This window comes from Parasteatoda tepidariorum, chromosome 11 (genome assembly GCF_982258835.1).
Source record: "Parasteatoda tepidariorum strain Cologne lab strain chromosome 11, Ptep-v5.0, whole genome shotgun sequence".
NCBI lineage: Eukaryota > Metazoa > Arthropoda > Arachnida > Araneae > Theridiidae > Parasteatoda > Parasteatoda tepidariorum.
The window spans coordinates 20,392,157-20,968,872 of record NC_141765.1 but is presented as its reverse complement, the minus strand read 5'-3'; the positions used below and the strand labels follow the sequence as shown (position 1 = coordinate 20,968,872).

The 576,716-nt window shown below is 28.2% G+C and overlaps 1 protein-coding gene across 4 annotated transcripts; it reads right to left on the bottom strand.

Moving 5' to 3' along the window:
* Positions 1–256,655: 256,655 nt before the first annotated feature.
* Positions 256,656–541,368, bottom strand: LOC107442210 (cell adhesion molecule 2). Of its 4 annotated transcripts, XM_016055710.4 has the most exons (10): positions 541,200–541,368; positions 471,954–472,043; positions 378,668–378,726; positions 345,006–345,205; positions 322,488–322,702; positions 302,156–302,291; positions 297,293–297,426; positions 278,508–278,615; positions 275,056–275,287; positions 256,656–256,825 (listed from the first exon to the last, which is right to left on the bottom strand). In XM_016055710.4, the coding sequence occupies exons 4-10, from the start codon at positions 345,085–345,087 to the stop codon at positions 256,740–256,742; spliced, it is 993 nt and encodes a 330-aa protein (XP_015911196.1). In that variant the 5' UTR covers positions 345,088–345,205; positions 378,668–378,726; positions 471,954–472,043; positions 541,200–541,368; the 3' UTR covers positions 256,656–256,739. The 4 variants fall into 4 exon arrangements, with proteins under 4 accessions (XP_015911196.1, XP_015911212.1, XP_015911204.1 ...); XM_016055726.4 differs by lacking the exon at positions 278,508–278,615 and having other exon boundaries at positions 541,200–541,363; XM_016055718.4 differs by lacking the exon at positions 378,668–378,726 and having other exon boundaries at positions 541,200–541,339.
* Positions 541,369–576,716: the final 35,348 nt, after the last annotated feature.

The following is a 576,716-nucleotide window of genomic DNA, read 5'->3' as shown; positions in this document are numbered from 1 at the left end:
TTCCTTATTTTATTTAATATCAGTCAGAACAATTTTAAATTGTAATGTAACAAATTTTAAATTGTAATGTAAACAAATTTTAAATTAATTAAACTTTTTCAAAGGAGGAGAGGGAGATTGGGAAAAAGTTTCTAGTTCTATGGAAAAGCCGAAAATCTCGGTTTTTGTAAAGATTTTGGTAAATAAACACTAAAATATAGTCTTATAATATGTGATGAAATTTGGTAAATGTGCCAAAATTTGGTAAATTCATCATGATAACTCAGAGCATGGCATAAAAGTCTTTTATTTGGTTAAATTTACTTTTCAGTTTTGTACTTTCTACTGAACGTGTGGTAATAAAACAGTAATCTTGAAAACCGGAATTTATGGTAAACCATTAACTTATAAACGAAACAATTACCAGATGGATGGTTTGTCATATATATATATATATATATATATATATAAAGTTCAAAATGCAAAGAAAACAAGGGGAAAAAAGAAGCATCATAATAAAAATAACAAAATTTTATTTTGAAAATTTTTAAAAATTCGGAAAATAAAAGATATAATCTTTTCATCAGCTCATACGATTATATCCGCAAAAAAGAGTGCTTTCTAATATTGCATCAATATAGCCAAAGCAAAATATATACAATACAATAGTGTGAGAAGCACTCAAACATTTTACAAAAAAATTGCAACAAATAAATAAAATAGAACACAATAAGTAAAAATATCACGTAAAAACGAAAAACAGAAAATAAATTATAAAGAAAAAACAGAATATAACATGAAATGAAGTCCATACTTATTGTTTTTCTTAATTTTCTTCGTGTTTCTTTGTTTTTATTTATTATGCTATATATATATATATATATATATATATATATATATATATATATATATATATATATATATATATATATATATATATATATATATATATATATATATAATGTTTTTTTTTCGAGAAATGTCAGTACCATATACTACGGAGGTTTTACCAGAATTTTTTTCACTGACTAAAACTTATATTACATGAAATGCATTTCTTTTAAGTTTGTCCATTGGTTTGCATTGAATAATATTTTTATTCAGAAATAATCTTTAAAAGATGTTTGCTTTTAATTTCTAATGCAAAAATATTTTTCTGTTACACATTGCAAGTTCATTATAATGGGCAATAATTCTGATGTGCGATTTTAAAGATTTTCGGTCATTGCATACTTTTTAAAGCGCCTTGGTGATTTCCTATGACACTGAAGTAACACAGTTACTATCCTCTCTTTGTTTATATTTACATATTTAAATTAGATAGACAACTAGAACATTCAATTAATAAGCCCAACAATTCGTCATCATTGACTAAATAAATAAACATTTGTGTAAAAATAAAGGATTCAGGCAAATGTTTTCGCTCTCGCCAAATTTCAATATCGCTTTCTGCCTTCTTTAATTTTCCGTTTCCCACTTTGGCAGATTTAGGCTTATAGACATTAAATTACTGTTATTTACTACATGGTTTGCCGAGACAGGTATTTTAGACGGAATTCTGCTTTACATAGTTTCTGTCTTAAACAGAGTTTACTTTACTTGTATTCTTTTTTAAATTCAGTAGCCTTCTCTTTGCAGTCTTCAAAGGTATTAATTTAATTTAGGCTAAATTAAAGGCTTAATTTAAAATAGGCAATAATATAGTGCAGTTACATGTATAGAATAAGCCCGGGCGAAATTATATTTGACAAATTAATTGTTTAAAGTACGCAATTTGTGAATATCTCTTGATATTAGCTGATTTAATCAAATTAAGTAATATTCAATTTGAAATAAATATTACTATTAAATGGCATTAGCGCAATTTAAAAATGAAATCTAATCACTCAATTTGAAATTAAGTAAATTAAACGTATTAAAGTTCCTTTTAAATCAGTTTTATCAATATATTTCTAAGTTAGACTAATTGGGCTTTGAAAATTATTGTTTAACGTACCATAAATAATCCAAAATTCAAATAAAAATATAACAAAGGCAATACGTTTTTTCTTTAATTTTCATCCATTGTTAAACATGACATTAAGCCCTAAGGAAAAATTACGAATCAGGTTTCTTTCCTAATTATAGTAATAGAAATTATAGTACTAAAATAACAATAGAAACTCAGACTAAATAGTACTTGTAATTTAAGCAAAAATACTTAGAAATTAAAAAATTTGAGGATGATGAATTTTCCAGTGAATAAATATACTGGTTCATTAATAGTTTTGAAGAAATAAATGATTAATTTGTTGAAAAGTTCTTAATACTGATGATTGCTGTATTAATTCTATGCTCATACGATTCGTGATTTTTTTGTTTGCTGATTTTCAATCAGAATTTAATAGTTTCTAAAATGAAGCATACATAAAATGAATTGAAAAATATGAAAATAAATCCTATAAAAATTAAAGAATAATATATAAAAATAAATAATAATGCGCATTTCTTTGCAATGTTTTAAATTTCGGGAACTTGTAACCCGAATTTTGAACATTATATTAGTTTAGTTTTGCTTTAATATGTTTATTTTCAGAATTAATTAACTGAATTTAAGTTGTTATCTTATGATTTTTCACTGAAATTAATTCAGAATAATAAAAGTTTTAATTTTAAATAAAAAAAACAACAAGGAAATTGATTTAACTTTGTTCGTTGAACATGATAAATATTTTCCATTTTTAACTTACACATGTGAAATTGAGAAGATATGTTAATATTTAAAATTATATAAATAATCTCTGTGATATTCTGCTTTATATGGGTGATTCTCACGAAACATGACAATTCACTGTCCCTTGCTCCAAGATCTAATACTATAATACTAAAAGAACTTTTTTGAAAAAAAAAGTAATAAATAGCATTACTGTTAGCATTTTAAAATGATTTTGCATTCGCATTGACTGTTTTGCATACTTAAAAAATTTAATTGAATATCAAAATGTCATTTTCCTGGCATGTCCCAAACAATATTTCCAATAATAACTAGCTTCAAAACTTCCCATACATTTTTCAAAATCAAATTTTTTTATCTTATCCTATGTAAGCATTTCTAGAATATACGCAGAGGGTATTGTTTACTAAAACTTAGTTTAAAATAATTTTTTCTGTCAATAATTTGTTTGTCCCATGAAAATCTGTCATTTTCCTGGCTACTTTTATTTAGTGATTTAGAACCAAAATAGATAGTGCCAAGAATCAATATCTTATGTTAATACATTGAATAGATACCCACCTATCTGAACATGTCTTGTTGCACGAATAAAGAACCAATTTTCTGGCTCAAAATCTATTTCAAAAAATTTTTCAAGGTGAGTAGGTTTTTATGCTGTCATTTTCCTGCCTTCTTGAAATCATTAATAACAAAAACTACATAGATTTATCTGAGTTATTTCTAGAAATACTGTTGTTTTCTGCAGAATATAAACGTCTTCGGCCAGAATATTAAATTAAAGTAAAGTTATATGCTATAAAATGGCGAATTTGTCATTATCCTGACTGTCATTTTCCTGGCTTATGAATGCCAGGACATTGAAGTGTTACCAGAAATTCCTTTTAACTGCTAATACTGTAAAGAGGGAAAGCAAATATTAACCTAATACCAAGTTTATGTATGATTGTAATTTGGATGTAATCAAAGTTACTTTTTTATTTAATGATTGATTATTATACACTATTTTATTCTGTACATATCAGCAACAAAAATTTTTTTGTTTCTTTCTACAGTGGATAAAAAGAATTAATTTAAGCAATTTATGGTCCATCTAACATAAAGGATTAAGTTGAGTTACTTACTATTAACTTAAAATGACTGTTTTTTAAACTTCTAAGGTAATATGTCATTTTCCTGGCATTCAAGATTTGGTGAATTTCTATTTTATTTTTTTTCCCGAGCAAATGTCAATAAACTACACTGCTGTCTATAAGATATCAATAAGTGTAGCTATAGAAGTATACAAAAAAACTTTTAGATTATTTTGAAGACTTTAAATTTGAAGAAATTTTTTGATCAGAATTGTCATGTTTCGTGAGAATCACCCATATATATGTGTATATATATATATATATATATATATATATATATATATATATATATATATATATATATATATATATATATATATATATATATATATATATATATATATATATATATATATATATATATATATATATATATATATATATATATATATATATATATATATTTATATATGACGCCCGGTGGCTGAGCGGTAGCGCTTCGCGCTGTCGTGCCACAGGTCCCTGGTTCGATCCTTGGGCCGGGCGAGGCCGACTCAGCCTTTCATCCCTTCAGTGGGTCGATAAAATGAGTACCAAGCATGCTTGGGAACTAACACTGGGGGTTCCGCGTTCGGCTGACCACCTGACCGGAACATATGCTCCTGCACCCCAGAGCCCAAGGTCAAGAAAACTGAGATGGGCACAGTCGGCCTTGGCCCTCTTAATGGGCTGTCGCGCCACTGAGTTAGTTAGTTAGTTATATATATATATATATATATATTATATATATATATATATATATATATATATATATATATATATATATATATATATATATATATATATATATATATATATATATATAATACAATTAGAATTAAAATGTGTTTAATGTATGTATATTTTGCAAATTCTTATGATGTAACTTAGTGCATTGTTAAAAATTGATGCGTTACAATTTTTAATCTCAAATAATAATGTCTCCTTTTATATCTTTTCTTCCTATATATTTTAATTTATACTCTTTATTTAAATATCTCCTTCTTATAACTTTAATATCTCCTTCTTATAATTTTAATATTTCCTCTTATTTCTTTAATGTCTTTCTATTAAAGTATACTTATATCATTTAATAAATGTAATACATTTATGAAATTAAATTATGTATCATTTAGAAAAAGTATTAAAATTATTTTATTTCACTTAATTTTACAAATTATTAAGTAACTTAATGCATTGTTAAAAACTCTTGTGTAACAATATTTAAACTATATTATAATTGTCAATTTTCCGTTTAATGTTCTTCTATAACAGTATTCTTATATCTTTAAAGAGTTTTATATGAAAATATTTTAATTATTTGATAGAATTAAAGATATAGTGTAAAAGAAATTATACTTTTTTAAAATGAATTAATATTATTGTATTATATGTAAATTTCGCAAATATTTATGTAATTGAGTGCAATAGAATGTACAATGTTAAAAATGTTATGTTAAAAATTGTGATGATTAAAATTTATGCTTTACAATTTTAAATCTACGTTTCTATCATTTCCCCTTATGATCTTCCATTATATCATTTAATAAGTATTATACATTTATGAAACTAAACAATCTCAGAAAAGATTATTATGCATTTTTTTTTTTAAAAAAAAAAGCATTAAAATTGCATTATAACATGGAATTTCACAAAATCTTATAATGTAACTTAATTCATTGTTGAAAATTGGTGGGTAGCAGTTTTTAAGCTTTAATTCTAAGATTTTCTCTTATTATCTTCTATTACCGTGATTTTGTATCGTTTAATAAATATAACGTATTTATGAAATTAAACAATCACATAAAATGCTATTATGCCTCTTTATAAAAAGTATTAAAATTATTTTATTGCTGGGAATTTCACAAACTCTTAATATGTAACTCAATACATCGATAAAAAGTGGGAAGTAACAATATTTAATCTCAAATTCTAGGATTTCCTCTTATGATTTTCTATTACAGTATATTTATATTATTTAATAAATAATATAAGTTTATAAAATTAAGCAAAAATGTTTATTATGCATCATTTTCAAAAAAATATTAAAACTAGCTTATTGCATAGCATTTCACAAATTCATATTATGTAATTTAATGCATCGTTGAAAATTGATGCGTAACAATATTTAATACACATTATATGTGTCAATTCCAACATCTCCGTTTATGATCTTCTACTACAGCATACTTATATCATTTAATTAACAAATACCTAAAATAGACGCCAATTCTCGTTGGTCCCAAGAGAAATTCTGAATTCTGGCATAAATAATATAACAGCGGACCTTATCCCGCCAAAGCTACAAAGAGCGACTGTTGCTCGTGGACTGAGGCGACACTAAAGATCGTGTTCAAAGCGACTATAAACTCAAACCTTGCAAGGGGAGTAGTTTTAATTGAAACTCGGGGCCCGTTGAGCCATGCGACTTAAATACCTCCTTAGCTTCGGTATCAACGAGGCTCTGTTTTGATTAGACGGTGTGGGTCGAATCATATATTAAGCTTCTAGCTTCATTTCTGAAGGATAAATAAAATCAACAGCCATTTCACCTTCTCTACTCGCTTAATTGGATTCTTCTCAAGCTAATAAATTTTCAAAAGACTCGCATGTACTTTGCTTCAGCTTCGAATGTCACTGGTAGAGGGGTGGGCGTATTAAGTGAGTGTGAAGACTGTGAAATATTCAACTTCGAATACGTTGGTCCGACAGCTGCTGGAGAACTACAGCTTTATGTTAGATTGGTTGGAAAGAAAATGCTCCCTTGTGTAACATTTAAGTTTCTCTGTTTCATTTCAAACTGAAAACTTTAGCTGGATAATGTGGAATTTTGAGTTTTGTTAATTGAAAAAGCGAGCTTCTACCAATTTATTCCTTTCTAAAAAGAATCCATGTTTGTTTGTGCTATAGTTCATGTAGAAGTCATTTGTAGTATTATATCACGTATCTCATTAAATATTGATGTACCATGAAATTACTTTAAAAGAAGAAAAAAAAAGTTTAGGATTAAACAAAACAACAAAACAAACAAACATACATTTGACATTAAAATCGACTAAAAGTGTTTGTATTCCCAAAAGTCAGTTTTTGTTTTTCCAAAAACACGCCTTTCTTTGTAATTTGGGTTTTTTCGAGAAAGACTCATTTTAACGCATATAATAATTACATAGAATGTCGATATAAAAAAAATATGGCAAAAATTTTGATTATCTTAAGATTAAAAAAAAGTCAATAAACATAAAAAAATATATCTAATATAAACTTAATTTAAAAAGTTACAAAATATTAAAATTTTTATATTAAAATTTACTTAACTGAAAAAAGTTTTTTTTAAAACTAATTTCTTGGTATTGTGTGGCCTAAAACATGCTAAAGATTTCATAAGTTGCATAAAATCCCCTTTGATTAAAGTTTATTATGCTTAAAAAATACTTATACAGATAAAATCTTATTAAAAAGTAACAACAGAGCTAAGATTAATTTAACGAAAGGAATTTGTTAATATTTAGAAAAAATAGATTCAAAAGTTTTTAAAGCTTAAAACTTTTTTTAAAAAAACATTATAATTTTTTTAAAATTTCAGTTTGTCACTTGCGCAGTTGGATTTTAGGTTAGTATATCAATCTTAACATTCTTGTTGGATATCTATTGATCTAGAAGAAGTATTTAAGTACTTATTTAAGTAATTATTTTTCTTTTAATTTTACCTGATGTTTTGTGGCTCACTCCAGAATAAATTTCGTAAATTTTACCTAATTTTTCTAAGTTTGTTTATAAGTGGTAATGGTAATTTTAAAATTACAATATTATTGATCAATGCACTGAGAAATAAAGGATGATTGAAACTGCCAAAATATAATAAGAAGCACAGTGTTTCTGTCTCGATGGAAACACCAAAAAGTACTGTAATTTTTACCTAACATTTTAATAAAATTAACAAAAAAGAGAACGGTTTTACAATAAGTGAGTAATTTTAAAACTGCAATGTTTCCGTATATTGCAAGGAGAATAAAAAATGGTCGAAACTCTGATAAAGTGGTAAATTTTGATAATTTTATCAAGGTACCTTAGAGCATGGCATAAAAACCGTTTAATTGGTTAAGTGTACTTTTCAATTTTGCAATTAATTTTATAAATGTGTGGTATTAAGAACTATAATTTTTAAAACCAGAACTTCCGTTACATGAGCAGTAATGCAAATGACTTCTAATAAGAACGATTCATTTCAAAAATTCTCATTTTTTATTTCCTAAATCTATTTTCTATTTTCGAATTAATAAAAGCTCGACAAATTAGACGAAAATCTTTATTTACCATCTTAACAAAATATCAAATTTCGCATTCAACAACATTGAAATGAGCACTTATATCAGATATCACAGGCGAACTTCATGCTTGCACGAAATATTTGCTTTTAATATGGCACTGTAACATAACAACTGCTTTTCAGTATTCTCAAAGACATGAAAATGGTTTTTATTTTGCTCGTATGAATACGAAGTTTTAAATTACAAAAGTCATAAAAACATTTTTAATGTCTAAGGAATCAGATTAATTGTTAACAAAAGATTTAAAAAATAACTTATTGGTAAACAATCAAAGTAATGGGTTTAAATCAAACTGAATTTAAATATTAAATTAAGAAATAGTTTTAAATGTCTAGCAAAGAAAATAATATTATTTATAATTTTTTCATAATACCAAAAAACTAAATTATGAATTTTGTATTAGTTATAAAATTTGATGCAAATAACGGAACAAAAGTTTTTAAAGCTAAGATTTTTGAGAAAATATAATCGTAGAGAATATTATTTCATGTATTTTAAGCTTTTATCAAAATGAATTTGCCTTCCCTATTTCTGAATAATTGACGATAAAAGTTATCAGATTACGATCTTCCCAGAATTAAGCAAGTTTGTGACGCAGATGGCGGGTACCAAAGAGTGAATCTAAACATTGTAAAATTTGCATACAGCACTGATTTGAATGTAGCAATTCAAATTAGCAAACCTAAGTTATTCATCATTTTTCTTCAATGTGAAAAAAATAGAATAGATATACAATCCAAACTTCATATTAATAGTTTTAGGTGGAATTATGTTCATGAAATTAAATAAGTTATTTCAAAATTATCATGTTAAAAAAATAAAACCACAAGCACTATTATTTATAGATTTCAAGTTTCTACCAAATGAACTAGGGTCGTGTAATAGGGTAGGGTAAATACCATCTTGAATAATGTATTCACACTTAGAAAAAAAGTATGGTCAAAAATACCAGAATATGATAAAATTTACCATGTTTCAGGCTCTATGAGAACACCAAAACGGTAATGTTTGATAATTTTGGCTTGGTAATTTTTACTGATGTGCTTTGCTTATGATTTTGGTATAAACATCAATAAAATATTGCTTTTAACATTGATAAAAATTATTAAAGGTGGGAATTTTATTATGACACCTTAAAACATGTCATAAAAAACATTTATTCGGTGAAATTTACTTTTCTGTTTTGTTCTTTAGTGTGCTTTTCTACATGTGGGGAAATAAGAAATATTTCAAACGTCAAAATTTCTGATAAACCGGTATTGTATAAACGGAACAATTACCAAATGAATTGTCTAAATATCGTATTTGGTTTTGGAAACTCGAATAATGCTTTTTTTTTTTACCAGGAATGTCATTACTATACAGTATATTAATGCAATCAGAACTTTTTTAGCTCAACATAACTTTAGATATTACGTTTCTGATCGACCAGCAAGTTAACACTCATATTTCTTACTTAAAACTAAATATTAGTTAACAGCCATATTTCGTACTGAAATGAATGCAATAACTGAAAATTGCAATTCTATGTTATTCGTGATAATAACTGCTTTAAATAATTATTACAGTATACTTAGTAAAACGACATATTGGTGAAGCAATCAGCGAAAGGGTTCGTTAACAAGAATGTTTATAAGCATCAGATAAAATTTGTAAGTAGCACTGGATTTAAAACAATACTTAAAATTTACAAATCTAGGTTATTCATGATTAATTTCATACCTACTGACGGCGAAAAAAGTACTAATTAATAACATATAAAATTAAAAAAAAAACTATCTAAAAACTAAGATGTCAGATGAATCAAAATTACGAAAATAAATGTCTCTACGATTTCAAGTTTCTATTTAATTGAATTTTCCCTTTAAAATTGCAGCACCTTGAATTAAGTACACCTCTTGAATTAAGTACTTCGATTATAATACTCTTAGAAAGAGGACATATTGGCGAAGCAATCAGCGGAATGCGTTGTTGACAGGAAGTTTATCTAAATGTTAGATAACATTTAAACTTAGCATTAAATTGAATTTAATGATTTATAATGACATTTGATAGTTTGCTCATATATCTGTTTTTCATAATTGTTATTAATTTTCAAAAATTACCTGAATTTTATATTAGTCAAAGGGAAATAAATGGAGGAAAAAACGAGATAAAATACCTTAAAACTGTGATGCTCGAGAAAATATAATATATTAAATAAATTCCCATCAATATTATTACTTCAAAATAAATTTTGCATCTAAAATTGTAGCATAATTGCCTTCTTGAATTAAGTTCACCGATTAGAATACTCTTAGAAAAATGGCATATTGGTGAAGCAATCAGTGATATTGATCGTTAACTAGAAGTGCGTCTAAATATTAGATAAAAGTAAAATTTGGTAATTAATTGAGTTTAATAACTGAAAATGACATTTTTAAATTGTTCATATTATTTTTTTACAATTTTTAATAATTTTAAAAAATAATCTGAATTTTATATCGGTTAAAAAATAACTGAAATTAAGTTAAAGAAAAAAGGATTTAAAATAACGTAAAAACTAAAATGATTGTGAAAACGAAATAGGTTAAATAAATGCCTTAATGATAATAATATTCAATTAAAATAAATTTTGCCTCTAAAATTGTAGCATAATTGCCAGCTTGAATTAAGTACTCCGATTACAATACTCTTAGAAAGATGACATATTGGTGAAGCAATCAGCGGAATGGATCGTTAACAAGAAGTGAATCTAAATATTAGATAACATTTGTATGTAGCACTGAATCGAATACGATAATTCAAAATGGCAAACCAATGTTTCTAGAACTATTTGTAACACGGTTTCAAATCGAGAGAATGCATCTAGTAACATGGCTTCCACGTCAACATGGGCGCCCTTCTAGCACTAATGGTATCTCTAATCAATTGAAACGGACAAGAGTAAATGCGTTATTAGCTTTAATTCCGATTAGATCAATAATTCTCCCCAAATGCGGGTACCACTGTATTTAGATGCTAGTTATATTATTTGCATTAATCATGCTTTTTAGATTTCCGTAATAAAGGCAAAAATATTCCTTTACAAGGGTTACAAAATCTTGATTTAATGAAATTAGTCTAGGGGAAGGAATATTAAGTAAAAACTTTGTTAAAAATAAATATAAGCATAGCTGAAAAATGAAATTTGCTTTTTCAAAATTTTAAATAAAATCATTAAAGATATATTAATACATAAATTATTTTTTATTAGATTTAAACGTAAGAAATCATTATTGATGAATCACTATTTTGAAATACTGTACTGGGGACGTGCAATTTTTTAAAATTAACTTCCAAAATATTAAATACCTATTTAATATAATCAACGTTTCTGAAGCGCGTAAATTGATGAAAGAGAGTTTTAAATAAAATAAAACATAAGAAACCATTATTGATGTTGAAACTTCATTTCAAAAAGTAATGCCAGTTAATAATGAAAAAACTATGCATATAAATGTATGTATCCATAGGACTCATTATAGAGCTCTGCAATCTACATACTAGATCATGCATGCATTTTTTTAAGTCCAATATAAAAATATTAATTATTTACATAAAAATGTAAACAACATTTATGTAAATGTATAAAATGGTAAACAAAACTTAATATTAAAATTAATCATACAAAATCTCTATTATTTTAGAGCTTCTATTTCAGAATGCTGTGCTCGCTAACCGCTTCAATTACCAATTTTTTTGAAAAAACAAATGCAAAAAATCAATATATTCGTTTATTTCATTAATAAATACAAGGAACTAAAACAAAACATAATACACAAGTTCCAAAATGAAATTTTTTGTGTGTAAGGAATATTTAATTTAATATCATTTCACCATCCCAAATTTTCTCGGACAATTAAAGAAGTTAAATATTAGTCTTTGTATGTGTTCACATCTTCATAATCTGAAAAATCATCTGCATTGCTTTCACTTTCGTGCCGGCCAGGTGGCCGAGTGGTTAGCGTGCCTGACTGCGGGATCGAATCCCGCTCTGGGCATGAATGTTTCTCTCTCTGTGTGTTGTCTTCTGATGTGTGAATGTATGAATGTGGCCCACCCTATGATATATTTGTATTTGTGGCAGTGTGGCGTGGGTAATGTTGCTCGCCTCCGTGACTTTGGTTCACAGCTGCCCACTGGGTAACGATAAATGAGCAACACTTCCGGTATTCTTCTAAGGCGAAGAACGAAAGTTCAGTGCCTGCCGTAATTAAAAAAAAAAAATTAAAAATAAATAAACTTTAACTTTCGCCGACCGGCCTGTGCATCGGTTAGGGAACTGGCTTTGCATCAGAAAGTTTCTGGGTTCGAATTCTGGGCAAGGCATGGATGTTCTTTCATTTTCTGTACTATCTGTCCTTATGGATGGGTGATCCTGTAAAGCTAAGGGTGGTGGCGCTAGTGGTAAAATTGCTCTTTCAAGACTTACGGGTTACTGCTTCCGATATATTTTTACGCCGCAGATAAAAAAAAACGCGCCATCACATTATTGCATCATATCTTTTGCAGTATTTCACATGTACCGAGTTCTTTCTTTTAGCCTTTAAACTTCAGCTTTATCATATTAATATTATAATCATTAGAATATTTTCTAATTAGGCTAACTTAAAGAGATATTTTTGGCGACATTTTATTCAAATGTAGCCAAATAAGGGATAAAATACAAAATATGGCAAACCTTAAGAATTATTCACAATGAGATATTAACTTTCCAAATTTTTTTTTGGCCTGACGACCTCTGAGAATCAATACATTTCTGAAAGCTCTTATGAATGGTCCAATTATGTTTAGATTTGAACCCAAATTACAATAACAAAACTGCATAGAATATTAGACTTGTTCACACATCGCCTCGTTGTCATAACATAAGCGGAGGGATACACCGGAAATTTTCTAAATTTTTTCCGGTTCAAGGACGCTTGTTATTGTTTACATTAGACCACCCATCCATAGTGGGAGCAACGTTGGCCCACCTAATATGGTGCCACTGAAATAGTGGTCAACGAATCTGCCCTTCAGAGGCTTGCATGACCTAGATCATTCTCCAGGTGGGCATTAAAAAAAACTTTCGCTTGCGAACGCCATTTTTCAACTCTTTTTTTCAATGTAATTTCATCAACCATCGTATATACAATTTTACAAAACACTTCTGCAGTCATACAAATAGCAAAACACCCAAAAAATATTGGCAAATTTCCTATCACCTTTGATTACTATTATTTTTTGTTTTGCTTCCGACTGAATAAAAACGCGATGAAAAGAATTCTGGTATGCTCGAATTTACTCAGGATAATAAATATTTGCAATATATACATACCCGAGTTAACTCGGGATAATAAGGGAATCGGTTAATTACCCTTAAATTGCACGTATTACATTATATGTATATACTAATAACAGTATATACTCTATAACGTATATAGTATATACAAAAAAGTAAAGTCAAAACTACCAGAGTATGGTTTCTTGCTCTTTGGGAATATGAAAAATTTCGGTTATTTTTACAGAAGCACTTTTGAAATGATTTTGGCAAAATTAACAACAAAATAAGGTTTTATAATATGTGATAAAATTTGGTAAATGTGGTAAAGTTGTTGTTGTTAATTTACGTCTCACTAGAGCTGCACAATGGGCTATCGGCGACGGTCTGGGAAACATCCCGGAGGATGATCCGAAGACATGCCATCACAACTTTGATCCTCTGCGGAGGGGATGGCACCCCCGCTTCGGTAGCCCGACGACCTGCGCGTGAAGTCGAGCACTTTACGGTAGCACAGTTTAACGAGGACCAATACCGCATACCCTCGGTCCCTACGCAGACTGATCCAAGTGGTCACCTACCCGCACACTAACCGCAGCCAGTGATGCTTGACTTCGGTGATCTGTTGGGAACCGTGTGTTAACGATCAGTTCACTGCGGGACCAAATGTGGTAAAGTTCAGTGATTTCTATCACAAGATACTTTTAAGCCAGGTATAAAAACCAATTATATGGTTAAATTTATTTTTCAGCTTTATAATTTTACTAAATGTGTGATAATAATTTTAAAAACCAAAATTTCCGATAATTCATTACCATATCTAAGGAAAAATTTCCAAGTGAATGGTTTCAATTAAATGGTTTAAATACCGTATATTTCGCTTCATTAACAAGAATTATGTTTTTTTATTTAAAAAAACCTACAATGTTATTGCGGTAATTTCAGTATATTAACTTTACCAGAATTTTTTTTCGTGTAATTATTGACATGCTGTAGAGTGCTTTAACTCACTCGACACTGCAATTTTTTTCCAAAAAATTTTATATAAGAAACACTAAATAATTACTTTGAATATTACTTTGAATTTACTAATTGAATTTTTTAAAATATTTTAAACTTTAAGATATAGTCAACATTTTTGTACAAAATTTAATTAACTATTGCTTGCATAAAATAATATATATCTTAATTACATGAAACGCAAAATACAATACAGTAAAAATTTATGAATGTTATATCCCAAATTGAGCGAATAAAGTATGAGAGCAATTATTTTGTGTCATGAGATAATCAGGTTTTTTAAGCCTTATTTGGCTTTTATAGAAGGAAAGTAATTAATTCAAGTTTCTTATAAAAAATCGCAATGAATTTGATGTTATCAAAAGTCAACTGCTAGTAAAAAAAGGTAATATCTAAAAGAAGAAATTGAATTCTAAAGAAATGAACATTTATGCTCGTGAAAATACTTTTTAGTACCTTAAAAGCCAGCCTCAAGAAATTTTATTGGTAAAACAGAGGTTTTCTAATATTTACAAGTGCAAATTTGTATTACAAAACTAATTAAATATTTATTTATATAACTTATTAAACATATTATGTAAATGTAAAATATAATTATAAATATTTCACAAATGTCAATATCAATTAGTTCAGATTTAGTTACTTAATTTAAACTTGTAAATTAAACTTAAAACTAATGTGTAATTATTGTTCAACGAATCTTGGGTAAAGCATTGTTCTATTTTTCTAATGGCATTCAAGCATGTTTACATTAAACTCATTTTTTATTTAAGTAGATACTATTATTTCATTTATATGTTTCGCATTTCTACTTTCTACCATTACACACAGAAGAGGTAAAAGGAAAACTTAACTATTTTTTCAATTTCTTTTCTTTCATCTCTTTTATAATAGGATTATTGCCTTTCACTGAAAGTTTTTCAATTCAACTCTAAATCTGGCCAGATAAGTAGGGATTACTCGTCCATTTTGTTTTTAATGACAAAATATTTTAAATATTATATTTACAAAGCTAAGAGATTAAAATAAAAAAAAATCATAAAATTTATAAATGGAATTAAATGATTTGCACACAGATAAAAAAATTATAATAAAGTTACCGTTCTGTATGTTAATGACATATCTAACAAAAAAGAAACATAATTCTGATAATAAAAACCAAAAAATACGGTATTTAATCCATTAATTTTGTAATTTTTCCGTTCATGTGGTAAAAATTTACCGAAACTTCCAGTTTTTTAAGTTATAGTTCTTAATAGCACACGTTTAGTAAAAAATACGAAACTAAAAAAATGTAACCGAATAAATGATTGTTATATCATGCTCCGAGGCATCATGATAAAATTACCAAATTTTACCACTTTTATCAAATTTCATCAGATATTATAAAATTATTTTTTAATGTAAATTTTACTAAAATCCTTACCAGAGTGCTTCAGTGAAAATCACCCAGATTTTTGGTTTTCCCATAGAGCCAGAAAAGCGAAAAATGTTATGATAGTTGGTAGTTTCGACCATACTTTTTTCTCATCGATGTAATTTCGTTATTAAATTAATTTAGCACATAATATATGATCTAAAATTAGTGTTTGACAAATCTAATCAGCTATATCAATTTCGAATATTTAAATTCAAATTTCGAAATTAAATTAAAAATCTTAATTTAATGTATGAATGCTGTTAGATAAAACTGTATGACTGGAACACTGGCAAAAAAAAGTATTGGAAAAAAAGTATCGTCCCATTTTCCTCCACAGTACACAAATACTTTTGTGCTTAATCCATATTTGTTTTAGTAGATATTATATATTTGTTTATTTTTTATCTAACGATTTTTAACCATTATACAAATAAAAGGAAGTGGAAAGAGACAATTTATCATATATTTCAATTATATTTTTTTCAATCGACAAAAATAATATTATATGCGTATATAGATCTAAGAAATTCTTAGTTTTAGCTTCTGGATTATACGGTTACAATTAAGCACTAAAATATAAACAACTGTGTTCAAATAATCAAGATAAAGATTGGTGAAGGTCCTTTGGAACGATTTTGTTTACCGTGTGTCAAGTACAAGAAAGGTTTGAAGAATCGTATTAAATACGTTTTATATAGATAAAGAAAATCTTAGTTTCAGCCATAAACGTAATACGGTTAAACACTGCAATGGTTTGGTGAAAAGGCGTACAAATAAACAAATTATATTAACTAACATTAGAACAAAAACACGAGAATAATAAATTTAATTATTTAATAAGAGCCAGGTGGGGGGGGGATCTCAAATTTCGCTTTAAAATTGTCAAGGTTTTAAAAAATACACGCAACAGTGACTTTATAAACTTTTTCAAATCTGAGCTTTTTTGAGAAAAGAAAAATATTTTTTTTGTATTATGACTCGAAATTAAAAAAAAATCATTACCAAAGCGCTTTGGTGAAAACTACCAAGCGTTTTGGTGTTTCCATAGAACCAGAAGCGACATAAATTTTGTTATTAAATTAATTTAACAAAGAATATATAACATAGAATGAGTGATGAGTATAGTCAAATGAGTGATGAATATAGTCAAATGAGTGGTGAATATAATCAAATGAGTGATGAATATAGTCAAATGAGTGATGAAAATAGTCAAATGAACGATGAATATAGTCCAATATATCAATTTCGGATAACTTAATTTAAATTTGAAAATTAAATTAAAATTATTGTTTAATGTCTGAATCCTATTAGATAAAAACGTAAGACTATAACACAGACGAAAAAGAAAGCATGGGAAAAAAAACAATTGTTCCATTTTCCTCCACAGTACTCAAATTACTTTTGTATTCAATCCACTTTTATTTTATCAGATATTATAATTATATGCTTTGCTACGATTTTTTTTGTTTACGACATACAAAGAAGATCATACTAAAAAGAGGAAGTGGAAGATAATTTTACATATATTTCTATTCCATTTCTTTCAACCAATTTTTATAAGACGATAATTCCCTTTAAGTTTTCCAGTTTAGCTTCTGATCTGCCCAGGTATGTAGCAATTACTTGACCAGAATGTTTTAAATGACAGCAAATATTTAAAATATTCTATTTACAATACTAATTCTTTAAATTTACTGTTCATGCACTTTTGCAAGTCCAATTAATTATTTGTAAGGACCGTCACGCTTGGGGAGTTTTTTGCTTGTGATACTCTTCCTTTCTTGCAGTTTATGATAAGGTGATCCGAGGAGGTAATTAGAAGTGTGACTATGCACAATTTAGTTTTAAAAAAAGGCAAGATTAATTAATTTTATATTATTTGATTTTATACTTTGAGAAAAAAGCATGATTAAACTATCAGACTATATTAAAATTTACCATGTTTCCGGCTCTTTGGAGACATCAAAAACTCGTTAATTTTTTTCGAAGATACGTAATCGTATGTGGTAATGGTTTTGGTAAAAGGAATGACAAGATATGGTTTTATATGTGATAAAATTAAGGAATATGGTAAAATTTGGTAGATCTAAGGTATCATGATTCCTTTGATCATGGAATATATATATAATACTAAATGCGTGATAGTAAGTACTATAACTTTGAAAACTAGAATTTCCTGTAAACAGTTACCATGCGAATGGAAACATTACCAAATGAATGGTTTAAATACCATATATTTTGGTTTTATTAATTAGAAACCAAAATTATAGTTTTATTCATTTATTTTTTAAAGCCATAAATGCTATTTCGATGCACTACCATAATTTTAACTGAAATTTTTCTCCGTGTATTTTTTTATCTTTTTTTCATCCAAAAAGTAGTCACATAATTATAATATTGTTATGTCCAAAAATTAATTTCAAAGTATAAATATAAAATTTGAAATATTGTCTGTTACGCAGTGCTTTGCTTCCTAAAGTAGTAAAAATATTCAAAAAAGTAGTAAAAATATTAAAAAAAAGTTGGATGTAGTTTATGGACGTCCTCTGTAATAATGTAGTTATTAAATTAATTCAAGAGATACTATATATTCTAAAATATATCGTATGTATTAAATTAATTCAACTACTGAATTATTATGCATAATTAATGATAAAAAATTTCACCAGCGAGAACAATTTCTATTACTTAATTTAAACTCATAAATTAAACTAAAAAAAAATAATTTCAGTGCTTCTTTCCTAATAGAAAATGTTGTAAATACTAAAGTAGATACTTTTGGCCAATAAAACCAAAGAGGAAATTATTTTTCAATTTTTCTCAAAAAGTAGTACTCAAACAAGTTTGCATCCAATTCATTTTTATTTTAGTAGGTAATATCCCTTCACTTTATTACTACTATTTTGCGAGATTAAGTAGATATTCTAATAGATACTATCATTTATAATAGCAACAAATTTTATAAACAATAACAAATTCAATTACTCAATTAAAACTTGGAAGTGAAAATAAGAGATATAATTTTAATCATGATTACTGTTATATAACAAATACTAGATCGGAGACTTAATCCAAATAAAATCAAAGAGATTATAAAAAAGTATTGTTCTATTTTTAACCCAAAATAGTACCTAAACACGTTTGTATCCAATTCATTTTTATTTTAGTAGGTAATACCATTTCAAGTTGTTACTACCATTTAAAGAGATTAAGGAGATATTTTGGTTGATACTATCATTTATAATAGTAACACATTTTATGAGCAAGAACAATGTCAATTACTCAATTAAAACTTTGAAATTAAACTAAAAAAGGAAATTTCAATGTATAATTACTGTTAGAAAATATTTCAAATACTAGAACAGAGACTTTGTCTAAAAAAAAAAGGCAAAAACATTAGAGAAAAACCATTTTTCTCCAAAATTAGTACCCAAACACGTTTACATCCAAATTATTTTTATTTTAGTAGATATACTACCATTTTAAGAGATTAAGTAGATATTTTAGTAGAGAGTATAATTTATAATGATAACAAATTTGATTAGCAAGAAGTTTCAATTACTCAATTTGAACTCGCAAATTAAACTAAAAAATATAATTTTAATCATGATTACTGCTAGGAAATATTGCAAATAGTAAGGCAGATACTTAATCCAAATAAAAGCGAAAAGATTAGAGAATAAGTATTGTTCTATTTTTCTCCTAAAGTAATACCCAAAGACGTTTGCATCCAATTCATTTTTATTTTAGTAGATACTATCATTTTATTTATATGTTTCGTGTTACTACTTTCAACCATTACACAAACAAGAGAAGACGGAAGAAAAACTTAACTATTTTTCGATTCCTTTTCTTTCAACTTACTTTTATGAAAGGATTAATGCCTTTCACTGGAAGTTTTCCAACTCAGCTTCAGATCTGGCCAGGTAAGTAGGGATCCTTTCGTTAACACACCTTCCAAAAAAAGGAGAAGGAAAAAAATGGGAGAAAAAAGGAAAAATCTGGGACGATGGCAAATTCCACGATCTTTCTCCACATATTTTTTCCCCTTTTTTAATTCTTTCATTCGTTTATATCTCGTCTCAAAGATTTTCTTTTTCACTTTTACTATTTTTTGCTCGTGCTATATTGATCTTGTTACTAAAACATCACATTAGTGTGTTTCAAAAACATTTTATTCGGTTTTGTTCCGGTAAACTTATTGTAGAATTTCCGTTGGGAGAAGAAATATGCTTTCCATCTGGAATTTTCTTCCACAAATCGCTTAAAGGAAACATTCATTTTGAACACTTTCTCCAATACACAAAATTGTATTATATACGTATATAGGTTTAGGAAATTTTTAGTTTTGGTTCTTGGATTATACGGCTAAAGTTAAGCACGAAAATCTAATCAATTGAGTCTAGATAATCAAGCTAAAGTTTGGTGAAGGCCTTTTGGATTAATTATGTTTACCGTGTGTCAAGTACAAGAACAGTTTGAAGAATAGCATTATATACGTTCTATATAGATTTAGTTTTAGCTATTCGTGCAATACGGTTAAGGACTAATGATTTAGTGAAAAAGAGTACTTAGGAGCAATTTTGCCTGAAGAATATTAGCCCAAAAGCATGGGAACTAAAAATTTAATCTTGCAATAAGGACCAGATGACCTCATATTTCGGTTCGAAAATTTCAAGGTTTAAAAAATACAAATAATATTAATTTTATAAACTTTTTCATTTCTAAACTTTTCTGAGAAAAGAAAAATATTTTTGTGTATGACTCAAAAGTAACAAAGTTTTTTTCTTTTATTAAAATTTCTCTTAGGGTTTTTGTTCTGTTCTATTTTATTCTTTTGCACACAAACAAAAATATTATTAAATATGGGAAAAAATATGCGCTTGTAAAAAATTCCAAATTAATTTATACGGTATAAAGCACCATCAGCCGTAAAATGCATTTAATAATTAAATCCATTTTTACCATAAAATATCACACCTTAATTTTTACAGTAATATTTATTTAATTAGAGTGATTCAGTAAATTTTACGGTAATTATTATTATAAAAGTTACGGCATTTTAGATTTATTGTTAAATTAAAAATGGATTTCACAGTAAAAGGTACCGGAGTCCAATGATTCGGAATTTTTCACCACAATTTTATCCAGAATTTTTTATAGTGAACAAGGATTCTGTAATATTATGTCACGTTATAAATATTCAGCACTTATTTTAAAAACTTCCTTAATGAATGCTTATTTTAATTCATTGCGATTCATAACTTATAACTGTGCTTTTCTTAATTAAGTTATTTCATAACTAGTTTTATGCGAAAATCATAAATATTTAAAGAGAGTAATATAGACAGGTATTAATTGTACTTTAATGGTTAATAAGATGCTCGACTTCGGTCTTGGGGATAATTGGCCAACCTCCCTCTTTGGTTTATGACTTATGACTTATCACCAGTCAATGACTAATCATTAGCTTATACATATTGCATCTAACTGGACTTATCATGATATTTATTTAATTAGAGTGATTCAGTGATTATACTGTTAAATTCAATGTTTATTGGATTTTCTGTTCCATAACATGTTGCGGAAAAATGAATTTTACTTCAAAAAGTACCGGCACCTTGATTGCTGGTACTTTTTACCGTAATTTTGTCAGGAATTTTTTACAGTGAAGGTTTAAAAATATGTTTCTGTAGAAGATTTTTATACAGAAATTTTTGGACTATTATGGTCTGTTGTGCCAAATATGAAATGTGATTTCGGATTACAAACATCTTGGAAAATATTGATTGCTTTTTAGCTCAGCTTGGTGAATTTAAGCGTCATATACAGCTTTAGAGAACTGGGCTACGGAATTTTCAGCCACCTTTTTATGCAAATAAAAGGTCAGCAAGAGTTCAAAAATATTTTAATATCTTTGTTATAGTTGTATGCATCGTAATAACCGTATTTAATTTTGCAGCATGTTAAGTCGCTCTTATTTTGAAATAAAATTAATAGTTTTTTTTATTAGATGATTACAAATCTAACGGATGAGCGGTTTCTTTTATTTGAAAGGAATATGAACTTTATCCTTAAGAAAAGAAACGTAGTAAAGAGAAGAAACGGGCTTAATGAAGTTATTTGCATGGTGGTTGAAAATAGCGCTGAGTATTTTAATCACTTCGCTGAGTGTTTTAATCCAGTTATTTACACGGGGTTTTTCTTATTTGTGTTGAATACTATTTTTTTTCTTTTCCTATTATGGTCGTTAAACTTGCAGCTCCATTCCTTGATGTGTTTACTAAATGCAGCATTCGATCATTCTAGAACCCAAGAGGAATGTTGCATTTTCTTTTGTTTACTCTAACCACTTTATTTGGATAAAAAAAATTCAGTTACTTAACTGTCTTCGAAATAATTTACAGGAAATGCCTGAATTTAAAAAAAGAAATCAACGATGTGGAAGGTAAAAAAAAACTAAAGGCATTTCTTCAAATAAAAGGTACAAGGTTGCAAATCTAAATTGTGTTTCGTTGAAATTGTTGAGCATGTCGCGTAATTGCTTTTCGCTTTCTTGCTATATTGCATTAGAATTTCGGACATAAAATGAGTTTAATTTTTTTATACGCTTCCAGACTTGAGCAAGGAAGGAAATTTATCAAACGTAGCTGAGATAAATTCATTTTTAATTTTGCATTGCGTATAAATTTAAATAATTCATGAGCGCAAATCACTGCCAAATTAACAAAAGCCCTGTTCAAAATTTTTTTACAAATTATATATCATTAACCCTTTCACACTTAAATTGTAATTAGATGGAAAATCTTTATATTTGTTTCTTCAGCTAAGTTTCAGTAAAAATAGCACAAAAATTATTTTCTTTGGTTTTAAAATTCTTTTCTATTGTTATTCAAATTTTCTATAGATATAAACGAATTCTATTGCTGTGAGGATCCTTCCACTAAAAAAAATAACCCATAAAAGGAAACGCTTTTTTTTAGTTTTTAAAGGCTGTCTAAAACTTATCTCCAACTATGTAATAAATGTACATGGCACTAAAAATAGGAACACTTAAAAGTTTAATTTTAATCTAATCAATTGGTATATTTAAGAGTTCATAAGACTTCTTAAAGACCTTAAAAACCGAAAGTTCTTTAAGATCGAAAAAAAACTCACCCTTTTTTATGGGTGGGGGGAGGATGCGTAATTATATCTAAGGTAATTGTATCCTCTATAAAGATCATTGTAAAGTTTGTTTGTAACAGCAAGCGTTTTATGGCAAGTGTTATCAAACTATCTAGTTCCGAGTATTTAGGGTATAATAAGAATTTTCAAAATTGTTCTGATTTTTTAATTGATAGATGAAGATAACAGCAGAGCTGCTTCCTGCTATCTCTTTTCTTCTTGACACAAATAAAACTCAGCATATTTAATTTTTCTTATAACTTATAATGCCATAGGCTTAATAGGATTTAATACTTCATAGTACAAAAAAAAGATGGGAACATAGAACACAAAGAACACAAGTCAGTTATTATTTATATGTTTCGCAGGAGAAATTACTTTACGCATAAGGTGTTTAAATTATAGTAAAAAATGCATTTAGTTTTTAAGAAAACTAAACTTTTAAACTGCTCTTTCAAAATTCTATTATTCATTGTTACGTATTTTTCTTTTTTTAATGAAAAAAAATTTTTTTTCTTAAGAAACTAGATAAATCCAATAAAATTATCATAAAAGAATTTCATTTTTAACAGCTTTCTTAAACGTTATCGCTATGAATCAAGCCCAAAGCACCTTGTGAATATAAACATGTAGAAAAATATATAAGGATTTGTAGGAATTCAAAATTTTTTAGTTATCCGTAAAAGGATGCGATGGAAAAAATATAAAGTATGTATTTTGTACTTTTTTTCATCCTGAAAAAAAATACAGGTAAGTGGTATAAAATAAATTATAATTAAAGTGTGTGGGACACTGATATATAATTATTTATTGCAATGGTTTAATCTTTTGCAATAATACTGAAAAGTAATATAAATTGCAATAATGTACAGACAGTACAGACACAGACAGTATGAATAACCAATCAAAAAAGCAATATTTCCTTAGAATTTTGGTTCATTTGAGTAAATGCGTATATACCGTGACTGATGAATGTAAATAAAACTAGAATGCTCATTTGTTTCCTCAATAACTAAACGCATGTAATACAGTCATTATTAGGAACAACAAAATCATAAGTATAATATATATTTACTGTAATACTCAGTAAAGTATACTAATGATAAAGCTCTCTCCATAAAAGTGCTGTAGCGAGTAAAGGATTTTATCCAGAAGATTTATTAATTTACCGCTATCACACATTGTAGGGTCTGCCTTTAAGGCTTAGCTAAAACTTAACAACTCCGGCGAGCTGTATGATCCAGCAGAAAACGAAAGGGTACTGGAAGTACTACATTGGGACACATTTCCTCGTTACGCGACTCTAGCACACTTCAATAACTTGGCCGCACCTTAATGGTGCTACGAGTCGTTCTAGAACAGTCTAAACACGAGCTGTCGCTGGAATTTACGAGACGTTAGGGAAGCTGGAGAAATTCGCAACAATCTCTTTATTACAATTATTTTCGAAGCCCAGAAGCTTTGAGATCAAATTCTTAAGGGTTGTAGAAACTGGGAACGAGTTTTTCCATTTCCTTCCAAGTTGTTTCAAAGTAACAAAGGAAGAATTTTCCAGTTTACGTCTATCTCTTAATTTTTTATGTCTTGCGCATTCAGAGGAATATGTTTTGAAGCACTACCATCCAATGGATACAGAGAGTGCACTAATCTCAAAAGAGGTCTTGAATTAAAGATATTTTTCCAAGTATTTCTGGGAAATGTTCTGCATAACTATAAATACTTCGTGAAATGTTTGGGTGTTATTTTAAAAGTTAAAAGTTAAGGTATGCATTTCGGTTTTTCTTGAGCTGAAATATTCAATTGAAAAAAACTGATGCAACTAGTTGAAAATATGTATGTTTTTTTATTCTTGTTAAAAATATAACTTTCTAGTAAATGTTTTATCCTTGTTTCATTCTTATTTTCAGATAGAAAGCTCTAAAAATAACAGCGAAAGAACTGTTAGTCTATATTATCTTGATTTAATTAAAAACTTATCTTGATTTAATTAAAAACTTATCTTGATTGATTTAAAAACTCAAACATTGCAATATAAATTTTAGAAATATTAAGTAAAATATTTCAATAATTAATTTGAATGTCTTTCTTCTTTGAATTTCAAAACAGACTATAAATTAATCAAGATTATTATAAGCATAAAATTAATTTTAAGCAATCATATCTGCATGCTTAAACGATTGTAGCAGTAATGATGTATAGATAACTTTGCAAATGTATTATCTCAATAATTATTTATGAATAGTATTTTAAAGGGGTATTATATTTAGTTATTATTTATTAAAATAAACTTGAAAAATGTTTCTATATTCTAAATTATTGTAACAATAAATGTTTTGTCTACGATAATTTTAAAAGAATTAATTTGACTTTGTTCTAAAGGTTTGTAGAAATTAGGAAGGAATGTTACTAATTCCTACTAAGCCTTTATAAATTAACAAAGGAAGAATTTTCCTGTTTAATTCTATCTCTTAATTTTTATATAATACGCAATAAGAGATTTTTGAAGCACTATCATCCAGTAGATAAAGAGAGTGTACTAATCTGAACAAAGTACTTAAATTACGATACTTTTTCTATTACTTCTGTAAAATGTTATGCATACATTTAATTACTTTGAAATATTTGGTTACTTTAAAAATTGAATTAAGTATATTATTCTCGGATTTTATTTCCCCAATTGTTAAAATTATATGCATACTTGTTGAAAAAATAAAAGTTAGGCAGTTGATTTTTTAAAATTTAAAGAGATTTAACATTCTAGAAAGTGTTTTTTCCGTATTTTATTATGTTTTAAAATAGAAAACAAACGTTAAATAAATAAATAAAACTAAATACTATTGATCTTTTATTACCTTAATTTAATATTGAGTTTTCAGACACCAGCTATAAGCCAACATGTTTACTAATTTTAACTGTCATAGAAAGAACGGCGTCATTTGATTTTTAAGGCATATAACAATTGTTACTTATGACTTAAATTAGTAAAGTATTATCTGATTTCGTTTAAATTTACTCATGCCTATTTCAAGTAGTTTTCAGGTCTACTTAATATTACAACAAGGAAAGTGTCGTGATATGAACTGCAAAAGGAAAGTGATATGAACTGCAAAATATACTTTTAAATTAGAGCTTTGTAACGTAACTAATTTTCAATTTTCAAATCCCAAATTTTACCAGTTTCATCGAGAATTTAATTACTGTAAAAATAAAGGTTATGTAAATGAGTTCAAATTTGTTCCGGCAAAAAGGAATTATTATAATTGAATTATTATAATATAATTTATTTATAAATGCATTATCAGAATATATATTTAAGATGTAAATGCTAATTTTAATACTATCAATGTGTTTATTAATTCATACAATTATGATTCTGTCGAAGATTTCAAGCAACTTCTCAAGCAACAGTTCAACATATTTAGGAAAACTCTCTCAAAGCTGTAGTTTTTTCCGGATTCAGAGTTTCAATTTGATATCAAATGCTAATTAAATAATTAAATATACAAACTATTTGTTGCTAAATGACTTCTATTTGATATGAAATCGAGGCCACTTAACAAATAGTTTGCATATTTAAATTATGCCCTTCAAACTAAAAACCAAAAGTACAGTCGTATTATATAGTGTAGATCAATAACATAGATAGAAGATTGCAAATGATGTAGTTAATATAGATACTATAACAAATAACATGTATTTACTATAACAAATAACATACAATTACTATAAAAAATACCATTATGAATGCCGGGTCCCTACACGCTTTCCTGCTTTTTTTTAGAAAAAAAGAAGAAAAATATGGTTTTGATATCTGTTTAGTTCAGGTAAACTATTTTGAAAGAATTAAAAACTTGCATTATAATTGTGAACTACAGCCAATAGGATGATCTTTAAAAAAGAGGACGAGTCGTTAAAATCCGTTGGATTGTAAATTAGCTGCCGGGGCACAAAATGCTTGCTCCATGTCATTGCTTGCTTTAAATGTATCAGTGTTATCTTGCTTTAAATTGACTTGTCGATTACCGCAGCAGAATCACATTGAAGCAGTATGTATTAATACAAAATCTGATTAGATTTCCGATATATATATAGATTTTCGATAAGTTGTCAGGCACTTAAAAAAAATATTTATATTTATATAAAAATCCCTAAATAGATTCTGTATCTTTCGTATACCAATATTTCATGATGGAAATCATCTATAAATATAAACAATCCTGATTGGAGAGAGAAATTCTAACTGAACTTCTTGATACTATCGGAAATTCAAATAGCTGAAAAATAAGATTTAAAAAGTACTTTGTTTAATTTCCGTGCTTGATGAAGTTCCTGCTGATAAATTTTTTTAATTATTTTAATGATTTCAATGGTTAAATTATTGAGTAACATTGCTTGTAGCACTGAAAACAGCTCTTTGAAATCACAGTATACCTTTAAAAACCTCTTGGTTGAATGTAAAGCCAGATCATTTATTTAAAATACTATCCTTATATGTGAAATATGTACAAAAAACGTACTTGCAGATTATACGTTTTAAACGGATTTACCCGTTAACTGTATCTTTGCTTTCTGGGATTCTTCACTTCATCAAATTTCGTTTCTAAAACAGAACAAGGAAAAAATGCTGATTTACTTTTCGTAATATAAACAATAGTTAAAGAGCTGACTGACCCTGAAAGAGAGCTAAGCGATTCACTTCTTGGTTGCTGTTTACTCAGGTATCAAGTATGGTTTAGTGTTAAAATAGAATAGATTAAAGTATAATTTTTATTATAAAACTTTCATCTTAAAGTTAATAAAGTCATTGTTTCTTTTATGCAAAAGGTATAATGAATAATAGAAATATTCTTTATGATGTTCACCGTTTTCTAGCTTAAGTTGAAATAACATGTCCCACATCAAAGCGGATGACATTGTGAATGTGTTGAGAAATGTGTGCCTTGGGGGCATAAATTCGTTATGTTTGCTATAGGATTTTTGAACAAACCCCTTTAATTACGACTCCACTGCAAAAAGACGCAATGATTAAGATCAGATGATCTTGGCGGCCAAGCTGTTTGAAAAATACTGATAATTCTTTCATTTCTAAAATAAATTGTTAGGGAATTTATTAAGCTATTATATTCATGCTAGTTACACTACGAATTAAAGTTTTGTTATAGCTACAAAATATAGTGAAATTTACCATGTATCTCGCTCTAGGGGAGCATTAAAAAGTTCGGTAATCTTTATCGAAGTGCTTTGATAACAATTTTGGTACTATCAACAATAAAATATTTTTTCCTAAGACGTGATAAAATTTGGTAATTTTATTATGATACTCTAAAGCATGACATTAAAACAATTTACTTGGTTAAATTTTCTACTTAGTTTTGTATTTGTTTTACTAAATGTGTGGTAATAAAACTATAATTTTGAAAACCAGAATTCCCGGTAAACCTTTACAGTATGAGCGAAAAAACTACCAAATGATTGGTTTAAATAATCGTATATTTGTTTATATTAGACAGAATTATAGTTTCCTATTTAACAAAATTGTTATTATTATACAGTACGGTAATTTTACTTTTTTTTATTTCTTTGCGTAGATATTATATTGTGCAAAATGCTTTTATTACCGAAATATTGAACACTTTTTGTTATGCCATATCATTTTATCCTTAATATTCAGGGCAAATAATTAGTTCTTTTATACAGAAATTTAAAACATGGAATATAATAAAATCATTCGCATTTATTTTTAATTAAAAATAAAGGCGAAACATACTAGTAAAACTTTTACTTTTGTGCGTATAATGTTAGGCATTTAAGAACAATATCTGTAAAATTTTGTTAAAACAAAGTATAATTTTATTTAATAGAATACTGTTAGTGGATTTAAATTTAATGAAATGAATTAAAATTACCGAATATTAATATTTAATAAAAGAAGTAAAGCAAATATTTAATGACAGTTCTTAAATTAAAACGAAATTTAAGAACATATTTTTCAATTACCTCTATAACAACGAGGAGAAGTTAATCAGCTTAACGGCAGCAATGTAGTTTAGAGGAATCGTGAAAAGTATTCTACTGGTATTTGTTTTGCTTTTAATAGTTAAACTAAAGAATTTCTTCGAAATTTATCATAATTTATAAATTTCGTGGAATATAATTTAATTTAATCCTTAAATAGGGTAATTAAAAGAACTTATTTAAATTCAAGAGTTCGACGAATTGATTTCTAACATTACTATAAAATGGTATGTTAATAATAAATATCAATATTAAAATTTTCTGAGTTTATAACTCTTATGAACGATATCTTTTATTTTAAGAGTGTAAAAGAGAAATGTACTTTAGACTTTTAAATATTTGTATCGGTTACAAGATTTAAATATTTGGAATTTAAATGATAGTCAAGCTACTTTAATTGAATAAACATCAAATTTATTATAATTTACGCTGTTGTTTATTTCCTAGAAATAAATTAAATGTTACTTGATTTAAAACTTCATTCGTTTCAAAAATATATCAATAATATACAAATAACGGATAATATATTAATAATATATAAAAAATAATGTAAAAAAATGAAACAGAAATATCCAAAATAATAATTAGCTCATTAATAAATAACATCAAATTTGGAAATTTGGTCACTAAATTCAAAACACTATGTTCAATAATATGAAACAATAAAAACCCCAAAGTGTTAATTATATAAAAAGGAAATTGCAATCATATAATTAATTCTCTATAGGTAAACAAGTGAGATTTATTTTCCATTCTATAAGTAAAAAGAATAACTATGCAATATTTATCTATCTAAAACTTAAAAGCAGCTTTGAGACAATCAGTGTTTTAATTTTTAATGCTAGAACCTAATTTTTAATTCTTATGCTCCAGCTACATAACTAAATGATATTTAATATAAACTTATCGCATACTTATGTAATGGATATGAAAAATTTATGGAGTTATTAATTGAAACACTTTTATGCGGTGTATAATTAAAAACGTAATGATGTAATTGCTCGTTCTCTTCCTGCCCTGAAAGAGACATTTCTTGGCCTTGAAGTGGCTACAAGACAAATGGGCTTAGTCATAAATGTAGAGAAAACAAAATAAATATTATTCTCAAGAAACAGAGTCCCCTATCTTGAAATAGATTCTTATGGATTTGAAACAATAAGGAGTTTTACTTACTTAGGATCAATTAATACTATTGACAACTGAATGACTTCTGAAATAAAAAACCAACTCCATCTGGCAAATAGGGCTGTCTATGGGCTATGAAGATTTATTAAATCTAGGTTTCTTTCTAGAAAAACAAAGTTCTTAATCTACAAAACTCTTATCAGGTCAGTTTTGACATACACTTCTGAGGATTTGAACATCACAAAACTCGAGGAAAATTGTATCGCAATATTTGAGAGAAAGATTTCGTGGAGTATACTTGGTGGTTAAATGAAAACAATAACTGGAGAAGGAGATTTTACTTTGAACTGTACAAGATTTATAATCAACCCAATATTATTAAACGTATAAAAATAAATAGAATGAATTGGATGGCAAACGTGATTCGAATGAGTGATGACAATACGATAAAAAAGAAGCTGCTTTTTACAGGGACGAGAAAGCGGGGAAGGCCGCGGTTGAAATGGACTGATTCGGTGGAGTCTGATTTTCTTGCTATTATTGAAAAGAATTGGAGATCAAAGATAAATTGGAAGTCATCATGGAGAAATCTTCAGAGGAAGGCATTGGCCCGCATTGGGCTATTTGGCCTGTATGATAATGAATTAAAAACGCCAGAAAAAAACGATTTTGTTTTTTAAATTCTGCTTGCAAATATAATTTAGAATAAATTTTAAATGCATTGTTTTCAAAAAAATATACAGTGCTGGTAAAGAAAAAAAATCTTGATAATGTCAACTTAATTCCTAAATTTTCTAACGCGCAGTGCTCCGAATGTTCAAGACGATCTGCGTTTTGGCTTTTGAATAATTCTAACGTCGTTCTTCAATTCAAATACCCATGACATACTTTATGCTGGCAATCCCAATGAAACCATTGTTGAAGATCACAGGCACCAAATAATTGACCATTTCGACCATATATTTTCCGTAATAGATGTGTTTGGGAGAAAACGTCCAAATAAGCGAAATTATAGATAAGTTATTGCTTTGATTGTTCGCTCTAACACATCTTTCCAATAAATTGTAATTTGATAGATCTTCGTATACTGGCCTAATTGCTTCCAGTACTGATTGCCCCAGTGCCGTCTGTGACCCCTTGAAGAAGTGGAACGACAGGTCCCATGATCGTGTTTTTCAATTATATCTAACAGTTTCCGTGCTAAACAGTTTTTCCCACATATACCCCACAGTATAAAATTTTGAAATATGAAGTAAAAAAATTAACCACCAAAAAAATAAACCAAAAAACTCCCTTCATTTCATGAAGAAACTTTCCATATTTAAAAAAATAAATAAATGCAATGTTTCCTGAAAAAGCGCATAAAAGTTGCAATCCAATAATTAAAACTTGTTACTTTTTTTTGCACTTATTTTCAAATTTTGAAAAGTTTACTCGGAGTACTTTATTCTGGAGCACAAAATTGTTTTAATTGAAAGGATTCCAGGGAAAAAATCTATAAACTCCCTCTACCTCGTTACATAATTGTAGTTTGAATAAAATAAAGGTTGAACTATTTGTAGATAACTTTAACGAAGAAAGCATAGTTCATTTATAGATAAAAATTATGGTGTTAAAGTTTGTAAACGCTTTCAGGCGAAAAATTTCCCTACTTAAAAATGGTCTAATCTTTATAAATTTTAGAGAAATATAATTTGAAAAAAACTTGCGTTGAAATTTTATTTTACACATGAAGAGTTAAAAATTCTAACATGCCAATAAGTTTCTTCTAAAGTTATAACTAAACTGCATCAAATTTAAAATTTGAAAGTAAAATATAATCGAAGTAAAAATGCTCTGGATTTTAATAACCTTCAAGAAGATTCATAGATTATCAATCATTTTCTATTTTATTAGCACCAACGAGTTCATTAATTTATAAACAACTATTTTTTCTCTTAAATTTGAACTCTTAGTAATTAAGATAACAGACAATTAATCGATGCCCATAATGGATAAACTTTCAAGTCAATTTAAAATTAACATTTCAATTTAGGGTTTGCATTTCTAACTTAAATGCTATCCTATTAAAACTCGTTAAAGTTATTTTTTATAGTTTTTTAACTGAAAAAAATATTATTTTCTATTTCTTTGTAGCCTTGCTGAACGACTTGCTTAAAACAGTTCTTAATTCAAAGAAGTTGTCGCATTCTTAAGCATTTCATATCTGCCTTTGTTATTTAATTATTTCAAATGTTTAAATGTTCGGCTACTTTAATCTAAATAAGTTTTGAAACGATCTGTTGAAAAACGAAAAAAGGCTTCTTTTGAGGAAAACATTTCATATTTAAAGAAAACATGAAAGTTAACGTAAGAAAGTAGATCGACAAGTTACACTTTAGTGCCTATTTTAGTTCATGGTGTTATGAAGAGTGTTATTTTAACTTCTGATGGTTTTTTTGGCTTATTAACTAATCCCAAAGTGAGTGCACAAAGTTTTCACTTTTTAAAATAGGAATTTAAAACATGGGCCTCGAAACTCAATGTATTTTTTCGGATTTTTTGTAATTTTGTAGTGATTACGAACGTAATATGCACTGTAAAAAACTCAGTAAATGTTTAAGCAAGGTGCAAAGTTTCTAATTGCACGATAAATTGGTTAAATAAAAAATTATTTTGCTTAGGTTGCACCATAAATTGGAAAATATGATCGAGAAATAACTTCATGGCGCAATCGATTGCACCAAACTTTCGTACTATGAGGGGCACAAGCTTTAACTGTGACCGATAACTTATTTTGTACCTGTTGACGAATGAACGATTTTGCTGTCGAAGCTTGCTATCATCTCATGTAAGTTGTCTTTGAAATTGTCTATTTCTTTTGCGGGTAAGTAAACTTTTCTTATTCATTTGCAATAATTACAGTTCATTTCTTTCATATCATCTTTAAAAATTTTGTTGCGTGTTTTGAAAGTGCTAGTTTCAAATTTCTTCTAGGAAACTATATTTGTTTTATGAATAATTAAATATTACATCCATTTTATGCTCACAGAAAGTGCAGTACTAGTGACAAATAAACGGTAAATACGGCAATTGTAAGCAGCATAGCTTTCCGTCAAATTTACTGCCGGTGAAAATTTTCTAGGTCCGTGTTTTAATTGCATTCTATTGAACAAAAAAATAATAATAGTAAGTACTTTCTGTTGGACTTGAAACTTTTTATCAATATCTGTGCTTCTGTTTTGATTTTCATGTTCTATATTGCTTATTTTTGTTTGTAACGTCACATAATTACACGAATTTTTGTCTATGCATTCTTAAATGCTTTTGTAGTAAAATTTTCAATGTGAATTATACTCCGTTTCACCTCAAGTCGTTGTCATGGAAACTGGGTTTCTTTAAGTTGGTTGGGTGCACAAAGTAGGAATATTGGTGTTTAAGAAAACAAAGCGCTACATTTTTTTCTTATTCGCCAAGAGTCTTACAGAAATTTTGAACAAAATACCGACAAGAATAATCTTACATAACAAATTAAAAATAAAAGTAATTTCCTTATCTTCCATAGATTCAAATAATTAAATTATAATTTGATTTATATAAGTTTGATTTAAATTATCTTCTCTTTTTTTTATAAATATGTGATAATGATGCTAACTTTCTCTGCTTTATGGACCTTTAAAAATACTTAATAATGGTGCAACTTTACCCTGCTTTTCAGCACTTTAAAAATACCTAATAATTGTGCAACCTTCCTCGCTTTTAGTACCCTTCAAAACTATCAAATCATGGTGCAACCTTCTTTTAGTTCCCTTCAAAACACTTATTTTTGGTGCAACCTTTCGCTGCTGTTAGGTACTTTCAAAATTCCCATTTTTGGTGCAACCATCTCTAGTTGTTTGGAGCTAGGGAAAGCACCAATATATAGTAAAACTGAGCACCACTTTATGTAGCCAGCAAATGAAAATCAATGTTTGGCGCAACATAGCTCGAAATTTTTTACAGTGTAATACAAATAATCTTGTTAGTTTTATTCCAACATTCTCAATTTTCAAACAACGTACATTGTTAAAAAACATTTAATATTTCTCAAGAAAATACTTAAATAACAATTTATTGAATTGCTATTTTACCATATTCAATCAAAACAGTCAAATAACCATAAAAAAAGATGGTATTCCAACTGTTAAAAGTGAGAAAAAATCGTTTGTTAACTGATTTGAACTAATACGGATAAACAACCCGAATTTTATACGAATCAACTAAGCCCACCTTATGAAGCCACTAAGTTTCTTGCAATTGAGTACATACTAATAGCCGAGAGGGCTAATCTGTGAATCTTATGATTAGCTGAACAGGGGTTTAAATTCCAGCGCTTGCACTTCTATATTCCTTCCATTCTTTCAACAATAATCCTTCCTTTCTTGTGTTCTGCTCTCCTAATCACAGATCCTAGACTATTAAAATACGAAGGTTTCATTTACGCATTGGTACCAACACCTCAGAGCTGCTTAACTCAAAAGTCTAGTATTCCTGATGTCTCACGATAGATGGCACCACCAGATAAAATAATTAAGCCTAATTTTATGGTTCATTTGACAAAACCTAACTCCATGTCCAATACAAATGAAATATATAATTTCAATGCCTATTTGAATTTCATTTTTACGGTCTTGAAACCATGCTTGTTGTAAATGATTACAAATTTTTAAGGGTACAAGAATATTCCTTAAAGTAACTTTATGGTTAACTAGATGGTCAGAGTGCTGCCAGTTATTTTACCAAAATTTAAAACTAAAATTCTAGCAGTGTACGAAACCTGTGTTACGGTTATGTAAGTATATCCAGTTAAATTTTCTTATTTTATGAAGAGCCAAATTATTTAGAACATTAAACAAAGTTTTCATATTATTATCCCATCAAAGTATTTGTTCGGAAATTATGATGAATGCTAGAGAAAAAGGGAAATAATAAAAGAATGAATTTTCAAACGGGAAAACAATTGCTCATAGAAATATTCAATTGAAATAAGGAGAAAAAAGTGCAAAATTCATTGGTCACAAAGGAGTTGGTAAAGACACACAAGATAATAGCTAATAACGTAATATGGTGTAAAATAGGTCACTGAAAATAACGCATATTCTCGCCAAAAGGTTTTTTTGAAATAAAATTCTTCTAATAGTGAAAATTATTTATGAAAAAAATTTTTACTTTGAGATATATTTTATCCTAACTATGTAGTTTGACTGTTTCGTGAAATTATTTGCAGTAAGATAAAATAAATATTAAAGTTAGACTCGCCTTTTTTTATTTATGCCTATATTATAGGAAAAAATGGCGGTAAATTTACTGAAGTTTCCAGCCATTATTTATTGCTAGAAATAATTTTGTATTTCTAAAAGTATCTAAGCTAAGATGAAGATAAAAAAAAATATCGTTCAAAATTATAAAAGCAAGTATTAATAAAGTAGTTAAAAATATATTTATTAAATGTTCTAATTTATAAAAATAATGTAATTTTCCTTACTATTTTCGGAACTTATGATGAATTTAAATAAATCATGAAAAAACTACATTTTAAACTGACGAAATTCAGGAAGAAATAGAATTAGAGAAAATGTGAGTAGAGACACTTTAAACAATTTCTTTTACAGCTTAATAATTTTCAGTATTCTTTCAAAAAAACATTCTCTTATAAACGCTTTTGATTTTGTTTAAAAAGCTTAGTCAGAAAATCCTGTTTATTTGAAAGAAAGTACAGTCTCATTGCTTTATTTTAAAACGAACCACGTCAGTTACATTGGTCAAATACTGGCTGACAGATTTTTTTAAATTATTTAAATCTTATGTTTTCTGATTTTGTTTCAAAAATTTAGTTAGAAAATCCTGTTTATTTGAAAGAAAGTTCAGTCTTATTGCTTTATTTTAAAACGAACCACGTCAGTTACATTGGTCAAATACTGGTTGACAGATTTTTTTAAATTGTTTAAATCTTATGTTTTCTGGTTTTGTTTCAAAAACTTAGTTATAAAATCCTGTTTATTTGAAAGAAAGTTCAGTCTCATTGCTTTATTTCAAAACGAACCACGTCAGTTACAATGGTCAAATACTGGCTGACAGATTTTTTTAAATTGTTTAAATCTTATGTTTTCTGATTTTGTTTCAATAATTTAGTCAGAAAATCCTGTTTATTTGAAAGAAAGTTCAGTTTCATTGCTTTATTTTAAAACGAACCACGTCAGTGACATTGGTCAAATACTGGCTGACAGATTTTTTTAAATTTTTTAAATCTTATGTTTTCTGATTTTGTTTAAAAAATTTAGTCAGAAAATTCTGTTTATTTGAAAGAAAGTTCAGTCTCATTGCTTTATTTTAAAACGAACCACGTCATTTACATTGGTCAAATACTGGCTGACAGATTTTTTAAAAATTGTTTAAGTCTTATGTTTTCTGATTTTGTTTCAAAAATTTAGTTAGAAAATCCTGTTTATTTGAAACAGTTTAAGTTCAGCTCTAGTCACGCTGTAAGTCCCGCAAAATTTTAGTCCAGTTGCTTTATTGTAATACAAAATAAGTCAGTTGCATTGGTCAAAAATAGGTTGACTGATTATTTTTAAAATTGTTTAAATCCATTGACAAAATGTCTAGTTTAAATCTATTGATAAATGTCCTTCCAATAATTTAGGTAAAAACTAATAGAATCCTGATTGATTTTTTTAAAATTGATCAATTTTGTTTCTAATTTTTAATTTTATAAGCTTTAACTAAGTTTTTCTAAAATATGTTACATTTTAAAATTGGAAGTATCTTTAAATTGTAATGGTTACTAAAATCTGATTCTAAAGTGTATGGATTCTATGATGTATGATTTGGAATCGAAAATGCATTATTTAATTATTTTTAAAATGTTTCTTCATGGTTTTTAATCTAAAGACATTATTTTTAAGACAGGAGAAAAAAAGCCTAAAAAGGATCCATTTTCTCAATATTCTAAATTGTTCTTTGAAAGAACAAAGATTTCAAAGGGAAAGGAAATTCTTTTATTTAACGAAATGTAGGTAAACAGTTTTAAACTGTGATGGGATTGTGATTCTTTTTTTATTTACTTTTTTTGGTGGGAGCTTCCATTTAGAATATGAGTATTTATGTATGTATATTTATTCTAAGGTGCAATTTTTTTCTTACTATAAGAGAATCATTTAATTTTCTTTGTGTTGATACTTTATTCTATTTAAACTATTTTACAGAAAAAAATTGAAAGAGGAAAAGCACTTTTTGATGCAAAGCTATTGTTAAAAGTCTTTCCTTAAAATTGAATATTTTTCTTATGGTAATTGTTATATGGGAATTGTATATTTTGAAATCCACTATCATATCGATACTGAGTATTTTTGCTTTTACTTCAACCATGTCTTAGAAAATTAATATTTATATTAGTTCATATGACAATATAGGAGTCGTCATTTTTTTTGATTCTCTAAAATAAAGTTAATTCTAAATTGTAAACTTTGCTTTGTCTTTTATTTTATCTTTCGTATTTTATCTTTTTTAACATCTCTCTATATCTTTTTTATATTCTTTTTGCATCTTTTTTATATCTATATTATCTTTGTCTTTTATTATATAAACTATCTTATATCATTTCAGTTTTTTCATACCTTAATTTTTTAAAGAAATTATTTCTACATGCTCAAGCAAGTCTCGTCTGCATTTAAATATATTCCAGAGCGAATTCTCGGGGGTAGAATTACAGATGGACAATTTTCGCTTGGGAAAAATCTCTTTTTAACAAGACTTGTCAGATATTAACTCGTTTTTAACATTGGCTTAAATCCTATGTTTTCACATTATTATAATGTACCTAGATATGGTTCTACACATACTGTTTAAAAGGGTTTCTCAAAATTGAGGAAAATGTGTCAATAGTGCTCCAAAACAAATATAGTAGAATTTGAAAAACCCATGTACTTATTACTGAGCATAGTGACATACTCAAAACAGCATATATTCATTTTCTTAAATGCAGTCTCAAAAATGACAAATCATGTACCTATTTTGAGTAATTTGTTGTCTAAACGAGAGTTGACAGTGTTGAAAACTAGCATATGCTGTTTTGAGCAAGTCTCTATACTAAATTATTATTACTTGAGATTTTCTAATTCGATTATATTTGTCACGGAGAAATTTTACATATGTATGCTTAATTTAGAGAAATCTTTATTTTACAGTGGTTGCATGATTAATATGATAATATTTCGGTGATATTTTTTAACTTGTGGTATTTTGTTGTATGGATTAGGTCTCTTTGAAATCTTCTCCTATAAGATCCTCACTAGGTACATAAACATTTCGCAAAAAAAGGTATACATGTTCCTGAGAAACCAAATTTTCATCAGCTGACTTTTTTGAAATTCAATTTCTCAGTAAACTATTCGACCGAATATGCTCAAATTTTGTATTTTGTTGTATAAAGCTACGTTCTCTTAAATGATATAAAAATTGTATAGGGGAGAGTGGGGTCAATTGTAACAGGGTACGATTGTAACAGAGCAAAAATTTCGAGTGTCGGGTTCTAGATTTGGTTCCTGGGTGACGCAATTGGTGTATTTAATAAATCTACATGTACGCCCCTGCTGGCAACCATTTTTATGTACTTTTTTGAAAGAGTTACATCAAAAGATATTTTCACTCTACGTAAGTACTTTTTTTGGTATTAGAATATTATATTGTAACAAAGTAATTTTATTTAAACAAGTAAAAATTATTAGCCGATTATGTAAGTGGACACCTTAATTAACATTTCAGAAAAAAAGATTAGTTCTGTTAATTAACTAGCACTGTTTTTAACAAATGAAGATGAAATGGCGTCTTGGGGACGATTGTAACAATAAGTAAAGGGACGATTGTAACAGCGGAAAATAAATAATCTTATGTTTACAAACCATTACTTAACTCTTTGAGAACCACCAATAGTTTCCTACATCATTTATATTATGTTGCATGTGCATTATTTTATTTGTTACCTTTCACAGCATAAATTAAAATTTTTAACCCCTTAAAGTTAAAAGTTTAACCCTTTAGGTCTCTGCTCATTATTATTTTTACTCCTAAAATATCACAACTATTTTGATCAATAAAAAAATATATCATAACTATGATTATATGTATAATTAACTATGTTTTAGTTGAATTTATGAACTGTTACAATTGACCCCGTAAGTGGGGACAATTGTAACAAGTGCACGACTGTCAAAAATTGTTAATAACTAATATAATAACATTTAAAATAAGGTACTTTTTTTCTAGTAGAGGATAGTCTACTTTACTCGTCTGTCAATTAATGCTAATAATATATTGGATTTTTTGATAGTTAAAAATAGTTAAATAAAAAATGTTACAATTGAGCCCACTCTCGCCTACCTTAAAATTCAAAATTTTTCTGTAATAAATCAAAATAAGTATTAACTAAAAGTTATTTCTTACATGGAATTATCTTTGGATAAGCAAATTTTATAATTGTGCATAAAAATTTTTCAATTCGCTTAAATAGTTGTTAAGATATAGCGAAATGCGCAAAAAGTAAAAACAACAGTCAGGGGAACAAACTTTCGAGCACTCTCCTGACCAAACTATTGTGACCATATTTCACTGATTTCGGCTACCTCCTATATTTTGGGGATCAGAAATCCGATTCCGTCAAAAAATGGTATATTTATTTCGAAAAAATAAGTTTTTGTGTCTGATTTCATTAGCATATTTGAGGTTGCTCTCTCGTACCATTAAGATAAGGTCCTAGAACATAAAAAGCCTAACATTAGATCGATAGTAATTCAGGGTGATCCGTTTCTTATCTTGGCACATTGTACACACACCAAAAAAAAATTCTTTACATTATGCGCTTGTTGCACTGATATTGCCATTTTTTGCCGTGAAATATTTTTTTTTTACAATTTTCACGTCTTACATTGATTTTGAAAAGACCTTTGTTTGTCGGCATGTTTTCTCGTTAAAAACATGCACGATTTCAAGTAAGCAAAGGTATATCAGTCGTTCTTTTCTCCCCCTTTTTTTGTCAGACTTAGTTAATAACACAATTATTTTACATTGTTATCTCAAGAAAGTAAACATATTGTTGTGATTCCAGCTGTAAATATTTATGGTTACTGAAAGTCGAATATTATGACATTTAAGAAGTTCATGCATGTATTTTTATCGCTTCTATGAAGAAAATACTTTTTGAAACAGACCATGACAGACTAGAAGTTACAGTTTCATTTCAAATAAGACTCAGTATTATATTTTAGTCAAAATAGTTTTTATTTCAAAAGAAAATTAATGCTTGATAAGACAATTTTGTATTATGATACACGATATCGTTTCTAATATTAGAGTATAACAAATTTAAGCTAATCAACATACTCATAAAATAGTTTACTAAGAAATAGTAAACTTGAACCAATCAACTTTGCTCATATAGTTCCTTAAATTTAAATTAATATACTTGAATAAACACTTAAAATTTAATCTGAGAAACACATACTCATCATTTTTTTAAATACTTATCTTGAGTTTAAAAAAAAATTACAAAAAATCTAAAAATAACATTAAAAGTATCATCATCAAATCAGTTTGATACGTATTAGCGAGAGACTTACTAAAAGAGAAATAAAAGAAAAAAAAAACACTTTTAAAAGTTAATGCCTATACTTCTTCGCTTTTTTTTCAGTAAAAAGTAATATATGCAAATGGGTTTCGAAGAAAAACTAAGAAAGACGTAATGGCTTTGCGTCGGTCAGCACAATTCATCAGTAGGCGTCTGCCTTTCAACATCTCAGTAACATTGAATTATCATTAATATTTAATCATTCTCATTCTGATGGGAAAATTTTCAGAAGCGCATTGAATAATCCTGTATAGAAGAATATTTCAGAGAAACTAAAGTGTCATACAGGTAAAGAAAATTGATTTCCCATTAAGAACCAAATGTTACTCGTCTTTACTTCGAACGGTCTCTTTCGATTAGTCAGAGAATCTACAATTACGACTTCGCCAGCGAAATTACTTTTTATACCTTACTAAAGAGTAACAGATGGTTTCTTGGCGACAGCAAAATAGCGACAGTTAAAGATTTGTTTGAATTTTATTTAAACAAAACTCATTTTTCTGTCTGGGTAACAATTCCAATATGGTAATTTAAATTCAGCTTTCTTAAAATGAGGCAAAATATTCTGTTTGGATTTTTACAGTTTAAATGAAACTATATATTTCATTTCAAAACAAACTTCCAAAGCAGCTTAAGAAAGCCACTCATTCAGACAACTGGAATTTTGCCATTGTTCTGTTTTTGCGAAAAACCAAGATTGTTTTTGTTTCCATTGAATCAATAAATATTACTTATTAGTATAATATATATATATATATATATATATATATATATATATATATATATATATTTTACCCTACAATAAAGGAAAAGACACTTTCAGTTTTTGAAATATTTTAAATTTCTCAAGAAATACTTAAGGGGTTAATTTGCAACTTTAGAGATGTTTAGCTCAAGCAATTTTTTTATACCGAGCAATAGAATTTAAATATTTAAGAGACCTACAATAAATTACGAAATAAAACAAGTAAACCAGGTTACGAAATAAAGCATCCTATGCTAGAAAATCAAGCAATAAGCTTGTAACTTGTATCGATTACTCCTATTTTTAATAACTGCATAAAGTTTCGTAAACCTAGAGTAAATATTTTTGGAGATATAGACATTTCTATCAAAAAGAAAATTCTCCCTACGAGTTTTCGTTATAATTTTATAGATATTCAAGGGAATTGAACAAATGTTTTGGAGGAATTAAAGATTAATTACAAAGTTGTTGATTTAAAATTTTAAAAAAATCGTTAAAATTTGGTAAGTTACGAGAAATTAAGCTAGTTTTTTTATACTGCACATGCAGTGCAAAAAAGTTTTTTCATAATTTTGCAGTTAATCGTGTTTGGCAACCAGTAAAAAAATTTATTTGAATATCCTTAAAATTTAAAAGTTTCAAGCTTAAAAATTTAAGCAGTTTCTGTATTTTTCAAAGAAAGCTAAAAATGATCAGGGTTTTTTCACAAATATCATTTTGTATCATGAGACTAAATTTAATAACAACTGTCAATACCTTATATAAATATAAATATATATATATATATATATATATATTATATATATATATATATATATATAATATATATATATATATATATATATATATATATATATATATATATATATATATATATATATATATATATATATATATATATATATATATATATATATATATATATATATATATATGGGAGATGCATTAGCGTGTCTTCTGTTCAACATAGCCTTAGAAAAAGTTATTAGAGATGCTGGCATAAATACAACAGGTACTATATTTAATAAATCAGTGCAGATTTTGGCATACGCCGATGATGTAGATATCATCGCAAGATCTAGGACAGCACTGAGTGAAAATTTTTTGGCACTGGAAAAATCAGCTAGAAAAATTAACTTAAGAGTGAATGTGGAGAAAACAAAATATATATATTGTGGTACAATGGAAACCATCCCTAAATTGTTTAAAATAGATTCTTTTAAATTTGAATCTGTAAAAAATTTTACTTATCTAGGATCAGTAAAATTTCTAAATAACTATCAAAATAACTATCAAAATAGACTATCTATAACTATCAAAATGACATAAAAATAAACTATCAAAATGACATCAATCCTGAAATCAAAAAAAGAATAATCGCAGCCAATCGCTGCTTCTATGGTTTAAGATCATTATTGAAATCTCACTTAATAAAAAGAAAGACTAAGATCTTACTTTATAAGGCATTAATCAAGTCAGTTTTGACTTATGCTTCAGAGACATGGACTTTAACAAAAAGGGAAGAGAAGTTATTAGCAACCTTCGAAAGGAAGGTCCTACGAACCATCTTTGGCCCTATACTCGATAACGACAACTGGAGGAAAAGATATAATTTTGAAATATATAGAATCTTTGATGGCGATGGTATCATTAAATCTATTAAATTAAGTAGAATGAGATGGACCGGGCATGTAGTGAGAATGAGCCCAGAGCGAACAGTATTGAGAGTCTCTAATGCAACCCCCTCCAATAAAAGGCCAAGAGGAAGGCCCAGGCTCGCAAAGGGCTGTCGTGCCAATGCTGATATATATATATATATATATATATATATATATATATATATATATATATATATATTTATTTATATATATATATATATATATATATATATATATATATATATATATATATATATATATATATATATATATATATATATATATTTATTTTATATATATATATATATATATATATATATATATATATATATATATATATATATATATATATATATATATATATATATATATATATATATATATATATATATATATATATATATATATATATATATATATATATATATATATATATATATATATATATATATATATATATATATATATATATATATATATATATATATATATATATATATATATATATATATATATATATATATATATATATATATTATATATATATATATATATATATATATATATATATATATATATATATATATATATATATATATATATATATATATATATATATATATATATATATATATATATATATATATATCTTTCATAATTCATTATTCACAACGAAACCGGTTCACATATTCACATTATTGATAATTCACAGATTGTTTTGGCTTCTTATAATTGCTGAATTATCCCTTATACTACTTGTGATAGGGTTGATTTACAAAATTTTCCTTTTGAAGTTCCCTAATATATAAGATGAAGCGCATTGATTTTGGGGAACTTGATTTTCTCTCGCTCTGTTTTAAAATGATCAAATAAAGGACATCTTTTCACCCGCATGCTTGTTTTATTTCTTTGCTTGAAAGGCTGCCATTTTATAGGAAAAGGTTAAAGTGGTTTATAATTAGGATTAAACTAGTTTTGATTACCGAATTTTATTCCTTTTCAATAATAGTTTTTCCCGCAAATTAGCTTTTATTCCTCACTTATAAGTTAAAGTTTCATTGCGAACGGTAAATAAGAGCTTCATTACGACAGGTAAATCAGAGCTTCATTACAGCAGGTAAATATGAGCTTCATTACGACAAGTGAATCAGAACTTCATTATGATAGGTAAATAAAAGTTTCAATGAGACAGGTAAATTTGCTGCAGTCAAATTTTTCTTAGATGGGTCATTTAAACGATTTTTTTTGTCCCCTGTTAACTCATTTGTAATATGGCAATTTAAATTCAGGTTTAATTTGGCGAAATATTTCGTAAAAAGTTTCAAAATTTGAAGAAAACTTAAACCCTAAGCATTTTGTCTTTAAACAATGTCACTTTATTCTTTATTCTTTGCAGGAAAGTAAAACGTTTCAAAAACAAATAATTGGTATCCAATAAATGCTTTTTGTTTATTTATTAAGAATTTGTATTTTTAAAGAATGATGAAAAATTAATCACAAATGCAACATAGCAGTTTTGATACAGAAAACAATAATTTTAGATTAAGGGGAATGCCAATACACCAAATCTATTACAATTACTACTTTTTTTGCATAATTATCTTTTACACCCTACCAGAGAGTAAAAAATGACTCGCAATTGTCGTTCTGCAAGTGTTGCCAGCTTCTCTTTTACTTTTCTTTAAACAAAACTCTTTTTCTGACTGAGTTAAAAGTCCAATAATGTAATTTAAAATCAGCTTAGTAAAAAAGCAAATTATTTTGCTATTCATAGTATCACAGGGAGTCATTTAATTATGTAGAACAAAATTTAATAAAATTTGGGAAGGAGTTATTAGGAAATCTCGTGTAGACTAATTACTATTTTGATTCTACTAAATTAATATTACTATTTTAATGCAAATAAAATACTATTACCACTTTGAAACTAAATTATTATTCTGAATTCTAAGAAAAATGACAGTTAGTAATATTTCTTACATTGCCAAATTTCGGTTTTTTGTATCAAAAATTCGCATATTTTCCGATGAAGCAAACAATATTAAGTATTTTTTCAATGGAAAAATTTATTTTTCCAAAAAAAATAAATAAACAAAAAAAATTGCAAAATTTTATTATTTTTAAAATTTTGCTTTATTAACACCATACATTTAGTTCGAATAAAATGCACAATTGATACACTACTCATAATATTAACTACTAATTTCGGAAAACTAATATTGAACATTTAAATAGCAATATGTTCATCATTAAATTTCATTAGTAACTGCTAATAATAAAACTTAGAAAAATTGATAGATTAAATGTGCAAATATTATAGAAATATACAAATTAGAAATATGAATATTTTTATTAGATATTTATTGATAAAAGGTCCATTTATAGATAAAAGGTCTATTATGCCCTAATCAAGTGATATTCATAATCTTTTAATATTGCTTTTTATTTATAAAGATTATTCTACACAAAGTTTTTATTTGAAAAAAATATCTATGCTTCTAATGTAAAATTTTTTCCTGATGTTAAATAATATTATATTTGATTTGAACTAATTCATTTGATTAGAAATAAGCTCATTTAATAAATACATTACCAGTCAATACTGTTCATAGGATAAAATTCGATTTGAAAAAAAATGGAATCTTCCTTTAGAATTCGAGTGACAAACATTCTGTTTTATAAGAAGCTGTCGAAAAGAAATAGATAAATAATTAAAATAAGATAAAATAAAATGTTATTTTTAAAATAAAATAAAATAAAAATCTATGTCTCAAAATGCAAATTTTTATGACTTTAAATTAAAATTAAGTATGCTTAGATACAATACATTTGATATGAGGAAAATCCATTCATTAAAACTAATCTCAGTAGAAACTTTTCATAGAATAAAATTAATTTGACAAAATGGAAAAATCCTCTAGAATTTCAGTGACAAGTATCTAGATCTGAAAAAAGATCTGGTATTGTTGTTCCTCAAGAAGCTGTTGAAAATATAAGGACAAATATTCGAATAAAGTAATTTTTAAAATAAAATAAAAATCCAAGTTTAAAAATGCTAATTTTTAGTGTTGTTAAATTATATTTAATTCGCTCAGAAACAATGCATTTGATTTGAAGAAAATCCATCCAATAAAATTAATCCCAGTTGAAACTGTTCATAGAATAAAATTTATTTATTAAACTGGAAATAATCTCTACAATTCGAGTGACAATCATTCAGTTCTGAAGGAAAATAAAAAATACTGTTGTTCTGCAGGAAGCTGTTGAAAATAAGTGAATCAATATTTAAAATGAATTTTCTAAAATAAAGAAAATATGCTTCAAAATGCAAATCTTTTATGATGTTAAATTATATTAAATTTGCGTAGAAGAAATACATTTGTTTTGAAGGAAATCCTTTCAATAAAACTAATCCCAGTTGAAACTGTTCATAGGATAAAAGTGATTAGACAAAAAGGAAATATCCTCTTGAATTCGAGTGACAAGTATCCAGGTCTGAAGGTAAGTGAGAGATACTGCTGTTCTGCAATAAGCTTTTGTAGCTGCTATTGTGCCAAGGGACAGAACGGACGAAAGCAATTTCCAAGGCATCCAATAGACTAGAGGAAAATCCCTTAAACACTGTCTTCTAAAAAGAAGATGCTATTCCTTGCTGACCCCTTCGGCTTCTGAAGCAGCATCTGGCTCAGTCTCGCACAATGCCGCCCACAGAGAATTCAGCTCGGCTTCTAACTTTTATTATTATTTTTTATCAACTTTTTCTCTTCATTCTTCTTTTATTTATCTTTTTTTTTCTCTTGGTACTTCTTCTATTTCCCGATTCCGATTGTGGTGGATCTAAGGTATTGAACTAGAGTAATCGACGAAAGAACTCTTATTGAGATCCGATTCAAAATGAAAGTTTTGTACTGTTGTATTTGTCCTTTCCCGAAAAAAAGTTTTGGACGCATAACAAAAACTAGATTGACGTTGCATTAAAAATGGAACAAAAGTAAATGTTTACGTAGTCTAAGTAAGTTTGAAAGTGTAAAAAATTTAAGAGCGTAGTACAGCTTATTTTTCGTTATATTTTATTTAGCTTTTGTTACAAACTTATACCTTTCGTATAATTTTCATTATTTTACTATGAAATGTCCAGCGCTTAGAAAATATAGAAAAATATTTTACTAAAAGGAACACTACACTGAGAAATAAAGAATGGTCAAAACTGCCAGAATATTGTTAATTTTATCGTGTTTTTGGTTCTATGGGAAAGGCAAAAAGATTGGTAATTTTTACCAAATCGCTTCGGTAACAATTTTGGTAAAATTAACAATAAAAATGGTTTTATAATATGTGATAAAATTTGTTAAATGTGGTAAAGCTTGGTGAACTTATGATCTTAGGAAAAGGCACGGAAAACATTTCTTCGGCTAAATTTCATTTTTCAGTTTTGTATTCTTTAACAAATGTGCAACAATAAGAACTAAAATATTGAAAACCAGAATTTTCGGTAAACGTTACCATATGTACCGAAAAATTACCAAATATAATGTTTAAATACCGTATGTTTTGGTTTAAATAACTATAATTATGATTTTTTTTTACTAGAAATGTTATTACTATACTGTGCGGTAATTTTCCCAAAATAGGCAAAGTTTATAATTTTTTTCATATAAAAATGTTTGTTTTTCTTCTCGGTAATTATTCAGCATACAGATTTTGATTTTAATGGATCTAACGAATTGAACTCGAGTAATCGACGAAAGAACTCTTATTTACTCTGGAGGACGCGTGCCTCCTGAAAAAGCGTTATAGCGCGCTGGGGTCATGGATTGACCCCAAATAAAATTCATTAATGCGCTGGTAAAAAAAACGTTATAATATTTTTTAGAAATCTTACACTTAAGAGTCTTTGTCGTTGAATTGATATTTCTAGACTATTTAAAGTTTTTTACTATTCATTGCGTAATAAAATTTTATAAGCCATGATATTTACTTGTCCAATAATTGATATATAAATTATTATATTATACTCAATTTGATTGTCTTAATATAAATATGAATGCATATAGTAATATTTATTTATACTTTGTTTTCTTGGAGAAAACAGTTATACACGGAAATTATATGTTCACTGGAAAAACAATTGAGCACAAATCGTTAGTTCCAGTATTTCTATAGCAAAACATCTTTTTGAGGAAGTTTTTAATTTCTATTTTGATGATTCCCGGCAAAAACTGTTTAAGATTTGAATTTATATTTCATAACTCAAGCGTGGAGTAACCGCATGTTCTCTAGCGTTGATCACTAATAATTTGCCTGGAAAAATCTTTGTTTTCTAAACACAGTAACCATTTATACACAATTAGTGAATTTTTGCTACATAGAAAAGCAGTTTTTGCATTTATTGTGGCAAAACTTCCATGAGTATGGTAAATAAGTAGAGATAACTTTAATTGGGAACGAAAAAGAACGGACTGAACTCGGCAGTTCCAATAATTGTAGAACAGACTAAAAGACGTGTTTGGTCACGCTATGACCCCAGTATTTGATGAAACGTCTACAGGGGGGAAAAAATGACGGAAATTCTTCTTAACAGAGAGATTTTTCAAAACTCAGCTACTAATGAAATAGGGATGAACAGGTGTCTAGTTGTTTAGGCACCAGAACTCGTAGAACGCATGGGGTCATCAAATAACCCCCGCATGTCCTACTGGGTTTAGCTCCAGTTCAAAATGAAAGTTTTGTATTGTTATATATACCTTTACTTGACAATCTTTTATATTTTAATTCAATATATATGATTATTATTAAATCAAACAATAAAAAATAATACATAAATAAATCTAACGAATTACATTTTGAGTGAAATTATCTTTGAATAAAATTTTTTTATAATTATTCGCTTTAGTAGCATGATGAAAAACGCAATAAGTGAAATTAACATTAAGGGGATAAACTTCCAATTGCTCTTATGAGCAAATTATAGGGAATCTACTTTTTTGATTTTGTCTATCCTTTTGTTTGGAGAGTGAAGAATTTACATTTAACGTAAAAAATAAAAAGATAATGTTTGTGCAGAGAAGATATGTACATTTGTGTCGGATTTGATAACTTAAAATATCATTTGCATTAATGTTTTGGCGTACTTAAGATAAGCTCCTAGAGGCATTAAGATTGCATTATTATTGTGTATAATTTTTACCATGATAGGAGAATGGTTCCAATTAGAGGAATGCTGGTGATCAGAAAGATTTAGATTGCATATCTATGATTTCTGGGCCAATGCAATAATGCAAATGGCTGTATGCATGTAAAAATGATTTCATAAGCTAAGTTTGAATTTAAAAAAAAAGTAAATTTCCCTGGCTTGCTTCAAGGTTTAAAACCCATGCTTATTGAGAGGTAATATAATTATATATATTGTAAATATAAATGTATTAAGTTATTTATAATAATTTAGTACATTTATATTTAACAAACCATAAGAAATAATTCTCATACAATAATGAACTATATATCAAAGAAAAAGTCATAAAAATAAGCGACTTCCAAATCATAATAAGCATTCATGAATCAACCAAATTATTACATTTACAGTTTGCTTTATACAAACATTTACTCTTTTTTCACCTCAAACATTTTAAAATTTTTATTTTCTGTTATAATAGAATTATATTGACCGAAGCCAACACAAAATAGAAAATTTCTACTCATTTTGAAAGTCCAACGTTTAAAATCTTAGTTATGTTTGAGCAATTTTTAAACCACATATGCTGCTGTTATCCTTTAAATCATTTTGCCCTTTTCCCCAAACAATGAAAGCAGTTAAACCGTTTATTACATTCCGTGAAATTTAATAAATGAGCCCCAAGTCTAAAACTGATTATCAAGAAAGGAAAGTTTATAAGAATATTAAAAACAATATTGACTCTGCGTTAATCTTAATCTAATAATAAACCTACCTGTACGAAAAGAAAAAAAAATGAATAAAAAGTAAATTCATTGACTAAGACTTAAGAAATAAAGATAAAATAAGCAATTTTATTTCTTCAATGGCCTATCTGGCAAATATCCAACTGGATAAGGATAAATAGCTTTCGAAATGATCAGTGATATGGAAATTTAAATTGATGAGTGATGCAGGAATAAAGCATAGTTAAATGTTGATCATTAGATTGAAAGCTTTAGCCGTCTACTTCTCCTCATCCAGTTTTATTTATTTCAGACCTAGTTACAATGTACGCTTTTATAAAATGGAATGTTGACGATGTGAACGATAAATTGCATTTACATTTTCCAAAGGTATTTTAATAAAAGTTAAAGCTCTCTACTCTCAATATTCTTGTTAAATAATGTGTTCATAAAAATATGTTGCTTTTTTTCCTAAAACATTTTTATGTGAAAAAAAGTGTTTTAAGTTAATTCAATAAAAGTGTTATTTAAAAAGTCGAAATGTGCTTTAACTTTGTTTTCAGCATTAGTTTGCGCGAAGATTTAATTTCTCTTCATTTATCTTAACTCTCGTAGAAACATTTTAGTACACGTTTTTTAATGTAAATTATTATAAAGTTTTAATATGATATTGAAGGAAGCAAAATATTGTAGGATGATAAAAAATCCGGTCTATTTTTAAATTAAATATAAGTTAGTCCGCACTCTGCGTTTTACAGAAAAAAAGTAAAAATCATTTATTGTATTGATGTATTTTGCTTTAGACTTTAAAGATTGATTGTTGAATCTAGATGATGTTTTGCATAAGATACTAATTTACCATGTTTTTTAATGGAAAAGTTAAAAAAAATTATTTACGAACCAATACATTATATTATTCAACGACACATTCCTAAACCAATGAGATTTTGCCTCTTTTCAATTTGTTTGAATTCGATTCATCTTTCGATTACAGCAGCAGCAAAACACAAAGTCATTATAAAGTGTTTATTTAAAGCTCTCACTTCAACAGCCGTTATGGTAGGTACTTTATTTACGTCACAATAGAGCTGCACAATATGTTATTTAGCCGTTATTGAAATGCCACTTTTAACAATGTCATCAGCATTCGTTATAATATCATCTGTACAGGGTGTCCCAGGATTATTTGAACAAACATTAAGGGGAGGAAGGGGACATCACAAGAATTCAGAATTGATAGCTACGCATGGGTGGGAACGTCAAGGGAAAATAGCATGACAAGTACAAGAAACAAAGGAACCCAAAACTGAGATCATCTGAAATATTTTTTGGTCAAAGATATTAAACCTGGTGTATTAGATGATTTGTGATAATGTCACAAAAGATGTTTAAAGTTTCCAACATTGCTAACGATGCAGGCGTTACATCGTCGGGCCATAGATTAGTGGATTCTCTCAAATACACCCAGATTTTGTTTCAATATCCGCAGTAGCACGGACGAATCTCACAACCAGATTCATTACGGAATCACCAGGTGTTGCGTACACAACACTTTTAAGTGCAACCCGAAGGAGGCTGTCCATGCTGCTTAAATCAGGAGAGTGTGGTGGCCAGCTGGTTCTACACACATAATCCTTCTTTTGAACACCACCCAGAGGCAAACGAAGACATTTCCGACCATGCGTATGCAAATATGAATCCTTGTAAAGTCTCTTGCCTTCCCTGGACACCTTGTAGAGACCTTACATTGTAAATAAGAAGATGACCTCTTGAGATAATAAGAGTGAACACACCAAATCTTTAGTAAAACTCTACATTTCAATGATCAGAAAGAAATTATTCCAAAGAAATTTGGGTATATGTTAACATTCATTTTGCACTAAAATAATTTAAAGGTAATAAAATTTTTCTTGTAACAATTTTCATTCATGAATAAAAAACAACCAATCTGAATAGTTCATCACCTGAGTCGAATAAAATTTGTTTTAATAAGAAATTGGTCTGATTAAGATTTGATTTTATGTTTTTATACTATTTTCTCCCTTATTTTAAAAGCAGAATGAATTTTTAAAGTACGTATCAATGAAACTGTACGGTAATCCGAAACTGAATGACCAAACTTAGGTTTGGAGAAACTTTATTCGGGTAAAACCATGTTTTAACCAAAAGAATTCAACAAAGAAATTTAAACCAGATTTGCCCGTGAGTACAAGCAGAAATTTTTTTTACTGAAAACACTGAATGGTGACATTTCAGTTTTTTCTTCTTCTTTTTTTTAAAAAAAAAATGAAAAAGAAAAAAAAAGCATAATAATTGACAATTAAAGTGCTTTAGTAATAATAATCACTAATGAAGCATACGGTAAGATTACCGAGCTTTCTGGTGTTTCAATAGAGCCTGAAACATATTTAATTTGACCATACTCTGGTAGTTTTGACCATGTTTTTTTTTCTTCGTGTAGGTTTAAAAAAAACTGCAGAAAGTTATATCACTACCGAATCAATACGTTTTTATCCTGCTTATTACACTAGTAAACTTAAAACTATTTTTGAAATAGCAAGAAATGTAATTTTTAGTTCTCAATATAGATTTAAATATTATTTCAACAGCAATATTTTTGAATTTAGTTAAGTAACTAATTGAATGCGGTGTTTATAAGTGCGCAGAAATGTCTGTTACCAAATATGCTATAAACCTTGTTAGTCATTGTTTTAATTGCTGCCTTAAGAGAATTTAACTCTCTTTAAGCCCATCAGTTTGGGTGTTAGTTTTGTTAATTGATGTTTAATCTATTTAAGAAAGCAAACGACCGTAAGGGTGTGTTCGTCGTATAATTTAATCTATGTGTCCCAAGACAATACTTTGGCTGATGTATTTGACGTTGAAGACTTTTCTGTTTTAATGTTAAAATAATCGAATAATTATTCATACCATTACAGGGATCATTGTAAATTGTTTAGTTTAAATTTTTTTATATTTTTATGTAAGTAATATTTTTTAGGTTTAATTTTTCTTTAAGAGGTTATGAAGAAAAAAAAATACAAATTTCATAAACGTGAATTATTTTTTTTAGTACAGCACATATGCAAACTTGTGCTTAAAAAAATCAACACTGTAAAAAGGAAATACTAACGTAAATTGTGGGTACATTATTATATACATACCTGTAAACATATTTTTTGTTGAAATATCTTGTCAATATCACACAGAGAAAATAATTTTGTTAAAAATTCCGTACTATATGGTAATGACATTTCTACTAAAAAATGACAAAAAAATAATAATAAATTAATAAAAAAATCCAAAATTTGAAAATTCACAATACGTGGTATTTACATCATTTCTTTGGTAATTTTTCCATTTATACGATTACAGCTTAACGGAAATTCTGATTTTCAAAATTATAGTTCTTATTAAACGCATTCATTAAAAAATATAAAACTGAGGAGTAAATTTAACCAAATAAAGGGGTTTTATGTCATTCTCTGAGATATCACGATAAAATTATCAAATTTTATCACACATTGGAAAACTATATTTTATTTTCATCTAAATCATTACAAAAGCAATTCGGCAAAAATTAACGAAATTTTACGAAAAATAACGAAACACAGTGAATTTTTCCATATTCTGGTAGTCTGAACTCATATTTTTTTCATGGAGCAGCATTCTAGATTTCTCGAGTGGAAGAATCTGGAATCTATATTAATTATAAAGTAAGCAGAATAATAATAAAATAAAATAAAAAATACTCCAGTCAATGAGTAAATATGAGCCCATCTTACTCTCACAAACATATTTCACCTGCATCTTAACTTAGAATATTATTTGATAAATAGTTGATTATTTGTGACGCCCGGTGGCTGAGCGGTAGCGCTTCGTGCCGTCGTGCCACAGGTCCCTGGCTCGATTCTCGGGCCGGGCAAGGTTAACTCAGCCTTTCATCCCTTCAGTGGATCGATAAATGAGAACCAAGCATTGCTGAGAGCTAAACACTGGGGGTTCCGCGTTCGGCTGACCACCTGACCGGAACATCTGCTCCTGCACCCAGAGCCCAAGGTCAAGAAAACTAAGATGGGCACAGTAGGCCTTGGTCCTCTACGGGCTGTTGCGCCACTGAGTTTAGTTTTTAGTTGATCATTTGTAATAACTACAATTTAAATTAATAAAGATATTAAAAAAACTTTTAACATAAAAAGTACCTTTAAACAATAACATTGATAAATAAGATGGAAACTGCTGTGTTACAATTGTTACTCACCAGCATTATGAATTTTCATCGATTGAAAAGCAATACAATAAAGTCCCATTATATAACCTGAACTAATAAACCTCATAAAAATATCTATTTCCCCTTTTTTAATAATTCAACAATTTATCAATGCTCTGAAAGAGTTATATTAATAAATGCATGCATATCTAGTATTTTCTAATTTTCGTATGGTCAACAAAAATTATCAAAATATATATTTTTCCGACATAGAGTCCCGAATAATGTATAAATAATCGAAACATTTCTTTAGGAATAGAATATCACAATCTTTTGTTACAAATAAACCTATTAATCATTAGTTTCCGTATGTTTAATGTTATATGGCACGTGGAGTTTAAAATGTTGCTTCGTTTATGCTTTATTCATCTACAATAAGTTAGCAAAGATAATTAAAACCAACAAAAGAACTATTAAATATACAATATGACAATTTCATTGTTATAAGCTAACAGCTATAGATGAAAAAAATAACATTACTTTATTAAAAATTCATAAAGGAAATAATTCAAGAGTGGATACATTTAGTGTGTAAGCTTTGAAGCCATACAAAAAATTTTTTATAAATAAAAATAAAAAAAATGAAAAAAATTTAATGAATTAACAGATACTGTTATAACAGACAAATAGAATTTATCTTGATTTTTAGATACCTTTATATTTAATAACATCACTCATAAAGTATTATATGTTTTATTGCAAAAATGAAATATTTTATTTATTGACAATTCAGGTATTCAACGGTTAGAATTTAAATAAAAAAACCTATTAATTTCTCAATAAAACAATTCAATTGTAAATAATTACTATTAATACTATTAATTTCACAATAGGACAATTCCATAGAACAATTCCATTCCAGTTATAGATGGGAAACAAACATTACTTTTTTGAAATTTATAAAGAAAATGATTCAAGCGTAGATACATTTAAAATGTAACCTTTGAAATCATACAAAGAAATTTTTTTCATATAAAGAAAAAAAAATCGCTAATTTTTATGAGATACTGTTGTAACAAACAAATAGAATTCATCTTATTTTTGGGTACCTTTCTACTTAATAACCTTACTTACAAAGTAGTATATATTTCATTGTACTATATATATATTATTTCCAAAAATACCGCTACCATATAAACGGAAAAAATTATTAAATGAATAATTTAAATATCGTATATTTTGGTTTTACTAACCAGAATTATGGGGATTTTGTTATCAAAAATATCATTCTTATACAATATTGGAAATTTACCAGATTTTTTTCGTAACTTTTCCAACTAGAAATTTTTAAAATCTTGATATGACTAGTTATTAGAAAATGAATCATTCCCGAATGTGTGAAGTTAATCCATTTATCATTATTTTATCTCCCAGTTAACAATTAGATCAAAATATTTATTTTAACGAAAGATAACATCACAAAAATATTTAAACAACTTAAGGAAGTGTAAGAATATAAAAGTAAACATGCATTTTTATCTTATAAATAATGGCTCGAGTTAATGTTTTGATTAATAAAAAGTTTACAAAGAATTTATTTTCATGAACAGCGACATAACGAATTGTTAGCAAAACATCCTTTTTTCTAGCTGTTATGATCTTCATTTTCTACATTAGATTTATGTACTTTTGCCGTTGTTTTGCAATTCAAATAAGAATTCTGACGCTTCTGAAATACTTGTAAATGTATTGCTGTTTTTTGAAAAACTATCTTTATTCATTTTTCTTTAAGTTGTTGACTTTGAAAAGAAATGTAAATAAATAGAAAAAATTAAAGAATATGAAAGAATCTTTTGGCCGTTGAAGACACAAAATAAGCGTTTTGTTCAATAGAGGGCTGTTTATTTTTTCCTTTTTGCTTCGCTAGTTTTAGTCATTCCAAACTTAATTTGCATAGTCCTCATGCATAACCAAAAAGCTTTAAGTCACATAAATCATTAAAAAAGCAGAAAATAGTCTTTCATCCATATGACATCTTTCTTTTCTCTTTCTATCTATAAATTCTCTTTTTTATTCATACAGAAACGCTGTAAAGTAAATTGAGTTAAAAATGAAAAAAAAGAAGTTTGAAACTGCTTAATAAATGAGATGACACATTTGGTTGGTCATTAATAATAGAAGATAACTTATCTTAAGAGTTATTCAGATGTTGAGGCTATTATCACCATTTGAAAAATGTCTTATGCTAGATGATTTAAACATATGCTGTTAATTTAAATTGTAAAGAAAAAGATTATTTAATTTTGCTATGGTTGTAATAGAAAAAGTGTATTGATACAAAATATGTAAGTAAACATGAACTTTAGGTTTTGTATTTGTAGGTCTGTTTTCGTCAAAGTATTTTGTAACAAAAAAAAATGAGTCATTAATTTGAGTCATTAGCTATTATTCGTTCCAAAAGTTTTCAAACTCTTCTGTTTTTATACGTCAGTTAATTAAATTTTATTAATTAAAAATATTAAACCAATAACAAATTTAAAAAAATTAAGTTCCAAGATGCATGCGATTAAGGTGCCACATTTGATTGTTTATCAATAATATGAAATGCTCCATTATAAAAGATTTAAACATATGCTGTTAAAGCAGAAACCAAAGTGAATAAAGTACAAAATGCAATTTTTTTTAACGTTTAGACACTAAAAAAGGTTCTTGTTAATAGAACTGAATTTATAGTGTGTGCTTTCTTTTGTGCTTTATTCATATTGATTTTTGCTTTAGACTACATAGAACAAAGCATTAAATTTTCCTTTGTTGCATATGCTGTAAATTCAAATTAAATAAATAGTAATTTTTATGGTTTTAATAAATTTTTTTCATTGCAATTAAATAAATAATTGCAATAAAAATATGCGGTTTGACACTTGCTGATATAATTTTTTTAAGCAGTTTATAATATTTTTGCATACACATGAATAATAATTAAACAAATAAAACTCCTAATAATTTTAATTATTTCTTAAAAAAATTAAAAACTAAATAAATGAATTTATTTATCATTCATTAAAATTACAAGATAATTTGTCTTAAGAATTATACTCACCATTTTCTTGTACATAATTTTCAAATTAATTCATAATTTTTGCCACGGTTGTAATCAAACATTGTACTGTAAGTAAATATACACAAACATATTAAGACAATTCCTTAGCATATTCTTTATGTTGGGTAATTTCGCTACATAATGCAATTTTTATTCATAATACTATTTCTCGATATAAAAATTTTAGAGTTAGCCCATGAACTCAGTGGTCAGATTTTTTTTATACATTCGACAAATTCATTGCCAAATAAAAAAACTTATTAGGAATGTATACGATTGGATTATATCACGGCAAATTCTTACTCCAAAATTATAATAAATCTGTCTAATAGGGCTTGCAAGTAAAGACTCATTTTGTATTTATAGTTATGTTTAAATATAATCCATAATTGTTTAAAATTGATTGGATTTAATGTATTTCTTGATACCACAAGATTGAATGCTCTGTGTGATGCCACATTTTTACTGCACATTTAAACTCATAGTGAAAAAAAAACTTATTTGGTCAATTCAAAATCAAATAGTGCTAGAAGCTTTGTCTGGCTGAAAAACAATTTTTGCAGTTGTCCAAATGAAGAAATAAATGTTTAGTCTTGAATTTAATGTATTTGTTGATGAGAAAATATTTAATGCACTTCTTGATAGCACTGCTATATGCACTACATTTATGATAAAAAAATCATGTTCGTCAGTTCAAAATCAAATGGTGCTAAAAACTTTGTCTGACACAAAATAACTCTTTTTATTTGTACAAATGCATAAATAAAATGTATAGGTTTTGATTTAATGTATTTCTTGATGAGAAAAGATTGAATGCACTGCTTGATAGCACTTATATACTGTCCTGAGCGAGTGGTAAAAAAAAACTTTTGTTTGCAAGTTCGAAATCAAATAGCGGCAGAAACTTCGAGTGCCAGATAAATTTTTTTTTATTTGTCCAAATGTGTAGGTTTGAATTTAATATATTTCTTGGAGAAAAAAGATAGAATTCATTGCTATACTGCACTAAACTCATGGTAAAAAAGTTATGGTAAAAGACAGGAAATAAAATAGCTCTAAAACTTTGTCTGAAATAAAAGAAAATTGAAGAATAACGAGAAAACCAATTCGAGTAGAGAAATATACATTAAGCAACTTTGGAGCTGTGGATCGACTTCGTTTGACAGAAAAACCCTTATATGTAAGTAAAAGGATTAAGTGAATAGTATTTGCATCAAGCATGCATATTTATAATACAATTAGCCAGAACAGAAACACTTCAGATGATCCTTTAAACTCAATAAATTTTTGTGAAATACGTGAGATTCGTTACAATAGTAAGCATAAACCCAGACACATCCTTCGTTAAGTTATGCAAGTTAATTTGTGTTGTAATAGCTTCAATGCTCCATTGAACTCTACACCTTAGGTAATTTCCCAGGCTTGCATTCTGATTACATGGATTACTCTTAAAAGAGCGGGAGTATTGGATAATATTTGACACGTGTAAAACTTATATTAACATAAATTATAAGTAACTCGCACCATATTGTAAGTTGAGACTGTTCCTTCAACCCATAAATGTATAACAATTCCTTACAATTATTACAGTCAAATAAGCTTTAGGTAATCTGGTGGAAATTTTCCTGTTAGATATAAATTTAAAGTAATGGCTGAATTATATCAGGACCGTGCATTTCTAACAAATGTTCTGCAAAACTCAGTCACACAAGATATGATGTTTTAAGCAATTCTGGATGAAATTGGAATTTTAATACCAAGTTATATCAAAAAGAAATATCGATATTTCACGATACATCACTTTTTTAAAATTTTATTTTTTGTGCACTTCAGTGAAATTTCTAAAGACTCAAGATAATTATTACACACGATTTTTATAGTTTTCGATAAAGATAATGATATTACCGGAATCAATAGTATCGATCGTTATTGATAAAATTTGCGATATTATAGTTCTCGATAAATATCATTGTTGGTAGTTATCGTATATTTGTGATATTTATCGTAAAACATGGTACTCAAGATAGATCGTGAGAGCTTTTAAAATATCGTTATCGCTATGTAAAATTATCGATATTTGACGACTTAACTTTTTTGCACTTCAGATGATCCTTTAAACTCAATAAATTTTTGTCAATAAATTCGAGACCTAAAGCGCATCGCTAGTTTTGAGTTTCAGAGATTGCATTTATTATAATGACATTTCTATTCCATTGATCTAGGTGTTATTAATGATAATAATTTAAGAAAATATAGGCTTCGACTATAAATATTGATATATTGATTGGGTATAATTATTGATTGATTGGATATTAATAATTAATCGATAGTTCACTATGTTTTTTACTATTTAACATATTCAAATAGGTCGATATTTTTACTAATGGGTGAAATTTATCAGGACTCAAGACAAGTATTATACGCGATGTTTATCCTTTTCGGAAAAAGATTGTGATTTTATAGAAGTCGATAATATCGTAATTGATCAAAGCTGAGATATTATTGAACTCGTTAAATATCATTATCTATATTTATCGTATATTTGTAATACTTATTGCAAAACTTGATACTCAAGATAAATTGTGAGAATACTTTTAAAATATCGTTATCACGATATAAAAGCATCAATATTTCATGATTTATTGAGACACCCATTGCTAGCTTTGAGTTTCAAAGATTGCTTTTAATATAATGACATTTCTATTTCATTTATATGGAGGTTATAGATGATAATAATTTATGAAAATATATGCATCGATAATAATTATTAATAAAATGATTGGACATAAATCCTTTGTAAAATTCTACGATTTCAAATAATAATAATGGTAGTTACTCTAGCAGTTTTGATCAACTTTCTTTAAGACATCAAAACGTATTTTTAGCAATTACGTTATGTCTAAAAATCGAAAGCTATTGGTAAAATTTTTATAATAATCTACCTACATTAGTTTCAATAATAATTTACGAAAACATATCACAGAACATCATATATAAAAATTTGTTAAAACTAAAGACAATTTCATAAAGGGAGCATCATTGTGAATAATGATAAACTATCCTAAAAATTCTTTAATTAGATGTCAAGAAGAATGTATTCTCTTTACTTTCCTCAGACAATGTTATCTAGCTTTGGGATTAAATGAATGATTTTCTTTTGTCCTATGTTAACTCATAAAAGTGACTTCTCAAAGGGACACTTCATTGACATGTCAAAATCTGTAGTTAGGAAAGCTAACATTTTAGATTTTTTAAGGAAATGATCGGTCTTATTCACATAATGTAGGATGCAGGCGAAAAATTTAGATTGAAAAATGATCCAGTCATCTGTTATCTATAATTCGAGACATTTTACGTACTGGTAGTTTTTTTTTAAAGCAAAAGCGTTATTTGAGTTTAAACTCTTAATTGAAATCCTTTGTTAAAACAAGGAGATAAAGATTGAGATTTTAGAAGGACCTTGAAGTTTGTTCGCTTGTGCAATGAAACAATAAGTTTTTTCTTCCAATGCGGCATCTTGATTTAAAATTATCGCCGAGAAAAATCTTTTTATCATGCTGTGGTATTTTCGTTAATTTAAAATTAGTAACTTTTATAAGAAAATGATAACATAAAAGTAGTTTAACATTTCTGCTTAAGTAAATATTCTGGGAATTACCTTTTTGTTACAGTATCTGTAGTAACTGAAATTGTATAAAAATGCGATAAATTGAGGCTCCTGTTTTCAGATCAGGAGTTCTAAACAAAAGAAAAATATATAGCATTATGTTGCTTAAAACGTGACTGGTACATTTTCTCAAAACCCGGTTGCCGGATAGCTTGATTGCCCTATCCTGTTCGCCCGACAGCCATTTTCCTGACAGGTACGTTTGCCCGACAGTTCCTTTTTCTTAGACAGGTACGTTTGCCAAACAGGTTCATTTGCCCCACAACTAATTTGTTTGACAATGTACTTGTCCGACAAAAAATAACAGAAACCATAATTGAGAAAAAAAAGTTTTAAAAAAAACACCATGAAAAATTGAAATGCAAAAAGAATAAAAAAATATAAATCATAAAAGAACTTAAAAAGAAACAAAAGCAATAAAAATTTAAAAAGAAACAAAAAAAAAAATGAAAACCTAAGAAAAAGTCGAACTCATCTGTTTATACGCAATATATTGCCAATTATTTTTTTTTACTTCCGGATAGTTAGTTTTAGCAAATGGTTACGATAACTGAATCTTAAAAATGTTATTATGGCTGAAACGTCTAAGTATTTAAATATTAAAATCGATGCTTTAGTTTATAATTAGAACGTCTCCAATTTTAAATCCAAATTGTATCACGATATAAGTTCCGATATCGAACTTAGACTAAAATAATCCAATTAAATGTTTTTCTTCAACAATACATTTCATAAATTTATTATTAACACGCAATAAAAGTTTCTGATTTAGGAAAGCTTCAAGGTATACAAATGGATTTTTGCTGAGACCCCAGGTGTGAAAACATAGGATATCTGAAGGAAGCAGGGAAAAAATACCACTGTCGAATCGTACAATTTCCTATCTGTTTCCTTTCCAATATCAACAACTCATAACGACGATCGATGCTATTGATATTCTATATGGAGGACAAGTACGACGACTACTAAAGGTGAGGTGTATTGAGAATCTTATTCACCCCCACTGCGATAAAGTGAGCAGGCGATTGCATAAAGTACAATAGGGAGAAGCTCCATTATCATGAGGGAGTTATAACCTTGATCTTCTTGGATAAGTTATTTGCTTAAAATAGCGACCGGGATATACTTATCACATGCTGAATTTAGTTGCTTAAAATTCAAAGTATAAATACATATTTACTCTAGTCAAATTTAATGACTAAATTTATTTCTTAGACGCGTTTCATTTTTAAAAGTGTCTTAGAAAGACACAATTTAAAAACACGATGCAATAAGTTTTTACTAAAAAGTTCCAATTAAATGTTCTTCATCAACAATGTGTTTCTTTCAGTTATTTATAACGAGTAATAAAAGTTTCATATTAGGGAAGCTTTCAAGCTTTATAAGTATATTGTAACTGCGATCCCAGTTGAGAAAACGCAATCTGAAGAAAGTGAGGGAAATTACAACAGCCAACTAGTTCAGTTTCTTATATTCCTTTTGATAACCTAAGCAACTCATGGTGATAATCGATTTCATTAAGATTCTGTATAGAAGACAAGTATGACACCTTCTAAAGATGAAGTATATTCAGAAGATAAAATCGAGTACTAATACATTTTTACGTCAGAAGAGTGGTTTACAAAATTGCACTCTAAAGACTGAGTGTTTAGGTCCATCCTTAAAAAGGTGAGCGTCAACTGGGGAATAGAGAGTATCCACGAGTATATTAAGAATATGAAATTAAGCACTAATACGTTTTTCCGTTGCAAGGATGTTTCACTTATTTGAACTTTAAAAACTGCATTTTTAGTTCTATCTTTAAAATGCTTAGTGTCCAATCGTGAAGTATGTCCATCTTTAATATTAAGTTATACAATTTGAATAATATTTGTAATTTTTTTTCCAAAAATTTATACTCAAAAATATTTTTTTTATAAAAAATGACTTTTATCTTTTAAAGATTGAAAGGACGCTATGAAACATAATTTTACAAAAGGGCACTGAGGAATATATTTATTTAATTACATAAATAATTTCCTTTGTGCATGTATTTTCAAAATGGTGACATGCACTTTTTATTCCAATTCTAATTTTTTTTCCAAAAACTACCTTATAATAGATTTTTTTTCCATGAAAATGTCTCTTAATATTTAGCATTACAAGCGCAATTGACAAATATTTTACAAATTTTCATCGTAAATAACACATTTTAATTTTTACTAGAGTTCTCCATTATTTCACTTTCCTACCCGTCCATGGCAACCGTAATGGCCCCATACACTGGTAGAAATTACAAAATAATACATGCACTAAATTGCGCCAAATGTATAATAGTCATGCTATAATGTAAAATAAAAAATTGGCGTAACATTACATTCGTTTTCATTGACATAGAAGTTTTATCATTTAGAACACCTCGTTTGAACCAGTTTGAGGAAAGCTGAAATTATTATCGGAAAATTATTTGTGTTTCGAAAGAATTTCAGCCAAAACAAACTTAACCTGAATATTACAGTAGGATTATCAGCAAATGTTTGCACTAAAATACATTGGTGATTGGTTACTGTCAAAAACTTCATATACTGTTAGAAATTTCTTGAAAAGCAATGATTAAACAATTTACTTAATTGTTATTTTACCATACTCGAAACAGTCAAATAATCATACATAAGGAGGCATTCAAACTGTTAATTGTGAGACAAACCGTTTATTAACTGCTTTCACCTAATACGTTTAAAAAAACAGAATTTGACGCCTCAACTATGTCCACTTGAGGAAGCCACTCAGTTTCTTGAAGCTGTGTACATATCATAGCTAAGAGGGCTAATCTACCACTCTTATGAACGAGATAATGAAGGTCCGAGTCCCAGAGTTGACACCACAATAGTTTCCCTCTATTCCTTTCAGCACTTAGATAGTTTCAAGTGCACTCTGCAGTGCTCATTGATTAACTGAAAGTCTAGCTCCAATGATTAATATCCAATGATTCAAAGCTAATAGAATCAGATGATTAATATCCAATCTTAACATCCATTATTTTAAGGTACAGCAAATAGTGATCCAAGACTGCACTATGTTATACCTTGGATATTTCTTACTTTGGTTTGCTTAAGTGTAAGGCAATATTCTCTCACAAAAAAAGAAAGAAAAATTTGAGATTAAATATATTAGGTAATTCTCACAAAATTCAGAAATTACTTAAATTATTGTTTTGCGCATAAAAAATATAAAGTTAAAACAGGTCAAAGTTTGTATTCTAGGTACAGTGAGTAAAAAAAAAAATAACGGGCAACCCTATATTACTTTTAATCTAATGACTAGATCTTCAGATTCTTGGACTCAATTTTAACGGTTCGAGAAGGTGACTTAAAATTTGCTAATTAGTTATTGCAGGCAATATTTTTAGTTCCGAAATCAGGCACATAAATGTACTTCCCCTGAAAAGCCCACTTTTCTTAATGGATTCAGGTTTCTGACCCTCAAAACATAACGAGTAACCACCATCTGGGACATATGGTTCCAATAGTTTGGACGGAAGAGCGGTCCAAAGTTTGGACTTCTTAATGTAAATTTTACTTCTTGCGTATTTTCACATATCTCGAAAACTCTTTACACGAACAGAAAGACAACAATAAAATTCCTTCATTCAAAAATAATTCCATTCAAAATACAACTTTTAATTAATATTTACTGTTTTTTTTTAATTAATTTATTTCATAATGGTCGAAAAATTTAAAATTGTAAGGTAAAAACTTTAAAAGAGTCATATATTTGAAAGTCGATTTCTCAACAGCTATTAAAACAATTGAGCTAAAAATTTTTATTTAGCCACGCAAAATTAAATTTTTTAAAACTATGCAAACATTAATAAATGATGTAATTCAATATCTTTTCGACTATCATTTCATAAAAAATAGATTTATTAATTATTTACTGAAAGTCATTTTACATATGGAATTATCTTCGGTAAATGAGTTTTATAATTGTTCATAAAAATGTTTCCATTCGCTTTAAAAAGTTCTCGAGACATGTTGTAAGACGTAAAATTAACATTAAGGAGTTCAAACTTCGAACCGCTCTCATGATCAAACAATTAGAGCCATATTTCCCAGATTGCTACTACACCCTATATTTTGCGTGTAGAAACCGAATTCGTCGAAAAAAAGGAATGTTTACGCTGATGAAGTACTTTTATGCGTGTAATTTGGTAACATGAATTATAGTCTAAACTAATTAATTAACATATTTAAGGTCACGCTATTGAACCATTAAGATTGAGTCCAAGAGCATGTAGATCAGATCATTAGATCAAAAGTTATGCAGAATGGTCCTTTTTTTATTTTGCGCGATGGGAAATACGATATTTATGTAAGAAAACGTATTCTATTTTTAAATATTTACATTCAATTTTATTCAGATTGTCAGAAGTTTACTTTGAGACAATAATCGCAATTAGCATTTATTTTATAAAATAGAAAATCTGACAATAGGAATACAAAGCAATGCAATTCCGAAATATTTTTCACAGCAGTGATTAAAACAGATTTATGTAAAATACTTATAAAACAACTTAGAGTTTTTCTTGTGTTACTTTGCAAATTTATTACGCCAAAAAACCCTAAATTGTGTCTAGTCTTCAAATTCTCAGGAAGAAATTTAATTTATTCCCTTTAAAACGTTATTTTAGTCCATCGCGTTGATTTACGCTAACACGTGTCGAAATGATTTATTGATTCACGTTACAATAATCAAAAGGGAATAAGTTAAAAAGGAATAAATTTTCTAAATAGCAAGTATTCTATTTGTAAATTTCTTAATACATTCTATAAAAAAGAGAAAAACATTTTCTTTCACAAGATAAGTAAATAAAATGTTTTAAAATGTACTTATAACTCCATTCAGTGAATTTCGATAATTACTTCACTGCTTTTGTTGCGACTCGGAGCACTTCCGTGCGATTTCAGCTTGTCAATTAAAGTGAATTGTATTATTTTCTATTTTTGCTAAACCCTTTCAAGCGAATTTTCGAATTTCGGAATGTTCTTCCCTTTTAGCTTCCTGAACGACATATTCGTTATCACAATATCCTCATTTACATTTCTGAGTTTCCTTCCCCGAGTGATCGTTTTGGTTACAGTTACAGTTAACTCTGAAAATGAATCGGAAGTAACGGCTGTTTCGTTCAACCTTTTCATAGGTTTATGCTGCATGAACCTAACCTTTTCCCTGCTTGATATCATTTAAAATCTAGATTTATTTTCCACGATTTCCTGTTTTTCAATGTACTATTGAAGAAAACTAGAAATTCTTTCTTAAGGATTTCAGAGTTTGTTAACAATGGGTAAAAAGAAATGGATTTCGCTCGATTCATAGAAAAAGTAATAACCAAAGCAGTTTTTTTAATGCTTTTTGATAACAGATACAATCAGAAAATAATATAAGAAAACTTCATTTAATAAGAATGTTATTTAAAAATATTCTTTTGTTATGTTTTGTAAAGGGTGACACTAAAAAAACTATTTTATTTAAAAGAATTAAAGTTTTTTGATGCTTAGATATTAATTTAAATTAAAAAACACACAATCTCAAAGAAAAATAATTTTTTCTAATGATATTTTTTTGCTTAGTTGATTCAAGAATTTATTACAACAGTAGTTATTCAGGAAATTTAAAAAATGAAACTCTTCCATTTTAAATTCTTTAGTTAACATTCTGCATTATGCTAATATTACGCAAAGAATGTATATAATCTATTTTAGGTGCGCAACAAGATTTTGTTAAGATAAATTTAAATGTATGTTTTATTATTTTTAATTTATATAATTATTTAATAATTATTTTTAATTTATGTTATTTGAATCAAACTTTTAATATAACAGTATTTATTAAGAAAATAATAAAATTTTTCAAAATGTGTATTTACAATAAATAAATAAAAATTAAACTATTAAAACTAAAAATGAAATGAAGAAAAATAAAATGAAAAAAAAAATAAAGTATAAAAAAAGTGAAATAAAATTATTTGTTATATTAAATAGTTCCTGCAGTACCAGCCCTTGATTTTCCCTAATGAGGTAAGAATATGAACAGAAAAAAAATCATAATTTTTTTCTTTCAATTATTTAATTTAAGATTTTCTCAAATTATATCATTTTGCAAGTAAATAAAAAAAAAAATTCTGAGAAAAAAGTGAACGAATCTGAATAATTAATGAAAATTTAAAGAATATTCTATTCTCCAATTTACCAATTGAGAAAAACGGGAAAACTATATGAATTGAAGATAAAAAATTTCTTTATCTGTTGCCACTTTTTTGCTTTGATTGTTTTTTTTTTATATGAATATCTTACTTTCCTTTTTTAAAAAAATTAAGGGATCCATATTCATAAAAATTGAAAACTCTAATTTTTGTAATCCACTTTGATTTATAGAAGTCTTAACTAACAATGTTTCAGCTTCTAAAAAAGCATCTTTTTGGGTTTTTTTCGATTGAATATTGTAATATAGCATTATTTCTATAGAAACACTTGAATAAAAATAAAAGTACTATTTTTATTTTGATGTTTTCCCCATTTTGCGAGATGGGTAAATCCACAATGAAGTGTTTTAAAAATTTCTCATAAAATTTATCTTTTTTCCCTTAAACTTTTTGCTAAACAAAATGAATGTCGGAAAAATTGATTATTTCAAACTTTTTTTTTTACGAAGGAAGAGGAATATCTTCTTAAAGTTCTTTCGTAATCTATCTATCTATCTATCTATCTATCTATCTATCTATATATATATATATATATATATATATATATATATATATATATATATATATATATATATATATATATATATATATATATATATATATATATATATATATATATATATATATATATATATGTAATAACAGGGCTCCAACCCTGCTATCAGTGTTGTATTTAGCTTGAAATAATTGCAGTCTTAAGCCATCATACGTTCTAAACAGGTTTATTTAAATGTAGGCTGGTATTGCTTACAGTTCACGTCCACACTCCCTATGGGAGGGGAATGGACAAGACTTCTGACAATTCCTGAACAGCTTATCAGGATCAAATCATGATGAAAAGGACACGCAAAACTATGCGTTCTTACGTTTTATACCAGCACAGATTTGAGGTAAAAAGGCACAGTTCTTACATTCCTTGTAACCTTACGCATTAAGGAAAATCACTTCTGCTTCCTTTCTGGAATTGAAAAAGGGAACGATTCTAAAAATAACTCTTCCTTTGAAATATAAATCTATTTATATTTCAATGGTATGTTTTCAGCCTTGAATTCCCAAAATAGAATCTCTCTACGCTTATTCTTTAACAAAGACATTTTATGAAAACGAAAGAGTTTTAATTCTTTTATTAACACAAAAGTATTTAATTTTTGTATTATATATATATATATATATATATATATATATATATATATATATATATATATATATATATATATTAAAAAGCCGGAAGCAAAAAAATGTAATGACATAATTTCTTCATCAGCCCACACAATTATATCCTCAAAAAGGAGAGCCTTCTAATATTGCATGAAGATTACCAAAGCAAAATATATCAATACAATAGAGTGAGAAGCACTCACAAGAATTGAAACAAAATAGAACACATTAAGTAAAAAATATATCCTTCAAGAAACAGAAAATAAAATGTAAAGAAAAAAACAGAGCAAAACACAAAACGAAATCTCCAAAGCGAGTAGCGAATTCAAATGAACTTACATGAACCGGAATCTTTCAAGAGTGATTTAAAATATTTTAGTTAGATTGTCAGATTACAAGATGTGAAAATAGAAGCGTAAATCACGTTAAAATCGTAAATAGAGGGATTTTGTTTTATAGAGCGTTCTTACTGCAGTATTGAAGCACGTTTTGATTTGTTAGTTTCCAAGGATTGGCCAGAAGATGGATGTGAGCACGGTAATAATATTACACTGGATAATTTAAAAAGAATTACAATTAATAAGGTTGATATTTAATTATACAATTTTAATGATTTCAGAAAATTAACATTTATTTAAAGAGAGAGAGAGAAAGAAAGAGTGAAACTTGATTTGCCCGTTTTGCACAGATTTTTAAGCACGAATTTGCTGGAATTGGATTTGCACTTGGTTAATTATGAATTAACAAAGAAGCTTTTAGTAAATTTATTAATAATAACATGCAATTAACTCAATGCTTTTATATAGAATTTAATTACTTTAGTTGGGCATCCACTGTTTTTTTTAATCAAATTTCAAAAGTGTCTATTTATTTTCGGGATAAATAAACATTACTACATATTCTTTTAATTCTATTCATTTGACTAAAAATGTTATTTAAATAGATGTTTTTAAAAACATTAGAATTCCAAGTAATTAGCTTATTCATATTAAAATTCAAATCATTTCTTATATCGTATAAATCAACAAGGCAGATATTTCCTTCTCTTTTAATACCCAAATCCAAAAAAACAAAATTAATGTTATCATCATGATTACGAAGCAAGATTAATTCATCTTGGTAAATACTATTTAATAAAACTGTATTATCTTGAAAATTAAAGATTATTAAATCATCAAAAAGTCTAAAAACTTATTTAATATAAAAAGTATAATTTTTTCTCTAATAGTGTAAAAATAACTTTGTAAAGAAAGATGAAAAATTAGATCCTTGTGGTATTCTATTAATTTGAATAAAAATATTTTTTTCCACTGTAAAATAATTATTAAGAAGACAAAAATTAATTTGAATTTCCCAATAATCAAAATTGCAATTAAGGAAATTTTTAAAATCATAGTAATAACTCAAAGGAACATCTTTTAAGTTAGTTATATATATATTCAAATCATTGGATGGATCTGAAGATAGAACGAATGATAGTGATCAATGAGGTTAGGGGATACTTTGTACATAAAACAATCATTTATGGTAATTATAAACACGATGTGCGAATATATAGCCGACTACGAGTATCCTATTTTCTTATTTCGCTATTAAGAAAGTTACGCGACCAATATTAATTAAGATAAAAATCCTCTTTTTTATTTATTGGATTCCTTAAACTGCCTTAATTTTTACAAATGAATTCTTTCCTTTCTTGATTGAATACTTTAATATTTATTTCCTCAGAAACATTCAGTTAAAAATGAAAATGCATTTCTCATTTTAATTTTTCTATATTTCCCTAGATGTTTAAATGTATAATGAAGTGCTCTTCAAATTCTTCCTATAATTTATCTCCCCTCCCCCGGAAAAAAAAATTACTATGAAAAAGGGATCGAAAAAGAAAGAAATCTTGTATGCAAGTTTTTATTCCTTTGGGGATAAATAAATCAATTGTCCCCCATTTTTGTGTATTTTACCAATCGTTTGATAAACAGTATTTTGCTGCAGCAATGTTTAAATCATGACTGTAACTACTTCTATCATAATGTATCTCTGAAGTAAACAAAATAAATTGAATGTCAGGAGCATTGATTATTTCGAATTTATTTTAAAGAATGACGAATGATATTTTCTCTAAAATGTTTGGAATTGTTTTTTTTAAACTTGTTTTCCTGTCTTTACTAATTCTTTTGTTACTTTCTCAGAAATGAAACTTTCACTTTTAAGGATTCAGCAATCCTTGAGCTATATTTCGTTAATTTTGAGAATTATTTCTTTACGAAATCATGTGATTTGTGACGGAAATGGGGGATTTTAAAATATATACTCAAAATGTTTCCCCAACTCGAAATCTCGAAGAATTGACGACAGTTATTTCTTCACTTTGACGAAATGTTCACTCGGAGTAACGGTTTTGTCAAAAATGAAGAAAGTTTCTTGAAATTTGAGGACCTATATTTTACAGTGAGTCATGATATATTATGAAGATAATTAAGTGCACTATAAATGTTTTATATTTGAAACGTATTTCATTAATTATTTTTTTAGTATATATCAATTTTTTATGCATATTAATTTTCTGAAAATTAGAAAAACAGAAGTTATAAAACAAATGTTATAAAATTAAATAAGAGAAAGGGATCAATTTTAAATATATTTCTGAAAAATTCGTATTTTTCATTTTTATAATTTACTCAATATGCAAATTAAGCATTAAATGAAAATACTTATATATATTTCTTTTACTCATTAAACCAAAACTGGAAATCAAACATACGCACAGCAGAGAGAATATTACTAGGAATTCAAACTAGTCTTAACAGAACAGGAGCGGACTGAAATTATACATTATAAAATTATTAAATACAGTTTACAAAGGCTTGAAAAATAAAATATAAATATCCTTATGACACAAGCAAACATAAGTATTTATAACGGTAAAATTCAACTTTTGCAGATGAAAAGCAACTTTGAAGACCGTTTTAAACATTCGCCAACGCGTTATCGATTATGAACAATTACAGACGATATCGAAAAGTGCCAACATTTGAATTTTCGAGAGCGAAAAATATTTAACGTATATTGCAAAAGCGAGATGATCTTGGTGTAAAATTTCTGCTCTTTCACTGTTTAGAGCTTTCATACTTCCTTTTAAATGCATGCAATTATTACATCACAGATTTTATTGTATAGTAAAACTTAAAATATTTTTAAAGGGAATATTCAAGTCTAAATGGTATAGAAATATTTTTAAACATTGATTTTAAGTGTATTCTACAGTAAGTAAATAAATTAAATTTAATTTCTGTAAATTAGTATTAGAATAAAATATTTAGTGCTATTCATCCTTTAGAAATCGTCGAAAATTACAATCTTTGGAAATATTCTGATTGACTGAAAAAGAAACAGGAATATTTTACCACGAACTTTCTTGCATTATGAATAACGTAAAATATCAAGGTTCACTAAACAAAAGAAACCACGTTATTGCTAAGTTATAACCACAGTCTTTTTATCCTATTTTTTTCTTTCTAAAAACAAATATAACCGTTTGTAACGCTTCGATTCCTGTTTTGACACTCCAAAACTGCTCTGCATTCGTTAAAAGAAAAGAAAAGACGTTTCAATGCATAATTTAAAGTTCTGTATTATTTATGAAAAAAAGTGGTTGAAAAGAAAAATATTACTTTTCTTTTCTTCTTTTAATGACAATTCATTCTTGCTAGGTCATGCCAAAAATGGCTCTTATTTACCCAATTCATTCGCCAAGCAATCGATTTTTGAACGGATGATTTCGTTTCTTTATTTTTGCGAATGCACAATGAATACGTTTTCTTTGTCTAAGCAGAAATATGTCGTTTTCTTTTGTGTAGAAGAAGTGCTTAAAGGAAGGATATTGTTCTATATCGTTTCTTCCAAGTGTAGAACTTTTCTGTACGTACTCAGCTAAACATTCCCTCCAGCTATAGCCTTTGTCAGCTCTTTTGCGGCGAATTTCTTTTCTTCTATATTTTTTTCCACTTCTCCCGCATTCTGATTTTAATACTGGATTCTTCTACGTTTGTTTAGTATGTAACTTCTGCTACGTTTTCGGCTTCTTTCATAACTGTGAGGTATTTAAGAGACTTTTGCCTTGGGTTAAGAGGTTAGAGGAACGTGTGAAAAATGCTAACAGACACAATCACAGTTATTTCTACTTAAAAGATATATTTTGACTCGAACATTTATGAATGGGAAAATTGCAATCAAAATAAATTAACTTTGAATTGACGTTTATTAGGAAAGGGAAAATGCTTCTTTCAGACAGAAAATATGCTAAACGAAATGTACCAGAAAATTTAAATTACGTAGAATTAAGTACCAAATTTCTCTCTAAAATATATATAAGGCGCCTCTTTATCGGTATAACGTAATGATTTTGGTGTTGATGGCAAATAAAAATTTTATTTATGAGAAAGCCAAAACAGATAATATTGCTTAGTTGCATTTCCTTTAGATAAATAAATGACACTACCAAAATAATATTTACTAATGTATAATTTAATAAAATTTTAATATAACACTACAAGTTTATTTCATTTTTAATATTTTAAATTTTTATTTTTTAAAAAAATTTAAAAATACTTTGAGTTTAATTAGGTAATGTAATTGGATTTTTGTAGTTGCTGATTATTGGTTTAAAGGTATCCATAAGAAATATGATTGTTTTTTTTAATATGAAAATTACGAGGTTTCTATATGGAAGCCAAAAAAATTACGTTAGACTAACTTATTAGTCAGCCTCTTTCGTGACTATGAGGTATTTAAGATACTTTTGCCTTAGTTTAAGAGGTTAGATGAATGTGTGATAAATGATAACAGACATAATCACAGTTATTTCTACTTAATAGATATATTTTGATTCGAACATTTATGAATGGAAAAATTGTAATCAATATAAATTATCCATGAAATGACGTTTATTAGGTTTGGGAAAATGTTTCTTTCAGACAGAAAATATGCTAAAAGAAATGTGTCTGAACATTTAAATTACCTAGAATTAGAAAACAAATTTTTCTGTAAAATACATAGAGGGCGCCTTATGGAATGGCGCAATTACTTTTGTGTCTATGGGCAAGCAAAATCTTTATTTATTAGAAAGACGAAACGTATAATCTTCCGTAGTTGCATTTTTTTTAGATAAATAAAGGATGCAACCAAAATAATACTCAATATTGTATTTATTAGCAAAGTTTTAATGTAACAAACAAACAAGCTTATTTGTTTTTTCTATTCGCCTTAATATAAAATTTTTATCTTTATTTTTAAAGAAATTTAAATATGCCTTGAGCTCAATTACACATTAAAAAATTCTGCATCAAATTGCGGTATAAATTACCGGAACATTGACTGGATCATGCATAAAAAATCGCAAAATCCATTTTTATCGTAAAATATTATACCGTAATTTTACAGTATTATTTAATTAAGGTATCCGACTACCTTCGGGACAAAATTTTTGAAAAATAAATATTTTCCACAACATTATTGCAATTTATATTGTATATTAATTTAAATAAACATATTTAATGGAGAAAATTTAAATATACAGGAAATTTTTTGTTTAAAGAGTACTTTTTAGATGATTTTAATGAAAATAACTCATTGACGGGAAACACTCTACACAGAAAACTATTGTACATACAGCTATCAAACTTTTTGAGCCATTTCGTATAACCCTCTGAAGTGTTATGAACCTCAACTTAAATGATATCATGAAATTAAAAAAATTTATGGAGTGTTAAGCATATTTTTCCATTTTTTTCACATTTTCTTCACATTATCTACTGCAAAATATCTCATAAAACAAAAAATAATACAGTTATCTGAATTCTGGAGGTCTATTACATAACCACCAATACAAGAAACAATCTCTGAAAGTTTGAAAACAAATTTATAATAATTAGCTGAGTTATCTTGTTTTCCGTACACAAAAAACAGCAAAATTTTAATTTTGAGAAAAACACAGTTAAAGTTTATAATTACATTTCTACTAAAAACTATGAATGTTTGTCAGTAAGAAGTTATTATATTTTATAGGGGACACATTCCTTCACACATTTTCTTTGTTTTATTTAACGTAGCGATATTTTAACGTATTATTTAGCGATATTTTAAAGTATTTAGTGATTAACATCAAAAGTCTACTACTTATAAAGCATTTAGCACAGGAACAATTTTTTATTAAACAACCATCTTACTGTATTTTCACACTTTAATATATATATCTAAATATAGTTTTTATTAATAATTAGAAGAAAAAAATATTTTTTATAATATTTATAATAGCCCAAATCTAGAATTTTCTTCTAAATGCAATTTGTTATCATAGCAAACCGGACAACATAATGAAGCTAATATCATCATCAGGATCTCAATATCAATTATTCGATTGCCACACAGATTGTTTTTATCCAAAAGGATCAGTTCTTTATTGACATCCATAGAAAACGGTAATTTTGAAGAGCTTGAAGTAATAGATTCATCTGCTTTACACAATTTTGAAGAAATGGTATAATCAACTTTGCTCAAATCATCGCTTTTGTTGGCATGTTGATTACCGTAATATTTACGATTCTTAGATCGAGAAGTACGTCCTTTACCCATCTCAATAAATTTATCAAAGTAAATAACAAATCCTTTTGAAAGAAATCAATAAATTTCTTCAAAACAAATCAAAATCAAGATATAGAAAGTACGCTTCAAATGTTAACAAACTATCAGAAAATATGCTAACTTTTCATGTTACCTACAAACAGTAACCACGTAACGTAAAATCTAATTAAAATATAATTCAGATTATTAGCCGAGAGTTTAAGAGCTTTTAAAAATTAAATATCTAAGAAAAAAAAACACAAAAATAGAAATGGAACCGAAACTATTTCCTACTACCGGTTTCATTTTTGTAATTTCCGATAAGTTAGACAGCTCTCATCTGTTACTAAAATAGCTGTAACTAAAGTTCTGCTTGACGTGCATTCTAAAACATTTATTATGGAAGTCAAAACATTAAGTCGTACTAATTTACTAATCAAGTAAAAAAACAATAAAGCATTACAGTTTAGTGAATTTTATAGTTCACTGATATAAAATTGCTTTGATTCAGTTACTTTAGATGAAGCATACTAAAAGGTATGATGATTGGAAACGGAAAACAACAATGGAGAGCTATAAACTATGCTGGCTTGATTTTTTGGCTTCAGTGAGGCTATACTTCGTTGTCTGGCCATTATTCAATTTCATTCAAACAAAGTTTTTCAAAAGTCTGCAAAAAATTTATCAGTTATGAAACAAAACACATTTTCTTTATTAACAATAAATATTTTAAACCGAGAATAGTTCTTGAGCGCATTAAAAGCTTTTCCAACTCTTGTATCTGTACATCATATTTAAATTATTTTTATTAGTAATGTTTCATTATACTTTAATCATATTGTATAGCGCTTTTTAAAGTTCATTCTCGTTTATAAGTGCAATTCTAATACATAACATGTTCCTTTAAAGAAAAAAATACTTTGCTTTAACACCTCCAGCAAATTACACATTATACAGAATAGTTTATCATGATGTGTAAGTAATAGTTTATTTTTTTCTATATCATTATACTTATATCAGCAGAGAGCACTGTATCACTTTGGCTTCATAAAAATACCATGAGAAGAAATAGTAAAAGCATATTATATTAACATAGTTGATAGATCAATATAAATGTTGCGAATATGACACTAAAATAAATTTATTTAAGTGCAATACGCCTACGATCACCTTATTCTTCAAGAAATAGACGAAATGGGGAAAGTCGCGGAATATATATTTATATATTTATATAAGTAAATATAAGTAAAAATGTTTTTTGGTATTTTTTTATTATAAGAAATGGTTTAATAGTTAATAAAAAAAATCTGTTAGATTCCTAGAGTTGTATTTATCCAAGAAAAAAGTAGTTAGGAAATTTTTTTATCATTCATATTCAAAAATTTATCAATTATTGATTTTGTAAGTTAAAGAAATTTCAATAATGTTTCACTTGGATTTAAATAACTATAAATTTGAAAATTAATGTTTAGATGTGAGCAGTGTTTGAAAAATGCTATCTTTAACTTGGAAAAGGAAGCCGGTGTTCAATGCTCTATTTCATTGCCGTAAATTATTAAAATGCTAAATACAAAACTTTTCACTTAGACATAAATTAATACAAAATAATGAAGATAGTATGAAAAATATGTTTAATGAAAATTCTGCTTCAAAGGGTTAAAGATTTGAATTACTAGGATTGTAACTCAGTTCTTTAAATTCTGTTCATTAGCTTAAAAGTTATTCAGAGTACTTCGCTTTTTGTACTTCTTCCACAACTAACACTGACTTCAAATAAGTATTTTACCCACTGTCTATCGTTTAAATTATTTCAAATTACATTAAGACTTTAAAGATATCATTGCAGACTGAATCATTAAATAAAATTGCTTTTTGAAACATGGTCTTTACTCAAATCCCTTTTATGGTGCGAAATTTCCTTAGCAATACGTAAAACGAGAAAGAAAAGAAAAGTTGAAAATCATGATAGAACACTTTCTCATGTTCAGGTGATGCAGGATTTGAAGAAATCGCTGGCTATCCATTGAAAAGATAATAATCATTCATTCGAAACTTTAGCTGAGTCTCTAACAAAACAGAAGATAAGAATAGAAATCGGTGTAAAAAATTGTCTCCCATCTCTTTTTGAAGCTGCTATTGCCCTCCGAAGCCTTGATCTTTTTTACAGATCCCTCGTATTTGTTATCCTAGTGGTCGATTTGGAAAAATAAGCCTCCAGCCCTTGTTTGCCTAACTCATTGTCCCAAGAACTGTTACGACGTACGTACGCTTCTTAACTGTCTAAAATGGATATTTTTTATCATTTTTGTTTTATCTTTTTTATAGAATGACGAAGCGATAACTGGATTTGGATGGACAAAAAATTAAAGAACTCCTAATCTCTAGGTTTTTGAAATAATACTAAAAACGACTAATGTTAGATTTTTTCTTTGTAAAGAAAATTGATAACTTGAAACCACTGTCACTTCGGTAAGATAAGTAGATTATTGATAATTTTTCGGAGCATTTTAAGAATTTATTCATGTATTCTATGGAGGAATTATTTTGAAAGAATAATTAGAAGCAATATAGGATTAAAGAATTGAATTTCAATCAAGTCTGAAAGCCTTTAATCTCATTGAAGAAATATTATATTAAGTAAAGGATTTTTGATCTTAAATACTTCATTGGAGTTTAATATTAACAAAAGATGACACTGTAGGGAGTTGTTTGGAGAAATTGGGAAATTAAGTTATTATAATAAGAAAACTTTAAAATAAAATGTATTAAATTTAGTGCTATGTTTGAAAAAAAAAGTAATCTTTTACATAGATATCCAGCACATTGTTTCAAAAAGGTTTCTGACAAAAAAATTAAATAATTAATTTAAATTGTATTTAGGAATCAAAAATAATTCATTACTTAAAACTCAAGCGCATTGTTTAATTAAATTAAGTTTAATGCATTTAATATTTATTTAATACCAATATTTTGAAAAATTTAACACAGGGTTTAGTTTTATGCAAGGAAGAATTTTACTAGTTCCTATTTTCAGTAATAAGTTTAAATTTAATACTCTAAACAAAGGATAAAAAAACTTCCGTTATAGGGCTGTATAGCTCCATAAGGCTGTATAGCAACGGTTATCAACAATTTTATATTGAGTAAAATTGGGCACTTGTAAATTATTTTTTGTATCTACATTTTTTCACAAAAACAAAAAAGCGGATAAAGCTTGCTTTCTAGTAAGAAGGCAGCCAATATGCTTTATTTTACTATTCGAGTAAAAGCTTTACTTAATTTATAAAAGCTAGAATTGACTTACAAATACCATGGATACAATACTGTAAAACTACATATCCAAATATTTTCTTCGATTTATACAGCAAAGCATACATTTTCTTATGATTCACTCATCTGATTGCAGTTTTGGAATGTCTAAACTAGATAACTTAACACTTAACAGTATGTGGCACTTATTGTAAGTTGTTATAAGTAGACACCTCTAGATATATTACAAAATATTGCTCAAAAAATCTTTTATAATAAAAAAAGCATGTGTATTTATGATAATATCTAGTTATTTTAGTATTGTATCCATAATATGTTTGGGGAATTTAATACACTGTAATAACTGCGGTGAAATATATGTAGTTGAAATGTAGTTGCGGTAAAATATATATGTAGTTGAAAAACTCAAAAATTGGGTGAAGGAATACTTTATTCCAGGTTTACTCAAACTCGAAGGTACGATTTAAAGCGGGTGATGTAAATCAAAACACTTAAAATTGAATAAGCTTAGACCAAACACTTGCGTTTTCACACTATACGAAAATTATTTACACTTCCTAAAATGCCAATGTTGGCGTCCTTAGTTGGTGTGCCAGGAGTTTACTTGCAATCCAGAATGAGATGAAAGGTCACTGCTGTTTTTTACGCTGATATTCATCAATAGAAACAAAAAATATTTTTAGTTGCTTATTAAGGATAATTATATTTTAATTTTTAAATCTCGGGGAACTGTATCCAATGATCTTATAATGTATAATTTCTATTAACCTCTGTTCAGTTAAGACTAGTTCAAATTCGTCTTAATATTCTCTCTGTGCTGCGCATAAGTTTGATTTACAAGATAATTTTATTTTAAAATTTAATATTTATATGCATTCTAGATTAACGCTTCTAACTTTATATTACATTGAAAAACTAACTTTACTGGCTCTTACGTGTATCTAACCTTACTGTAATTATAAATTTTAGTGATTCTGAAGGGCTGAGATAGCCTGGTTGATAAGGAGTTTGGCCCATGTTTCAGAGATCGTAAGTTCAATCCCCGCCACTGGCGAAGACTCCCCGTGAAGTAAATGGTGACTGGCGCATGCTAAATCTGTCGAGTCAAAAAGTCCTCCACATTCCTATAACAAATCATACCTCTGGAGGTGCTGAATTGGAGATTGATCGTTCTCTGGTTCAGGTCAAAATTACGACCTGCGGATGTATGAATGGTTCCACCCTATAAACGGACAGTGACATATGTGTGGCTGAAGTCGTATACTTGCCCTAAGCTGGCACCATCGAAAAACAAGAAATGCACCCTCTGCCTTTAAATTTGCTTGATGTCACCAAGCATGCATGCTGGTATTGGCAAGTGGCATAAGAAACAACACAACAGTGTTTCTGAATAACTAAAATGTAGGCTGCTACTTTACACCAAAAATGTGCAAAAGAACTGGTGTTGTGAAACACTAGATCCTAGAGTCATGAATTGCGATTCACTACACAATTTTGGTGTAGAGTAGATACCATCATTTTTGGCGTTGGGATACACTAAAACCTCTTTACAATATATTTTAGTGACCAAGACTGTCCCCTGAAAGCCAGAATATACTTTTACATATCGTGGGCATAAATTATCTGCTCTCGTTCATTATGGTGATCATTAGAGTATTAGGATTCCAATTATTATGATTATTAGAATATTATGGCGTCTTTTAATACGATCAATAACATGTTATGATAATCATTTTCTATGATTTTAATAATCATTAGATTATTAAAATGTCCAATATGATATTCCACATAATAGACATCATTCAAAAATGCTGATGAGCCCACAAAAACCGTTTGCGTTAAGGAAAAATTTAAAAGAATTTTCCAAGCTTTTCTCTGTATATTCTTTTTATAAATATTATATTAAAATCAGATGATTCGATTAAACAATATAATTTCTAACATCTCAAGTGTATATCATCTATTCATCAATTTCATCGATAATCATGAGCATCTCAAAATTTTATCAGTAATTATACTTCTTTTATCTCACAGGCATGAAGTGAAAAAAAGGAAGTAATTTAAGTTAATGTTTTTCATAGGGATGTGTCTGGATAGTTCTCTAACTATTTCTTGAAAGAGATCGCAATGTTACAATTCTTAAAGCTACGAATTGTTTTTCTTCAATTATTAGCATGTTATGATTATCATTTTCTATGATTTCAATAATCATTAGATTATTAAGCTACCCAATATGATGCTTCAGCGTAATAGATATCAAGTAAAAATGCAGATGAACCCACAAAAATGTGTGAAATTGAGTAAAAATAGTTGAAAAGTTTTTCCACCTTTACATTGACATTATATAGATTTTTCATAGACTTTTTTCAGACATTATACTAAAAATTAGATGATTCAACTAAACAAGATAATTTTTCTCCATTTTACCAGCATCTCAAAATTTTTTCATTAGTTATATTTCGTTTATTTTACAGGCATGTAGTGTTGTAAGAAAAACGAAAGAAAATAATTTAAGCTGATGTTTTCAAAAGGACATAATTAAAGTTGATGTTTTTTCAAAAGGATGGATATCTTTCAATAGTACTTTTCTGGGAATAATCTAAAATGCCATATTCTTTTTATTCTTTCCTGCTTTTTTTTCCATATTCTTTTTACAGACATTATTCTGAAAATTAGAAAATTCTACTAAACAATATAATTTTTCGCCATTTTATCAACATCTCCTAAATTTAATCACTAATTATATATATATATATATATATATATATATATATATATATATATTTATATTATCTTGCAGGCATGTAGTATAAATAAAAGGACATAATTTAAGTTGATGTTTTTCATTGGAATGAATAGCTCCCAATATTACTTGCCTTAACTATTTCTTGAAAGAAATCGCAATGGTAATAATCTTAAAGCTGCGAGCTGGTTTTTTTTTTCCTGTCTCAAACTTATAAAAACCATTCTCAAAGCGACAATGAAAATAAACGATCTAACGTATTCACCAATTGCAGTTTTGCTACCTAAACATTTTCTTCCCCTTTTTAAGGCTTTAAAGAAGTGATGAAACTCTCTCTTGGGATCTTAACAGTGCTTTCAGTTACTCTTAAGTATCCATGGGAATGGTTCCAGTGTAAATAAATCCTTCAATTGTGCGCGTGCAACTTGACTGATAAACTGGCATGGTAAAAGTTTGCTTTCTGATCAAGGATTTTGGAGACTTCGAAAAGGATAGTTTCTTTAACAATGTGTCAGTAATCCATGTCTTAATCGAAAATTTTTATGCTTTCTTAGTACTATTTGAATATAAGAAAGCATACATATTTGAAATGAGCAATGGTCGTAGAAGTATTGGTTTGTTTATTTCCGGGTTTTGATAAGTTACTTTCTAATCGAAGAATAATACTGTGACGTTTAATGTTTTGGTTTGCAGTCAGGTTTAGTTTCTATTTTAAAAATAAATTCTATTCTACATAAGAAATTGGAGTATAGTTTGTTAGTTTATTCTTATCTCAGATTCGTTATTATATTATATATGATTTAAAAATTAGCACAATATTTAGCAAAACTTTTCTTTGTAAATCAAAATCAAAACAAAATCATGATTTATGTTATCATCTATTTTAAAGAAGATCAAAGATTTCTTTGTAAATACATAAAAATAAATAAGTGTAATCAGAAAAGTATTTTTTTTTTTACTTTAATAATATCTAATCTCAAGTGGCTCTTACAATGTAATTTTTGCCTCTTACGAAGTACATAAATTTTTTAATGTACTCCTAAAGCTTCTATTGCTTTTCAATAAATTTTTTAATTTAAGTTCATAAAACTATAAGCAATTAGAAAGTTTATCATGGAGAAACAAAACAAAAGTTTTTATTTCATTAGATTGCTATACAAATCAACACTGATTTACACTAGATCTACATGCTATACAAATAAGCTACTGGCGACTGACTCGGATTCATTGTTAGTATTGTACTCAAGAAAATATTGTATCTGAGTGTACTACACTGTGATGCATTAGTGTGCCAAATGAGTGTACTTAATTAAGAGAAATGAAAGAATGTAGTAAATACCTTATCTTCGTATCACATTACCCAACTGCCCACGTTGATTAAAATGTATTTTTGTAAAAAACAAGCAAAACATTAAATGATATGGAAATCGGGTTGGATAATTGTTATTAAGGGTAATAGACTCGAAAAAAAGCAAACTACACGGGACTACTCTGGATGTATTTAATACTTCATACTGGTATTAATACTAGCATTAAATTAAATTTTAAAGCCAGAAGAAACATCGTATTTCTTTTAAAGGACTTCATAATGCAAAACTTGAGACAAATTTTATTCTCTAGTGCCTTAACGTTTACTAATTTTTAAGAAGAATTCAAAGCAGTGTTACTAAAAATATAAAAGGCAGCTATATTGAATTAAGAGAAATTGAACGTATCATATACTTCCAAGCTAAGACAGTGCAAAGCCGCTTATGTTATAACTGGAAAAAAGTATTTAAATAAATTGTTATTCAATTTAAGAAAAAGTAATTTAATGCAAAATGCCTGACTGAAAACCCAAGAAACAACAGGAGACAGCAGAATCCCTCTAAAAAGCACCAATCAAAAATACAAATAAAAAATTATAAATATTTTAAGAAATTGCAATTTAATTCAATATACCTGACAAAAAATGCAAGAAAAATGTAAGCGACTACAGAATCCATTGAAAATATACCGAGAATCCACTAGAGGAGCAACAATTAAGAAATATAAACAGTATTCTACATTTCATTCATATAGATTTAGAGCCTGAATCAGCTATACCGCGCCAAACTAAAACGCCGTTACTTACTTACGCTAAACTAAGTTTAGCAAAGAAAACAATAATAGGAGAAATGATTAATGCCACACTTAGAAGTTAAGCGGACCCGTGTTACATTAAAGAATATTCAATGCAATAACCTGCTTAAAATTTAGCAATAGATAATAGTAAAAAGCTCCAAATATGCTAAAAATTCTAACACAAAAACTTAATAATTTTTTTTCAAATTTAAAATAAAAAAATACTGAGCACCAATATATGTCTCTAGTCAATACATTCTAATGGTAAAATCATGCAGTCCTCTTGCATAGCAAACTACAGCAATTATTGCTATAGTTATAATTATTAACTCTTTGGCGTAGTCTAACGTCTGTCTATTTACTATGATGATCAAATCAGAATCGGTATATTCGTAATGATTCAATCACCTCAACTGTTTCGATCTAAAGCTGTACTAATGCAGATTAATGTTCATAGTAATACTGACAGGTATAATGGTTAATTGAATACGCAAGATCGACAATATCTCTCACTTCAATTAATGTTCACCTCTGGAGTATGACTCTGGATTTATTCAATACATCAATATATAAATAACTTGAAAAGTGTTATAATAAAATTTTAACGAAATAAAATTTTTTTCATATATTTATTTTTTATATGACAACAAGTTTAAATAATAAAAATAAGTGGTTGTATAACACACCATCAACTGGAGTTACTTTGCACTGTTAGAATTTTCATTCTAAACTTTTGGTATAATAACCGGCAGAAGTCTGTCAATCCGATTTTATCGTAAAGTTTACGGTAAAAACATTTCTTACCTTTACGGTTTTTTAACTATTTACAACTAGCATGGTTTCAAATTCCAAAGAAATTTAACTGGGCAAAGAAACTAGGATTTTCATTAGGTAATGGACATTGAAGAGTACAGGACAAAAACTGGGGAGTGCAGGACACTGGAAAAAATTCTTGTGTTGAGGGGAATTCAGAAAATATTGTGGTGTCAGCACTGGGATTCGAAGCCCTGTTCCGTCAGTCATGATACTGACAGATTAGCTCTTTTGGTAATAATATGTAAATTGTAAGGAACTATGAGGTTTCATTTGTTTGAGCTCAGTTGGTACGATAAAATTCTTGTTGTTTAACCGTGTTAGGGGAAATCAGTAAATAAATGGTTTATCTCACGGTTACTGTTTGATTACCATCTAGTTTATGGTTACTTGTAGGTTCCGTTAGAATATTTTCAAATATCATTTAAATAAATTGCTATTTGACAATTTTTTCATAGAAATATCTGACAGTGTGGCCCGTTTCAAACCACAAGTAAAATTTCGGTGTGCGTCTCTACCAGTTAAGGAAGGAAAAAAATCCTGGGTCTGATTCTGGAATAAAAAAATTTATGTGAGTTGTTTAAATATATTTTAATGGCTTTCAGTTTCATAAAAAATTCAAAAATACTGAGAATGAAGTTATCCCTGCAACCGGGATAACTTCCTACTAAAAATTGCCTCTAATGATTCCAACAACTACTCAGTTTTTGTTGTTGTAGAAAATATTTTGCCTACATAGCGAAAACTTTTAGTTTTTTAACACCAAGAATAGTGACAACTACTCTGCACTAAAGCAATTATCCACTTTACCAAGAAGCAATAATAGTTCCTGATGTAGTGAAACACTTAAGAATGTTATTTTATACTATTGGTGTAAAGCAGATGACACACTTTTTTATATTCAGTAAAACTAAAATTTATAATCTCACTAAGGTATAATTCTCCTAAGAATCAACAAAGTTATTTTTACTAAACAATATAGAGTAAGAACCATAAACTCAGGATGTATCTACACTGTAAAGACTGTGGTATAATATTTATCGGAATTCGGTATTGACGTACTATCAACAACAAAACTTCTAGCTTGCAAGTTCAGAGATGTTCAATTAATTTTAATGCTTTTTCCAGTTTCAATCGTTCTAGTTACATTGAAAAGAGTTAAGTTAGAAGTAAAAGTATCAATGCTCGAGTTTCTAATCATTAAATGGGTGAGAAAAGTCTTTCCAACTTTTCTATGGATTATGCAATAACACAACCAAACAAAAAATGGTATAAAATCAAGGTATAAAAATCTCACAATCATGCCTCTCAAATGGTTATTATAAGTAAATAGAAATAATATTAAATAGAAAAATTATGAAAAACTTTGTGGCTATAGCTGTTAGACTTCACTGACCAAAGTAGCTGAGTTACTCAGATTGCTTGTTCAACAGTCGCTTTACAAATTGATTATATTCTCACGTATACCCAATAAATAGAGGGATGCACTCCTACTTCTATCTTATCAACACAAGTCTTATCAACAGAGCTCTAAAAGTTTAATGTGTAATCGTTTTTTGCCACCTGATATTCTTTAGAGAATTACCAAAATTAACTTGATGGAAAAATAACCCTACAAAAAATAATAAGGAGGAATCAATAAAATGAATGCATTAATCTATACGGGAACACTGATATCAATCAAATAGATCAGTGCAGTGGATTGGCCATTGAATGTTGATAACAGTAGATTAAATTAATACAGTGGGCTGGTCTATATGATGAATTGAAACACGAATATCAGTAGAATGGACTGGTTTGTAAGGGGAAATGGAACACTGATATCAGCGGAATAGATCAGTGCAGTAGATTGGTCATTGAATATTGATATCAGTAGAGTAAATCAATGCAGTAGGCTGGTCTATATAATGAATTGAAGCACTGGTATCAGTATAATGGACTAGTTTACACAGGGAAATGAAATACTCATATCAGTAAAACGAACTAATTTGTACGGAGGATGAAATACTGATATCAGTTAAGTAGACTGGTCTATGTGGAGAAAAACAACATTGAAATGATTGAGTAATCAACATATTAGACTGGTTTAAAAAGAGAAATTCAACACTGATGTTTGCAGGCTTGGGGATGTAAAAATTTATCAATGGATAAAATTTTCCACTGACATGTTAGGGGAATCAAAACACATAACCCTATATATTTCACAAGCTGAACAGAGAAGAAACTTTTCGAAAACCTATATGTGTTAGGCGCTCAAGAAAGTCTAGAACAAAATGGGGTAAATATAGTAGAGAACCCTTAATATTGTAATATTGTTATTTAAGGCTCTTCTATAAAACTACTACATTTTAAACTTTACTATAAGTGTATCATAATGGTAAAAGCCGAAACATTTATGTGATTTTTTCTTCTATCCATACAGAAGATTTTTCAAATAATTCTTATAAGAATAAAAATACTTTCTAAAAAATAAAATCCTATAACACTTTCTAAAAAATAAACTCCGTTACTTGTGGGATAAAAATGTTCAAAACCAAAAATTAATTCTTATCTCAAAAGAACTTTAGGTTTTCTGATCTGAAATTCAGAAAGATTAGTGCACTAAGAAATATTTTAAACGGTGTTGAATTTCAAAAAGCTTAACAGATACTATAGTCACAAAAATCATTTTTATCTCAACAGAGTACTTTGTTCCACACATCAACCATCAACGTATTTTTTTTAAGACCGTAACTTATTACCATAATTCCTCCATTCCGACAGGTAAGACGATATTCTTCTGAAAAGAAAAGCGAAAAACATTTTCGCTATTCATTAAAATAAACGTAGCTGAAAACGAAAGCATTTCTTAGGCGCGTATTATTCTCAAATAAAGTCTCTTACTCATTTTGTCGCTTGCATTATGAAACTGTCGATGGTTTCTATCTGTTGTGGCTGTGTGTGTGTGTGTATTGGAAAAGGAATGAAAGCATGAAGAAGGAAATAAATTCTTTGAGCAACTACTTTTCGATTTCAACCAGAAAGAATGCGGGAAAAGGAGATGTTGGCGGGGAAAAAATAAAAAAAATAAGATAAGTGGCGAAAACCCTATTCCGTATCTTAGAAAATGCTGAGAATATTTTGAGCACGTACTTTACGCTATGATTACGAAGAATATTGGCATAAGACACATTGCATTTTGGGAAGACGAGCTACTTCGTGAATCTTACAAACCATCTTGCTTATCTAACGTTTCGCTAAAACACGCTTTTCTCTTGAAATAGAGTATGTGAGAAAAAAATAAGCATTGAATAAATGTGAATTTCGGGGAGAAATATTTCATATTTATTTCATCAGAGATTCAGGTAGCAACGTAAGTTATCCCACATGCATTCCTCGCTAATGGCTACATTTCTTTTCATCAGTGGATTGTCTTCTGACATAAAGTGAGAGATGTCATATTTTATGCATTTCTACTTTTGGCATCTTTCAAATATTCCGTTAATTCACATAGTTTGTGTAATAATTCGTGAAATTATACTAGTTTGCTTTGTTTTTTTACCGTTAGTAAAAGTACGAGTACTTTGTTATGATTGTTATAAAGTTCTTTTAATAGAATTATATAATTTGCAAATCAAGAAATGTTACATTTCTGTTATCATGATTTAATTTATAGAGAACTAATCTTTTGAAAGAAAGTGATTACACAAATATGCATTAATATAATTAAGATGACTAACAAATTCTTTTGAATAGATAAGCATGAATTGGAACAAGAATTTAATACGTATTTATACCAAATTATGTATACCCTCCTGTAATATGCAAATCCAGTACATATATTAGTTCTGAATAATTTATTAAGTTTTTTTAAAAGAAAAAGATAAAAAAAAGAACTTTCTAAAAAGCCTTATGAGCCTTCACCTTTTTTAAAATTTGTTTTTAATTAATTTTAAAGTAAGCAAATTTGGAAAAATCACCGACACAAAACATACATAATTGGCATTTATTTTGAATCCAAATCAATTTTAAAGCTTAAATATAAATTTTTCATCATGCCTCGTAAATCTCGTCGGTTCAACTTTGAAAAAAGGTCAAATAATGGAATTTCAAAACAGGTAAAGGATAGCGAGTTCATTTCTAAATTGAGAAATCACTCAGTTAGTGCAATTATGAGGTTTTTTTTGACCAATCATGGCAGTTATGGATTGGATAAACTTACAGGATGTCCTCGAAAGTTTTCTATTTGGGAAAATAGAAAAATTTTTGTAACCGTGTCAAATTTGATATCTTCTAAAGAAGTATGAAGAAAAGTCAAACCTAATTCCGCGAAATATGAAGCTATTCGGATAATTAAGAGGAGCTCTAGGATTATATTTTCTAAGACAAAGAGTGCTAGAAGTCTGAAGCTTCATCATAAAGTTGAAAGATTTATCAAGAAAAAAGGGAAAAAATGATATCGACTGGTCACTAGTGAGTATCGAAATATGAATTTTGCTGTAATGAAAAAAAAAAACTTTTTAAGTAATATATTTCATCATTGTGTACCCTGGGGGAATTTTTTCTTTGTTTTCCGCTGCATTTTTTCTTTGTTTTCTGCTGCATGCAATTTTTTAACACATCTCAGACACTTTCATATCGATGATTAGTAATCAGTTTCCTTCTCTAAGCTACAGTTTTTTTTTAAATTTTTCAATGCTATTTTTAGTCTATGTCGAAATGTACAAGTTTAAAAGCAGTATGAATAACAGGGGGTTGCATAAATATAGTCACGAACTTCCAAAGCACATCATCGGAATTAAAATTGCTTAGGCTCGGAAATGCCGTCGTACATACAAAGAAAAAAAAAGATATCACACTAAATAAATTTCGTTCTTAGGATCGAAATTTTACGGACTAAGTGTCAATCTTAATGGTTCCTGGGGGAGGAATTAAATATGCTAATTCTGTAGTGCTAATTATTAATTAAGTTATGAAATCAGACACAAAAACGTACTTTCTCTGAAAAAATATTTTTTATTTTCATTTTACATATATGGATTCTTAACCTTCAAAATATAGGGGGTAGCAGCAATCTGGGAAATATGGTCTCCATAAATTGGTCAGGAGAATGATCCGAAGTTCGGACCTCTTAATGTTAATTTCCTTTTTTGCATTTTAAGTCATATTTTTAACACTAATTAAGCAATATAAAAAAATTCGACCCCCATTTACCCAAAGATAATTTCATGTAAAAAATAATTTTAATAATTATTTATTGTTTTTTATTATTTAATTTCGTTGTGGATGCTTTTTTTTCATGACATATTAATCCATGTATTTTTCTATCGCAAAATCTAAAGTTTCAACAGTTTTTATTTAGTAGAAGCCGAGAAAAATTACAATTATTTTTAAAAAGAAATAATTTTTAGTGACAATGAAGAAATATTTAAATTGAATCATTAATATTTAAATATAGATAACTTGCGAGAAATCTGACTTATGCTCGCGTAGCGAGAAATTTCATTGCTAATCCTTTTTGCTAATCCTTTAATTGCTAATCCCTTAATTGCCTATTCTTTAATTGCTAATTCTTTTTTTAAAATTATTAAAAACCATGTTTCTTTTTTACTCATTTAAAAATTTATTCGTAATTTATGAAGAGATTTGAAAAAAACATTTTATTGACTAAAAAAACATTTTATTCAACGAATGTAGAGTTTTATAAAAGCATTTTTCTGATGGAATGTGATTATGCATCAACTTTTCTTAATTTCATTTTTCAGTTTGTTCCTTCAATAATTGATACAATTTCAATAATATAGAAGCGCATACATATATTTTGAAAAATATATTAATCACTTTCTTCAATATATATTTTATAATTATTAATACGAATAGGTAATCAACATTTTTAAGCATCTTAAAATTTCTCAACATCTTATGAATCGTCTTAATTTTTAAGGTAATTTTTTTAATTACCTGTCCGCGCGTCCTTTGCAGAATTATTTTACAAACTATTTAATTAAATTCTAACATTTCTCAAAATCTTACTATTTACGCTTGTACATATATTATTTTCCCATTAATATACTAATCAATTGTTTTAGTACTTTAATTTAGGTTTTCCTTTAAAGTGAAATTCTCTTTTGAACTATTGTCAATTTTTTATTAAAAGGAAATCATGTTTCCAGCTAGTTGAGAATTGAATGTTGTAAAGAAATTAAACATATTCTACTGATCAAAATTATTCGATGCAAAACAGTTGACTGTTAACTAAGCTTAGGGGAGAGTGGGGTCAATTGTATCAGGGTACGATTGTAACAGAGCAAAAATTTCGAGTGTCGGGTTCTAGATTTGGTTCCTAGGTGGCGCACAAGGTGTATTTAATAAATCTACATGTACACCCCTGCTGGCAACCATTTTTATGTACTTCTGAAAGAGTTACATCACAAAGGATATTTTCACGCTGCGTAAGTACTTTTTTTGGTATAAGAATATTATATTGTAGCAAAGTAATTTTGTTTAAACAAATAAAAATTATTAACCGAATATGTAAGTGGACACCTTAATTAACATTAAAAAAAAAAGATTAGTTTTGTTAATTAACTAGCATTGTTTTTAACAAATGAAGCTGAAATGACGTCTTGGGGACGATTGTAACAATAAGTAAAGGGACGGTTGTAACAGCTGAAAATAAATAATCTTATGTTTACAAACCACTACTTAACTCTTTAAGAACCACCAATAGTTTCCTATATCATTTATATTATGGTGCATGTGCATTATTTTATTTGTCACCTTTCACAGCATAAATTAAAATTTTTAACACCTTAAAGTTAAAAGTTTAACCCTTTGGGTCTCTGCTCATTTTTATTTTTACTCCTAAAATATCACTACTATTTTGATCAATAAAAAAATATATCACAACTATGATAATATGTATAATTAACTATGTTTTAGTTGAATTTATGAACTGTTACAATTGACACCGTAAGTGGGGACAATTGTAACAAGTGCACGACTGTCAAAAATTGTTAATAACTAATATAATAACATTTGAAATAAGGTACTTATTTTTTTTTTCTAGTAGAGGATAGTCTACTTTACTCGTCTGTCAATTAATACTAATAATATATTGGATCTTTTGTTAGTTAAATATAGTGATGTAAAAAATGTTACAATTGACCCCACTCTCCCCTACTATTTTTTTGAAAAATTAGGATAGATTACTGATTGTATTTTTTTATTGTTTCGAATTTATTTGAGTAAGAAAAAGTAAATGCGTATATGTGCAGAACAAAAAATGCAACAGCGTTCTTTGCTTTTCAAATTAACAAACAATTATGGAGATACAATTATATTTGCTTTCAAACTTATTCTCTCCTGCTAACTTTAAGATAGATGCCTTTTTTGAAAGGATAATGCTGAAAAAATTTGCTTAAAAAGTTGTTAATGCAATGTTATGCTGTAGTTTTATATCTCAACTTCAGCACAATTCAAAAAAATTTTTTTTAATTATATTTAGAAATAAAAAAATCTGTAACTTTGACAACAAAAGCAATTCCAGATTTGAAATTCCCTTAGCCCGAATTATGCAAGATCAAGTATTTTTATAAATTTCACTAAAATTTTGTACCCCGGTATCATTTTTTAGCTTTGAAAAAACTGTATTTTAGACGACCCAGATGAGTATCCAAATTATTGGCGAATTCGTAAACACGGAAGATATAGATTTTTCAAAGAAAATTTTTCTCCTTAAAAAAATCTCATCTTTTCAAGGAAAACTTACATTTATAATTAGAAATGGATGGTCACTAATTTAGTATAGTTTTCTCAAAAGCTGTGGAATTAAAATCACTTTACATGAAAGGTATGCCTAATTTTGTAATTATTTCACCTTTATTGACTTATCCAATTCACATTTTAATAGTTTTATTTTTAAATTATCTTTTTGAATACCCTTTCTTAAGTACAGTTATTAATTTTATAAAGATCCCATTAGAAATTAAATTTAACAGAAATTTTTAGAGTATATATAATTTTTAGAAGAAGAAAGTATTCATATTTTAGAACTTACGGAAAATTTAATCCACACTATTCTTGGAATTTGTTTGTTGTTTTTTCATAGAATTGTTAACGATTATTATCTCAAAAAAAGCTTATTTTTATATTTCATTCCCATTTCTGTGTTCAGGATTTTTCAAAAACCAAAAAATCAGTCAATTTATGCAAGGTTTGGTTTCCAAAAAAAATTAGCTAATGTAATGCCTACTGTACATTGAATAAACACAAACTTCAAATGTTCCACAAGCAAATTGTGAGTCGTTATTCAGTGAAAAGGTCTGAGTAAAGTGAGCATCATGTCTTATACTTGAATATAAAAGCATTTAATTTTTAATACAGTTAGCTTTCAAAGTGAAAAATCAACTTGTTCTTCTACATTAAAAAAAAATCCAACTTCGTCAGAAAATGTTAAATATCGAATATCGGTAAAAGTATTAACTATTTTCATCCCCCTTACTTTAAGAAATCAGTACAAGTATTAACTATTCGTATCCCCTTACTAAAAAAGAAAAAAAAAACTCCACATTGTTGAAAAACTGTAAATCATAGAAGAATTAAGGAATTATAACTTCCTAATGATATCGATAAAGTATGTATGTATATATATATATATGTATATATTAATTAATGGCGGGCACTTGGGGTTTGTCCCATTGACCACAGAAATGCCAGAACTGCTACTCTCTTCTCGTTACCCAGTTGGCACCTGTGGCGAACCACACAACCACAAACCCGTTTATAGGGCGGGTCACATTCATACAAAGAGGAAAGGACATAGAACACAGAGAGAAAGAAGCATCCATGCCCTGAGCAGGATTCAAACCCGCGGCCGCAGTCAGGCGCGCTAACCACTCAGACGCATATATATATAAATATATATATATATATATATATATATATATATATATATATATATATATATATATATATATATATATATATATATATATATATATATATATATATATATATATATATATATATATATATATATATATATATATATATCAGTCCCTGGCCAAATTATTAGACTCTCTATGAGATTCTATGTAAAATTTTACTATCAGGTGATACTATGCTGCTTTATTGCTTTTATGTGACTGAAACCGGTTTGCGCTTGCTTACGTTAGTGTATCAATTGGTTAAATTAGATGATATATTATATAAATATGGAATATCTATTATAATAATTAGATCAAATTATTAAACCTACTGTAGTTTTTTAATAATTGCTTGATTTGCACTAGTTCATATGCAATATTTTTTATATTTTAACATACATGTAATGGGTTTTTATTCGGGAGATTTTTTATGTTCTTATATACTTCCTATTTGTATTTATTTTCAACGTATTGCATTACGATGTTAATCAATTGATACAGGAGGGTAAACAAGTCCAAACTAGTGTAATCCGTGTAAAAACAATACAGCTGTAAAGTATCACCTGATAATTATAATTTTACCTAGAATCTTATAGTACGTGTAATAATATGGCCAAGGACTGTATATCAGTCAAATAACCAGTGTTTTTTTGTAATAATCTCGATGAATAAATTGAACTTATAAAAATTATTTACTTTCAAGCATTAGTACCCTTAATTATTAAAAAAGTTATTTTGCTTATGTCTCTTTCAGAAAGAAAAGCGTTGTTCTTGTTATTATTTTTCTCTTTTTGGACTTTGCAATCAATAAACGTATGCGAGCTTCATCTAACATAAACAATTAATCAGTTCATCAGAGAATATCTTTCCCAGCCCAGTCTGTATCACCAACTAATGAAAGAAATGATAGTTATTAGTAAACTGATAAAAAAGTAAGGTAGTTCTGTCTAAGTTAGGGATTAATTACACAGGAGAGTTATTCCTTGAAAGTAACGAATAAGCATTTAAAAAAAACTGAACATGACATTGAGTAAAGGATATTGGAATACAAAGCTAACGAAAATTCTACCGACTTACAAAGCCCTACAGTTCGTTATTGTATGTACAGTAGAAAAAAAACCCCGGATAGCTTTTGATCTATTGATCAGATTTTTACGTACTAGGACTCAGTCTCAATGGTTCGAGGTGACCTAAAAAATGCTAATCAATTTTCGCAGACGATATTTTAAGTTACAAAATCATGCTCAAAAACGTACTTTCTCTGAATAAGCATGCCTTATTTTCAACGGATTTGGATTTCTAAAATAGAGAGTAGCCGTAATTTGAGTAATATGATCCCAAAAATTTGGTCAGGAGAAATGTGCAAAGTTTGGACCATTTAAGGGAAATTTTACTTTTTGCATATTCGCTGCATCTAGCAAACGATTTAAGAGAATCAAAACATTTTTCCACATGATTATGAAAAATCGATTATCCAAAGAAGATACTATGCAAAAATAATTTTTATTAATTATTTATTATTTTATTTAATAACAATTGAAACATTTTTGAATAGTAAGGTATACAATTTTTTACATCATTTTAAAGAACGTAATTTTGTATGGCAAAATACAAAAGAAAGCGAAATTGGTTGAACTGTTCTTGAGAAATCAAATTTTAAATATACGACTTTTTAAAATTTTATTTATTAAGAACTATTCGGCAGAGTTTAATAAAATTTTGTAATTCGCGATCTAAAATTGCATTCTCTAAAATGATGCAAATCATTGTATACTTTATAATTCAAAAGTTTTTCGACTATTATTAAATAAAATTTAAAAAAATAATTAATACCTCTAAGAAGTTATTTTTGTATGGAATTATCTTTGACGAAACGAATTTTATGACTGAGTGCAATTGGTTTTCAATTCGCTTAAAAATTTCTCGAGATATTATGAAATAAACACAAATTGTAATTACATTAAGGGGTCCAAACTTTGAACCACTCTCCTGATCAAACTATTTTGACCATCTATCCCAGATTCTATGGCTATCCCTAAAATTTGAGGGAATAGTAAAGAATCCGAATTCGTCGAAAAAGGTTATGTTTACTCAGAGACAACACGTTTTTGTGTGTAATTCCATAACTTAATGTTTCGCCTGAAAAAAATTAATTAGAATATTTGTGGTTAATCTCCTGAACCATTGAGTATTAGTACATGATATTCCGACCAGTTATTCGAGATAGTTCGTTTTATTTTTTTATTTTTCGTGCACTGCACATAAAAACGTTCTAGTTCTTTTTTTTTCAGAAAATTGAAATTAAAGAAGATTAGTATTTGTAATTTTTTAAAATTGCAATTTTCTCAAAAAATTAAAAAAGTTTAAAATTTTAAATATTTTAAACTTTTAATTTTAAACTTTTTAAACTTCAAATTTTAAACTTTTTAAACTTCAAATTTTAAACTTTTTTTTTAATTTGTAAAAATGTATATTTTTAAATTTTTTTTGAAATTGAATTTTTTTTGGAAGTTATATTTAAATATATATAAAAAAAATACAGCGTTTGAATCATAAATACTCGTAATAAATATGGCTGAAAAGTATTATATATTATTTTGTTCCATTGTTTTATGATTTGTGAATTTACCAATTGTTATTTGAAAGTTAATCGTAAACGAATTACATCTTCAAAATTAATAAAAAAAAATAAAAAAAAATACACTCCATTCATAAAACTAGTGTCTCTAAGAAATGATTTCAAATGAAGCAGTCAGAGTAATAAAAATAATTCACTTTCAAGCATCAGTGCCCTGAATTATGCAAAAATTATTTTTCTCCATACATCTTTTTCAGAAAGAAAAGCGTTGTTCTTTCATTATTTTTCCTTTTGACTTCTCAATCAATAAATGCATGCGAGCTTCATCAAACATAAGCAATTAATCAGTTCATCAGAGAATTTTTTCTCCAGTCCAGTCTCTATCACCAACTAATGGAAGTAAAGATGGTTATTAGTAAACTGATTAAGAGGCACGGTAGTTCTGTCAAAGTCCGGGACTAATTATGCAGTAGAGTCATTCTTCAAAATGAATGAACGAGGTACAGCGGGCATTTTTAAAAAAAAATAGCCGTAGCATTGAGAAAATGCTAACGACAAATTAATGGCAAATGGCATTTTCACCCCCTCCTCAGATAATGGCAAGTCATTTATGGTGTCTTTTCAAAATTCACAAACCTCGCCTTAGAACCGATAACATCCTTGTTTATGACATAGTCGTCGGTTATCGACATAGATGATAAAACGATCCGAAAAATCTAATTCGATTTCGATTTTTTAAGTTTTTTTTTTAAAGTTTGGCTTGATGATGGTTTACAGATTGCATTCCTTGAGGTAGGGGAATCACGAGTAGAAAATCTTTTTCTTGCTGTGAATGATAACGCCTATTGCGCTTAATTGATCATCGCAAATTTCAACTCGCAATCGAGTCTGTTTTTTCGCACGTGGAAATGAGAGTAAAAAAATAGCTTTGATAGATTATCTAGCGAATCTAAGGAAAAAAAAACATTTTTATTATCACTGTAATATCATTAAAAAACTTATAATTGCAGTTATATTTAGAAAGATAACACACTTCGGCAACAAAGTATAGTATTGCTAAAATTTTTGGGTCTTCAAGGGAAAACAATCTTCAAGAAATCTTGAAATTCGTAGATCATGCTATATATTATTTTTAAATAGTCTATTGCAATTTGATTTTCCTCCGTTAAGATATAGTATATATATATATATATATATATATATATATATATATATATATATATATATATATATATATATATATATATATATATATATATATATATATATATATATATATATATATATATATATATTAATATATATATACTATATATATTAATATATTTTTTCTTTCATTTATTTAATGGCACTAAATTTGGAAGCATCTCCACCGTATTAAACAAAAGAATATTCTAAACTTTATATATTTCATACAAAAATTCTCCTAAATGCAGTTTTTATTCATTGATTATGAGTTTGAGGTAAGTATGAAAAAAATTAATTTATGGCAGTTTTCGAAAAAATTAATTAGTTTCTTTATGTAGGATCAATAAGAGCCATATTAAAAAAATAGACAAAAGAAAGTTTTTGTAAAACGAATGACCTATCATGATGCCTGAATCATTTATAGCTATGAGTTTTCGTAAAATCGAAACATTTAAGCAATATTTTCTCTTTGATTGGTATTGATTTAAACCGCAGAAATATTAACAATTAAAATAATGATTGTAGAATATCGTTGACTTTATGACTCTTTCTTACCAGTTATTTTTTCAATAGAGCTACTTTTAAAATGTTTTGAAAGTCTATAAAAACTATACACCATTAGAAGTTCATAGTTGAAAATTACATATAAAATAATTCAGTTAATTAGTTTAGAATCAGAACAGTTAAATTTTTGCCATTATAAATACAACAAGAGTTTGTAATTATTCATACATAAAACAGCGAAAATTATGTGTTATATTTTTTTTCCTTAAAGGTTAGAAAAATGCAATAAAATATTTCCCAAAACCTTCGCTCCCGTTTAATGCTCCGATAAGCACCAGGTAGTAAAGTTTTGAATAGCATACATTTGCATTCCTCAAATACTATTTATTCCCGACATTTTTATCTTTTATAGCATATAAAATATTCCCGTTTTGTATTTATCTACATATCAATATGTATGCTGAAACCAGAATTTCTCCATTAAAGCAACATAGGTTAAATCATATCAGTTGTATTTTTCCCCACATTTAATGTTATGTGAGATTTCCACACGCGTAACAAAGTGTGTAATTTCGAATTATCCATTTATAATTTGTTTCAACATATTATATTTATTTCCTACAACATTTCATCATATTATTATATGATTATTGTCATATCTTATTATATTATTTTAGAACTTATCATCATAACTGTCATATTTATTAATCTCATCATAAAATAGATGCATTTCCTAAAAGTCGTTTTTATATAGTTATTTAATATATTGTTTAAAACATAATTTCCGCTTACTTGTTTGGGAATTAAAATGAAATTTTTGGCAAAATGAAAAAAATTAAAGAATAAAATGAAAAAAAAAATAATCATAAATTTACAGTAAATTTGTCTTTCGTAAGCACAACCAATAATTAAATTTAAAAAAATTTATGTACAGTGCGTAAAAAATAAACGGGATGCGCTGAATAACTTTTGATCTAATGATCGGATCTTCACGTTCTAGAACTCTATCTTAATGGTTCAAGGGGTGACTTTAAATGTGCTAATTAATTAATGCAGACGATATTTTAAGTTACAAAATCAGACACAAAAACGTACTTTTTTGAAAAAACATATTTTTTTTGAAGGATTTTTATGTCTGACCCTCAAAACACAGAGCGAGAAGCATTCTGGGAAATAGGTCCCACTAAATTTGTCTGGAGAGAGGTCCAAAGTTTGGTCACTTTAATGTTAATTCATTTTTTTTATATATTTCTCCATATCTTGAGAAATTTTTGAACGGGAAGAAACATTTTTGCAAGCAATTATAAAATTTATTTATCCAAAAATAATTCGATGAAAAAATAACTTTGAGTAAATATTTTTTACTTTTTAATATTTTATTTAATAATAGTTGAAAAAAATAGAATTGTTAGGTATACAATTTTCACATAATTTAAAAAAATGTAATTTTACGTGGCAAAATACAACATGAGAATGATATAGCTCGAATAGTTCCTGAGAAATCAAATTTTTATAATGACACAAAGTTTCACAAAACCAAACATAGATTTAGTTGTTTACAAAAATAATCATTAATATATTTTTAATTGAGTAAGAAATAAAAAGAATTGTTTTCTTTCGGAGAATATATCATCTACAACCCATTGTTTGAAAAATATGAAATAATCCCGTCAATAAAAATAAATAACTTTTGTTTATTCAAAAAAATGAAATCTTTTCTTTTTGCACTAATAAAGAATAATAGTGTTGAAAAAGTATTGTTTTATATCAGGATTTAACAACTTAAAAGAAAATCCTTTGTTTTTCATAGGACAGTGTAAAACCAATCCTAAATGTATTTACAAAGAATAAGGAAAAGTGGCCAGTAAAAGATAATGAGAGAAAGGATGATGTCAAAGTTAAACAAGAGGTTTTTATCTAAATATAGATTATTTCAACAAGATTTGGCTGTTTTCCACATTTTAAACAAATAAAGGAATATTTTTCAAAAACACAAAACAGATGTTTTAGAGTATCCGGGAAGCCCTATGGATCTTAATCCTATTGACGGTATTTGTGTGATCTGCAAGTAAAGATGTGCGAAAAATTGGATTGCAAAACAAAAAGTAGCCTTATTTTCGAAATGTTTCAAGTATGGTATGCTGACGAAAAAAATATTGTAAAATCTCTAAAAGATTAGTTCGTCAAAATAAGATTTTGTCAAAATCATATACATGTCAAAGTGAGTGAATTCGGTTCAAAAAATTAAAAAGAGGACAGTTAAGATGTATTATTTTCTAAAATATGCTCCTGATTTAATTAATAATCCCATTACTGTAATGCCTGATGATTATACTTTTCTTTAAATTGTTTTCAATGTCCTTTAAGTTGATGAAAAGTAAATTCAAACTAAAAAAAAGGTGTGAAATAGCTTCAATGTAATTAAAAAGAAAAAAATTCTATTTCTTTATACATCTTCAGAGTGTTTTTAAATTTGGATAAAGCTCGAAATGCATTTTTTTAAAATTGACACAGCTCATAATATGTGTTTATGAAAATAGATACAGCAAAAAAATTGAGCCTTTTCAGTTTTCAATGCAAATTTAACAAACAAACGAGGAATTGCGTGCTTATTTTTCCTTATTTATTCAGACACAAACATAATCAATAAGGGGTGAATCCCTAAACTTTGGGGAGGAAGGTACGTATATCACAGATCTACTTGTATTCAAAGCTCTAAGCAATAAAGTGAGTTTCAAAAATCTCAATTATTACAATGTGAATTATTAAGAAAAAAACTAATTGATTAATGCATCCAGCGATTTATGCATATAGATTATATGATGTTGCAAATTTATTTAGATTTATTAATTTATTCTTTAAAGAAGAACAAATCTTGTAACAGAAGTGTGAAAAACTGAATCAAATGCTTTGTCCATTTCTAAAATAGATGTGTCCATTTCTGTTAACACGCATTTTTAGCTTTGCCCATTCTCGCAAACACGCATTTCGAGCTTTGTACATTTTCGCAAACACGCATTTCGAGCTTTGTCCATTTTTGCAAACACGCATTTCGAGCTTTGTTCATCTTCATAAATGCATATTCCAGTTTTGTCTATTTTTGTAAATATGCATTTCGAGATATGTTCATTTTTTTGTAAACACCCAATTTGAGCTTTATGAATTTTTACAATCATGTAGTTCGATGTGTGACCTGATTTAAAAACTCACCTACAAGATTATATTTTCGTTGGTGCTAATTTACAAAGTTATTGTCGATTCTTAAATAATTTATTACAAATATTAAGGATTTCATTATATTCTTTTAAGAATACATTTTAAAACGATCACAGTTGGATGTAATTAATGAGAATCATTGAAATACGTATTTTTGAAAATACTTTTGCTGGTTTTAAATTTAAAACGCTATTTGTAAGATTTTTTTCCACAATGAATTTTATTTATTTATTTGGATTGCAATAATGCGCTTTTATTTTACACCCATCCACATCCCTGAACCATAGAAGCCTTATCCTCTTTTCTCTTTGCTTGGATGAGCTGGAAAGATTAGAAGTGAGTACCAAGCAAAAGCTAAAATAGTAAAATTTTTGTAGTGAAATTGCCAGGTACTTTCTCTAGGAAATAACAAGCCACATCAATATGGCCATACGAAGCAAGACCAACCTTCAAATTATATTGATCTTATAGGAGTGAAATCGATTCATCAACATTCGATGACTGTTGTCATCGAAGTCAATTAGAAAGGAACTGTCTTGAAACTTTCAAAACTTTCAGAAAAAATGTTCAGGCAGACAAGCTAGGCAAGGAAATATCATATTACTTTTCGTACCTTCAGTGCATAACTCTTACACCAACTTATACTTTGATTATGAACTAACCGATTCCTAAAAAAACAACGAAATGGAACCATTTAATTTTCTTAATCGTCAATTATTTTTTTCTAAATTTCCATTTGGAAACTTATATTAATAATGATAACAAAATAAATGAGAGCTATATCTTTATGCGGAATATATAAATAATATAGATTTTAAATTTATTTTAGGTCTAGGTCTTGTTTTCATGCACAAATTTTGTTGAATGCAATTTACAAGCAAGGAAAAAATGCCAAATCATAAAATACCCACTATACCCACATATGTAGGAATTTATTATTATAATCATTATTTTTTGGAAACTTTGAAACACATTTCTTTTTATTTATTTGTTTATTTTAGTTAAGGCTTAGTTTTAAATTTTTCTGTAACTCCTAACAACTTCGTAATAAGTCTGGCAACAGAAAAAAAAACTCTTAAAATTTAAAAGTTTATATGGAATATATTTTCCTGTTACCTAAAAAAAGGAATTTTCAAGATATAAACTTCTCACGTGAGTGACATGTTTAGTTAAAACTTCTATACTTCTAGTTCTTCGGAAAGTAAAAAAATAATAAATACTGCCTTAAAACAAGTGCAAGTCGATGGCAAACTGTACCGATCTTATAACCACTGAATTGCCTGTTAACAGTATTGTTTTTAATGGTTTTTTCCCGTAAAGTGTGAAAAGAGTTAATGAAAAGTGCACTATATTTTTCAATGGTTACTCACCAAGTTTCTATTGAATTCTCAAGAGAGATTCAAGCCAACCGTGGCAACACAAAGGAAAAGGTTGATATGAAGAAACAAATGTTATTTTCTGACGATGATTCTTCTTTTTTTAATCTTTTTTTCACTCGCAAAGTTATTATATGAGGAAAGTAATAAAAAGAAATTTTTGTCTTGGAGGATTTAAAGCTTCAAGACATCTTGAGTGTTGTTTCTAGAAAGTAATTTTCTTTTCTTAACATTCCTTTACTTTTTCAAAACTTTTGGGTTCTCAGTACCATCCTTCTATTTTTCCTTTACTGGCTTCATTCCAAATATAAGCCACATTGATCAAAAATCGGCCTGGTGAAATGAAGCTGCCAAAAGAAGAGAAATTTATGTGCATTTTATCGCCTATCATAACATTTTCTGAATAACGTTACTCTTTTAAAATACCTTAAAATAACATCCAATAATCATTTGAATACATCGCACTTTCTGCTTGAGCAAAAAAAAGTTAGTTTTTTTTAGTGCAAAAATTTTAAAAATTGAAACTTCTCGAGTATCTGAGAATCCCAAGAAAATTCTTTATTAAATAGAACATAATGTAAAAAAAGTTCGAACGAAAAAAACTATTTTGAATCAGAAACTGTAAATTCGTCCCAAATGGATGTACCACTCCTTTTAAAATGTGATTGCAAATTAATTATTCAAATTGTGGAAAGCATTAAAATCAATTATCTAAATCATAGAAAATTAAGATTTTATTTTAATTCTTTGCGAAAGCATTTTGATATCCTGTTTAAACAAAAAACTTGTAATTGAAAATCCATAAGAATAATTTATGAGCACTTTATCGCTTATTATAACATTTTTCTGGGAAACTTTACTCTTCTAATTATCTCAAATTTAAGCCTATTAATCATTTCAAAACAGCGCGTTTGTGTTTGCACAAAAAGATTTTTTTAATCATAAGAATTTAAAGAAAACTTTAAAAATTAATACCTATCAAAATTATTAAAATTGTAAGCAATTGTAAAACATTTTTTATAAAATAAACTTATTAAATAAAATATTGTTAGAAATTTTTGGAGGAAAAAAATCAAATTGAATTAGAAAATGTCATATTGTTCCAAATGTGAGGACAATTCCAGCTAAAACATAATTGACAATTATTCAGATCCATGCATTACACTGTTAGGAATAGGATTTAAAGGTGTATCATATAATAATAGGTGTGAGCCAACTAAGCTGCAACCAGTATAATAATTAATATGGTGTAAAGCTTTACCAATGTAGTGTTGCTCTCAGAAGTGCTATTTTTGTAGTTAAAAGTTGAACTGATTGCATGGATATTCTTCTTACCTATTTTCCTGTTTGTCGGTAAACCAATTCTTTGGTAAAAAAAAACTTGCTTCAAGTCGCAATTAAAACCCCTTCTTTCACAATTGCGGTTTGCACTATTGTGGTTTTTATTTAGTCTTAGGCTTTTCTTAAGTCTAAGTATGTGATGAAATATTTAACCATGTTTTTATTGTTGTGTTTTAGCGGAATAGTTTTATAATAAAATATTTAATTAAATTTAAGTGCACTTTTCTTTCAAAATAAATTGTTGCTCCCTATTGCAGCAAAGATATTTGCTAATTTAGGAAGTTTTCGCAGTTTATTTTCTGATGAAAAAACAAGCTTTTGGCAAACAATAATTGTTTAATTCAACTATATTTTTGAAAGATACATAAATGTTGGTATCCGGAGTTTTTGAAAATCTGAAAAATCTTCACAATTACTCCCTCCTTTTTTAATTGATACATAAACGCTTAAAAATACTAACGCAATTATGTGTACAGTTCGTATAATTAAAAACAGAACGATTTAACCTCAGTCACCCCATTCACAAGGTTACAGTTACGTTAAGTTGAATTACGGATGTGGTGAAATCACATCAAGCTTACTGAGAGGCATTTTTAATTAAAGTGTAAACATGGTAAAATCAGTATGGAACTACCAACAAGTCTTTGCATTTACACAAGTGTTTCGGTAAAATGTTTACCCACAATTTTAAACAGTTTAAAACCAGTTTTTAAAGATATAATTTTAAGATTATTATTATGAAAAAAGTAGATTATTATTATAAAAGGATAAAATAGATTATTATTATTAAAAGATAAAAATATGTAATATTTAGATTATTTTATATTATGTTTAAGCTAAAGGCGTTGTTTGTGTAAATTCGTAAAAAAATATATTAGTGCATGTACACCGAAGAGCCATTACAATATGACTAATAACATGTAGGACCAACTTTAGCCCTCAAAACTGCTAGCACCCGTCGTGGCATTGATTCCACAAGGTGCTGATAGGTAGTCTGAGGTATCTGGTACCAAGCGCTCACCAACTGGTCTGCAATTCCCTCACCCTGCGAGGGGGTAGCGTGGCAACACGAATTTGGGTTTTCCAAATAGAACCACAAATACTCTAATGGATTAAGGTCGGGTGAACTTGGGGGCCAAGACATGACTTTAAAGTCACTGGAATGCTCCTCGACGATTCGACCCTTATGACATGGTGCATTATCCTGTTGGTAAACACCATCCCCCGTTGGAAAAACTGTTGCCATGAATGGGTTAACCTGCCTCTGCAACTATGTTCAAGCAGCTTACAGACGTCAGGGATTGTTCTATGAGGATTATGGATCCTAATGTGCCCCATGAAAACATTGTTCCTGGGCGAGAAACCATGAAAACCTGGGAGAGCCCATTGTTATAAATGAAGGGTGGTCATAATGTAATGGCTCTTCTGTGTGTTGTTTATCACAATAACTATGAAATTATCACTATAGACAACAAATATGAACAATAATTTTTTTATTAAAAAACATGATTTATTTTGCTAACCCGTACCATAACTGCCTATTTCGCTGTTAGTTACCATTGCACAATTCTAAATTATATTAGAATAAGTAGAATAGTTATTAACTCTTCAATTTTCCAATTGTAATAATTTTTACTCAGTTATTATTTTCTACTTTTTTACTCGAAGTAAAATTTCAGATTACACATTTTCGCGATATTCATAACTAGAATAACAGTCTAAAACGTGTATCCATTTTAAGAGTTAGTATTTGCTTGCATCGGAAAGATAATCTTGTTTATTTCGAATCATATATTTGTGTTCAATTGCTTTAAAATGAATATGCAATGTTACAGTTAAACTGTTTCATTTTTACATTATTAGTAAAGCAAATATGAATAATTATGAAAAATATGTACATTATTCAACAATAATATGTATTTAAATATGAAGCTTTAGTTTCATCTATCAAAAATCTTATTAAATATTGGCTGATGTGCTTATAAGTTTTATATAAACTGCGTTATTTTCTTTTTATTTTCACTACAATATTAAACAAAAATGTTTAAGATTAATATTTTCTAAAGCATATTTACATACATAACAGCATGCATACCAATGTTAGTTTGATGTAAATGTTTAAAAATATTAGAGAACAATCAATAGCTTTCCTTACAAATTTTACTCTATGCAAATATAAGAGAATGCTTCAGTAGCCAATTTTGAGCAACATACGACAAATTTTTAAAAACAGTGATTTCAATTTATAACAAAACTGTCTGAAATTTTTTAACAATCTAACTAATAATAAAAAAATCAGTTCAAATAAAAAAAATCAGCTCAAATAAAAAAAATCAGTTTTTGAGAATCTGTTGTCATATTCAGTTTGTATAGAATCCCAAATAAATATTATTACATGCAATTCATTTGTTATAACTGTAAATTGATTCATATTTTCTCCCTCGTATTAAGAAATTTCTGAAAATGTTATCATTAATTGTATTATAATGATTCGGATTCAAGCCATTCAGAATATAAAATAAACAAAGCTTCAACTACGAATCTTGGAGCTTAATAACAATTTTCTATCTTAAAATATCATATTTTCTCCTTCGTGTTAAGAAATTTCTGAAAATTTTATCATTAATTGTATTATAATGATTCGGATTCAAACCATACAGAATATAAAACAAGCAAAGCTTCAACTACGAATCTTGGAGCTTAATAAATTTTTCTCTTAAAATAGAGACTTAGACGATAATCATACGAAAGTTCTTGTACCATTTTGATTCGGATGCAAACAATATACATTTACAGAATATAAATTTAAGCTTCTACAACGAATCCAAGAAACGTGAAAAGTTTTTTCTAACTTAAAATGGAGAATATTTCGACAAGGATACGGCAGTTATATAAAAACAACGCTCACAGATTTTAACAACATATAAAAAAAAATATTTAAAACCTCCAATCGGGTAAAAAATCATTAGCATTCTTGATAATTTCTTCTCGTAGTCAATAAATGTCAAAAATAAATAAATTATTAAAACATGTAACTTATTTATTGTAGTTATAAATTGATTCTAATTAGATTTTTTGTATTAAGGCAATTGTGAAACTTTCTTTACTTGTACCATTTTGATTCGGATGTAAACCATATATATTTACGGAATATAAAAGGAAGCTTCAACTACGAATCCTGGAGCTTAATAACTTTTTTCTATCTTGAAATGGAGATTCGGGCGGAATAAATTTGGCATCCTGCGGGCGTGAGGCCAATGTTGAGAAGACTTTTCTCGCCAGCACTCAACAAATTAGTTTTTAACGGCGATTGTCCCCGGCCAGCGAAACAAAATTTAAGCCGTTACCTGTGTGTCCCGAATGAATGAGAAAATGTAGGGGGGACAAGAAACACTTCCATTTCTTTCTTTTTAAAGCCAAGTGGCCAATCACGCTTTTACTAGACAAAGTGAAACGCTTTTATGCGAGTTCACAACGAAAGAAAAAAAAATGGTATATTCTCGTACGGCAGGAGATTTACCGGTACTCCGTCTAGGCGTAATTTTCACGGCAGAAGGCGCCACGTTTCTTTCCCTGGCCTTGTTTAGAAATACATTCGAATACACATGTGTTAGTTAAACTAGCATGATTTCAGAAACCTTGAGAAAAGAGTAATTTGATTATAAAGTGAGTTCATGATTAAATTAGAAACTTTTTTTTTCTCATTCGCTTAAGGTGAAAATTTTCGCCTTGTGTTTGAAACCTATCACCATTTTCTTTTCTTTCTCATAAGTTAGTTTTTTTCTTTATTTTAGATGGAAGAAAAGCAAGCGCAATACTTTATTTGAATGGCATTCTTGGGAGAACTATTTAAAAGAGTATTTTATAAATGTTTTTTTTTTCAGGCAAAACTTTATAAAGGATTAGTTTTATTGTCTAAAAAATTAAAACAAAGTCAAATTTTGTTTAATACCAGAAGGAAGTTTAACACTGGAGTTTTAATCGAAACTTTAATTTAGTTTATTTTGAAATGATGAAAAGCCACAGATGTGGAAAAGCAAAGGGATTTCTATTAAAATTTTCAAGTAGAAAAATAACACCCATAATAAAAAATGTCAGCTTTTAAGAAAACAAGCACTATACATGTCCTTAGTGATTCAAATTAAATTTGTTTTGTTAATTTGTGAATAAAAAAAGTTGGAAAAGACTTTTAAAATGTGTCTTAAAAATGCGACCTGGTGCTTCTAATTGATAATTCCACATTCATTGAATTTTCAAGAGGCAAACAATAATAAAATAAAATAACATTGTTGTTATTGTTTCACATTAATCCTTTTGTACTCGTATAGCAATTTAATTTTTCAGTGTACTGCAGTTAATATCTAGTTTGCGAATTTTACTCGTTTAGTACCGTTTTTATCTCACGTTAACGTGCTGAGTAGTAGTGCTGAGTAGTAGAGTCACTGTAGAGTAGTTTAAACGTGCTTCAGGGTGCCCATTTTAGCCAAGCTACAGGCTTTCTTCCATAGACAAACGCGGCAAATTTTTTTTTATCTGTTTCGTTTTGTGACGAGTAATTACGAGTACGAGTTGACACTTATGCTGTTTTATGAGATTACAGAGAAATGAGATTTAGAGACGGTTCAACTATCTCTAAATTCTATATCACAATGGTGAATGGACATTCGAACCAACTTGCTGCATGCGTTGGCCAAATATATGATTGTTCTCGACGATTGGCGATTTTTCAAAAAAATAAAAAACGTACAGATAATGCCACATAAACAGTTGTACGTTCACTTCAGTACTGAACGTTTTTTTTACTAAACATGCTTAACTACTATACTATTTTTAATTAAACTCAAACTTATTAAATTATATATTCTGCAAATACAAATTTTCATATACTTTGGTCGTATATTATGTGTAACAGATAGAGTCATTGCTTATCATGCCTAAGGTCGGGCAGGGTGTCTTACCGAAAGTGTGTTTAAGCGTCTAAAGGCACAGGGTGTAGCTTACCGAATTGCACCTTCTCCAATCGTATTTCAGTGGTTCCGAAATTCTAGAGCTTCAATCACTAAACGGTGGTATACAAAGAAATTGCTTATACCTGCAATAGAATCGTTGGCAAACGAGTATTTCTGCTTTGGCATCACCAATCAAATTATCCGTTTCTTCCACTGATGGGAAGTTGTAAAGTCCCACTGATTGAATATTATTTCTTTTACTCAAATTAATAAGTAAACTTTAATGAATCATTATCGTTAGTTGAGTTTTCTTTCTCATCTTGAATAACTTAAAACTTTGAATAGGTATTAAACAAGTAAAATTTTTGAAATTGCTGGAAAATGCAAATTTTGTTTTGAATGGAGACATTACAAATCCCATTTTGAATCTCCTCCAAAAAATGGAGCAGTGGTTGGTGAGTTTAATTTTTTTGGTGGTAGACAAATATCCCCGTTGCCTTAGTGTAATACCTGCTGGTCTCAGAGCCAGAGAGGTTAACTAACAGTTGAGGAGCATAGGCTGGAGTCCGGGTGATTACTACCACCTTGCGTCTGATCTAAAATGTGGTAATGAAGTTTTTGAATGTCTGTCAGTATTGTTGTTAAATCACTACTAAAGATGAATAATAAAATATCACCAATAGCTTATTTCTGTTGATCTAGGGTAGCGTTAACAGTTAAACCGAATAAGACAAACTTAATAGTTTTATTTGAAATAACATGGAGTACCTGCTGTTATGAATCGATTGCTTCCGATAGTATAATTCCATGACAATCCCAAAGGAAAAAAAATTTAAATATTTATAATAACTCTTTTTTTGTCTTTCATATCCTTAGGATGAGATAAATATTCACTTAAAGACAAACTTAAAAACTAAGTTACATTTACTTTCTATTGAAGAGCAAAAATTATCAGCAATTAACTAGCATTATTTTTTATATAAAAAATCATTAAATAAAAGCAAGTAGAGAGAGACTAATTGCTTTTATTCATTTTCCCGCAAAGTGATCATTAGCGCAAAAACCGTGATATTTTAAGGGCCTCAGTTTATTTACATGCACTTGTTAATGCTTCAAATATTTTTTTATTTAACTTACTAATTGAAAAAAAATCATACCAAGTGCATGTCTTTTACAGAAAGTAACTAAAACATGGGAGATGATTTTGATTATCGGAGTAGAATATTAAGAAAAAAAAAGTAAATATTTTTTTGAAGAAGCATTCAACACTCATGTTTCTCATTAAATTATTTTATTTCAAAAATTTTCATTCAGAAGCGATTATTTTTAAATACTTAACATTGATTTTAACTCCCTTGAGTGTTTTTTTTTTATTTACGAAAATGTTTTATTCTAAGTTCAAAAATCTATCCAGTCAAATTTAAAAACGAAACTATTTCAATGAATGTTTTTTTTCTTTTAAGAAATAAGTAATTTTGTAATATTTACTTAATCTAGAGTCCGATGTCATTTTTGATTTTTAATTGCTTTGTATAGCAAAATTTTTTTAAAACATATTCTAGTAGATACCGTAGAAAAAGTATACAAGAAATTCTGACAAATAGTCGAAACATTTTTGAAAAATTAACTATTTCGAAAAAAATAGACTTTTTAAATTTCGATATAACTTAAAATACTATGTTTAACTATTTATGTTTTCTGAGTTGCGAAAAGAAACAAGATCATAACTTAATTTTTTCTTCTAAATTGTTAAGCTATTAAAAAGATTCAAGATTTCTATAAAACAAATATAAAATATTATATAAAATAAAATTAATATAAAATTTGAAAAACAAATATAAAATAACGTCTAAAAATGATTACAAAATTTCTGTTACGATATGTTTCAAAATAACTTAAGTATACATACTGGAATTAATCTTTAATTTTACTGGAATAATCATAAGTATACCGAAAATCTTTAGTAAATTTTAAGATATATGCTTCTAAATTCGGAAAAATGCATACAAATATGATCGCATAATCAAGTTTGCATATTCTCTGAAAAATGCTTTTATAATTTCAGCTACACTTGAAAATCAATGAGGGACGACATGAAACTCAATCTTATCAAATGTTCTAATTGAGTTAAAATCACAACTTTTTCGCCTCCTGAAAGATAAAAAATTTTATCATTTTTCTAAACATGAAAGAAAAGTAAATAAATTAACTTATGCACTGTAGAATTTTTATGAGAAAATCAACTTAAAATCATGTATTAAGAATCGCGTGTAAAACAACTATGAGTTAAAAACGGAAAATTTCTGTAAAGATGCAGAAAAATATTCACGAATACTACCGAAATAATGTAAGTAAAATTTCGAATGAACAATGAAATAAAGTTCAATCTATTATTATGTCTGAAAGAATGTTACTGTAGAGGAATGGACAGCGAAAAACTGGTATTTCCCCAAAATTCTGTTAATTGGAAGATCGAGTATATACGTTTAAGAAAAGAATGTACTTAATTTTAAGGGATTTTTGTTTTCCTCACTGTAATTTTTCCGATACTTTCTTTCTGCAGTGTGACTTTTAAGAGTTTTGCATGCTTGACCCATTTAAATTTCCCTATAGGAAACATTTGCTGTCGTGAAAATGGATAAGAAGAAATATTATTAAAATAAAAGCAGAATATACACTTATAATGTGCTCCATAATCAAACTTAATTTAAATATTTTTATCCAAATCAGTAAAGTCACATTTGTTTTTCGTAGGCTGCGTTCTGGTACAAAAATGTACCTTGATATTGTTTCCAGGTTAGTTCTCTACGTGTTTCGGCGACTATAAAACAACACAATACACAGAAACATTTCATTGCCTACAACATTGTAGAGTTTTTTTTTCTTAAGGGCTCATCAAAAAACCACTCTCCTGAGAAATGCGAAAATTTACTCCAAGACATTTAGATTAACTGAACTATGAAAAAAGGGCGATTGCAGCAGTTCAAAATGAGAAAAAAAATGAGGCTATTTTTTAATTGCATCCGGATTTAAAAAGCCTATTTCCAATTAGATAGATTGTTTAAAAAAATTCAGAATAATGAAACTATAATACATTAGCTGATTACAAAATCCCTTGGTAGCGTAGAAGAAATATAACAGAAAACATAAATATAAATTCAATTGACTAATCTACAACCAAAAATGTATTTTTAATATACATTGAAATGGATAAAGCAAAGAAAATTATAAAGCGAATTTGTATTAATATAAGTATAAACAATTTCATTTATTAAAAATTAAATGAAAATAGTAAACACATAGCAATAATTTAATTTATAAGAAAATATTATATCAGTGCGAAAAAGGGTTTGATATATGTATGATATATATCTAGAGACTTTTGAAAGACACTCAAAATCTACACTGAGAAAAAAATTATGATCAAAACTACAAGAGTATGCATACCTGCCTACTTTTATGCTTTTCAAAGAGGTGTTTTCCTAGTTGTAGAATAAAGCCAATGAAACTGATATTGTATGGTGGTGCTTCGTGAAAATATACCCAACAATTAAAAGTGCTATCAGATAATTCAATGCCCGGCCACACCGTACTGCTAATGTTAAAGAGCTACTGGAAAGTGAAGATATCACACGAATGGATTGGCCAGTTTACTCTCCAGATCTAAATCCCATAGAGCATGTGTGGGATGCATTAGGGAGCCGTCTTGCGACACGACATTATCCTCCTGGTAACACCCATCAACTGAAAGATGCGTTAAAGGAAGAATGGAGACGTTTACCCCAAGAACTCCTGGATAATCTGGTGCTTAGCATGGAGAGACGATGCCAAGCAACAATTACAGTAAGGGGAGGGCATATCCCATACTAGGGAACATCTGCCAGTTGTACTTACGCTTCTTCAGGCAATCATGTGTAATGCCACTATATGTCAAATAAAGCCTTTTTTGTTCCATACCCTATTATAAGCTTTATATACATTTCTGCGCCATTATTCTTTTACCATCGTTTAAGTACAAAATAATGTACATCATATTCAAATTTCATGTCAATCGGATGATTTCTTGTAGAGTTATGACAAAAAACGCACTTGTTGCTTAAGTTTTGCACACCAGTGTATATGTTTAAATTATTCAAATGTAATGGTAGTCAAAATAATTTTAAACAGTTAAAATGTGATTCTATAAATTTTGCCACCACATTAGATATAAAAAGGAAATCTTCCGAAAAAACAGGAAGAGTCAGTGAGTATGAATATGGTAAAATTTACCGTGGCTCTATGGTAACATTAAAAAAACACGATTAATTTTTACCAAAGCTCTTTGGCAAAAATATATTTACAAAAAATTAGAATTAAAATATGGTTTTCTAAAAAGTGGTGAAATATTGCAAATGCAGTAGAATTATGTAACTTTATCATACCTTAGACAAAGGTATAAAAACCATTTATTGATTAGATTTACTTTTCAGTTTTGCATTTATTTTACTAATTGTGTGGTAATCAGAAATATAATAATGAAAACCAGAATTTCCGGTAAGCCGTTACCATATGAACGGAAAAATTACCAAATGAATGGTTTAAATACCGTATATTTTGGTTAATTATGTTTTTCTTAATCAAAAATGTCATTACCATACAGTTCGATAATTTCAGATTTTTTTTTTCTCCAAGCATTTTGCATCTAAAATATAGGATAGAAAAAATGATTTGAAAATAAAAAAATATGCTTTTAATGGCGGTTTTGGGATTTTATTTTATATTGAAAACAAAATTGTTATCAGTACGTTTAAATAATTCTTATAAAAATTTTAGATGCAAAATATTTTCCTGTTTTCTTCTGAAAAAAACATACAAAACACAAATTTTTTTTATTTAAAAAATACTTTCTGCTTCAACTCTATTGATGATTTTATCGTAAACGCCAATATTTTCAAGTGTCCCTTCCCGACTCCTAAAAAAAATGTTCCCTTCAATTTTTTTTAAACTTTTAAAGCAAAATAGAGCTTTTTTTAAAAAAAGTTTTTCTGATCGCTTCGCAAGCTTCCCACGTTTACATCCAAGTCCATCAAGTAGGAAATAATGATACAACAGCAGTAGCAGCACAAATCCCGAAACAATGCAGCCAGAGAAAGGAGGCAGGGTATCGATAGAAGAGATTGGAATATGTCAAGTGCTGCAAACAAGGACCGGTACTCGGGCGTCATTTTGCCAAGTCATTTGATGGATTATGACAAAGCATCTGTCAGTCGATAGGTAAGATCCTTAATGATCCACTGCAAGCCTGTCACTCCTCACTTTCTCTTCTATCTCGTTGGAACAGACGACGAATAACAGATACTTAGAAATTTCTCTTTTCCTAAACTGATGAATAAGTAACGGAATTTTCCCGTTTTCTAAGTTTCCATTTCGATCTCTCCTTACCTCAATAGAGCCGCCGGTCTCTCGACCAATTTTCTGTCGTTTTCGGCTGTTTTCGAAATTCACTTGGGTGTTGTTTATGACAAGTGTTTGTAAAAGAATAGCTTATGACGTCACAAAAACGGTCATAAAGTGTAGAAGAAATTCTGCTTGGGGATTGGAAAGCCAAATTCTTTTCTCTATTATTTACTGGGAAGATCTGGAGGGTTGGTAAGAGTTATTTTAGCTATTTGCTGAAGAAATACCGAAGTTTGTTTTATTAAATAATTAAAAATACAAAAAATTTAATTACGGAAGATATAATATCACGTATTCCTTCTTTTGTAAGGCATATGTAACGTTTTTTTTTTTTTTTACAAGTGTCTAGGATTATAAGATATAGAGTATAAGATTATGCATGGTATTCTACGCACGTTCAAAGTCTAAGTTCTGATTCCTGTGAATATAAATTCAGCAATCTGTGTAAATTTCGTTCTACACATCCATGAAATAACAGTTGTTTACGAGGAACAAAATCTACACTTAGGTGTGCTTGAACCTGATATCTACACATAGAGTTTGAAATAAGCATGAGATCTACATACAATGTTCTACATGCGAGTATGAAATTTGCAGAATGTTATGGAGTAGAAAATATTTTTTAATTTCCATTAATAAAATCAACCTGATATTAATTCCTTAAATTCAGTTCTAACTGTGATTTGCTGCAATAATAAATCATCAGGTTTTGATATCAATTTCAATTTTGAGTTTTAAATATTATTTGGCACTTATAATATGTACGCTTTCACTTTAATTTTAATAAGTTTTTCCAATTAAAAATATTAAGAGTGCTGATTACGAAACGGTTCAATACAATTTAAAAATACAGAGAAATATGCAGAGAAATAAAAATTAAGGTTATTTGTAAAGAGTTTTATTCGTAAACTCGTGAATCGAATAAAGGCAAATATCAAACGCATCTATTTATTTCTGACAATGAGAAACAAGATTCCATCACTTAAATAATTAAATTTGCCTTAAAAACAAAGGACAATGTAAATAAAATAAATTCAGAGCATTTCAATGAATTCAAATTTTAATAAATTTTAAAAATATTCAAAAGTATTTAAGAAAACATTGAAATAGAAATAATTTTGTATGATTTCTTTTTAAATATGAGTTTGTTTGTTTCTTTGTAGAGAGTATAAAGATTAAAATACGTTTTCAAGTCGTATAAAATCATAAACACAGATTATATTTCAGTTTTTTTTAAAAATAGAAGTAGTAAAATAAAAATATATTTATATTCAATGAATATGTTTTTTTTTAACTTTAATTGTCACTATTGATTTTACCTGGATACCTTTACGATTAATGGAGAAATTAAAATTTATTCTACAATCGAGAAAATGTAGAGAATAATTGTTTTTCTTCATTTTCCTTTTTCTTTTTGTCCTTTATGTATTTATTTACTGAGTTACACATTTTTTTATGTATACAAAATTCAGATCAAATGCCTGTATGAAACTTCAAAATTACACTGTTGATTTCTCTTAAAAAAGTAGTAGAATTACTTCAAAAATTTAGTTAAACTAGTAACATAAGTAGAGGTAAAAGTTCTAATTAATGGGAATCAGTTAATGTTACCACTAATACTACCAGTACTGCTGTTTATAGTAACGAAAGTATAAGTATATTTCTTTTTATTTAGTAACACTCTGTAAAGCAAATGGAGCTATTATGTGTAGTTCTGGAATGAAATACACTCATTTCAGCTACAAGTTATATTATTATAATGGACTTAAAATTATATCTTTTTTTTAAATCTGAACTTTATTTTAAATTAAATCTTAGCAAAACCTTTTTTAGGTATTCGAATTACTTTCAGAAATAGGCGTCATCGAAATTTATTTATTTTCTGACTAGATTGATGATAGTTTCATAAATTGTTAATCACGACCCCCTCTTTCGCTTACCTTAAGCAATATTGACACGTTAATAGCTTTCCACCATACTCAAATATAACATCCGATGCCTATCAATAGTTTATAACCTTTTCGTACGTAATAAATGCTACTGTCAAAGAACATCTTTCGATTATTTATTATATATATATATATATATATATATATATATATATATATATATATATATATATATATATATATATATATATATATATATATATATATATATATATTTATAAAATAAATACAGAAGTTGAAAATAATACTTGTGTACTTGTGAGAGAAAATTTATCGCTATTTTGATACTGACTTGAATAATTAATATTCAAATATTCAAATTTTTATATTTATAGAACAGCTTCTTCAGTGCAAATACTGCATTTCTTTTGCTTGCTGTTAACGTTATACTTTGTATGCATACATTTTGCATAGACAAATATTTTCAAGCCTCATTAACTTGCAATATATGTTGAGAGTTCATCCATTGGTGATTCATTACATCAAATGTCATAAATTGTCACTGAAAAATTTTAAGTAGTTGTAGTACTTTATTTAAGCTGCACTAAGGCTCCACAATGGGCTATTGGCGACGGTCTGAAAGTCAGCATGCCATATCAAGCCCTAAGAATCATACAAAGAAATGCTATCATAATTAATACAGGATAAATAAATTTATCTAACTATTGTTGTCACTATAATGAACCAAATGAAACCAGATGATCGAGATAATTTTTTGTCGTATATATATGTTACGGTGAAACACCGAAATCTGGAGAATGTCGACATTCACCGGTGAATGTCAACATTCACGTAGTCGCTTGGTGTATGTCCGAAATATTTGCTAAATACCCTTATTTCTGACTCTCACCGGTGAATGCCAACAATCACATAGTCGCTTTGGTGAATGTCCGAAATATTTGTTATATCCAATTTTATTTTAATTTATTCGTCAATATTATTATATTTATTTGATATATTTATATTTGTTCTATATTTTAATACTTACTGACGATAGATTAGAAGAAACATCAGTGTTTGGAGTATCGGGCAAATATATACCGGGCAATGGCACTTGACTTTAAAAAAATATCAGTGTAGGGTACACCGGGCAAATGTATACCGGGCAGTGGCACTTAACCTTAAAAAAACATCAGTGTAGGGTATACCGGGAAAATGTATACCGGACAGTGGCACTTAACCTGAAAAGAACATCAGTGTAGGGTATACCGGGCAATGGCACTTAATCTTAAAAAAACATCAGTGTAGGGTATACCGGGCAAATGTATACCGGGCAGTGGCACTTAACCTTAAAAAAACATCAGTGTAGGGTTAAAATATAGAATAAATGTAATTATATCCACGAATAAATTCATATCAAATCGAATGTAATAAATATTTCGGACATTCACCAAAGCATATCTGTGATTGTCGACATACACCGATGAGGGTCCAAATGTACGAGAATGTAATGAAATATTCGATCTTTCACCGACGTATTTGGTGTTTGTCGACATTCACCGGTGAAAGTCAACAACCACCGATTTCGGTCTTTCGCCGAATATATATATATATATATATATATATATATATACATATATATATATATATATATATATATATATATATATATATATATATATACATATATACATATATATATATATATATATATATATATATATATATATATATATATATATATATATATATATATATATATATATATATATATATATATATATATATATATATATATATATACATTTCTAACGAAGTACAATCTGTATAAGTTTATTGTTTGTAAGTTCATTATTCCCAAAGTAGCTATATTTGTTTGTGACATGGTCATACATAACACCGTTATAATTTTTAATGAATGCAAAGTCATGAAATTTATTTTCGATTTTAAAATGTGCAAATATTTTTTTTAATTTTCCACTTGAAATGGATGTAGAGACAAAACTTGAAGAGGGTGTTAAATATTAGGAGGTCATGCACGTTAGGTTTATGACCGATTCCAAAATTCTTTTAAGCTATAACCTTTATCACTTTATTATGCACTTGAGTAAGGTGCAAATTGATCCTTAACGCAAACCTAATGGAACGAAAATAACTAATGCTGCGAAATGAAATTACTACTTTACTAGTCCCGGCAAGACTTTTCACGCACCATGGCCTTTCAAAATGAACTCTTAGTGTACTAGTACTCCTATAGCAATAAAAGCAGATTTCGTAATAGTTGTGACGGGGCTTACTTTATTACACTTTCAAGTAAAAAGAAAAAGCTGAAGAAGGGAACGAGCTTTATTGTTGGCGTTAAAAATACTCTAGTACCGGAAAATTGGAGATTTATTTAAAATGTGGAGTTTTAATTTAAAGTCTTGGGTCGTTACCTTTTTTTTTATAATTTTACTTCATATATGAAATGAAAGTAAAAATAGAACTAGAACGTGAAAGGTTGAATGAGTTTAATTTAAGAGTGTTTTGTGGTAGTCATTATTCATTTAAAATATCAATTCATATTTTTCATATTAAAATACAGTTAGTAAATGGCTTTTTTTTATTGTATTATTCTCTGACTGCCGATAAAAGATGTAGATTAGTTCAGTGTAGTTTAACTAAGGAAAAATATTGAAATCAGTTATTTTAATATTTATATTTGGAATACATTCAAAAATTAATTTTAATTAAAAAACAAATGACTTAAAATAATATTGTATTAAAATTAATATGAAAGGGTTATTCTTGAGGAATTTTATGTCTCGAACTTTTTACTGCATATTGATTGAAGGATGAAGTAAAGATTTCGTATTGTAAACTTACTTGTTTCTACTATTAACCCTGGAATATATGAACTAGAATATTACTATTAAAAGACACAAAAAAAAGTAATATTTAATTCAAATATCCTCTGTTCTCGCTTTGCATATTACAATCTCCTAGAATTAAATAAGCATAATTTGAAAATAAAGACATAAAATTTAAAATAGTCTCGATAAGTCTAATAAAAACACTCAACTTATTATCATTTACATGATTTTTTAAACTCTACACGTATTAAATGTTAAAAATATCAATTTTCTTATCTAAAAGAAAACAAGATTTCTTTTCGCATTTTAACGATTAAATTTACGTACCTTAGAGAAAATTCATAAATTATCAGTTTTTAAAAACACCAGTACCGGGCAAACGAGAGTGGTGTTTTTTTCCTTGCCCATATAATCTTTAATAGTGGTGTTAAAACTCGTTTTGACACCACTATTTAACATTATTTAAGGAGTTACTTCATTTTATTAAAAAGCTAGGAAGAGATTATAAGTTTTTTTTTAATAGAGATGTTTTAGTGACAGAAGTTAATTATTGAGAAATATATTTCATTAAAAAACTACCGAAAATTTTATCCTAACGTCAAATAATTAATTCAAAGGGGCGCTGCTGCACCATTTCACTGAAAAAGTTAATAATTATTAACAGTGGTTTGTTACAAATAAAACATTTGATATACAAATTTGCGCATAGCCTTTTTTTGCTCTTTTTAACAAATTACAGTATGAGTGAGCCGAAGAAAAAATGCCGACAGTACAGTGTTGATAAATTGAAATATGCCTTCATTTCTTCACCGGGAAATCAGAATTTACCTATGTGTCTTCTATGTAATGAAACTATATCAAATGATTCAATGAAACCTTCCAAGCTTGAGAAACAATTAATAAAAATTCACAGCGACAAAAAATGCAAGGATTTAGCATTTTTTCAATCAGTCGAAGAAAAATATTTGAAAACACCGTCCCTGCAACAACTTATAGGGATAAAATCTAAGCAAGATGACGATGGAATATGTGCTTCTTATAACATTTATATATTGATTGAAAGCCGCACACTATTGACGAAGAACTTATTTTATCAGCTGTAAGTGAGGTAGGTAATATTCACAGTGTTGCACAAACCAGCTTTCGACATTCATAAAAAGAATTCCACTGAGTAGAAATACAGTACAAAGAAGGATTGACGAAATGGCTCAATGCGCAGGAAGTTCTTTATGTGAGTATTTAAAAACATCTGAATGTTCCATACAGCTTTATGAGTCTACTTTACAAGGAAACGTAGCTTTATTTTTTAGCTTGTGTATGATTAGTAAAAGATGAAAAACTTATCCAAGAATTTTTATTTACTAAATGTTTGATGACTGATACGAAAAGTGAAACGTTATTTACTGAATTAAAAAGGTTTTTTTGAGGAAAAGGCTATACTAATATAATTTCTGTTGCTACTGATGGTGCTTCGGCAATGGTAGGAAGATACTGAGGCCTTCTGGCATACTTAAAACAAGTTAAACCGAATGCATTTTTAGTACTTTGTGTTATTCATTGACATCATTTAGTCTTTAAAACATTTTTAGTGAACATTTGTATGAATCATAAGATCACATTATTAAGGCAGTTATTAAAATCAAATAGAATGCCTTCGATGCGAGATTATTTCCTCAACTTTGTTTGAAAAATGATCAATATAATAATCGTTAACTACTTCACACAGAAATACGTTGGTTATTTGAAATTGCATGCTTAAATCTATTTTATGCTCTCTTTGATTCAGTGTTGGAATTCCTGAAAAACAATGACAAAGATTTGCACAACAATTTAATTAAATTAAAAGTGACGTAGCCTATATGACTAATTTAATTGTCAAATTTAACGAAAATAATTTGAAGCTACAAAGTGACCAATTAAATTTAATCAAAACTAAAAGCGTAATATCTGCGTTTGTTGCAAAGCATTTTTCTGTACAAACAAAACTTAGGAAGAGGAGACTTCTCCGCTTGAAAGAAGAAGTTGTTGACTTCTTTTCCGTCATCCTACTTGATAGAACGTGGATTCAGTGTTATTATGAACCTTATGATAAAAAAGGGGAAAAAAACAGACTAGAAATTAGGGCTCGTGAGGATTTGTGGTTTCTTCTCACAAACATTGTGCCGGACATAAATACACTCATAAAATCTCCTCACGCTCATACAAGTCATAATTTTTTTTTAAATTTTATTTTAAACAAAAGTCATAATTTCAATAAATACTTCTTGCAAAATGTTTCATTAAATTTGTAATTTTTATGATATTCATTCATGTAGCTTTCTCACTTGAGGATCAGTTTGCAAGTTTCGACTATAAAAAGGGGTCTATAGGTCAAAAAAGTTTGGAACACCTCTGATTTAAACGAATAAAATTCAATATTTCTGAAAAAGATTAGATCAAAATTGGCATTGAAGTAATTTTTAAACTTAAAAAAAAAAAAAAAATCTAATATTTTTATTGTTGGAAGCCTGGCGAAATAAAGCTATGACTAAAAATTATTAGATATCCAGGTTCGAAAAGCGCTGTTTACGATACATATAAAGCAATAGTACATATCTAGAGTAAACAAGTTACCATCAAGAAAAACTATCCCGAGGCGATGCCTCAGTACGCCATAGGCCCCGTAAAATTGCATCAGCACAGGGTATATCGTGAGAAGAATAACATTTTCTTCAATCTAAGCAGTGTTTCTTTATACTACTTAAGCGCGGAGCACTCCAGGGTAAAAACATAAAATTTAGGTATTCTTAGAAGACTTTTTTTTCCCCTCGTTTCACCTCCACTTCAGAAATGGAAAACTCTATTTCGTCCTTTTATTCCTGTCTATCGGTTGAAAGCAAAGAGTACTACCGATCAAGATAGGCACGGCAACACAAGAAGAAATGGAGAAAATCGAAGAGAACGTAAAAGTTCTGAAGTGCGTTTCTACATATATTTATACACTTGCATTTGTGGACATTGCCCTAAAGTAATATCACTAAACTTTTTTTTTGTTTTTTTACTGGTTTTTACATTTTATATTTCAATCAGTTCGTAGTTTGAAATTTGCATCGACAGATAACCTTTATTTTTAAGGATTTGTATTTTTTTCAATCTTCGAATGCAATACTAATCAGATCTGCGTTTTAGAGATGATAAATTAATTTCATTAAATTACTTACTACGGATGGGACAGATATGAAGGATCATTGCAACGTGAAATCCATGCGATTATAGTTAGAATAATGGTTATATTGTTGGTACCACTTGAAGCGTGGTGTCCAAATAAATTATGGTAGGTATAATGACTATATTGATGGCACCACTTGTAACGTGGTGTATAAATGAATTAGAATAGTGGCTAAACTAAGAGAAGAAAAATTTAAAACATAATTATGAGATGGTGTCCATGCGATTGTAATTAGAATAATGTAATATTGTTGGTACTACTTGTGGCGTGGTGCCCAATGAATTATCGTTCGAATAATGGTTATGTTGATGGCACCACTTGTGACATGGTGACCAAACAAAATAGAATGAAGGCTATACTAAGTGAGATGAAATATAAAATATAATTATGACGTGGTGTCCATGCATTTATAGTTAGAATAAGGATAAGGTTGCTGGTATGGGGTGGTGTCCAAATGAATTATTGTTAGAATAAGAGCTATATTGGTGGCACTACTAGTGAGGTTGTATAAAAATGAATTAGATTGAAGGCTATAGTAAGGGAGGACAAATTTAAAGGATAATTGCGACGTGGTGCCTATGTTATTATAGTTAGTATAATGACTATATTGTTTGTACTACTTGTAACGTGATATTCGAATGAGTTATAACTAGAATAAAGACTATATTGATTGCACCAGCTGTTAATTGGTGATCAAATAAATTAGAAAAAATGCTATTTTAAAAGATAATAAAATTTGAAATTCAAATACATGAATCCTTTATGGATATTTATGGCAAAAGTATACATACTATGCAATGTATTCTTATGAAATAGCATGAAATACGGGAATAGCATTTCTTTTGTCATACTAGAACAATCTAAGTAGAGCACATTAGAAAGTTGGTGATGTACTAAGTGAGCTTCAGCTCCTTATAAGAAACCTAAAATCGACTAACTTGAATCCTTTTAAGGCTCGATGATATTTTTAGCTACACTTTATTATAAAATTAAAAGTTGATGATAACGAGCCGTTAAAGCAAATTTAAAATATATTATTCATAGTTTTTGTTTATTATACTTACAAATTGTATTAGTAAGCGAAATTAGTGTAGAGATATTTTGAAACACTGTTAAATCTTAGTACACATTTTGCATTCGGGAAAATTTATGAATACTTGGAAAAGACAAATGATCCGCATGATTTCATTTAGTGATAAAGTGATCAATATTTCATAAGGTAATCCGGTACCATAAAACAGGCACGCAATTTCTCGATCAGTTTATGATAACAAGCTTCAGAAATTACAATAAATCTTCTGCAATTCTAGTATATATTTGTCACACATTATCAATCACATTTTCTGATATTCATAGAGATGACTTTTACGTAAGCCGGTCAAATAAAGTGAAATCCTTTCGCGGTGCCTTCATTTAGTTTTCTGATCGTAAAATGAAATTTTATATGCACAAAGATTGCTTTAAATAAATTAACTACTCAATTGGTTTAATTTTTATTGGTCTTTGTTTCCTCTCATTTTTTAACAAAATGATTGATTTTCGAAGTGGAATAATTCGAAACGTCAAAGCAAACCTTGGAAAACAGGAGAAAGAAGAAAATTCAGACCCTGCCATTTGAATTTGGTTCAACTCTTTTGAAGTTTATAAAAAGAAATGAACTCTCTGATTATTTTAAAACAGTTTTTATTAAAAGAAGGAAAGCTATCGTTACATATATTTTAAAACAATAAGGCAGATTGAGCTTTTGTGATGCACGTTGCCTAAAAAAATAAACGAACCTCCCTGAATAAGTTTTGATCCATGCTCGGATCTTTAAGTCGTAGAACTCAATCTTAATAGTTCGAGGAGGTGACCTCAAACATGATAGTCAATTAGTGCAGACCATATTTTAAGATACCAAGCTTGACTCAAAAGCTTACTTTCTCTAAATAAACATACCATTTTTTTTGATGGAATGGGATTTCTGATGTTCAAAATATAGGAGGTAGCCACAATCGGATAAATATAGTCCTGATAGTTTGGTCAAAATTGGATTTCTCAGGAACTATTTGACCAATTTCTCTCAAATTTTGTATTAGTCCATATGAAATTTAATTCTTTAAAATGATGGAACAAATTTTGTACCTTAAAATTCAACATTTTTTGAACTATTATTATATAGAATAATAAATATTTACTAAAAGTTATTTTTTGCATTAAATTATCTTTGGTCGAATGAATTTCATGAATAAGTGTAAAAAAATTTTCAATTCGCTTAAGAGGTTTTAGAGATATGGCGAAATACGCAAAATATAAAATTTGCATTATGACGTCCAAACTTTATATCGCTCTCGTTACCAAGCTATAGGGACCATCCAAATTCTTAAAAAAACATGGTATGTTTATTCAGAAAAAGTTGGCTTTTGTGTTTGGTTTTGTAACTTGAAATATTATCTGCACTAATTAATTAGCATATTTGGGATCTGACCATCGAACTATTAAGATTGAGTCCCCGAACGTGAAGATCCGATCGTTAAATCAAAAGTAGTTATTCGCGGTCCATTTTTATTTTGCGCACTGTTGGATCGATTCCATTTTAGTTTTGTTAGTTTAATTTTAGTGTTGAAAAACTAAACGGCTATCTGTTTCATAGCATCATAGCATTGCATTCTTTATACGAGAAAATAGTCAGGAAAAGGCAAGAAGATAAATAAAAAATAAAATATTTTGCGACCTTTAAAAAAATGAATATTATTTTTACAATAGTAACATTAAATTTTTTTTATAAAAAAATGATATATTTATGTTTTGTTTCGGAATTGAAGATTTCTTCGAAACAAGAAAGCAAGGAAATACATGTACAAATTTAAACAGCCATTACAAAATGAATGCAAACCATTTAAAATATTCCTTCACATTACATAAAAGTTAAATAAATGAATTAAAACAAGCCAAAATTTAAATCGTTTTTACAAACTTGAAAAAAATTAGTACCATATAAAAGATTTAATGTAGATTTCTTTAAAACAAGAAAAGTAAAAGATAAACGCATATGAGAAAATATTAATGTTAGAAGAAGTATTATTTCGTTAGAACGCAAAGATGCTTTTAGTCGTTTTATGCTTGAGCGAAATATAACCGTGGAACTCAAATAGATCTAGAAGAAAATTGCGTTTCCTTTCTTTTAAACAAGACACTCCTACTTCTTAAGGGATAAGAATGTTGAAGATGATCTGCCAAGCAAGAATTCCAAGAATGTAAGCAAAAGCAAGGCTCTGGCCTTAATTACGCGGTATACTTTAATGACGGACAATTTAAAAACATTTCCGAGTCTAGCAGAGAATTTCGTGGCATAAAAGATAAAAACAAATTATAGTTTTGAGAAAAATAATACTTTCGCAAATTTACTATCGTAAATTCTTTTATCATGACTATAAGAACAAATTAAATAAAGTTTAAGCTTTAGAAAATCTTATTTCCATTTATTGATGTGTTTACAGAAAAGCATAGCACGAATTTAGAAGAATAGCTAAATATAATGCTCTCCTTATATTCGCCTAGTTGCTTTGAAATAGATATTAAAACATACATGTAAATGAAGATTAAAAAAAGAGAAAATCAGTGATAGTTTTGAAATTTTACCAACAATATAATATAATTCAATATATATATATATATATATATATATATATATATATATATATATATATATATATATATATATATATATATATATATATATATATATATATATATATATATATATATATATATATATATATATATATATATATATATATATATATATATATATATATATATATATATATATATATATATATATATATATATATATATATATATATATATATATATATATATATATATATATATATATATATATATATATATATATATATATATATATATATATATACATATATATATATATATATACATATATATATATATTATATATACATACATATACTATATATATATACATATATATATATATATATTCTTTAATATGTCTTTTATAAACTCTTCTTCTTTTACTTGCTCCAATTTTATTGTTATTTACTGTACTTTTAATTGGTTTTAAAAGTAATGTAATAGCTAATAATGTAATGTAATAAACTCTCTAACTAACTTTTAATTATCCTTGACTTCAAAAGAGTTTCGGAACAGCGATTTTGAAAAAGCTTCGAAAACCCATTTTATTGTGAAAGACTAGTGTTTTACTTTCATTGAAGTTTTAAGTCCACTCCTGTCAAGATCACAGATCATCAGCTTGTATATGATGTAAAAGAGGCTTATATGCATTATTGACTACAATGCCATAATCATACCATTGGTCATGAAATTCTTGGGACTTAACCTACATGATACCTCTGACCTACAACATATTGCTCCGCAAATGCATGACTTTTTTCATTCATAGTTGGAAACAACATAATTAAATAATTAAAATGTTTTGGAAATATTCAAATAAATATTGAAAAAATATTTTTAAATATTTCGATTTATTGCTCAATTGGTTAGATATGACTAAATAAATTCTAGAAAAAATGTCATTATAGTGAAAACCTTTTTTTAAAGATAGAAAATGACTATTTAACGCTCCAATAATGCATAAACCTGTATAGAAAAAGCAGAAATATCCTTATTAGCGAAAAAATTATTTGTTTGTGCTGAACGATAGGAAAAATATAACATATTTTCGCGTGTAAGTATTAAACATAAGTTAACGTAAACATAATTTGAGAGTAAATTTTTAATTCATGCTGAAAACTTGAAAAAAAACGCACTACAATAAAGTGTGAGTCAGATTGTTATTTCATTTTTTTCCGCCATGCGGTAAATTTTGATGTAATCAGAGAAAAAAATCCCTATTAATAAATAATTGAAAATTATTTATGTAGGAATTATTATTATTATATATATGTGTGTGTGTGCGTATTGTTTCCATAGTGTCAAACAAGAGCTTCTCATTTCATTAGAATTCAATATTTAATATATTATAATGATTAACGTATTTTAATTGATAGTTAAGAGTTTCATAAAAGAATTTATAAATGATTTACCAGGCCGCATTGCTATTCTTATCAAATCAAATGTTTTTAAAGAGAGAAGAGTCAATTTGCACCACGCAGTCATTCCACCGTAATTTACATGCCAGTATTAATCCAGAGGAAGCTTTCACAAACTTGTAAACGCTTTTTCAATTCATGGTATAATGAATTTATTTTATTCATAAATGCATTAACTATATTTTGACAAAATAAGTAAGTGACAAATGAAAAGTATTTTTGCTTATTATTTTAAGAATGATGAAACAGTTTTTAATCACTAAAAACTATATTACAGCTGTAAAAATGTCTATAAAAATTAATTCTTCGCTGAACTTTCTCAAAAGAAAGTCTTTTATATATATGGGTGATTCTCACGAAATATGGCAATTCACTGTCCCTTGCTCTAAGATCTAATACTATAATACTAAAAGAACTTTTTTTAAAACAATTAATAAATTGCATTGCTGTTAGCATTTTGATATGATTTTGCACTAGCATTGACTGTTTTGTATAGTTAAAAAATTTAATTGAACTTCAAAATGTCATTTTCCTGCCATGTCCCAAACAATGTTTCCAATAATAACAAGCTTCAAAGTTTCCCATAAATTTTTCAAAGTCTAATTTTTTTTTATCTCAACCGTGGTAAGCATTTCTGGAATATACGCAGAGGGTATTATTTACATAAACTTCGTTTAAAATAATTTTTTCCGTCAGTAATTTGTTTGTCCCAAAAAAATCTGTCATTTTTCTGGCCGCTTGAGACAGCAATCAATATCTTATATTAATAGATTGATTAGATACCCTCCTGTATGAACATGCCTTGTTGCATGAATAAAGAACCAATTTTCTGGTTCAGAATCTATTTCAAAAAATTTTTCAAGATGAGTAGATTTTTGTGTTGTCATTTTCCTGCCTTTTTGAAATCATTAATAACATAAACTACATAGATTTATCTGAGTTATTTTAAGAAATCCAGTTGTTTTCGGCAGAATGTAAACGTCTTAGGCCAAAATATTAAATTAAAGTTATATGCTATAAAATGGCAAATTTGTCATTATCCTGGCTATCATTTTCCTGACTTATGAATTCCAGGACATTGAAGTGCTACCAGAATTTTTTTTAACTGATAATACTCTAAGGAGGAAAAGCAAATATTAACCTAATACCAAGTTTATGCATGATTGTAATATGGTTAGATGTAATCAAAGTTATTTATTTATTTAATGATTGATTATTATACACAATTTTATTGTGTATATATCAGCAATTATATCTACTGTGGATAAAAAGAATTAATTTAAGCAATTTATGGTTCATCTAACACAAAGGCTTAAGTTGAGTTAACTTAAAATAACTGTTTTTTAAACTTCTAAGCTAATATGTCATTTTCGTGGCATTGAAGATTTGGTGAATTTCTATTTTATTTTTTTTTCTCGAGCAAATGTCAATAAACTGCACTGCTGTCTGTAAGATATTAATAAATGTAACTAAAGAAGTATAAAAAAATTTTTTCAGATTATTTTGAAGACTTTAAATTTGATGAAATTCTTTGGTCCGAACTGTCATGTTTAAAAAGATTCACCCATATATATATATATATATATATATATATATATATATAGGGGAGAGTCGGGTAGCCCCGCCCAGCGGGTACCCCCGTCCACAGTCAATTTCATTTGTATAGAATATTTTTTCAAATCAATGGGCCATCGGACATTAATTGATATATTAAAAAAAAGATTATTTTCAAAGTTTCAAGTATTTATGCAGCTGTTAACATGGGAAACAATCGTTTTGAAAATATGTTGATTACAGTAGTCATGAAATTAAGAAAAATTGGTTGAATGTTTCGATTAAACTTCACTTTAATACTAAAAAAAGAATTTTTTCTATACATACAGCATTAAAGTATGTAGTCTTAAGTTTAATTTGCACAAAGAAAGAAGTTTGTATGTAAAAAATTGTTCGAGTAATTACAAATTTACAAAAAAATTGGATTTCGGGTAGCCCCGCTCACATGAATGTCGGGTATCACCACCCAATTTTACTTCGTCGATAAATGTACGGTTACAAAGATTATTATTTTATTGCTTCAAATTTGAATGTTATATGCATTTTTAACAACAAATATATGTTTTAATATTATATGAAACATAAATTTATATATTTAAAAATGAAAAATTAAATATTTTTGAAATGTAATTGATATATCCAAATTAAGTTTAATATCAAGAAGTCATAAATATTATGATAAGCTATTTGCTTACTCATTTATTTTCACTTATTTGTGAACGAATCAATCTACAGAAGTATTTGAATGCAATCAAAATGCAAAGTGAATTTGTAATTTTATAAGAAGTATTTTATATTAAGTTTATAAGAAGAGATCAGACAAATAAGTTTATATTGAAAAACAGCTATTGTTATTAATTATTGCTACTAAAATTAAATTATTTTCGTTAAATATTTAATATAAATATACATTAATATTATAATATATTAATATACATTAATAATGATAAAAAGTATGACGTTTGCTGTTATTAAATGATAGAATTCACTAAAAGTATATAAATATGTAATAAATAAAATAATTTTTTGATAAAAAATAGGTTTATCTATTGTCAATACATTAGTCATTCTCATTTACACCTGAAAAAATAGCCAAAAAACACAATTTTTGTACCCCCGACTCATTTTGAAAAGAGCTGAAAAACATGTTTCTTTAAATTTCTATTTTTTTTTAAGTTTAACATTTCTTTTTTTGGTTTATTCCTTTTGCATTATTTAATTAGATGATAAAACAATGGAAACATACTAAAATGTTGATTATTACTCAGTATTATACAGAAATATATCCATATATATATATATATATATATATATATATATATATATATATATATATATATATATATATATATATATATATATATATATATATATATATATATATATATATATATATATATACAAAACAATAGGAACACTTCTGAACAAATAATTTTTTTTATATTTCTCAAGAAATGTTTAGAGAATCATTTTATAACTTCAGAAGTGTTTAGATCATGTGATTTTTCATACATATCAATAAAGTTTAAAACTTTTAGGGATTGGAGAAACGGACTATAAATTACAAACAAAAAATAGTGTTTTTGAATATTCTATATAAAAAAATACAGCAATACATTTCTAACTAGTAATATTTATTTTGGTTATATATTATTATTATTTGGCAAATCTATGAATAATTTATTATAATAAAATCTAAGTGATATTGAAAGGATTCGCAATGAAATAAATTGTTTTAATTCAATTTTTATATTTTCCTCTGAGAATAAACTTGATTTCTCTAAGAATATTTCCAAAACTAGTCCAATACCTGTCATTCGGAGGAAACTGAATTGCAATTTACGAAGATAGCCCAAAAATAAAACGTAGCAAACAGCAAACATTGATAACTTGTTGTGTATATTTCTAAAAACTACGTTGGCGAAGATAATATTTTACTACAAAAGGAAATCGAAAAACTTTGCCGAAACAGTTACATTGATGTTCATGTTCCTCAACTAAAAGTTATTCTATTCTTTAAGTTCGCAGAACCCTTCACACGAAGTTGGACAAAATAGCGTTAGGTGAAGTGGCTAGAAAATTATCACTGGCTAATAGTCATTTATTCCCCGCGTCACGTTTTCGACTTTGTAATAGTAGACGAAATATTGCAGAAGTAGCTGACTTACGAAGCAGGTTCTCTAGACCCATATCCATAAACACGAACTTTAAGCTTTTCTCTAATAAATTCTTAGGAACACTGACGATTTTTAACAATGTATTTAGGGGTAGAATGTTAACGAAAGATACCGGAAATTTAGTAACCAATGATAGATTTCAGCATTTCGAATATTATTTTAAATATTGTGTCAAAAGTAAATATTATGTTGATTAAAAATACAGGTAATGAAATTTTTTATTAATTTACTTAAGTAGGTAACTTACAATTTTTTTTAAAAAAAAGTTTAATTATATTATATTATTATGTTAAGTAGTATTTTAATCAAAGGAAATTAAATGAATTTATAGGTCATGAGCAGTATAATGGAATTACAATTACAATTTGTTTCGCAGAAATCAGGAAATCAGAAATAACAGCTGCTGATAGGGAATACAATACATTCCTGCTCTTGAAAGCGGGTGAGTCAAGGTGGATGGCGGACTCATCAAAAAGAGGAAGGGAGCTGCTAAATTTCTAAAAATATTCGATGAAAAATCACGTGGTGACAGCCCATTCTTTTTGCCAATTAAAACAAATCCTTATAGTCTCCTCATCTGGTCAGAAAAAAAAGGTGTCTGTAGGTTTTATTAGCTGCTATTAATTTTTTAAAACTACTGCTGCAAGAACCTCTACAACTTTTTTTAAAAATTGAAACTGAAGATATTATGAATTATATCGTTAGAAGTTAAAGTTCTTTTTTTCTTTTTTGCTTATTGAACCTCTTTATAAATTTTCTTTGATAACAATACGAACACAAAATTTAATTTTGCTTTAGTTAAAGAAAATTCGTGAAATTAAATATATAGAGTGCAACAGAAGTAATGGTTACAGCTACAAAAAGTTAGAGAATTTTCCTAAACGGTATTCACTATGCAGTGTAGGGTCGAAAAGCAAAGGGCAAAACGCAAGAAGACGTCTGCTTGGTGAAACTACCAAGTTTCTGAACCAATGGATTGACTGTCGTGTGTTCGTCTTTTGACTTTCCTGGTATGTCGATCTATGATCCCAGATTTTGTTCTTAATAGGAACTATATTGCTTTCTTATTCACTCAGCATTAATTGAATCATCAGAAGGTATTTATGCTCGAATTAGCGTTGCCGGATATGCGAGGCAGTGAGGTCACTTTTCACCAATATTGCAAATGATGATCACTAATTACAGCACATGTTTAACTCATTTTTGTTTTACTCAAAGCAGGCAGGCATATCGAGACACGCTGTTTGCTTTCCGATCCCATATTGTACTCTGAAGGTTGTTCGTTTTAGTAATGTCTATGATGTCACACAAGTAAGACCACAATTTTTTCTGCATCCAGTATAATTACTGATGAAAATTCAATATGATTAAATTTTTAAATGTATAAATTAGTGATTAAGTTTTGCAATGTCCTTTTAGAATGTATTAAATGAAAATACATTAGATTTTATTTTGTGATTAATAATAATGATTTAATTTTCAATTTTATTCAGCATTAAACAGATTTTTAATAAACTTCTAAAATTGGTTTTTAAAGGTAATTAAGCACATTGGCTGTTTAATTCACATTCATTTTTTTCAATTGTTACTGATATTGAAGAAATAAATATTAATAAGTATGATGACCTTAATTTTCATCATTGAGCATTAAGACAGTATATAATACTTATAAATCGGACAAAACTATAACAATAAGTATTAAATCCATTATTAAGTAACTTTGACCTCCGATTTTGAATAATCCTACAGATTAGGTAAATATATTACAGAAACAATTACGACAGTGTTTGTAAAGACGTCTTTTATAAAACGAAATAACCCGGTTAAGAAAAATCGATCCTATTACCGTGACAGTATGGATAAAAGAAATAAAAAACAGGAACAGAATAAAAACTTTATCCTTACCCTAGTTTTTTGGGTTCAATTTTGTACCTAGGAGCACAGGAAAGTACAATCTTATTTTAGAACTGATATATTGAAACAACTTGTCTGTTTCTTAAGTGGAAAAATACACTAAAGTTGCTCTTCTGATACTTACAGAGAATAGAAAGAAAAGAGTCGTTTTTAGTAGAGAATTATGCACGGAATATCGAAGGAAAGAAAGGAACGGATATTGAAATATTTAACTGGAGCTTTCTAGTCTTTGAAAAATATCCAAACAAAGAGCTTAACTTGAAGCCAAATCTTGTAACTATTATTTTTCTGTTTCCCCCGAAAAACTTAATTCTTTTGTAGCTAAGCAACAGCATGTAAAATTTATCTAACCATTTTTTCTGATCGATTTTGTTAAAGGTACGTTTAAAATTGTTGGTTTTTTATTGAAAGATTAAAAAATGAATGATATATTTTTTAACTACATGACTACATTGCAAGCATATTGAATAACTTTAAGGATTTCTGATATTTTTTTTTATTTCTGTTCGATGCTATTCCTAGTTAATTTGCACAAATCTATAAGATATGCTTCGGGTGAGTCTTGCATTGCAAATTTTGGAAATACCATGGCGACCATTCTCTTCTGTTGTACGTCATTTTTTACACCGAATTTAGTTACACATAAATAGGGTTTCTGAAATTTTGGCTGAGCATTGGAGTGGTAAATCATTTATGATCTTAAATAGTGTATTTTTAAATTTCCTGAAAAAAATATTTCGCTTTTCTTTCCTTCTAAATTCATTGAATTATTCTATCGTTTCGTATGCCATTTTTTAAATCATGAAATCAAAATTTTTGTTGCGCATTTTAGCAACAGCTTTTTTTCCATAACCTTTTTTCTTTCTTTTCTCAGTTGTTTGAAAGTTCTGCTTAAAGTCTGGTTTCAGATGTATTGCTCTCTGACAAATGCAAGAGTAGTAAGCTGTTTATACTTTTCGAATTGACTTATACTTCGAATAGACGAATTGAGTTTGAATTATACTTTCGAAAGGAGCGTATGAACTTTATTTGTCACAGTTTGGAGATTCAACATTTTCTCTTAACAAATATTCATTGCATTATCACTTGAGAGCCAACTTTTTGCTTTAAGAAAATATGTAACGGACCTCAAATGGCAATCGGTAGAGTGATTCTGAATAGATTTAGTTATTGCAAACTCATCTAATTCAATCCAGGCTTCGAGTGAAGATGTTTTGAAATTCACAAACTAAAGGCTTCCACACCCAACTGTCACTAACCACAGTGCTGAAGTGAAATATCTTCATGGGTTAGAGTCCTTTTGCCGTCAGGCTAACCGTGAGAGATTTTTATGGTTTTGCGGTGGTCATGGTTTTTGGTTTTGCGTGGTTAACGCAAATGCGGGGTAGTTTCATCAAAAAAACTTCCCCGAAGGCAAATTTATCCCAATGCTTGATCCAGGAGTTCCCTTTTTTTCTGGATTAGGTTCAAAATTACAATGCTACGGAGTTGAATATTGGTAGTCGTAAATTAAAAATTGGGTCAGCTGTTCAATGATGGTTATTAAACAATATAAATGAAAACAAATCAAACTTAAAAACTGAATCACATTTATCAAAACTAGCGTTGATAAAATAAGTGATAAGATATTACCTTTCAGACTATGTGTTTTGTAGCTTTATAAGATATGATCCGTATTTAAAAATTATTTAGTACCATTTTGTCTGAAAAAAATTCTCATTTTTTACTTAACAAATCAGAATTAAAGAAAAAAATTAAATAAAAAACTAGCTTTCTTGGTACCTCATAATTTTTATTAATTGACGATTGTTTTAACTTTGTTTGATTGAAGAACTTTAATTCTCAATGTTTACTTTTAAGCTACTAGTACAAGTACTGGAGGTTCGGTACTGTACGCTGGTGCAAGAGAGCCGCATCATGTCTATTAAAAGATAGATCTAAAAAACGGATCTAATTGCTTGGGCAAGGTTGGGTGGTGTGTAAAAAAGCAGAATTTTGCTATACTGAGCAAAACTACATCAAGATTTCTTACTCAATGTAAAAAAATATCAAACTTTGCTATAAACTAAGACAGATGGCATAAACAGTAAAACTGTAGAGAAACGACGTCGTAGATATATTTATGGGAAGAAACTATATCCAAAGCGGAGATTTAAGCTTTGTGGAAATTAGATAAGAATTTTGTAATAAATAACGAAATAAAAATCAATCATTAACTGTATCAAAGCTCATCGTCACAAATATTCTGACTGAATATATGTGGCATTTTTTTTTCAACTTGGTAAATATCTTATCTTATTGGAAGTAGTAAGTAAAATATCTTATCGGAAAAAAGCTATATTTCTACAAAAAGTATTGATTGAATTAAAAAAAACATTGTATTAAGAATAAAGCTATCAACATTAATTTGGAATTGGTAAAAGTAATTTTGTTTTATTTTTAACTTTTGCATAAGACTTCCAATATTATATTCATCTAAGCTTATGAGAAACCCTTGTTATTTTTAGCACACAAAAAAAAGAAGATTCGTAGTTGTGAACAATTTGTTTTACAATCATCAAAAAATTCAGTTCAAAATGTTAAGTCTGTGATTTGGGATGTCATTTAAACTTGATTCCCAACAAATTGAACCATGGTGTATTCAAGTTTGCAAGCAATTTGATTCACCATATTATTAACTTGACATCATATCATGATGGAAGCGACATCTTTATTCAGCGCTTTCCAAAACTTCTAAAAGTGTAAAATCATTCGACAATAAGGAATACTCATGAAAAAATAGGTATATTTATAAAGATTTTTTAACGGAAGAAAAAGATTAACATTCGCAAGTAAATAAATTGTAAGTTTTTTCTCTAAGCATTGTTGAGAGATTTCTTAAACAATAACTATTACTCTTAATGATATAAATAGTCCCGCAGTAGACTGATCGTTAAGACACGGTTCCCAGCAGATCACCGAAGTCAAGCATCACTGGCTGTGGTCAGTGTGTGGGTGGGAGACCACTTGGATCAGTCTGCGTAGGGACCGAGGGTGTGCGGTATTGGTCCTAGTTAAACTGTTCTACCGTAAAGTGCTTGATTTCGCGTGCAAGTCGTCGGGCTACCGAAGCAGGGGTGTCATCCCCTCTCTGCAGAGGATCAAAATTGAGATGGCATGTCTTCGGATCATCCTCAGGGATGTTTCCCAGACAGTCGCCAATAGCCCATTGTGCAGCTCTAGTGTGACGTAAATGAACTCCAACAACAACAATAATATAAATATGTATTTAGATGACTACAATTGTTAACTATTATTGGTGAAGTTTAATACAATAGGGTTGAAAGAAAAAAAAAAACAGGCCCTATAATTTTTGATAGCGTATAAACTTTCACCCTTTTCGCTATTAACACTTCAAATTGTACTTAAACCAATGCATCCATCACTGTAGATGCAGGGATCTTGCTTTAATGAAATTAAAATAAAAGTTCAAGCTAGTAATGCAAATACCATAAGATTAAAAGTAACCAAAAAATACTGGAAATGAATATAATAGATAACCCCGATAATCGTCAGTTTTGCCGACGGGTTTTCCATCCCATATCGATGCTTGGTTCTAACATACATATATTCGATGCCTCTACTCTAGGAAAGATTTGAATACCATAAATCATTCGATGCTCGATAGTAGAATGATGGAAAAAAATAAAAACAATATTAAAAGATTGAAAGTGCTTCTCTTAAAGAAATAATATTTTCTCTCAGCTCTTATTGCTTATTTTTTTTACAAACCATTGCTTTGAAAAAAAAAAAACTCACCATTTTTGTATCACCCTAAATATACAAAATAAAGTTTCTCCGTAATGTAAACCAACATTATATTCCATGCAGAATTTTTTATTATATTCTGTCCCGGAATGAGGATATCTTTGATGAAGTCATTCATGTTGAAAGAAAAACAAAATTCTAGAACAAAATCAAAAGAACTTTATCCTCGAGTGATGTTCTTGCTGTGAGAAGGGAAATCATATTCAGCGAAAATGAGGAATCTTCGTACTTCACATTGAGAAAATGAAATCTCCTTTTGTGAAAATCACGTCCCTATAACTAAAAAGACGGGGGAACGGAGTCAATTACGAATATTCTTTAGAATGACGTTATCGGTTCTAGTTTTCGCTTTTATAGAATTCCAAACTTTTCTTTCCTTTTACTGATGAAAAGGAATAAAAGTGTTAGTATTTAAACTTAATTTACCTTTAAATCCTTCACAGATTAATGTACTGTAGAACTGCTCTATTCAAGGAAAATTAGGAAATAGTCATTTTAAAATAAGGCTGAATACGGATGTAATTATACAATTGATAATTAGAGAGGGAAAATTTAGATATATACTAAGAAATAGTTTTTAAAGGGATGAGTTATTTTATGAACATTTTGTAATTAGAGTGCTTGGTTACATTAATTGGGTTGTCTGTAAAATTTGTGTCCATTTTTTTATATGGCATGTATGGACTGATCTGAATGTATCAGAAATAGTATAAGTAAAGGATATTAGTATACATATTATAAAAGATAGAATCCAGAAAAATATTGCTGTCAAACAGGCGAATTAAACACAGTGATTCGAAACGAATAGGAAGGATTCATATTTCATCAAGGAACTGTATAACTTCATGTATCTTTTACAACTCGATAACTGACTCTGGACAAAATAAAACTTACGTAACAAATAGAAAAAAACTTAAATGCTCTGGAGGTTCTGAAGTTGCCTGTAAAATAGAAAAGGGTAGTGGAACAAAAGGTTACCAATATAATTTATGAAACCTATAGCAGAACATAAATCCCTCAGAATTGACATGAACATCCTGAACGGACCAATCAAAACACGTAATATGCATAGTAAGACTAAACTTATCATATTATTGATTCTTGCATGCCATCAAAATGAATTGAATTGATAGAGAGAAATGTGTTCAAATAAAAGGTTAGAGTTAATCCAGTGCTAAGCCACATTCAAAATATATTCAAGTGAATTTTTTCAGTGAAACTTCACAACCTTCATATAAGCAATAGATAATGCTCAAAAGAAGGTTTTGTCCTCATAAGATTTTTTTGTGAATTGCTCTGTTATTGAGTGGAAATCTTGGAAATTTTAAATTATCTCTGTGGAAGCGTTTGGATGTCCCTTTTAATAAAGTATGGTTTATCATTATATTATCTCTAAGCCTTTCAAACATACGAAATTTAAAGACATTTTTCATGCGCGATGCAATAATTTTCATTTGTTTAAAACACACACAGTGTGAAAAATAAATTATTTTCAATGTTTTATTTCATAATAACATGTATTATGTTTGACATTTAATAAATGTTATTGAGTCAAGATTCAATTACATCCAAAATTATGCATTGTTGTCTTTTTTTATCACTAATCTGTTTTTTTTTTGGGTCCGTATTATTTGTTTCTTTTAAAATAAGGAAATTACTTCTTTTAAAATAAAAAAAAATATAATTTGTAATTACATCCGCTTAAAAAACAACTTGATACTTCCATTTACCAACTAGTAATTTGTTTTATACACTACAGAAAGATTTACAAAAGGGATTCGGTGCTGAAAAGTCTTAAAGAAGAACATTCATGTTTGTTCCTGAACCTTTGATTCTTTTTCTTTCAAAATTAGGAAATGATTAATTTTTATTTGTTTCTTTTGTGAGGATGCGTAATATATAAAAATATTAAAGAGCATGAGAAGACTTATTGAACAATGCACGGAAACTATTTAAAGGGGATGAAAACCATGCTAACGTGAATATGCCTAGAATTGTGTGCTATGAAGTGTAATGCTTGCAGTGAAAGATGTTTGCAACGTTGTATACTCAAAATTCTGCTCAGTCTCGCGAGTCAAAATTCTTCAAATACTTCTCCTAACTTTATCAACAATAGCAAAAGTTTTATTAGAAGGAAATATCATCATAGTAATTGCTTACTCTGGGACTTACTCAGATCTAATATTAATGTACATTTTTCATGGTAACTTGTATTCCATTTGTTCTTAACTTTTTGTTTAAGGCAATGTTCTCTATAAGCAAAAATCAAATGATGATGAAAGTATGCATACACTTGACTTTTATCACTAAAATGTTTCAACTGCGCGTTGTTTTGTACCCATTTTAGAGCGTTTTTACTTTTACTTTAAGTTGTTTCAATTTTCCCAAAATAACTCTTTAGTGTTTTTTTCATGAAAATATTGTATTATTCTCAAATAGGACTTTAATACAAACTTTATTTTATTATGGAAAATTATTAGGTTTTTGAAAAGCATTCAATCACTACTTTTAACAAAACTAGTTTGAAATCATCGCAGCAGAAACGCGATCAATGCTGTGTAAAGAACTCCACCCTCTAACCAATTTCAAAAGAAATATACTGTATAAAATGTTTCCTGTGAGGCATTTTACTTTCGTTAAAGACATAAATTAATCATTACGGATGCTAGACAAGTTATTCATGTGCCTTTTTTTCTTCTTCACTTTCTTACCACGTGAATATATTACTAATCATAGCATTTATTACTTCTTTCTTCTGTTTTTGAGGAAAAGAAATATATTATTAGGTTGAAAAGAAGAGCCTGTCTCTTGGCACATGGAGGGTTAAAAAATCAATCTCCCTCCCCCTCTTTATATTCATCAAAAGAAAATAACAATTTCCAAGTTCTCCCATTCGTGATAAGCCCGCTCATGAAATCGCTAACATAACACATTAGGCTGCACTTATCGAAAAGTTCTCTCCCGAAGAAAAGTTTCTCTTTCTTATATTCATCATTGCCAAGCTGTCAAAGTAATTATTCGAAAAGCAATGCCGTTCCCCCCTATTCACCCACTGTTAACATATGGATTATTTTTCTGCACGCAGCAGATCTTTCTATGAACGATGGAAAGAAGAAAAGTTTCCGCTCAGCGATAATTCACAGAGGGCTTTTCACTCATTTCTTACCTAATGACGGTCCCTCTATCTGCTTGCACTTTGAACCAGTTGATGAAGAAGAATTTTCTTTCAGTTATTAATATATGACGTCACACACAGAACCGAAAAGAAAATTCGAGGGAGTTCTTCAATCCCATCTTCTCCCTCATTTATCTAGTATCACGTTTATCTCCTCTCTTAAAGAAGTTATTTTTACCATCCCTTAAATATTCCCTTTTAAGAGATGGGCTTATTCTTCATTTGTTCTAACTTCTCATTCCCTGTCCCTACTTTCAGGGTATAGATTCACGACGAGAATTCATTTCCAATTTCCGACTCATTTTTTTCTTTATTATTCATTACCTAGCGCCTAGGGTAAATCGAAATGAGAATCAGTGATGGAACTATTACCGTTTCCAATTTGAGTTTCAACCATCAACGAAGCCGTTCTTCGGGAATCAAATGACAATCTCCTTTCAATAGTGGAGGAGCTGACGCGAGTACCTAAAAACCATCGGAAGATAGTTTAAGAGTAGTAGAAAGCCACTCCATTTACAGGAATCGATTATGAGTGAACGGGGTAACTTTAGAAAGTCTAAATTTAAGCACAGATAAAATATAAATCTCAATTAACGAACCATTTTCTAATACAAAGGAGTGCTAGTAATAAAACTAGTTAGGAAAAGTTATTTCATTTAAAAGGAGAATACTTTCTCTACATAAAATAGGAAACTATTCGGTTCGGATTCCATTTATGTACTATAACAAATTTTTCTTAAAAGTTTCATTTTGTTGAACTTTCTGGCAGCTATTTAAGTTGTTATTATTGTGAAAAATTTCAAATTATCTTGAGAAAATTAATTATAACGTCAAATTATGGTCTTCTGTCATGGAAAGAAAACATTTTATATTATACAAAATTTGCTGTTTTATTGTCTAAACATATAATTGAAAAAAATAATGGTATAGCAGTTGCCTATCAACGTTGCCATCTTCTTTCATTAGTGGGGGGGGGGAGCGAGTACCCAAAAACTATTGATATACATAATACAAGAGTAGAAACTCAGTAGAACTCACTTAATTAACAAAAGTAGAAACTCACTTAATTAACAAAAATAGATAATAAGTGACAGAGGCAATTTATAATGTCTAAATTTAAGCTCAGATGAAATATAAATCTCAATAACGAACCATTTTCTATTACGAAGGAATGCTAGTAATAAAACTAGTTAGGAAACGTTATTTTATTTAAAAGGAGAATACATTGTCTGCACAAAATAGGTAACTATTCGGCTTTGATTTCATTTATTTACAATTACAAACTCTTCTTAAAACTTTTATTTTGTATCACAACCCTCTTTAAATACTACATGGAGAAAAAAATTTGTGGTAAAATTTCCGTAGTATATGATAATGACATTTTTCGTTCATATAGTAACGGTTCACCGTAAATTCCGGTTTTCGAAATTCTAGTTCTTATTACCAAACGTTTAGTAAAAAATACAAAACTGAAACGTAAATTTTACCAAAAATATGGATTTTATGCCATGTTCGAAGGCGTCATGATAAAATTACCTGACTTGGTCGCATTTACAAATTTTATCACACACTATAAAACCATACTTTATGGATAATTTTACCAAAATATGTGAGCAGTTTTGTGAAATAGTGATAAGTTGCAAAAAATAAAAAATAAAGAAAATCATAATAAATTAGAGCATGTTTTAATTTTTCAATAACATCAAAGTTAAGTTAAGTACTTCTCATTAAGAGCATTTAATTTACATTAGAACTTAATTATGAACTGAGCAACTATTTTCCCGATACTAAAGAAAATAAATTCTCCTTTAGCTAAATGAGAAACAATTGAGATTTAACTTATTATTTTTTTCAAGCGTATTTATCCTTAATAGCTCACACATGTAGAACTTCCATCATAAATATTATGATTAAACAATTCATGTAGCTAATAAAAATTAAAAATAATTAAGAAACTGGAATTCCTTACTCAATTGTCATACTTAAAATGCAAACTCATATAGTAATTAACTTTTGACTTTTATTATAAAAGTATATAATAATTAACTTTTCTGTTCGTTAATGATAAATGCAAACTTTGTAGCAAACAAATTAAATTGTTTGTGAACGATAAAAATTTGTTGGAATAATTAAATTGCTCTCCTAATAAGAAACTTATATACAATGATTATGAATATCTCGTTTGGAGATAAAAAGTTTAAATTCTCATTTATTTAAACTAGAACAATACGGACTCTTTTTATACGTAAACATAAAGAAACATAATTTATTTAAACTATACAATGGAGTAGAAACAATTAATAGTTTTGAATATGTTACGTAACTTTTAGTTTAAAAAGTTTTTATAAGAAAAAACATTCATTGTGACAAGAGTGTTAATTAGTATTTAAAATTCTTTTTGAAAACAATTAAGTGAGAAGTATTTAATTTATTCTTTTTGTTAGCATTTAAAAGAAGACGTTGTTGCAGCTGAAAGAAATATATGTCTTATTTGCGTCTAAAAATAAGTCTACTTAGTAGTATTCTATTAAACGTTTAGTTAATTAAAAGTTGTTGCCATTTTTTACTATATTTATTTCTAAAAAGAAAATGGTAGTTCTTTTCTCTAAACTAATCTCTCTAAATGTAACTGAAATTTTTGTTATTTGAAACTTAGGCTGAATGGTTTTGTCAAGACTATGTAAAAATGGAATGCCTTTTAATTCAAAAATGTTAAAAACATTTAATACAAAATGTTTTCAAATTTCCATGCACTTATTTCGAAATTACTTTAATGAAGAGGGCTGCATTTTTACTAATTTATAATATGAATGCTAAGCTTTCTGATATTACAGTTCTTAATAAACATTTTGTTACATTCTTATTAAAAATGCAGGGTGTTCCGTAAAAACTATCCTATATAGGTATTTTTAGAATTAACATTATGAAAACGAAAAAGTACACACATTTTTAACAAATTAATATTTAAGCTAGGAAAAAAATCATTATTAAAGTTTGATTAATTGAATAGAGGAAGGCGCCAATAATAAACATCAAAACATATTTAATTAGATTTTGAAGACTGAAATCGTTGATTCGAAATCAGCTGATTTCGAAATAGTCTTTCAACTCCTCTTTACTTATTTCTGCAATCAAATTTATCTTATTGTAATCACATTCGGTATTAGACATTCTTGTTTGAGTATTTTAAACTATAAATTGAGATTTTGTAATGATTAAACTACTTTTATTTTTGTCCTAGACTTACTTTATATAATTTATTCAATAGCAGTTGAAAATATCTAGCTAACCCATATTTGTATTTTTTTGAAGAAACTCGGTAAATCGGCAAGAAAAATGCTTGCCGATTTACAAAGATTGATATCTGATGACTGAGCAAAACATTTCATTATTTTCAAGATGAAACATATTATTCATAATAAAGTCATCCTAGCAGTGCATATTTATTTGCAAGTACTAAAAAGAAAAATATTTAGAGGGCATTTTTAAAACTAATATATGAGAAAGAAGAGAGCTGCCCAATACTTAAATTTTTAAATAATTATAATAACAGCCATTCAATCTAAATGTTAATCAAAATGGAAGTGTTGGTTGAATAGAATCTAAACCTCATTTTTAAATATTTTTTATTGCATTAAATAAGTAAAAAATAATTTAAATTTAATTTACTTATCGAACATAGCTGGTGATTTCAAATTTAGACTTTTAGTCTTAGAATACATATCATATGATTACGCAGGTCATTTCGCATTGCTTTAAAATTATGTAGTAGATATAACAATATTTTTTTTTCTGATTGAGCCTATAAAGTAAAAATATTTACTTTTAAAATTTATTTAAGATCGTTCAATATTTATGTTCTGATCCTGGTTTGTTAAATATATTATTTTAGATTTTGCAGAAATATAACACCATACTTCATGCTTTATTTTACTCAAGTTAGTTTTGTCCCGCAATAGACTGATCGTAAAGATACGGTTCCCAGTAGAACACAGATGGAAGTCAAGCATCACTGAGTACGGTCAGTAAGCGGGCGGGTGATAACTTTGATCAGTCTGCGTAGAAACCGAGGTTGCGCGGTATCAGTCCTCTTTAAGTGCTCGATTTCACGAAGTGCTCGTGACCGTAAAGTGCTCGACTTCGCGTGCAGGTCGTCGGGCTACCAAAGCATAGGAGCAATCCCCTCTGCAGAGGATCAAAATTACGATGGCATGTCTTCGGATCCTCCTCAGGGATGCTTCCCAGACCGTCGCCAATTGTCTATTGCGCAGCTCCAGTGAGATGTAAATAAGTACCTTCCTACCTATCTGTTTAATTATAGAAAGACCCCGTTCCAAGTAGATCACCGAAGTCAAGCATTATTGACAGAGGTCCGTGAGTGAATAGTTGGTCACTTTGATCGGCCGGCAAAGAGATTGAATGCTCGTGATAATGATTCCTGTTAAAATATTTTCCCAAAATATGCTAGATATTGCATGCGAGTCATCGGGGGAGTTATTCCTTTTGAAGAGAATAAAAACTGTGATGGCATGTATTAGGATGAGCCTGCTACCTTCCTTCTACAGAGCATGTAGCGGAATTTTGAGACCACTTCACTAGAGTGTCTTCACTTTATGACTTTACCCAAGACTTTGTCCAATATCAGAAATCGCAACAAAACGAATATATCTATGAGGGGATTAATAAGCCTGGTGCGCCAAATGACTGTAAATCCAGACACAGGGAGTGGCAGGTTCATTACAATAAATTAATAAAGGACTACAATTAGCTACTCTAAGTTCTTGTATGTTATTTGTCTTACAAACAAATTACATACAAGAACTTAGAGTAGGAGTCGGGTGAAAGCTGATGTAGCTTATGACTTAAAGACAAATAATCAGAGAGGAGCAAACCCCTTCTGCCTCTAAATGAAGCGTCTGTGTATAATTTTTTTGTAAGCGCCACGGTTTTCTACCATCGAGGAATGAATTTGCGACAGCTTCAGTTTCAGGTGATAACCTAGTTTTCGACTGAACTAGCCGACTGCAGATATCTCAAAATCATTAAGTATGTAGAAGTATATAAAGCTAGTCAGAAGAGACTGATAGGTAATAGGTTCGTGTACAGTCCGCAAAAAAAAAAAAAAACGAATCACCCTGAATAACTTTCGTTCTACTGATCGGATTTTCACGAACTAAGTGTCAATCTTAATGGTTCCGGGGGGTGACTTCATATATGCTAATTAATTAGTGCTAACTATTAATTAAGTTACGAAATCAGACACAAAAACGTACTTTCTCTGAATAAACATGTACTTTTTTTTGCATATTTGGATTCCTTATCTTCAAAATATAGGGGGTACCCGCAATCTGGGAAATGTGGTCCCCATAGTTTGGTCAGGAGAGCGATTCAAAGTTCGTACCCCTTAATGTTAATTTCGCTTTTTGCGTTTTCAGTCATATTTTCAAAACTAATGAAGCAATTGAAAAAAAATTGCACCCACTCATAAAACTCATTTACCCAAAGATAATTTCATTCAAAAAATAATTTTTAATAATTATTTATTATTTTTTATTATTTAATTAAAGTGAGGTGAAAAAATATTGAATTATAAGGTATGAATTTTTTTATACCATATTAATCTACATATTTTTCAATTGAAAAATCTAAAGTTTCAACTGTTTTTATTTATTAAAAGCTGAGAAAAATTAAAATTAATTAATTTTAAAAAAATAATTTGGCGACAATAAGGAAATAACTAATTGGGGCGATTAATATTAAAATGTGATAAACTTGGGAGGAACTTGACTTCGCGCGCGTAGCGTAAAATTTCATTCATATTTTTTTCGCTAATAATCGTTTGCTAATCTTTTTATTTTTATTTCTTTCACACTATAAAATACGATGTTTCTTTTTCAGTCATTTAATAATTTATTTGCAATTTAGTAAAGAATTTTGAATAAAAAACACTTTATTCAACAAATGTCTAGTTTTAAAAAAGCGTGCTTCTGATAGAATACACCAGATTGTGCTTATTTAATGTGATTATTTTTTATTTTTTTTATTTTGTTTTTCAATAACTGATACAATTTCAATAATATACGTGCGTATGCATAGATTTGGAATAATATATTTATCAATTTCTTGAATATATATTTTATAAATATTAATAAAAATACGTAGTCAACATTTTTAAACATCTCTCACAACATCGCAAATTTCTCAACATCTTATAGGGTAAACTAAACAATGAAGGAACACGTAAGCTTAGCTTGCCTTTAAAAAAAATTCATAAAAATTTCAAAATTTGTAATTTTAGCTAAATGATGGTGTCGACATATTTGTTATTAAATGCAAATTATGTAAAAAAAGTTAGATAACTTACATAATATTGTTTTAAGCTTTTGGTGGCTTAAATAATAAGTAGTAAGATAACCAAGTGAAGGAACAGTTCTTACCAGTGAATAAACACTAAATTTTCCAGTGAATGAACACTTAATTTTGAGAATGTTTAATGCTCGTTAGGAATCCATAGGCCACACAAATGCCTAAAAACAAGATTTTTCTTGGAATTACAACATTAACGTGGAAAATGTTACTTTTTTCAGGCATGGAATGGAAAGTAAAATATGTTTGAATACATAATTTTAAAAAAAATGTTTTTCATTTTTTGCTCACAGTTTAATAGTCCGTTCTAAATTATGAATGTTTATCATTGTGTAATCTGATGATGTTTTTATTATTATTATAATTCGATAATTTTTTTGTTTAATCTTTTCCTCATATTTTTTAAGCTTTTTTTAAAATCTTTTTAAGTATTTTTTTTCTCTTCGTCATGAGTAATTTATTTCTTTTTCTTTTGATTTAACCTTCCTCTTTTTTCCAAATTTTTGGCCAATGTAAATGTATCTTCGAAATTTCTTTTGATTTTCCAGTTCCATTTCCAGAATTCTTCACTGGATAATAAATGAGAAAAAGGAGTTTCGAAGTTTGAGTAAAACCCATCTCTCATTGACTTATATCTAGTAGTTACTTATGAAACCAATCGTTTTTGCAACTAACAATGTCTCAAGAGGACTTATCTCAAAATCAGTTTTCAAGATACTTTCATTATTAATGTTAGTTGTCTCAGCTTCAGAGCCAAAATTTGATTATACAATTGTTCTTTTTGAAATAAATTCTTCAATATTGAGAAAAGCACAGACTATTGGATATTTGGGAGATTAAACTTTTCTGTCAATGTTCCTTTAAAAATTTGCAACATAACTTGTGAGATTTCCTTCTCAAGCTTCTGAAGAAATAGCGCATCGTTACTCTCGAAGCATGTGTTTTGTTGATAAGTTGTCTTGCTCATGAACTCTTGGTGTCTGTTTTGCATGCATTTGTTACAGTCAACGTTTTCTACATCGAATGAAAAAATATCGCATTTCATAAAAGCATTTTAACTTCATCAGTTGATGCCTCAAATCTTATTTAAAAATGGATGTAAAATTTTCTAGACATATTGTTTTACAATTCTTTTGTTTTCAAGATCTAACGAGATTTCCAAGAATTACGTAGAAAACTAAATCAGAAAATTTGTTTTGAAGAACAAACCTTGCTCAGTTTCAAATTGATATGAGATTTATACCTATCCAGAAGAAGCAAAATATGGAATTTGATTGCATTTTTAATTAGCCATGGGTAGAAACAATTGCAATATATTTGTAAAATATTGCTGCGGTCATCGTTTCATTTCATGAATAGCTTTTTCCAATGAAATATGTAGCAGGGACTGATTCTGTAATATCTCAACGAATTCTTCTGTAAGGAAAAACTACCAATGGAGGTACTTTTTCTTTCCTAGGTACTTTAGAATATAAATCCTTATAATTTTTAAGGCCGCAGATTTTTCCCGTTTAAGGGCAGTATTCAACTCTTGTTTCATTCGCATTGTAAATGCAATCACTTTATAAAAGGATGCCGGGGCTACTTCCTTCCTAAAGATTCTCTGAAGTTCTTAAAACCAGTATTTCGAATATTATTCTCTAAGGGAAGTATTGCCTTTTGAAATTATCTTCGCATTGCACTGAGTTATCGGTGGATGTCACCTTAAAAAAACTTCACCCATTTTTCACCTAGATAATTGTCTTTAAATGGATTTTTTCTACCAGTTCCCGTTAGGACAAAAAGAGACGGCAATAGGATAATAATTTAGCTAATTATTGGCACAAAATCCTGCAAAGATTCCATTCAAGCTTTTATTATTATATTTAGTTGTTATATTTGGTTAATAAACATAGTTTATTAAGGTGTCTAAGGTATGATGTAATAACTAATCACTACATTTATAAAGATAAATAATGAATTAATTATTATTATAATTCTTTAAATAAATTTAGCAATTAAATTTGCATATTTAAATGAAATTGTTATAGGAACTATTCATACAACATTTAACTGAATTTTAGGAGTCCTCTATGTCGCTGAACTACTAATTATCCATGTAAAATCATATTTCACACATACTATTCATTCACTGGGAAATCTATTCTCAGTGAAGGAACATGCCTGTTCCTTCACTGGTTAGAAGTTTTGTTTTTATTTTTAACATAATTTTGATTTTTAATATGACAAAAGGTATAAGAAAATTGAAATTTTTCTTTTATTTTCATTAACTTGAAAAAATCCCAGTAAAGGAACACTTGTTTATACATTGGTTTTTCATCGTTCGGTAATCCAGTTAATAAACACCCCCTAATCTCAGTACTTGCTTCTGTTATGATGCTTAAAATAAATAAAACGTAACTTCAATGACCATATTTTGAATTCTTTTTTTCACAATGAAAAGAAAAAGCATTATTATATGCAATTAATTGTAGTTTAAACTGATAACAACAAACACTGACCTTATAATTTTGTCAAAGAAACAAGGCGTTGAACAGATACTAACAAATTCAAAACTTTTTCCAGAGAAGACTCAAAGACCAGATAACTAAATGCATTGTTAGAGAACTTCCTATTGTTAGGTAGTAAGCTACTCTTACCAATCAATCTAAATTGAAACGTTTAAAATCTTATTTCTAAGATATATCTATGAAATGCTCCTTCATTTATTGGCTTACCCTTTATCATCCTAATCTTAAAAGAAATTTCCGGAAGTGTATCACAGAACTATTTTACCAACTATTTAATAAAATTTAAACATTTTAAAATTCTTATTCTTTTCCATTTAACGTTTATTATTTCTTCATTAATATACTAATAATTTTTTTAGAACTTTAATTTAGATTTTCTTTAATTTAGGTTTCCTTTTCAAATTATAGTCAAGTTTTTTTAAAGAATTATTGTCTGCTAGCTAAGAATAAAACCTTGTTAAGAAATTAAAAACATTCAGCTGTTTAAAATTATTTAATGCAAAACAGCTGATTATTTACTTAGCATACTATTTTTTTTGAAAAAAGAATATAAATTATTGATTGTCTTTTTTTGTTTTTGTTTCTTGTGACTTCAACTTAGATTATCTAAAATAGTGTTCATGTTTTATAAGTCACTACAAAGAGGATAAAGATACCGAACATAAAAAGCTGTGGAATACGTAGCCAATTTTTTCAGTGTCTTAAAATATCTCAGTATCTTAAATGTCGTCCTACTATCTTAGTTGTGAAATTAAATTTTTAATTATCTGACCACGTGTGATTCACTAATTATTTCATTATATCTTTTACTCTTTATGATACCAAGTAGATTTTTTTTTCTGATAATATACTAAACTATTTAGTTTAATTTTTTACTTTAGCATGATTTCCAAGATATTATTGTAGTATAATTTGTTATCAGGAAAATGCCTTATTTTGTTAAGCAGGAAATACTAAAAATTGAAATTTGTAAGGATTCCGAAGCTGTGCCAATTTTAGAGTCATCTGATTTTTAAAAAAAATGCTATAAAAAATACACAATTTCCGACCTTATTTTAATAAAAAAAATTTTTAAAAAAAACGTGGCAAATAGGCTAACATACTTTTTACAGAAACTGTGAAAACTAATTTTTCCTATATTTCGTCAAAAGAGGATAAGAATGATATTGCTCCAAGGGACCTACTCAATAATTTCACTATTTCCAGAATGAAATCTGTTTGATCGAAACATGTTATTCCTTGAAAATTAAAACGAGGGAAAAATTAACTTTTATTACTTATCTAAGCTTATTCCATTTATTTAATGATAGCGGTATTAAGGTTAAGGATATGCGTCGGAAGCTCCGTTTATTATTATACTATAAATGCATTAAATCATGTAGCTTGAATAATTTATTTTAAGTAAATTATTTAATAATTTTAAGCAAATAAGGGTGTAAAAATAAACTCGATCGAAATACTCCGAAAGTATTCCCTGAAATATATGTCGAATAAACTTTGGAATCGATATATAAAAAATACCTTTTAAATAAAATAAAAAATAAAAAAAAATTTTTTACTGCATTAATTTTTTTACAAAGTAGTGAATTATTTTTTTTTCAATCTAAGAACCTGTGCCTATAACATATGTAAAACTTATTTTAATATCGAGTGAAATAATTTAATATGTTGTGTAACTAAATGGATAATCCCAAGAAACTGAATCGAAAATATAAAAACTTCATTGATTTAAAAAAATAATAGATGATAATAAAAATAGACATGTTTTGAGCGTCCAATAATAAAAGTCACAAGTTATCCAAGCCTGACAAGTCTTGAGAATGGGCGATTATATTTGAAAACTCGAAACATGTCGACTTTTACTTCCCTCTTCATATGTTTTGAAGCCAGTTGAGTTTTTATCGTCAATTATACTGTTTTACATTTGGGTCTTGATTATTATTTTGATAAGGATTTTACACTAGTTAAAGTAAACATATGCATTTTAATATTTTATCAGGATTCATATGGTCTTTAAAAATGTAAGAACATCAATATTGCAAAAGTTATATTTAACTTAAAAATTAACATTTTGACACCAGATATTTTGAGTTAATGAAATTAAATATTTTATCTCTTAAGTTTTTGTGCCCCCATTTCAGTATCTTAAGGATCTTACGAGCTCTGTTTAAAAAGAGATCATCAGATATATATAAGAAAGCAAAAATAACCATAGTAGCAGTATTTGGTGGTAAATGTAGCTTATCGTAATTGAAGAATATGCGGTGCGACATTTTATGGTGAATTTGCGAACGTATAAGTTTCAGAATGTATCGAAACATGAGGATGCTATTTGCTAATCATCTTTATCCAAAGGAAACGATGTAACCTAAATATCTAGTAGAAGGAAGCGATTTTTTAAACAATGAATCCTACAATTTGCAACATATTATTTCAATATCTTATTCTTAAACATAACATATTTCAATCTTTTTAAAATGCCACTAAACATTCAGCAATTCCTTGAGTTATAGAAAAAAGAAATATCGTAAATTATAGAAAGCCTTGTGAATGTGCATTAGAATTATTATATAATCTACATTTTATTTTTCAAGCACTTTTTTTTCTTCAAACTTTCTTGCCTAGAAGACTCGATTAAAGCTGTAAAAATGATTATCCCTAAAATTTTGTATATAGCTATAATAAGTTACGCTCATTTTATTTTAGTATAAAATCCTCGAATAAATATAGTAAAAACAGTGTAATCTAAATAATATCAGATAAAAAGTTCATGTATTTAAATTCTAAAAACTATCATAAATAATTTATAAATCGATTCAAATTTACTTTTCAAAGGAGATTAAAATAATATTTTTTTTGCTTTTTGGACAGAAATCCCCTAAAAAAATTGTTTATGGCCTGGAAACTTCGAGATATTTTCTATTAACAATAAATTAAGCCCCTCCGAGCAATCACTGAACATTATTTCAATTTTTTTACTATCAGAGATTGGTTGCGTAGCAACCTAGTAAAATTAAGCACTCCTCTTTTGAATTAGTCAATGGGTTATCTTAAAATATTTATTTGCGCAGGCGACTTTTTTTGGCGGTTTTCTGGACTATCGCCAAATATATAAACCTTTATTGCGGCCCAATTTACCACCCAATTTTTTTAAAATTTTGTCTACCCCCACTAATTCAAAGGTCTAGATTCCAAATATGTAAAAAAAATATATGTTTATTCAGAGAAAGTACGTTTTTGTGTCTGATTTCGTAACTTAATTTATAGTTAGCACTAATTAATTAACATATTTGAGGTCACCCCCAGGAACCATTAAGATTGACACTTAGTTCGTGAAAATCCGATCATTAGAACGAAAGTTATTCAGGGTGATTCGCTTTTTTTTTTTTTTGCGGACTGTACAAATGCGATAAAAGAACCTTAAAGCTGGACACAAATATAAAATAAGCGCTTAGTTGTAAAAAGCTGATTAAGCAATTAAGTTTTGAACCTCAAAACAAAAGGTTGCATATCTATGTTTCAGTTTCATTAAAAAAGTAAGAAAATGCATGAAACCGAATTCAAGACAAGGGGTTTTGGGGAAATAAGCAACTTTCAAATTTAACTTCTGTTGTCTAAAATTTGAGTTCTATTTTCTTGAAAGCACTATACAGTTCTAGTTAACTTGGTGAACGAATTTGAATAATTCTTTCTCGTTGTCAAATATTTGATTAGATAGCAATATTGTATAGTTCATATCATTGTATAGTTGGACACAAGAGACAAATAAGGGAGATAATCCATGCGTACGACATTGTGTGCTCAGAAAAAATTTCTAGGATCTAAATCTGATGCATGAAAATAAGGTACGGTACTGTACTTTTATTTTCGTTACACTGGAGCTGTACAATTTGCAATTGACGACGGTTTGTGAAACATCCTTAAAAGTTGATCCGGAGACAACATACATAACTCATATCTCGTTTTGCAGGGAGGACACACTCATACACCCTCCATCCATCCGCAGATCGTAATTTTGACCTGAACCAGAACACGATCTATCTCCGATCCAGTACGCCTGTATGTATTAATTTGCTATGGAAACTTGGAGGACTTTGTGACGCCGGAAGACTTAGTATGCAAAAGTCACCATTTCGTTCACTGGGAGTCTTCAGCCGTTGGAGCACATGACCTCCCGAACATTGTCCCAACGCACTACCAGCCAAGCTATCCTGGCCCCAGAAAAATAAGGAAAAAAGGATAACTAAGGAAAAAAATAGTCATTGAGTAGACGGATTTAAATATTAAATATGCAATAATGATTTTCTTGCATTTTGTGGCATTATTTTTGAGGAAAAAAAGTTTCTACCCTTTTACTTTTTATAAGCTTATTGATTAAAAATATATTTCCATTCAAGCGACTAATTCAACTTTAAAAATGAATATTGATTCATTTTTCTTTCTTTTTTCATAAAACTACTCAAATTTAGATGATGTATCTAAAATTTTGATAGCCAAAAAAAATTAAAAGTAGAAAATCGAAGTAATTCATTGGATTGATGTCACTGTAATTCTTAGCTATGTCCTATTTTCTGACAATCTTAGGTGCTTCACCAGATTCTTCATCTGCCTCTTGGGAAACTCTTCTTTCAGAGTTGTCACTTATCATGATAAAAAATGCCTTCAAAAAACAAGAAAAGATATTGAGCATTATTTCAAAATTGATTCGCAGTTTTTCTTTCACTTTCAAGAAGAAGAAAAAAATTTCCTTTTTGTATTTTGTAAGTCAACGTGAATACAGTTCTTGTAATTTTGTGTAAGTACCTGCATTACATAGTTTTATTTTTTGGATTGCGTAGAATTGATAGCGTAATGAAACATATGTGAGGACAGCTGTACTGTACAAGATTAAAGTAACATTGTACTCTGTAGTTAAATTGGCGTTTTAAATTTACCTTTGGTAAGCAAAGAAAGAATAAAGAAAATTCATTGGGAAGAAGGCAAGTCCCTTGAGAAACATTTATATTTTGAATAAGATGATTTATTACTTTCAATCTTGAATGTTTTAATTCTTCTGCAGTAGGGGAGATTTTGGTGGCAATCTAATGACAACGAAATCAAAGCATCTTTGGACTTCTGCTGTTTTACTTATTTTCTTTAATGAAGGGGGCAGTTTTTCACTCCTTTCTTGCACAGACTGCCCTGCTGTCTCAAAATGTCTCCAGTGGCAAGCAAACCAAAACAACTTTCCGCCGAGGCAACTATTCTTCTTCCCAGACGTTAGTCCACTGTGTTCATCGGCTGTTCAATACTGGTAATCAAATAAATTGACTGTTCTAAGGTTAAAGAAGCTGAGAGGTATTTTCCACAACCCAGATTCAAATCTGGGCTTAACCAACCACTGTCGACTTAAACCCAATACAGTTTTGGTCTGTAATATAATCAGCATATATGGCAATACTTTTGGAAAGTCGGGATTGGATGACGTATTGTCAATAGATAATAAGGCTAGGAGACACTTTAATACATAAAAATATTTTTCGAATTTTACCATATTAATATTTAGTTCATCAAATAAGTAAATTTAAAAATTAAACTTTTCTGCTCAGTTTTTGATTATGAGGGGATTTAATAAGGAAACTTACATCACAAAATAAAAAAAATCATCATTTTTTAAAATTTAAAATTATTTTAATAAAAACAAAAAGCAATTTTTTAATTAATGACTTTTCAAGTTCAAGGGGTTATCCATATATGAATGCAAGTATTCATTTTTTTACTGATATCTTTAAGCAAGAAGTATAATATTTTTTTCGAATTTGTTCAACAAATTAATTTATTACTACAAATTAATTTAATACTACAAATTCTGAAAATAAAAACAGAATTTCTAAAGATTTGGTAGTTTTGAAATTAACATAAATTAAAACTCCTTTTACATGAAAACATTAGATTAGAGTTAATGGTTTGATTTCTGGATATTTTCAGTGTTCATTATTTCAATGAAATTTCTAACATTTTCATGCATTTTTAAGTTTTATGAATGCAAATTAGAATTTAACCTATTTTAAACTAAAAAAATGTTATTTTTCTTACTTTTTTTCATAAAATTTAAGGTTATTTTGAATTTTTGATTGTCTCGAAATGTACAAAAGAATCGTTGCCTTCTTTGCTCTGAACTTCTACTTTTGAAAATCAAAACTTTTTACTTGTTACTTTAAGTACTTGTACTTTTATTAGTTACTTTTTAGAAGTAACGTTCCCATATATGATAATCAGTAGACGGGACAGGGTTTAGCATCTCATATAGTTTGCACAATAGGAGGAGGACTTAGTAGCTTCCGCACTAAAAATAATTTGATAATTTTCCTAAAAAAACTGTGAATGCATTTTACTCAATTTTTTAAGCCTATTTTTTCTTAATATTATCTATTTTTATATTTTCTATAGAAAATTTTCAGGAAGATTTCCCAAAAATTTCTACAAAATTAGATTAAAAATTGGAAAAAGTAACTTAGAATTTTATCTTCACAGAAAATCTTCAGAATGAATTTCTAATAATTTTTGCAAAATATAGGCTTAAATAGTAGTAAAAATGCTTAAAGAATATTTTTTAGATTACATATTTGTACAGGTAATTCCTGATAAATCAATTTTTCATTTATCTGAAGTTAAACTAATTTTGATTATTTTTAGTATTTTTTGCTATTGATAATCATGATCATTATTAGTAGTATTAATTCGTTAATGAAAAGAATAGTAATGAATTATTTAAAAAAAGCACGTTTATCTCATTGCATGAAGTTTGGGCACTGCTGATATGTCGAAAACATCTTTTCGGGGATATGAAGAACAAAGAAATCGAAACAAAAGGTAAAATAGAAAAAGGAGAATCTAACAAGCTGTGTTTTGGTTGAATAGTTTATATAATACATCGTTATCCTCCTAAACATTTCGTAATTAACACCGATGCTTCGTTTTCCTGAAAACGAACGCCTACTCGAACAAATATTTAGTCTCTGTGATCGGTAAAATGTAACTGGGTATTTGTTACGCCCTCTTAAACAAGAGAAAAAAAATTAGAGTAAGTTCAGAATTTATGGTTTAATTAGTATTCAAACCACAATGGAATATCTATTAAAAATCTGTAGTTGTTTAAAAGGAAAATTAAATAATTCAAAATGATTATGGATCGTCTACGTGAAATCTTCAGATGTTGAAAAGAAAAAGTATAATTTTTAAAATATATGTAGATTTCTGAAGAAAGCATTTATAAAATATTTTTTAATGAATTCTTAATACATTTTCAGAGGTATTTCCTCTTTAAAAAACTGAAATAAGAGTTGGTTTGACCCAAAAAATCTTCTACAAAAACAAATTTTTTCCAATACTCCCTCCAAGAATAAGCCCGTTTTTTTTGTCTTGGTTTCAAAATTGCAAGAATAAGGATAGAAACAATTTTGGTGATTATAGGCTAATCAGCATTGGTAGTAAAAAAAACATCATGCAACTATATATATATATATATATATATATATATATATATATATATATATATATATATATATATATATATATATATATATATATATATATAGCATAAAAAGGATAAAAAGAAAAGAGAAAGAAAAATGAAGAAAAATAATAAGTTTAAAAACAGAGAAAATATGGAAAATAATCTTAAAAAGATAAATGAAAAGAGAAGTAAAAATATTAAAATAAAATATTTTTAAAAATATTAAAAAAATTATTAAAGAAATAATAAAAAGCCGGAAAATAAAGTAAGCAAAAGATATAATCTCGTCTTAAGCTTATACTATTATATCCGTAAAATGGAGTGTTTTCAAATATTGTATTAATATAGTCAATGGAAAATATATCAATACAGTAGTATGAGGAGCACCCCAGAAAAAATAGATTCTAACATCCACTTGCAATCTGGCAAACTTATTACGAAAATATTTTAAATCAGTTTTGAAAGATTCCTGAAAGCTTAAGTTCATTTGAATTCGCTACTCACTTTATATATTACATTTGTGTTTTATTCAGTATTTTTCTTGCATTTTATTTCCTGTTTTTTACTTGATATGTTTTATTTCATATACTTTTTTGCTTAATATGTTCGATTTTTCTTCAAATTTTTTGGGGTTCTCCTCACACTATTGTATTGATATTATTTGCCTTAGCTATATCAATACAATATTAGAAAGCACTCCTTTTCGCGGATATAATCGTGTGAGATAGTGATAAGATTATGTTTTTTTATTAATTTGTTTTCCAGTTTTTAAATATTTTTATAAGTATTTTTTTTAATATTTTTTTTCTCTTTTCATTGATTTGTATTTTGCTATTTTTCATGTTTTCTCTATATTTTTAACTTTAAGTGCGCGTTTATTTCAGTGCACGTTTTGATTTAGAACTGAAAATAAAATATTTAAACATTAACTTTCCTTTCCTTCTGTTACCAATGTTCAAAAACGTTTAAATAAAAAATATATATTTATATATATAAACTAGCCTTGATTCAAAATGATATAAAAATTTACCATGCAGAAAAGAATGAAATAAAAAGAATAATAATAATAAATTATCCATGTAAATTGGATTTAAATGCAAACAAATTTTTTATCGTAAGTTTTGAAACAGGAAATGAGGTAAATTAATTAAAACGGTTAAATTCTCCAGCAAAATATGTTGCGAGATAAAATGTAGAAAGAAAAAAGATACAACTAAGAAAATATCAAAAATATCTCTTTTTTATCAGTGGTAATTAAATCAAATGCGGTCTTACAGAACATGAAACTGTTTTTTTATTTACTTTTTTTTTACTAATTTTCTTCATTATCAAAGAGTAAGTATTTGTTTTCCTTTTTTTATAATTTTTCACATAATTTACATAAGATGTATGAATGTTTAAACTAAATTGCTATTCAACGTTTTCTACATTTTCTCGGTTAATACTTGATTTTTTTCCCTAAGAATTAAGATTGCTATCCTTAATTTTACTAACACAGCGTATGACATAGTTTTAGTTTTATATTATTGTTTTAGTTCACAAACAGCAAATTAATTCTGCATAAAGTATCGAAATGAGAACGGTTTAAATTGATATTTTAGGGAACTTGTATGAATTAGTATATGTAATATAAAATTAGTAAATACCAGTACAATGATAAGTACGAATTGTACAAATGCGTACGTTGAATAGTACGAATTTAAATGTTGGCAACACAAAAGTATTATTTTGTGTCCTATAAATTTTGGTGTAATCTAAACATTCACCCAAGTGTTCACAACATAGATTTTTAACTTACTACTGAAATAAAGACTGCTCGTCAACTGCTTTTTATCAAGTACACTTGAAACATTCTTCTACTCTTAAACACTTTAAGATTGAAACTTTGTACTTTTATTCACTGTTGTATACGAAATTTAACCCCTTTTTTATCGCTCTCGTCATAATGATGGGGAAGGGAGAGCTTCGACCGAGATTTTTTGTGCTTGTGCGTATATTTCCGGTTTGGAGTGTTAAAAAGTACCACTACAAAAATAATAAATTTCTTATGCCCAGAATCATGTTTATTTCCCAGTCTATAAATCTACACACCAGATTTCAGAATCGGACTATTTGCAATGTGTCTAGAGACAATTTATTTAAAACTAGATGAACTAATAATAAGTCTGCCTAAATAATAATCAAAAAATTACCCCAAAAATTAAGCATGAATACATATATGTAATTTTGTACATAAGCATGCAATTTCGTATAGTTTCCTTGAATTAAAAAATAGGCACTTCAATGAATTTTCTTTTCAAAATTATGCAACTATTAAGGGGTTAGATACATCACAAAAAATTATAATAATGTTCTTCAGTGATAAAAGACTTAAATAAGACATTTCGCAAAAAAACTCAATTTTAGTAAAAATATCAATTAGAACTTTCTTCCAAGCACTTAATATATAATTTCCAATTTCTTTTAGGTAGAATATAGTTTAACGATACAAATGCCGGGACCTACTCGGAACCTTTCGTACACAAAGTAACAAAATTATATATACATAGGGAATTATATGGTTTTGGGGGAAAACAAAACAAAGAAAACAGCAAGTAAAGCATCTCAGAGTTGGGAATTTTTTAAACGCACTTCAATTATGTTTGATATATATATATATATATATATATATATATATATATATATATATATATATATATATATATATATAAAAAATACAAGAAAACACTAAGAAAGTTAAGAAAAACAATAAGTATCATTTATTGCGCTTAAGCTGGAAGTAAACAGCACTCATTAGATAAGTTCAAAATGAAGAATAAAACAAAGAAAAATTATAGACATATGAAAAAAAGGGGGGTGGGAAATAATAAGTAAAAAAATAACAAACAACATATTATTTAAAAAAAAAAAAAATGTGAAATTTTAATTAAAAAACCGGAAAAAAAGCCGGAAAAAAAGATATAATCTTTTCTTCAGCCCACACGATTATATCCGCAAAACAGAGTGCTTTCTGATATTGTATCAATAAAGCCAAAGCAAAATATATTAATACAATAGTGTGAGGAGCACTCAAAAATTTTTTTATAAAACAACAACATAAAATTAGATCATAAAAAGTAAAAATAACATGTAAAAACAGATAATAAAATAAAATAAAAAGAAAAAACATTAAAAAGGGGGGACTATAAAGCGAGTAGCAAAATCATAACAACTTACAACAACATAAAATTAGATCATAAAAAGTAAAAATAACATGTAAAAACAGATAATAAAATAAAATAAAAAGAAAAAACATTAAAAAGGGGGGACTATAAAGCGAGTAGCAAAATCATAACAACTTACATGGACAGAAATTTTTCAAGAATGATTTAAAAATGTTTTCGCAGAAAGATTGCCAGATTACAAAATATGAAAACAAAAGATGAAAGCAAAAGCGCAAATCAAGTGTAACAAGAGGGTTTTAAAGTGTCGTTCTTACTGCACTGCTGAAGTGATTTGTTATTCTGAGTTTTGATTTGTTAGTTACCAAGGATGGTCCCGAAATGGATGTGCGCAAGGTAATATTATACTGGATAATTTCAAAAATTGATCATAAATAGTTTTAGAAGATAGATGTTTATTTAAGAAAAAATATAAAATAGAAAAGAGAAACATAAATTGCCTTGCAAATAATTTTAGCCGCGGATTTGCACGATATGGATTAGCACATAGAAAAATTATTTAAATTATCAAAGAAAGAATTTTAATAGATAATTTTAACACGGATTTGCCCGAAATGGATTTGCACATGGAAAAATTAACAAAGAAAAAATTTTAGCAGATAATTTTAACCACGGATTTGCCCGAAATGGATTTGCACATGGAAAATTGTATAAATTAATAAAGAAATTTTTAGCAAACAATTTTATCCACGGATTTGCCCGAAATGGATTTGCACATGGAAAAACTTTATAGATTAACAAAGGAAATTATTTAGTAAAGGAATTTTTGGTAAATAATTCTAACCACGGATTTACCCGAAATGGATTTGCACATGGAAAATTATATAAATTAACAAAGAAATTATTTAGTAAATAATTTTGGCAATGAATTTTGGCCTGAAATGGATTTGCACATGGGAAAATCATAAAAATTAACAAACAAAAAAATGTTTAGAAAATATATCCACCAAAATATACGATTAATTCAATGATTTTATATAAAATTTTATTACATTAGTTGGGTATCCATTGTTTTTTATCAGATTTTGAAAGAGTTTATCGATTTGTTTTTTGGATAAATAAATATTACTACATATTCTTTTAATTCTGTTCATTTCATTAAAAGTGGTATTTAAATAGATGCTCCTAGAAACATTAGAATTCCAAGTAACTAGTTTATTAATATTAAAATTAAAATCATTTCTTTTATCGTATAAATCAACAAAGCAGATATTTTCAACTTTCATAATACCCAAATCCAAAAAATTGAAATTAATATTATCATCATGATTACGAAGTAAGATCAATTCCTCAGGGTATATATCACTCAATAAAACAGTAAAATCTTGGAAATTAAAGATAATTAAGTCATCAATATATCTAAAAACAAATTTAATACTCAGAGTATAATTTTTTTCATAATAATGCAAAAATAAGTTAGCTAAGAGAGATGAATAATTAGATCCCTGTGGTATTCCATTAATTTGAAGAAAGATATCCCTTCTATTGTAAAGATAATTACTAAAAAGACAAAAATTAATCAGAATTTCCCAATAATCAAAATCGCAACAAAGGATATTTTTAAAATCATAGTAATAATTCAAAAGGACATCTTTTAGTTTAGAAAGGGGAATGCTATTGAAAAGATCCTGGAAATCAAAAGTCGCAATAGAATTAATTTTATTATGTTTAATGAAATCTAAAATCGGTTGATTATTAGTGATTATCCAAGAAAAACCTTCTTTAGTAATATAGTTAATAATCTTATTTAAGTAGTTAGAGAAAATGGTGCCAGGTTTAGTTAAATAAGTATTAGTATAAGTATTAGTTAATAAGTATAAGTATTCTGCGAAAACATTTTTAAATCATTCTTGAAAAATTTCTGTCCATGTAAGTTGTTATGATTTTGCTACTTGCTTTATAGTCCCCCCTTTTCAATGTTTTTTCTTTTTATTTTATTTTATTATCTGTTTTTACATGTTATTTTTACTTTTTATGATCTAATTTTATGTTGTTGTTTTATAAAAAAATTTTTGAGTGCTCCTCACACTATTGTATTAATATATTTTGCTTTGGCTTTATTGATACAATATCAGAAAGCACTCTGTTTTGCGGATATAATCGTGTGGGCTGAAGAAAAGATTATATCTTTTTTTCCGGCTTTTTTTCCGGTTTTTTAATTAAAATTTCACATATTTTTTTTTTTATTTTTTTTTTAAATAATATGTTGTTTGTTATTTTTTTACTTATTATTTCCCACCCCCCTTTTTTTCATATGTCTATAATTTTTCTTTGTTTTATTCTTCATTTTGAACTTATATATATATATATATATATATATATATATATATATATATATATATATATATATATATATATATATATATGTATATGCATATATATATGTATATGTATATATATATGTATATGTATATATATATATATGTATATATATATATATGTATATGTATATATATATATATGTATATATATATATGTATATGTATATATATATATATATATATATATATATATATATATATATATATATATATATATATATATATATATATATATATATATATATATATATATATTTATTTATATATATATATCTGTATATATATGTATATGTAAAGAGAGAGAGAGAAAGGGCGTTACGGTTGAAAATACCCTCTCTCAAAATAAATACAACATGAAGAATACAAATATTAACACTTTTTGACAACTCTCCTACATATTTATTTATAAATGTAGTCTAAGGGAAAATCTAACACATATTTTTACATTTCAAGCCTATTTTTTATCACGATTCAATGATATAAATATCAGTATGCATGAGAGCAAATAAACAATTTATCAAAAAACATTCCAGCTAGAGCAGCATCTCAGAAAAGAAAAATGAAAAGAAACCATTTTAAATATAAAGAAATCAGCAGAATACATGAATTGCAGCCGAAATATACCTGATCACATGGCATAAAGGTGTGTATTTGTGGGTTCAATATCACATTATTTAAGGGAAAAAAGATAAACACCTCAACTCCTGATCTGGCCAGTAGCCAAAAAGAAGCGATACACAGCAAAACTAGAAAGAAAGTGTAGTTTATGAGAAAAACTTTCTTAGGTGTGCTGACACAACTAAGAAGAATGACTTGCTCCGGGTACTTCATTTAAGAATTTCGAATCACATGTCTGGGAAGGGACATTACGGGAAATGTCTTTTTATAGCATGGATAAATTTTCATACGATTCAACATTTTCTATTCTTTTTTTGAAACAATTTTACTCCGTCATATTTTTATGTGCAGAATAATAAATTAGGCAAGCGGGGGTGTTATTTTATTCTTACACATCTACAATAAGTTTGATTTTTCTTTTCATTTACGTTAAAGGTCACAAAATATATTTTAGTATGAGCATTGTCTTTTATATTTCTAAAATTTTAATGCTATTATAATTTGTAATTAAATAAAGTGGGAGGAAAAAAAGATTTTGGTTTCATATTTGGAAAAATGAAATTATTAAAAATGGCTATAAAACTATTTGTTTCTCATATAATTATTGTGTTATGATCAAACACGGGTTATGGCCCTCAGGCAAAAACTGACCTTACAGCAACACCGATCCGGCACACGTTAGCAGATCTGGTGTTCTAGATAATATCTAGCACACCTCCCTTCGTGTAGATTGGAATTAAATATATTTGGAAATGCAAAAATATTTTTGCTGCATTTTTTAAAAATGTGTAAAGTTGTTTAACATATAAGCAATCAAATGTAACAAGATTAATATTCAACGTAATTATTACAAGTTTAGTCTAACGCAGGTGTATCCAAACTATGACTTGCATGCATAAATTGCAGGACCGCATCAATGATCAAACTTGCGTTAGCAGACCTGTCATTCTAGATGATACCAGGCCCATCTCATTTCTTGTAGCTTCTAATTAAATGAATTTGGAGACATAAAAAATGCATATTTTAAAAATACGCCAAATTATTTCACATATAAGTATCAGACATATATCATTTGCTTTTTTTAAAATCTTATCGTAATTTTTATGTAATGCAGGGGTCTTCAAACTAAGGTTTGCAAGAAAAACTGACCTGCCAGCGCATCATCAATCTAGCCCTCGTTAGCAGACTTTACATTCTCGATGATACCTGGCCCTCCTCAATTCTTGTAGTTTGTAAATAAATAATGCTATCATAAATAATTTGGTGATTAAAAATTTCCTTGTTGCATATTTTAAAAATGTGCAAAATATTCAATATAGGTTCAGGTTTTTATATGCATATCGCAATTATGGAGAAATACAGGGTTCTCGAAACTATTGTTTGCAAGCAATAACTGGTCTGCCTGCATCATACCTGCCAACTTTTAATCCCTTCCATTATCATTTTTCACAGTGGTATTAAAATGGAATTAAAACTTCAATTTTAAGCAAACAAATACGTTGTATTTGAGAAAACTTAAGTTAACAACAATGATAGTAACGCATATTAATATATGTGCTTAATTTTTGTAAGAATAGTGGTGATCAAAATCATCTAAAAATTAAGTTTATAAAAGGAAAAAAAGTATATACTTACTACCACTTTAAATATGAAAATAAAATCTTCCGAAAAATCCGGAAGAGTTGGCAGGTATGCTGCATGACCAATCTTGCCCATGTTATAAGATCTGACATTTTGGATAGCATCTGGCTCTCCTCAATTCGTGTAGTTTGTAATTAAGTAAATTTGTTGATAAAAAATATATTTTTGTTGCATATTTTAAAAGCGTATAAAAATATTCAATATGTGAGCAACATAATATAATACAATTAGTATGTTATGTACTTATAGCAAGTTTAGTCTAATGCGGGAGTGTTCAAACTATGGCTAGCAAGCACAAATGGCTTACCAGCATCATCGATCCAGTCCGCGTTAGCAGACCGGACATTCTCGATGATACCTGGCCCTCCTCAATGCTTATAGATTGTAATTAAATAAATTTGGAGATAATTTTTTTTGTGAATATTTTGAAAATGTGTAAAAATAATTAACATATGAGTAACATATAATACCATTAGATTCCTATGTACATACCGCAATTATAGTCTAATACAAAGGACTCCGAACTATTGTTTACAAGCAATATTTTTTTTTCTTCCAATGCCAACCTGGAGAATGACCATTCGTCATACAGGCACTATAAGGTAGATTTGTTGGCTACTCTTTCAGGAACACCATACTATGTGGGCCAAAGTTGCTACCACAGTAAGGACAGATAGTACAGAGAAAGAAAGGACATCTATGCCTTCCCCGGAATTCGAACCCAGAACCTTTCTGATGCAAAGCCATTTCCCTGGCGCCTACACAGGCAGGTCGGCACAAGCAAAAACTGGTCTGCCAGAATAACCAATCTCTCCCACGCTATCAGACCTTACATTCAAGATAATATTTAACCCACCACAATTTGTTTTGTATACTTTAAAATTTCTAATGAGAGTAAATTTAGCGGAATAATATTTATAAGAATTAAATAACAGATATTCATAATGAAATTGAACAGAGAATGATTCGAAGTTTATTTCAAGACAAGAGTAAGAAAGGATAACCCTTAGTCCCTAAGCAGCCGTGCCTGTGTCTAGTAGATAGTGCAGCCCTTAGGCTAAAAAGTTTGGGAACTCCTAATCTAAAAGACAGAATTAAAAAGAAGTTTAATAACACGGAAACAGGATGTGCTTATGCAGTATTTAACTCAAAGTGAAGAAATTAACGATTATACATACCCAAGGTGACAAACTCAAACCACATTTGGCGTAAAAACATTGGAATAAAAATGCAAAACGTGACTGGTCTAATACAGGAGTTTGGAATAAAAATGCAAAGAAAGATCATTATAGCATTTACAAGTTCATTTATTATACTTTAAAAATATGACTAGACTTTTGAAAAATAAAATATAATATCTTAAATTTTTTCGAAGTGCTTTGCTTTTTGTTAAAAAAAAAACACATTTAAAAGAAAATAGAGGGAATGCTCAATCTCCCCCAGAACCCTAAGAATCTTTTATTTACTAATGAACTTCTATCTTTCTTTTTCGAAACCTTTCTCAAGTCAGATGCAACAAAACGTTTCAGAATAATGATCTCTGAATTTAAAATGTACCTAACAACCTGATTGTCATTTTAAGAATATATATTGCAAATTAGTGAAATACTTCAAGAAATATTATCAGAGAGATAGCGAAGAAAGTAACTTCTACATAATTTGAAAGCACATGAAAGCTTTTTAGAATACCGTTTTTCATACCCTTTGGCAACCTAATTTTTTCGCACTCTGAAATGACAAAAGAAATGATTTTTTTTTTTTTGTATAATTGTACAAAACACATGACGAAATCTTTCTTTTGCAAGATTAGAATCATTTAACCAAGATTTTTACATTTTTACCGTAAAAAAAGAAAAGAAAGAAAGCATCTCAATTCTGGGGAGAAAGTTTTTTTTCCTTGCAATTTTATATTTAAAAGCACTGAATCGGAAACTATTTCTCTGAATTCTTTGGGCTTCTAATACTTGAATTAAAATCCCAGTGGTTATTTGTGCGATTATTATTACAATTGAAAAATTTTCCCGATCGTCATTTAAAAACGATGAAAAAACTATTATTGTTCAGAGTTTTGAAATTAAAAGGAAGTGTATTAAAATTTCAATCCAAATTCTTGAAGCTGTTCTTTCAATTCTACCTCTAATATACGCTTGATTGCGTATAATCCAACAAAGATTTGCTTCCTGTTAGATACCACGTGGTTTATGATATCTGTATTCCAGATCTTTCCAAATTTATTATTTTTTTTTTAATTAAAAAAGTTTCACACTTGCTGATTAATTCAAATGCGAAGCATTTAATCTTTAATTAAAATCCGGCATTTGAACGAAACAAAAGTAAAACAAGGCGAATTAAGTTGCAGAAAAGTAAGCTCAAGAAAAAAGTAATTAAAATAAATTCCGTGCTTATTAAACTTGGAACTAATTTAAGTAAATGTTTAGGAAACTTCGTTAGCTTTTCTCATTTACTATTTACAAAGAATTCAAAAGCAAATAAAAGTGTAAAAAATATTTGAATTATGAACACTGAAAATAAAGATATCTAAAAGTAACAAAACATTGAGTGAAATCCCCACGCTAATTGCTATAAGTAGTTTTTCCATTTAGAATTTTCTTATTCATTTATGAATGACGCCATGCATTATTTTATATATTCTTCATACTTACTGCTTCGTAAAAAGCTTTTTAATCAAACATTCAGGTTATACTAAAGAGGTTTATGAATTTTACATTGATAAGCATATTAATATTTATAAGCAGGATATGAATACTTTTTAAAACAGAAAGTGAAGTAAATTATTTAGTTTAGGGAAAATTCACTTTGTTAAAAAGTATCAACAAAAGTTCTCGAATTATTATGTCGGTGTTTACTAGTTACGAATTAGAAATTATTTTATGTCTTTCCGTTTGACTTTTTTTTTTTTATCAAATGGCTTTTTTTTCGTGTTGTCTCAAGATTTTATTCAAATAAATTCTATCGCTGGTATTTGGAGCTGTACGCAAAATTTATTGTGGAAATAAAGATAAAAACTGAATAATAATAATAATTTAACCTGCAATAAAAAGGCATATAGTGTATTTTATGAAACAGTTTAATGTCGTGGTTAGAAAATCGGATCGTTCGATCCTCAACTCCACTCAAGTCCACCCAGTATATGCAATATACTTGTTTGTAAAATCTGTAAAGTACGAAGTCCTGCGATTGGTCGCTGAGCAGTATCATCGACAGAGAGCTAGAGAAGATTTCCTTCCCCTTCAGTTCTATGTCTGAATTGAAGAGGTAGACTTATAAATTAGTTGTGCTGCCATCTATCGGCGGGTTTTGAGCTAGGATCTATGTATTCCGTCCCTTGCAGTGCTCTCGTCAAACGAAAACCGTACCTTCATGACTTAATTCGCAAAAAGGCCAATGCCTGGCAAGTTTGGCTTGTCCAAGTGTCATTAGAAACAAAAATTAGCTGGAATCCCTTATTTCAGTATTTCTCATAAATTTCAAAATCGAAGAAGAAATATTAAATGACGTTATTTAAAATATAATTTCTTTAGACAGGAAAAAAATCAATCAAACTTATCGCATGCTACATATGAACTTTAAAGAAAATTTGAAATTAACAGCTTTAAAAATTCTGATAGCTAATAATCCTACAGATCATATAATTGAAAACAAATATAGCTTTTTTTCAATAATTTTATTTTTGTAATCACTGCTTTCATAAAATATATAATTGCAAAACACACAAAAAATATATTTTAATTTCCGGCATTGCATTTTGCACAACTATTAACGAACAACAACTATTAACAAATATTGTGAACATCAAGGAGAAAGTACATAATTACAAAACCGAATGAAATATATTTATCGTATATCTTTATTAATTCACGCTATTGCACTCATGCCATTGAATTTTGCACAATTATCAACTAAAACCAAGCTGTATGCATCATGAATAATGTGCTTTCTTACAATATAAATGAAATACAGTTTATAAACATCCTAATGTTATTATTTTTAATTATCAACAGCATACAGGGATATGCAGAAGTCCCTAGCCACTATATTAGTATTGTAACTTGATTGCATTAATAAATAAAATAAAAATTATTTGTCTTTTAACACAGAACATCAGTTTCTATACTCATCTTTTAAAATATGATTGTATATCTGTTAAAGCTATAAGCATAAACAATCAAAAATGGAAAGAAGTTAATATATACTGGCCAAAGACTTTAGTACGTCATGTATAAGTTGAGATTCTAAGATAAACAATCATCGAAATAAATGAAACCGCTACAACTGAGAACATAAACTATAAATTTATAATACGAACTATATGATTGCTGTAATCGATACACTATATGGATTAAAATATGGTACACTATACGAATTACGGATTAAATTACTGTAAAAGGAACCGACACTCAGGGTGGCAGTACTTTTTACCGGAACATGTCATGAAACAAAAAATCTGATATACCGTAATTTTTACAGCAATAATTACCCTAAAATCACCGAATCACTTTCATTTAATAAATATTACTGTAAAAATTACAGTAAAAATTACAGTAAAGTATTTTAATGTTAAAAATAGATTTTACGGTAAAATGGATTTTACGGATGATGAGTTTTGGTACTTTATACCGTAATTTGATTCGGAATGTTTTGCAGTGTATTTGTTTTTTTTCTTCATTTTTCCATCAACAGCATTTAAGCTGAAGTTCTAAGATAAATAATCACCGAATTAAAGGGATCAGCAACTGCCGGAAATGAAAACTACAAGTCATTAGATTTATAAACTACCGCAGCTTGAATGGACTTCTTATAAAGGATAAAAAAGTCTAATAAAGAAATGTGTATTCAAGACAAAGCATTATGATCAATGAGGTGAAAAAATATCACCTTGGTCAGATTCTAATAATGGAATCATTTTTAAGGTCCTATCTTAATGGTTTGAATGGTTGGCTCAAATACACATATTAGTTAGTGCTAACTATCAATCAAAATATGAAATAATACACAAAAATATGCTGTTATTTATGGTTTAGGATAATTTCCATCGAAGTCGCACCTGAAATCTATAAAATTTGGTCCCTATAGTTCTGTCAGGAAAGCGGTAGAAAGTTAGGGTCTATTAACGTTAGTTTCAATTCATGTTTTTCGTGTTTTGCTATAACTCTGCAATTTTCAAGGGAAATAGAAATTTATGCACACAATTATAAAGGTCGTTTATCCAAAGAGAATTCTATGAAAACAATTTTTTTTTAATTTTTATTATTTTATACAATAATAATCTTCTCTTAGACTAGTAAGTCTATATGACTTTTAATTATAAAGTATACAAACTTTTACATAATTTTAAGGCACTTTGATTTCAAATGACAAACTATAAAGCTTGAAAAGAATCAATCGAATGATTTTGAATTCATTGAATTTTTAAATTTTTATTTCTCAAAGACTATTCGTACAATTCCATCAAGATGTAGTTTTATCAAATAAAATTATATGATGTATTTTGTATGTCTAAAAATAATAAAAGCAATGAATAAATTATAATAAAAAAATATTTTCCACATGGAATGTTGAAAAGTAGAGAATTATTGTTTCTTACATACTTGAATAAAAACTGTGCAACTGTATAACGAGCTTAATTTTTGTAATCGTCACTTATAAAAAAAGCAATAAATCAGAAAAGAGTCAAATAAAAAAAATATTTTAAGACAGATCAGTGCGTACAATTATCACTAAACACCATATAGAATATATCAAGTGCATCATCACAAAACGACTTAACTATGGTTTTTACACATTTTACTAATTTTCCTCTTTCCAGTCAACAGCATATAAGTTGACATTTTGAGATAAACAATCACTGAAATAAATGGATCAGCTACAGTTGAAAACGGAAACTGTAAATCCGTATAACAAGCTATATCTATATATCACCCATATTAGAATCTGGGTGTAACTGAACAATACTCGATTAAACTGGTGACAGGAGAAGAGGTAAAATGATGGGAAAGACGTTCAACAACCGAATCGTGATCATCTTTAACCGATAGGGAGTCTGTTAATAACTTCTCTGTGACAGCACTGATGCAATCCATAGCCCTGCTCATCATTTAACTGAGTGAATAATTCTAGAAATCATTGATATAGGCTTTGTTTAGAATGGGAAGCTGACGGATATGGAATGTTGCTCTTACTGTAGGAAACTAATGCGTTGGTTTGTGGTTATGGTATCATTATGTAATAATTTAATTATTCAGCAAAAGCATTTTTTTAAACAAACTCATTAATTATAAAAATTTTGTATAATTGATCTGCTTATTTTTTAATTTCATTGAACTAATATAAAATAATTTGATGGAAAACATAATTTTTAATTTAAAATAAAGAATTTTCATTGATTTATTAAAATTAAATCATTGATTTATTAAAATCAAATCATTGATTTATCAAAATTAAATCACTGATATATTAAAATCAGCAGAACATAATATTGGAACATAATATTTGGAACATAATATTTGGAACATAATATTAAGTATTGGTGGGTTAGGGGCTCTGCTGACATATATAGACAATTTTGTTGAAATTTTCAGTGATATTTTTGAATAAACAAGGATGAATTTTATTAATATGGCACTTAATTTCCACCTTTAAAAATATGTGAATGTACAACATTTCCTTTACTTTTGTAAACTTTATATATTAGACGTTTTAAAGCCGTTTTGCGAACAAAACGGTTTTCTCTATTTTTCATCCTAATCATAAACGGATTAAAATTGTGTTTCAAATTCTAGTTTTTGCTATGCAGTTTTGCTTGCCCTATGATAACTTTCATCATTATTTTTCAAGCCATTTTGCGATAATTTTTCATACTTGCTCTTATTTTTCCGTAGTCATTTTATGATTTTGAACATCGTATAACGTATCGTAACATCGTATACGACTCAAAAATTGAAAAAATGACTGTTTGCACACACCCCTTGTTGCACAAAGTCGCCAGTCAATATTATACTGACGGTACAATATTATTGCTCTGTGATAAATCTGGTAAATGTCATAAAATTTGCTAATTTTATAATGATAACTAGAAAATTACATTAAAACCAGTAATTCGGTTAAATTTATTTCTTTAGTTTTGCATTTTTACTAAATGTGTGATAATATGAACTATGATTTTTAAAACAAGAATTTCTGGTAAACCGTTACAATATGAAAGAAAAAATTACCTAATGCATGGTTTAAATAACGTGTATATAACGTAACGTAAAGTAACTTAGCTTTCGAGTGCTTAAAATATTTATAAATTTAAAAAAAAATGACTTTACAAAGCATACATAAAACACATACAATATGCAAACTTTATCAAGAAAGTGTTTAAAAAGGGAAAAAAAACTATTGAAGTTATTTTTGTACCTTTTTTTTTTACAATTTATTTTCTGCTTGGGATTTGCATCAAGTCATTTTTCTTGTGTTTATTTAAATAAAATATCGATACACGACAGATTCATTGGAAACCGTAAAATACGAAAATTAGTATTTACATATTTTAAATATTTTGTAATTAAATATCTGTGAAAGTTCATCTTTTATTCCACATCTTATGGAAGATAATTTACTTTCTTACCGATTTAGAGGATTGGAAAAAAATGAGCCCAAATCTTCCATTGTGGAAAAAAGCGAATTTTCTTTCAGAACCATCTGGTGTATTACCCAACAACGGACAAAGAGAGTTTCGTTCGTTTATTCTTAATTTAGAAACTTTTCTATAATCATTAACGTAAAAAATAGAAAAGCGTGTTACACTTATTCTCTGGAAGTAGATTTTTGCCTCGAGACACTGAAATTTAGGACTAAAGAGGAAAATAATTCTTCTAGCCACCAAATTAATAGAAAAAGCCTCTTCGCTGCGTCAGCTTTTTAGATACAAAAGTAAGAAAAGAATGCAGGTATTAATTTCTGCTTCAATCCTAAAAGAAACCAAACTTAAACAAAAAAATTAAGTTAAACATATCTTATCGTTAGTAATCAGGATTATGGGACAACATGATTTAATAAATTTGTTGTTTGTTCTAGTTGTTAATTTTTTTAAATTCAAAATAAAAAAAAACTAATAAAAATGCTTTAATCCACTATTCAATTTTAAAACTTAGCTTAAATTATTTTTCTTTCAATGAATTTTTTATGACCATTAGCAAAAAAAAAAATAGTTATGAATGTTTCACTTCTTAAATAGTGTATTTTTCTCCTTGTTTTTTTTCATTCTAGCTCTACCCAGGCTCTTATACGCTTCATTTTATTTGTGTTGAGAACGTAATGATCAGACTAATCTTCACCTTAAAATTTTTAAAGAAAGTATGTAAATGCCAGCTCAAATAAACTTCGTTTTAGTGATGGTCATAAAATGTGAAATTAGCATTCCAGAGGTGAGCTTTTCCGCGATTTGAGTACGCTTTCTATTCTTAATTTTCGAATGATGATTCATTCTCGTTTCCAGAAAGCTTTTCTAGCCTTGATTTGAAAAACTGAATGAACCACAGTATAAAAGGGTTGTTTCTGCATGCTTAATGCTAACCTCATAGCGCGTAAACAAGCAGAATTAAATTTAACATTGTTTTATGCTTGTATGGTTTATTTTATATTCATTAATAAACCTTATTGGGATTTGTGATAAAGGTTGTTGCTGACATTAAATAAATCAACCTTGTACGGCTATCTGAAATAGACCCAATTGACCGTTTTGCATTTTTCAGCTCAAATAAATAAATATGAAGGCATAGTTATATTTTATATATATACATATATATAGCATAATAAATAAAAACGAAAAACCACGAAGAAAATTAAGATGATAGATGGGTTTTCTCACTGTCAACAGTTTAAATACCATCTCATTTATGTTGATTTGACGGTTTAGTTTGAATATAGTAAAATGACAATTTAATAAATTATCATTTAACCTTTCATTTCGACAAATTTTTAGCAGAGCAGAGAAATACCATATTTTAAAGAAATGGCATCGAGTATTTTTAGAAGTGCAACAAATGGAAGGAGTTATAAACATCATACTTCATATATTATTTCGCACTTTAATTTTCAGAATAACGATAAGCAAAAAAGATTTGTGTTACAAAGCAATACTAAATAATTTTTATATAATTTTCCTGAATCTTTTAACCCTGCATTTTTGTACTGATTCAAATATTCTCAACAATGTGAAAACATGGTTTAACCTTTTTAAAAGTATTCATTATCTGTATTGTACGGATAATTTATCTTTTGATCAGTTATACGATTTTGACATTACAGATAAAAACAGGGTAAACACGACCCCATTTTCAGCATTTGAGAGCAAATTTGAGAGATTAAAGCACATAATCTCCACTACTCTCTCTGAAAAAGCGTGTTTTAAATAAATTTATATACTCAATAAAACTATGATTTAGCATCGTTGACACGGAATTTAAGTAATATTTTGAACTGATGTTTGTTTATTAGTTTTAAGAAAATAATTAATTAATTACAATTTGAAAAATATATTATTTCGGAATCTTATGGAACATAGTTTTATATCGTAATCGTATTTTTTTCGTATCGTATTTTTCGTAAACTTCGGAATCCAGTTTATAGTTTTAAAATATTGATTTTATATCTTAATATTTTGTATTTTCAAATTTAGATAAGGATTTACCAAATTTAGTAATGCAGTTTATTTTCTTCAAATGATTTTACAATATTTGATGAAATGGAAAGTACAAGGGAAAAGATGCGGTATTTGTAGAATAAATGAATTAAAAAAAATATCTAGGACAACTTTAAGAGTTTATTAATTACTCAAAACTTATTGGATTCTTATATTAATGAATTTTACGAAATTCCATTTATAATTATTTTCTACAAACATCACGAAACTGAGTTTTATTGTTCAATGAATTGAAAATTTGATTCTCATATTTAATTTTTTCAACCACCTATCTTAATTAAAACTAACAATTTTTAGTAACGTATCTCCCTTTAAACGCATTTTATTTATTAAGGGAACGCATTCCAATAATTACTTTTAATTTTTCAAACTTGTTTTTAATTTCAAAAATGCATTTTTTATTTCCTCCTCACACAAGTACTTTTCGGAAGAAAAAAAAAAAGACAGCACTTTTTTTTCTCTCTAACTTACACTTAAAAATTTTCATTATGTTCTCGAATGAATACGTACTTTAATTAGTCTCGCGTATTAAAACGATGATATTTTTTTTCAATTTCTTAAATTCATCCTAAACAAAATTGAAATATTTTCTTAAAGTATGTAACTTAATTATTATTTCAAGAATGAAAGAAATAATCTTCATATACTTTTTCACGTTTCATTGCAACAATAGTAAATTCATTTAAATACCTCCGATGAATGCGAAATTGATTAAAAATACTCCCACCACTTTTATATAAATTAAAACCTCATTCTTCCTCTTTCAGTTTGATAAAGTAGAGAAAAGAGAATAGTTGCTGGAAATCGATCTCAACTTCTGTGTTGAAAGGAAACCAAGTTCCCTTTTAAAAGAAAAAGTTTCTTCCTCTTTTATCCTTTCTTATATCACTTAATAACAGCAGACAATTTTAGAAACAAAGGAACATTCTTAAACTTCCTTACCTTTTCCTTCTCAAGTTTACGGTATTGTGATTATAAAGGTAAAAATGGTGCTGCACTTTACAATTAAGTATATGGAATGCAAATAAAAGTTAGGCTGCTGATAGCTTAATGCGAATCTTGCTATTGGTGATCATTTGTTCTAAGTATCAAAGTATATGTATTGTAGACTGAAAGTTTTGTTTTATGTTCTCGCATTGTTTTATATTTACTTGAAATGTTTAATTAATAACGCTCCAATCTGTCTTTAGGACCTTTATTAGAAATTGTTTGCAAATGAGGTTGAAGAGATACTTCTTTTAAGAATTGACCTTGAAGTAGTAAGTGAAGGTTGAAAATTTAAGGAATTCTGATTCTGAAAGCTTAGATTTATGTTCTTAAATGTCTTTACTTCTTCTTTCTCAAGTTTATGGTATTGTGATTATAAGGGAACCAATGGCACAGTACTTGACTAGTAATATATGAAATGCAAATGAAAGTTAAGTTGCTGATAGCTTAATATGAACCTTGCTATAGCTGATAATTTGCAAGAAATTTATCCTCGTTATGAAAGTTACCAAAAGTTTTAGTTTATAACATTCAATTGCTTGACATTAGTCTAAAATGCTTAATTAATAATGCTCTGGCCTGCATTTAAGACTTTTAACACACCTGAATAGGAAATGAGATTTTAAACAATTCTGATTCTGAAAGTTAGTTTTTCAAAAGATTTTCTGTTCTTCTTTCTATTTCTTTGAATCCATATGAGGTTTTCTAAGACGTCAACGTGGCGGAAGGTATATATATATATATATATATATATATATATATATATATATATATATATATATATATATTTTGTTTGCAATCGATCTTAAACAAATGAGTTAAAAAAAGGAAATTCTGCGAATTTCGGTTTATAAGTTCCGCTACTGGTTTTCATAAAATGTTTGTTTAAAAACCGAAATGATTATTATTTTATAATACCTTTAATATTTTTAAAATGTGTAATATAATGAGATTAAGGAAATATACCTCTTCGCAAACAATCTGAAATTATTATAAAGCTTGGCGGTCAATTGCATTAACTTGTAGACGACATTCGCAAATGTGCGATTGCACACTGGCACATTATACAAAATAATACAATCGAGCTGCGGTGGCTCAGGAGATAGAGCGTTCTCCTTCCAATGGGGTGAACCGGGTTCGAATCCCAGCGATGGCAGGTCAATACGAATTCCACACCTGGCTGGCACCGACCACAGTGCTGACGTGAAATATCATCAGTGGTAAGATCATGGGTTAGAGTCCATTCTCCGTCAGACTAACCGTGGGAGGTTTTCGTGGTTTTCCAATGCATGTAAGGTAAAGGCAGGTTAGCTCCATCAACAAGTATTCAACCCAGGCAAATTTCTTCTGATATTTGATCCAGGAGTTCAAGTGTGTCCTGGATCGGGCTCGAAATTAAAGGCTGCGGAGTTGACCATTAGTCTTTCGCAAACCCAAATAATTGGGTCGGCGATTCAATGATGGTTACAAAAAAAATAATAAAATAAAAAAAAAACAGTAAATTTTTTTTTTAAATTTTCATAATAAAATTCATGATTTAGTTTTCATAGATAAAATTTCATAACAATAAAATTTCATTTCTGGTTAAATTCTTTTGGAACTATTTTTGTTGGTTTACGGCGGAATACCAGTGTTCTGCGAAACAGGATAAAGATCCTATCCACATAAAATGTTTGCAGATTATATATATATATATATATATATATATATATATACAGCAATATAAAAACAAAAAAACACGAAGAAACCTAAGAAAAACAATAAGTTTCATTTTTTGCGCATAAGCTGCAAGTAAACAAAACACATAAGATAAGTTCAAAATAAAGATAAAACAAAGGAAAATTACAGACATATGAAAAGAGGGGGGAAAGAAAAATAATAATTAAGAAAAATAAGAAGCAACTGGGGAAAAAAAAGGATAATTTTTTTTTAAATCTGGAAAATCGGAGATATAATCTTTTTATCAGCCCACACGATTATATCCGCAAAAAAGAGTGCTTTCTGATATTGTATCAATATAGCCAAAGCAAAATTTATCGATACAGTAGTGTGAGGAGCACTCAAAAAAATGTTTACAAAAATTACAACAAATAAAATCGAACACAATGAGTAAAAATATCACGTAAAAACAGAAAATAAAATATAAAGAAAAATCAGAATAAAACATGAAATGAAATCAAAAAAGCGAGTAGGGAATTCAAACGAACTTACATGAGCGGGAAATTTTTCAAAAATGATTTAAAATATTTCCGTAAGATTGCCAGATTGCAAATAATGAAAACAATTGCGCAAATTGAGATAAAAGCGTAACTAGAGGAGTTTTGTATTAAAGTGCGTTCTTACTGCAATACTGAAGTGCGTTTGATTTGTCAGTTACCAAGGATGGGTCCGAAATGGATGTGCGTAAGGTAATATTATACTGGATAATTTAAAGAAGGTGACAATTTATAATTATAGAAAATAAATATTTACTTAAGAAAAAAATAGAAAAGAGAAAGAAGCATGAATTGCCTGTTTTGAGTATAATTTCGCCAATTAAAAAGAAAAATTTAGATAATTTATATTTCGTTATTGACTTTCAAAATCCTATTTTCGATAATATCAAATTTCGTAATATTTTTGAAAATTTTAAAGCTTTATTTCCATTAAAATATTTTCACATAGTTAAAAGCTTTAAATATAATAAATCTCTTGGTAGATTATAGAACTATATTTAATTGCAATGATATAAGCAAAAATTTAGGGAGGATTAATATATCCAATTATGAATGTCACTGTGAGGAAGAGAAATATGTTGATTTTGTTGATAAACATCATAAGCATATTATTACTGGTAATTTAAATATTATAGAAAACTTAGAACTAAGAATTTAATTATAAAAGGTACAAAATTTAGACCCATTTACCATATATCAATCAATAAAATTCTAAAATACCTTCTTAATGATCTCAATAGTTTTTGTTTAAAGATATCAAATGGATTCTCTCTAGGGTGCTTATTATTACTTTAAAAACTTTGTTTTGAATTATAAGGATAGTTTGAATAACAGTAACAATTCAACAAATTTTTCTAAAATTGCTCAATCAATTAAATAACTTCGAAAAAATTTTGTAATTACTCCCATAGACAAAGCTAACAATAATTATGCAATTTTCCGTAAAAAATTCTATGTTGATCTTTTAAATACGGAATTAAAAAATAGTAAAAGTTTTAAATTTAGTAATTTAAATAATAATATTGTCATTAAAAAAATTGATGGGATACCGCAAGGATCTAATTACTCATCTGTCTCGGCTAACTTATTTTTGCATTATTATGTAAAATATATACTCTTAGTATTAAAATTGTTTTTAGATTTATTGATGACTTAATATCTTTAATTTTCAAGATTATACTATTTTATTAAATAATATTTACCCCGAGGAATTAATCTTGCTTCGTAATCATGATGATAATACCAATCTCAATTTTTTTGATTTGGATATTATAAAAGAAGAAAATATCTGCTTTGTTGATTTATACGATAAAAAAATTATTTTAATTTTAATATAAATAAACTAATTACTTGGAATTCTAGTGTCTCTTGGAACATATATTTAAATACCACTTTTATTAAAATGAATAGAATTAAAAGAATAAGTAGTAATGTTTATTTATCAAAAAATCAAATAGATAAACTCTTTCAAAATTTGACAAAAAATAATGGCTACCCAATTAAAGTAATAAAATTTTATATAAAATCATTGAGTTAATCGTATATTATTGTAGATATATTTACTAAAAGTTTTCTTTGTTAATTTAAGTAATTTTTCCGTGTGCAAATCCATTTCGAGCAAATCAGTGGCCTAAATTATTTACTATAAAATTTCTTTGTTAAGTTATATAATTTTTCCATGTGCAAATCCATTTCAGGCAACTTCGCGTGCAGGTCGTCGGGCTACCGAAGCGGGGATGCCATCCCCTCCGCAGAGGATCAAAATTGTGATGGCAAGTCTTCGGATCATCCTCAGGGATGTTTCCCAGACCGTCGCCAATAGCCCATTGCGCAGCTCTAGTGCGACGTAAATGAACGACAACAACAGCAACCATTTCAGGCAAATCCGTGGCTAAACTTATGTGCAAAACAGGCAATTAATGTTTCTTTCTCTTTTCTATTTTCGATTTTTTTCTTAAATAAATAATTTTCTGTAATTATTAATTGTCAACTTCTTTAAATTATCCAGTATAATATTACCTTGCGCACATCCATTTCGGGCCCATCCTTGGTATCTAACAAATCAAACGCACTTCAGTAACGCAGTAAGAACGCACTTTAATACAAAAATCCTCTAGTTACGCTTTTACCTCAATTTGCGCTTTTGTTTTCATTATTTGCAATCTAGCAAATTTGTAATCTTGAAAAATTTCCCGTTCATGTAAGTTCGTTTGAATTCACTTCTCACTTTTTTGATTTCATTTCATGTTTTGTTCTGATTTTTCTTTACATTTTATTTTCTGCTTTTACGTGATATTTTTACTTATTGTGTTCTATTTTATTTATTGCAATTTTTGTAAATTTTTGTCCTTTTTTAGGATTTTTCCCCCGGTTTATTTTCATTTTTATTATTATATTTCTTTTATTTTTCCCCCTCTTTCATTGTTCTGTAATTGTTCTGTAATTTTTCCATTGTTTCCCTTATATTTTGAACTTATTTTGTATTTTTAAACACCCTATATTAGAAAAGTAATCAATAAGTTTGTGACTTGTATTAATTACAATAATTGTAATTTGAAATAACTGTATAAAACTTTGTAGTTCCAGCTTAAATACTTTTAGAGATATCGACATATTTATAAAAAAAAGCAAAATTTTTTTGCTTTACGTCTTTATGCTACAACTTTAAAAATATTCAGTAAAATTAAAACGAAAATTTGTTGCAATTTAAAATCAAACACACTATTTTTTTAAAAAAAATTTAAAAAAGTTCACTAAGAACTAGTCAAGATATGAGTATTTAAAGTAGTTCTTCTTTACTGCGCATGCGAGAAAAGAAAAATGTTTTTTTTTTCATAATTTTGTAAGGGATCATATTTGGAACAATTAAAAAAAGTCTTATTTGAACATATATAAAACGTAAAAAGTTTCATGCAATTTTCTATGTAGGTTTTGCACTTTTTAAAACAAAGCTCAGTTGATCAGGGGTTTTCCAAAAATTTTGATTTGTTCTTGCCGTCCGTTTATAAGGTAGTGTCATTTTCATTACTACAAAATAAAATTTCTGGAAACCCCTAACTGCCGGTGCCTCAAACCTGTGAAAGCCTTAAGCTTGAAGTTTAAAAAATCGCATGAACTAAACAACTCTAAAATTACAAAATAATCCTCTGAGTATTTCTTCAGCTATAAAACTTATTTTTGACAATACAAATTTTTTTTAGCTGCATTTCGTTCTTTTTGACTATCACAAAAACTAGCAATGTTTGTCGAAACATGAACTTAAAATATAAATAATTGCTTTCTGAATTGAATTACCGAAATTGTTTTCTGACTTGCGTGTCCTCTTAGTGCTCCAGGTTTGATGATCTGATTTTAAATAATTTGCACAGTACGGGGATATGATGGGAAATTGCTTAGTGCGCTTTCTTGGTAAGTATGTTTCCTAGGTTTAATATTTGAAAATGAATGATTTTTCATTTCTCACAATTCGTTTCTTTTATGTTGTATTTCCAAATCAATATATCGAACTAAGCCTTATGTTTTTATCAAAATTTGTATCCTCAAAAAAGTAAAGATAGTTGTTTCCTGAATTAGACAAAATGTTCCCTCACAGAATTTCCTAGGAAACTTAAATTCTGAATTTCAATTTTTCCGATGCGTTAACTATTTTAATTATTACACTAATTAACCTGTGTTTTTTAGCTTAACAAAGTAAAAATAACTTGTAAATAAAATATATCATGTTCATTATAATATCGTGATTTAATTTTATGGAAAAAATAACTCTAATTCTTAAATAATAACCGTACTAATCGTTTTAAAGGCCAATATTTGTCTTTATAATTGCTTTGATTTTGTTACAATTACAGCATAGAGACATTTCGCCGCCATTATGTCCACAACCATAATTCGGAATCTGTGATCCGATTATAGCAAGGAGCTTATGTTGATTAAATGGCTGATTAAACCCCGTCAATTAAAGGTCACCAACCAACTGAAGCATTGACTAAGTCATTTTAATATGTAAAGGGAATTTGTATTAGCAGTTGATACGGCCTTTTCCCAAATGCATGCTTTTGATCACTCTTTCAGTTTTCTATGAAAGCTGGATACACAAAGCAGTTACGTCATCAATGCTTTTAGTAAAATAAGATTAGAAAACCAGTTTATTATTTGCGAATGTTTTCTAGTGGTAAATATTGTTTGAAGATTTTAATCATAATTCGATGTTGTGGATTTTTCAATAATTTTAAAAGGCATAACGTATTAGCTCTCTAAAAAATTCAATGGGTTTAAAATACTTTATTGTTGCTTTATTGGGTTAGTTCACTATTAGTTACATCAAATAAGAATATTTTGAGATAATAAAATAAAAATAAGATTATTTTAAGGACTTTATATTCCTCAAGGCATTGAAATTAATTATTTTATCCTGAAGAGAATCATAAAAATTAGTTTTTCCAAATCTATGCAAAAGGAAATAGCTGCTATCTTTGACAAAGTTTTCTCTTCTTATGCAATTCTTATGTTAAGACGGAAAATTAAGTATTTTCTATTATATATAAGAAAAGCTACAGAAGTATACAGGTTTCTTTAAAAAAACTAATTTTAATAAGAATGACGTACAAATTTTTCCTTTTTTTTAAAAAAATTCAAACTTCACTCAAAAAACTTTATAACCTAATACTTTGAAAGAAGAAAAAATCTACATACAGTGCGCAAAGTGAAAAGAGAACACTTAAATAATTTTTGATCTAATGATTTAACTGGGATGCAATCTTAATGATTCGAAGAACTTATATGCCAAAATATTTGCGCAGATGATATTTGAGTTTCAAAATGAGACACAAAAACGTACTTTCGATGATCTTTATTTAGACGGATTTGAATTCTTGTCTATCAAAATATTTGTAGTCAAGGCAATCTGGAAAATATGGTCTCAATAGTTTAAGCAAAAGAGTGATCGGAAACTTAGGCAATTTGATGTTTAATTTTCCTTTTTTGGGAATTTTAATATATCTCTGTAATAAGATAGTGAAAGAATTTTGCCATTTAATGAAAAAACTTGTTTAACTAAAGATAACCGTTTGCAAATTTATTTTTATTATTTAAATTAGTTTTAAAACAAATTACCCAGGAGGACACGCGGGAGTCACTTTATGATCACATGCATTCTATAAGCTCTGATTCCTAAAAAAACTAGATACCTTTTGATGACGATAATCGCCATATTAATATACAGTGGTAGTATAAAACTCATCATGGATTGTCTTGACCGTTACCAATACCTCTTATTTCATGGATGTAACAAATTGATCGTCTCCAGGAATTAATAAAAATCGTTTAAGTAAAAATTTGATTTATTAAGTAAGAATTTGTAACTTTAAAAATGGCCATATATAAATACAAATCATAAAAAGAAATCCCTTAAAGGGATCAAATCAGACACTCTCCCACATCGAGAGCTTTTTTACAGCATGAAATGTTATTTTAACGGTTGAGACTGGGGAGGCCCGCAAGTGCACTCCCTGTCTCCAAAAGTTTGAAATTAAAAGTAAATGTATTTGTTCCCAACGGACACAGGAGAAGCCGAAATTGGCGAATTATCAAAATATGACATAGCCAAAACAAGGCCAACCCCGCATAATCAATATTACGCTTGAAAATACTTTGGCGATCATGAGTTGCCAATAAAACTGTGAGAATATAATAACCCTGTAACTGAAACATATTTGAGGTAAGAAATTAATAATAAAGAGTTATAAATAGACTTTTGTTTTCGATTAGGCTCGGCAGTGAATTAATGAGTCTGCATTAGTATTGAAATAAAAGGTTAGCCATTAAATCGATAAGAAAAGAATAAAACATTTTATACTCGCTTTAAAAGATTAACTCTTTGATTTAATTTAAATGTAATTTGATTAATAAAATAAGTTTAAGTAAATAAAGATATTTTAAAAGGAAGGAAATAAATATGTAATGCCAATTGCGACATCACGCACCTGTTAATATTTTTATTAGCAGTTGTGTTTTTAATCTTTATTCGCTTTTCGTGAATAATTAGAAGAAATTTTTTGGCATTTTTCCTCTCCCAATAGACGTTTCATCAGTTAACTGTGTCATAGAATGAATCTCCTCGTCTTTTAGATTGTTCTACAAATTATTTTATAAAACATAGCCGCCGAGTTAAGTGATTTTTTTTTTCGTTCTTCATTAAAGTTGTTTCGGCCTGTTTTATTGTTGCAGTAAATACAAGAACTCTTTTTCGATCGAAAAAAAAATCCACTGGCCGTGTATAAAAACCCACGTGCTACCTAACCGTGTATGAAAATCAAAGATCTTGCTATGTTTCTTATAAATGATGAACACTAACAAACATGCGATTAATCTGCGTATAAATTATGAACTACAAGTTCAGATATTAAATAGTGTTTGTCTGGAATCAACAAAATATAAAGTAAAATTGAGAAATGGAGAACTATTGGAACGAACAATTTTTTTCCAAAAAACATATAATTTTTATACGCAAATACTGTCTCTGATAAAACAAAATATAAATAAATGTTGCTATATACAAACAGGTTTGCAATAAAATAATTATATCGAGTATAATATAATAATTTACATTCTAATTATCAGAAAAGTAAATGTTACAATGTTTTTTTTTAAATTTTATTGTAAAACGAATGGTAAAAAACTTCAAATAGTTAAGTAATAAATATTCAACGTCTAAATCATAAGTGCTACATTCGTAATAAATATTATAACGTTTCTTTGCAGCGTATTAATGAATTTCATTTGGGGTCATTCCATGACTCCTGCGGGTCATAGCGTTCGCTCAGGAGGCACGCGTCCTCCTGAGGTAATATAAAAGTTTCATTACGAATAATCCATTACAAAAGCCTTCGATTAGGAAATCTATTCGAATGCTATCCTGCTCTAACTATTACATATAGAAGCTAGTTTTAGGACGGAAACTTTAAGTGTTAAAAATGAGAACCGACTTCCTAAAAAAAAGTAATTTCAGGAAAGTGCGATTTTGTGTCTGGTTTTGTAATCGCTTGCCTGAAAAATAATTAACTTGATAAGAGCGAAAACGTCAAATGAATAAAATTTTAGTACCTAGTTTAAAGAATATACCTAAAAAAGTCACTCATATTAACATTAAATTTCTGGGTCATTTTTATAACTATTAAATTAAATGTTGCTGTATTTAAAACTATAATATTTAAATATATATAAACATATTCAGAGACATGAAATTAAAAAATATCTATAACGACGATGACATATATTAAATTAAAGCATATGTTTATGTTATAGTTGGTAGATTTTTGAAATCTAATTATAGTTTTGTTGATTTTGATGGTGTTTTGTTAGTTGTTTAATATATAAAGAAGATTTTTTATTATTTATTTACAAATTTATTTATTTATTTTTTGCTTTTAACCAATTTTACAGTTTGACAAACAGAGACTATTTAATTAAATAAGATGTTTAATAAATAATCGTTTTTTGCTCTAAATACATTTTGCATTTCTAAAGATTCAGTATAAAGGTGAATTATACAAGCGTATACATAAATTTATATTTTTTCTTACAACACTACAACATACACGTACACTACAAAACTATGTAAACTTTGTACAAACTCGAAATATTAGAAAATAGTTTTTATTTTTTGCAATGATGAATTTAAAATAATATATGTTAAATAAAATAATAACGTAGTAATTAGCTTCGAATTAAAAAAAAACGCAAAATGCTTGTATATTGCTTAAATGGGTATATCTCGTATCAAAGAATATATTAGATATTAATAAAAAGGCAGCTTTATAAACTAAATCTGAAACTTACATCTCTTTACTACTGAAGTAAAATCTTACAAAACTCGATAAACATCGGCAACGAAAATCCATATTTTGGTATGAAAAATAACATGTTTACCGACAAAATGTTATGTCTTGAAAGGTCATGAAAGTTTCTCAGAAGGAATATATAGTAAGAGTGATTTATATTTGTGTAACGGCCGTCTCTCTTTTTCCTTTTTTTCTTTTCAAAATAACGTTAATGTCCAATTCATCAAAGGCGCATTATAATCTATCAGAGAATTTTAATAAAAGGCTTTGCTATTTTTTATTAAGAATAAAATCTCCTCATATTTTGCAATATGCTTTACAACTAGATAAATATTTCCAATATTCACAGCATTTGTATTTTCCATAGGTAATAAATTAAAAATTGCTTTGAGTTTTTACCAAATTAAAAAAAAACAACAATAAAACGACTAAGAACTATAGCTGAGGGTTATATATCAATTCATCGTAAAGTATCCATATACTTTAAGTATCGCGAGTACGATATTTTAAAATGCATTCTTACGATTATCATAAATATTGCATTTTCCATAATTATTGAGTTTAATGACCACAAACAATGAATCATACTAGTATTACAGTTATATATATATATATATATATATATATATATATATATATATATATATATATATATATATATATATATATATATATATATATATATATAAATGTGTTACAAATTAACTGCATGCTTAACCAATATTTTTAGATCCATGTGAAAAAGAAAATATTAAAGTTTCCTTTGTATTTGGTTATACAGGATATAAAATGAACATTAGATATAAATGTAGGCAAGAAAGGAAAATAAACATCCTTCAATGATTTGCAAACTAGGAATGAGTATGCGATTAGCGTGTCAGCTCTGAAGAAACCATCGTGGCCTATAAGTCATGTGAAAGGATTAGGCAAGTAGGAAAGGAAGGTATATCTCTAGGGGAATACCAGCAACAGTAGAAGAATGATGGTGGTCAGTTCTATAAATCGCAACGTCCTTTTCTCACCCAGAGAGCAATTTGGGCTGAAATGTGGAATCCATTTCTGCGAGCTGCGTGATTCATGATCGGCTTGAATCATCTCTTTACACTGCCTCTATTGTGTCCGCAACAAATGAGGCGTGACTGGCGACCAATCTCCATACACTTCTCGCCCCCCCTCACAACTTTCTTAGATAGGACAGTCGCTTACTCTGATATAGATTTCATATTAAATAAAACGAAGTGCTTCATAATCGTGGAAATAGCCATTTGTTGGAAAACGTTGCCACATTAACATTTAATAAAAGTTAAGTTTGAAACAACATGTTAAATTAAATGCATTTCGATATGTTGAATTTGGGAATTTTGTTAATTAAGTGTATAATATCTTTTTTATATATTAATATACGGAAAAAAAGCAATTGAGAATGCAAGAAAAGAGAAAATTTTAAAGAAAAATAAGAATTTAAGATTTATTCCTTTTCATTAACAGGGCATAAACTGCAAGTGCGCAAAATGGAAAATTGACCACTCTGAATAACTTTTGATCTAATAATAGGATCTTCACATTTTGAGACTCTATCTTAAAGGTTCGAAGGTGTGACCTCAAATATTTTATTTAGTTCAGAAAATATTTTAAGTTACGTTACCAACCACGAAAGAGTAATTTCTTTGAATAAGCATGCAATTGTTTTTGATCGATTTGGATTTCTCAACCTCATACTTCAGGGGTAGTGAAAATTTTGGAAAATTGGTCACCATAGTTTGGTCAGGTAAGCGTTCCAAAGTTTGAACCGCTTAATAATAATTTTACTTTCTGAGTACTTAACCATATCTCGAAAACTTTTTAAGGGAATTAAGATGTTTTTGAAAATGAGAAAGGAAATAAAGTAAGGAAAAGATAATATCTCGTCATCACCTCACACGATTATATCTGAAAAAAATAGTGCTTTCCAATACTGTATTAATGTAGCCAAAGCAAAACATATCAATACAATAGTGTGAGGAGCACCAAAAAAATTTCAAATGAAAATAGAACTCATTAAGCAAAAATTTAAAAATAAAAAAAAAGGTAAAATGAAAAACAAATGCAAAATTAAACAATCAAGTAAAAATAGATAATAAAAATTTAAGAAAATTCAGAACAAAACTCAAAATGTAATATATGAAGTGAGTAGCAAATTCAAATGTACTTACATTTATCGGCATTTTTTACAAATGATATAAAATGTTTTCGTAACAAGTAAAGCAGACTACAGAATATGAATTTGGAAGCGTAAATTAGGGATTAAAGAAATACTAAAGGCACGTTCTCACTGAGCTACAGAAGCGCGTTTGATTTGTCCGGTACCTCAGATTGGCCCGAATCTGGATGTGCGCGAGGTAATAACATTTTACTAGATAATTTAAAATTTATAATTAATGAGGCTGAATTATAATTATAAAAATTTTAATAATAATAAGGTTGAATTTAGAGAATTTATTAACATTTAATGAAAAAGTTGTTATTTTAATTTTTTAATTTTTTTATCTTCTCTAATCTCTATCTCTATATATAAATAGAGAGAGAGAGAGATTAGAATATATATATATATATATATATATATATATATATATATATATATATATATATATATATATATATATATATATATATATATATACAGTATTTTTACTTTTAAGCTGAAATTAAATTAGTTCAAAATATAGAAAAAAACATGGAAAAAATTTTGTGTCTATTTACTGTGCTATATATATAAACACAGTCGGAATTAGAAACATTTTAAACTATTTTGTTAAACATTTGCTAATAAACTTTTGCTTGTCTATTTGTCTGTCATTTAAGAAATATTTATTTTCTTAATTAAAAATTCTTTTTTATAATTTAATTACTCTGCACTCTGATAAAGATAAAAATACAATTTTTTGTTTCGAATTGATAAAGATAGTAGTACAATTTTCTGGGCAGTCTACCCGAAAGTTGTTAAAGAAAAATTAAAATAAAGGGGAAAAACAAAACAAAAAAAACTACTGCGGCAGAGGGAATTGATGGTGGCTGAGGAAGACAAACAAGGACACAGAGCATTTCTTAGTGGTCAAATTCCTTTAATATAAACTTCTTAATCTCTCCCCCATGAAATTCTAATTACTCTAATTACAAAAAATCTCTGCATTTTAAACTTTCGCTTTTCGCATATTAAACGTATGTTCTAACTTTTCCTCTTTGAATTACGAATTTAATTTCTTCTGCTTGTATGCCGCTAACTGTGGTTTTAACTCTTGTGTCGTTGATTTAGCCTTTACTAAACTTACTTGCCCCTAACACCTCTCTTCTTCTATAGTTTAAAGTGAGCTCGTTACTATACCGTTTATCTCCACTGTTTACAACAAAATATAGAAACAAAATCGATTGAATAAATTCCAAAAAATAAGGTGCATAGTTAAAAACAATGGAGGAAAATAGCATTTAAAATTTAAATTCGTATTTTCGTATATACTATTCGTATAGAAATTCCTTTAGAGCATTTTTTTTCACACTTTAAGTTTCGAATTTTAAAATTTTGAAATAAAAAATATCACCATCACTGTGCAGGTGACTTTTGGTTACAGTAGTCTTTCCTATATGATTAATAATTAGAGATTCTGTATTTTAGATATTGATTAACAATGAATGCTATTACAGTCTAATATTTTAAAAAGGTTCAAAATATTAAAAAACTATAAACGAAATTTTTGAAATATTTTAAAATAAATTATAAATACATCAAGCTAGCAAAGAAAAATATTCTAACAAAATATTTAATTATTGCGGTATATTTTGAGAAATGTTTGATAATTTTATAATAGGAATTCAATGCATTATTATAAATATGTATTTATTTAATAAATTTCAGCAAATTTCACTTAAAACACGACATTAGTAATAATATTTAAATACATCTAACAACTCTAGCTAATAATATTAAATTATTCTATTTTCTCTAAACATGAGATAAAACAAATCACAATGTATTCGGAACAAGTATTTGAAATGCGTTAAATTTTCTGTATATGATATGATTGTTTAATGAACGATATTATGATATCTTTATTTATGACAAATTATGCTTCCCAAGCAGCTGCTTCCAAAGTAATGCACAGTAAGCAGGAAGAGAGGACTTTTTAATGTTGATTCGGTATTGAATAGTAAGGGATAAAGAAATGATTGAATAACACAATATTTTTTTTTATTTTGTCGTTCCATATGTCAAGACTAATGGGGCCAGGCCAATCTTTTGAAATATTTTATTCTGCATAAGATTTGGATATTAAATTGATGGTCTTAGATTCAGACTTTCTGTTTTTATTCTCAGAAGAGTAATCTTGTGCTTTTTTAATTATTTTATGAATCCCTTTTACATTTACTTGAACGTAGTATTTACTTTGGTTTTGGTTTAATAAATATTAAACAAAATATCGCATTTCGTTTTAACGTTTTTTTTCTTTTTTTTTCGTTTACAGCTGATTTTACTTTTTCTTTTTAAATATCTGATTATTATTTCTTTTTTATCATTGAACAATATTACCCGTCAGCCATTAGAAGGTGATTGGAGGCCAAGTCATGTTACAAGTCTGTTACATAATATTATGGGGTTTAATCTCTGGTCATTGATGATTATCTTGACTGAATTATATTGCCCTTCTACCGTAAGAAGACGATTGCAAGCCAAATTATGTTACGAATTCATAAGTTGAAATCAAGGCTATGTAAAAACTTAAATAAAAAGAACGTAAAAGAAACTATGGGAGATGGGTAAAAAGCTTTGAAATTGCCTCCACGAAAAACCATTCGTCATCTTAAGGTGGACCGAATACTAGCAAATTTTTATTAATGATAAATAGTTAGAGCTATGGTGGCTTAGAGGTTAGAGCACTCTCTCCCAATGAGGTGAACAAGATTCGAATCCCAGCTTTGGCTAGTTGATACGAATTCTGCTCCCAGCTGGCACCAACCATAGTGTTGAGTTTTGAAGTAAAATGTCCTCAGTGTTGACGGATTTTGGGTTAGAATCTCCAACATCGAGCTATCTGTCAAAGATGCGTGGTTTTCCTCAACATGAAACGCAAATGCTGGTTAGTTTCATCAAAAATTCCTCCACAAAGGTTAGTTTGTCTCAATGCTTGTCTCAATGTTGCATGGGTTGGGTTCAAATTTACAAGGTTACGGAGTTGAACTTTGATAGTCGTAAACTCTGTATGTATAGAAAAACGATTAATACTTACTCATAAGCTTACAATTTAAAAAGTTAGAAGTATTGTACTCTAAGAGTTTAAGATTGTATTTTCACTTCCAAGTAAATTATAACTACAACATATATTTGGAGCCTTATGAAAAAACTATCAATGCGAGGGAGACACTGCCAAATTAATTATTAATTTGGTGCTCGTTAATTATTTCAAATTGATAAATGAGAGCAGCCTAATTTCACCATAAAATCAATGTAATATCAGAAATATAAAAATACACATTCTATTACTTTTCTATGAACTAATTTCCAATTTTGATTTATATTATTTGTTTCTTAGAATCTAGATCTTTGACATTTATTGTACTTTGAAATTTTGAACGTATCTATGAGAATAAACAAGAATCGTAAAGCATTGTTGGTGAGAATAAATAAAATCATTTAAAAAGGTAAAAGAACCTTTAGGTACTGTAATAAATTCCATTATCAGTGCCAAGAAATAAAGAGACATACTTTCAACCATAATAATGGTACATTGCATTATAGGCGAAACGTTAATTTCAATGTTTAAGTAATTTTATTTGTCCTTATCAACTTTGTTTCAAACTATATTTAAACTGCTGCACAAAGTTTACCTTTTTTTATAAGAATATTTGCAAATATATGATCGAATGTAGATTTCGCAAATGCCAAAAGCAACTATTTAGCAAAAAGGAGATTATAACTTCAAAGATGTAACATAATTATATGGTGTTACACATCAAGTTTGAAGCAATCGTAAAAGAGAACACAAACAATAGGAAGGAAAGCGTATCAGTTTAAATTAATTTTTTTTGTCAAAACACTCAAATAATCAAACGTATAAATAAACATCTTATTTAAAACATATCTAAATACTTTGCCATTTAAGACAATGTCAAATAAAAAACAATCGTATGCATTACGTTTTTGAAGGAAAAAAAAAGTTTTTTCTTTTTCTTTACCTCATTAGTTATCCATAGAAAATTATTTTTCTCTTAATGTTTTCCCTTTAAAGTCAGAACTACCGTTAAAAACTTTCAGCTTGAATATTCAAATTCTGAATCGGTTAATCATCAAGGACTTGAAAAATCTCAACTAAATACAATGGTCGAATGTGTAGTTTACAGGTTGTCGAACCAAGTTAATCTTACAATCCATTTCCATACGAGTCACATCGCGCCTCTTAACCATAAATTTAATCTTACGTCTTCTGTTAGAAGATCTCATTAACTTTCCCGTATGATAGACGAGACGCTTAACTTCTCAAGCGTAAATGGGCAGGAGGAAGCGCTTTGTTTTTAAATGTCAACATTTAAATAAATCTATAAGCCCTGCGAGCGGAAGAAGAAACAGAAACAGGGTATGGGGGTCGAAGAAATACTTTATTTGTGTTAAAACATCGTTCTAGTTATCACATTCTGTTCTATTTTTTGTTCTTTTCACGAAGTCCTTTATATGCTTTTTTCCAGCATCAGTTAATAATCTGAAACGGCTACTTGGAATTGGAATCAAAAAGTTGCCAGTTTATAGTAAAATGTCAATGGTGCGTTTTAAGCGCCATTGTTCGTATGTAAATGGGTTCGTCGAATGGTTTTAACTTCAGTAGTATGCAAATAAGATGTTGATAGCATTCGACTGGGGAAATCATAAGGGGGGAAGAAGAAAATTAATGTTTTCCACAATGGCCTTTTCCGACGTTAGTTTGGCGATATATAGTTTTCTTTTAGATGGTTCCTACACTGCGTTAAACATTAAACCCTCCTATGTCATATGTCAAAGGCATTTGCGAAATTTTTTTTTTTAGTGTTCATCTATTTATTGAAATATCTTTCCTTCCTTTTTGAGAAAAAAATAACTTTAAAAGAAATATTTTAAGGCAGGCTTGCATAATTTTTGTCGTGATGTTCCCTTATTTAGATTGAATTTGTGTCCGATCAGTTGATTCGTAAATGGATATTTGCAGATATCTTTATAAAAAATTATGGATGTTAGGATATTTATGAATATCAGGATACTTGTGATTATTTAGATATTTAAGAGTATTAGGTTAGTTGGATTTTCTAGATGCATGATGAGATGGGATCTATTGCAATGGATCCTATCTCATGTCGATGTTGAGGGTAATGAGATTGCAGACTCCTTGGCTAAGAGCGGAACTAATCTGCCCTTGCATTCTTCGGCATTTTCTACTTCGGCATTCTCGGAGCTCCACTCCCGTTTTAACAGGCTTCGTGATCCTGTGGCCCTCCTGTTCATCATTGGTATCAGTGCAACCACCCAGGTGGCAGCCTGACCCTTCAGCGCAGTAGGCGAGATCAGACGGTTATATCAAGATTTCGAAGCGGTCACCTAAGAACTATGTTGTTCAGTAACGGTTCAAGAGTTTTCCCTGTTTGCACTAAGTGTAACGACCAACAAGCTACTCCTGAACATATACTTCAATGCCTAAATATCTCTAAAGTGGACCTCTTTTCAGATCCACTTTTTGTTACAGACTTGCTCAGAGTCTCTTGAGTCATGGACTTGGTTTAGCTCCGCTAACCGTGTGGGCCAGCAACAACAGATGCATGAAGCTTATAGATATTAGAATATTTTGATTATGAATATTAGGATATTTGTTGATATTAAGATATTAAAGAGCATTTGAATATTTAATACTTTATATTTATTAAGAATATCTAAATAAATTCAATTACAGTTGTTATGATTGCTCTTTTCACTGAATGATTAATAGACTTTCTTTTCAACAACCGCTGATAAAATGAAATCTTGGAACTACAATACAAAAGCTGACAGTTGATAGTTAAATGTCATCGGTACGTTGAACGTCATCGTCTGCATGTATATCGGTTTGTCGAATAGTTTTAACTTCAGTAGTATGCAAATAAGATATTGATAGCATTTACTTGGGAAAATCATGTGAAGGAATAAGAAAATAAGTGTTTTCCATAATGATCTTTTCCGAGGTTAGTTTGCTTATGTTTTGCGTTAGTTGCTTATGTACTACGTTGTTAGTTGCTGTACATTTTTTTTATTGCTCCTACGTTACAATCCTCCTATGTCATACGTCTAAAGCATATTTTTTTTAACATTCATTCATTTATTGCAATATATTTTCGTTTTATGAGAAAAAATAACTGTGAAAGAAATATTTTTAAGACGGTTTACATAATTTTTGTCATGAAGTTCCTTTTTTTAGGAAGAATAAGTGTCAGTTATAGAATAAGTGCCGTAAATGGGTGCTTGGATGATTAAAAATCTTCAGAAATTTGTGGATATTACGATAATTATTCTTATTTAGACATTTATGGATGTGGATAGATTGAGATATTCAAGGATATTAGGATAGCTAAATTTTATGCTTAGATTTTAGGATAGTTAGATATTTGGATTTTTTTTTATTACCTAGTACTTGGATATTTATGGATAATAGGATTTTTATGAATTTCAGGAATTGGATATTTATGGCTTTGATATATTTTTTTCAGGAACAACTTAAAGAAATTCACTTGCATTGTTCTCGATTCTCTTCACAGAATTATTTATGTACTTTCCTTGCAGCACGAGTTAATAATTTGCAATGGCTGCCTGGAATTAATAAGTTCTCACTTTATAGTAAAATATCACTGACGCCTTTTAAGTTCTATTGTTCGCGTATAAAGGGGTTCGTCAATTTGTTTTAATTTCAGTAATATGCAAATAATATGCTGATAGGATTTCGCTGAGGAAACCATGAGGAGGGGGGGGGGTTAGTTGGCCTTTTTCAATATTAGTTCTGTGATGTTTAGTTCTTTTTTTTTCCTTTTATAAACCTACACTAACATTAAAACTAGTTTGATTTATTGAATTTTTTTAAATAAATATAAAACAAATATTAATTCTCCAAATTAGAGAATAATTTGAAGTATCTCCACTAAGTTAGATAATTTTAGTGTAATTTCAGTTGATTTGAATTAGCATATTTATATATATTTGAATATGTATGGTTAGTTTGATATTTAAGAATATTTGTATATCAATAGATATTTAGACATTAGTGGATATTTTTAAATTTTGATATTTAAGAAAATTTGGCATTTTATAGGTATTCGGAATGTTTATGTATGTTTGAATATTTATAAATGGGAATTAAAATTTTGAGGTTGTTTGAAAAAATTCACATTAATAGAATATGCTATCATAAGTATGAGATAATTAATTGCTTTAGTTTTACTACTTTATGAATAAGTTAGTATTTAATCATTAAAAAATTAAAAAAAATATTTCTTTGATAAATTATGCTTTTTAAATAAACGTTAAAATAGTACACCATACTGTAGTCTTATTGAAGTGTTTTAGTGCGTAAATTTTAAAATATAAATTAAATAAAAATATTGGTTTTTAGTAAAAGTATTAGGGTTTTAATAATTTCCTATAACCGTATTCATTGCTCCGTATAAAAACAACACAATATGTAGTGGTTATATTGATATCCTTTTAAAGGTGTTAGGTAAAATCAACATTCATCTTTTACAGTTTCAAATATATAATAAAATAGCATATTTTATTGGATTATTCTTATACATGCATTAAAATTGAAAAAAAATTCTATACATTGAGAAAATAGAGCTTTTTAATATTTTTTAAATATTAAACAGCCAAAAAAAATAAGAGTTAAATGGGAAGGAGCAGCTCAGTAAGATTGAAGTATAGGCGAAATATAATTTGAGAAAAATAATTTAAAATACAAATAGATTGAACTGGGCACTTTTGAACTTGTCCTCGTGTTGATTTTTACCTTTTATAATGAATGGTCTAAAACGTTTTACTTTTTTAGTTAAACTTATTATTTATTTTAAATCATTATGTGATTATATTTCATTTCTATAGAAGAATAATAATTCAGTAACAAAAAATTATTAAAATCAAATTCGATAAATTCTTTTTAAAATAATATTAAGAGTAAACCAGATGCATTAAATTGAAAGGAGCAGCTCAGGTCCCTCATTTTAATTTAAAATAAAGAAAGTATTTCAAAATTTGGTTAAAGTCCTTGAAAAAGATTTTGAAAGATTTTAAACTCAACAAAAATCAAATCAACCATAAACCAATCGAGTTACAGATATTGGTATGAGATATGCAAAATAAGATAAGCATAAGGGATCATATGAGCTGCAATGGGTTAGAGGTTAAAGTACAGAACTGTCATAGTGAATAATTGAGGTTCAATTTTGATTGGGGGCTTATGGTTCCATTGTGGCAACCCACCTAGTTTCAGATCGATGGGCACCGTCTTGTATGGGAAGTAAAGGCTGTTTGTGAGCAATGCTGACTTCATTTCTACAATCACAAAAATTTTGTGACGTTGGTCACAGAATTGTGGACTCACCTGGAGTACAACGGATTTTAACGGAAATGCTTTATCTATTTATATTTAAGGAATCATATCAATATCGTTAATCTTAGAAAAATCATTGACCTTGAATCATAATATGTACTACTTAAACGTCACCTAAATAAGATGGTCAAGTAGAGCTAGTGCATCATAGAATGTAGTACGTTTATATAGTAGCTATCATGATATGAATCGTGTAATATAGTTACCTTCAACTAAAGTAACTTTAAGGAGTAAAATATTATGATTTCACATGCTCCAAACATGTATACTTTCAAAAGTCCAAATAAATTCAGCCTTGAATATTGTGCTTTTTTTTGCACTTGAAAAAGGAAAAATATTCAAAGCGTATAATTTGCTGTGGAAGAAAATAATACCTTTCATTTGATATTTTAAGAAATTAATCGTAAAACCAAATAAAGTATTTTTCTAGCAGAGTTTCGTCTACTTTCAGCACCACCTGACACCCCAAAAAAATTGCTGGTGACTTTCTGACTATTTGAAATACTTAATTTCCTAAAATTAGATTTAAAAATTCTTAGGTTCTCTAAATTAATTTTCCATTTCTACGTTAGCATAGATCTCTTATGGATCACAGAAACAATGAAATATGCTTTTGCCACTTTAATGACGAAATAAATTTTAATACCTTAAGAATTAGTTGAAGATGTCTGTGTATTTGTTTTATTCTTCCCACAAGAATTCAACTTTAGAGAGTTACGAAAATCCTCTTGCATAACTGGTAGGGATAGAATTAATTCTCTATATGCTCTTTGATATTATTTTGAATTAATGATGTAAATGGTTTCTTAAGAAATTCACAGTAAGCATGCTGCGGAATGAATTAATGGTGAGAGAAAGGCTGAAATTAGTTTATCGCGCTAAAACTTATGTTTTCGTCATTTGGATGCATATAATTAATTTACGACTTACTTTCTTTTATTTTATTAAAGAAAGCAAAATATCTCATTGCAAGCTGACAGAGAGTATTTTCTTTAGATAATAGAGTCCATAATGCTTCAGAAATTTGTTTAAATTGCTACTCTTTCTCGTTTGAAAGTTTTAATTTAAAGACAAGGAAAAAAATATTTATGTTCCATTAAATAAAAGCATTATCCTTTTTAGAATAAATGTGGTGAGAATTTTTTTTCAAAAAACCTTGTGATTTTTTGTGTGGATAGAATGTAGATTTCAAACACACTCGTGTATACTGCACAAATCTTAAGGTAACTTCCGATAATAAGAAGCTAATAAATAAGTGACAGTACTTTGCAATGTGACAATGCCCTAAGTAATAAACATTAAATATAACGAGGTACCTTGTGATATATTAGGCTCCAATTATTACAAGGTATATTTCGAGCACTAAATTATTTTACGTTGTTACTTAAACAAACAAAGCAAATAAATTAGATGGCACTCTATTAAGAGTTTTGAAAAATGAGTTTAAGTAAGTACTATATGTTTAACATCAAGTGGTAAATATTATCCTTATTAAGGTCTTTGTGACGTTTATTTTATACATTTATAACTAAAATTGGGATATTTTAAATTGCATCAGTATCTATCTTTAAGTGTTGAATGTTGCAGTTTTTGGTGAGGTTACTATCGGGATGTTACTTAGCTTAATATTATCATTACAATTATTTTTTAAAACGAATTTTATGTTTAATGATAACGTTAATTTTAATAGTTATGTTAGTATATGATCAGCATTCGCCATCTTTACTTCAACATGTTTGGTGATTGTTACAGCATGGTACCATGGCATGGTCATATTATGTAAGCAGCCTACTGGCGTTTCTGTATTGTTTTTCAAAAATATCACTTGTATATTATCTGAGACGTTTTTCTTTTGGCATCTCAATTACCATTAAAATTGAATAATTAATAACAAATAAAAAATTAATATTAATTGTGCTTCTATGATCTTTACTTATAATTCTAAGTGTCCTCGAAGAGCAGAACAAAGCATTGATGACAAACATGAAAGACGTAACTCTGAAAGACGATAACGGTCCAGAATTTGGTCATTTGACAGTCTCTCAGTGATAGCTCCCCAATGTATAACTGTGTTTTCAAAAATATTTTCAATGCTTAGTAAGAGTTTTCGTGCAACAAATTTAATTTCACAAATATTTTGCAAATATCTATCCCTGTTGCAATGCAGTTTTTGAAATTATTTCTGTGGCATGTAATAAATGTGGAATTTTTTTTAAGATGGAGTCTCTGAAATTATTGCTATAATCTCAGTATAGTTGTATTCAATTTTAAAGTTATAGAACAAAGCTTTCATTTGTTCTATAAATCACCTGTCTAATTAAGATTTTATATTAAGTCCGATATGAAATAGGTCCATGTTGGTAGCGAACGAATTGAGCTTGGTTTACAAAGCATAATATTGTGAAGTACTCTCTAGACGTAGACGAATATCAGAAAGCGTTCCTAATCGTAATCATGATTTTAGCATAGAAATAACGCTCTTACATGACGTGACTGGCAAGCTTTCACTTGAAGGTATTTGACAGTGAAAAGCGGCCTGGTGAAAGGTTTGGACATCCTGCGTGAATCCTGCAATGAATTCTGTCCGTAAAGCACTCTGATACACTGAAGTTATATACTCATAACGTAAATAGACGGAAATTTACCGTTCAGCTCAGAAAGCAGGCCTTTTTCGTAAAATTATATGGTAAGTTGTCGTTAAATAACATATATTTTTTGACAATGTAGACAATTAATTTCGAATTTTAGTTGGCATTTTGAAGATTTAGTTACATAATGAATTTAGGGCACATCAGGAGGTCTTGCGCGCGTCTTACCATTTCAAACACATGTGTCCACCCTAGTTAAACAGACGCCATACTACAAAAGAAATATTTTATGAAAAATCCTGCTTTATCAGCATTAATAATTTTACAAAAAAATATAGAAAAATGCGAGTTCGGGAAAACTAGGAGGAAACCAGGAAATTTCGAATGCTTAATATTGAATGGCACGCACGATAACTCAAAGATTATTCGAAATTAAACAGTAAGAAAGCAATACTGATATAATTTGTTTACATTTTGATGTTTTGAAAAGAAAAGAAAAAATCAGCAAGCATTTTTTTCTTGCTTTACCTGAACTCATTTTTTCTATATTTTAAACTTTCAATTACCAAAGAAGGGGAATCAGAATTTGTCATAAATGGATATTAAAATTTCACGAAATTTCTTCATTTTTGACGAAACCATTATCTGGTACAAGCTCCGATCAAATATTTCGTCAAAGTAACGAGATAACTATCGTCACTTCTTCGGGAAAATGAATTTCATCAAGGTAAAGGATTATTTCGTCATTCTAGTGCCGATCATTTCGTCTAGCGAGAGAGATATTTATATTTATAACCGTCGTTTAACAGCCGACTAAATTGCTTGGATTCACGACTACTAATGTTCAACTCCGTATCCTTGCAATTTTGAATCCAATCCAGAAGACAAGGGAACTCCTGGATTGGATTCAAAAGGGGGAAACTATTAAGAGAAATTTGTCTTCGTTAAGGACTTTTTGATGGAACTAACACGCGTTTGCGTTACACGAAGTGGAAAACCAAAAAATAAGCTTTCCTATGGTTAGCCTGACATAAAGGGGACTTTAATCCCTGATCCATCTTCCACTGAGGATATTTTACGTTAACACAGCTGTCTTGGCGAACCAGGTGTGGGATTTTGCCGTGCCTTCTCTGGGATTCGAACCCGGTTCAGCTCATTGGAAGGCGAGTGCTCTATCCCCTGAGCCATCACGACTCAGCTTGAGAGAGAGGGAATACTAGATTACTAGTGATCAGCACAGCTGTGGTGCTTCCATTTCCACAAGAGAGTTGCGTGCTCCAATAGCCTAAGGTTGCCAATTGAGGAGTGCTGGACGGTGGTTATTCTTCTCGTGGTGAAGGAAGGGACGGAATTTTGTAGTGTCAGTGAAGAACCCCCATTCAGCCGGTTATGAGATTGACATGCTAGCCCTCTTAGCTAAAACATATACACAGCTTGAAGAGCTAAGTGGCTTCATAAGGTGTTCACTGTGAGTATTATTCTAGTTTCGTCATTCTAGTTAATAATCTCCCACAATGCATTGTAATGTGGTTCCAAGTGGAGGAAACATTTTCGCTATAGATTTGAGAGTCCACTTTTCTAGCAAACCACGTGATTTCGTGACGGAAGGATTCTTCGAAATTAACGAAGCTGAAAGATTGCTGAATCGTCAAAAGTGATGGTTCTATTTCTGAAAGTTTATGTTACTCATTGCATCTTAGAAATAAAACTCTCATTGTATAAAGGCAGTACATCATTTATTAAGTAACTTATATTTTATATTATGAATATTTTAGAACATATTTTAGGTAACATATTTTAAATTTTCTTGTTGTAAAAATTTCTAAACTTTATTATAAATATTTAAGATATCTTCAAAAAGTAATTTAAAAATAAAATTTTTAAACTAAGAAGGGACACATTTAAATGTATAAAATGAGGCTAAATCATTCTAAAACGTCGTTAATTAATTACTCAATAAACAGGGATATTGTTTTAATTTGATGTTTTGCATATTATCATGAAGAGCGAAAAATACTTTTTGTTTAAAGAAGAGCCCTAAAACACACAAAAATACGCAGAAGGAATACTTTTTTCAGTATAAAGTCGATATAAACATGTAAGAAATTAAAAACAGCCAAGTCAAAGACTATTTTATTTTCCTTTTCTAATTTTGAGACTTGTAATTAATTTTTTTTAATTATAAATGCATGACCATTTAAGCTTTATAACATCTAAAGGAAAAAATAAAGCTCGAATTCGGCGAACAGTGCATATTTAAATAAAGGGTATTTAAACTACATATTTTTCTTGGACGAAACATTTATTTTACGAGATTCATTACATTTATGATAAATGGACCCAGTTTTATTTCAAAAACTGAAATACGTAATCTTTCGAAAGAGCATAAATAATATCCATCAGATATTTTTTTTTCTTCTCAAGCTAATACTTCCAGAAAAACTTTTTCTATGACCAGAAATTGTCTTTCTAGCGTTTCTCGTCAATCGCAATCTTTCTTTCTACGTTTTAGATAATTAATTTCCCACCGTTAATTGACTCACACTGATGCCAATGCTGCTATTACGCTTTGACTTACACTATTTTGCTTTTAAATTAAGCTTTAAAAAGGATATGCTTTAATGCAAACTGTTTTGAAGCAAATTGGCTTAAATCAAACAGGAACTTAACCACATAGGCTTCTGAGTGACGCAATTTAACTTTTTTTCCACATAGATTTAGACCTTCGTGAAAGGGGACGAACCCTCTTTTATTTCTGCTTATATGAATTCTGCAGTAAAAAAATGCGTATTTCAGAAACAGATACATCAAAGTAACTTGTATTGAATTTATTACGTTTTTATTTAAGTAGTTTTCGCAATTCTTGTATTGCCAAGTTGTTTTTATTAAAAGAGTGCCCCTCTGCTATGTTATCGAGAATTATTCCTGTAAAATCTATGAATTTGATTGGCAATAATATTAGAAAAAACCTTATTGGCTAAGTTAGAGTTAAAATCAATGTATTTTGTAACCGGAAATTTAAAATCATCTCTTTTTTCAAAAAGTTTAAATGTAATATTTTTATATGCATTAATATTAAGAGTCAAATCTAAAAAATTTGCTGAAGAATTACTATTATTTGTTTTATTAAGAATTAATTCATTTCATATATATATATATATATATATATATATATATATATTTAACGGTGTCTCTTTAAAACTATAGCAAGACAGATTTCACCCCCTTCCTTTTTTGTTGCTCTGTAATTCGAAAAATAAATTACTGAAAGTGATCAGCATTTCTAACTTTTCATATCGTGGTGTAATTTAAGTTCGCATTCAATCATTCAAGTGTTAGTCTTATAGAAACTTATATATAGAAACTTAGACATAGAATGATGGTCTTATTTATTCTGGTAGGTATGCCATATAGTTGTTGGTATTAGGTACTCTAGCTTTATTAAAAGAAAGTATTTCAACATATCTATAATTATTATTTATAGGGAAAAGGAAACTCAATTTCTTAAGAAGCTAATGTATATGATTTGATTAATGGAAAATACCTTCCTTTATGGTGGAAATTCCTTTTAATCAAATATTTTCGTTATCCAAATCATGTAAAATACCATAGAATCAAATAATATGTTTTTTTAAACTGATTATGATTAAAAAATAAAATCCCTCCCATAATATGCATGAAACAAATTCAAATTTTTACAATGTGTTTTTCCTTGCTGACTGAAAAAATAAATATAATTCACTAAATACTTCCTTATAACTAAAGCGATATTTGTTAAATTTTGGGCAGCAACTATCAAATTTTGAATCATGAAGCATTGTTCTTTTTCTTCCTCTTCCAAAATATTTATCAGACAAAATCAAATTTTTGCAAAGTGATTTACTTTCCAAAATGAAAAACAAGCATAATTCACTAAATACTTTCTTTTAACTAAAATAAACATTAATTTTCCTTTTTAATAAACTTAGATGTCTTCCTCATTTATCGAATATTAATTTGTCCCAATAAATTTCTTTTGAAGTAGAATTTCCTTTGCCGCCGTTGCATACTAAATGCATATTAAATTCAGAAATGATCAAAACAGATTAGCATATGATTAAGTCGATAATATGTTTTCATTAAACTAATTATGATTATATTTTAAGACTTTGACTGCTTAATGGATCTAAACGCAAGCAAACTGTGAAGGGCTAAACTGGCCCCCCTTCAGTCTCTTTACGTATACAGCATTGTTTAGTATTTTTAATGTTCAGATATGAACCGATATTTATTAAATTTTGCACAGTAACTGTCAAATTTTGCGTTCTCGATAATCATCATCTAATTGGGCCAACAACTTTTGTCATGTCAAATAAAATACCATAGGATTTTGATATAGTTTATGTTTTGTTAAATTTTGTCAAGTTTATAATATGTTTTATTTAATTAATTATGGTTATATTTTAAGATATCGAGTGTCTAATTGATCACAAACAATATGGGGAAGACCAAACTGGCCTCCTCAGTCTTTCTAGTCATACAACAATGTTCAGTCTTTCTAGTTCTAAGATATTAAGCGTTATTTGTTAGCACAGTAACGGTCAGATTTTGAATCATGAATCACACTGTTTTTTCGGCCCCTCCCAAAATATTTATCAAATAAATTCAAATTTTTACAACGTGGTTTACTTTCCAGAATGCAAAATAATCATAATTCGCTAAATACTTCCTTTTAACTAAAATAAACATTAATTTTCCATTTTACCAAACTTAGAAGTTTTCCTCATTTATCGAATATTATTTAGTCCCAATAGATTTCAGTTGAAGTAGAATTTCCTCTGCCGCTGGCATAATGCATATTAAATTCAGAAATGAGCAAAGCAGATTAGCATAAATATAGTGTCTTATTCAACAAGACCACTATATCGATACGATTAAGGCTTGTCTAGAACAGCTGACTGATAGAAAATGGAATAGTAGATTCTCCTGGGTAAGAGGTAGATAGAACAATTCTCTTCCATCTTTTGCGAATCATCATTTACAGCTGTTAGTATAGATGGGGCATAGAGCCTCTTAGACATTTTTCAAATATTGTGCCGTGTTAATGAATTTTATGAATAAGTTTTGGGGTAAAGATTTTTAATGAGGTCCGATCTAAATGATAAAGCATAGTTTATCAGTAAACAATAGGGTAAGTTTTATATCTTAAAAACTTGATTGTTCTGTCATAACAATGTAAGAGAAATTCAATTGTGTACGTAGCCCTAATTTAATAGCTAAGGTATTAAGTCATTTTCAGTTGAATAGTTAAGTTTGTTTAAAAGAGAATTATTAAAATTTTCCACCGTGAGCTTGTGTTTAAATTCAAACTATAATGCAAGTAGACAGTAACAGCAAAAAGATACTGTTTAATTATATATAACATATTGAATAGATTGAAAATTCTACTTAATCTTTTTTATTTTAGTAAATCAATTTCAATTTATAACTTTAAATTAGTTTCTAAATAAAGGAGTGCGTTATTTCAGTGCAATTTTTAATACTCAGCCCACTAGGAAAATTGTTTATTAATGAGGTAAGTTAATCAAGAATCTATACATTTAACCATACTATAAAGTGCATACCATTGTCGAAAATACATAATAATTGTCTGCATCTATAATGAATTTAATACATTATATAAAACAAAAGATTTGGTTTGATATCCCAACCTAAAATAATTTTAGTTGAAGTATGCAGTAGGAAATCTTGAATTTAAAAAATACTTTAAATTGAGGTATGAAGTAAAAAAAATACATTTTATTCATTACTTTTAAAGAGGAATTTTTCTATTTATTATTTAATATTCATTTAAAATTCGAAAACAAAATAAATATAACAAATATTATTTTCTTTTCGAACAAGTATTTTTTGGAAAAATGTTCCCATTATCATCAGTCATGAGATTTTATTGGTTTTATATTTTTAATGCGATGGTCAGACTATAATTGAATAAAAATATTCAAAGCTCTCAATAAATAAATCTGCACTGTAAAGCATTTAGTGTAACTCAACACCGAAAATGGTGACAAATATTTACTAACTAAACTGACAAATAATTAACTAAAATGAAAAAGTGAATCAACATGCTTAACTCTTGGATACAGTGTTTCACTACACCAATGTCCTTTTACACAAAGAAGTTGTGATCTTTTTTTGTTATTCAATAATACAAAAATTTATAATTGCAGTAAGAAAGGTTGCAGATAAGAATCAGTAAAAATTTTTATAAACCCTTAAAATTGTACCCTGTAATTAATTGTAATAAACTCGAATGAATGGTCCATTTAGTTTAAACTTCCTTCCTCAAATTTTTGGGTTGCTCTACATCAAATTCGGAGAGATATTACATCACAGTTTTTACAGTGTAGCGAAAATAGCAGCGAGGCAAATTTGAATTTGACTTAATTGAACGAATATGGATACATTTCTAAAAATTCCAATCCACGTTGCACCTAAAATTGGTATTCATTTGGTGGCTACATAGAATGGAGCTAAAGTTGACTCAAAACGTTGAAATATTTTTTAATGCATTTTGTTTTTAAAAAAGTGTTTCAATTTCGAGCCATATATTGGTATTTTCACTAGCTTCATATATCAGTAGAAAGTTGCACCAAAGATAGGATTTTTGAAGAAGCAAAACACATATTGTCATTCTTTGTTTTTTTTCTTTTATAAAAACAGAGGAAAATTGCACCATTATTAGTATTTTTAAAGCACTCAAATGCAGTCAACGGTAGTTTTTTACCGTAATAAAACTATTTACCGTCAGTAGGTTATTTTATAATATACCTCTAACCATTTTATACCACCAACAAAATTTAAAAAGGCAACATAAAAGACATGAACTTCAATTCATGCAAATAAATCCATGCATTTACCTGCCTAAATAACTTGATACTTGAAAAATGCATTAATCGTCTCGATACACCGAGACCGAGTTGCAAAGAAAACATGGCGTCGTAAGCAGTGCATTATTCAGTTTACAGTCACCGTCAAAGTTTTGCATCTTTGACCAAATTATGGTGAAGTCAATTGCATCATTCTTCACAATTTATGGTGTAACTAAATTAAAATAATCTTTCACTTAACTAAACTTTGGGATAATGAGAAACTTTGCTCCAAATACTGATTAAAGGTTTACAGAGTTTTTCACAGTGTAGAAATTAATTATTATAAAATTATTTAATACAATTGGTAGATAGTTTAAAATAATGCATATCTATTTTTCAAAATTACACAACAAGAAACATACATACACTTTTGCTTTATTAGATGTATAGCAAAGTGCAAAAACTTTGCAACTTTGAACTAGATTTAGCGACAACAATCTAACAAAATACGCGAAGTACCCTTTAAATTATATATGAACATTAAATAACATTAAATTAAATATTATATATTTAGTGTTAATTCAGTTGTTCAATATGAAATTTAGAAAGATATTACGTTTCAGTTATTTCAGACTTTTGCGTGAAAATTAATAGAGAATAGTAATAAAGTAGCCTCTTAACTTTTTCGTCACGTATGCAATTTATTTAGTTAACAATCTACAATATTTTAGCTACTACTCTTTGATTTGCGAAAGTTAAATTTCGATCATTGTGTATAAATCAATCAATCGATTTTGCGTTCTCTGCCTCAAAATTGCGATGTTGCAATAATCAAATCCTTTTTTTTTAAACTTTTACCTATGATGCTTAACTGTGGATCTTTAGGGGAAAATGATTTAGAGGCTATGACGAAACTTTCTTCATGAAAAGAAAATCCCCAAAAGAAATTCATGAGTGCAAGTCACATGCCTCGCGTAATAATAACTTCATAATCCTATATAAAAACTGTCGCGATACTTTGGGAAGGGAGGACTTCAGCACAGATGACACGGAACGGAGTATAGGGCCTCTGGCAGTGTCAGAAGCATAAAACGTGGAATAATGGATTAGGTTTAGGACTAGGTATAGTCTTAATGGGACAAGCTCAGAACTTGCCAGGCACTCTCATAAACTAGGATTCTTCAAGAAAGATGAATGTTCAATAAAAATATAACAGAAGTATCAGGAATTTCAAAGGAGAGAATAAGAACGAGTTCAAAATGAGAAATTGTTTACCTTTTTTTGCCCGGAACAAACTAAGACAATGACTCAACAGAAAACACAATTTCTTGGAACATCATGAATGAAGTTATACTTAAATTATGTTTAAATATAACTTAATTATATTTATCATATTAATATATTTACAAGATTCAATAGTGAATAAAAATCCTATTTGCTATCCGAATGCGTAGAAACATATCCGATAGTTTAGAGGATTGGAATGTGTAAAAACACATCAAATAGTGTAGAGGATATTATAGAGATTGGAAAGCATAGAAACAATATAGTATAGTTTAGAGGATTGGAAAGTGTAAAAACAATATCGAATAGTGTAGAGGATGTCATAGAGGATTGGAATGTGTAGAAACATATCGTTTAATTTTACTGCAACCCATATATGGTTAAACTTGCACAGAAATATTGACTTAAACACCATATTAAGGATAAAACTACGTTCTGGGTGTAATCTGTAATCTAACTCAAGGTACCGATATTGAACCAATTTTTTGCAGTGTTCAGCATATAGTTTGCTGAACCATACTTTTCTGTATATTTGTTCATAATCTTTAATTTTTGTAAGAAATAATTTTTAACTTTAAGCGCAATGTTCTGCGCAAATAAGTGTTTTTCTTTAAATATATATAATAGCTTAACAAAGATTATTTTGACTCGATTACTAGAAAAATTCAAAATTGTAGGACAGAATAATAAGAAAAAATTATATTGCACCAAACTCGAACAGCATTACTTATTCAAAATGGCAGAAATTAACCGGTATAATAAAACTGGGTTTTTGTAAGAGGGAAAGTTGGAAAATATATAAAATAAGCAGAAACAATTCCTAGAAAGCTGCAGGTCCCTGGAGCCCCAAAAATCATTGATGAATAGTTCACTTAAACTCTCGAAGCTTAAAGCATGTTAGAATGTTTCTGATACCTGTACCTGCAAAAATAGTTCTTTTATTGAATATCGCGAGGATCAAATGATTTTCTGAGCAAAAAAGTATAAATGTGAAATTTTTGAAATTCTGAATAAATAATTTTGCATTTAAATTTATAAGCTCAAATTTCTTAACAATATATTTTACCTACATCAGAATAGCATTCTAACTATTCGTCAATTCAATTAAAACATTTTCTGAAAAAGAAAATTACATCAAACATTGGAAGTTTTCATCCTTTGCTTATGATTCGCAAAAAGTCCAAATACTTTAATAACTTGGAAAGAAAATTTTCAATACTTAATCATTGAATGTCATTTTTTTCTTAAAGTAGAATATATAATTTAGCAAAATGCTGTAGAGGTCTTGTTTTTCTTGCCAAACTAAAATATATAATAGCTTTACAAAGATTAGTTCGACACGATTGCGTAGTAAATTCAAAATTGAATCACAGAATAACAGGAAAAGATTAGATTTTGCATAACTTAGCATTACTTGCTCAAAATGATAAAATCAACCGGTGTCATTAAACTTGTTTTACGCAAGAACAATATTGGAACACAAACAAAATAAAAATATAGAATTCCTTTCATGCTGCTGATCTCTATAACGCGTTTGAATCTTTGAGAAATTATTTAATTCCCCATTACTTAAACGTGTTGAATTTTTTTCTGTTACCAACCTAGTGCAAAGCGATTTTTTATTCAATATCACAGGGATAAAATAGTTTGCTTAGCAAGAAAATATAAAGGTGAAATTTTTAGAAATTCTGAATAAATTATTTAGCACTAACTAAATATAGTAGTTAAATTTCTTAACAATTTATTTTAACCTAATCAAAATAGCATTCCAACTAATCACCAATTCAATGAAAACATTTGCTTTAAAAATACAATTTGATTACGTCAAACATTGAAAGTGTTCATACTTTAGCTTACACTTCTCGAAATGTCTGAATACTTTAATAACTTAGAAAGAAAATCTTTAGGACATAATCGATGAGTCCCATTTTTTCTACAAGTAGAATATATAATTCAGCAAAAAGCTGCTGAGGTCTTGTTTTCTCGTCAAATTAAAACGTATAATACCTTTACAAAGATTATTTTGACACGATTGCTTAAAAAATTTAAAATCGAAAGACAGAAAGAGAAGAAAAGATTATATTGCGAAAATTCAGACAGCATTACTTGCTCAAAATGACAAACCCGTGTTACTAAACCGGTTTTACGCAAGAATAATATTGGAAAATAAACAAAATAAAAAGATAGAATTTCTATCAAGCTACTGATCCTTGTAATTCGAGAGACTCTTAGAGAAATATATAATTTAATTCCCCAAGACTTAAACATATTGGATTTTTTCTGCTACCCATCCCCTTCAAAAACGATTATTTTATTGAATATCACAGGGATAAAATAGTCTGTTTAGCGAAAAAGTATACAGGGAAAATTTTCAGCAATTCTGAATAAATTTATTAACACTAACTAAATTTAGTAGTTTAAATTTCTTAGCAATAGATTTTACTTACATCAAAATAGCATTCCAACTAATCACCAATTCAATTAAAACATTTTCTGTGAAAAAAAAAAAGAAAAAAAAAACTAGATTACTCCAAACAATGAAAGTTTTAATCCTTTTGCTTACGCTTCTCAAAAATCCAAATACTTCAATAACTTAGAAAGAAAATTTTTAGGACTTAATCATTGAATCACATTTTTTTAAAAGTAGAATATATAATTCAGCAAAAAGCTGCAGAGGTCTTGTTTTTCTCGTCAAATTAAAAAAAAAGAAGCCTTTTTCTTCATCTTTCCTTCTATCTGAGAGAAAGAAAGCACGTCCCAAAATCCCTGAATACATTAAGATTGCGTTAAGAGTCATCTGAAGAAAAGTTCTCCAAGTTGATAGTTGGGAATTGTATAAAAAGAAGTAGGTATATTTTTTAGATAATGGATTCTCTCGCAATTTTTATTCTGTTTCAAACCAGCGAGTTTTCCCTCTTTACCTCAGTTCTTTTTACACCAAAGCAAACAAAACTAGAGACAAACTTATGTAGTCCATACATTAAAACAAATTTTTTTTTTGCTTGTCTTTGCGAAATATTCGTTTTTGCGCATCCATTTCTCTTAAAATCTCATTTTTGGAGAATTTTTCTCGTCTGCAAGTTTAGTATTTTCATTTCTTTCTCTACGGTTATATTTCTCTGAAACGCAATCAAAAATGCATATCTTATAACAGAATAATTCATCTAAACTTGTGAAAATTTATTATAAAAGAAATATAGCTTGAAAAAAAAATACTATTGTAATATTTAAAAGTAGCACCGAGCTCTCAAATTTGTTTAAGAAATATATATATGTAGGAGAAAAATAAAAAAAATAAAAACATTGGATGAAAATCAATGAAACTTAGAAAAAAATAACTAAAAGATATAATCTTCTCATCAGCTCACCCGATTATATTCACAGAAATCGTGGTTTCTAATATTGTGGTAATATATCCACAGCAAAATATGCCAATACAATAGCTTGAGGAGCAAAAAAAAAAAAAAACTATTCAAAAATAAAGTTTACTTTATTTTCAAATCGGTTTTTTCCCTTTTTAATTTTTACATTTTTTTAAATTTTGCTTTTCACTGAAGCAAACTATTCATGCTTAAAAATTTTGAACAGATTTAGGACTTCAATGCTCACCAGGAAATGGAAAGTAATTAATAGTGCGTCTATAATAATAGCCTATAGGTTCACTGCTGTAGAATATAAAATGTGTTTATAAAATTTATTTTCTAGCATTGTATTTTAGATGAACTTAAAATTACACCGGTAAAGTTTTTGGGGAAGAGTACTTAATACTTTATATTTATCATAATATGTATTTTTATAAAAATTATTATTTGTCTTGGCATTTTCCATTATTTCTAAAGAGCGTTAAATGATCGTTTACTTCCACGTCCACGTTTAATCAAGCAATCAAACTGATAATAGATGTAACTGATAATTGATAATAGATTTTAATAGATATTTTCATCTCCTCTATTTTCACTAATCATTCGAAAGATGTAGAACAAGTTTTTGTTTCTTCCCCGCTTAATTTTTTTTGTGTCACTTAATCAGCATAATAATTGTTTCACAAGAATTCCAAAAATATTCATCAAGGCTGGTCATTACGGATCACCTAGTTTAACTAGGTATTTTACCGAAGCAAGAAATTTCAGTCCTGCTGTTTTGGTCCCGCCGTTTCGCTCTGGTTTGCCGAATCGGTACTATAGCCATTTTTTTTTCTTTTAGATATTGAAGTTTTAAAATTTTTTATCAAATATGTAAAAAAAATTCCTTTTAATGATCCTTATTTATATTTTATTAGTTTTTAGCTGCTAATGCTTAGCTTCTTTATAAATATTTTTTTCGAGGAATTTATTATTTAGGTATTTATCACTAGAGCTGCTCAATAGGCTATTGGCGACGATCTGGGAAAAATCCCTGACGATGATCCGAATACATACCATAGTAAATTTAATCCTCTGGAGAGGGGATGGCTCCCCTGCTTTGATAGCCTGACGACCTGCGGCGAGGTCGAGCACTTTACGGTAGAGCAGTTTAACGAGGACCGACACCGTGCACCCTCGGTTCCTATGCAGGATGATCAAAATGGTCACCCACCCGCTTACTGACAGTAGCCAGTGATGCTTGATTTCAGTTTTCTTCTGGGAACAGTGTCCCTATGATCAGTCCATAGCCGGACCTTCGAGGAGGGAATTATTTGAAAAGAGTTTCCAGATTGACCGCGTGGAGGTAGTTAGAATAGAAATCCTTATTTATTCATTTATCTGTTTACCAAACTTTGCAATCATAATGCAATATCACGTAATAGCTTGTACGATTACATAAATAATGACATACAAAAAAAGGATAGTTTTATCGAAACTTAAAAAAGTTTTTTTTTTCTAATTTATTAGAAAATTGTCGCAATTTCTTGTAAATATTCTTAATAATTTGGACCTTTAATTTCACATTTAATATTTTTTAAATGCTTACTAACCAATTAAAATTCTTGCTTTTCTGTAAAAGGAAATAATAAATAAGCAATTTAATAAACTAAAAAGAATATATTTAGAGCAATTGAAACTTAAATACAATATGTAAGAGTAATAAATAAAATATAAAAGTTATAAAATATTATTAATTTAATAATGATTATATAAATAGGAGTATCTGGATGAAGTAATAAATGAATGAGGTGAAGTAATAAAGGAATGAAGTAATAAATGAATGTCTATATCACGAGAATTAGTAATAGACGAATTGAATTAGTAACGGGACTGAATTAGGAAGGGGCCGAAACGGCACCAGGACCGAAATGTCATGGACAGGTATTTAATAGTATATCGGTTGTCACAATAAGAAATACTGGTTATTATTTTATTATTAAATTAGCTTATATGAACCCTATGAATCCTAGTTAGCTCTCTAAGATATAAAAATTTGCCAAAATCAAAGCACACGCACAAAAAATCTTTTTTGAAGAAAATGGAAACTTGTAATTTCGAGTATTTCCCGTCAATAAAATATTCAAATAATTTTTCACTCAAAGCACTAATGAAGAGAAAAATATATCTTGTTAACAATTTATTACTAAAATCTTGTCTTATGGCACTCGTCAATACTAACAAGCCTATTTTAAGACAGAGAGGAGCGCTTCTTCTTGTTTTTTCAGTGGCGTCATCTATCGGCAAGAATTCGACTTCTACCACACACATACGTCACAAGTCGTTTAGAGAGGACGCATTCACGAACCATCCATCCATCTGCAGATCGTAATTTTGGCCTGAAACAGAGTATAATCAATCTCATATTCAATACTCTCAAAGGTAATGATTTTTTATGGGAACTTGGAGAAATTTGTGACCCCGACAGAGTTAGCGTGCACCAGTCACCATTTTGAACACGGTGAGTCTACGATCAGCGGGTATCGAACTCATCGTCTCTTGGACATTGGCCCAACGTCCTACCAACGAGGCTATCCCGGCCAATTGAATTGGTAACGGGACTGAATCGGAAAGGGATCGAAATGCAAACGGGACCGAAACGACAACGGAACAGAAACGACTATGAGACGGAAACGACGGGACCGAATATCAGGGACAGTTATTTCATTGTGTATCAGTTGTCGCAAAAAATGCTTGTTAATATTTTATTATTAAATTAGCTTATATCTTACCCATTGAATCCTTGTCAGCTCTCGAGAATATGAAAATTAGCGAGGATCAAAACACACATACACATACAAAAAAAAAATTCTTTATCGGAGAAAATGGAAACTTGTAATCTCGAGTATTTCCCGACAATAAAATATTCAAATTCTTTTTCACGAATACCATTGGTGGAGGGAGAAAAAATCGCTTTTAAAGTGTACTCCCAAGCCTTATCACTTATTTACCTGATGTGGCATCTTTCATTCATCTTCAGCCCGCTACGTAAATGGAATGTTCCAATCCAAGAAAAAGAAAAAAAAATGTGGTAGAGTTCCTAGTAGAATAATGACTGTAAGGTTTCTTTTCTCAAAATGGGTTTTCCTCGCGAATTTTTCAGATGCATTTTAGATTCTTCTTTCCGATATAGGTTCTGCACCTTTTTTGGAACATACATAAATGAGATAGTTCCATTTCAAACAGCGGAAATAGGAGAAGACTCGAGCGTTTATTCGATTAAATATTAATGAACTTAAGTTTGATATAGAATACAATGCTACCGCATGCTATCCATTTATGTAATAGTTCGTTTTGTTTATCATCGATGTTTTCAATTTATAAGTAAAGTTTAAATGCCTAGATTTTGCTTTTCTTTCTTAAAATCGTTGTTGTTGGATAAGTAACGGCTTATGTTTTTTATAAATATTTATGAGTTTGCAAAAAAAGAAAAAAAAATGCTTAAAAAGTTGATGCTTTGAAGAAATCAATTAAAATAAAAATTAGATTTACAGTTTCAACACATAATAGCTTAAAAACTGTTATAGACAGCAAAGTGGTGTTATAAAGTAGCGAAGAGTTGAGTAATATTAACTTTATTCATTAACTTTATTAAAGCACTGCCAGCTAATGACATACTTGAAAGTAAAGCTTATGTCTTGACAAATTTAGTAAAGAAACAGCGATAAATCTTTATTGTTTAATTACGCATGTTCTGCACAGTTTAGTTACTAACAATCACAGTTCTCTACAGCAGCGGTTCTCAAATGGTGCCCGCGATACCCTAAGGGTTCCATGGAGGGGTCATTGGGGTTCCAATTGCAAATACTCCTTTTTAAGCAAATACTGTTTTTTTTTAACTTATAATTGTTTTCCTATCTATTCAGTTTTTAGGGAATTATTCAAGCAAAATGTCAGTGCAAAACATAGCACGATTTAAAGAAAAGGATTCCGCTAGTATTTTCCATTAAGCTTTTCAAAGCACGATTTTTTAAGCTTTTGCAAAGCTAAGAGATCTGCAATTTGCAATTCGTCCTAGTTCTTGGACTGCAAGGTGGTCCATTGCAGCAATGAACAGTGTAAATAGTTCATTTTGACGAATTCGGGTAGTTGGCGAGAGATTATGAGATGGAATATTACACACATAATACATATAATAAATACACAAATAATAAATTTCAAACTGATATGTATTTTTCTGCTTACCATTCTTCTTCGTCTTTATTTAAGCAAAAACAATAATTCAGCTTATTAATTTTCCTTTCTAAACTTGACTAGATTCCCATCCAGACTCGGGAATTCAACTGTCTGACTTAATACCGAATTTTAAGAATATTATTGATAAATCCAAAGAAAAAAATTAATTTAAATGTCCACATTGAATATGATGGTTATCAGAATTTATTAACTGAATTTAAAATGGTTATCAGAATTTACTTTTTAGGTTAATGTGGTTACAACTGCTGATGAACTTTATTAAATCGGGGATCCCGCCCATAGAAGGTTGATCATTTAGGATTCCGCAGCTGGAAGAAATTAGGGGTCGCTGCTCTACAATGCTTAAGAAAAGCATTCGTATGTGAATGAGCTATATGTCACAAGAAAGTGCTCGATGTCTTGCATTTCAAGATTAGGCAAATGGTCGCAAATAATGCTAGAATTTAAAAAGTGGCTGCTTTCACGAAATTGAGCAATATAAAATCTAGATTTACAGTGCATAAAATATAGATTTACAGTGCATAATATTCCAAAAAACTGTTACAGTCAGCAAATTGGAATTATAAAGTGGCTTTGAGTTACGTCAAATTTAACTTGGGTCATTAAATTTATTGAAACACCACTTACTAACAAACAGGAAATTAACATTTTTATCTTGACAGATTTATTGCGCCCTCTCGTTAAAGTGCGTAAATTTTGCACACAGTTGTTACTAACAACTCCGGTTCAGAGCTTAATCACGTGAATGTGTGACGTGTTATGTGAAAGTGTTAATCCAGATATGGGAAATAGTCAATTGTAAATTTATTGAATGTGATGATTTTTTTACGGAAAAGCACATTTTTACTGTTATACCATTAGTTACGTATTCATACGTGCAAGTTTAGAAAATCGGGTCTAAACCAATTTTCTTTTTCGGCGTTTCCCAGTGGTTGAGAAAAAAAGTACTACCTGCTTGGCAGACATTAAACATTTTATTATGATTGAAGAATGTTTATACTTAAAAGTGTAAATTTCACCCTGATGAAGTTAATATGAGGGAAAAGAATATTTATTGAAACTTTTACAGAAGTATTAAAAGTATTTTCAATAATATGCTTTCATTTACAAAAACGTTACACAAATCCAGAGACAGACATTGTTTTAGTAATATAACGAAAAAAATCGAAAGAATTTCTGCTACAAAAATTTCCAAAATAAAAATTCCGCTATCGAGAGAAAGAATAATTTTTCTTAAATTACTATGGTCTAAATAATGTTTTACGTGCATATAAAACTTTTAGAATTTTCTAAAGCGAGGAAATCTAGTTTTTGATTTCTTAAACAATAAGAAAAGATCAATGCAAATAAATTCGCATTTATTTATTTTTTTCAATTTCAAAGTCACAATAAATTCCATCAATAACCAATAGTACAATGGTAGACATAAATTAAATAGTCAACTCATGTCTATAAACCAGATAACAATTCTTTTATTATCCGAAATATCTTTTGTCAGAAACTTAAACCCGAAAAATAGCTGAAGGCAAAAAAGAATATCCAAAAGCATCATTGATGAAAGAACATAATCTTTGAAACTGTTAAAGGCCCTTTTAAAAGCACTTGTTTGCATACTTCCATTTTGCTAACAAAGCACATTATAAAATCAGAGCTCTCCGAATAAGTACTCTGACACAGCGATTATCACAGTATCGTTATCAGAACCACCCCTTTCCTTATTTCTCTTCCCCACTTGACATTCTCCCAGAACTCCCACAAAACCGGACACTCATGTCAGTGTGCACGAAAACTCTCTTCTGTGGTTCCGACACTTTGGAATTAACCCAACAGTTAGAGGTTAACCAACCGTGTTTCGGATGTTCGCTCCTCTGCAGTTTCCGTAACATAACTGTCGCACCAAATGATTTATCAGCTATTTGCCAATCTAATGGGAAACGTTTACGTCGACGCGATAATTGAAACGTATGTTTATCATTTCCAATCTACAGAGGATATGCGAACTATAATCAACTTATTTTACTATGTCTTTCTTTATTATTTCTAAATAAAACCAAAAGGCATTTTGACAGAGTTAAACAACGAAATGTGTTATTAAAGTAACTTTAAATTAGTTATTTTGTATACTTTCGTGTAGATCCTTTGAAGATACGCTTTTAAGTACTGTTCTTCCAAAGAAGTATTGTCATTTGTTAAATTGTTGTTATTAAAACAGGAAAATATCGATTTGTTCTAAGATTTTAAAATTCATTTCTTTATTCATCGTCATATGAGATTTTTAGCGCATTCGTGAACTAACTCTCTGGATGTATAAAGTACAACAGCGTTAATAAAGTACAAATTTTGTTAATTAAATAGACATATTACAGTTTTTGTTCAACTAAAAAGAAATTTTTTAAGTGTCTAAGTGCAAATGTCAGAAGGAAAGTAACGAAATAAGCATTTTGATTAAGAAAAAAGAAGTTGAAGCAAAGGGGGAATGAAATAAGAAAGGAGATAATATAGCAAGGTAATATGCATGAGGGGGTACCGAATGTTGAAACTAATTTAGAATAGAAACTTAAGAACATGAAGCATACTTAAAAAATCAGTATATGAAATGATCTTTCGTCGCTCTACATAATTAGAATTTCAATCATAGGTTTGAATTTTCTTCTTCTAAGACATTTCAAATCTACTTTTCCGTTACCAATCTTGACTTCCGAAAATCATTCCATATTCGGAAAAATTTAATAAATTTAGTTAATGGCATCTTGGAAATCCATTCTAATTGACTTTCATCACTTTCAACCTGGAGGTTCTACCCACTTACTTCTCTTTTCCTGCTGGTTAAAAAACTTTTTTTTCTTATTGTAACGTGTTTATCTCGTCACTCTTGTATTGAAATTTAGAGTTTAGACGCGGATGAAGGTTCTTGTTTAAAGAACAGAAATTATAGTACGTCCACTTCTGTATCTTTGTCTGTGCTTTATTCACGTTGTTTTACTTTATTGATATCAAGCTCAAAGCAAACCGTAACCACATTTGGACAACCCTTATTATCTTTTTATTGCACTTTCATATTTCCTAAACAATCGATTTTAGTGCAACTTCAACATATTTCTCCGATTGCAGTCGATATAATATAAGTAAATTATAATAATTTTTTTTGGAGTTACATATCTAGGCCTTTCTTTTATTAATTCTAAATTAAATTAAAGGCCATTTCTGAATGAGTTATAGTATGTTATCAACAAAATATGTTGTCAAAGTCTCTTTAAATTAGTTATTTAGTATACTTTCATGGTAAACTGTGAAAATGTGCTTTTAAATATTGTACTTCAGAAGTAGTAGTGTCATTTCTGTAATTGATGTTGTTAAAAGAGGAAACTGCCGAATGTTGCTCTTTGATTTTAAAATTCATCTCTCTATACGAAAACTTCAGTGTGGTGAATTATTCAAATTTCTCTTTCTGATTTCGCGTTGAGAGTTGATAAAAGTATTAAATAAATTTCGCGACTATTATCGGATGAATTAAACACTACAATCTATTCAGATTTAAATGCCTAGATAAAGTTATACACTTATTAGAAAACTCAATAATATTAAATAGTCTACGAAGTTTCATTCTAAATTATTTTTGTTTTACTCACTATTGCTTAAACGACGAATTACTAACTTTCTGGCAAAATTTTGCAGAATGTAGCTTCCACTGCACAACTAATTTTACTTGATGTTAAATATAATATGAATCAAGCGTATTTTTTACTTTATTTATTATCGCCTTTTAGATCAAACATGACGAGGTCTAAAATTAAATTGAAGTCTTTTTTTTCTCTGTATAATCTTTGATGCAAATTACCTTTTTGACCAAATGTTTTTATATATGTATGTAAAGTGCTTACATAGAGCGTCATGACCATTATAAATACATTAAGGATCCCTTTTAAAAATGAATGTTAAACGTTTGAGGACTCAGATTAATAATCAAGTAACGAAATAAATAATGTGTTATAAAATCTGACAAACATTATAGAGGAAGGCATTAAAAATATCAGAACCAGTTTGATCACTCGATGAAAATGTAAAGTGTTTCTAACAATCGTATTTAAACTTCTCAATTTTTCTTCCAGTAATTAAACTGGTTTTGATATTTTTAATCCCTCTTACCACACGTATGATTCTCCAGGCGTTCATAAAATTTTCCATTTTTCTTCACTTAAATATATTCCGCATGTATTTGCGACATCTCTATTTTATATAACATATCTACACTTATCAAATTGCATTACATTACATTACATTACGCTATACTATACTATACTGTACTGTACTGTACTGTACTGTGTTGTTTTGTGTTGTGTTGTATAATGTTATATTATATTATATTATATTATATTATATTATATTATATTATATTATATTATATTATATTATATTATATTATATTATATTATATTATATTATATTATATTATTTGAGTGCACATAGTCTTGTACTTTGTATTTGACAAGGATGCTAACAATAAAAATCTATCTTATACGAAATAATCAATGCATAGGAAAATTATTGTGAATGGTAGTTGACTATTTGGTTTGCTTTCCATACTTTTCCATTGATTAACATATGTTTACAAGTTTCAATGCTGACTAAAAAACATGAAAATGACAATTTTGTTCCTTGGTCTTGTCTTGTCTTGCAGTTTTTACCTTGTCTCTCACTGTAATTTCATTAAAAAACTCTTGCTTCGAATGTGCAAATGAAAGAATAAAGTAGATAAAAATGAGATTAAAGGATACGTGTCGCTTCTCATTCTGTATTAAATAAGTCTAATTCTGAAACATACTGGTTTAAAAATAACTAATTTTTAAATTCAAATGAATAAACTTCTCGGAAAATATATGATTAAATTGAATTAATTTCTTCCAAGATGAAAATATTTCCTTTATTTCCGAAAAAAATTACTCAGCATATTAGAAACATGTGTTTTACCTGTTATCACTAGTACTAGTTAATTTGAAGAAATTGTGTTTTTTTATTATTTTTTTCACAAATGCACTAAGTACTAAAAGCTTTATATAATTCATTTAAACAGAATTTCAGAAAAAAAAAATCATTAGTTTTCCTTTATTTTTAAATTTTTTTTTTTTAAGAAAACTTTTTTTGTTTTTACACTGATATGCTAATAGAGTTTTTTTAAACTAATTAAAATGGAAGATAACGAAAAATGTTTCGTAATTCGTAGGATTTTCTTTTTTTATTTTTTCATGAACGAATCGTATAACTAATTTAAAATAGAGCATAGGAACTAATACAATTACTATTTGAATTTTTTTCTTTGATTCAGCAAATAATCCTTTCCCAGTTTCTAATTTATATATAAACTATTTTTATCTATTTATTTATCTTAACCAGTAAGAAATATATTCATTTAAAGAGATTTAATTAACATTCGATTGAGAATACAAATTCTTTGTTGTAAGTCTCGTGTACTAGTTAGAGAGGAAATTAAGAAAAAAAAAGGATGGTGATAAAAAAAGTGTTTCATCACAATTTACTTATATTTTTCTTCATCATGAATCACAACATTTTAGCAATTGTTCATGTTTCTTTTTACTAATGACTAGCATTTGCTAATATGGTAAAATTTGTTTTCAAATTTTGTATAATTTAAAAATCACTAATGGAGAAGAGTTTTTAACACAAAAATGTCTTGAAATGCTCTATTGAAATAAAATAAAACTTTTGTGGAAATTATTTGAGAAAGATGCTTTAATAACTTTTTTTAACTTTTAGTTTGTATTTTTTTTCTTTTTGAAGTGAATAAAGGTAAGGTACTTTTGGGGGAACAAATCACTCTAGAGCCTTTCATGAGCACCTTTCATTATTTTAAAAATAGCCTTTCCTTACCTTATTTCAGAGAAATTTATAGGAGCAATTAATTAGCACAAAAATTTGAAATTTTTGCTGAAAATAATGAATAATATTTATCTGAATGAAATCTATTCTTTTCTAATCATAATGGACAATATTTCTCTGAATGAAAGGTTTTAGCTCAAATTGTTATCACCAGAAGTCCTTTAAACTTAACAATCCGTCATACAAACGTAAATTTATTGTATTACCTTTCACTAGAGGAATATTGAAGTGATTTTTAAGTTTAGAGGTTTTTTAAAGATTTGACAATGGTTAACCATAAAACACACATTGATCTTAAAAGCAGCGTTTTCCGATGCATACGTAGTAAAAAATAACTGAATTCTACAGAAGAAAACATATTTTTTCCAATTTTGTTTCCTAAGGATAAATATTTTTTTCCTGTTTTTAATAGTTACCCGTGTGCTGCAAAATATTCCAGTTTTTTTAGGCTTTCTCTGTATATTTGATAGTTTAAAGCTGTTTTACACAAAACAGTTTTTCTCCGTTTTTCATCCTAATCATAAATGAATTGAAACTGTTCTGAATTCTAGTTTTTGCCAGGCAGTTTTGCTTGCCATAGGATAACATGACATTTTTTACAAATTATACTGATATTTTCTATACCTGCTCTTACTTTTCCGTAGTTATTTTGAGGTTTTTAACATCATATAAATAAATTTGTGATTCAATTTTATGAAATCGATACACTGCCTAATTATTATCTGTTATCAGATATAATTTTTTGGTAAGTTAAATAAATTGCCAGGCATATTTATAAGAGTGGACTGCTATAGTTTAAAACTTTTTTACTCTTAAATCCTATTTCAATATGTAAGACTTTTAAGATAAGGACAGCTTGTGATGCGAATTCTGCTCTTAGCTCGCTCTAACAACAATGCTGAAATAGTTATTTTAAAGATCCTTTTTTGCTAAAATAATGGAGATTTTTTGTTAAAAAACATTACTTATCTGCTTAATAACCATGCGTCCAATTAAAAAAAAACAGTATTTTTCTAGGAAATAAACGGCTTTATACTGTCACAGTGTCTGACAGTTTTCTTTTCGTAAATTTAACGGATTTTTTTTAACAGCTTACTCACATTTTCTAAATCATAAATTGATTCAACTAAGAATAAATGCAATAATCTGTAAGTTGCTTTTATTTAAAACTTTTCAAGATCTGTATATGGTCAAAAAAAGGCAAATATATAATCTATGTCAGAGAACGAAATAATTTATAAGATTTAGGCTAACTATTTCAGTTTGCTCTTAAAAATTATAGTTCAGTTAAAGATGCATTAATATAAACTGCCTGTTTGAAATAGTTTGTATGCTGATAAATCTTTATTTTCACTTTTTTTAAATCAAGTTGTTAAAAATATTTGCAAATGTATTTAATATTTTTACTTCAATAGCCTTAATTTCAATGAAGCAGAATAGTATTCGGTTGTACCGAAAGTAATTTCATTTCTTTAATGAAAATTAAAGGCGCTTTTCTTTCAGCCAATAAGTATTTTATTGAAGCATGTATTATCAATTCTGCCCAAATACCTTTTGACATTTTTCTACCCCTAGAAAGAATCCACTCGCGTAAGATCTTCTCCTTGCTGGCCAAAAATTGAAAAAGTTGATTTTTGATCTCTTTATTTAAAGTAAAGGTTATACCAACAAAAAAGAATTATAGAGACCTGGACATTCATATAGATAACTCATTTCCCATCCCCAGTGATGATGGGCTCAAAAATTAGATAATATTTTTGATGTTTGAGAAGAAAATCTCAGATTTCAACGAGATGGTACAAATTTCTTCAGGGTTCAAACAAGAGAAACCCATATGTTGAGATTAAACCCTAGCTTTTTCAAATTATAATGAATGGTCAAGTTCAATAAATTGAATGTCTCAGTGTTCTCACGAGGTTTTTACCAGTTTGGATCAATTAATGATTTTATTAGATTTTCATCTGCTTAAACAGACGTATTGCATCTTCGTGTATCTTAATCGAAATTTCGCAAACCAGTTTTGTCACTTACGTGCCGCCAATACATCTTCTCCATACTCATCAAATAATTTTTTCTTGCTTTAGCAGCGTTTTTACTTTTACGATAGTAAAAATGCAACATATGCTAAAAGTTCTGCTTTACACTATTCATATTTGAAAGTACATCAACCGAAAACTATTGCGTTGAATCAGTCGAACTTTTTAACAAGCAAACATAGCTATATCAGATGTCAAAATAAGTAACTATTATGGGGCTTAAGGGGGAAAATATGATTAAGTGCACTGTTGAAAAAAAAGCGAAATTGCTTTCTGAACAATCCAATATATAATAAGTGGAGCATAAACTATTTGAGCACGTATATTTTAAAAGATAGTTGAGGTATCAGCAAATTTGAGGTATTTTTGTATTTTAATAATACTTCATTCAAAAAACTTATACGTATTTTAATAATTATTATTTTAATAATACTGATCAGAAGAAATGTATCGCGTACCGATTATTGCATCACATACTGATCAGTGTATCAGAAATGTATCTCGTGCCAATTATTGCATCACAGATGCCTCACATACTAATTATTTTATTAGAGCTGTATCAGACGCAAACTATAGTAACACAAACCTTATAAGTCATTGACGGAACAGTTTTCTGTTCAGTTTAGAAAATTATTTTTACAGTAATTTATTTTTACAGCTATATAAATTATTTTTACAAGTGTAATAATTTTTTTTTGTTTTATTACTAGAAAAAATACTGATATATATATAGTGCGTATAATGTATTACTAATTATTATTTTTTCTGCTCTTTAAAACACCATTTCTTTTCTCGGTAAGTTTTAAAAAACCATTGTTTTTATTATAATTAATTTTAACACATTTCTCACAAAAAAAAGAGATCTTCCGTCTACTTTTATAGTTAAAAAAGGCATTCCAGAAGCAAGTTTTTTTCTTCTTTCTATACTATTCACTCCTATTTCTATCATTCTCTTTTAAAGATTGAGAAATCATGATATTTTTACTTCTTCATTCAATTTCAGAATAACAAGGGAAATAAATTCTTGATTCAGAGAGGGGAAAAATAATCCCTTATTAGGGAAAGAGCCCCGTAACTCAAGGCGTGAGAGTTTTGATGTTGTTTAACTGATTCAATAAAGTTCGAGTCCTCACACTCTCTACCGATTACTTTTGGAGTTGGAGTTCTGTTATTCGAGCTACTTTACCACGAAAATTTAGGTATTCGTGACTTGGGACTTAAAGTGCTTTTTCTATTCTTAAGGGAGAGATTCCATGTCCATAACATCTCCTTGCAGATTTCTATCTTGTTATTTTTTGAAGAATACTCTGACTTAGATTTTTTAGTAAACTTTACCCTGATATTTGATCTACATGATAAAGTTAAGAAACTTAATCGATAAAATGCTGAAGGTTTTATTTCAATTTCTTCATGTAGAAATAAAATTATACAGTATTTAATTCTATCAGTTTGAAATTTCATTTATTAGAATGAATACACTAAAATACTAAAACTTTTAAATTAAAAACAAATGTGAGGTATTTTCATATCATAATAATATTTATTATTGTATCAGAAGAAATGTATCACGTAACGATTACTGAATTAGAAATATACCACGTACCAATTATTGTATAACATACCAATAACCATTATTACATCAAAAGTAGATTCCGTACCGATTATTGTATCACAAAATGATTAGTATATCACTTACGCATTATTATATCACATAATAATTATTATATCACATACGGACTATTGTATCACATACTTATTAGTATAACAAATGTATCACGTACCGATTATTGCATCACCAATGCATGGTGTTCTAGTTATTGCCTCACGGCTGTGCTATCACAAACCTTATCATGAGTCATTGAAAGAATAGTTTTCTGTTCTGCTCAAAAATTTAATTTTACAGCAATGATGTGGGATGAAGCACTTTTAAATAACTAAAAGTATTATTTTTCCAGGTATAATTATTTTTTGTATTATTACTAGAAAAATGTATAATATATTTATAGGGTTTTGCTATTTATGATTTTATTGCGATTTTATCATCTTTAATTTAGTATTTAAACTATCATTTTGTAATTTATCCGGTCATATGGTAACGGTATATCAGAAATTCTCGTTTTTAATATTATGATTTACAGTACCAAGCATTTAGTAAATTATATGAAACTGAAAAGTAAATTTAACTGAATAAATGGTTTTTACGCCATTTACCCTATATTATAACAAAATATTTCATAGTTAATTTTACAAAAATCATTACCAAAGCGCTTTAGATGCCGAGCTTTTTGTTGTTCCCAAAAAGCCAGAAATACCGTAAATTTTATTACATTCCATAGTTTTGATCAGAAATTTTTTTCTCAGTGTGGTTTTATAATATATATGAAAATATATATTTTAATGGAAAAAGGAGAATTTACATGGCTTTGAACAAAGTTTTGTATTTCAATATGCATAGTCATGTAGATTTAAACTCTTAGTTTTATTTTATTAATTTAATTCATTTGATTTTATGAATATATAAGGATATTAGAGTCGATGTAACATCATGTATTTAAAATATATATTGCTCTGATAAAAGTATTTAATAAGTTCAATTTTATAACGATTAGTCATAATTTTCATTACATATGTGCATTAACTTCAATAACCGTATTAAATTTCCGCAGAAGAAATCCACAACTGAAAAATTGTTTTTGTTTTCCTTTTGATACAATTGTAACTAACTCATTATTTTAAAATCCATTTACAAGGGGACGTTTCACTTTCACATTGAATGACACAATTGCGCATAATCTTTGAATTCTAAACTAGATACAGTTTCTAAATAAAGAGAAATATTTTTTAACATATGCATATTTTGCTTTTTTTAAAATAATTGTTTGAATACAAACAAGTATTCAATGACAGCTGTTTAGATTAGTAAGTGATTTTTATGCATTGCATATTCTAAATGCTGCCTTACTAGAAATATAATGAAGCCTGACACTCTTTTCTAATAATATGGAAGTAATTTTTATTGAGTTCTGCATTTAGTAATTTATTCAAATTGCTTCTCAAAATACTATTACCTAGAAAACATACGTAACAAAAAAATTCCAAAGACTATTTGTAAAAATATCTAAATTTTTCTAACAATTAAAGAAAAACATATATAAAAATAACATATGATTGGAAAAAATATAAGTAATTTTCAATTTTAAATATTATTCAAAGCACTTATCAGAATTTTTTCTTGTAAAACATTCATTCTAGAACAGGAATATTTTTTTGTTAAGTTCAAATAATTAAATATTTCCTTCTGCGTAGTTGAAAACATTTTATATGAATATTCTTAAGATATTTATGAGAAGTTTAAAATATAAAAGTTATGTACACGGAAAAAAATTCTGCTAAAATTGCCGCCCGGTATGTTAGTGATATTTCAAGTAAAGAAAATCTGAATTCTGGTTTGAAAAAACCAAAATATACGGGATTTAAACTATAAGTTTGATAATTTTTTCTTTTATATGCAAACAGTTTACCGGAATTCTTGATTTCAAAATTATATTTTTCACCACATATTTCATAAAAAAATACAAAAGTGAAAAGTAAATTTAACTTTATTAATGGATTTTATGCTGTGCTCTAAGATATCATGGCGAGAATCTAAAATTTTGAAACTTTTACCAAATTTCATATTACAAACCAATATTTTATTGTTAATTTTACCAGAAATCATTACCATACGTTTGATAAAAATTACTGAATTTTTTGGTGTTCTTATCGACACAGAAACACGTTTAATTTTACAATATTATGGTAGTTACCATTTCTTTTTCAGGGTAAAAGTTACTTAAAATGCGAAATATGTATTTCAGTAAAATTCAGAGTAATATATATTTAAGTTATAACAGCTTCTGTAAAATTCAAAATAATTATTCAATTACTTAAGGACTAAAAGAATTTACGTGGTGCTTAAAACTTGTATTTAAGTTAAATTCAAAATTGATTTTTGCGCAAGAATAGAAAATCAGTAAAGAAATAATGTCCACAATGTATATTTATGTGAAGTTTCAAAGATAAACATTACAATTGTCTTAATATTCCAGTCAAGAAAAAAATGAAATATTTTAACAAAATTAAAGGATTGCGCAAAAACCTGAATGTATCTAATGATGACTACTTGGATTACTTGGTTATTATATTCGTAATGAACATACTTGCTTCGTTTAAAAAATCAGTGATCTGAATTCAAGCCTTTAGCAAGAACTTTTTTTGTATGACTATAACTATTAATAGTTATGCTGGAAACTTTTTGTATGATTTAGTTCATAACCGATCGCATAGGACAGTAACTGAGAAATTTATTTAATTTAAACATGCATTTTTTTTCGTTGGTTTTCTCCTCAAGCTTGCCTCATTTCCTTGACTACTGACAAATCGTATTTAAATGTTATATGCAAATGGAAAATTATGTCTACGTTAATTTCGCATTTTATTTCCTTCAAAAATTACTGAATCTGTAATTTCTTACAAACAAAAAACAACTGCTTTACTAAAACAAAATTGGAGAAATTTTTCGTTCTGGTTTATAACACTAATGAAACAAAACACAGTAAGTAGATTTCTATCTAATTGTTGAAATCTTATATGCTATCAAAAATGTGTTAACTAGTACTAGTCATTAATTATATTATGCAATTAGATAGAAAAATATGCGTTTCATTTTTGTAGAAGTAACAACGTAAGTAACCATTTGATTAGCATAAAGCGAAAACCGAAACATTTTTAGAGACACGCAAGGAATATTTGTTTTCAAAAAGCTGTGTAGGAAAATATTATGTAAATATCATAATCTATAGATGATTGTTCATGCTCATAAATAAACTATTTATTTGCTAGTGTTTATTAATGTTTTGTTTCATATTGCCTTTTCTGCTAAAAATTGAGGGGATAATATTAGTATAATTATGAAAAGCGCAGTCCTTTTTTAAAATTTAGATCCTATTATTTTATTATCTGATTATTTATATAGAAAAAAAATATTTTTCAATTTATAATAAGCACAATGTGTTTTAAATATTGTTACGGAAATATACGGGTACGTGAAATTTGAAGTTCGAATACTAAGTTAAGTCAATGAGAAACCTAATTTTGGATGCTCAAATTAGAATCGGTATAAAATAGGTGCAGAACTTATCCTTGCATTGCTACAATCAGAAATGCAAACTTGCTCAACTTTTTAGGTGATTCTTTATCTAATCGTGACAAATTCTATGTCTAATGTATAATTATTGATGCTGTACAGTATGCACACAATTCGTTACAATGATTCTAAGTGCAAGCTTCTTCCATATTTTCATATCTAGTAATGCTACAGTACTGTTCATTTTTTTAAAACTTATTCCAAATTCTTCATCTAATCTTTCTTAAAACTGTAACTTTTCTTCTTTTATATTTAATTATACCCCACTGATTATTTTTTTCACTATACATACATTCCTATAAACGTTATTTATTTTTATAATCGGATGCGATGTTTTTCTTTTTCCTTAGCATTATCATCTTATGTTCCTCGTTATTTTACATTCTGCAAAGGCATAGAATATACAGAAAACGCGTCTCAACGTGATGAGTAATGACATCGTTGTTATATTTTAAGGTTATTCGACCATATTTGTGTTTTGTTTTCTGTATGAAAATTAATTTTCTTTACTTATTTTCATAAATTTTATAGTTTCTAAAGGCGCTATCTATTTAACGTGTTAGTTCTATACTCTAAAAATGTTTCGTATATTTGAACAACAAAGTGGTATAGTGTTTCACTACATTAAAATTGGGGATAGTTTCTGCAGTAGAGAATCACTTAGAATGTTCATTTACACTACTAAGTGTAAAGCAGCAGCCGTCATGTTTGTAATTCAGTAACACTAAAATTTATAATTGCTACAATATGATATGATACAGTTACTTTTACAATGATACAGTATAGAGCAAGAATCGTAAATTATGGATGCACTTTGAGAAATTTTGGTATGTAGCTGCCAACATGGGTTGAGGTAAACTAAAATCATTTTGCAGTTCATATAGTCACTTTTATTTACTTTTTCACTGTCATATTTTTATTTATTTAATCATTCATTTTTGCTTATTTGTTTGTTTTCGTATTTCATCCGCACTAGAATCAATTAAATGGCTTCATTGCAAAAGGGATTTGTTTAAAAAACCAACACATTTTCAGCAACTCCAATTCCTTCAAACAATTGTTCTTTTGTTAAGTTTATATGATTTTTCGCATGAAAACTACAAGTCTGCACTTAAAAAAACTTTTTCCTCCAATTTTTCTTCGACAAAAACTGCACAAACTCGAGAAATAGTGACATTTATACACCAGAAATATTTACAGCGAATAATATTTATTAAAAGGAAATCATTGTGTTAATCAATTATGCAAACAGCACAGATGGAATATTAATATGAATTCGAATTAAATTGAAGTTAAATATTATAAACTTATTTTACACAATTGACAGATTTATGTTAATCTAACGATCTAATTTATGTTAAAGAACATAAATATCTTTATTCTACAACTGAAATCATACATGCTTTTCATAACAGTAACCCTTCATAAGAGTAGTTAGTCAATTCAAGCCAATAAGAAGATTGAATTTACCTGGAAAATAATCGACCACAATTAATATTCATAATTTAATACTCGTAATTTTAATATTTGTCAATTATATCAGATATTCACCGGTACACTCCAAGTAAGCAAACCGCTGCATTTTCAATATCTTAAAATTGCACAAATACCCGCCTTTAAACACATAATAATGATCCGAAAAGATTTGTTTTGCATTTAAAACAAGCTCAACCATCGTTTCACACACGAATTTAGTTAAAAAGTTTAAGTATTAAATAATCATTCGCCAAATTTACGAAATGTTGGAAAGCACAACCTTTATGATCAAGCTACAGAGAGATGTAAGTTATAAGACTTAACTACAGCCTTTAAAGTGTGTCAGATTGTTCGATTTGGTATTAAATTGGAATAAAGTATTCATTCACACAATTTTTGGGATTTTTCTACAACAAATAACAGATAGCTAATGCACCACAGTTTTTACAATGTATCTATTGCCTCTCATATATTTTTTTCTCGTTAAGCATTTATATATTTTTTAGCGTTTACATTAATTTAATATCTACCTAAACCAGCGGTTCCCAATTTTTCTTAGGCTACGCAAAGCTAAATAATCAAACTTCTTCCGACGGAGCCCAGACTTCATCAACCATTCTACTTTATTTTTACTTTTAGACTTTTTTTATTTTTAATAGCTAGAATAAAACTTCTTTAATGTTTTATCATTAATAATCTTAAATGAATAATCTCAACAGATGAATTCGCAGTCTTGGAGATGGATCTAGTCTTGAAAAACTTTTGTTTTTATAGTGCTATAAAAAAAGCTAAAAAAGCTAGGAAAACATATTTTTGTATTAAAGAGTTCAGTAATTTTATTTTGATTTGAAAAGTGCAATTTGAAATACTATTGCAATTTTTTACAAATACATGCTCATGTTATAATTTTTCATAATTGTTGTTAAAAACATTATATATATATATATATATATATATATATATATATATATATATATATATATATATATATATATATATATATATATATATATATATATATATATATATATATATATATATATATATATACACCGAAGAGCCATTACATTATGACCACCATCCATCTATAAAACTGGGCTCGTCCAGGTTTTCATGATTTCTCGCCCAGGAACAATGTTTTGATGGGGCACATTAGGACCCATAATCCTCATAGAACAATCCCTGACGTCTGCAAACTACTTGAACATACTTCACTCATTCATGGCAACAGTTTTTCCTGCGGGGGTTGGTGTTTACCAACAGGATAATGTAGGATGTCATAAGGGTTGAATCGTCATGGACTGGTTCGAAGAACATTCCAGTGACTTTCAAGTCATGTCTTGGCCCCCAAATTCACCTGACCTTAATCCAATAGAGCATTTGTGGTCCTACTTGGAAAACCAAATTCGCGCTGCCACGCTACCCCCTCGCAATGTGAGGGAACTGCAGGACCAGTTGGTGAGCGCTTGGTACCAGATACCTCAGACTGCCCATCAGCACCTTGTGGAATCAATGCCGCGGTGGGTGCTGGCAGTTTTAAGGGCTAAAGGTGGTCCTACATGTTATTAGCAGGGTGGTCGGAATGTAATGGCTCCTCGGTGTATATATAATTACAGATTTCAAAAATTTTAGAAAAACTGCTTAAAAAAGGCTTATCTCTCGGAACCCTTTTATCTCTACCACAGAAACCTAGGGTTCCGCAGAACACCATTCTGTAATAGACATTCCTATGTCTCTCATTCCTGTCTCTCACTCTCTCAAATTTACCTTCCATACAGAAAAGTAATTTCGTAGAAAAACATTTGTTTTGAAATTAAAAAAATAAATCTAAATAAAATTAATACTACTAAAAAAATTACGCGATATTTAACTATTTTAGTACTTTTCACAAAAATAATACGTCTAGATTATTGTATTTTTTCCATAATATTATTACTCTTTTCTGAGATAAACTGTTCTCAAATAAAACCCATTCTCTTTTCTTTTCCAAAGAATGTTGTGGCATAAGAATTTATATTTATTTTCAAAGATTATATATAAGAGGAGGAAGTTTGAGATAATTTTTTCTACACCAGACGGCATTAATTTCCAAGTTTTCACTTATGCATTATTTATCTAATGTGGTGGGGAAGATGCACATTCTCGCAGAAGTTCGAGAGCAATTTGTAACTTTACGCTGCCGTTGAAAGTTGATGTTAATAACTCTATTTTCAACTTTTAAACGTAAATATTTACTTATTCACGAAGTTGAAAAGTTTTTTAGAGATGCTCAAAACTGTGTAGAAGAAATAATTTTTTTAAGATTAAGAATAAAAATAAAAAATCTCGAAAACTTTACGAAAATAGAAAAATAGCATTTATTTTAATTTCTGTTCAGTTAAATGCCCATATTTAAATATTGCAAAATGCAAAAAAAAAATTTTTTCAATAATAAAGCTTATGTAATTGCGAAAACAAAGATTAATTGCTCTAAATAAAGAACAATTTTAGTTTTTTTGCCTATTAATAGTTTAAATTTACCCGTACGGTAAGAGAAACATATCTCTTTACTAAGCTTTAATTCTTTAAAATTAATACTAATAAATGCTCTATCTTTTTATATACATATAAAATACTGATTTATAGTTGCCGCCATCTTTTCTATTGAGGCAGTGCAAGTAGTTGAATTTTTTATTTCCCTTTCACTGTTATAGTTTTATTTCTTTTTCTTTTTTTTATTTGTTTATTTACTGATTGCACTTATTTCATGCGTATCAAAATCAATTTTTCGACTTCATCGCAGAAGTATTACGTTTAAAATTCAAGCACATTTTTTTGCAATATTAGAACACTAATTTATTCAAAAAATTTTGTTTTAACAATTTTATAAAATTTTTTTAACGATATCTACAGTTCGTTATTTAAAAATATATTCAGTTTGTGCCTCTATTCCAAAAATGGTGACGAATATACACCAATTTTTTTTAAGTGTAACATAGTTATAACAATATAAACTTAAGTAGAAGATTCCATCTGTAATGCATATTTTAAGGTTTTAAATTATCTTTTTGTTTCATTTTTGTGATATCTCTAATCAGTTAAAAACTGGACAGTTAAAAATATCGATATACGAATGATATAAAATATCCGTAATCCCAGTTTCAAATAATTTGTCTTGATCATTCTCGAATGGAATTAAAGGTAAAGTTTAAAGGCGCTGAAGCTGAAATGGACTATACTGCGCAAATAAACACTTAAAGTAAGCTGATCAAACAATGAAAACAAAGATTAGACAAAGAAAGAAAATGCTACGGTACATCGGGGTTATGGGACTCATGCACTCTAAAGGAAGCAATTGAGAAATTTACTGTTCTCAAAACATTCTGTCAGCACTATCTGAAAATAATGTTTAAAGACAAAAGTCGTATTAACTTTTTATTTAAATTTAAAAATATAATTTTTACTTTAATTTTTAATTTACACCGCAGATTTTTTTATTTATATTGTCTGGATCATTCTCGTTCGGAATGAAGGGTAAGATTTAAAGTCACTAGAGCTAAAATCGGTAGTAATCCACTAAATGCAAATTACAGAAAGACTCGAAATGTGTTGATCGAATAATAAAAATAACGATCAAGCAAAGAGAGAAAAAGCTACTGTTACATCGGGGTTATGGGTCTCGTGCTTACCTGAAAGGAAGGAAAAAATTGACCTCCGAGAAACTTATTGTTTCAAAAAATCGCGTCAACACTATTTGAAAATAATGTTTAGAAACAAATATTAAGTCTTATTAAGTTTTTATTTAAAGTTTAAAACAAAAACCTTTTTTTTAAAAATTCTTTATTTACATCACTTAAAACTGTAATGACTTAATAAGCATTACTTAAAACTTTGAATTATCAAAATAATATTTATCAGTTTAAAAATAAGGAACGAAATAATAAGTTACCAATCAAGTTAAAAAATAAATAGTTTGAATTTTCTCAAATTTTTTCAGTAGTTGAATGTTATTTTTACCTCAGCAACAACAGGCGCTCGAATACTATGTAAACAATTTGTTTATTGTCAGAAATAAGGAGGACTCTATTTGAAATCGAAAATATAATAAAATAAAATCTCAGAATAAAACAATTCCACGATATATGGTTCCGAATTCCATTTCTGCTTCCCCAAGACTGTTCCTGCTTCGTAATGCATAGCCGCTGTCAAGTTTTTTGACGCGAAATGGCTTGGAGAATAAAAGCGAAATATCATAATAAAACGCGACTCATGCCTATAAAACAAGCTAGCCATTTTCTTGGTAAGGCCTAAAGGTGGTCATAGAAAGGTATAAAAAATAGCCTCTTTATTGAAATTCGCCTCATTCTTGGAAACGAAGAGGATACAGTGAAATAACTATTACGTTTGTACTAAAATTACCCTCCGTGTAGCATTTTTTTCTGCCAAACCCATTCGATTGTATAGTAGAAAAGAATATGCTGTCAACATTTATAAAGATGTACAAGTACTGTACAAAATGCAATAAACAAATCACTTTTTTTCGAAGGAATAGGTGGGAATTTTTTTTCGTTTGTAAATCATTTATTTAAACATAGGTTCTTTTCTTAAACAAATTTTGAAATGAGGGAAACTTGAGTGGGTAGTTTTTTTTATACTTTTAGTTGCCGTGTTTCGAGTGCAATATATATATATATATATATATATATATATATATATATATATATATATATATATATATATATACTATATATATAATAACAGGGCTATATCCCTGTTATCATTGTTGTATTCATCTTTAATAATCCAGTCAAAAGCCATTATACATTATAAAAAGGTTCATTTGAAGTTTTGCTGGTGGTTATAACAGTTCACATCCCCACTCCACAAGGGAGAGGGTGTTGACAAATCTCCGGATGGTTCCGGCAGATGTTTATTGGAACACGTTATTCCGCAAGAGAGATGCGAAAACCATCGGTCCGGCATTAAATACTACAGAGAATGATGTAATTAGGTTCCAGTCGTAACTCTGCGCATTATAGAAAATCATTTAATGTTTCCTAATATGGAAGTGAAAGAGGGACAAGATTCTAAAAATAACTCCTCCTTTGAAATATAAATCTAATTATAATTCAATGGTATATTTTCTGCCTTGAAGTCCCAAAATAGAATTTCTACACCTATTCTTTACCAAAGACATTTTATGAAAACGAAAGAGTTTTAATGTTACTATTAATACAAAAGTATTTATAATTTTTGTATTACATTCTTATAATCTGGATCTTATTCTAATAATCTTATTCTAATAATCCGGAGTCACCAATTGAGGAATGCAAGGCTTCTGATAGAATGCGTTTTCAACGCTGTGTTAAATAATGTGTTACTAATTGTTCTTTCCGTGAAATTTCTAACAGCGGAGAAAGGCATAAAATGTTGCATATTAATTTATATTTGACTAGTAGATTTGTAATAACTAGTGCCTTCTTTTTTCCGATATAAGTAATAAAATTATTACCCTTTGTGTCACAATTCTCTGCTAAGTATGTTATCCAACACAATTGTATATTTAAAGAAAGATATCCTGTCAACATTTATAAAAATGTCTAACTAGAGTTGAAAGTACAATAAACAAAAAAATTTTTCGAAAGGATTTTGAAGCAGCAACTTTTAATTCTTTGTAAATCATTAATTTTAAAGAGCAATTTCTTTTAGACAAAAACCAAACATTTTAGTTACAGATATATTAAAAAAATATTTATATATTTACAAGCCTCATTACATATGTTTGTAAATCCTAGTTTATGATAAAAAATAATAGCAAAATATTTTCTCTGACGTAAACATTTCGAGTGAATGATTGTTCTTCTTACAATCATGTATAGTTTAGAAGATTGTGTGAACAAAAATATTAATGACAAGTAAAACAAACTTTTAATGCACATTATTAGATATTTAGGTTCTTTCCGAAAATCGAGGATGGATAATATTTTCTTTATATTAACACGATTTACTTTAGACTTGAAAATATTTACGTCAGAGTATATATTGTGTTTGAGAAATGGAGTAAATGGTTTATTTTATACCATTTCCTTATTCGAAGATGGAATATAAACTAATGAAATGGCACTATTTTATTTAATTTAAACAAACGCATATTAGGTTTTTGTGTTTGATTACGTAACGTAATCAATAATTATTTGAAAAAGAAAATGTTCGACTAATATAGAATAATAGTGGCTGTGAGTTTCAATCATACTTATGGAAAAAAAAGTCTAGAGTAATTTCCGGATAAAGTATAATTACACTGAGAAAAAAAAATCTAGTATAATTTCAGTACTATATAGTAATGACATTTCTGGTATTTAAAAGAAACAACATAATTTTGGTTTATATTACGAAAATATACTGAAAAAAGGGGTATGGTATTTTTCGTAGTATTTTTTTAAAATGTGGTATTTTTTATTTTTTTAAAATTTTTTTTTCATTTCCTAAAACAAAGAAAAGTGCCACTTTAGTTTTGAAGTAAAAAACAATTTTTGAAATAATCCAACAGTTTATTTTCTATTAGTCACTGTATCTAGTGATGATTGAGAAAAATCGAAGTTCGTTTATACTAGAAGACATAAATTTCTTATCTTTTTCAGCTGCCAAAAGGTATAAGTCCTAAAATTTTTAAGATGCTGTCATTATTTCAATAAATACTTACATTTTTATTTACACATCCTGTACATATCTTGTTTTTTTGCAGAGTTTACACCTCGAAAAACGAGTTTATACACTTTTCTAATTAAATTAATAAACCAGGAATTTTAAAAACTAATGTATCAAAAAACATTAATTTTCTCAATTGTTGTGTTTTGGACTTAACCGCATTGGCTTCTAAGCGACTCATATAAAATCTGTATGAAATGTTTGAAGTTACATAATGCTGAGCAACATTTTCAAATTGATCAAATGAACATTTTATTTGGTGAAAAAGTGTTCTATTTATATGAATTTATGAAATACTTACTTGGAAACATTACCTGGGAACAGTTTGATGAAAATTTTTCTTTTTAAGAAAAATTTGGTTTTTCACTGCATTGTTCCATTAATTAAGCAAGTGTCAATCTCTTATATATCTAAAAAATTTATTCTTTTAATGTTACATAATTAATGTAATATTTATAATAAATATTAAAACAAATAAGCTTAAAAAAAAAGTTTACCTTTGATGCAATTTTGATTTTTATTGATTTTTTACTCATGGTTAATTTTATTATGTTCATTTCTTCTGTATTGGTTTTTAATAAATGATGTGTTCCATTTCGGGGCAAAAATGGAAAAAAAATAGCGATATAATAAATGTGGATCAATCAAAAGAAAGTGATGAATGTATTGTCTTGTCCAAAAGCTGTGTATACGCAATATATTTTTAGAAACAGCAGAAAGGTTCAATTTTAATGTAGCCGTGCGTGGAAAATTTTATTTGATAGATCGCAAGAATTCATGTCTGAAGTTTAAACTCTTACAAGAGAAAGGATATTGTTTTGTTTCTTTGCAAGAACAATTTTGTTTTGGATGGAAGATTTAGACGTGCTGAAAAAATGAAAGTTTGGTTGGAAAACCGATTCTTACATTAATAAAAGGAAATATTCCATTTTTAGGATTTTGAGTGCATTGCATTTGAAGACAAATGTGATGGTTCATCCGGTAGCACATCTATCATGCAATCGTTCGAGCGTAGCATGCTGTTCTTTGGTGATATATGGTAAAACAAAACGACTGCTTCTTCTCAACCTTTACCATACATAAAAAACATTATTCACAAACCATGGAAAATGAAATTTTGCTTTATTGTCAAAAGGTAGTCTGTTACTGATTTTTGATTAGAAATGAAAATTATAGTGTTTTTTCTAAAATAAATACTTTTTTATAAATACCTTTATTAATCGTAGCATGTATAAAATCAGATGAATTTATTTCACATTGTTCTGCAGATGGCTTTAAGCTACTCTCATATTTAAAATAAGAATTAATAAAAACAACTGTGTGAAATAAAGCACGTGTATTACAGGCCATTTAAAACTAATCTCAAAATACATTTATTACAGAAAATTTATTGAAAGACAGTAAACCAGCAGATGAGTCCAAGAAACTATTCCTTTAATCAAATCTGTCTAACTATTCTTGTCCGAAAAGTTATCTTTAGATATGAAATATATTATAATAAATAATGAATTACATTTTTCACAGACGTCTTTAAATATATTTGAGATAAGCATTTATAAGAAATCATTTTATCTTACGTGCACAGAGAAAAATGTGTAGTTGAAATTACCAAAATATGATGAAATTTACCGTGTTTCTGTCTCGATGGAAACTCGTCAATTTTACCGAAGCACTTTCGTAATGATATTTGTATAATAAACGTTAGCATTGGTTTATAATATGTTATAATACATAATGAAATTAGGTAAATATAGTAAAATTTGCTGATTGTATCACGATATCTTATAGCATGTCATTAAAACCGTTTATTTGGTTAAATTTAATTTTTAGTTTTGTAATTTTTACTAATTGTGTGGTAATAAGAGCTATTGTTTAGCAAAACAGAATTTGCGGTTAATCGTCACCTTATGAATGGAAAAAGTACCAAATATAGATTATTTAAATACCATATTTTTGATTTTATTCTCTTTCTTCTTTTCTTCGTCAGCACTTCAGCCTAGTGCAGGCCAAGGCTTTCTTAATTATCTGCCTCCAGGCACAGCGACTTTGAGGCAGATTTTCCCACCTGTTTATTCCCAACAATTTTAAGTCCTTCTCAACTGTCACATTTACACTTAATGTAAAGTGACAATTAACTTGTAATTATATCTAATCATTTATTTCTCTTTAAACTTTATTCCTTTTTTTCAATATAGAAATTTTATTTTAACTTTCTTATTGACCTCCCTCATGGTCAACGCGGTCATCGCACTTCCTGTGGGGGAGAATCAACCCCTCTTTCTTTTTTACTTCTTTCATTTTAAGGGGGTCTAACTAACCAATCTCTTTCCTTTAATTTTCAAACTCTCCTCCGCTTTAAATTTAATTGGCTGTAAATTTTCTGGTCCTACAGCAGTTAAGGAATTTTTAAGACACTTTTAATGCATTCTTTTTTGGTACTTCCTTCTGACTAGTTATCCTTTTTTCTCCGAGATGCAGACTGCGGTCCGTATCGAGGAAATTAATTCTTTTTCCATCATCCCAAATTTTTTTACCTAAAATATCATTGTAGAATCGTTAAAATCTTCATAATTTTCGGTAATTTAATGTTCTTTATATCAATCTTTTCGCATCTTTAAATTTTCTTCGTAAATCAGTAATTTCTGTAAGTCAAATGATTTCGTATTTTTCTTATAACTCTTCAGATTCACCTTTGATTGCGAACCCTTATTTTACCTTTTTCTAATTTACTCTTTGTCACTCATTTTTCCACAAAAACCTTGTCATTAGTGAAATAATATCTCTAAATTCTTATCCAACTATTTGTTTTGTGTGTGATTGCGTGATTTAAAGAAAAAAATGAAATATATTCAGTTGCTCATGTGTAAATCTTCAATTTATCGTTTTTTTTCCATCAATTTTTCCTGTATGTGTGGTGAGTACCTTTATTTTAATTTTTTGGGGCATGCATATTTGATAATTTTGGAAACATCAGCTTGCTGTATTAAATCATATATTTATATCTGGATATAGCATGACTTTGTCTTATTTATCTTTAATCTTCAATTATTTTAGTTTTGCCCTTTCTCCAAATTTGGTGATTCCAATTTATCCAATTTATTCAAACCTCACTCTTTGTGACCCTTTGGACCTATTGTGTTATTGTTAACCTACATTAGCATTGTACTACCACTTTCGTTAACGATTACACCCCCCATTATTTAATTACAATTTTATACTATTTTCGGCCTTAATTTAATTATTATTAAAATCAATCATTTAACTATTTTTATCATGACTATATCCAAATACATACACTAATAGAAGTACTTATACAAAGTATTTCAACCCATCTATCAATTTTAATACATAAAATTTTTTATCTAATTCGCACCAATTCATAATTTTAAATTTAACTGTAACATCAACACTGTCTAATCATCTTGTAGCTGGTCGCCCGCTTCGTCTAGTTCCTTCAAATTTCGAAAAAGTAAGTTTTTTAGCTAAGTCCAAATCTTTACGCCAAAAAACGTGCCCCAGCCATTCGATCCTGTAGGCCTTAATAACCCTCAAATGTTCATCAGGTAATCTATATTTATTGTATATCTCACGATTATATAAACTTCTCCAAATATTATTTTCCTTAACTGCTCCAAAAAGTGACCAAAAGATCTTTCTTTCAAAAATGAGCAGTCTATTTTATTCGGTTTTATTAATTACCCAGGTCTCCCTACCATATACAGTAATTGATCTCATTAAGGTTTTGCATAGATTCACTTTTGTGCCAATGGAGAGGAATTTCGATTTTAATTGGTTCCTCAGACCAAAGTAGCACTTATTAGCCACCAAATGTTTGTCCCTAACTTCAAACCTTATCTCATTTTTGTTGGTAACAAGCGTACCCACATACTTAAACTGGGCAACTCCTTCAAAGGTATAATCCCCAATTCTGAGTGACTGTACATGATGTACTCTAGAGCTTACTACCATAAATTTCGTTTACTGCTAGACCCATATCCTTGGAAGCTTTCTCAAGGGCAGTAAACGTCTACACCACATCCTGCATTGTTCGCCCAACTATATCAATGCCATCTGCGTAGGCTAGTAGTTGTATAGATCTCTGCAGAATAGTGCCTCTAGTGTTGATCCCTGAATCTCTCAGAACTTTTTCAAGGGCAATATTAAATAAAATGAATAAAATGCAATACAGACAGATAGTCTCCTTGTCTAAGACATCTATCGGTATAGAATACTTCTGATACGTCAGACATGAGTTTAACTCCTCATTTTACAATTCGTAATGTCATTTTGACGAGATTGGTAAGTTTGGAAGGGGTTCCAAGTTCACACATCACATCTAATAGCTTACGTCTGTTGATACAATCATAAGCTGCCTTATCTTGAATTTATTACTCTAAGTTTTTTAAATATGAATGTCATTACCATACAGTACGGTGAGTTTTTCTCTGTATGTGATCAATTATATGATCTATACTCTCTAAGGTTGGCACAGCAAAGCCCTCGCCCATTTGCTTTAAGCGGTGCAACATGACTATTGAAATTGGTTTTTCTTCTTGTCGATTTAAAAAAAGGAGAAAAAAAAACTTAAATTAAACTTAAGTGCTATGAAAAAAAATTTAAATTCAATATTTCACTAAACTTCAAAAAGAAGAAAAAATAGCACAAATACTCTATGCTACAAAAATCACATTTTATAATACACAATCTATTATTTTGCTTCATTAAATGAATGGAAAGTTGCAAAAATTATCGAGAATTATCGAAGCAGTAAACTCAAAGCTCAGTTTAGTTTATTTCAAAGATTCTACTTGTTTCTAAAATGCCATTAAAAATTTGAGAAAGCTTATGATGGTTTTCTGTCTTCATAAGAAATTCAGAATACACTTATAAGAAAATATTCTTAAAAACTCACATTGAAGTTTGTATATATATTTAAAAAAAATTGGTCTTTCGAAAGTTTTAGCAGTGTTTTCTTTACACTATTTCTAGACTCTAAATTTTATAAAATCCAGTTCAAAAAAATAGCTTTTATGTTATTCTTACGAGAAAAATATTTAGATCGATTTAAAGCAAGATTATCAAATATATCTATCTCAAGCTTTACAATTTTAGTTGCATTTTCCAATCAAAATCTATGAGGAATAAGAATCAAATGTTAGTTTTATATATTTATAGGTAATGTCTAGTTTTCATCAGAACTGGTATTAATTTTTATTTTGTAGCAACTATGAGCATTAGCATATTTTATTACAATATTAATGCACTAATACATGAATAATTTCTCAGTCTAAAATTTCTTTCATGCAAAGCTACAATTTTATGTTTCATGAAGTTAGTTACATATTTTCTTCCTAAATGCAAGGTACAGGATAACGAACTATTCAACCGTGGTCTCAGTATCAGTGTTGTTCAGATAAAAAAAAATTCGTGCTTTACATTGTGTTCCTAGTGATAACATTTTAGAATGTAATGGAGTTTCTCTTAATAAACTAAAAAACAACTCCTGTAAAATTTGAACTGTTTGGTAATGACATTTCTGGTTTTTAAAAAAGTAAAACATAATTCTAGTTAATAAAACCAAAATGCACGATTAGTTTAACCATTTATTTGATAGTTTTCCGTCCATAATGTATCAGTTTACATGAAATTGCGGTTCTCACAATTATAGTTCTTATTACCACACATTTAGTTAAAAATATAAAACTGAAAAGTAAACTTTACCAAATGAATAGTTTTTAAAAAAATTCAAATGTTAATTTCTGCAAAATCTTTACAAAAGCATTTCGATAAGAATTTCAGAGCTCTTTGGTGTTCCTATTCAGCCAGAAACACGATAATTTTTACCAGATTCAGGCAGTTTTAACCATACTTTTTTTTCTCCGAGTAAAATGACTTCATTTGTTTTATATATGTTATTAATTTGATTTTATGTGTGTCATTAATTTGATTTTATGTATGTTTTTTATATTTTTGATTTAATAAATGCTTTTTTTAAAACAATTTCTGAGAAAAAATTAAAAATTTCTCTTTTTAATCAAAAATTAGTAAAAGAGTAATCCTAGGCAATAAAACGAATTTTCATTTTCCTAGTTTGCTAATCAATTTACCAAATAAATGGTTTTTAAGCTATGCTCTACGGTTCACAATTCAATGCCAAAATTCCCAAATTTTACCACCTTTACCAAATTGCATCACACAATATAAAACCATACATAAACCATATAATATAAACCATTAAAAACCAGAATCATTCCCAAAACGTTTCGGTAAAAATCATCGAGCTTTTTGGTGTCGTCATAGAACAAGAAACATGATAAATTTTACCATATTTTAGTAGTTTTGACCTCACTTTTTTTCTCGGTTTTTTTGATCACATGGTGGAAATAATTTAAAGAATCAGAAAACTGACAAACATTTAAATCCCTAACGTGTGACTATGAGATTGCTGATCAAACTGCCAGAGATATTATTTAAAAAACTAATAAGCTTTATATCATTATTATCATCAAAATTTGCGAAAATCGAATTATTCGATATATTTGCTTATCCGGTACGAAGCATTTCTCGATTATCCCGGAAAATTGAGAGTCTACTGCGTACTTAGAAACAACTTTTAGTTATTTTTAGAAGCTTGCCTTTATTGCCACTTTCAAGATTTTCTTAAAAAAAGACAAAATACAACTTTAACCAAAGCATGACTTAAAAAAATAATGTTCCAATAATTGTCTTTAAATATTTTCTAGTATTTTAATAACATGTAATACTGGAACTTATATTTCCTCGATTTCTGTTTTCAGTTAATATAATTCAAATGTAAATTGGTAAAATAAATTTGATTTATCCAACCACATAGTCAATAAACATTCAAGAAATACTTTCTATTATATTATGAATAATAATTATGTCCTTTGAAATGTCAAGGATAAAAATTAACTAAAATACTTCGATTAAGACTATTCATTATTATTTCTTTCTTGCGAAAACATTCAAACTTATATAGCCTTTTCTATCGCCCTGAAGGCGAATTTTTCATACAGAGCCTAATTGATTAATGGCATGATAATGCATTAATACTGACTTTAAAAAACATAATCAGCTTATATTTATAGATATTTTGGATGTTTACATACTTATGCATCATAAATGTTTCATCATTTAATTTTGTTTCGTTGGTTGATTTTGTTTGTTTGCTCTTTATAAATAAAGATGCACAGATTAATTTGCAAATAATAATTAATAAATAAATACGTGCATGTAAATTAGCAATCCCCCTAGAGTAACAATTAATAAATACGAGATGAAATTTCATGTTTATTAATTAATATCTAATGTCAGGAGTTCCCGAAGTGTGTAATATTAAATAAAACAAGATGTCTGACAAGGATCTCTATTCTTTAATTATAATTTATTACTATTTAAAAGAAAATAAAAGCTTTGTAAAAAAAGCGTAGCTCTTTAAAAACTTCTTTTATACAGGTGTCTATCTTGTCCTAAATTAAAGAAATATGTGCAGTGCAAAAAAAAAAAAATGGCCACCCTGAACAACTTCTGATTTAATGATCGGATCTTCATGTTCTAGGAATCAATCGCAATGGTCCGTAGAATTTTACCACATTCAAAATTTTTACAACCTTTACCAAATTATATCACACAATATAAAACCATACATAAACCTTATTATATAAACAATTTAAAACCAGAATCGTTCCCAAAACGCTTCGGTAAAAATTACCGATCTCTTTGATGTTCTCATAGAACAAGAAACATGGTAAATTTTACCATATTTTAGTAGTTTTGACCTCACTTTTTTTCTCAGTTTTTTTTTATCACATGGTGGAAATAATTTAAAGAATCAGAAAACTGGCAAACTTTTAAATCACTAACGTGTGACAATGAGATTGACTATAAGATTAACGCGTGACTTTATTGGGACGGATTTGGATTTCTAGCCCAAAAATATATGGAATAGCAACAATCTTTGAAATATGGTTCCAACAGTTTGGTCAGAAAAGCGCTCCAAAGTTTGGATCGTAATGTTAATTTTATTTTCGTCCTCTTATTAAGCGAATTGAAAATTTTTTGCATGCAATTACAAAATTCTTTTATTGAAAGATAATTCCATGCAAAAAAAAAAATTTGATAAATATTTTTTTAAATTTTTTATTGCTTAAAACTTGAGTAAAATCGGTTGAATAGTTCCTGAGAAATTGAATTTCAGAAAAAGTCAGATATTTGAAATTCGATTTCCCACTATTCGACCGATTTTGCTCAAATTTTGTATTTTACGATGTAAAATTATATTCTTTGAAATGACGCAAAAAATTTTGTTTCTTACGATTCAAAATTTCTACGACCATTAACAAATAAAATAATAAAAAAATTATTTACCAAACTATCATCAATAATTATTTACTACTTTTACTATTATTTGCTTATTTTTTTACATGCAGTAATCTTTGGATTAACGAATTTCATATTTGTGTGCGCGCGACAACATCCTATATTTTGAGGGTCAGAAATTTGAATCCGTTGAAAAAAAAGGTATGTTTATAAAGGAAAGTACGTTTTTGTGTATCATTTTGTAACTTAAACTATCGTCTGCACTTATTATTTAGCATATTTAAAGGGATCCCCTCGAGCAATTAAGGTTCAGTATTTTTTTTTGTTGCTTATTGTATATAGAGAAACAATGTAGAGTCAAAACTACCAGAATATATAAAAATTTACCACGTTTCTGGCTTTAAAGAAACACCAAGCAGATTGGTAATTTTCCGAAGCACTTTGGTAATGATTTTGGTAAAATGAATGATAAAAAATCGATTTATAATATGTGATAAAATTCTGTAAATGCGGTAAAGTTTGATAATATACTAACCTATAAAGGAGGACTACTTCGTTTTGAATTTTTTTTGAAGACTGGTGGCTCCGGGTGGTTAATTTATTTTAAATAATTTCATAAAGTCTAACGAAATATTAAATAAATTAGGGAATATTGGTTAAATCTTAATGCAATTAGAGGTTTTAAGAACCATAACTGGTACCAATAATCTCCTAACTCACGGAAATTCCTTACCTTTTTCAAGGAACCCTGCGTTAATTCCATCAGAACTTTATTTTCCGTGTTAAGCTGTTCTTTGACTCATGAAACTGATATTTTTGTGAGTAATATGCTAATTATATCACTGCTGAGAGATTCCAACAGTTACTCATGTCATAAGTTTAGAATATCTTTATTCTACGTCTTCTACGGTCGATTGTTGTATTACTATAAAATGAACAGTCAGAAAAAATGGGAGCACCCTTTTAATTTTTGAGTGGTTGGTCAGATTATCATTTTGTAAAGTGTTCCAGCAATATCTCAAATAAATATTTTAAATTATATATTTAACAATTAACTGTAACCGTAACGGAACATGCTTATTATTTCGAAAAAAAACACACTTTTCTGAAGAAACATTTCATTCTTTCACATCATTCGATTAAGCGTGCAAAAACAACCCCTGAAACCAAATTTCATAAAATTCTGAAAACTAGAAAAAAAGTTACTAACATAGACGCATAGAGCAATTTGGCATACAAATTTAAATGTCGCCAGTTTTCAGCATTAGTAGAAATTGATTTACGAAAAGCATCACTTGGGAGCCGTGCTGCCTCTTTAAGTAATTCATTGCCTAAACTTTCATTTTGTACAGCGAAGTAAAATGTGATCTCAAATTTAAGAACGAAATAAAAAGTGGTAGGAAGATTTTTTTAACTTATACATCTTGCCTTAAACCTTATCAATTAGCACTATGAAGCAGATCTGATCCCAGAATGATAAAGTAAATAAAAAGAGATAGTAAGATTTTTCACTCCTCTAATAAAAACTAGGAAAAGAAGGATTGATTAACTAAAAATCTAAAAACTGGTTTCGGATTTGTAATTATAATATTAATTTTTAAGGAATACGTGGTAGCTTACATAATAAAATCTCCGTTAATAGACAGATTAACACATTAACAAATTGTCATTCCTTTCATCTATCATATTCTACTCATATTCCATCAATGAAAAAAACACTTTTCTTTAACACGTTGAATGCCATGAGAGTCACCGGTGAATGGCACTGAGTTTGCTCGTAGTGCCACGAGGGTCACCGGAGACCGGCGAAGTCAAGATTATTAGAAACACATAATTCGAGTAAATTTTTAATGCTTTTAATTTCTTTATATTATTATCGTTCCTAAAATGGTTTGAAGAAATTAATGCAATACATACTGAGAAAATCATTTTGGCCAGACGGGCCAGCCATGTGAAATTAACATGGCTTTCAACGTGTTAATATGTATTTGCATTTATTGCGGATAAAAATATTAATCTCCAGATTTACACTGAGTCATTTTTTACACTGAGCAACCCTTTCAGGACAGGAGGTATTTTTTTTAAATTTTTTTATGTAAGCATTAAATCACTTAAAATATGTAATATTTTTTTAAATAACTATGAATTACAAAATAATGTGGCAATTAAATATTAAGATATTAAAATTTTAAATTTAAGAATGAAAACTTGATGTCTATAGTCAAAGCGGTCAAAGGGCCGCTTTATGAACTTGATCTTCAGAAATGAGTTTCTAAAATATGAGCTGATAAAAATGCAGTTTTTGTAACCTGAAATTAGTAAGCACAGTACAACCACTAAAAAAATTCAACGCAACAAACATGACAATTTTTAGTTGTTACATCATTGCAAAAATATATGTAGAAAATAAATGACAAAAAAAAAAAACATTTGCTACAAATAAAACTTTTAGAAAAGCTGATAAGAAAGGTTCTCGTATTTAAAATCAAGAAAAAAAATATGCTCTCGGAGTCATTGTTAAACTCTTATTTAATAAGGAAACAATTGTATTCTTTACTTTATAAAATGACGTCTGCACTGGTTTGCAAAACTTTTTCTTATTGACTTGCTCATGGATATTAAATAAAATTAATGTTTCTTTCTTAAATTAAATAAAGCCAACATAAAATAGTCTTAGATATAAAATAAATGCTTTTAGTGAAATAATTATTCGATAAAACTAAAGAAATACCTTGCAATCATTATATTTCGATATTAACTTTTTGACTTGAAATAATACATTAAAAGCTTTTTTTTATTAAAGAATAAGATAAAAAAATATAGATAAATGGTACTTTTAAGATAATTTATATTTAGTATAATTATAATATAGTTTTATTAGTAGTATTTAAATACGTTTATTTAATTACACCATTAATTCATCTAACTTTAAGAATTTAAGTATTTGACTCCTACTAAATTTCATTACAGTTTCTTCAATGGGAATATAAAAAGTAAGTGTATATTGCAGTTTAATAATGATATCAGTTTCAGTTTACAAAAAATTACCTATCCTTTTAATTCCATAAAATAAAAGTTCCATCCTAAAAGGAATGAAAAAGTATTAATTAAATATTGGTCCTGTAATTTAATTAAGAATGTTTTATGAAAGAAGTGTTTTTCTTTGAGCTTAATTATGTTTTTTATTAATAAAGTTGGAACATTAATTACTTAAAAAAGCTTTGTATAAGGTTGAGTTATTCTATGCCTACAGAAAAGGAGAGACATCATTTTTTTATTAAATTGCATGTAACAAATATTAAAATTTGTTTATGCTGTGATCTAATTATTTCCAAAGTAATAGGCAAACGTAATTATATGTTTGGTGGTATAAGTTACAACGGTCTAACATACAATTCGTAATTAGCATTAATATTTTTTTTTAAAAAATCATTATAGATAAACTTTGTTTCTAAACATTATTTCTTTCACAGACTTCATGAAAATATTGTTTAAAGTTTTTGCTATCGATAAAAGCCCAGCTGCGGTTCATTTATCTGTCAGGGGGCAAGTAAATAATATCTACACAGATAGCTTTAAATAGTTTACAATACAGTTGAAACTTAAATAAATTCAAATTTGTATGCTAGTAACTCCAAATCTCAATATATTTTCATATATAAATCTCAAAATATAAATTTCAATATATAGTTCTAAATTGTATATAGATACTGCACGATGCTTATATTTATGCCAAACTAGAGCTGCTCAATAGGCTATTGGTGACGGTTTGGAAAACATACTTTGGAATGTTCCGGAGGCAACATTCATACGTCACATCCCGTCTTACAGTGAGAACCCATTCACATACCATCCATCCGTAGATTGCAATTTTGACCTGTACAGAAGTACTATCAATCTCCAATCCAGTACTTTCCAGAGGTACTGATTTGTTAAGTGATTTTGAAGGAATTTGCGATCTCGACATATTAAGCATGCACCAGTCACCATTTTGTACACGGACAGTCTTCCAACAGCGGAGATCTCTTAACTATACATAGATATAATAATGATGTTTTTATCATAACTGTCTTGCGTATGTGAATAATCAGCAAATTGTTTTTAAAAATATTTATCAAGTATTACTAAGCTTCCAAATTGAGAATCTACAGAATTTTTAGTCTAAGAATATATATTTTTATAGAAAATTATTTTGCATTTCCTATAAAAATTGTTGAAATTACTGTTTAAAAATAAAAAATAAGATAAAAAAAGAGCAGGAAAAGATTGAAATGCTTTTGAAACGTAGCCTTTTCTTTAAAAGGACGAATACATTTATTATTCGGTTTAATGCTTTCTATATTAATGTAGAGATTGTGATAAAAAACTGAATAGGTAGTTGAATTCATTAAATTCAACTGCAAGGAAATTATGATTAAGGTCATTTTACACTAAACAATTTTGATGTATAGTTGCCCCCAATTATGTTCTTGAAGTGAACTAAATACATTTTTTAATACAGTGTAGTTGCCGTGCAAAAAATTATTTCAAATTGACAAGGCAACAACTGTTTGAAAGAATTAAACGAATTATTTTTGCAATGAAACCATAAATTTATTTCAATGCACATAGAAATATATGTTGTTCGTTATCAAATTGACAAGACAACAACTGTTTGAAAGAATTAAACGAATTAATTTTGCAATGAAACCATAAATTTATTTCAATGCACATAGAAATATATGTTGTTCGTAAACGGAAAATGAAAAATTTAATAAAAAAAATTTATGACAGTAAATAAATAAATACTAGTTCAACTCAACACCAAAAATGGTAACTACTATACACCACGTCTTTACGGTGTATTATTTATCAATTAAGAATTTATGAATGCAAAGTGATTAGATTTATCTGTAAAATGCTCTAACACATTTTATAATTCATGAATATTTTATAATTCAATTTTGTAAATTTTATAATTCGTATATATTTAAAATTTTTCAAAAATATAATATGTTTACGTCGGTCACTAATACGTAAATGTTAGACAGTTTCGTTAATTTCCTCATACTTTTGACTTTTTAATTTTTTTTATTTTGTAATTTTACACAAGTCGTTAAACAGCCGACCCGATTCTGAGTTTCAGGCTACCATTGTTTAAATCCGTAGACTTATAATTTTGAACCCAATCCAGAATACAAGGAAGCTCCTACTAGGAGGAATTTGCCTTCATGATGGAACTAACCCACATTTTGATGGAACTAACCCACATTTGCGTTACACGGAGAGGAAAACCACGAAACCCCTTCACGGTTAGACTGACGTCAAGGGGACTGTAACCCATGGCCCGTATACCATTGTTGATATTTTACTTCATCACTGTGGTCAGTGATGGCAGTGTGCGGAATTTGTTTCGACCAGCCATAGTTGGGATTCGAATCCGGGTCGCCTCATTGGGAGGCGAGTGAGCCACCACGGCTTCCTTTTGAATTTTAACAGTAACCAACATTCAAAGAAAATACTCAAACAATTCAGTGTCATAGACAGTACATTAGCTTGTTCCCACGGCTGTATTCAAGAAGCCTGATTTGCCGAAGAAAGCGAAAAATTTATTATTGACTTATTACTAGTTGGCGAAATAAGAAAGCCCAGAGAGATGTTTAGTAAATTATTTAATAGGTTTTAATCAAACATCGGTATAAATTAGCTTTTATGCATGACTTTTTGAATAGAACTTGCCAGTAACAGCATTATGCAGGTTGTTCAAGTAAATGCAATCCTTAATATTTATTTTATCGATCTTCTCTAAGATATTTCCAAAATTCTATACTTATCGTTATCGCAATCCTACGAATCAGTATTTTAGAAGGAGAAATTAAAAACGAAAATTTTGAGAACTGGAAAAAACTGAGATGCAATGCGTAGAAATTTCTTTTGGCAATCAAACTTGTTTTGACGTTTGTTTAGCCAGTCTTTCTTAATAGCGAATGATATAATTTTAATAATGTTTCGATTTTTTTCCGAATTAAAGCATCTTTGAGATCATCAGTTGCATATTACTTTGAATTTATTTTTATCAAGAATTATAAACTTATGTGAAGTTAGCAAGAAATATCACTCTGAACAATTTTCTTCTAATGATAAGTTTTTCACAAAGTGACAAATTCAATAGCTCAAAGAATTGTGTGAATCATCTTTTCACGAATACGTGATTTGGGTGAAAACGTGAACGCGAAAATGTTTCCTCAATTCCTCGCAGCCCAGAGTGAGTGATAATTCCTGCTTGTTTTACTTTTGTTGCGGACTGTAGTCGGCAGGATTGTAGGGTGGTCAGGGAACTGACTTCATGTCAGAAAAGTAGCGGATTTAAATCCAGATCGAAAACACTAATGTTCTTTCTTTCTTTCTCTCTGTACTGTCTTTCTTACTGTAGGAAAAGCATTGACTCACCTAATAAGGTGACTCAGAAAGATTGGTAAGCAGATCTGCTCTACTGATGCCCAAATGACAAATGTCAACGTATACTGTTTGACATTGGGGAAAAAATAAATTTTGCTATTTTTGACTGCATTTGTTTCCTTGAAGAAGTGTCGGTGGTCATTTCCTCCCTTTGACGAAATATTCACTCTGACCATATAATAGGAAAAGGTTTCGTAAAAAATAAAATTCCCTAAAATTTAAGTATCCATTTTGTATAGTGTGCATGAATATTAAAAGAGAAGCTTAGTTTACAAATAAAGCCATTGGTTAGCTTATAAGAAGGATACCAGTTTTCCAATTTTGAATAACTGCTTCAAAAACAAATTCTGGGTAATATCCAGGTTAGCTAATAAAGCTATTTTAACATATCGAACTTGCATCACATTAATTTTATTTACTTTAGCAGTTTTCATGAAAATGTAACAGTGAGTCCTTTTGCTTAAAAGGTCTTCTAACGGAAACGACAATACATTTTCTAAAAAAATATGTTATGTAACAAACTAATGAGCTCTGTAATTTGTTCTTGCCAATTAAAAATACGAGGACTGAGAGAATATTGCTATTCAATTCGGAATTTAATGATCCTGCTATTTTAGTTTTTTAATAAGTGAGTTTTAAAATTTCGAAACAAATTTCTATAATAGGATAGGGTTACATATAGTTTAATTAATGCGTATTTGTCCTCTTGTTAATTGAATAAGCAGTTTTTCATAATCATTAATTTTCAAATATTGATATTAGACATTTTCATATTTGCAACAAGCAAAAATAACCGAAATTGTAAAGTAAACTTATTAAAATGGTTTGTTAAGAATTGCAACTTTTAGAAAATGCTTAGTTTAAAACTTTGATAATAATAATTTTCTCTTAAATATTAATTTTTGCAATCAGTTTCTCCCCAAATGTTAATTTAACAAATTAAACTTCTTTTGTCGAAAAATTCTTGAGTATATAATACTTATACATATGAGTATATATATATTATATCTAATATAATATTGTTACTATTGAGTATATAATATTATATATACAGGAAATAATCTTGAGTAAATAATATTAACTCTTAAGCAGTCTTGAGTAAATATTTTTACACTCAAATGACATTGAAGATCAAATTTTTTGATCAAAGGATTTGTAATAATTGTTTCCTGGTAGATGTTTTTAAAGTTTTAGAAATTTTTACCAGATAATGACAATATGCACCGAAAAAGTTCATCGCTTATATGAAAATACTGTTTTTTTTTAAAAAAAAAAAACATTCTCTTGAACAATTTGAAAATTTGTCTAATGATTACATCACCAAGCCATTCGCATACTGATACTGATTGGTAATGTTGAAAACTTAACAAATAATTTAAAAAAATGGTTTCACAAATATTTTTTTTAAAAAAAAAGTACAAAGAGGAGTGTGGTGATATCATCAAGGGTGAAGATACAAATTAGTTTGAAAAAGGGAACTAGAATTGACTCTTCGGCACCAAATTTTAACGGCATTACGTACTTAAAGTAAGGAAAGGAAACGGGATATAAAACTAATTTTTGTGCACGAAAATGAGGAGATTAAAGAATACAGAATAAATAACGCAAATAATTAGGAAAGATCAATTAAGTATTTAGATACTGTGGAACCAGTGCTTTCCCCAAATTTATAAAATACATCATGGGGTTTTGAAAAAAAGAAAAATCTAACATAAAAGTTAAATAAATCCATATTGCAAGTTTTGACTAGAAGAAGATTTAAATAATTACGGCAGTGCATAAGGCACAAATCTATATGAAGCAATGCTTGTGACAATGGCAAATGTATTTATTATGCACTACTATCTTACGATGTTTTGTGTTTTTTTTCTTTCATTTAAGGTATTTATCATAGCTTTGTAATAATTCAAGACAGAACAACTATAATTTGTTTAAATGTAGATAATGCTTAAGATCCTATCAAGAAAAAATGACATTTGGCAGTATAATGAAATGCCTTAACTTTTTATAGATAGTACTGAAGTGAAAGTTAGAATTATTGTCATTAAAAAAATGACAAAACAATCTGTTTTTTTAAAAATGCCCCTTGCTTTTTTTTTCACTCAAATGAATGCATTTTAAATAATTAATGTCAAAAAGTATTTTTATTTTCTTGCGTTTACTGGATTTTTTTTGATAAGAAGTTTATTTACAATATTAATTTTTTTCAATATTTAAGAATTGAGAAATATATAACTTGTTTAGAACTTTCAAAAACCTCGTTTTAAAATAAGGTTTTTTTATAAAACATATGACAAAAATCATCATGATCAAATACTAATGAACAGCTAATTTTAGTTAATAGAAAACCAAATTTTATGATAAAAAATATCAGTGAAAAAAGTAAAGCCTGTATAAAAATCACAGACATTAAACTTTATTGGCAGAAAAGCAAATTTACATTTTGATTTCTAAAATGTATTAATTGCCTTAAAAAAAATTATTATTTTGCTTCAAATAGTTTGAATTTTATTCGGCTTCATTGCTTTAGACTAAAAATACTACAAAACGTCATTTTTGCAATCATGTATAAAACGAATAAAATTGTGGATTATTGAATTAATTGGGATAATTTAAATAATTAATAAAGATTAGGAAAAAAAATTTGTAGCCGGGATAATTATGCTTCCGCAAGACTGCGGTTAGCGAGTGAAACTCTCTAAAATATGGAGGTCAGTATGTTCAATTTCCATCGTAGCCGTGGGAGTTTCAGTCTTTCTATCTATATTAAGATCAAAATTTGATTCATTGTCTCTCAAATTGACTAAGGCTCTCAATTGATTCGTGACTTAGTACCACGCGCCATTATTTTCAGTGGGATATAAATATTACTTGTGAGAATTCAAAAAAGTGTGTAAAGAATCCATACTGTTTACCAGGTTAGTTTAAGGCGCTTTGAGTTCTCCTTCGTCTCATATTAAAATGTCACAAGATAATTTTCGTTTTAATTGCTCAGCTTTTCCAAAATTTATAAATATCTTCTCACGCAGCACAAAGAAATATCATACGTTTTACGGATACAACACATACACGTCACATCGCGCTTAACATGGAGAACACATTCACACACAATCTACTTATCGTAATTTTGACCTGAACCAGAGCGTGATCAATCTTCCATAAAGTGCCCTCAGAGGTACTGATTTGTTATGGGAACTTGGTTGACTTTGTTACCCAGACTGATTTTGCACGAACCAGTCACCATTTTGTAGACGGGGAGACTTTGTCTTGCGGGGATTGAACTCGTGACCTCTCGGATGTGGCTCAATGTCCTACCAGCTAGGCTATCCCGACCTCATACGTTTTACAATGGTAGTAGTCGTAATACTTTATTTTACGTCGCACTAGAGCTGCGCAATGGGATATTGGCGACGTGGTCATGGAAGCCTCCCTGAAGATGATACGAAGACATGCCATCATAATTTGATCCTGTGGTGAGGGTATACGTTTTACAATGGAAAACTCTTGGCCTATCATATAATTATTTTTTTCCATTTGTTGTCAGGAGAGTAGTTGCCAGAAAAAAGATATTAGATGCTTAAGCAAAATGCTTTACTTTTCCTTCATATTAAACACAAATGAGAACATTTACATTGTAATTGAGGATGCTTTGAAATTTAGATAATGAAACAAAAAGAAAATATTAAAAAAATTATATTCTAAACTTAAGTTTTCAAATGAATCAGGGGTTATGTATTTTAGCCCTATTTCCTGAGAATCACAAGTAAAATTTACTTTTAATTTTAACCTCAAGATGTCCAAAATTTCGTTTTATAATGTATTTTTTTAATGTGAATAATTATAGAATAATTAATTCCCTTTTGAATTGAACACTTTTAAAAAAAGTTAAAGTTTGAGAAAACGTTACAGTAAATATGATACCAATACAATAAAATATGATACCAATACCATAATTGTAAAGTAATATTAATTAATCCCTAAAATGTTTACATTAGTTTTCCATAATTATAAAATATCGCATAAATATCCTATATTATCATTTCAGAGAAAAAATGTAGATTTGTACCAATAATTTAAAAAAAAAATAGTTTTGCTATCCAAACAGAGCGTCTTAAAAATACAAAAATAAAATCTAACAGACAAGAAACAACTATTTCTTAGGTAATATATTATTTAAAACACATATTCAACCTACAAAGCAATTAATGCATATTTGAAAACATTTATCACGCGAGAATTTTTAAACATTGAAATAATAAAAAAATGGATTCCATTCTTCCAACTTTTTTTTCAACCAGTGCTTACATCTTGAGAAACAGCAACTTGACATGAGCTTTATCACTCTAAGTTCATCCTTGTGGAATCTTTGTTGGAAAAGGAAGTTCAATCGGTCGAGTTTGGATCAGAAGAGGCTCCAAAGGAAAGTCTTACAATGCGCTGTTTTTTCCTTTAAAGAAGATCAAAAATTCCTCGAGAATCTTTGCCAAAAAAGGCACCTCTTTTTCTCATTCCTTGTTCTCCCTTCCGTCTTTCAAAAAATAATGTACCGTCTGTTTGTAGACATGTCAGGCTCTTATTCTTCTGAGAATATTTCCTTCTGTGAACTTCAATAAAGCTACCTGGCTGTGGTTTAATACAACTCACATCCAAAAGAAAACGCCCATCTCCTTTTAATATTTTCTTCTGTCGAGATTGGTAAAAGTTCTTCTTCACGATCTTATTAGTTTCTCATAGAAGTTTGACGTTGTGAGATTCTTGGAATTTTTCCGCTGTGTAGGCATACTTTGGCGTTATGATGGCAACAGATCATCTGAGTTTATTTTATATTAGGTAAAAAGTTGGAAGCATTGTTTTATAAAGTTAGAAATAGAAAAATTCCTCTGACTTTTACCAAAATATTAGATATATTTACCGCGACAAAGAAAGTGAAGATTTGGCATTAGACTATTGACAAAATTAAGGGATTTTATTAGTTCCTTGTTCAATCGAATATTAACGACTAGAGAAAAAGTTACCGTGAGAGATTTGCATTAAAAGGATTTAAATAGTATAGTTAGTTTCAATCTTAAAAGTTTCTTATAGAAGTATGACGCTGTTCTGTTTCATTGCATATACTTAATTTTTGTTAAAATGGCAGCATGTTATCTGAATATATTTTACGGGTAAAAAAGGAATCATTGATTTATTTATCAGAGTAATATAAATGTGAAAAATCTGAGCGAAAAAAATTCCATGAGCTTCTACAAATATATTGGATTCATAGACCTCAAATATAAAAATGACTATTTGAAATCATATAGTAAATAAAGAAATATATTTTGCTCAGACTAGATTTAATGTACTAGATCATTGTTGAATTATATAATACCAAAAATAGGTAAGAGTCATTCTTCATGATTTTGTTCGTTTTTTAAAATTTTGGCATTTAGAGATTTTTATAAGTTTTTTCTCTGCGTGAGCATACTTTGACGATATGCTAGCAGCAGATTGTACTAGTTTGCTTTATATCTGGTCAAACGTTGGAAGCAATGTTTCATAAAATTAGTAATATTAAAATTCCCTTGACTTTTACTCGAATATTGACATCATACGAATTATAAATTAATTAATACTGTATTTAATTATACCGAAAAGGCTTGCACTGGACTTTGTCAAGTCAAATAATAGCAATGAGGTTAAATGATATCCCAAAAGTATGTTATAAACTAACTTAAAATCAACCAATGCCCGTTACACAACTAAAGCTTTTCTTATAGTGATCTTTATAAAGTTTTTCAACGATGTCAGTTACCAGTTTTAAAAACGGCACATGCATTTTTAGATAATTTACTGAGATTAAAAATAATAAATTCTTTTCAGCAGCTTTTTTATAGATTTCACGTTTTGATTATACTATAAAATACAATAATAAATGTAGTAAATTTACTAAATAATAAAAATACAGTAAACTTACTTCTCAAAATCCCGTTTTTTTTGCGCGCGCGTTTAGAATATTCAGAAAGTTTATGGGCATGCTCTCATAATATGATTGATACCTTGATGTAGCTTATCTTCACTTTGAGCGTCACAAATAATAATCACATGTAATTACGAATTCTGCTTTCAGTGAAAGCTACCTCTAGTATATTACTTGATCAAATCTTGCAGTTATATTGAAGTGGTTGAGCAATATACCTGTAGTTGCCTCTTTTATGTTTTTCACATGGCATCTGTTTTTTTATCTCTATAGTATATGAAATGACTAAATCACTATTACAATTTTTCGTGCTTGAAAGATTGGTAGTTTAAGTCTTGTATTAATTATTGACAGATTTCCCCATTTTCTCTATTAAATCATTACTAATAACTACTGATACTGGTAATTATTAATTACGGATAAAAATTATTACTTACTAAATAAAATTAAATTGTTTCTGATTAAATTATTACTGATAACTACTGAAACAGATAAATTATTTCTGATACTTTTGACTATTAAATTATTGCAGATAATTATAACTGATTACTGCTTGAATTAATACTGATAACTGTGTCTTGAATGAAAATTTACTTTTCATTTTATATTTAAAAAATCTATTTAGTGGAAAAATCCTGTTTCAAATTAACTTTAAAATAAAACAAACTATGATTTAGTAACATGTTTCTTTATTTTTCTCCAATATTGTTGAATTTCCGAATAAAAATACCACTGAAAACTAGGATTTGTACAAAGTAAGGTCTAAGGAAAGCATGGTGTTACGTGTTACAGTCATTTGATGGATTATGGAAATTCGGGTTGGTATTTCAACAAGTTGAAGTACAAAAACAACGTATAAAAGTATATTGACAACAAAAAAATATCCTTTATCTGAAAATGACATTGAAAAAATTATCTTTCTTTCTAGATGATATGTTAAAAAAGTTTTAAATTTTAGCTTAAATATATAAGGGAACATTAATTTTTAAAGTAAACAAAAATTAGAAGCTGCATAAATATTAAGTGGAACATTTATCAAAATGTTTGTTAAATATTTTGATATTTTATTTTATTTTGTTTTCGTGAATTGGTTGCTTTGACGCTCAGAGAAGTTTCTGAATGAACAAGTTTCTTTTTATTGTTTAGTTCAGAAATTCGGTCAAAACCCCTAAAGCTGATATTTCAAATACTTATTAATTTGCTCATATTCAATACATAAGTATTTAAAAATTCTCCATAAAATATTATTCCTTATGTTTCACACAATTTCACAAACAATATTTTTATTATATTGACGTAAAAATGGTTTAAAACAAAAATGGATTAAAAAAATTGTATTGGCAGACCGCTATAAAAAGGTACACTAATAATAAAATTTGTTTATTGTACCTTAATGGCTGCCTGCTTTTTCATAGGTTTCATTCATATCTTATACGTCATTTGTACTCCAGAACGAAGATAACTTTCTTATCTTCAAACATGCTTTTCAACAAACTTTCAAACTTTGAATAACTGGCATAATTATTCAATTACATCCCTCAGAGTAGATGTGAGATGATCACCAATTTTTCTTTATCACATCTTTTCGACACATATTGAAGGTGAAAGTGAACATATGTATAGATATATTTATTTATTTATTTGAATATTGAAACTTTTTACAAACACGTAAGTTGTACGTTGTACAAAACAGTCTAGTGAATCTATGACTTATACAACAAGAGACAACAGGAGGCCAGAAGAGCCACTGTCCACCTAACGGCAGGGTTCTGTGATGCCGAGTCGCGCACTGAAAAAAAAACAGAAAAATTTAGAATACATCATATAGTTTAAACAGTAATAAAAATAGTGAGTTTTCAGGTATTTATCATTCTAGTTTAAAGCAAAACTTGATGCTCTTGCATTGCTCCATACGTCAGTTATTGAGTTTGAGTGAGCGCATCTTCGAATGAATACCGTTTGCTAATTTTTTTTTAAACGAACTGTATAAAAAAATCAAAGTCAAAGAAAAAGATGAGAATGCTATAAGTGGCAATATTTTCTGAATAATCATAAAGGTGTGTCGATTTTTATTTTGAAAAAGATCGAAATCACCTGTGATGGGTTTAGTTACATCACACAGTTTCATCATATTTTTGTATTTTTTTTGTTTTTTTTTAGGTCAAAATGACCCTTGAACTTTCTTTAATACTACAAAATACATCACTTTTAAGTCCTTTTTTTAAAACTTTTTTCAGCAAAATATTTCATGACTTACTGCTTCAAAAAGTTGCTTAGTAAGACCGCTTGTTTGAAAACAAAAATATTATTATAACGAATTATTACCACCCTCGCCAGACTTGATATTTGCATGAGTTTGAAATTTTAACCCTCTGAAGCTGAGTTTTTAACAAACATGTTTTTATAAATTAAATAAATTTTTAATTCTTTTTTTTAACTTTCTATGATAAAATATAGAATTCTTAAGGAATCAAACTTAAGTACAAAATAAAAGCACCTGATGTGTATCAACAACACAAGGCAGTTGAGTAGTGAATAACTTATCAAAGATTCTATGCACCGGCTGTGCTTGAAAGTTTAATTTTAGTCATTTATCTACCGTGTATTTACTTGAGATCAAATTGAACGAAACAGAATTTCATACAGATGTGAAATTTGGTGCTACATGTCTGTTTGAGTTGCATACAAAAGGAAGTTTCATTGGATTTTATGTCAGTCGCATGTCATTGTGTCATTATGCTATCTTTCTAAAATAACACTACGGAATTGTTTGGAACTAAAGTGGAATTAAATGGTTTTGCTTGTATTGTCGAAATTATGGCAGCATAACGCAGAATTCATAACAAAGAGATAACTGCATTCTTATTCAACTGTAAAGCTTATCATACTCTCCGATGCTTTTGGACAATTTTAAAAACATATCGCTTGATATATTTAAAACAAATGTTTTTGGTAAGTACTAAATCCATCTGAAACCTCTGTGGGTGTAGATCAGTGATTGTATTAAACTTGACAATGGATAGTTTCTCACATGCGTCAAGAAGTTTCCCAATACTGTAGTATTTCCATAGAAAGAGGCATTGAAACATGATTCCATGTCGAGACAAATGTGAAGATAGCTCATTGACAAGCAACTAATATATGAGCTACTGTAACTGTCTCCATGTATGAAACTTAAACAGTCGCATTGCACCAAATTTGACACCAGTTATGAATGCTGTTCCATCCAAACCGATAGTAAATAAATCCTCTGTAGAAAATTGGCTTGTTTTCAAATAATCTAAAATGCTAGAAATTAAAACCGAGTCTTCATGCTCAGCATTGAAGTTATACAGTACTCAACTCAACTACTTTAACTCTTTGAAGTACACCGACCGCTCTCGGGAGCTGTATTATTTTATATTTTAGTTTTATCCTGAACAATTCTATATTGTTATAATAGAAATGAAGACAGTTCAAAATGACTAAAACTAATATTTAAAATAATGTTTAATATAAACTCTGCTTTGAAGTGTTTTAAATTTAAAAATAATTTAAATTCCAAAAGCATGGCAATGAAAGTAAATGGAATATGATAACAATTTTTTTATTCACAAATAAAGGGTCTTAGTATACAACTATTCCCGCCCCGGGCGGTTAAAAATTTAGATTCATAAAAAGTAAATAAAAAATTATGTATTTTGTAAAATTAGAGAAATTTAAAGGGCCTGGTGGTGGTATAAATATATTTTGATTTAAAAATAGAATAGCAACATTTGATACCTAAACCCATGTTCCCCACAGGTGATTTAAATGTTTCTTTTGAAAAAGATAAAAATTGCTCCCCCCAAATAAAAATACATTTCTTCGATGGATGTGAATTCTTGACCCTTCAAAGCAGGGGTGAGGTTAGCCACCAATTTGGAATATTTGGTCTAACAATTATAGATGTCAAATGTCTGATATCTTAGCGATTATTTTAATTTTTGGATATTTTGGTAAATCTGATGCTGAAATTTCCGAACACAATAAAAATTTTGAGTTTAAATTACAAAGTTAAAAATTATGCTAACATTTGTATACATCGATACTCAAAAAGTTTTTGATCAATATTATAAATGAATAAATGAATTAAATATGAAAATAATGAAACAAAATGAAAATAATAAATTAGTTGAAAAATACTTCTTAAATTGTATTTTCTTTTGATAAACTAGTTTTATAATCGTGTTCAATCAATATTCGCTTAAATAGTTGAAGCATTATAATTTAAATTAGCATTAGAGGCCCAAAAAAATTAAACCGTTCTCTTACCATACTTGTTGGAGTGAATTTATGAGATTGCGGCTACCTTTCATATTTTGAGGATCAAGAATCCAAATTGATCGAAAAAAGACATCTTTTTACAAAGCAAAAAAAAATTTTTGATCTGGTTTCGTAACTTAAACGAGACTTAAAATCACGATTATTCTCATTATAGCATATTTATGGTAAATTCCTTTGAACCATTTACATTGCATCTATGTACACTGTGAACAATTCTAGATCAAACAACATTATAATTTGCAGACACTTTCGGGTAACATCTGTAAAATTAATTTACCTTAAATCATTTTTAACCGTAAAATATTATACCATAGTTTTTACAGTAAATATTTAACCCCTTAACGATCGGTTAATTTTCAAGAAAACTGTCATAAAAGTGCCTATTTTTTAATCCCAGAAAATTATATAATATATATTTTTCATACGCATATTAATTTTTAATTTTTGATTTGTTTTTATCTTGAAATTTTGAAAAAAATAATTTTTAGGAAAAGCCAACATTCAGGGTTACTATAACGTAATGTTGATTTTCCAGCAAGCAAGGAAAATTTAAAAAATATAAATCCATAATGAACACAATATTAAAAAATAAATTTTGTGTTGAGCACAAACCACGCGTATTCACAAAGAGCCTAACTAAGTAACTTTGCTAAGATTGCAAATAACATATCGCAAATACACGTATTCGATTAGTGCTGACATCTAGTTTAAAATAAACTAACTATCTACAATTACCTTAAAAATATCCTGGTACTGTCATTGCCATTTGGTGTGTAAAATGAGAAATGAAATTTTTTCCGGGCAAAAGGTAGTTACGACTGAGCATTCTATCCCGGAAATATCACGGGAGCGCGAAATAGAGAGCAAAACCTCACCCCGTCATTTTCACGGGAACAAGAAGGAAGGGGTTAGTTAAAGTAGTTCAGTGATTTCACGGTAATTATTACTGTAAAAAGTACTGTATATAAGTTTTTTTATGTTCCGGTAAAAAAAATTGAATTGAAAAAGTACCGACTGTACGTTTTAAATCTATAATAATCTTTAAATCTATTTAAATCTCATTTAAAATCCTTTTAAATATATATTTACCGTATCGGTCATAGTACGGTTATGCATGATTTTTTTACAGTAATTTGAGCCGGTATTTTTTACAGTGAAATTATGGCGTGTTTGTAGCAAATTCTTTTGAATAATTAACATTGCATCTTAGTACATAATATTCCGATCATTAGATTAAAAGTTATTAAGGTCTTCTGTTTTAGCTTAATGTAAGTATAATGGAAGTGTGATGAGCGTAATGCAAGTGTAAGTGTGAATTAGTGAAAAAAAAAATGTTCATTCTCTCTGCATAAGTTTATGTTAGCAAAACACGATCACGAAACTCATTAAAATAGGAACGTTTTAGTAATATTCTCTTTATTTACTAAAGTTGATTTCCTTTTTAAAGATAAATCCAGGTATAAATATAACGTCGATTTCAGTATTAGGGTTGTCTTAAATAGATAATGGTCCTACCTCTTTGGAATCGATATTCATTTGTTTTGGTATGATAAATAAATGACGAAAACTTCTCATTGTCTACGAGACCAATTGAATTAAATAAACAGTCAAAACGTGTGTAGTAATATGGTATTGATGTATTTCGATTTAGGATAACTCAAAGTAGTTAATGATATTTTCTTAATTAATTGTTTGATAGGTGAACAAATAATGAATAAAGATGAACCTTTTATTTGAGTTTGAATTCTTTGGTATCGAGTGGCAGTGTTATAAGTTTATTCTAGAAATTATTAGTCAATATTACAATCAAATAAGGGAACAAAAACCAACAGACATTTATTGAATACAGGGGAGTTTGTATTATTGTTTTGCTGTTTATCAAACCAATATTAAATAAGGAATTTGCAAACGTTATATATTGAAAAATACTTTAATCTTTGTTGAAGCAATTCCGTTAGTTCAAGTATTTGTTCAAAAGCATACATTTTGCAGGCATTAAAAATAAATTAAAGTTAAGAATTTATGGTATTATTGAGAAGATTGAAAAGTTATCTGACGTTTTAAATATAAATCTGAGCGAGTTACAAACGTTCCTAAAAATATGAAAAGTACCACTTGTAGAATTTTCAATGTGTTTATATATTTTTATTTACTTAAACATTCTTAAAAATGTAAAAAAATGAAAATTGTATTATTTTTAAGGAGTTTAAATACTTTTGTTTACTTGACTGAAGCAGACATTTCATTCGTTTAACTACTATTTTAACATTCTATTTACATCGTTGTCATGTGTTTAAAAATTTCAAAAAGTGTAGAGAGATTTTTCTAGATGGTTTAAAATTGAAAGAAAAAATAGTGTGCTGGCATCTATTTAGAGAGACAAATAAGTGTGATTAACGAAAGAGAATTTTCATCTGGTCGATAATCGCTCTACAGTTCCAATTAAAACCCTATATGATGCAAAAAAATGGAATCTACCTCCATCTATTTGTAAAATAATTTTTTTTTAACATAATACTCGAGAACGCATTTGGAACACATGAAATATTTTTTTGAAAGGTTAAGAGTATTTAAGAGACAAAAACGTGGCGTTTTTCCAGTTAAAGCTAATTTTTAAGATATTTTCGAATTTTTATTTTTAATGCTAATGTAAAACCTAAGAAAAATATCAATCTGTTACACTATATCGATATCAGCTATTAATGCAGTATTCTTTTTGCTATTTTTTCATGGTTTTGATAGTTTTATCAGTCACTGATAATAATCAGTAAATATGTATACCAATAATATTTTAAGAAGACGAGATCAGCAGCATTTTTAGAAATCTGACAGACATGAAGTCTTCAACCAAATCAGTCACACTACTGACAAAAGAAGAGCTTTCAAATTTTCTAACTTAAAAAAAATTGTATTTATATTTTTTCTTTAAAACATAAATCTAGTTTTTAGGAAATACTTTCACTTTAAAAAAATAGCCGTAATTATTGTGTTTTTATTCAAAAAAAGTTTCTTACGTAATGTTAGTTGATATATTGAGCAATAAATATAAATGATCTATACATAAAATATGGGAAAATATTTCTTAAAGAAATAAGAAAATTCACAAAGTGAACACTTCTTTTTTCGTCGTGATATTAAACTCCCACACCACTTTCGCAATTCCTATTTATATAACACTTTATAGTTCCTTGCACATAAATATTAAAAATAAATTACGTATTAGGTACTTATGGATACGAAAGTTACAATTTATTACACGGTAAATGAAATTTATAAAGCAAATCTTAAAATATTGCTTGAGAAATCAAGATTAATGTCTCATAAGACTTAGTCTTATAATAGCTTGAGTTTATAATCCCAAGAGTCTGACAAGATTCTGGTTTTAGTTTAAGTTTGGGAAACTTCCCGTAATGTCATACTAGCAACTTTGAAATGCCTCTTGAGAGCTATTAGGGAGGTCAAAACTACGTCAAAGTAGCTATTAGTCGGAGAGGCTGTCAAATTTGACCAATCAATTCTCGGGGTAAACTGTCAACTTTTTAGGCTTCCTATTTAGACTTTTTCAGATAAGTATAACGTAATAAATATTCATTGTTATATATTTTATGCCTAGAGTTTTTTATTGTTATAGGGCCAAATAATTTCGTAATAATTTCAAAAGTTCATTTCCTTTTTTTAAAAAAGAAAAGAAAAAAAAACCTTATTGTGTTGAAAAAAATCTTTAAAGAAATTACGTGTTTCAAAAATAATCAATTTATTACTTCTTGGAGGATTTGCTACTGTAATCCATAGAAAATTTAAAACGTTGATCATTCATGCGAAATTATCAGTGTTTGCATTTGTTTTATGGTTTTATCTGTCTTAAGAATGATTCAACTATGCAACTCAATTTTATTTGTCAAGAAAATTATGCAAAAATGGATGCAATTTCACTTCTCGGGAGGCAAAAATCAACCTACCAATCATTCTGTAGCCAAAATACAAGAAATAGAAAATTCTTTTTTACAGTGTAACTCATTATCTCCGTTTTTACAATTCATTACGTACTGCAAGAAAAAATTATTCTGCATGATATAACTGCATATAAAAAATTCAGTTTTAACTCAAGTGCAACACTGAACACTGTATTATATATATATAATTCCAATTAAATTTTACGAAATCAAAAACAGATGGAACCACCACCTCAAAATATTTTTTTTTAATTTAAAGTAAGAAAAAAGTCACGTTGACAGTTGTAATTTGACTCGATAATGTATGACAGCTTTATAAAAACCATTAAGAAATATTTAAGTACTTTTGATTATAAGACATGTTTTCTATGATATCGGTCATTGTTGCCACCGTGCAGAATTAAGAAACCACGCGTTTAATCGTTGAAAGCAATGCATGCCTCGAAAGACTATAGCTTTAGTTTCAGAAACAAATTCAATAGGTTTAGGATAGATTAAATCTTTAAGTTATGCCAACTGCCAGAAATCGTATGGATGTAAGTCTGGGGACATTTGGTTTTATACTTATTCGAAATGCTCCTCCATTTAGCAACAGCTTTTCAAACTTAACATCTTAGTTAAAAAAAAATCCCAACTTATGCCACCACCCATATGAACAGCTAATGCATTTCTTTTTCTTGACAGAGACGTCTCGTAATCATCAAGTTTAGTAATCTACATGAATTTATGAACGTCTTTTAAGACTTTAATCATTAATTAAATCTCTTGAAATATATAAATCTTGAAATACATCAATCTTTACACCATTCAAAATTAATCAATTAACAATGCGAATGCAATTAAATCAAATTACACTGGTTATCATAAATTAAGGAAAAATCACAAAAATAGCGATAACTCTTTCAAAAGTAAGCCAAACCGTGCAAAATTTGCATATGTTGTCCACTAAGAGTAGCTGAGTAAAATTGCAATATGCAAATTAGTGGCGCTGCACTCGGCTTACGTCATCTGCCTGGAGCATAAAAGTCCAAGTTTGAGAGAAAGCACACAAATTTTACTGTGATTGCGACATTGAAAATCTGAGATAGCCAATTCGTAATAATGACCTCTAGGCATCATTTGCCTGAAGAACTACGATGGAGAGCCATCGGGAGACTAGAGGCAGGGCAGAGTCAATCAGAAGTGGCCAGATGGCTAAATGTGAGTCCATCTGTGGTTCATAGACTTTGGAGGCAATTTCAAACCACAGATTCGGCATCTAGGAGGTTCAGTCAAGGACGGCCAACTGTTACGACCAGTGCCGATGACCGATATTTGACATTAAGTGCACGCAGGAATAGAACCGCTACTCCGACACATCTTAGATCCTCTCTTGCTGCAGCCACCGGAAGGTTGGTGTCAACGTCAACTGTGCGCAGAAGGCTCCACGAAGGTGGTCTGTATGCGAGACGACCAGCCATTTGCGTGCCGCTCACATCACGCCATAGGAGAGACCGTTTGCAGTGGGCCCGACAACATGTCCACTGGACGTCAGATCAATGGAGGCCTGTTCTCTTTACGGATGAGTCCAGGTTTAGTCTAGAAAGTGACAGTAGACGTTATTTGATATGGAGAGAACCTGGGACCCGTTATCATCCATCAAACATCCGTGAAAGAGATGCATACGGAAGAGGCAGTGTCTGTGTTTGGGGAGGCATATCCTTAGGAGGGCGCACATACCTCCATGTCTTTCCAAGGGGAACCGTGAATGCTCAGGTTTATCGAGACAACATCCTTGATGCTTATGTGCGCCCATATGCCGGGGCAATTGGTGATTGCTTCCTGTTACAGGACGATAATGCAAGACCACACAGAGCTCGCATTGTTGATGATTATCTTCAACAGGAAACAATTACTCGCATGGAGTGGCCAGCTCGATCCCCGGACTTGAATCCTATCGAGCACGTTTGGGATGCTCTAGGGAGGCGTGTATCTGCCATCAATCCGCCCCCTCAGACCCTTGCCACGCTTGCAACTGCTTTACAAGAGCAATGGCTCTCACTTCCTATTGAACTGATAGACCGCATAATTGAAAGCATCACACATCGCTGTTTGTGCTGTATTGCTTCTAGAGGCAATCATATTCCATATTAAAGGTACTTTTTCTATTGCAAACCGATACTTCCAATTTGTTTATTTTATACATGTGCTAATTTCTATACTACTATTAATGTCTGATAATTTCTTTTTATGTTGTTTAATACCTTACTATGTGTTGTATATTGTGGGTAAGTTTCATAAAATTCCATGTGTAATTTCTTGAGTTATCGCGATTTTTGTGAATTTTCCTTAATTTATGATAACCAGTGTAGTTAGTTAAAGATTATTTATGTAAGTTATAGGTTAAATATATAATAATTTTTACTAGATGGAATTAAGGAATGCAATTAAAATAAAATATTTTACTTAAAGTAAAAAATACGAAAACTAGTCTGAATTGTATAACAATATCATTGACTTTAACTGACTGTCGTAATTAATGAACATGGACTATTTTTTTTTATAAAAAAATGTCGAGATCTTAGTTTTTGGTACTTTAATTACCATTGTTGGTATACATTGAGCTGCCCTATTTGTTGTGACAAACCCACAATATATTGGATTGGTTTCATTTTCTTTTCTCAATAAACTGCTTATTTTCATGGTATGGACTCTTCGAGATCTAGGCCATTTTCTGCTCGTCCGGAGCACCTTTCAAAGGCATGAGGCTGTATAATTTTGAATCTGGATGATGTATAGCTCTTTCAATTCCGTCCCACAAATACACAATAGGACTTAAATCTGGAGACAGTGATGGCCTACGTAAGCAATAGAAATTTCCATTATGCTCCTTAAATGAATCTTATACAATTTCAAAAGTATGGCAGAGTGCTTTATCCGGTTTAAAACTTTCATTGTCATTAGTCAACATGATGTACTAGTTCAGCCATGATGTATAGGTGCCATGATGCAATGTCAGATTATAATGCATGCCAAATAAAAGCACCAAAATAGATCACAGTATACCACAAACTCACTAGCAGAATCGTTCTAAATTGTTTATGTGCAGAAATTATCCTAATAAACTGCTTGCCTAGTGAAATGTTTAATGAGAAGTTAATTGATAAAGTACTACACACAAAAATATTAACGTACAAAGGCTGTACAGAAGAAAATTTATAATGGAAAAAAATGTCGCTAAAAACATATGTATGAGAAAAATTATGAAAAAATTTAATTAGTAAATTTTGAAAGAATATTAGAATTAAAGAATTAAAGAAATACATTGTATAAGTCGTCATTTAGTAAAGCTATTTCATGATATTAGCAAACTTTTAAAAGACTTAATATTCCTATTCTTTAAAAATAGTTGTTTATCAAATATAACATTGTTCCATATTTCTTTGCTTCTTTACTCTCCCTGTACCGAAGCGCGTTAAACTATATTAAGGCATAATAATCACGTCATCAAAAGTCTATATCATGAAAGTTGCTACAAAAGTGTGATCGATCAATCACGATAATTATCAACTATATGTAATTTACAAGCATGTCATTTTCATCAAATTTTAATTTTGTCTTTTTAATATGTTTCTCGTTCTCGAGTTTTCGGTTTGCTTGATCTTATTTAATCATGTAACTGAATATGTAGGAAAAGATAATTTACTACCAACATTGTTTTTGTAAGAAAGTAAGTTTTTTTTCAATATTTTTTGCAAGTTACTCGAATTTATTGTACAAAAATGAATAAACAAAATATACTTAGAAGGTAGTTTCCATGCAAGAAAATAATTATTACATAAATCTGTATATTCCCGAAGAAAAGACGAAAAACGACTTTAAGACAAATTGTGAATAAAGTTTTTGTCAGTTAGCTACATAGCTGCGTATTTCTTATTTGATTTTTTTTTTCAAAAAACCGCCTCCTGTCAAATGGTCAGAAATTGTTTTTGGAAAATGGGGGATTAAAACCCATGTCACTATTTGTCTGTCTGTTATTTATGCATCTATTTAAATTATTTATAGGCAGTAGTGGGCGAAATTATTTTCTACATTTAATTAAAATTTTAATATTTGGAATTTAAATATAATATTATAATTCATAAAGTAATATTATAATTCATAAAATTATAATATTTATAATATTACGAATTATATAAGTAAGAAAAAGTTTTCCAAAACTGCGAACATCCCTGCATATAAGTAGGACCTGCAAATTTGTATGTAAAATCACTTAACAGTTAAGCCTTAATAGTCAAGCATTATGAGCTATAAAAGTAAATGGCATAAAAAATGTGTCTGGTGAAAAAACAAATTCACTGGCATATTCAGATCTCCGACTAGTATTTTCTTTAAAAACTCATTCAGCTGTTAACTGTTTACGGAGTTAATCTCTTAAAATATACACAAATCTCTTAAGAGATGCACTTAAGAATTGTATCATATTGAAAGCGCAAGGCTCTTTTAGAAGGCTCTTTTAGTTAAGTAAGGCTAGTTAGTTTAACAAGCCTCTGTTAGCTCTTTCAGTTTAGGCTCTTAGGTAAGGCTCGTTTGTAAAACATTCCTAAATTTTCATTTTATTTTTTATTATGATCAAATTAAGGCAACAATATACTTCTTCTTCATCCATGGCATGATAGCCCAGGGGGGGGGGCAATACTTTTCAAGAATTTTCTTCCAGGTCACTCTGTTGTTGGCTATGGTCTTCCAATTATTCACTCTCAATATGGATCTCAAGATGAATCTCTTTCTAGGCAGTCAATCCATGTGCGGCCGGGTCTGTCCATACCTCTTGTTTCAGTGGGCTTGTCCAAAAATATTTTTTTTGTGTTGATCGTTCTTTGTTCATTTTTATAACGAACTGTGCCTACTTAATTCTTAGGGTTTTTATGTGTTTGATTCCGTCAGGTTTTTTGAAAGCATGATAGTTATAGATTTGAGCGTCTGTGTCAAACGCCATGAATTTGTGCTCCACCAAAAGCAGCTCTTAATATCCAAGATCGCCTCCATATTTTTGTGTCATCATTCAAGTTTCTGATGAGAAGTTGAGTATAGGTCTAATAAGACAATTAAAAATTAATAGCTCAGTTTTCCATTTAATTAGGTTTGATTTCAAATACTTCCATGATACATATTGACAGTGATGATTCTTTTTTGCATTTCATATGTGATATTGATGTTAAACTTTGGAGGCCAGATTTTTTCTTTTAATAATGACGGGAACCGCACTCTCGTTCCTCGCCTCGGAAGATGCCGACTGCTTATTTACCGTTATCTGGTGGGCTCCCGTGAACCTAAGTCACGTAAGCGAGCAGCATTACCCACGCCACACTGCCAGAGATTCCCGTTCATGTGGTGGGTCACATTCACACAACAGACAACAAAGAACAACACACAGAGAGAAACAACTATGCCTTGAGAGGGATTCGGTCCCGCAATCACTCGCTTCGCAGTTAGGCACTCTGACCGCTCGGCTACCTGGCCAGCGGAGATCAAATATGTAAAGGTATCGACTTTTTCAACTTTATATGCACCAATTTGCATACCAGTAGCATAGTTTGCTATCGGTGTGCACTGCATGTAATTAATTTTGTCTTAGTTGATAGTAAGATGCATTTTACCAGCCTCTTTTTCACAGTGCAAAATATTCTTGTTTGAAATCAGAAGTTGTTCTTGCACTAGCGTGTATATCGTCGGCGAAAGAAAGAATTTGCACATATTTATGAAATATATTTCCTTTGATGTTTTTCTTGAGTTAAAAATGATCTTCTCACCATGTGCCATGTTGAAAAGTAGCCGTGAAAGAGCTGCTTATTTCTGCCCTATTTTCATTACTTCTGATTAGTCACCCTGCTTTTTGAATAAGGAAGAGTAAGTTTTACTAGCTAATCAGAGACATCACATTCCCTAATAATTCCAATGATAATTTTTTATTTATGTTATCATTAGCACTTTTGATATTTACGAAGACTTGGTGAGTTTTAATTCCAAATTCTTTCGTTTGAAACCTAATATTCTACAGATATTATTTAAGAAGTACTAGCCTCTTATGCTGATACAATATATTAGTCTAAGACTTATGCATTCTATTGTAGGCGAAAAAAAAGGAATAAAAAGTAAATCAAGAAAGGCCACTAAGGAATCACTGGTGACACATTTGTCTGGAGAAGATGAACTTTGGAGAGGATTAAATATTGTGAGATTAATCTAATGTATAATCTTACAGACACTTGCGCAAAATCATAAGCAAATAAAAAAAATAACGCGTATCAACTTTACTATAAAGCTATTGCATCCACTGCTTAGAAAAATATAGCAGTATATTCGAATTAATATTAACTTAGGGTAAGAATAGCTCTCTAATCAAGTATTAATATCTAAGCTGAAACGAAAAATACCCAAAGTATTATTTGCCATTACAAAAACTGTATAATTTATTACTATAAACACCATTTAATATATTTATGTGCTTTTACAATTAAAATTAATTGATTTTTTTGCTGCTCTTCACACTAATATATCAACTTATTTTGCTTTTTTGACAGTGAATCACGGTAATATCAGAAAGCTCCATCTTGTAGACATAACTATATGAGTTTAGAAACTTTTTCATGGTTAATATGTCTCTATTTTAATTATTTTTTACTAATTAACATTTAATTTTATATTTTCTTCTTTTAAATTATCCTTTATTAATTTTCTGAGATCTCTTCTTGTTTTCTTAGTGTGGTTATCTATGTATATATATTTATATATATCAGTAAAAGACTTTAAGAAATAAGCCATTGTTTTCAAAGTAAAGCCACAAAGTAACCAACCTCGTTTCTATTTCACAAAATTAATTAAGTTATTAAGCTACTAAAGGGTCAAATAGACTTACTCTACCATTCTAGTTTTTAAAATAATTACAAGTAGCAGAAAAATATTTAATTTACTTTCCAAGTGGAAAAGTTTAAATTTTTAAGACATAAAAATATAAATAGAATGAATTCATCTTGTTTTCAGAATAAAATAAAAATAAAACTGAAGGAAGTGTGAACGCCAATTACCTAGCCAAGCTGGGTATTTATGTCTAAGCTTTCATTTGGCGACTAAAAAAATACATTTTTTTCCCTATTTTTTGCACTAAAATGCAAGAAAATATATTTTTTGTTGTCTTCCATTTTACTCATCGTGGCGCTAATTGAAATATTTTATCTGAAGCTAAAAATATTAAACCTTTTAAAAGAAGCGAAAAGATTTTTTTTCTGAAATTTCTTTTGTTAACAGATTTATTTTAACGGGAGAGTTGTTTTTTTTTTTTAATATAAAATAAAGAATAATAAAAAAGTGTAAGCTGGTTGTAAACTTTCGTAAAGCTACTTATTAATGTTATTTTTTAAGTTGTCATATGAGACAAACATTGGTAAAGCTGGATGAGTTAGTAAAATTTGAAATGAAATGCAAAAGTATTTAAGCTTTCTAAAAGTATATTTTTGTGTATAACAAAAGCTTTTTTTAAATGGTTAGCATATATTAGTAGTTAACAAACAGATCGTATAAATAAAACAAGCTTATAAATTTAGTTTTAACAACTAAAAAATGCATCATTATTATATTTTAAAAAGTTTTTTAATTAAATAAAAATTAATGTATTTTTGTGAACTTTTTCTATGTGTCTTAATCTGCTTTGAAATAGTATGATAACTTCTTCAACTAAGAGTTATAATTTTTTATTAGTTTGCTTTAAAAAAATTCAAAATGAATTTAAACTAAGGATTTAACTTTCGTATATTAAATTTAAGAATAAATCTATATTTATTTTGAAGAGAAAGAGTGGAATTTGCCATTGATCGTTTCGTACTTCTTTTTGATAAGTATTAAAATCTTTAAAATAAATATTAGAGCAATCAAGCATTCCTAAGACAGACTTTATGACACTCAATTTTAATTTATGTGTATTCAAGTATGCTTTTTTTTTAAATATTCTTACTCAATGCTAAAATATTAGTATGAAGTAAATATAAACAACTATGAGGCGTACGAAAATAGAAAACAATTTATAAAAGCAGAAATGCTGCATTTAACAAAAGCAAAATATTTTGGCTCTATAAAATGTTACATAGTTCATACATGATATTGCTGATCACCGATCAATTTAGTTACTATAAGAATTTAGTTACTATAAGAAATGAACGAGTAACAATTTCGAAACAAGGGAAATAAGTTTTAATATGCTAACTTAGAATTATTTTTGCTTATTAATCATGAAATTTTGATATTCTTATTGTTCAATTTAATTTATTCGTAATTTTTGTCTTTTCATAAAAATTTATTTGTAGCAACTGGGAAGATACCCAAGGCGTCACTTGCCAGCTTAGATGGACTTACGTCAACTGATAAATTTCATGGATGGGCAACTCAGAAAAGGAAAAGGGTCAGAACTACCAAAATATGGTTAAATTTGCTATGTTTCGGACTCAATATGAACACCAAAAATCTCAGTAATTTTTACCGAAGTTTTTTGGTAAGAATTTTGGTAAAATCAATAATAAAATATGGTTTTACAATATGTGATAAAATTTTGTTAAGATTTATTGAAAGATAACTGAGAGCGTGGTAGAAAATCATTTATTCGGTAAAATCTATTTTTCTGTTTTGTATATTTTAATAAATGGGAGGTAATAAGAAGTGTAATTTAAAAAAAAAAAAGAATTTTTGGTAAACTGTTACCACATGAACGGAATAATTAGTAAATAAATGGTTTAAATATCGTATATTTTTGTTTTATTAACCAGCGTTTTTTTTTTATTTTATCAGAAATGTCATTACCATATTATACGGTGATTTTACCAGAATTTTCTTCTCCACGCATCTTGTATGTACCCTTAATAACCATGTTTTGTTAATTTTTTTAATGCAAACTGAATCGAACGAAAATTAACCGTCAACTATGAATTTTATTAGATAAAAGGAAATATGAAAAGGTTTATTACAATTTTACTGGAAAAAGTAACACGCAAAGGCACGATTGGTTTCCTCTAAAACCACTGCATCAAATACAGTGAACTCTCAGTTATGCACCGGTATAAGGGACCAAGAGAAAAAAGCGCATAAGTGAAAAACTTCAAAATTCTAAAACGCAACGTAAATTGCAGTGACAATATGAATAAATATGTTTCTAAAGATTAAATGTTAATATTTTTACTGTTTTGGTATTACATACCTTAAAACAATTTATTTTCTTACAAAATAATCTTAATACATGTTTGTATTTGTTTTTGCCGACTTATTTCAAAAACAGTTTTTTCCAGTTCATATAAATGGGATAAGGGGGAGTTTCAGAAGTAAAATTAAATTGTTAATAGTCACGAACAGTGTCTAAAGCTTCCAATACTGCTGTGTGATTTGGAGGAACTATATTATCCTCGTCAGTATCATCCACCACGTTCTCATAGTCCACAAGTTTTAGTTAGATATAAATGAACAGTTCTTCTCAAAAAATTTGAGTTTTATGGGAGGGGGTGAAACATCACATGATAAATTTCTAAGAAAAGTACTTGACGTCATTATATGCTGCACAATAAGTTGTTCGATTACTACTGTCACTAAACAGATCACCTCCTTTTATTTAGTCATAATGTCCATCTGACTGCAAGTAAGTGATCGCGGTGTCTCTCATCTTTCGTATTCCTGGTGTCTTTTTTTACTGCAAAACAGCATGGGAGTAAAACTAACCTCTGGACAAGAGGAATGGTCATTTTCTAAAAGATGAATGGGCTTTCATTGTTCTTGGTGTAACAGATAAGACACCCTATTCAAAATTCTAGAAAGAATGTCTTTCCAGAAACACGAAAATGATAAGGTCACAGGGGGAAGCAAATTCAATAGGAACTAACAACATATATTTCTTTTTATTTGTAACAAGGATTGCTTATTTGCTTCATTTTTAAGTTAAAAATTTTTTTTAAAAAAAGAAAAACTATTTAAAGGATTAAAATGTTAGCCTAAAATTTCGGCGCATAATTGAAAAATTTATTTTTAGAGCGACTCATAAACGAAGGATGTTTATCATTATTTTCCCATCTAATGTACTGGGACCTATAAAAATCGGCGTATAAATGAAAAAGGTGCAGAAAAGAGGTGGTGCATAAGTGAGAGGTCACTGTATTTTCTTTCTGCATTTAAAAAGTGAGAAGTAATATTTTATATTCCTATAAAAGTAAAGTGATATTTTTTTCTTTGAAAATTACGCAAAAAGGAGTTACAAAATTGTGTTTATTTTATAGTCGTTTAAACATAATTTGAACTGAAGCACTGTATCTCAATATAACACTGATTTAGAAACAAAACAGTCTAAACTAAACAAAACAGTCATCCAACAGTTATCCAAAAAAAGAAAGAAAACTGAAGCTAGATCAAATTAATAAAAGCGAAATTATGCACGAAATATTCATAAAATTAATAATGAATACAATTGACATAACCGTATGACTTAGAACCAATAATTTCTGAGGTATGAAGATTCTCCCAGACAAGACCAGGACATATATTCCCTGCAGAAACTGTTCGGATGTCATGTAAACACCGAGACACATTTTCGAATACCCAGAATTCACACCATCATGTTCTAAAATCAGGAATGGTGCCACTTGACAATCTTATATCTGTTCTCTATACTCAAGACAAAGAATATATATTTTATTTTATCCGTCGTTGAACAGCCGACCCAATTTTGGGTTTACAACTACTAATATTCAACTCAGTAGCCTTGTAATTTTGAACCAATCCAGAAGACAAGGAAACTCTTGGATCAGTACCCCCAGAGGTTTTAATTTGTTATGGGAACATGGAAGACTTAGCGATTCGACAGATTTAACGTGTAATCAGGGACAATTTACTACACGAGGAGTCTTCGGCCGGCAGGAATCGAACCCTGGAACTCTTGGACATGGACCCAGTGCCCTACCAACCAGGCTATCCCAGCCTTAAAGAATATATATTTTATAACCGTCGTTGAACAGCCGACCCAATTTTATGGGTTTACGACTACTAATGTTCAACTCCGTAGCCTTGTAATTTTGAACCCAATCCAGAAGACAAGGGAACTCCTGGATCGAGTATTGGGAGAAATTTTGACTCCGTGGAGGACTTTTTGATGGAGCTAACTCGCATTTACGTTACATGGAGAGGAAGATCACGAGAACCTCAAACGGTTAGCCTGACGGCAAGGGAAGACCTTTGTAAAATTATATACCTATGTTAAAATAATAAATTATATTTATTTTTTAATGAATTCGCCGCAAGTAAATATTTTTCTTGCTCAATGAGCAAAAGTAAACCTTTTTTTTTTCAAAAGCGTATAAGTCTGCAAAGCGCAAACGCATCAACGGGTTTTGAATCACTTTCCATTAGCTGTTTACGTGAGTTGGGAGAGACAAAGGAGACAGGTGTTTGTTGTGAGCGGGGGGGGATGGGGTTACTTATGGTGTGAGGAGGGAGGGACTCTCTGTTAGAAGGCAGGTTGTTTTCCTAGCAATACTTCCACACATTGATGGAGTTAACCGGTGCCTCCAGAATAGGTTTACATGGGGATCTATGAGAGCTGGTTTTCTTCACCACTGAAGATGACGGTCGCAATCATACTTTCAGTGTTCTTTGAGAATCCATGGGCACGAAATCAACAACAATTGTCATAATCTCATACTTCAATATCACATCCTTATCCTAAATTCTTATTAAAAATAACTATATGAAGACTTACTTCGACTCATGTTTTCGCTAATGTGTAGACCAGATGTCTGTTGTCTTCCTCCAAAAACCATTTCTTCATTGCTCATAGTATAAATACGTGATATGGTAGCTGTGCATTTGAGCTTCATATTGCCGTTTTGAAAATGTTGACTTGTCACAATAAATTTAAGTCCGAGACTTGATGTCTCTAGCCCATCTGCATGGAGTGTAGTGGAATATTCTGTTTCATATTCTGGACCCACCTAGAAAATTGTAAACTACAGATTTTAAAATATATTTTTATTATAAATGTCTTATTATAAATATATATTCTTATTTTATATATAAGATTTTTTCATATTGCTTATTTTTAAAATTCATGAGCAGGAGAGGTGAGAGGTTTTGGATATTGGGGTGGTATGGGGCGCTTTTAATTTGGAGTAAAAAAGAATATTTTTTAAGAAATAATTTAGACACTGTCATGATATGGAGTAACCACAGCATTATACTTATTTACGTTTATTAGTTGGGCAAAGGCTCTTATGTATTTTTGTGACAAAAAGCTATTTTACAATTACCTTCTAAAAAAAGAAGTACCTTATCCAACTGTTTTTTTACAGACTTTTTCTGTATATTTGACAGCTTTAAACTACTTTGTTAATAAAATGGTTTTTCACTGTTTTTCATCTTAATCATCAACGGATAAAACCGTCATTTTGAATTCTGGCTTTTGCACCCAGTTTTACTTACTGTACGATAACTCTACTTTTCTTAAATCATTTAACTAATGTGTTCTTTGTTTGCTCTTATTTTTCAGCAATTATTTGATGATTTTGAAAATCCTATAAGTTAAGATTTTCAAGATAAAAATAGTTTACAATTTTTTTCATGCCGAGTCAATAGAACTCTGGTAGCTCAGGGGACAGAGTCATCACGTCCCATTGAGGTGACACAGGTTCGAGGCTCTAGACTAGTTGACCGAATGCTGCTTTTTGCTTGCATCGACCACTTTGTTAATTATGCTCCATCTCAATATATAATTTACAATAGCATAGAGTATGGCTCCAGGCAGAAACAGAATTAGACTTTCCAATTTGAAAATACAATTTAAATTTATGAGAGTTGCTAACGAAAAAGGAATTTGAAATTTTTTGCAGAAAAAAATTTTATATGGGTTATTCTCACAAAAACAATTATTTTTATGTCAATAATTTTCATTAGAGGACAGTAGCTTTCGAAACAAAGCTTAACAAAATACTGAAATTTATAATTTTTTATTGAGCTTTACTATGCCAATGAATCACTCGCTTGTCCTTACTGTTAATTTGAAGATAAATCTTAATAATAAATCTCATGATAAAGGAGATATATTAACAAAACTGTATTTTTTATTTTTGAATACTGAAACATAGGTTTTAGAAATTTAATTTTAATTCAGTTTCTGACAAAAAATATTGCTGCAACCCAATTGTAAATGTTGTTTTCAGTATTATTTCCTGACAACAATGCATTAACCACCCATATAACTGCTCAGATTGAAAACATTTTAAGAAAATCTTTAGTGGCTTCTATATTTCAAAATATAATAAAATTATAGCATGTTTTTTATGTAGAAGCTTTGCCTCTGGGGTATATTTAAATACATAAAATCAGGTTACAATTTTACATTTATCTTTTCCTTATGTCTTTTTTAAAGTAAAATATGTTGTTACATAAAAAGTGAATAACTATAATCGGCTTTCTTATGTGATTATATTTGTATTACATTGAATTCAGAAATCAATTAGAACTAACTGCTATATTTACATTTTACCAAGTTTAACATTTCCTTAATGATGTAAAACAATAAGGAATTATGTTAGAGAAAGAAAATGATTCAAGACAAGAGAATTATTCAAATGATGAGTTTCTACTGTTTGTTTTTTCTTATTTTCATTCTTAACTATACCAAAACAGGCAATAAAATAAAAATTCTACCACCTATTAAATTTGAAAATCTGACTAAAACATGCCAGTTCCCAAACCTAGAAATGCTACTTTTTTAAATTTGCGTTTTCCTAATATAGATTCTAAGTATGCTCTATATGTAGCTGTAATTTTTGAAGTCCATGAAAAACAAATAATTCAAATAAAATATAATTCCTCATATAACTTTTGACATTAATTAATTTGTTTAGATATTGTAAATTTCCGACAAATTAATTAATGTCAAAGCATTAACTTTTCAGTTTTTATCTGTGAATAAACAGTTTAAACTTTTTTTATTAATTTGGTGAATTTTAACAATTTATGTCCCATACTAAAGCTCGCATGTTTCATAAGATACTATAGTTGCGAGTATCTTTATTTATCTTCTAATTTATTTTTAAGAGAATCACTGATATTTAAAATAATTATTTTGCTTAACCAAATAAAAAATGCAAAATATCTCTTAGATATGAACTAGTAAATAATAAAATGCGTTCCTTATTATTGAGTTACATCTCGTATACCTTAAGCATTTCTATTCTTCATTCTAGAATTTCTTCATTCTAGAATTTCTTCATTCATAAATCGAAGATATATTTTTTAAGGATTTCAAATTTAAAGCTCAAAATATTTCTTAAAATATTTCTTTTCTTCACCCTATGAATAAAAATACTGTACCTGAACATATCGTATTTAATAACCACAATACAAATCCACTCCATTCCTTAGACTTCAACGGAAAAATGCACTGAAGAGCCAAAAAAACTGGTATACCTGCCTAATTTCGTGTAGGGCCCCGCGAGCACGCAGAAGTGCCGCAACACGACGTGGATTCGATCAATGTGTGAAGTAGTGCTGAAGATAATTGACACCATGAATCCTGCACGGCTGTCCATAAACCAGTGGGAGTAAGAGGGGGTGGGGATATCTACTGAACATTACGTTGCAAGGCATCCCAAATATGTTCAATAATGTTCTTTTCCGGAGATTTTGGTGGCCAGCGGAAGTGTCTAAATTCAGAAGAGTGCTCTTGGATCCACTCTCAGATATGAACATTATTGAACATAATTGGGATGCCTTACAACGTGATGTTCAGAGCATATCCCCACCCCCTCTTACTCCCACTGGTTTAAGGACAGCCGTGCAGGATTCATGGTGTCAATTATCTTCAGCACTACTTCACACATTGATCGAATCCATGCCACGTCGTGTTGCGGCACTTCTGCGTGATCGCGGGTCCCTACGCGATATTAGGCAGGTATACCAGTTTTTTTGGCTCTTCAGTGTAATTGGAAAAAAAAACATGCTTAACACATTTTTTTTCAAACATAAAAAAGCACTATAAAACTTACTATCGATTGTGAGGGAAAACATCGAACAAGTAATAAAAACAAAAATGTGATTAAATAAAAGATTAATTGGATGCATTCAGGTGATGATAGGTAGGGATATTTGGAATGGGACAAATTAGAGATTGACACCGAAAAATCAGGTATAATATATCAATCAGAATACCTCAGATGATAAAGGGCTGAAGTCCACCTTTTTGAGATTTTCATTTTGCACCATATTTGTTGTTGTAACTTTGGTATGGGTCTTAGGTTCAATGTCCCCTCTTGCAATCTGAACAATAAAAAATTAACTTAAAACATAAAAGGCCATTTAAATATAACATTTTCATGGCATGGTTTTTATGAAAAAATCAAAAGTGGACTTCAGTCCAAATATTTTCTCCTGATGTGTAAACTATTCTTTTAACTATTATTATTTTTTTAAGTACTGTGCAGAAAATAATATTAAAATATTGTATAGAATCTTCATGTAAAATATTCTAAAGTATTGTGTAGAATCATTTTGTGAAATATTCTAAAATATTGTGTAGAATTATTGTGTTAAATATATTCTGAAATATTGGGTAGAATTATCGTGTTAAATATAGTCTAAAATATTGTGTAGAATATAAAAATTGATAAGAGATTTCAACTGTGTATGTATGTAAAAAGTTGTGCATGGGTATCTAAAAAATCAGATAAGGGTCTAAATATGAAATATCGGAATTGCTTTATAGATTGAAGATTTATTTTTTAACTTTCTGAAATCAGCAGCTTATATTTATTCTAAGCACAAAATATAATGAGTTAAAGTCTTAGACATTCAAGTCGCCAAATTATTATTTAATCTGGTGGTTATGCTTCCCGTCTCACAGTAGCTGTATTTCTAATCTCATCAGATCACTGTGTTTGTTGAACTATAATATCACAAGTAAATCATTCTAAAATGTTACAAGTCCAATTATTGCATTTTTATAAGATATTTTATAAGTATTTTGCAAGCTATAGGGTCAACCCGCTTTCATTTTCGGAGTTTAGTTTTCTCCATGCCATTGATCAACCGTTGGATGATTTCTCTATGACACGGAAAACGTTTGTTTATTGCCTTATACATAGAACTTAGTATTGTTACTATGTCATAGTTTTGAGTAATGATCTTTCCATATTACTTTGTGTTGTTCGATATATATATATATATATATATATATATATATATATATATATATATATATATATATACATATATATATATATATATATATATATATATATATTGGAGATTGATAGAGCACAATTAGAAAAACACAAATCATCGCATGTAATCCATGATCCGAACGCAAGTTTAACACTATTGAGGGCACCTCTAAGCAACTGATATAAAAAAAGCTATTCGTAGCAGCTGTCATTATTCGTTCCTTGGATCACGGATGAGTTGGATGTGTACTCAAATCAGGAGAAGGCCGAGAAGCATTAGACTTTACACAGCTGCTGATGTCAATGCAAGGGAAGCTCAAATAATGTACCGATAGCATGTTCCAACAAGTTGTATTTCTGATAAGAGGTCATTTCAAAGACTGCACCAAAGACTCTGCAGAAATGGGCTCTTTTTCAAGCTGCATGCATATTTGCGGACTTGGCAGGAATGTAATAACGCCACCTATAACAGACGAGATTGTTTATCGTATTTAGAGAGAGACCGCACAGTCCCAAGCCGTTCACGTCTTCCGTAATATGGTGTGGCGAGTGCTACGATACAAAGAAATGCATCCCTGCGATGCGCAGAGCATTCAGAGCCTGGAACCATCTGATTACCAGGGACGTATCAATTTTACCTCGTGGTTTCTTGGACAGATGGCTGTAGACACGGAATTTTATGCATATGTGTTGTTCCTTGACGAATGCACATGTGTTTCTGATACGATGTCCCATGAAGTCACACGCGAAGGTATTTCGAATATCCACAACTATCATGTGTTGGTAACTGAAAACCTGTACGCAATACTCCCACTTTCATTCCAGTGACGCTTCGCGCTATATTTTTGGCCGGAATCATGCACGATCCTCCAATTAGTACATGCCTACTGCCAACACGCCTGGATGGAGATTCATACTTATTTTTTTTGCAAGAGGTATTTTTTTGCCAGAACTATTAAACCATGTTCTAGCACACTCCACCCGACACATGTGATTCCTAGATCACGGAGCAACAGCTCATCGCGGTGTGGGCGTGGGTAACATCTTAGATATGTGTCCGGGGTGATGGATTGGCCATAACGGTCTAACCAACTGGTCGGCCCACTCACCGCGGTTCCAGACATGATCGGATTTATCATATCTGGACTGTTTCTTCTGGGACATATAAATAGCCTTATCTACGACGATGGTCAATAGATTCTGTTAAAGGCCTTATTGTCCAGATAGCCGTAGTTTCTGACACGATAATAGAGATGCCTCGTGTTTTCACCAATATACGTTGGTCACTCCGTTGACAGTGTGATGCCTGCGTTAATGTTAGTGGCCGTAATTTTGACGGGTTCCTGGGTTGGGGACAGGTTTTGTTTAATTTTATTTTTCTAAAAAAATGTTTTTATTCATTTTATCTCTGTCTGTCTTGTTTTCCATTATTTCGTGCCTCAGCATGCTTCGTGCTCTGGCGCTTTACGACTTGCGTTCCGACAATGGATTGTAAGGTGATTTGTGCTTGTTTGGTTCTGTTCTATCACCCTCTAAAAATTAAGGATGAAGCAAAAATCGATCTCCATTTACTAACAATAAGAAATAGTTTTAATTTTTTTAGCAAAAATCGATCTCCATTTACTAACAATAAGAAATAGTTTTAATTTTTTTAGCAAAAATCGATCTCCATTTACTAACAATAAGAAATAGTTTTAATTATTTTAAAGGTTGATACCAAAAAAAGACATTTTCTTAATGCTTGTATTTCTGGTTATTGCTTTATTTGTCTGCAAAGTATCTGTAATTGTATAGCAAGAAATTTCATTTGAAAAAAGATTAAAACAGACAGGAATCAGAACACCATGAATTACAATTGCATGTTAGTTTTTCCCCTCAAAGTAAAAAGGTTTTATTTTTAAATTATCCTCAATTTCATTTCTTCTTTCTAATTTCCTTTTTAGAAGCACCTGTTCTTTCGTCTTTTGGGCAAAATTAAAATTATATATATAAATATATATATATATATATATATATATATATATATATATATATATATATATACAGTATTCTTACTTTTAAGTTGTCAATTACAAACTTTAAAACAATTTGTCAAAGCTTTCAAATGCATAAACTTTTAAACTTCCTTTAATAAAGCGTGGAAATGCAATAATTACGCACATAGTTGGTTTACTTTAATTCCTTTCGGAATTATTTTGAAAGGCTAATTTGACAAAGTTGAATGTTAATTTCATTTGATATGAGTTGTTAAAAATACCAACCCCCTTAATGGAAACTTTCATTAGAAAATGATTTTGAACATAAACTTTCTCTAGGGAATAGATTTTATTAATATTCGGAAAATTGTTCTGAAAGATGTTTCATAATTCAATATACTCATATTAATATGGGAGAATCTAAAATAAGCTTGGTGTGTCTTTAATACGCTGTAGTTAATGAGATCGAATTAAATGCTTCATTGTTTTTTAAAGGGAAAGCCGATCATTCAAAGTATCACAGATTATTTGCATTAAATCGAACTTATATGAGCCAAAAATTTAATACTAGATTGTTTCAGGAAGTTCCACTTTTCTACGAAATATTATAGTAGAAACTACACTCAAGATCATAAATTAAGGATAATTCGGAATCACACGGAAATTGAACCCTAAAATAAAAATTTTGCTTGTAGAATAATCACACACATCTTCTAACATAATATGACAATTTTCAGGAAGCCGTGAGATAACTCTGATAGTAAGTCATAACGACAAGAGAGTAATAAAGGGGTATATAAGGAAGGTGGGAAGAAGTAAAATTGTTCACCGGTGTTCTGCGTGTCTCTCAGTGCTACAACCGATGAGTTTTGACAAAGAGAACGCATATGCAATACATTTACGCGGTAAAATTATCAGCAGTCTGGAATGTGGGTGTAATCAAATGTATGTAGCCTAGGATTTTGGAATTGCATGAAGTGCCATTTTTAGACTTTGGCTTCGATTCCAAGACGGAGGAATTGTCAGTAGATGTTGCAGTTCATGTCACCCCCCGTGTGAGAACACCAAATAAAGACTGGTATTTGGCAGTAACTACCAAAAAAAAAAAGCAAACGGAACACAGCATCCGACCTGTCTTGTCAGCTATCTGCAGGCAAATCGTATACATATGTTTGGTAAATTTTTTATCTATACGCTAGTAAGCAACTCACTACCACCAATGATTAACCTGGAGTAAGGAACATGCATTGTGGACATCATAACATATTGCTTGTGTGATTAGTCCAGGTTTAGCTTGCAGACTGATTTACGCCGAACTTTCATATGAAGACAGCCTGTTACCTGTTTCCATCAAGATATTATCATTGAACGACACCGTTGCTGTGGTGCTGGATAGCTAGTATGGGGGATTAAGCTGGGCTGCATGTCCCATTCAGATCTGCATGTTCAAATCAGGACTATGAAAGGCTAAATTTATCAAGGCGTATCGTTCTGGAAGAACATGCACGTTTGTTCAGTAATGTAATGGGCGTACAATTCCTGTTTATAGATGACTTGTCCTCTCCAAGCAAACTTCATAAACCAATGCCTTCAATCTGAGGATATCACCCATATGAAGTGGTCAGTATCTCATAAGTTGCAGCTTGTTAACCACCTCCTACATGTATACCGCAATCTCAGAGGGCATTGTTTTCTGAGAGCAGTAATCTTCTCGATGATCCGATCAATAATTTTATACTCAGCAAGCCTAGACGTTGTATGGATTGTATTTCATTGCAATCCAATGTATAATCATCACAGCAACCATGAAATATTAAGTTTTTGTAATTGTGGTATTTTTTATAAAGCACCATAGATTTTACAAATACAAGAGCATATTAATTTTCGTAAACATTAATAATGAGACCTTAATCCCACGTATAATAAACGTTAAAAATAACATTTGAATAAAAATTTTAGACTTATTTTATCAGTCTCAAATTATGATTTGCTATTCTTGACATAGTTCGCAAAAATAAGACCCTCTTCCTGAATAAGTTGTGCAAGCTTCATGAGCCCAGTCTTTACAATCTCCACATTCAATCCAATCTTCTAGCGGTGGGTCCTCATAAGGCCCCCCACAAGCAAGACAAAAATACTCTTTTAAAATTTTTTTCTAAGAAGCTCTTTGTTTTTTAGTTTTACTTGGTTTACTTGTCGAAGGAAGATTTTTTTAATTTTTTTTTTGAGCAGCAGCATTGTTACTAAGACGTTTCTTCTTTTCTTCCTTTTCCATTTGCATATTTTTAAATATCAATTATTTTTAAAATCATATTTTCTACTTGCATATTTTGCATATTTTTTCTATTTGCATACTTGTTAAGACTTCAGCTCTTTCATTTTTACAAAATTCAAAGTAAGTTTTGAACGGTCCATAAACGCAACGGTCCAGAGGTTGCATGCGATGAGTTGTATGAGGAAGCAGCGATACAAAAATTACATTATTTTTTCTAGCATATTCAAGGGCCTCAATGTATTTGTGAGATTCATATACCCGCTTTGCCCAAAAGCATATTTTTTACTAAAAAAATCATAACCTTAAATAAAAAATTTTTTTCAAAAATTTAACATCGTAGTTTATAGGGGAATAGTGTTAGAATAATATAATAATATTGACAATAAAAAAAATAAGCCGGCTTTCGACTAGCCACAAGTTACATACCTAGATTTTTTTTTAATAAACTTATTAATTTTTTTATTTTGTGCTTGGTTACGCCATATCGCTTTACTTCTGCTCCGCTGGGACTGATTAAAACTCGTGAGTATTCGGGTAATCACGGCATACTTAGATATCGGCACTTGCGTACCATGCGGCGGGATACGAATGCCTACCCGCTTTAGGCTACCCTCCCCTAATTTAAAATTTTAGTGGCTTAACATCGTATCGCTCTTGGGCCGCAATAGTTGCACTACTCAAAAAACACGCATTTTGGACTAAGAACATGTGTAAATATGAAAATACACATTCTTTCATCAGCAATACTAGCACAACTCATAATTCAACTAAAAGATAATCTTCGTTTAAGCAAACTAAAACATTTCTTAACATTTCTTCATAAGCAAACTAAACATTTTTTCAAACCCACTTATCTCAAAACAGGATTTTTTGAGTAGTGCAGCTATTGCAGCCTATATATATCTCATTGTTCAAAAGAAAATCAGTTTCAGAAATTGAAAGAGTTGTTTGAAGTAGAAAATAAGAAATCTAATGATATCAACATTATGATTAACTGAATCATAACGTTAAATTTAACATCTTTTTAGAAAAATACAAAAAACCAAGATCAGAATAATTTATAAATAACTTGCACATTAAAAGTAGTAGGTGTGAAAAGAAATCTATTACTCTATTTTTTCATTATTTTAGAGCATAATACCGCTATAACTCTTTCAATATAACTTCTAATGCTTTTGGGTAAGAATATTTTTCATACCAAACACCTTTTCAAGTTGATTCAATACTTTTTCTTTTACCCACTGTTTCCTTAAAACATCTTGACATTTACAATTGGAAAAAATTGCTCTTTCAAGGTTGTCAGAAAGGGGCATGTATCAAATGCTTCTCAAAAGGTCGAAAGCGTATACTTAATTTAAGGTATTTTTCAATCATTTTTATGAACGAGAAAGGAGAAAATACTTTCACTTTATCATCAGTATCACTTAGTGTTATGGGTTTTGCGAATCTGAGAAAGAAACAGTACTAATGAATACTGACAATTCTTTCTGCCTGTTGCTTTTATTTTCTGAACTAACCTTTCAAATCCACATTTTCACACTTTATCTCTTTCAAAACTATTGATTATAATATGCTATTGAATCATTTTTTTTTTAATATTTGAAGGTCTTGGAACAATAAAATAATGCGCATTTTCATAATTCTCAGCAAATTGTTTTTGAAGGTTTTTTTTGAGGAAATTGCAAAACTGTCTTACCGGCAATTAAGTTTTCTGTATATTGGTTACTATCTAATAGTAATTCCGAAAGCTTGTACACTGCCTATATAGAAATAATACAAAGGAGTGGTTCACGCAAAAATGTCACCTATGTATAAAATATGACTCATCACTATATAGTCTCAAGCTCCTCAGTTCAAGTGATGAGTATATTTCTAAATTACGTTCGGTGCTTTTAGTGTCATAATTTTTATAAAAAAGGTAGATACAAATTATCATTATGCATCGTAAATGCAAATTTTTATAGCATTATTAGTTTAATAACATTGATTTAATACTGTGATTTAAACCCAAGGTGCAATGATGACATAATAATACTTCTTTATCATAATATTTATCATAATTTAGGCATCTTTACGAAAATAGGCATAAATAACAAATTTGTGGTCCTTTTGTTTAAACATAATTGTTATTCTTTTAAGTTAATTGCTAATCAAGAAATCATTGTAAGTCATTTTCAATACTCAGCTATTCAAATTCGAATCTTTGTAAATGTTCCCGCAATGGGAGATTTGGAGTGAAGTATTGCGAAATACTCACTCAGTCTTTCTACCCCATAATATTAAAATGGAATACAGCATAATTTCTCATTATTTATTAAAATAAGGGATGGTTTTATTGCAGATGTTTTGAAAATTTGTTAGATATTTTTGATCATTTTTATTTGTAAAACATGACTTCCCAGAATTTTTTTTTCTCATAGTTCAGAAGCATATTAGGAGAACACATCATACGCATAACATTCTTACGCTAAAAGCCAAATTACATTTTTTTAGATATATTAAGCCTTTTATACTAAATTGTTATGAATAATATATTTATAATTTTAAATAAATTTTGTAAATTTTGCTAATTGATTAATGTTGATATCATTTTGTAAAAAAACAATAATTGCTTGTGGTACATAATATGCAAAATGAAACTTCATAAGGGATGCCCATGAGCTTATTTCATTAGGAAATATAAGGGAAAAAACTATATGTGTCAATGGAAAACAAACTAGTAAGTTTTAAATGTTTTTCTTTAATCAATTTTCTAATTTATCTTCGCCGGTAAATTTCCTTTTTTTCGGATTTATGTTTGCCTAGATTTTCTTATTTATGTTGCCTTTATACCTAAACACTACAAAATGAAACTAATACATCGTCTGCAGAAAAATATTTTTTGTGTCTTACTTGCCAAATTTTCATTTGATGTAACGGCAAAATATGAGTTATTTATAAGTGTATGAGGGGATTATTTTTTAATGCAAATCAGCAATGCTTTGTTCTCAAATACTTTAAGCTACACACATGCGGTGGAATCGTTTGATTAACTGTTACAGAATGCCATATGAAACTCATCCCTATAAGTACAAAACTGAAGAACAATTTAACCAAATAAATGGTGTTTATGCCATGCAAGCATTTTTTCATATATATTATTTTTTTGGTTCTGTAGCTCAATTAGCGATTTTCACTAATTAATTAGCAAATTTGAAGTTAACTTTTCGAACTATTAAGATTGTATTTTAGAACAAGATCCGACAATTGAAGCAAAAGTTGTGGTACATTTCAGCAATTGTTGGAACTACTTGTTTTTGAAGGATTTTTTTTTCGTTAAAAATATAATATTCTGAAGTAGTAAAGAACTTTATTGATCAGCTTGAATTTACGCAGAGTAAAAAAAGTCTGATTAATTACTGTAGTGAATGGTAATGACCTTTCTTATTAAAAAAAAAAAGAGAGACATAATTCTGGTTAATAAAACCAAAATATAAGGCATTTAACGCGTTCTTTCACCTATTTTATTCCATTCATATAGTAGCAGTTAGCCGGAAAATTTTGGTTTTCAAAATTATAGAACTTATTACCACACATTTAGTGAAAATTACAAAACTAGAAAATAAATTAAACGAACAAAGGGTCTCTAAGCCAAGCTCTAAAGCATGATGATAAAATTGCCAAATTTACCACATTTTATAAAAGCATATTTTACTGTTAATTTAAAAAAAAAATAATTACCAGAGATCGTTGGTAAAAATTACCGAGCTTTTTGGTGTTTCTACAGAGCCAGAAACATGGTAAATTTTACCATATTCGGGTACTTTTTACAATACTATTTTTCTCTGGTTAGAAACTAATATTACACCTCTCTCAAGTTCGCGCACATATGATATGTAACTTCAGAAAATGATGCATAAACATAAGGGAAAGTGATGTCTCAAATGTCTATTTGCTCGTGTTTGATTAAGTTCTAAATGTTTATTTGTGTTCCAATGTAGCAGTTTCAAATGGGAGATTAAAGGCGTTGTTTTAGCAAGATCATGGTTACGTTTAAAAATAACGAAGCTTATTTAAAGACTCAACTTATAATTCCTAGATCAAATTTGACGATGGTTCATGTTAGGAAAATAGCAAATGATGTATTAATAAAAATGAGACTTAAAAACAAAAATGTTAGGGACAGCTCCAAGAAGTCTTCAAACAAATAACGTGCAATAAAAAAATACCATATTTATTTAAGCATAATAGTTTAAGCTGATTAAAGAACATGGTTCTATAAACACGGCAAATTTTTGTTTTTATCAAAAAAATACAAATCATAATTATGTTTCATACTAAAAAAAAATCTTGCGAACCATTTAATTACGATTTAAAATACCAAATGATGCATTAATCAAAATGAGGCTTAAAAACAAAAATGTTAGGAGCAGCTAAGAAGTCTTCAAACGAAAGAATAACGTGCAATGAAAAATACTACATTTATTTAAACGTAGTAGTTTAAATTGATAAAAGAACATGGTTTTATAAAATCTGCGAATCTTTGTTTTTATTTAAGAAATACAAATAATAATTAAGACTCATACTTACGATAAGTCTTGAAAACTATTTATTTATGATGGATTTTGGATTTTTTGCACGTATGTAAATTTTTACAAAAACATTTACAAATCAATAATAGGTAATGGGAATCATACTTATGACTATTTTATATTATCAAATGACAAATCTAAAGGCAAAATAAAACCAAATTTTGCTTTCATTAAATCCTATCTATACTTTTAAAATTATATATTTTTTAAAATTTATTTTTCTTTTGCTCTACGTAACACAAATAACTTTAAATATTTGGGATTATATATCATCAAAAAGAGAAATATATAAAAAGTATATTTGCCCTTTTCAGAATTGGACAAGCATGCCATTAAAAAGATGAGGAATCCTATTGAAAAGCTCTTAGAAAGAAGTCTTTACTAATGGATTAAATGAATCATAAGATATTTTTCTACAGTTACGTGGATCTTTTTGAATATTGCATACTTTACTGTTATTATTCTTCTTAAACAATCTTTTGAATGAATTGTGATGGGAATTTGATTGCACAATTTTATAGGAATAAATATTAAAGCGGAGAGATTTTTTAAATGGGCTTTTGTTTCAAGACAGTTTTTTATTCTAATACCAACTTGTGGTGTACTTTGAAAAATATATTCAATATCTTTTTTTTTAATATGTTTGTAAAAGAAAGAAAACTTTCTTTTAAAAATATGTTGGAAACATTATCAATTTTTTTAAGATTAATGAAATATAAAATCCAAACTTCGAAAGATATAGTCAAGCATTTGTTTGATAAAATATTTCTTTAAATTATCCATACTATTTCTTTTTATTTGTTTGATAACTCACGTTGAAAAGTCGTCACACTTTAAGGTTTGCGGCTATCAATATTCAACTCCGTAGCCTTGTAATTTTGAATCCAAATCAGAAGGCAAGAGAATTCCTCAATCAAGGATCGGGGCAAACTTGCCATCATGGAGGACTTTTTGATGGAATTAGCACAAATTTGAATTGCATTGAGAGAAAAACCGCAAAAACCTCTCATGGATAATCCGTCAACAAAGGGGATTCTAATCTATGATCCATCTACAGCTGAGGATATTTTATGTTAGCACTGCGGTCAGTACGAGCCGGGGGCAGAATCCATATCGACAAGCCATCATTGTGATTCGAACTAGAGTCCCTTTACGTGAGGTTAGTGCCATCGCTGTTCCATTCATGCTAATTTTGTAATTTTTTTTGCTTTCCAGTTTTATTGGAAAAATTATATAGTTTTAAAGTGCTATATAAAATAATTGAATTGCGCCCAACAAAAGTTAACAGTGGCTGGAGTATACAACTTATTCAAACAATGCGTTGTAATTTCGATACGATTGTCGATATATCGATTCAGCAGTCCTTATTTCCATTTTGTTATTTTTGATTCTCATTTCGAAATGAAACCACGTGATTCTGAAATAAACCTAGATTCTCTTATTTTTGACGAAACTGTCTATTTTGTTTTACCGCTTTATCATACTTTATTACCGGCGTTGAACAGCAGACTTAACAAGCCTTCGTGGAGGACCTTTGGATGGAAGTAACTCGCATTTAGCCTAGAAGGAAACCACAAGAACCTCCCACGGTTGTCTGGATGGCAAGGGGATTCTAAGCCATGATCCATTTTCCACTGAGAATATTTTTCGTCAGCACTGAGGGCGCTGTGATTCGGGAACAGAAGTCTTATCAACCAACAATCTCTAGGACTCGAGCCTAGGCCATCTCATAGGAAGGTGAATGCTTTATCTCCTGAGCCACCATGCCTCCACTTTCTTATTTAGTAAATTCTGGAAGTTCTCCAAGACATTTTTTTATCTTATTTTAAAGCTGTTTCTGCTTTAAAGCTGTGTGTAAAGCTTACAGTATGACGGAAGGACATGGAGTATGGAACGCTCGAATTGTCAAATAAGTTTCCAGGCATCGGTGATGACTAAGAACCAACTCACGTATATTCCTTTGCATCTTATGAAAATATTTCATTTGTGTGGCTTCACATTTTTTTGCCCCATAAATGTAATTTCTCGAGATATTTGGTTTAATTTCATACTTTATAGCATTTCGTATATAAATTAATACTAAATTTCAATGTTAAAAAAAAAGTTTATTAAAAAGTGTATACACATCAAACTCACAAAGTACCAGAGAATTTGTTATTTTTGCTTAAAAATTTTAAGTTCATAGGCAGAAGGGTTCTTCCATTTTCTCAGGTTAGGTTAACCATTTTTTAATTATTTTATTACCAAATAGTTAATTTTACATTCTCCAGCAAACATTTTTTTTCGACATTATGATTGAAAGTTTAGTTAAAAGTTTTATTAAACAAAATCCTTATATATTATGGCACATCACAATTCCGTTTATATGTCTAACACAATTATAAGCAAAGAAAGCAGAATATTCAATCTTTATTATACTTAGAAATAAGCAAGAATCTACTTGCTTAAAGGATTAGGAAATATTCCCAATTTATTAAGCAAACAAGAATCTGCTTCAACTAAGCTCAGAATAGCCACTCTTAATTAATTGATCTTTTCTCTTGAACAGAAAGAATATTGGTTAATGAATAATCTTTTCAATTTTTATACGTTCAGGGAAAGTAAAAATAAAGTCATTTAATTCGAATTTAAAAAAAGTAATAAATAATAATAATAATAAAAATTACAAACTTTATCCGGGCAAACTATTATTCTTGCAGCTGCGGGATTTTTTTTATTTTTGCTTCACAAAGAACAATATTTATAGAAAGATCTTGCAAGGAGAAAAAAAAGTATGATTAAAATTACCAGAATATGGTAAAATTAATCGTGTCTCTGAATCTATGGGAACAACAAAACATTCGTTGGTTTCCACCAAAGCGATTTGGCAATGATTTTGGTAAAATTAAGAATAAAATATGGTTATTATCTATGATGAAATTTTGTTAATGTGGTTTAATTTGGTAATTTTATCATGATACCTTAAAGCATGAAGTAGAAAATTATTCATTTGGTTAAATTTACTTTTTTGCATTTTTTACTGAATGTGTGGTAATAAGAACTATAATTTTGAAAACCAAAATTTCCGGTAAACTGTTACCTTAAGAAGGGAAAAATTGCAAAATTAATGGTTTTAATAACTCTTATTTTGGTTTTATTAACTAGAATTATGTTGTTTTTTATTACCAGAAATGTCATCACCATATTATACCATAATTTTACCAAACTTATTATTCTCTGTTTAAATTCAAGTTCATCAATAAAGATCTGAGATTCTTTACATCATTATATTTTTACGTTAAAATTCATCGAAAACAAACAGTCCCAACAATTTCCCACATTCCCTCTCTGAAATAAATCTCTCATTTTGGACGATTTAGCAATCATTAAGTTTTATTTCATTAATTTTGAGAATCCTTTCGTCACGAAATCACGTGATTTGTAACAAAACGAGAAGTCTCAAATATATGACGAATATACTTCCTCAACTCGAAAGCTCATCGCAGTGCATTGTGGAAATTAGATAACTAGAATGACGAAACTAGAATGAAAACTACACAATTGAAAACAAAATGATGAGACAAGCTGTCCAAATGTATGGTGGTCAAGGAGTGAGCCTCGGACCAGGAAGACCCCGCGTTCGAATCTCGCTTCGGGCATTTGTGTAGTTTATCTCTCTGGTATCTGTTTTTGCTCATGCGTCATTCACCCAACTAAATGGTGGAAGGAGCCCACATTAAAGATTAGAAAAGTTAGATACATTATGCGTTTTATTTTGTCTTCTCGAAAAAGTAGCGATTTATTTCGTCACTTAGACGAAATTTCCGTTCGGAGCATATACCAGGTAATTTTATCGTAAAAAATGACGAATGTTTCTTGAAATTTTTCACATCCATTGCTTACAGTGTTCTTTACAATATTAGCTTGTAACTTTTGTTTTAATAATCGTATTTTCCTGTAATAAGATCAACCTTAATCGTTCAAAGAGTAAGCCTCAAGTATGCTAATTAATTAGTGTTAGCTATTAATTATGCTACGATACCAAAAATTAATGCATTAGTAATATATGCATGGCATAAAACTCATTTATTCAGTTAAATTTACTTTTTAGTTTTGTATTTTTACTACATGTGTGGTAATAAAAACTATAAATTTGAATAACAGAATTTCTGATGAAATGTTACCATATAAGATAAGAATGAAAAGATTTCAAATGCATGGTTTAAATACCTTACCCAGAACTACGTTTTTTTTTATTTTTATTTTTTTTATTTATTTACTTTTATCAGAAATGCCATCACCATTAAACAGGGAAATTCCTTCAGAATGTTTTTTCCCCGTGCTTCAAGATTTTTAGAATAAGTAATCTAGCAATTTATTGCATGTCCAAATTTAAGAATCGAATCAGTACTATTCTATAAACTAAAATATCAAATTAATAGTTTATGCCAAAAAGGAAAAATTACCAAATACATACCGTATACTTCATACTATTTTATAAGTAAAATCGAAAGTAATCATTTCAAACTTCCATATTCATCTTAGAAATAATATTTTGAATAATTAAAAGTGCTTACTCACGTGTTTGGGACAATATGCCATTTTATTTCAACGGAAATAGTGAATCGACAAAATCGCGTATCGATCCCAGCGTCGACTGTTTTTCATATAAATTATTATTTTGGGTAATCCGATGCCCTTAAATTCAAAGGAAAACGATTTTGGAGTTATCTCTTCTTAAAAAAAGGTAATTTGCAGAAGTATCAAACATTTGCTGCACATTAACATCATGAACTGCAAAAGGAGAGTTTAAAATTATCCTTATCACTTTTTGAGAAGAACTTAAATAATATTTTTAAGAAATGTAATTATTTCTGAAGTTGGTCCCTATTTCGACTGATACAATAAAGTTCTAAATAACTCTCTATCTTCTTTTTATATTATTATCTATTGATTATTCTTTGTATTGAACAATTATTTTTCTGAATTCAGTAGAAATTCAGAAATGTTCTAAATTATTTATTTACAAACAATATAAAGTAACATTTTGGTATAAAAATTTTGCTTTTGGAATTGTGCTTATTACCAGCATAGTGTCAACCAGGGCAAGAAAATTTTGGTTTGGGTCTTATAATAAATTCGATAATAGATTCTGCAGATCTGTTTTTATATTATGTTTCTGTATCGACTTTGAGTACAAAACATATTCGGTGATATTCTTGACCATAATTGGGTATCAAGGAGGGAATGTGATTCACCAGGCTTATGATTAAGCCCACGAAACCTTTTACAATTAAACACGAACAAAGGAGTTAAATGTCTCAGTTCTGGCCAATAAAGGAGGAAAAGTGGCATTTTCTGGCTAAATTATAAATTGAATCCACAAAACAGATAATTTTATTATGGATGATTAAAAATATGACTTTGAAAACACAGATAGTTGTTTTTATATTTTATGCTTGCATTAAGGAGATTTATTAGCTTTTAAAAAACAGTACCTATAGCTGATAATAGCTGATATCAATGTCATCAGTTGTTTCCTATGATGAAAAGTAATAAATCTAAGTATAAAACCATATTGTAAAAGAAATTCTGTTATATTACGGAAACCAAAATACGTGGACAGAAATTTCCCGTAACGAAACACTATTGAAAATATTTGTACGTCTGATTCAGTTTATCAAATTATTTGTTGTTGCTTTGATACCAAAGTTTTCCATATTTAAAACTGAAAAAATCTGTACCCAACAAACATATTCTGTATAAATTATTGCAGATTTTATTTGTTAACAGAAAAACGTCTTTTTTGACAGATTGCGATGAAGTTTAGCAGTAAATTTCTGTAGTTTTAGAGAAAAAAAATTTTCAGTAGGAAAGTTACAGAATTATTATGTTTGTTTAACAGAAATTTTTTGCAATGCAGGCTTACGGATGAAATTCTGAAAAATACTCAACGCATGGGTATTACTGAGATTATTTTCAAGTATTTGAAGCTTAATCTTCTCTCAAGCTCAGTCTTATTATTTTTATCCATTATACATTATAAACACATAAAATAAAACAGAAGGCATCGTTATATTTTCCCAACTTATCTATGGTTCACGATCTTTTATTTTTTTTTACTCTTAAACTTTTGAAAGGTTGTTTATACGTGTTTAAGATACAAAAAAATTCGTAAGGAATTTTTTGATTTTATAAAATGCAAAAGGATATCCTATGCGTGCACAAGCTTTTTTTCGAATCAGTATTTCCTAAAATATTTATTTATTTCAAAAATATATATCAAAAATATATATATAAGTTCTAAACTGAATTTTTTGAATACGTTATCTGATTTATTCTGTTAAAAATATGTAATACCCTTTTTTAACTTCTAAAACTTACCACATTTAACGGAAAATTTCCATTTTAGCTTATCCAAAACTGAATTACGTTTTATGCATAAAACCCGCTCTAACTCGTTTGCAATCTCGCAGTATTAGAGTAAGCTTTTAATTGTTCTTCTAATTTTTCTCTTTAAATAAGACACTAAAATTAAACTGAAGTTTTAAGCATCCATATCTAGTGCAGAATAGCCGGGTGAAACTGAATGCGTTTTGAAACTCTAAATCTTCCTTCTCACTTTCAGAAAGAATAATGTGAGAAAGAGAAAGTTGCAAGACTTTTGGAGAAAACTAATTTAAATTTAAAAGCTCAAAGAATTTTTACTGTCATTTCTAATTTTCTCTAATCCAAAACCTCATTCTAAGGAAATCTACTAATTTGTTTCTAATTTTATTTTGCAGTTTTTTCAACTCTTTTAAAGTTTCAACAAACAGTTTTTTCTTCTGTTTTATTAAAATAAGTAATCAATGCCAGACCAGTAGTCACACGAAAAAGAGGCTGGCTGAATTTGAGATGGATAGATGGCCGAGAAAAAGTCCTTTTGGTCTTAAAAACTAAAAACTGGAAAACGATTGCAAGAAAAAAGTTAGCCTGGAAAAAACTTCTTGAGAAGGCCAAGGCCCACTCTGTACTGTCGGGTCATTGATTATGATTATGAAAAAAATTAAGAGAGTAAATCAAAACTGTTGGTTACTGATTTGAATGATCATAATATTTTCGGGATTCTAAAGTTTTTAGGGCAGAATCCAAAACATTCTTTGATGTTTGAGAACCAGAAATTATTAATGGTCAGTTAAAGTTTGTATTTCCTACAAATAAAATTCAACTGCATCATTATTTAAGTAGAAAATAAATCACATATTTGTTTATATGACCGTATTTGGGTTTTTTGTCACGTTGTTTAAATTACAGTGCTGCTCCTAAGACTTATATCATGTTAAAAATAATAGTGTTACTTTACATTTATTAGATTATTAATTTTTATATTATTAATTATTATATTATTAATTATTTTATTATTAATTATTTTATTATTAATTATTATATTATTAATTATTATATTATTAATTATTATATTATTAATATTGATACATTTTTCGTACTTGATCAGAGAAGGTGATCCTTGTAATTAAGTTTTATAAGTAATAATACTTTCTAGGTTATACTAAAAGAATTTAAACGCAACTAGAGAAAATGAACGAAATATTTACACAGAAATCCGTAAGAATGAATCAATGTTGAATGGCGAGAATGTGTGATAATATAAATGGCTAATTCCATTAGAAAAAGAAAACAAGCATTTATATGGTTATGCATAGCGAATATTCTGTGGAAGATATTGAACATCGAAAAAAGATGCATTTTGTTCCTTTAAGTTATTGAGAAAATAATTTTAATTAAGTTATGATCATTATTTTGATACTATTCAAGTGTAATCGTTCTTTTCAAATCTTTTAAAAGGTATGATATATGGAAAGCTATCATGGTAAAAATATTCATATAAATGTTATGATATTTAAAATTCATTGCATATAAATGTTTTAAAAGACAAACAGTTTGATGCAAAAGTATCATGGTAAGAAAATAATAATCTGTAAATACACTGAGTATACAATTTAGCAGGAATTTTGAAGTGCCCTCGGGTGAATTTTTTTTAAACAATACTTGCATTATATTATGCTGGTTAATTCCGTTGTATCATTTTAAAAAGTATATGAAAATGCTCAAAAATATCTCCTTAGTCCTGTGTTAAAACTTTATTAAATATGTGTAAAACATGTTTTTGTTCGTTTACATAACTGAAAATATTATTAATTTCATTAAAAAATACAAAAATATCATATTTTCCCTTTTTATTATTTTTTAAGAAAATTATAAAATATTTTCTCAAAAAATATTTTACGAATTTCCTGAAAAGAAATTAAAGTAAAATGACTAATATCACAACAGTTATGCAGTTATACTCTATAAAGTTAGAGTTACATCGATTAATAATTTGGAGCAAGAAAGAATGATTATGCAAAAGAGAACCTTCATAATATCCGTAAATTTAGTCATAGTAAAATTCTCAACGGGAAAAACGAAACAAAGTCTTATCTAGCTTCTAATGGTGATAAAAAAGTTAGTTTATTCACAATTTGAAGGAAATTTGAGTAATTTTTATGCAATAAAAAACTCATGATTTTTAATATTGCTTTCAACCCGAGTTTCCTTAACTGGTCAATCATCGTTCCCACTTAGATTATTTTTGTATAAGAATCCGCAGCGTTGTGATTTCTGAATAGTATAATCGAAATACAAAAGGCTTAAAAAACATATATTTATAATTTCAGGGCAGCAAAGAAAAGAGATCTTAGTCATTACCATAAAGTAACAAAATAAAAATTTGAGGCTAAACATTATGCTTTTACAAATTACTACTTTTTAATTAAATGGACTGCCAGAAAAAAGATTATGTTCTTTACAGAGGAAGAAGATATTGTCCATGATCCTTCCTTCGTTCCTCATATGTTTAGGAATCTTTACCCACCCACTTTTAATCACCATAAGTTAAAAGAAAAGTGTTTGAAAGTTAGAAATAAAAACTTACAAGTTCATCGTTAATGTACCATCGTAAGGTGGCTGCAGGTTTTGACTTGGCAGATGTACAGTTTACAATTACAGTGTCACCTATACGATATTCTTGATTGCCTCCAGTTAGTGTAGGTCCTTCTGATGGCAAAACTGGAAAAAATGAGCAAAAACATTCGACCCATTATGGAGTCTTTTATTACAGAATATACAATATAACACATGGTATGCTAAAATTTAAAAGGGCGTGGTACTCTCGAAAATCAATTTTTACGAATATATATTTAATCTCTTCTGACTTTGAAAAACTACTTACAGCAGTTTGAGGCTATGCTTTTTCTGGTAAGTTTAAATTAACCTCAATAACAACAAATAAAGAAGAGTGTAAACAAACATTATTGACATTCTGATTTACCGAGCACTGAAAACCACTGATTTTAGCCTATTCTACTTAACCTAGTATCAGTATCACCAATGATATCATTTAATTATTGCTATGGAATTCTTAAGAACTTATAGAAATTTGAAAAATGAGCTATTTCCTAATTCATGCTAAAAAAACTGAGTGTTTCAAATTTGAAGATCTTGGTATAGAAATTTCTCATTAATACACAAATTTCTCTTCTAATAACCTGTAATTTTCTCTTAAAAAAATCTGCATTTTTTCCCTAGAAAAATGGCGTTTATAGGCATAAAAAGTTCTCAATTGATTAGTAAGAAAAATGTTTAACCCAGTTACCTTAATGCTTACTTTTTTATTAAAAAAATGCAAATAACAAATAAATTAAAAGCTCTAAACACATCGTTTTAAATTTTCAAAAGGTTTATATTCATTTACAGTTTTCAAAATTTTCAAAAAAGACTAATAATCATAACAATAACATTCTATCAATTAAAAATCTGATTAATTTTATTATATTAAATACAATTACTTTTTTTTCAACATACCTGTATGAGACTGGGAGTAATATAAAATAAATTATGATGTAGCAAGTGTGATGATTATCATGATAATGGTTAACACATAAAAAATTTCAATTCTTCGGGTTATACTTACCTAATGATAAATACTTGCATATAATTTGAGATTGAAAAATAAAAAAACATAAAACTGCACTTACTCATAATTTGTTTCATTCTGGACTGGTATTACTTACAAAAATTAACTCAGTTTTGAACTTACCTTTATTAGGAACAGCTAAATCTCATCACTACTATCATTATAAAAATACTTAATTATTATCGATTATTTATCTATTTTGAATAAATATCTATTGATATTTGATATTTATTACTTTACTTTAATATATGATATTACTATTTTAACCGTATATCTAATCATGAAATACTAGAATTTCGATATTCTATCATAAAAAAATTTTTCATTAACCAAATATTGCCAAAATACTTTTTTATTATAACATGCATAGTTAAATATAAGAAAAAAACATTTATTTTTTAAACGCATCATTAAAAATTAAAAAAAAATTACCTATTTTGAAAAAAAGGAGTTATACGATATTTTTTTTTCACATTAAACAGTCCACAAAGAAATAACTAAGAATGACACTAAATTGTAATATGTTCAATAAATATATTTATAAATTCTTAATAAATTTATAAAAAGTTCACATAAAATGTTTCTTTATTTATTACCGTAGTCCCGCAGTGAACTGATCGTTAAGAAACGGTTACTAGCAGATCACTGAAGTCAAGCATCACTGGCTATAGTCAGTGAGCGGGTGGGTGACCATTTGGATCAGTTTGCATAGGGACCGAGGGTGGGCGGTATTGGTCCTCGTTAAACTGTTCTACCTTAAAGTGCTCGACTTCGCGTGCAGGTCGTCGGGCTAATTAAGCGGGGGTGCCATCCCCTCTGCAGAGGATCAAAATTGTGATGGCATGTCTTCGGATCATCCTCAGGGATGTTTCCCAGACCGTCGCCAATAGCCCATTGTGCAGCTCTAGTGCCGCGTAAATGAACTACAACAATTTATTACTGGCAAAGTTGAATATTTTTAGTAAGATATTCTAATAGACAGCAGATCAATACTGTAATAAAATTTGATTTTTTTTAATCCCAAATGGACCAAAAAGATCATAATATTGTGAATGATTTATGATAACGTTGCTCAACGTACTTCCCCATAATGCTTAATAACCATTTAACTGATCTCTTCAATAAATGAATGTTAAGATTTATTGAATCTATATTGAAGACCTAGAATCACAGTTTGCTTTGAAATCAGCTATTGAAACTTCATCCAGCATTATTCAATTTGCATAGGTCAAAAATCTCAAATAAACTTAGTGAAAATAAATTTAAGTACAAAGCTCAGTATCAAACAGAATATTAGTTGAAGAAATGTAGACTAATAGTTCAAGAGCCAGAAGTGGCTATGTCCTTAATCAAAATGTTATAACGAACTCATTAAACGAAATCAAAGTTCACTAGGATTCCTCGGAATCTTAAAATTCCTATTTGCTGTTATGCTCATTGTCAATTTCGTGTGTCTATTTCTTCGTAGTTAATTAAGAACATCATGAAGTGGATATTTTTTATATCCGTAGTTAAACAGCCGTTCCGATTTTTGGGTTTATGACTACTAATATTCATCTCCGTATCCTTGTAATTTTAAACCCAATCCAGAAGACAAGAGATCTCCTGGATCAAGTATTGAGAGATTATTTGCTTTCGTGGAGGACTTTTGTGATGGAACTCGGATGCGAAATTTGTATCGACCAGCTGAGATTCAAACCCAGTTCACCTCATTGGAAGGCGAACACTGTATCCTCAGAGCCATGACGGCTCAAAAGTGGATATTGAAAAAAAAGTCATTTGTTCTTTGCTTTGAAGGTATACGATATAATTTTTTCTTGGGTAACCTTCTTGGAATCGGTACTCCCAAGTCATATGTTTACTTTTCAACTTCTTAAATGTTTTTTCAAGCGGTAATTCATGCTGTGCTTTGCACAGTTTTCTGTGTTATGTTTGTAATCTATCAGTACCTCCTGGATGCCCCTTGGTGGGTGCGGAACAGGGCTCAATAATGATAATAATAATTTTTTTTTGCATAGACTAGTTATTACCATCTGTAAAATCGCAGATTTTACAGCTTGTTGATTTCAAGTTTATTTTACAAACAAAGTGGCTTCAAGTTTGATTGCATTTCAACATTTTTATAACTATCGCGGCAAAAATTTCACGATTAATTGAAAACATTTCAATTCTAATACAATATCTTAAATCATATCCTAGATAGAAGTGTAAGATTGACTTAAATGTCAGCAATAACCTTTATCATAAAGATCGATAAGGTTTGTGAATTATTTCAAATAAGCGATGCAAGCCTGAAAAAATGATAAATTTAACTATGCTAGTTTACACGCTATGAGGTTTACATCAAGCTTGCATAAACAACATTTTATTTACTGATTGAATCTGCCTTTGCAAAGCAAGGCTATTAAAACCTTCTAAAAACGAGAATGATCCACCATTCGCAAATCAAGAGTAGAAGCGTTCTCAAACCGATCGAGGATTAATTCAGCTTCTCAGGGTTTATTTTAGAATTTATGATCATCAATGAAACAAGTTTACTTGCACCGGCTTTTATATACTTTCTTTAACACTAAAGAAGTGAAAGTAGGCCTGATCATTAAGTTTTCAATAGAAGCAAAATATTGCGCTTAAGAGCCAATGCAAAGCTGCAATAAAAAAAAAGGGAGAAATCAAGGTTTACTGGAGAAAGATTTTTTTTAAGTTTTTTTAATGTCTTTATTCTGTCTTTAATAAAACAAGCTTAGCAAACTAATATTTCTACTCAGTGAAAAAAATAGTTAATTAGTCAACTTTTCCAGGCCAACCAAATGAAAATGCAATGTTTCCCGCAAGCATGCCTGATAACTGGGATATTTTCTTAACGTATCCGACTAGCTTTGACAACTTTTCTTTATATATTATCATATTTTTAAAAAAAATTATCTTATTTGTTTTATTATGTGTAAAAAGAAAAAAAAATGTTTTTTATTTTTTTCTGTAATTGGCCATTTTTAGGTAAAAATAAGGCATTTTTTTACATATACGCTTAACTCCGTCAAAAATTTCTGTAGCCTAAAACAAAAATCATTTGAAGATTTTATTTAGAAGGCCTTCAATTATATTTTGAACTATTATTTTAAAAGCTAATGCATATACTGCAAAATTAGGGATCAATGTACTTAAAAAATCTTATTTTCGCACATTTCTTTGCGAAAAAACATGCATGAAAATGAAGTTCTACATTTTCCCCTTAGTCTGTAGCTCAAAACATGTGTGCTCTAATCATAAACACTCATGAAATTCTACAGATAATTATTCTAAAAACAACATGGGAAATCGTGTTTGATATCGTGTATTGTACTTTAAGATAAATGCATTTAAAGACTTAAGATGATAAGTCTATCCACTGTTATCACTTTTCACGAAAACAGCTATAATTTAGTAAATAATTGGAGTACAAGCAAAGGTTGAGTATTTTTAGATAGCTAAGAGTACAGGAATGCAAAATTTATAATAAATTGAAAAATTTAGCCCAAAATCCAGCTTTTGCTCTAGTCATGCTCAATATCATGTTTGTTTTTGTGTTAGTTTTGCACGCTAACCAGATTTAATTTGACAAAAAACGCATACATATGCTATCTATGGTAAAAGCATATGTATGCTATCTGTGCTAAAATCATAAAAAAAACCCATCATGACTAAGGAGTGACACTCCCGATATCATCTGCGCTAAACTATTCAAATAGTGTAAATTTCTTTAGTGGACTGTAGACTATAGACTAATTTAAATAATTATTTTAATATTATTGCGTGTAATTAAAGTAAAAAGAATTGTGTACTTACCATAAACTTTCATTTCTTTTTCAGCTTCAGCAGTATCGAAGGACGGGGCTTCGGCTGAAATTTCACATCGGTATAATCCACCTGAATTCAGATCCACATGACGAAGATAGACGGAGTTTTTTCCAGATTTTGAGAGCTACAAAATACGACATTTGTAATTAAACTTATATATGTATTTTTCAATAACACATCAAACTATTTTAGGATTACATAGCAATGAAAGATGTTGTCACAAGGAGCCTATAATCTTTATACTCGGAAAAGTTTTTGAGATTTGTAAAAATAAGTATTCTTTCCTAAGTTCAAAATCTAATTTTTCTTAAGCAAAGACCTTTAAATTCCTTAAATGAAGCATTTTATTTCTAATATTTTATTATGTACATAGATGCTGGAACCAGAATTATGTTTAGTTAAAATTAATATATATTCAAAGTAATTTATATATAATTTTTCATACTGTATAGTTTTGATATAACTTTTTGTCACAGATGAACAACTTTTTTATGAATTGATTCCAAAATTTTAATCGTAAATTGCATGAAATAAACGCATTTTTCAAAAAAATCTTATGAAAAATAGATTTTTTTTAAATTTATGTAAATATGTAAAAATTTACTTTTAGAATTATATTAAGTAATATTTGTTCAAATTGTTCTTTTTTTAAAGAAATGATTTCTAATTAAATTATTGTAATTGTTGTAGAAATCATTTTTAAATGTTGTAGAGTAAAAGAATTTTTTAATAAGTTATAATTAAAATTATATTTTATTTAATTGATAGATTTTGGATAGCGTATGTCTTACGTTAACCGTAACGCTAATCTTATTTTCTACTCCTCAAAGATATGATTTGCAAGGAAATTTCCACGCATACTTTGGGGATTGCTTGAGTTATTTGAAAGTGTAACGCTTTAAAAAATCTCTCGAACAATTCTGTAATATTTCGTTTTTTTTTAAACTTGGTATAGTAGATAGATTATATATGCATAGATGACACAAAAAACAGATTTCCAGCATACACAAATTAAAAAATAATGATTTAAAGTTATCTACTGCCTCCTTAAGGAATTGTGACTTGCGCTGTAAGTATAAACTTTCTACTAATTCTGTAAAAAGAACAAATATTATTAAGTCGACGTTGTGTATATTATTTAAAAAAAACATGTAAAGCACATAATATATTTAACAATGATTATTTTTGGATTCAAACAAATGCTACATGTAATAACATGCTTTACCGTCATTTTAATTATATAAGACTAAACACTTATTGAGGACAGTTTAAAAGTCATTTTACAGCCTACATACTAGGTGTACTAAATACAAATATTTTTCCTGTTAGTTTTGAATTTAAATTACATTCTATATGCTTCAAATTTAATGTAATTTTTCAAAAAGAAGATCAAATATATTTTAATAGGCAATTATTGTTATGCATGAAAAAGGAAAAGATGATACATCGATTCATGCAATTTATGTTAATGATGCACAATATGCAGTCTTACAACATTATTATATGTTTCAAGTTTTATAAAAAGTTTTATCTCATTTACCGATGCAACGATATCAAATGTATCAGAATTTATATCATATTTATCATCTCATCATATTTAGCAAAATTAAAAACATAAATTCGAGCGCAAAGTTTAAGTATAATTTTCATAACTAAGAAACATTATGTATGTATTCAAAATACCGAAATTTTAATAATAAAAATTAAATTATTAAATTTATATTTACCTTAACATCAGGGAATATGTATTTATAAATTATTAACAAATTGTAACAAAAGATCTTTAATAAGCTCTTACTTTTAGATCTTTAGGGAATTGTTTTTATTTCGTTAGGGTGATTTTCAATCGCGATTACTCGCAGTGACGAAAGTTAATGTCAGATCGATGCTAGTCACCTCCTTTAGGTCTTCTTCAGCTATAACATTTTGTTCTGTAGCCTCGCGGCCACTGGTCGAGGACAAACTCTGTTAGTGGACGCATAGCAGCAATACAACTATACGAGTCACTAAGACCAGTGTACTCTCATCATTTTCTCAACCTATCCAAATTAGATTCCCCGACCAAAGTCCGCTTTATCGCCAAACTGAATCCTTAACGAGGGTTGTCTTATGCCTCACTACTAGTTCGAACAACATTTCCTTTTCGCCTTTTACCCATGCCCTTATATTGGATTCCCTGATTCTAGAGAAGTGGTTTGTATCTAATTCTTTGAATGGCTTACCACTAATCTAAATTGAGACCGTTACGAAGCATGTATTTTCCTTATGAGGATATGTTCTGACAGAAAGATACCATTTGCCGTTACTACATTATTCACTAGGAAATTCAATTATTTTTATCTCTCCTTGGGAGCATGGTAATTTGTCACTAGTTTTCGAAATATAAAAGTAAATATATTATAATTAGCAGTTCATGTTTATCGAAAGATGAATTGTTCAAGAGCGTAAAGAATATGTTTAGACTGCTTTACAAAATAAATATGACAAATTAGTTATTTCATATTATTATTTATTTAGTCATGAGGGCTCAGAGATCAATGGCATCGAGCTGTTAGTTTGGTTTGTTGAATCCACACCCATTCATGGGTATCAAACTGTGTCGAATGTAAATGTGGATTGATCACAATGCTAATCATATCGCAAAATTTTCGCCGTTCGTCACAAAATTGTGCAGTCTTAAATTCCATGACTCCAGAGCATTCTCATCATTTTCTCAACCTCTCCAGATTGGATTCCTCAACCAAATAATAGTTACTAATTCCTGAATTATATCAGAAATATATTTGTTGCAAAATTATTTATTACTTAGTCTTGTGAAATCAATATTAATCATTTTAAATAACAGTAATAATTTCTTTAGTTTAATACACAATGTTTCTTTGAAAATAATAGGAAATTTAAGGTTTCTAAAATGAAACACTTCAAGAAAACACTTCAATGATAACTTTCCTTGATTGCAATTCCTATATTTCAGCCAACGATCAGCGATCTAAAATAATAATAATAATAATAATAAATACTGGTAAACTTGATTATCTCACTGCAGATTAAATTTCAGTGGACCTTATTTAGTAGAATATTATAACGAAACTGTTAGTAGCAAATGAAAGATATTGTGATTAATTAGTTTTCGTTAATTTTATGGTTATTATCCCCTCTGTGCATTGCATGCAAATATTAAAAGTTTCACAATAAAATCTATTTATGCTGTTGAAAAACTATTCTAGATACACTTTTTAAAATATTTAACATAAGATTAAACAGTCTTTTAAGACGACAAGAGAATTTCAAATCGAGAAAATGTTGTGAAAAATATTAATTACTTATTTTAAATTATTCTAGTTCTTTTTAAGATTAAATTATATTTCTAACATTTAAACGTAATTGTATAATAGAGTTAATTGTAAATTTAGACTTAAAAATTCAATAATTGTTAAGAAATGGAATTTGTTTTAGCAAAATATTGTTCATTTTATTTCCTCAAAACATAATTTTTTTACATAATTACTAGATTAATTTTTTCCAGAAAAATCAGTAGCAAGTTAAATTGATGAAAATTTATTTACACTGCATATACATGTTTTAATTATTTTGTTTCGGAAACTTCATCTTAGGAATTGATGTCAGATGTACTATTTATGATTTATTACTTTATGTATTTTTTGTTTATCATAAGATTTGTTTTTAGAGCATTACTTGTTTTTATCAAAGTAAAGCAATCATTTTTAATGTTTGTTTCCTTATTTTGATAAAAGTTGAATGAAAGAAATAATTAAGAAAAATTATTAAATAGATATTTAAATTTAAGGACGCTACATAATATTTTATTAAATATAAAATACCAACATAAACTTGCTAAGAACAAACAGGAAACATTTCAGACATGAAACAACTGAAAATATAATATTTAGAGTAAGTTTCAATACTTATCAATTATACCTTAATACACTAAGAAAAAAGAGTATGGACAAAGCTACGAGAACATGATAAAATTTACAGTATTTCTAGCTCAATGGAAATACCAAAAATCACGGATATTTTTACTGACGAACTTAGTAATGACTTTTGATAAAATAAACAATAAAATATGGTTTTACTAGCATGCTCTTTGGTAGTATATGTGGCAAAATTTGATAGTGCATGTTGCAAAATTAATTTTATCCTGATATCCTGGAGTATGACCATTTATTCGGGTATATTTACGTTTCAGTTTTCATTTTCTTATGTTTTATAACCGTCGTTGAACAGTCAACCCAATTTTTGGGTTTACGACTACTAATGTTCAGCTCTGTATCATTGTAATTTTGAACCTAATTAAGAAGACAAGGGAACTCCTGGTTCAAGTATTGGGAGAAATTTGCCTTCGTGGAAGACTTTTTGATGGAACTAACCCGTATTATGCGTTACATGAAGAGGAAAAAAAAGGACCTCCTATGTTTAGCCTAACGGCAAAGGGGCTCTAACCCATGATCCGTCTACCTATGAGGATATTTCACGTCAGCTCTGTGGTCGGTGCAAGCCGGATGCGGATTCGTATCGACTAGCCATCTCTGGGATTCGAACCCGGTTAACCTCATTGGAAGGCGAACGTTCTATCCCCTGAACTATCGTGGCTTACGTTTCAGGTTTGAACTTTTACCAAAAGCAAAATATGTGATAAAACATGCTTCTACACACAATTTATAGGTTCAACTATTCGGACTAATATTGTACCACAGATTTTCCAGTGTAGTCGTTGTTGCTTAGTTTTAACTTTTAATGTTCAAAATACTTCACTTCAACCAAATATTTGTAAATTGTAAATCGTAAATTGTATCATAAGTTCTAAATTCTATTTTCGAAGATTCCTTTTTAAAAGTTTTGACTACTTCTGTCAATTGGTATTTCTCTTAAAACTTTAAATTGCACAAAATAGAATTTTTACGCTCCAAATTCACCAGTCGCATTTTTATTTCCTCTTTAAAATGAAATAAATATTTTAGGGGGTAAAATACAGTTTAACTTACAAACACGAAACACTTGAACAGAAAACATGAATCGGGGAAGAATACTTAAAGAAGACACTGATTCTTCATTGCAATTCATGTAGTGTTTTGGCATTGTTCCAATGACACCTTTCCTTTCTACGCTTGTCCAACTACAAATTAAGTAACTATGATGCCATTATAGGCATTACATATTTCCTAGCTTTAAAAATTTCTTAAACTTCATACATTTAATTTTTTTAATCATTCGTAATTTATTTTTAATTAAATTAAACAAATAATTTAAATTTTATCACATTTTATAAAAAGCGCATATAGATATTTTATCCTCATCTTAACAATCAATGTAACGGCTAGCTATTTTTACCTCAATACAATTGAATAACTTATTAATTCACTGTCGCGACAAAATCTCCTCTTGAATCTTTATTCTTTAAGCTTCTTTATTTCTCTACCCACAAAAATGTTTCAGTTAATGGATTAGATTAATTCTCACGGTCTTCTTGGTGATTAAGCTGTAGCAAAAATTATTTGAAATTTAATATTAATAAAGCATGGTTGGCTTTGTTTTTTGGCTATTTTAGCTTTTAATAAATCGCCTACTATGGATATCTTACCATGCTCTTAAGTGTCAGTTTGGAACAATTCAATCACAGCTTATTTCAAATTTTTGGTATTAGAACTGAGGGTTTTGCGCTCAGTCCAACCGTTATTGAATTTACAAAATGGTCAAAATGTGTCTTCTTTCGATGCTTACTATATTTCATTTAATTTTATCTGGCCAATATTCCTTAAATAAAATCAATTATTGTTTAATAAATAAGAGGCTATATATATTTGATTTACAGACTACAAGAATGTCCATGACAATTAAAAATACTATCGACAAAAATTTTAGAGCATGGTTTGAATTGCTGTTTATTTTAGAAATATAAGTGATTAATCCTTGTGCACCTAAAACAATTTTTCAATACGCACTCTTTTTTTTCTTAACCATAATCAAACTAGATACGCTTTGAAATTTAGACTTAAGGTACGCGATAGACATGTCCGCTATCAATAATTTAAGATATCATCAATTGCTGTACATTGCTGGTATCTTGGGCAGAAATTCAGTTTCGAGAATACCACAATTATTTCCACCCCAGTTACATAAGCTCATCTTGATGAACTGGAATCTTTTTTAATTCATATGAATGCTGATCCCCTTGTTAACAACATTAGTTCCTCAGTACATCCCCATAGCGCGAGGAAATGCATTTTCCCCTGTTTTGCTCTTCTCAGCTATTGTGGTTTTTCATTTTTTTTTTCTTTTCAGAATACTATTGTTTTTCTAGTGTCGTTTCTCACCTTTATTATTTCATTCTTTGTTAGTAATATTAGTTTTTTTTTTATTCATTTTTATTTTTTTTTTATTTTTAAATCACTTTTGTTTCTTCTGCCATACGTCTGACAAGTTTTGAAAACGGGATCCTATTTTTCAGCGTTTAAAACATTTCGATTGTTATTTGCTGATTATATATTTTTGAAGCGAATGAATGTAATATTTTACCACTTTAGTTTCTTGGGATTATTTATTTAACCAGAAACCTATATTTCAAAAGCACCGTAAATTTTTCAGTAACCTTTAAAAGATAAAAGGATTTTTTTTTTAAATTCTAGAGAAGTTTCCACAGCATATAGAAAATTTTTTTCAATACGGTAAGTTAAAATGCTAATTACTAAAATTGAGGAGAATTTTAAAATTACTTTCGAAATTATTTTACAAATTTATGATACTTTTCAAACTGATCCCAGATAAGTAACTATTTAAATTTTTATTTTTCTTAATTTTTATTAGAACACGATTTAATTTGAAATTTGCTTATCTCAATATGGTTTTACACACAATATTGTACAAATGTTCTTTTTACAGAAAATAGCAAAACTTTAATTTAAATGACATTTTAACCATTTAAAGCAATCATTATTTGTTAAAATAAATGTGTGGAATATAAATATTGTATACTGTTTATAAATATGGGTCTTCCAAATGTTAGATAATTGAATTTTAAAAGAGAATAAGACAAAGCTGCACAAGAAATTTTCTAAATTTCTATATTTTCAAAACTTTAAAAATTCCAAAAAAATCTAGATGCATAATATTTGAAGTATACCAATTGCGAAAGCTTACATTAATGTTTTCTTGGGAAATATCGGTATATAATGTTCTTGTTTAAAAATATTAAATAAAATCTTGGTAGTTTTAGTTTAAGTTATCATTTTGATTTAATACAAACATAAAATTATTACTTTTATTTCTATATTAAACTATTGTAAGATATAGTTATTTTTCACAACTGACTCGATTTTCTGAATAAAATGTAAGTGCTTTACAGAGCTACAATTGTTATTGAATGAATAATCTATTCCCAAAAGCAACACTTTCGTATAAATGCGAGCTCAAAATTTAAAAAGTTAATCTTCCAGCCGTAAGTGATAAAAAAAACGCTTAAGGCAAAAATCGACATTCTCAATAAAAAAATAAAAAAAATATATAAAATTTCTCATTCCAAACTCAAATTAACTCTCAATATAGTCAACCATTAAACACAATAAAAATAACCTGATAAGAAAATATTTTCTCTAATGTAAGAATCAAAATATCACTAAGCAATGTGTAAAAAGCTCTACTATTATTTTTAAAGCAAGTATATGGTTTTACCCGTAGAAGGAGGCAGCAAATTCTTTTTCATTAAAGTAACGGTTCTCACTTTCGATGATAAGCTAGTGAATGATTTCCCTTAAGGGACAGTTTAAGTTTACGGAGTTTCTTTTTCTTCACATCCCCTCATAATTTTCTTCCCTCATTAAAGAAGTCTTACTGTATTTACAGCGCCATTGATGCTAGGGATTTTTTTTCCCTTTAGACCTTATATTTTCCCCAACTCATTCAGTTAATGACTCTTAAAAAGTAAATTTACCTTTATAGGGAAAAGTAACAGTATTGTCTACTTTTTAATGTGATTCTAATGCATAAATTCTCGATTAAACTGCAATTACTTTGGTGGTAAAATAAAGAGTAAAATTGGTTAGAAGATTAAGAGAAAATATTGTTTTCAAACGTTGTAAGAAAAACATGACATCTTTCTTTTCCCTTATCTTGTATTTGCTGCTATTATTTCTGTGATCAACTTTTTTTTTGCAATTGCTTGAAAATAAAATGTAATGACAATGGATAAGAGAAACACATTTTATCTAAGGTAAAGTGGTATTTAAGTAAAATGTAACTTAAAAAAAAGAAAAACTATATACCTATTATAAAACAAAACTATCATCAAAGTAATTATAATTACTCCATTTTGTGCTTTTTATTTTTGAGCGTTATTAGTTTTTACTGAGTATAGTAAGAAATTTTTTCCCTTTTCAAATTATTTTAAGCGTAATCAATAGTACAGAGCAAATTATTTAATAGAACCAAATCTGGATTTTTAATAAAATTTCGCTGTTAAAAAATACCAAAAATATGTTTAAATGGCAATAATTAGCTGTATGGACTATACAAATTATAGCCTGTACAGGTAAGGATTTTTATACAGCGAAATCGGAATTACAAAGCTTCCATCAAATTTCGAGTAATTACACTTATTGTTGCATAAAATGCATTATGGGTAAGCAACAATTCTTTTTTGATTTTTTAAAGCGTAACAAATGGAATTAAGCTAACTATTTACTCTTAATTTTTAAACAGATTTATGAGAAATAAACTAAAAATATATTCAAAGATATCTTATTGATTGAAGTCACTAGCGATATAGACTAAACTAAATGATCTACTGATACGAGATGCAGTCAATGCAGACTAAGTTTTTAGGGAATACTGTTATACTGGTGTTCCATAACGACCGCCTTTAAAATGTGAATTTTTAGTAAAATAATTATCCCCTTTAAGGGACTCAAATTAAAATTTAGCTCGGAAAAACTTTTTTATCAAAATATGTCGAGTCACTTATGAGAGAGGTATGATTAATAACACGAATTAGATTGCTAGGTAAAATTTCAAATTCAATTTCCTCTAAATTTTCCAGATTCACCAAATTTAATTTAAATATTTTAAAAATCAAATTTGTGTGTTTTTTTCTATCTGGTGTCTAATTAAAATAAAAAATAGGTAACTACTGTTGATATAGCATTAGAAAAAACTAACTCGTGACTTAAGTCTGTCATGCCGACCAGGTGGCCGAGTGGTTAGCGTGCCTGACTGCGGAGCCAATGGTTGCGGGTTCGAATCCCACTCAGAGCATGGATGTTTTTTTCTTTCTCTGTGTGCTCTATGTCCTTTCTCCTTTGTGTGTGTGATTGTGGGAATGTGACCAGCCCTATAAATGGGTTTGTGGTTGTGTGACGTGGGCGACGCTGCTCCACCGCTGTGGCTTCGCCACAGGTGCCCACTGGGTAACGAAAAGAGAGTAGTCGTTCTGACATTCCTATGGCCAATGGGTCAATGTCCCAAGTGCCAGCCATTATAAAAAAAATTAAAAAAAAACAAAACTTAAGTCTGTCAAAAACTGCTCAAATGTGTTTCAGGAATGCTTGATCGATTAAGAATCACACTCTCGTTTCTCCTATTATACACCCTGTTTGCGTAATGAAACAAACACATTTTTATCAGACCCAGACGATAAAAAATATATACGATTTTAACTTAAATGCAGTTTTTATCTTGCAAAAGGTATATTTTGCTATACAAATACTGTTCAGCATTAAATACCGATTTGTGCATGAGGTCAAATTTTTGGTAAAATTAACGGACATGTATTGCAATGAATATTCAGTAAAAAAATAACATATTCGTAAAGAACTAAAATATACGGTATTCAAACCATACATTTACTAATTTTTCCAATCGCATAATGACGGCGTAACAGAAATTCCGGTTTTTAAATTTATAGTTCTTATTGCCACACATTTAGCAACAAATACAAAACTGAAAAGTAAGTTCGACCGAACAAATGGTTTTTTTAAAGGCTCGCAGGTATAGTGCAGAAATAAATTTTTTCACCACATTTACTATCAAACAGTATGGTAGCAAAACCATATTCTATGGTTAATTTTGCCAAACGTCATTACCAAAGCACTTCGATAAAAATTGCTGTGTTTCTTATTTTTCCCATAGAGCCAGAAGCACGATTATTTTTACCATTCTCTGGTAGTTTTAACCAAACAATGTCTAGTTTACTTTGGTACAAGTTTACATGTATTCAAACACATAACATTTAATAGGAGAATTTAACATCACCGAATTTTCACAAATAAAGTGATTTTTCTCCATCGTGAGCTCAGATTTAAAGTACTCAATGCTCAGTAAATTATCATTTTGATCAATGATCAATAAATTATACTTTTTATTATACAAATTGAAGCTCAACAAAAAAATCTAAGAACTTCCCTGCTCTTTATTAAGAAACCATAATTTTTTACAATAAATATCCTTATTACCAAGAGAAAGGGAAATCGCATATATTTTTAACCATTGGCTTATTATATTTATGTTAAATAAATCATATGTTTGGTGATTGTTGAATAGAGTAACCTACTTATTAGATTACTTTTTTTTACCTACCACCACAATTTTCTTCACCTGTCTTATCACGATATTTTAAATTATGTCTGAAAAATAATACATTACTTCATTCATATTGAATGGGTATTTTCATAAAAATAAATTGGTTTACTTCATGCTTATCAAAGTTTATATATCTCATCGATCTCCATAAATGTTTTATAAAGTATATGCATATGTACGTGCGTAGATTACATCGAATAAATTTTGCACAGAGTTCGAAACAACTTATATTTATCGCACGCTTTATATTACATTCTTAATGATGCATGTCATTTTAGCTTCTTCAAAGTTTAAAGCTATTCAAAGTTTGCTACTGAAAATTTTTCACTATTTTTTTTTCTCTTCCAGATAAAAAATAACTTTTTATCACTGGTATGAAAGATAGCCCCATACCCTCCCATCCGAAAGAAAAACGTTCTAGAAAACACTTCCGCTTCTCATTCTCGTCTGAACTGAACAATATCCCGTTCTAGAAAAATCGACTCCCAAGAGACTAGGCTTCTTGTTTAGTTCCAAATAACGTCGGAGCTCCGTGAATCGTTCCTTTGAGGACTAAAATGTTGAAGTCGGTTGGGTTGAAATGCAGGTAAGCTAGAACGAACCGAGAGTTGAAAGTTTTATTTTATTCCTGATTGATACAGTTGAAGTGGCTGTTGTTGTAGATATACTGAGCACTTATTCTTTCTTAAGTGGCTGAGAAGCAGTTATCGTTGAGCGACAGATTCTAAGAGAACATATATAAAAATCCTACGCACCATGAGTTTTTTCTGTCTTTGGAAGATTAAGAATATTACGATGGTTTGATTGACAATGGTTAAAATAAAAGTAAATATTAAGTTGGTCAAAAGGTTTTTTTGAACCAAAAATTTGCAAAATAAGTGCTTCGGTACATGAACATTTTTTTAAATTTAAATCTTAATTTTTATTTATAGTTATGAAGACGACGCTACACTACCAAAAAAATTAGGTTTTATTTATATACAAAAATGGAAATTTAATTATTAAAAAACAAAAACATGAAACTGTATAGCCCCATCATCATCATCCAATAAATAAACTGCGTGACTAAAATAATAATTTAGTTGTATATTTATTATTTTTTAGATCGAAAGGAAAGTCACTACTAAGTGAATCGTACCTGACGACTAAAATGATGAAGTATGTTGGGTTGAAATGTAAGTAAACAAGGACGAACCTAGAGTTGAACGTTTTATTTTATTCCTGATTGATACAGTTGAAGTGGCTGTATACTGAGCACTTATTCTTTCTTATGTAACTGGGAAGCAGTTATCGTTGTGCGACAGATTCTAGGAGAATATATATATAAAAATCCTACGCATCATGAGCTTTTTCTGTCTTTTGGAGATAAAGAACAATACGATGGTTTGATTGACAATGGTAAAAATATAAGTAAATATTGGGTTGATGAAAAATTTTCTTTTGAACCAAAAATATGAAAAAAAAGAACTGCTTCAGTGCATGAAAATTACCTTAAATTAAAACTCCTAATATTCATTTATAATTATTAAAACGCCAACTCAATACCGAAAAAATAACATATTAGATTTTATTTAATTACTAAAATGGAAATTTAATTATTATCGACTCAAAACTTAAAAAAATTATGGTCCCATCCTCACCCAATAAATAAACTGCTCAACTGAAATACAGATAGCAGTGTAAGGTTGATTTTAATGTCAGAAACAACCTTTATAACAAAGTTTTATAAATGATTAGCAAATAAACAATGTTAAATAGTTTACGTGCTGTGAGGCTCGCATTAACATATTCATTACCTCGGTCCATGTATGTGGACCTTCACTTCTTAGTTTCTAAGAACATGCTATAAAAAAATTTATAGTTTTTCCTTCACTGAAACAATTGTGGATATTTAAGCTTTCTATGGATTCTACAATGAAGGCAAAACATGTAAGTTATTTGGGTTGAAATCCACATAAACAATAGTGGTTTTCGAAAAATGATGCTTAATAAACATTCTCGATAAATGTAACTAATTTCAAATATTATATTATTTAGTTATTCTGAAAATAACTTTTTTCTTTTAACTTAGTAGTTCTGTAATCTGTATGAAGCTTTTAAATTTGTCTTGACTTAATATTTAAAAATAATACAGTCAAGAACATGCAGGTTCATGTATGTGTACCTTGGTACGTAAGGCGAAATTTACGACAGCGTAGTAGTTAAATGAAATCTCATAGTATTATAAGTATTCAATTTTATATCTATTTAGTAATATTTTCTGTTTATGTTAATTAATTGTTTTATACTAAGGTTCATACATATATTTAATAACAGTAACTTTTTATAATTGTTTCCATAAATTTTAAATTTTACCTCCAAGAATTAATTTTTTTAAAGTTAATGTTAGGTTCTTTTCAATTATTATTTATTTTGCGTCGTTTGCATAACTAAAATAGTTTTGTAACTTTAATTTCATGCAGTAATGCATTTGTATTGCATTTATTATTGCATCTCATTGTAAAAAAACTTCGCATTTTTCAATTTTTTTTTCTAAATAATTATTAAATCATCCTTGTATTTAAATAGACCATATTATGGCACTATTCATGATTGTTTCTTTTTTAAGTGCAATTTAACATTCGAAATATTTATATTATTTTACTTAGCTAAAATCTAAGGTCCACTTATGTGGACCTAAAATTATTTGCCCCCTGCTAGTATGATTCGTATTTTGTTTATCTCAATATAACTTATGACAGTTAAATAGAAATTCGCAACTGTAAAATATTTTTTACTATATTACTTTATAATTCAGTTTTGAAAAGGTTGAGCTTAAATTAACAATCCTTTTATATCAAGATTGAATCTGCCTTTACAAAACAAGGCAAGAGAAACCTTCTGAACTGGATGACGAATCGTCATTCGCAAATTCAAAGTAAAAAATTTTTTGAACCACTGATAATTTCACCTTCTCAAAGTTTAGATTTAATGACCATCACTGAAATAAGGTTTATTTGCGATGGTTTTTATTTCTTTCTTCAACAATTTAAAAACGAAGGTTTCCTGATCATTAAGTTTACAATACAAACATAATATTGCACTTGGGAGCCTAAGCAAATCTAGACTAAAAAAAAAAGAGGCAAAAGCAAGTTTTACAGTAAAAGCAAGGATAAGAGGCTTTTTCGTTAAGTTTTCTGCACGCCTTTATTTAATATTTAATGAGACACAAGCTTGGTATAAACTAAGGTAAACAACGTTTAAGAGCACAAAAAGTATTTATAAATGCAGACAGCTTTTTCGGATGCTCAAAGGGCAACCTTCATCAGTGCACCTTGCACTGATGAAGGTTGCCCTTTGAGCATCCGAAACAGCTGTCTGCATTTATAAATACTTTTTGTGCTCTTAAACGTTGTTTACCTTAGTTTGTATTTTCGCACAAAGGTCGCCAACTTGTGTATTTACAAACTTGGCATGTTAATATTTCTACTATGTTTAAAAGAGGATTAATTAGTCAACCTTTCTATGTCAACGATATGAAAATGATATTACAGTAAAACCTTTAAGAAAGACCACCTCTGTGTAATGACCTCTTCTATTTGCGATCACTTTTGGGAGGCACGGAATATTTTCCATAAACTTTGTGGTAAAGAAAATCTTTAAGAGAGGCAATCAAAAATTCTCCCAGTGATCGGACAAACCTTCGCACCAAATGTGAAAAAGGTTAAATAAAAAATTTACGAAAAAACAATCTAAACAAAAAATATTAACAAAGCAAATAAGTAGATTCAAATGTATTAAAAATATTTGTCAGTGGTTCTTATTTAGATCTATTTTTGACGATCTCTGAAAGATATCGACAGCCTCACGTTGCCGTCAGAGTGCATTGAAGACGATGATATCAATGATTTATTTTTAGAGTTGAAAGTTAAATTAGAAAAAAAAAGTCATTTTAGAAAAACTGAGCATCATGAACAAACCTCTTCTTATTTCTTATAGAAGTAAACGAAGTTTTCTGATAAAAAAATAAAGGGCGAATTTAGACAAAAAACATAATTGTATATTTATTGAAAATAGTTTTATAGTTCACAATTAATAAGTTTGTTTTTACACATAATTATATCAGTAGGAGTTATTTTTTATTGACTCTAAATTTTGTTCATCGTTCCGGTTTTCATGACCCCAACACAAGTGGCATTTCTGCACCATGAAAATGACAGTAGGTAAAATTGAAATCACTTGCGAGAAATCATGTACCTTCGATAACATTTAGAAGTCAATAGAGGTGATCCCGAAAAACAACAATCGACCAAAAACAACAATCGAAAAACAACAATCGACCTTTTTACTGTGGAACAGAGAGTGATCTCTAACGAGAGGTTTCAATGTACAACGTTTTCCGTAAGGATGGCAGATACCTGGGAATAATAATTGAGTTACGTATTTAAATATTTAGTTCTAAAAAACATCGGAGTTTAGAGAATCATTTCTTTGATGTTGAAGTCGGGTAAGTTGAAATGCAGGTAAACTAAGACGAACCGCGAGTTGACAACCATTTGTAATTCATGTCCTTTATCTGGTTAGTTTCAATAACACTTCATTTTCACATAATTATAATTAGTTTATTAATATAAAAATGCATGAAAACAATTAAATATAATTTAACAATGTACAATCGAATATTCGTTAAATATACTTTTAGAATAAGTTGAAATATTTAAGTAATTATAATAAATTTGAGCATAAACAAAATGATGCATAGTTTCTCATTGTAAGAATTCAATGAATGTTGAGAATTAATTGCTAACAACATTTCAGCTGACATATAGAAATTGGGTTGGCCATCAATGACAAGTTAAGATGAAAAAGCATTGTCAAGATCATCTACAAAAACAAAGAAAAAAAACTGCAAGAAGCATATAGAAATACTTAAGTGTGGAATGATTTGTACCGTAGAGCAATTTCATCTTAAGTTTCAATTTCTAAGTAAATCAAATAAGTTTAAGTATGCAGAGTTGGATTTTTTATTGTCTATTAGTCATAAAATTTAAATACTAAAATTATTTAGTTTATTTTTAATTTCTGAGATTTGTACTTAGTTTGTATACTTTTTTAATCAAAATTTATTTGTAACTAGCAAGGAACGTACCCAAAGCGTAACTCGCCAACTTATTTGAAATTTTGTCCACTGGTAAATTTCACGGATGAGAAAAAGTATGGTCGAAACTACTGAAATTTGCTGAAATTTACAGTGTTTCTGGCTCTATAGGAACAGCAAAAAACTTGGTAATTTTTACCGAAGCTCTTTGATAATGATTTTGGTCAGCTTAATAAAGAAATATGGTGTTATAATGTGTGATAAATTTGGTTAATGTGGTATAATTTGGACATTATATCATGTTACCTTAGAAAATGGCAGAAAACCATTTGTAAGGTAAAATTTAATTTTCAGTCTTGTCTAATTTACTAAATACGTAGAAATAGGAACTATATTTTTAAAAACCAGAATTTTCGGTAAAACGCTACCTTTCGAATAGAAAAATTACCCAATGAATGGTTTAAATACTGTGTATTTTGGTTATCCAAGTTTATGTCTGTTTGTGCTGGGCCCATGCCTGAGAGTTAGTGGGTTCGAACCCCGCCATCTCAGACCCCCCGTGTAGTAAATGGTGACTGATGCACAATAAATCTGTCGAGTCGCAAAGTCCTCCAAGCTCCCATAACAAATCAATACCACGGGGGGTACTGGATTGGAGATAGATCGTTCTCTGATTCAGGTCGAAATCACGATGTGGATGAATGAATGGATGTATAAATGGGTTCGCCTGATAAAATGGGCTGTGACGTGTGTGTGGCTGAAGACGAATTCTTGGCCATAGGATGGCGCCACTGAAAAAACTAGAAACGCACACTCTGCCTTAAATTTGCTCACCAAAGTTGCTCGGTTTCACCAAGCAGTCTTGCCCGTGTGGCATGTCGCATTAGAAACTACAACATGTTTTTTTGTTTGTTTTTTCAAAAATGTCATAGAACATTTGGTAAAAATACACTACGTTAATTTTAAGAGATTTTTTTCCGAGATTAATTCACCAGTTCGAAGTAATTTTTGGGGGATTTTTCAGACAAGGAACTAGTGAAACATGTTTCTATACGAGAAAACTGGTGAAATTGTTGTCTTACTTAAAAAAGTTGAAAATGCTAAATCAGTTCTAACCCTAAATGAGATAGAACAGATATTTTAACTTTGTTAAAATCTAATGATTTAGTGTTAAATAAAATTTTTTGATAGTAAAATTATTAGAGTAGAAAATATTGTTTCATAAGTTATTTTTAAAACTATTTAAATTCTTTTTCATTTGTAGTTTTTTTTTGCAAATTGTTTTTTTTTTTTTTTTTTTTTTTTTTTGTCATGTTTTCATTGGATTAGAAATTAATATAAAATATGCATTGAAAAATTGCTGTTAAATCTGAAAATCAGGATTGCTCATTGGAAAGTCTAATTGGTGTAATGTTAACAGACCGGTTAAATCAGATTCAGAATGAATGCTATGCTATTCAGAATGAATGCCAGTTATAGTTTTTGAAATGAGCCATGGAATATTATTTTCGGTTAAGATTTTAATCTGTTCTGTAATAAATCGTTCATCTCACAAAAGTACTTGAAATATTAATAAAAGAATTATTATTAAATAAAGAATTTCATAATAATAGTGGAAACTATGTAAAACTATGAGCTAGATTGTTCGAAAAGTCTGCTGTCACAAGATAGTTTACATTTTAATAGTAGAAGCAGTTTGAGCATCCTCCACTAGCTCCATGTTAGGGAACTCACCTAAACTGTAATAGGCTGTTTATGCTAGAATTTAAAATCCAAAATATGGGAAATTTTTTTTTGTCGAGTACTTGATGTTATTTTTCTTTCACTTAATCTCCTTAAAAATTACTAAATTGGCTTCCATAAGCTTCGCAACTGATTGACTTTTGTTACAAAACAGTTTGTTACAGAAAAATAAAGCCTTTATTTACTATCCTTTTGATTTTTTTTTTCATTTTAAAAAATTAGTAAATATATAAGGTAAAAATCATTTAGTTAGCTTATTTTTAATAACACATTTTGATGCTATTTTTATAGAAACTTTGTGTTCCATTTATATTATTTACTTAAAAAATGCAATTTTGGTTGATAGAAAGCTAAAAATGGTGACCACACCATTGAAAGAGATTTATATTTATTTCTATTTTGCAAATACCAAACCACTTACAGGTCAGTTTGCAACGGTCATTTCACTATTTCTCAACTATGCAATTTATATTTACTGTGTATTAATTATGTGTTTTAAAATATCTTAAAAAGGAATTTTCATGAAAATTTTATATCGTCTGGTAAAACATTTTTAACTATTGTGAATTCTTTTTCTCCAAAATCTCTATGATTCACATTTCCGTAACCATAGGGAAATAGACAAAAGAAATTATCTCTTTATAAAAATTTATTTAAATTATTTTAAGATGCAAATAAGTTTCAGGAAAAATTAAGTGTTGCAATTATTTCAAAATTGGAATATATCAAGTTTCATAAGGTTAATTTACTAATTAATTGAATAAAATATCACGATTCAATTGAATTTAAACTTAACAGCTCAATTTAAATTTGCTTATTCCGTAAAGTTTAATAATTTAATAGAAAGTATCTGCTATATCAGAATTTCATTTATTGTGTTACTGAAAAATAGATATGTTCAACATTCGTGAAACATTTTTGGTCATTTGATCAACATTCATTATGAAAATATTTTTGTTAATGCCGCGAAATGATTTATAAATAACAGTCTTCACTACGCTATTCGATAATTTTAGTATGAAGTGGTATTATTTATATTATTTCAGTTTTTGATGATGTACTTTTTTTTCTGTTTAGGAAAATGTAATAACTTTATTCTATTAATTCGCTTAGCAAGAAATATTTTTAAAACAACGTACAGTTCTCGTAAGATTATTTCTATCTTGCTCAAGATTATTTTTCTAGATATATACTAGATTCATTACATTTGATAGATCATAAGTTAGCTCTTAAATTTAAACTTTAAATGGTTATTATAATCCATTTGTAAAGTAAAGAGTAAATTATTAAAAACGTAAAATTTTAATTAGCATTAAAATCACAGAAGGCAAATGAAGAATACAATTTTAAAAACGAATATTTAATGAAAGTATATGAGTTCATCTGGATGGATTAATATAGGAATTAAAAGATTTAAAACTTTTTTATCGTAAAAAATAAATTAAACTGAAATTTTTAAGACTTTGAAACTATAAGTGTTAAAGTTCAGCATGATATCAATAATACAATATGTTTCAAATGAAAACTTAAAAATAATGATTAGGCAAGATTTTAGAGCTTAAAATTAAATTATAATTTTTAAAACAGCTATCTTTCATACATTTTACATGAATAATTTCGGCAAAAATTTTCCATTTTTACAAATTTTCCATCCCAGTTTTATTGTATGTACTTTCTGTCTTTAAGTGCTCTATTTATCTAATGATCATCTATATGGGTGAGTTGACAAATTTATAATCATATCGAATCTTTTGCCAGAGTAGAGGTAAGTATCGTCCACTCATTGGAAATACATTCATGACATTCTACCTTTATAACATTCTACATTTCATTCCACAACATTCTTATAGCTTCTTACAACATTTAGGAAATAATTTTCTTAATTTACAAAAGTGTTGTTCAGACTTTTGAACTCAAAGTTGTTGTATTGTTAACTCAAAGAAAATATTCGTTATACATTGTATATAAATATTTTTGTTAAAAAATTCTCTTTGCAAATTTTTATATAGACAGTTTTCACAACCTGCAAGTACTGCATTAATCAAAAGAAGATGCCTAAATAGTTATGTGGGAGAGAGAGTGACTTTATATTAATGTTCACTCAACTTCCACATTGGGAAAATAAATTATGATCAAAACTACCAAAATATGGTGAAATTTACGGTGTTTCTGACTTTACGGTGTTTATGACTTTTAACGAAGTGCATTGGTAATGATTTTGGTGAAATAAACAATAAAATATGCTTTTGTAATGTGTGATAAAACTTGATAATTTTATCAGGACACCTTAGAGCATAGCATTAAAACCATTTATTCGGTTAAAATTTACTTTTTAGTTTGGTATTTATAACTAAATGCGTGATATTAAGAACTATAATTTTGAAAACAAGAATTTCTGGTAAATTGTAAACATATTAATGCACCGAAATATACCAAATAAATGTTTTAAAAATGTATATTTTGGCATTTTATTGCATATTTTTGCAGTGTATTTTTTACCGTATATTTTTTAAAACCTAGATGCAAATCTACCAAACTCATTCCGATTAAAAATGGTCTAAGGGACTATCTCAGAATGCGGCATGTCATTACATTTTCCTACGCTTGAGGTATATATTATCCAGTCATAAGGAACTTTGCGATAAAATTCCTCAAAACTCTAGTACCTTTCTGCGGAATTTAATTTTAAGAAAGATTTCAATGCACAAAAGTATTGCTCAAAAATTAGAAAAAAAAAAATTTTTTTTTAAATAAATTTGATGTAAACTATTTCGGCAGAAATTCTCTACGTATAATCTTACTTTTTGGTCCACCCATTTTAATATCATACGCTTTAAATCTTGAAGAGCTACATAAATCTATAGGACAAAAGATAGATTAATAAATAGTTATGGATGAGTTGATACTTACATCCACTCTAATTCCAGGTAGAGGCAAAAATTGTCCAGGTGGCCAGTCATTGGGAACATAGCGATAAAATTCCACATCATTCTTATACCATTTTACGGAATAGAGCTGCTCATCATCTAATTCATAACTGCATGTTAGTTCAACAGACTCTCCTAATATGGTCGGTGAAGGAACATCAAGCATTACGATCCGAAAAGCTTTCGTAACAACCAAGGCTGGAAGAGAACGAATTCTTGGATTAATAAATATGTTGCGTAAAGTTATTTGAATTTGAAGATTTGTTCCGTTACATTTTGCAAACTTATTAAACTATGCAATGCGTAATATATTTAAAAAGCATGCTCCACTGCAAATTAATATTTCATCCTAGACATTGAAATTTTTGGTAGTTTAAAAATAAACCAAACATAATCTGTCTGGAAATTTTGAGTTGACTTTTTAATTTATGTAATGTTGAATACATAGAATATATAAGCATTGGTTTAAAGATAAAAGAAAGTTACCATCTAATTTAAATGAATTATCTTAACTTAAAACTTAAATTTGTTTCTCGAGGTTTCAATTTTTATTCTAACTCTCAATTATGGTACAGACTTAAAATCAAAATTTTACAGAAATAAAATTTTCTTGTCAAGATTCAAATGAAATTTTATTTGTATTTCAGGGGCAATTTAATGTCTATTATCATCAAATAGTTTTTTTTATTTTCACGTAATGACAGCAAACTTTATTTCCTGCAATTTCACTCGTCTATTATGTATTATTACGTTTAATTATACTTTATTACAGATAAATCATATAATTATTGAATATATTATCATCATACTATTAAATATAATAAACTTTTTAAATAGGCAGATTGTTATTCACGTCTTTTAGATTGATTATAGATCGCAAGAGAATAGTATAATTACATAAAGAAGTACTTTATTTTTCAATCTCTTTTTGCGTATTTAGTCATATCTTAAGAACTTTTACATCGAATTAAAAAAATTGCACTCAATTATAAGCACACCGGACAAAAAATTAGTCACCCTTAGACAAATCTTGAAAAATATCATTTAATAGCGTGTAACACCGCCTCTGGATTTGGTTAGGAAGTGAGTCCACAAGGTTTTAAAGGCACATCGAATCCAGTATAAGCCACTCGATGAAGATTTAATCACGCAAATCCACCAAATTGCGAAGATGCTGATTTCGGCGTTTTACTCGTTGTTCCAACATGTCCCACTAATTTTCAGTGGGTCTCAAGTGAGGTGATTTTGTAGGCCAATCGAGATGTAATTGAGTGTCTGAAAGTTCATAAAACCAGTCACATATTCCTCCGGCCCGACGAACTTTGCTGCTGTCATCTTGAAAGATAGGGGTATCGACAACACACTCTTCATTAAGATGTTGACTGAAAGGCAATGTCTAATCATCCAGAATGCTCAAATAAACATGTTGGTTCATGTTAGTGGCCAACTCAGTGAGGGGGTCGAATCAATGATACGAAAAACGCCCCCAAAACATGACAGACCCACATTCGGTTTGAACCTGACACAGTCTGACTGCACACAGTCAGGAGGAAATGCTTCATCTGCTCTTCGTTGCACTCGACGACGTACTTCTTTTGAATAAAGGCAAAAGTGTGATTTGTCAGACCATATTACATTCCATCAGTCAGCAACTGTCCACGTTCTGTGACTTCTAGCAAACTGAAGTACCTCATCTTCATGCGCCTGTGTGAGCAATGGCCTCTTACGAGATGTTCGGCTCCAAATGCTTATTTAATGCAGATCCCGTCGCAATGTTATCTCACTAACATGTTGGGATGAACCTTCATTTACTAACTGGAACAATTCCTGTCGGGTTTGGACGAGATTTCGATTGACAAGTCGTGAAACACGTCTCCGGTCCCTTTAATCCAAGATCTTTTTCCCACGACAATTCTGACTTCGTCCTCCATGACCACGTGTATTACACCACTGCTTGTAGGCACGGTGAACAGTTCGCATTGAAGCACCAACAAATCCAACAACTTCATTCACCGTATGACCATGGGCGCGGTCAAACACAATTGCCCCTTTTTACCTCTCTATCGCATCCTTTCACTTATCCATATTTACACACAATTTCCGCTTCAAATAAAAATATCTCACTGATAGCCACTTGCCTTTGATCACGTTGAAACAGTGTGCACACAGTTGAGCACGTCACTTGACCGTTGCGTCATCTAACGAAACTTAACGATTCATCTGTGCTTGCGCACTAGGATGACTAATTTTTTTTTCGGGGAGCTTAAAATTCTTTTATCCAAAGGTACGGAATTCCGAGCAAAAAATAACTTTTAGTAAATTTTATCATATTTTCCTATTTCCTTTTATAGGAATCGAAACAATTTTTAGTTGCAAAGTATACAACTTTTACATCATCTTAAAGAATACAATTTTACTTGACAAAATACAAAATGTGAGTGACATTATTCGAATAGTTCCTGAGAAATAAAATTTTAAAAAAGTCATATTTATAGTCAATTTTTATTTTGCGCATTGTACACAATTACGTTAAGTGTCTCTTAGAAATAATTTCAAAGTAAAAATAAATTAGAATTCCATTAGATTATGCATAATTCTTTTTAAAAAACCAAGTCATATCCAATAATGAAAAAGAAATCTAAGAATAAACTAATTGAACGGTTCAACTTATTTGCACATTTTATATCATAGAATATATGCTGTATTTTACCAAAATCTTGTAAAATAGTTTGGAACTTGGACTTAGCCAATCATGAAATGAATTACTGATTAGATGATTATTAAGTCAATTATTGGATGAGATTTCATATCTAGTTAAACTGAAAGCCGGGAATAGGTTGAATAGAAGTTTTGTCGCTGATAAGAAGGAATGGAATAGTTAGTTGTGTAATATAATTTGGACGTAGAGGGTACAAAATTATCCCAAAGCGTATATAACAATGGTGGACATCACGAAGAAACAATAGATCATGGCATGCGTGTCTTTTCCTGCTTAGCCAATACTTCTCTACAACTATGCGGCCAAAACTTGTGCCATATTTCGCTCAACACTTGACTTAGATGCTCGGTTGCAAGGTAAACTGTCTCATCGAATAATACTTAGCAATTTACTGCACAATGAGCACTTTATCACTACGACTATCGAAGTTCTAAAGATACATACATAATATGATGCTTCAGAGACACGCTGAATAAAGTCCTAGTTATTAATGCAAAAATCTAACGATACGTAAAATATCTGAACCATTTCCAAATTATGAATTAATTTTAATATTTATTTCAGTACATAAAAATAAGTTTATTAGCTCACATAACATTATTTAAAACCTTGTTCTTTAAACTTGCTGGTCAAAAATACCCAGTGGTCATAATTACCCCTCTTGAATCTGCATATTAACAATATAATTATAGATAAACTAAGTTAACAACTAGTTTCCATAATATGATGAAAGTATTCTATTTATAGATTATAATATTTTTGTCTTTTGTATTTCATATATCCTGTTTACCAACAGTACTGAACTTTGGGTGGTGACTTTGTGTCAATTTTTGGTTATGGGTCGATCAATAAAGAGGGCAGTCATAATGTATATGAGGGCAATTGATGATGAGTAATGTTTGTATTGACGTCTAAATACCAGTAGAAAAGGTTAAAATTATAAATAAGATTAAAATAAAAGAGCTCGATCTAATGCTGATACAAGAACTAATGCATAATGTATTGTTGGAAAATTCTCGGAAAAATGGTTAAATAACAATTTATTTAATTGTTATTTTACCATATTCAAACAAAACAGCCAAATAGCCGCAAATAAAATGGTATTCAAACTGTTAACTGTGAGAAAAACCGTTTATTAACTGTTTTCCCCTAATGCCGTTAAGCAACCAGAATTTCAATTAATTTGCTCAATGTTGAATATGAAGCTTAATTTTAAGTAAAATCGCTGTAATAATTAACAATAATGCAATAATATAAGTCGTAATTCTAATATAATTCATAATTCTAATATAATTCTTAATTCCAATGTAATTCAAGGTAATAAACTAGGTAGTAACTCACACGGAGAAAGACATTGTAGTGAAATTACCGTACTGTATGGTATAATTACATTTCTGATTAAAAAAAACAACAACTTAATTCTGGTTAAAAAATAAATATATACGATATTTAAATCATTAATTTGATAATGCTTCTGTTGATAATATTTTACCAGAAATTCTGGTTTTCGAAATTATAGCTCTTATTACCACACATTTAGTAAAAAATTAAAATTGAAAAGTAAATTTAACCGAATAAATGATTTTTAATGCCATGCTTTCAGGAATCATGATACACTAACCAAATTTCATCACATACTGTAAAACAATGTTTTATTGTTAATATTAACAAATAAATTTCCAAAGTGAATTGGAAAAAGTTACCAAGCTTTCTGGTGTTCTCATAGAACCAGAAAAGCTGTAAATATTACCATATTCTTGTAATTTTGAAACTATTTTTCTTCATCCGTGCAAAGTTACACAACCCAATGTAAAAAGTTTTAGAAGCAGAAAAAAAAAATTTTTCTTACCATTTAAAATAAAGTTTTATATGTGCAGATGCATATTGTAAAATATTCAAAGTTCTACATTTAATTTTCAATGAGATGCCCAAAAGAACCTCAACAAAAAAAAAAACGCTCCAAAATAACCTCACTCACTTTACGTTGCGTGTACAGTACAAAAGGTTTATTGGAAACGCAAATACATAATTATATATATATATGATTGCATTTTGAGAAATATTAAATGAAAAATGCAGTTAAAAAGATTAACAACCACTCTAAATTCTAAGCTTTTGTGTAACGTTAAGACAAAATACATTTATCACGTTTTTATTTTATTGGTTCGTGAGAAATTACAATAAGCCAAAGTGAATAACGACAAAAAATTTAATACGAAAATTAAAATTTCATGAAAGGCTGGAAGTATATTTACATTTAATAGTACACAATTTATTAAAGATCAAAAACGTGGGATGAAACAATCAATAACAAATGAAAATAATAGAATAAATCGTAGTTTACGATAATCTAACAAATAGTAATAACATATTTCATCAACATGAATGACATAAAACAAAATCAATAATTCTAGAAGTAACATATGGTGTGTATATCGACCCAACTTCTTTGTTTATAGGTTGAAACGATGTTGAGATACCATCCGAAGTAATTTACTTTAGAAAATTACACTCTTGTTTCGTATTTTTACTCTAAAAAGAAGAAAAGAGAAACAAAATTTAATCGGAGAAGATAGCTTAAAAGGACAAAACTTTATTAAACACTGACGAACTTGCTCGCAATAACTTATTTTTTGACATTATTTTGTGCTGATCGAAAAGACTAGTAATGAAGAGAAAATTATGTAAAAATTGTTAGACCATTTAAATGTTTAAAGTAATCTTGTTCTGCAATTTTAAATTTTATGTGATGTAGTTAAGAAAGATATAATTAATTAAATTTGTAAAATGTAATTTTATGAAAAGTAATTAATTTGTGAATACTATTTATTATTTCCATTCGATTAAAAGGTAAATATTAAAACAGTGTATTCTGAGAATATTACCGCTAACTGCAAAGTTTGATTCACTAAATATATTTATTGATTATATCTGAGAAAAAAAATCTAATGATATGTATGATGCATTCGCTGTTTTGGTTCAAAGTAAAGTTTTTAAAGTATCAACAGTGATGATCGCTTAGTAATACAACCCTACCTTGCTGCAACGCTGTACCCCTCTTTTCTGCTTGCGATTCACGGATAACAAAATGTAATGCCCTCCATGCCACTCACTAGAGGGCATCACAACAGCCATTCTACTTTATATCATAGCAAATCATACCTAGTCAATGTCTCGTGAAATATGCAAGGATGGTTAATCTGGGTGTTCACTTTAGCTGAAAATTTTTTATCATATGTCCCCACAGTAGAAGCCTTTTAATATCTTCTTCATCAGTCTAATCAGTCTTCTAATCAGTCTTCATCGTTGCTACAAAACGATACTCTTGCTTTTGCTTGGATTTGCGATAAGAAAACGAGTGTTAATTGTATTTGTACAAAAAATATATATTAGCAGTATGTAAACGAGAAATGCGGATTAGTTCCATAAAAAAAATAATAAAGAAAAAACCTCAACAAAGACTACTTTTTCCCAACGCTTAATAAAGGAGGGCCCTTATCTTTTGGGTAGGGTTCATATATAAAGCTACAGAGTTGAACAATGATAGTCATAAAGTCAGAATTCAGTTAGTTGTTCAACATCAGTTATAAAATAAAATAAAATACTGAAACATAAGAGCTGTGGTAGCTCAGGGAAGAGAGTGCTCGCCCTCCAATGAGGTGACTCAAATTCCTATCTCCTCGTCAACTGGCTATAAGAATGTTGTTTGTAACTCGCACATACCACAATGCTGACATGGATTATTTTATAAAATAAATCGTTTGTTAAAACAAAAAAAGATTATTTTTCGGGGAAATAAACGGTTTTATGGCTTTATACTGTTTCACACACACACACACATATATATATATATATCTATCTATCTATCTATCTATCTATCTATCTATCTATATATATATATATATATATATATATATATATATATATATATATATATATATATATATATATATACACTCATGGACAAAAAATTTAGCGCACCAAGAAGGAGTCGTCAAAATGAAATTTTACATGCGTAATAACTACTTTGATATAAGTAAATTATTAGAAAATCAAAGAAAAACAATAATCTTTGATTTTTTAATCATTTACTTACATCAAAGTAGTCATTACGTATGTACAATTTCATTTCATTTTGACGACTCCTTCTTGGTGCGCTAATTTTTTTGTCCATGAGTGTATATATATATGTGTGTGTGTACTTTTAGTTTCTAATGTATATATTATCAAACCAGTATCCAAAACTCTGAACTTAAAATGATTTACCGCTTTTTAAACACAATAATAACTTAGTATTAATAACAACTTTCTCGCATCAAGTCAAGAAAGCCATAAATAAAATGCCTGCATTTAATGACAAATGAATGCTTTGTGGCATAATCCAAGATTTTCCGCTTTTCTCTTTTTCTTTCTTCATCAATTCACGCCTACAGGCATTTCTTACACGGAAGGAATTAATTTACGACCTACACCTAGATGACATTATCTTGCCAGATCAAGTGGGCAACGCTTCTCTGGACCAGAAACTTAATTTCTTTGTTTAGAGCTTATTAGGGCTAGCGCTGCAATTACACTGACAACTAATGTAATGCTGGCAAGAAGACGTTTACTGGGAAAGCACTCAGAGTGTCTAGGAAGTGTGTACTCTTACGCAATTTATTCGTTTAGGGTAAATAGATACTGGTGCAAAGCTGCAGTGTATGTAGAATGAGATATTTAAGGTAATAAACTTAATTCGTAGCTGTATGATTGTCACCACTGAAGGACATTTTTCGCAAAATTAACCTTAAAGTCTCTGAGCACTTTACTAATTTAATTTTACTTTATGAAATCTAATTTGCTTCCAAATTGAGTTTCTTATCTAATTATTTCCTAAATGTAGAACTTGAAAGTGGATTTCGTGAAATATTATTTCACCCATTTAAATTGTTTCGTGTGTAACAATCATTTAACCAGAAATAGATTTATAGTTCGGGGCGTTTAATAATATTATGAGAGAATAAATTTATTTACTGGTTAGATAAGTTCAAAGTCTGTAAATGTTTATTAGCAGTAATTGTTTCATTAAGAGCGAGTATATATTACCAGCATATAAGTTACGTTTGATTTTTACTATTAAAATAATTATTCTTCTATTAGAGAATCCTTCCGTGAATAAAAGAATGAGAACTGTTAATTATTTCTGCAACAATTTTTTTTAATGTTTCTAAACTTTCTAAAGTATTTTTACGGGTTTTTAATAGTTTTGCTTACATTTTGTTTTCTAAATTTATTATGCATGAAAATTCACCTAGTTTGCAAGTTTCACACATCAAATATAAAATCAAATATATACATTTGTTTGGAATATTCTTTATTACTTCTTCTTGGATTCGAAAGTTTATGATTTTCAAATGTTTAATTTTTTCCGTATATATCTTTAAGTACTATATGAGTTTTCTTTAAACTGTCTTTTAGCAACGTTGATGTAGCTTATTTATTACTTTAAGTTTCAATACCACTTACTCCCTTCTAAAAATGAATTTTGTTTCAAAATAAACGCAAGAATTTTTCTCTAAATCCTTTTAGTAATTGAGAGTAATATGATTTGTGGGCATGTGATATAACATATTGCTAAACACAAAATGAAATATGCATTTTCCTGTTCTCTATAGGGAATGTCTGTTGCCGTAAGTCATTAAGGCAAAGGGTGCGATTGCTCGTGTTTTCCAGTAGCGCCATCTATGGCCAAGAGTTTGACTTCTGTCTGACCCAAACGTCACTCCAGTTTATAGGGCTAATCCATTCATTCATCTATTCTTTCATTCACGTAACGTAATTTTGACCTGAACCAAAGAATTATCAATCTCCAATTCAGTACCCTCTTTATAATTTGTTATGGGAACATTGAGGACTTTGTGACCCGAAAGATTTAACGTGCGCCAGTCACCATTTACTACGTGGGGAGTTTTCGACTGGCTGGATTCGTCTTGTCCAGTGCCTTGCCAGCCAGACTATCCCATACCCGTTGGGGATGTGTATTAGACGTATATGTTATTTTGTCCAAAAGTGTATAGTTTCTTAGTATGTATCTCACTATCTACATATCTTCAGTTTACTTTAAAAAAAAGGAATTAGTTTTAGTTTTACTTAATAATTTACGCGTTACGTAAAAATCGTTTAAATAACAGCAATTGCACATTTTGAGAAAAATCTTAAATTCGGCTCCTATTAATTTAACAATGCTAAACTATTTTTAGTTATCAATATATATATATATATATATATATATATATATATATATATATATATATATATATATATATATATATATATATATATATATATATATGGGTCATTCTCACGAAAATTGTCATTTTTCAGTTCATAAAATCCCAAAAAAGTAAAGTGAATAAAAAGCTCTGAAACTTTTTATATTAATATAAATATGTAATGGCATTATAAAGAAAGTATATATTCTATAAATTATACTTAATATTTAAATTAATAATTTTTAAATAATTAATTTATAACTAATTAATTTATAATAATTAATAATTAATTTAATAAATAAATTAATTAATTTAATAAATTAATTTGTTAATTTTTTTAATTTATTTTTCAAATTAATTAATAAGTAAATTAATTATTTTCACTATTTAAAAAGTGAGGGAATGACACTAATAGTGAGGGAATGATATTTTATTTTAATACATGTTTTTATCTAAGTTACATCTACCTAAAGTTTGAAAATGATAACATACTAAGTATATCTAATATTTATTATAATTTAGTCTTATATATTTCATAGTTTTTGCAGGTTTGGGAAATAAAATTGGCTGGCACGATTGAACAAAAAAAAATTTGATAATATACTCATCTTGAATCATTCCCTCACTTCAGCGTCATTCCCTCACTTTATACACTAGTGAGGGAATGACGAATTCAATAAAATTTAAAAATAACAGATAGGCCTAATTAATTTCTGAAGTCAATCACATACAATTATATTCATACAAGAAAGCAACATATAATTATCCACTTTCTCGATGAAGTTGTATTTTATTTTACTCTAAAAAATGACATGAGGGAATGACAAATGTAAAAAATTTTACCTGGTTTGATTCATTCAAATTTATTCCACAGCAAAGCTTCTTTAAGTTGAAGATGGAAACATACTGCAATTTTGTTCTATGATGCCAGTTGTTAACTTCTGAAGTTTTTAATAAAATATTTTTATTCTAAGAAGATTGCAAGTGATAAGAACATTGTTGTGAGGGAATGACGCGAAACACTGGGGACAAAATTTAAAATAGTGCTGTGTTAATATTTTTATCAGAAATTAAATATAAAATTGATTTTCTGAATTCTATATTTCAGTATTCTGAAATAAAAAGCACGAATTTGTAAAAAAAAAATTTTATTTCAGAAACAATTTTTTTCTTTTTTTAAATCAGCAGTGGGGACAAGTGAGGGAATGACATATTGGTATATTTTAATTACCTAAAATAAATAAAAAATAAAAATTGATAATTTTATTTTTATTCTTTTGTTAGCTTGCATTCCGAAGGACACTTTCCCTGAATTTTTTTTTTTTCGTAAGCTGTAAAACAAACATAAAATATACTGGGGACATGAAAATGACTGTTTTTGTGAGAATGACCCATATATATATATATATATATATATATATATATATATATATATATATATATATATATATATATCACTAAACAACTACTAGGCAAGTGGGTGATGTTGGTGCTGATAATACGTAGTGTAAAATAGAGAAAATATTGACTGAGAGAAAAATATTCCAATGTTCAGGTTAGACGGATAAAATAAAATGTTTCGAATTTTATGATCTTAAACTTAACTGATCTTGAAACTTAACTGATCTTAATTTCCCACAATTTATTGTAAATAATAAGCTATAGCTTTTAATGGAACATTCTTTTCATTATCTTGAATCCATGAAAGCAGCTCTTTCAACTCTATTCAGCTTAATATTTTTCTCATAATATTCTTTTTACTACTCATGGAATTTCTTCTTTCTCAAAAATGGATAAATAAAAAAGTTTTTTTTTTATAAAATGACATGAAATTGTTTCAGTGCAATGACTGTGAGAAAGATGCTGTTGCCGATATATTTTTCACCTTATTTATAAATCTTCTTGCATAACACCCTAAAAATTATCAAACATGAAATTCCATTATCTCCCATATCAAGTGCATGCGTGTCATTTCTTAAAGAGTGTTTAAAAAATGCTTAAAACATTTAACACAGACTTTAAAAACCCTTTCATTGGGTATCCGAATTATCTTTACATGAAAAGACTACGTGCAATGAACATTACATCAATTATGCACAAGCTGTCAAATGTTTCAATAAATAGGATGGAAATTAAAAATAAATCTTGCTCAAGTTTTCCAATTTAAAATGTCACGAAACAAATAAATAATAAATGAAAAATTAATTTAAAAAATATAAATAGGAAGCAAAATTAAAAGCAAATGGAAAATTTTAAACTATCAACCATTAAAGTTTATTTATTTTAATTTAATTTACTAACAATATCATAATATTAAAGCCGAATTGATAAAATAAAATTTGTGTTTTAATATTAAGCTATTCATCAATTCCTCAGAAGAGTAGACAACCTACGAGATACTGCGGTGGCTTTTCCCTTACGTTTGAATTTTAAGAAAACATAGTAAATTTAAAATCAAAATTAATACAATTATCAGCACAATATATATATATATATATATATATATATATATATATATATATATATATATTATTTGTTTACTTAACAATCATAAATTAGTTTACCCATACAGAAATATAATTCCTTAATTTATACATTGATGCGTTATAGTTTCTGATCGTATTTTTTGTATTTATTTACATTTATTTCTTTAATATTTTTATTTCATCACGAAAAATGAACGGATTTATTTGATCAAACGTTATTTGAAGAGGAAATAAAGAAAGCTCTTAGAGCGATGAATATTTTGAAAGAAGTATTTCATTATATCTTTTCGTCCTTAATTACTGACATTTTTATTGTTTTACATATTTTCATTGCATTGCCAGAAACAAATTTATTTATTTGATCAAACGTCATTTGAAGAGGAAATAAAGAAAGCTTTCACAACAATGAATATTTTGAAAGAAGTCTTCGAATACCTTTTTTCTTCTTTAACTATTTACTCTCTTATTTGATTTATATTATTATTTCATTGCAAAAAAATAAACGGATTTGTTTGAAGAGGAAATAAAGAAAGCTTTAGAAACGATGGATCTTTTGAAAGGAGTATTTCTTTATATCTTTTCTTCTTTAATTATTTACTTTTTATAGTTAATTTAATTTAATTTTTATTACATTTTAATTATTTTGTACTTTTATTTTAAGTATTTTTATTTAATTTAATATTTTTTATATTTTTATTCCCAAGCAATAAACGGATTTATTTGATCAAATATTTTCGAATAATTTGATTGAAGAGGAAATAAAGAAAGCTATTACAGCGATTGATATTTTTAAAGAAGTATTTCATCATGTCTTTTCATTATGTCTCTTCATTATTGATTGTGTGTTTTTTTATCATAAAAAATTAAACATATTTATTCAAATATTATTTGAAGAGGAAATTAAGAAAGCTTTAGCAGCGATGGATATTTTGAAAGAAGGTTTTCATTTTATCTTTTCTTCTTTAATTATTTACTTTAGGCCAATTATATAAATGTGGTAAAGCCATTGAGGAACGTAATTCATTCTTTTTTTCATCTACAGAATATAATTTTAGGAATGTTTTTTTTTATCCGGGAGGAAAAACAAATGAAGTGAACTTGTTATTTTGAGTCGGGAAGTAAGAGCATCCACCGTCTCGAAATGATCGACTGAATCGAAACATTTTGTAAAAACACACAAAGGCTTCTGGAAAATGAAATAATGAAATACAATAATTTATAATGTAGAGTTTCAATTTTTAAGGAAAGCTTTTATTTTGTAAAATAAACTTTCAATTTTAAGAATAACTTCAAATTAAATATCAAACAATTTTAATTACATTTTTTAATGTATGGGAAAGTTGTGAGAAATGAGGACAGAAGAAAAAGAAGTCTTATTGTTGTTTACAAAATTTTTGGAACAAAATTTTGTAATAATTTGTGATTTCATTTACATTTAAACCTTTCGACATAGAATTACCATTTCAGAAGAAAAAAAATTCTGCAGTTTGCAAATTTTATACTTTTATTTCATTGCAAAAATTAAACGGATTTATTTAATCAAAGTTTATATGAAGGGGAAATGGAGAAAGCTTTTACAGCGATGATTATTTTGGAGAGAAGTATTTCATTATATCTTTTCTTCTTTAATTATTTACTTTAGGCGATTTATATAAATGTGGTAAAGCCATTGAGGAATGTAATTCATTCTTTTATTCATCTATAAGTTATAATTTTAGGAATGGGTTTTATTTATTTGGAAAGAAAGACAAATGAAGTGCACGTGTTATTTTGAGTAGGGAATTAAGTATATCCGTAGTCTCGAAATGATCGACCGAATCGGAACATTTTGCCAAAACACGTAAAGGTTTCTGAAAAGTGAAATGCTATAATAAAAAATGTGCCGGCCAATTAGAGGTCCACAAGATAGTACTAACGTGAGCGTCGATTTTTCCCCCCTAATGGGCGTTGTGATTGATGCCAACCAATGCTATACATCACCTATGCCATCATATCCTGCCATAAACCTCCTGCACATGAATCATTGTGGTTTGGAATTGGGCCAATGAGAATTTTTTGTTTCGCTCAACCAAACCTTGCCCGGTTAGACTTCTGGCCCTGTATTATTCATGGTCTAGCTAGCTTCGCCTATTCCATGTCACGTAGACGATCGATTTTCCTTTACTTTCCCCTTTTATTATTATTTTTTATTATCATACATACACCTACCAGAATTACCCCCCAAGAAGGAGATTCCGAAGTCATATTTAGGCTATTAAAGTATAGTTTGAATTCGTCCTCGAAACAGATTCTAGTCATGTACGTGTTAATGGATCGGAAATCACAATGGCTTTCCACGATTGAGAAAACCAAGCTTTATGACCGACTCCATATTTGGAATTAACTTTAAGTCTAATTGTTCTAGATCGATAGACAAGAATAATTTTTCCTGATTCCTAAGAGTAATTGAGAATAAATACAGTCAACTTTTCACACAGAAAGGGTGTATCAAAATGTGGCTTAACATGGTGTTTTGCATATAAGTAATAAATACGATGCATACATTTAAAGGGTGTGGCTCTTATGCTGACAATGCGTGTCGTTGTTTCTTTTGATGGCTTTTATTTCTTTAACGTTCCCACTTATAGTGTGAAAACAATACTCGAGTGTACTTAAGAAAAATAATCATTTTTCATTTCTAATCATTTGGGGTCTTTTATTTGCTTAGGATTATTTTGTTTTGGAAAAACTAAAAGGTGCCTTTTACATTTGCATTTGAATGTCTTGATAATTTGTTAATATGAATATGATGTTTAAAGTATTTAATGAGTTTTCTTACGTGATTGTTTATGATTAAGGACAACAATATGAAACTTTATTTTTTTAAAGTACAAGCATCAAACACACCATCATTTTCAATCTCAAATATATTTATAAATATTTATGTAGACTTTTTGCGACGTTTACACAGATAAATAAAACTACGTGTTTCGGCAGCAACAAATTCTCCGTCATCAGGCAAAATACAATAAGAGAAAAATAGACAGTTGACGCCCTAAGTTCAGGAGGAAGGAGGGGGAGTGAATCATTTCATCGTAATTTTCATTAAAGAAATAAAGCGCGTTTTTTTCAAACGCGTATTCTTTTTCCTTGAATGCTGCCTTAAAAGGTGTTAATTAATACACACCAGTTTGATTCTTCAACAAATAAATATAACTAACACAATACAGTCACACTAATGTTTAATGACAACGGAGGTAATAGTTTAAGAACTCGGAGAAAACTTAGTACTTTTCAATTATATTTTCTGAAGATTATCGAAATATATGGGTTTTCGAAATGTATGGGATTAAGAATTTAATAATAAAATTTCAATTTTCAAAATGGTAGATCCGAAATGACGGCGTTTAAGTGACAGAAATTGAATGTCTAATTGATCATAAATATTGCTCCAAAAAGTTATATTTTTATTGTTATTTAGTACATTTAAGGTTGTTATGTAATAATTACACAGATTTTAATCTAAATTTATATTTATTTTATCTAAATTTATTATTTTTCGGATGGATAAAATTTAGAATTTAAGAACGCAAAAGCTAGAAGCGCTTAGAACTGCGCCAAACCCGCTAAACTGAAATGGCGTAACAGAGCGAAAGTGTTATGCTACTAAATCTGATAAAATGAAAAAAAGAGAAGTGAAAAAATTTCTGGAAGGTTAAAAAAAATCTTCAAATGACGAGGAAAAAAAAGTAATTAAATTAAATCTGCATCAATAAAGAATAGTTCTAAATAAAATTATTATTTTATTAAATTATCATATTTATTGGAATACGCAAAAACTAAATTTAAAAAAATAAATGCTTTACATATTCCAATAATTTTAAATATTTTTATAACTAAGAAATCTTTCACTATAAGATCGATTTTTAACATTTTTTTATTAACTATTACCCAGTTGAGAAGTATGTGGATCAATACTGGGTATTAATCCCTTGAATTAATCTTCACTGTTATCTAAAATATTTTCTTAAAGGAATTCAAATTTAGATTCCACTTCAAATATCTAAATGCCGAACAAGGCCTACCTTGCTTTTAGAACATTATTCACATAATAACTAAATATGTTTTATAATCACAAAATATCACATACTCTTCTAATTGATTATTACCACTGACAGACAATGAATTGATGTCTTTTATTCAAATCTGTTACTTTTTATTTTTAAAAACGTTGCTTTATGAGTGATGTTTTTGTGAGTATTTAGAATTTCGAAGAACTAGTAAAAATTAATTATATTTACTTTGAATCTTTTTTATTTTCAATTAAAATATTTAAAAAAATCAAATTTATTGTTTTTAAAAATTGCTTATTCTGAAACTAGTCTGAAATTACTTAACCTAAATTTTAATATATTCGTTAATAAATATCAATAAGGCGATTTTGAGCAACTATGTTTGACTTTCAGTAGTTTTGCATAGGTCTTATTTCAGTTTTCTTAGAAAGAACGAGGGAAACTAGGGAAAACTGCTTTTGACAAATCGCAATAAATTTGTAAAATTTTATAAAATATTCCCTGTTACTTAAGAGCTTAAAACTACCGTATTATACTAATTAGTTATAGGGTTAACGCAAGCTTCTAAAAACATGAAAAATTAATAACAATAATGAGAGTAAAATTATTTCTGAAGCAACACCTGCTAGATATGTATTACAAGAAGTCACATTCCAGATTCAGAAAACCTCTAATTTCTCTGTATGGATAATACAATAATAACAATTAGAATATTATGTTATTGAATAATTTTATGTTATTTTTCATAGTATTGTTGACTAAAAAAATTATTGACTAAATGATTAATCCTTGTGAGCGATTTAATTTATTTGGGTTTCGATCAACTTTTCTTAAAATTCGACCATTGTGCTTCGTCACTGACGAGTATGAGAAAGTAGTATGTGGTCTTTCGTTTCTTAACTTAGCATTTTATTAGTTTCAAATATTTTCACTATCAATTTTACAAAGGCCTTACCCATTTTCAATGTCCACTGTGCCCCTTAGTTTTGATCTAATGTTTAGGTTAACATTTGTTTTTATTCCTCTATTTTTTTCCCTTTTTGCGATAGATTTGATTTTGCTCATTTTTTTCTATTAAAATCCTGGATTTTCGGATATAAAAGAAAAAAATTCTCTTTCTATCTTCTCCCATGGGGAGTATTGGAATTGCAATTGAATTTTAGCTTTTGTATTGCGTGATAGCTATTTGAATTTTTTTTTATCGTTACTTCTTTACACTTCGAAAAAAGTATGGTCAAAACTACCAGGGTATGATAAAATGTACCGTATTTCTGGATCTATGGGAACACCAGAAAAAACGGTAATTCTTACCGCAGCGCTTTGGTAATTATTTTAGTAAAATTAACCGTAAAATATGATATTATAATATGTGTTGATATTTGATCAATTTGGTAAAATTTGGTAATTTTATCATGGTATCTTAAAGCATGGCATTAAAACCATTTTGCATTTCAGTTTCGTATTTTTGATAAAATGCTTGGCAATGAGTACTATAATTATAAAAATAAAATTTCCTGTAAACTGCTACCATAAGAACGGAAACATTACCAAATTAATGGTTTAAATACTGAATATTTATAAGCCAGAATTATTGTATCTTTTACCAAAGAATGTCATTACCATACAGTATGGTAATTTTACCAGAATTGTTTCCGCTGTGTTTCTTCATGTGTATGGTTCCTATGGCCTGAGCCGTTTACGCAACGTCTTATGAACTTTCAGTTTATAATGATTTGTATTCCTAACAAGTAGAAATTTAGCTACATTGCCCCATTGCATTTACGACACAAGCGCACAGTTTAACTTTCCCACTGTAATTTTATTAAAAAACTAATTGATCTTCTGATATATACTGTACATAAACTCTCGTTCGTGGAATGCTCTAGATTGGTTTAAATGTGACCTAATATCATTCGCTAGATAGAGAAAAAAAAGATCACAAAACCTCTGAAATTTGGCACGATTGGAAAAGTTATTGTGATCCGGAGCAATAAATATTACCAGTCGGCAATTTCTGAAAGTGATTACAGTTCTTTTTCTTTTTAAATTTAAGATAAGCTCTTTATTAAAAATGTGGAATGTATTTTTTTACACAAAATTTCAACAAGAGTTAAACAAAATTACAAGTCTTACAAATTTTAAAAAATATATCCTTAATAAGCAACCAAACTGATTATAAAATATTCTTATACATTAAGCGTTGTCTTTGGGAAAATAGCTCAAGAAGTTGCTTCAGAATTAAAACTAAAGCTTCTGCGTAATTCTCAGAATTTCATAATTATATAATTTTTCGGCAAAGTGGATCAAAGTAGCTAACGCTTCACATTTTCGAAACCAAGACATTTCATCGGCACCGTGGTAAGCATTGAGTACTAGCCTCTTTTACTAACCAGGCATGCTAGTACCCATGGATCTGAAGCTAAGTTGACCTGAAGACACGATTTGAACCCCTGTCTAGGACAATAACAGTTCAGTGCTTTAACCACTACGCCTTCGCTAATTGAGGAATCCAAGAAAATATCAAGACCGGTGTTTGTAATATTCCTTTATGCACATGAAGTAACTTTTAGCGAAGATAAAATTTAGCAAAGTTGCAAAAAAGCAAATATGTTCTTTATTTCAAAATTTTATAAAATTAGATGAATAAATTAGAAATTAAGGTAAATAAACAAATCGAAGTTTTTAGTTAGGGGAAGTTTGATTTTAATAAAATATTATTGCAAATTATGAGGATAAATATTATGATTTTTAAGGCAAAAACAAAAGAGCAATGAATAGCATTCTTTGATATTTATTCATATTAGTTCAAACATAGGTTCATTTTTAAATCTATATTTTCGAAATTATTTTTATTTATGTCATGCTTTTTAACCATATTTTATGCCTTGCACACCATATTTTATTCATTATTGCCTGAAAATAAAACACAAACAAAGTTTTACTTTAGCAGAGTAAAAGGTAAATCACAAATATCGAAATCGGAAGGACGAAAAAAAAGTTCCTCGCAGAAATTTTAATTTAATTTTCATCACGCTTTAGAATCTATATTGTACGAAATAAAAATGTTAAATATTACCTTCCACGTACGTGATCTTTGCGCAAAATTGAACTATGAATCATATAAAATAGCGTTTAAATTGAAGATTTAAAATGATATATGAGTAATACACTAGGCTGAATATTTCTTTGGAATGTAAAGTGTAACTGAATTCGTTGTAACCAAAATGTTAGTTTAAATTCAAAAAAAGTGTTTTAAAAATAGTAGATTAAGTAAAAAATAACATACAGAGTGAAATTGAAAAGCTGCATGTATCAATGAAAATATTTTGCTGCATTATTATTATTGATAAATATTTATAGATGAAGATGTTAAATTGTTTGAGGCATTTGATTTCAATATCTTTTCTTAGAAATTTTAAACTTAGACAATTTTTTGTGAGAAGCATATATACATATATATATATATATATATATAATTCATATAAATGTCAAAATAAATGTATTTTGACATTTATATGAAATTTCTTTATGCTAAATGCAATATGAAAAAATTAAATATATATTAATTTCGATCAGAATAATCAATGAGATAAATTTTATTGATTAATTTAGATGTTATTGAGCAGAATTTTTATTAAACGTATTTTTCATGCTTTTTTCATTATTTTGTGTGAATTTAGGTCAAAATGAGGGGAAAATATTATATTTAACATGGAAAAGTTTATGATTATGGAATACAACATAGGACACCGGCATACACTTCTGTGTGAAAGGTAAATTCTTCTTTATCTCAAATCATATCTTACAATCTTCCAAAAATGTGTTTCAAATTTTAATTTATTCATAGTTATTTTAGATCTAAGACAAACAGTTATTCATTGTCAAAATTTTTTTAATTTATAAAACCAATTATGATAATTTTTTTAATATGAATGAAAAAATATTCCAGCCACTTTTTCTTATTTAATACTTAAAAACAAATGTAATTAATAAAATTTAACGGATTTTTTTAGTAATTGTTTGACTGATTTTTTTTATAATTAAAAAATACTGAAACATATTTTACCTGTAATTAGAGTGTCAGTAAAAACGTACAAAAGGGAAGCCGGCTTCCCATCTGCGTCAAAAGGTTAAAGAAAGGATTGAACAGATAAAAAATTAATTCCATCAATTCAATTCATTTCAGTTGTTTAATTTCAATTGAAACAATTCTTTTTCAGAAAATATATTTTTGTTATTTTCCGAATGATATATGGGAGACTGTCTTAAGCCATAAAATACTTTTCATTGACTTCATATCTTTCTAAAGATACTATACACTGTGATTTTTAGTTATAACTAAAATTCGTTTTTTTCAGTTTATCTTAAAAATGTTACTTCTTTTCTTCTGAATAGTAAAAGCTTCAAAAATTATGTAAATTATAAAATGTTTACTTTGTTTAAAAGCAGAATTTTATGTGAAGATTAAATGGACATTTAAAAATTATCTTAAAGCTTTGCACTGCAAAAAAATTTGATTATTGCTGTCTTTTTTTAATAAGTATTTTTAATCTGTCTGTCCTTAAAATTGAAACTTGCACTTTTCAAAATTATAAATATTTTTCAAATATGACAGTAAAAAAAATGTGTGTCTATTTTATAAAAAAAATATCACCTGATATGAATTTTACAATGAGCATCAGAATTTGGTTGGCATATTTTTTCTATTTTTTGTGATTAATATTTTTTTTAAATTAATTAAAAATTTGTATCTTTTCATTTGCTTCTATGTTATAAATATTTCTTAACAAAAATATGAGTGCTTATTTTGGTGAAAGTGTAACATAATGTATAATAATGTCACGGGTTATGATAGTTTGCACCTCTGAACCTTAAGTTTTAGAGTAAAATGTTTTTTTACCTGTGTTCATTTTTAGAATAGTATCTTACACTGACTAGAGTTTCTGAGATTTGTCTGATACTCTTTTTTATCACTTTTAATATTAGAGTCTTAACCTGCAAAGGATATTTAATTACAAATGTTTTTTTTGAGAAACAATTTTCTTTTATGTAAAAATTGTAAAAAAATAAAGTTTTTTATGAACTTACGAATAAAAACTGATATATTAATGTCTTAAGATAAAAACTTAAGTATTTGGTAAATAAGATTAATGATTGCTTTAGAAATTACCAACTATAGTTTTGAAGTAAAATCTTTAAGCAATTTAATTATTAGAAGCAATAAGATTTTATATCATTAACGCTTCAGATCGAAAGCTATAATAATTTTATTGTTATAAAGTTCATGATGAAAAATAAAAATCAAAAATAAAAGCCTTATTACAACTTTTAGTCTAACCTATTTATAAAATATTAAGTATAAATTTTCAAACTAAAATAAAAAAAAATCTTTGGAAAGGCTAACGGTAATATATTATGATAATACATGTGTGATATGATTCTAAATTATGATAAAACGTGACATATGATGCTATATTATGATAATACACGTGACATGTGATACTATAATATGATAATACACGTGATATATGACATGATATTATGGCAATACACGTGACATATGATACTATATTTCAGTAATACGTGTGATATATGATACTATGCTGTGATACTATATAATGATATTATTTATGGCATTTGATAATATGCTATAATAGAATTATATCACACATAACGCTATATGGTACCATTAGTGTAGTACTATTGATTATTCCACGTGTATATGCATACAGTATATAATAATAATTTCAATAAGATTTATAAATGATGAAGTAAACAATTTAACTCAATAATACTTTCTAATGGAATTGAGAAAAAAATAATTTTGTTACTCATAAACACATATTAGGATTATTTCTCTTGCCGGCTGAGTTATTATCCAATATTTCGTACTCACAAATTCCTTATCCTTTATAGAAAATTAATAAACCAAGAATATCTGCTAAAAGTTTTTTGGCGTGCGAAAAACTATCCGCTTCCGTGGATGCTCGCGCTTGTGGAAGATTTTTTCTCATCTTTTTACCTTCGTCTAATCTCCGTTAAAGCGTATCTCTTTCGTATTTTCTCCATCCCTGTTGACCAATATTGAGACCTTTTTGCTCTTTTTACAACGCCAAAGTGTACGTTCTTTTTTCTAATCTTAACTTATTTTGACGCTTTCTTTTATCCTTGATTCAATCGAGTTTTATTCTTTTTAAGGAACTTCTTTTCTCGTTTCTAAGCACATTAGCCAAAAATAATTTGCTTTCTTTATTTGAAGCTATTTTTTATCCATCGAAGAGAATGGTTTTTTATTATTTTTAATGCATGTACTTACATGTATTAAAAATGTTAAAGAGCTTAAGGAAGAAAACGGGTATAAAGTGTCACATAATGTGCAAAATAACTGTTTTCATGTTTTAAAGGAGTCTACTAAGGATATTAGTGGGTAATTAGAGATTACGATATCAATGAAATTTCACTGTTCTTTATCAAAGATTAATTTGTCACATTAGATTACGATATATATCATTAAGTAACATCTTCAGTTTAACTAAGTAACTTTAAAAAGAATATGCTATTTTAAAGTTTGTATCAGTTCCAAAATTTTGTTATAAAGCTAGTAAAACTTCTAAATGAAAATATATATAGGAATGAGATGCTGGAAGTGATGATCAAAAAATGTATTAAAATCTTGGAAAACCTACTAAAATAATTAGTTCTTTCAGGAATCTGCAACTACTGAATGATTTTATTATTTGTTTACCCTGAATACCATGACAGATTTCCGATTAAATAAAATACGTAAACAATTTAGTCAGAGGAAAACTAAACTAAAAATTTATTCATTAAACATAAGTATAAAAAATGAAATGATATGCGAAGAATCAAGTTCAGAGAAAGATTTCATGGTAATCGATGGTGCTTTTCATAATTATTCTCGGATTGACTAGTTCTTGTCTGGTGAGTTTTTAGTGAATCAAAAACATTTTAATGGTCAAAATAAATTAGTACCTTGAAATATGATGAAAGTTAATATCTCCCATAGTGTCATGATGATAGAAATATAAGTCATGTGGAAGGCGGATATTTCCATCTGTGGTGGGGAATTATCGACATTAGCCTCTGAGGCTTCATAACTAAGCCAACATCCAGTTGGACATGGCCACAACTGGAGCTATTAGCTCACAATTCACCAATTCTCTTTCTTTCTCCTGAAATAGAAAAGTATTTTATTTCTAATTAATTAGATATTTTATATTCAAGCAATGGTATAAGAAGTTTTTAAACATACATAATTTAATTAATATTACCTTTTAATAATATTACCTTTACCGAAAAAATTCCTCTTCAGTTATTAATTACTTATATGATCAAAATAATAAGGCAACCAAGTTCATTTAATTATTATTTTCCATTCACTTTTGCATATTTTTTCAAAAATATCATTTTCTTTTTAATAACATATTCAATAAGAATGGAATATTTACTATTGTTTTTACAGCATCAGTAATCAAAATTTTCTGTATGCCATTTTGGTCGGTAACCAAAATATAATGGATATGAAATAAATCTGAGTACTTTTTAGACTATAATGGATGTCTAGGAATATGAATAATATCCATTGCATTATTTACTCAACAAACTTTAAAATAAAATTTCTAATATTTTTTTTATATAGTAGGTTTTCTTTTCGGTATTTCTTTTAAATATACTCCGAATATCACTAAAATTTACAATTCCCAAAAATATTTAGATTCGTAAAAATACTGAAAAACTGTACTACGTTTTATCGTCATCAAAAATAATTAAATGTAAACAAGATTTTCTTTATCCAGTGATACGAATCCTGCAGTTTATTTTTTTTTCAATACAGTGCTATTCAGTGCAGTGGTTACAATCTTGATGCAGCGGTATGTCCTATCAAAAGGATTATGAATTAAATATTCACTTAGGACCGTAAATTTCATTGTGCCTTAGCTATCACAGCTCTAGTGTCTCAGTATAAAGAAATAATATTTATGAGAAAAAATGTTTAAAAATACAGAGACCAACCTTTATAAATATGTTTTACAACATAACTCAGCGAAGCATTATATCAAAAGAAACATAATAATCAGGAATAGTATCAAGTATCAATTTGACAACAAAAATTGGAACACAATTTTAGTTATGTGATGTTCAAACTCACAAAATAATTACCGAAAAATAAGATCAAGTAACGAAAAAATTCGTAAATTGATATAAAAAGGGCAGAGTTATAATTGGGTAAGCAAAATTGCAAGGCAAAAACTAGAGTTTGAACTGACGATTTTTGTCCGGTTATGATATGAATGAAAAACAGAGAAAAAGCATTTCGTCAACAAAACAGCTTTAAGCCGTCAAATATACAATGAAAATCTGTAAAAAGAAAGGAAATTTTTTATAGTATATACAATATGATGTAATATATATAGCATGATGCATACATCTTGTTCAACATTTTCTTAGGAAGAATTTTTCATAAATGCATTGCAATTTATCTCATTATGTATTTAATACATGATTATTAACTAAATAAACAATTATCATCAAAAGAAAGACATGATTCCAATCAAATGACAGAAAATGATTAAGAATTTAATTATTCCACGAAAATGATTCTTTTATAGAATTACGAAATTTTTGTTGATTGTTATGAAGAAGAAAATACTTTTTGAAGAAATATTTTTGGAATCTGGTGCACACGTGGAAGTTTAATAGAAAAAAAAGCCTAAATGTTTTTTTTAAGATAAAAATCATTTAACAACAATAATTTCCTATTAACTAATAGAGACAACTGAGGATTAAGATTTCCAATCAATATCTGCACAGTTGTTCATTAGAAATCGTAAGTAAACCTTTTTGTTGAATTTGTTGAATTTCCTCTATATGCATGTAAAATATACTTGCACTCTACATAATAAATTACTTTCCGCTACTTTTTTGTCCAATTAACTTCTATTTTAACAAAAGATTTCAGTTTTTCATTATAATCGGTAATTTTTAGAATTCTCTATTTTACAATGATGCGTTATAGTCATAAATAGACAATTATCATTAAAAGAAAGAAATGATTCCAATCAAATAAAAATTTTGACTTGGGTAATGAGTAAATGGAAATTTTTTTTAAAATGTGCATTAAAGTGAAGATCTCCAATTGCTTTTAAGACTATGAAATTTCTATTTTGCTAAAAGTAGTTTTGAAATTTTGCATTACTTAGCATATGTTGTTATATAATTTGTTTAAAGTCTCATATAAGAATAAAATATGAAGTCGCAAAATTTCACTTCAAAATAATATATGAAATTATTTCTTCGAAATTTCGAAAAAAATAGAAATAAAAATTGTGCAAAATTGTTTTCTAATTTCAACACTTGAACTTTAGTTGTTGGATTCGAATTAAGGAAATCCACAATAAAATCTATTAAAAAAAACACATTATTATGCGTTGTGAAAAGCTTTGTAGCTAACTGATTGAAAAAAAGGAATTAATGCATAGATTTCCTATCAAATTTTAGCACAATGTAGCAGGAATCTTATTTAATGAAGAAATATGAAACAATAAGGACTTATGTTACACTTTTAAGTGGTTAAAAAAAATAATTTGCTAAAATAATTAATGTTTAAAAAAAATCTCGACTATTTTCAAAGTGTCATCAGTTATTGTTTTTATTATACTGCATAATTTGACATTTATTATAAAATAATTCCTTATTACTTAAATATTTTCATTTGAAATTACTTAGGCAATAATACATTATTATGGAAAAAATAAGCAGATTAAAACACAATTTCTTAAACAAAGATTAAAGCATTTTATAATGAGCTTGCTAACACGTTTTACATAAAACATAATCTTTAAATAAAGGATGCATTGTTTAACCTTTCGTTAATTTTTTTAACTACTTGCTTATGTAATTATTACTCATTTTTCCTTTGCTTACTCTAATTTTTCCTTTGTGCACCTTTCCGCAATAAATAATATTGAGAAAAACCAACCTGGTACGTAGAAACTCAAGTTCGGTATGAAGTTTGCAAAAATCTATAACCAACGCTTAGAGGGTTAAACCAATACCTCCTCGAAAGAAGAAGGCCTCAGCACGGGTTACCATAAACAAGAAATTTGATCCCTTAGTAGTCCAAACGTAATGGCATCTTTCGTATTTACCACCACTGCGCAACTTAGTAGCCCAAACGTAGTGACATGTTTCTTATTTTTCATCCACTGCGCAGTTTCATGTTTGTTACGTCGGACTACTAAATTGATCCTTGCTGAGGAATTCTTTCTTCTAGGAGGTATTGGTTAAACGCGCATTAAAATATGTTAATTTCAAATAACATAAAATATCTTATATATTCCATAAATCTCAATTTTATTAAATATGTTAAGAGTTAATTTAACACCCTATCACATATATATATTTAAAACTCATATCAGCGAATTTGGAAGCTAAACACAAACAATACTTTTTGAAAAATTGGGCATTTAAAAAATTAACCATGGACATTTTATTTAACAAAATAAGCGTGTCATTGTAATGTCAGTTACACTGATTTGCTAAATTACCAATTTAAGTGCAGAACTCACTTAAAAAACAAAGATGTGTACAAGGTTATTCAAGTTATTGTTTCATTAAGCCTAACTTCACTTTCAACTAAATAGTCATATGACTGTCAAAAGTTTGACAACCGGAAGTAAGTTAAACAGCCAAACACGAAAGGCGTGAAAACAGGCAGTCATTTAAGTTCAGCAAATTATAAAGCTGAGCTGCTTTATTACTAAAACTGGAAATTTTTGACGAAGTTAATTAGTACAAGGTTTTGAGGAAAAGTGAAACAAAAAACATTGTTTAGATAACGTGGAAGTGCTACATTTTTCATTTCCTTAAAAGCCTACCGTGCCCGATTACTTAATGGAAGGCCGAAAGTAGAGATCGTTTGAAAAGATACCATAGGCTCAATAACCGGATCAAGTACCGCTTATCTTATGTTGAGATTTTTACCCGTCACTGTTTTATGACCACTTTGTTCCATGGGGGAAGCTGTAATAAAATTTGTCCTTTATTCTCTTTTTATGTATTTAGAAATAGAGTTTTTATTAACGCTAAATTTCTACAAACAATATTTTTTGAGTAGCTAATTATAACCGTATAGCTAAGATTTTTTATAGTTATAGGTCAAATAATTAAATTTTAGCACATCATAAAAATTTAAAGTGAGAATTTTTTTTTCATGTGCTGGAACATAAACTGCTGAAAAAGGTATCTGGAATAACGCGATTAGTTCTTTATTGCAAAACATTTTTTATTTATATATTATGTTTTCTTATTGAAAAAAAATTATAATAGGATACTTCAATGTTTTGTTGTTATAAACTGTTGAGATCATCGGAAAACTTTTTTAAACATTTCTCTAAAATGTATTTTCTTTCTGCATTCTAAAATAAATGTATATATCGTGAATTTCTTTGAAACCGTAAATACAAAAGGTGATATTCGCAATGTAAAGGGGAACAAATTAATCCTCTGCTTGGCACTTTAGCTATAATGGCCTAAAATTTTGAGTAAGACACCCAACTTTATTAATTATTAAGCTGGAATTTAATGGTATATTCTTACCCCCTAGCGCACACTTTTAAAATGATATTCTATACATTTATTACCTAACTATGCGTTTAAACATTATTCACTTTATTTATATACTAATTTATTGCACCGAGAAAGCAATTCTAATAAAATTACTGTACTATATAATAATGACATTTCTTACAAAAATAGAAAGCAGTTCTGGCCAAATTATTAAAAAGTATCAGTAAAGCCAAATTATACGATATTTAAACCATTCATTTAGTATTATTTTCGTTCATACGGTAATGATTTGCTGTAAATTCTGGTTATTAAAATTATAGTTCTTATTACCGCACATTTTTTAAAAAAATACAAAACTGAAAAGTAAATTTAGTAGAACAAAAAGAAAATACAAAACTATAATGTAAATTTAACCGAATAAATGATTTTTATGCCCAGCTCTAAGGTATGGCGATAAAATTACCAACTTTTAATACATTTACCAATTTTTTTCAACTATAATAAAACCACATTTTATAGTTAATTTTACCAAAATCGTTATTAAACCGCTTCGATAAAAATTACCTAGCTCTTTTTTTTTCCATAGAGCCAAATACACGATAAATTTTACTATATTGAGGTAGTTTTGAACATATTTTTCTCAATGCACCTATTACATTTATTATATTTAATTTATAATGATACATTTTATTATATCATAATTTTTCTGTGTAAAATATGAGCAAAACTTTTCATTTGTAATTTCATGAGCAGGTCTATATAATACTTAGTGGTAAAATTGAATTTAAAGTCAACAGTCCAAAATGTCAGAACGTCCAAATGTGCAATTACTTTTATTTGCTTCGAAATAGCTAAGAAGCCATCTATTGCCTTAAATTGAAATATTTATCTCCCGAATTTGATGGTGGTACCAGATATAATTTGTTGGTTATATAAGATAAGCTGTATTAGGTAGGTTTAAAAAAATTAAAGATCTCTCGCTGTTGTTGTTGTAGTTCATTTACGTCGCACTAGAACTGAACAATTGCCTATTGGTGACTGTCTGGGAAACATCCCTGAGGATGATCCGAAGACATGCCATCACAATTTTGATACTGTGGCGAGTGGATGGCACCCCCGCTTCGGTAGCCCGAGGAACTGCACGTGAAGTCGAGCACTTTGCGGTCGAACAGTTGAACGAGGACCAATACCGCACACCCTCGATCCCTACTCAGACTAATCCAAGTGGTCACCCACCCGCACTCTGACCGCAGCCAGAGATGCTTGACTTCGGTGATCTGCTGTGAACCGTGTCTTAATGATCCGTCCACTGCGGGACTGAAGCTCTCTCGCATCAGCAAGCAAGTTTGGTTTAATTTAAGTGCAGTGTTTCTTTAAAACGTCTGAATAAAACTTACATTAAGAAAAGCAAAACCGATCTATCTAGAATACAAATAATTTAGGCGCACGAAATGCCCTATTAAAATTTTTAATTTATCGAAGTTATTACGCGTTTATAAATGATTAAAAATTGACTATCAACTGAAATCTGAGCAGTTTGACAAAATAGGGTGAAATTTTAAATTATATAGAGAAAAAAAAATTTACTTTTAATAGATTATATTTCTTAACTGAATAGAGCTGGACAGTATTTTGAATACATAAATTTTCAATCTAATAGTCTATAAATAAAAATTAAGCACAATTGGCCTGTGGTATGCACCGGTTTCGAGCATGTAAAGTTATTTTATACTTACCGTTATACTAATAATTTGAAATTTATATTAAAAATCTTGAATTGTCCAATCGGAATTAAAAAGGAGAAAATATCCACTTATATGCTTTATACAATTATTGTGTTATTTTAAACTATTGGGAAGTGCCCTTGTATCATATATAGTAGAAAATGGAATTAAATTTATGTCCTAAAATATATGGCCAAGTCACAAGCAAATTGGAGTCATTTTATGCATACGTGTAGTATTTAAAACCTAATGAATAGCGATTAAATTCTTCAAATATCTAAGAAATTGACCTATTAATAATATATATTAACAAATTATGTGTGCAGTATCACGTATCTAAGAAATAGCCACTAAATATATCAAACTTCTAAGATCTTGAACTATTAACGATATGTGTAACCAAATTATGTTTGTAGTAGCATGTATCTAAAAAATTAACAAGTAAATTTTCAAATACCTAAGAATTCGGCCTATTAATAATTCATGTACTTAAATAGAAGTTATTGGCATGATATATTTTCAGGTTTTTCTAAATTAGAAAACTTATTATTACAACTCAAAGGGAGTAAAAAATTCGGCAGCCAAAACAATAAATTCACTTAATGTTTTTCTTATGAAATTTTTTCTCATGGAATTTTTTCCCTCTAGCCTCAAGAACGAAAAATAAATGGGACATCAAAAAACATTCCTTTAGATAGAACAATTGGGCAAGATAGTATCCTGCCATAAATGATGGTCTTCGACTTAACTCATCGATTGGCTGTATATGAATCAATCCGTTTTCTTCACAAAGTACGGGGTATAGAGCACTATTTGGTTCTCGATAAAATATTGGGCTTTCCATTACTGGCGGCCGTAATCTCTCATTTTTCTGTAAATTCATGGGACGCCAAGAAAGGATAACGAATCGATTCCAGGTTTGTACTTTCCCTAGGAAACCATACACTTACCAGGTGATTCACATCATCATAATGTGTGTTTGGGTTTGTCTGCTTTTCATTCCGTTAACTCTATCATTTTGCTCTCTTCATGTTTTCCCCGTGATTTGTTTATCGAATTATCTTCTCGGATAAAGTTTCGCTTTTTATTCGTTAAAATACCAATGATGAGGCTTTTGTTATCTCTTTATTTTAATGACTTAATGTTAGAAAGTAAACACGGTGAAATTAGTATTGAAATTTGTGTCGCTATTGTCAGGAGTCAGTTGATATATTTAGAAAAACCTGCAGATGTCATTTACTCGTTTTAATGATGGTGCTTTTAAATTAATTAAACTATATTAATTTGTATACATACATAGAGATTTTCAGTCCCACTAATTTCGACAAGAAAAAATATGGTCAAAACTACTGAAATATGGTAGAAGTTTTAACCTATTTCTGACTCTAAGGAAATATAGAGTTCCGTATATTTTATCGAAGAGCTTTAGTGATGATTCTGCTAAAATTAACCATAAATTACGTTTTTTAAGGTATGTAATAAAAGTTTTTAAATGTGCTGAAATTTGGTAATTCTATGATTATTTGGTTAAATTTACTTTTCAGTTTTGTATTAGTAACTAAATGTGGGGTTATCAGAGCTTCAATTTAAAAGCCAAAATTTTTGGTAAATCACTACCTAATGAACGAAATTATTACCGACTAAATAGTTTAAATATCGTATATTTAGGTTTTTATTATAGAATTACGTTTTTTGTTTTTTACTAAAAATGTCATTACCGTACTGTACGGTAATTTAAACAGAATTTTTTGCTCCGAGTATAAATCTACGTAATTGATTACTACCTTTACAATTTCATGTCATATTTATATGATAAAAATATTTATGAGTAGCTTTAGCGAGAATTTTAGTTTTGCAGAAAAAAACTGACATACAAAAAGCGATTAAGACTCTGAAATTGTATGATTATTCTAACTACTAACGTTTGGAATATCTTTAATCTTAACTGGCTCTTATAAAAGTAGGAACATAAATTATACAAATTGTTCAAACTTTACAAATGGTATTTAAACATAAGCTTTTGAGTATAAAACCTGGTACTGAATGTAATTTTATCGCAACAATTTTTTAACTAGCAGATTTGAAGTACTCTTATTACTTTATGAATAAAGGAATGAAATTGAATTAACAATACAGTTTAATGATCCGAGATCTAAAGGCGTATAAACATCACTGACATAAGTTGTATAAACTATGGCAAGAGGTACTCAAGATAAAAAAATGCAAACATTGGCATGAACTATAACTTGGTACAAAAACTAAAGTGGGATAAAAACGAAGAAAACAAATTAAATACTACAAGCCATCTTGGGATCAATATACTCAACAGAAGTTAAACGAATTTATTTGAAGTTGATAAACTTTTTTTAAAGTACTTCACATCGTGAAAGTGTCTTTTTTTTAAGTAGAATGAATTACAAAGCATTACAAAGCAGGAATAAATAAAGCATATTTACAATTTTGATATATTTTCATACTTCATTATGATGAAATAACACACTTAAATGTTTATCCGAAATTGTCGCATAACAAAGCATTGTGTTCTATTTTTAAGTGACTTATTATACATTGAATGTTTTTGTAGTTTTGGATCTTCTAAGGAAATGTAATCTTAACTTTCTAATCCTAATTTTTCCTTATAAGCTTATATCATTATTTTTATCATCAAACAAAAATTTTAAAGAATCTATATTGATACATTGAGAAAAAAAGTATGGTTAAAACTTCCCTCATAAGGTAAAATTTATCACGTTTCTAGCTTTATAGAAACACCAAAAAGTTCCGAAACTTTTACCGAAGCGCTTTAATAATTTTAGTAAAATTAATAAAGATATGGTTCTATAATGTAATATGCAATTTGATAAATGTGGTAAAAATTTAGTTATCTCTTCATGATGCCTTAGAGCATGGCCTGAAAGCTATTTATTTTGTTAAATTTACTTTTTCTGTTTTTCATTTTTTACGAAATGTGTGGTATTACAAACTACAATTTTGTAAACCAGAATTTCCGACAAACAGTTACCATATGATAAGAAAAAGTTGAAACACCGTATATTTGATTTTATTAACCGAAGTTATAGTTTTGTTTTTGTTTGCTATTGCTATACAGTAAGGTAATTTTATAAATTTTTTTAACTCTGTGTACTCAATTATTTTGCTCTCAGTAATTCTAATTTTATAATACTAATTTTGATCTAGTTCTATATTCCTAATCAAAATGCTGAAGCTGTAGCCAACAAAAATATGTATCTAATATTCTTTTTTAGTAATAAAATTATTTTACTTCAAAAGAATTTGTTAAGTTGAAAGGTACGTCAATTAGTATTTTTAGCTTACTAATTTTAGCGACAAAATGGATATTTTGTAGCATCTCATAAATAAGTATTTCCTTTATTCGAGTTCTTTTATTTAATTATAAGCAATCGAATCTTAAAAACCCTGTTAGCTGCTTTAACGGAAAGTAATTATTCGCTCACTTAGATAATAATTCCCGAAACACATTTACCAGAATCCATTGCAAGACTTGAAGCCTTTCTTGATTAGTGGATCAACTGGAGGGACGCGACTGCTTTAGAGCGGGGGTGTATTGGCGAAAGACTGTTTGCTTTCTCGCAAGGGGGAGGCAGTAGATGAGATTAGCGGGTGTTTGCAGACTCTACCTGAGACAAGAAAAGGCTCTTAGAAGAGACATCAAAGGTAAAGGATAGGTCTTGTGCTTTCCATTTGCTTTCCACTTGTACAGATGTCTTAACAGCCTAGACATGAGATTTCGGCCTCTGTGGATTATTTTTTTTTTCTTGTTTTTTCTTGTCAGTACTTTTGTCGCGGGGCGTTTATTTCCATTCCAGCTTATTCTTAAGAAGTACTCTTTCTATATCATCGTTTCGTAATGAAACAATGGATTTTTATTTCCTTGATGCAGTGATTGAAGATGAATCAGGCTATTTATGTTTTTTTATGTTGACTTAGCTGATTGCCATGAGATTTTTTCGGAGATTTACTTTCTTTCGCTGTAATTGATCTAATTTCTTAGATTTCATGTTTGGTGTAATTTCGTTTCCAGAATCTATTTCGGGAAATAATTATGATTTAATTACAATCTAAGTGGCTTAGTTCCTTCTCCGTTCATTTCGAAATAATTATATAGCAATAATAACAACTTACTTCAATAAGAACAAGTAAAATATTAATCATGATATTTTATTACATAACCATCGTTGAACAGCTGACCCAAGTTTAAGTGTGCGACTACCAATGTTCTACACCATAGCCTTATAGTTTTCAACCCAATCCGGAAGACAAGGAAACTACTTAATCAAATATTGGGAGAAATTTGCATTCGTGGAAGAATTTTCCTTTTGTGGAACTAACCAACATCTGCATTACCTGGAGATAAAAACCACGGAAAACTTCTAAGGTTAGTCAGCCAGCAAAGGGACTATAACCCATGATCCATATACAACTGAGGATATTTTACATCAGCAATTGGTCGGTGCGAGCAGGATACAGAATTCGTATCGACCTGTCATCGTAGGGATTCAAACCGTAATCACCTTACAGGGAGGTGAGCGCTCTATACCCTGAGCCACCACGACTCTAACCATGACATTTTATAGTTCAGAGCATTTGTAACCACAGTTCTATTTACATATTTTGACATTTATTGTCAAAAACAAGGTAAATAAAGCATGCACGTGTGGGATCACAAATTTTGATATTTTAAATTTCTCTTTTCACATTATTAATTCATTTGATTTCGGTAACATTTCTGTCTTTTACTCTATTAAGTACTAATTTAACTGAATTTTTGAGGAGTATTCTTTAAAATATGTATTAAGGGAGGTTAGGATACCAAGTTTAAAGAAATAAGGGGAAAAAATGTGGAAATTTAATTGTAAATGCATTCAATGATGTAATTAATGATATGGAAATATTATATTTTCATAAAATTAAAATAATAAACTATATGTGATTAAAACATTAAATTTAATTGAAAAATGGGTGATAAACAGAAAATAACCTAAAGAAATTTCTTTGATTAAGTATGATTAAAATATTGCAAAGCGATGCATAATTTTTACACAATTTGTAACAACAGTGCGTAAAAAGTGCAATGAATAAAACTTATTCATTTTGTATGAAATAGAAAGTTTATTCCTTATTCTTTTGAACTACGCCAAAAGACATAATAGAAAATTTCATTATTTCACATTGTACATATTTTATTATTCAAAGTCCTTTTAATTTTCGAACAATAGTTAAGGGATATTAATTTATGATATTTTTAAAAGAAATGAAACTTCATAAATGAAATATTAGATATTGATCTCAACAGTAAATAATAGAAAAGAAAACGTCTAGACAACAAATCTTTTATGACAATTTTATAGAAATATTGTTGTTCCCAAACTGCTATTGCTTTATAAATATTTCTATGAATGATTTAAAAAATGTTTCACTTACATTTTGTCACAAATACTAGTTTATTGAACAAAATTGTTTCACAAAAAGTGCACAAAAGGTGAAAGGTAAACTAAGTAGGTAAATAAGTAAAGGGTAAACTAATTATCAAAATTATGGACAAATAAACCTCTTTTTTAACTAAACAATTTTAAATATTTTATTCATGATAATTGGCAGATTGTTCAAAATTAAATTATTTCGAATTATTGCATAAAATAGTTTTACTAATCGCAACCTTTTAGTGTGAAAGATAAAGAAATAGAATACAGCTATTCAGATTGATTTTATTTTGCAGTTATTATAAATTATATTTTTTATCTAACATCACAATTAATCTAAACTCACAACTCTTTGAGTAATGTACATATTTAGGAAGAACTAAATTGTAAGATTTACAATAAATCATATACCTTGAGTTATGTCGGTTTTTTTAAAAGGTTTATCGAATAAATAGTTATGATTATAATTATTTATAATAATATGCATTTTTCTTACTCATGGAACAAGATTTAAACTAATAAGCAAAAAGAAAGTTGCAAAATTAATTATACCATGAATAATAAAAAGAGAATAATTACAGTACATGTAGTATTAAATTAAATACTGCAATCCATTTCTAATTTTTTACTTGTTTTTTTTTAATATTAAGAAAAGTTAATTGGATTTTAAATTAAGATACATAGCTTACTTTAAAGACTCTGTTCTTGTTATAGTTATGTTTTGTTTTGTTTTACATCTCAGCTTTTCTCATTGAAATAAAAAGCATGGTCAAATCTACCAGACGGTGGTAAAATTTACCGTGTATCTGAATCTATAGGAACAACAAAAAAGCACGAAAATTTTTACCTAAGCACTTTGGTAATGATTTTGGTAAATTAAAATATGGTTTCATAACCATGTTGTTTGGTAGTAAATGTATCAAAAATTTGGCTATTTTATCCCACCTTAGACCATGGGATAAAAATAATTTAATTGCTTAAAATTTACTTTTCAGTTGAATATTGTTACTAAATAGTGATAAAAATTACAATTTTGAAAACCGGAATTTCCGGTAAACAGTTACATTACGTGAGGAAAAATTACCAAATGAATGGTTTAAACTTCGTATATTTTGATTTTATTATCAAAATTTTGTTTTTTGACCACCAGAAATGTCATTATCATACAAGTATGGTAAATGTACCTAAATTTTTTCTCTTCGTGCATATGTTTAAAAACATAGACAAGATTTTTTCAAGTACATGAAAGTTTCGAATTCAACACTCTTGATCTTCATAAAAAATGAAGTCAATATGTAGTAACTTTTAGTGTCACATGTTGATTTTAAAAAAATATAAATAAAAATACTATCAAAGTCTGTCGAAGCACTAATGAGAAAGGTGGGAAGATTACTTAATCATCTGATAAAAGTTAAAGGTGCTTCTAATTGCATATTTCATCTGGCAAGCAAACAAACAGGATTTGATATTTCCAATATCGCCTTTTTCAGTTGCGATTCGTTAGTTTTTTGTGGCACTTTTGTTCTTACTCCATTTAAAAATAACTCTCGACCCCTACGGTGGTACCATTTTTACATCATTTTAAAGAAGGATACCGAAATTATATATTAAAGGTGGTAATTATGGAACACACTCAATAAGTATCTTGCAATGACGCTTCATAAATTAACGTAGTTAATCAGGGATGAGTGATTACTTGTAGCTGAAAAATGTAACATACAGCTCTACCGACCATCAGTTGCGATGTTCTCTCCTTTCCTCTAATATATACACATTTCAGCTTATATAGTAAAGAAAGAGAAAAAAAACCATATCTATTTCACTAGACTTTATAGAATGCGTCAGTAGCAATAGAACTTACGCTGGTTCTATTGTAAAGAACTTTATCCAAATTTTATCCTATAGTATATATTTATCAATGTATCGTAATTATTACCACACTTACATTTGCACATTAGTTGTATTTTTAACATACCACGCATTTTATTACCACACTTTATTTTATTTATTATGTTTTTTTGAATTTTGGCTGAAATAAATTCTGCGAAGTTTTGTATCGGTGATTTACTGAAGCATTTTACAAATGTGTCGTAGCATTCCATAGAATTTTGTTACGGAACTATGTACGTTCGTGATTAGGAATCACTCTTTTATTACTTACCTGGCACGATATTCAACTAGTTTATAGCAACACTGACAGTTAAAGTAGAATATTCCCTCAACAGCCTGTTGTAGGCAAGGGGGGTAATGGTGGTCATAACTCACTATTTCGTGACCAATGGCATGATTAGGGCAATGTGACCAGCACTGATCATAGGCTATTCTTACTTCCCTTACAAGCTGGTACCATAGATCTAAAGCTGAGTGCGTTTCAAGTTGCATTGGGGATCAAACCCCAATTCTTCACATTTACAGTTCAGTCCCTTAACCTCTGAGCCATATCGGCTTATACTGATAGTTCTTTTTGCTAAACGCATTCTATAAACTTTTTTAAATTAGTATATTTTTAAATTTCTTTATTTTGAATTTCTATATTCTAAAAATTGTATACGCTAAGCGAGTATATATAAGCTCTCATCGAAAATTAAGGTGTCGTTCTAGCTTTATAAATTCAATCGTTTTAGAATCAGTAGCAATAGAACTTACTGAGGGAGAAAAAGTTTAAAAAAAGATATATTTATATTACTTTTTAAGCAATTTTATAAAAAAAGAAATATCTTCATTTGTGAGACTTTTGTATATTTTGGAATTTTTGGAAAAATTTCAGTAATATTCAGATAATGATACTTTTTCAGATGATAATTATGTAACTCAGAAAAATTCAAAAAATATTATGTATTGTATAATACTAGTATTAAGGAGTCGACGGTATTATTTTAAACATAAAGTGTTGTTTTATGTTAATTAAAACTTAGTAGCAGTTACTTTAAAATCAGAATACAAAGCAAATAATTATGTTCAAATTTACATAATTACCTATGCATTATAATTACTTTTATCAAAGTTGTATTAAGATTCAGTATTATTAATAGAAACGCTTTTCAAAGGACATTTAAAATTAATAGCTTAATATATTAAACCTATAAATGCTCTGCATACATTTATTCTTACGAAAAATAGGCTTTAAAGCAGGAAGAATTGAAAAGATATTATTTTTTTTATAAAATGCAGACGAAAGTTTAATAAACTGTATTTCATTAGCAGATGATGTCTCTTTTAAGAAAAAATTTTGTTATGGAGAGTTTTAATACTATTAAGAAAATAAATCTTTACTTTGAAATTTTCATTCCTTCAGAAATGTTTAAAAATATTCATTTGCGATCGTATTTCTCAAGTAGATGTTTTCTCAAATGGTATTGAATCTTTTATGGTCATATTACACGGTGAAAAAGTATCAGTAAAATGATCATACTGTACAATAAAGATATGGTAAAAAATATAATTGTTTTAATAAAACTAAATTCATGTGATATTTAAACTATTCAGTTGATAATTATTTCATTTATATGGTTTGCCAGAAATTCTGATTTTCAAAATTATAATTCTTTTTACTATATATTTAGTAAAAAATACAAATCTGAAAAGTAAATTTAAAAGACTGATTGGTTTTTATGCCATGCTCAAAGAAATTATAAGGAAAATTACCAGATTTTACCACATTTACCAAATTTTATCACATATTATAAAAAATATTCTAAAAGTAATTTCCCTAACTTTTGGTGTTCCCATAGAGTCAGAAATATGTTAAATTTTCCCGTATTCTAGTAGTTTCGACTATACTTTTGCTCATTATATTTCGAGTAACAAAATACAAAATTACAATTTACAAAATTAGTTTCTAAAAATTAAGGAGAGAGGTGAGTTGAAAAAATACAAGCAGTCAAAAAAAATTTAATTTTATACTTTCCTATAAAAACACATAAATAATAAATAAATAAAAAAATTAGATAATATAGTTTTTAATAAATAAAGTGCTTCCTCAAATGATAAAATCTATTTTAAAAAAGATTGTGTTTCAAATTTCAAACTTCGATTCTTTATTTCGTTATAAAATAAGCTAGATTCACAGAGAAAAAAAAATTCTAAGTTTATTGATTTTGTTGAACTTCATTAACTAATTAGAAAAAGAAAATGAAAAGTCGAGGATTCTGGGTTACTATTTACGGTGCATTTTCTTACTCATTTTTTCTCAAATTATTGTATAGTAACAGCTGTGTTAGTGAGCTACATTGTTACTAATGTTGTGGTTTTAATTTTGAAGCGCCTTAATTAAAAAAGCTACTTTTATTCTTACAACTTCTTTTATTCCTTAGAAACTTTTCGAGTCAGTTATTTTTTTAGTTTCAATTTAAGATTTTTTTCTTTTTTTTAGATATTTCAGAAGGGTTTAGAAGCATTTTATTCTAAACACACTTCAGGTATTGTAGAAGATCTATTCTTTGAGAGGCAAACAGTAATGTTAGCATGTGGTGCTTTTGAGAAATTCGCCTGATTTGCTTAAATGAAGAAAATTATCTTAAAAAATGCTAAGATATTACTTAATCTCGATATTTAGAGTCGTTTCTGTATTTTTTATCAGTTTATTAAAAATTTACTTATGTATCTTCTAAAGTATTTATAATTTTGAGTGATATTGTAAGCATGAAATATTATCAATTGTTATTGAATCAATTATAAAATCAACAATATATTGTTATAAAAAGCTCACTTCTTGCTACATATTTTAATGCCAAAACAGCAATGAACATGCAAAGCTTTTACGAAGCACAATTATTAGCGTTGAAAGTAAAATTAACAGGTGAGATTTTTTTTTAAAAAAAGAAAACTATTCTGGTAAAAAATTTCGTATTCATTCTTTACTGTTTATTAAGATTATCCTAACTCTACAATAAATCATTTTCTGCAACTGTGTTATAAGATGGTAATAAAAAAATGAAAAAGACAGAAGCCAAGTTATTAAAAAAGGAGCGGCTTATGAAAGAGCAATGGGTTTTCATTATTGAACAATATTTTAGGCAATACGTCATTGCTGGTCTTATAGATTTTCTTTTTGATTGGTAATAGCCACTCAGATCCGATCATTTATCTATCAATGCCACATTGACTAGAAACATTCAAGTAAAATAGTATTTAAAAATTTCCTAAAACAGTTACGGCAACGCTTTTATCGGGTATTTTTTTCTACACATACATGGTATACTTTAAGCATTAAAATTTCCCGATTTTTCATTGAAAACTGGTGTCTTCAATTAAAACTGTTTCTATCGTAAATTATAGGACAACCTGAAAATTACTACTCATGACTCACAGTTGGTGTAATCTACGATACTGTGAAACAAAAAAATCGAATTACTAACTGAGGAAAAAATATGGTCAAAGCTACTAGAAAATAGTATAATTTACTGTGTTTTTGGCTCTATGGGAAAACAAAAAAGTTCGGTCAATTTAACCAAAGTGCTTCCGTAATGATTTTAGAAAAATAACCATACAATATGGTTTCATATTAGGGGGTGAAATTTGGTAATTTTATAGGTTTTAATTCGGTGCAAGAGTTTATCATTTTACCTCACAGCCCAGCATTAAAAACATTTATTCGGTTAACTTTACTCCTCAGTTTCGTATACTTTATTAAATGTGTGTAAATAAGGACTATCATTTTGAAAGGACTATAATTAATCAGGTAAAGAAGGACTATAATTTAACCAGATTTTACGGTAAACCATTCCCACATAAACGGAAAAATTATAAGATGAATATTTTAAATACCGCTTATTTTTTTTACTTATTTCCAGAATTTTTTTCAACAGGAGTGTCTTTACTGAACCGTACGGTTATTTTACCAGATTTTTTTCGCCGTGCAGACACTACACACGATTAGGCTGATATAGGAAGCAGGCGTCAAAATATACGGGACTTCTCTGCATTTAAAGTATCAATCACGTGACTGGTTTTCAACAATTAAATTTGCCAAAAGAGGATATACATACATTTTTTCTTCAATTCTTGAGCGAAACTCCATGAATACTCATTATTTTCTGCGTTTTAAGCAGGTGTTATGTTTTAAGAGAGATGGGTGACAGTTTTATTTGTGCTAGATGAGATGGGTGACAGTTAATTTTGCCAATCTTTATATGTAAAATTCTTTTCAAATTTGTTTTTTTATCACTAACATTACTTTTAATGATTGCGTATGGTATAGGTAGTGAAGTGTACAAAAATCTGTGAAGAATACTATACGGCAGACAAGTCACAAACTATAATTTTGATAGATGATCTACAGTAACAAGACATCTTAACAGAACTTTTAGCAAAGACATTGAGTTGTTATTGCGAGGAAACGGTGATCTATATCAGGGAGTGAATTTCCAATCCAATGGCCTTAAATGACTAGCTCCATTTTTTTTTAAGTCGATTTAATAAACATGATTCTTAAAATTTTTTTAGTTCAAGCAACAAAATTTAAAAGAAATAAGAGCTTGCGTTATGATTGGGACCTGCTACAGTCAAGAGAAAAATCTCCAAAAAAGAGAATGAGTCATTAAGTACAGCTGGTTTGTAAATTAACATCTAGTGATGGCATCAAACCTGTCTAGCTTTAAAAAAAGAAGTTATTAAGCAGCATCTTTTCTATTGGTGCTCAATACTTGTTGCATTGCTGTCATCGTACCACTGGTCTCGAATTTGAAGAGCCCTAATCACCAAGGTCCTCAAGGCTGATAACTGAGTGATGCGGGAGTTATTTTGATTGTAGGCTTTACATTGAAATAATTTTTTAAAAAAATCCGTGCTCAAATGATATCAAAGCAATATAAGACAAAATTGAACAAAACTATTAATGATGTGTAAAAAAGAAGCCTAAAATCAATTAGTAATATGATATTAAACTAGTTCAATGCTTCAGCTTTTAAAAGCTATAGATTTGAAAAACTATAAATCATAAATTTCTACTGCAAATCGTACTCTATATTACATAAATTATTCAGATTTTCTACTTCCTAGCGAACTCATTTCACTTCGAATACTACCAGAAACCAATCTTCTTCATTGTCATGTATATCCAAAAATCATACTTTCAAATCAGGGGAAAACACTGAGTCGTAAAAGCTTACTTTCTAACTCAACTCGAAATTACCTGAGATTAGAAAGAAAATCATCACTGAGTTAGGTGACATCGTTATTGGATGAGTTATTACCAGTAGGGTGGCTATATCAAGTGGATTAATTATCTTCGCATAGAAGATATTTTTGCAGAATTGAGGACAGAGAGTGATGATACTAAAGCCAGCTGGTTACTACCATCGATGTCTTGTCATATCCGAATCACCCACCCCATGCCTGGAACGCTAATTACCTTAATTATCGCATTTCGATGTACAGTCATTAGCTTGAATTCAAAATTATTTTATTCCGTTATTAATCTTCGAAAAATCATTCTTTTCGCAGTTACGGTGGGAATCGACTTCTTCATAACTGATTTTTCGTTAGTATCGAATAACTATATATTTATTGTGACTTCAAAGAAGGAAGAGAAATGAAATAAAAATATAGTAGCTGAAATTTAATACAGTATGTGATTATGGTAGATATTAATTTATGGAGTAACAAGTACCAATTTATATATATATATATATATATATATATATAAGTTCAAAATGAATAATAAAACAAAGAAAAATTAAAGACATATAAAAAGAAAGGTGGGGGTGAATAATAAGTAAAAAAAATATCAAACAATAGTTTATATAAATAATATCGTTTTTTTTCTTAACTTTCTTCGTGTTTTCTTGTATTTATTTATGTATTATATATATATATATATATATATATATATATATATATATATATATATATATATATATATATATATATATATATATATATAATATGGAAAACGAAAATTTTAATTTTATTTATTTAATTGAAAATATAAGTATTCAGAATTTTTAAGAATACTGGCAATGAAGGTTACTTTTCCTATTTTGAAATTTCTATCAAGAATTTTGTGTACTTTTGTAGTGGCTTGGAAACTTAATTTTTTTTAAAATTTGTTCCTTGCTTATGAAACTGATTTATGTTGTTTAAATGTATGTTCATCTCGTTGACTAAAATTCAAAACGTGGTGGGGACAATTAATCATACAACCTGAGTAAGTTTGCCCATCACTTACTCTATTGAATAAATTTTACACCGTCAACTTCATGAAATTGTTACACTTGTGGGGTTTAGTTTGTGCAAGAATATACTCGAGAATCCTGAAATAATTGTTTTTTTTTTCATTAATTATATTTCCACTTAACACTTACTAAATTTTTAAATTTTTTATTATCATAATTGGTGGTGGAATAAGAGTGTTAGTCTCCTCTTAGTTAAAATCAGAATTATATGTTTGTATAGGTGGTCTAAATAACCCCAATATTTCATGGAATGATGGGGTAGAAGCCCTTAAAAATTGCATCAAAATTAAGGTGTGAAAATTTCCCTATTTTATCTCTCCAATTGTTGTTATAAGTAACACAAATAAAAATAATATAAATAACTTGATATATAACTTAATATCTATTGTGCCCAATATTTATCACAGTTTCAAAATTACCCAAATTGCTTGGTAAGCAGTTGTTTTGCAAATTAAATACTTCTACACTTATTAAATAGCATGAAATGGAAACAATTTTACCTCAATCGTGCAAACATTAAAACTAACAGTCCTGATTATTTCTGGAAAAATCAGAGCCAAAGTGTATATCTTCTTCTCTTGTCTTTAAACTTTTTTGCTGAGAATGGGTCATGTAACACAAGTTGACGGTGAAAAGTTTTTTTTTTTTGATATGGAACGTTTAAAAGTTTAAAAAAAACATGAAAAAATCGGTCGCGGAAAAAAAAATCGAAGCATTAACATTATCAAGAGAAATCAATGTCATTACGTTTCATCTCCCGTTTCGACACAAATATAAGTACAATATTTTAATTCTTTTGAAGAGCATTTAAAATATTACCTTCTAAGTAATAAATTTATCTTCTAAGCTTCAAAAATTGCTGTGTCCCACGGACTCTTTCAAAAAAGATTCGAAGGGGGACAAATGAAATTTTGCAAAACCAATGAAAATGGCACATTTAAGACAATATTTTCCTATAAGTATGACTTGAAATTCACGTAATCACAATTTCATATTAACGGATATATGGTCTTATCTTAACGGTAAACGGTTCACATTAAGGAATATACGGTTTTACCTTAACGTGTATGCGGGTTCTATCTCCTCATCTTTAATGGCGTCTACTCACAAAAAATTTTTCTTACTCTCGATCTAAGCAAATTAAAAAAAATAATTTTAACGGGTTAGAGATTTATTATCACATGCATAAATAAGGTATTTTGAATTAGATAATTCACTCTTAGTATTTAGTATGTTTTCAGATTAGTTAACATGGTTTTTCGAAGCTCTTTTCGAACCAAATTGCATAGATTTTAAGCCTGAATTTTTTCTTAGATTTAAAGAATTACCTGGGCCTTAGAACGGACAAATTACAAAAATATTTAAAAAGTTATTGAACTTTTTTGAAAGTCACCAATTTGGTGATATTTTTCCGTCTCGGTGAAAATTTTCCCTTTTTTACAAATTTTTATGAGCCCAGATGATACATTGCTAGAATAAATATTTAAATAATAAAAAATTGAACCACAAACACTTTTTTTCTCAAAACTGTGGCTATTATTATTGACGTTTTGAAATAAACAGGGAAGGCGCTGGGTAAAGATTGGCTAAACTTGACCTAATAGTCATGGGTAACTATTACAAAGTCAAATTAGTCATAAAAGAGCATATTATTCGCAAAAAAGCATCACTTCATGCTACTCCAGAGTCTTCGAAAACAACCTCAAATGGTGAACCCTGACTTTTGGGAAATTAATATTTATAAAATGCATCTATTTTGGTAAAGAAAAGTATCCTTGAAAATAAAAGTACTTTTGGTAGAGAAAAGTACCTTCGGTAAAGAGAAGACTCTTGAATTTGAAAAGTTCTTTAAAGTTGTTAATAATTTTCTTGAGGAAATTTTACGCACAAAGAAAACTTTAGTTACGATATAATCTTTTAATATTTTAACCAAATTGTATATTTCTTGAAGGAGATAACGAGTCCACTGTATCAATATGTCTCCAAAGATAAATCACATAATCGACTATACTCCATTCATTAAATATATTATTTTATTGCTTGCATTCAATTAAATTCAAAATATGGTAGATTATCAAGCAATAAATATATGTTACATCAAAAAGTTGGTAAAAAATAAGTAAGGCACTTATTACACTAAGTCATAATTATAGTTAAAATCTTTAACTTTCAACCAAACATAAAAACATTATTACTAGCAGAATATTTATAAATTTCTAAGTATGGGTTGTAAGTATGCGAAGAAATATGGTGACATGGGGTGCAAAGCACTGTTTAATATTTTGTCCCATTTATTACTGAAGAATTAGAATCTTATATTAATTAGCACAATCTTAGTTTTAAAATTGACTAAAGGGCCACTTATTTAACATTTGGAGAAAGGCTTGCCAATTGTGTGCAGTTAGAAAATCGGGAAATGTACCTTGCATTAGTTTTGAATACCTTTCCATGCTATTAATGCAGAAAATCCCCGTTCAAAAATCCATTTGAAGCTAAGAAAGCATAGCATCTTCTGAATCGAGTTCACGATGGGTTTGGATAAAAATATGTGTTGTTAAGTTTCACCCAAGTAATTTCCTGTCATTTTGTTGATTAAGTACTTATGAAACATATGATCGATAAATTTTTGTAGGAAAGTTAGTTATGTTTAAGTTAGTTATGTTTAAAAGCGCCCAAAGTGTTTCAATCCTTTAAGTCAAAAATAAAGTTAAAATAAACTGATGTTATTTTAAAAGGGAAAAAAAACAAATATTATCATATTGGATTCTTCAAGCCACAAAGGCCTTTGCAAATACTAATGTAATGATTATGATGAGTAATAACATTTAAGAGAAATTCAAACAAAGAAAAAATGAGTAATGAATCCAAATTAATCAAAAAGAATTCCCTATTCTGGTGAACTATCTTTTATTTCAATTATCTATGCACACAAGTTAACTAAAGAAATTATTTTAAATTGTTCAAAATAACATACATTAAATCTAGTAAACTGAAGCAGTTTACCGCCATAGCATCAAATTATTATCACAAAATGCTGTTTTTAAATATTACAAGTAAATTTTTTCCATATCTATCTATCCTTATATATATATATATATATATATATATATATATATATATATATATATATATATATATATATATATATATATATATATATATATATATATATATATATCCAATAATTCTATAATAATCAAAGACACTGGTTGCTGATTATCCAAGGAAATAGAACCTTGATGAAACGTTCGAAATAGGTAAATTAAAATCTAAAAAAACAAAGACTCCATTGGGATCGGAGATAATACATATGTACACTTTAATCATCCACAATAGAAAGCAAACAAAATATATGAAATGTGTATTTTATTTTAGAAACAGGCTAAAATTTATTTCTGAGATTTTTTCAATGAAAACCAATTATCTCTACACACAGAGACAAAATTAATCTGCTTGAGTGTCCTCTCAATTCTGAATTAGAATTTCTTTATTATTTTATTCCTTTTATATATATATATTGCAATTAATGTAACAAACAAATAAAATTTCCACCCCTTCTCTGATATTCCAATTTCCCATCCTTTTTCCGATCCATCCTGTAAAAACACTGAACACTTTAATCTCCGCTTTTCCACTGTTAACGATCTTAAAATCAATAACCATTTTGCATAAAACATTGAAATGACAACCTGGGAGTCTAGTGAACGGATTCATTAATACAAAATTCAATCCATTTTAGAGTAATCATCCACATCATATATTGTATGGATGGTTATTTATGGCCGAGATTCGTGATATTGAGGGAAAAGTTTGAAGAATGGTAAATTCCTAACTCTCGAATATACTGTGCTATTTAGTGAATAATGAAAGCCCAGTTTCGTATAAAAACAATAAGCACGTATTAACTTTATTAATGCTCATAAATGTACTATTAAATATTTTGAAGTGCTTTTAAAATTATTAATTATAAATTTTCATTTCTTAATTATTATTAATTTTTATTTTATTAGTTTTATTAATTATAATAATTTTAAATTAATCATTATAAAAATTAATTAAGTTATTTAATTAGAATTATCAAGTTATTTTATTTTTATATTTTTCAATTTATAAATTTAGTAAACAATTTTGTAAATTGATATTAATTACTTTACATATTGATATTAATACATATTGATAGTTTAAAACAGACGTAATTTTGATTAAAAATTCTTAAATTTTCGCTAATTTTTCTTTGGTACATTTTAATCTTTGTCATATACATGTTTAATGAAAAGCTTTTTTTTCTATGGGTCAAATTATGCTTATGAAATTTACGTATAGGTATAAATTGATAAAAATGATAAATTATTCTTTGAAATACGTATAGGATTAGATATAAAAATAATTTCAGGAATTCAATTAACATACACTGTAAAAAATTCCAGATCAAATTACGGTGAAATGTACCATCACCCTGTGTTCGTATAATCCATTTTTACTGCAAAATTTTATACCGTAGTTTTTACAGTAATATTTATTTACTTATAGTTATTCAGTGATTTTAAATTAAACATTAATGTAAAAATTACAATATATCAGTTTTTTTTTGTTGGGCAATGATTGGGAAAAGTTCTGTGTGGTTAAAAATTCAGCTTTTATCACAGGGAATCAAATGAACTCCGGCCGAAGCCATAGCAAGTGTTAACTCTATCCACCAAATTGTCTGAGCGGCGTTATACTTATAAAATAAATAATAATACATTAAAATATCAGAAAAAGTTCCTTTAGAGACGTTCGCTGGAATAACTGGTTTCCCGTAACTTTGTTGAAAAGAAATTTCTTTACATGCGTTTGTACTCAAACTTACGTAATTTACAAAAGATAATTATTCTATTTTTATTCCTCATTTCTATCACTGAAATTTCTTACAGTGTAGTCGAAGAGGATGCTAAATAATATTATTTTAATAAATTTGAAACAGCATATTCATAAAATCGAACTATAAATGTAAGCTTTTAACTATATTTCCTTAACAAAAAATAACAGTTGGTATAAAATCTTATATTCTATATCTGTAATTGACTGCAAGATGTATTTAAAACAATAATATTTTGCCTTTTTAGATTTTGATTTAATACGTTCCTTCTCAAAATTGTAATAAGTGTCAAATCAAAGTAACAACATGTCATTAAATTGCTTATGTAAATCAAATATTTGTAGAGCCGTTGTGCTTCAATAGCAATGGCAGCACTTGCATGCGAGTGTTTATGTAAAGTCATGAAGTTGGACTAAATCAGTTATTTTTAATATTTTCTAAATTTATTAAAAATGGCATATAACCTACAGGAACTAAGCATTCTTTCTCCTTGTAATATTTGACGCCATAAGGATATTAAAATCACGTGATCTCTTGCAATTTTTTGACGTTAAAGCTAATGGCTAAAGCAGAAGACTAATAAAAATATATCTTTAATTTGACCTTTCGCAATAAATCAGATTTCAGATTTTGTACACTCGTAAAAATATAGTTCGCTCTTCATTGGATTTTGTTGTGGGATTTTATTGAAATTTTTGACGATAAATGGTCATTTAAGCAAAATAATGTCATTAAGCTAGTGATAACTAATAGTTAATTTCATTAATTTACAATTACCAATTAATGGGAATGTCAGCACTAAGCTATTGAGATTTCCAAAGATTTACAGCTTGGAACAATTTTACGAATTTTCTAGAGACGAATAATGATGAATTTGTTCTTTTATTCTTATTAGTCTTTAAGTGCTTCATTGGATGAAAAAAAACTTTACTAGAGCAGGAAATGAATAAGAAAAAAAGCACGTTACAATGAAAAATTAAAAAAAAATTCAGTAAAAATATATTATAATATTACACGAGGATTATGATCAATTTAAGGCGAATTTATAAAGTTTAAAAAAAAAATGAAAATGCGAGAGTCTTTGAAAGTTATTACCACTTTTTGAAATTTGAATAATTTTTAAAAACATCTCAATTTTTGGTTCTACATTACGAAAACTATGTCTATAAAACCTTTCGACAAAGTAAGACGATCATTGTGAGAGAAGCCTTGAATAAATTGTTCCGTAAGTTAAACAAAAACAATATTTAATGTAAAACAAACAGGAAATTAAACTTTTAAAAACCTTTTGAAAGAAATTTTAATTTATCGCTGTATAAAAGAGCAAGACATTTTTTAAAAAAATAATTATTTATAATCTTTTAAAATTCTCTTCGATGTAGATACTGAAGGAAATTGCTAACTTCAAAAAAGTGAGTAAATATGGAAAGTTGGGAAAATAGAATTCAATATTTTTTATTTCTTGCGATAAATTTTTATTTTGAAGCTAAATAAAAGCTACAAAAATCTTACAGAGAACTAGAGTTTTCATTTTTCTCAAAACGCGAATCGATTTCAGCAGGAAATTGCTCAACTGAATAACTTTACGAACTCAATTCACATACTTCAGTATCAGCGGAGACTAAGACTTTCATTAACTTCTCTGAGAGTCTAATTACAAAGCAGACCATAAAAATAAAATCTGTTATTCGTTGTGTTAAAAGATATTCGCATATTCTCCGTTAATATTTTCCGAAAACAAAACTAGATTGAATTAATTCAACCATGCCACAATTGAGTTACCATTAAAAATTGTTTTGAATAAATGAAGGAACTAAATATTTATGTTTGGAAAAGAAATAAAACTATTTTATTTTTAGTTCTTCCTTAAAATTGAAATAAATGCAGCTAAAATAAATAAACAAATGCAAATACGAAAATTTATTGTATTTGACGTATGTTTACAGCATTTATATAAACCAAGGCGCCATTTTACTTAAAACGACCGTGAAGTTAAACTATTAAAAATTGACCTTTTATTTTTAACAAGAACTATAATTTTTAAACACATTACATAATAACAGAAAAACTATTTTTGAAATAAATAATTAACCTTTCTTTCACTTTTATTAGATGAGATTATCATATAAAAGAATATAAATTTTTGCATATGAAATGCAATTCAGAAAAACAATTAATTATCCTATATCTACTAGACAAATTTGGTGCTAGAAGTTTGGTCTGAACATTGGTTAACGTTGTTTTTCATAGTTCTGTCGACAAGAAAAATAAAGAAGCCATAGTTTAAGTGCCTTACACTTGAAGCAATACAATGATTCTTAAACTATATATATATATTATTTCCGTGAAGTATTATATGGACTTTGGAACAGACAAATGATTTAAAAGTTATAAAACTTCTTTAAAAATCGCCAATTCAGTAACATTTTTCCATGTTGATGAAAATTATCAAAATCACTGCCTTATTCTCAGTCTTTGCAAATTTTTACGAGCCCAAGTAATGCAGCATTGGAGTAAGTTTTCAAATATTGAAAATTAGACCACAAATGCTTTTCATTTGCACAAAACTAAGGCTTTCCTCCATATTGATGTTGTGTGCAATTTTCAAAATAAGCGCAGTTAACAGTCGCTTCAAATGGGCTAAACGTGTCCTAACAGTCATTAGTAGCAGTCGCAAACTCAGAGCAGTTATAAAAATAGCATATTATTGGCCAAAATGCATCATTTCATGTTACAACGAAACTTTTGAAGAACACTTCGCACATCAATAATAAAAATCATTCAATAGCTGTGATAGACACGTGTTGTGTTACGTAATACTTATCAGAGTTGGACTATTGACCGTATATTAGTAGTATTATATAAAACGGAGTGCTATATATAAAACAGTAGCAGAAAATATATTAAAATGGAATACAGGCCACTTCCCTAGCGTACCATTTGCCCTATGACTCAATATTGAAAATAAGGCAGTTTAATACATTTGGTCAATTAGCTATGCACTTTCAGAAATGCTATTTTTGGAACCTGTATGGTTTCCAGAGAAATCTACCCCCAAAGCGTCAAAAACATGCTCTATAGGGTTCAGGGAAGAACAGGTACTCCTACGAGAAATTTTTATTTCTGGACAAACGCCATGGAGATGTGCTTTATGTGGTCTCGCGTTATGACGTCGTTAAAACGGTATCAAGTCCAATTTTTTTCATAAGGGGAGAACATAGGGTCCACTCTAATTGAAAGAGGCATAATGACCTAACTCCAGTCACTGTGCCTCTTTCAAACACGCAGAGGAGTTGTGTGATCATTAAATATGACGACTACCATAATTGCCAATTTCTAGGGCATTGAAGAGCTGGTAGTGGTTCGATGGTTCTTTTTATATCCTATCATAAGCCACATACTTTAATCGTCAGAGAATTTGACTATTTGGACAGAGGAGATTTGGTGATCTATATATTGGGGTTTTTGAAGGACATCACTCCTGTATGTCTTTGTTAGAGGAACTGTGACTGTTGTGAGGAAGAAGGTTGACGTCTTCGAACCCTGAATTGGTATTTTAAGTAGTGTAGCTGCATGAGATCAACCCTTTGATGATTTTCAAGAAGGTGAAAATATTGCCCGATCGGATTACCCAGCCAGTTCTCGAGACCTCAATCATATATAGTTTGTTTGCGACTCCCTATTAAGAGTAACTCTAAATCGCAGCAGCCCTCTGGCAACTGCTCATTATTTGAAAATAAAAATTACGAATGAATGGAGCCAACTCATAAACTGTTGTTTTTCAAGCATGAAATTATAGTCAGAAAACCTTCGTAACTCAAACCATGGGAAGACTGTTAAAGATTAATATACTGCATATTAAATAATATTTTTTTAAATCCGTAAATAGAGTTGTTGCTTTTTTTCGAATAAGTTGAGTGTTTCGCACGAATTGCGTATTAGAACTATTGATTTAGCACTTTTTGTATTATATCAACCAATGTTCGAACTGAATTAAGTTAAAATCTAACCAGCAGTTTTGGCAACTTTTCACTCGAACTGAAAAATCTTCTAATTCTAAACACTAGTGTTTAATGAAATCTAAGAGTACTTATAAAAGCATTTTCCATTTTTATCAACGTAACTATTGAATTTAGGAGAAATTGCTCATCTGAATAAATCTACACATATTTTTAAGTATCAACAGAGACTACATAGCTTTCATTAACTGAGCGTCTAATTACAAAGCGGACCAGAAAAATAAAATCTGTTATTCGTTGTACTGAAAGATATTCATCTTTTCTTCCGTTAATATTTGCCGTAAATGAAACGAGATTGGATCAATTCAACCATGCTATTATGGAGTATCCAATCAAAAGAACTTTGAATAAAGAGGGATGAAGATGACTAAATATATATTCCTTTAAGTAAAAAAACTATTTAATTTTGAAAATATATTAATAAAAAAATGAATATTTTAATAAAATTGCTTAATATTGCTGTAAAATCTTGAAAAAAAAATTTATTTAAAAATAATGATATTTTTTTCGTTCTGATTTAAATAAAATAAGTTTAAAAAAATGCAATTACTAAAAATAAATTACTCAAAAATATATATTTATTGCATTAAATGAATTTGCTAGTTATTGATGCGAATTATTTTCTATTTCTCAAAATTATTAAAGCAAAAATGTTTCATACATTCATGAACTCAAACACTTCATTTTTATTCATTATTTAGTTTCAAAACTAGTGCATTCTTAATTCATTTAAATTTAAAATATATCTATTTGCTCTATAAACATGTAATAACATAAATAAGGGCGAAATCATCTAAGCTGCTCAAAATAATTAAAATGTTATATGAAATCTTACAAGAAACGTTCCCAAGCTAAACTGTTTGAATTCGTTGAAAATATTATTAATAATATTAGAAAGCTGATAGAAATTCAACAGCCTGAAAATTAGGTGCTAAGTTATAGCAGAAAATATTAATAACAATTGATATTTTTAACACCAAACGCATGCTTGCGGGCCGAGAATAAAAAAAAAAACGCCTATCTCCGAAATCAAGTAATTCAAGTTTTCTTTGTGTGATTTTAAATTTGTTGGAGCATTCGAAACTATTTGAAATCGAATTTAAATTTACATTTTGCGTTTCATAATACATTTTCTGTTATTCCTTATAAGAAGTTGAATGAATTAGCTAGAGGCTATTATTTTTTTTATCTTGTTTCGTACTGAAATTTTTTTGTTTTTTTTCATTTTTAAATTTAATCTGACCTTCTTAACACTTTCTTCCCTATGAATTAGGAGATTAGCAAGACGTTTTTTGTGTTGAAAAGACTTGTTAGGGGAATTTTTTACAATACAATTTTCGTAAAAAATTAATTATTAATTATTAACTACTTTAAAATTATAATGAAGTAACAAAATAAATATTTTCCACCAGGTGTGAATGTTGCATAGCGAGCATTCCGTTCAGTAATTTTAGCTTTCAAAATAAAAGTTCATCAAATTTTGTGAACTTCATGATTTTCTCAGGAATAATTCGATTTTTAACATGATTCTACTTCCCTTCTAATGCATTTCCTATTTAGAAATTTATATGATGCTAAAAACTAGATGAAGAGAGACACGAAAAACAAAACTCCTAAAAGGTTCACTACACTAACTACTAATCATCACTGTTTTATACAAAACTGGGAAGCTTTAAAGTTAAATCATATTAAAGTAAGTATTTTCTTTTGCTTGTAAATTCTGCACATTACATTTTTTCCCTTGTTTTCTTTGCATTTCTAGCTTACTTTATGGGCTATATGTACTTGCAGCTTGCGCGCAGTAAATAAAACTGTTTATTATTTTACTACATTTTCTTAAATTTCTTCGTTAATCTCTCTTTTCTCTTATCCTTTTTACCTCCATACAAACTTACTAGGGATCCAAAGAGTTAAAATTGAGTTTAAAAATAAAATTTTATGTTCGATTTAAAATGTAGTACAAGATATTTTTAAGGCAAAGATAAAAATACAAAAATAAATTATAATTTCTTTTCACAAGACACTTTAAACTTGAGGCAGAAAGCGTATGTGCAAACATATATCTATAGGGAATTAAACTAAACGATTTTTCAAAGAAATACCTAAAATATATCTAAAATTTGAAATTGAATTTTAAAACTACCTTCGCACTTTTGAGAGGTATAACAATATACCACGTGCTACGTGCTATTTGACGACATCTGCTCCCAAGTGTTTTGCTAAGGGAATCAAAAACTGAATCTGAATTCAACATGGTCTCCATTTTTTTCTCTTTTAAATCGTTTCGAACAAATACGAATATTGAAACAGGCCATTTATATGTCAGGAGTTTTTCATCGATTTCGTTTCGATCAATGTCACTCTATTGATCTTTTTTTTTTCTCTACAATTTTAGTCCGCGACTATAAATGTGCAATTTTTTTAAAGATTTTTTTTGTTCTTTGTATTTCTTTTTTTAAGTTCTTTAGCGAGTAGCAAAGATTGAGAAAACCTTGTAGCAGATGATGCCACTCTGTACACCTACCACCTCATTTTTTTTCCTCCTTTTCTGAAATGATTGATTTATTACTGTTTCTGAAGCAATGTTGATGAAACTGTAGGCATTCTTTCGAAAAAAAAGTACTACTAAACTATCAAAAATACTGGTGAACTGTTTTTCACTGAGATATAAATGAACCTTTCTCACTTACACGATATACAGTTCTTGTTCACATTTTTTCTCATTTGTTTTCTCCTTGCTTTCTTAATAATCTTTCAGATTTACTTTTCGTTGAATTTATGTACTATATATATATATATATATATATATATATATATATATATATATATATATATATATATATATATATATATATATATATATATATATATATATATATATATATATATATATATATATATATGTTTTTCAGAATCTTATATTATATTTGTTATCTCTTTATCTATAACAAAGTAATAGCATATATATGGCTACAATAATGACCACTAAAAATGGAATTTTAATTTTCGAATAACTGCAGCTATAGTAATGAAAGTGGTATCTAGGTATAGAAAAGTGACAATACGCTACAAACTGAGACTGTTTACAGCGCCACAGATTAAGAACTGTTTATGTCTCAAAAGCAGTTCGATATAAGGGAAAAAAGTTACTTCAAAGCTTTATAGCATCAGTGTTTTTTTCGATTAATCAGCTATATTAATGCTAAATACTAATTAATATTAATGAATATTAATACCAAAGGCTAATTAAACCGTGTGTTTGGTTGTTAAATATTTCTTACAATGTGACGAAGTGATCCAAAAAATAAAGAAAAAATAAAATTAACGTTGGATACTTTATTTTCAATAATTAATTTTCAATAATAATTTCAAGATTAATTTAAAAATTTGAAATATTGTAATAACTACTTATTTTTTCTTCCTTATGTCATTTCGTTTCGTGATAGTACAGGAAATCACAAACCAATAACTGTGATTTTTATCATTAGTTTTAATTATTTACTTTTCAGTTTTCTAATTGTTAATAAATGCATAGTAATAAGTACAATAATTTTGAAAACCAGAATTTCTAGTAAACGGTTACAATAGTGAAAAGTAAAATTAGCTAGTAAATTTCTTAAATACCGTATGTTTTGGTTTAATTACCAGAATTATGATTTATTTTGTCATAAATGTGACAAAAGGAGACACAGCTTTTTCACACGGCTGTGTATAGAGTTATAATAATGGTGTCAAGGTATAATAAAGTTGTTTTACTCTATAGAAAAGATCACTTAGAGAAACACTTGTTAGCTAAGTATAAAGTGTTCATAAATTTTCAACTTATTGTAGTTCTATATCCTTGCTTTATTTACATTATTCCAGTAATTAAACGAAGACATATCAACCGGCAACTGAAGTATCAGCTTATAGGAAGCTATCAGATCTAGTCAGAATATTTTATTGTATTTTTTGGTAAATTTCATGAATTTAATTTTTCGTCATAAATCTGAAACTATTTAAAAACTATGCCACAATACTTTAAAAAAATTAAATTTTTTCTTTTAAAATAAACAACTCTAATATAGCATAAAATCATAAAGCTAACGAGCTAACTAAAATCATAATTAAGCTAACTTAAATCATAATTAAGCTAACTTAAATCATAAGTCATAAAGCTAACGAAATTATCATTATAAATATTAGAAGAAAATGCTGTTGTTGTTAAATGGAATCTCTTTTATTAAATTTTCTTTTTTTAGGGATTTCAAAGTATTGGGAACAAAATCTGCTTAAAAATATGCCACAATGTATAAAATCATGTAATTTAAAAACGGATAAACTTACACCGCTTTTCAAATAAACGGCTCGTACGTTACTCATAATGCACTATTACGATAAAGAAAAATAGCGTTCTCGTTGTACTCGCTGACAGACATTTCTTTTGTAGCTAGCTAGCAGTTATTCTGTAGTCTATTCATTGGTTAGTGATTTTCCTAATTAAAAGTTTTGATAAAAACTAAAACTAATTAGAAACTATGCTGCAATCTGTATCCTTGACTTTAAACTTATCTAAGTAAATGCAAATCACGCATCTGAAAAATCATTAGAATTTTTGTTTTCGTGAAATAATTAAACTCTGGGATTAATTTTTCCTAAGTGTGACATTAGGAATTTGATTAAGTCTTATATATAAACTTAATTTTTGCTAAATTACATTTTGAGTGATAGAATGAGGCTTTATCTTTGAATTTCAAAAATACTTTTGTCGATATTTTCAATGCAAACTTCTCAGTTAAATCGCAGTGTTTTTATGAAAGTAATTAGAATATACTTTAAAATGCACTTACTTTACAATAAATCCTAATGTGAATTCTTAAAAATATCAAATTACACTTCTCATATCTGCCTGTAATACAAACAAAAACATAGATCAGAAAATAGAAAACTGGCGATTTCATAACAGTTTTAATAAATTTTATGTATGTAACTATAATAAATATCTTTTGTAAATTTTAAAGAAATATCATGTTGCCAAACATGTTTATGAACTGTACCGACAACTGAAAATAAGTGTTGTTGGAGTGTTTACCGAAAATTTATTATTTTTTCGTATAATCAGAAAATGTGATACTACTGTATGTGAAGATGATTTTTGTCTTAGAAGATCATTAAACTTCTCGATTTAAATACCAACGTTTATATAGTGAAATTTAATTTGGCCATCTTTACTCCCAAGACTAGCTAGTATCAATCACTATGAAGCTGTGTGGGCCCCAAGCAGCTACAGAAGATTTAAAAACTTCAGTCCGACAAAAATACAGCTTTAACAACTGCACCATCATTGTTCAAATCATACTTATGCAGATTGTAAACTTTCATTTTTTTGGCGGAATCTATTTATTAGACACATAAGGGTTACCCAATTGAGAACTATATATTTATTGAAAATATTAGATTTATTGGAAATCAAAATATATCTCACAGAACCCATTGTTTCGGTAGCGGGTCTATGTCTTTGCTGTAGAAATATTGTGTTTGATTTTGAAGGAAGAAGTCCTCCACATCTTCTTTCACTTTGAAGTTCCAATGGAAACGCGTCCCCTGTAATGCTTTCTTAAATGGTCCAAAGATGTGGAAGTTACGGGATGATACATTTGGACGGAAATGTGAGTGTCCCAACGTCTTCCTGGGTGGGTCTGGGTATCCCCAGAGATGTGTTGGGGAATATTGTCATGGAGAAGGATAACTTGTTGTGTGAAAATGCCTAACCGTTTGCACGTGATTGCTTTTGCAGTTTCGTCAGAGTTCTGTAGAATTGTCTTAAATTGTTAATGATTCCTTGGGACAGGAGATCAATCGTTGTTCTTAGACGCATCTAGGTATCATGACTTTACTTTTGATTACCTACCACAAACAGTTTCATTGTTGAGCGCCGTAAGTAGTGCACACCTCCCACCACCCTTTACATTCATGTTCGGTGGCGTTGCTACAGGTGCAGTTATTCTGACGCAATCACACGGGTCTATTTTTCATTTGGGCATGAACCCACTTTTTATATGTTGGTGATGAAGACCTAAAATTTCATTATTTGATTGAATGTATATTCCACTGGTTTAAGACCTTATAATTGCCATGCTGCTCCAACATCAAAGAGTGTAAAAACTGAGCACACAGGCAGAAGTAATAGGATGAAAAGGTTAATTAATAAATTAATTGAAAAAAAAAACAGAATGAATAAAACAGATGATGAATGAATGAAACAGAATAAACAGATGAGGGGAATATCTAAGGATATAGACTTCCAGAAGAAATGAAAATTGTCTATTATTTTACTCCGCAAATTCAGTTTTAAATTCAGCCATAACTAAATTAGTTTTATATTTTAAATATGATAAAGGAAAAGTTATGTATCTGTTTATTTGAAGTTCCTCACTGTTAACAACAATTTTATGATGAAAATCATGTTAAACTTGTTCTGTTGTGTTGCAGTAACGTAAAGCAACGAAAGATGAATCAGAATAAAATGGTCATATTTTCTTTAATTAATATTTTATACGATATTATGTTTCAAAGCTAACTATTTCTGTGCATTGTGCCGTTACGTAGTGTAAATTCCTGTGCATTGTGCCGTTACGTAGTGTAAATTCCTGTCACTAGAAAAATGCCTATCAGGAAGTAATAAGGAGGAACAGTTAAGGCTTCATCAAGTAAAAAGCGTTATTATGGAATTTTGTCCTATTACCTACATATTTATTTTATATTTTATATAAATTTTCATTTTTATTAAAAATTCATAAAAAGGCTTGAAATAAATGAGCCAAAAATATTTTCCTTATTTCTTTAATAATATCTTTAAGTAAAAAAAACGATTTACTCTTTGTTATCAGCTTCTTTGTTACTTATATTTATACGCGAATTCTATAAGTAAAATGAAAGTTTGAAATTCTAACCTTGATATCTAAGGAAATAATCTATAAACTCAATAACGTAGAAAAAAGCATTCCTGTATCATGTTGATTAACTGAAAAGCAAAATGCAATAATTGTATTTGGTGGATAACAAGCAAGTTCTAAGAGTTAATTAAAGAGAGAAAAGAGAAAATGCCTGGACATTAATTTTACTCTCTATAATTTTGTATTTGTTTCTTCTACAGTTACCTCTACATTAAATTGATTTATTGTAAATAATAAAAAAAATTAAACAAGGCTAAAGCTATGTTTTTAACAACATAAAATGTCTAACCATCCCATAAAAATGTTGCGTTATAGCTGAATCATTAAAAAAATGTTTTTTTACAAAAATTCAAATAGCAAAACAAACCAAGTTATGTGGAGATTTTATATAATTACTGTTGTTTTGATGCATCACCAGTTAATGAGATCAGTCAAGTAAATGATTAATTTATTAAAAGACTGCTTAAGACAAAGTTGATATTTTAAAGAATGACTTTTAAGTATTAATTCACACTGTTTTTATTATTAAAAAATATCATATATGTAAGTATGTATATATGTATGCATGTATATATGTATATATGTATGTATATATATATATATATATATATATATATATATATATATATATATATATATATATATATATGTATATATGTATATATATATATATATATATATATATATATATATATATGTATATATATATATATATATATATATATATATATATATATATATATATATATATATATATATATATATATATATATATATATATATATATATATATATATATATATATAAATACAAGAAAACACTAAGAAAGTTATGAAAAACAATAAGTTTCATTCTGTTTTGCGGATATAATCGTGTGGGCTGAAGAAAAGATTATATCTTTTTTTTCCGGCTTTTTTCCGGTTTTTCAATTAACGTTTCATCTTTTTTTTTTTTTTATTTTTTTTTTTTAATAAAATGTTGTTTGTTATTTTTTTTACTTATTATTTCCCACCCCCCTTTTTTTCATATGTCTATAATTTTTCTTTGTTTTATTCTTCATTTTGAGCTTATATATATATGATATATATATATGGTATATATATATATGGTATATATATATATATATATATATATATATATATATATATATATATATATATAAATATATATATATATATATATATATATATATATATATATATATATATATATATATATATATATATATATATATATATATATATATATATATATATATATATATATATATATATATATATATATATATATATATATATATATATATATATATATATAAAGGGCACCAGTATCTCACTTTCAGTTTCTCAAAAGATATTTTTCTTACAAAAATCATACATTTTATGGTAAAAATTATTGTTGAAAAATGTCTTAATGATTAATAGTTTATTTTTATTTGTAAAGTTTTCAATATGTTTATATTGTATGCTTAGGTAACAAACATATTATAAACGCAATTTAACTTTTGAGATCGTTAAAATATGTTAGTTTCTTAAAGTCATACGATTTCTCTTCAAAATATTTAATACTCACTTTCAAAATTTCCAAATAGTATATAAGATAACAATCAATTCACTTACAAACTAGCAATATGATAGATTTTATCAAGATATCTGAAATGGCCGAAGTTTATTGTATTTTTTTTAATACAGAACAAGAGAAGACGAAACTCTCTCTATAGGAAACAGGACTTTTCGTTAAAAAAATATTGAATGATAGTAAACAGCTTTTGCTATTTATACACTCAAAATAAAAGTAATCTTATCTTTTTTCATCGGTTTCGATTACATTGCCAAGAGAAGAACTTGTGAGATAGTCGTGGCCATTATCGCTATGCGCATCGTTTGAAGAGAACATAATCAAGTAATTGATGCCTCACGGCAAAATGCAATTTGCATTCGCGTACCATGGAGAAATTCTTCATCAAATTTTCGATTTCAGTGGAGATATGTTTCCAGAGAGATGGTTTCTTTCTAACATCTCTACTCTTCGTTTTAAATAAACAATTTTCTGCTCTTTTGAATGACAAAAAATAATAATCACAGAATAAAAAAAAGATTTTGCCTCTTCCACTTTCGTTGCATGATTCTTCAGTGAATGCAGGAAAAATAAAAAAAGTTGCATCCCAAAGCATCTTTATTTTTTTGCTTCTCTTGTTTGCTTTCGTTTCCGTTTTTGTTGATTTTTTGTGTAAACTTCTTCCCTTGCTTTTTCATCTTAGAAACGCTGTTGCTGATGTTGAAAAAGTGGAATTAAAAATTGGGAAGTGAGGGAAAAGAGTCTAAAGAGTATTCTTGCAAGCCGCAAGAAAGCCCTTAGGGTCAAAAAGAACTCTTGAGAATAACTCCTTTCGCTAGTGTCATACTCAGTGATTTTTGCCAAGTCTTTTCCTCAGGCCTTTGTAGATCCCCACTCCCTCTTTCTGTTTATTTTACATTCTTTTTTTTCCTTCTAAAATATCATAATCCGAAATATATATATATATATTTTAAAAAATGTGCTCTTTCTTGGCTTTCAACAATCAATCTTTTTTTTATTAGAGAGTTTCCGTAACGTAGACTGTGATTTTCAGTTTGAATAATTTCTGTTTTTATTTTTATTTTTTAAATCAGAGCTTTAAAACTCATATTCCTGACATTCAAATGTATGTGCTTACCCAAATGAAAAGAAAAATTTGATTTCAGTGACGTTATTCCAAGTGATAGAACGTTGAAATTTTTTCTTGATAAATGCTTCTGCATGCTTAGGAAAATTCGATATCAAGTTTATAACGATGCGTGTCGCTTCATGTAAAATATAAAGAACAAGTTACAATAAGGATTTTTAAGCATGTTCTAAATTCTTATTTTATAAAGTCTGAGGTTTTATTTAATATCCAAAACAATTTAAGGTTTCATTTTTTGGAGACCGTCCATAAAAAGGACTGGTTACAAGTTTATTAAAAATACTTTAACACTGTGAGTTAAAGAATAATGCCTTTTTTAAAGTAATAACTTTTTTAAAAAGGTCTAAATGCTTAAATGAAACTAATTTAATGGTAAATGTAAAAATATAAATTAGGGTGTGATGCCGGATCAGTTAGCGTTTGTATTAAATTTTGTGAAGTTGATGTGAAGTGATTAAAATATTAAGAAACATTTTAATTGTATACAAAGAAATTATCAATTCTTTTTCATTTTGATAGATCATAAATATGACCACAGTTACGAAATCAGAAAATATATGTTAGCGGATCGTCAGACAATCCTTTTTAGAGAGAAGAAAACGCTTTAACGGTAGAACAGAGGGGCCACGAGACATTCAAAACGTCCTATAGAGAGAGCCAAGTGTACTCCAAATGGATGCCGATCTCTCAACCAGAACGTATATCAGCATCACCAACTCTTGAAACAACGTTGCACACGATTCTTTATCACACGATTTATACTACACTATTAAATGATGCGTAATGAGGAAACCAAAACTAATCGATTAATTAATTAACAAGTAGTAAATTATATCTAAAAATCGTAACAAATGTATGCCTTTCCATTCGCATTTAAAGAAACTGATGGGAGAATAATAAATATTGTTTCTTGCTGACTATTTTCTTCTCCAGTAAAACAAAGGCAAAAAATTTCTTATCTCGTATTTGATTTTTTAAGGTCATGTCAGAAGAAGCCTCATTTTTAGTGGTCCAATCAAATCCAAGCTCTTGCAACGTCACATAGTTGTCTCTTCTCAAAAACAAATGTTCTCCTTATTTATTGAAATATATCACCAATTCTAGGATTCCAATAAGACTTCAAAACCATTACTTTTTCTAATATTTCTATGATATATATCGTAAATGATAGCACAAATTAAATTTGTGTCTGACGTGTTTTACTTTTAAATTGTTTTAAAAGCATATTTGTATGGATTAACAAAATAAAAAGGAACTATATGCAGTCGCGGATCATTACTTCAATCCCATACCGCAATGGTCTTTCCTTAACTTGCAACAGATAATAAACATTTTTGCAGTTAAGAAAAAAACAGCTGAAAGAAGGCAAGATTTAAGAAATAGATTTTGATATTAGTTTCGTCGCAACATTGAATAATAATTATTTATTCACTCTTTTATTGCATAAAAAGTTATATGTTACATATCGCATTTTGTATTGTATAAAAGTTATTAGTTAAAAGAAAGAAAAAAATATAAGTATTTATGATCTGCTTTTATAAAATTAGATAGTTGAATTAATTTAATTAGAGTGGAATTAAAAATAATTATAAATTTATGAATTAAGAGAAATTTAAAAACTAAAAAATATGCAATGGACAACGGGAATGTTACACGTAGTAAAATATAAAATACGTGCAGAATTTCCAAACGTATAGTGTTAAAAATTAATATAATTGGTATAGGACCACAATGATTAATATAATTGGTGTATAATACATATTTATAATTCTTTAAATGAAGAAAACCATAAGATAATAAATGCTTGTCCCCTCATTTAAGTAATATTTTGGTGAAATTGAATGGGGTTGAAAACTTACATTCAATTTAATTATAAGTATAATAATCTGCCATATCTTTTCACTTAAGTTTATATGAAATAAAATATCATATGTTTTAAGAATTTTCGTTATTTAAACTTCTAGAAATCGATGTTCTCAACCAGCAGTAGATTTTAATTTAGTTGTTGAAAGACAATATTTACGCTGCCAAAATTCTGAGAACTAGACGAAATTTTAACGAGATGGTTTTCCAGAAATAGTTAAGGTTTGGTATTTCAAACACTAAAGTAACCAGAACATAAATTCTGAGATACTTTTAAGTCTCTTAATGAAGGAGAAAAAGTAAAATTATAATAATTATTTTAATGTAATCAAGTTATTACTCTTTATGTTTTATCCTTAGTGATGCTTGGGAAAATGTCTGACTAATCTCGCTAAAATGTCCTTATTTGTTACTGTAGGCTTCTCTTAGATGTTCTATTTATAATGTTTCTCTCTAAGGGTATTTTGTATTTTCTCAATAATCATCTTATATAAATGATGTTTTAATAGCTAAAGTTATGCTGAAATGTATACGTTGAAATTGAAATATAACAGTTTTTATTTTCAATTTTATTTATTATGCTTTCATTTCATCATCTTAATACATAATATCTATCTCATGATACTAGAAATATATATATAATATACTTAACTTCTTAAATTTATTTTTGTATTACAAATATAAATTGAAAATTTAAATTCTATTGTTATGCTGAAATTTAGATGTTGTTCATTAATATAACTCAAGGTTTTTAAATGTTATTTATTTTTCCCTTATACCATCATCTTATTTTTTTTCTTAAGACTTCTGAATTTTTAAATCTTGGAACTATAAAAGTGAACTAACTAATTAATTAATTTTCATTTCAAATAAATAATAGTAAAATAGGCTATAAATTCCTTTCTTTTCATTCGGTTTCATTTTCAGCAGCTTAGTTACTCTTAAAATCTGAATATTGGTGAACATGGTGGCTCTAGAAGAATAAGTGCCAACAGTTTTAATGTGAGAATTGTATCACTAAACCATAAATAAATCACAGCATTTGAAGCGTTAAGTGATTAAAGGCTCTAATGGATGTTTAAGTGAATTCAAGTGAAGTTAGGCTAAAAGTTTACATGTTTTCAATAGGAAAGAAGTATTGTTCCATATTCCAATTGGTGAAATCTATAAGTCCCTAACTCTTATTTCATCAGATCACCTCTTAGGGCTCACACTCTTGGTGTTCTGTTATACTGCTAAAAAAGAGAATTTCTAAGGTTACTCGTTGAATTTTTATTTCCAAATGCACCAAGAAACATCCTCTTTTCTCAAAATATTCAAGTATATATCTTCCTCAACTAAAATTTACGTAATTAAGGTTTTTGTAAAAATAAATAAATAATTTATTTTTTGCTCGCAAACTTTCAATTGACAAAATTTATAAAACCCTAACCCACATTTTACCACATCACCTAGTAGGATTGATATTCCTAAAGCTGGGCTGGGATAGCCTGGTCAGTAAGCCACCATGTTCCCATAGCAAATCAATACCTCTGGGGGTACAGGATTGGAGATCGATCGTTCTCTGACTCAGATCAAAATTACGATCAGTGGAGGAATGAATGTATGAATGGAACCGCCTTATAAACGGGTGCGACGTATGGTGTGTCAGAAGTCGAATTCCTGGCCATAGATGCGCCACTGAAAAACAAGAACTATCGCACCCTTTTCTACCTAAAACAGGCATACGTCAACAACAACATTCCTAAAGCCCAATTAAATCCTATTTCTAACGCTTGGGTTGATATTCCTAAAAGCCTAATTTTACATTTAGTTTAGCTCTTAATTATTAGCATATATGGCAGTACTTTTACTTTCGTTACTTGTACCACCGGTACAAGTAAAAAGTACGTACTTTTACTTGTATTTCGTTACTTTCTAAATTTCGTACTTTTACCTTCGTTACTTTTTTAGGGAAAAAGTTCAAGTATTTGTAACGAAATGAATAAAATCGTTACTTTCTTTAAAACTCGGAAAGCTTTCTAAAAAAAAAAGTTTAATTAAAAAAATGCTTATGTTTTTTTAATTTATTAAGTTAATGTGCAATATATATGCATTCACAGCTAACTTCGTGTTTAAATACCTTGACCTTCTAAAATTGTCATTCGTGAAAGGGAAATGACGGCTCTTTTGATCTCTTTTTGACTGCAACTGTCATTGTGAGTGGAGTGTTCTCCAGAATTGTGTGTCCAGAACAGTCATTATTCAAATTCTGAAAATTGCCTGTAATAAAGGATGACATGAATAGCAAAGGTTTTGAATACCGGTGGCTTTCATCTCAAGGAAAAGTTTCAGAATGGTAAAAAGTGCGCTTTGAAATTCTGTAAACCAAGTATAATGAATGTATACGATTTTAAGAAAAATAATTCATAGAACCTTCAAATGTGTGAAGGCTTTAATTATTCTGACATCCGTGAACAGGCTATTTTAACACCTGAATCTTATCTTGAAACCTGAATCCTTATCTTTGTGACAATCTGAATGTGAATGATAGTTACGGCGGCATGCTTCTACATACACTAAAACGTCCTTCTTTGTTGAATTTTGAAGTTTCAAGCCAAAATGCTTGATGCAATTCCACGAAATAATCTTCAATACTACCGTTAAGTTTTGGGGGGTTGGAAAGAACAAATGCCCATATGAATACTGTTATCACCGAATTCATGGCATACATGAGCTCAAATGTCGAAACGGAAAGCATATCAATTTTGAATCGATATCCAATCGTAAAAAAATTATATGTAAAATATAATACTGCAGTATCTTCTAGTGCTCCCGTGGAGCTCTTATTCAGCGTGGCTAAGCACGTTCTGAGAAATTCTCGCAGTAGACTCAGTGACACCACTTTCGAAATGCAATTAATTTACAAAATGAATAAAAATATTACTTAATCAAGTTATTTTCATTCATTTTCGAGTTTTATGCATTTATTTAATACATTTTTAATAAAAAATTTCGGATTTTGTTATTACGTTTTTAAATTTTCTTTTTGAACTCACTAATAATACATTTTTGTCTTAATACATTTTTTACTAAATACATTTTTACCTAGTACATTTTTTACTAAAATTATGTTTATGCCCGACCTTGTCAAATAACGCCCAGTCAAATCTCTAAGAGCTTCAGAACTATTTGTGCTATTGAAAACTAATATAATTACTATTTTAACTCTTGAAAACTCGAAGGTATTAATTCAGCCGCTGATAATAAAATTCGTTTACACATTTTAATTATACCGTTAGGCAGAAATGTTCGGAAAATGATGTTCTCACATGACTTCAGCATTAGCCATTGTTACAAATAAAACTGTAGACTGTTCTGTTTCAACTTATACTGCACATTCAATTATTTTTCACTAGCTCAAGGATCACAAAGCTATCTTTAACCCCGTGTTTGCTTTGTTTATGTTTGTACTTTTAAAACGCGCTTTTATAGAGTAAAACAATTTTAAATCAATGGTAATTTAAATAAATGAAAATAGTAAACTAAAAAATAAAATCTATGGAAAAAATTTCTTTTTCTTGCAAATCCATAAAAAGTTTGATATTAAAATTATATTTGATTTTAAAATTATATTATACGATTATATTATTAAATTATATTACAATATTCTTTCGAATTTAAAAATAAATTAAAGTCCATAACTTTCAAAATTAAAAATAATTAAATAAATAACAACAATTTTGCAAAAACATTAAAGAACATACGAATTTTATTCCATAAAATTTTAGGTTACTTTGAATTTTCGATTTCCTAGAAATGTACTTTTAAATCGTTACTTTTTTTGCTTAGTACTTGTACTTTTACTTGTACTTTTTACTCGTTACTTTTTAAAATAAGAACTTTTTACTCGTTGCTTTTTTTTAAAAAAAATCTTTGTACTTTTACTCTTTACTTTTTAAAAGTAACGCTGCCATATATGATTATTAGTCAAATAAGGGAATAGTTGAGAGAAAGCTGGAAATTGCTTAAAAAGTTGCCGGTCAAGTCCAATACAAGATCCGAAGTTTGTTCCCTTCCCCGATTTAAGAGTTAGTAACCATTTTCATAAGTAGTTGAGGGTCAGAGAAGGAATAAACTGAAACCTTTCCGTGTACAAAGTGAGGTAGTAATTTCTTAATATTTAGAAGTCAATCAAGCTTTAAAACACACAATTTAAGAATACTGTAATTTTGGACCATTTATTTGTCTGGCATTAATTGCGATATTGCTTCTAAAATATTTTTTACGCTACATTGAATGAAATCAAGTCAATATAACCTGTAGTTTTGCTACTTCGAAGGAGAAAGTTAGATAATATGCTTCCAAACATATTACAGCTTTCAAACTATTAGTTTTATCGAATAAGTTATGTCTCATTCAATTCAACGAGAAAAATACAGTAAAAATCAATCACTAGTCTAGATGCAAATATTAGCTGCTCAAAAATTAATAGTTCAAAATGTTTGAGTTTTACGCATTCAAATTATATACAGGGTGGTCCCGAATTCATGGTACAAACTTTAATGGTAGGTACAGGACATTGTAACAATGATTTATTGTATAGGAATGTATAGTCGTAAGTGACGTGGTGAGGCGTAAACAGGAGAAATAACGGCAGAAAGGAAAAACAAAGATTTTATTGAAAGCGTTGTTGACGAGTGTCATGTTTACAGTAAGTGTTCAAAATTGCGTCCACCAGAAGCGATACATGCTTGACAGCGTCGGTGGAGCGATTGGCGTACACGTTCAAAGATGCCTGGTATTTCACGCAGACCCGCAGCAGCTACAGATATGCGAGCGACGAGATCCTCATCTGAGTCAACTGGAGTCTCATAAACAAGATGCTTTAGATGTCCCCATACAAAGTAATCGAGACTCGATAAATCGGGAGATCGGGGTGGCCATGGGATTGGTCCACCACTCCCAATCCATCGAGCACCAAACGTGGCATTCAGGTAATTCCGTACATCAATGCCGAAATGTGCTGGCTCCCCATCGTGCTGAAACCACATGCGGTTACGAATGGCGATCGGAACATCATGCAGCAGTTGTGGTAACACTTCTTTCAGAAAAATAAGATAGCTTTCGCTACTGAGTCGCGTGGGTAGTAAGTATGGGCCAATCAAAAAGTCGTTCACAATACCAGCCCACACATTAATACAGAAACGTTGTTGAAACGCATGTGGACACGTTGCATGTGGATTATCGGTTGCCCGCACATGGGAATTGTGCGCATTAAAGACACCCTCGCGTGAAAATTTCGCTTCATCTGTAAATAGCACATCACCTACGAAATCCGGCTGCAACGCAAATTGCTGCATCACCCGCAGGCAGAAGTTCACGCGGAGAGGATAATCTGCCGGATTCAATGCTTGTACTTTCTGAAAATGGAAGGGGTGTAAGCGATTTTCGTTTAACACTCTGCATACAGTCTGATGACTCACACCTACGTCACGAGCAACAGTTCTTGTGCTTGACTCGGGTCTATCAGTCACAATGTTCAAGATGCTTTCTTCCAGCCTTGGAGTGCGTACAGCTCTTAATCGACCAGCGTCATTCCTGTTGACGTCGAACGCACCTGTTTCACAAAGTTGACGATGTAACCGCTGAAAAATTCTATGATCCGGCATTCGTCGATCAGGATACTCCGCGCGATACATTCGTAACGCAGCTCTGCCGTTACCATTTGCATGTAATGCATGTCTGCTTTTTCTGCATACGTAAAGTCACCCATCGTCTACGGCAGCACAATTGTGAATGGCGCTTTTCCCTACTGCGATGCATCATTTTCAGCCGCGGCTAGACATCTACTGCCCTCTACCGACAATGATACCAACCGATCACTCAATTTCTCTTTCCTTTTATTTCCCCTGTTTACGCCTCACCGCGTCACTTGCGACTATATATTCCTATACAATAAATCATTGTTACAATGTCCTGTACCTACCATTAAAGTTTGTACCATGAATTCGGGACCACCCTGTATAATGAAACCCTACAACTTATATCAATCTAGACTTATTGTATGAGTGCCGAACAGCCGTGAGGTATTAGCTAGTAAGGTCGCAAGGTGAAATGCAATGTCACATAAAAAGTGTTCTAAATTAGACTGGGCGTTTTGAAACATTTATAAGAGAAAAAAACATTTAATGATGAAAAAGCAAGTAATGTGTAAAAAACAATTCTTGCAGCAAATTAACGCGACATGGTTTATAGTGCTCTTCCCAGAATTACTGGTTTTAATGCAAATAATAGCGTTGCAATAATAAATTAAATTTTTCTTAATAATATTTTTAGTGTTCCACAATGCTGCTTAGTGTTCTATAATGCTGCTAAAAGAGATGCCTTCGAAAGTTACTCGTTGAATTTTTAGCGTCAAATGCATCAAGATGCATGCTTTTCTCCTAAAGCACTAAGAGATCAGTATTATCCTTCACTGAGATCTACGCAATTAAATTTTGAAAATAAATAAATGATAACTTTTCATAACTTTTTTTTCACTAAGGTCTTAAGTTATGAAATTACTGAAGTTTTCGTGACGACTAAAGTAGCCATGACAGTAGAATTTCTTTTAAAAAAAAACTTAAATTTTTTTAGATTTTCCTCAACGAACTTCTCAATAAAAATACGCTTATGATACAAATAAATAAATAAAAATTCGTAATAATCTTTCTTGATTTCAAGCACCGAATCCACGTTCAACTCTTCTCAAATATAAGCTAGTGGAATTAGTAACATTTGATTGTAGAAATAAAATTAATGCTAATAAGCTTGAATAAAGGTTTAAATAATATCGCAAATGTACCTCATTTCTTAAGTCTGAATGATTTTTCTAATTAGAAAATTCTTTACTAAATTGTTAAAGAAAAAACCTCGAAATTTCCCCATTATGTAGTGAACTCAATTTTTAAAATTAACCCTTAGGTAAATGTAAGAATCTCACTAAAAAAAAAGACTGTTTAATCAATTTGTATCTTCTTTCCATCTTAAGTTGGAAGATAATTAGCAAAGGATACGGGAAGTGCAGACAGTTAGAATTTCATGAAATTTTCTTCGCTAAGTTATAAAGAGATTTTTGAGCTTCTGTGAAATTGGTGACATAATTAGGAAGACGTTTTTACTCAGCAAAATCTTTTTGAAATGGCCAAGTAAGAGAAAAATAGATTTTGAAAAATAATTTGAACTTTGCTCCATTTTTATTGAAAAGTTTTTTTTTAAAAAAATATCCTGCTGCATGACTTTATTAAAATAAAATGGTGATCCAGTTTTATATAATTAAGAGGACACAGTTGAAGAAAAAAATAAAAAATCGGGCAGGATTCTTTACGAAAATAATTAAGTTACGTTAATTGCATAGCTTAAAAACTAAAATGAGATGTAAATCATTCTTTTCGCAGAATCTAAGTTTTATTTCATTTGTTGAAAATACTGCAAGTAAATTTGCTTAAGAGTCGTAATTGAGTAAAATAAAAGTATAAGAAAAATAATTTAGATTTATTCGCGTCTTTTTTTCTTAGATTGAAATGAAATTTATTATTTGTTATACACTTGATATTTCTCGTAAGTACGATTCTGGTTAAAGTATTAAAGATAAATCGTATTTAGATGTGAAAGTATATAATTTCCTGAACTATAATTTCTTAAACAGGACTTGAATTTTCAAAAATTATAAAACTAATAGTTTGAAAGCTGTAACAAGTTGAAGTTACAAAACTCTAGGTTATATTGACTTGATTTCATTCAATGTAGAGTAAAAATTATTTTAGAAACAATATCGCAAAGAATGACAGACAAATAAATAGTCCAAAACTACAGTATTCATAAATTTTGTGTTCTAAAGTTTGTATGACATCTAAACTTTAAGAAATTAATACCTCACTTTTCATATGGAAATGTTTAAGTTTATTCCTTCTCTGACCCTCAACTACTTAATAAATTCAAGATGGTAGCTAAATCTTAAATCAGGGAAAGGAATAAACATCGGATAAAAATTGTACTTAACCCTCAACTTTTTTAACATTTTCCAGTTTTCTTTTTAATATTTTTATATTTGACTACTATTTAAGAGCAAATCTAAATGTTAACTTTTCAGAAAATAAGTTTCAATAGTCAAAAAAAAAATAATTAGTCCTATAAAAAAAAGCACATTTCTTCTAAGACAAACTCATTTTTTTCAGTTTAATTTTTCTCTCATTTAAACGAGCGATAAAAAAAAAATTTATTATAAAAAAAAAACAAAAAAGGTTTTGAAAATTGAAAAAAAATATTCTGCAAGTAAAATATTTAATTAACTACAATTAAATATATTCAGTATTTTCATGCTGGCATTTTAATATGAAACATATTTTACCCCATACATTTTTTGATACATTTATAAACCTTCGCACAATTCAAAATATGCCATACTTAACGTTTTGATCAAAATATAATTTATTTGAATAATGTAGGCTGATTTAAAAGATAAACTCGTGAAATTTTCAAGTGATATCCAGAACCAAATACTAAAACACTAGAAAGCATGATTAATTCAAAGAAGCCGATTTGGAGGGCTAATTTAAATTACAGCATGTTTTAAACGACATTAATTTTCAAGATACTTAAGAGTTTGTGATTAATGTTCCTGGAAGTAGTTGATTATGACTTGAGAAGCTAAATCTCTGAAGTTAAAGTTGATGGCCTAATTGCTGTTTTTGTAATTTACAATGACTTCATAATTACTCAAGACTCGTAAAGAAAAAATATTAATAATAATTAGTTTAGACATCCCTGATTTCAAAACGAAGCATTATTTTCTAATAATTCAGACGTTCAGAAAATTTTTTATTATACTTATTTGTTTAACTTATGAGAGAGCATATCTAATGTTATAAATTATTTAGTACGTTAAGTTCAACTATCTAAATAATTTATGATCAAAATCTGACTATAGTATTGCTATGAAAAAATAATAAAGGGATGCCGTTCAAAAATAGGTATATTCAAAATAACACGGTCATGATTCAATATTTTTTTCGTCACATTTAACTGAATTTTACTTCAATTTTGACCAATTATCATTTCAAAACTCCCCTCGCATATAAGAGGTATATTTAATATTTTCTGTATTTTTCAATATTCCAATTTTCTCTAATAATTCAAGTTAAAAATATTATCCTTACCTGCAATATCCCATGAATCATCGATATTATTAAAGAGTTTTCATACCGCCAGGGTGAATTTTTTTATGAAGAAATTATGAAAAAAATGGATATCTTGAGGAATCCACGATCTGGATAATCCGTAGCCAGAAAATTCAAAGTTAACAGAATACTTGATATTTATTCCTTTTTGAATTTAATGACAGAAATAGGTGATAGAATAGGTTTTACCTTGTACACTCCCCCAGAGGAAGATTGACAGATTTCAAGGGTTTTTAAACCAAGAAACAAACTTAATTTTAATATTATCATGAAAAAATGTCGATGCTGGACAATTCAAACTCAGATAAAACGGTATTTATTAATTCAGAGTTTATAGAATATTTTAAATTTATTCCTGTTGCATTTAATGATAGAAAGATCGTTAAGATCGTTTTGAGGAATTTTAACTTTAAATTTCCCCACCGGAAGATTGATATGTTTCAAATATTTTTAAGCCAAGAAAAGCACTTAATTTTAAGTAATTATAAAAAATAGCCATCTTAGATAGTTCAAAATCTAGATACATATACATATACAATATATATATATAAATATATATATATATATATATATATATATATATATATATATATATATATATATATATATATATATATATATATATATATATATATATATACATATATATACGATATTGAATATTTAGAATATGTGACATTAATTGCTGTACATTTAAGGAGAGAATTTTGTTTTCGTTTTAAAAAAGAAAATACTTTTTAAATCTTACCAAAGAAAAATCAGATGTTTTTATCGCAGGAAGAGAACTTAATTTTAAAGAAATCATAAAATATTTTTTTTTACTATAACTATGATAATACTACACAGGTTGATACAGATTTCAAATAATAATTGATGTTTACGTGAAATAAAACGTATAATGATTTTAAAAATTAATGCAATGCAACTTGTATTTTTAATTTTTCTTGGAGCGCATGAAAAGAAAAATAAAGCTCAAGTATACAATGATATTAAAGCAATTAAAATAATTTGAGCGTGTACAAATTTTACACTGGGACTTTAGTGACGTGCGGATTCTTTCTTTAAAAAAATATTTTTATTTCCAACGAATCATTGATTTTAATGGTAAACACACATGAAAGCTTTGTAATCTAAGGTAAAAAAAAGATTGTTCAGAAAAATGATTCTAAAGAAAAGAACTATTTTTAAGAATAATGATATCCTTCTCAGCTCAAAAAAAGTGAAAGATAGGTCTCGAAATTCTAAAAAAGAAGCTATTCTGTAGTAAGCTAGCTTTCATGAGATGAAGCACGACTGTATGCCTACAAAGAATAATTTGAGATGAAACATACTTTCACGAGAGTTTGCGTGACGCACGAAACATGTTTTCCGACTCTCTGGCAGAGAAAAATTATTTCCGTTCAAGAAGTTCCTTTTCACAATGGACATCATGAAGTGTGTTTTTTTATTTAATTTTTGTCATTTTCCACCTCTTCTCCCTTAACTCACGAATCTTTAACCTCGCGTGAGATGTCGTTTAGAGTGGATCAGAAGCTACAACTAAGAAAATCTGGAGCTGATTTTAGAATAAGTTTGCTGTAGACATTCCTGTTAAATAAGCAGTTATTATGTATTTTGTACTCATAAACTCATTCTTCAGCATATGAAAACTTAATTTTAAAATGCCACTTATTAAAATAAAACTTAAAGTTTTGTGTTAGACATATTTTACAGTTTTCGTTCATTTTTTTCTTCTTATATATTAACTATTTAACACGTGCATGATTTTAACAAAATGTTATACAGAAGTAAGCTGATGATTTATTAGTTAATCAACTTTTTTTAAAGACGGTTAAGTGTCATAAATATTTTATTATTCCTTTTTATATCATATAAGGAAATGGAATAAATATAAGTAATGAGTAAAATAATATAAAAAAAGTATTATATTGGATTCAAAACTATAAGCGATAGATATTATCGATTTAAACTTTATCGACCCAGCTATAAATGATGTATACACACATATATAACCAGCCCTCTTATTAAGTCTTAAAAATCATGACAGTGCCATGTAGCTTTAACTTGTGTTTAACAACGATATCGATGTCTAACTATCGATGTCTGCCGTATGTCTAAACATAGACATTAATGGAAAGATCTGAATCTCACTTAGCTACGTGCACACGTAGGAAATATGCAGAAGTATCTCCATGTCTACAAATACGTGGAAAGATGGAGAATAACTAAACCTTGTATGCTTACAAAGAATTATTTTAAATGAAACATACTTTCATGCGAATTCGCGTGACGCACGAAACATGTTTTTCATTTTTCTACTCTCAGGCAGAGAAAAAATATTTCGATTCGAGTTCCTTTTCCCCATCGAAATCATAAAGTGCGTTTTTTTTTTAATTTGATTTTTGTCATTTTTTGCCTCTTTTTCCGTTACTTAAAGATCTTTAACCTTGAGTGAAATAATGTTTAGAGTAAATTTAAACCAACAACTAAAAAATTGGAGATTGATTTTGGAATATGTTTGTCATAGATATTACTATAAAATAAGATTTTATAGTATTTTAATTTATCATCGGCTTTTGGTCATCTGATTCACATCGGATTTAAGAGTAACATTGTTTAATCACGTAGCTTTCCACTTCTGAATTAAGCCAAATGAAATCTAACCATTGTGAAGGAAAAGAAAGGGATTTTAATTCGCACTTTAAAACATTAAACAAACGTAAAAACATTTAGGTTAGCTGTTAAAGGGATTTTAATTACCACTTGGGATATTTCACTTGAACTCTGTGTTTCGTTGCTAGTCGAGAGCATTGTACGAATCACTTATCCATCGCAAGGATTCGAACTCAGGTCTTCACATTTGGAAGTGCACATTCTTCCTCCTAAGCCATCCCAGCTCACTAAGTAGTGATAATAGGTTCTGTAATCATTTACTCAATCTTTAGCAAAGCAAATATTATCTTTAAATTGCCATTTTGAAAAATAGAATTTTGGACCGCCAGACATTCAAAGTTTTCAATCCCCCCTATAACAAAAATTATTAACTGGGCAAATGATACATAAGTTAATTAACTTTCGTTAAGGAATGATTACTTTCTTAAGAAACATATCTTTCAAGTGGATAAAAACAGGAAATTTTTTTAATTTATTATTGCGAATATTACAATTTGCATGAGATAGATTTTGGGGAAGTACATAGAAGTATCACAAAGTATCAATATTTTCATACATCGAGTTCCATAAGATAAGTATTACGATTGTAAGTGACATTCACAGTATTCACATACTGTGAATTTCACTTATTATATAATATATCGGCTATAGGATAAATATTAATAACAGCAATCTAGATTTGATGTCGACAATGGCAAAAACTAATGAGAAAATCTTGCTATAGCGATAAAAATTGAATACGATAAATTATTAGTAATCTGAATCATTATTATCCAATACAAAAATACTGTTAGTGTTGATAAATTTCATGTGGTTATAAAAATTTGACCAACGTAAAAATGACATATTCGCAATATAGTTATTACAATCTTTCGCGATGTAACTCAAAATATAATTTCAAATATTTTTGCACACGTGCACATACAATAGATCTCTATAGTAAAAATGCAATGAAATGATGTGCATTCTTAGCAATGAAAGGATATTCGACGAACAATGAAAGGATATGGAGCCTTAATAGTACGTACAACTTGCTGTGTACACATTTAAACGCAAAAGTTTTGTCACATTAATCGATTGAAACATTTATCTAAAATTTTAACTAGAAACTAGCTTAATATTTATAAATTTTTTTTTATTAACTACCATCAGTGAAAAATTGATATTTGGTTCATGGTCGATGGCTTCAAGTGGCTTCATTTTGGTGGGCCTAGTTGATGTAATAAAATTGTGGCTGCTAAACCGTATTAGGTGAAAGAAGTTAATGAAAGGTTTTTTTCACAGAACACAGTTTGAATATCATCTTATTTATGGTTTTTTAACCGTTTCGTTTGAATATGGTAAAATAAAAATAAAATAGAATGTTATTTAACCATTTTTTGAGAAATTTCTGACTGTGAAGGCAGTTAAATATAGCCCGATTCTGTAAATACAGTTGTTAGTTAATTGAGTTTACAAATTAAAAAATTCGAAAATATTCCAGCTGTTTAAATATACAATATACTCAATTACATTATAAAGAAGTATTAAATATAGGAGGGAAAGGCAATTTTTTATTACAACTCTTGAAAAATTTGATTTAATTTTCAAAAATCATAAAGGCTGTGCAACTCAATAATTCACAATTCGATTACAATTAAATTTTCAAATATATTGAAAATTTAATTGTAATCGATCATCTATTCATTTCTCAATGAGGCATATCCTTTTCATTCACAGATTTCAGTCAAAGTTTAGGAGGATCTAAAAAGACATTGCAATGGGCGTTTCTGATTTATGGACGGAGGGATTTGATTAAAAGCGTGAAATTTTGCATCATAATTAAAAGGAACTTTTGCCTCGAGCGAGATGAATTCTAATACGATGAATCGGTCCAATGGGATTCTGGTATTTGAAATGACAGGAAGTCGCATTTTGTGTTCGGTAGAATAACTTGATTTGAATTTAGAGTATCACATATCATACTGCATCATCGGCACTGATCTTTGAATGTTTATTTAAATTATGTCATGAATCACCTGGACTTTATGAATTGAAGATCAGGGGGTCTAGATAATGGTGCATTCGTAAATTATTGTTGCATTAGGAAATTATGATATTTATGAATAGTCCACCTTCATGTAATTAATCTATTATCTCTTGCGCAACTTATGAAAATCCACTAAATTAATTGAACATACTTGTGAAGTTTAGCATTTTACATTTTGATGTATCAATTAATACAACTCCGTTTAATGAGATTAGAATTTAATTCTGAATTATTTCTAATACTATCTAGAGTATTTATAAATTATCATTTCATCGAACTTTGTTTGATCAGGTTTGAATTCGGGATGCATTGAAATCACATAGTTAATTTGTTTAATATGCCCTTCAAAACGCTAGTTTTATTATGCTTTAAATGGTTGGTTGTTTAATATATTATATAGAATTTCAATATATGATGTGGCATTCAAATATATTATTTTTGAGTTATAAATAGATATACTAACTCATGCATTTTCAGAGGAAATAATATTTGCATCGAAATGTAATCAATTTGGTATAAGTTGCATCACTGCAACCATTTTAGTTAAAGCGTAAAGAACCAAATATTGAATATATTTTGTGACATTTCATAAAATACTCAAAACTTAAAAGTGTTTTTTGTTAGTTTCTGAAATGGAGGATAAAATTACAGAAACTTTCTTCATTTTTGACGAAACCGCTTCCTAGTATAAGCTCCGAGCAAACCTTTCGTCAAAGTTATCAAATAAAAGTCCGAATCCCCCAATAATCAAATTTGCAAAAGTAATGATTTTCTAATTTCACTTTCAAGCATATGCTATTTTTAAGTGTTGATTTATGCAAATTAACTGCACAAAAGACCAACAGTTCAATAAAGTATTCTAATTTTAGTAATCTTATCTTTGTTAATTCTTAATTCCAATAAGGGATTAAGTCTAAGGTATAAATGCGCAAATTGAAAATTCTCCCAGTATGAACTTTCTAAAATTATTTATTTATTAGAACTTCAAAAGTATTATGAACTTTTTTAAAGCAAAATCGTATTGTTCCTCAATAGCTCTTAATATATAACAAAATATCATTTAGTGCGTATATTAAAAGCATTACTTTATTTAGGAGTAAATCATTATTTGCCATTTATAATGTTCATATTTTTTGCTTCTTAAAACTTAGCTCTATTGATGTTACTAAATATACTTATTAAAGAATTATTAATTATTTCCAAAAACTAACTAATATAATCATATTTTCTAATTTGTTTTGTAATAATTTCCAGCGGAGAACGATAAATTAAAGACTCCGTTAATGTTCCTCGGATTAAGTAATTATTTGGTTCCATTAAATCTTGTAGATTTATTGAAACCTTTTTTAGAGCTTAAATTATCCTATGGCGGTTATCAATCTATCAGAATTGCATGACTTTATTTTTAAAAATGATCATGACTTATGTATAAAACTTTTGCTTGCAGAAATTTTCAGTTGAACATCTATTAGGTATTAGATACATCTATTAAAGTATTAGATAACAGTATTATTAGTCATCTAAATATCAATTTTCGCTGAAACATTATTGTCATACGCAGCACAAGTAACTACAAATCTAAGAATTTTACGCAACGCAATCAAATATCCTAAAACATCTAGAAATGTTACATGTTAGCCACAAATTACAGTATAAAGAGGACGTAAAGCCAATTTAATTGCACAATAAACATTTGTTTAGCTGTAATTCTGCTATTTATTATCTTTTGTATCATTTAGCGTGAATAAGTAAAGAATATTCTTTCTGGTTATTTTTGTAACCAGACACTTTTATATTATATCTTATCTATTATATCTTATCTATTATATCTTATCGATCATATCTTATCCCCTGTTTCTTAAAAAATTATTTTATAGTGATTGCTTAATAAGATTGTTTGATAAACAATATGAATAAAACACTCATAAAGGCCTACAAATTTGATAACATTAATTTATTAGAATAGAATCTGGCTAGGAGTCAAAACACAAAATGTGAACATTATAGAATAAACGATTGTCGAAAATTTTTTTTTGCGATGCTTAGGAAGATTCTTGCTTATAGAACTGAAACTTTGGCAAAAACATATTTCATGCTTTTCGTTTATGCTTTATTCCCGTTGCACACAGTATACCCTACAAGGATCGAGCGATTCTGGTAAAATTACAATACTGTATAGCAATGACAGTTCCGGTAAAAGAAAACTATTATAAAAATAACACATACGGCATTTAATCCATTTTTTTGGTAATTTTGTTCGTTCATATAGTAACGATTTATCGCGAAGTCTAGTTTTCAAAATTATAGTTCTCATTACTACATAATTAGTAAAAAAATATGAAACTGAAAAGTATGTTTAGTAGAATAAATGTTTTTTTTTATTCCATGCTTTAAGGTATCAGGACAAATCTGCAAAATTTTACCACATTTACCAAATTTTATCATAAATTTTAAAACAATATCTGATTGTTAGTTTTTCTAAAATCTCTTCCAAAGTTCTTCGGTAAAAATTCCAGTGCTTCTTGGTGTTCACATAGAGCCAGAAGCACGGTAAACTGGACCATATTCCGTTAATTTTTGTAAAAAATACCAGAATAAAGCCAATAATTTTTTTTTCTCAGTGTATATTCATTTGTATTTTTTATACATTGAAATCAGAAGTATTATTAGAAAACAACTCTTTTTTCTTAAAATTTTATTTACTGAAATAAAATAAGACTCCAAGGAACCAAGGTAAAGAATTTATCAAAGCTAGAAATGAGAATAACTTTTGAAAATTTAACCGTCTTAAACCTAAGCTAGCAGCCACATATAATATGGAAATGTTAATACGATATATCTTTACGCTCCTTAAATTTACTTGCTGGAATTACTTTTCTTAAAATGTGAATGTTATAAGTATTTTAATAAGCTGTTCAAATGGTATTGTTTACTGAATCCTGAGTAAAATATCCAAAAAAAGTAGTAAAGGTTACTTGCGTACTTTTCAATAATGAGATCTATGCTCCTATTAAGGTCTCACTTTAATTTTTAACTAAATGTCTCAAAAAACATTAAGATGAATAAAAAAACATCATGAAATATTTTATTGATAATCAAATATAATAATTTATATAGTTACCGTCGGGTAAACTGTTATATATACTTTAATGGAGCTGGTAATATTAAATAAATAATTAAAAATCATCTGATAATTTTATATTTTTAAATTACTATAACAAAATTGCTTACTAATATGTCAAACATTTCAAATATGTCAAGCATATGCTTCAAACATTTATGTCTGTGAATTTTACTATGGTTTAATTATTTATTTGCTTAATTAAAATTAAAAAAAAAACATAAAAACATATATATTTTTGCTTATATTTTGCTTACTATTTCTAAAATCAAACATATTTATTTTATTTTTGTGGGTTTTTTTTTTAATTTCTTTCAAAATTGTTTGAGTAATAAAGTTTTTATCAGGTTGAGTTTCTTTCTCACGCTTAAGAGAAACTTTTAAAATTAAATGTTTAAAAGTAAGTTTATTTCGAGTGCATTTATGACTTTTGGGATGCATAATATTTTTCTGTTGTTGTTTCAAAAATAATTTTTGGTAAATAAAAAGTATATATTTTTGAGGAAATGGCACGACTAAAATAATATTCTGACATTCAATAAATTATAGGACCATATTAAACGAGTTTAACATTCTAATAAAGATAAAAAAAATATTTTTTTAATTACAGAGATGAAATGAAAATAATATTTAATTAACAATGGCATATAAAAGTTTCATAAATTCTGGGTGGAAAAATCTTAAGCAGTGAAAAAAAAACAATGAAATAAACATAATTCTATGCAAAAGATTGAACCAGACAGGAAATGCCATAGACAGAAAGGACTCAGAAACAGGCAGTCAATCACCCCAGTTCCTACAGAATCATAGTTAGCACCCAATATTTTTTTTTTAAATAAAATAAACGTGTTTCATCATTTTCCCTTTTTATTATATTTATAATATAAATTAAGAATTTAAATCTTCTTAATCTAATTTCAAAAAAGCAAAAAGTGTATTACGCAGTTTTACATTCCGCAGCATATTGACTTTTAAAAATTGATTCTGGCGCCTAAACATTTTTGGACACCCTGTGTGGCAAATCGTGCAGCGAATAAGATTTATCCCCTGCATTATTTAGTTGGAAATATATATATATATATATATATATATATATATATATATATATATATATATATATATATATATATATATATATATATATATATATATATATATATATATATATATATATATATATATATATATATATATATTATGCTGTTTGTAAATGTGTAATTTCGCTGTGGAATACAACTATAAAATGACTATAAAACAAAATACCTCCCTATAAAAGATTCCGGATGAAATGAGGGAAAAATAACCGGAACTCGTGGTGCCGGTACTTCTTACTATAAAATCAATTTTTTTACCAGAACATGATACGGAATAAAATATCTGATAAACCGTAATTTTTAAAGTAATGATTACTTTGAAGTCCCTGAATCAATTTACTTAAGAAAATATTACTGTAAAAATTACGGTATAATATTTTACAGTAAAAAATAAATTTTACGGTTGAAATGGATTTTACAGATGATGTATCCAAAGTGCCGGTACTTTATTCCATTATTTTATCTGGAATTTTTTGCAGTGTTTGCATGGAATGATTACTTCACCCTGAGCATAGACGTTTTTTTATATACTATGAAAAGTACTGTTTTTGTACATAACCAGGCAAGTAAAAAGAATTTAAGCTTAATGTAAATATTTAAAATTCCCTTTTTTTACAAAATAAGATTTTAAAAAAAAGAAATTATATATTATTAGACTGCATACTAATTTTCCCAGCGTTTTGCAAATAGCACACATATAAATGGAATATGCATTTTGCAAATATGGTTTATTGTCCATAACAAATCAAACATACACAGTGGAATCACACGGTTTAAATTTTTATTCAATTAAATTTAAAGATTAATAAAATGTATATAGCTTATGAATTTCTTTTTCAATCCATGCATGTTTTCAATTAAATTGTTGCTTTATCTATAACAAGAGATAAATCAGGACTTTAAAGATATTTTTTAAATAATGTGTTGCTTGTTTTATTAAAATTAGATTCAAATTACCTTCATTCATTTCGTTAGAAACGTAACTATTAATATGATTCGATAGGCTTTAATTTTTCAGAATGCCACCATTTATATCTCGGAATGAATCTTTCTCATATGCCTGAAAGTTAAATATTTACTTGGCATACATTTATGGTCATTAATTTTCTCAATAAACTTCACATTTCTCATATCCCCCAGAGAAATTCCTTATTCTTTTTCTATCATTCAGTAGCAGATGGTTAGTGAACAAATCATTAGTGGTTAATTCCTTACCATTTTGTTCAAAATACTGTCATGGGATTTTTTATTGGTATTTGAACCGGTTTGTAGATTTTGAACATAACGGTATTTGTTTTGTTTATTTCTGTATGTAACGATAATCATATATATAACGTATCGTTTTAGTAAAGAGATTTAATTACATAATTTTCTTCTACTTGTAATCCTATTTTGGGTCAATGAGGCAAACTATAAAAAAAGAGGAAAAAAAAAGAATTTACTAGATCAATGTAAGATTAATTGAATCAATGAGTTCAAAAACCGGCCATCACCTGCAAAACAAGGAGAGGCAAAACCTGGTTAGTTAAGTATCAGCTTAACATAAAGGGATATATTCTTTTAATTTTTCGATATTAAAATATTGGTTGGTCACAAAATATGCTATAAAAATAATTCGAACTTAAAGATGACCGGACAAAACTTTAAAACGAATACTATGCATTATTTTTAACAAGCAAAAATAGTAATAATTAGTCCATTAGAAAAGAAATGAAGACTTTATTTAAGTCTTGGACTACATATTCATGGGTATTCGTGTAGATTCAGTAATCTTTTGGATTATGACTATCTGTGCTGAGTCACTTAAAAATTTCTTCATATAAAAATAAAAACTTATTTGGTTTATATTGCAATTTTTTTTCGAAATTTGCATTTTTCTTGTAGTTATGTCTTCCTTAACTAGTTATGGTGGGGCCGGGATAGCAGGGCGCTGAACTCACATTCGTGAGAACGGGATTTCACATCCAGCAGGCTGAAGACTCCCCGTGTAGTAATTGGTGATCATTAAATCTTTCGGGCCATAAAGTCCTCCATGTTCTCATAACAAATTACACCTCTGGGGGTACTGGATTGGAGATTGATCGTTCTCTGGTTCTGGTTAAAATTGCGATCTGTGGCTGAAAAAATGGATGCATGAATAGATCCACCCTATAAGCGGACGTGAGGAATGGGTGTGGCAGAAGTCGAATTCTTGGCTTAAGATGGCGCCACTGGAAAACAAGAAAAATCGCACCCCCCGTGCCTTAATGGCGAACGACAACAACAACTGGTTATGGTGCCTTTTTTAGGATAACTTTTTTACAGAGTAAATTTTATTTTGCTCAAACCACCAATGAAAGGAGATAGTTCTACTTCAGGTGTAGTGTTTTTATAAGTTGAATTGCTATGTGACACCTGAAACTGCTGTTTATCCTTTCTCGTTCTTTATGGCATTAATTGCTTTTTGGTAACAAATTTTGACAACATAATTTTTCTTATAATGTTCCGGACACCAGATTTTGAAATGCATTATCGTATTATATTTGTTGTCACCTCCTTTACAGGTATAATTGATAGTTACTTTTATCCCACCTTATTTCCTTGCATATACCACCTAAAGAACTACCCTGTAAAGCAACCATTGTGTGATGAAGAGCATCAACAAAAGTTTAAAATAAATAAATACTTAAAGATAATGCGAACAATTTCATAAGCAACAACGCAGTTAACTAGCGGAATATATTTCCTAGTTTATTCCGAGGGTAGGTTATATCCAGGATATGACCTGTTCTCGAACTAAATTGAAATCTCACTGCACAAAATATACTGTACAAAATGAGAGGACTTGAATTTTTTATATCCTAACTATGCATCTACGTCAGCTAAACATACAAATTCAAAATCTAAATTTTGGAGGGAAAAAAATGGAGGTTATTGGTTTTTGAACTTATCGATTAAATTTTTTAACGTAATTTTAAAACCATGAGCATTTTGATCCGGAATTTGTAAAATCATATACAATCGTAAATAATAAAATATCTACTGTAACTGTTGGAAGATTTGAAATGTGTAAAATCATAATATTGCGCAAGTTCGCTGCAATCTTTCTGTGGTGCTTATATCAAACTAAAAAAAATCAAGAAACAATTTTAGTTTACATCAAATCAGTCTCTTTTTATAAATTATATAGTAGTATTTTACTAAACATCGTACTTTAATGCAAAATCAGTTAAATATTTATAATATCTTCATGAGAATAAATTTAGCTTACAAAAATTCAGTTTTAAGCAAACAATGCAGAAAAATAAAAATAAAAGGACTTTCTAAAAAGCTAACATTAAATTTGACGGAAACTTTTTTTGCATTTTGATGTAAAGAAACATAGTTTAATTAAAAATGCTAATTTTTTGCACTACAAAATAAAAAATGGATAATGAAAAATGGGCAAGGAACAATGCAAAATAAATGACGCGAATTTTATAAGAGGTAGTTAAAACAAGTTCATTAAAAAAAATTTTTTTTTAGTTTTTGTAATTTTCTGCTAAAATTTCTTTTGAAACAATTTATATCTATAGCTTCTGTAGCAATATTGTCCAAATATGTATTGCGCAATTTTCTGTACCAATAAATAAAAAAGTTTTTTTAATTATTCTATATGCATAACTTTTTTTATTTCTTTTTGGGTTCATGTGATTAGAATTTCATTTACTAATCAGACAAAACTTTGATTAAAATTATTATTTTTTTACGCTTACTATAGTAACATTTTTGACTGATTTCATAATGAAACATAATATCATAAATAAGGGCAGGTTGCATTATTTCTACACTGTTGTTATTCTATAATTCCGGAAAATAACCGGCATCAGTTTGTCCATAAAATTAATCGCAATGTTTTCGGGGAAGAACATTAGTTATAAAACTATGGGTACAAAACCATGCGGTTCTAAATCATTTACAACTAGCATGAAAATACTAGACTTTGTGTATTAAAAAGTTTTATGATGGTGTCATATATGCGTGAATGAGAGTATCATATTCTAATTGTCCAGGATCACAAATTGGAGAGTACAAAATACTGGGAACTATTCATGTGTTGTACGGAATGGAGGAAACATTGTGACGTCAGAGCTGGGACTCGAACCCCCCCCCCTTTTTGTCAGTCATGAGATTGACATATTCGCCTTATCGGTTATAATATGCACCCAGCTGTAAGGAACTAAGTGGTCTAATTAGATGGACCTAGTTAGCACGATAAAATTCTGGTTGCTTAACCGTATTAGCGAAAGCAGTTAATAAATGATTTTCCTCGTAGTTAAAAGTATACTATCTTCTGTATGGTTATTTGACTGTTTAATTTAAGTATGGTAAAATAACAAATAAATTATTAATTAACCATTTTTTCTAGAAATTTCTGGCAGTATAAGGAAAATAAAACTGTTATTTATCATTGTCCATTAAATGTAAATCAAGTGTTTAGATTTTTTTTAAAAACCCAATTTCGAAGCATAATAATAAAACTTGTTTACTTTGCTTCTGTTCTATTTTTTGAAAAAAAAATTTATTTCCGTATTTTAAATGAAGTTGTTGCTAGGAACACCAATCCCATTGTATACTGGTAATTCCATCAAATGTAAAATTCTTGATTATATAATGTCATGTAAAGAGAAATTTGCATTAAGTTTAAGCAATCACTGCTACATTTTTTTTAAAAAAATTTATGATATGCCTTGATGAAATTTTTTCAGAGTCCTACAAAACATTCAAGCAAAATACACAAAAAAATCACAGTTTAAAAACATGAAAACAAATGAATAATCATTAAATTCATTTATAAAATACTTTCTTTCCAGTTTTGTATATTAACAATAAAAATTTCATCGATACAATAAATTTTAGTTTAAAAACATTCTTGAAACTTTCAATATAATTCACTATATTGTTTATCATGCAAATTGTTACCAAAAATTTGGGTTACCATTAATAATATCTGATTCAAACAATATGAGAAAAACGTGTACCAGAAAAATGTGACTGATATAATTTAGAAAAAAGAGCGGTCAACAATTCGATGATTAAAATATTTTACCTCACATTCTTAGCCCTTCACCATAAATATTTGCTCGAATTAAAAACTTTTTGAACATAAATTAATAAGTCGTTGTGGCTCAAAGGATAGAGAACTCATTTCCCAATGAGGTAAACCAGGCCCGAATAACACTTTTGCCAGGTGGATATGAATTCTACTCCCACTCAGACCACAGTACTTACGTAGTGGTAGGCGCATCAGGGGTTAGAATCCCTTCGCTAAGGAAGTTTTTCGTGGTTTTCCTCAAAATGTACCGTAAATGCGTGTTAGTTTAATCAAATAGTCCTCCATGAAGGCTAGTTTGTCCCAATGAATGATCCAGAAGTTCATTTGTCCTCCGGTTTGTGTTCAAAGTTAAATCCTGTGGAGTTGAACATTGTCAACTGTAAACTCAATAAGTGGATAGGCTGTTCAACGCCGGATATAAAATTAAGTAAATCATAAATTAATAAATTAAATTTATTTGCAAAAGAAATTATTAATTCAAAAAAATAGTCTTAATTATTTATTAAAGTTTCTCAACTTTTAACTGTTTCATGAAATTAAAGTAACTAACTGAATAAAACAAAACCATTCTCAAACCTAAAGTTTTATAGTTCAGAAAATAAATCATAAGGAAGATAAAAAAGAAAAGCAAATATTATTATTAGAGTTATCCACTGAAAAACTAGTTAAGCACCATCGAAATTTCATCTTCTATCTAATTCTATCTTGCCTTAACTAAAATAACGTCTGTTACTGACTTCGCAGACAGACTCGATTACCAACATATAATAACTTCTGTGCCGTAAGTTATTTTCACTTAAATTAAATATAGATTTATTGTTTCCAGATTCGCAGCTCATTCATTTTGAAAAAAAATATTATCTTCATCAGGACATTTGATATAAATTAATTGTTACGGCTTTTTTCAATTTTTAGCTAAATGAAAGGAAAAAGTACAAATAAAGATCTAATTATATATCAGATTGTTGTAAAACTAAAATCGCTCCAATATTCAACATTTTCTCCTTCTCGCTTCATAAAGAAAGTTAATTAATTTATAATGAAAAATAAAGCTAAACACTTTTTAGTTACTATTTAACAGTTTTGAGAAGAAATAAAAAATAATAATAAATATCTTTGCTTTCAATTTTCGGAAGCAACTAGTAAGGAAATTTTAATTTCAATATTTTGCTAACTTCACAATGTAAAATTTTCCCGAAGTAAGACAATTTAACGTCAAGCAAAAATATCATACCATAGCTACTCATGCATAACTAACCTTTATCAATTATACTATATGATAAATCAACTGTGCAATAAAGTTTTTAAGCCTTTGAATTAATCATTTATTTATAAATATCAAAATGATGAATACCTATGATTTAGGTATAAATAAGTTTGTAGCAACGCAGCTTGGTGCATAAAAAAAGGTTAAGTTTGAACCTAATATTGTTTATAAATGCATGTTTTGTTTTTATAATAATTATAATCATTATTTTTTTTGTCACTGATTTGAAGCCACTGACTTCTTGGGTTGTAGACACAAAGTGTCTGCACACTTTGTGTCTACAACCCATTTTAATTTGCTCAAATTTAATGCATTTAACAATACCCTTTTTAGTAATAAATATACTCTTTTACCCTTTGTGACAATAAATAAGTTCCGCTTTATAGAGTTGTTTTAAAAAAATATATTTTACAGAAAAAGTATTATATACAGAAATAATATTTTTTTTAATAAAGAAAAATCTATTTAGTCTGGAAGTATTTATCTGAACTTTTTTTTAAAAACATTAATGATGCTCTAAAATTAACTTTAATATCACACTAAAATGATTCTAAAAGCACCAACACAAACTTTCAGATTAGACTAAGAATACAAAAATCATTAAAGAAATTTAATGCTAAAGAATTATGGAAACGTTACCACAGAATAAAGTAAAATTTCATGGTGCAGTTCACATCAGGAAAGTTATTTTTAATTCTGAAATTTAAATTCCAATGTAAGAAAAAACAAAGTTCGACATTAGCTACTTGTAAATACTCTCAGTCATATAACGGTAATTTTTGTCGTTAATATTATATAAAATCTTGTGCATTAACTATTTCCACAACTAGTATCATTTTATGCCATTTGATTGGTGTGCATATGTATTTGAATTTAAAAATTAAACCTTAGAATTTACTTTGGGACAAGATTTTTTTAATTAAAAAAATCACATTTCTTCTTTGTTTTTTTAATATATTCTTTATATTCATTTGCTAGTTATATTAACTTTTACTTTATTATCATAATAATCTAAATTTGTTTTCCCAAATTAAATGTATTTCTGTATGCCAGGATCAATTAGGTACTTCAAATCATTGCTAGAAAAATTTCTCATTTGGAATCCCCGGAAAACTGGCAAAAGCTCAACATTCCTGAGTTAGTTGTCTTGTGGGACATACTTTGCGTGATTGTTTATTGAAAAAAAAAATCATATGACGAACGACTAAAGGGTGTGCTATCTATTTGCTTATTAAAACCGATTTCCTTAATTAGATACTTAGGCTGCGAATTTTTATCGGAATAGAGTTTCCAAATCCTCAAGCTAAAACAAAATAACGAAGAGGAAGATTATTTACCAATTAAGTTTGATATTATTTGTTGAAACTAGTCTTTTCCCTAATGCAGTCAAAAAATAATTATTAAATATTTCTTTTTTTGTCAGATTGAATAAATATACTTTCTTTAAGATGAAATTTGATATCAAAAAAAATTTTATATCAATTTTGTACAACGGTAAATAAATAAAAAAGTACGTTTGGTTACTTAAAGAGTATTATTTTTATTTTTAAAACGGTATACATTTTATTTGCCGAATATTGCAATAATTTTTTTGTAATTGCTGACACGTAATTTACTTATATGTAAAAGCTTTTTGCTTTAAAACATATTTAATCAGAGAAAATATTTTACTGATAAATCAGAGGAACACTGAAGCGCAACCATAGAACTAGTTTTCTTAATTTGTTAAATATGTATAGTATCTGTTGGGAAACAATTCTATGGAATAGTTAGGTGTAATATGTCATCTTCAGAAAAAGTGTGTCCTATATTTTTATTTCCGTAAGCTTTTTTACTATATAATATCAAGTATCAACTTAGACTGTTCGTTAGAGTTTAAAATGTAATATCAAGAATCAACTTACATTGTTCATAGAGCCTTGTTTACCAGAAACAGGTCAAATCATTTTTAATCTTATTGCAATTTTACCTTTATTAACCCACGATTTGAATTATTTTTTTGAATTTTACACGAAAATATTACTTATTCTTTTTGTACTTGTTGTAGAGAGTTTTTGAGGATTTTCAATAAGTTTGAAAAGTTCAAACTAAAAATAGTAATTTATAAATATGTGCAACAACAAATAATCTTAATCAGTTTATTCTTATCGAAGATAAATGAAAATTAAGATAAATCTAAACATAGAAACCAAGTTGAAACTACCTAAAAAGGGAGTGAAAATGTAGTAATGCCTAATATGGATGCTTTAATAAATAACTTAATTAAACGAAAATATACAAAATTCTTATAAAGATTAAACGTAGTTTCATAAGTGTCTAATTTTTCTAACGTAATGAAAATGGAAATTTATGATCCTAATTTAATTCAATACCTTATGATCATCAGGTTTTAGATTTTGTTTGACAAGTTTCTTCTAATGTTTTGTATTTTCAGAAAAGATGCAACCCCATAATGCTTACAACTTAAAGATTTTGATAGGAAACAAAGGTCACCTTAAAGATATATTGCCATTTTAGTTTTAAGTGCGTGACATTCTTAACAAAGAAGACAATTATGAAAGCAATCGAATTCAGTACCTTAGAATTTTCATTTTTATGCTTTCCTTAATATATAAACAAACTATTTGATGGGATTTTTTATTTACTTTAAAATATAATTTTCAAATTAGTAATTATTTCCTTGAAAGAAAAACAAAATAAAAGGAATTTCTGCGATACATTGCTATAGATACTAAAACACAGAAAATGTGAAGTCATAAAAATGATACTAAAAAATCAACAAGGAGCTTTTAATGTATTCACTAGAAGGCAAGCGCGTTTATAAATGCATAACTTGACCATTATAAAGAAAATGAAGGATTATTAAGGCAATTGCATTTCATACCCCGTTATTTGCGTTGATTATGCATTCATAAAATAAAGGCTGGAGCTTATTATGAAATGAATTTCTAAAACTAGTATATTCGGTTTAAGTAGCTTTTGAATTCCATTTGAAAAGTTGATTTCAATATACTGTTATTTGCACGCAAGTTTTACACGAAAATGAAAACTACATTATTGCAGGAAATTAAAAATAAATAAATAAATAAAAATCAAGAAAAGTAAGCAAAGGTCATCCTAAAGATTTTTTTTACAAATGCCATGCTTTTCTAACATATTGAAATAGTAAATCGTAAAAGCAATCAAATTTAATACCCCATGATTTCCATTGTAATGCGTGCCTAGCATATAAAAAATTACTTAATGGAATCTTTACTTCCTAACTCACTGTACCGGTGGTATATTCTTTACCATAGTAGTTAGAACATTCGACTGTGAACTGAACGGTTACTGGCTTGGTCCTATCCTGCCGCCAACGACTATCTCTTCCACGTTCTTCTATATTGATGACTACGGACTAAAAATGCATTATTCTCTCACTCTTTGACAGATAGCAGCGCTACGCTACTTCGTTCATTTCTACGGTTTGCTTCAACGCGACAAAAGATTCAAATGTGTCTCAATCAACGTCATGCCCGACCTGTACTTGAATGTCGAATCATTCATGGTTAAATAGCTTCTCAATCACGTGAGCTTATCATATGCTCACGACCGGCAACGAATCACACATTCTCATTGACTGGAGTTGGCGTGTGCTGCTGCAACAGTATAAAACATTTAAACTCGTCATGATCGAGGTGTACCAGTGTGCAATTTTCCATAGTAGTTGAAGGTTCCCTGAATTTTCCATAGTAGTTCCCTGGTTGCAAATCGAAAGGTCCCTGGTTTGATCCTAACCGTCAGCAGCCACCTCTCCCTCACTCAACATACTATATTTTGATTAGTTTGCTACTTGGCGCCATATTTTCTTAAGAGGCATTTCTCTACTCGACCGAAATATTAAAAGGGGAGGATAGAGATTCAAAATATGCTTTTGATCCTCCTAATTAAATTTTCAGAAATAAACTAAAGGTAGATATTCACTTTACTCTGCAGCAACTTTCGAATCATGTAAAGTACAAGGTTGTAACGAATCAGAGCTTTAGATCCAAAGCGAGCAGTATTTTTTCATTTTTCCTGAAAAAAATATTTCAATACAGTTTTGCAATGAGTGGTGTTTGAAAAATAGCTAAATAGTATAATGCATATTTTTAATTTTTTTGATGAACATCTTTGTTTTTATGCAATATAAGTAAAAATTAATCACCCAAATTAGTTTTAATCAGTTAAAACTGTAACAAAATTAAATTATAAAACAAAAGTCTAAAAACTGACAAAAATGCAGTTTTAAATTAATGATTCAAAACCACATTTTTATTATTTTGAGGAAACTTTCATGCAAGCTCCAAAAATTATCTAGCTTTATTTCAATTTATTTTTATCTAGCTTTAATTTAATATAGGGCCCTTAGTGAAAGTAAAAGTATATATGTGGTTTGAAATGAATAAGAGATAGATATGATTTAATACAAGAAGATTCGTATGAGACATTTTATATATGTATATATAAACTTCTTTGTTTTATTTCAATGATAATCTCAGAATCAAAACAAATGAAATCTACTGACCTAAAACATTGGATATTATGACACTCATTCCGAAAAGGTCAGCTAAAAAAATATGCAAAGCCTACACTAGAATGTAATCTCATTTATAAGTGAATAAATTTAACTTTATAAAGGAAGCGAAGAATTATGTACGCAATCGAATTTCATACCCCATCATTTTCGTTGATTATACATTCCTTAAAATATAGGACGGAGCTGATTAAAGAATGAATTTCTAAAATTAGTTTATTCTGCCTAAGTCTTTTTCAAAGAAACGTCTCGCGTTATACTTTTTTATAAAGAAAAATTAGAAGAAAGCAGCTAAAATTGTTTCCGAAAGAAGAAAAAAAATAGATTTCTGAATAAAGCTAGAGAGGGTGTGCACTTTAATTTTTGGCCCAATCCTGTTTTTTTTCCTAAAGCTTAATACTTTTACATTGTAGATAATTACGATATGTTACGGTGTTCCCTTTTTTCCTGAATTTTTTCTTTCCTCTTTTACCGCGCCTCGTTATTCCAAAGAGCGTACAGCTCCGATTTCTTCTAGACTAGATCTAAAATTATCGCGTGTTAGAAGATCGTCATTAAATTGTGGTTTTAGATTCCCGCCTACTTTTGATGGCGCACAGAAATCAGTGCTATTTTTTAACGAAAAAAAAAACGAATAAAAGTAAAGAATTAATATTAGTGCAAAATGTTTCCCTGGTTTGTATTACATGGTTAACTAGAAAATACTTTAGAAAATTATTTTCTTTCAAAGAATACAATTAAGGAAAAAAAAGCTCATCTTGGATGATAAATGGAAAGTATGATTTGAAACAAAGTTGAAGCATAGTGGGATGTAGTTTTCTTAAAAAAAGCTAGCGTGAAAGAAAAATGAATTCTTTAATGATACATGCTTCTGTCATTCTTGCATTCTTTTCTTTCTTTTTTCTGAATAGTACTTCTTTTTTATGTTTTGGTCCAATTAACATTTCCTTTTTAATGAAACGACCATTTCTTTGATGACCCTCAATCTACCTATTTCTTTAATTTATATAAGTTTGATTCGAGTTTATTTAAGTAAAAATGATATGAGTTTTAAGCACTTTTACGTAAAATGTAGTAAAAGTTATTCTTTGTTGAAGAGCATTATCTTTTATGTAAACATATTCTAATTATGGATAAAGTACTCTATTTAATTTAATTCTGTGTAGAATATAATTTAATGAGAGAAAAACGCTGTTTTTTGTGTTTAAATGAAATTTATTATTTTACCTATTATTTATAATGAATGCAAATGTCTTAATATAATCTCTATAGTTTTCATCTAACGTGGATGTTTTTCAGCAATGCAGTGTTATATACTTGTTATAAATAATGTGATATTATTGTATGAAAAAATTATCCTCGTTTGCCAAGTTTTTCTTTTTAACATATATGAATGTTATGCTTAAATAATTTAAAATATCCTTATTTCTAAAATGTTGTGTTTTTTTCCTTCACATATTTTAATAACGTGATATTGAAATATTCAAAGTATTTATGTCCCACTTATCTTTATAATTTTGTTTCTTAAGTATTTTACACATCCAAACTGTTTATTTATTTACCCATTTGTAAGTGTTGTAAACAAAATTTTAGTGATTATCTGGTAATAACCAGTTAATTATAGCTTACAAATATTGTGTGCGAGTTCATGAGCCTTTTTCCTTGTTCTTTTAAAGCTCTTATTTTTTCTATTTTAAAATATTTTAGTATGTAACTTTTATGTTTATTAAGTATTATTATATTAGTTAATGTTCTTCATATATTATCAAAAAATGCTTATTACATGTTGTAAGGAATACATGCATAAGCTATTTTGTGTTTCAAGCGATGCATTAAATATATTTATTTATTAGACTTACCAAATAGTTCAATTCCTTAAAGTGTGTAAGCAGATTTAAAAATATGTTTATTAATGAAAATTATTTGTAATAAAATGCTTGTTCGGTAAAAAAAACTTCGATTGAACTGTAAAAATGTATGTGTTGCTGAAATATTGGGAAATGAATAAGAAGCATTAGAAATAAAATTCAGAGTAAATGAGCACTTGTAAACTCGAAACTTTTTCCCAGTGCGGGATTTAAGTTTTTTACACACAAAAAAAAAAGAATAATGCTCACTTCCTTTTTTTCAGGTATAATGTTGGATTGATACTTTTTGGGAATAAGTATAAATTGATCAGTTTGACATCAAAATAATGATTCCTGTTTCCTTCAGCATATTGAAATTTATTGAAAAGCATGGACAAAAAATTCTAATAATATTATTGTACTGTTGTACATTTCAGTTAAATAAACAAAAAAAAGATAAACATAATTCTGGTAGGTAAAAACCAAAATACATGGTTTATAAACCATTCATAAGATAATTTTCCTATTCATTTTGTAATTTTTCAGCTTACAAGGTAGCGATTCATAGAAAATTCTGGTTTACAAAATTGTAGTTTACTTTTATTTTCACTATTTTTAAATTATAGTTTTACTTTTATTCTTCACTTAATTTTGCACATTTGGTAAAAAAAAATACGAAACTGAAAAGCAAATATAACAGGATATATGTTTTTTAACCATGCTTTAAGGTATCATGAGGAAATTGTCAAATTTTATGACATATTATAATAACCCTATTTAATTCTTATTTTCTCAAAACAATTATCAAATCGTTTCGTTAAAATTTTCGAGCTTTTTGGTGTTCTTATAGAATAAGACACATGGGAAAGTGTACCATGTTCTTGTAATTTTGAAATTACTTTTTTTCTCAGGGAAAATTTAGTCTGATGTAAGTATTTTCTTTCGCAGTGGTTTTATTTTCGTATAAAATTTTTTTACGATTTGAAAAAGCTAAAACCTTTTATTTACCATTTTCATGAGTGTAAAATTTCGAATAAAGAAAATTAAGTTGTGAAATTGATAGCGTAAAAAACTTCGACAAATCTTTTAAAATAAACAGTTGTTTACCGTAAAAAAATTAAACGAAAAGAGAAAATGTGAACTTGAAAACCAAAAAAACCTAATCCTAATTTTGCCGTAATTTATATTAAAAAGAAATTTAAAGTTAATCATTAAGCAACATATTTTTTGTACTACAATATTTCCCAAGCAATTTGTTCGTTACACGTAGACAATATAATGATCTGCACAGAACTAAGTTTAATGTATTATTTTCCTCATTAATTACGGTAAGAAATCAGTTTAATTACACTTAAATAACATTTGAGACTTTGTATTGTCATTTTAAACTATTTTCTAAACAGTTTATAGCATTGGGAACGAACGAAGAAAAAAGGTTTAACAATATTTCTATGTAATCTCTCATTATCTTAAAACCTTTAATTTTTAAATACTATAACATTCATTCCTCTATCAAAAATAATGGATTGAACAAAGCTGTCTAAAGATATTAAACTGAAAATCAGACGAAAAATCTTAGAAACTCATTAGGAAACTGGATAAAAATATTTTTCCCTGTTTGAACGTTTAATTATTGATAAATGCTTTAGGGCTGAGGTTCTTAGTTTTCTCCAGATTCTTTGTCGTACTCTGACTGAAACTTTCACTTTTATTCGATTTGATTTGGCACAAAAATGTAGAATGAATTGAGTAAAGTGAATTACAAGGCAATTTATTACAGGATTGTAAATTATCTACTACTAAGTAAATAATTCCAAACTAAAAGTTAAATTGACAAAATTAAAGTGAAATTAAAAGTTAAACAATTTAAGTAATTATAGTTTTGTATCTAGTATCTTTAATTTTTTAATGGTTATCCTGAGCAAAAGTATATCATAGAATTATTCCTAAATAATTCACAATGAACTTAAATATTTAACCCTTTCTTTATCAGAGAAATCAATTTAACGTTGAACTATAATACTTAAAAATATTATTGCGACCTATATAGGGTATCAATACCTTTTCATTATCATAGAAATCAATTCATTGTTTAACTAAATAATTTGAACATCGTTTTTTGCATGAGTTTTATTTATTTATATATTTGTAATTTTGTTTGAGTCAAATACACCATTAAAAAACTTCTTATAAACTTTCTGCATTAGATTTGTTTCTTCCTTTCTTCTCTATTCTTTATTAAAAAAACACTGGAATAATTTTTTGCTATTTAAAAAAATTATTATTATTATATTTTTCTATTAAATATTCCCAAAAACATCTTAGTCACTAATTAGAAAATCATCACAGAAACCACAATAAAAAATGTAGTTAAGAGAAGTTAATCATCTCTGAACCAAAAACCAGACTAAAAATACTGCAAAATATGTGCTGTTTAGAATAATGGTGGTAAATATACAAGTAATGCTATACAAAAAACACATTATCGAAAATTTGTTTTTATAGTTAGTAGGACTGGGCTATAAATTGATATATCGCGACATATCGATTTAACGCCTATATCGGCAAACCGATACAGCGACTTTCATTCCAAGCGATGCATCAGAAATCTGATTTAAGCCGTCGAGTGAAGAAGACGATATAACGATATAGCGATATAGCGATACACGCAAGGACTTTCTCTTACGTTCCGATGCCAACTCGCGCTGTGGAAGACGATATTGTTTCGTTATGTTGAGACGGCCTTGACTGATGAGCGGTAGAATCAGAATCACTTTTGAGACCTTATATCGTTATATCACATGTTCGTTTTCGCAACTTCGCGATTTGAAATCGTTTCTTGTAGATTATTTTCAATGGGATTAACTTCGTGATCGCCGTCGTAACCTTGTTCTGAACGCAATCTATTATTGAAAAGAATTTATAAAGAAAAGTTTCTTCATTAATTAGGTAAGTTTTTTATTTATTTTCTGTCAAAACTTTTTTTATATTTTTAAATGTGAAAATTATCGGAAATCTAATTTAAGGCACCCATAAGAAATTAAATTACAAAGTAAATAAATTTGTTAGGTTATTTTTTTACTTTCTTTTAATTTATTAAAAACCTTTCGGATAAAACTTCTAATAATTTAATGGGCTTCTATTACTGATTTTAAATTTATAAATCTTGAGTTGTTTTTATTTTTAGAAATAAAGTTAAAACAAAACTTATTTTTTGGACATAAGTCAATAAACTTTGTTTGTTCAAAGGAATTTGAAAAGTTTACGAATTTTATTCATTTCTTTTTTTTTTATCAATTACTACTTCGTTTTATTAGAGAGTAAAATCATTATTTTTTTTTAATTTTCGTTTTATATTAGTCAATTAGCTAAATATATTACCGAATATCACAATTCTTTTGTTTTTATTTTTAAGAATTTAGAAACTTTGCTTTACTTTGTTTTTCGTTCATAATTCGGTCATTATTTAATTTAATTTAATTATTTATATGAAATAATAATAAAAATAGTGTTTAAGAAGCATTTTTTTTTCTAAAATTTATTTAGCTCTTTGTTTTAAGCATACAAATAATTTTTTAACGAACTTATTTTTTAAATTTTGTTCCTATGCTGTTAGGTAAATATATTGATAAATTTCACTTTTATTTATTTTTTTATTTTTAAACTAAGAAATCTTTTGTTATTTGCGTGATCATTTTTAGAAAATATAACAAAACTTGTGTTTACTTCTTCATTAAGAATTTGAACATTACGATCGAACTAATAATTCTGTAATTATTTACGCATAATAGTACAAGCAAATATTGATTTGTTAAAAAAAGGTTCTTTTCAAAAAAAAAAAATATATTTTTAACACTTTGTTTTAAGTGTATAATGAATTTCTTAACAGGCTTTTTTTTTTAATTTTTTAAATTTTCTTTCGATAATTTCAGCTAGATATCTTTATAAAATTCCCTTTTTATTTTTAAACTGAGAAATCTTTCAGAGAACGAAAATTTTAAGAAATTATTACAAATCTTATGTTTACTTTTTAGTTTAAAATTCGAACATTTTTAATTTTAAACTTCGGCTTTTAGTCAATCTAACTTTTATTTTAATTAAAATATATTTTGAAATTTTAAAATCAGCTTTTGTTTAATAACAATATTTTTTTTCATTAAGGGTGTTTTAGGGGTTAACTTAAATTAAGACTGCTTATACCTTATAAACGATAAAGAAGTGCAAATATTTCATTCTGTATCTACACACATTTTTTCAATAAATACTTTAAGTAAGATTTGTACATCTTAGTCAATTTATTTAATATCTTTCTTAAGCAAAACAAATATATTTTCAAATTTATAAATTGATTTAAATCAATATGCGTATGAAGTCTTGATAGAAATCTGACTTTCTGTGCCTTAAAGTAAATGAAATTCAAAAATACTATATCGCGATACATCGCTATATCGCGATGCAAAACTGACGATATATCACGATATATAATTTCTAATATCGCCCAGTCCTAATAGTTAGTATAAATTGGTGTGCTGTATAATTTAATGTCACTCTTTAAGTCACAACAGTTTTCACATTACACTGTATAGAACTTCTTCATAAATAATGTTTGTCAATTTGAATGTAAGAAGGAAATTAAATAGAAAGCTATAACTGTATTCATTGAACAAATAATGTGTGTTATTTATTATATAGTAGATATTAAGCTTTAAAATGCGACATTTTAATTAAATTATACCAAGCTTCACTTATCTTTGTCTTACTTTATTTAAGATAACTTACTTAAACTCTTCTATTATGCTTATTTTTTTGTTTTATTTTTTTAAAGCATATAGCATGAAATTAATATCTGACCATTTTAAGCTTTTTTTCTTCCAAACAATACTTGGTGAATCAAAATACATAATTATTATTTCCAGAAATACAATAAAACTGCCCCGACATTGAAAATGAACTGAAATTGTACTTTTTAATAGACTCAAACATATTACCACAATAATAACAAACAAAATAGAATAAATTTTTTGTCTGTATTTCGAACAGTTTAAAGAATTTTCAATACTATCATAAACATTTTTATTTGCATTTTTATTTAACATTTTTATTTAAGTTCAAACAATTTTTCCTCTAACCATTACGAAAGTGTTGTTGTTTCTGAAACTGCTACAGAGTATGTAAATATTGAAAATATGCTTCACTTTGACCAAATATCATAGATTTCTAAAATCACATTATTTAGAAAAAAGTTCGATAGCGTACGTTAGCCAATTGCTTTGTAAGATAAAAAATATTATTAAACACAAATTGAAAGATAGAGGCTTTAACATTATAAAAACATTAGTAGTTTTAGTTGTAAATATGAGTTGTTTTAAGTCTTAAACTAAATCAAAAACATTTAGAAATAAAAATATTGAATTGCAAGTTTCAAATTCAAGTTAGAAATTAAAATTTATTTTTTAGAAACTCGATAATCACATTATTTAATCGATACGCTCAAGGAATATTTTAATAAAGTTTTAAAATTTTTACTTCTAAAAAAATATGAATCAGATTAATAATTTAAATTTTTATTCGGAATGTTAAATGATATATTTATCAATCGTTTATTCTCAATCATATATTTATCATCTGTAATATTTATAATTTTATTTAATTTTTCGGAGTTTTGAAAACAGCTCTACTTTATTTCTAAGATGTATTTTGAAATAAACCAAGCAACGTAAATGGAGATTATGTTTATTTTCATACATTTAAAAAAATAATGCTGAAAAATATTGAATACATAATTATTTTCTTGCAGAAAAGGAAAGAAAAAAATTAAGATTAAAAACTCACACTATAACAAACCATTTCTTGCAAAAGAATTATCAAAAGATGTGTTAAAAGCAAATAAGAGATTTCTTGGAATTCCTTAGTGAATTAAAGTAGATAAAGATTTCGAAAATGAAAATGTTTTTGATAATAAAGAACCATCGATCAATAAACAGAAATCACGTATTATAAAGAAAGGCATAGTTTATATCAATAATGAATTCCCATTATACGAAATTATCATTTAACCTAGAGTTGCGTATGTGATTTCAGCGGCTATCAGTTTCGATGCTGGATGAAATGGAGGTTAGATTCTCTGAGAATCGAACGTGAGTTGCATTTGTCTATCATAAGGGGTCCTCTTGATATTGCATTTGTTTACTTTTGAAGAAGAATATGGAGGACAAAACTCTCCTCTTGATATGGTAAAATTTACTGTTTCCGGTTTTAAGGAAGTACAAAAAATTTGGGTAGTTTTTACCGAAGTGAATTAATGGTTTTATAATATGTGATTCAATTTGGGAAGTGTGCTAAAATTTAGTAATTATATTATGATACCGAAATGCATGTAATAAAAACTATTTATAAGATAAAATATGTTTTTCAGTTTTGTATTACTTACTAAATGTGTGCTAAAATAAACTATATTTTTGAAACCAGAAGTTCCGATGAAACGTTACCATATAAACGGAAAAAAAATGCAAAAATGATTTAAATTCCGTATGTTTCAGTTCTATTAAGTATAATTTTATTTTTTTTACCAGAAATGTCATTATCTTTACTTAAGTCATTATTTTTTTACCAGAAATGTCATTATTTCACATTATTATGCTACTTTTACCATAATTTTTTTAATTTATCATAATTTAATTAACTGTGAGAACACCAAAAAGCACGGTAACTTTTATCGGAGAGCTTTGGCAATGACTTTTAGAAAAATTAACAATAAAAAATGGTTTTTTTTTACCATTCTGTGTAGTAGGAAATGTGGTAAAATTTTCAAATTTACTTTTTTAATATGACATTAAGACTTTTTATTTGGTTACATTTACTTTTTTGTATTTTTACTAAATATGTGGTAATAAGAACTATTTTGAAAATATTAGTGTACTATGTAAGTATATGGGGAATATGAAGAAAAATAGAACAATACTTTACTCTAAACATCGCTTTGATTTTTGGAAAAAGGTTGCCTCCCGTATTCACAATCCATGCATCCACTAACAGTATCCATGCATTAAAATATAATTTTCATTTTAATTTTGGAATTTATATTGCTGATTGGATTTGTTAAACACACATTTCTGATTAAATATTATTAGTTAAATTAATAACTGAATTACTGCAATGAGAAAAGAGTATGGCCAAAACTACCAGAATATGGTAAAATTTATCGTATTTCTGACTATAGGAATGCCAAAAAGCTCGGTAATTTTTACCGAAAAGATGTGGTAACTATTTGAATAAAATAAAAAATAAAATATGCTTTCATAATATGTAATGAAATTTGTGAAATACTGCAAAATTTGGTAATTTCATTATGATACCTCGGAACATGACATGAAAACCAATGATATGGTTAAGTTTACTTTTCAGTTTTGAAATTTTTACTAATTGAATTATTATGCAAGTATGGTAATTCAAATAGAATCTTTTTCTCCGTGCATCATATCTAAAATAACAACATAAAAAAAAAAAAAAGAAGAATGAAAAACAAACATTCAAATACAAGAGGTTAAAAATTCATTTTTATGAAAACCGGTAAGAGGTATGTTTCCTTTTCAATATTTAATGACATTCGGAATTATAATCAAGAAAAAAAAATTACGTATAATTTTAAAAACAATAAAACACATTTTCTTTTTTATCATTTAAATAATTTTTTCATACACCTTATTTTCGCATTATTTTTAGCAGTAGTTGTTTTTAGCAAAATTAGCAATGCCTGTTCCCAAAATTTTCATTATCCTTGCATATTCTAAAAAAAATGGGTTACTTTTTTATCACTAATCTAATGTCATGCTGTTACTAGATAGCAGAGTTGGCCGTTGATTACAGTAATCGATTACAACTGTAATTGATTACAGATAATTACAGCTATGTAATCAATTACTTGTAATCACGATTACAAGTAATCAATTACTTGTAATCGTGATTACAATTTTCAAAAAATTTTGATTACAGCTGTAATCATGATTACAATTTTGATTACAGTAATCAATTACTTGTAATCACGATTACAAGTAATCAATTACTTGTAATCGTGATTACAACTTGCAAAAAATTTTGATTACAGCTGTAATCATGATTACAATTTTGATTACAGTAGTCAATTACTTGTAATCACGATTACAAGTAATTGCGATTACAAGTAATCACAACAAAAACGATTACAAGTAATTATGATTACAAGTAATCAAAATATATGATTACATGTAATCTTGATTACATGTAATTTGATTACATGTAATTGTGATTACTTGTAATCAAACTATACGATTACAAGTTATTACGATTGTATACTATAGTCAAGTTTTTTATGTAAGTATTCCTGTGTTTACATATTTTTATGTACATAGAATGTACGCACGCATAAACGTACAATTTGCGATTCCTATACATACAATGTATGCACAAACGTTGTTTGTACGTACAATATTCATAATTATATTGTAATATACTTAATGCAATGCGCATATGCTTAGTACATATAATTATGAATTTATGATACATGTACGCATGTATGTTAGTTTGTACAAAAAGGCAATGTTTTGTATCTTTATATACATAGACAATGTATGTATGAACATATATGAAAATAAATTATTGTTTATGCGTTTGCATGCTTTTATGTACTTAAGTGCATATATTGTACAAATTTACGATAATAGCACGTATATGCAATGTACGTTTGTATATAAAATTGTACGTATTTGCGAACAATATGCAAGAATGTTATTTAAAGGTACAATATATGCACATAGTTGCGTAAACAAAATGCGTACATGTATACATGCATATTTATATGTACATCGATATATGTTTACGCAAAGTATGTACTTATGTACAACTTACGTATGTACTTGTATAACTACATACTTTGTTAATACTCATGCGCATGTAATGCATGGATGTACAAAAAAATAGTTATATGCACAATGTATGCATGTGCATACAACGTATACATGTACATAATTACAAGTAATGTACAAATGCATGCGTACATTTAAATATATGTAATTACAATATACACATACATTGTGCATACATTAAAAAAATTTATATGAGTAAAGTTATTAAAATTTGTTTTAAAATTTATTCTAAGGCATATGAAACTCGACCTCATATTTTTTAGAAAGCAAACGATAATTTTATTTGGAATTTCTAAATTATTAATTCCACACATAAAATTTACCGTTTTTCTTACCATTTAAAAAATTTCTATGAATCATGCATTATGTTATAAAAAAAATAAATCTATATTGTCAAACATTTCATGAAAGTACCTGAAAATAATTTTTTATTCAGAGAATTTCAAAATGATATAGAACAATTAAAGCTGAAAACTAAATTTAAATATCGTTTGATTTTGTCATTTAACTTGCTTGAGTCATTAAAAGTTAACTTACATGCATTTTATTTATTGCATTGTACACATATTTAGACATAAATGTAATGTACATATGTATACGTGTAATGTATGTACACATGTACAATGTATGTACATACATTCATGTATTGTTCGTGCATATATAGTACATATGGATATGCATACATGGAACATACGTGTATTGTACATGTGTGGATACATTCATTGGACATATATACATTGCACCATATGCATAGATAGGGATAGCATGCATGTACACATGTAAAATTTGTACGAAAGAATTATGCCCAATATATTTATGCACATATGTACTGTACATGTACACACATATGTACATTATATGAACATTATATGTTCATTTCATCATATGTACATTATATGAATATACATCTGTACGCTATATGTATATACATCTGTACGCTATATGTATATACATCTGTACAATATATGCATCTCAAATGTGTGTATGTACGTACGTTATGCATGTCGAATGCATGTATGAATATATGTGAAATATAAATACGCCCAATGTACGTACAATCGTACACAAATGTATTATGCATATTTGGATACTTACATTGAACATGAACATATTATGTACATAAATACACTGGACATGCATATCATGTACATGTTTACATACATATATTGTACATCCTACAGATATACCTATATTGTACATGCATACATATATTGTACTGTTCATAAATAAATTGCACATACATGCGTGGGACATACATTGTACAGACAATGTATGTATGTTCGTACAAACACAAGTACTTGTATATACATGCGTACATGAACATAGATATACATTTTACATACACAAATATTTGCATAAAATGCATATATTCATTGTGTATAAATGTACATGTCTACATTGTTTGCACATACATACGTAATTATTATCTATATACATACGTACGTATATTTTATACCTACAATATAAGTGTATGTACATGTGTGTGAAACTAAAATGTCTGAACATATGCACTAGATAAAATCATATGTACATACATTTTAATTACATTCATTTGTACGTATACAAATACGTACAAAATGCAGTACATGTTAATACGTGCAAAATGTATCATAATAAAATACATTCTACTATCTACTGTAAAATATAATCATTTATAAGAATACAATAGTCTTGTAATCGTGTAATTAGATTACATGTAATCAAATTACATGTAATCAAATTACATGTAATCAAATTACATGTAATCAAATTACATGTAATCATATATTTTGATTACTTGTAATCATAATTACTTGTAATCGTTTTTGTTGTGATTACTTGTAATCGCAATTACTTGTAATCATGATTACAAGTAATTGATTACTGTAATCAAAATTGCAATCATGATTACAGCTGTAATCAAAATTTTTTGAAAATTGTAATCATGATTACAAGTAATTGATTACTGTAATCGACTATGTAATCATGATTACAGCTGTAATCAAACTTTGTAATCACGATTACAAGTAATTGATTACTGTAATCAATATTGTAATCATGATTACAGCTGTAATCAAAACTTTTGAAAATTGTAATCATGATTACAAGTAATTGATTACTGTAATCAAAAAATGTAATCGATTACATTTTTGGCCAACTCTGCTAGATAGGCCATTGTAAGAAAATAGCTATAACATAAAAACGTTTGATTCCTTAACAAAAAATAAAATATTCAAAATAGCTCCTTAGGTTTATTTTTTAAACAGCTTTATAGGATAGACAAGTGGTGTTATTTATAAGCTTCAGATGTCAAAAAGTAAATTAGTAAAAATAAGCGAAGGAAATAAACAAATAATTGGTCCGCCGTATTTAGTAAGAACTTATGCCTTTATTATTTGTTTGTTGTGAGTTTTTTTTAAATAATTTAGATTACCTAACCATTTGACGTAGAATTTTTATTTAACATATTTTTCAGGATTTTCTAATTATTTTGTACTAAATTAGGTCAAAATAAGTAAAAAATATTGTGTTTAGCATTTGAATAACTTATAGTTATGAAACATAATTTATAGTTATAAAGTCAAAAGCAAAGTCTTCTAAACACGTCTAACTTTCGAACAATAAGTTCTCAAATTTGTACATATTTAATTACTTAGAGCTAAGAGAAACAGTTATTCATCATTGAAATTTATTTAAGTTGCAAAATCTATTATTGATAAACAACCCTGAATATTTTTTGAATAATCGCTCTAGCACTCAATCTTAATGGCTCGAAGAAGTAACCTCAGATATGCTGATTAATAAACGCGGACTATATTTTAAGTTACAAAATCAGGCACAACAGCGTATTTTCTCTAAATAAACACACCAGTTTTTTGACGGATTCGGATTTCTGACTCACAAAATATAGGGGGTAGCCGCCATCAGGGAAATATGGTCCCAATAGTTTGGTTGGGACAACGTTCCAAAGTTTGTACCCCTTAATGTTAATGTTACTCTTTGCGTATTTCTCTATATCTCAAGAAATTTTTAAGCGAATTAAAAAATTTGTGCACACAATTATAAAATTTGTTTATGCAAAGATAATTCCATGCAAAAGTAATTTTTAATAAATTTTTATTATTTTTCATTATTCTATTTATTAATGGTCGAAAAAATTTTGAATTGTAAAGTATACAATTTTGTATAATTTTGAAGAATATAATTTTACTTTGTTTCGTAAAATTATGTTCTTTAAAATGATACAATATTTGAATTTTTTTTACCTTTATTAAATAAAATGATTAACAAAAATAAATTATAATTAATAACAGTTATATTTTGCATGGAATTATCTTTGAATAAGCGAATAATAATTCGTTGCAAAAATTATTCAATTCACTTAAAAAGTTCTCGAGTTATAGCGAAATATGCAAAAAGTAAAATTAACATAAAAGGACCGTATTTGAATCGCTCTCCAGTCCAATTTATAGGAACCATATTTCCCAGATTTCCAACACCCCTTTATCTTGGGTGTCAAAAATCCGAATGCGTTAAAAAAAAAGACATGTTCATTCTCAGAAAGCTCATTTTTGTGTCTAGTTTCGTAGCTTATATTATCGTCTGTACCTATTATTTAGCATTTCTGAGGTCTTCCTCTTTAGCCATTAATATTGAGTCCTAGAACGTGAAGATCCGATTATTAGATCAAAAGCTATTCAAGGTGGTCCGTTTTTTTCAAATATATTAGAACATTGCACATGTTATCATTATATGCTCATAATCATATTCCTTGTACTTGACATTTAGTACCTTACGCTGATAACTGAGTTTACTAGGATAAAATTTCTTCTTTTATTTATCTTTTTTTAACTTTTCATTTTTTTATCTCATCGACTTCAAGGGTTGTAAACATTATATTTATAATTATCTTAATGTATTATATTGTTGAAGTTTCATTTATTTCTAATTAAAAACCTATTACCTATATTACTATATATAATACCTTTTTTACCGCACCGTTACTTACATTAATAAATTCAATCTCTAATACACGCAAAACTAGCCATATTTAAATAAAATGTGCACAGTATTTAAGCATTTGGAATAGAATAGGGTGTGTTTGGGCGTGACAGCTTATTCGTCTAGAGAGATTTCATCTTTTACATTCATTGCGAAATGATAGGTGTGTGCAAGGCTCCTAGTTAGTCAAATAAGAACGAATTCCATTTATATAAAAAAATTAGATTCTTTAAATTCTTATAATCTCGAAACATTGTCGAAAAACTAATATATATTCGAAACATTGAATAATATAATGTACGTCTGCAAAAACTATCTAACGATCAGATATTCAAGCATAACGACTCAATCTTAATAATTGGAGGGGATGATCTCAAATATGTTAATAAGTTAGTGCAGATGATATTTTAAGTTACAAATTCAAACACAAAAATATACTTCCTCTTAAACATTCATTTTTATCAAAGGATTATGATCTCTGACTCCCAAACTGTATGGGGTGGCAGCCATCTTATTCGAACAGTTTGGTTAGGAAAGTGGTCAAACGCTTGCATTTTTTAGCAGATTTTTAAGCAAACTGAAGATTTTTTGCACTTAAATCATTCAAAAAATGATTCAACATATTGGTTTCAGTTTGTATTGATTGTTTATTATTTCGTTTTTTATAAGAATAAAAGAAATTGAGGCACAATATTAACACATTTTTTGCATCATTTTAAAGTATGTAATTTTATATGACAAAGTACTAAATTTGATCAAAATGGGTCGAACAATTCCTGAGAAATTTGACCTGAAACCTTACGAAATCTTAAGCATATTATCTTAATAAATCAGCATTTAAAATAAACTTAAATTTACCTCATATAAAACACATTATTAAAAGACCGGACAGTCGTAATAGTAATATAAAAATAATTAAATGATATATTATTCCTATCAATCTACTCAGACTAATATTCTCACTCAGGCTAATATTGGTTTAAAAAACATATATAAATAAATGAATAAATAAATAAAAACAAACATTCAACGTTAAGTACAACAACAATAACCGTTTAGAAAAATCAGTTAAATAACGAAGTTATCGAGTCCCCTCCTTATTATCAAATATTTTTAAGGAAAAAAATGTTTACTTACTTTCCCAGAAAAATCGTTTAGTAATTATATCAAATACCTACCAGAGAACGAAATATGAAAAATATTGTAAAAGTGTACACATATTTCTTGTTGTCATCTTAAAATTTACTGAAATCTTGGTAATAATCGAATTATCCTGGAAATTAACCTTTTGGTTTTGTTTTAAAATAGTCCCAATTTCCCACCGAGATTTGGATGAAAAACTTACATTTAAATTAGATTTTATGTTGATTTAGAAATATGTTTTACATAAAATGTTAAGATTTGTGCCAGCAAATTCACATTTTATTAAGACTGTGCTTGACGCACAGACTCAATTGACACAAAATTTGAGCTCATGGTCAGTCTGCAAGGTAACTCCTCTCTCTGTTTTTCTTTTGCATTCACCTTTTGAGAATATTGGCTTGCTTGTTGGATGGTTTCCTGAATCATATACCTTTACGAAAGAAATCCTCCCTGGAAAATACGGAACTCATTCTAGTCAATGACAAACTAGTGTTTTTTCTGCTGCACACTCTTCTTTCCATCTTTAGTAAAACTTTTACTTAGAGAACTTTAACCATAAAAAAGGTAACAAACGAATATATAATTTATAGAATATAACCTATAAATATATTTCAAAGCAAACAATGCTTTAGAAAAGGAGAAAATAAATAATTTACGGAACATGAAATCTGGGTCTCATTCGGCTATCCCCTTACATATTGCTCCGGGCAATGGCATGTCGTGCCCGACCCTTTCGCCTGCCTGGTTAAGTCACATACTGACTTAGTCAAGAAGATCATTTTATAAGAGTGAGGGGATTTCAGTGGGAGTTGGTGGATTCACATCTGGGAAAAAAAACTATTTTTGTGCATTATGCTTTGTTCTAGTGAAAATTCAACTTTTATAGTACCTATCTAGAATCAAATCAAGGGAACCGAGTGATGTAAAATGTAATGTAACATGGAGAAAAACGCGGAGATAAAATTACCGTACTTTTAATACCAGAACGGTAAAATTACCGTTCTGGTATTAAAAGATAAAACATAGGGTACTTAAACCATTTGGTAATTTTTCCGCTCATGTGATAACGATTTACCGGAATTTCTGATTTTCAAAATGAGTTCCTATTACCACACATTTAATAAGAAATACAAAACTGAAAACTAAATTTAACCGAATAAATAGTTTTCATTTCATGTTCTAAAGTATCGTGATAATATTACTAGATTTTACCTCATTAACCAAATTTTATCACATATTATAAAGCTATTTTTGTTCTTGGTTTTGCCAAACTCCTTACCAGAGCTCTTTGCTAGAAAATCACTGAGATTTTTATTGTCCCTTTAGAGCCGGAAACATGGTAAATTTTATCATATTCTAGTAGTTTTGAGTTTCTGATAGTTTTCTTAGAGTAGGAAAGAGTTAAGCTAATCATTCTACTTCTCCTAGATCCTCAAATATAGCTTTTAAAAACTATTGAAATAATGTGAGTTTCGCTGTCATATCATTTTGGTAATTAAAAAAATGTTACTTTATATTTTTTCAATTATTTTCTGTGTTATATAAATTTTATAATTCACTTTTTTCACGAAAAGTAACTTATATAAGCTTGTTTTAATATGATGAACTTTAGATGTTCATACCAATAATTGAAACATCGCGACTCTAAAAGTACAAAAATGAAAATAAATAAATAAAAAAATTATAAATTTTGCATTTTCAAGATGTGTAAGTAACTAATTATGTTACTCTCAGTATTTCAACAAACAAACATTTGCTATATTCTTCAAATGACTTACACCTCACAGAAAAAACACTTAGCAATGAATACTTAATTTTAATGAAATTAATTTTAAGTTAAATAAAACTGTTTCATGAAAAATTTCATCTGATATATTTGAAAACTTTCTGAAAAGTAATACCGATCTCAATTTTTTTTAGAAGCGTAATCAAAATGTATGCTATCATATAAAGCATGCTAAAATAAAAATAAATCAAATTTGCCGTAACCATAATATGGTGTTATGTTTTGCCATACTATCGGACTTCTTAAACTTAATTACTGGATACTTAATTTTGATATGAACGAAAACTTCATATAATATCTACTAATTTATATTAAACGTTTGAATCAGTTAAATATTGGTCAGGTAAATAGATGCATGCAGTGTATATGTTTAAATTCATTTAGCTACAGTTATCCCAAATAATATATTATCTTAAGTATAACGATGCAGATACATTTGACGAAGGAAACATTTAAAATTCACTACATGAAGTCTGAAACTGTTTAAAATGCGAGCTTATTCTATGAATTAGTGACATTTTAGTGAATTTGGGAAAATCCGATTTACTACGTACAGAAACTTTAGAAAATTGCTCTCGAAAAATACTTTTCTAATTAAATCAGCTTTGTTTAAAGTCTTACCAGGACAAATAAATATTCTTCATTATAATCTGATCATACAATAATTTTTAATCTGGAAATCTCAGTCTTTTCAAAATAATCTCTAATATTCTGATGCACAAGTTGAAACCACTTACTATTTTAGTTAGAAACTAATTAAATTATGTAATATAAATTAAGTTATCAAACATTTTTGAAGCTAAATTTATGTAAGGAAACAATGGAATTCGTGACATAATGTCGTTTATAATAAATTTACACATTTTTTATTAACGATAGTTAAAACCTAGATATATATTTAAAAATTCGACTGTTTATTTTTGAAAAAAATAGTTTTTAGGCAGATTTTATAGAGTTAAAAAGCTGTGATAGTTATAACAATTAAGTTTAAAAATTAATAAAAACTGAAAGGGTTTTCCCTTTTTAAAAGCGCAAACCATAACACTGTTGCAAATTTTTAAGTGCATTGAACCATAATTTAAGCCTAACTTCATTTAACTTTAATAAGGTGCAAATTTTAATAAAATAATTGTTTTTCAAAAACTGATTATTTGATAGTTTGGCTAAACGTAAAACTGAAAATGTTTCAGTTTAAGAGCTTATTAAGGTAGATACAAGTACTGATATTAATATGATTGTTCTATTACACACACACACACGCATATATATATATATATATATATATATATATATATATATATATATATATATATATATATATATATATATATATCTTCATATATAAGAAGAGAATGGAATGATAACGCATAGCCAATCACAGAAGACTTTTGGTTAGTAACGCACAAACCAGCCAATCAAAATTGAGAGCGCATGTGTGTGAAAAGGTATTAATTTTTAATAATGCTGTCAAAAAATACAAAATACAAACTGACCTCAAATAAAACTCAGAGAACTTCGAATCAAGTAATTAAGAAAACTCTACTATTACGTTTATAAAAAGGAAGATTTATTAACTCAACAACAGAATTATAACATCGCCATTCCAAAAAAAAAAAAAAATTCTCACACTTGTTACGTAAAGCTATAAAAAGACCGAATTTATGCATACGATTATATATGATTATTATGAACTAAACATTAAGCAAACGATTGCTTATGACGTCATTAGATAAAAGTGTCATTAATGCAATAATATCTAGTGTTTATTAATAATTTTGAGTGGCAATGTAAAAAGATAGTTGTTCTAAAGTTTTATAATAAAATGTTTGTTTTGATAGAACGCAGTTATTTATTTTAGAATTCCAATATATTTTAATAGCTCTGATAAATCGGGTTTTATTATTTATTGATTTAAATGTTTATTGATCATTGATAACATAATTATTTCATTTCATATTTGTTTTTTTATTAGTATTCAGTATTACATAAAAATTAAATTGCTTAATTTAATTTGTCGAACTTCAGTTTCATATGTTTTTATTATATAATTTGCTTTTGTCCGACTGAAGCTAAAATATTTTGTCTGTTGGCAGTATTGAAGTTAATTGGGCAATTACTTGCAATGGTATTTGCTTTTTGAAATATTACTCAGCGTCAACTTATTATTATTACATGTTTCAATTTGTTTGCCATATTTTAAAGTTCTTTTTTTCATTAGGTTTTAATTTTCTTCAGTTTGAAATTTAAATTACTGGGGGGGGGGGATGAAGCACCATATAGGGAGCTTCCGGCATCCTATAAGATCTTCAATGATTTGAGTTAGGCTCTGCCACGCGTGCTTCGGATACGGAGATTAATCTCCGGCTAATGCCCTTTAGCAGTGTTTCAGAAACTTGTGACTTTTGTATACCCTTTCTAAATTTTTCGTAACGCTGTGTACCACTAATAAAAAAATGAATGTATTTTTTTCTATCAAAATTTTTTACAGAAGTTAAAAAAAATCACAACTGGCTGTTGACACCACTAATTATTAACTGTTAACTCTGCAAAAAAATAGCCAATAGAAAAATACGTAATCGTAAATTTTCATTTTTAGTTTTGCCTTTAAATAAAATTTTTTGAAATTTTTCTTTTGGTATCGCATAAAAACCCGTACCCCTGCTAAATTATTTCGGTACCCCTAGAGGTACGCGTACCACACTTTGGGAAACACTGCTCAATAGTAATGTGTTAAATAATATTGCTTCCTCGCTTTATAAGTTTATAATATTCTTTGTATTAAAATTGCTTTATATAAGTTTATAATGCTGATAATAAGCACCTCTGACATTTTACAATCCTGTCATATTCTCTCTATGTGATGTTGGTGCAGAAAAATTGCCAGTTAATCTGCAGAGGAAAACGACTTTAATTTTGGTCGCGAAGCAAACAAAAATGTAATTGCTGGACAATTATCGGAGGTTGGCGAGTGGTAGTGAGTAGGGGACGGAGCCCTCTAGTATATATATATATATATATATATATATATATATATATATATATATATATATATATATATATATATATATATATATATATATATATATATATATATATATATATATATATATATATATATATATATATATATATATATATATATATATATATATATTATATTGCATAGAACAATCCCTGACGTCTGCAAGCTACTTGAATATAGTTGCAGACCAGGTTCACCCATTCATGGCAACAGTTTTTCCTGCCTGGGGATGGTGTTTACCAACAGGATAATGCACCATGTCATAAGGGTCGAATCGTCATGGATTGGTTCGAGGAACATTCCAGTGACTTTCAAGTCATGTTTTGCCCCCCAAATTCACCTGTCCTTAATCCAATAGAGCATTTGCGGTCCTACTAGGAAAACCAAATTCGTGCTGCCTCACTACTTCCTCGCAATGTGAGGGAATTGCAGGACCAGTTGGTGAACGCTTGGTACCAGAAACCTCAGACTACCTATCAGCACCTTGTGGAATCAATGCCACGGCGGATGCTAGCAGTTTTGAGGGCTAAAGGTGGTCCAACATGTTATTAACAGGGTGGTCATAATGTAATAGCTCTTCGGTGAATATATATATATATATATATATATATATATATATATATATATATATATATATATATATATATATAGTTTGATGTCTTCAATCTTGCTTTACTGGTTGGTACATCAACTTTTCATAATGCTTGTCTTTTTTCTTTCCCTTTTTTCCGATTATATATTAATTTCTTATAATTAGGTAAAAATTCTAAACATATATATTGATAACGGAAATAACATACACTATATTCATAAAAATTCAAATTCATAAAATGCATGCTTTATTTAATTGCAATTATTCATAATTCAGAAGCGTCAAAAACTTTTAAGTAAGATTTTGACGCAACTTAATTAGTTAAAAATATGCCTAAAATTAGGTATTTAAATATTTCTTTTTAGTGATTTTATTAAAAATTTTATTTTTATTAATTTTTATTATTCATCTCTTTTTGACTTCTTTGTGCAAAGTTTTAAAGTAAAGACAAGTAGTTAATGTTAATTATTAAATTTTGTTATTCGAATTCATACTAAGCTATTTTTATTGCAGAACAAGAATTATACTTTTTTTTTCTAATCAAAATAAATATTTAGTTAGGATTTTAAGCAAATTTATATCAAAAGAGTTTACAAAATTGAATTTGAAAAAGGGTATTTAATCCAGATTTTTTAGCTTAAAACCTCATCTTCAAAAATTTATTGATTTCACTTTGTTTCAGAAATTTGTCTTAAATGAATTTAGGCAATTTAAAACAATATACCTTTTTCTATTGCTTGAAGAAAAAGCTTTATAAATTAAACAAATAATTTTGTTTGAAGAAAAAAATAACTCATAGTATTTTCAATTGAACCTAAATGAGCATAATATTTATAAAACTGCTTACTTTAAAAATTCGTTTAGAGCTCCTTGCTTTTAAAAACTAAATTTAAAAGAAAAATAACCAAACTTAGAGGGAAAAAAAACTCAAATCTGCATTGTTACGAGTATTTCTTAAAAAAACACTCTGAAGTAATAATTCATTTAATTGTTATTTTACTGTATACAATCAAAACAATTGGATAAACATAAAACGATGTTATTCAAACTGCTAACTCAGAGAAAATTCATTAACTGTGCTTTCACATTATTTGATTTAACAAACAAAAACTTTATCCTTGCCAACAAGACCCAGCTCATGAAACTATTTAGTTCTTTGCAGCCACATTGATACAGGGTTGTAACCGAGAGGGCTAATCGGTCAATCTCACTCCACACAGAAAGCGAGCTCGAATTCCTGGATGCAATGTGTCGACACGTTCACAACGAAAGCTTTCGCTGGTACTAGACTTCCTAATTAGATGTTTAAATTCAGAATAAACTAAGATAAAAAAAAATTTATATCAGAAACATTTTTTCGAAAAGAATTCTTTTTTAACAAAAATTATAGTATTTTCTATTGCTCACGATAGATGGCACTACATAAAGCAGAAATTTTGTATATTAACAGTAAAATTTTTGAAGGTGGTACTACTACAAAAATTCTGTCTCTGGAATGGGCCAAATTACCACAGTCTTCATACAGCATTTTTTCCTCAAACCCAGCAGCAGTCTATCCATTAGATTAACCGTGAAGTTTACGGATAAGAACATTTTATACCTTTACGGTTTTGAAACCGTTTACAGCTTGAAAGGTTATAAAACCATAAATAAAAAACTGCGCCATTTTTAACCATTTACATCTAGCATGGTTTCAAAACGGCAAAAAAACACATTTTACTAAACATAGGAACTTTTGATTTGAACATTTGAACATTTCAGACTGCAGGATACAAATTGCTAAAAGCAGAACACTGGATACTCATCATGTGTTGAAGGGAATGGAGATAACATTTCGGTGTCAACTTTGGGACTCGAAACCCAGTACTGCTGGTCATGACACTGACAGATTAGCAATCTCGGCTACAATATTCACGCAGTTGCAAGGAACTATGTGGCTTCATTAGATGGGCCTAATTTGTTCAATAGAATTCTGGTTGTTTAACCAAATTTCAGGAAAGCAGTTAATAAACTGTTTTTTTCACAGTTACCACTTTGATTACCATATTACAGTTAACACTCTGATTACCATCTTATTATGGCCTGTTTTGTTTGAATATGGTAAAATAACAATGAAATAAATTGTTATTTAGCCATTTTTTTCCGAGACATTTCTGACAGTGCATCGAATAAAACTGCGATGAAAATTATAAACATGCACACTGAATACGTTTATTCTTAAAATGTTACAGTTTTATGAAGCAGTGAGAATGTACAACATTTAATATCACCAAATGTCCATATACATAAATCATTCTGAATTATTAAGGTTAAAAATTCCATCAGAGGGATATATTTTCCCCCGTTTCATCTTCATTTTAGTAATCTCATTCTACAAGATGAAAAAAGTTTAAATCTAAATGAAAGGATGGAAGAAAAAAAAACTTAATCGCTGGTGAAAATGAAACTCTCAGTGAAGTTATTATTTTATTTTTCATTTTTTTTCTTGAGCGTGTCATAAAATCTCCTATTGTAGCACCGGACAACAGTGAAAATTATTTTTGTAAGACCCCCGCGTACAAAGGAAACTTGGAAAGTATTTATGTCACGCTAACTTGGAACTAGATATATTACATGAAGAGAAAGGGAAAAATCTAGATAATAAGAGCTTGAAAGATATTTCCAGGTACTAGATAATAGCTTACGTTTAACACGCTCATCTGTACTTAAAATATATAAATCTATTGTACGAAATGTATGAAAAAATATTTTATATCTGTACTTAATTATTCATTTGAAGTTCTGTTTCAAAAATAATTGTGTTCAGTGGAATGGAAAAAGAATCCTTTTTTATAATAGCAATTCTAATCTATTATTATTAAACTTGAGTTGAAGAATTAATGTATTAGATAGAACGGAGAAAAAATTCTGGTAAATTTACCGTGATGCATGGTAATGATATTTCTGGTTAAAAAAACATAATTCTGGTTAATAAAAGCACCTGGTATTTTTTCCGTTCATATGGTATCAGCTTAAAGAAAATTCTGGTTACCAAAATTATTGTTCATATTACCATATATTTAGAAAAAATAATAAAAAAACAGAAAAATAAATTTTACTGAATGACAGGTTTTCCAGCCATGCTCTGAAATATCATGATAAAGCTACCAAAATTTATCGCACACTGTAAAATCGAATGTTATTGATAATTTTATTAAAATCTTTACCAAATCGCTTCAGTAAAAACGGTACATTTTACCATAGTCTAGTAGATTTAATAATACTTTTTTTCAGAGCATTTATACAGTTTGTCACTTTATTTATATTTCAATTGGTAACAATATATTCCTAGAAAAATAGGTTTAACGATGCACTACAATATCAGTAACATGAATAATAATGCGATTTAAATGTGATATTACCTTAATATAGTGTTCAACTGGAACATTTTTCTATTTAACTTTAACCATATTGTTGTGAAAACAAATCTAAAATATATAATAAATTGGCTCTACTTTACACTATACAAGGGTTGTATCAAATTTGAACAATATTGATGTTCAACACGCAATCGCAACAATAACTCTTAAAATAAACATTGCTAAGTTATTGTTAAGATATATAATTTTTATGTATTAATCTGTTTACAACTGAAGTACATGCAAATGCATTAAAATAATGCAATTGATGCATAAAACTAAAAATAATAAGAAAACAAATGAAACGGAATTTTTTTTCGGCTGTGAAAATGTGTAACGGCTGTGGAATACCTGCATAAATGTAAAATATTTCTTACAGCAAAAGCACATAAAATGTTTAAAAATAACATATTAAGCACGAAAAAAATCATTGAAAAGATCGTATTGCTTATTAGTGCAAATTTTTTTCTGTGTTTTTTTCAACTCCTACTGAAAAAAGACTACTTCCTTTCTATGTAAATATTTTCTTAAATAACCCCATCAGAATAAAACAAAAACAAAATATATCAATCAATCATGGAATCATTATAATTTTTTTAAATACTGTATATAGCTAAAAGGCATGTAAATGTTTTAAAATGAAGTAAGGATCTTAAATAAATTAGGGCTGAAAAAAAATAATATCATGTATCAGAAATTTATCGCTTCATGTTTTTCGACTACCAGCATAAAGAAATCCCTTCTTCTTTTGGATGTAATGGATGCAAATATTCGATCAGATTAAAACGAAATTAAAATATTTTATTCGACCATGGAAATAATGTAGTGTAATTTTTATATTGCCATAAAATATATTTTCTATTGTCATAAAATTGACTTGTCGTTCTAACCTTTCACATTTTTAGATGAAACTAAATTTATAATCAAAGCATTTTTAAATGATTTTAATTATTCGAAATTTTGGAGTTACCATCGATAACAAATAATAAATGTAAAATATTTAATACTTATCTTTGGAAAGTTTTAACAAGATTGAAATGTTGATAGAAAATGTTTCATGTTTGTAATCTTAATTTTGAAGCAGTATAATACAAAGATTTGAAGATCCTTCAGAGAAAAACATCAAAAATTTCTACCTGCAAGCTCAAATTTCAATTTACAACTTATAACCTGCAGTCATTTGTTTAAACTTATTTGTAGTGAGATAGAAACGATTATCATTCAACTTATAATCATAGATTCAATACACCATCATATTCTGTTGTCAAAAAATACCATTTTAATAAGAAGTACAAATTTTGACTATGTTTATTGGTCTTTTCACTTTAAAGCGAAATATTTTGTAAAGAACATCTTTCTAAACTGTATTTAAACTTAGCTAAGAAGTTATATTTATTAAGGTTTTAGGAAACTATTTGAACGTTATCGTCTACATTGTAAATCCGAGTTAATGTTTATAATTAAGAAAGCTTCTAGTTTGACAGTCTTGAAGTGTTTCTAAAATATCTTTTTAGTTCTTTTGAAACACTGCTCAATATTTAGACTCATACTTTAGGATAGCATATTCCTTTTTTTTCCTTTTTTAGGTTTACTTTTTCTTTTTTTTCGTCGGGTATGTGTATGTAACCCTATTTGTTTGTGGCTGAGTGTTATGAACGATTGCGTTTTTATTTAAGAGAGTAATTTAAACCATTCGTGTTAATGCAAAGATACAAAGTAATGGGGATTTTTACGTGAAAACTGAAAGTGAAAAGTATATTTTTCATGACGAATAGAAATCGTAGTTTAGGCTCGGTGCATCAATATTAAAAACGTTAGTGCATGGATCGATTATTGTATTGTCTAAGGCAAATCGATGACAAATAAATGCTAACAGATATTGTTATTATTATAAATGCAGGCAAATATAAGGAAGAAAAAATTTTTTTTTAACTTAATCATAAATTTTGGAGCAAATACTCTGAGAAAAAAGTATAGCCAAAACTACCAGAATTTGATAACATTTACTATGTTTTCTGCCCAATGGGAACACCAAAAATTTCGTCTTAGCGAAGCTCTTTGATAACATTTTTATAAAATTGAAACTAAATATAGCTTTATAATTTGAGATAAAATTTGGTAAAAGTGGTAAAATTTGGCAAGTTTATCATGATACCATAAAGCTATTTATTCGATTAAATTTTCTTTTCAGTAAATGTGTGATACTAAGAACAATGGCTTAAAAAACCGACATTTCCGGTAAATCGTTACCAAGTGAGCAGAAAAATACCAAGAAAAAAAAATAGTTTTAGTTTGTTTTTATTACCAGAACTATGGTTTTTTGACTAAAAATGTTATTTTTTGGTCAAAATTATTTTTATTTTAACCATGCAATGCAGTTTTTTTACCAGACTTTTTACCTGCGGAGTTTTAGAAAAAAATTTATAAAATGAAGAAAAATTCAATGAAAATATATTATTTTTTTATATCTATTAATTGCTCATATTTTAAAAAGTATGTTTTATCATTATTTAAAAATCCTCACGTGGTATAGGAAGTTAAAATAATATCTTGAAGCTGATACAAAGATGTTTTGTTTTGATAATTACAATTATCTTGCAAAGATTAATACCATATTCTTTGAAATAATACAGATAAGTTAGACACAAATACTGTGATTGTAAAAAAGTGTTTAAATATATAGAAGCTAAAAGAAATAAACCTATTAAATGTATAAGAATAAGAAAATTTGTGTATTGGAAATTTATTGAAATTTTATATTATTAGAATGAATATTTATTGGAATTTTATATTATTGTAATGATTATTTACTGGAATTTTATATTATTGTAATGATTATTTATTGGAATTTTATGTATGAAAATTAGAAATGTCTAAATGTTTTTTCAACAGATCCATATAATGATGAACACATATTATAAAAAGAAAGTTGACTAAATGATTCTTAAACATATTTTTAAATTTTCAAGCATCCAACATTATATTTCTGATAAGATGCTTTTTACTCGATCAAAAAATGTTTATTTTTATTACCATTATAAGAGTTACCAACCTCTACAGAAACATACTCTAAAGAGATATATTTTATTTTGATTTTTTTTTTTTAAAAAATTCTCTGCATCTTTTTCAATTGATTTAAAATTACTTCTTTCGAATTTTTTCTATTTCAATATAAAACTACAAGTCAAGTATTATATCTTCTTCCTGTTTCCCAAATAAGAATTTATTCATATCTTTTCAATTATATTTGATGAATAACAATATGCTTTTTGTAATTTCACTACAATTTTATTAGACTTAGGATTTTCTTTCGGAAATCTTTCAATTTCCGAATTCCATAGTTGTTTACCATATAGAACACATTAGAACGCATTCTAAATATCGAATTCTCATATTTAGAGTCATATAATAGTTGTAATAGTACAATGGTTGTTATTTTATAGACAAACAATGACTACATGGTGAAAAAAAATCTAGTAAAATTACCGTACTGTATTGCAATGATAATTCTGATAAAAAAAGTAATTATGCTTAATAAAACCAAAATATACTGTATTAAAATCATTCCATGCGTAATTTTTCCGTTAATGCGGTAATGGTTTCACTGAAATTATAGTTTCAAAATTACAGTTCTCACTACCCCACACTTAGTAAAAAAATCTGAAAAATAAATTAAATCGAATAAATGGTTTTTATGCTATGCTCTAAGCCAAGGTATTATGATAAAAATACAAATTTTCATACATTTACCAAAGTTTATCTCATATTATAAATCCATATATTATTGTATATGGTAAAATTTTACCATAATCATTAGTATTATGGTAAATTGGTATGACAAAGTTATGATTACGGTAAAGATATACATTGCATGGTACATTTTTACAGTAATTATTACCAAAGCGCTTCGGTAAGAATTTTAAAACTTATTTATGTTCTCATTGAGTCAGACACACGGTAAATTTTGCCACACTCCAGTAGTTTCGACCAAACTTTTTTCTCAGTTTACGCTATCCTTAAACCTGTGACGGTTTATCGATGTACAGATGGTGTAGCAAAAACTACTGATAATAAAACTTTGCATACAGTAACCTAGTATATTTTTCTATTATTATTTTTATTTATTTTCTTTTAATATTAGGCACCTTAATATGAAGATAATTTACTGAATTTAAATTTTAATACAGCTTAAGATCAGTATCAATAGGTTATAATGCCTCCAAAATAGAGGTAATTTTGCTTCACAAGTTCATACGTTATTAGAAACTGGTCCCTAAATCAAGACAAAGAAACCTCGTGAAACCGAATAGTCACAGTACACCATTTAGGTTATTGAAATAACGATAGAGTCGATTCTGCACGGTCCCCCTAGAGGTTGAAATGTAGTCTAAATGTAGTTCCCGGAACAAAATTTTAATACATTTTTCCGATTTTATCCTATACTATTAAACCATGTTGTATTGTATATTTTATCAAAATCATTACCAAAGCACTTCGGTAAGAATTATCGAGCTTTTTGATGTCCCCATAGAGCCAGAAACACCGTAAACTTTACTGTATTCTAGTAGTTTAGACCATATTTTTTTCCCTTTGAGTACGCTATCCTCAAGGTTAAACCAGATTATTAATATACATATAGTTTAAGAAATTTACTGATAATAAAACCTAGCATTCAGTAACCTAGTATTTTTTATATTTTCTTTTAATATTAGGCATCGTAATCGTGAAGTTTAATTTACTGGTTTTAAATTTTAATATAGCTTAAGATCAGTAAGAATAGGCTATAATGCCACCACAATAGATCTCATTTTGCTTCACAAGCTGCTGCGTTATTAGTAGCTGGTCCCCAAATCAAGACAAAGAAACCTCGTGTTCCGAAAAGTCACATTACGCGGTTTGGGTTATTGAAATAACGATGGGGCCGATCGGCACGGTCTAGAGGGTAAAAGGTGGTCTAAATTTAGTTCACAGAACCTTTCAAAAAATGAAGGACAGTCCATTTTATTGATGAAATGACTCGAACGATCTCAGAGTGAAATCAGCGAAAATTGTTCCTTCAAATTACCCTGCGGTCAGAATCCGCTCATTAATTGTGGTAAAAGCTTTCTGCCGTTTTCTACAGAGAGAAAAAAAAAATCGTAATCACCTAACTATAGAGATCGCGAATGAAAAATCAAATCCGAACTGATTATTGTACATGAAATATATTTTTCCCTATTATCTCTGTTTGGTGGGTTTCAGTGGTAGTAAATCCTTCTATAGATTATTTATGGGTAAAATAAAAATAAAAATCCATTCAGCTTATAAGTTAGGGTATTTTTGTAACTTAGTTTATAAAAGTCTCATTGTCTAAGAAATATATATGATCACATTGATAAAAATACGTCAGCAAAGAGTTTTTTTAAATGATGTAAGATTAGTACGCTTGAATTCTTTCAAAAATTTTGTAGAAATGTTTGAATCATTTGAATATTTATGAAACCTTTTAATGTTGAAAACTAAACTTTAACACAAGTTTAAACCGAAACAAGTCGAAATCCAGTAAAAAGTAAGAAGGGCGAATTTCAGTAAAATACACCAAGTTTAAATTTTTTTATAGCTTACTATATATGGTATTACAAATTGGATTCAAAATTCTATCTGGAAGTCATGTGCTTGCAGTACAGGTAGTCATAATTTAGTATATGAAAAAAGTGCAAGTCGTTAGTCACCATACGTTCTAATTTCAAAAATGCTTCATGATTTTTCATTGAGATTATTTTACTATTTCCAAGAAGCCTTAAGTTGTTCATTTAATTTGATATTTTTATTTTAGTTTGATACAAAATCTTTTTATGTTTATTTTTCTGCAAGTAATTTATAATTATCAAGCAGGAACTATTTACACTAAAGTATAAATATTTATTAGGAATTTACAACGGCCAATGGTGTTTTTGTTGTAGTTCCTGGCATGATTGGGCTATAATTATTTTTATAACTAAATATATGTCTATACAATCCAAACAAACAATCATCTCCTTCTAGCCACTACTTTTTTAAAAAGTTGGTTCATATTTTGTCGGAATTTTTCTTTTCAGTCCAATAAAATTAGATATTTTCTTCGGAAAATTTAACATTAAAGATTTTGTCTCATAGAAAGCTTTGTTATGTCCGTATAAATGATACCTGAAAAGCGTTTACACTTTGTTTAGGAAAATGGGAGTGATTTAAGGGGGATAATTAAATTGTTTTCAAACAGGAAAGTGAGGCATTGTTTGCGATGAATACTTTCACGCTGAATTGAATGAACTAATGGTTTATTAGTTAAGAAGTTTTTGTACAAAAAAGTATAATTTTGCACTTTTATCTATTTACTCAACTGACATTACTATTTAAGCAAGTGAGATATTGTTCCCTATGTACTTTTTGCACGTTAATTTGAATAAGATAAAACAAGAATCTGTAAGATAAATAGTTATGAAGTTATAAGAGTTAAGTGTAGGAAAAGTATTATTCCGTACGCATCTTAATTGCTATACAGAAAAATGAAGTATTGTTTCTCTTTTTTTTTCCTTACTTAATCGAAAGTAATCCTCCTTTGCCAGTGAATATGTAATATATTCTCAAAATATCTGTGCTAACAAAAGTATATCAGTCTTACATATCATAACATTGTACTAATTTGACAGTAAAACAAAAATCTTATTACTTGTTTATTATTAGATTTCCACATTATTACGTGGATTTCACCGTAATGTAACCGACTTTTAAACAGCAGCAATAAATATTTTCGACCAGATTTCGAAATACTTTTGTGCACGAATGTTCAGACTTCAAAGGAAGAAGTTTACTTTTAATTTGTTTTATTTCATTAATAAAAAAAAATAGTAGTTGTAGTACTTTTCTGATTTTCTTTTGACATTTTAAGAAATTTAATATTTGCTGTGGTAAATACGGTAATAAGAAAACAGCTGGTTTTTAAAATTATTATGTGATTAGAACCCACTCATTATTAGAATAGAAGTTTTCTGCCGTTTTCTGAAGAAAAAAATTCGTCAATTCTTACAGAGATCGCAAATGAAAAATCAAATTCCAACTTATTGCACATGAAACATATATTTCTCTTAATAAATATTATCACTGTTTTTTTTTTAAATTTTATGAAAATATACTTTTTTAATGAATGTGCGCAACTAAAATTTTAAGCATATTAGTAATTTATATGTATAATATTTCTGTTTTGTAATAACGTGAATAAAACAAGAAGATATTTTAGGAATAGTGCCTAATAGAATTTTTAACATATTGATACGGAATTTGTTTTAATCTAATTATTAAAGTTCACTCAAAAAATATATAAAACTAATGAGAAAGGAAATGCAACATACTACGAATAATTTCTTATAATAAAAGATGAATAAATGTAGAAAATGTTGTGTTGTGCACTGCTGTAACAAATTAACGAGACCAAAACAGATATTTTTGATCACATTAAATGCTATGTTTATAAAGAATTTGTTATTATTATAAATATATTATCTTTAGATTTAGGAAAAAAGATTTAATAAAAAGAATAAATAATTCTAAATGTAATTTATTTTATTTAAGACAATACTGTTTCGGAAGTACTGGATATTTTGAATATCATGTTAACATGCTTAATTTATCACTAAAATATCCCTTTTTTACTATATGAGTTTATTTAGGGATATATGAATCTAGAATTATTTGATTGCAGTTTAATAATTGGCGCATTTGATACAATATAAAACTACAAGTCAATTACAATTAGGATACAATTTTATTACTTTATCTCATCATCAGCATTGAAATTGTGATCCATATCAGCGTTGTTGCTATATCGATTATCTTTTTCCGAAGAAAAAAAAAACAAGCACTGTAACAAACTTGACCTTGTAGAGGATTTACTGAGTTAACTCACATTTCAGATGCATGGAGATATATATATATATATTACAAAACCGTAACGGAACCATTTGACGTTAAATCTGATGGCAAGAGGACTCTAAACCATGATCTGTCTATCACGTGCAATAATTTTCATTGGCACTGCAGTCAATGCAAGCCGTAAGTGGCACATAATTTGACAAGGCATCTCTGGGATATTGATTCAACTATCTCCGTTACATAAACAAACTAAATATGCAATAGAATGCGGAGAAAAAAAATTGGTTTACCGTAATGTATGGTGAAGCCATTTCTGGTTAAAAATATATAATTCTGTGTAATGAAATCGAAATATACGGTATTTAACTTATTCATTTAGTAATTTTTCCGCTTATATGGTAACGGTTTGCTGGAAATTCTGATTTCCAAAATTGTTCTTAGTAGCGCAAATTTAATAAAAAATACGTGACTTAAAAGTAAATTTTACTAAATAAATGGTCGTTACATAATGCTCTAAAGCAGGGGTGTCAAACTTGCGACCCGGGATGAACATTTTTGCGGCCCAGTCAATATATCCGATGCACAGCAAAAATAAAATTGAAATGTGAATTAGAAAGAAAACTAGCACAGAAAATTATAATATACTTTATTTATAAACTATACGGATCATTTTAAATTGTACGCGCGAAAATGTAAAATTCTAATTGGCTTGCGGTACCTGCCATTCCAGGGATACTGCATCGTACCAAAAATACGCAGAAAAAATTTCAAATCTTAGAACCGAATTAGAAGCAAGGTTTAAAGATTTTAATTCTTTGTAAGACAAATTTTGTTTGTTTTCTTCGGTTTTCTCTATAAATATAGACTCAGTACCTAGTAATATGCAAATGGAAGTGATTGAGATTCAGTGCGACTCAAATTTGAAGGCAAAATTCATTGAAGTGGGTGTGCCTGAAATTTACAAATATTTACCGGTAAGGTTTGAAAATACTCGAAAATTGGCATATGAAATTATTTCCATGTTTGGAAGTACTAATCAGCGCGAACAATTATTTTCTGTTATGAATGGAAATAAATCTCCTGTCCGAAACCATATTAATAACGCTCACGTTGGGTCAGTTTTGAAAGTAGTCTCGGCCAATAAAATTTCTCCCGAAATAGGAAAGATAGTAGCAGAGAAGAGATGTCAAATAATAATTTTACTTTATATATGTTTATTATAATGAACTATTCAAAATAAAAATATTTGTTTCTATGAACATTGATTTTTCTTTCTTTTTTTGCTGCCCACCTAAAAGTAAGCATTGCTTATTTGGCCCAAGTTAGCTTTTGAGTTTGACACCCCTGCTCTAAAGTATCATAAGGATAAAATTCTTTCCACATTCACGAAATTTTGTCATATATCACAAAATTATGTAGATTTATTTTATTTTACCAAAATCATCACCAAAGCACTTCGGCAAAAACTATCAAGATTTTTTATGTTCTCATAGAGCCAGAAACTCGGTAAAATTTACCATATTTTGGTAGTACTGACTATACTTTTTCTCAGTAGAGGTATTAGAATATAGTACATTGTTGGAGAAATTGATCGCCAACGTCGTTTCAAATAAATACCCAATGACAATAAAAATTGCATGTTTTCTAATTTCTAATAGATCACTTTTTAAACAATCACATGAACAACAATCTGTATTAACTCTATTACGAAAATAGTAGCTTTTAAAACACTAAACCAGATTGTCTGGCTGAAACAATCACTACATAGTTTAAAAAATATTGATATAAATTTAAGTGTCAAACCCTGTTCCTTGAGCTTCAAGGATGATACAATTATATGAAAAAAAGAAGCTGTCTTTTCTGCCAGAAGGAAACGAAAATTGAATATTAAAAGGAATCCTGGAATTCTTCTCTCCCCTTACTATGTATAAAGTCATAAGTCAAACTAAGAATAGCGGTTCTCATAAAACTGCCACACACTACCTTCGTAAATGTTACTATTAAATGCCATGAATTTCATCCTTAAGACGTGACCGGCAAATGTTTTCTTTTATGAATATATTAACGCTCCTAAACGACTCACGGGGTGGGATGGAGAGGTTAAAAAATGTTCTTTAAGCGTGAGGAAATATTTTGCGTTCCACGGAAACTGCGACGGAAGTTAAAGATTTTTCCACATACTTTCTTTTTTGACTGTAGCGTGTGCCCTCCTTACTGATGTGCCACGTGCTTTCTTTCCTGGGTGGGCACCCCTAACCTATGACAACATTTGTTAGAGAGACTAAAGCCAAAAGTTATGTGTACTGTATGGGTTGCTTTAAAGTTATTTGGATTTTCATCACCAGGTAATACCTGGCCTATACCTTACAATTTATTTATGTCATTGGCAGATATATTGATCTGTTTTAAAATTATTCGCATATTGATAGGAAGACTATAAAGAGTTGCTTGATTTGTTTGAAGGGGCGTTTTGCGAGCAACGGCGATAGACTCAAAATGTGATAGGGAAAAAAAGCTAATAAACCTAAAGGGGTAATGAACCAGAGTTGGGCATCAATTACAGCAATCGATCACAACCGTAATTAATTAAAGATTTCTACCATATAATAATTTACGTCTCGTCGCAATTGAGGATAATTACGATTACAAGCACTGATTACATATGACAGTCATTACTTGTAATCAAATTAAAAGACTACACCATAAATTCCAGTCATCAGATCTATATATGTTAGGACGTACAATATTATATATATATATATATATATATATATATATATATATATATATATATATATATATATATATATATATATATATATATATATATATATATATATATATATATATATATATATATATATATATATATATATAAATCTTTCCAATGTATAACCAAAAGCAAAATTAAAATATCATTAATAAATAATAATGATATTTTGAACTGCAGTCATGACAAAAGAATTATTTAAAAATTAATTCCGAGAAAAATTTTAATCATCACCAAAAATATATTAAAAAAGTAGGATGGAATGAAACATAATACAGCATATATCTATGTATTTTCCTTTTAACATTTTTACATTTATCTAGATTGATTCCATGCAAACACATATAAGCTGACAGAAATTTATGATGATTCATGTTAAAGGAAAGTAGTCATCGTTTATTTCAGAAAAATCGAAAGGAAGGAAAACGCATAAAGAGAAGAAGAAAAAAATCACGTGTAAAATTGACTTTCCTCTGTTACACTTGAGAATACTCTTCTTGTCATAGCTGAAGCCATATGGATCGTAGACTCAGAATTTCAACTGATTTGAATAGCGAAATGTATAAAGTTCTAGGAAACGTTTTAATGAATTTGAGTTAATAAAATTCACTAAATATTTATCACCTATTATACCTACTTACAATGTTTATGTATAAAGTTATTTCCTTGAGCGTAGATGAGATTATGACTTGCCTTTATTACTTGTCGTAAAGTTTCACATTTGCGAAATATAGAAATCCCCAATACTCATTTTAATTGTTCGCGCTTTAGCATTCTTACTTTTCGACTTTAAAATGCTGCCAAAAGAAAGATTTATCAAGGTTGTTGTTCGCTACCAAATACACTTGAAACAGTGAATTCAAAAAATATTCTAAAACTAATGCCTAGTAATTTCATCATTAGAAATCTTCTAAATTTAATAACTTAAAAATATAAATCAGTATTGCAGAACTACACAAATTTTAAAAAGAACTTACTTCAATCCTTTTCAGTTTTTTTAAATGTCAATATGAAGCTTTTTTCCCAAAGCTCGTCTTAGAAAGTTAAGAAATTGCAATGCCCAGGTAATGAAGTTCCAGATTTCCTTAAAATTTCTTAAAAGATCAAAATCTGGGACTTTCTTATATTTTTCGCCAGTTGCCTTGTCGCTTAACATGAATTTTGTGCTAAAGATGGCTTTATCCAACTCAGCTAAACGACTTGCTGGAAATATATATATATATATATATATATATATATATATATATATATATATATATATATATATATATATATATATATATATTTACGCATGGTTTTTTCAGCAATGACACTCTTCGCATAAACAGCAAAAATGTCACGAGCAGCTTTTTCGACCTTATAACTTTGATTAAGAACGAAGAGAAGGAGTTTTTGAATATGCTCATTTTGCAAAATTTTTTCACACACTGTTTGAAATTATTCGAAAAAAATTTTTAAATAAAAATTTATTAAATTTATTAAATTTTTATTTTACCATTTTCAATCAAAACAGTCAAGAAACTATAAAAAAATGGTATTGAAATTCTTAACTGTGAGAAAAATTGTTTATTGATTTTTTTATCCTATTATACTTTTTCTTATTAAAATAAGTACAGAAACATTGTTTAATCTTATATTTTATGCGTAATTATTTGAATATTTTTTATTAATCTAATACGTTTCTTTACCGTTTCAGCATTAGGTTTGATATTTGTCTTAAACTACTTTTAGAATTGCTGCTGAGATTGGAGAAGTGCCAAAACCAGTGGCTATACATCTAGCCCTGAAATGCCACACCTACTATGTCAGGTAAGGTCAACATCTTACCACTCACTTGAAAAAAAAAGTTTTTGTCTTCCTTTCTTATGCATAGAAAAGATAAGAATTCCTAATGAGCTTTCCTGTCTGGTTTTTGAATTGTATTGTAACAACCCAACTTGTAAAACTAAATTTTCTCCAACTAAAAGAGTTTTCTTCTCTTTACAATGTCTTCGTATCAGGACTATAACATAAACCACTAGATTTTTTACTTTTTAGATATCTATCTGGATGAGATTATGTGTCTAATACATATGGGAAATAAATATACATTACATGTATTTAATTTACGTAATTTTTGTTGCGCATAGTTCTGTATCCTTAAAAGTAATAAAAGGAAAAGAAGGGTATCAAAATAAAAGTTGTGTGTTATTTTTTTTAAGTATTCAATATGACTCGAGAGTGTTTGTTTGACGGGTTGGATAAATTGAAAACGACGCTTAATTAATTAAAAAAATATGATACGTGTCAAAATTATGAAATTTCACGTGCCTGCCCAATAGACATTTTAAGTGTATATGTTACAGAATACGTTGAAAATTAGATATTTATTTATTCTTTTAGGATTACAAAATACTGCGAAACCTCTCAGGAGCGACCACTCTCTTTTCCACAATAGAATGGTCGTTAATGAAGGTTGGTCGTTTTTAGGGGTTACCTCCATTGACTTAAAAATACTATCAAAAGCACATGATTTCTTGCAAACGATTTTAATTTTATTCAGTGTCATGTCCTTGGTGCGGACACGCCATTTATGTTGGCATCATGAAAACTAGATTGATGAATAAAATTTAGAGTCAATAAAAATGATCCCTACAGATATAATTATGAAAAAAAGCATATTTACCAATTATGAATGATAGAACTATTTTAATTAAATTAACAATTATGTTTTTTTGCTCAAGTTTGCATTTATTTTTAGATCATAAAAACTAGTTACTTTTAACAAAATGAGAGGAGGTTTGTTTGTTTGCGATTTTTTTTTTCTAAAATAATTTTTTTCTAATTTAACTTTAAACTCAAACAAATCATTGATAGCATCGTCCTTAGTGAACTCTGAATGCAACATGAGGTTGTAGATTTCTTTCAGAGATCGTTAAAGCGAGCTTTCTGAATGAGAATCTCGTAAAAATATATTGAATATATTTTAACCTACATATTTGTATTGTATATATTTTTGTTAGCATTTAGTGAAGATGTTTGCCTGGAAGCTTGGAGGGGTTTTAATAATCTCTCCTAAAGATTTTCTTCAATACAAAGTTTTCGTAAAAAATCCCGTCCCCAAAAGTGGTCGTAATAGAGGAGGTCGCTACATAGAGGTGGCCTTTTCTGGAGGTGTCTTTTTTAGAGCAAAATATTTGACAGTACAGAAATAAATAAAGAGTATTTAAAAACTGAAATTCCATGTGCAAAGATGACATCTAAAATCAAACTTTTCTGACTATTAGTGAATAAAAAATTTTTTAATTACTTTCTTTAAAAAGAATTACCCTGAAAACATTTACATCATCAAAATCATATTTTTGAGACACCGGTAAAGAGGACAAAAATGAAAGAATTAAAAATTAAAAACATGTTAAATAGATATAAAATATGCGAAGGTAAAATTAACTTTACCACATTATTACTGAATTCAAATTTGAACCAAATGAACATTTGGCTCAATCACATCATTATGACACTTATATTTTACAATTGTGCAAATATTTATTTGTTCAGTCTTACATTGTAGCTGTGCCCAATATATAATAACACGTATGTTCCAAAACAAAAAAGAGTTTTAAATGTATGTGATTATCAAAGAAAAGCAAGACATGGTCATACGAACATGCAATCGGTTTAAAATGTTAGATACAGCTGCTCAATGAACTCAATCCAGATCTAAATATGAAATCTAGAACATTGGTTGACTGCATCAAGAATGTTAAAGCTAGCCGCATATAGCAATGACCATTTTTTATGTGGTGCATTAAATTTCTATTAAGAGCTCAAATTGGAGAAACATAAAACTTTCAAATGAAAAAGTGGTTAACAACTACATTAAAAATCACAGATTTTAAGAAAAAAGACAAGTATTTGTCTCAGAAAGTGGAAATATGGGAATAATAAGTGGCATTTCTTTTTTAACTTTATTCTTATTACTTTTTATCTAGTACTCTGAAACTTTTGTGCTTAGCATAAAAAATAAATCAAATTTACCTTTTCTCTTCCTTTAGCAAACTTTTCTGTAGTTTCATGTGTAAATATGAACAAGGGTTAATCTAAAGATGTTCAAGGAACATCTTCTTAAGGCAACTTGTCAAAATATAATTTACACGTTCATTTTAGACTGTATTATTTAATATAATTTTGAATTTTTTATTAATATATTCAAACTAAAACGCTCAAAAATGGTTAAATTCCCCCAGTTCTAGATATCAATTTTTAACTTAAAATAAATAAAACACACATTTTATTGTTAATTATTAGTATAGAGTAAAAATATGTATCAAATGAAAAAAATGCTTGATAAGAATTCTATAATATGCACAGCGAGAACTGATAGCGAAAGTAAACAGTGCCCGTGGATACTTGGCAATATATTTTGGTTGATTGACGCCAAATTTACGACAAGCAGCCCTCAACTAACCAACGGTTAAGTAGGTAAAGAACCACCGACTCAACGAGAAATCGGCCGATGTATGTAATGATGACCAAAAGCAGCAAACATTTACGTTTACCTCAATTATCAGTTCTAGGTGAACAGGGAACAATTGTTTTTTAAACCAAAACTAAAAAAAATTTCAATAAAAGCATGAGAAACCATAAAAATTGCTTTTAATTTTATTGTTTTATTAAATTAGAGACTAAGTAATAGATTGAATTTCATCTCTATCACAGACGTTTTGCATAAATATTGCTAGAAATTTCCTAACAAGCAAATAGTATTAGAACATTATTGTAAAACTGTTAAAAAGCCTAGTTTAATTACAATAAATAAATTCGCTTTTTAAACACTGTAAGCATGATAAATTTTACTAAGCCTACCTTACTTGACACATTTATGGCACATCAAGTAAACTAATTCTTGTAAAAATTTATGAGACAGTTAAAGATTTTCTCTTGCAAATATGTAAAAAATCAACTTATATTCTACTCCAATACTAATCTTTTTCAAATTTAAGAAGCGGAAATTAATTGTCCTTACGCTTAAAGACGTAAGATAATTAATTATTTTTTTGAAATAATCGGATCAACCATTTTTCATTTTGCTTAATTAAACCTCTGATATGTATCTGTTTCCTTTCACAACGTAAATAAGATTTCTGATGGTAAAAACGTTTTATAATTGTGCTAATGCATAATTTATATTTTTCTTGTATATTACTCAAACGTGTGGGAAGATGCAAGTTGTTTGCTAAATAAGCTATTAGAATGAGTCATTTTAAAATTTTGTATCTTTTGTTAAAACAGATAAATAAGAAAAGTAGACTACAGATTTTCTTTTTATCTTTGTAAATAATTTATCATAGATCAAATAGTTGTTCTTACTTTTTTAATGAAACTTAACTGCATTTTTATTAATATTACTTTTGTGAAATGAAATAGCTATAGTAAGTAATATAAATAGAATATGAAAAGAATTTAAATAAAATTTTTAATAAAAAAATTATAAAATTTGAACTGAATTTCTAATTTTGATATAGGCTTCAAAATTTTCTAATGCATAATTAATTTATATATCCGTTGTAAAGTACTCAAGCATGTTGGAAGACGCAAGTCATTCATTTAATAAGCTACTACAATGAGTCATTTTAAATTTTTGCATCTTTTGTTAAAACAGACAAATGAAAAAAAGTAGAGTTCAGCTTTTCTTTTAATTTTCATAGATAATTTATCATCGATTAGATTGTTGTACTTCATTTTCGAGATGATAGTATAATACATTTTTATTTATAGAACTTATGCTAATGAATTAATTATAATAAGCAACAAAAATGAAATTAAAAAAAATAATGATGCACAAAACATTTTATAATTATTTTGATGCAAAATTTATATTATTTTATCATATTACTCATGCATGTGGAAGGATACAATTTACAAGCACTTGTGGAATAATCTAATTTTTTTTGTAAGAAATTCTCTTAGCATTTGTAACTCTTATAAAGCATTTTCTTAAAACTCCTAGACATTCCTAGTTCCTAAATTTCCTAGACATTCAAAATTCCTACAGAAATTACTACTTAAAAATGAATTAAACGATTCTAAGAAATATAAGAACGCTTTTCCATGAAAATTTATCAAATATTCCAAACAATCATTTTTCGTATTTTTTATCGTTGAAAGCTTTAAATTTTTATTGAAGCCTTTAAATATTTAAACAATTCTCCCCAATCAATACGCAAATTTATTCTTTTTTGTGAGAAATTCTCTTAAAATTTGTAATCCTTCTATGGTATTTTCGTAAAAATCTATGAATGTAACAAACATTTCCTTGACATTTGTGATTCTTACAGAAATTATCTATTTTATAAGCAATTTAAATATATATTGAAAACTTAAATGCAAAAATCAAAAAAATAATAAAAGCACCAAATTCCAAAGTTACCGACATAAAAAATAAAAATATACTTAAAAACATTTCCGCGAAATCAGAATTATAAAATTATTAAAATAACAATAAACTTGCATAACTAATGTATTAACTTGCGTTATTTGTAATTCCATAATCTAAATTATATTTAACTAATTAGTGCAAAATATAACAGTACTGTTAGTTTCATAATACTTTACATTTAGAGATATGTGAATTGAACGAACTGAAATGAAACCATTGTTAGCAATTTGCAATGCTGGAAAATCTCGTCTTCGATAAATATTTCTTCCAAAATAGCTTTTCCATTAATTTTAATAAACTCTTTTAAAATAAAGTAGACAAGAATAATATTTTTAAGAATAACGATGTCATTAACGGCTTAACAAGGAGCTCAAAATTAAATTCCTTGAATCTTTACACGACTATAATTTTTTTTTATAGGCGTGTTGGGCAAACAGGAATATTTCGCTCATTATAGCTAATGAGGGGTATAAATATATTTTATTTCAAAATTTAAAAGTTCATGATTAGTCTTGATGAAAAAATATACTTGGTTATTAGAACAAAATAAGTAAAATTATTTGCTGAGTAAATCATTTTAATGCTGTTTTAATATTATCTCAAGGAATTTAGACGTTTCAGTAAAATAATAGTATGTCTTAGACCAGGGGTGGTGAACCTTTATACACCAACGTGCCATTTTCTCTAAAAAATTGCTTAATGAGGTCATAGACGTGCCGTCAAATAATTAACTTCGTGATTATTGGGAAAATAATAATATTAAATACTATCAACTCAAAACTCTTTATTTACATTGAAAAAAAATACATTTTGCAATGTCTCAGTTATACAAGTAATTCAACTTAAAGTAACATCAGTGTGACTTCTGTTGTTGCAGATTAGATGACCAATAACTTATATTAGGTTGTAAGATGTTTGTTTAAGCAGGGCTGTTGATTTTTTTTGCTAGTTATTTATTGTTAGCTTGTTTTTTACTGTTATTAATTGTTTTTTAATATTAATTTTTAATTTTTTTATTAATAATTTTTTATTATTTTGTTTGCTTTTTGTGAATTTTAATTTAATTGTTACATATGCTTCATAGCGTAATAACATTTGTGTAATAACAATTCATAGTGTAACAACAATTGTGATCGATGGAGTGCCCAAAATATTGTGTCGCGTGTCATAAATGGCACGCGTGCCATTGGTTCGCCATCCCTGTCTTAGACTAATACAAAAATAAGTATTTTCCAAGTTCAAGTTAAGTAATAAGTTTATATTTTTAAAAGGAATTTTATATTACGAAAATTTTTTTTTTCTTCGACGCCATTGTTTGAAACACACTATAAGTATCTACATAAATTTAAGAAAGTATGCTGATTTTGTTTTAGAATAATTATTCGAGATAGAAGAGAAACGTATAGTCATAAAGTGCATTTGTTCAAGCACTTTTTTTCCATTATATAAGGACGATTTTATTACTTTTTATTACATATCTCACAATTCACAAAATTATTCTCAATTAAAATACATTTGCTTGTTTCATTTTAACCTCTTTAAAATCTCTTTATAATCGTATAAATTATCATACCTTTACGAAATAAAATGGTTTATAAAATAAAATGTTTGAATATTTTAAAATAGAATTTTATATTACAAAAAATGCTTTTTTCTTTGACGCCATTATTTGAAACTCTATATAAACACCTACATAAGCTTAAGAAAGCATGCTGATTTTATTTTGAAATAATTATATTAGAAAATAGAGAAAAATATACATTACATTTGTTCAAAAAAGATAGATTTTATTTTAATTTTAGGTAGGTATTAAGGTAGATTTTTTTTTATAAAAGGTCTCTCAATTTATAAAATTATTCTTTTTTAAATAAATTTGTTTGTTTCATTTAAACTTCGAAATGATGGTTGCATCAAATCCTCTAAGCGATCAGATTTTTATGAAATTAAATGCTTTATAAAGTAATTTTTAATCAGATAGTATGTTTATACTTTGACGTGCAACTTCCATTTTGCAAAATGTCAATGAATGAAGCAGGCAAAATTTTTTTAATAAGAATGTAATTTTTAAATCAAGAATCCTTAGAACTTAATCCAATGATTTAAGAATATAGGTTTAGCTAACCTTTAAACACTTGTCACATTTTTTTTATAAAAAAGAAGAAATCCTTTTAGTAAAGGAATAATTTAAATCTAGAATATTGATATATATCTAGATTTAAATAATCGCAATATTCTAGAAATTATTTCTAGAATATTGCGCGTGAGAAAATACAATAATTTAATAAAATTTTTTAGGAATTTTGAACGTGTGCAGCACTTTATTCAACGCCTTTTAAATTAAGGACCAATTAATTTAATTTCAAATTTAATTTTATTTCTTATATACTTTTTAGGATGCAAAAAATTTAAAATCTTTTTTTTCTTTCAACCATTTTAATCAGATCCTCTAGCTAAAACTGATTAAGTATTAAAACGCTTCAACACATTTAAATTTTGACAATAAATAAATTTTGCTTAGTTTAATCATCTACATAATCAATCTGTTTTCTAATGCAAAATACCATTATTTTTCAAATCTTACTAAATCCAGATCATAAAAGTTTAAAAGTTTCTTTTTTTCTTATAGTTAAATATATTTAATTTTTGATGATGATTTACGTAAAAAAAATTACTACTAGAAACTTTCTAGGAAACTGTGATTCAGTAAAAAGTTCTAGTAACTGATACAGCTCTCTTTGAATTAGCGTTAATGTATTAAATTAATCAAAGAAGACATATATTTTTAGTAATCATACAATTGTAAGTAGCACCATGGGTCTTTCATTACACGTTTACTGAAAAGCATAAGTAGCGTTGCGTGTTCTTTGCATGTTTGCTGCTAAACTGTTTGTAAATATTCAAAGCTTAGGAAATTTACACGTAATTTTCTTATTTTTACGCAGCTTAGTTAACTTCGCGTGAAAGGTGGGGAATTCTAAAATTTCTCATCCAATTAGTCCTGGTAATACTTGACATGTAGTGACAGACGTGTGTGGTGTTCGCGATAAAGGCAGATAAAATTTGTTAAATGGGATGGGTAAATTATGGTAGTTTTGTCCTTAGAGCGTCATTTATTCAGGAAAATTAAAACGTCATTTATTCGGCAAAATTAAGCGTCATAAAGCGTCATTTATTTGGTAAAATTTATTTTTCAGTTTTATATTTTTCACTAAATTTGTGGTGATAAGAACTATAGCTTTGAAGTGCAGAATTTCCGGTGAATTATTACCAAATGAACAGAAAAGTACCACATAAATGGTTTAAATACCTTATATGTTGGATTTAGTTTACCAGAAATCTGTTTTTTTGACCAAAAATATCTTAACCATACAGTACTGTAATTTGTTTTCATCATAGTGTATCTTTTGAAAAGGATGATAAAAAGAAAAAAACATGTCGAAGAAAATAAAAAAATTTAATATCTATTAATTGCTCTTATTTTGAAAAGTATGTCTTCCATTATTGGAGAAATCTCGTTAAATTGTTAATGGAATTGAAATAATATCTGAAAATGATAATAGGAAGTATGAGTTTAATAAATACAAATTATATCGCCAAAAATAATACTGTATTCGGTGTATTTATATTTGTTACTAGACGTGAGGTAATAGGAACTATAATTTCGAAAACCAGCATTTCCGGCAAACCGATTTCATCTGAACGAAACAGTCAAAAAATGAATTGCTTGAATACCGTATGTTTTGGTTTACCAGAATTATGTTTTTTTACCAGAAATATCATTACCATACATTACGGTAATTTTACCAGAATTTTTTTTCCGTATGTTTCATGACTTAAGTCTTAAATTCGACTTATTTTGCTAAATTGGATTCATTTATAAATCATGAAGCGCAAAAATTTTACATTTGCGTTTTTAAAAAAACAAATTATCTGTAAAATAAAAAAATAACCTACGTTTTTTCGCTTATTAATTAATGCAACTCATAATATTTCATTCATTAAATAGTATAATAAAAAATAATTGAGAGCTGTTGATTCTATAAAACTACAGTTAAAAGTTATTCGAGTAACATAAGGCTATGCTAAATCGAATAATTTCAAAATCCAAATTTAAATGTTATCAGAATAGGGTTTTTCCAAACCAGATAAAAGCTAAAAATAAAAAAATGTCCTCTATCGCTTCAATACCATGACACAAACTTGGTAAATTTATTCAGTAGATCTCAGGTAGTGACGTCAGGACTCTATGTATAAAGTCGGTGTTTGCTGTTGGCGTTTCAGTTTTTTTAGTGTCACTTCTAGAAGCGATTAGTTACAAATGACTACAGTTTATTTTCAGTTACTTTTAATTTCGTTTTTTAATTTTTGTCTGTTTTCATTTAGAAATCATTAAGACATTTCTACTTTTATCATATTTAAATTAATATTTTAGAACAATCGTATCTTAAAAATGTGCAGACCAATATCGGTAAATATTTATATTATTTAGAATTTTAAATCTCTTTTTTTATTTCATTACTTTTTCTTTTAAATAAAATATTTTTCTAATTTTCAAAAAAAAAAAACGAAAAAAAAACTATCAACTTTTATTAAAAAAATAAATAATTTTAAACAATAAAATTGTAAATGCTTTATTTTATACCATAAATATTTGTTGCCACCGTGACTTTTCAAATTATAATATGTTCAAAATTTTAGTGCAAAATTATGTTAAATGAGTTAATCTGTTTAAAAATATAATAAATGAGAATGAATTTGAACGACTCACAAGATATCTCACATTTCTAATTCTAAGGGAAAAATATAAAATAACCTTGTGAATGGTCTGCGTGACAACTAACTGTAACTCAACCACACGAACTTTTTCGTGTCGTTTAGTTACCATCACATGTTGTAAATAGAGAAAGAAAAAGAGGTCTTCAAAGTAAGGCTTAAAATATTTTTTATTACCAAAACAATGTTCTATTTTTATTTTTCCAACAATGTAATTTTCAGAAGCATTTAAATAGTTATAATTTTAATGTATCAAGAATTGTTTACTTTAGCTATTACTACTTAGCAATGTATTTATCACTAAATTGCAATGTATGTTTAATTGAAATAATTAAGAGATATGCATATAAAATTTAAAATAAAATAAGTTTCTCTTCATCTCTCTTTTGACCTACTTTAACGAAAAAAATTAAAGAAATACACAGTTTTTACCAAATGGGAAATAAAAAATTGCTTTGTAAGATCATGTTGAGATTTTCTAAATGTACATAATCATCAACGATCTAAATAATTATTCCTTCATCAAGTAAAAAAATATATAGAAATAATACTCTTAATATTATTCGGAATATAAAAAATTTCTTCGAAACTTATGAAACAATAAAGGGTTGAAAAGTAACGATTAAAGGGAAATACAATAATAAAAAAAGTCACTTTCTTTTTTTTTTCTTTTTTTAAATTTTGTTCAAGTTAATTTTGCTTCCTTGTATTTAATATTGTTCTTGCTGACCAGTCTTTATAGGGCAGTGTAATTTGCAATACTACGTAATAAAATTTGCAAAAAATCTCCCGATTATTTTGAGCTTATTCTTAAAAAGTATAAAAAGTAGTTAGGAAATTGCCTAAAATGTTTTACGTTTTAAAGGTATTTAAATCAGTTATTTTCCATTAGTCACTAAATAAAATTCAATACAAAATTATGAAGAAATAATTTTACATTTTTTCCGGCATGTGCAGTACAAAAGAACTGCTTTAAATATTATTTTATCTCGCCAACTTTTTAGCATTTTTTTTTCAAAATTTAAAACAATAATTTTGTAATAAATTTCAAATTGCTCCGAAAATTTTGCTTAATTGTATTTATTATTTATTAAAGTTATAGCAAAAGAAAAAAACATAACACAATTTTTTTTTAATATTAAAAATGCCATATCTTCATAAATATATAAGCTAGATTAACAAAATTTCATGCAGTTATTGCAAATAATAACAATCGATACAAGTTACAAGCTTATTGCTTGATTTTCTGGCCTAAGGGTTTTCAAAAATACTTGTTTTCTTTCTTAACTCATTGTCTGTCTCTAAAACTTCGGAATGCCTTAAACTTTATGTTTGAAATATCACATTAACCAAATACTTCTAAATTTACAAAATAGTCCTCTGAGTGTTTCTTGAGGAATTCAAATTAAATTAGTAAATAAAAAATTTCAAGAACTAAGAGTATCTCTTTCATTATTATTAAGTAGTGTAGTTACTGAGGTTTTGCAAAAATTGAGTAACAAAATTGCTTAGTAGGATGTAAGATCATGATGATGTTTAAATGCACACAATAAACAATCGAAGTAATTAACTTGTCGTCAATTATTAAAAGAAATAAATTAATAAGCAATTTATACCGCCTTTATTATTTATCATACTCCAAATTTCTTCAAATGTTACAACTCCTGATTCGAAAATAAGCAACGAAAAAAGAGAAAAAAGTTACTGAGGTTTTGTTAAATTAGAGATAAAAAAAGTTGCTACGTAAGACACATTGAAAATATAATTTAAATCCGCGCAATCGGATGACTGACATAATTAATTAATTTATATTTTAAACAACAATTTGTTTACCCAATTTGTCATTGAATCTTACTTAACAATAAAGGGTTGAAAAATAACGAATAAAGAGAAATACAATAATAAAAAAAGTCACTTTAGTTTTTTTTTTCTTTCTTTTTCTTTTAAATTTTATTCAACTTGTCAAGTTTTGTTAGATTAAAATGCATAAATTTTCTTTAACTTCCACATCACACTAAAAGAATATCTTTAACTACAAATTATAAATCTTTGTCAAAATATTATTTCAATTTTTTATTTGCAAAGAAAAAGTATTCGCTTTCACAATATTCATTAGTTCTATTTATTAAAATAAAATAAAAGCAACATAAAGCTAATTTTGGAATTAAAAAAATATTTTAAAAAGTTTATAAATTGTACAAGATTTCATAACATTAATTATCAAAATTGCCTGAAGTATACTTAAAGTAATTTTTAAGAACAATTCTTTTTTTACCCCACCTAGTAATAATTGCAATTTTATGGAAAAATTATAGCAAAATTATTATGGTAAAAAGTGATAGAAATAAACAGAAATCGATTCCTATCCATGTATGCAGTCTTTGCGTGAAAATCATTCGATATTTAAAAACTCGACATTCTGTGCCAATTGCTGAGTGTTTGGAGCCAATTGATCGAAATTAACAAAAATTGATTCCCACCCCCATATGATTTCTTCGCATCAAAATCGTTCGGTATTTAAAAATGTGGCATTCTGTGACAGTTGGCGAATGTTTGGTGACTTATATTTGTTTAATTTTTAATTATCTATTTGTGAAAGTTCTGGGTGAAGGAATTTGAATAAATCTACATTAATTAATTAAAAAAGACAAAACGACAAGAAGAATGAATGTTAGCAATAAGGAGCATAGGTGTTAATGAAAAAGGGTTTCTCAAAATTGAGCAAAAGTATTTCATAATAACTCCGGAACAATTAACAGTCGAATTTGAAAACCCCTTGTATTCAAAGTTTAAATAGCATTTACTCATGTTTGAGTAAAATGCATAGTATCAGTAAGGGATGTGAGAAGGGTAATGTGCAAGAGTTACATGTATATGCCGAACCAAAGCAACTCCGAATTTGTAGTAGGATGCTCTAACCACTATAGTTGCACACCCTAGTACAGGGAAAAATAGGAAGCTTTATATAGTGGCCACTGCAATGTCACAACATGACATGCATTTCATTTGCTTAAAGGTTTTTAAGATATAGCAAAATAATCAAAAAGGAAAATTAAAATTCCGATCTCCTGACTATATTTTCCGAATTCCAACCTCTTAAAGCACAGAAATTTGAAGTAAACTATATAAAGTTTCTACCATAAAAAGTTTCTCCATAGACTGGGGGGTACAGTTACAGCTGTTTGAGCATCCTACTACGAACCTGGTTGTCCTTGGTTTGAATCCTGCCGGCAACCAACGAACATCTCTCTCACACATTCCTCTCTTTACTTCAGTTTTGGGATTGCATCTCGCTCAAAAATGAGTATATGCTGTTTCAATTTTGAGTACATAGGTTTTTTAAATTCTACTATTATTTGTTTCAGAGTCATTTTGACGCATTTTTGATCAATTTTGAGAAGAAAAAAATTCTTCACTGAAATATTAACGAAAGTTGTTTTCCTAAACAACAGTTTTAATTTTTTTTATTTTAAGACTCTAATATCTAATTTTTAAAAATTAATTTTAAGCAAATTTTTTAAGGTGATAATTATTATAATCTTAAAAAAAATTCTCTACATACGAAATTTAATTTCAGATGATTATTAAAAAAAAGAAAAAAAATATTTTATTTCAGAAATTTTAACTTTAACAGGCAATACTTTTTTTTTGAAAATAGCAAAAATTAGTGATTCTTTGATAATAAAATTATTGAAGATAATTTAAAAGTTTAAATTACTTTGGCCTCAAGTAAGAAGGCTTCAAATGTCTGTGTGGAGTTTTCGTTTTCGAATTTTAATTTCGTACTCAAAATATGAAACAGTATATACGGTTAAAAAACATTTTCCTTCTGAACCATTTTGTTAAAAAAATTAGTTATCAAAATAATATTATTTAAATCCTCACATGATAACGTTCATCTTTACTAAATATGTTCTAGAAAGTGTTACATCTATGTTTTACTGAATTTGAGATGCAAAGACGTAGCAATAGAGCCAACCCTTAGGCATTCCCTTTTCAGTGGCAAACAACATATATTAAATCAGCCATTCGTTCATTCAAATTCTAAATACACTATTCTATTACATTATTCTAGCAACTCAATATAGTAACTCCATTCCCTATTAAATTGCAAACAACTCTAAACTGTTGGAATTCTCCTTTTGTTTGCAATTTACTATGGGTGAGCTCTAATTTGAATTCCTCAATTTAAAAGCAAAACTAAATAATTTGGAAGTAAATCAGCCATTTTATTCATGAATCATTAGATTCTTAATGATTTAGAGAGAGATATTTATTGAGAGATATTACATATTTAAAATCTCTAATACTATTAGCTTAAAATGGTGCTAATGTATTTACTCAAAAGACACTGTATTCGAATTTAAGTACAGATATATTTATGTAGTTACGTATTTAATCCACAAATACACTTTTTACTTAAATAAGGAAATACTGTTTTTCTAAAATTGGAAAGGGAATTCATTTTCAAAAATATCTTGTATATTAAACAACTCAGTAAAAAGTAAACAACTGAATTTTTCTGGATTTTTTTTCTAAATATAAGCAAGCAGTTTTGTAGCGTCAGTAATCTGTCGTTCCGAAATTGGATAATTGTCTTTTTATTCAAAAGAATCTATGTGATCAAAGCTTGTTTAGAGAATGTTTTTAACAACGTGTCTATAGCAAATTTATTACAAAGAGAAGCACTGAATAAGCAAAGGCATATGTAAAAATATGTGTGTTATGAATATCTAAATAAACTTTTTATTTTTTGCCGCAGTTTTGATGATTTATATATTACTAAGAACTTGTCTGTTAAATAAAAATATGCGATTTGCTCAAAACTAAACCAAATACACAGTCCAGTCACATTAATGTGACCACCTGTCAAAATCCAGAAAAACCACCTTTGGCAGAGCGAACCGCTACGAGACGTGCAGGAAGAGAGTCAATTAGGTTTCTGAAGGTGTTCACTGGGATGTTGAGCCATGCCGACTCCAGTGCCGTGGCCAGCTGCGCTAGATTACGCGGTTGAGGATCCATGGCGCGAACAACCCGATCGAGGTGGTTCCACAGATTCTCGATTGGGTTCAAATCCGGTGAGTTTGCTGGCCAGGGGAGTACGGTAAATTCATCCTGGTGTTCTTAGAACCACGCACATGCACTGCGAGCTGTATGACACCTCGCATTGTCCTGGTGGTAGATGCCATCATTCTGAAGAAAAATCATTTGCATGTAGGGGTGGACGTGGTCCGCAAGAACAGATACGTACTTGTACTGATTCATACTACCTTCCACAATGATGAGTGCACCCAGTGAATGCCAGGAAAACATTCCCCAAACCATAACGCTCCCTCTTCCAGCCTGGATCCATCCGGCAATTGTTGCAAGGTGTTTGCTTTCAGACGTTTCATGCTGTATAAGGCCAGCGTTCATCCGTTCAATGGAGCATAAAAAGTGATTCATCGAATAAAGCCACCTGTCGCCACTCTGTGGACGTCCAGTTGCGGTACTGGCATGCAAATTCCAGCCATCGTCGCCGATGAACAGTAGTCAGCATAGATGCATTAACCAGGCTTCTGCTACGGAGGCCCAAGCGCAGCAACATTCGCTGAACCGTTGTTGAGGATACACACTTGGTAGCCCCTAGGTTCATCTGGGCGGTCAGTTGCTCAACAGTTGAACGTCTATTCACCCGAACGCGTCTCCGTAGCTTTCCTTCGCCTCTGCCATCTATAGCCCGTGGTGCACCGCATGTGGCACGCCGCTGATTTTGGATAGTGCCATTTTGCCATGCACGGTATACTTTTACCACGGTGGCACGCGAACAGTTCAGAAAATCAGTCGTTTCCGAAATGCTTCCACCCTTGGTCCGAAAGCCAATAATCATGCCCTTTTGGACGTCGGATAAATCGCTACGTTTCTGCATTGCGCCAACGACTGAAATGCTTTTCGATGCCCTAGGACATCCAATATATACACTACACTGTAATGTGCTGCCACATGCACTCTGTGATTGGTTATTTCACGATGACGTCGAAAGTAGGTGATGGTCACATTAATGTGACTGGACTGTGTAGTATTGTGCGTTTTAAGCACTTTAATTTAAAACTTTTCAAAACAGTTTTAACGCATATGCATTCGGAGTTGTAATTAATTACGCAGATTAGAAAAAAAATGCAATTTACTAAACTTTCACTGAATGTTATTGAACTGAAAATAAACAAACAAAACGCTACATTAGTTAAAATCATTAAAAAATCTAGTAAATCCATATGTTTACTCCTCCCTGTTGAATTGCAAGCAACTCTAAACTTATAAAGCTATTCCTTTGTTTGATACTAAGGACGAGTTCTAACTTGAATTCCTTCTTTCGAAGGTAAGAACAGGTGTGACAGATTCTGTTAAATTTATTTTCTCAAAATTTAATCGAAACTTACAATCAAATAATTCAATATTATTTATAAAAAATAAAATTTTTATCATAGGTAAAAAATACAGTTTTATATTTAACAATAACATGAAATTAATGAAGTGAAAATTTTCTGCAACCACCATGAGGTGTTAAAATAAACTTATTAATAAGATTACAGCAAATTTGAAAAGAGCACCACAATTTTTATCATTATATATATAGTCCTTAATTTACTACTTTTATTTGGTCTTTCCAACAAACCACTTTATATCTAGTCAATAAAAAGACAAAACTTCAAAACTCATGACAATCACATTATCGAAACAATGTAAACTATACTGTTTATATCACTAAACTTTTGGAACATTTTACGCCGAATGAGTAAGTATTTAGATCCAGTGTAATTTGAAATGCCATTTGACATATTGCCGTTACGAAAATATCTTTCCTGATGCGTAAAATAAGTAAGCGTAATCTAAAGACTCTAAAGCTTGTAAGCGCAATTTTAATTCCTTCTAAAGTAGATTTATTTTCTGTGTCATATGAGAAAAGTAAAGCAGTCTATGAATATCACAACAGGATATAAGTCTCTTTAAATTATTAAATACTGATTTTCATAAGGGAAATGAAATTGACATAATCTTAATACTTATCATAAAACTCTTATTGCGAGTTGACGGGAATGGCATGTTACTAGATCTTATGAAATTTCTAAATCAGTTTTAAGATGTATCATAGTTAATTAGTACACAACAGCATCGCAAAATTGATTTTAAAATTAATTTTTTATATTTAAAACGTTACAAAAGGTGTCAATAAGTTCATAAAACGTTGATATTTGTTTTCTAAGGTAATATATATATATTTCTAAATGAATACCATTAAGGGCATTCTCCTAAAATTTTTCTACTAAACAAATAAAAATTTTGTTTCTTTCTCCAGGTATGATTTCTTAGGGTAAAAAAATGATTTTTTTTATCTATTTATCCATTTTATATTAAGAGGAATTAAAAGAAAATATAAAAGAAGAGCAATAAAAAATCCCAAAATAAAACGATCTCCACATTTGTAGCCCCTAAACGTTAATGGTAATTTATAAATGAAATGATTTCATTCATTCCGGGCATACCAGTTCTGCACATTTCTCACAAATGTTACTTTTCCATTTTTGTTGCAGCATAAAATTCTTAAATAAATAAATAAATATATATTTCATTTCACATTTACATGGAATGCGAAATTATTCTAATGATTGTACTTAAGTAAACAAACCACCTCGAATGATTACTGTACATTTATTTTTTATTAAATAAAAAAAAACAGTAAAATATCTTGATCACGTTTCTACAAGTAACTAAAACTTAATGCATTTTATATATCTGATATTATTATCATGGAATATTTCCTATTTCTTCAAAATATATAATAATGACTGTCAAATAATATTTCACACTCTTTTTATTTTTTTAACTATATAGTGCAGAAAATAAGTAAATAAATTAACGGACCACGCTGGACAACTTTTGATCATATGATCGGATCGTCACATTTTAGGATTCGATCTTCATAGTACGAAGATACACCCTCAAAAATGCTAATTAATGTTCAATCTTTATGGTACGAAGATTACGTACTATTAGTGCAGACGATATTTTGAGTTGCGAAGTCATACACAAAAAATTATTTATCTGAATAAAAAATACTTTTTTTTGATGGATTCGAAATCCTGATCCCCGGAATAAAAGGGGTAGCCAAAATCTGGGATATAGGGTCCTAGTACGAGTAGTTTTTTCAGAAGAGTGATCCGAAGTTTTATCCCTTTAATGTTGATTTAATTTTATTTTAATTTTATTTTTGCGTATTCTTTCATATTTCGTGAACTTTTTAAGTGAATTTAAACACTTTTGCACACATTTATAAAATTATTTATTTATGAATAGTTCGATGCAAAAATTAACTTTTTATAAAAATCTGCTAGTTTTTATTATTTTGTCTAATAATTGTCGAAAAAAGTTTGAATTGTAAAGTATACAATATTTTACATCTTTTTAAGGAATGTAATTTCATACACCAAAATACAAAAACTCTGAGGGAAATCCGTCGAATAGTTCCGGAGATGTCAATCGTAATTTTAAAATTCGATTTTTCAAAAATAATTCTAAATGTTTAAAATCTTTTAATGAGCTCTATCAATGTAGTGTCCGAGTAATTTATTAAATATTAAAAAATATCTCAAACGCTTTGTGAAATACGATATACTTGGTGTTCAATTATTGCAGCATTAGTTTCTCTTCATTTATTCGTATGAGATGGCTGAATCTTAATCTTTATAAGCTGCATCTGTTACGTTATTACAAGGGCACTTTTTTCTCAAAGAGAAAGTCTTCCTACTCTTATGTTACCAAACTGCACAAAAAATGGACTTTTATATGTAGAAAAAACGAATAAGCGAATCGATGAATAATTCAGTGACTCAATGAATGAACTAATTGATGAATCAATAAATCAAGAAATCAATGAAATAAATGATATCAGTAAATATATAAAATCAGTAAATAAATGAAAGGTGAATTGTTGATTAAACGAAAAATTTAATCAGTGAGGGTCAACAACTCAATGAAACAGCTCATAAACAATCGAATCAGTCAGTTAAAGAATCACTGATCCGTTTGTTTTTCAGAGATTTTTTCATTATCTGGTTAATTGACCCATTTATGATTTTCTCGCTTTTTTATCAGTCCAGTAAGTAATTTTTAAACCTCTTTTTTTAATTTTTGACAATGCAATTCCTCCATGTGTTAATTAAAAGTTATTTATTTTTGAATTCGTTCATTTGTTGACCTATTTCTTCCCTCATTCAAAGATTTGTTGATTTTCACCACTGTTTTAATCTTGATCCATGATCCACTATTTTCGCTGTAAGATCTCAAAATGAAAAGTAAAAACGCAAAATTATCAATGCTAGTTAACACTTCAGGTTTTCTCGGAAACGATATTGGTTATTTATGATAACATCTATACAGGGCCGTAGTTGCTCATTGGTTAGAGTGTCGGGCTCAGATTCAGCGGGGCCGGGGTTTGATTATCGATTTCGTTAAGAACTACCGGCATACACACGATATACGTGCTCATTAAATCTGTGGAATCAAAAGTCCCATTGTTTGTTGCTCAGCAGTACCACGGGTACAGGGAACTGAAGAAAATTTTCTTCCTTTTCTATCTCTAAATTGAGAAATTGGCGTCAAGAATGAGAGATGCTGCCATCTATCCGTGGAGATCTAAGTCAAGACGTACTTTTACATTTGCGGTGCTATCTGGACAAACCAAAGGCGCACATTCCTGACATAATTTGCAAGGTCAATGGCTGGCTAAGTGTCATTAAAAAACACATATACATAAACTAAATCTTTACTTAAATAAGAATATTTATTGGTAATTTGGCGATAAATCAATGACTAATTGATTTCCTTATTAGAATACATATTTTAAAAAGTGTAGTTCTATTACCAGTAACGATCCTGATTTAAATGCCAGGAACAATCTTAATTTAAATGAATTCGTCATCATCGGGAAATTACACATTAGATATCTGCCCTTTAAGCTTTTTAAAAAGCATGCTCCTTAGATATAATATTGATTAAAGCAAATAAATAAAAATGTTTAGCAAAAACTTGATAAATTGAAATTAAGTCACTTGATTAAAATGTTTATTTTAATACGATTCAAGAGATAGATTAAACATACGCTTTGTAAAAAAATAAATTTCTAAGCACAATCATCGAAATATAGCTTTTTTTTCAATATCTTTCATAACGTAGTTTTTCTAAGGCACAAATAGAGCTAATTTATTTTGGTTTGACAAAATTTTAATGATCAGCCTGAGGCACACAATACAGTTTTAAGTTTCTTCAAAATAACGTGTCAAATTGCCGCCGAAGCATTCTTTTGCTTAATTAAGTGACACCACAAAAAATTACAACAAATAACATATAAGAATAACCATGTAGATAATTAATGCAGAAAAAAACTGTTAGCTTTTAAGATTATTTATTACCCTAGCAAAATGCTTTTAATTTAAATTCACTAAACTAAAAATAATTTGCCTTAATATGTTTAGCTGCTTTACGCCAAATATTTATAATGTTGTGAAAACTTAAAATTTTTTCATGTTAAAAAATAAATGTTACAAACTAATAATAATATTAAAAATATTAATAAGAAATTAATACAAATAATAAAAACAATATTAAAAAAATTAAGAAAAATATTAAAAACAATCTAGTCATATATTTATTGGTGTTTATAAGAGAACAAGGCTTTAAATTAGGAAGAAATGTTTCTTTTTTTCGATTTAGAATACAAGTTTTTGGAATGCCTGGTTTTTTTATTGCATTTAAAACAATTGTTACAAATTTAGTAATATTGTAGTTTATTCATAGATGTTTTTATGTTAAAATTTATTTTACTTAAAAAAGATTTTAAAAAAAGTCTGGAAATTGAAAATAAGTATTTTTTTGGAAACATTAAAGTTCTGAGCATGAAAAAACACCAAACAAAAAAATAACTTACAAGATAAACATTTCCTATTTCTCTAATACTCTGCAATTCAATTGCAAAAGCACAAGTCGAAGATTTACCTTTCTATTCCTTAAAAACAGAAAGAAAGTAAAAATTTAATTGACTTACAAAAAGCTCTGCACCTTTACGTTACTTCAAAATTCTTTCAGGAAAAGAATTTAACATCTGAAGATGTAGAAAACTTCTTCGTGTACACGCCTGAAAAAAAAAGATAATTACACCAATTAGTCGATTTAAAATGAAGAATGAAGGAAAAAAAAACCTTATGTTTTAACCCTCTTTTCCCATCAATTGAATTTTTAATTTCGACATCGAAAACAATTGGTTCATGATAAAAAATTAATGACATTTTTTATTTCTTTAATTTTATCTTCAGTGTGCCTATTGCTTCAGCGAGGGTGAATAATAGCTAGTGGTTATTGCTGAATCAGAAAACACTTTGGTTTGTGTTTGTAAAGAACTAAAAAGAAAGGGGCGAATCATTAACTAACCGCATGTCAAACATATCTCTTGTGAAAAAAGAAAACAATGTCTAAACGATATTTTCTTTTTAGATAAGAATAGTCTTAAAACTTGTTCCTTTATAAAAACATTGAAAAGAAAAAAGATCTTTTTGATGAATTGAAAACCAGAATTTGCATGTTGAGGTATAATGGTCTAATTAGCTATTTTGTTTATTAATTTGTTTTGCTTTCGTTATCATAATGGTCATTAGAATTTTGAAATTATTTTCATAATAAGAGATTATTCCACAATCGAATATTATTATCGTCAATAGAATTTAGTGCTGTTGAAATATGTTATTGTTTGTTCCCCTATAGATAAAATATACCTTTAAAAGCGAATGAAAAATTATTTTTAAATAACTTAATTTTTAAAAAATAATTCTTTAAAATTCATTGAAAAATTAAACTTGAATTTGCATTTCTGCTCGTTTAAATTTTTTTTAATGTTTTTAAAATGTGTTTTTAAAGAATAAAGTATTTTTTAAAAATTCTTTTTAAAAAAATTCTTGATAAATTACAAAAAATAATTAAACGTTTTTATAAAAAAAATATATTAAAATTTTTGAATCGACCTCATTTCAACAATATTTATACGTGATTTAAATTCTCAATCTTCGAAATTTCAAGATGAAGCTCTTCTTATAAAGCACTTAGAATAAAATTAAATTTCTCCCAAGTATCGAAACATAGTTATTAATCCTGATACTAATTTATAGATCCATGTTCCAATTTTTATAATAGTTTTCTGTTAAAGAGAGTCATTTAATTTTTTTTAAACTTATATCAGTTGTTTTACTTTAGAAAAATACTTATATTTTGTAATGTATAAATGATATGAAACATGTGTCGATGCATTTCAGTTCCATAATAATTAGTGTCCAAAATTTAAAATTGGCCAAAATTTAACCGTTTCCGCATATTTTTTTGTTTTGATGGCTAACTTACAGAGCTTGCCAATTTAGTTACCAAATCCATAATTTATTCTGAGCCCATATAAAAATAATTTTTGGCAATAATTATTAGAAAGCATAAAATTAAAACAATTATAATAAACAAATATAGCAATTCAAATGGGCAAACAGCAAGTCCGTAATGACAAACTGCTAGCAGGGGCGTATGATGACATTTCCGGCAATGGGTTACTGTATAATTTTCAATCCTTATAAGATGCTTTACCTCCCCTTTTAACTGGTACAAATATAAATATTCTTATTTACTTATTTTTTATTTTAAATGTAGAAAAATAAAGTGAAATCACACTGATAGCCACGAACAGTTCATTTAATATTTTTAGTGCCGTAAGTATCCATATGTACTTGGCCAAACACACACTTACACACATATACAAGGCCTATCACATCTATATGTACTTGGGCAATCGGAAAAAACTTAATTAGTTATTTAATTTAAGCTTTCAATACATCAAACAATTTTTTAATATAACACAATAGTTTTGATTCCAAATTTTTTCCAATTTTTGCCTATCCTAATAAGCATATAATATATTTCTTCAAATCACTAGTTTCAATTTCGACAAATCGAAGATTAAATTATTGAAACCATACTTTCGAGCATATTTTAAGAAACTTCTAACTAATTTAAATCAAGCTTATTTTATCAAGAAAGTATTAATAAACATTTATCGTCAAAGTCATAAGGGATCATAAAATATGCACCAAGAGGTTAAATGGTGTTTCATATAACAGTTCTTTTATATCATCTTTACCAAAATCCAACCTTAATACCCCAAGTCAACAATTTGGCGGTTTTAAACTCATCATTTCGTGGTTTTAACTTAAGGCTTCAAAGACTTTTCCTCGCATTTGATTATTCGAATTTTTCCATGGCATTACCCTTACTATTCTTTGCTTCTCAAAATTCGACGGCACGGAATATGTATCCATCAAGCTATTATCTACGCAATAATTTTCTCGAAGAAAGTTTGATGCCCCAGCCCTGCCAGTTAAGAGGCATAGAATATTCAATGAGGATAACCAAGCTATTGGACATCATCTGGGGAAGTGATTTCCAGTTATAAATACCTCGTGTGGGTAATGGAAGAGTGTCCCTTCACCCCTTTACTGCTTTCACTCTCTATAGCTATCTCAATTTAAACACGGAAGCAATTCCTATTCTCAGCTCACGCTAATATTTGATGGGACTTTTGGGAATAATATCCAGAGTCAACAATGTATCTAAGTTTTGTGTTAAGATATGAATGGACAAAAAAAGTACTTAGAGTGCTTGATGTATTATACTACTTTAGAGATTTCGTAGATAATGTAACAGACTCAACTGAAAATTTCTATTTTTATTTATTATTTTTTTGCAGTTTAGCATCTCAATAGATTAAGATCGTTAGCTGATAAAGAAAATAAAAATACTGCCAATAAAAATTATTATAGATACGGATATGAATATGGGGAAGCAAAAATATAATTTTGTCTCAAGTGCAGTAAAATTGCGGTGGATTACAGAAATGATAGATAATGCAACATATTTAGAATTTTTTGATTTCAATTCTTTCTTTCTTTTAAATTAAAGACCATGGCAGACTAGGGTAGATAGTTTTCAATGAATAAAAAGAAATTTCGATAAATACAACAACAACTTATTACATAGTTAGATATAACTAAAAGAGAAATATTGTTAAGAGCATAATACAATTAGCATATAATAACCATGCCCTAAACAAACTAAAATTACGCTAGATCAGTACGCAGAGAAAGAAATTCTAATGGAATTATCTTATATTTCAGGTGGAAGAAAAACGTCATAATTATGGAAGCAAAAATCAACATATACAGTACTTAAACCATTCATTTGGATAATTTTTCCATTCCTATGGTAATGGTTCACTGAAAATTCGAATTTAAAAATTTTAGCTCTTATTATCACATATTTAGTAAAGAGCACAAATCTGAAAAGAAAATTTAAACGAATAAAGGGTTTTATGCCATGCGGTAAGGTATGATGAAAATTATCAAATTTAGTCAAATATACCAAATTTTATCACATACTATAAAACCCTATTTTATTATTGATTTTGAGTGATAAATTTATTTATTAATGAAATATTTGCTTTCAAGTTACCTCATGCAAACAAACATAACTTTACTACATAACTACATAACATTAGAGATCCAATATATAATGTAGAAATTTTTTCTGAATATTTCAATTCCAAATTATTATTATTAGGATTTTAAGGATTGGATAGATTGAGATCATTTTATATTAGAGAAAATAAAATTGTAGTTTATAAAAATGATAATATTTGCCTTGTTGCAATATTTTTCATACATTTAGTTTAATTTATTTATAACTTTGTTTATTCTTTTTAAACAAGTTATATTTATAATTACCCTAGCTGCTCCATCCATATCAATTGCTCCATTTTTGGCTAATGCTTTTAACTGTCATGACAAGACGGAAAAAATTAAGCTTATGTACATTCATTTTGTCCCATTATTTCAAAATTTGAAAATAAATAATCTTTATCGAAAATGACTTTTCATGTTTTGTTAAATTTTTTCACGACTATCACCACTTTGTTCTGATCACTATGTACAAATCATTATTACGTTTCGATTATGACTATATACTGAACAAATTTCGATAAATGATAATGATATAGTTACTTATTATTAAATTATCTAATGCAGATACCTCAAAACAAAACAATGAAATTTTAAGTAGAAAATAAAAAAAATTTCCATCTAGCGAGTGCCAAATCTGCAATTCGGGAACCATGAACTCAGACCATTTGCTTGTATGCCCTTTACTGGACAAACAATCCCAAGAGCGGGGTGATCTATGTAAACTTTACTGGGACGCCAGAGATCACATGAACTCTCTGTAAAGACTACTCATCATTCTTCACTGTATATATATATATATATATATATATATATATATATATATATATATATATATATATATAAATATATATTTTTTTTTCTTACTTTAATTTTTTTTTTCTATGTGTTCTTTTTGTATTAATATGTGTTTGTCATGTGTTTTCTTTGCTTGTTATTGTAATTTTGTTCCTTTTTACTCCTTGTTTTTAAGTCCACTTAAAGTTGAACATTGTATATGGATTAATATTTCCAATAAAGCCATATGTAACAACATATTAGATTTAATGTATCCAAATTAAAGTTCCCTAATATATTAATCCGGAATTTAATTCAACTTTCGTTATGGATATATATATATATATATATATATATATATATATATATATATATATATATATACTCTCCCTCTCTCTATATATATATTTGGACAAGTGCGAAAATTTTGTGTTGTTATACTTTAAGTTAAAAAATATGATTTTAATTCATTAAACCTTTGAAATAATTGTGATATTTTTAAATAAATAGTATTAATTTTCTTTCCTAATATAATTCAAAATCTGAATCCTAACTTTTCCATCCGAAACTTAATACAAACAAATTCAGAAATCCTATGTTTTCATATTTTAATACAGAAATAGCGATTTTAATTCAATATACTTCAGGTCTAGTTCATTTTTTCCCGTTTATTTTCAAACAATAATGATATTTTTAAAGGAATAGTCTTACATTTTCCTTTTTTTAATATAATCGAAAATCGGAATCCTAATTTTACTATCCGAATTTTAACAGAATTCTTGTTATGAACAAAGATATTTTAAACAAGTGCAGAAATCCTGTATTTTCATATTTCAAGTAAAAAATTATGATTTTTATTCAATATACCTTAGGTCTAGTTCATTTCTTTTCGTTTTATTTCCACCATTTGGATTTTTTTTAAAAACCAAGCATTGCATTATTCTTGTTTTTAGATAATATTGTTATTTCAGATTTAAAATATATTCTTAAGCTTAAAAACACTTTTTCTTTACATTAATGGGGGTTAAAAATTCGGAAAAGAAACGACGACATTAAATTTGTGTTCTTTTGTGAACCGTTAAAGTAAATCTAAATTAAATGTGTTTAGTGTCTTCTTAAGGATCAGGTACTTATATAAACGAATTAGAATCATTTTCATTAGGAGAACTCGAGAAAAGTAGATAAGATTGTATTCTTTAAGTACAAGATGCATTAACCTAATGCTGATTTGATTGTCAAGCATTTCAAGCAAATGAACCTAATGTATTTAGAAGGAGATCGGGCTATTCTTATAAGAATAATTGCTTTTTTCAATTAAATCGAAATGTTGGAATAGGAAATAAAATAAATATCAATAATTTAAATAAATATTTGGAAGAAAAGCGAAAATATTTACCATCTTGGCTGAGGTTACAAGTTTAATCTAGAATGCATTTATGTGATATTTTAAACAAAAACAATATTTTATGCACGCAATGTTTCATGCAGAATTAAACATATCAAAAACATATAGTTCCGAGCATTCGAATATTTTCTTTAGTTTTCAACCTAGAATGCTTAGAGCTATATAGCAATGTTTAAAAGAAAACTCTACTAGCACCTTTTGCAAAGTTTTTGATCTAGTAAATAAGTAAAATAATTTTGAAAAGCATTGTTCTAATAAAACTTTTTCCACAGAAAAACCACGAAGTATTAAGGAGGTTGAACATGTGAAAAAAGAGAAGTGTTTTTCTTTTAAACTGAGGAAAATAGCAACGTTTTTCCTCCTAACGTACAATTTAGAAAACTTATGAGCTGTAGTATAATTAATTATTCGATATGAACTAACTTACTGATCTTCTGCGATAATGTATTTACTTATTCTTTGAAGGATGATTTATATGTATTTTTTAAATTTTTTTTTTTATTATTTTGAATTTAAGAAACACTCTTTTTGTTTTATTTCATTCTTTATTTGTTTAATTTCGTTAAACCGTTAGGTTGTTAGTTTTATTTCAATTCTGAGAAAATCTTGAATATTTCTCAAAGAATATCTAGTGTTAATGATGATATGAATTCATTTTCTAACACCTAAAGTAATTATGATTTGTTTAAAATACTTCAATTTCTGCTTCTTCCAATCAAATAGCGATACGCTAATAGTTTAAGACGTTTATGCATAGTAAAATTTGTAGTTCATGTTTGATCAAAATGTAAAACGTTAATAAAGCAATTAAAAATATATTTTTTTAAAAATTTAGTTTTAGCAAAGGGCACTGAAAATGTACTAAGAGTGCAAGGACGAAACATTATGCTCAAAACTACCTGATTACAGTAAAATTTATCTTCTGGCACTATGAACACCAAATAACGCTGTAATTTTTACCTTGAAGTAAAATTTCTTTATCATTTTATCTGTTTTTGTTTTGATAATTCAATACTTATTATTAGCAATAAATAAATTACTCAAAAATGCTTTATCCATAATTAAATTACTTTATATATGAGCATCCTTATTGCATCATTATGTCAAGTGGGGAGTACAAAAACATTTTACGAAAAGTTCTGAAATGTGTTTCATGTGTTGCATCATGACATGTGATAATATTTTAAAATTAATGTGGTTGTTTATCATCATAATTTCAAATATAGTTATATAGTTGCCTAAAATAGCAAATTAAAATAAAAACATAATTTACAGGATTATAGTAAGTACACGAAGAAAGAAACTCTGGGAAAATCACCATACTCTCATGGAAATGATCTTTCTATTCCTAAAAAAATAATAATTCTGGGAATAATATTAAAATATATGGTATTTAAACCATTTGTTAGACAATTTTTTTATTCGTAAGGTAACATTTCGCCGGACATTTGGGTTTTCAAACTTACAGTTTTCACGACTAAGCATTTAGTAAAAATACAAAACTGAAGAGTAAATGCCCAGCCATTTATGCCCCATCTTAAGGTATCATAATAAAATTTGGTAATTTTGGTAATTGGGTAATTTTTTAATTTGGTAACATTAACTACAAAACAGAGTGATAATAAAATTTTTTACTGTTAATTTGACCAAAAATCATTACCAAAACACTTATCAAATATTACAGTGCTTTATGGTATTCCCATAGGGCCGGAAATATGATTAATTTTACTATATTCTGGTAGTTTTGACTATATTTTTTTCTCAGTATGAGAGCTAAAATAATTTTTTAAATAAATAATGGATAGCAAAACCGGTGAAATATTTGCGTCATTTGAAATAATTACTCTTACCAATGTTAAAGTTTCCAGGTAAATTTCCCCGTAATTGGTTTACTGGTTAGAAACCGTCTCAGGTAAGTTGAGAAGTAACAGCAAAAAAAAAACACACTGGAGATTAGTAACAGCAGAGTAAGTTTCAAGCTCCATTACAAAACAACTTATTACTACAATCAGTGCCAGTTTATTTCAATTATTTTGGAAAATTTAGCCACACACTTTTGAATACATAATGTTTTGAAGTACAATTAAAAAAATCAAATTACTTTTGCACTGTAATGTTCACAAAATGTAATTATTTCATATGGTATAATTATTATTTATATGAAAATACGAGCAAGTTATACCAAATTAGAGTATTATATAATATCAGGGATATTATATTCAGATTACTTTAAATGTTAAATCACAAAATTCTGAGAATCAGATTTTATGTAATCATATTTGAAAAATTTAATTATGTTTCCTTGGGTTGTTTATATTGCTACGCCAATGCAATAATTATATCTTTAATATGCAATATCTATATGTTATATGACTCTTACAAGCTAAACATCATGCTAATAACTAGTAATCAGTAGTATTCGGTCAATTCTGATTTATATCAAATACTTAATGAATACTCTAAACAGTGAAACTAATTAAAATTGAGAAATCTTCCTAAATATTTATGTCTTAGGAAGAGGTATGAAATAAATAGAGGGATAGTATAGCATTGAAGTTTTAAAAATAAAATTATAGAGATAACAGCAATAATTATGTAAATTTAATAAAATGATGTAATAACTAACAAATTGTTAAAATGTGTATGTTTAAAATATGTATATGCATCACTTAATATAGTATCATTATGTGAAAAAAAATTAAAATGCGAAAAATTAAGATTTTTAGTCATACAAATTCTTATAGAAATCAATTTTTGAAGTTTTTTTTTTGACACTGACAAAACGAAATATAGGCAGAACAGGAAAATAATTAGCTTTAAAATTAACAAACTGAGACATAATAGTTGAAAGATAATATTGAATAAAGTCGATATAACTTACCTAACAAATGATCTAAATTATTATTTTCTTTTTGGTTAAAATACATTTTATATTAATAAATTAATAAATGCTTTTATATACAATGTACAGTTTTAACTTGAAATCCAGAGGTCATTACTTTGGAAAAAAATATTGGTAAAGAAAATAATTCGATTTTAATAAGATTTTTTACACGCTATCAACTTAATTCATAAACATATAGAAAAATAGATTCTTATGATAACAAAGAATTTCAATTCTGCCGTATAAACACTATTTTCGTAATTATGTAAATAAGTTAGGATCGAAAATTAAGCCTCAATATTTATTGAACTGGGATTGAAATATAATCAAAGTACTCACGCAAAAGCCTTGCGTGTCTTCCTTAGCAACAGCTGAATATTCTACTTGCATATTACAACAGTTCACAAGAAAGAAAGATTCGATTAGAAGCTCCTACTTTATGAAATTTTACCTCGATATTATCGTAATAAAGGCAATTTTCTTTCATTTTTATGATTTCTTACAAGAAGTTGATATTAAAGCACAAAGGGATAAAATAGTATTACGACAAAAAAAAATGTTTCTTAAGTATTGATTTTTGTATAAAATTTAAAGTTTGAAACGTAATTATTTTGAAAAAGATCTGAAACCTTTTATATGATTATTTATTACATTATATATATAACATGGTATTTTGAAGATCTGTCGCCAAGGAAAATAAAGAAGAAACAGTTCAAGTTCTTTACACTAGAAGGAAAGCGATCATTTTAAATTATATATATGATCTTGTGAAGAATTATCCGGGCTTTATAATGACAGAAACATAAAAATTAAAAAGTCACTAAACTTTTTTTTTAAAGTGACCTTTTCAACCAGTTTAGGGACATTTTTCAATCTAGATGAAAATTATCAAAATCACTGCCTAATTCTCAGTTTTTGCAAATTTTTATGAGCCCAGAATGTGTGGTATTGCTGTAAGTTTTAAAGTATTATAAAATTAGATCTCAAACGCTTTTCATATTCACAAAGTTATGACTTTTCTCCACGTTGAAGTTTTACTCTATTTTCAGAAAAACCGTAAATAATTAGACCTTAAGTAAGGTTTCATAAAAACCATGTAGTAAATCAAGCTATTTGATTGTTGTCTTTATTGAGTTTATACTTCTAAGGTGACCTCCTTTTATAGAAATAATGAACTGGATTAATTGTTCATTTTGAATAAACATCAGAATTAGAATCTTTGAATAGCTAATAGCAAAATTTACAGTAATGTCTGAAATTATACTTCATCATTCCTTGATTTTTATACTCGAGATGATTATTTCTTTTATTTAATTATTAGGTTTAAAATGTTTATAAAAAAAATTAATTTTTACAGTTAATCCATTGTAATAAATAACAGACTGAAATAAAATGATTCCTTCAAATTTACAATGAAAGATTTGAAGTAAAAAGAAATTGTGCCAAATATTAAAAATTCATGCTCGTCTCCAGCGTTACCCTGATTTTAGTTTAAAAGCCGAAGCATTTGCAAATAAAATTTTTTGAAGTCTTCTCACATTTTTATTCTGCGTTTTTTAAAAGATATATTGGCAGTGACAGCATACAGAAACTAAGATTCTTAGCATTTTTCACCAGTGTTCTGTTCCAGTAAGAGTAATTTGTGTCTACTGCCAAGCAACCTAATGAAAGAAAGACTGTCTTCTCTCTCAACTTGGTCTTTAGAATAAACTATAGTGGATGGTGGAATGTTGAATATCGATTATTTTTTAAGGAAAAAATCTCTTCGCTTTCACTAAATCGAATAAAGGCATACCCACAAAAGTTCACTTTAATACAATGTGTCTAAACTATTTTCTGAAATTTCATTTCTAATTCGTTGTCTGTTCCCGAGATTTTCTTCACACATGCTATCCCAGGTCATTACCGATTTTCCGGTGTTTTTTAAACAAACAGTTAGGAATATTTAAAAATAATTTCCCGATTTTGGGTTTATGCGGTGAACGGTTTACACTTTGCAAGGCGTATTTTTAGATGTCAAAAATTGCTTCTCTAAGGTAGGATATTTGGGAGAGATCCTACCTTATAGAGTAAAAATAAGGAAGAGTAAGTTTAGAAATAGTTTTTGGAAACAAAAAAACTAAGAAAAGAAATGTTTATTTTATATTTTTATAACTTTATTTAGTTATTGACTAAAAAAAGTAATTTGAAGGAATTATTTAGTAAAATGTTTTGCCTCAATCTTGTAACAAAATTCATCTAGTATATAAGAAGGCAAATTTTTGAACGTTAAGTTGTCTTACAAAGAAATTTGATTATTAGATTAAAAATGTCCAAAAAAAGTTTCTTAAAATTTAAGCAACTGAGTCATTGTAATAAATAACAGATTAAAAGAAGATGGTTCTTTAAAATTCAAAATGAATATTTTGAAGCAAAAAGATCTTTAAAATGCTTGCTCGTAAATAACTTGTCTCCAACGTTACCCTGATTTCAGTTTTAAAACAGGAGAATTTACAAATGAAAGTTTTTGAAGTCTCCTCACATTTTTATTCTGCGTTTTCTAAAAGATATATTGGCAGTGACAGCATACAGAAGCTAAAACTCTTAGCATTTTTCACCAGTGTTCTTTTGAGTAAGAGTAATTCGTGTCTACTGCCAAACAACCTAATGAAAGAAAGACAGTCTTCTCTCTCAACTTGGCCTTTAGAATAAATTATAGTTGTATCCTATCGAAAAGGATGTTGGAACGCTGAATATCGATTACTTTTTAAGGAAAAAATCTCTTCGCTTTCACTGAATCAAATAAAGGCTTACCGACAAAGGTTTACTTTAATACAATGTGTCTAAGCTACTTACGGAAATTTCGTTTCACGCTCGTTGTGTTTTCCCGAGATTTTCTTCACACATGCCATCCCCGGTCATTACCGATAATCCGGTGTTTTTTTCAAACAAAACAGTTAGGGATAAATAAAAATAATTTCCCGATTGCTGGTTTATGTGGTGAAAGGTTTGCACTTTGCAAGGCGTATTTTTGGATGCCAAAAATTGTTTCTTTAAAGTAGGACATTTGGGTTTTATTGAGTAAAAATACAGAAGAGTAAGTTTAGAAAGAATTTTTCGAAAGAGAAATTGAAAAGAGAGTTTTCTTGTGAATTATAAAACCTTTCTTCGCTTGTAGATAAGTACTAAAAAATTTATTAAAATAAATTTCGTGAAATGTTTTGCACATATTTTGAAAATTCATTAAGTATATAAAAATGCCAATTTTTCATCTTTAATTCGTTGTACAAAAAAAATAACTATTAGATTTAAAATGTCTAGAAAAAGAGTTTTTAAATTTAGACTGTTGAGCTACTTTATTAAATGAATTATTTTGCTAAATGTTTGGCGTAATTCATCAAGCACATAAAAAAAGATTTGAGAACTAGTAGTTGTTTTATAAAGGAAAAAAAAGATTATTTTATTTTCATTTAAATTTAACATTTATGTTTTTGATGTTAATGTTTCGGAAACTCTTTCTATGGAGTTAGAAAGTCTGTAGATATGAACAATAAAATATATGACATCCTTTTCAATTCTTTTGAAAAAATATTAAGTATTTTTTAATTATGCAAAGATATTTTCTTGTAATTTACTGTTGAGAGCATCAGTTTTTTAGGGAACTGCGAAAAATATACCAAATGAAATGAACAATTATTTTAATCAATAAAGTAATTTTTATCTTTTCCTGTAAAATTGTTATGTTTTTATATTCTTTCTTCAAAGAAAACAGTAAGTGTGTCAACCATGAAATGATTTTTTTCTCCGTTCAATTAATTTAGCCAAGATCAGAATAAATGAAACTCGTAAGTCAAATGGTAGATCAGGTGAATAAGGAGGATTTGTCCTTTAAATTCCTTCGTTTTTGCAATGGCTCTTGTGAGCAATCTGTGGTAAAAAATTAAGCCATTCTACTGATCACATTTTGCAATTTTTTTCAGATTTTAACATCAAGTTATCAAAGTCGTCTTAATAATTTATTTTGGATAAATTTTTTGCACTCCCACTGGAGCCATAAGCAACTGCAAGCTGTAATATTCCGATAAATACGATAGCATTGTGTGTTAATTTTCTTAACATGTTTTATTCCTATCAATAAAACATAATAATGATATTAATAAATTAAAAAAACAAGATATATATTTCAGGAAGAGATTTATTTTAATACATTCTGGCTTTGCTGGTTAGAGACATTTCATTTCATGCTCGTGCTGTCTTACATTAGATTTGGATAAGCCTGGTATTTTGTATTTCGATCCAAACTGTTAAAAATCAATAAAAATGAATGCTGTTCTTTCGTTGTCAAAAATACCTTGCCAAAACACATCATGCGTTCATTTGAGATATAAGTTTAAAAGGACATTTTTTAAGCAAACAAAAAAAAATGGAGAGAAACATTTCTTTTAAAATGCAAAAAGTATTTCTTTGTTGCTAAAATCACTTCATTTGAAGAAATTCTATTAAGTCCATTTTTTATATTAATATGAATCTTTTAATAAAAAGTGTGCTACAGAAAATTATTTTTTTCTGAATCTAGTTGTTTAAGAAAAAAGGAATATTTTAAAAACGTCAAGACAAGAAATATTTAAAAGAAATTATGTCGTTATAATAAAAAAAATGATTTTTCTGTATTTTCTCACATATCTAGGGAATTTAGTCGTATTTAATTTGTAAGAATTCTCTTGAGTAACTTGCATTTTAACATTGGTTTTTAAAGTAAAAATTCAATTGTTTAAATAGTGAATTTATTCATAAGATATTATTTTGACAGAAAACGCCATAGTGCATTTATTTGTTTATCAGGCTTGGCTAGTTCTGTAAAAATGATTTACAAATAATTTAATGAAAGCAGTGTAAAGCACATTTTTAAATTAAATATATATTTTTAAACAAACCATTCAAAAATAATGCCTATTAAAATTTACAAGTCAGCGACGTTTGCTGTAAACAGTTATATATTAGTATTTGCTCTCAATATACTGGGAAATATTGTTCCAATTCTGTGTAAGACAATCCTTCAAAGCTTTTCCCAAAAAAGTCATCTTTAAATATAAACCAAAACAAAGATGAAAAAAACAGAAAACCGATTCGAAGTGAAATTTTAAATTTGAAATAAGAAAGTGGCTCTCTAAAGCAATAGAATAGCCTTCTTATACAGCACATTGTCCCGGCGGGCAATGGGGGATAGATACTACAAGAAGAAATTTTAGAAAGAAAAAAGTTCCAAATTTTGAGACGCAAGAAACGAATCTAATGCCAACCGCACCTGTTTAGCTTGTGAAAGTCAGTTTTCGGATTACATATTCTAGGTTGCTTGAAAAAATATCACACTTCGGTTTAAAAGATGCGTCTTTTTTGTATTATATTTTTTATGCGTCACATGGTATCGAAACATAAATGGCACATTGCGGTAGAAATGTTTCTTTTTGCTTGTATTTTAGTGTTTGGAAGTTATACTTCGCGTCCAAAGACAGAAAATGGCATTAAATTGCTACATTACGATTATTCCGAAATGATCAGCTTCCTTATCACCATCGGTAATGTTAGAAAAAATCATATTATAGGAAAAACATTGTAATTTCAAACAATTTATGTTGATTCTTAAGGATTTAAAAAAATTTTGTGTATTTTTAAGAAGAAATATTTTGTAAAAAGTTCGAAAATTTTTCAGGGAAACTTAAAAGATATTTTCTACAGTGCTGTTTACTTTATAAATAAAGTTATCCTAGAAAATATATCTATACACTGTAAAACTTTTCGAGTATCGGAAAACCAAGAATAATAGCTACTACTTTACACAAAGTGCCGGCAAGCCTGTGTAGGGGTCAAGGAATTGGCCTTACATCAGAAATGTATTGAGTTGGAATCCAGTGTAAGGCATAAATGTTCTTTCATTCTCTATACTATTTGTCCTTACTGTGGGAGCAAAGTTTACCAACCTAATATGGTACCCCCGAAAGAAGGGCCATCAAATTTGACCTTCAGATTCCTGTATGACGTAAGATCATTCTCCAGGAGGTCATTGGAAGAACAATGTATCGTAATTTAGGATGTAATTTAGGAAATTCAGGATGTATATAAATAAAGTTTTTCAAAATAAAATAAGATTGTTACTCAAATATACACACCATAAAGAATATTAATATGAATTCGAGCAAAACTGAAGTGAATAGATATTAAATATTGTAAAATTATTTTATACAATTGACAGATTTAAGCAAATCTCTTGAAAACTAAAATATACTTATTATACCACTAAAAACAAGCTGGTATTAAAAACACGTTTGAGTTGGTTTCATTTGCTTTAACGCATTGCTGTCATTTATTTATTTGAGACTAAACACTATTATAAAAGTAGGTCGAGATAAAAGTTTAAATTGAAAAGTGTTATCCCAAAATCTATCGCCGTCTTTCTGTTTCCTCCCAATATATAGTTATTTATAATCCAATTTTTCAATAAATGACCACGATAAAGGTTTGACCTATTCCTACAATTTTTATTTATATTTTAAACAGTTTCTTAATTTCTGCAAATTAATTTCTCATGAATTCATTAAAACTACAATAGGTTATAATGAAAGAATCTAATATCATTCAAATACCTCACAAAAAAACTTATGAATTCAGAAAACTGAAATAAAAAAAAAACTATTTAAATTTGAAACAAAAAAAATCATGCCTAAGATGCTATTTTTTAATTTTTTTTCTTCTGAAAACTTATCAACATTAACGAATTAAATTTTTTAAATGACATAAGCATATGTATATAACATTTATATTATGGATTCAACAAAATATAATATTTAAACAAATACCGATAAGCATACAAAACCATTGAATAAATTAAGCTAAATCGGTTATTGCTTAGTTTAATATAAGATTTACCAATAACGTTAAAATATTTTTGTACTTAAAATGCTATTTTGGTCGTTTCCCATTACGTTCTTTTTAGCACACAGTTATTCAGAGCAATAGCGATAACTGTTAATAATGGTCGACTTCACAGATGTTATCAATGACCATAAGAGGCAATTGTCGGGCTCTTATAACCTCTTATTTGTTGAGTGCGAAAAATCATTTTAGGATATTTTTTTCTTCTTTTTTCCTCTCTTCTTTTTTCATGAAACTGTGTGTGTTAACCTAGGTACCAAAACGAATCAAGTTTAAAATTGTTTTTATAAAATATTAATGTCTACAAAGATTAGAATAGGAATTTGTTTGTTTTAACTACACGGGAAAAAATTTCGGTAAAATTATCGTACTGCATGATAAATACATTTCTGATAATATATATATATATATATATATATATATATATATATATATATATATATATATATATATACAGATGGAGGATGACAAAATAATACGAACACCTGTGAAAAAGTGTGACTTATATCACACCTGCAGTACAGCCGTGCCACCTGCAACAGAAGTCTGCCACCTAGTGAGCGTGAAGAGGAAGCTATCAGTCTCTCAACATTAGTCACCTGTGTTGCATGAGTTTATCTAACTAGTTTTTATAAGGTGAAATATCTGACCTGTCAGAATTCCAAAGAGGGATGATTGTTGGGGTGCGTTTAAGTGGAGCATTGGTGACAGAAACAGAAGAAGTACTGTATCAGCCGTTATGACAGCATACATGAAAGAAGGTAAGACGAAGTCTTCAAAGCAAAACAGTGGATGAAAGTCAAAGCTTGATGATAGGGATAGACGTGTCTTGCAGCACGTAAGTAGCTCGAAAACGCAAGCAATCGTTATCCGAGATAACATCAGGCATGAACAGTCATCTTCAGGACCCCGTTTCAACAAGAACTGTTCAAAGAGAACTTCAGCGAACATTTAAGGGAGAGTGGCAATTCGTAAGCCCTTGGTGACAGCAACCAATGATTTCAAGCGCCGTCAATGGTGTAGAGGTCACAAAGGCTGGTTCCCACAGCAGTGGCAGCAGGTAATATGGTCCGATGAATCATCCTTCACCTTATTTCAGACCACCGAACGTGTTTATGTCTGGGGATCACCCAAAGAAGCGCTTGATCCTGAATGCCTCTTACCAACTGAGAAACATGGAGGTGGCTCCATTATGGTTTGGGGTGCGATATCTCGGCGTGGTCTAGGGCCACTAGTACGTCTGCATGGGAGAATCAAATCTAATGACTATCTAAGCGTTCTAGCTGATCATGTTCATCCTATTGTACAGACTGTATTCCCTGGAGAGACGACAGCGCCCCTATCCACACCGCCAGGTGCGTTCAAACATGGTTCGAAGAGCATGACAATGAAGTTGAGCATCTCGCCTGGCCCCCTCAGTCTCTGGACTTAAATATCATTGAACATTTGTGGCAATATTTGGAGTCTAAACTTCGTTCCCGATTCCCACCTCCATCAAATCTTTTGGAATTAGAGGCCACTTTGCAAGAGGAATGGCTTAATATTCCTTTAAACGTTGTCCATGATCTTTATGAATCGATCCCACGTCGTATTATATCTGTAATTCAGTCAAAGGGTGGTCCAACTCCCTATTAATAAAGATTTTCTGATATTTCACAGGTGTTCGTATTATTTTGCCACCCATAATGAAATCCCATAGTTCAAAATGAAGAATAAAACAAAGAAAAATTATAGACATATGAAAAAAAAGGGGGGTGGGAAATAATATTATATATATATATATATATATATATATATATATATATATATATATATATATATATATATATATATATATATATATATATATATATATATATATTCGGTAATAAAAATCAAAATGTAGAACATTCAATTACATAATTTTTCCGTTCATATGATAAATATGCTTAAGGTACTCCAGTTTTAAAAATTGTAATTCTTATTATCACACAGTTAGTAAGAAAGAATTAAAACTAAATTTAAATTAATACATTGTTTCTCATGCATTGCTCAAAGGCAGTATGATAAGGGTCATTCTCCCTGAAAAGGTATAAATATACTAAAAAATTTTCTTAAATTAAGGAAATTAAAAAGTGATTAAAATTACATAAATGCCTTTATTTATTTTTTTTATATGTCCTTATAATAATGGACAAGTTTTCAATTTTATTTTTTACAAGACTTAAAATGTTTTAAATTCTGCCTTTTCCACGGAGGAGATGTAATAGTCAACGGAGGAGACATTTTATATTATAAAATATAAAATGTCAATGAAGACTAATTCATTAATTATTGGGAAAAAGATTAGTAAAATAAAAATTCAGACTCCACGTGAAAGTTGAGTGTTGTTGGTATTCTTTTATGAACATTTTATGCAAGTTAAACACACTGTCACCCAAATAACGTTTTTGTTTTTTCTCTTTTCTTCTTGTTATTGTTTCTTTTTTCCCTGGGCCCAAACGGCTTGCTCTATCAATTTCGAGAAATTTAAGTACATTTAATCACGATTTTTCTGTAAGATCTTTTTCTGATACAGATTTTAAAGTTTATTGCTCTCTTTTTTTTTTTTTTTTACTTTTTTCTAACAATATAGGGTTTTCTTTTAATTTCTGTCTAGCTTGTCTCATACTAATTTTTTTCTGTTCCCTTCTCTTTTGCATTTGAACATTTGATTGCTTTCCTTTTTTTACATTTTGGTTTTTCCTTTTTTTTCCTAAAATTTGAGGAGAAGAAAAAATTTTAAACATCGCTGAAATTATTTAGAAAAATTGCCAATATTTTCTTCTCCGATAAGAAAAAGTTAAAGTTAATTGATTTTCTTTAAAAATACAAACAAATTAACACATTTGTTCCATTTTAAAAAATATCAAATAAACGAAAATAGTTTTTTAATTATTAAAATTGTATTATGGTTATCTAACACATTGTATCTTCCATTGACTGTGTCTTCTCTTCCGTGGACTTGTTATGTCCACGGAGGAGACAAAAACTAGTTCTTGAATTTTACTGATTTTTGATTTTAAAGTTACAAAAATGGCGCAGTTCTTTTTATTAAATATACTATTTTTGCAATTTAAAATTCATCTGTCAAGAATAAAATAATTTTCTCTTACCTTCTTTATGATGTCCACGGAGTATATGGTGAGAACTTTGCCAAACCCCAGTTGAACACAACAATCCAAAACTGACACCAAGGAGAACAAAAACAACTGATAGTTAACATTGGAAAATAGAATGGTTACCTTTCCCAGCAGCTGTCTTATAGGGATTTCGCATATGCTGCCCTTTATTGCATATTTACCGAACTATTGTAATTGTCCATGGAGGGAGATTTCATTTTTGATGGACAAAGTTTTCTAATAATTTATTTTATAAAAATAAACTTTTTTTAAAAAAAATATTAAATAAAAAGTTACTACAAACATTTAACTAGTTAAAACTGCAAAAATCATTAAAATAACATTTAAATTGTTTAACAGCCATTAAAAATTATTTTGTGTCATAGAAGTAGGGACGTCCAAGGAGGGGATTTTGAAGTTATGTTTATTAAAAAATAACAATGAAGTAATAAATACATTTAGCAGAAATGCATGTGATTTGTTAGTTAGATCTTTACGAAAAATGATGAAAAAAAATATTAAGAAATCGGCTGTATTTCCTAATATTTATTACTAAGGGACTTAAAAAATCACCTTTTTGTGAGAATGACCCATAAAATGAACAAATTTTACCGAATTAAATATTATCGCACATTAAAAAAGTAATATTTTACTGTAAATTTTGCCAAAATCATTACAAAAGCACGCCAGTAAAAATTAACGAGCTTCTTAAGACTCCCATAAAACCAGAAGTACAGCAAATTTTACCATATTCTGGTAGTTTTGACCATAGCCTTTTTCACAGTGCGCAATCTGGAAAGTATGGTCCTAATAAATAGGTGAGAGCGATCGAAAGTTGGAACCGTTTGATGTTCGTTTTACTTTTCGTGAATTTCGCTATATTTTGAGATCTTTCCTAGCGAATCTAAAAATGTTTGCACGCAATTAGAAAATTTGTTTATTCAACACTGATTTTATAAGAAATAGATTTTGCTAAATATTCAATACATTTTAACATTTTATTTAAAAATGGTGTAAAAATTAAAGCATGCAGTTTCTTACATCAATTTATAAGAAGTAATTTAAAATGTCAGAATTCAAAATGTGAGCGAAATCAGTCTGGAAGTTTCAAAATTTATTTCTTTTAAAGAAATTCTTATCTTTAAAATTTGTTTCTTTTTCAGAATTTTCTTACAAATTTCATTCTCATTTGTCATACAAAATTTCATTAATTGAAATTTTTAAACCAAACGATTCAAAAATGTTTCTTTAATAAAATGCTTATATTTCAAATAATTTTCAAAAATAAAATAATAAAAAAAATAAACAATCATTTAAAATACATTTTTGCATGAAATTATATTTGTATAAATACATTTTATAATTCTATGTGAAAATGTTTCGATTCACTTAAAAAATTCTTGAAATATGGTGAAATACGCCAAAAATAAAACTAACATTTTGTGGTCCAAGCATTCGACTGCTCTTCAAACCAAACTATGAGAGCAGATTGCAGCTAACCCCTATATTTCAGTCATGAGTCAGAAATCATGATCCAATCGAAGAAAAAGTATGTTTATCTAAAGAAAGTTCGTTATTGCATTTGATTTTGTGACTTAAAATATCGTCTGCGATAATTAATTAGCATTTTTAGGTCAATCCTTCGATCAATTAAAATTGTGTCCTAGAACTGAAAATTCTGATGATTAGAACATAAGTTATTCAGGATGTTTTTTTTTAATATTGCACACTCTGTACACACATTAAAAAAAGAACACATTAGCAGTGAACACATTAAAAAAGACCGCTTTAAAACTTCGAAATAGGCAACAAATTCCCTTATTAATCCAATTTTTAATGCTTAAAAAAAGTTTTTATTTATTTATTTATTTGTAACTTTTGCTGCCTTAAAACGCTCATGTCAACAAATATTTGCTGAACCATTTCCTCAGAATTTCACATATTCAAAAGAAAAAATCAGAGGTTTTATTTTTTTTACTCAGAGATTTTATTATTTTTTCCGAACAGAGATTATTCAGTTAATTATTGTTTTAATTGCGTTACTAAATTTTTGTTTTGTTATAGAAAGATAATGCATAATACTGCTTAAAAAGAGAAAATGTTTCTCGTACATCAGTGAAACTTTTTATATTTTTCTTATGTGAATTTTAATAATAATAGTAATTATAATAATTTTAAACAGTAAACAGTAAATTTAATTTCATTGCGAGAATCCTCTGATTTTTACCCACCAAGATCTTTGCCCTTCTTAGGGAAAAGTATGTATCGAAATTTATATCTCGAATCTAATTTAAACTTGAAGACCAATTTTTTTAAACAAAGATATTTTTTTAAAACACGTTAATATATTTATACTAATTAAGCGGTATATATATTAATTCAAATTCACATTTTATTTTTTTATCGAAACACTTATACCTACGATGTTTTTACAATTTGAATTCATTATTAATTACCGTAAATTTAGCCACTTCATCATATTTGGAGTTTGAAACAGGAAATTAATAAACTCAAAATTTGATACGTCGTCTTCACCAATTAATGTAATTACATTCAACGTTATTTTAAAAAGATTTACTGTATTTATTTTATGTAATCTAAGTTTAATTGATCATTATATTCATTCAATAAATCTAAGTGAAATTGGAAATTAGTCATGCATGAACTTTCTGGAAATTTTTTGAACGGATATTTTTAATGAGCTGGTATTAGTTTCTGATATTAGATGAAATACACAGCAATACCAAAAGGATTTACTAAAATAATTTTCTAATTATATGTATTGAAGTAATTATTTATGAATGAATTAAAATATTTGTGTACCAAAGTTTTATTTAGTTTCATTTTAATTAGATGGTTTATAATTCAAAAAATAACGTTTAGTATTAGATTACTCGCTAATGTGAAGTTTTTTAGATTATAAATAAACATTTTTTGTTTAATTTAGGGATCTTGGCCAAAGTTTTATAATCTCTTAAATGTGCATGTATTCTTTGGAATTTTTTGCGTGCTGCCATATCATGCAAAAGGTTTAAAAAAACTGTTTTCAAATTTTTCTTAGATATTTAGCTAATAATTTAAAATTTCAGAAAATTTAAAAATCCTTTCCAGGTTTTGATACAACGGAAAATTTTATACTTAAAAGGTTAAAGTTTTTGGTTTACTTTAATTTAAAATATCTTTGTTTTATTTTGTCTTCAGTATTTGCTATTAATTTTTCAAATTGTTTAAGAAATCTTGCATTTAAATTTTGGCAGTTTTCTTCATTTTTAAAAAACCAAAGAATTTTTTTTCTTCTCTCAAATGCTCCGAAAGAAAATAAAAGCAAAATAATTAAGATATATTTCTCTAATTTTATGCGATTATCTTTTATAGTTTTGAGTTATATTTCAAATAATCTCTTAAAAAATCTGACAAATATACGAAAGAAAAATAACATATACACTTTACTAAACCGCAGGACAGCAACTTTCAACTTTAATTCATATGTACTATTCTTTAAATTCAAAAACGCTTAAGCATCACATTCAACTCATCAAAACTACTTTATTTTAATGAGGTGATTTAAAATATAATAAATACTATTTAGAAGCAAAAAATGGTATTTTATAGTAAAATTCTTCGAAAATAATTTTAACTGCAAGAAAATCTGCTCCATTTACTTAAAACATGAATGAAATTCTGCTTTAGTAGTAATAAAATGTAATAACTATCCTTCATAAGCTTTTCATAGAATATAATTTTTTTTTAAAAAATGTTTAAATTTTAAAAAAATTCATATTTTTTATTTGTGTTATTTTTTAATGAATGTTCAGAAAATGTTTTGGAAATGCCTTAATAGCAATTCTAAAAAAATATCATTGCCTTCAAATTTCATGCAAATATTTTTTTAAATGTGCTGCAAATATTTTTCAAAAGCGCTATGACAAATATACATAAGAAATAACGTATACATTTTCTTGTCAAGGGACACGATAGAAAATTGAAATTCCAATTGTTATGTTCAATTCCTTTAAATCAAAAAAATTCTTAAACATATATTTAAAATTTTTAAAACTCATTTAATTTAACGAGTTAGTTTGAAAACTTATAAATAAACTGTTAAGTTAAAATTGCGACGGTTTAGTAACAAAAAAAAAACGATCTTCTTACAATAATTTAAACTGCGATATCTGTTACTGTATGAAAAATATTTATTCACTATTCCCTGAAAATATCTTTTTGAAATGTATTGCAGATATATCTCAAAAGCACTATGATAACTATGCATCAGAAACAACGTATACAATTTATTTCACGGGGCTGGAAAGTAAATTAAAATTTTAACTGCGATGCCCAATTCTTTTAAATTAGAAAAATGCTTAACCAGATCTTTAAGCTTTTTCAAACTTATTTGTTTTAATGAGTAAGTTCGAAAACGCAAAAAAATTTGTTTATAAGTTAAAGTTGCGATTGTTCAGTAAAAATAATACAATCCCTTTACAATAACTTAAACTTAAAAAACGTTACTCTTTTTATGAAAAGTATAAGTGCATTCCCTAGTTTGTTTAATTTAATTTATTAACAGTACTTTTCCTTCCTCTCAAGGGAGTCAGAAATAAACTTCGTTTACATAAAAAAAAAAATTTAAACGTAACGAAAATATTTAACCCTATCTTTAAAGAGATAGATGTGAAAGGAATAATAAGAAAATTTCTTTCAGATATTGAGAGATAGAAAGAGCGACATATATCTCGGGGGTTAAAAAGTGATATTTTGGAGGCATTTTTTGACTAAACTATCAATTTAATGTTTTCTAAACTCTACAGATAAAAACTCTCAGAAGAAGAACGAGCAAAAAATGTAAAATTAGATGATAAAATGACTTGGGGCGGTATCCACTCAATTTCGAGAGCTCCTCTCTTGTCTTCATCGTGTCATACACTGATTTTTTTTAAAGAAAAATCCCTCTTTTAAAGAGTGGCGTGAACTCTAAGTAATCGCTTCAAGATGGTGAAAGTATATTTACCTCCAGGGGGATATTTAATGGATATCAAAATTTCTTTGGGGGGAAATTTAAAAAAAAAAAAGTAATCAACATTTATCAAAATTTTCTTAATAAGAAAATTATACAATTTTAAAAAAAAAAATATTCTCATTTGTTCTAAGGCATATATATATATATATATATATATATATATATATATATATATATATATATATATATATATATATATATATATATATATATATATATATATATATATATATATATATAAGTTCAAAATGAAGAATAAAACAAAGAAAAATTATAGACATGAAAAAAAGGGGGGGTGGGAAATAATAAGTAAAAAATAACAAACAACATTTCATTAAAAAAAAAAAAAATGAAATATTAATTAAAAAACCGGAAAAAAAAGATATAATCTTTTCTTCAGCCCACACGATTATATCCGCAAAACTGAGTGCTTTCTGATATTGTATCAATAAAGCCAAAGCAAAATATATTAATACAATAGTGTGAGGAGCACTCAAATTTTATATATATATATATATATATAAAAATAAAATAATGACTTGCATTATTGGTTTCAAAATTTGCATCTTCAAAACTTGCCTGTCTAGAAGAAATTTAATTCTCCACCTCAATTTATCATCATTTCCTTCAAAAAAGAGGTAAACCTACAGAACAAATCAGTAAAAAATCCAGGTTTCATTTATGATAGCGCATCAAAGCTTTATTCAAAAAATGTCCTTGATATAAATTTTTCCGAAGAAACAGATTTTTTTGGTATAATTTTTGAACCATTCATCAATTGCTCACGAAATGCTACTCACGACTAATTGTTGATACGATAAACTTTCTGAACGAATTATGCCCTCGAAGAGTTGTGAAAGAGACAAATTGTGCCCTCAAAGATTTGCGTAGACCAAAGCAGACCGAAAAAAAAAATATATATACAAATCATGAAATATTTAAGGTTTCTTACCGCTTCAATATATTTTCTTTGAAATAGTAAATAAAATTATATATATTTATATCTCTATGAAAACACCTATATATAATATATATATATATATATATATATATTAATACTAATTTTAAAATACTAATAATATATCCAAAAATTGTTCAGAATTAATTATTTGATTAATGTTTTTATTTAAAATAAACCAAAAATTTTCATTATTGAACAATAATAGTTTTATGGTACAAAAGAGAAAAAAAAATTATAAATAGGGAAGGGGGAACTTGTCAAAAAAGATCAAAATACAACCTTATCTCAAAATTACATTGTTGAAATTTATTATATTTTCAATGCTCATAAAAACTCAACTTAGTGAATAGACTACGCATTGGACGTAATATTTGACAAAAAGAAACATAAAATTTCAATTTGTAATTTTTACTTCGACAGTAAAATAATAAATAATAACTTAATAGACTAGTACGTAGTTGATTCCCTAGACATATGTATGTATAAGAAACTTTCATGCAAAATCTTAAGTAACTCAAAATAAATTATTTTGAGATATTGCATTTGAAATGAAGGGAAAATAAACGAATAACTAGTTTTTAGAGAAAGGACAAGACAAAAGGTATATTTATGGATAAAATAACCAATATAAATTACTTTTTTAATTCATCATATCTACAGTGAGATTTGACGTAGAAACAAAACTCAAACAGTTCCAACCATTAAGATCGCTATTATTTAATTTTCGTTAGTATTTTACTTTCTTTTCGATATTTATGACTGAAGTAACAATACCATAAATATTTCAAGCAATTATTACTTTGATCGTTACGGGTATATTTCAAAGAACAGAAAACGTAATTTTTATAAATGAAAGATAAGTCTTTTATGAGAGAACAGAAATATGTGAAAAAGCGATATTCGGAAAGAATTAATTTCGGTAGCTTAGATGTTGGAACTTAGCTATTCCTACTACTAGGATTAAATTTTTACAGTGCGGAGCAGCGACGTTAACTTTTTCAGTGCTAATTCATTAATGAGTTTTAAGTATATAATGCAACTTCTTGCAAGTTTAAATTTTGTTCTGATATGTTTTGGAAAAAAAAAATTTCTGAGAACAAAATGCAATAATACGAAACATTTTCTTTTAAATGACCTCTTTCCATAGGAATAATACGAAGTTTATTAAATATTTTCCTTTGATGATATCTTTGAAATGCTTTAAAGGATTTAAATTTACTACTATTATTACAAACAATAATAAGTAACTCGGTTAAATATTTCTTATAAAAGGTTTACCACTAAAAATATGTCTAACTAAATAGAAACAAGTGAATAAACATCTTTTAAAGCTAGCACTTTTCTATAAATGCTTTGTTTGAAATAAATTTTTTAATTTTCTTTTATGGATTTCTGTAAGAAATTTCGAAGAAAATGCAAAAATTCATTAAAATATATTCTCGTTTAAAACTATTAGTTTTTTTTTCTTACCATTCTTAAATGTAAATTTAAGTTGAGTCGTAAACCTTAATTACGAATAATAATTTTATTCCAGAGATAAATTTGCGATTTAATACATAATATTAGGATAAAATACTGCAATTTGGTGTTTCAGGGTATCTGAAAAATTGGTTTTAAAATTACTTCTATCCTAGATTTCTATGCATTATGTATGTTTTTCACAATCTGCATTGTTGGATTTAGGAGTTTTTTTAGTGGAAAAAATACTGCAATTTTGTGTTTCAGATTAGCAGAAAGAATGGTTATAAATTTATTTTCATCATAGATTTCTATGTCATAAGTGTATTTTTGTCTATCGAGCTCATTTGTATTTTGAGTTTTTTTAATTGATAAAATACTGCGCATTTCTGCTTCAGAAAAGTTTGAAAGTTTGTTCTAAAATTGTTTTTATCATACATTTCTATGGTTTATATCGATTTTTTTCCTTGGATCTTAGTGCGTTTCTGAGTTTAAACGTATAATATCTGAAAGACAGAGGAGGATGCACGGTTTATGTACATTTATCATTAAAAAAAATGTTTTGATCCCATTGTGTTGTGCTTTAAGAAGTAACAAGTTTTGGCAAATCACTAACATGAAAATTCGATTCGGTCCGAAGGTTATTACACAGTAAATGTGGGACGTACTGCAGAAAAAACTCTTCCATTCATCGTGCGAAACATTTTTTTTTCGAATCAGCTTTGATGGGCATAAACTATTCCTCTCCCGTGGTCTTCATTTTAATTTGTTCTATAATATTCAGTAAAATGTTATGTTAAAGCATATTTTCACAATTATCGGTTCAATTCTGAAGTTTATTTATATAAATGGTGCAAATTTTCTATAACCTCTATACTTTGTTAAATTAAAAGATGCTTTTGTTTAAACAGAATTATGTTACTATCCAAGCAAGTTAAGGAGAACCATTACACGTGTTAAGACCATATAAGGGTACAAATTTGAATGATAATAGGATTTAAGTCCCTCCGAAATATCTAGCAGTGTGGAAACGACAATGATAAATACATAAACTATGTAAATATAAATGCAAATATTATAAATTTAGTTTAAATACGAATATAAATTATGTATTTCAACTAAGCTTTTGTGGATTTATTTTTTTTAACTTTTAAGTAACTTCATTTATAACTTTTTAGCAATACTTACTCTTAATCGGCTTACAAGAATGCATAGTTGAAAAGGCAGTAGATTTGATCTCAGTTTTAATTTGTAAGCTTTTAGTACACTTCATTAATTTAATCATCACAGATCTCGAATTTGAGAGAAGTGCATTGTTTCTTCTTTTAGTGTCGTAATTCAAATTGTTTAACGAGGCAATAAGACAGACAACCCCATTTATTTGTTGCACCTGTAAACAATTGATCTTGATTTTTGTTTGATCTAAAGAATCTTAAAAACTTAGGATTCGTAATCTGATGCGACCATTGTAACTAAAAGCCTTGAAAATTTCCCCTTTAGAGCAATTTTAGCAAAAAGGAAAGACGACACTTCACTTTAAACGTTTGTAGATTTTTATTGAATGTCCCTGCTGTGGGAAGAGAAGGACTGTTGGTGAAACAAGTAAGCCTTCTCCGGGAGCGAACTCTCCAGGGAGAACCCATTCAATGTGATTACGGTTTCCAGTGTTTGCCTCCCCCTATTCCCGTAATGCGCCGGAGAATTAGAGATTGAGGTTTTGGTCTCTTATGGGACACATTCTATTGTCAGACAGTTGTTTCCTTCTCTTATAATATCAATAGAAGATCTTAATTGATAGTTCAGTAAATGGAAAGGACAGATAGATCGAATTCCGTTTTTGCTGAGGATAGCGCTTAAGTGTAAATATTGCTGAAACAATGGTAGGATCGAATCAACTTGCTTGAAATAATGTCTTTTGATAAAATGTTACTGATATGGGACATATTTTTATGCCTCTAGCTTTTTATATGCGTGAGCTCGAGAATCTTTTAGGTGGAATTTGGTTCAGTTTTTTTTCAAAAAAAAAAAGAAAAAAAAATTAAAAAAAAAAAAAAAATGCAAGAGAAAAGCAATTCCTATAATTTGATTAAGAAGGAAGCGTTTTAATGTGAAAAGTAGTAGATTCTCTAAATTAAATTGAATTAAAATAAAATAAAATAAAATAAAATAAAATAAAATAAAATAAAATAAAATAAAATAAAATAAAATAAAATAAAATAAAATAAAATAAAATAAAATAAAATAAAATAAAATAAAATAAAATAAAATAACTGTAACATATGGTGCATAGAACAACACAATTTCTTCTTCCTTGAAACAATAAAAGCTCTTAATTTTACCGCAAGAAAAAAAGGAAATGAATTGTTGATTTTTGCCATAATTATCATAATCAAAATTTAGAAAAAAACATGTTCACTGAAAGACTTTTTATTTTAACATAACGTTACGTTACTTGAAGGAACATGAGAGGTTAATTTCTCATTTTAAATTCTAATACTTATATTGTTACAAATGTTTTTAATAATCTAAAACTTATACTTCTCTCATCTTAATATGAACAGCTAGCAATATACCTATGTACAGTGAGATAACGGAAAAAAGGGATCACCCTGAATAACTTTTAATCAAATGATATGATTTTCACGTTCTAGGACTCAATTTTCATTGTTCGAGAGGTGATCTTAAATATGCTAATTAATTACTGCAGACGATATTTTGAGTAACGAAATCAGACCCAAAAACGTAATTTCTCTAAATGAACATACATTTTGTCAATGAATTCGGATTTCTGACTCCCAAAATATAGGGGGTAGACGCAATCTGGGAAATAGGGTTCCTATAGTTTGGTCAGCAGAGTGAGTTAAAAATTGAACACCTTAATGTTAATTTTGCTTTTTTTGTATTTCACCATATCTCGAGAGCATTTTAAGCGAATTGAAACATTTTTGCCTACAATTAAAAAGTTCTTTTATCCAAAAATAAGTCTATGCAAAAAATAATTTTAGTATAGATAATTTTTTATTATTTTGCTTAATATTGTCAAATAATTTTGAATTGTAAGGCATACGATTTTTTACATCATTTTAAAGTAAGCAATTTTTAATGGCAAATCATTTGAGCAAAATCGTTTGAATAGCTCCTGAGAAAAAACTTTCTCAAAAACAAATTTGTTTCTTTTTTAAAATTTGATTTCTCAAGAACTATTCGATTGATTTCGTTCAATTTTTATTTTGCCGAGCAAATTTATTTAATTCAAAATGATTTAAAAAGTATAACACCTTTAAATTTGCAATTTTTTCGACTGTTATTAAATTAAATAATCAAAATGAATACATATTTGCTAAAATTTATTTTTTACGTGTAATTTTCTTTTGATAAACGAATTTCATAATTGTGTTCAGAGATGTTTCAATTCGAATAAAAAATTCTCGAGATATTGCGAAAAACGCAAAAAGTAAAATTAATATTAAGGGGTCAAAACTTTGGATCGCTTTCCTTAACAAATTATGGAGACCATATTTCCCAGATTTAGGCTACCTTTATATATTCCATTGAAAAAAATGCATTTTTATTCAGAGAAAGTACATTTTTGTGTCTGATTTCGTAACTTAAAGTATCGTCTGCACTAATTCCATTAAGATAAGAGTCCTAGAATGTAAAGATTCGATCATTAGTTGAAAAGTAAGTCTGGATAGTCGACTGCTTTTTGTTTTTTTTTGGTGAGCACTGTACATTGTTTGTGTGTTCATTAGAGATAAGATGTCTTGTAGGTCTCTTCTTGGAAGATGAGTAGAAGAGTACAGCAATCTCAAAATTTTTATAAGTTCTGATACAGAAGATAAAAATACCATCAACAAGAATGCTATCAGAAAGAATGCTATGCTCTAAATAATATCCATTGATTTTAAAATCTAATTATCCAGAATGTTGCAACTAACTAGGAAAGATGGCGCTGCTTACAATAGACTCATTAACAGAAGCACATCTACATCACTGCTCTTAAAAATTGAAAACACCTTTATACCAAATTCTTTATGGTTTAATTTTTTAGATCAATTTAAACAAATACACTTTTTTATGATATTAGAAAAATCCAAATCGAATACAGCGAAATGTATATTCTTCCTAAATTCTTAATTGTTGCAATTGTCGATTAATTTCTTTCTCCTTATTTTCTACAAAATTTTATTTTTTCTGTGCTATGGTAGTAGATTACATTTAAATTAAGATTTTATTTAAATTAGTAAAATATAAATTTAAAAAGTTGCATTCATTTCTAATTTAAAGCTAAGTCCTTAAAAATAAAATAATGTAGTTTTGAAGCTGTCAGTTAGTTTATATTATTTCCATTTATAAGACTGAATGAAGCAGGGAGCGAAGCAAAGATAACAAATTCATTTATAACTTGCAGGTAGTTACAAGGTTATGTCCTTCAGCTGAATGTAAGATGCTCCAGATACATAAAACTGTTAATCTATTCAAGCGAATAGCAAAATTAAAGCTAAAATAAATCAAATTAAAATAAATTCAAATTTAAACAAACATACGAACTTAAAAAAGTAACATTCATTTCCTGTTTAAAGTTAATTCTTTGAAAATAAAATAAGGCAGTTTTAAACCTGCCAGATAATTTACTTTATTTCCATTCTTACTGAAGCAAAAACAACAAATCAAATTATTACTTGCAGGTAGTTACAAGGTTATGTCCTTCAACTAAATATAATATGCTCTAGATATCTAAAAATTTAAGCTATTCAAAAGAATTGAAGAATTCAAGAAATTTAAATGCGTCTTTTACTATGTTCAGCAAAATCATAAAGCAGGGAGCGAAAACTGCTCCCGATTTCAAGTTAAAAACGCTTTTCCCATACAGCGCTTTTCCATACAACCAATGCAGGGAGTAAGCAGCTGTTAGAAACGACAATCGCTTTTTCCCGGTCATGTTTACTTCCGTAAATTTCTATACGGTTAAAGGGAACAGACCTTTCGAAGATGACTTTTACAGTTTTCGAAAGATAGAGCAATATCAATAACGCTGAGTAGTAGTCGTTTCCTTACACTCGATCATAACAGTCTCTCTTTTGAAACTGAAGAGTTCAAATGACTGGGAAGGCAAATCCCTTTAAAAGGAGAGTGCAATAACAGGCTTTTTGTCAAATTTCCTTCACCAGCTGTAACCTTTAGGCGAAGATAAACTGAAGACTATGACGATAGAAAGTTAGAAGTGTGAACTAGTTCGGTGAAAAGCTAACTTGACGTTATGGCTGGCATAGAGAGGTGGCTATGACCTTGTTACTACCATCCAACAGACATTTCACTTTTAAGAGAATTTTAGTTTCACGAAATAACACTCAATCTTCAAGAAATTGATTTCACTTTAGAGCAAAGTTTTATGCGATAGGATTTGGAAAAGAAAACTATTTTCAAAGTTTGAGACCTTTATTTGATTTGTGCATATCTATCTTATTATACTTAATTGAAAAGCTTAAACTAAATTATTTAACTTAAAATCAGGTTTATTTTTTATTCTACTTGATTTGTTACTAAGGAATGTGACTGGGTGGAACATATTTTTTTTTTAAATAGACTTAAATTAAAATTTTATTTTAACTTCATTTTTGGTGAGCAAAAGAGTTAAAATTGTAAATCCAATAAAAACTTTTAAAATTTATGAAATATTTTTCAAATAAGGGACGATTTGAGCATACAAACTACAAATAATTTTGCCACGCTAATTGCTTTAGGAGAAGATAAACTGAAAACTATGACGATAGAAAGAAATGTGAACTAGTTCGGTGAAAGAATAACTTGACGTTCTGGCCAATTATAGAGATGTGGTTATGACCTTGCTACTAGCGTCCAACAGACTTTTCACTTTTAAGAGAATTTTAGTTTCCCGAAATAACACTCAATCTTCAAGAAATTGATTTCACTTTACAAACGAGTTTTTTTACAATTAAATTTGGAAATGGAAAATTAGTGCTCGATTCTTAAACCTCGAGGCCTTTCTTTGATTTGTATATTTTTATGATATTATATTCAAATAAAAGTTTAAACTAAATTATTTTACTTAAAATTAGGCTTTTTTTTCCTACACGATTTGTTATTAAAGTATCCGACTGGGTAGGACAGATTTTATTTATTTATTTTTTTAAATAATTAAAATTTTAAATTTTATATTTGGTACGCAAAGGGGCAGAAAATTGTAAATCTAATGCAAAAGTTCAAAAATTTAGGAAGTATTGTTCAAAATAAGGAAGAATTTGAGCATAAAAACTACATATTTTGTGACACGCTAACAGCTATAACCTTTAGGCGAAGATAAACTGAAGACTATGGCGATAGAAAGTTATAAATGCGAATTAACTGGGTGAAAGACTAACTTGACGTTTTAGCTGAACACGGAGGTGTGGCTATGACCTTGTTACTAGTATCCAACAGACATTTCATTTTTGAAGGAATTTCAGTTTTCCAAAATAACACTCAATTTTCACTTCACACTCGAGTTTTATGCGATAGAATTTGGAAAAAGGAAATTTAGTGCTCTATTTTTAGAGCTTGACACCTTCAGTTCATACACACACATTTGTACGCATCTATAATATTATTTTTAAACTAAATGATTTTTTAAAAAAAGCAAGATAATTATTTATTTTTCTCTATTTATTATTAAAATAACTTTTTTTCAGACTCTAAAATTTGCGCAACAACTAAAATTAGAGAAATTCAAAATTTTATTAATGCAAATGTAGCTTATTATTTTATTGGATCTGTAGTATCTTTATTCTAAGATGTTTTGTCAAAGCAAAGGAATAATATTGGTGATGTCTAGCAACTTGGACACAATTCAAAAATGTTTAAATAATCTTGAAAATCTGTTTCATTAATTTGAATGCTCGATAAGCAGCTTTGTCTAAATGAAAATAAAATATACTTTGAGCTACGTATGAATAAAGCTATGTATGTCATACTGTGGGGAGAGAAGTTATCGACAATGTCATCCTTCATCTATGAAAAGGAACCCCACCATAGAGTAGAGTCAACTTGTCTTATATACTAGTGAATTGGAATTATATTTTTGTAGTGGTAGATACACTACACATACTATAGTTTCGGTACCATAAACAAAAACTTTCAACATTGTCAAAAAGGCACCTTATTATATATTATCGGCATGTTTGTGTTCGGCATTGAAGCTACAGTGTGTCTATTTTTGTACCTGTAGCAGCGCTTTATCCACGCTGTTTTGACTTATACAATCATCCTTGTGCGTAGTTTTCATAAGTTGAAAAATTATTTTGAATTTTTTTATGCACTAGGACACCTTGTTTTTGACACTTAGGACATCCATAGGATGCTATTAGCAAGGTTGTAGGAACTGGTTAACTTCTTATTGCTGGTATTCAACAAAAACTACCCTTATAAGATAATTTCGAAGTAAGACTCGATTTTCAAGGAATTGTCTCCATGTTGCAGTACAGTTTTATATATAAGGTAAACTTAATGCTCTATTTTTTAAGTTTGATATCGTTCGAATTTAAGATATCCATAATATTATTTCTAATTAAAAAACATAAACAAAAAAAATTATAAACTTAATAAAAATAAGATTTTTTTTTTCAATTTTATGATTATTTAACTGTTATTTCTAAACATGTATAACTACAGTTCAGAATTTCATTATTAACAAATAGAGTTAGCGATATTTTTTGTTCTATGTTTTATTCTAGTTATTCCTACTGAAATGAAATTGTTCGCACCAGAATTTTGCAAAAAATTAGAAAATTAATTTGAATGATCAGAACACGCTTGCATCAAGTTTTCTTTAGCTGATAAATCAGTTTTTAGTCATTAGTTTATTTCAGTACCAAAAATTTAATTTTATAATAAAAAAGATTTTTATTATGTTTAATATTAATTGAAACTAGAAACAGCAGATAAATAATTATTAATATTTACGTAACCTCATTTTAACAAAAAAAGCTAAAAGCACATATAAAAAATGCTATTGATAATCGAGATTATTATCTTCGAATTTGCAAATGAGCATCAAATTTAGCATTTTTTCTGATGGAATCCTATTCGAAATTGATACTTTCCAAATACTTTTCGAATACTAAAAATACTTTTATATTTTTCTGATTTACAAAATAACTAATCAAAATTCTGAGCATGCATAATTTACTTAACTTATTTTCTTACATGAAAATTTAGATTTTAAACTTTTAATAATAAGCAATAGAATAAATTTTTGGAATACTAATAGAAAGTAATTTTCCATAAACTAAAATATAGGTATTTATATTCAACATTAGCAACCCATAATCTTAAAAAACTAAAACGTAATATTTAATACGAAACAAAACTTGATAACTTTTATTTTTATTTTTATAACGAATACTGCACGTATTTCTTAAAGAAAATTAAATTAACACATAGCCACATTAAGTAGTTTAAACAATGCCATAAATAATATAAATTTTTGACTATTTATTATACATTCAGAATATTACCAATTACAAAATCGTACTAAATATAACGAAATATAAACAATCAACTCGTAATAAGTTCATTTGATTTTCGTTTATTAGAACTTAAAAAGATTTACTTCAGTACACTTTTTAATCTTAAACCACAGAATTGAAGAACAACCACATAATAATTTAAATGCTATTTTAAGCACCGATAAGACTAGCCAGAAATTCCATGTCGAATTTCCCTAAACAAGTTGTATATCTCGCCAGGGAGTGACCTAGTTCCTTCACCGTCATTCCAAAACAAACCACTAAAATTATTCTATCGTAATTTACAGCGCATTAACGTTGCTGACTGTCGTTAATTCTGATGCTCAAAATCATCAATGACTGGCTGAAATATTGCTACCACTTTATCATAAAACCCTCGACGCTGTAGCAATGGTTTAGTGGAGGATATTCAGATTACCGCTATCGGTTATGGAAAATGAGAATATGTAAATTTCAAAATGAACTTAAATAACGAAAGATATATTAATTAAAATAGGAGGATTGTGTTTTTATAATTGGAAACCAAGTGCGTAGCAATCCACAGGTTATACATTACACAATTTGATGGCTTGATACAATTTTAACTTTCTATTTAACTGTGTAATTAAGCATGATAAAAGCAACACATAGAGTATTCCGTAATGTTTACTACTGTATACTAAATAGCGTTCTTATCTAAATATGGTCTTTTGCGCATTTAGATGAGAATTTTAATTTATATATTCATACTTTACAATGTATGTTCTGAATGGAAGTACACTTAGAAAAAAAGTATGGTCAAATCTACCACTACAAATCTCGGTTATTCCTGCGTAAGCACTTTAGTAATGATTTTAGTATAGTTAAAAATAAAATATAGTCGTATAACATATGATAAAATTTTGTAAATGTGACAAAATTTAGTAATTTTATCATGATACCTAAGTGTATGGCATAAAAATTTTATATATATATATATATATATATATATATATATATATATTTATTAATTTGAATTTTAATGTTTTTTTCTTTTCTTGATCATTATACATACGATACATTTGAAATCAAAACATTAAGAAGCGTAAGTTGAAGGCATATACTCTTGTATATAGTTATAAAAATAAAAATTAATAATAATATTTTACATAAATTCTTAGCTATATTACTGCCTTTATAGTTTATGAAAGATTAAACTTTCTGAAAAAAATGGTGCAATGTTGATGAATATTATTTTAGTCTCGAGATATATTAAGGTGCAAAATTTTTACAATATAAATAAGCTGCAATGCAACCTATTTTCTGTTCAAATAAAATAGTATTGTATAATCAAGTTGATGGTTTATGGGACATATTCTGGTTTTCAAAATTCCAGTTCTTATTACCGCTCATTTTGCAAAATATAGAAAACTGAAACGTAAATTTAACCAAATAAATGGTTTTTGTTTCTTGGCATACGGTATTATGATATAAGTACCAAATTTTACCACATAAAATTTTCACAAAGCCATATTTTACTGACAATTTTTCCAAAATCATTACCCAAGCATTTTTGAAAAAAAACGAGTATTTTGGTATTCTAATAAATATACTAGAAAGTAGTAACTATTTGGTATTTTAGTATTCTTCGGTAAATTTCCCCATATTCTAGTAGTTTTGACCATTATTTTATTCCCATTTCATCATGCTAAGAGAGAGTTCGCAATTGACCATTTGTACTTACAAACTATAACTAATCACGTCTAATTAATGCAGAAAAAATATGAGTGAGGAATATTTTAAAATATTTATAACTATCCAGGTCAAAAATGCATTCATTTTTTTTACACAGAGTACGCAGGTGTTGACATTTTCTATGTTATATAATACGTGATGATGTTAAAGTTTAAAATGGCACAGCCAGCATATTTTTTAAAGATTATTTTTCACCCCCACTTGTTGACACAGAGAAAGAATAACAGATTTAGTTTAGTTTGAAGAAAATTAAAATTCTTTAAATGTCGCCAGCATAAAGCGTTATCAAGAGAAAGTTGACTCGCAACCTGAATAGTTATTTTCTCCTGAGGGTCCCAGATCGTGCTGTCAATTCAAATCAGCAAACGGATTGACTCCTAGATAGAACAGGAAATAAAACGCTGAACAAGTTTCAGTTGCAATCGAAAAAGAAAACTTCATTTCTGCGCAAGATAGTTTCTGCAAAGGTATCGAAGCTATCGCAAAAAGTGAAAAGGCTATAGACGAAATTTTTTACTCGATGCGGCCTTCAATAAAAGTAAATTCTCGGTCCAAGAATTTAATTTATCACTTTCTTCCCACTTTACATAAAACGAAATTGGATTCGATCTAACTGCTTATTTTATGAGCAATCTTTGCTTGATTCTATTTCGACTTCATATAAAAACGTTTTTTTCAATGGCTAAAGTTACATTGAAATGGCTCCCGAATTGAGCGTTATTTGAGAAGTTATAGTTGGCGTTTAAAGAAAATGTGATGCATCGCTTTCAATCATGTGTTGTAGAAATAAGTAACGCAAAAATAAATCCAGTTTCATTCTGAATAACTTTTCGTTTTACTAAACTTTTTGGAAAGGATGATATTTATTTTGGGAACAATACTTTTAATATAGGTTACATATAAAGTATAGTTATTTGCATCTTTATGTTAGATAATAAATAAAGTCTATATATCTAATTCTAATTACATATTAAAAAGAAAACGTAGCAATTTTAAGTTTATTATACTTTTGTTTCATTTTCATTATTTGTAATGTATGTAATATTTTCTGTGACATCAGCTTAGTGATTTTGCAGTAAGTTCTACATTATCATTCCAAAAATATAGATAGCATATTTCAAATAATTTCAAAAATTAATTTGTATTTCTCAATAAATACAATCATTCATATACTTTAATCAGTAACCTTGGAATTCGAGACATATAAAATTCTAACGATTACCGAAATTAAGTGCCTAAATTATTAACATAAAAATTCGTGAAACATTAACCACTGTGACAACGTATATATCGTCGTATAATAGTCCTTATAATAGTTTTCATATAATAGCCATTCTAATAGTCAATACAATGATAGTCATTTTCCTACCACCTACATATTTGAAAATTCCTAAGCAAGAAAGAATGATATATTTGGCAATAACTAATAGCTATTATTACCTGAAGAATATATTTCTTACTCATTGTTGCCCAAGTGTATTATAGCGTCTAATCACTATAATATAATATTTGAAACCACGAGTATCGGTTAAAAGGTTCATATCAGTCGAGAAAATGATCTGCCAAAATGGATCAGTCTAATAATGTGAGTATAAAATTTTGTTTTAGAAACCAAGAAAATCTACAGCAACAAAAATAAAATATTTAATCTAAATTCATCGAATATTTAAAATTAAACCAGTTATCTATTACAAGCATAGTATCAGATACGTAATCTTGTAAATGTTAAATTTTAGTTGACATATTTTTAACAGTTCAAAGATGTTCCTTAATTTTCTTGGAAAATGTTACGTACTTAAATAATTATAGTGTATCTTAGATATTCTTCGCTTACATTACTATATTTTTATTAATTTTAAACGAAATGTTTTTTTTTTTGCTATTCAATAACAAATTACGAGACATATCTTTTTGAAAAAATGAAACAAAAGCAGAATATCAGTTACATAGTTTAGAACCTTTCATCTAAAATAAAACACTGTTTTTTTATTGTTTTTTCCCCTTGTAAATCTTTGAGCCCATAGCTTTAACTTTCTATGTACTGACGAGATTCTTAAGTCCCACTAATATTAATTATATGTAGCATTGAAGCGAAACAAAATATCAAATCAGAACTTGTATGTTCCTGCAGTATGACTTTCCGTTTATCATTGCTAGTTAACAGCATAATATTTGAAGTTGAAAATCACCTATGGACTATTTACCTATTGATATAGACTATTTACCTAGATGATATTCCTTCTAGGACACCATTCTATAAATCCTCAATTCTAAGCTTTCTGTCCAGTTCTATTTTAAGAGTAAGTCTTTCATACTTTTGTATTGATTCATTAACATTTTCACCCAGTTATACAACAACGTATTAAAAGTTCAACTTCAATACAACTTTCATAATGTGGTGCAAGTCTCAAAATAATATGAAATATTAAAAAATCATATTGACTATTGAAAACAAATTGCCAAAGTGTAGAATAGGCATTATTTAATGAAACAAAAAAGTTTCGCACATTTTTGTTATTTATTAGTTTGGTAAATAAAGAGTTAAATGTCAATGAATTCGTAACAACAGAATTTTACATTTATACTCAACAGACTGTGTTTATTTCTTCAGAAGTGTATATTAGGAACGATATAAGAATGTTTAGTTTTTCTTACTCGATAATTGTAAAGGCTTTTGTAAGTAAAGAATTCTGAAATTGATGCAAATTCATATATTGATGTATTTACTGAAGCTACTAGCTTGGTATACAATTTGAAAATAATCTTTTTGAAAAATAGTATATATTTTTAATAATAGTATGTTTTAATAAAAGTTAGTATTCTTTATAACGGTATATAAATTTTAATCACATATTTTACATAAAAAAGACCTTTATAAATGGCATGGTGTACACTAAAATTTAACTAATAATAGTAAAAAAAAGCAAATTATATTGAAAATAGAATTTTTTAATCGAACTATAATGATATGAAGTTCACTGTTAAAATTTCCGTTCCAAAATTGCGGTAAAATAACCGGCAGCAGTCTGTCCATCCACTTAACCATAAAGTTTACGATAAAGAACATTTTTTTATCCATATGATTTTAAAACCATTTACAACTACAGTTTAAAAAAACATTAAATACAAAACTATACGGTTTTTTTGACCATTTACAACTAGCGTGGTTTCAAAATTGAAAAGAAAACGAAATTTAACTCGACATTGGAACCGGTAATTAACTTAATGGTGCAGCCGTTTATGCGTGAACGAGAGTATCGTATTCTAATAATCCAGGGTTAGGGACTCGAACCCCTATTCTGGCAGTCCTGAGATTGACAGATTAGCCATCTCGGCTATAATATTTACTCAGCTGCAAGAAACCGTGTGGCCTTATTAGGTGAACCTAGTCGGTGCGATATAATTCTAGTTGTTTAGGCAAATTGAGTGAAACAGTTAATAAATTACTTTTCTCACAATTAACTATCATTCTATTGATTTTTAAGTATTTTGTTTGAATATGGTAAAGTAACAATTCGATAAATTGTTATTTAACCATTCTTCAAAAAACTTCCAACATTGCTAAATTATAATAGTGAAAAAAAACGAAAACATTTCTGGTCTAAAATAGCTATATTTTCGCTTAGAAAAAAATCATATCTAGACGATGAAAACAAAACATCTGAATAAAAAAAGTGTATTACAATTGAACATTTTTATTTAAAATTGATGTTCATAAAATTTTATATCTCATTAGTTTGCGGAATTTCAAAAAATTATGCATTTATAAACGAAAGCTTTTCTCAGATATTATTTAATTAAAATTTCACTCCTTGCTTATTCATCTTATTCATAAAAATGCAGCCTTAGTAATCATAATTATGTGTCTCTTGTGGCAATTGCTTCCTATTTCAAATTTTCTAAGCTAATGTTAATTATTTTAATGAGCTACACTGATAGTTATATTTTAAATCAGGCAACTCTTATTTTAATGAATGATTATAGCACATAAGATAAGTTTCAATGGAATGATTCAAAAAAGTTTACTAGTATTTGAATTTACCAATAATGTTATCAGATTCATAATAGTTTTAATATTTCTTATGATTGAAAAATGACTATGATGGTACTGAAGAAAAAATAATAATGATAATAATACAGAGGAAAAAACTAACAAATGCAATTTCTTTTTGAATATCGTGAAATAATTTATAGTAAACATTTAAACACGAAATACATAAATCTATAAGATAAGATAAATCTATTTACTTCAGAAAAGATTCTATCATAAACTTTAATGTCATGATTATTTTTTATTCTTATAATTCAGAAGAAGAATGTTAAAAATGGTTATCGTTTATTTTATGTTTGTATAAAACATTAAATAAAACGAAATAGTGATAGGTTCTTATTTCGTAATTCCCTTTTGAATTTCCGAAATTTCCTTTTATCTGATTTAGAAAGCTAAGCTGTAAAAATTATCAAGAGATTTTTTTTAAAAATTTTAATGAAACATGTATCCAAAATTATTTTTCTAAGATTTTCTGATATATATATATATATATTTTTTTTTTTTTCAATGACAATGATGATTTTATATTTCTAAGCACAATATTTTGATTTATAACAAAAGTTATACATAATTGTATATCTTTTAGATTTTTTTTGTTCACTAATAATGTGAGAAAACAGCACAACCATTTAAATAATATAAGGTTTTTAAAGGAAATTATTAATTAATGTGTCCCAGACAACATTAAATAAGAATAAAAAACCTTTTAAATATGTTGCAGTTAGAGTCTAAAGTGTACCGGGAACGATAAATGGAAGAACATTTAATGGTATCAGAAATTCTTTTCTTAAGACGCCATTTTTCACCAAAAATACGATTAATATAAATAACTCTAAGAACACAGTAACTGTTTTTCTCCCCAATGAATTGTCTTGAAGTGTAATCATCTACAAAATGAAGCCTGAATCAAGGCAACGCACTAAAGATCCTTGCAGTCACGTAATCCTTGTATCACTTACAGTCACTTTTACTTCAGCAGAATAGACTGGATTAGAAATTTATATATATACTTTTTTTTTGTTTAGTTCTAATTTATTTTTATAAAATGGCATTGTTAACAGCCTTTTTATAGCAAAATTATTGCAGAAACTCTACCGTAAGCATTTTATCTACTGATTTTTTAAAATATATTTCTAATACAATGATAATATATATATATCTATATATATATATATATATATATATATATATATATATATATATATATATATATATATATATATAGATGTATATATATATATATCTATATATATATATATATATCTATATATATATATATATATATATATATATATATATATATATATATATATATATATATATATATATATATATATATATATATATATATATATATATATATATATATATATATATATATATATATATATATATATATATATATATATATATATATATATATATATATATATATATATATATATATATATACAGATGGATAACAAACATAAAAATCGGATTGAATGTCTGTTGTTACTTAGTGACGCGATAAATGCTATAATATAAATTTTATAACTGTAAATTTTAATAATAATAAATTAGATAATTTTAATGCTATACTTTACATTAATATTACAGCCTCACTTTTTTGCTTATTAGTAATTCGTCAACTTTCGATAGAGGTTTTTTCTAATGCCTTCTATTACGTTTCTCTATTTGTTGTTGGAGATAGTGACAATGAATGGGGGTTTCAGGATATAGTTCGCGTAGAAGAAATTTATATTAAACAAGTTCTACTATTTGTAGAGAAACTCAAATCTGCAGCAAATTTATTTAGCTTTTATGAATTCTTAGTCAGTAGTTTTCTTTCTGTAGGCTGTAAGAAGTTCCGAAATGTGCTGAACCGTAATATCATTCAACTGTATTATAATTTTAATATGATTCAAAGTTGAATCATAGAGCAATACTTCCTAAGAGTCAGTTTTTTTTCTTCTTGAAATCAGGTATAGATTAGGCATGGTTGGATATTTGACATGTTTGATTTTGATTAAAATTTCAGAATATCTTCGTCATGCAAAGCTTAAACAACTTTTTTCTTATTTTCTTGAAAATAATATTTCCTTGTTGATTTGGGGAGAGTGGAAGTCCAAACAAAACAATCATCAAATCATCAACAAAGATATACATTCTTTTACATCCATTGCTTTGTGTGAAATGAGTGAACCAAGTAGAGAAGTGCAAAAATGTACGTAGATGCGTTTTCTTATACACAGAACTTTTATAACTTTTAAACTGTTTATGAACTGAAGTGTTCCTATTGATCTGTTAAAAATTCATCGGATACACATAAGAATCATAATTGCCCATATTACGCAATTTAAACAATCTAAACTAATAACTCGATAAACATATTATTTTCGAATCATCTGTGTAACGAATTCATTTTTCTGTTATACGTGCAGGAAGAGAAAAAGTCTAATAAAATTACCATTCTGTCTGGTAATGACATTTTTGGTACAAAAAAACATAATTGTGGTTAATAAAACCAAAATATGCGATATATAAGACATTCATAAGACATTTTTTCCGTTTATATGGTAAGGATTTACCAGAAATTCTGGTTTGCAAAATTATAGCTCTTATTTACCTGAGTATAGTAAAAAAAATACAAGAACTAAATTTAATCGAATAAATAGTTTTTATTTCAGGCTCTAAAGAATTACTTCAAAAGAACGAAATTCTACCTCATTTAACAAATTTTTTCACATGTACCCTATTTTGTACCATATAAAACCATATTTTGTTAGCATTGCCAAAATTATTACCAAAGGACTTCAGTAAAAATTACTGAGTTTTTGCTGTTCCCTTAGAGCCAGAAACTTGATAAACAGTACAATATTTTGGTAAAATTAGTAAATTTTACCAAAATCGAAAACAGCTTTAATTCATTTTGAACACTTTACAGTTCACAGATAATTTTGAAAAGAAGTTTAGGAATAATTACTTCCTTCTTACATATGTACAATAAAGCAGCCGATTCTTTGCTGCAGAACTTTTTTTTAAAAAACAAAGAAGAACGCGCACTATTCTTGGCTTTCAAAATAAATAAAATAACCCAATCAAGAATTTAAAAATGCATCTTCATTCTCCTATAATGCTTTTGAGGTTAAACATGACAAGTCTCTAATTAGATGGATGATTTTTCAGAAAGTGAGTCAAGAATATAAAAAGTGCTTTTGTTTTCTTAGCGTTTAGATACCAAATGGCAGTAGAGAAGTGTATCTTTGCTTTTCGATAGTCATTTGTGGTTTAGTTACCGAGGAAGGTTCTATAACTGAAACTGTCTATTTCTGTAGTTTTATATGCATTTTATTCACGCTGCCTTAGTCTGAGTAGCACAAAGTTTATCCTATTCTCCTTTTGGATACATTTTAATGTCCCATATAATTTAAATTTACATCCCATGCAATAATTTCTTCCTTTCAGATATTATGTCACGGCGATTTGAAATAGAAAAAATACTCTTAAAAGTTTAATTAGAAAAATTATAATTTTTTTTTTCGAATTAAAAAAAAGTTTTTTGAAACGCTATAAAACTATTTTTTAATAATTATAATTAAAATACTATTTTATCTTGATTTAATATTTTAGCACACTCATACATAAAATACGATCGTATTTATTCCTTATCATAGCGCAGAAGTTTATTACTCTTTTCGCCTCTCTAAATTTGCTTTTTTGCTAGAGGTTTGAAATCTTCAAATCGGAGATAAAAAGATTTCGTTTTTCCTCTTTTCAAAATCATTTCAGATTTATTTCTATAATAGAAAGAATCTTCTTTTTTATACAAATGATTTTTTGCTTGAATAACATGTGGTAGAGTCCAATCGATGTAGAGATGGTAAAAACCTTTCTCTTGTTTCGATCACGTGTTCCGCAAACAATGATCAATAGCTGTTGGTCGGAGTTATTGCGTTTTGACGTGACTTTAACCACAATGGGATTGAAACAGCAATCCTCGCGCCACTTTGATGAAGAATATCCAGTAAATAATGTGTGCCCAACTGCACAAAATAACTTTTATCCTTTACTCATCCCATAACTTTTACAAAGTTGTTTCGATTCTATATATGCAATTTTTATCTTTACTTTTGTGATAACAACTTTGGTTCCATCATTAGCTATATCAGTGTTTAAACAAAAATACTAAAAAAACAAGTAAATAACCATATTTATTATTAATAATCCCAATTTAGTAATTAATCAGAACTCCGTAATAAAGCTAACACCCCATGAAATCTTTGTGGAAAGTAAATAAAAAATTATAAAATTATTTCAGTTGAAATTCTGATTTTATTAACAATGTCATACATTAAAAAAATAGTTTAATCCTCGTTGCTTCGAAAGTTTAAAAAAATGTCTGAATAAGCAAAAAAGATAATTATTCCGCTACATACTATTTTATTTTATAACCATAGCTGAACAGCAAACCTAATTTTGGGCTTACGACTACTAATGTTCAACTCTATAGTTTTGTAACTTTCAACCGAATCCAGAAGACAAATGAACTCTTGGATCAACTAATGGAAGAAATTTGCCTTCGAGGAAGACTTTTTAATGGAATTAACGAACATTTACGGTACATGGAGAGTAAAATAACGAAAACCTCCCATTGTTAGCCTGATCGCAAGGGGACATCAACCCATGATCAGTTTACCACGGTGAATATTTTACGTCAGCATTGTGGTTGGTGCGAAATTCGCACTGATCAGCCATCTCAGGGGATTCGAACCCCGTTGACCTCTGGAATGCAAGCGCTCTATCTCCGGAGCAGCCACGGCTCACTGCATCGTAACTGAAATTATTGAAAACTCATCAGTTATAAGCCAGGAGTCAGCTTGACAAAAATAGTTATCTTTTTTTTTCTATGCCCACCCGGATATTGATATTCGCTGTTCGAATATCAGAAAAGCAGATTTGTTGACCACTCTTTCTGGGGCACCATATTAGGTGGGCCAACGTTGCTCCCACAATAAGAAGGTCAGATAGTACAGAGAAAAGATTGAAAGAACATCCATGCTCTTCCGGGATTCGAACCCAGGACATCTCTGATGTGAAGTCTACTTCCTGAACATCATACAGCCGGTCGGCTCATTTTCGTTGCATTAGTTCTTTTTTTCCATACATAATAGGTGTGCATAAGAACTATGGGTGTGCCCTAAAATGAGAGTTTGTTTGAAAATCCATTTAAAGACAAACGTTCATGAAGGTGGCAGTTTTAGTAGACATAATGCCATACCATTTACTGAAATTGATTCAACTTTTAAATGAACTAAACTTATTATAATAAATAAGATGAGTTTGTAGTAAAATAATTCAAATTATTGCTGAAATTAAATATGATTGAAAATAAATGCCAAGATTTTTAGAAAATTCTGAGGGTTCAAAATGGCACAAAAGAGATGATAATTTGAATTTCATTTCTAAAACAGTTAAATGGTTTGAAATAAATATTTAAAGAAGAAATACTTATCTTTATTGGAATACTAAGCAACCTACTTTTAAATTAACTCAATCAATAACTTTGAAATCATCGTTACTATTATCGGCGGTTTTTTAGTGTTTTGCGCTTATTGAGAAAAAAAAGTATTGTCATAACTACTAGAATATGGCACAATTTACCGTGTTTGTGGCTCTATGGGAACACCGAAATCTCTGTAATTTTTACTGAAGCAATTTGGTAACGATTTTGGCAGAATTAACAATGAAATATGGCTTATATTATGTGATAAAATTTGGTAAATGTGGCGAAATGCAATAATTCTATCATGAAATCTTAGAGCAGTGTCATAAAAATCATTAAATGATTACGATTAAATAATCATTTGGTCATTAAATAATCATTGATTCATTTTGGTTCTAACTAACCCGAATTATGTATTTTTTCTAACCAAAAATGTCCTTTTCATACGATACGGTATTTCTTATTATTCATTCTGAAAAGTAGAAATTAACCGGCTAGACACGACTTGAACAACAATTAGATTAAACCAATAATCTTCTTGCCTGTTTGACGAAGAGTCCACAATTAAACTTTTATCTGTTACTCATCTCATATTTTTTTTTGACAAAATAGCTTCTATTTTATATCTATGAAGTCTCGACTTTTAATTTTTATGTCATCTAATTTCATTTTTTTGATGTTTATGGCAATTAGGACTGAAATACTGAAGAACTATAATTAAATGCTAATATTTTTATTTTATTTTTATGGGACAATAATTTACAAATTACCTAAAACGTAGCAATTCAGTCCTGGAAAGGTGCCTGATTTGTGATAGTTCTCTAATATGTGACATACCTATTGTAGCTGAAGGAATCAATGGATTCAACAAAAAAAAAAAAAAACTTAAACAAATGTAAGGGTGGTGTGAAGTAAAGAAAAGTTATAATATGAAAAGAAAAACAGATGCCTTCAATTGACTTCAGAAGAGCGAGCACTGACGGTGTTTAAAAAGGTTTTTCTTCATTGAGTTTTTAAGTTTAAAGGTCATTATTTTAGCTAAATACGAATAAATACCTTATGCGTTTTTGTATAATTGTATGAAAATAACCAGGGTGCAATATTTTAACAATTAGAGTTTACGTATTTAAGGTGTTTTGGTACTATTTTGGTAATACGCAATATTGAAAAACTTCTACATTTTTATTTTTAGAAAAAGTACTACGATGCTTTTGATTTTTCTAAATTTGGCTAACTGATTTAGACTGGTAACATGTACATACATTATAGATAATGATAATGAGCATCAAAATAAAAAAATAATTTAAAGTTTGTTAATTTCATCATGTTGCCTTAGAGCATGGCATAAAAAATATTTATTCGGATAAATTTGCTTCTTAAACTTTGAAACGGCATTTTCCAGAAAGACGTTACAATTTAAAGGGAAAAATTACAAAATGAATGTTTTAAATACCGTATATTTAAGTATTTCAGTTTTCAATATCAAAACTATGTTGTTGTTTTTTTTCGTTTAAAAAAAGAAAAAACAAAAGAACAGAAAAGTCATTATCATACAGTACTGTAATTTATGAGAAATACTATTTTTCTTTAATCGATATCTTTATGTTGAATTTATCGTGAGTTTCAGTTTTAATTATCAAATTCAAATTACTATTTCCTTTTTTACTTTTCGTCTTTATTGGACATAAATCTTACTACTTGACAAGCAAATTACATCAGGTTCTATGGTAGAGTGTTAAAAATTAATGAAAAGCTTATGAACTTTACATGCAATGACACACAGTGTAAGTAATAAACATTCACTTTCCAGGGGAAAAATTACTATCATTAGTGCTTTTTTTATTTGCAAATTTAAGCTTTACGTGTAGAATTTAAATGTAAAAGCTATATTGCTGTTTTTTTTGCATATTTATAAATGCTTGTCAATTTAATGCGACTTTATTTTTCATTCAATGACATTATATTTTATTGAAATTTTTCAATTACATCTAACCTACGTAATAAAAATTGCATGCTCTTAAAATAAATAGTTTTGGTAGGAATTGTTTAATTGTTTACAATGTTTTTGTGTTTCTCTTACAATGGTTACTAGGTGTTCAATTATGGAAAAATCTTGCATTATGATTATGCAATTTACTGTTGCTTAAACTAAAATTTATCTTTATCTGCTTTATTTGAAATTATGCCCCTCCTCTATTTATAAGACTCTACCCCTCCCCTATTTATAAAATCGTTCTCTCAAGGAAACATTCTTTTTTCTTAACTTCAAGTATGATTTGTTAATCATCCCTTTTGCATTAATAGCATCACTTGTTGTAAAAGACTTATATCCTCATCAAATTTCAGAAATTAGAATGAGAATTATCATTCATTTAAATAATATATTGACTTATTATATTTAGTTTAAGTCTTAAAGCCTAATATCAATTCGACAACATTAATTAATTAATAAATTACTGAAAATAATAAACCTTACACAAAATTCTTATTATTGTTTTTTGTTTGAAGTGAGATTTAAATTCAGTTTGTATTTCAAATAGGATATCAGCATATTTTTATTATTATTTAAATTTAAGAGCGGATAAAAACTGTCTGCGTTAGTTATGCGTGAACAAATTGTGCTTTCAAAACCATAAGAAATAATATTTTTTTTTAAAACTGTATCTTAAACTGAAATTATAATAAAATTTAAATAGTAATTTTGTAATTAAGTATTAACTGTCTCCAATTATTTTAATTAGAGGTTAATTGTTTCTATGTCTGTCAGTACATTGAATGCTTTATTTGTCTTATTTCGTCTATTTAAATAAATTTATAATGAAATCTAATTTTCCCAACTTAAATCTGATTACAAATAAAAGGACAATAAAGTAACTGAAATCAATTTATTTTTTTGCTACAAAAAGTACCAAACAATATTTTTCGTCAGCTTCTTTATGTATCAAAATTTCTATCTAAAAGCATTTAATTAAATTTATAATTTTGAATACACAATTAGAGGCTAGAGGCTGAAATTATTATGAATCACGGTTATAAGTATGCTTTAATACCCGAGGGTGCGCAATCTATGTGTATTTTAAATAATATTTATGACATTTACTGTTTTCAGTCATTTCTTTTCAACTAGCTAATTAAATTAATATCTAAACTGTAGTGCCTAACTTCCAAATAGAAATAGTAAGTGTTATCAATCGATTGCATTTGGAACATTTTATTCCATATAAAAATATTACCTAAAGGACTTTGAATTTATAAGTAATAAAGTAGATGCCTGTTTAATCGCATAATTTTATTTTTTTTATATTTCTGATTGCTTTTGAATTATAACATGACTTATAAAGTATATCTCATCAATATTTTATTAATATTTTATTGTTATTTTGGTTATGTTAGAATATATCTGGTAAGAAAGAATGCCAAGCATTTTAGAACACCTGCATAGAGTAATTCACAATCATAGGGATCCAATCTTTTTCCATTAACTGATATTTAAAAGAAACATAACAATTTGAAAGAATTTGATAACTTCAGATTTGGTAATACATCTAAATTAATGATATAATTAGTCCTGCCGGGAACAAAACACAGTAATGTTCGTAAATTCAAACTGAAGCTCCTTAAGGCAACATTGCTAAATTTCCTAATGCAAACTTTATATATATATCTATATATATATATATCTATATATATATCTATATATATATATATATATATATATATATATATATATATATATATATATATATATATATATATATATATATATATATATATATATATATATATATATATATATATATATATATATATATATATATATATATATATATATATATATATATATATATATATATATATATATATATATATATATATATATATCTATATATATATATATCTATATATATATATATATCTATATATATATCTATATATATATATCTATATATATATATATATATATCTATATATATATATATATATATCTATATATATATATATATATCTATATATATATATATCTATATATATATATATATATATATATATATATATATATATATATATATATATATATATATATATATATATATATATACTTGGAAAAAATATTTTTTAAAAAAGCGTAAAAACGGAAAGCTATATGCTATATAGTCGCGACAACAACATTTCCAACACATATTAACGATATTATTTTTCCCTAATCAAGGGTTATGTTAACGTCTAAATTAGCCATATTGTTCCCACATGTAAGAAAATAGAAAAATAATACTTTTCTTATCCAAAAAAGAACAATTTTAAGAAATATTTTTGACACGAATTTTGCTTTAAACACATTATCTTATTTAACCATTAAGAAGTACACAAAATTATCCTTCATGGTTGTATTCGCTTTTAACTGCATTAATAATTTAAAATAAAGCATGGAAAAAATTAGTTTTAATGCTAAAATTTTTTCCTTACAATATCAAATTACAAACAAATTATTGCAGTGTTAGCAGCTGTTATGAAGCGGGGAAATCGTATTGTCTTAATCTGTTGGCTATTTTTATATTTGAAAAAAATCAGCTCTTCAAACTTCATGGTCTTCTTTTGGTTTATGTGAACTCATTTTTTTTAAATTTTAAACTACTCATAAAGTTAAAAATGAATTTACAATAAAGGGTTTCGACAACGATATAGTGTGCCATTTTAAGAAGAAGTAGCTTAGTTTTAACCAATTATAATTAAATTTATGAACTCAATACATAAAAATTTTTCAGTTTCAAATTGCATAAACACATTGATTTAAAAGTAGAGTTAAATTGCAAAACAGCAAGAGTAATTAAAGCATCGAAGCAGAATTTTTATTAAACATATTTTTTTTATTATATTTTATTCTTTATTTTGTATTTATTAAGTTCAAAAAAATTTGAAATATTGTAGAAAAAATTGGAAAAAATATTAAAATTATCTTTATAATTTTCATTATTTAACAAATTAAACTCACGCTTTCAAGAGCAATTTATATCGCACATTTCAAAGTACAAGTCAACTTAGAAATATTCCTTTAATAAGTACTTGATATACCTAATAACAAATTAGAAGCCACATAAAGAGACACTTTCTGAAACTTAAAATATTTAGGCTTCGTACTTTATTAGTTACACATGGTATTCTGTAATGACAGCCTTAAACATATATTTTTGAAACCTGGAGAAAAATTATGATATAGTTTAACATTTTAATAATTTATGGTTACGAAATACAGCATCACTTTTTTGTGCTTAAAGTAAATTCTTCTAAAGATCTATTATTCTTAATTGGCACCTATTTGCAATTATTTAGATCTAAGAGACACAGTTGAAATTTCATTAATTTTCAAATTCAATTATTAATAATTTTTTGAATATGAATGAATTCTCTTTTTAAACTACTCCTTTTAGATTTTAAATTTTAGCACAAATACAATTCCGATTATCTAGGAAATTTTATTTAAAAACTATTGGACAGTTTTTTTGTAGCAAGAAAATACCAAAATATACGTTTACTTGTAATTATAGCACCTGAAAAAAACATGTAAAAGGAATACCGGTGTGTCATTTGCGTCAAAGGTTTAAAACTTAACAATCTTAAACAAAATTATAAACTTAAAAGAACTAAAACATATTATTTTATAGGGTAAGCATAGCGACGAAAAAGTAAACAAAGAAAGAAGAAAATAATATCCATTATACTACTGTATTATGACTGTTTACCTAACGAAAGATAATCCGAAGGTATTATAATATGAAAAAAGCAGGACATTTTCAAATCAATTAAAATTGTTTTACCACTACTTATATTGCAGCTCCAATAACCCATTAAGAAATCATTTTGTATTTTATCGCAGAAAAAGTGAAACTAAAATAAGATTCCGATAATAACTAACTAGTGATTGTAGATGTAATAAAATTAATGTTTCTGCACTTATTCGTGACGTGAATCCATAGAGCATCCGCAGTATGAATGAATGCATTAAATTGGTGGAGTTTGCCAGGAATAATTATCTTAGAAAACATAAGACACTTTTGCGCCTCTTACTTTTAAATTCGCTTTGTTTTAAGGCTGAATAACCGAAAACGTTTAATAATACAATTAACTTCAGTTGACACATTTATTCTTTATGAGCTTTGAACATGACACGCTAAATGGTTTTAGTTTACTGCTTACATCTATTTTTAATGCTTACTTTTCATTGCAATTCCCAGAATATTCTTATATAAGTAATTTGAATAATATAGTAGTTTGTTAATAATGTAATAGTGAGTTGAAGTCATTTATCAACAATGTAGTAAGGTTTTATAAATTGTTTCTAAAATAGGTATTATATAAAAAGATTGGGGCTCCTATTATTCGGGCCTGGAATAAAAATTGGGAAAAATCTTAAAATTTTCGTGATAGTTTTCATTATTTTACATACTATTTACAGCGCTTATAATAGCAATTTATACATCATATTACAAAGTACTAACCAGGTTAGCAATAATCCTCTTTTAATTACTAGATATACATAATAGCAAATTAGAAACTACATAAAGAGACACTTTCTCAAACAAAAAATATTTAGGCTTTAAATCTATCTAAGCTATGCATGATATTCTGCAATGACAGCTTTAAATATATATTTTTGAAACCTGATGAAAAAGGGTTGTTATAAGGATCGCAGCATACTATTTATGAGAAAACAATCTAATACCGCTAGTAAATTTCGAGATCAGAGGGATCACTAGTGAGGATGACTGGTTGAAAAATCAACGCAAGTTTAAATCACTAATGTAAATTAGAGGTCTTTCTAATAATCGCCTAAACCTTTCACCTTCTAAGTTAACTTCCAACTCTAAAAGTAAATCATTGATAGCATCACTTTTAGTGTACTCTGACTGCAACATTAGGTTGCATCGTCAAAAAGAGCTTCCTAAATAAGAGCTACACACAAATATTTGGAATACATTTTAATCTATTTATTTGTTTTGTTAAATTTTTCGTTTTGATATTTTTTAGCGTTGTTTCCCTATTTGACCTCTTTTACATTTGGTGCAGATGTTGATCGGTCACTGGTAGAATGTTTAATGGTCTCTCTTAGAGGTTTCTTCTTCAACTTAAAATCTATGGAAAAAGTTCCGTGCCTCCCAAAAGTAGTCGTTAATAGAGGTGGTCAGTACCGCTACATCAAGATGGTCTCTCCTGGAGGTTTTGTCATATACTATATATATTATATGTAATAGATATAAAATTCTAAGTTCCTACATAATATATTAACAAAATAAAACGTTCCGTTGCATGCCATGGGTGTCGTGGAGGATAAGGCTTCACAATTACATAGACCAACGGCATGATTGCGGCAATGTGGTCCGCACTGCGTACATGCCACCCTTACTTGCCAGACAATGACAGTTCAGTATACATACATAAGAGTTAACTTAAAAATAAATGAAACGATTCGAGAAATATTAAAGCGTTTCTCTATTAAAATTGTATCAGTTATTCCAACCAATAGTTTTCCGTATTTTATATTGTTGAAAGCTGTATCATTTATCATAGATTATTATATTTCTATTTATGTAATATATACAGTAAACTCTCGCTACTATGATATCCAATACAACTATAACTCCTTTTATTACGATAATGTTTTGTGGTCCCAACGAACTTGCATATGAATTAATGTCATGCTCCTTTCAATATTACGAAATTTTCTGATGCAACTAACCCCTGTAAAACGATTATTTTCTCCAAATTTCAACCTTATTTTCTCAATTTATTATTGGTTTTCAAATAATGTAAAAAATCTTCTTTTATCATTTTTCCCATCTTTTTTGACTCACTGCTGACCACCCCAAGAACTTCCATTCTTAGAATGGTCTACCTTGTTTCTTAAGAAGTCACAGACGTAGCATTCCTATCTGATTTGATTTCCTTAAAGTTAAAAGCTCATCATGTGTCCCAAATGACCACAAGCATCCCATTAGCACCTGAAAGGGAATCTTTTCTGTAGAGAATGGGTGGAGCACCATTCACAACCGAAAATCATTTTCGTGCTTTGGAACCAATGCATACTTTGATGGCTAACTTGACAGTCAAAAAAATGAATAAACAAACAAAAATATAAGATTATTTTCAATAAGAATGGTTTTCCATTATGTTTACGATCTGAATTTATTACTATTGTTTCTAATATTTAGCCATAATTAACATTCTGCAAGTTAATTTTATGCATAATATATAAATACATTTATGGTTAATGCATATATAACATTAAAATTGAAAAAAAAATCTTCTTCTGTCCCCAAAGTATGTAGGCCCTCGATATGTCAATATATACCTCTACAACAATATATTAGTTTGGTCCCCAAAATATTGTTGTTACGAGGCTTTACTGTATATATATTATATACTTTTATAAAATATATACTTTTAAGTAAATTATTATTGTATGCGCACGACTGACCGCTCTATAAGTTTACGGTGGCTTAGAGCTCTGAATTTACGGCAGGATTCGAACCGCTACCTCCACACACGTTCCGAAGTGCTTGGCGTATCGGTAAGACCACATGGCCAATGAGGCCCCCCATTTTGAATTTGATCAGATAAATGATTGCGCTTATTCCTATTTCATTCAAGAGTTAAAACAAATTGGGTGTTTAAACTTCATATAATTCCTTGTGTAACTAAGCAGAGAAGACTAACTTCAGAAAGACAACAAAAAACGTGCATTGTTACCTTTAAAATAGTCAAGGTTAAAGTTACGGAAGAAATCAGACATTCTACCTTTTAACCATTGAGTAATTGAGGAAGAAATGACTTTTCAAGTAGAGCAACTACTGTACGCTAATCAAGCGCTTGTATTATTTTGTATTTAATGGCTAAAACTCGGGATTACGAACCTGCGATATGGTTTAACGCAGCTCGAGATCTCATCCTCTCAGCAACCTGAACTTTGATAGATAATTGATGGTACTTATTCATTTTTCATACATAAATCATAGTGCTCAAACGGATAATGATCTGGTATCAAGTAATACAGCAACTTGCCACGAAACTTGATATGAGACTAACTTGACAAGAGATTATTAGCCGTTTAGTACTCCTAAAGAGAGTTGTCCTGCCACTAAATGCGATAATAGCGGGGTTTTCCGTCACCCTATCATTGAATGCATCTCTTTGATGGCTTTCCGAGCTAGAAACATTCTGGAGTACTAAACGGCTAATAATCACTTGCCAAGTTAGTCTCATGTCAAGTTTCGTGTCAAGCTGCTGTATTGCTTGATACCAGATCATTAACAGTTTGAGCATTATGATTTATGTATGAAAAATGAATGAATGAATAACTCTAGCTTCGGAAAGCTATCAAAAAGATGCATTCAATGATAGGGTGAGGGTAAAACCCGCTATTATCACATTTGGTGGCAGGACAACACTCTTTGGGATTCATTTACTAACTCTTATCAAGTTGAAGAACATATAGCACAAGTTAGCGAATAGTAGAATTTATATTTAGTCACTCACAAGTATAGGTAGGATATTGCAAAATTAATCTGTATTTCACAAGGGATTCGAACCCTCTACTTTCACCCTACAAAGCGTTTGGTAGAACAGCGATACCTCTCTGTCTGGTAGGCGTCCACTCTATATGGTCAAAGATGCGACTTGGCTGTTTTTAGTGAGTCTGGATCTCAGTAGAAATAAGCAGTTGTACGCAAAAAAGATACCGATCTGTTTATCGCATAACGTTATCACATACAGCTATCAAAATTATTAAAAAAATGGCTACGAATGACAGGGCAAATCGTGTGCAATCTAAAAAACTTAATTCTCTGTTAAATAAGTAAATTATATTAAACGTAATACCATATTTACTGTGATATACAGAGTTAAAGATGGTGTTCGTATAATTTTTACGCTGTAGTTAAAAATTACAAGGTTTGATTGATGGTTTGAACTTTATAGACATTTGATTTATCGAGTGAAATGTTAAATACTTCTGTTGGTATGTAATTTTATTATTAGAATGCTAATATTTGAGTTTATTGTTTGTTTTTGAATTAAAATCCTTTTAAAAATCTTCAAAACTAAATTTGAAGAATTAAAAAAATTTAAAAAGCACGATCATAAAACTCATTAATCTTTCTTACGCTAAATGTAAAAATTTAAAAAAAAAATTCTAAATTTCGTAAACCAAATCCTTTTATAAATTTTGCATTTTTCTTATTTCATCAAATTGATTTTACCTATTCTATATTAGGCCGACAGATATTTAAAAGCTTAGATTTAGTTTTATCATTGAAGATATTTTAGAGTAATTTCTAGACCCTGCTTATAAAATATTAGAAATATTTTATTTTTTTTGAATCATAACTTTGATATTACTAAGAACTGCAAAGCTTAGTTCTTTTTTGTTCTACATCCATTCCTGCAGTATTATTCCAAAAAGGAATTTTGGAGACGGAAGGAACGGATGTAGAAATCTCGTAAACCTTGAAACGTAGAGAAGAGTGTAGTTCTACTTGTTCTGTTTCAAGAGCAGAGGAAGTTCTGTGTAGATGGGTCTATCACCTCTGAGGAAATAAGAAAGAAAAAGAAATGTACCTTCATAAATTATAGCCGGAAACTACTATCGAAAAAAGCATTTTTTTTCTTCCTTTTTCCGATGTCATATCTGAAAGTGGGAAGAAAAGATTTTTCTGTACCCCTTTCTTTCTAGTCTACCATACAGTTTGAGACAGGGTAAGAAGAATAGTTACATATTTTAACAACGTCTCATGAATTTATTTTAAGACTTCAAAATCCTTAAATTTAATGTGCCTTATTCGATAGAAAAATCTGTTTTACGTAGGAATAAAATAACGAATAAGTTTAGAAAATCGTTAACCTAAACTGCTTTTCTTTTCGATTTTTCATTGATTTCAAATTTTCATTGATAGTTACATATTTTAACGTCTCATGGATTTAATTTTGAAACTTTAAAATATTCTGAATTTTAATGTGCTTTATTTGATGGAACTGTTTGACGACGGAAGGAAATGATGAAATAGTTCTGGAAATTGTTAATCTGAACTAACTTCTTTGCATTGATCCATTTTCCATTGATTTAATTTTATTTTCATTGACTTTTTTCCTTGATATTTGCATTTTTTAAAAACGACCCAATGATTTATTTTTAACACTTTAAAATCCTTAACTTTAATGTGTTTTTTCGGTAGGATATTCAGTTTTACGTTGGAATAAATTAATAAATAAGCTCAGGAAATTGTTAACCTAAACTATTTTTAAATTTCTTTGGTCGATTTTTCATGCATTGAATTTTATTTCATGGACTTTTTTACAAATACTTTAACATACTTTAACAAATTCTCATGGATTTCTTTTCAAACTTCAAAATCATTAAATTTAATCTACACTGGTGTGCAAATCTTAAGCAATAAGTGGTTTTTCGGCCACAGCTCTCCAACAAAGTATAAGATGGCCATGAAATTGCAGTATAATATGCACGTAATTCAGTAGAAAGATTATTTGTATGCAAATTTTAGAAATAAAACGTCGTAGGTGATGTAAGTGTGCGTAAACCTTGTGGGTCGGCGCGCGCAGGTCAAAGCTGTGATAAAAGGATGAGGAGCACCGTAGTTAAAGACATTTGCTGCAAGTGCAAGTGATTTGTATTGTGAAACATGTATTCAAGAAATCATTTAGACGACTTTACCCGAGGAAGAATGATTGGGAAGCTTGAGAAGGGGCGTAGAGTGACCAGTGTCTCCGAAGAGTTCGGGATCAACAAAAGTGTTGTTTCTCGTGCTTGGAATGCCTTTAAAACTACTGGTACAGCTGTTCGGAAGGTTGGTGGTGGCCGTCCAAGGAAAACAACACCAAGAGATGACCGTTACATTGTCCTCCAGGCGAAAAGAAACCGTTTTCAGTCAGCGAGCGCCATATCTCAGCAACTGTGCACAAGTATCAAGATTTACAGTGGCCAGACGCCTCCACAAAGGTGGCTTATTTGCTAGACGTCCTGAACGCTGCATACCTTTAAAAGTTAGCCATCGGCGGCACCGTTCAGAGTGGTGCAGAGAACACGAAACCTGGACACCTCATCAATGGAGTCGCGTCCTCTTCACAGATTTATCGTCGTTTAAGTACAAAATAATGTACATCATATTCAAATTTCATGTCAATCGGATGATTTCTTGTAGAGTTATGACAAAAAACGCACTTGTTGCTTAAGTTTTGCACACCAGTGTACTTTATTCGAGGGGATATTCAGTTTTACGTAAGAATAAAATTATTAATTATTTTTGGAAATATTAAAACTGAACACATTTTTTCATTGATTTATTTTATTTTCATTGATTTTGTTTCATTAATAGTTAGATATCTTAAAAACTTCTATCGGATTTATTTTTAAAACTTCAAAATCCTTAAATTCAGTGTAGGATATGATATTCATTTTCACGTGCAAATAAAATGATTATGTTTAGGATTCCTGAACTTTATTTAATTAATCGATTTTCCATTGATTTAATTTTATTTTCATTGATTTTTTTTCTCAAAAATCTCAGGGCTTTATTTATTTATTTTTAAAGCCTCAAAATCCTTAGATTTAATCTGCTTTACTCGATGAATTATTCAATTTTACGTAGTAATAGAATATTGAATTAGTTTAGAAAATTGCTTACCTAAACCTTTTCTTTTTAATTTGTCGTGGTATAAAATATAGACCTAACGGCCCGAGAAAAAAAATTACGTTTTAATTGCACAGCATAAAATTTTAAGAGATAAAGATAATTTAATTTTTAAAAAAAAATTATTCTTTACATTTGTATTTGATTCTTTTAGATATGGAGTGCAAATGTCAAATATATTAGACAATTTTTTTTGTTATTTGTAACAATTTTTTTTTTTAACTTTTATGTCAATATTAAAAAAACTTAAGTAATTGAGTTTTCATACTCTTTTCAGGCAAAAATATAATTTTCAACTGTTGTGACCAAGTTTCACAAATTTAATTTAATTTATTTCGAAATTTTACGAAATGTTAAGATATGAATAGAAATTGTTTCCAATTTACTAATTATTTGATTTTGCATGACACAAGAAGGATTACTTTACTATTTCCAATTGACTTATCTAAAAATCGTTGAAAGGCTATGTCAGAAGATATCTTTGCGTTGGCATTTTAGGTGTTTTCTGTCGTAAAAAATGCCAAGTATCGATTACTAAAATTTTTGATAAACTGACAGAAGCTTTTAAAAAACTGTGGATTGAGTTCCTGAATTAATGAATGTATTCTGATATTTATGCTCTTAACACATTGTTAAAAAGGACAATGGTTTTCATAAAGGCAGTGGTTTTCAGAAAAATATTTTGAAAAAAATGAGCTAATTAATTATAAAGATAAACATATCATTGTAAAAAAAATACATTCCAGCTTTTAGATATTCACGAAAACCACTCGACTTGGATCAACCCAGTTCTGCCATAAAATGATTCCCAAGTAGTTGAGCGGTTGATGAATTATGGGTGAGAGTTTCATAGTTTCGGGTTAACCGTGTAAGGTTTTCGGGATTCTTCACTCCATGGGCAATGCAAATGCGGGTTAGGTCAGCTCAAAATCACCTCTGGGAAGGCGAGTTTGTCCCAACACTTAATCCGGAATATTTGCTTCTTTTCTGAGTTCAGTTCAAAGATACCGAGTGAAGGATGCGAGCAATGGTAGTTGCAAATATGATATAGATAATCTGTAGATCGCTGTTGACTAAACACAGTGACTGAAATAGCCGTGCTTGCTCAGTGATTAAGGAATTGACTTCTATTAAGACAAACTGGAATCTACCCCAGGTAAAGCCTTGTAGCTAATACAGTATCAGACCGAAGTTAATATTAGCCAGAGAAGTGCAAGTCACTGTTACGTAATGATGAACACATTGCTGCCATTGTTTAATTGATTTCCGAATTCTGAAGCCTTAACATCTTTGACTCCCTTTACAGACATTTCATTGTTGCAGAAGATGATTTTCTTTTAATTAGTAAAACTAATTTTAAACTATCATAACCCATTCAAACCATAAAGCCTTGACTTTTATTTTATTTTACAATCGGCGTTGAGTAGCTGACCCAATACTGAGTTTACGGCTATCAATTTTCAAGTTCGAAGCCTTGTAATTTTGAACTCCAAACAGAAGACAAGGGAACTCCTGGATTAAGGATTGGGACAAACTAGCATTTGCTAATGACAATTTGATGAAACTGACCCTATTTCCGTGGCATGGAGGGGGGAAAAACCATGAAAACCTCCCATGGTTAGCCCGACGGCAAGGGGATTCTAACCTATAATCTGCCTACCACTGAGGATATTTTACGTCAGACTGTTATTGGATCAAAGTAATTCTAAAAAAAGGGAACAGAATTCGTATAAACTAGCGACCACTCGGATTCAAACGTGGATCACCTCATATGGATCACGCTCGATCTCTTGAGCCACCGGGACTTGCTGCTTTGAATTTGAAAATCCGATTATTAGATTAACCGATTATTAGATAAAAGGTTATTAATGTAAGTTCTTTCGAAACTACTGAACCTTCTGAAACCTGAAGTATAAATATTGGCTGAAAATATGATTTTTATTTAAAAGTATGTAGCTCAGAAGAGTGTAAACTCAGAAATGCATAAAATATTAAAAAAAAAATTTAGGTACTTCTTTTATTTAAATTTAATTGTAACGTAAAAAAAATATATTAATTTTAAATTTTAACGTTTATCTTTACATATTGTAGGGTATTCTTATAGTGTATTTCTTGATAATTTGGTTATGAAACAAATCAATTTGACTCAAATGACAATATATTTATGTACTATAAAATTAGTTCCAAAAGTTTACCGAATTTCCGACTTTTTATAACTTTTCATCGTAAATTAATGCTCCGAACCAGAAGGATAAATCTCATTATATTTTACATAAATAATCATTTTGCAATGGTATACACATAGAAATAAATCTTAAAGTATTACTTGAGTGATAAAATTGTACCAAATTTTGTCCAATATACAGGACGCCGTGTGGATAAAAGTGAAAATAGTAACTCAAAACACACTCCGATTACCTATAATACTGAAATTTCTACTAAATGCAAAGAAAATGTAAACATTGTACATTAAATAGAATTTTGTTATTTTTTTATCCGGGTAAACTAAAAGGATTCTGTGAAACTAATACTTAAAAATGAGTTATTTGCAACCTCATAATAAGTAAACTTACGAGTAAATTCCTTAAGTTTTACGTAAACAATCGTTTTTCAAAGGTATACAATCAGAAATAAATCTTAAAGTATTCTTTAAGTAATAAAATTGTACGAAATGTTGTCCAATATAAAGCACGCTGGTGGATAATAATAAAAATATTAGCTGAAAAAGCACTCTCACTACCCCATAACACTGTTATTTTGACTAAACGCAAAAAAAAATTGTAGATATTTTACATTAAATAGCATTTGATTATTTTTTAATCGAGGTAAACCAAAAGATTGTATGAAATCAGTACTTAAAAATAAGTTATTTGTGACCTCATAATAGCTAAAAATTAAATGGCATTAATACATAATCGCCCTCTTTCTAATCGCAGATGCATTTTCAAATAAATGATAACACTGAAATTATTTCTGAAAACGTCTGACACTGAGTTAATGGTTAATAGTTTTTGAAGCATACCATGCCGACATATCATTAAAACGCTTTTCAATCAATGACTGCATGTATAACCATGATAAAATAAATGAATTGAATGGGAAATAATTTGCATACATCATTTATTGGTCAAATTATTTAAATCAATGATACAAAATGATGGATATTTTTTTGATGCTTGAAATAAATTTATCAAACACCGTATTAGGGAAGGATTTTTTTAAAGGCAACATTTTATATTAATTCCTTACTGATATTTTAATTGCTATTAATCGAATTATATTTTTATTCATATTTAGTTTTCGTGCTTTATTTTTAAAAAAAAAGTAATAATGGAAACAAAAAAAATTAAACATGGTGTTACGTAAGAACCACCCTTAGCATGTATTTTCTAACATCCTTCTCAATAGCAAAATAAAGTAGTGTAGCTGAAAAACTGGAATGAAAACCCAAAAATCAGTTTAATTGCCGAAAAGGCAGAAACTAATTAAATAAGGATATTTTCTTTTAGAACAACACGTATCATCAGATAATTTAAATAGATTTTGATGTTCTTATTTTCATGTTCCCTGATAGGGATTTACTAGATTTCGTTAGCGTTTTTGTATTTTCCTCACTTTAATAGTAATTTTGCCCCCAGTTTCTGTGCGTTTTTGGATTAATTTTTGCTAAATATTCTAAAAGTTCGTATACATTAAAATACCTACATTATCCTCAGAAACAAAATATAGAAAGTTTTAATTTAGACAATTTCTTATTTGGATTTATGTGTGTATTATATTTTAATACATAATATGAATAAAAGAAAATACAGAAAATATTTTTTAAAGAAAAGTTGATGGGGGAAGAAAACTGGTTAAAAAGGACCTCAAATAAATTTTTTTTTCAAAATCATATAACTATGATAAAATTTAATATTTTTTTCAATATTTTTGCTTCATAATGCTAATTAAAACTAACGTTAGGGATTTAACTAAGCATTGGATAAAATATTATTATTTAGATATTTCATAGGCATAATATCAACATTTAGATTTATAATCAACAAATTGCGAAACTTATTTTTCAACAAAGGTCATTAATTGAAATCACTTATTTTCCAATTTAGTTGTAAAATATAAAATAATAGTTAATCATCTAGTCCATTGTCTTTTCCCTACACATATGTATAGAAAACATTCATGTAGAGTTTTAATTTATTTGAAATAAAGCATTTTTAACTATTGCATTTAGAATGTTAAAAAAAAACGTAAATTATCTTTGAGAGAAGGACAAAAAGGACACAAATACCAATTTAATAACTAAAATAGAAGGGTATTTTCTTAAAAAAACTATCATAACTTCTGTTTTTTTTTACTTCGAAAAGATACACAAATGAGTTTAAAAAGGGAAAATTTTATTGATTTATTTCATAAAAAAACGTTTTTAGTCAAAATTGGTTTAAGAAAGAAAGCCGGGTCAATGGTTGTCATTACAGAGATTTTTGTATAATTTTTAAAAGTAAAAGGCTTTTATAAGTAGAAATTCTTATAACTGCTACTATGATTAAAAGAACACAAACCCTAGAGCAGATATGCCAAAATTGAAACTTATCTACTAAATAAATATAAAATATTTTGCTTAAATATTTGCAATGTTTTGCTCTATCTACTGTTAAATTATTGACTTCTTACTAAATAAGATATTTATCGTTTAATACAATTTATCCACATAAGGAAGTCTTTAAGTTCAAAAGTTAGTATAGTTAAACTTAATACGACCATCCAATTTAAATTATAATTTTACTTAAAATATTATGCTATTAAAACATTTTACAACATATTCCACTATAGTAGTTCTTTTCTTGAACGCCTGAAAAAGATTTTAATGTAAGCGAGACCACTTAAAATTTGAAATTGCGTGCTTTTGAAGTTATTAGCGGTCTTTACAAATTCCGTGCTTACAAGCTAAAAGTCGAAATAAAAATAAAAAAGGTTTATTTTAATACATTATATTTACCCCATTAATAACTTGTGAAAAACTTTACTTATTATTTTTTAATCAAAAAGTGCGGTAATTCATTTTCGCTGTCAAAACAAATGTTTATTGCCTGCTCTGTGCCTATTTAATTTGTACGTATTAGAAAGTTTATGAGCTTAGCATAGTGAATAAAAACAGATTTTTCTTCTCATACAATATTATTAAGCCATTTTTTAAGGAAACATCTTAAATGAAACAATAAATAATAGTAGTAAATACAATTTATTAGAATTCATTATTTATGCAGTATGACAAATATGTTTTTTTATTTTAGATGTGTTTTAACAATATTCTTTATATTAAACAAAATATAGATAAAGCTTAAATATATAAACTTAATTAAATATAAATTAAATATAGTTTATATGCATATTTCCAAGTTTTTCTTTAAATTTATTGGGAGCTCCATATATATTCTTTATACAATCTTTCTATATTTATATATATATATATATATATATATATTAGCGGTCTTATCAATATAGTATAGTTTTCCGGATTTTTTTTCCGGTTTTTTAAATAAAATTTCACCCTTTTTTTTTCTTCATTTGTCTATTATTTTTCTTTCTTTTATTCTTCATTTTGAATATATATATATATATATATATATATATATATATATATATATATATATATATATATATATATATATATATATATATATATTGCCGGTACTTTTTATCCTAAGATTCAATTTCACCGGATCCATGATACGGTCCAAAAAATCTGTTATACTATAAATTTTGCAGTAAAAATCAGCGCAAAATCACTGAATCACTCTAATTAAATAAATGGTACAATAAAATCCATGGTATAATATTTTACGATAAGAATAGATTTTACGAAAAAAATAGATTTTACGGTAAAATTGATTTTAAAGCTGATGCACCCAAAGTGCAGGTGCGACGTACCGGAATTTGATCCGGAATTTTTTATAGCGTAGTTTTCTCAAATTAATGTTGAATCTTGCATTTTATGATCCTAAAATAATTATAAAAAGTAGCACAATCTAATGAAGTGACAAATTCGACATATAATGCATATGCTACGAAAACAATCATGATTGTTCGAATAATATTAAATCTAGTGATTTATATATAATTATTTATTAATTGATGCAAATTAATTTGTGTTATGAAACTTATAAATTACTAAATGCGCAAAGCCATTATTAAGCATGCGAAAAACAGAATTAGATTATATTCGGTTTTCAGTTATGCAAATTTTAGATTTTTGACCTGTTAATTTAAATTCTTTATTTAAATTATTCCTTATAGAGTTTAGCATTTTTCAGTCATTTCAGTCATATTTTTAATAAAAAGCAGTTCAATTTTCCCCGCAACGTATTTTTTAATTCTAGTTATTATTCGACATTTCAGAGTAAACATTTAGACTGATATTTTAATGAAATTATTCATTGTTAAATTAATGTCAAAATTAACTGTATTCAATATAAGTATTTAAAGCACTCACAAAATATCAAGAAAAAAACTTTCTTGATTTTGGCTGATTCCTTAAAATTTAAAAAAATTATTTCCCTCATTTTATTTTTTTTAAAATCCTGATAAGGAATTACGAAATTTTTTTTTTATTTACTTCTATGTAGCTTAACTTATTTTTAAAATAAAAGAAGAGATTTAACAGTCTTTCATCATAGAACAGTAAAATAGCTTTATAAAATTAAAATAAAATAATTTATAACGGTTCTAAAATAAAACTTTGGTATCGAACGCTATACTACGAAAAAAAATCTATCCATTTAGTTTTCATTTGCTCATTCAAAACTAAGTGAAAGAAATATTTATTGAAGAAAGAATTGTTGAGGAGATTTATTTAAGAAATGGAATGTATCAGTACAAATAAGTTTTCCGTAGTTTTGAAAGAAATTGAAAAAAAAAGTTTTCAATGTATTATAGTACAAATTAATATATATCAAATTCTATGCTTTACAGTAGGAGGTAATTGTTACGTTCAAAGTGAAAATAATTGTGAACAGTTTTATTTTCTCCTGTTTTTTTTTCTCTCTAAAAACCTTTATTCTCAACTAAAATATATTGTTCTTTGCGTTTTGATATATTATATTTTTGTTCACCGATTTCTTTCAATCAAAATACATTAATTTTTAAAATGAATGTTAGCGAAAATTAATCTAATTGAATTTTAGAATAATTTTCGATTTTTTGATGTTTTCATGTTCTTCAAAATTTTAATGAACGAGTATCATTTAACAGCATTTTAACTTTCTAAAAAAGGATAAAAAATAAAGGCTTCTCATCAAGAGATAAAGTGAAATAGTTTTTGATATCCTCTTAAAACTTCTATGAGTTTTTCATTTAAAAACAATAAAATTAAGTGGTTAGTGATTTTAGCTAAGTGATTTATTACTGTACATTTGTCTGTGACTAAATAATTTATTTTTTATTACTATTCTAATCGAAGATAATCGATCTAGATGCTACTGAGAAATTCCCTTTACTTAAATTACCAAAAAAATCAAAATATTTATCAAAAGTCTAAAGCAGATAAATACTTAGCTGGAAGATAAAAAAGAATTGAAGTGGTAAATATCAACAAAAAGTACTTCAATTTCTATAACATTTAATACTAAAAAGACGGAATCGTAAAAAAATGCCTGAAATGCTAAAGTGTCCTCTTTAGTCTTTCTTGATATACAGCAATATTCAATGTTTCTAGTGTTAAAATTGAAACAAAATTAGTTTCTAACTTTTATATAATTGTTAAAATTATTTGCATGTAGTGGTAGTAAATAGAATTTGAAATTAAATTTTATTTAACCAAGAATTAAATATCAAAGCATAAAATTTGCTACCACTTTAAATATAAAAAAAAATCTCCTGGTGACAGTTGGGAGAAATTCAAAGGAAGGTTCTGTACTATCTTTCAAAATTGCTGATTGCAGAATTTCCTTAGCTCTGAATACATAACTTTCGTAAATTCTGATTAAGTAATAGTCTTGCATTTTATATGTTTCATAGAATACTACCGAGATGATTAAATATTCACTATCAGTTTTGTTCTGTAAACTAAATAAAGATGATTAAAATCATGTTTGAAGTTTCTCCCCTTCGTCCCCAAACCTCTTGGAATTTGGTAAGGTTAGAAAGAAAGAATCATCTTAATAAATTGTTACTTTATTAAAACAGTATCAAATTATATTTCAAACAAATTAGTGTGATATGTTTTATAGTGTATGTAGCGGAAAATCTTGAAAATTGGCCGCTTAAGTTTCCTCTTTCGCTTATTTTTTTGTGATACCACTACGCTGCAAAAGCTCTGTATTTCTAGAATATCTCTTAGGAATTGGAATTCCATAAACTTTTCTATTGAAGTTTCTGCAATTGATCTTAGTAAACATAGTATGTTTACTAAATTTAGTGCAGTAACAATACAATCAAATTTAATGCAGCAAAGTAGTAGAATTAGATACAGATTTTTTCTACAATACATGCAGTAACCGAGAAAGGATGCTGTGAGTGTAAATTTTTGTGGCCAAACATTTGTATTTTTAAAACTACATTTAGTTTTATTTAAGGGAATCAAAGAGTAATTATATCTCAATTATAATTAGTTTTATAATTATTTTCTTTTGGACTCTATCGTCAGAGTGATATAGTTTTCAAAATTATGCATGCATGGAAAACAGAGCCAAGTAGTTTTGATTCTAGGTTCAGTTTTGGGTAATGATGTAATTGACGCATAATCACTGTTGTGCAAAGCGACGATTTAATAGATCATTATTTACATATTTTAAATGTTAAAATTGGTGCTGATTAGTACGATTGACATAAAAAAGAAGTTAAATTTGATTTGAAAACTGTTTAATAGATGAATACCTAAGTATTTATTAATGTAAAATAGCCATTGCTCAATTTAATACGTTAAAATTCATTTAAAATTATACGTAATGAATACAATACTTCTTTTTAATGAGCAATATGTGATTAAAAATATAAATATTCATTTTTTCCATTTTTCTCGCAAGGTTATTTAAACATATGCAACAAACTTAATAAGATTGATTTTTTTTCTATTGATATGTATTATGCCTCATCTAACGATCTCATATATTCTCAAGTAAAAATGATATTGGGAATTGAATCATATTAACACATGAAAAGATTTCCATTGAACAACACCATATCCACGTCTTTAGGAACAAATTAATAACCTTCCAACCCTATTTCTTTAAAATCTATACGTTCCTTTTATTTTTAAACCTATCATTCCTTATTTTAAAACCTAAATATAGCTCATAATTTCTCCACCATTAGAAAAAATTTTGATGGCAAAAGTGGTTATTTAGTTATGAGCAGTTCTTGTGAATTCGAATTTGAGTCCAATCAAATACTTAATAATGTGCTTAGTAAACTTCATGTTTGCATGAAGAGAAATGTTTCTGAAGTGAGTTAGACTTTAAAAATCGACTTTATCACATCAATCACGAATCACACCAACTGACTAAGTCCAAAGTTACGTAACAAAATAGATGGAGTTGAGCAAAAAACCGACATGTACTGGTGACGTCATCTGGCGGAAATCATAATGTGTGGATGCCATTGCACAATTATTTTCTACCTATTCAAAGATAACTTAAAATGTTTTTAAAACAAGGTTTATGTCATTTTTTTTCTTTTTCTTATTTTCTTTTGTTTTTGAGAGATAATAATCATTTAGTAAGTTTATATTAAAAAATATTTCAATAAAGTTGTATAGCTGATACATATCATATTTCTTATGTGTCACCAAAATTTTTAGAAAATCCTAAAAACAACAGTGATTAAAATATTTCTAAAATGTATCCTAAATTCTAATAAAATGTGTAGAATCTATTTAATTAGGCTTATTATGCCTAAAATAATAAAGTGCTGTAATAAATAGTCACTTTTAAAAAATAATATATAAACTCATAACTATGCATTTAAATTACATTTACATTTTTATATTATTCGTATGTGTCCGTGATGATTTATATCTAAGTTAAATTATTAATGATGAAATTTTAAATTATTCCTATTATTAACTTATTCCTATATTTAAATTCTATTATTATTATTATAAAGGTTATTAAATTATTCTAAAGGGTAAAAGCATGATGAGCTTTCGTTTTAGTGACATGCATTATTAAGGCTTAAAAATAATGACGTGCTGTTGCCATTATTAACTTTAAAAAAATTAAATTTAAATTTTTAAAATAATATTTTTGATAATGTTTTATATCAGCTAAATTATTCATGAAAATATTGTCATGCATTGTGAACTATATTGTCTTCTTAAATTATTTCAGTAGTCTGCCTTTTCAATACCATTGCCAAAGACACTACGAAGAACATATATTTATTGGGAAAAGAAGAAAAACTCCAATTATGCATCACCCTTTAAAACAGAAAGTCTTATAATGTAAAAATATATCTTTCAAATTCACTGTCTCTCCGACAAAAAACTTTGAACGCAATGATTTGCACCGTTCGCGCACAAACTTCTACGGTGCTAAGCCATGCTTCGAATTTCCCTCCATACGCAACAGAACTTTTTGATACTTCTCAAAGTTTAACTCACATTCGAATTGTGGCTATTTCGAAAAGAAAACTAGAATATCCTCCGAGTTCCTTCCGAACAAAGTCACAGTTGAGTGATTAAAGATCCTCGGAAGTACGGAAGAGGCTTTAAAAGAGAAAAGAAAAAGTCCACTTACCGTAGATAGGTGACTTGGACCAAATATCCGCAGCTTTAAGTTTTGGCTGATGCCTCTTGGACGTACTAAACTGGAACTGAACAGAAGACAGACGTGCGTCTCCCAAAGAATTTCCAGTAGAGGGCCCGCACTGGCCGATCGATGTGAGCGCGACTCTTTGAATAGGCGCGCTTTTCTCAAACTTGAGGGTTGGCCAGCGCAGTGAGCCAGCGCATGGTGGCGTTGGTTAGAAAGAGAGCATCTTCTGGCGGCCACAAATTGGAATAATTTAACTGATTCGTTTTTAAGAGGTTTTGTTAAGGGAATAGGGATTTCTGATGTAAACAAAGCATTTTGTTTACATCTGTTGATACTATTCAGCAGACGCAATTGTTAAGCGAATATTGGAAATAAAACTGGTTATAGTTATTTCAGTAACTACTTTTAAGCGTGGTTTCTTATATAGTTCAATAGCGATCCTTTTACTACTCTTGGTAACTATCATTTTATAGGATACTCTTTCATTTTGAATTAATGTTATAAGGTTTTTTGTTCGAAAAAAAAATCATTCTGTTAAAAGGGATTTGCTTCGATAAAAATTAGATTGTTATAGATTATAAATTCTTAAAATCTACAGCGTTTCTTTTTATTTTTCGGGCCGCAATATTTTCAAACTGAAGTAAATTAAACGAATAAATGCAAAAAAAGAAAGAAAAAAAAGAAAAATATTCTGGGTTTTTATTAACTATACTTCTCTTGAATAATGTTTTTAATAGCAGTTTCTACACATAACATTAATTTCATTTTGTAAGATCCGTAAATCCGACAACCTATTTCTGAGTTTGCTGCAATCAATGCTTATCTCAATAGCATAGTAATTTCGAGTCTAACCTAGAAAAACAGGAAATCTGGATCAAACCTTGAAGCAAAGCCTGTGAAGAGGATATTTTGATAAAATTTACCAGACGTTATTAATTAAATATTCCCAAGAAACTGGAGCGGTAAGATATTGCTTGATTTTGAAAAAAAAATCACTACGGCTGCTAATATTTCCATCATCTTTAGGCCTTTTGAAAAATTGATTTTAAGTCTTTTTAGATATCCTATCAGCAGTGAAATTCGCTGGGACCTTTACCACATACATTATCAGTACTACTTTGGCTACATCGAATGAACCAGACGTGCTTCATAATTTAGATTTTGGTCATAAATTCAATTATGACACTATATATATATATATATATATATATATATATATATATATATATATATATATATATATATATATATATATATATATATATATATATATATATATATATATATATATATATATATATATATATATATATATATATATATATATATATATATATACAAGAAAAAATAAGTCTGAGAAAAATATTGTAAAAACGCATTGTAAGAATTTACTACTTTAGCAATTACATGGATTTAAAAACTTATCTAATTCTAACTGTTAAGCATGAAATAAATGCAATTAAATATTTATTTAAAAGTAATTTATCTGGCCAAAAATTCGTGCGCAATATGAACACAACCCATATAGGTAAAAAAACGGTTGTTTAATTGATTTTAAATTTCTCTGTTTAAATTCAGCCTTAATTTGTGTATATATAGGATAGATAATTAGATTTTGTAGTTACAGTGATGGGAATAGAACTTTTCATGCGGATTTTTAGCTGGATGATCACCAAATTACTCTGCATCATGAAGATTAGGAACAATTATACCGAACCACACTGAAAAAAATTTTAAAAAAGGAGCATCATTATTTAGGAAAAACTGCAAATTACGCTTAAGTTTCTTAAACAAACGTGAATGTGACAATTTTTCCATATTATATATATATATATATATATATATATATATATATATATATATATATATATATATATATATATATATATATATATATATATATATATATATATATAGTCTGTGGCTTAAATTTCTCGTCTTCGTTGGAAAATGGGTGACAAATGAAAGTATTTTGAAATGTGCAAACTTTAAGGAATAGGAAATACTAAAAAAATATAGGACTTCTGAAGCATATTTTTTTTTAAATTCTCTTAAGCAAAGTGGATACTACAAAAAAATTAACAAGTTTAGAGAGAAGCAAAGAGTTGATTTTGTCTAGAAGAATAACTGCGTCAATCATTTGCATCTACTTACCTCTATTAAGTCAGTGGCTTCGATTGTCATAGACTGATAAGGATTTCATAATTTCAAAGACGTAATAAGGTCAAACTAATTATACTTGTGATCTACTGAAGATTCCTATGTATCACCAAAAACTGATTTAGATTGTGCTTGCCTGAACTTTCGAAAAAGATTAGTTGAAAATCAATTTAGTTAGTTTGTTGCAAAAGTTTTTAACGAAGATAAATTTCTTAAATTAGAAAATTATCTCCAGACAAAAACCACATTTAAAGTAAACTCAATCACAGAACTTAAGTTTTTAATTTGTAAGTCTTATCCATAAAATGTAAGAAAAAGCTTTCCAGTCATAGTTTCCACTTGTATCGACTTATCTTCGTGAGTCAGGCTTCTAAATTTCGTAACAAATAAAACAATTTAAAGAAATTGATTGAAAGTTGGCCTGAGTTTTGTCTTCGCATGCACTACTCCGTGTCTTGAGAAATAACGACGAAAAAAAAAAATCCCAGGCACCCCAACTAGTTAAATAAAAAGGGACAAAAAGCAATGTAGCTAGACATGGTAATACTTTATTTCTAATAATATAAATATTATTAGTTTATTTTGTTTGAACAAGTAGTTAATTAGTAACAACATTAACAAGAGCAACAAAAAAACATTGGTATAAAAATAGTGTTTTGGTTTTGTTGTTTAATTTCAAAATGTGTTAAGAAGTCATCGAAATCTTAAAATACATATATGTACACCACTTATCAATAATGGAAGGTTCTTGAAATTTTTTTGAATTTCTGAATTACTTAGAGGATCATTTTGTTACTTTAGATGTAATTAGCAAATGCGATTTTTTCTACTTAGCAATAAGGTTTAAAACTTTCAGAGCTTTCATGGACAGACAATAAATTACAAAAATAAACGATTATTTTTGTACACCTGTTTGGCAGAAAATCTACCAATAATTTTGTAACTTTAGCGACTACTTTGATTATTATTTGCAATAACTGCGTAGAATTTCATAAACCTAGCTAGAATATTTATGGAGATACGGACATTTCTATTGAAAAAAAAAACAAGTTTTTGGTCTCAGGTATTTTTGATGTAACTTCAAAAATATTCACTAAAAATAAGCAAAATTTTGTGAGCATATAAAAAATAATTAAAAAATTATTTTTTTTTCTGAAATTTGAAATGAATTACGCAAGATATGAGTATTTAAAGTAGTTCTTTTATACTGCGCAAGAGCGAAAAATTTTCAATATTTTTCATAATTTTGTTATGAATCATATTTATCAACTAATAAAAAAAGGTTATTTTGAATATCTTCAAAAATAAAAGAGTTTTAAGCGATTTCCTAAGTAGTTTTTATACCTTTCAAAAGAGAGCTCAAAATGATAAAGGGTTTTCTACATATTTTATTTTATACCAAGAGACAAAATTTTATAACAGATGCTAATACCTTGCAATAATTTACAGAAACCAAACTGCGATAGTACAAGGAATGAAAACAAGCGAAAGAAAAAATTATTTTATGGAGGATCATCCCTTTTAATGCCGATGTGATTTTTAATAAATCTTGTATAATAGTACAAAATGAAATTTGTGGGAAAACCCTTTTTAATTTGAGTCTTCTTTCAGAAAATACTAAAACTGCTTCGAAAAATGCTTAAAACTCTTTAAATTTATAAGATATTCAAATCAAATTTTTTTATTGGTAGCCAAATACCATTCACTTCAAAATTATTAAAAAAGATTTTCAAATTATTTTTCGTGCATGCGCAGTGCGAAAGAATTACTTTAAAAACTCATATCTTGTTTGTATCTCTTAAAATAATATTTTGTGATTATATTTAATTGCTCCAAATGTTTTATTTAATTTTATTGCATGTTTTTAAAGTTATACCAAAAACACGCAAGGCCAAAAAAATAGTTTTCTATAAAAATGTCTATATCTTTCTAAATATTCAAGCAATGTTTATAAAATTTTATGCAGTAATTCAAAATAACAACCAATGTAATCGGTATAAGTTTACCAAAATATTGCTTGATTTTTCTGGTATAGGGTGTTCAAAAACACTTATTTTCCTCCTTAATCTATTGTCGGTGGTCCCTGAAACCCCTAACTTTCTTGCTAAGTATGAAGCATCGCATGTACTAATTACATCAAAAGTAACAAAGAAATCCTCTAAGTATTTCTTGAGAGATTCAAAAACTGAAAGTGTCTCTTCCATTATTGTAGGGTAGTGTATAATATATATATATATATATATATATATATATATATATATATATATATATATATATATATATGTATGTATATACATACACACACACATGTATATATATAGAGAGAGACCTCAAAAAAACTTTTAGTTGAAATCGAATGAAATTATGAACACCTCAAAAACCTTATATTTTAGGAAGGATTTATATATATATACAGGGTTATTCATAATTCCCGCCGGGGTTTCGAAGCGTTATAGTAAAAGAAAAAAGAAGACGAATATGAAAAAAAGAAACATAGGAAATTATTCCGAAACTATTCAAGTTTTACTTACATACATTACAGGTGCTATGTGTGAACCCTTGGTCACACAGCATACATCAATGCGATAGTCCAGTTCCTGCCCGGAGGGAATTATGAATAACCCTGTATATATATCATGGCGAATCGAATTGACGCAAAAACGATTATTATTCCGCAAATTATATTGAGACGCAAATTCAGAATTTTCTTTGTTTTTGATGAAACTGTTTGCTGTGAAATTGCTTTGAGTGATCATAAGAATATTACTGAGTCTGAGAATATTCTAACTTTGAAAATTATTTTTTACGCTTATTTATGAACACGAGTCTCATCGTAAACTTGATGTTTTATATCGGTTAACATAATATTGAGTAAACCTGAGAGAATAATTAGTCTGTTATCACACGGAAAAAAACCCGAAAAATTAGAATTAAAAAGAAGAGTACTATTCCCTTCACCATCCCGTCATACGGGATGGTAAAGGGGGTACGGAGTAACTGGCTTTAGTATCAAAAGAAACATGTTGCAAATTTTTTATATCCCTTTACGGTCAATAAATTTAAGTAAATTTTAACTTTTTTCATAAAATAAAAGTCGTTCTATACTATTACAACATTAGCAAGCGCGATGCGAAATATAAACTTCAGTGTGCACTGAGATTACTGCTGATTGAGAAAGGTGTTTTGTTGAATAATTGAGAGCAAGCGTTTCGTCAAAAATCAGATGATTTTCTTACGAAATGATTGTCAAAAACAACAACATGTAGTACAAAGATTGCTGAATCTCTATAAGTTTGTGTTTTATTTTCGAGAGAAAATTTCCACAAGTTCAAAGTTACATAAGTTACTATGAACTTAACATAAGTTACTATGAGCATAAGCATGAGTTACTAAGAACATAAATTTTTACAAAATGATTTATTTATTGGGTTTAGATTTATTGATGATTTAATGATCTTTGATTGTAATGATTTTGATTTAATTAATGATATTTATCCTGAATAATTAAATTTAAGACTAGTTCCGAAGATAATTATGCATATTTTTTAGATCGTAATATTAAAATTCTCAACGATAAAATTTTATTTGATTATACGTTAAATGAAGGGATTTTAAACTTAGTGTAATTAGTTTAACACATTTTAACTCCAACCTTTACTTTAAGATTTTTAAGAATATTGTTTTTGGTCAAATTCTTAGATTTAAATTTATTTGTAATAATAAAACAGATTTTCTATCTATTGGGACTTTCAGGATTACCTTAAAGAATAATAATTTTCCTTTTAATTACTATAATTTTGATGTTTTAATTCAAAATATTTTAAATACATAAAATAGTTTGGCCAATATTGAAGCCCGCATAAATAGGCCTATACGATAAAGATTAAGGATTTATTTTTCCAAAGCAGAAAGCAGTACTTGAAGATTTTTTTTTTGCTCTTTGAATATTTTTGTTTCGTTCTTCAAGTCTTACTTTGTGTACTTTTAAGTAGAGTTTGTTGGTTCATTATTTTTCAGTGCTTTTCAGTTCTGGTAATGATTTTCTTATTTGTCTATCCATTATGGGGCAGCGGGGCACTGTCAGTTTTGGTTTTTCCACTGACTACAGAAAGGCTCCTGTGCTCCTGTCTTACAGACCCACAGATTCTATTTTATTACTTTTTCCTGCTTTAATGTCTGTTTGAATATATAAATCATATCCTTTACACTAACTTTCAGCTTAGGTGAAAAGTTATTTATTCATATCGTTTAAATAAAGATAATATTACTGATTTAAAAAATATATGTTTTTCGTAAAATAATTAACAACATAAATTTAACATTCATTAAACTTCTAGAATAATTATGAAATTAGAAAAATTTGCACCTATGATAATCAATAAAAAATAAATTCGCTTAACACACAAGTTCTTTTTTATTTTCATACATTTAATAAGACGCAAATAACTATCGCCATTTTTAATAAATTAAATTTTTTTTTATAACTTTCAAACAAGTATTGCTTGAACAAATTTCGGTGTATTCGTTTAAGTAGAAAATTTACCATCATTTAAAATCAAATGCATTCGAAAAATTGGCAGCGGTAGCCAGAAAAAAGTAGCACAACCTTTGCGTCCCAAACGGGTTACATTCATTCTTTTTTCCTGTTTAGTTTCAGGAAAAAGGAACTTAATGGATGAAAACGAAAGTGGAAGAGAATTTCAGATCCCGAGAGTAGAAGAGAGATTTAAGTGATGGACGAAACGGCGTACTTTTTGAGCTTTTAATGTTGTTTCTTTTATAAAACTACGATTCTTCTCTTCTTGTTTAAATAGCTCTGATAACAATAGAACACCTTTCATAATTTGCTTCAATTTAAAATTAGTTTAGCAAAATACTTGTCCATTGATTAATTGAAAGAAAAGGAAATACGTGACGGACAAAATTGCACACTTTTTGAGCTTTTAATGTTGTTTCTTTTATAAAACTACGATTTTTCTCTTCCAGTTTAAATAGCTTTGATAACGATAGCACTCCTTTCATAATTTGTATTAATTTTAGATCCCGAGAGTAGAAGAGAGATTAAAGTGATGGATGAAACGGTGTATTTTTAATCCTTTATTGTTGTTTCCTTTAAAAATTGCGATTCTTCCCTTGTTTAAATAGCTCTGATAATAATACCACGCTTTTCATAATTGGCTTTAATTTAAAATTAGTTTAGCAAAATACATGCTCATTGATTGGTTGAAAGAAAAGGAAATTAGTAATGGACGATAAGACGTACTTTTGAAATTTTTTAATTTTTTTTTTTCATTTTATAAAACTGCAATTTTTCTTTTCCCGTTTAAACAGCTCTGATAACGATAGTACACTTTTCATAATTTGCGTTAGTTTATAATTTCATTATTTTTAGATCCTGTTAGTAGAAGAGAGATTTAAATTATTGGCAAAATGGTATATTTTTTGAACTTTTAATATTGTTTCTTTTATAAACTACGATTCCCTTTTATTTAAATAGCTCTGATAACAATATCGCACCTTTTATAATTGGCTTCAATTTAAAATTTAGCAAAATATTGGTTCATAGATTGGCCGAAAAAAAGGGAGTAAGTGATGGACAAAACAGCGTACTTTTTGAGCTTTTAATGTTGTTTTTTTTATAAAACTACGATTCTTCCCTTTTTTGAATATATCTGATAACAATAGCATACCTTTCATTATTTGCTTTAATTTAAAATTAGTTTTGGGAAATATATGTTGATTGATTGGATGAAAGAAAGGGAAGTAAGAAATTCTGACTGCTTTATGCGATATTTCGAACCGAAAACTGTAGTTCGTGTAAAAATACATTATATCACAGCATTCAGTTAAAAATAAATATCATTGAAAATTAGTATTTTAAGTAAATGAGTTGTATGCATAGCATAGTTTCTGCTTATATTTGTTACGCGAAAAATGTAATGTGGTAGTTTAAAAGCAAATCAATTTGCGTATATATGTAAGGTAATTCTGCAGAAATGAAAGCTTTTGCATTAAAATATATAAGTATTAATTATAAAATAACTTTTCTTTTTGTAATAATTTAGATGTTTTATGTAAAATTAAAAGTTTTTAGGAAAAAGAAGTAATTATCTGTGTTAAGAGTTATATACTTTTTTTTTCTTTTTGTAAGAAAATTGTCTTGTATAAAAATACCATCATTTATGTAAAAGCTTTTTTTTAAGAATATAAGTGATTTCTCATTAGCATGAAATTTTTAATGGAAAGAGATAAATTATTTTATTCCATGAAATGTCTAAATTTTTTTGAGTTTGCTTGCAAAATCATCGCAAAATTTGAAAAAAATAAATACATTTGAAAAAAAGGTAATTTTTCAATTAAGAGAAACATTCTTTATGATGATAATTATTTTAAAAATAAAAATAGCTTAATTCTATGTTAATGGCAGCTTGCATAAGCAGTTCTAAAAAATATTTTGTGGCAATAACTAATATTCTTTTTAATATTTATCTTTATACATTCATGCTAAAAAATTATAAATATTCTCCTTAGACAGTGTTCGTTATTAAAAGAGGTCAATAATTTGTTTCTGTGAAGCATAATTTCTTATTTTATTTGTAAGAAATATATTTTTATAGGTAAGAATAAGCAAATTGGTTAAATACTCCTCCCCCTTAAGTAATATTTCGAAGAGCTCAAATTAAATATTTAGTTAGCTTGTGAAGACAATGCAAATTTTTGCCATTGTTAATACATGCATTTCATTGAAATCGAAATTATACTGTCGAGGAATTATCACTACAACCAGTTGTGCCTACAATGGATTGTGTTTGCGACGAATTGTGCCCACAACGAGTTGTTACTGCGAGGAATAGCTCTTAAGATTAATTTTCTTTTTATTTTATTTTATAACTGTCGTTGAACAGTCGACCAGTTTCTGAATTTCGACTATCAACGTTAAATTCAATAGCTTAGTAATTTTGATTCCAACTCAGGAGATAAGGGATCTCCTGAATCAAGTATTGGAATAATCTTGCCTTCAGAGAGGCTTTTTGATGGGACTAACCTGAATTGCATTAAACGGAAAGAAAGAATACGAAATTCTCCCACGGTTGGTCCGATGACAAAAAGATTCTGGAACTTGATCCGTCTACCACTGACGATATTTTATGTCAGCATTGTGGTCGGTGCTATCCGGGAGCAGAATTCGTACCTACCAGTCTCTGCTGGTATTTGAATCTGGGCCACCTATTTGGAAGTTGAAAGCTCTATCTTTTAAGCCACCTCCGGCTCACCCAAGACAAATTGTCATGGCGGCAAATTGTTCCCGATGAATTGTCACTACAACGAATTGTGCTCACGATAAATTGTGTGCGCCGAATTGTGCTCGATGAATTGGCACAAAACAAGGTATATCTGCATAATGATATTTGATCCAAAATTACTAGGATTGCAAATCAAGTGCAGAAGTGTGACAGAGGTGAAGGGAGACTGTTGAGGTTACATTCTGGCAAATCAGCATACGCACTAGCAGTCATATATCTTGGCATACATGGCGTGAAATTGAAATGCTAAAAAATAAACACCATTTTACAGTTTTCGAGACCTGAGATCTGGTTGTAAGTGGGATCATCATATCCCGAGAATGCTTTCAGGGTATATTAAAGGTAGAGCTTATCATTTTGAAAGGTGTAATCAGCAAATAGAAATCGGCATCTGTCCTTGCCGCTTCATGCCCATCCTATTTATGGATGGGGTTGATTTTCTTCGACACAATAGCTCTTACCATTAAAAAAGATTACTTTTACGCAGATAAAAGTGTGCGCGTGTGTTTCAAAGTGTACCAGGAGGAATTTTCAATCATTTCCTTACCACCAGACTTGACAGAGTTTAATCCAATCTAAAATTTTTATGACTACCTCCATCCAGTTATTCGAACATGGATCCTCAATCACTCGACTTAGCGCAGCTGGTCACATATAACTCAGTATGGCTCCACACCTCTGTGATTGTATTTTGTGCTCTTAGTTGCTCTCTTACTGTATGTCCTGCAATAGTCTATCAAATATGATTATCTAAGCCTTTGGCAGATGCTACATTAATGTGACAGAGCTGGACAAAAATATGAAAAATTAATATCTTCAATTCTTTGAAAATTTGCCCTAGACACACTTATGGCGATCTATGATTATCTATGGCAATCTTAGGCAGTTATATAACAATATACCACAAGCCTATGGTAACCATAGAATTTTATATTGCATTTATTTGGCAAGACACCATAAGTATATAGTTACCAAAGAATGGCATTTTATTTGCAGGACACCATATTATGGTATGTTAAAAAAAGAAGTATGATAGGCATATGACAAAGTAGAGGAAACACTATATGAATGCGTCATCCGTATGGGAGAATGGACGTGGTTGCGGAAGTGAGAAGGCTTGTTTAACTGCAACTTTGACGATCAGCTCAATTCTGCGTTAATTAAACCAATCCATCAAAAAAATTACTCTTTAATAAAGTTTAATCATCTTATAGAAAATTATTGTTATTTAAATATATTTTTGATTATTTCAACGATAAAACAGCATTTCAACTTCAAAAAGGTTCCTGTACCATCAAGCCCTCAAAGCAAGCGTAATGCCGATGCCTCGACAAAGGATCATTCGGCAAAAGAGACTTGAAAATCTTTTTCTTTACTTAAAAAATAATTTTTTTTTTTACTTTGCCGTTTTATTTTTTTCAGGTTTCTAACTAAATCTATTTTCAAACTTCCTGAAGTTTGTCAACATCTTCTGAGTTTCAACAACGTTTTTCATTTTTGAACTTAGTCTATTTTATAAACAACTTGATTTTAGATCGAAATGATTTTAGAAGCATCTAAAAACAGATTTGTTTTCGCAGCACCAATAATGTTGTGCAAATTTTACTAAGATTAAATTTTATATTTTGGACCTTTCTACGATATTGTACTGAATCTTTGTTGTTGTGATTAATTTTGGATTAATGAGCAGTAGAGAAACAACAAATCTGGAAGTTCATTCCAATTTATTTTTCAATTACTCATATTACCTTTATTTTATGTATGCTTTCTGAATCACATTTTGTCATAAAGATCTGAATTATTCACATGTATTGTACTTTGCTTTCTTAGTTAATTTTTGTCTTGGCGCACATATGTTTAATTACTTAAAATCCCTCCTTAATTTATCTTAATCATTCTTCTGAAAAGCTCCCAAAGGAAAAAACTTACTATAATTAAATGTCCCTTGTCTATTTTTAAGTTTGCCTATGCTTCGTTGTATGATAAAATTCCATAGGGCTGTGAAAAAATGACCCCATTGTCTTTGGAAAGAAAATAATAGGCTATTGCACACCATAGTTTTATGGCAAAGTTGATATATAAAAAAAACCATAGGATATTCCCATTGGGTCTTACCTATGATAAATCTATGTCATGGTCTTACCTATGGTAAAATTTTACCCTACATTTTGGCCATTCGCATATGGGAAAAAATATGCCATACGCTTAAGGCAAAGTTTTGTCATACTTTTATAGCAAAAATTGTGTTTCAAACTTTTTCCATCGGCAAAACCTCATTGGGAAATATTAGGGTATTTTTAATTGGCAAACCTATGGCAAATTTTGTTATGGTTTTCAAGGTATTATACTGCAGCACAATTTGGTGCAACATGTTTATTATTTATGTTTACTGAATACTTTTGCATATATCTATGATTTTTCGGAAGTATTTTATCGCACTTAACATACGCTGCTTAAACCATGTCAGGTTTGTTATATTATTTAAAAGAAAAACTGGTTAACTGCACAGCTTTTATTACGAAATTTGAAATAAAGATACAAACGATGCACTGAAAACCTACTTCTGTTACACGCATATACACAGTATATCATCTTTTATTTATTATTGAGAGAAATTTACTAAAAGTAATTTTACCAATCCAGCATTGTTTAATGTAAATATTTTTTCTTCTCAAACAAAACAGGAAAATAAATGACAATTGCAGACTAATTATACATTTGAAAGTTGTTTCATTTGTTCATAAAGATGTAATTTTATGAAAAATAACACACTAGTAATATATTTCAGCAGTTTGATAGTGAGTTATGGAAGACAAACATGTATAAATTTTAAGTTAATCTACATGTTGAGTACGGAAAAGTGCATGTAAAGTAGGTGTAAAACAGATTTAGGCGTCTATGAGCATAGAAGCATGTGACATCAATATTTTTTTCATTTCGCGCCTAAAATAAATGTGTATGCGAATATTCTACATCTAGAAAATCAATTTTTTGTCATTAGAATATTTAGTTTTATCGACGGTATAGTTATATATTAATCACTTTTGACACACATTTAAGCATTTTTGGAAATAGGAGAAAAATTATAACACGATCTTTAATAAAAAATAAATCAATTGTAAGAATGCATTCAAATATGATTAATAACCACCTTTGTAATTAACCAAAAAGCTAAATGTCTAAAAAGTTTTTTTTTATGTGTATAATAAGTTAAGTGTCTGTAAAAATCCTTTAAGTCATCAAACAATTATCTTGTTTCAATAAAATATCAGTATCAAGACCACTAGATAACAATGTATACAATAACAAGATACTTTTTTTTCTTTTTAAATAAATCAAAACGCAGATTTTTCTTCTTTCAAATTCAATCAATAATGTTTTAACACCTAATAATCTATTTTAAAGGTCTTTATTTACCATTGTTTAAAACTTAAAATTTATCAAAAAAGAAGAGAAAAAAATCGTGATTTGCTCTCTTCTTTGCCTCACATAACAACTCTATAACTTATAACAAACACATTTATGTAGATAAAAATGATTAAATATCATTGCAATAAATAAGTAGCAATCTTACTGAAGAACAGAATGCAAACAAAACGTATTCATCTAATTTCATCAGAATTTTAATTTTAAAATTAAGGTAAAATTATCGTCAGCAGTCTGTCCATCCAATTAACCGTAACGTTTACGATAAAGAACATTTTTTACCTTGACGGGTTTGAAACTGTTTGCGAATAGAATGTTTATGAAACCTAAATAAAAAACTATATGATTTTTTAACCATTTACAGGAAGAATGTTTTCAAACTGGAAAAAAAATTGACTGGACATAGGAGCTAGGCTTTTTCTTAGATATGGGGCATTGGAGAATACAGGACACTAGTTGGGGAGGACAGAACACTGAAACTCTTCATGTATTGAAGAAAATAGTGAAAATACTGTGGTGTCAAAGCTGGGTATCCAACCCCGTTCTATCGGTCTTGAGACTAACAGATTAGCCCACTCGCTATATTATGCATGTAGCTGCAAGGAACTAAATGACTTCATTAGGTGGTCTTAGCTTGTGTGATAAATTCTTTCGTTAACTGTATTTGATGAAAGCAGTTAATTAACTGTTTTTTGGCAGTTAATAATTTGATTACCATCTTACTTATGGTTATATTTATTCCGTTTGAATATGGTAAAATGGCAATTGAATAAATTGTTATCTAACCATTTTTTCTGACTAATTTCTAACAGATATATATATAAATATATATATATATGAGTGTAGGTGAATGTCAAAATGTGGCCTGAAATCTTAATATGCGTACTATATTCAATACAATATTTTTTAAAGAGAGTATGAGAACGTTTTTGAAGCAATAAGAATACACGAAACTTTAAGGTTTTGTTTGAAATGATTACATTTTTCATTGTTTTCAATAATATTTTTTATATCTTTAATTCTATGTCAATTTATTTATTTTTATCTACCTGAATATTAATTGAATTGGGCATAACTGTTTTGAGAAGTAGTTATGTACGTGTCTTGAAAAATAAAAATAAAATCAAAACTTTGTCTTTAAATAAAAGAAGAAATCATTTGCACAAATACAATTAAAAATTAAGAATATAATGTGTACAGTGTTTTTTAAATATTGTTAGTCAAATTAGAGCATAAAAATTTTTTTTCTCCATCAAGCACTCACATTGTTTTAACAAAATGTCTTTTATCAAACCTAAAAGACTTGATAATAATGATCTTTTATATTATTTTTTGTACAAAAAAAAGCATATCTATTCTTTTTCAAAAATGATCCATAAAACTTTTAAAACGTAATAAAACTATTTCTAAGATTTTCTTCTTTTTTTGCCATTGTTTGCAACTTAAAATTTATCAAATAAAACTATAGTAATTATTATTCCTTCTTGCTTCACTTAAAACAACACTAAACTTGTACCAAACACATTTATGAAAGTACTTTAGTAAATGTAGAAAAAAAATCAGAAATGGCTTTCAAGACGAATTAAATAGATAAAATTGAGTAAATCTTGTTGCAGTAAGTAAGTAGCAATCTTATTGAAGAGGATAAAAGTTATATGTGTGCAAACAAAACGTATAGTTGTTCATTTTAATTCGAAAAAGAAACGTAATTAACTCATAATGAGATTTCTTTAAACAAGAAGTTTTTCCTGAAAAATATGCTGCTTTCGCTGTTTGACTCTGACTTGAATGAATATTCGACGCCAAAGGCAAAGATTACTTTAAGACAAATAAAGTTATTAACGAGTGATATTAATTACATGGCTGTATGGGTTTACAAAGATAAAGAATTCTTGCTTTTGCTACAAAGTGGTAAAAAATCAGTACTTCTAAACGGCTTTGCGTTTCTTACAAAAACTAAAAGAAGCAATAAGTCTGATGGCTTTTATTTTGAAGATGGCTTATCTTTTCTAATTCTATTTAAATAATGATGAACTCCGTTTCATTTACTTACAAGTTTTTCTTCGATGAAACAATGCTATTCTCTTAATTAACTACAAATGTATTTACCTTTTAGTGGTAGCTATTATCATTTGATAATAAACGAAATTTTTTTGTAAAAAATAGTGTAGAAAATAAGATGATTAGAACAAAAAATATAATCTTAGAAATTATAAATTTAGTTGTATTTTTTCTGAACACACCATAACTGACAATTTTAATATTGCTATCAGAATTATTCTTGATTTTCTGTAATATAAATATAGTGGTTCAAGGCCTATGGTGCATGAATATGTGGTAGACCTTTGTGGCACCTCAAGGCCTATGTGGCATGCCCTTAAATCTCAAGCAATATGCAACACCCCTTTATTTTAATCGTAATTCTATTGATTCCATTCATGAATTTCATAAATTTATAGTTGTAAACTTTTACTTCTTTTTTTTATAAATGGCTAAAAAAAGCAGTTATTTCACGTTGTTGTGACTTATGCCATTTGTGAATCAGCAAGTCTGCTTGAAATCAAGTGAATTTTTAAAACAGAGGGTGTGTTCCTTGTTTTTAAGTGGTGCCATCTATTGCCAAGAATATGACTTCCGCCACATACGCGTCATTGCCCGTTTTATAGGGAGGACCCACTCATACTTCATTCATTCGAGTACGGATCGTAATTTTTACCTCAACCAAAAAACGATCTGTCTCCAGTCCATTACCCTCAGAGGTATTGATTGATTGGTAATGGGAACTTGGAGGACTTCGTAATACAGACAGATTTAACTTGTACCAGTCACCATTTAATACTCTGGGATTCTTCACCAGGAGAGATTCGAACTCTCGTTCCCACGAACAAGAGCCCAACGTCCTACCAACCAGGCTACTCCTGCTCTCTGATTTTACGTGAATTGAATGAGCTTCAGAATATCACAAATCTGTAAAAGGAGAGCTTAGGTATTCTTTTTCTCCGACTATCTCGATAAAGAATAGGCATTTTTGTGAAACTCGTTTTTGTCTCCCCGACTGGTCACTCTGCAGAGCTCTATATGGATTATCATTAAGTTTATCTCGGCAAACAGACGGTATCTACAAGCAAGCGAGCATTAAAACTTTCATTGATGGTAATTATTCACCACATAGCCAAATTTACCTTCCTCACAAGTAATTAATAAAAAGGTCAGCGAGAATCTGGTGCTGGTAAACCCTCAACAACCACTATCGATGAAAATGTTACGCATGAGACTATAAGTTTATTTTAGAAAAAAATATCAGTTTGTAGATCTTCAACACGAAGGAAATGTTGCTATGGGTATTGCTTGTATACATGGCGCTCTTTGATTTCCTCCCTCAATATATAATTTTTAAAATCTTTACCAGACATAAAGTTTAAATTGAATATGCATTGGAGTTGCAAATAAATAGCTAAGTGGGATATGAATATCAATACTAATCAAGTCTGAAGCATCACTATTGAAGAAGGTCTCATTAAAAGTTTGGTAACCAAAAAGAATATATGACTTTTTTAAATAACCATTTCCTCTTAAATTTCTCTTGTTATCAAACAGGTTATGTGATTTTAGTCGCTCCTTTCTCAATAATGATTAGTTAGAATTTGATAATGTTTTCGCATTTGCCTAGCTTAAATATAAACTTGTAACATTGTGTTTCGTATTTAAACTAAATTTTCTCAAATTCTTATAGGAATACTTATTAAGGGTTGATACCTTTGATAGAATTTTGTATGTATGCAATGAATGATCCATCATTTCTGCTATATTTTAAGATTATATTTATATGCTATATGATTTCACTAAGCAATTATTTTATTTCCAACATTAAAAATGGTGAATTTTAAATCACTGTTCAGAATTTCCTCAAGAAAAGAATAATTTTCCTCAAGAATTTCATATTTTGAATGAAAACGTTTCGTTTAAAGAATTTGTGTGTGAGTAAGCATATTAAAAACAAATGGAAAACCTAATCACTCGTAAGTTTTTTTCGTAATAATCAATATTACTTGCTGTGAACTGAGTATCACGGTGCAATTTAATTAAAGTCTGAGACGTCTTATGAAATTTAGGCTCAAATTGAATATCATAAAAATCAATAAATGTAGTTTTAATCATAAGAAACTGATCTTGCAATTTATAAAATAAAACAAAATGAACTAAAAGGCATGGTTTATTTGATTGCTTTCTGGTTGGTTTTAAATAGATTAGAAAATTTATGAATGTAAGCGTGACAAGACTTCAAACATTGAGAAAAGTCCTTAATAACTCATATTTGATCTTATATTGTTTATAAGCATACAGAAGGAATCTGCATAATAAATAGATATTTCAATTGAAGTTTTTATGAGAAAAATATTTGCTTTGATTCTACGCAATTTACTGTTTAACTTCTCAGTATAATTTGGCTAGAATAAAATTTAGTCTAACTTATAAGGATTGTTAAAGTATATTTTTAGATAAAAAAGAAATTTCAATGGAATTTTATATGAATTCATATTTATTTCTTAATGTTAATTTTATTTAGCATGAGTTAAAACATGAAGACAATATTCCTGAAGAAAAAATGTTTTATGAGCTGCTAAAACCATACAAGCACATGTGCGAATAGAAAAGTAATAAAAGACTTCTTCATGGTAAAAAAATACCATTTTGAAAGAGAAAAGAATGTTAATAAGTAAATTATAATACAAGTAATGAGCCGTGGAGGCACAGGGGAGAAATGACTCTCCTCCCGTTGAGGTGACCCGGGTTCGAATGCAAGCGATTGCTGGTCATTGTGAATTCCGCAACCGGCTTTCATGTTAATAGACATTGCGTATATATTTTGTTTATGAAACTTTCTGCAATTTTTACTCCGTATGAAAATTACGGGACAGTGATAGATGGAAGAAATTTTTTTTAATGGAACTTTTATATTTATTGCGAACAAATTAATAAATGTTTTGGTATTTTAACAAATATAAATTCAAAACATGTAAAAAGTTAGCATTAATGTATCTCTGATTTAAATAAACATTCAACTGATTCCACAAAATGGAGTGGGATTCTTTTTATTTTGTTTCGTTTCGTAATTGAAAACATTATTTAAAATGATTTTATAGCTTGCATAAAAATGTTGCTTCTTTCCGCCAAACAGTGCAGACTATTTTAAAATCCGATAAAATATTTTTAAAGCCATAATGAATGTGAAGAATGTTTCTGCACTGTAAAAAATTCTAGAACAAAAAGCGATCTTAAAAACTAGCATTTTGGGTGTACCATCCGCAATACCATTTTTACCGTAAAATATCATGCTGTAAATTTTACTGTAATATTTGTAATTAAAGTGATTCAGTGATATTTCGGTAATAATTGCTTTGAAAATATGATGTATCAGACTTTTTGTTCCGCAACATGTTCCTGTAAAAATGGGTTTCACGGCGAAAAGTACCGGCACCCTGACGCCGGTACTTCTCACAGTAATTTTATCTGGAAATTTTTACAGTGTGTGGCTCTCATAAAAAATTTTTTGTAGTGTTCTATCACATAATTTACAATAAGCTTATAACTATAACTATAAAGCTTATAACTATATAAGTTGAGCTTACTTATAATAAGTTTCCTGAATTTTTATCCCAGCAGACAATGATGTAAGCATTTTACGGGGATTAAGCATTACAAATTAGTTATAAAACCACATTATTAATTCAAATATTCTTTCCTAAAAAAAAAATTTAAGTTGCGCTTGAAAGTACGAACTACTTATCTACTTATGAATACTGAAATATAGTATATTAAAAATATAACCAATACTATTACCTCCATTATACTCATTCTGATATAATTTAACATTTAACAAGTGAAAGTCTTAAGCACAAACTTAATGTTCTATGCTTGAATCATACGTAACAAAAAAAAAATTCGATGAAAATCAACTTAAGGTTAATTTACTTTTCGCCATGTGTTTTTATAAGATTAGTTAATGAGAGGTGTTTAACGGTTTCGTTTTTAGGTTAAGATTTAGTGGGGAACACTTAATCGAAACTGGGGAATTGTCAAGGACTTCGTCAAAGCATTTCGGTCAGACCTCCATTATAGGGAATTAGGGACCAGGATCTAGAGTTAGGGATTTCCATCCTTTCATGCAAGAGCTTAGCTCTTGATTAATCAAGTAAAGCATTGGTACGCTGAAGTGAGCAACATCCTTTCTGTTACGGGGTTAAAAAAGAGAATAAACTGTTTATTTCAGTTTACACCAGATAAACTTTGAATTTTGTCTTACACTACATTTGAAAATAATTTTTGATAGAGTTGAAACAAAGTAATTATTTTAATTACTATAGTGATTACATATTATTCTATAAGTCATTTCATAACAAATGCAGCATTTATTTTATTAATTATTTTTTCACTGAGAAAAAGAATGGTCAAAACTACCAGAACATGGTAAAATTCATCGTGATTCTAGATCTATGAGAAGAACAATATATATATATATATATATATATATATATATATATATATATATATATATATATATATATATATATATATATATATATATATATATATATATATATATATATATATATATATATATATATATACATAGGGGAGAGTCGGGTAGCCCCGCTCACTTAAGGAGTATTGCTTATATTTCTGTATAATACTGAGTGATAATCAAAATTTTTGTATGTTTCTATTGTTTTATCATCTAATTAAATAATGCAAAAAGAATAAACCAAAAACAGAATAGTTAAACTTTAAAAAATAGAAATTTAAAAAAACATGTTTTTCAGCTCTTTTCAAAATGCGTCGGGTAGCCCCGCCCAGTTACAAAAATTGTGTGTTTTGGTTTTTTTTTCAGGTGTAAATGAAAATGACCAACGTATTGACAATAGATAAGCCTCATTTATCATTTTTATCACAAAATTATTTTATTTATTACATATTTATATACTTTTAGTGAATTCTATCATTTAATAACAACAAATGTCATACTTTTTATCATTACTAATGTATATTAATATATTATAATATTAGTACATATTTATATTAAATATTTAACGAAAATAATTTAATTTAAGTAACAATAATTAATAACAATAGTTGTTTTTCAATGTAACTTATTTGGTTCATCTCTTCTTATAAACTTAATATAAAATACTTCTTATAAAATTACAAATTCACTTTGTATTTTGATTGCATTCAAATGCTTCTGTAGACTGATTCGTTCACAAATAAGTGAAAATAAATAAGTAAGCAAATAGCTTATCATAATATTTATGATTTCTTGATATTAAATTTAATTTGGATATATCACGTACATTTTAAAAATATTTAATTTTTCATTTTTAAATATACAAATTTATGTTTCATATAATATATAATTATGTTTCATATAATTATGTTTCATATAATTATGTTTCATATAATTATGTTTCATATATTTGTTGTTAAAAATGCATATAACATTCAAATTTGAAGCAATAAAATAATAATCTTTGCAACCGTACATTTATCGACGAAATAAAATTGGGCGGAGATACCCGACATTCATGTGAGCGGGGCTACCCGAAATCCAATTTTTTTTGTAAATTTGTAATTACTCGAACAATTTTTTGCATACAAACTTCTTTCTTTGCGCAAATTAAATTTAAGACTGCATACTTTAAGGCTGTATGTATAGAAAAAATTATTTTTTTAGTATTAAGATGAAGTTTAACCGAAACATTCAACCAATTTTTCTTAATTTCATGACTACTGTATTCAACATATTTTCAAAACTATTGTTTACCATGTTACCAGCTGTATAAATACTTGAAACTTTGAAAATAATCTTTTTTTAATATAACAATTAATGTCTGATGGCCCATTGACTTGAAAAAATATTCTATACATATGAAATTGACAGTGGGAGGGGGTACCCGCTGGGCGGGGCTACCCGACTCTCCCCTATATATATATATATATATATATATATATATATATATATGCATAATATCTTGAAGAATTCTATTTTCCAAGTAAACCTGCTTGCAAGATTTTTTTTTATTTAAGGCAGTTAATTTTTATAATTTAATTTTAAAATGTACCAACATCTATGTGCTAAGAATTTTAAAAAAAATGATATTAAACTACTTAGTTCAGTTAAGAGAATCACAGGTATGAGATAAATCTATCGAATTGTTCCTCAGAAATAGCAATTTAAAAACTTACTTGAAATAAGAAGCCGTATATTAAGATTGCAAGATGTGTGTTAAAAAGTTATTCGATATAGGCTTAAATTCATGTGTTATTATAAATAATTGCAACATTTTAATAAAAAGTGAACTTTAGCATAGTTAATTTTAGTTAAGGGATATGTCGTCTTTATTATGATATAATTTAATTAAGTACATTAAAGCATAAACTCCGTGTAAATCTTTGACAGTAAATCTTTGTTACTCTTTACTTCAGCAAATGAAAACAAAGAAATATCTAAAGTGCCTATAAATAATAAAACTAATTTGTTCGAAAAACATATATTTGTTAAAAATATAAAGCTGGATAATATTTGAATACTTACGGAATATTAGCTAATTTAATATTGCAAAACATATTCTCTTGTATTTTTTTTTTGTATATTCTTCATATGTTCCGTTTCATGGTTTTATAAAAAACATCATGACTAAAAATGTTAAATATATTTTTCTTCAAACTGTAAAAACAATGAGTTTAAATAAAATATCTCCAGAAACGTCTGGAAAAGATATAAAACAGTTGTAAATTTCTCCAGAGTGTTATGAAATTTAAATATTTCTCATAGTTACATAAATAGTTAGAATAACTTATTATTCATCTTCTACTGTTATTTTAATGTAACTTTTTCTAGTTTAAATAAAATATAAAAACAAACTTAATTATTTAAAAGGAAACAGTTAAAAAAACTGAGATGATGCAAATTCTCTCTCGAGATTAAGCAAACTATTTTTATTTCAGGTAAATATTTTTTTAAACCAACTCGGTCTTACTTGCTATCACAATTGCAGTAAATATAAATCTGTTTTCTCTTAGTCCAGTATTAGGGAAACCCAATTTGGTAAACAGGACAAAAAAAGTTTTGATAAATTTCTAGCGCTTATAATATGTTTGTTTTATGCGAGAAAACAAAGAAGTGGTAAATAGATACATAAGTTCAATTAACTGAATAGGTTAAATTTTTCAATTTTATATTTGACAGAATAAATATAAGAAACTATATAAGCATACCTTAAAAAAACTATCTAAGTGATTGAGAGCCAACAGGTCTAAATGATTGAGAATCAGCAAGTCAATATTGTTCAAATATACTGCCAAAAATAATAAAACAGTAATATTAAGCTTCCTGGAGAAGTAATAACAAGACAAGAAGTTACATTTATAAGCATGTTTTAAATGTATTGTTTTAATCATGTCTACAATTATTTTCAATTGCTCCACTAATTTTTGTATGTATTGTACCATTCTCTATAGATGTATATTTTTTCATATTTTGTTTTATTGGCTGATGAAATAATGTAACAGGATAATTTAGGTACGTTTCTTAATATTTTTCATGTAGTGTTAGTTTTTTGCCTGCAAAAATAAAAATTTTCTCGAGAATACAACCCATGTACAAGCAAAATAGTTTCAAAATAATTTATTATATCCCAAAGAATATTCTTATTCACTTTGTACGCAAAAAGAATTAATTTTAAAATGTAATCACGTACAATGTTAGAAATTTCAATCTGAAATTACGATAAAATAGCCACCAGCAGACTAACCATCCGATTAACCGTGAAGTTAATGGTTAGGAACATTTATTTACATTAACAGTCTTGAAATCGTTTAAATCTGGTACGGTTAAAAAACAATGAATACAAAATTATACGGTTTTGTAACCATTTACTACTGACACAGTTTCCAAACCATAAAAATTAAACCTAAACGGATATCGTTGCTACGTGGGGGGTGTTGTACCATTTATGCGTGAAGGATGCTTCTGGATTCTAATAGCCTATGGTCACCGATTGAAGAGTGCAGGACTAGAAAATCGGCATGCATTGAAGGACTGTATCAACGCTGGGTTTCGAACCCCTGCTCGACCGGTCATACGAGACTAGCTCTCTCAGCCACAGTGTGTGTCCAGCTGCACGGAACAAAATGACTTCGTAACGTGGGCCTAGTTGGCGCGGAAAGAATTCTTGTTGTTAAACCGCATTAAGTAAAAGCAATAAGAGTAGTAATCAATAAAAGTTTTTTTTTCTAACACTTAACAGTTTGAATATCATCTTTTTTAATAGTTATTTAACTGTTTCGGTAAAATATGGAAAAATAACAAATAAATTGCCATTTAACCATTTTTAACGAAACATTTCGAATAGTGTATGTAGTGCATCGGCAAAAAATAATTCATTCCTAATGGTATGTTTCCGGAATGCTATGTAGTACTAGATCGTACGAATAGAAAAATGCAATTTCAAATTTTAAAAAAAAAATGCAGCGAAAACCTCGTTTTTTAGAATATTACAAATTTTGTAATACCAGGTAGTGATGAAATTTTTGTGATGAAACTATAATTGTTTAATATTAACATCAAGTTATACAGTGTTAACCTACTTTTCAGAAATGTTATTGTAAAAAAATTAAAAAAAAAATATTGCAAATTAGACATTTAATGTTGGAACATCATTGGTTCATTGCTTTAATTTTAAATGTCTAGAAAATAAAGCAGAGGAACACTGTGCGATCAAACAATAACTGTTTCATTATTTTTTAAATTTGTATTAAGTAAAGGTAAAAGAACCTCATATTTTAGTACAACCATAACAGAAAGACGGAACAAATTTCGTCTTGTTCTTTCCTATTTAAGCCGGCTGTCGCAAAAAGTCGTGTACAGCATAAACTGTCTCCCGATGTGCAACCTCCACGGGGACTTAGTGACGAATGAAAAGAATAATTTCTTGTTTTCCAAAGGAAACAGAAATCGAAACTGTATCCCGGAGTGAGTTTATAGCATTAGATTGGCCAGAAGTCTGGAATAAAAATCGGTAAATTCAAACAAAAGCGGGTGACTTTAAAGCTTCCAACATCCTTAAGCTTTTGTTGGCATCATTTTCTAAGATACGAGACGCTGTTCGGCAGTGTACTCAACTGAAAAGTACTTTCAAGTTTAAAGAAAGATATCAACTCGATAAATAAGGTCACTTCCAAACCTAATACTCTGATCCTATTCAGAATGCGTTTGTATTTGGGCTTTGTCGGTTGAATTTCAAGGGAAATTTACACTTAGCATCGCATCACTTCTCTATTTTAAGAAAAGTACTCAAGAGGCTCCTATATTCTTATGAAAGAAATCATCTTATTGGAGATTAAAACCTATCTTTAGTGTACACTTGCGTGTTTTCCTCATTTACGGGCAACTGTACTAACTCAATATTCCGCGCAGTCCGTTTATTTTAAATAAATCTTAATTTATTTTTCATTTATATGAATTTTGGTGTATTTTGAACCATAATGTTGTTCAAATTTGCTATTACCTTAATATGGGCAACACTCTGGAAATTCGTGATCAAATAACGGTAAACAGTGCCAGTACCCAAAGTGCTGATACCTTTAACGGTAAAATTTATTTTTCGGATCAAAGAATCTGGTATGCCGTAATTTTTGTGCAGTAGTATTTACTTTAAAATCAATAAATCACTATAATTAAATAATAATTTATGTAAAAATAAAATTTTACGGTAAAATGGATTTTTCTGTTAATTGAACTTAACGGATAAGGCACCCAAAGTGCTGGCACTTTTAAGCGCAAATTGACCCTCAATTTTTACAGTGTAAATTGAATCATATTTTTGTTCCGTAGTTTTGATGCACTATTTTATAGTTCAACGGGAACCGAAAACACGATTAATTCAATCAACATCTTATTAACTTTACCTTACCTTAATTTACTTTAATTTTGGTTCAAAGTACTTATATTCATAATTGAAAAAAAATTTCTGAGATGGTAAAGATTTTTTTGTATAAGAAAATCTGCTCCCAATTCTTCTGCTCCCGTATATGTAATTGACGCAGTGGGCTGATCGTCTAGATGCGGTTTCCAGTAGACACTGGCTGCAAACATCACTGGCTGCGGTCAGTAAGCGGGTGGGTGACTATTTTGATCAGCCTGTGTAAAGACTTAGGGTGCGCGGTATCGGTCCTCGTTAAACTGATGTTTTACCGTAAAGAGCTAGACTTCAAGCGAACTTTCAAAGCAGGGAAGCTACCCCCTCTGCAGAGAATCAAAATTGCGATAGAATATATTCGGATCACCCTCAGGGATGTTTCCCAGACTGTCGCCAATAGCCCATTGGGCTGCGTAAATAAAGTACCTTGAGCAACGCAATCAAGTACCTCAGAATGACGTAAATAAAGTACCAACCTCGTATATGTAAATGAATTATTGCCAGTTTTAGATGGATAATAGGATGATACACACGGCTGACGGGCTAACAATGCAAAGGTTTCATGGTTTACTCTCCACGGTTACAACAGTACTAAAAAGATTTTGAGATTAGCACTTTAAATCAGCAACTTAAGTGCCAGTTCAAGGAAGGTAATAAATTATTTTAGAATTAGAAATGAGAATATCTTAACAAAAGCAACAGATTCTCCAGGGTTTTTGCGAATCAAAACCTATTAGTGGGATTAATCTTACAAATTCATGAAAAATATTTCCGTGTGTTTCTAACACTCTAATTCTCTCACTAATTTTAATATTAATTTTGCTTTTCTTGCCATTTATGTAGGGTTTTTTTCACTTAATGCATTTGAATTAAAATATCCAATAGTGAGAATGGTATGAAGTGGAAAAACATGCTTTAGTTAAATATGAAACATAGTTATAATCGGAGAGTCTTACTTCACTTCAATTAAATATTTTCACTTTATTTAGCTAAAAGAATAATTACTTACTTTATATTATTCTCTAACAAGTATGTAAACTAATTTTTTCAAAGTTTTTACTCATATTTCTAAGATTTTGTACCATAAAATATGAATATTTCCCACCAAAGCTTTCTTTAAACATTCTTTCCATACTGGTAACAAGAAGCTTAGAATAAGACCCAATTAATCCATTCTTGACAGAAAAGATGATCTGGAGCAAGGCAATCCCAATTACTGTCCGAAAAGATTCTTTTCTATGTCCCTTTTCTAAACTTTGTTGATGACCGATTATAGACATCTCTTGGAGAACATCACAACTCATAAATAGAAGGCGACTTAAGAAGAATCCTCCATAATACTTTCTCATCTGAGAAATACAATTAAAATCTCTTCCCTGATTGTAATTGACAGAAAAGAGGATTAGTTGCGCCGACAGGGAATTTTTCAACGTGCATTTTAACAAAAATTACTGCCATTGCGTTTAAGGAAGAGGTATTAACTTTGATTGCCGAGAACTGTGTATGAAAACGAAAGCGCAATTCTCAAAAGCACTCCAATGACAGAAGTGTGCCATATTTCATGGTTAATTGCTAGTCGTTTGTTCCCATCTTACAGTTGAAATGAAAGTCAACAAAGGAGAGAAAATTGCCCGGTCATGCTGAAGGGTATACAGGTCATTATGTTAATAGCCGCAATTCAGGAAGCAATCGGATGTTCTCTCCATTAATTTCAGACAAAGTAGTTTGGATCCGTTTTGCAAATCTGTTCATAAATTCTTTCACCTCTCTGTTTCCAATAATAAAGTCTAAACGATGTGTTTGAAAATTAGGAAATGGCGTTCAATGCGAGTTGATAGAGAGGATTCGGAATTGATTAACGTCATTGTTGAAGTTAAACAACACACTGTTCAGTAACTTGTTATGGTAGTTATTTTCGCATCATTGACTTTCGAGCTTAACCTGTGACATACGAAATATTTTCTCCTATAAATGACTGATTTTCTAATTTTAGGTTGATTCTATAACTGAGAAATCTTGTTTTAAAATCTGTTAATTCCGTGAAATGTTCCTAGTTTTACAGGTTCATCGTGTTTCATATTTATCAAACCTTTGATAATAATTCATTTTATTTGCCTTTTTAATTGATTAAATTAATTTTCCAAACCGAATAAAGAAGTTATTATAAAATTATTTAATTTATCTGTGATTTAAATGATAATTTATATTAACTTTTAGCACAAAATTTCGGATAAATTTTCCTCACTGAAAAAAATCTGAGATGAAATTATGGTACCGTCGCTTTGGTTTCACCTTACGTAAAATATATTTTACAGAAAAATCCACTTTTACAGTAAAATATTATACCATAATTTTTATAGCAATATTTATTTGGAGTGATTCATTGCTTTTACCGTAATTATTACTCTAAAAATTACAGTATATCAGATCTTTTGATTCGTAACATGTCCGGTAAAAATATATTTTACGGAAAAAAATACTGTCACCCTGAGTGCCATGGTATACTACTATTTGAATCAACTATTTGATACACAAATTGCAGTGCGCCATGGTCGGTATTTATTACCGTAATTTCATCCATAATTTTTACTGTGTTTTTCCATTTTGACAACAATCTATCGAACAAACTTTGTAGAATAAAGCTAATTATTCCTGCTTTTATAAATCCAGTTAACTTTCTATCCAATTAAATCCAACTAATATACTACTTCAACAATCGTTGCAAAACTAAGTCCACAACACAACGAACAACCTAATCAACAATCTAACAAAGCTAATAATCTAGTAAACATATATTCTTTGTCTACCTTTTTCAGACTTCACTCTGCCATTATTATTATTGCAATTAAAATACTTAATTTGGCTAAAAATGAGCTCTCCCCCCCCCCAAGAAAAAATACCTTTCACCCAATGAGAGGTTACAAAATGAAAGGACATCTAGCTTCTTTCGTCTATACTGATGCCAAGCATCAATTAGCAAAAATAAAAGAAATAATTAGTCCCTTGTATATACGATTTATTCAGAAAAAGTACTTTTCACGTTTTAATCTTAAAGTAAACCATACTACATACATAAAAAGCATACATTTATTTAAATATATATATATATATATATATATATATATATATATATATATATATATATATATATATATATATATATATATATATATATATATATATATATATATATATATATTTTAACTAATGCTAAAATTAAAATTTTAAGATCACCTTGAACAAAGAATTTAACACTTGATTTAAAAACTGCCTGTGCAATATCTGTTGACAGTATATATCGCCAATTGTCAGTTAAAGGAAGAGTCGGTTACCATGGGACACACCCATGTAAAGTGCTGGATGACACCTGCCTATGGCAGCTGGAATTTTCGGTGTTTGTTCAATATACTACTTCACACGAAATCCAGATTTATTTGTTTTACTTCTTTCGTCAGGATTTCTTCACTTAAAATGAATTCAGAATGAGTATGATGGATTTTAGTTTCCGCAAGATTAAAATTACTATAAATTTCTGAAATTAGTGATTTTTATTTAATGATAAAACTAAATACATTTTTTAATAAAAACGACAGAATTAATCAATTTTTTTTATTGTTTACGTTTGTTGATATTTAAGATTGTTGATACTTGAAGATTGAGAAGTCTTTCTCCAAGACTTTTTCAGTTTAAATGAATTCAGAATGAGTATGATAGATTTTGTTTTCCACAAGATTAAAGTTACTGTAAATTTTTGAAATATTAAAGTTTTACTTATTTTTATTAAATGAAAAAATTAAATTAATATCACAATGAAAATCTAAGGAAAATCAAATATTTTTTATTTAAGATTGTTTTTATATCTTGTGAAAACATGGGGTTATAGATTATATAAGCTATTCATGGAAGCTGATATCAACAAATACATCAAAATAATCTCGCGTGTCACATCTGTCGAATGGACCCTTCTTCTTTGACATTTTAGTTTTTCAATTACAAACCTATGTGAACTAAAATTAGAGGTAGGCTTAAGATCAGATGTCTTAACAAAACCCTAAAAATTACGAACTGGAGAACAATCGCAAGGAAAAGAGTAGAATGGAGTAAGTATTCTGGGTGGGTTCTGGCCCACAAAGAGTAGTGATGCATGTAGAAGAGGAAGAAAAGTGGAAAAGATGGGGTTGAATAATCTAGTAAAATAATCTAATAAAGTCATAAATCTAATAGTCTAATAAATACATAGAATAATCTAACAAAAACATAAAACTGAATGTGCAAAGAAAAAAAACAATTTTCAGCAATAATTTTGTATTTTTGTGCGAAAATAAACTAAAGAGGAAAACTAAAACAAACACTTTATTTCAGAAACATTTACTTTTATCTAAATGTCTTTCTTTAAACTTCCAACCCTTATAGAGAAAGATAAATTCTTTTACTGCAGCATTATACTTTTCAAATTTATTTGTACACATAATGCGTTTAAATGAAAGTTCAGCATTTATTTTCATGAAAATCTAGAAATATTGTAAACGTTTAAAACATCTTCAATTATTTTTCTAACATCAAATGGCTATATAGAATAGTCTGAAAATTGTATTTGGTCGAAAATACGATTTGAGTAAACAAGCAGTATGCCTTATAATAACAAAACGTTGATCTTTCTATGCACATAAACCATCCATTAATTTATAAAATACGTTATGAAATAAATGATTTCTGAATGAAAATAAATGATAGCAAAACACGTTATGAAATAAATGATTTCTACGAAAGTTAATCTCATACTTCAGGATGCACACAAATTGAATTTAATTACGTTTTTGACTAAAATATTATTCAAAACTTTTCAACTGATAAAAATCAACGTTTTGTTTTAAGCCAATCAATTATAGGGCATGATAATAACAAGCTCCATTTTTCGAATATACGGGATAGCGTTTCTGGTAAAACAATACGATTTTCCTAAATAAAAAAGCTTTTTCTGTATATTTGATGAAAATTTGTAAAAAACCAAACTGAAAACAATAGTAAGGAACAGATTCATGTAAATATATAATGCCGATTTTTAAAACTGTGTGCTCCGAGAATCAATATATCTCTATATTTTCCCAATCTCTCTAATTCATTTTTACCAAATGAATGTCAAAGCATCAGATTTTAATTCATAAAATACATTAGAACGCCGATTATCCGAACCAATAGAAGCTGAAATCGATCAGGATAACGAAAAATCTGGATAATTGGACAACTTTAAAAACTGCTGTGAGAATTTTCTTAAGTAACTTTCCTTCACACTTTTCCAGGCTTAGGATTAGCAATTGTAGTTGTGCCTATTATAACATATTTGCAAAGGGCATGTCTAAAAGTTTAATTTTTTACAACTTAATTAGAAACATGTTGCCTTATCCAGATACTACTCGCCACCCACATTGTAACTGGGAGAAAAGAACTTGAGTTTCTTTCAAAAGGACATCGAGGGACAAAACAAGCCATTTTTCCATAACCTTCAAACATTCTCAAAATATTAAATACTTAGGATTTATTTATTTTTTGAAGAAGAGGACGTAGATGGAAAAAACTAATGGTCCTTGAATGATCCGGATAATTGAGCAATCCGGTAAAATGACATTCGGATAATCAGTGCTCTCATATTATGTAAAATATAATAACTTTCAATACCTACTCCACGATACTGTAAAGTTAAAAATAACTTTAACAAAAATATATTCATTTGAAAACGAATATAATGTAATGCATGCAATGCAATTTTTCTAGAAATTACTTCATTTTTAAAAAAATTTGTACGCATAAAACTAACAATAAATGAAAATATATTTATTTATGCTTTTTGATTTTAGTCGAATTTAATAAAAGCATTGCAAAATAATTTCTATCTTGAAGGAATGTCCCACTACTCTTTGTGTACATAAGGGAAATGTTAACTTCGTTATTGTGAAATCTCCATCATTTTGGAGATTTGGTAGTAAGTATTACATTTAGATATGACCAAATATGACCTTTAAGATAAGGCTAAGCAAAAAAAAGTACTAAGAAAACACTAAGAAAATACTATATAAGGGCTCTACATCTTCTAACATAAACCTTTCTGAATGCCCTCAGTTATGACACTGATGAAGTATCTTGTTTATAGAACTGAAACTATATTATGTCAATTTATTTACTTTTATCTGTGCTTTAATCACGTTGTTTTTTTCTTTTGTCTACGTAGCTCAAAGTTCATACTCCTTCCTTCGTTGAATAAGTTTTCAGTTTATCCAGTTATGTTAAATATAATAGCATTCAATACCTACTTCACGACTATTTAAAATAAAATAAAAAGTTACTTTTACAAAAATATATTCAATCTAAAACGAATATTATGCTTGCACACAATGCATTTCTTCCTAAAATGAGTATACATGAAATTAAATATGAAATTACTTCATTTTCAAAAAAAAGTACAAATAAAACTAATAATAAATGAAAAAAAAAATTATTAAGGTTTTAAGATTTTGTCGAGTTTAATAAAAGTATTGCAAAATAATTTATATCCTGAATGAATGTCCTGCTATTTTTTGTATACATAAGGGAAATGTTAACGTCTGTTCGGTGTGAAATCTCCATCATTTTGGGGATTTGTTAGTAAGTATGACATTGAGATATGACCAAATCCGACCTTTAAGATAAGGCATCAAAACACTAAGAAAATACTAAGAATAAGCAGGCTTCAACTATGTCCATGAGGGATTTACATCTTCCATCACTGCCATATCTGAGGTCATTCCTAGACAACTTTTTTTTTACTTTTATATTTTGATTGATTTTTTACTTTATTTCATTATCTAATAGAAATATATAAAAATATTACTTTAATAATAAAACTTACCAGAATTAAAGTGTTACCCATATCACATCGGAAAAGTACGAGTATAAATTGTAATTTTAGATTTTGAAATGTAAAAACAATTATTTAAGAACTTTCAACAAATATTATTTAAAAGGAACTCAAGAGCGTTTTTCTCAAAAAATGTTATCGAAGCTTTATTGAAACTAATTACCCCGGAAAGTTTCATATTTATTTGATAAAACGTAAGTTAAATTATTTTCTGAACTTTAAAAAAAATACATTTACTAGCTTCTTGAAAATATACTTACATAAGTATATTTTTAAGACGCTAGTAAATAGTACAGAAAATAACTTCATAAAAATAAAATGCTGAATTCTATTGAATTTTCGACAGCTATTGGACAATACTAAACAATGAGCTGCTTTAAAATTTTTATTTTGAGAAGTTTCTATTTTACGCATGAGCATCAAATTTCCTTTATCTGCCTTAATTGTGTGTGTCCTATATCATCTAATAAAACAAAGTTTTAAAACGTTGAAGAAATTAAGTTATACGACGAAATGAGAAGCTTATAAAAAGGATTATAATTAATTTTTCAACAATCAAGATTAACTTAACTGAATAATTTTTTTAATCTCATATTTTATATTGCTGTAATATTCTCATATTATTCATTGTGTTCATATTTTAATCGTCATTTTATCATGTTACAAATACAAAAATATTAAAAAAATTTTTTTTAATGGCGGACACTTGGGGGTTGTCCCATTGGCCACAGAAATGCCAGAACTGCTACTCTCTTCTCGTTACCAGCACCTATGGCGAAGCCACGGCGGTGGACCAGCGTCACCTACGTCACACAGCCACAAACCCGTTTAGAGGCGGGTCACATTCACATAATTTCACGCAAAAGAGAAAGGACATAGAACACGGAGAGAAAGAAACATCCTTGCCCTGAGAAGGATTCGAACCAGCGACCATCGCAGTCAGGCACGCTAACCATTCGACCACCAGGTTTTCAAAATTTAAAAACTTCGTGCTTATAAAATACAATGTTTACAACTTATTTTAATTATCAATAACTTATTGTACTCTCAAGTTGAAAAAAAAATCATTCAAATTTATTTCTGTTTCAATTTTTTTAAACTACATAATTTTAGTTCTCTTTGAAAGATAATCAAAATACTTTTTCACAAAATGGTGGGATTTTGAAAAACAAATTTTAAAAAATGACGAAAATAAATTAAATTTTTATAGATTACTCCAAACTAGTCAAGCCAATTAAGATATCCTTACGTTCAAGGAAAACTATTTTATTTTGAACATTATAACGAAATTTAACCCATTTTAGGTCAAGGAAAGAAATTTTATAAAATGTGTTTACTATTTTCATTGAATTGTGTTTCAATTACATTCATTAAGACAAAAAAATAAGTTCCCCGTGCTATTTTATTTCAGAAGGTGCTAAAATAAATGTTTATATTTAGAAACAATAATTAGATTGAGATCAAGACAATACAATATTAGAACAACAGTTATTAAATTGAAACAAAAAATAAATAAATGACAAGACTGTATCAGAGGATTTAGAGTTAAAAAAACTGAAGAAGAAAAACTAACTGAACTAACTGAAACTAATAAAACTGAGGTTAGGTTACGAAAGTGCATAGAAGAGCAGTGAAATATTCTCAGGCTCTGCATATCTGTAAATCTATAATATTTGCATTGTGTAGTTTCAATTAATGAAGCAAAAAACAATTTGTCAAAAGATGCTAACTAACAGATAATGCTAAACTTCACATTTACGAATTTTTAAGGGGGCGTTGCAGAATCTGATAGAAGTTTTACAATCCAACTTTTCTGTCACAACTTATGATGGAAACGAAGGTTTAAAATTTTAAATCAGTAAAAGGTTTTAAATCAATAAGTTATATGTATGCATGGTAAGATTTTAAATCAATAAAAAATATGTATTCATGGCAAAATTTCAAATCAATAAATAATAAATATTTATTTGTCTCTTCTTATATTTTAACAAAGTTGAATTTTATTCTTAAGTAACTAATAGTTTTCTACGAAATAATACATTGTTTTGTACTAAATAAAATCTTTCTTCCTTATAAAAATAAAGCATTCTGAGAATTTTGAAAAAAAGGGTTTTAAGTCTGTTCAAGTATTTTTGATAATGATTTTAATGAGGTTATTTTTTCATTTTTCTTACAATGATGAGATCAAAATAAATTGAAATATGCAAATTTTTTTATACTTACACTCATCGTGCATACTCCTTTTTTAAGTGAGTTTCATCTGAGTTGTTTTTAAAACTATTTTGAGTTGTTATTTTTTATATGTACAAAACTAATTTAAAATTGAAAAAAAATATTTCAAACTAAAATATATAATTATAAATTATAATTGATTTTATTATTAGCGATTTTATTATAAAGGACATAAATGTCAAACAAAAATTCAAATATTATGCTAAACAGAATGGTGTGAATTTAAGCAGAAGGACGTTATAGATAAGCATTATTTTAGGTAAGAAATTATGATTTTACATCAAGAGACATAAATTTTTTTATATAATTTTAAATTAATAATCAATTTGGAAAGTAAGTATTGCAAGTTTAATTTATTCTATGCAAATATAATTATTTCTTTATCCATATTTTATTTCTCAATTCATGACAATTCAACAATTTAAGCATCCACTTTCATATTTTTTTTCATTTACCGAAGAAGGAAAGTTAACCTGCAAGTTTAAGAACATTTTTAAAGTCTAAATTTAAAATGACTTAAAAATAATCAGGATCATTAATCATCTCTCAATTCTCAACAGTCATAACTCATGAAAAGTGATATGATTAGGTGGTCTTATAGTTGAACAAAAATGTCAATAAAAGGTATTTTAGGTTTTACGAAGGATGATTGAAGCTCAATGTTTCTACGCCTTTCCTTGTTTCTGATTCTCAAAGTATTAAGTCATACTCTCTCTAAGTATTAGGGATCTTGAGGGCTTGAGAGGTTTCCAAGAAGATTGCATAGTGCCCTAGAGTCCCGTTTAATCAGTCTTTCTTTTCTTTTGCTCTCAATTCGGTCACCAACTATTCTTATAATCTAGATAACGAAAACTTTGAAGTTTCTTTCTATCAATTAATAATAACGAAAATACTTTTAAAATGAATTTTAAAAGAAAAAGCTTCGTTTTAAATTGAAGATTTGAAGATAGGATGGAAGGAAAATTTTAGTTTTTAACCAAATTATAAGAAATACTTTTTTGGTTGATTGCGGCATTGTAATATTTTATTTTGGATAGAGTATTGTTGCTTTTTAAAAATAGTTCGCTTCCCTGCTTGCTTATAAATATTTTGAGCTAAATAATGCTTAGTCTGAAAAAAACGAAATAATATATTTATTAATAAAAAAATAATATTTTAAGTATTTTTAAATTGCTCCTACGATAAAGTTATGCGAACTATAGATGTTTTATTTTTTTTATTACTTTTGAAATTTCTTAATATTTTCTATTATTTTTTCCTCCATATGTGATATGCATTAGGTAAATGAGTTCAAACATTTTGAATTCAGAAATTTTAGAAGCTACTGTAATTCTAAATTTGTTTAGTTTACAATACAATATTAATGTATATTGAATTCATACATTATATCAATTATATCTTTTCATCGCGACATATTATAGTCCTTTCATGTACCTTCTTTTTATCTCATTGTGCTTCAGCAATAATAATATACCAATACATAATATATATTGAATATTTCTGTTAAATT

Excerpts from the sequence above, each read along its gene's own strand:
- LOC107442210 (XM_016055710.4), bottom strand. The coding sequence starts at position 345,087 with ATGGAAATATCCGCCTTCCACATGACTTATATTTCTATCATCATGACA. Across the intron at positions 322,703-345,005 it reads AACTTTCATCATATTTCAAG|CCTTGGTTGTTACGAAAGCT; the intron begins GTACTAATTTAT and ends GTTCTCTTCCAG. Across the intron at positions 256,826-275,055 it reads TAGCGAAAACATGAGTCGAA|TGCGCGACTCGGCATCACAG; the intron begins GTAAGTCTTCAT and ends TTTTTTTTTCAG.